The 508,803-nt window shown below is 44.4% G+C and overlaps 2 protein-coding genes, 2 long non-coding RNA genes and 2 other non-coding genes across 6 annotated transcripts; 2 read left to right on the forward strand and 4 right to left on the reverse strand.

The window, feature by feature from the left end:
- The first annotated feature begins 19,817 nt into the window (after window positions 1-19,817).
- MYO5B (myosin VB) lies at window positions 19,818-367,591 on the forward strand. Its single transcript, XM_044774721.2, has 39 exons — window positions 19,818-20,597; window positions 159,659-159,769; window positions 172,154-172,325; window positions 175,907-176,051; window positions 211,202-211,358; window positions 220,006-220,149; window positions 221,748-221,829; window positions 227,287-227,394; window positions 231,277-231,386; window positions 237,095-237,360; window positions 248,415-248,496; window positions 249,023-249,163; window positions 257,863-257,985; window positions 258,752-258,835; window positions 270,171-270,326; window positions 271,239-271,336; window positions 277,748-277,834; window positions 291,324-291,435; window positions 296,225-296,436; window positions 298,312-298,468; window positions 300,328-300,567; window positions 306,799-307,032; window positions 318,229-318,313; window positions 319,624-319,772; window positions 320,940-321,059; window positions 323,181-323,321; window positions 326,818-326,883; window positions 328,860-329,099; window positions 329,995-330,095; window positions 338,541-338,739; window positions 342,275-342,368; window positions 344,889-345,032; window positions 348,144-348,295; window positions 350,015-350,104; window positions 352,338-352,488; window positions 354,684-354,969; window positions 355,586-355,760; window positions 357,145-357,225; window positions 363,443-367,591. Exons 1-39 carry the CDS (start codon window positions 19,833-19,835, stop codon window positions 363,593-363,595), a joined length of 6,213 nt encoding a protein of 2,070 aa, XP_044630656.2. The 5' UTR covers window positions 19,818-19,832; the 3' UTR covers window positions 363,596-367,591.
- Window positions 139,285-148,329, reverse strand: LOC139045762 (uncharacterized). The gene is made up of 3 exons (XR_011504850.1): window positions 148,173-148,329; window positions 147,599-147,679; window positions 139,285-139,513 (listed from the first exon to the last, which is right to left on the reverse strand). It is a non-coding gene; the product is annotated as an uncharacterized lncRNA (long non-coding RNA).
- Window positions 367,574-374,390, reverse strand: LOC139045644 (uncharacterized). Its single transcript, XR_011504419.1, has 2 exons — window positions 374,176-374,390; window positions 367,574-369,555 (listed from the first exon to the last, which is right to left on the reverse strand). It is a non-coding gene; the product is annotated as an uncharacterized lncRNA (long non-coding RNA).
- LOC123287498 (small Cajal body-specific RNA 18) lies at window positions 373,056-373,125 on the reverse strand. Its single transcript, XR_006530822.1, has one exon. It is a non-coding gene; the product is annotated as a small Cajal body-specific RNA 18 (non-coding RNA).
- Window positions 373,204-373,348, reverse strand: LOC123287502 (small Cajal body-specific RNA 17). The gene has a single exon (XR_006530826.1). It is a non-coding gene; the product is annotated as a small Cajal body-specific RNA 17 (non-coding RNA).
- ACAA2 (acetyl-CoA acyltransferase 2) lies at window positions 373,546-404,638 on the forward strand. Its single transcript, XM_014846337.3, has 10 exons — window positions 373,546-374,021; window positions 382,913-383,079; window positions 390,984-391,112; window positions 392,723-392,839; window positions 394,172-394,319; window positions 396,267-396,442; window positions 396,977-397,106; window positions 400,766-400,836; window positions 402,814-402,968; window positions 404,221-404,638. Exons 1-10 carry the CDS (start codon window positions 374,006-374,008, stop codon window positions 404,303-404,305), a joined length of 1,194 nt encoding a protein of 397 aa, XP_014701823.1. The 5' UTR covers window positions 373,546-374,005; the 3' UTR covers window positions 404,306-404,638.
- Window positions 404,639-508,803: the final 104,165 nt, after the last annotated feature.

Genomic DNA, 508,803 nt, shown 5'->3' on the forward strand with positions numbered 1-508,803 from the left:
GCTTCAAGAGCCGAAAGGGACCTGAGAGAGTGTCTCATCCAAATCCTTCGCTTTATAGATGAGAAAGTGAATTGGGTTTGGTTGCCTATGAGGACTTGGCTGCAGTTAAGTTATTTGGTAGGTGATCCAGGAAGCAGAAGTGTCGGGCAGGCAGAGCGGCGGGGGAGGAGCCAGTACAAGAATGTGTTATAGGCTGGTTACCGCTGCAGGCAGCTGCGTCTCATTCCACCTGGGGCCCTTCTGAGAAAGGGTGTAGAAAGCCTCCGCAGGTATGGACAGCCCAAGTGGAGGCTGGGGCATTTATTGCCCTAGTCCTACCCCCTTTGCTTGAGGGGTACCCTGGGGGCACTGACTCCCCTCACCAGGTGGGAGGCTCAGGAGGCTGTAAGAAAGCCCTGGGGCAAGATGGTACTGATACAGGTCATGTGCTCGAAGTGACCCTGGCGCCCTGGACAGAACCATCAGTGGAATCAGGTGGACAGAGGGGAGCAGCGACATAGAGCATCGCAAGGCCACGGAAGTTATGAGGACTTAGGATATGACCAGCAGCACACAGCTGAGACTATGCTTTTTCTTTTTTTGCATATTTTCCATGTGTGTGTGTATGTGTGTGTGTTTTTCTCCAATTAATTGCTTAACAACTGAGTTGCTTAAAGCAGGTACCAAGTCTTAGACAACTTTGATGGTCCCAAGCTTTCAGCACAAGGCTTTGCCTAGAGCAAGGCCTCAGAAAGTGTTTCCTTATTTGTTCTAGAGGACAAAAGGAAAGATCAGTGGCCAGAGTGAAAGGGTAACCATTGAGCCTTCTTTCCTATTCCTTAGCACCCAGACCTAAGAGGGCCAAGCAAGGCTGAAGTGGGATAAAGCCAGGGCGGAGAGACACAGGCCCCAGAAAACAGCTGAAATGGCCAGCAGCAGGCTGGAGCTGAGCGTGAGGAGGCAGAGAACCCTGACGATGAGGAAGCTAGGCAAGACCTGAAGCAGGCAGGTGGTTGGGCCAGGAGATGAGTCCTCGGAGGTAGGAGACTTGGACATTTCTACAGCCGCCAGCTCTGGACAGGAAATGTCTTTTAGCTTTAAGTAGCCACAGACACTGGCATAGAGCAGGGAAAGGGCTCCTTTCATATACAACTCTCTGAGCACCGAGAATCCAGCTACCCAGAACTGACTGTCACCATCACCCAAGCAGACACCCTCCCTGTCCACACATGCACATTGCCCCACTGCTGTGCCTTTACTCAGGGTGTGGCTTCAGGATGTCATGTCCTCCCTGCCACATGCCCTGTGGAATTCCAGCCTTTCCCTCCCTGAGAGCTCAACTCAAATGTCATCTGCTCTGTTTGCCCCCCCAGACTCCCTGAGGGTGCCCTGCCTCCCTGCTCACTCCCAGCTCTGACTTCTCTTTTCTATCACATGTCACAGTTTAGCTGGGATCTGGCCTCTGCTTGCTGCTGGCTATGAGCTATTTGACAGAAAGGACCCACTGTGAACTGAGCTGTGTCCTCCCAAATTCAGATGTTGAAGTCTTAACCCCCAGTGTGACTGTACTTGGAGATAAGGCCTTGAGGGAGGTAATTAGGTTTATGAGGTCATAAGGGTGGCACCCTAATCTGATAGGGCTGGTGTCCTCATTGGAAGAGGAAGAGATACCAGAGATTGCTCTCTCTCAGTGTGCACAGAGAAGATGCTATGTGAGGACACAGGGAGAAGGTGACCATCTTCAAGCCAGAAAGGGAGGCCTTGCGATAAACCAGGTTGTTGGCATCTTGATCTTGGTCTTCCAGCCTCCAGAACTGTGAGAAAATAAATGTCTGTTATGTAAGCCACTCAGCCTGTGGTATCTGATATGGCAGCCCGAGCGCGCTAATACAGAGACCTTTCTTTTTTTTTTGAGGAAGATTAGCCCTGAGCTAACTGCTGCCAATCTACCTCTTTTTGCTGAGGAGGACTGGCCCTGAGCTAACATCCATGCCCATCTTCCTCGTTGGACGCCTACCACAGCATGGTGTGCCAAGCGGTGCCATGTCTGCACCCAGGATCCCAACCGACGAACCCCGGGCTGCCGAAGCGGAACATGCGCTCTTAACTGCTGTGCCACCAGGCCAGCCCCAGAGCCCTTTCTTATTCCCTTTAAAAATCTCTCGCAGCACCTGGCATATACAGACCCCCCGAAGCAAATGTTTGCTGAACTGAATTGTAATCCCCGAAGGAATGAGAGATAGATGGTGCCACTGGGGCCCTGGTCTGGACTCTCTGACAAACCCAGTGGCCAACCCTACTTCATATACACAGCAGAAGCCAGCCCAGCCCAGCAGCCCTCACCTACAGCTGCAAAATCCAAAAAGCTCTGACCCCGGAAAGTCTGAGGCTGAACCTCATTTAGGAGTAAAACCTGACCTGAACAAGAGTGAAACTACTTAAAATTATTTCACTAGGTTTTACAGTAGAGCTATTAATGTTTTTGATCACTGGGCATTGCCCCAGTTCTGGCTGAGAGTGTTATAAAATCTATGCCTTAGGCATCTGCTACCTTTCTAAAATCCAAAAGACTCAGAATTCCAAAAACATATCCGGCCCCAAGGGATTTGGATAAAAGCTCATGGACCTGTGCTACATAAGGGTCCAAGCTTACTGCCATAATGCCAACCCCACCGCTGTCAACTCAAGGAAGACCATGGGAAAAGCTAATCATCTATGTAAATAAACTGCAATTGGTATTTGAACAGAAGGAGAAATAACTTAAACCCAGTGTGGGGAGATGCGTGATTGGAATTAAAACATGTTTATTGATATGCACGCTACAGATGTCAGTGTTGTTTTTGAGCAGTTTATCTTATTAGCCTGCAAAATGTGCTGAGTATAGTTTTTAAAGATGTAATGAAAAAGTACAATCTTACCTTGGAAAATAGCAGCAGTGCAGTTTAAAGTCCAATTGGTTTTTTATAAATTGTGTTTAACAAGTGGAGAAATCAATACAAAATGCAATAATAAGGACACTAACAATCATTCATTATGACTATCAGTATTACTAGTATAAATAATATGAATAAAATTAATTTGCTGAATTTACAAAATATAGTATGCTTTTAGCAGAACTTCTCAACGCCTTTAGTAACTAGTGCTCTCTTGGCTACGTTAAGCCCTCTGCTGGGCCCTGGGGAGCATACAAAGTAAGAGTGACACAATTTCTTCCCTTGAGTTTATAGTCTTGTTGAAGATCAAGACCTACAGACAAGAAATAATTGAGAACAGTATGAGCAACATGCAATCAAGTGCTGTGTTAAATATAATCAAATGTATAGAACAGACTTAATGCTGAGCCCTCTGAAAGGCTCCAGAATTTCTGTGTAGCTTGGGCTTAAGGGAGGCCTCTGGTTAGGAGACAGGCTTAGAGAGAGTGTCTTGAAGCTGCATTTGAATAGCAGCATACTGTCTTTGTTTAGTGTTTTTGTTTGTTTTTCTTTTGGTGAGGAAGATTGGCCCTGAGCTAACATCTGTGCCAATCTTCCTCTGCTTTGCATGTGGGATGCCACCACAGTATGGCTTGATGAGTGGTGTGTAGGTCTGCACCTGGAATCTGAACCCACGACCCCTGGGTCACCAACGCAGAGTGAACGTAACCTCTACGCCATCAGGCTGGCCCCTGTCTTTGTTTAGATTTTATGTTTATTTGGAGGAGCTTGGAAGAGGAGGTTTTGGTGACTTGGAGGAGGGTGGTACTATCCAAGCCACACTTTGGAGCCACACCACTGCTGCTCTGGGTTTTTGGAAAGGGAGAATTTTCCCATGGAAGGGGCTATCAAGGAAGGCTTCCGGGAAAAGGGGGCACTTGAGCTGGACTTATAGGTGGACTGTAGGTGGTTTAGCGAGGGAAGAGGATATTTGGAGGTGAGTCTGTCAGGGGCAGGTCCACAGTTAGAACTGGACTCGACTCAGTTGGAGAATCTATCTTGGGAGCAGGAGGTTAGAGCATTCTGTGGCAGACCAAAAAGTCCCATTTCCCAAATGAGAGAAAGGAAAATTTCCTAAACCCCACCAATTTTCAATAGAGATTAACTGCCTGTAGAATTTTGATCGCTGCACTCCCCATCTCAGGCGTGCTTCATGACCAGACCAAGTCACCTCCTTTCTCACTAAGGGCACGGTCTTGATTATACGGTTAACACTACCAGCCGTAACCATTTGCACAGAACTCCAGGAAGAAGAAGGGGCACCGTTAGGTGCCTGCAGAGCCATAGTGACTTCGAGAGCTGGGGCCTGGCTGAGTGGTTGACTCACTTCCATGGCCAGGTGAGAGGTCAAAGAACTGAGGGCAGCAGAGCTAACCTTGCCTTGACTGTTAGGAAATTCAGTGAGATGATACAAGCCCAGGGTTAGCACTCAACAAATGCTCATTGCTATAATTCAACATTAGAAATATTACAGACCGTAATACGTATCCTATCCTTCCAGTGAAATTAGGTAACTTCCCAGAAGTGCTCAGTTTCTATTATCAAATTAGTTCTGATCTAAAAGAACAGTATGGCTTTCTTGGGACTTTAACATCTTTCTACCACATTATTATCACTTAACAATAAGCATTCATATGTGTTTGGTGTTTCGCAAGTGTGTCTAGTTTTACTTGGTCCTCACCATAGCCAAGGACACTTGATGGGAATTTTTTTCTTTTTGTAATTAAGGTATAACAGTCCTACAGTAAAATGTGTAAAGTGCACGGCATGGTGAATTTTTACATGTTTGCCCCTGTATAACCCCACCAGATCAAGATAGAGAACATTTTCTGGCATCCTGCAGTTTCTCTCATGCCCCCTGCTAGTCAGTGCTCCCTCAGAAATAACCACTATTCTGACTTCCACCACCATCCATTCGTTGTGCCTGATCTTGAACTTCCTATAAATGGATCATACAGAATTGCAGTCTTGTGTGTCTGGTTCCTTTCACTCGACATCACGTCTATGTGATTCGTCCATGTTGTTGCATGTATCAGTCCCGTCATGTGTCGCTTAACGACAGGGATACGTTCTGAGAAATGCGTCATTAGGCAGTTTTGTTGTTGTGTGTACAACATAGAATACACTTACACAAACCTAGATGGTATAGCCTACCACACACCTAGGCTCCATGGTACTAATCTATGGGACCACTGCCAAATATGTGGTCCCTCGTGGACTGAAACACCGTTTTGCGGTGCACGACTATAGTTCATTCTCTGTTATTGCTGGGTAGTGCATCATTGTGTGAATATACTAGAATTTACTTATTGTCTTGTAGGTAGGGATTATTAAATAAAGTTTACAAATGAAGAAATCCAGGGCCAGAGCCTTAGTCCCTTAGACCCTCAGGTCAGGCTGCTGGGAAGGCCAGGGTTTGAACTTGAGTTATCTAGCCCCAAACCCAGTACTCTTTCTAACAAACCCCTTTGAAGCAGTGCTTCCTGAAACTTTTTTAGGTTACAGAACTTTGAGTTACATGGCTTATAGTATCTTGAATCACTTGAAGAGTATAAGTAGCTCAATCAAAAAGCAAAAGCAAAAATAAAAAACCCATTATGTTGGAAAGCCTCATGTGAAAATGTAGGTATGTACTCAAAATGAACACCATGCCCATGGCAGTCCTTGAATAAATGCTTAATGGTCCTGATTCATATGGAAGAAATCCTGGGCGGGGGGGGGGGGTGTGTGTGTGTGCGTGTGAACTTAGCATGCCACTAACCATGGTGAAATTCCAAAGCCCTGCTGTGCATATGGGCATATGCCTCTCCCTGCATTGGAAACTGAGGCCCATTGCTCTGCCCCTGCAGATCCCCCCCAGCCCCGCTGCCGCCAGCCCACCCCCCAGCTTTCAGAACCTCTGTCTCAGGAACGAGTGTGGCCACTCTAGCTCTTCGTTCAAAGGACTAACCGCAGTCTCGCTGCAGCCCAGGGAAGCAGCCAGGGGCTGGCACCTGACTCAGGGAGAGAAGCTGGAGGCAGCTCAGAGTGATTTGTAGAAAACAAGGGTGGGGAAAACAGAGCCAGACAAGGATTTAGAGCAGTTACACTAAACAACAAATCATTTCATTGAAATGCTGCAAATCAAATTCCAAGTCTGAGGCCAAGAACTGGAGAAATTTATGTGAGGCAAAAAGGCAAGGGAGGAAATCACTCAGATTGAATGAGCTTTTCCAACAGCGTGTGCTAAATACAGCTCGGTACAGTCAGGAAGAGGGGGGACTGCTCCGTTACTTAGTTGCCTGCAAGAGGAGTCACCAAGGCCACCCAGGACACAATGGTAAAAGATACAAAAATCAACTTTTATCTCTGGCAGTTTCCGTGTCTGCTCTCAGACTGCTGCCCTCCTCCTACCTCATGCTGTTTGGCTCCTCACAGCCCAGCACGCAGGGGGCAGGGTCCCCTCTCCCTAACCCCACCTGCTGGACACATCTCTCACACTTGTTTCTCCCAAAGGACACATAGCTACCCATCCTCCTCCCACCCACAGCCAGTTCTCCTCTCTCTCTTTTCTGACCCCAAACTTACCTGTTCTGGGTCCCCATGTGTGCAATGCCCTACCCTTACCACAGAATGTTCTGGTAAACTAATCTCCAAGACTGCTATGACTCAGGTTTGGACCAGTATCTCCGTGGACAAAATTCCTTAGGGCATTGTGCTACCAGGAGACTCCTGTAGATGGATATTCAGGTAGTTTCCAGTCTTTTGTGATTTCAGGTCATGCTGCCATGAATAAACTCAGGAGCATACCAGGAAAGTAAATTCCTAAAGTGGAATTTCTGCATCGAAGGGAATGTGCATTTTGATTCCTGATCATTATTGCTGAGCAGCCAGCACTATGCACCTCCATGCTACTGACCACCTTAGAAGAGGAGGGGCTGATTGATGACTCCAGGGCTCAGGTATGGGAGGATGAACCTGATACTGTCATGCTTCTTCAACTTTTCCATGTATATTTCAAGTCAAACTTTAAATGCCAGAATATTTGTTGAAGCATCTGAAAGGATTTAAATACATAAAACTAGACAAGTTGGCAGTGATTACAACATGGTCACCACTGTAGCAGCGCATGCCTCACAGTGTCTGTAAGAGCACCCGGGCCAGTGGACTACACACTGACCTCCTGCGTGTAGGTAGACTGCTTGACTGCACCGTCCACACTCTCAGCCTGGATGTGCCAGCAAACATGGTACCTCATTTCTTACCTCTCAGTCTAAGCAGATGACATCCTGTTCATAAAAGTGTGTTCATCTTCAGTCATAACAAAAATAAATTTTACACTGTAATCAGAATTTGGTGGTGCAATAGTGACAGTTCACGGTGCTGCATCAGTGTGCCATGGGACACTGACCCCCAAACCAAGCAGATCCCACAGGGCGAGCAGAAAGTCTGGGAATGTCCTAGCAGTGGGTCACAGGAATCCTGACAGGTGAGTGAATCACAGCATCGGGAATCTGGAAGCAAGATACAGGCAGGTCCAGGCATTCAGGAGGAACTGCTGCAAGTACTGGGACAAAGTCATGGACCTGGGTTGAAAGATGAGATCGTGGACCAAGGGAAGACTGTGAGGCTGAGTCTTGTCCCAGGAAAAGCTGGATATGACATAAGGAACCAGGGAAAGATGAGGGCACTAGGACAAGAGAAGGATTCAGTTACTATAACCAGACTGCGACAGAGGCTTGGTTGAAGGAATAAAGCAGGATCCCAATTACTGGAAGAGGAGTGTAGTTCAAGGCAAGATGAGTGTCGAGACTGAGTTAGACAATTTACAGACTTTAAGCTTAAAACCGGTTGCAGTTCCAGGACCGAGCTTGCCTGTGGGCGGTACCAGAGGTACAAGGAGTGGGAAGCCAGGGGTGGGACAGTTACTTTACTGACCACTTGTGGAATAAGCTTTAAGACCAGCTTGAGCAGGAGTGGCAAACGCTTGAGTCAAAAGACATCTTCTGTATGTGAGAATTTTACAGCCTAGTTTATGGAGTGACACAAGTTGAAATAAAAGCACACCATGAAGTTTTAGCTAGAGCATAAAAACGAAATCCTAAATGACATGCCTCCCCACACTCCAAGGCTGCTGAGGCTAGGGAAGCAAATATTATCGGAGACGCCAGCAGGTGGCTGCTACCGGATGGCCCAGGAGGGGAAAAGCTGCCTCTCACCGGGTGGGCAACACAGGACCAACCACACTGCCCACTTGTCATTGCTTCTCCTCACCAGCCTGGGCACTCCTTGGGGTAGGGGGCTTGCCTGTCACTTTTTTGTCTCCAGTGCTTAGCAAATGTCTGGCTCCATAAATGTTTGTGGACTAAATGGGTAAAGAAAGGAAGGAAGACTTTGCTTCATATAAAGGATAGTGGCTCCAGCCCCATGTCTTTGTCTTGATGGCATAGAACTGGACAAGGACATCCTGAGATGATGAAGTCCTAACCCTGTGTACCTCAGAATATGACCTTACCTGGAAATAGGTCCATTGCAAATGTAATTAGATAAGATGAGGTCATCTTGGAGTAGCTGGGCCCTTAATCCAATAGGACTGGCGCCCTTATAAAAAGAAGAGAAGAGACAGAGAGACACAGACACACATAGCAAGAAGGTCATGTGGCAACGAAGGCTGAGATTGGAGTGATGCAGCTGTAAGCCAGGGGACCCCAGGCGTTGCCGGTCAGCCCCAGAAGCTGGAAGAGGCAAGGAAGGATTCTTCCGTATGCGAGGTCCTGCAGACACCTGATTTTGGGCTTCTAGCCTCCAGAACTGTGAGACAATAAACGTCTATGGTTTTCAGCCACCCAGTTTGTGGTTCTTTGTTATGGCAGCCCTAGAAAACTAATTTATCACCCAAACTATCACTTCAGTCTGGAAAGAACCAGGCTTAAGGTGAGGATGTCCCTAAGAATTAGAGAATAAAACAGATTACATTCTTGAAAGGCGAAGGAAACAAACAAATAAACAAGGAAGATCTGTAATATGCTAGACTGTGATAATGGCAGAGAGAAAAACACAAGGAGACCGGGTCTGGAACGCCACGGGGACGTGCACTGTTAAATGAGGCAGCAGGAAAGGCCTCAGGGAGAAAGGCTCCGAGGAGACGGGCGGCGAAAGCCATGGAGACAGCAAAGGCAAAGGCACCAAGGAGGGACTGACTGTGAGGTGTGAGGGACAGCAAGGGGCTGGTAGCTGGAGTTGGGGGGGAGTAGAGCCAAGGCCGCTGAAAGTGCGTGGGGAAATCTAGGGAACAAGAGGAAAGAGACATCCTGGCCAATGGAATGTTTGCAGTCAGGACCCATGCAGAGGCTGGGGCAGGAGGCCAGAAGGATGGGGGTCACGCTGATGAGCACTCTGGGCCCAGGAGAATGGATGGTTATGACCAGGCAAGAACAAGGGAGCCATACGAGACTCAGAAGTGCAGGCATCACAATGAAAGCATGCGTGTCTGAGGATTTTGTTAACGCGTTTTCCCTTCAGGGGTGTTCGTAGTTTAATAATAGATACCTAGAAATACAAATCTCCACTGAAAAAGAATGAGCCATTTTCCTAGGACACACCAGAGCCACAGGCCAGAGTATCTCTTAATGAGAAGCTCAGAGGCAGCGGTAAATGGATGTTTTCTGCACGGCTGGAGAGTTTAAACGTAGCTAATTTGAGTTAGGCCAAGTTTGAATACGAAAGGTATTTTCTGTACTCGGACATGAGCGCAGCTTGTCTGCACTCTGTAAATAGCTCTTGTTAAATTGGTAAAATCAGGAATAGTAGAGGCTTCCTTCAACTCTAGTATTCTATCTGGTTTTGTCTCCATGGGTCCTTTCAGCCTTCAGACCCCGCCAGCCACAGAGGGCAGCTTGGCAATGAACTACGCTGGAAGGAACCTCACCTGTGAGCTGCTCTTTGTGTCTATTCCCAGATAGGAGTTTCAGTCCCCAGAGGCTCAATGCACATAACATTTAGTGAGCATCTCCTATGTGAGGGACACTCTTCTGAGGTCTGGGAGTCCAGCAGTGAACCAAGCAGGCAAGGTCTCTGCTTTTGCGGAGCTTATATTTGTTGGGTCATAGGGATAGTCAGGAAATAACAAGAATATGAATAAGGTAATTTCAGAGTGGGAAGTGATCAAATGAAAAGAAAAGTGGGAGGGTGCAATCACAGGTAGGGTGATGAGGAATGGCCTTTCTCATTAGGTGCTATTTGAGGTTAGGAAAATGAGAAGCAACAGCCCTGATGGTTGCAGGGCCAGGACTAGGGTGAGGTGAGTGAAGGTACTAGCTTTGGGTGTAAAATTTAAGGGGCACCAAAAAAACTCAATAATCAAGATAAACAGTATTTTTAAAAATCCAGATTTATGCAAAAAAAAATCCATGAGGAATGAAATATAAAAATTTTAAATAAAGGCAGGATCTGAGAGTGGCATGGGCTATCAGAGCTTGAGGCCAAAGGAAAAATGTATGTCCCTATGTATGTTTTAATGTGTTTCTTTAATGGTTACCTTTTTCCAGAAGAAGATTTTAAGAATATTAATGATGAGTTTGCTTCTTTAAAGCCAAATAAGTAAAATTATAATAAATTCTGTCTTGGGGATTGAACAGTAAAGGATTAACTCAGCAGGCTTGGGGTGTTCAAGCCCTTCACATTCCAAAGAAAGGAGTGATTGGTCCTTAATCAGCTCCTGGGAGATAACCTACAAGCCCTTGGAATCCTGCCTAGGAGTGTCTTCGTATACCTGAGCCTTGGGCCGCACCAGAGAGTTTATACTACCAATGTGAATTATGGTGAACGTCTGCTTTTGTTTCCCTGGGGGCTCTGGGCAGTGCTGTATCAGTTTCACTTTGGGAGTGGGGGGAATGGAGAATGAGTAGTTCAGGTCAGTCACTGTGGTCTCCATGCCTACGTAACCAACGCCCAGTAAAAACCCTGCAGGCTCGGATGAGCTTCCCTGCTTGGTAACACTTTGTACGTGTTGTCTCACTTCATTGCTGGGAGAAGTAAGCACAGTCCTTACAACTCCACTGGCTAAGGACAGCTGGAAGCTTGCCCGTGTCTCACCTGGATACGGCCCTATGCACCTTTTTCCTTTGCTCATTTTAGTTTGCATCCTTTCACTGTAATAAACCAAAACCATGAATTTAACAGCTTTTCGGAGTTCTATGAGTCCTGCTAGGGAATCATCATACTTGACGGTGGTCTTGGGGGACCCCCAACACAAGCATAAATAAAGCATTTAAACTTAATGCTGTGAGTTTTAATACAATTACTTTACAGTTTCTCAGTGTTTTTCAACTCCTTTAATGTCCTAGGAAAAAAAATCAGCATTTAAAAAAACATAAACGCATATATATAGGGGCACACATTTTTACTTTTACTTCAGGCTCTTCTATGGCTCAGCATGGCACTGATGAATGCTGTCTTTATTTAAAATTTCCATATTTTGTTCATCATGAACTTTTTACATTTATTATTTTTTTTTTTACTATTGCCTTAAAATAATGTCTTGATTGATGAGATATTTGGTGCCCCCTTAAATTTTGGGCCTGAGGTGAATGACTCGATTACCAGCACATTCAAGTACCCTGAGCTGAGAATCAGCTCAGCGTGTTTGGGGAGCAGAAAGAAGGTTTGTGGCTGGAAGAGCACGGTAAGAAAGGAGAAGGGCCGGAAGAGATGAGATCAAAGGGTAGATAGAGGAGAGCAGTTGGGTGGCCTTTTCAGTGTCCAGCAGGAAATGGCTGGGACCTGATGACAGTAGAGATGGAGAGAGGTGACAGATTGGAGCAAGCATTGGACATTGGGCTGTTGGGCTTTGCTGGATGGTTTAGAACAGAGAACTGAGGGAAAGAGAGGAATCAGGGATGACTTCTAGGTGTTTGGCTTGATGTTAGATGGTGAAGCCATGTATCAATACGGGTAAGATCTGGGGAAGAATATGTGTAGGGGGTGAAAATCAAGACTTTTTTTTGGGCAGTTAAGTTGGAGATACCCTGAGACATCCATGTGGAAAAGCCAAGTTGGCTATTGGATGTCTGAGCTGGGGCCCTAAACATATTTTATCTTTAAATATCTAGTACGTTGTAGGGTTCATGTAACATAGTGGGTGTTTAATAAACAATGTTTAGATGGATATTTTTTAAAAAGAATCAGAAATATACAAGACTCCGAGTTAGAAAATGATCTAGGTTTATCTGGTCATACACCACACTTGGGGGCTTTTTGGTGGATAACAGTAGTTGTTGAAGAAACTTGAGCTCATGGCTACAGGTTATAAAGAGAGTAGTTCAGGTCAAAATTCTGCCACATATACAGATGTTACTTAAAGAAGCCTTCATTGGCAAGTAGGTAGAGAACAGTCATACAAATGGCTTTAAAAGCTTGATGAAGTCCCAGTGCTCTGACCTTTTAGGGGCTCTGACTATACCTGTAAGGCAGGGTCACTCGAGGTTCACCTGAACAAAAGCTTCATTCACTGCAACATTTCGGAGGGAGAATTTCAAGCCTTCTAGTCAGCACCATACAATCAGACATCTTCCTAAACCATTGGCTGGACACAGGACCAAACTGGGATCCAGCCTCGGGCACCCTCCCTAATGACACATGCTACAAGGAGCTCAGGACTCTTGTTCCAGCAAGGGGGAGGAGGGTCTGTCGCCAATCCAAAAATCTTGAGTGCCTTTAATTTCACCAGAGACAGCCTACTTCTGACATCCATTCTGCTATTTAAGTTCACCAATAACAACTCATTAAGACATTCAGTATGCTAATAAGCCAAGACTTGGTTACTGATTGAGATGTGAGTAGCACAAGGACTTCTAGTGGCTATGTATGGAATGTGGCCTTTTCTGATGTGCCGCTCTGGAATGGAAATTCTTGATAGCATATTATCCAGCTACCCCTAGAATTAATACTCAAAATAAGCACGTGTACTGAAATATTTCAAAGCATGTTACAAATATTGTCAATCTCAGGTACCAAATAGAATAGAAACATATATCCATGTGGTGTGGGAAGGCTTCATGGAGAAGATGGGATATGAGGTAGGCCCTAAAGCTGAGGTTCTAGACCTTGGCTCTGGTCTTGAATTACCTGGGAATGTCTAAAGACCACCCCCCAGAACAATTAAATTGGAGCTTCTGGGATGAGATACAGGGATCACCTGTTTGAAGTGATTCCCAGGTGATTCTAATGTGTAGCCAATACTGAGAATCATGGCCCTAAAGGATGAGTGGGATTTGGAAACAGGCAGCATATTCAGCATATTTCAGGCAGGACTTGTTAATTTTCAGGGTTGTGTAATTAACACAAGCCCCAAGGTCCATCCTCAGCCCAGCGTCTGGCTCTGATTCCCTCTCACTTCATCTCAGGATACCAGAAAGTCTCACCTGGAATCAGGAATAAACTTGAGCCCCACAGCAAGACTTCAGTTTAATGCTTCAATTTTGATTTATTAATGGGTGATATGGGGTGAAGGGTACACTTTCTCAGCAAGGCAGGGGGGAGAGATTGTGAGCGAAACTCTCTGCTACTCAAGCAGGGCTTGTGAGCCCCTATCAACTTCCTAGTTCTTCCCAGAAAAGTCCAGGCCAAGAGCAGCTAGGCCACCAACCAGCTGTGTGGCTTTGGGCAGGTCCCACCTCCTCTCTGAGCCTTAGCTTCCTCATTTTTAAAATGAGAAGGCTGGACATTTATGCGTTTGAGGCCCTTCTAGTTATGACTTTGAAAGATCAGGGAATTATAGAATATTGAAAATGAGAGAAAAAGCAAAAATAAAACCAGCTGTTGGGAAAAGTATCCAGAAGAGGGAGCAAGATGCTGGGGATAAACCTGATTGTGTTCCTGGCCGTCCTCTGGAAAGGGATCTACCTCACCTGAAAGCAAGTGACAGTGAGGGGGGCATTGTTATTATCGGAGGACTACAGGCTCAGAGTCACTTTAGTGCGGATGTGCAGACTGTGGGCATGCAGGCTTTACGTTTGCATTTCCTCGGATCCATGCCACCTCATCTTCCTCCGCCCTTCTCTCCATCCAAACCCCAGTAGATTTGTCATTCCATTCTGGGGGTCATTACAGTTGTTTATACAATTGCCCTTGGCCTTGTGAACAGTCCCTGTGAACAGAGATTTTGGAAGTTCTGGGAAAGGGTTAACTCCACCCTTTTCTCTCCCTCTTCTCTCAAGAAAAGAATTCAACGCTTCTGCAGCTGAGTCAGGATACCTAGTAGGAAGCAAGCCTTTCATTCCGTTTAGAATTAAAGTCAAGCTTTAAATGAAACCCCCCTAAAGGGAACACAGGACTCACAGTCTTACCGAGTTGTAAAGGACCGATATCAGATCTTCCCAGGAGCGAGCTTTGAGATGGGGGTTTTCTTCCTTCGAGGTTATCAAGACAGCATTTGTGACCACAGCTCTAAACTTTCTTTGGAGTCATGAGCCAGGTGTATGCAGGGCAGCCACCAGGCCACAAACACTGACTCCTAGCAGTGGCACAGCCAGTCCTCCCATCCAGAATCTACAACATCCTTGACAGTGATAATCTAACCTCTGCCTGAATTCCTCCAGGGCCAGCAAGCTCACTTCTTCACAAAACGCCTGCTCCTCTCTTAAACAGCGTTTCTTGTTAGAAGTTGAACTTATTTGTTATGGTTGTTCAATATCTATCACCCTGAAACTTCCTCCCTGTGGTCTGGATCTGGCCTCCATTAAGCAGAGCCAGCTAATCTCTCTTTCACATGATGGATTTTCAAATATTTGAAAACAGTTGTGACATCCCCACTTCCCTTGTGGGGGCCCTCAGCTCTCACCATACCTCAGTCCCCAGAGTCTTTCCTTTCCCAAACCAACCTCCTCCCAACTGTCTTCAACCATCTTCATGCGTTAGGGCTTCCACACTGATCACCACCCACCTCTACCCCATGGAGGAATGCCCATGTGAAATCCAGGCTGGGGTCTGTGTCAGGGTCTCCTCTACACAAATAGTGTCAGAAGTCACAGCTTAAACCCTCACAGGCTGAGTGCTAACTTAGAACAGGTGAAAAGTAAGTCTCCACTGCCCCAAGGGAGACCCAGAGACGCCCACTGAGCAAACCACGATGCTGAAAGCGTTCCAGAGCATCAGGCTGTTAACGTCATTCTCAACCCTGAATTCCCAATAAAGATCTAATTGGGAGATCATGGATGTGGCTGCCCTCTGCTCCATGGGCTTCAGACTTTCTTGCTCTCAAACTCTCTAAAGGAATTTTGAAAAACCATGTTTGTCTCCACGCATTTTTAGGTTAATAACTAAAATTGTTTACAAGTTTAAATAATTGAAAAAGACATAATTTCTGGCATATTGTAGATATTGTCAGTTTACAATAAAACTATGTCAATCTTTTAAATGAACCCAATGGACTCTAACTGCCATAGCAGTTTGATACCCTCTATTGCCAATTTTAAAAAATACACCAGTTCTTTAAAACATTCATTTTTTTCTTGAGCCTGAAATTCCATTCCACTTTCCCCACAGAATTTTAGCCCACATTTTTTATGCTGGAAACTCTTTTTAACAATCACCCTATAATACTTATCTATAGCTAAAATATGTATATGTTAACATGTTTTAAAAATTTCCAGTGGTCAAGTATTAAAATTATTCTGAACTGAATTGTCTTCACAGCTGGTATCATTATACAACTTAAAATCTATTATTTTTGTTATATATATAAGTGTTATATATTTGTTTACATAAACAGATAGATGGTAAAGGAAGTTTTGTTAGGACAGTGTCCTCGATTCTTAGAATTCCTTCTGAGTTGCCAAAAATCTCATGGCAATCCATCAAAAGATTATTATTTTTTTTGAGGAGGATTAGCCCTGAGCTAACATCTGCTGCCAATCCTCCTCTTTTTGCTGAGGAAGACTGGCCCTGAGCTAACATCCGTGCCCATCTTCCTCTACTTTATATGTGGGACACCTACCACAGCACGGCTTGCCAAGCGGTGCCATGTCCACACCCAGGATTCAAACTGACGAACCCAGGCCGCCAAAGTAGAATATGTGAACTTAACCACTGCACCACTGGGCTGGGCCCCAAAAATTATTTTTAATAGTCAGCTGACAACTGGATCAGGTCCTCCTTCAATTTTGTGGATAACAGAATTGGAAACCACCAGACCTGCACAGCATGTGGCTCCTTCATGAGAGTCACTCACTTTCTCAACACCTAAGTTTCGCTTTGTTTGGTGTCCTACAGGCTTTTGCTCCCCAAGCACAGCACCTCCCCCCCCAGCCCCAACACACACACTCTTCAGGAGGATTGAGAAATGTGCCTTTCTTCTGCAAAGTGAGAGAAGTGAGAGGCAAGATCTGAGAATGAGCCCCCATAACAGCAGGGTTGTTTTTTGGCAAATTGGTGTTTAGAAGGAATGAATAAAGAGATTTAGGATCTGGAAACTGACTCCCTTAAAACTATCTACGGAATAACAACTCCTTGCAAATTCTTGGTATATATCAGGGAACCACAAATCCTAGTTTGAAGATGACGCCTTAGGACGTAGGAGCCTATGGGAAACCAAGCCGCCATGAAGGGGAGGAGAGAAATTGCTAGGATGAAGTTCTTGACAGTAAGTCATCATAGAGCACTTTTTGTATGTGATTGTATTAGTCACCTATTGCTGCATAACAAATTACCCCCAAACTTAGTGGTTTCAACAACACACATTTATTACCCCACAGATTCTGTGGGTCACAGACTTCATTACCTCACGGTTTTTCTGGATCTTCTGCTTCAGTGTGTATCGTGTGTCTGCAATCAAAGTGTCAGGTGGGGCTGTGGTCTTCAAGTTGAGTGTGAAGGTTTGACTGGAGAAGCATCTGCTTCCAAGCTCACTCTCTTACCTATTGGGAGAATTCAGTTTCTCGAGGGCCATTGGTCTGAGGCCACCCTTAGTTCCTCGCCACATGGGTCTCTGTATAGGGCAGCTCACAATATGACGGCTTGCTTCATCAGAGCAAGCATATAAGACGAGCCAGAGAGATTTCCAGCAAGACAAAAGTCACAGTCTTATAACCTAATCATGGAAGTGACATCCCATCACCTTTGCTGTATTTTATTTGTTAGAAGCAAATCACTAGGTCCAGCCCATACGCAATTCACCTACTATTTCCTGAGTTCTTCTTTGTGCAAGGCATTGTGCTAGGAAGTGCAGAGATACAAATATGTGTCAAGTGTGGATCTCATCCTTAAGGTCCTTCAAGCCTAGTAGTGAGGAGGAGAGAGGGATATTAGCACACATGCCATGCACGGTGCAGTCAGGGGAGCTCCTTAAGAGAGGTGCAAATGAATGCTTTGGAAGTTCAAAGTTCTTCCCCATTTGTATGTGATGGAAAGCCCCACCTGTCAGGAGGGAGACCAAGGCATACCCAATGGATGTCTTCTCTTTACTTTGAGAAGCCATGGGGCACAGAGCAATATTTCTTAAAGTAAGGGCCCTACACCACCTGGGGTACTCATTAAACATGCAGACTTGTGGACCAACTGAATTAGCATCTCCTGTTATCCCCTTAGTCCTGATACCCACATTCAAGAATCACTGGTGTAAAAAGCAACTGCTTAGACTCTAGAATGAGATAGAGTTTAGCTGAATACCAGCTCTTTGATCTAGAATGTTCCTCACTCCTCCAGACTCACTTTGCTTATCTGTGAAATAGAATTATTATTCAAACCTTCTTTAAAGGATTGCTCTGAGACTCAAACGAGATCACAGAAGTAAAGCACTTGGCATGTTTCCTGGCACAAAGTAAGTTTTAAAATATCTTTATTATTATTCAAAGGAGGGAAAGACCTTTTCTGATTGTGGGATTAGAAATTCACAGGGATCTGGCCAAGAGTAGCATTCTCCTCAAGGGCATGACTCAGTTCAGTCAGCATGCATTGAGCTTTTAATTTGTGCCAGGTATGATGGAAGCCAGAAAGTTGGAACTGGGTTGGGGGTGGGGAGGAAGGAGAGAAATGAATGAGTTTCAGGTTGGTCTGAGGTCCCAGCGGGATTGTTAGCCTTGCCTATCTGGCAGGTGGAAAGGTGGGTCTCAGTTAAGGTTAGAATTAGATTTGAGAGTTAACCTTTCAGTAAGAGGTGAAATAGGGGACGTGGATGAGAAGAAAAATGAGGTCTGGGAAATGGGCCACAGTTTTATTCAGGAACCAGGAATAGGAAGCAGAGCTAGAAAAGGGCATCACAGAGGTGTGGTTAGAGAGGCTTGGAAAACAAGAGGAGAAAAATGATAGATGCCAAGGGAGGACATGGTTTAACATGGTGGGGAGAATCAATTAGCACCCCATGCTTCAGAGGGAGAAGGCAATTTCAATAGGATGGGGCTGAGTGGGAACCACTTAGGAAGGAATTAAAGCTGCAATTCTTAACCTTGACTGTCACTAGAACCACCTGGGAGCTCTTAAAAATTCCTTTGCCCAGGCAGTACCCCAGACAAGTTAAATCAGAATTTCTGGGAATGGGAGCCAGGCATCTGTTTTTGTAAAAGTCATTCCAATATACAGAAAGTGTTGAGAACCAGTGAATTATGGAGGGACTGGGTGTAAGTGGAGCCAGCTGGTACCAGCTACCACCTCAAGAAGTTTAGCAGGAAAGGAGAACAGGGAAAAACTCAAGAGCCAGTTGAGAGAGAAAGTTGCTGGTAGAGAGACAGGACCACTGATGGAGCACGAAGCGGAGAAGTGAAGGGAATCTGGAGCACATGTGTGAAATGCACCTTAGCAAGGGGTCTTTCTTAGTCTGAGGGTGGAGAATCCCCTGAAAGGCGTGAAAACACTGAGTGCTGGGTCCCACCCCCAGCATTTCTGATTCAGTACATCTGCGGTAAGGTCTGATAATCTGAATTTCTAATAGTTCCCAGCTGATGCGGATAGCCCAGGGGCCATGCTTAGAGAACTACTGGACTACTGGGAAGGAATCAATGCAGACAGATTTTTGAGAGAGAAATGATGGAACCATTTCCTTTCTGCTCTTGACAGTGGTATGAAGAGCTCCATTTCGGATCCAGGAGAGTTGCCCAAGCTTTGGTTACTGCATTTGTCAGCCCTGGAAGTACAATCCTTTAGACTATGGAGGAGCTTAAAAAATTCAGATAATTCCCATCCTTCACCAATAAATCTGAATTCCTGAGGGGGGCTCCTTTCCTTGGAATGTTAAAGCTCCCCAGGTGACTCTCCTTGAGGAGTCGCAGTTGAGAAGGGTCCACGGCGGGGGAATTAAATGGGGATCCTGCATTCCACGTGGGAAGATCTTGAATGGGATGAGTTTAAGAATCACCTTCCAGGGAATGGGGCTCCAGAACAATCACTCCAGCGGTTATAGACAGACACTCTGGCTGAGAACCACCCTCAGAGGCCATCCCTCATTCAAGTACAAAAGCCACCTTCAGAAAACCAAAGCCATGTCCCCGCCTATAGCACTTACTCTCTCTCCACCGGCTCCTGTCAACTATTTTCCCTTTTGGCTGAAATTTCTATTTTTTGCTGGAAGTTGAAGAGGGACTAAAGTTGCTGTAGGCAGCCAAGGGACACTGGCAGAGGGGACAAAAATGAATGCGGCAGGGAGCGGCAGAGGGACTGAGAGTGTGAGCGTGGGAGAGAGGGGAGAAAATATGAGACTTCCCAGACAGGCCAACAGTCGCCTGATGGGGGCAGCCGAGAGCCTAGTTGGAAGCTGTGAGAGAACCCGGCCAACAAAGTGAAGTTACGACTCCCATCTTCCTGGTGAGGATTTCAGCGCAGGGAGCTCAGTTTGGCGGAGACAGTCTTTGGTATGTCCAAATCACCCTAATAACAATCTACGACATAACTGAATTTTAATCATGAAAATGTTGAATGCAGCCACGTAAAGTCCAGAGGAAAACAAATGGAGCCTTTCAGCCACAGGCATCTTTTATATTCCTCTCTTCCCCTCGGGTTCTTTTCCCTCTTTTTTTTTTTTCTTGTCGCCGCTACATCCCTGCGCGGCTTCCCAGGGGCGCAGCCCGCCTGAGGCAGAGCGCGGCGCGGCAGGTGCGGGCGCCCGGCGCGCACCTGTCCCCGCGTGCGCTCGGCGTCCAGCAGGGGGCGGCCGGCCCGGCGCCTTGCCCGGCCCCGCCCCCGGCCCCGAGGACCCCGCGGCGGCGGGGGCGCGGGAGGGCGCGTCCAGCCCGGCCCCGGCAGGGCTCACAGGCGGCGGCGACAGCGCCCCGGCCGCCCGCTCCGCCCTCGCTCGCTGGCTCCCGCACCTCCTCCCACACCTGCGCGGGGAGCGGCGCCGCGCCGCCCCCTTCCCCGCCCGCCCGCCCGCCGCCCCGGCCGGGCCGCAGCTGCGCCGCCGCGGCGGGAGTAAAGGTCGCGCCGGCCAAGAGCGAGCCGGCCGCGGCCCCTCCAGGAAGCCGGCGGGGCAGGTCGGGGGAAAAGGACAAGAACCAGAGAAACTCCCGGTCGGCACAGAAAGATGGCGCCAGGCGGGCCGACCGTGGACTGAGAGCCGCCGGGCCAGCGAGGAGCCGGGCCCCGCCACCCCCCGGTGCACGAGCGAGGGCCGCCCGCCAGGCACGGCGCCCCGGGCTCGGCCCGGCCCGCGGGGTCATGTCGGTCGGCGAGCTCTACAGCCAGGTGAGTGCCGGCTGCGGCCCGGGCGCGCGCAGGTGAGCGCAGCGGGGGCGGGGACGGCGCGCTCCGGCCACCGCGGCCCTCGGGGGCGCCTTCTCCTGCGGCTCGGGGCGCTGGAGGGCGACGGAACACGCCGCACCGACTCCCCCTGGCCGCCGCCGCCTCAGCGCCCCGAACTTCGGGTGGCGGAGAAAGTTTGGCTGTCCCGGGAGCGCCCCGCGCTGACCGGCCGCACCGCTGCCCCTGGCCAAGGCTGTGCCCCCTCCCATACGCCCTCCCGTCGCTTTCGTGGCCCAGGGGCCGCTCCCGCTGAGTTCCCCGAACTGCAGGGGCGTCCCCCCGAGATCCGAGCCCGGGGCGTGGGGACAGCCCCCCGCGGTGGTGCCCTGCGCGCCGCCGCCCCCTCCATTTGCTGGTGGACCCCACCCCAGGTGCTCCGCAGCGCGAGCCTCCAAGGGCACCCCTCTAAGGCTTCCTTTCCTTCCACGTGCCGACGAGGGAGGACCCTGAACTTGAGGAGGGTGTTCCTGCGCTTGGGAGTGGAGAGAAAAAGGGACCCAACCTGGTGTGAGGGGGGAGGCAAGCAGTGGGAAAGCGAGAGGCGCTCGAGGGAGCTCTGGAGATCCCAGGGAAGCGCGTTCTTCCTCTGCCGGCGATGGGCATTTTGAGGCGGCCCCTCTGGGTGGGTACCAGCCGGGCGTCGTTTATTGTAGGGAGGGGATCGCAGTAATGCTGACTTGGGTAATGACCTCAAGGTCAGAATGGATGTGCGGGGCTCGGCCCTCAGAATCGGGAACAGGTGTGGCCGGGCGGAGACGCCCCACTTCCGCGGCGGTTGCTGTGGTTAAAAGTTAGGGACCAGCCGCCGCTTCCCCGAGCGCCTACGGCCGCGCTGCAGCCGCCGGGGCCTCCTCGGGTTTCGGCATCTTTCCAGGGATGAGGGGGGCAGGGGCCTTTAAACACCCTTCTCCTCCCCTTAAAAGAAATAAGTTTTATATGTCCCGACTCCTCATGTGCCTTTTCTTCTTCTCTGTGGCCGGGACAGGTTTGACAGTGTTTTGTGCGCACGTCTCCGTGCAGAAGTGTGCGTGCGTGTTCCGTGCACGCGCGCGGGTGTGGGTGTGCGATTCCCAGGACTCCGGCCTGGGCCAGCAGGTCTGGGCGGGGGAGGAAGAGCTACTTCCGCATCCTCACCTGGCGATTGCTCGCAGCTGCCCCACGCGTGGGCGAGTTCTCGGCTGGATGGCTGGCCGGCCACTCCTTTTCTTTAGAGGAATTTTCTAATCCCTTCTCCTGGAGGTGGGCAGGGCCGAGATGGGCCGACAGGAGGTGGCCGCGGAGGCTGTAACCTGGCTGGGGGTGGGGTCACAGCTGCATCTGACACACGCTCCGCCCCCACTAGGGTACCGCGCGCTCCCCCTCCCCCCGCAGCTGTCACGGATGGACTCCAGTTTCGAGGAGAGGGTGTCGGTGCCAGCCAGGGGGTGAAATCTCTGGCACTGCTGGCTTTGGGAAAGAACCCCACCCCGTTTACCCGTGGGAGTCCTGGGAGGAACCCTCAAAGCTCCAGCTTTCAGTTCTTTTCCTGAAGCGGGCTATCAGGAACTTCTGGAGGCTGGAAGCCAGCGAGGCCGGGTAAATATGCACTGGAGTCTTTAAAGCACTGAAGCTTTGTTACACTAAAGTGCACGAAAATACCACTTGTACTCCCAAGGATAAGTGACTCAACTGGTTACACCTGCAACGTGTCGTAAAGTCCTTTATCAGACAGTAATTAATTGCTGTATTATATGAAACTACCGGGCAATTGAATAAGCCCTTAATTTTTGGAGCCCTGACTTTGAAAAATGAGAATTAATATTGGGATTGGTTTTAAAGACAGAACTCGTTCAGGGGAAAACACTCAACTTGATTTTTGGTTAGAAATGAGTATAGTGCACTTTCATTACTAGGAATAATGAGTTAGTGGAGGTCTGAGCTAAAGAATTTTCAGTGTACTTTTTCCAGACTTACAGAGATAGAGACAAAACTGTTTCACCAGAGAAAAGTCTTGGGAGGATAGATATTTAAAAAAAGCTTCATTGGTGTGAGGGTTTGGCATAATTAATCCAAAAACAGTATTGGTTTCTCCCTAGGGCTGGTGGACTGCATCTCACTCTGTTAATGGGTTTCTAGTTCTTAATTGTCTTTAGGGTTTTGAATCTGAAATTAAGATTTTCCGTGGCTGATGCAGTAGCTTCTAGATTTGTGTTTGGAGCTCTGTGTGTGTGTGCTCTCGAGCAGAGTTGAGCACACTTACGCCTTACTATGAGAAGCAGTTGCGTTGTTTCCTAACCATTATCACCCCTCTTGCTAGGCTGGATTTTCAGCACGTGTGCATATGAATCATCAATTATACAGAGAAATCGAGCCTGCTACTCAGACTCACTTTGTTTATTGGGAGATTTAGTTTTAGTGTATTATCAAAATAGACAGTGTTCCCTTTTATTTTTAACCTGCTAGTGGGCTTTTCTAATGTGATCAACACTGGATCTAGGCATGCACTTGAATGCATGATGGAAATAATTATCCATTATGCCCACAGCATTTATATGTGGATGGAAATTTTAAAGCCCTTTATTGGTCATACCTGTTGCTTTAGTGACATAGTTGGAAGATGTTATTATTGAATACGAGAGACTTGAGTGTATAAATTAGCCCGCAAGTGTAGTTTCAGGTAACAACTTAGTTTATGTCCATTCCTAGTTATTCAAGAAGAGAGTTTCTTCTTTTCCATCCCTCCAAGTTACTCTTGTCTTGCTGCTCTTATCCATCTGCTCCCTTCAACTGAAGGCTCCTATGTTATTTGAATGGTTTTTTTTTTTGGAGTTGATTTTAGTCATTGGCAAAGGACACTTCCTGTTAACAAAGGCTCTCCTGTTTTCAGAAGACCCAACACTTCACCTCTGAGAAATTGCTTTCTTTGTGGTGAGGTTTTTCTGGATGAGAAAAGTAAATCAGAGTGAATGCCAGCCGCTTTGAGGGTGATATCAAGGTGAGTCAGCCCCATCCACGCTTGCAGAAAGGTGGAGCTGACGATGGGTGTGCTCTCCCAAGTGGTATATATGTGGCAAGTGTTGGTACTTTGGTTGCAACCCACAGGAAAAGACAATCTGGGCTAATTTGATTTGCACAGGTCCCACCCAAGAAGACGCCCAAACATGTGCAAGCATGGTATGATTCGATTACGGTAATTGCAGAAAATAGTCTGATTTTTAGAGTAGAAAATGTACAACCTCCCCCTCGGACTGAATAATACAGCTCTTCTTTATAGAAGGGTTATTCTGGATGAAAAATTTAAATATTGCTCTTTCAAATAATGAGATTTTCAGTATACTGCTTCGATTCTAGCCAGCAGAGTGGGAAATCACCAGACTGAAACCAGTACCTTCGAATAATCCTTTTCCTAATGGGTTTTTGATTGATAGGTGGTGTCCGAGCAGTGGATTTTTGAATACTGTTAGGAGGTTACTTTACCGGCGGACACGCCCTGTGTATGTCAATGGTGGCTTTGAGCACAGAGGCTTTTACTAAGGGCACCGATTCGGGGCCGGTCCTTTGGAAAATAGAACTTATGTGCTTTGGGGCTGGTGTCCTCTAACTGTCCCTTATCTGTACATCTGGTAGTGTAGGTTCCTCCCAAATGTCAGTCTGTAAGGCAGGAAGAGCTCCTCTTCCCTCTGGACCCACCTGCCCGGATTGGAGGGACTAATGAATCAGCCTGTTGGCTCCCAAGTGATGTTGTCCTTTAAAAAGGGGGTGATGTTAGGGACACAAAGGCTGGCAGTCAATGGTGGCAGATGCTGGTGGTGGTCCTCTGTCTGCCCTTTACTCATCTCCTGCACACTGCCTGGTGCTTGCTTGCTCTCAGTAGCCAGCAGTTGTGTCTCTGTTAGAGGTTCCTAGAGCCTGAGAAGTGACAGCCCCCCAGCAGGACAGCTCTTTAATCAATGGGAGTATCACAGCTGTAGCTTCCTATCCCCCCACCTTGGGAATGGGACAGCTCTAAGGTGTGTCCCACACTGTTTCCAGAGCTCCTGTGCAGTTGGAGCCAAAGTTGCTCTGCCTGAGACTTTCCTGACTGTCATGCCCCTGCTTGGCTTCCTTCCCTGGCCCGTTCCCCACTCCCTTTCCTGGGAGCACTGCCTAATAGATCTCTTGAACAGGAAGCGTCATCTCAGGATCTGATTCTGGGAGCCCAGGTGAACGCAGGACCATCATGACCTGGCTGAGTGGGGGTTGGGCAGCTCAAGGGTTCTGGCCTCCTTAGGGCCCCAGGTGAGACTAGGGAGCGGTGTGGAGGTTGTGTGCCACAGTCTGCTCTCCTTCCGAACCCTATCCTCTGCCTTGCCTCATGCCTTCTTTCCCATTCCTTGCTCCCAGTCCCTTTCCCCTCTGTTCCCCCTTCTCAGGTGGGCCTCTAAACCCAGTAGGACCTTCTTGGCCCTGCCGGCCACCGCTAGAATTCCAAAGTTTGCATGGAAATTGTTATTCAGTTCAAACGGCATGTTCTCTGCCTGTGTGCTTTGAGCAAGCTTCCCCTGTCCCTCTTTGTTGGTAGTTTTTGTGTCATGTCACATCTCCCCAGTTAGGCTGAGATCTTGGGGAGCAGAGGTGGTATCAAACATTTTTGGGAGCCTCCAGTATGTTTAGTGCTCTGCCTTATACTTAGTAGGTAGGTGCTTGGGAGATTGTCCCCCTGTACCCCAAAACCCTTTGAAGTCCTGCTGGGTCTGAACTTCGTTGTAAGACACCGTGTCTCTCCACTTGGGCCTCTTGGGAAAGCTTGCTTTTTAGCTGCCAGTTTCTTCCCATTTCCTTTTGGTTAATGTGCTCCTAACATCTCATTAACTGCAGGATAACCACCCATTAGAAGGCTTTTTGACAGGTGCAGGTCTGGCTAGAGTCTAAGTGTATTATTGCACTGATCTTGTTCAACAGAGATGCCATTCTCTTGCTGTTGGAGGGCCAAGGCACCTCGGAGTAGAAACTAAATAGACATTCTAAATTATGGCAAGTTTTCTTGTTTTTAATACTATGATTTTTCTGTGGTAAGGGTCAACCCATAAAATATACTGCTTACAGTATATAAGTCCAAATACTGCCTTCCCTAAGTGATGGTGGATTTGTCACTATGCATACAAGGTAAACCTGTATGGTTTGAAGTAGTAGTTGACCTCTGTTTTGTTCTTCCTTAGGTTCCTGGAAACCACACTACAAAGCAGCCCATTTTAAAGTGAGCAGAGCGTGTGCACACTGATGTACTTGTCTACAAGTCTTGCATTGTCATTGGGCAGTCAAACCTAAATACACTAAGTTAATGAACAAGACAGCGTTGCCCATGTGTCATGAGAGGAGTGCAGACAGTTCCAGGCATTTTGCAGAAGCTGTGGTCAGGTGGGCTGCGGTAGTGGGGAAAGACTGACTTTAGCAGCAGTGGGACATGAGGGGCCTTGAGGAATGAATAGGATTTGAATTCACATGGAGCCTGGGAAGAAGGGCACTCTCAGTAGGAGACGATGGGAGAGTGAGTTTAATCATGGGGGACAGGAATGAGCTAGACGTATGTGGGGGTAGTAACCATAATAATATTTTAAAACTCTTTGTTATGAAAGAATTTTAGACTTACAGAAAAGTTGTAAAAATAGCAGGGTTCCTGTGTATATTTTTCCGGGTTCCCCTAACGTTAACACCTTGTGTGAGCGTAGTGCAATTATTGCCACCAGGAAATTAACATTCATACAATACTATTTACTTGTCTCCAAGCTCGTTGGAATTTCACCAGTTTTTCCAGCAATGACCTTTTTGTGGTGCAGGTTCCCATCTAGGATTCCATGTTGTGTTATCATCATAGCTCCCTAGTCTCCGACTGTTACAGTTCCTGTTCCTTTTCATCTTTCAAGACCTTGGCACTTTAAGAGTAGGCATCAATTATTTTGTAGACTGACCCTCCATTTGGGTTTGTCTAATGTTTTCTCATGCTTAGTTGGAGGTTATGAATTTTTGGCAAGAACACATCAGAGGTGATGTGCTTTTCTCAGTGCACCATCTCAGGAGATATGTGACATCAGTGTCTCATTGCTGATGGTGTCACTTTGATACCTTGGTAAGGCGATGTCGGTTTCTTTTTATTGGAGAATGGTATTTAGAAATGAAGATCTGGGTGCTAGGTGTGTTTATTATTGCTTCTTATAGTCACTTAGAGATTATTGAGCCTAGAACTCAATACATGTTTGATTACACGGGTGAGGGAAGGAGAAGAGTCAAATATGACCTTGAAGTTTCCAGCTTGCAGGTAGACAGACAGAAGTCGGGATAGTGTAAGGTTAATGCTTGATTTTGACATGTTAAGTTTGGGGTGACAATGGTTTGTCTAAGTGGAAGTATTTACATTTGAGGATATATGAATGAGCTTAGAGGAGAAACGTCAGGATCTGTTGTTGCAAATAAAAGATGCCTGGGATTTGCTCTTCTCTAATGAAGAAATGCAATTGCCTTACAGCATGATTTTAAGAAAGAGGAGATCGTGACCTTGGTATAGGCAGTTCTGGCCTCTGTGGTCATGATCTTGGTGTGGACTGTCCTGGGTACTGTGGTTAAACACTCTCAGCTCTGCCACCTTGGAACAGACACTTTCTGAGCCTTGATTTCATTATCTGAAAGATTGGGATGGCACCTGCCTCATGAGAAGGTTATTGGAGGATTGTGTGATCTAGCATACATAAAGTGCCTGCCAGCACAGTGTCTGCCACACTGTATGTGCTCGGTGAGTGATTGTTAGTTTGCTTACCCTGTAGTCTTGGTGCTGGGTGGTGGCCTTTTCTTCTAGCCATCCCCTCCCATTCTGTGGGGTGGATTGGTCAGAAGGGGACTTGGTGAGAAAGAAGGGGAAGAACTGCTACAAATACTTTCCTACTGGAGCAGTACGCAACCGAGGCATGGGGGAAAAGCTTCCCGCTCCCACACCACCCCCTGGGGAAGGAGCAGTTTGAAAAAAGCTTTTACATTTAAGCTGTGCTTTCTAGTCTCCTATTAGAGCTTTAAAGGAATATTAAAAAGCATTTTTCACGATGCTCCTTTTTTTCTTTTAATACAAATGATTATTGAAACAATTCATACAAAGCAGGAAAGGCAGAGGCTCTGTAATCCCATTCCCAGAAACAGCTACTGTTAACCACTTACGTGTGGTCTCCAGACCTGCGTTGTCCAATGGTGTGGTAACCACGTGTGCTACTGAGCACTTGAAATGAGGCTCACCCAAATAGGGGTGTGCTGTATACACACCAGATTTCTAAGACTTAGTACAGACAATGAACGTAAAATATCTCATTCATACTTTTTTATATTGATTAAATGTTGAAGTGATAATATTTTGGATATATTGGGCTAAATATTTTGATTCACCTATTTTTAACATGGCTTTTAGAAAATTTAAGTTCCATGTGTGGTTTGCCTTATATTTCCATTGGGCAGCCCTGCTTTAGACTTGAGCACAATACAATATATTCTCAAAAAATAAGTGGAATCAGCCATACATATGATGCTAAATCTTAATCTACTGTGCCTTTTTTTCCCCCCATGGCATGTACAGTCATCTCTTGGTTTCAGGGCATGAAAATTGGTTCCAGGATTCCCGTGGATACCAAAATCCGCGGATGCTCGAGTCTGTTATATAAAATGGTGTAGTTTTTGTGTATAACCTACCACATCCTCCCTTATGCTTTAAGTCATCCCTAAATTACTTATAATACCTGATACAATGTAAATGCTATGTGAATAGTTGTAATACTGTATTGTTTAGGGAATAATGACAAAAAAAATCTTACACATGTTCAGTACGGACGCAACCATCGTAGGCCTTTCAGTCTGCCATTGGTTGAATCTGGGGATGTGGAACCCATGGATACAGAGGGCCAGCTGTAGAGGTAACATTCCCATTTTAATGGCTGCATGACATGACCTTGTGTGGATGTACCACAATGTTTTTAACCATTCCCATGTTGATAAACATTTAATTGGGTCCAGTTTTTTGATGATGTGAAAAATGTTGCAGAACACTCTTGGAACCTCTTTCAATGATTTCCTTAGGGTAAGTTTCGGAAGGTGGAGTTGCTGGTGTGCACATTTGCAGTCTTCATGGATATGACCAGTAGCCTCCAGAAAAGAACTGTTTCTTCACCCCTCCCCAGCACTGGTCAGTGTTCTTCCCCGTAAACCTACACTAAACGTTTCATTCTTGATTTAAAGTTGACTTTCACTGGAGCGTCTTTTCATGTGGTTGGTGTTTTCATTTGTAGTTTTCCTTGCACTTCCTTATTAAAAGGCAATATTTATAACTAGGTTTTTGCTCATTAAATGATTATATTTTTAGAGATAGGAAATCATGGAAACGAGTATTCAGGATAAAATGTACAAATATATTTTAAATAAGGCACCTTGGCATGTATTTTTCTTTTCGTTTGGAGCTTGCGCATCTCTGAGCTCTACAACTGGAAAACGGCTAGTTCTGGTAGCTAATGTTTATTGAGTGCTTTTGAGCCAGGCCATTTCTACGCACCATGTATTAACTCATTTAACAATAACACTAGGATGTAGGCACTACTGTCATCCCCATTTACAGACAAGGGACTTCAGGTTTACATGACTTGCCCAAAGCTGCACAGACCCCACCTCCAGGTGTCTGGCCAAGGGCCCGGCTTCTGACCTCTCTGCTCTACTGCCTTCTACAATGTTCTGTCCCATTGCTGGTGGATCTGGAACATCATTTGTGCATTGAAGAGGCCCTAACATGGAGGGTCCTTTCTACCTAGCTCTGCCCTGGCCCCCACCCCCCCCCCCCCCCCCCCCACAGCAGCAGAGAGAATCCCCCTGGTCGGAGAAGGGAGAAAGGAGAGTCGGAGTGCAGAAAGAAGGGCAGATGGTCTGCCCTGCAGGTCTTTCCTTTGGGAATCTGCTGCTTTGCATCCTTTTGCCACCACCATCCTCAGCCCCATGGGCATCCTGGTGCTTCTTAAAACTGTCCCAAATGTAGGCAAAACCCTTGTTTTTGGCTTTACCTTAGGCCACATAAGCCCTGAAAGAGGGTCACATCTTCAAAAAAGGCTAAATGTAACAAAGAAAGATGTATGTGAAACTCAAGCAGAGTAAAAATATTTATTTCTGATTGTAAGTTTAACCATCCCTTCTTGCCGGGGCATCATCTGCTTTCCAGGCGCTTGGCTCCATCTCCCCTTTAAAACCCCGCAGTGAGAGCATCTTCTTCTCCACCATGCTTGATGTCTAATGGCATCTTGTTCCCTTTCTGGACTACAGCTGGTGAACCAGGAATGAGACTCCTGGAAACCCTCTCCCATCTGCCCTTTAAGTCAAAGGTCTTCACATTTATGGGCGTGCCCTGCTTACTGCCTATTGGCTGGACAGGTGTTTGGAAAAGGAGCTCGCCCTCCTTGTTCAGGTTGTCAGCTTGGTCCCCTCAGACAAGACTGCCTCCTTCAGCATCTGAGGAGAGAGCCCTACAGGAGGAGACCCAGGATCCAAACCACTCCCCATGATAACTTTAGATGCTTATTGGAGGCTTTGTCAAAGCACCTCAGAAGCATCTTTCAAGCAGGGGCATTGCAGGTTGGACAGGAGCAAGAGGTCCTCAGGTTGTCTGGATCCTGGCGTAGATGAGCGCTGGTAATATCTTGCTAATTTGCTGTGGGGATGATCAAACTTCTATGTTGGAGCTCCAGGTTAATGGCTCATTATGCTCCTCTTAACACTTATTCACTGGCTCATGAATTAGTACCCTTCTTTGAGTGACTCTAATAGTGACACAGGTCCTTCAGGCTTCTCTCTCCTTTGCTGAAGTTTGAGGAGGAATGAAGGGATCCGTTTTGAAAAGTTACTTTATGATTTTTCCCAGAGAGCTTTTGCCATTATAAAATTCAAACGCATTGTGACATGAAATCCTAAAAGTAACCAGAACATCCAGATGCCTTCTGCAAGAGATTGAAAGACGTGGTTTGTAATCTCTTCAGCACTAGTAAGTTCTGGTCCTCTGGCTTAGAGACTGGCCACCACAAGTGAAAAAGGATACTGGGCAATAGAATGCCAGTTCTGTCCATATTGTGACTTGGTTACTGTGTATCTTTGGTGAAAGATGAAAAGGTAAAATATTTGGGGGCGGGCCCAGTGGCGTGATGGTTAAGTTCCCATGCTCTATGGATCCAGGCATGGACCTACACGCTGCTTATCAAGCCATCCTGTGGCAGGCATCCCACATATGAAATAGAGGAAGATGGGCACAGATGTTTTCTCAGGGCCAATCTTCCTCAGCAAAAAGAGGAAGATTGGTGGCAGATGTTAGGTCAGGACTAATCTTCCTCCAAAAATTAAAAACGGTAAAATATTTGAGCAGGTAAGTTGTCCTGTATTCAACTATCTACTTTTGTGCCCTGGCCATTTGCTTTAGACTCTGGTTGAACTTACTTTGCTAACTGCCCGCCTAGGTCCCAGTATAGTCTCACCAGATGTACTATGCATGCTCAGAACATAACATTTGATTTTATATGATGCTCAGCTTATCTATTATTTAAGGTGCTTTGGAGAAAACTATGTACAGAATACCACTTTTATGAATTTCCGAAATAAGCAAAATAAACACTATTGAAAGACACCTGATAAAACTAAGGAAAAATCAGGGAATGAGGGAAAAGGAGCTAGAATAGCAGTTACCGGGCAGTGGGGGTGGCGTGCTGTTTGCAGTCTGCTAGATTGCATGGTGAGTTCATAGGTATTCATTTTATTACTATGCTTCATTAGTTAACATATCAAAAGGTGAGTCTCCGGGGCTGGCCCCGTGGCCTAGTGGTTAAGTTCGTGCACTCCGCTGCAGGTGGCCCAGTGTTTCGTTGGTTCGAATCCTGGGTGCGGACATGGCACTGCTCATCAAACCACGCTGAGGCGGCGTCCCACATACCACAACTAGAAGAACCTACAATGAGAAATATACAACTATGTACTGGGGGGCTTTGGGGAGAAAAAGGAAAAAAATAAAAAATCTTTAAAAAAAAAAATGTTTAAAAAAAAAAAATAATTCTCCTGAAAAGAGGATAAGTCACAAAGCCAAATTTTAAGAAGGTTTGAGATTATACGTAATTTTGGATTGTCTGTTTTATTTTATGTGCACGCTATTGACGATGGTGCGTATATATTTGTAAAATTGCTCTCGTTGAAGATGTAGGTTGACTCTTATACTTACATCCCTCACAGTTCCCAAGATATGGCTCTGCATACTGTAGGCACCCAATAAATGTCACCGAATTGGTTTTAAAGCCTGGCTGTACTCCCCTCCTGTTTCCAGGCCGAGGCTCTTCCAGGAAAGGCTTGTTTTCACGCAGGAGCCACCTTTCCTGTAGTGCTGTCTTCTCCTGTCTTGGTGCAAGGCTTTGTCTCAGAGTGCCCAATGGAAAACCCATCTGTTTCCCCTGGCACTTGCCTAAATCTATGGGATGTGGAGTCCCTGTCAGGAGATAATTAAATGTTTTATTTTTTTTTTATTACTGTGCCCAAAGGCTTAACACAAGGTGTTAATGTCAATAACAGCAAATAACATTTGTGGATATGAAAGCTGGAATGACTGCCTTCTTTTTGAATATCCTAATTTTACACATAATTTTGATTATATATATATTTTTTTGCCCATACCTTCCTAAAATTATCATTTACATTAAAAACATCATCTTATGTTTTTCCTCAATTAACTCACTAGTTTTTATTAATCTCATGAAGACTCATGGATATTCACGTGATCAGATGGAGATGCTACATTCAAATGAGAGGCTCCACACGGATGGATCACTGGAAGGTGTGGATCCCCATCCTTCGTGTGAGAGCCAGTGAATCAGGGAGGAACATTAGATCGAGTCTGTTTCAGTCATCTTCTCTGCCACAGGAACAATAATAATGCTCATAGTTTTCATCTGAGGATCAGACCATCTTTTATGTTCATCACTCAGCCAGCAAGTGCCCAGAGTACCTTCTACCTGCCGTAATGTGCGTCACAGCCTGCACGTGAGGCAGAGGGGAGAGCCCATTCCTGCAAAGCAGTCTTTTGACCTTGAGTTCTTCCAGTCCGGTGGTTCATTTGTTGTATGAATCAGCGTTAAGGAGGTATTAGCACACTAAAAGGAGATAAACTACTTTCTTGTCTCATCATCAGATTTAATCACATTCTCAATTTGCCTACACTTGCCAGAGGGCTAATGTTTATTTGTAAAATAAGGAAAATAAATGTCTCCTCAGTCAGAAACTAGTGTGTGTTTGCTATCAAGCTGCTTGCTCTTTTAATTGTCATGTTACTGGGTATACATGTGCATAACTATGTAACAAACTATGTGTACCAAAATGGTGAGAATGACTGACTTGATAACCACCATGCCAGATCCTACCCATCTGAACGAATGTTGTTTCCTTCTGGATGGTCTCTTTGGCAGAGGTCCCCTCGGCCTTCTGGAGCTCGTGAGTCCCTCTTCTGAAATTGGCTTCAAGTCTGATGTATTCTTCTCTTTCCTTTGTCTGGCAGCAGAACTTTATGCTTGGAAGGTAGGCTTGCTGTTCTAGAAATAGCCAAAAGTTATTCAAAGAACTAAGCTGCTTGAGTAAGGTAGAGATTCGCTGACTTTTATTTCTATTATAGACAAAGTGTGACTTGCAGGTATTAATGCTGGTTCTGAGTGGCCTCTTGCTAGCTGTCATCCTCAGGAGGAGTTACAGTTGGGCTTCGAAAGCTCTTGGTGATCCATCAGTGTAGAGCCTCCCAGGCTGTCAGGAAAATACTCATTTGAATGTAGCAGTTCTGGTCTGTTTGATTAAAAATTTAAAGGCTCTCAGAATTTTGTAGTTACACTGATTTATAGTCCCATACATTTAAATATATGTATATTAATATAATTAACTTAATACATGGGCCTATGATTGCCTCAATGTTATGGCAAGTATAATAGCATTAATAAATATCCATTGATTGAAAAATCAGAGAGCCCATGCCACCTAATTTCCTGAAATGCTCTTTTGAAAGTAGATGGAAGGATGCTCTTTGTACTTTCCCCCTGCTGTGTGTCAGGCGGGATGTCAGCCACTGAATATAACCTAAGAAAGGAGAGTGGAGCAACATTATTCACTATAGCCAAAAGGGGTGGAAGCAGCCCAGTGTTCATGATGGACGAATGGATAAGCAAAATGTGGTACCTCTGTGTGATGGAATGTTGTTCAGCCTTAAAAACGAAGGACGTTCTGACACATGTGAAACGTTGATGATCTTGAGGACGTTATGCTAAGTGAAATAGCCAATTAAAAAATGACAAGTATTGCATAATTCCACTTACATGAGGTGTCTACAGGAGTCAAATTTATAGACAGAAAGTAGAGTGGTGGTGGAGGGAAGGTGTGGGGGTAGTTGTTTAATGAGTATGGAATTTCAGGTTTGCAAGATGAAAAATTCTGGAGAGGGATGGTGGTGAAGATCATACGACAGTATGCATGTACTTAATGCCACTGAACTGTATGTTTAAAAGTGGTTAAGATGGTAAATTTTGTAATGTATATTATGCAACAATTAAAAAAAATTAAATTCTGGAAAAAGGCAGGGAAAATACAGAGGTGAAGAGCATAACCTTTAGATTGAGTGGACCTGGATTTTGAGTGCTGGTTCCCCGTTTACCACCTGTGTGACCTTAGGCACTTACATAACCTCTAGGCTTCAGTTATCTGTACAACATGGGTCAGGAGCTAGTACAACCCTCAGAGGCTTGCTGATGAGATAAAATGAGATAATGCGTGAACTGTATTAATAGTTGCTGCTAATCCTATTGCTAGGAGAAGGTCTTGTGCCACAGTCCAGCTCAGGGCGGTGTTGGGGTGAGAGCTTGGAGGGCTGAGAAGGGTGTTCTGGGTGATGATTCACTGGCTCTAGCTCCTCCATGTGGGGCGGCCAGCCTTGGACTAGGTCCTCTAACCTAGTGAAGCACCAGCCTTGGTGGAGAAGCTCTAGGGCTCTGCATGCACGTTTCCATTTTTAGGTGTGGGCAAAGAAGGAACAAAAGGAGTCTTAAGGTCCTGGCTTTGAAGACCACCTGTCATCGCAAATCTTCAACCTTACAGCTCCAAACCTAACTGTTCCATAGCTTACAATTGCGGGACTGCCTCCAGATTATACTGAGAAGAGCACCCCACCTTGACACCACTAACAGGATGCCTGTGTCTATCTTTAGCCCTTCCTGGCACTTGGCGTACTTGGCTATTTTGGTTGCAAGGGCACTTCAAGATGTAGGCTCTATTCTAAGGATGCTCTCTCAGGAACCAGGCTTAGCTGGTCTGAGCAGTCTGGCCTAATAGGCCAGCACGGTATTAGAGGACCACAAAGATGCTCAAAACCTCCAAGGCTCTAGGGACCGGGTTATCCTGTCTGCAGCAGGGATACATTTCCTTCCATGCTGATGTGATCAGTGTGACTCAGTTACCCTTGGCTCTGTTCTTCTCACCTCTGCCTTGGATTAAACACCCTTTTCTGAATCTCCTGCTCTAGTTTAGATTGGTCCCCTTATCCATTGTTATTCCTGTGCCACTAATGACAAAAGCTCTAAAGCTTTTGTAGAAGGCAGACTCTTGATTGGCTGCTCCTGGGCAGGTATACCTGGTCCAGGTGGCTTTGGCCACGTAGGCCCAAGGAACTTCCCAAGATGGCTCAGGCACTGGGAACCACGTGTTTCCCTCAGCAGAGGCTGTGAATGTTGCAGGCACTAGAGCCGTGGTTTTCCCACTTTGGGGTGCATCAGAAAGACCGGAGAGCTAGTGAAAATATGATGCGTCTCACCCGTGTAGAGTAGGATTTGGGAGATTTGTCCTGGGCCTGGATCATTTCTTGCTAGATCATGGTTATTTATGGTACTTGCACCCTTGTGCTTGAGATTCCTAGTCTGGCTTCTGATTATCCTCAGTCCCTGCCTTGGCTTCTGATGGTGGTTTCCATGTTTGGAAGAGCTGTAACCTGCTGTCACACTCATTGTCTTTAAATGCTAGGATATGGGCTTTAACACTCATTGTTTTTAAATGCTAGGATATGGGCTTTAACATCTGTATTACAAATAGTCCAACAATAAACATCTTTTTTCTTTTTGTATTTTGTCCATCTCCTCTGCTAAAAGTGTTATAGGTCCTCTCCTTTTTTTCCAGTTACTTCTTTCACTTCTTTCCTTCTCCCTTGCCTCACATTCCTTAACCTTCTGTAATCCATCCTTAATAAAGGCTCTAGGGATTGCCCACTGTGTTAATATCCTTGAAATCTGACAGGCAGTGTGAAACCCAACCCCACTCAGCAGGCTGCTGGGGTTACACAACGCTCAGCCATGTAGAGAGTTCTTGCTGAGTGGGACAGATGCTAAGGGTATCAGTCTGAACTGTGCTTAAGTCGCAATGTGAACCATCTCAGAAATCAAGCTCCCTAAATGCTGGCCAAAGAATAATGTGTCCAGGGCTGTAAATAACACCAGCATCCCTGGAACACTAGCTTGTATCTAAAATGATGTAGTTAAGTGCCGGCTAAATAATTAGTTAGGCTATAACTGTTTTCTACTTTATCTCAATAAATCAACTCTTGGCTTAATGCTGGAATTTAAAATCTCACCTTATGCTTCTTGTGCTTTGCCGGTGGGGAGGGAGTGGGGCGGGGGAGGGTCACTGGTAGCACTTTCCCGCTGAGCTGTGTTCATGCATCTCTAGTTTTTCTGTTACATTACTGTGCAAGAGGGACACCTTAATAAATCGTAATTTTTCGTAGTTATTCACTGTGGTAAACAGTGGTTAGTATTTGAGAGAGTTCATGGCACTGAGATGGGGAAATTGGATAGTTGTCAGTCATATACTCTGACTTAACAGAAAGCTATACGGATCGGAAGTAGCATTGATTCAACTTTGTGCCAGTTTGGGTTGTGAACTCTGCAGGGAGTCTGAAGCTCTGTTTTGTGGAGTTGTCCACTTTCAGCTCATTGTGTGTGCCAGAACTGCCCTGCCCCGGAGATGAAACATCTTCCACTCTCGGTCTCCATGGGTTGGGCAATGCTGTGTAACACGTACATGTTTGAGAATCTTCTTGATGTCAGGCACAGTGCTGGAGGTGAAAGGTGCATAAGATATAGTCTTCATTATGAAGGAACTCACAATTATATTCAGTGTAGTAAGTGCTGTCCAGGAGTAGTGTGTCAAGGAAGCATTTTACCAAGATGTTAAGAGTGGTGGAATGTGGCCCCCATCGAGTTAAGAAGGTGAGGTTCCTTGGCTGTTGTGGCAGCTCTTAAGATAGTGGTTTGGAGGACGTCTCACCTCTCCCTCCCGGCAGTCCCTCACCGTGCCCTTCTGTCTCTGCCTCTGAGCACTGAGGAGGGCACTTCTGCTTGTCTAGTACCGCACTTCAGTAGGTGGGGATGAAGATCAGAAATGCATCACCGGGGTGCTTCCAGCCCCCAGAGCTGTTCCCTCTTCTGACCTGCTCAAAGAGCTCGCTAGAATGGGCGCCTCATTTGTTCACCCAGAAAACCGCTCTTCCTCCCTCTAGCCTCAGGGGCTCAAGGCTATGTGTAGGAGAGTGGGATATAGGGGTGACAGCCTGATTGGATGGGGCAGGGTAGGGCTGAAGCTTGGTTTGCAGAGCCCTTCACGATAGTGAAAACATCAAATATTGGTATCAAAAATGATTCCCATAAATTACCATGCCATTTGAAGAGGAAGGTAAAGATAGGAGTATATAAAAATCCAAACAGAAAAAATGGTAACAAGCTGTTATAAAAGCTTATTTAGTGTATTCTTTTAAAAAATGAGTTCATCTAGAGCATAAAAATACAATATCCGAAGTATGGAAGATTTTATTTGCATGAGTCTTTTCAGGACTGCCTCCGACACACTGAGCTGTACCTTCTGTCTTACCCATGTCGTCCTTTGGAGCTTATTTTCGAGAACAAAGTTAATTTAACACCAACTTTTTTTTTTGGTAAGATGGCCTGTGTTTCCATAAAATTAGGATTATCTTGATTTATGTAATTATGCTTTAGTTTTGCTGTTTTGACACTGTTTTAAACAGGGGTGTCATGTGAAGTTCTTTCAAAGCTTGCTGTTCATAATCCCCCTTATAAAATAGCACTTTTTATCCTAAATTAATAAGTCTTAACTATGGTTTGTCTGCTGCTGGGGTACTCCAACATGACTTAAGGTGACTTTAAGTATAACCAGAAATACATAGGCAAGAAACTTGTGCCAATAAGTTTTTCACCCTGGATGATAAATGATGAGTGCACAATTGGCTTCTAAGCAAAAAAATTATAGTTGCTTAAATTGTTGCAGCCTCTAGAAAAGGATAGTGCTATTGATTTTATGTACTATGGTAAGATTCCTATCACATTAACCTCCTTATGACTGCTTTTTTATCAAGACAATAATTTAGAATGGTGAATCTTCAAAATAGAAGTTTTGTAAAGTTTTTTGGGTGGACTGTGCCCAGCAGTGGCTCCTTTTTGGCCATCGTGAAGTGTTGGCCTGGATTGAGGACCAGGCATGGAGGGGAAGTTGAACTTGAAGACCCGAGGAAGACAGATCTTCTTTGAGGAGAACTGGGTAATGGTGGCCCTGTCCTACAGCCAGGTGGTCCTGTCCTGGGTAGATCTGGCTCATGGATGCATTTAAAGTCAGGAATGCAGCAAACGTGCTAGGCAAAAGAAGACAATCCCCAAGGAACAAACCAACTGGAAAACAAGAAAAAATTGTTTTAGTTGCGTGAGTGATCCCCCTACTTGGTGAGGATGTGCCCTGGGGTGACAGTGAGAGAGAGGGAGGGAATATGTTTCCTTCAGCAGTTCAGAGCTTCTGCAAGTGAGAGCATCTCGCTGTGAAGATGGACAGTGTAAGGGATTTTGAAGGGTAATTTTGGTGCTGCGTGACTTCTGCTGTACTATTGGCTTTAGCATTGAGCCTCCTTCCCTCCCAAGAGGTGACTCCACTCAACTATGTTCTGATGTTGATGACGCATTTAAGGGGATCTCAATAAATGGAGCTGATCTGGAGGTAGCTGCCTGGAACAGAGAGGGCCTGGAAATCATTTCGTATGAGGAACAGCTGGGGGACTCAGGGCTTATGGTCCAGAGAAAAGGAGATATAATCCTGAAGCACTGCAGGGCTGTCACATGGAATTCTCGTGTCTCCTCTCTGAATTCTTCCAGAGATCAGAGTGATCAACCGTGAGTATATGTGGCAGGGAGGTAGATTTAGCTTGGTGTGTGGAGCACGTGGCCAATCAGACCCCCTCCGCCCCCCCGCCCGCCCCCCAGGAGTGGAACGGGCTGCTTTGTACAGAAGTGAAGGCTTCATCCCTGTAGGTGTCTGAGCAGGCTGGGTACCATCCAGCGAGGATGCCATAGGGGAGAGCCTTAGAATGGGAATTTTATGCCTATGATCTTGAAACTGCCTGCCCTCCTGAAATAGCTAGAAATGACTTCTTGTTGGGAAGGAAAATAAAATTAAGGTGAAAACAGTAATTTCAAATAAACAGGAAAAGAAAGGAAAGAGGGAACCATTTTGTTCTTGAGATTCCACTTATCTATGGAAGTAACCCTAAAGGAATTGATTGGTTTTTGTTTCCCTTCGAGAAATAGGTTTCCAACTCACTTGAATTTATTCTAAGAATGGGAATTACAAAGCATTATTGATTCAGTACGAAATAGTTTAAATGTGTGTTAGTTCCATGTTTGGGCGGTGGTTATTTAGTGGTGGGAAGTAGAAGGGCGATGTAAAAGGACCATCTGTTACCTGTCTTTTAGGATGAGCCATGTGTAGGTTGCAAGTTTGGATGCAGACGGGAAAGGGATAAAAACGAATGAGGGAGATTAGAGAGAGGAAGGGCAATCCAGGTGGAGGAGAGTGAAATTAAAGAGGTACGGGGCACAGTGTGGGCTCTGCCCCTGGCTGGGCTGGCAGTCCATGGACCCCCTTGCACAGAATGTTGCTCAGCTCAGCCCTAGAAGAAAGGCTGCTGCAGTGAAGTGGGATCAAGTCCCCTGAAAGGCTGGCTAGGACCTGGTTTGCCTTTTTTTGGATGTCAGTTCCCTATAATGTCCTGGAAGCTCATAATTTTGCTTTGGATCAAGCATCTGATCAGTGATAGATTCCAAGATGTGCTGTGCCTTCCTTCTGACTCCCCCAGCTGCCACTCTACTCGTCACTTGATGAGAGCCCTGGCATGGGGTGTGTCCTTCTAGGAACAGGGCCTGATGTCTGAGGTCTGAAGTTACAGCATATCTGCATCAGGCAAATCACTAGCACCTTATGTAAAGCATTTGTATAATCAGATGAAAGAAAACATGTTTTCCACTTCCCGCATGTGCATCAGTGTCTATTACTGCCCTTCCCCAGTGCCCTAATGCTGGCCATGTGGGAAGGGAGAAGTGGCCTTGAAGGAACCCACAATTTGTTGGCTTGTGCTTTTCCCCTTCAGAAAATATCAGCTATTTATTCTTAACAGCAATATCTTATATTTTTATATACACTTTATACTTTCCAAGTTGTGCACCCATTTAGTTGTCATTTTTCTTGTTCACAAGAGTCCTCTGAGGTAGGGAAGGTAAAGAAGGAGCTGAGACCCTGAGCTGTTGAGTGACATGCTCAAACTCACTCTGCAAGGTAGGACTGGAAGGCAGGGCTCAGGCCCTGAAGTTAGGGTTCCAACACGTGCCTGCTGGTGGTGTACCTCATTAGGAACTGTGGGCTGATGGGGTTGAGGTCATGCCATCTCCTGTGTACTTGCTATGTGTGTGTGTTTTCCTGGAGACTAAGTGGCTTGTTTGTATCTAAAGGAGTAAGGCCTATGTCACTAGTTACAATACTGTGTGTGTGTATTTTTTCCAGTTTCCAGTCTATTGGTGTATTCAGGCTGTGACACCAGAAATAAACATCGATCTGCTATACATATCATGATAAATAGCATAGAGGCTGAGCACATGCAATGGAAAGAGCACTGAGCTCTCTGCTTGGAGATTTTGATTGTAACATCTTATGTGACACAACTGCCTTGACACTAATAGTGACACTTATGTGACACTAACTTGGGCAAGTCATTGTATCCTTCTGGCCCTCAATTTCCTCGTTCGCTAAACAAAGGGAGTAGGACCAGATCTCTTGGGTCCTTTTCCATCTCTAAGATTCTGTGAAAGTGTCACTTAATCTGAGTCACAACTTGTACATTTGAAAAATAACAGTGCTGCCTCTTCCACAATTTTCCGGACCCACTATGGAGAGTGAAATGGTTCAACCTGAAAGTGTGTATGTTTCTAAAAGTGGCCACCTCCCAACAAAAGGTGCTTAAGAAGCAAACTTGTTTGTTGCTCTTCCTGTTTCTCCCTCCAGGTCTCCCTATTTCAGTAAGTGCCAGGATCCAGTTAGTCTTCCAGAACTTAATCCTTAAGCCTGGGATCCAGGCATCTCCCCTCAATACTCACTCTATCAGCAAGGCCTGTTGACTTGACTTCCAACCAAAACCCAAATCCTCACTTCTCATCCCCCTCACGCCCCTGAACTCTCCAGCCCACTGTGGTCTCTGGACCGTATAGTGGCAACAGTCTCCTAATTGGCTTGCCTCCTTCTTCCCTGGTCTCCTTCCAGTCTGTTCTTCACACTGTAGCCAGATCAATCTTGTAAAGTGTCAGTTGGATTCTGTCACTCTTCTGCTTGAAACCGTCCAACTGCTTCTCTTTGCTTTTGGAAGAAAATCAAGCCCCTGTTGGTTCTACGAGGCCCTGCATAATCTGGCCCCTGCCTGCCCTGACCTGTTAGTATCCCTGTCTCCCTCACGTGCCAGCTCCATACACACCAACCTCCTTCCTGCTTGTTCATCGAACACTGCAAGCTTCTTGCCTCCTTAGTGCCTTCATTCCCAGTCCTTCTGCATCGGTGTCCTCTCCCAGGCCTTTGCACTGGTGGCTCCTTGTCATTCAAGCCTCTGGTGAGTCACCTCCTTGGAGGCCTTCTCCACCACCCGCTCGATCTGTCATCTTCTTTCATTTTTCTCCTTGCACTTATCCATACCTGGCACATTTGTTGGCTTGTCTTCCTTAAGTAGGTTCTGGGCTCTGTGAGAGCAGCTGTTGGCTTGTTCATTGCTGAATCTCCAGAACCTAGAACATTTGTAGCACGTAGAAGGTGCTCAAGAAACACTCTTTAAACAAATGAATGACTTTACCCTATAAAGTGAATCTTTAGTGTAATGCTTCAGTTGGCAGACTCCCCTAACCTGTTTCACAGATGTTCCAGTATTAGAATGAGGGAGGTCTACCCTGTCACTGAGTAGGAGAGTCTTGCTTGGGTACTGAGCCTGGCCAAAGCTCATTAGACAGGACCTCACTGTATCAGGACTATATTGGGAATTACAGTTTTCTAGGCCTGGACATCAGTGTACTTTTTCTTCTGGGCCATCCTATAAGAGATGAAGTGGTCTGGGCAATCTCTTTGCATTCGTTCGTTCATTCACACACTAATATGTTAAGGAAGGTTCCAGTGCAGTTTTGCTATAATTAACACGGGTCCCCAGTGGTTGTTAGACTGAAAGTCTCTGCTGAGTCTACAGGCTTCAAGCAGCCATTCTGGTTAGATCCCCTTAATATCCCATATGTATTTTTTGATAAATATGCATTGGCAGGAAGATCTATTGTTGCATTTCCAAATCTCGTTTTGGATTTGGCTATTAGATGAGGAGCCTCTTCTGGCTTTTCTCCTGTAATCTTCTCTCTCAGGTTCGTTTTAGGGGTGAACTGTATGGGACAGTGCTCAGCACTCACTAAATGGTAACCATTTGTGGTGGTTTCTTCATCCAGGATCATCCACACCCCATTGTGACTTCTTGGCAGAAGTTTCATCTTGACAAAACCCCCTCCCCTGTGCAGCCATGTGTCCCAGGCTGAAACAACACTAGAACTTACCAGAACTCTGGACTCGGTGTCACATGACATAGCAGTGTCCTTCTGTTTACAGTTTGAAGCCTTTCTTGTAGCCAGAGCATCATGTCTGATATACTGTCAGTTGACTATTGCCTTGTATGATTGACTCCCACTGGCGGAATTTGGTCCACTTGTCATCTTCTGAATGTATCTTGAGTTTTTTTGCATCTGCGCTGTATCTACCTGGAATATTCTTTCCCTCTCTATATCTAAGTTCATTCTCTCTCTCAAAACCAAGGTCAAACTTTAGCTTTTTCCATAAACCCTTCCTGACTACCTCAGCCTAAGGAGTCTATTCTGTGTACTCTGAAGAGTTACTGTAAATAACATCCATCCATTACTGGGTCTTGCTTGGTATTTGCCCATATCCTTCTCTTATGCCTCTTCTCCTGTCATTGGTCAGCACTTATTTGTTTCTTGGGTCATTGCTTAACTTTTTACATATTTGCCTTATCTCTTCAACTTACCCATGAGGCTGTGCCAAGGGCCAAGCACTGTGCCTTACATAACAAGCACTCAGTACTTGCTGTACTCAGTACTCGGGGCTGCATGGGGACTGGCAGCCAAGCATTTGCAATTCTCATATTTCTGTGAAGTTTCCAAGGGCCGGGAAAATCCTAGCTGAGGCAATGCTTGCTGCAAGGAGAGTCTCAGGAAGGCAGGTGTGGGCTCACCCTGGGGAGCAGTGTTTTGCAACTCTTCACTTCTGAAGCAAATGGGAGCAAGTAGAGGAAGATGGAGGAATGCTGAATTTCCTGCACATTCTTTCTTCTGAGGTTAGGTAAAATACATGCATTCCTTCCCACTGACTATCTTCTGACCTTGTGTTCTAGCCAGTTATAGTGCAGTCATAACATAATCTTCTAATCTTAAGAAGGCAGGGAAGAAATGTTATAAACTGACAGTGTTATTAACGATATACCATGCAGTCGGGCAGCAGAACCCTGGAGTAGAGTCGTGGTTCAGAATTCTTGTTTCATTTATGCCCTTTACTTCCTATGAGAACTTGGGCAAGTAGCTTAATCTTCCTTAACTTACGTGTTAAATGGAAGCAGTTGGATTTACCTCACAGGGCTGTTGAGAGTGAGAATTAAATTAAACTTAATGGTATGAAGGAAACTTCAAAGAGTAAGGAATGAATTGGCCCAACAAGGTGCAATGATGCTAAAAGTACATTGTGATTGGAAAAATGAAATATAACTTGACGCCTAAGAAACAAAGTGGAGTTATGAATGGAATAGCTGTTTATAGAATTCCCCAGTGTGTTGACAGGTTATATTCCAAAGGTTACTTTAACTACAGTGTCTTAGTCCGTTCAGGCTGCTATAACACAGTACCACAGACTAAGTGGCTTATAAACAACAGACATTTATTTCTCGTAGTTCTGGAGGCTGGAAGTCTGAGCTCAGGATGCCATCATCACCAGGTTCTGGTGAGGACCCTCTCCCAGGTTTCAGACGCTGACTTCTCCTTGTATCCTCCCATGGCAGAAAGAGGGGGAGCGAGCTCTCTGGGGTCTTTTTTATAAGGCACCAATCCCATTCATGAGGGCTTCAGTCTCATGACTTAATTACCTCCCAAAGGCCCCACTTCCTAATACCATCACTTTGGGGGTTAGGATTTCAACATATGAATTTGGAGGGGACAGAAATATTCAGTCCATATTGTCCAGAACTTAGAATCTTTCTCATTGAGACTGTTCTCAGTGGCGATCCTATTGAAAAGCAAGCACCTGAAAGCCTATTTAACTCATCCCATATCTGAAGCAGGTGCAGCTGTGCTACACAGATTGAAAATGCCGCTGAAGACGTCTTCTGTCCCTCTTTCATCCCTAGTCTATCAGAGTCCTACCTCGAACCTCATTACTCCTCCTCCCCCACCCCCTGCCCATTTTTGGTGGAAATGGACCTGCTATGGTCGTTTCTGGCCACGCCTCCTTTACTTACTGCGCGTTGCTGCACAGAACATGCAGCTTCTCTGCCGCCTTGTCCCCGGAGCAAGTCATAGCTTTCCTGACATTTTTGGTGGGTTTTCAATTACCAACAGTGGGAAATAGGAATGGAGTTAGGAGTCTTTCACCTATGAAATGTGTTAGTTAGGATGGCTTTGGTTGTGAGCCACAGAAAACCCTACTACGGTGGCTTGAACCATTGAGGGGTTTATTTTCCTCCACATAACGAGATGCATTGAGGTGGGCCAGCCAGGGCTGGTGTGGCACTTCTACAGCTCCTATGTACTGTTCTGCTATCCTTACCTACCTTGGGACTTCATCCTCGTGGCAGCATGTCTGTGTTCCAGGCAGAAATAAGGTGAAAGGATGAAGAGCAAAAGCTGTTTCTTTTAAAAAATATTTCATTTTGAAACCATTTCAAACTTATGGGAAAATTGCAAGAATAATTCAAGGAATTCCTGTATACCTTGAGTTGACCCAGTGATGTCTTTTATAGTAAAGGATCTGATTCAGGATTACACATTACACTCGCTTGTCTCTCTCTAGTTTCCTTCAATCGGGAACGTTCCCTCAATATTGCCTTGACTTTCATAACTTGGACATTTTTGGAGGTGGTGGCCCACACACTGTTAGAAAGGCTCTCCTTCTGGGCTATTTTGGCCAGATGCTGTGAAGATGATTGCAACCCATTGGGTGGCACATCACGTCTACTTTGTCCTGTTACTGGTCCTGTTAACTCTGATCACTTGTTCAAGATGGTATCTGTAAGGCTTCTCCTTGATGCAGTTGCTTTTTTCTCCCCTTTGTAGTAAATATTTTGTGGGGAGATACTTTGAGACAATGTCTCTGGCTTTCACCTACTGATTTAGCCTCCTTTGATGTTTCTTACCTGAACTTATTTTTAGTATGGTGGTTGCCACCTGGCGATTGGTTATTACCATCATTCCTTCTCCATTTGTTTGTTGGCTTCTATTGTAAGGAAGTGCTTTCTCTTTTCCCCATACATAGCCATTTATTCACTTACGTGTGTGGGCTCACAAGTTTGTATTTTGTTCAATAGGTTATAATACATGACTGTAATTTATCTTGGTGTTCGAATTGTCCAACATCAGGTCAGTGGGCATCCAATTAAACTGACGTCTATGCTTTCTTGACATGATCTCATTTTTCACCAAAACATAATGTTCCAGACTCATCTTGTGCTTCTCTGCCCCAGCCCAGAGTCAACCACTTCTTTGAGGAGCCCTGGTTCTTTTTAGTGAAGAGTGGTAGTTGGAAACCAATTTCTGGGCATAAATATGTGGTTGCTCCTGGGGTGTCACTGCCCCTACGTCCTTTGGACAGAGCTGGGAAATGATTGTATATACACATGTAATCCTCTACACTTAGGGTTTTTAATATAAAGAAATACATGTTCACACCAATACCTTCAAATCCCAGCCAATCTCACTTTTCTGTATTTGTTCTCTCTTTCTCTGAGGGCCTGGCTTCCACAGTCTCACCCTCAGTGTGTGGCCAGCCTCCCAACCTGGCTGGGTGGACTCCCACCCGACTTGTGTTTGGGTCCTGACTCCACACATCTCCTTGGGCTTATCGTCCCTTCCCCCAGGCCACCTACTTGTTCAGGCCTAGTGGCTTAAAAAAATTAACTCCTTATTTTGAGATAATTGTAGATTCACATGCAATTGTAACAAAACAGAATGATCCTATGTACCCTTTACTCAACTTTTCCCAATGGCAATCTTCTTGCAAAACTATAGTACAATGTCACAACCAAGATTTTGTCATTGATAGGCAAGGTACAGAACATTTCCATCACCACAAGGATCCTTCATTGCCCTTTCATAGCCACCCCCACCTGTGCCCCTCTGTCCCCTGGCCCTTTTTTTTTTTTTTTTCCCTGCTTTATTTCCCAAATCCCCCCGGTACATAGTTGTATATCTTAGTTGCAGGTCCTTCTAGTTGTGGGATGTGGGATGCCGCCTCAACGTGGCCTGACGAGCGGTGCCATGTCCGCGCCCAGGATCCGAACCCTGGGCCACCGCAGCGGAGTGTGTGAACTTAACCACTCGGCCATGGACCTGGCCCCGCCCTGGCGCTTTTTTAACCTCCAACAACCAGTAATCAGTTCTCCATATAATTTTTCAGAATGCTATATAAGTGGAATCATACAGTATGGAACTTTGTGGAATTGGCTCTTTTCACTCAACACAGTCCTCGAGATTTATTTAGGATGTTGTGTGTATTGATAATTCATTCCTTTTTATTGCTGGGCACTTCTTGGTATGGATGTACCATAGTTTGTTTAACCATTCACCCACTGAAGGACAGCTGGGTTGTTTCCAGTTTATGGCTGTTAAGAATAAAGCTGCTATAAACATTGGTGTACAGGTTTCTGTGTGAGCATAAGTTTTCATTTCTCTGAGATAAATGCCCAGAAGTGCAGATGCTGGGTTTTATGGTTGTTCATGTTTAGTTTTTTCAGAAACTGCCCCATGTATGAGGGATCCCGTTTTTCTACAGCTTCATCAGCATTTTGTGTTGTAATTATCTTTTTAAATAAACTAACTTTAGGACAGTTTTAGATTTACAGAAATTGCAAAGATAATAGAGTTCCCATACACTCTATGCCCAGTTCCTCCTATTAACATTTTATATTATGCTACATTTGTCACAACTAATAAACCAATCTTAATACGTTATCATTAACTCAAGTCCATACTCTATTCATATTTCCTTAGTTTTCCCTAGTGTCCTAGATGGTACTGGTGTAGCTGAGGACCAGGCAGTGGGGAAGCCCCGCTTATCTCCGGGACTGCAGTGGGAGGGAGAATCGAGGAAGAGCCCTTAACTGGGGCAGCCTTTCCCTTCCAACGTGAGAGACAAAGGGAATTCAGGTTTGTTCAAAGAAGAGAGTGTTTTCTCAAATGCCAGGTGTGAGAACTGTCCTTCCTTTCCTCAGTCTTCTGGAACTGCAGGCCTCTGAAGGGACCTCAGTCAATCACCTTGTCACCAGATTTTCCACTTGGCTTCCTTAGCTGTTGAACAAGTTTGACTTGGGTGGATGAAGGCCCTTTGGTGTGCTGTGGCAGTTTGAATGGCGGGAGGCAAGTAGAGAGGTCTGTCTCCGATGCTGTTAGAGGCAGTAACAAAGCCAAGAGGATTGTTTGGAGCTGGGCTTGTGCCTTAGGGGTTCGCATTTTAATTAGTAATCTATCAATGCAGTGCTGAATAATTTAGAATTAACAAAAAGCCAGCGAAGGCCCCATATGCTACTTCATATAAGTGCAATATAAATACTGTAGAACCTTGCCCTATGTGAAATTTTACAGCTTTCGCTAATGGTGTATTTTATTTCTCAGTTGTTGGTTTAACCTAGACTGTAAGCCCCAGGGCAGCAGTGGCATTTATGCTGTGGTTTCTACAAATGATAAAGTGTTTTTGCCTCATGGGGCCAGATGGCAGATGGGCTTGGCTTTATTTGTTTTGCAGACTTGAACATTCAAGTTACATATATTGCTTTAAAAAACTGAGGAATGAGCCCTAGGCCTAGGAGATAATCTCCTGACTGTGGGTCACGGCCTGTCTCAGCTGGGGAGGCAGGGCGGGGAGAGGGCTTCTTGCAGGCCAGTGGGTCTTAAACCAGATCGTAAAGAGCCAATAGGATTTGGGCCAGAGGACAGCAAGGAGGGAAAGCATTTCCATGACCTTTCATGGGGTAATCCAATTCTGATTCTTGCAGCTACTTGCCTCCTATGCCTTGTTTCTCTTCTGCTGTGGATTGAGTCTCTAGAGGTTGGGACGGTTGATAAATAATCTCTAGATTGAAGGGGGAGGTTGAATGATATGGATCAGAGTGTGGACCTGAGGGAGAAGGAATGAAACAGATGCTTGGGATCCTTTACACACATCACTTAGGTAACTTAAGCTTTATTTCAGGGGTCAGTAACAGAAAGTCTCAGAGCTTATATATTAAAAGACAAAACAAAACAGAAAGCCATCCTCAGTGCCTGGAGACACCTGGTAATGCCAGTGAAAGCGCTCAACACATTGCCTCATAAAATGGTCTTTGAACTTTCAAATTGTGGATGCATACAAGGGGGCAAAAGTAGAGGGGGCCTTGTGCATTACACAGCAAGAATTTTCCTAAGGAAATCTGTGAAATTCTTTGGTTTTTGTTCAAACATTCCCAGGTAGGGTGTGCTTGCCAGGGTGATAGTCACTGAAAGTATGCTTCGGAGATTCAGTTAACTTTGTAGGTTTTTAAATATCCTTTCCAGGGAGTTCTTCCTTTAAAACTTTCTTGGCATCTTTTATGTTCCCTTAAAATATTGAAACTATTGATTCAGTATGTGCATTCAAGACTAGCTGTTCTTTCCAAATGAAATAAAAATTGATGTCCAAGATGGTGATCTTCATAAAGTAAAATGTTGTGTAGTTATACTTGGTTTTGGTTTCCCCTTTTCTCCAAAAAAAGTTGTGCATTGAGTCCCTATCAGTGGCGTTTTCATGTGCTTTTAACTCAACCTAATCTCCTAAGAGCAATTGTATGAAATCAAAGCTCTGTGGTTTCTCTTGGTAGGTTGGGGTGAGAAGTGGGGATAAGGAGGGAAATTTTACTTAATATTTTGTGTCCAAAGCAGTTTAAATTTTACTTGATTTATTTTTGCAATGAGTTTTTAACTCTTAAAGTCCTAATAAATTAGAGAATTTTTTTTGTGTGTGTGAGGAAGATTGTCCCTGAGTGATCATCTGTTGCCAATCTTCCTCTTTTTGCTTGAGGAAGATTGACGCTGAGCTAACATCTGCGCCAATCTTCCTCTCTTTTGTATGTGGGATGCCATCACAGCTCACATCATGGCTTGATGAGCAGTGTGTAGGTCTGTGCCCAGGATCCAAACCTGCGAACTCTGGGCCACCAAAGTGAACTTGAACCACTATGCCACTGGGCCGGGCCCTGGAGAAAATCTTTAAGGACCAGTATAACAGCCTGTAATTGACAAACCAGGTTTTTTCTTTTTTCAACCTGATGTTTAACAGAAGACTTAACAAACTTGCTTGTGTCTGTCTTTCCTGTGGCTTAACTGAAAAACTAGACATGGCCACTTCAGAAAATAATTTGGGCTTCATTTATCAATATTACCCATCAGTCAGATGAACTCATCTAGAAGATCACTCATAAAATGTGTGGCCGTTAAGTCCTGAGCCGGTGTGTATTCTTGGGAAAATATGAATGACATGCTACCTGATATCCGGCATAAGGTAATGACTCCTCTGGTAACTGATTAAAAAAAAAACAAAAAGAGGACAGGGACAAGTTGTTGTCTGAGTTTAACTCTCATGTTGGGAGAGAATGTTTGATTGTTGATGATCCATCCAAACCTTAGGGTGTAGGAGAGCCATCCACCAGCCGTGCAGCTTAAGGGAACCGTCTAGTACCTTCCGTCAAGCCGTCTTGTTACCCTGAACAGACCCCTGGGAAGGAGAATCTGGCTGGCCCTGGTTTCGCAGCCAAGTTACTTTAGACGTTAATCAGTGGCATTCTGGTAGATGTATGTGTGTCTCTGTCCTGAGTTGGTTCATTTCCTGGTCTGCAGACTTGCAGCCAACACCTGGTTCTCTGGTGATCCCTCCTGCAAGGTGGGGGTCATGCCCAGCACACCAGAGACACTCCAAAACCCTGCCAGATATCTGATGAGCCGCATACCCTCCTGATAGAAGAGAGGTGAGGAACCTCCACAAAGCAATATACAGCTCATGATATGTCAGCACTGAGTTGACTCCCAGTCTTAACATTTCTTAACTCAGCTTTAGCTCCAATAGGAAGCAACGTTTTCTACTTATCACTCTTGATAGAAAATTTTTTAAAAATCATCACAATTTGAAAACCTTTTTTTATTAAACAGATCTAATTCCATAGGAGGTATTGAGTCACAGATTCGGTGTATAATGTACATGAATACCTTAGCAAGGGGACCTTTCCCTTAAATGAAAATACTGTTAAATGTGGGGGGAGGACACTCACAGTTGTCACTTGAGCTACCTGTCTTTCTCAGTAGACTCTCTCCCTGACAGCAGGTGGAGTGTGTTAGCAGCTGTGATGATGGTGTCATTGGCCAGGCTGGGATGTTATGCTTTATTTGGAGAGAATACCACCCATAATAAGGTATAGACTTTAGGAGGCACATTTTAGGCTTGAAATAGAGGGTGAAAAAGGGACCTAAGTAACTACTACATAAAGATAACTAAAGCACAATAATAATGCAAGAGGTACCCCAGATTAGGAGTAGTGAGCCACTTGACAGCCTAAACTCAAAGGTCAGTGTGGGCCAGCTTCTGTGTCTTTGAGTCCTGCATGAGGATCTGTTGGCTTTCTTACCTAAAACCATCACTAAAAACCATTGTGGTTTCAGGCAGAAGAGAGCCACTTAGTTTCCTTGAATTTTTCTTTGCCTGGAATTATACACCTCCGATAACGTGAACTTATTTCTTGATGCTATGTGTGTTAAATGAAATAGGATTCTGTTCCTGCCTACATGGCTAACTTATGAAACTAATAGAGTTTAGACATAGAAGGGATGCTAGAGGTCATCTAATGTGTTTTTCTGGGATCTCAGAGCAAATTAGAGTTTGCATCACAATCATGCCTCCTCTCTTCTCGTATTACTGATACTAGCAAAGTAATCACCTTCAATCAAGGCTGGCATGGGAGGCCCAGCTCCGTGGGTCACTTTTTCATCTTGCTGCAGCCTGAATGATCCTGGTTGGCGAGAGGTGCCTGGTCTCTGCTAAATGAAGCCATTTTTACTCAACTAGCTTTTAGAAGTAGATGCTGACTGGACCTGTGAATGTTTTTTTTAGGAAAGGTGCTCACAATCCTATCAGAAATGCAGTGCAGAAAGTTTCCCACAGTATCAGGCACCTGGGCTGCTGGCGGTGCCTAAAGGTACTGAAATAAGATAGGAGGAGAAACTAAGATTATGTGCCCCAGGAGAGTGGTGCTGTTTCTGCCTAGAGCTGCTGCCAGGTGTTCCCCTTCTCCCTTAACGTGACAGGTTGAAACAGTAAAGTGGCCTTGCCAAGGTGGTGTGCGGGACTGGGCTGCCATTGCGATGGAGGGGAAAACCAGAGTGTGAATAGGACCCCTGTTTGCCGGTCTCCTGGGAGAGTGGAGGCACCCAGAGGAAAGACACTACCCTGAAGTGAGCAGGGCCAAACTCTCTACCCCTCCAAGTTCTACATCAGGATGCATTAATTCCTATGCATGGCTCTTCCTGCTTTGGAGAGTAATGAGTTGGTATGGGGAGAAAAGGAATAAATAGAATGGGCTTGGTTGGACTTCTCATTCACCAGAGGTCTGTTTACACAAGGTCTTGAATCATCTTGTGTCTTGGAAAGTTGACAACCTTGGGACAATTCATTTCAGAAGGTCTGATTGTACTGCGTTGCACGAAGTCGTTTTTGTTATTAGCTACAGTTGCATGAACACTGAACAAAAAATCATTGAAATGTAAAATGTGGCTGCCTCAACCAGTTTGTAAAAGGAGGTCTCTGTCAAGGGCACTTTGCTTTGCTGATGGATGTTGCTATTTGTAACCCAGGATGTGAGAGGGAGAAGCTGCCCTGGTGGGACTGGAGTGGGGTCAGCTGTGAGATGCTGTACAGCAGAAAGATGCATCTTCCAACTCCTTGGGCAGCAATGTACTGACCCTGGGTTACAGGTGACACTGCCTGAGAGAGGTTGGCACAGTGTAGGACTTTGGGGTCCGTGGACACTCCATAATCTGATCTGATGTCCTTCAGTATCAGCCCTTGAAGGGGAGGTGCTTAAGGGGTTAATGTGATGTGGTTGAGGGCTCAGGGGTCCCAAGTTGGCTGCTAGAGTACACCATAGGTTTCCTGAAGATCTGACATTCTAGTGTTTGCCTTCTCTCATTGGTTCCATGAGGCTGTGGCTGAGCAGTGTTGGCAATCTTAGAGAAAATATGCTCTGTAAAGGCAAAGTGTTGTTTGTGGAAAGTCTGCTCTCACTAGTAGATCAGCACGGTCTTTCCAGATTGTTTAGCCGCATAGGAGACATTCTTCTGCTATCCTTAACTTGTGGCATCAAAAACCGGGCACTGGGATTCCTCTTTGGAGTGATGATGACATTTCAACCATATGCTAGTGTTTGGCAGGAATCTGCTTGGAAGTGGGAAGGTGGGGGAAGTGTTCTGAAGGTTATTTTCCTCACACTGTAGCTGTTGGAGAATGTCAACATGTGTAAATAAATTTTAGAACCTGATTTAAAAGTTGGGGCCAGGCAGGACAGTTTTAGAAAGGGCCCGTTTCCTGCAAGATCGAAGCACAGAGGGATTTGAGAAAGTAGTGAAGCCTCCTTGCAAGAGTAGTACCTTCTCTGCCCTCTACTGGGAGAAACCACCAGTGAAAGAGTGGCTGTCAGCCATCTGCATTGTCTGCTGGCTAAATTGCATGTAGTCATTTCCATAAACCAAAAAAAAGATGCCAAACCAGTTTAACAAAAAGCTGGTGGCCCTGCCCTTGGCGAGGTTCCTCAGCCTCCCAGCTTCCTGAATTGGGGCATCTTTGAATCCTAAAAAACAAAAACCCGACGTCATGCTCTGTTTTTCCTGCAGAAACTTTCGTCCTCTGCCTTTGGTTTGGCAGCGGGGAGGGGGTCCTGCCCCTTGAGTTGTGTTTGACAGTTCAGGACATTTGCCTCCTGGTTGCCCCAAAATGAGGACTCTGTCCGGAGCTTGATGATCTGTAAGGATGCTTTCTAGGGGTCACTAATGTCCCTACTTCAGGGACTGAGGGAAACTGAGGCATCTGGGCTATAGTAGGCAAGGTCAGAGTGTATGCTTTTTGATTTTTTTGAGGGGGAGGTGGAATGTGGTAAGAGCAGTGACTCTTGGCTCCTGGAACACCAATCCTGATAACACCCCTTCCTGTAAGTCTCCTCAGTGTCTGTGGTCTACTCACACAACTTAGTGTTCAGGTGTAGGCAGGGTTGTTCTTCCTTTAATGTGAGTTAATCTTTTTTCTCAGCCAGATTGTGAACTCCACAAAGGAGCAACCATGACTTTTAGTGCTTTGTGCCCAACCCCGCCAGCAGTGAATCCTGTGCTCTAAGAGGGACCCAGACAAACTGAAGAATATCTTGAGGAGAAAGGCCAGGATGGTGAGGGAGGCAGGAAACCATAATGTGTGGGAAATGGTTCAAATATTTCAGGGGCTTTTTCTAGAGGAGAGAATGAGTTCAGAATGCATTGATGTTGGTAGTTGGGGATGGGCATTGGGTGTGAATGCTGTCTCCACATAGTTCTGAGCTTAATATGGAATGGAGTAGGGAGAGAGAGGGAGAGTTAATGTTATTGAGGGCTTACTTTGTGCCGGTCCTTAAGATTTGTTATTTCCTCTCCCTGAGGTCACAGCTATGATTAGTGGGTGGAAAATCTCAGGAATAGAGATTCCAACCCAGTCTAAGGACATAACTTTCAGATGACTGGAGTGGCCCACCGAGCTGCCCCCATGAGCTCCCACTGCCAGAGGTGTTCAAACAGAGGCTGGCTGACTGTTCACGGGGAGTGCACCTTGTTTACAGGAATGTATTCATTGCAGGACCATCCTTTTATGAGGTAGTCTTTTAGGGAGGATTAAAATGTCTGTTCTTGTAGAGAATGTTGGTGATGGTCTCTGAAATTGAGTAAATGTTAACTGATCCACAGATTTTCTTTTAGAGGGCAAGGTTGCTGCCTAAGACTTACCTGTAAGGCCTGTTTCAACACTGAGGTACTATGGCTGTGGCCTCTGAACAGGTAACTCTTAGCTTGCTACATAGCCTTGCCCTCTGTAGATGGCTGCTAAACATTAAAAAAACAAAACAAAAATACATGACTCATAAAGTAGAATTGTCAGGAGAGCACTTACCCTGGATTGATCCTAAGTTAGGGATGTAGATAGACCTCTGGCAGACCCCACTGTTGCTTCTGCTTCTATCCTTATGTTGGATGTTCTTGCCTGACATGCCATCCTTAACCTAGGAAGTGTTGACCTTGGCATGTTGTGCTTAACACATGGTCCCATGAGTTTGAGGGGAGCCCTTCTCACACCTGTCCATGCCATCTGTGTCTGCAAACATCCTGTTCACTTTGTGACTCGCCAAATCCAGCTTCGTTATGTTCATTCATGAGTGTCTGCATGCTTGTCCTAGTTCTGTGGGGGTGGATGAGGGTTGAGCAAAAGAGTTCCTGCCATCTGAAGCTCAGACTTGAATAGGACAGCAGCAGCACAAATAGTAACAAATAGAATATGCAGTAGAAGATAAGTGATGTGGGGGTATGAAGGAGGGTGCAGGTTGTGGCTACTATGACCCGGAGTATTCTACACAGTGGGACTTGAAAGACCTTGGGAAATGGACAGGGGCAGAAGGGATGTCATTTCGGAGGCATGGAGCAGCATAAAGGCCTGGAGATGGAGAACAGTGAAGGGACTTTCTTTCTTGGAGTAGAAGATTCCTGTTAGAACACTTGGGAGATAAGTCTGCCTAGGTGACATGGAGGTGGAGGAGTTGGGAACTGATGTGCTGTGGGAAGAAAAGGAAGCCACTGTGAGTGTGGGAAGCCAGGTGAGGTGATGGCGTGGTGGGCTGGGAGAGCAGCCAGGAGCCAGCAGCTTGGGTTCTGCTCCAGCTGGGTGACTTTGGATGTCACTTCATTCCTCTCAGCTTGAGTTTCCTGGGTTGAAAGTTTGGGCCCAGCCTTGGAAGATGGTTGTGAGGGTCAGAGAAGATAATAAACATGGGAAAGCGCCTTGAAAATGCCAGGGAGTTGGAATGTACGAAAAGTTTTCCACAGGGATTGAAATCATTCCACATCTGAGTCAGGAGGTAGAGGAAAGCATCTTTTCTTTGACAACATAGCCAGGAGGAAACATGTGTTGCACCAAAACCTGAGCGTGATTTCTTAGGAGGCCTTTCCAAAGGTCAGGGGAGATCTGCGTGGGGTTAGTTGTGGGCTTGGTTAACTTGACTTTGAGGCTGACTGTGTACCTTCTCACCTAGGGTCTGTTTATTTTCAGAAGTGGCTGACAGCTGTAGACAAACCCATCTGACTTCTTCGGGAGTCCACCGAGGGTAATGAGTTACACCTTCTCTTTGTCTCTCAAGCTTGTTAGTCTTCGTGCATTTACAGTGCTTTGTGCAGCCAACTCTCCTCTGGAAAAGTCCATTAATAAAACAATGATAACAGCAAATGTCATGGTGCAGTGGTAGTAGGTGCAGGTTTATGTTTAATCTGGAAACTTCATGGTGATTCATGCACATTGTCATTCTTACTAGTCATCAGATATTCAACAAGCTTCTACATATGCCAAGAGTTTGATAACCATAGCTCCTCCCTCAGAACATCGACTCCTTGGAGAGACAGTGACCAGGCAGGCTTTAGATTGGGACCAGGTGACATTGAGGGGTCTTCCCAGGTACTTTCCATATTATGTGAGTCTATGATTGTTCACATACAAAGGCCTTACATGATTAAGTTGTAAAGACAGGTACAGTACAGGTAGTAAGAGTTAGGAATTCACACAAGGGGATATGTAATTGCAGATCCTAATTGTGAGAAATGCCTTTGCCGAGAAGGTAGAAATGGAGGTGAAAAATCAAAATATCCTGGCACACACACCACCTCGAAATGGATTAAAGCCTTGAACGGCAGACTTGAAACCGTGAAACTTGTAGGAGGAGACCTAGGCAGAGTGCTCTTTGCCATCTGTCTGAGCCGCCTATTTGGAAGAAGCATGTCTGACTGGGCAAGGGCAACAAAGGGAACAAGTGTAAGAATAGGAAATGGAGGCTTCCCTGCCCAACTGAGGCATTAGGTGTAGGAAAGGACAGATTTGATTGAGAGTCCAGAGGTTCTTGGCAATATTCTTGGGTGAGCTAATTGGGGCCCAGGGATCTCCTCTCTACTTTTTTGTGCCATAAGTATTTGAGTGTCTATGATATGCCAGACACTGTTTCTGCTTTAGACATGTGGCCCCCAGAAGACCTTATCATGTCAAAAACAAGTACAACTTGTTTATTGATGACTTGACCTCAATACTTGCTCGTCCCTATTATCAGCTCATGTTCTCAGGGAAATGGCTTCGTGTGCCCCATTCCACATTAGATGTGTTCCTGCTATCCTCTGTTTCCACCTATGGAAATACCAGCATTTAGTTATGGGAATCTCTACTGTTATATACAGTAAAACCTCCAAAGTTTTACTGTAGAGTTCTAGTGAATTCTTATTGAGAGTTGGAAAAAAAACCCAGGGTCCATATTTGTTCAATCAGTTCTTTAATTTCACCGTTAAGTATTTATACCAGGTACTGAGAATGCATTTGTAAACAAAACATATGTGGTTTCTGCCCCCAAATAGCTTTTGGTCTTGTGAGAGAGACAAACACTAAATTCCTACACAGACCAATGTAAGATTATCATTTGGATGGTTTGTATAGTGAAACAGAACAGCATGGCGCAGGAATAACAGGAACCTATTTTAGAGTTGAGGTCAGGGGTGAGAAAGCAAAAGATAAGCAAGTGAAGAGAAAGAGTTTGGTTGGAGTTGGGGAGAAAAGTCTGTCTCCAGCAGAGGGAAAGCCAGTGCAAAGGCCCAGAGGCAGGAAAGAGCTTGTAATGTTGGAAGAACCATAATGTAAGAAAGATCAGAAGGGCAGGAATATGGTAAATAATAGGGGAGGGGCTTGAGATAAGGATAGGACAATAAGCCAGGGTCACATAGGGCCTTCTGGTGAGGTAAGAATTTTGGATTTTATCCTATATTCAAAGGAAATCAATTGTTGGATTTTAAAGAGGAGAGTGACACAGTTCTGTACAGATTTAATTAATCATTCTGCTGCATTGTGGAGAATGGTTTGGAGGAGGACAGGAGTTGAGGTGGAGAGATCAGTTATAGGGATGGTTGTGGCTTAGGTGACAGATGACACTTACTGGGACTTGGGTGGAAGTGACAGAACTGGGTGATGGCTGGGATGGGAGAGGTGGTAGGGAGAGGTTTCAAGGTTGACTTCTAGCTTTTGGCTCTGTCATCAAATGGAAATGCTTAAATAAGAGATTCTCTCTTATATAAGAGATAAGAGATTATCTCTTAAATAAGAGATAAGAGATAAAATGTTGAAACTCTTTCCTAGAATGTATTGGGCCACTTTTATACTTAAGTAAGTAGAGCTAAAAACGTACCTTTTTCTTTGAATGTGGGTGTTAGAATCATGAAACAGCAAGTTTTACTGAATTTGTTCTGTAGATGAAAACAACATAAGTTTTGGCGTTTTTAAACAAAACATACTTTTACCATACAATCCAGCAGTTGTGCTCCTTGGTATCTACCCAAATGAGTTGAACACTTATGTCCACACAAAAACCTGCACACGGATGTTTATGGCAGCTTTATTCATAATTGCCAAACCTTGGAAGAAACCAAGATGTCCTTCAGTAAGTGAATGGATAAATAAACCGTGGTACATCTAGACAATGGAATATTATTCAGTGCTAAAAAGAAATGAGCTCTCAAGCCATGAAAGGACATGGAGGCTTGGCTCCTTGAATATGTATTGCTAAGTGAAAGAAGCCAATCTGGAAAGGCTACATGCTATATCATTCCTACTATATGACATTCTGGAAGTGCGAAACTATGGAGACAGTAAAAAGGTCAGGGGTTCGTGGGGAGGGAGGGATGTCTAGGCAGAGCACAGGGGATTTTTAGGGCAGTGAAACTACTCTGTATGATACTATCATATCGTTATACATTTGTTTAAACAGCTGTAGACTTAGAGTGATGTCACAGTTCATGAACCTACTTTGACACACTAGCAAATGTACCATTCTTGAGCCGATGTTAGTGGAGGAGGCTGTGCATGTGGAGAGAAGTGGGGAGCATATGGGAACTCTGTATTTTTCGCTCAGTTGTGCTGTGACCCCAAAGCTACTCTAAAAATAAGTTCTATTTAAAAGAGGGAAAAAGGCATAGGGGATTGTGTTGAGTGCATGCTGATACTAAGTGTCCCCTAGAAGTTGATTTTAAATATGAATGTATTTTCTTCTTCTTCCATGTTTCTTCTGGAAGTCCAGTGGGCTGGTTCTGGGTAGTTGAGTTCTGGTTAATTGAGATTTTCCTTTAAATTGGAATAGTCTGAAGCCTCTGTTGTAGGCTGTGGTCCAAGAAAAGGCATAGGACCTCACTGGAACCTCATTGGATGTGACCACAGCAGGTCCCATTTTTATCCTCAGGATCCTGGAATGGGAAGAAGTTGAGAGCTCTTCTAGTTCATCCTCTTGACCTGTTAGTCTTAAAGGACTTGAAGTTTAAAAACATGTTGAACTTATGTTGAAGTAGTCTTTGATACTGTGATCTTTCATATTTCATGAAGCATTTTTGGATCTTAGTTTGTAGTGGTTTCTGATTCTCATTAGTGCTTAGAAATTCCTAATTCACACAAACCGCTCTGAGAGATTACTTTTCTGATTGGTAAAAAGACAATTGCCAAGTCTTTGGTGAACACACTTAGCTTTTTGCTCTTCCTCTTTGCATCTGCTCTGATGCAGGAAATAGAATGAAACGACTCACTGTGTTTATTGGGAGAGCCGGGCAAAGCAATTTAAGGACTCTTCTGTGATTCATTTGGGAGCAGTCGGGTCTCTTTCATTAGCATGTAGATAAACTGCTGGAAGGTGGTTAGAAGCAGTGATGGGTGTACAAAAGTTAACAAGATCTTAACTCAAAATACTGAAGGTGAGATGAAAGAAATCTGTTACTCAAGGATCACCAAGATATGTAGTTGGTTGAATATGAACACTTGTAAGTTTTTTTAAATCTTGCCCTAATGTGGGTCATATTAAAAGACAATGCATAAGAGCTATATTTTCGTTAAAGGCGTAATGTAATAGAAAAGGTAACTCTTAGTTCACTGTACTTACATGAAGTGAGGTCTGGTTGTTTGTGCCAAATGATTGCTTTCTATCTGGAGTGGCTGCAGCTACCGTTTATGGAGCGTCTTCCCAAGCCAGAAACTTTATATACATTAAGCATATAAATTTGGAATGCAAGCTTTTTTTAACTTATTTTTCAGGTTAATTTGTGAGTTCAAAGCACTAGAAGAAGAGTTGCCATTGGGATGAAGGCATGTCTGCTCTACAGCAGACCTTTTCAGTCTGCTATCTCATTATTGTGTTACAGGCGAAGTACCTAGAAGGCACATAGACTTTCAAGTGCTGGCCTTGTAAACCTGAGTCTGTAACATAACAGCCAGTGTCAGGCAGGACTCTCGTAGAACTGCCTTGGACAGGTGGGAATCTACATGATTTTAAAGGGTCTTCAGAGAAGGGCGCTTCAGCACCCTCCCCTGACTATTCATTCCAGGGCCTCACACAGCCCTTGTGTTAGGAAAGCTTTCTGACTAATTTCAGTTACTCCGCCTCAGTGTGGCCTGTCCCAGTTAGAAATGCTTGTTGACCAAGCTAATGGATTATTAATCTGCATTTCTACTTGTGAAGCATATGGTGTTAAATACCCTCATGGTGCTTCCAGATAATAGGTAACAAATGTGAACCCAAACTGATGTGTTTCTGTAGACTAGAAACAAGGTACTGAGACGATTGAGGACTGCCCAAGCTCTTGGGGCTCCACATTGACATTACCACTTAAACTCTGCCTGCCCCTCCCCAGTATGCTGATTCACTTGAATTACCTTTCCAGTCAAGGAAGGCAGGTGGAGCATTAACTGTTTGAATTTTCACAATTAAAGGAGCCAAATTTAGTGTACAAAGAGGGGACTCTTGACCTCTGTGTTGTGTGGTCATGGATTGTCAGATGTTTCTTCTGGTTAACATTTTTGCTAAGTTTCAAAAAATTTTGCAGACCTGATATGATGTGGTAAAATTTCACACAGTGTAGGGATCTCTAGAATAAGACGTGAAAGCTCATCCCCTTATCCCTCCTTTCTCAGTCTCTCTTCCTTTCTCAGAGGCAAGCCCTGTTATTCTCTAGGCACATACCGTCTACACACTTAGATATATGCAAGTGTGGAGGTTCATGTTTTTACATAAATAGGGAAGGCTTGTGAGGCGACCACACACCTGTGGAGCCCTGGCCATGGCTGAGAAGGGTCCTGGGTGTTCAGAGCCCACGAAAAATGACTGTCCTTCTGGGATTCAAACAAGGTCCTTGGCCTCGTTGGCATCTTGCTATCCTAGCTGGTCATGTGCATCCCGACAATGGGAAGTCACAGATGGTGGTAGAGATGTGCACCAGGGGTTGGGGGCATGGACACTGCAATCTTGGACACAGGCTTTACTCAAATCCCCACTCCCAGGCTAACCTGGGTTTATTTTTATAAGGAAAATGAAATATTCCTCCCAGGTCTCAAGCTGCTGTGCTCATAAGTTGCCAGAGTATAATACAGTCTACTCGGAGTGTCTTATATTCTGGGTCATGTGTTACGATTAAGATAACATCTCATTGTGCACAGGATCCCTCCTAGCTTGAGTCACTGTTTTTGAAGTGAGCACTATATCCTTGTACCTTCCACAAGACATCCTTACTTTCAATCTTGCGAACGTTGATCATGACATGACCATAACTGTTATTGAAATTACTTAGCCTTTTAGGTAAGCCGAAATTTAATTCGGGATTAATTTGTGCTACAGGACACTGATATTCTTGGAAAGACCTAATCAGGAACTCAAATTACTTGCTTTGTAGCCATGACAATGAGACAACCACTTCAAATCTGCATTAACATGCCACTAGTAGTAACTTTAGTTTGGTTTCCAGCATTTTTAATAAGGAAAAGAAAATCTAGTTGCTACTTGTCCAAGGGTAGTATCTGTAATTCACCAATGTATGAACAGGGGCATGAGTTACTTTTCACTGTGACGCTATTTAATTTTTTTAGTTTTGCAGAATACATACCTTTTTTTTTTTTTTAACACCAGCTGATATGCAACAGTAGTTTTGTCACCCACTCTATGTAGGTTTTAAGAACCCCAATATCAGAACTTAGGAAATGATATTTTAGCTTTCCCAAGTTTGATTTTAAGACTATAAATCACAATAAAACATCTTAGGTTTCTTGAGTCATTAGAGCCTGTGGGTGCTTTTGTAAACAGATCACCTGCTCTCATATGTTCTTATCTGGGGAAGCTTGTGATGTCAAGACCTGTGGGCTGTCCATCTTATAGTGATCAGGATAATGGAATATGCTTTTAAGCTCCCTTCTGGTCCTAGTGCTTAAGGTTTTAGTAAATTCTGAAATAAAAATCACCAAAAAGCGATCCTTTAGAATCATGCTAAAAGCAGTGGCCCCTCATTTACTAGACTATACCTGTCATCTTTCATCTGTCTTTATACAGGAGTGATGCCTTTAGTTTCTGAACCCAGACTCATCATCCCAGAATACTCTGCTCAGATTCCAGTGAGGAAGGGCCCTCTCTGGGTCAAGCCCGGAAACGCCCAGGAAGTTCTGAAATTCTATTAAGCAGCTTATGCTGTATGATTAGGCAAGTGGCTTTAATTAATTGCCTGCCACCTCAGCAGACAGCATAGGGTGCTTGACCAGGACATGGGATCAGCAGGCTGCGCATTCCACCAAGGCCTGAAAATCAAACTGCTCTATAATGTATTGGTCTTCAGCTGAGGAATTGTGGTCTGGAAAGGATTTCCTTTTTATGATGGCTCAGCACTCTGGTTTACGTAACTCTATATTCCAGTTACCACCATCAGCATGCCCCCAGCTATCTTAGGTCAGAGACAAGGGAGGCTCTGAGCTGGGCGGGTGTTCTCCTGGGGCAGGGGCTCTCTGTGTTGCTGGTTTCGTGCATCCCTGGAGCCTGGAAGTTAGGCTGAGGAAGCTGGAATCCAGGAGTTGATAGGATTCAGGGTGGACCTTGCCCCAAAGAAACTGGGCAGATCACCAAGATGCCAAGTGACCAGGTCAGAGAGCTGATCTCCCTCATGTCCCTTGAAAATAAAAGTACACACTCCAGAGGCCCAAAATGGAGTTCTCTGATGCAATCCAGTCCTAGCTCTGTTCAGGCTTTTTAACAAATCAAAGTTCTAGAGGAAGGGAAACTAGCATATATTGAACTTTTAGTAGAACCCAGCAGTTTTTGTCCATAGTCTTATTTGATTCACTTGACAGGGGTTGGATTTTATCCCAGTCTTACGAGTGATGGAGCCAGTATTTTATGACAGTGAGAATTTTCTTCTATTGGTCTTCGCATATATGTATAATTGTGGCATTGAAAAATAATGAACTAAATCGGCAAATACAGCGTTACAGTACAAAAAAGAAAACAGGAATTAATACTTTTAAGTCACATTAATGTCTTTTTGGCGAAAAAGAAAAGCAACACATTAAAGACTTGCAAAAGAGTGAAGCCATGAGGTTCAGAGTGATTTGCACTTGGGACGATGGCGTGGAGGTCAGTCAAGCATAGGGCCTGTATTGAAAACTAGATCTGTCTGACATCATAGCTCGCCAATGTCCAGGAAGGCTTGATAATAGAGTTTTAGGGTGTTATTCTTTGACTCATGGTCCTTGGAATTTAGACCCCTTACGAGGTGGCCCAAGACCCACAATGACTCAGTGACTGCTTCAAGGTGATAGCCTCTCCTAGTTGGTGACAAAGGTGGGGAAGAACCCAGTGGTGTTCAATCCACTGTCCCCAGGAAGAATTCATGGCAGGTCGTAGTGTGATGGAAACTCTTTATCCTTGGAATATCGGACTGGCATGCTAATCCTGAACCAGGACACCTTGGCACATTTATTTTTCAGTGCTGTTTCCACTGAGTGTGGAGGAATGTTGGGTGGGAGGGAGCTGAGGGGATTAGGAAGAACAATAAGGCAAAAGCAAAACTGAGCCCTGGAGTGAAGAGGAAGCCAAGGTCTCTGAATCACATCCAGGGAAAGACCCGAAGCTTGTTTTAAGAGACACCATCCAAGGCAGGCATCCAGGGAGACAGAGGCAGGCTCCTGAAAGCTGGACTTGAAAAATTAACTTTAAAACCTGATGCACATACTTGCTAGTGACTGTGAGCTTTTATAGGGCAGAGGCCAGGTCCTGTGTGTTCAGTGTATCAGAGAGCACCTGAAAGCAGCAGTATTCAGGGGGCAGTTGCGTATAGAGTTGTCCGTGTAGCTTTGTCTTTGGCTGTGTGCTGTGGCTTCCTCTGCCTCATTTTTCACATCGGTCAATGCTGGTACCTGTTTCCATCTCTTGTCTACCCCACAGGATCCTAGGATTTAGCAACGTAATTATTGTTTCTTAGGAAGCAGATACCTTATATTTCATATTCCTGCATCAGTGTGCCAGGCACAGGGGAGAGGTGAGAGATAGAGTAGGGCCTTTTTATAAAGATGGTTTTCATCCTGTGGGGAAGATTAAATGCACAAGTACAGGACTGTGTGCAAAGTGCTGTGACAGAGGTCTGCACAGGGACTCTGATGAAAGTTGTCAGGATGAGTCATGTCAGGGAGGGCTTCCTGAAGGAGGTGACACTTAAACAGAGATGCAGAGGACAAGGTAACTAGGCAGACTGGGCAGTGGGAACAGTGCATAGAGAAGCATGAGAAAGCATTGTGCATTCAGAGAACTGGCAGTGGTCCAAAATGCCTGGAGTTTCGGGGGTAGGGAACAACAAATGGTAACTAGTGAGGTGGGTGAGGTTGTTGACGCCAGAATCAGAAGAGGCCTCTGAGCTACCCATGATGTAGCTGGATTTTGCCTGAAGCAATGGAGAGCCATAAATTCAGTTTCATCACTAGAATGTAAAGTCCATGGGGACAGTGTCTGTTTGGTTGACAGCTGTCTTCTCAGGGCCTAGGATGGTGCCTGGTATGTAGTACTTGCTCAGTGAAGGCGAATGGATGAACTTTATCAGCTTTGTTTATTAAATTGACCCACATGCCGTGTGGTGGGTTGTGGGGGGGGATGTACTAGAAGCAGGTGTCTAATCAGGAGGTCAGTGCAGTGACTCAGGATAGGGCAGTGTCGTGATGAGAGAAGAAACACCTACTTTGAAAGAGGTTCCGGGCAAACCTACAGACTCACTAGGTGTGGCGGTTAAAGGGAAGGAACTGAGGGTGACTCCCAGGATTCCGACTTGGCTGCTTAAAGGAGGGAGCCGAGTGTGGGGAGGAAGAGGGGAGGATGCTGAGTGCTGTTAGGTGCATGTCAGTTGAGGATTCTGTGGAACAGCTGGTGCTACTGACCTGCGAGCCTTTGGACATTCAGTTCTAGAGCCTAAGAAGGCATTCCAGGCTGGAAATAGAGATTTAGCGATTCATTAGGATCAGGTAGAAATGGAAGCTATGGAAGCTGTCGCTCCTTTGAGTGTATAGCAGGAGACAAGACGGCGGTCCCCGATGGAACTCTGAAATGATGATGCTTAGGGTTCAGGAGAGGAGAAAATGTGCAGGGGACTGATGGAGGGTAGTGAGACATTCTCGTATTGAAAAACAAAAGTGCAGAATTATATGAAGTAAAGTCTGTCCCTTTCCTTTCCCTCCTCACACCCTCCCCAGAAGCAGCTGCAGAAAACATTTCATCCTGTATTCTTCCAGCCGTTTTCTGTGCCTAAACAAACCTAAATATGTATGCTTTTTATTTTTACCCAGAATGGCTTGATTTTTATAACATCTCCTTCAATTCTAAGAGTCTGTGATTCATATAGAAATACATTTAAAGAGATTGAGTCTTATGGCTGAGTTAATTCCGATTTAACAGCCCTTGATGAAAGTACAGAATTTTAAAATGTGGATCCCAAACACCAAGGGTTAGATGATTTGGTGGTGGTTGTGCTTCTTCACTGAACACATGTGGATGTAGGGTGGAGAGCACAGCCCTGTGCTCCGCTCCCTCCCTGGTTCCCTCCTACCTGCTGTTTGTGTTACAATGCTCCTTTTTTCCCTGAGGTTGCCAGGTGAGCAGTCTCCTGCTGCGCTGAACTGAAGCTGGCCCAAGCAGCAGGACTCCAGAGGCATCGAGGCTCCCTCCTGCTTTGCTTCCTTCTAGCCAGATGACGTATCCCTTGCAAGAAAAGGGCTTTCCAAAGTCCTTCTTCCTGCCCGGATAAGACTGCCATTCAGTGGCTGTGTGACCTTGCACAGGTGACTTCACCTCTCTGGGCTTCAATTTTCTCACCTCTAAAATGAGGGGCTTGGACTAAGATATCCCGGACTGTGTCTGGCACAAATGTTTTGTGATACCCTGCTAGGGGTTCGACTGAGTGAAGGCAGAACGTGAAAGTGTGTTGAAAAAAGACTACATGGTATATAACTTGCCCTCAATAAATCATAATTAAACTGAGCTACTGTCTTGCATCCCCTTTCTACATTCTAGGGAAGTGGTGGTAATTTGTGTGTTGGGAGGAGCTGCCTCTTTAATTTACAAAACAAAAAGTTAAAAAAAAAAAGGAAGGAACCATGCAGAAAGTGCTTTGAAGTGTATCAGTTTTGGGTAAATGGTTTCTTCCATCAGTGTCACAAGCACCAGTGAAGGCCAATGGTGTAACAAGTTTGTAGGTGTAATTAGAATGATGCTTGAATTTCTAAAACACCACCTTAGTGGAAAACCATTTTTTTTTTCTGGTATGCTTCAGTATCCTTCAAATGACATTTTTCCCTTGTTTGCAGAAATCTCTTCTGGGACTGCCACTGGTAAGTTGACTTCCAACCTCTTTTGACTTTGGGTAAAGCTGGTTGGAGATTTTGTTGTTGTTAGAATACGTTTTTTAAACTAATGGAAAAAGACACTTTTTATAATGAATGAAGTACATTTTTAAAGCTCTTCCCATCAGCATTTTTTATTTAAATACCTCAACTTTGGGGGATGATTCTGAAGGGATTATTGCCCTTAAAACTTTGAAAGACACCTGAAAGTGGGTCACTTTGTAGTCATTCTAATTTTTACATCCTGGCGGGAGCTTCAACTTCCGTCTGTGCTGAGAAAGACGTGAAAATGCCAGGCAGAGACTTTCTCCTGCAGGGAGGTGCTCGATTGCTGCCTCTCCGGGAGTTCCCTGTTTTAGGGTGACTAGCAGATCAGTTGAAAGTATGTATTGAGCCCTGATGTGTCCCCGACGCTGAAGGGTCTGAAGAAGTGTGGACGTGAGTCCTGCTGCCAGAAACTTCCTGGGGCCTTGACTCAACCAGCTCGTGCATGTGAAGTGATTTGGAGGAGGAGGGTCTTTATCCTCTGAAATTTTGGCGCATGTTTGCTTAGATGAACTGTGTGCATCTGTTAGGTGCTATCTCAGGTATGGCGAAGGGCCTTGAGAGTTTGTAACCCATACACTTCTTTCTTTAGACCTCTGTTGATGTCTAACTTAATGTTTTACTCGGTTGGAATCCCAGCGTCTCCCTTCATCCCAAGCAGTCCTTTATGTTGCTGAAGAATAAATTTCTCTACTTCTAAGGTCTCTTGAGGGTCTTTTCCAGTTTTTTTGGCGACTATTTGGCATGCATGTAGCTTGTAGAGAACATGGTCCAGAAGCTTCTCTTATATTTTCCACGTAAGTCCTGTTTCTGGATGAGAGAGTGAAAAGTGAACGTCACGAGGGCCTGAATTGTTATTACAGCTGTGCCTCTTGTCAGCTTCGTCACCGTAAACCAAAGACTTGGATGAAAAGGTGATAATGTTTTCTGGCTGGAGAATTGTTTATTGAACACCTAGTGTGTGCTCAACCCTAAGCAAGACCTTGGTGGGAGTAATGAAAGGGCAGAAGATACTGTGTAAGTCCCCTGAGGGATCTAGGCGGTGTATGGGAAACAGTAGGGCGGGTCTGTGTGCAGACCCAGTGTTGCACACTAGGTTCTCACTTTACATCGTGTCCTTCCCATGGTGCCAGGGAGACCTGTGGGAGTTTTCTGGATCTGGTGCTAATGTTTCAGAACTATTTCATTGTTCCTTATTCCTCACCTTCATGTATCCAGATAAATAATGATGTAATTAGAGTCACCTAGGATCCTTAGCCCCATACAGGTCAACCACTCCAGCACCCCTTTCCAGGGCTAGTGTCAGCCAGGTACTCCTTGACACCTCCCAATGGCAGAAGGCTGTGGTTCTGAGCCTATGGAATCCTTACCTGGTTAGAAGGTGGTTCTGTTGTCAATAACTGAGGTCTTCCTCCTGAATCCCACCTGCCTGTTGACTCTACTTCTGCCCTCCAGAGTTAAGGAGAATGCTATTGTGTTCTACACAACTGCTCTTCAGATGTTTTTAGACAGATAATGTTCCCAAGGCCTCTCCAAGCTAAATAAACATGTCCGTTCCCCTGCGCTATTACTCACTTAACAGACCCTTGACTGCCTCTCCCGCCGATGATGACTACTTGCTCGTTTGCCAGTGACTTTCTTAATGTGTAGTTCTTAATGTGTAGTGCTCAGGGCTAGATGCTGTTACCTTGATGGGTTGGAATAAGCAAGATAAAACTTAGTAGAAGTGTTAAATGCTTCTTTAGGTTAAAACAATCCAATAATGCAAGTACCAAATTCCCCTTCCCTGTATGGCAGTCTGTGTGAAGAAGTGATGGGGTTTTACTTTAGTTCCATACTGAACAGAGTCGATAATTTATCAGGAGTTTCTGTGATACATCTTTTTTCTGTTCTTGAAGAGACATTTCCCTGTCGTGTGTCTTTTGGCACTTGTCTTCACTGTGAATTCCTACAACTAGGATGAAGATGATGTAATTTCAGGCGGTAAGTCGGTACTGCTGGATCTGCAGATGAAGGTGAACATGAGTGTACCTTGTTGCTGGCTGTTAGGCTTGGGTTACCCTTGAAGCTCTTGGTACAGCTCTGGCCGTTGTCTTGTCTTATGTTGGAATGGTCATTTGGAGGTGAAGGACTACTAACCTCCTGTGATGGGGACTTCGGACCTCTGACACTGATACTGCAAAGCAAGATAGGCATGTGAAACTGAAACGTTTAGTTCTACAACTATTCCACTTTACTCTTTGAACTCGGTACAAAACATTCCCTTTACTTTGGTGTTAGGGACCAAGCACAAACCCCAAATAAATAGCACAAACCCCCAAATTCCTAGTCAGGACCCTTTTATCCCCCGTCAGGGATGTGGATGAGGAGATTGCTACTTTGGTTGGGAAATGTATGTGGTAGGGGTTTGACTGCCCATCAATATCTGGTCCTCCTCCTCTGACCATCTGGTAGACTTATACTTCCTCACCCAGTTGAACTTGGCATGACCATAGGGTTTGGTTTGGCATAGAAAATGTGAGTGGAAGTGACGTTTCAGACAGCACATTTTGCCACTCTCCTTTCTTCCCCCCCTGCCGTGGTGACGAGCACTGTTCCAGGTAGGAGCTGCTCTGTCAACCTAAATTCCAGAATGAGGCTGCTACAGAGCAGAATCCCCAGCCAACCCATGATGAAGGCAGAGCAGAAGCGAGAAGCAAATGTTTGTTGTGTGCCAGTGAGATTTTGGGTGGTTTGTGATCACAGCAGAACTTGGTTTAGCCTCATGGATGCATTAGATTAGCAGGCTTCTAGTTAGCTTCCAAAAAAGTAGCTGGAAAACTACTTGGTGGAATCAGAACAAACTAAGTCCCATTGGTCATGCAAGCAACACGAATTTCCCATGGAGAAACTGTCCTTTTAAAGAAGAAATGGTATGTGTATTTTGTTTTAGTCTTAAGTTTCCAACTCATTGTCACTGCCATGCTCTTCACCCCCTTTTAAAGAGAGGTGTAGTAGGAAAGAAGAGCGGGCTGGCTTTAATTCTAGGAGGCTGACTGACCTGGTTCCTTGGCTCTGTGTTAATGGGTCTGTGTATCTGACTTTATGCCTGGCACAGCCATGTACCCCCTGCATATTAAAAATTTAACCTTGCCCCACAAAGAGGTCTGGCCTTTGTCATGGGCTAACAATGTGACTTAGGGTGGAGGCTGGCCATTTCAGAAAGACCAACAATATGATTTCGTGTGGGAGCTGGCCACACCTTAGGGTGGGGTGTGGCCATGCCAGAAAGACCAACAATGTGACTTAGGGTGGGGACTTTGGGCTATGCCCAGAGGGGCTGGTGACTGGGATCAGCCATGTGGGCAGTTGTCTGGGAGAAACACTGGTTTCCTTTACTCTCACATTACTGCCACACTCACACCTGACACCAGATGTATAGTTTTTTCCCCACACTGACCAATTTCCAGATACCAGCTGGGTTGTCATACAATTAAATTCAATTCTGACAGCCTACCTGGAGTTAGCATCAGATCCCACAAGTGAAGGACTCAGTCCCCCAAGACTGTTGCCACTTCAGACACCAATTGCGAGTGCCAGGTTGTGACCAGTACTTCTGACCAACCAGCTATAAATTGGAGTTCCCACTAGCCCCTCTCTTTGGGATTGGTATTTTGCTAGAAGAGCTCGCAGAACCCAGGGAAACACACATGCTGGTTTATTATAAAGGATGTAGATGAACAGCCAGATGAAGAGACACATAGAAAGGGTCCTGAGTACAGGAGCTTCTTTCCTCGTAGAGTTGGGGTGTGTCAGCTTCTTGGCACCTGGATGTGTTCATCAACCTGGAAGCTCTTTGAGCCCTATGCTTTAAGGATTTTTCTGGAGGCTTCATCATGTAGGCATAACTCAATTTCCAGTCCCTCTCCCCTCTCCAGAGAATGGGAGATGGGACTGAAAGTTCCAAGCTTCTAATCAAAGCTTGGTCTTTCTCTTCACCAGCCCCTATCCATGGGCCCACCAAGAGTTACCTCATTAGAACAAAAGGCATTCCTATCACTCAGGAAATTCCAAGGGATTTAGAAGCTCTGTGTCAGGAAACGGTCAAAGACCAAATATTAGGAACTGGTGGCAGAAAAAATACATATCTTTATTATTTCACAGCAGTTATTCATGCCTACGTAATGAGCCCCAATAAAAACTCTGAACACTGAGGCTTGGGTGACCTTCCTGGTTGACAGTGTTTTGTGCATATTGTCATACAGTGGTGCCAGGAATGTAATGCAGTTGGTGCTTTGAACTCAGCCCCATATGTGTCTTCCTTTGGCTGATCCTGTCTGTATCCTTTCCCTGTAATAGACTATAACAGTGAGGGTAACAGCTTTCGGTGAGTCCTTCTACTGAATTATTGAAGCTGAGGACCTCTGAACTTGCAATTGGTGTCAGAAGTGAGGTGATCATGTGGACTGTGCCCTCTAACCAAGCAGTTGGCTCTAATTCTTATCACTACCTCCTCTGCTTCATGGCTCTTCAGGAGTTCATTGGATCCTGTTTCTACTTCTCTGCTGAATGGAAAGAATAGGTTTCCAGTCCTTTGGAGGCCGTTTGCTGCTTTGATTGTAAATCTGTGAAAGGAAGAGAATAATTTTCTGTGGGTTTGGAGGATTTCCATCCCATAGTGGGTGTGAGAATAGACACACCTACAACTTTGGTTCTTCTAACTGTGGAACCACCAGCTCCTTATGGGAAACAGTTTATCTCTCTATTGCCTAACAGCACCATTAACGGGAAACTTCTCTCTCGTCAATCAACTAATTCCTGTACATTGAGTCATCACATCAGGCTTCTTCTCTGCTCACCCACTTAGCCTCATGTTTGGGAAGAGTTGGTACCTTTTAGCTTTAAAAAGGAGATAATGTGTTGCTTTGGGAATTTTGCAAATAGCAAGCAGTCACTCCTTTTCCCAAAATGGTAACTAATAAGGATAGTCTAGAGCAAGCAGCATAAAATCATTTTAAATGTTAAATCTAGAGCCAAAAATGAAACTTTTGGTTCTCAACAGTTATATGGAGTTTTATGGAATGACTAGATGTCACACATAGCAAACAATGGAAGTATAACCTTACACTTCCAATCTATGTTGATGCCACTTTTTTTTTTAAAGTTTGGTACTTGAGCTAGCATCTGTTGCTGGTCTTTCTTTTTCTTCTCCCCAAAGCCCCCTCCCCCGCCCCCCCAGTACATAGTTGTATATTCTAGTTGTAGGTCCTTCTGGTTGTGCTAACTGGGACGCTGCCTCAGCATGGCTTCATGAGCGGGTGCTAGGTCTGCGCCCAGGATCAGAACTGGCAAAACTCTGGGCTGCCAAAGTGGAGCATGCAAACTTAACCATTTGGCCATAGGGCAGCCCCAGATGCCACTTTCTTAGTAGTGCAGCTGATTAGGTTTTTTAGTCTTATTTTCTCTAGGGTGGTTATAATTTTAAAATATGGAATTTTCTGAATGATGCTTCTCATCAGAATTCAGTCCCATCAACTATGGTGTTTAATTTATTAAATTGATTCTTAGTAAATTTGTTTGTATAATACATTTATGTAATTTGTTTAAGTAGTTGAATGGGTCAAGTCACCGGTGTGGGGAAGCAGTGTCATGTCAAGTTATGCTGGAGTCGCTTGCTCCTTTGCCTTGGAGCTGTTTGGCTGCATCTTCTTAGGAAACAGAATGAAGACAATTGCATATATGGGACTAGCATGGATTGTCACTTAAATCCAGGACCCTTGTTACTGATAGTGTCTGTGCAGTGACTTGCTAGGCAGTGTGGTTTCAGGAAATGCTGGCACCACTATTCTTAAGGAACTTCCTTCACTCACCTGCCTCTTTTCCATTGACAGTCTCTGACTTTGTTGTACCTAGATCATGACAATGAAGAAAGCCTATTCTAAAAATGCCAATAACTCAAAAGCTAAGACTCTTGCTTAAAGATTTATTTGGAATTTCTTAGTTGTTGGAACAAAAGTAAAGTTGGAAATCATTCAGTTTGATCATAGCTCAGTTTGAGGGAACCTAGGGAAAGAGCCCGTGATCTGCTAGGGCCCAGGCCAAGGGATATTTTCTGGCCCCAAGTACGTATCCCTTTCTAGTATGACTGAGTCACCTTAATGCACAGTGCAAAGTTGGGAGAGGATCCTGGCTACTACCCTATGGATCCCTCTACACACCGCACACCCTTGGAATTGGCAGTGTCTCCAAGAAGAAGAATCAGAGGATAGGAACACAGGGACTTTTGAGAATGAGCTTTCCAAAGGCCTGTAGACCTAAATATTTCCTGTACTCTGGCCTGCCCAAAGTGCAGTTGAGAATTCCTCAAATTAGCAAAACATGTTTACATGGTTATAAAGGTTTTGGGAAAGGTAACCAGGAATTTATTAGCATGCATTAACTTAGCTTGTTTATTGGTAGAGAACAGGGTCCTGGGAAAATAGAAATAGGAAGTACTTGTTGTTGAGGGTTGGGGATTCACCTAGGCTGGTCATTGTCATGGGGCTGGTGGCACAAGGCCCCTGCTCGTGAGAGCCTGGATCTTATTCCTCAAAAGTGACATCTCAGGCCTTTGAGTGTTCATCTCTCTGAGGGAGAATAGCTGGGCTCTGATACTTAATAAGTTTAAAAAATTAAAACAAATACAAGGAAACTGTTCCTCTGAACCACCCCCAAATAGGGTAATGGGTTCTTCCTTTTGTAGATAGCTAAGAGTTTAACTATTTAGGCACCAACGTGCTTCTTAAACTTTATTTTAGGAGGATATATCAAATAGAGGCTACTGAGCATAATTTCACTTTCTTTTCTTTTTTTTTTTTCTGCTTTATTTCCCCAAGTCCATAGTTGTATATCTTAGTTTCAGGTCTTTCTAGTTGTGGCATATGGAACGCCGCCTCAACGTGGCCTGATGAGCGGTGCCGTGTCTGCGCCCAGGATCCGAACCAGTGAAACCCTGGGTCGCCGCAGCGGAGCGCACGAACTTAACCACTCGGCCACGGGGCTGGCCCTGCACTTTATTTTCTTGATGATTCAGGAGTCGCCAAAAAAATGGAACAGCAGTATTTCAGTGTGGTTTAGCCTGAGAGTCCTTCAGGATCTCATGAGGTGGGTCGGGCCTTCTATCCCATTTCTAAATGGAACCAGAGTAATTTGGCACCTCTTTCTTGTGCTGGTCTTCAATTTAGTCATCCTCTGAACTGCCCACTCCTTACTGTAGTCTCTGTTCCTGCTCCAGGCAGCATGGCTCCCATTTGCTGCCTCCCCTCCCCCTCCATTGGGCATACTTCACATGTTCTCTTTGTCCCATAGCTCCTTGCCATAAATAATTTGTTCCTGGGTGGGAAAAATGGCAGAAGGGAATGCTGAATACTGACATCTCTTTGTCATGGAGATTGAAGTGACAGTCGTTCAACTTCATTATGGAAAACATTTAACCGTTATGTACTACTAAATTATGTGTTAAAAATATACACACATATTTTTAACATGTCTCCAAAGTCAATTTATCAATAGACTAATCGACAGAGCTGCAATAGACCTTGGAGATAATCTATCCAACTTCCTCATTTCCAGCAGAGCCAGCTGAGGCCCAGTTGGAGATTGGCAGAACAGGGCCTTCTCTATGCTCCTTTACTGTTTGTGTGATCTTTGGTTGATGTCACTCTATTACACCAGGGCCTCTCTGAAGGTGCGTGCTATTTCTCAGTCATCTTTGGATCTTCTAGGGCCTTGCACAGTGCTGGCATACAGCAGGCCGTGAAATAATGTTTACTGAAAACGTCAATGGAGTGTGGATTTTCCCTTCTGGTAGATGAGACTAAGAATCTTTTAGAGGAACTGGGAGTGCATCAGTGGTGTGTGTACCTGTAAAACCTTTTGACTGTTAAACTGCCCTTGTGGCCTCTGTTCGTTTTCCAGTTGCTTGAAACTTGTTTCCCCTTGAATTAGCTCATTGCAAAATATCAGAGGCATTGTGGTAAATAGCTTCTTACAAGAGGCTCTAAGGGATATAAAGGCAACAATTAGCCTTCCTTCCAGCTCCCCACCCCCAAAGTGGGCAGATAAACTGTTGACACCAGTTGCTATAATGCGTGAGTGCCCACAACAGGGCCTGCGAGTGTCTTGGCAATTGAAGATGGAGAAATCATGGCAGAGATGATTAGGGGATGTTCCACGGAGCTAATAGTAATTTATCAAACACCTATGTGCTAGGCACTGTGCCCAGGGCCTTAACCAATATCTCCTTTGGTTTTGCTATAATCCTCCAAGGTACGAGGTTGTCTCCTTATTTACATTGAGAGAACTGAAACAAGAGGGATGGTACTTTCCCTAAGAGCCACTAAATGGCAGAGTTGGAGTTTGTCTCAGAACTCAGGCCTGTGTTCCTTCTCTTCTCTGTCCTACCTACTCTGGCTGCACTCAGAACTGCACTGGACACACACATATACACATGTGCACATGCACACACACACAATGGCCTTCTGGAGGTCAGTTTTGAGCTCAGCCTTGGAGTGTGACTTAGATATGAATAGGTTGAGAAGATGGGCACAGGCCTTCCAGGTAGGGGAGATGTCAGCACAAAGGCTTTCTATTTGTCAGCTAATGTTTAATTGTATCTCATCTGGTAATTACAGTCACAACCTCCTTTGATTCTTTCTTACTAATTTGCATGGATGCAAAAAAAAAATACAAACCAGTTGATGTAGTCCTTTCAGAGTCTGCAGGCAAGTAGGTAGTAGTATGGGTGTAAGGCTCTCTTGGCCCCTACAGTGGATATTCCAGTCAATGGTTGTTATTCTCATTAAATGACAAGAACACAGGAAGCCTTCTCCATGGCCATGCTATATGACATTGGGAACATCATCTGTGTTATCAGTTTCATCCTCTGTGAATCCTCTGAACTAGCTGATCTTGTAGGTCATAGAGCTCCAAAGCTCTGTCCATGAGAGGCCATGGAAAAATCTTTCAATGTGGACTCAAGGATCTACTGCTTTCAGGCTGTGTTACTGTGGGCAAGTTACTTCCCCTCTTGATTCCTCACCTGTCAAATGGGATAATAATGAACATTGTCTGTTGAATGGGTTTTTGTATGGATGAAAGGCAATGACATAAAAAGCACTTAAATGTAGATTCTAACACATTATAAAACTGTTAGACCACTTACAAACAGAAACACCAAGGGCCTACTGTGGGTGCTTAGCACCTAGCCTTGTGCCGTATTTCCTCCCAAGTCCGTGGACAAGGTATCCAAGTTATTTCACAGCAGTTTCTAACAGTCTGACGGGATCTAGACTGTCAAGAGCCTGCTTTTACTGTAGTGAGACTGATAGTATGCAAGGAATCTGTTATTTTTAAAATTCCAACTTATGTTTAAGGAGTAAACAGAAGATTATTCAACTTAGCAATTCAAATACTTACACTTGCTACAATCTGCAAATGATCAATCCAAACTGAATTTGTAACACTAAGTCCAAGACGTGGCTTTGAGGCAGTCTGGAATCCCTTTACCTACAGGGTTCTGTCTGTCCAGAGGAAGGTGTGTGTGTATATATAAGTGGGAGTGAAGTCAGCTTTAAAGTGGGTTTTTGGCTCTGGCAAAGACAGATTTGATCAACCCTTGGTTTGTTGGATTATCCATTCTCCTTTCATCATTACACAGTTGAGATCTTTGAGCTTCTCCTCTGCTTTGTAGTTGTCTTCTGGACCCACCTATCAACTAGTGTCCCTAGTTGATCTCAGGCTTCCTTGAAGGAAGAAGAGAAGTGAAACTGTGGGGCAATGTGGCCATTTTGATCTCTCCATGGAGTAGAGGGAATGGGAATTGGGAGAGGGTCTCAGGAATATGAGGCAGAATGCAGACGTATGAGGGCAGGATTCTGCTGGAAACTTGGTCATGAGGAATAAAGGCTGTTGTCCTGTATTTTTCCAGGTTGGAGTGTGAATTTAAAGAGGAAAAGGGGGAGGGTATTGTCGTCTTAGAGGAATATATATCTTATAATTAGGCAGAGCAATTCAAAACGGCCTTTATAACAGCTGCTAGGAACTTAATTTCAAAGCTGAGTCTGTCTCTAAATGACTTTTATCTGATGCACAGAGGACTCTAAGTGGCTGTAGGCACTGATTTACCCTAGGTATCAAGGGAGACACTAAGATGGTTGAGGAATAGTCTTTTCTTGCAGAGTTTACAGTTGACTTGGGAAACAAAATTCAAGAAGAGACCACACGACCGTGCCTCTTGAGCAGGTTCCAGGGTGCGATTTCCCTAGCAGGAAGTTGGACTGTCTCCACTTTGACTTCTGGAGCCCAGGCAGCAGCCCCAGGCATGGGAGAGGACGACCCTGGGCCAAAGCTCATGGTGCTTGTGTGCAGGAAAGCCTGAAACTTTTTTCTTATCTTTGATATTTCTTGTCTCTTCAGCCCACATCTTCTTCAGAGTTTAAGTAACAAAAATGTATTAGGTAATGTATTGACATAGTTCAAAATTCAAGAGATTAAAAGGAACGTGGTGATATCTTTTCCTTTTACCTTTGTTCCCAATCAGGCATTTCCTGGCCCTGGAAGCAACCAGTGTTACCCATTTCTTGTGGCTCTTTTTAAAGAGATTGTGTATATAGGTACGATATATATATTCATATATGTATATTTTATATATATACACTATATATACATACAAGTATGTATATAAATTTGTATATATTATACATAAAATACATATCTATACATAAACATGTATATATCTATATGTATGCAATCACATGTATGTGTCTCCCTTCCCCATCCTTTAAAAAATTTTTTTTAGTTTTTTTTGTTTCTATCCCAGTTTTACTGACATAATTGACATAGTGTGTCAGTTTAGGACACACAAAGTGATGATTTGATACACTTGTATATTGCAAAAGGTTTACTACAAGAGTTAGTTAACACCTCCATCACCTCACATAATTACCATTTCTTTTTGTGGTGAGAACATTTAAGGTCTCCTCTCTCAGCAACTTTCAAGTATGTGTAATACAGTATTGTTAACTATAGTCACCATTTTGTACATTACATCCCCAGAATTTATGCATCTTATAACTGGAAGTTTGCACCCTTTGACCAACATCTCCCCATTTCCCCCACATCCCAGCCCCTGGCAACCACCACTCTATTCCCTGTTTCTGTGAGTTTGGCATTTTTAGAATATACGTATAAGTGATATAGTATTTGTCTTTCTGTGACTTATTTAACATGATGCCGTCAAGGTCCACCCATGCTGTCACAAATGGAAGAATTTCCTTATGGCTGAATAATATTCCATTGTGTGTACGTACATATGTGTGTGTGTGTGTGTATGTATATCTACACATATATACAACACATCTTCTTTATCCATTCATCCGTTGATGGACGCTTAGGTTGCTTCCGTATCTCAGCTATTGTGAATAATGCCGCAGTGGACGTGGGAGAGCAGATATCTCTTTGAGATCCTGATTTCATTTCCTGTGGGTATATACTCAGAAGTGGGACTGCTGGGTCATATGGTAGTTCTATTTTTAATTTTTTGTGGAACCTAAATACTGTCTTTCATAGTGGCTGTACCAATTTACATTGCCCTAAACAGTGCACAAGGGTTGTTTTTTCTCTACATCCTTGCCAACACTTATCTCTTGTCTTTTTGATAATAGCCGTTCTAACAGGTGTGAGGTTACAGCTCATTGTGGTTTTGATTTGTATTTCCCTGATTAGTGATGCTGAGTACATTTTCATATACCTGTTGGCCGCTTGTATGTCTTCTTTGGAAAAATATGTATTCAGGTCCTCTGCCTGTTTTTAAATCAGAGTATTTTTTTGAGTTGTTCTATGAATTCCTTATATATTTTGGATATTAACCCATTATCTGATAGACGGTTTGTAAATATTTTCTCCCATTCTGTAGATTGTCTTTTCATTTTGTTGATTGTTTCTTATGCTGTGCAGAAGCTTTTTAGTTTGATATAGTCTCACTTATTTTTGCTTTTGCTGCTTGTGCTTTTGGTGTCATATCTAAAAAATCGTTGTCAAGACCGATGTCAAGGAGCTTTCCTCCTATGTTTTGTTCTAGGAGTTTTATGGTTTCAGGTCTGTGTTTGTCTTTAATCCATTTTAGTTAATTTTTGTAAGTGATGTAAGATAGGAGTCCAATTTCGTTCTTCATGCGGTTATCCAGTTTTTTCAACACAATTTATTGAACAGACTCTCCTTTCCCCATTGAGTATTCTTGGCTCCCTTGTCAAATATTAGTTGACTGTATATGTGTGGGTTTATTTCTGGGTTCTTGATTCCGTTCTCTTGGTCTATGTATTTGTTTTATGCCAGTACCATAGTGTTTTGATTACTATAGCTTTGTAATATAGTTTGAAATCAAGCGTGTGATGCCGCCAGCTTTGTTCTTCTTTCTCAAGGTTGTTTTGACTGTTTGAAGTTTTCTGTGGTTCCATCTGAATTTTAGATCATTTTTTCTATTTCTGTGAATTTTGATAGATTACTTTAAATCTGTAGATTGCTTTGGGTAGTATGAATGTTTTAATAATAATCTTTCAATCCAAGGGCACAGGATATCTTTTCATTTGTCTTTAATTTCTTTCATCAGTGTCTTACGGTTTTCAGTGTATAGAACTTTCACCATCTTGGTTAAATTTTGATACTATTGCAAACAGGATTTAAAAAAAAATTTCCCTTTAAGATGTTTCATTGTTAGTGTATAGAAACACAAGTGATTTCTGTATGTTTATTTTTTTGTATCCTACATCTTTACTGAAATAATTGATCTAATAGTTTTTTTGGTGGAGTCTTTAGTATTTTCTCTATATAAAATATCATCTGCAAGCACAGATGACATTACTTCTTTCTTTCTGATTTGGATGCTTTTTTTTTTTCTTGCCTGATTTCTCTGGCTAGGACTTCCAGTACTAAGTTGAATAGGAGTGGTGAGAGTGGGCATCCTTATCTTGTTCCTGATCTTAGAGGAAAAATTTTCAGCTTTTCTCCGTTGAGTATGGTGTTAGCTGTGGGCTTGTCATATATGGCCTTTATTGTGTTGAGGTATGTTCCCTCTATACCCAGTTTGAGAGCTTTTAACATGAAAATTTGTTGTATTCTGTCAAATGCTTTTCTGCGTCTATTGGGATGATTTTAATCTTTTATTCTATTAATGTGGTAAATCACGTTTGTTGATTTTTGTATGTTGAGCCATCCTTGCATATCAGGAATAAATCCCAGTTGATCGTGGTGTATAATCCTTTTAATGTGCTGTTGAATTTGTTTGCTAATATTGAGATTTTGCATCTATATTCAACAGGGATATATTGGCCTGTAGTTTCCTTTCCCTATGGTGTCCTTATCTGGCTCTGGTATCAGGGTAATACTGACCTGCTAAAATAAATTTGGAGGTGTTTCCTCCTTTTCAGTTTCACAGAGAGTTTGAGAAGGATTGGTTTTAGTTCTTTGAATGTTTGGTGGAATTTGCCACTGAAACCATCTGGTTCTGGGCTTTTCCTTGTTGGGAGGTTTTTCATTACTATTTCAATCTCCTTAGTTGCTATGGGTCTGTTCAAATTTTCTCTTTCTTCGTGATTCAGTCTTGATAGCTTGTAATGTTTCTAGGAATTTTTCCATTTCTTCTAGGTTATTTGATTTGTTGGTGTAAAATTGTTCATAGTAGTCTTATAATCCTTTGAATTTCTGTGGTATCAGTTGTAATGCCTCCTCTTGCATTTCTGGTTTTATTTATTTGAGTCTTTTTTTTTATAGTCTGGTTAAAGATTTTCCAGTTTTGTTTACTTTTTCAAAGCACCAGCTCTTAGTTTCACTAATATTTTATATTTTTCTGTTCTCTATTTTATTTCTGCTCTCCTCTTTATTTTCTTTAATATGCTAATTTGAGACTTCATTTGTTCTTCTAGTTCCTTGAGGTGTGTAAAGTTATGTTGTTTGAGATCTTTCTTTTTTCTTAATGTAGATGTTTATTGCTATCAACTTCCTTTTTAGAACTGTTTTTGCTGCATCCCTTTAGTTTTGGTATGTTTCCATTTTCATTTCTTTGAAGACATTGTTTGATTTCTTCTTTGATCCATTGGTTGTTCAGGAATGTGTTAATTTCCAAATATTTGTTAATTTTCTACTTTTCTTCCTATTATTGACTTCTATTTTCATACCATTGTAGTTGGAAAAGATATTTGGTATGATTTCCATCTTAAACTCACTAAGACTTGTTTTATGACCTAAAGTATGATCTGTCCTGGAGAATGTTCTGTGTACACTTGAGGAGAATGTGTATTCTGCGGCTGTTGGATGGAATGTGCTCTATATGTCTGTTAAGTCCATTTAGAATAAAGTATAGTTCAAGTCCAATGTTTCCTTATTGATTTTTCTGTCTGGATGATTTATCCATTGTTGAAAGTGGCTATTAAAGTCCCCTGCTGTATTGTTTTTTTCTTCCTTTAGATCTGTTAGTAGTTGCTTAATATGTTCAGGTGCTCCAATGTTGGGTGCATATATATTTCATATATCCTCTTGATGAATTGACCCCTTTATTACTATATAATGCTCATCTCGATCTCTTGATACAGCTTTTGAGTTAGTCTGTTTTGTCTGATATGTGTCCTTAAAGCTGAAGTGACTTCCTTGTAGGCAGCGTATGGTTGAGTACTACTTTAAAAAAAAAATTCTATCTAGCCACTCTATGCCTTTGTATTGGAGAATTTAATCCATTTACATTCAGAGTAATTATTGATATAGGTAAGGACTTACTAGTACTATCTTAGTATTTTTTTGCTTTTATTTTTATAGTTCCTTTGTTTCTTCCTCTCTTGCTGTCTTCCTTTTGGGACTGATGATTTTCTATAGTGATAGGCTTTGACTTCCTTTTATCTTTTGTGTATCTACAGTAGGTTTTTGCTTTCTGGTTACCATAAGGCTTACATAAAACATCTTATTGATCTAACAGTCTATTTTATGCTGATGAAAACTTAACTTCAATCTCATACAAAAACTTTACCCTTCTACTCCTCATCTTTTTTTTGGTCACCATTTACCTCTTTTTATATTGTGCATTCGTTAACAGCTTATTGTAGCTATAGTTATTTTGAATACTTCTGTCCTTCACCCTTTTTACTAGAGGTAAGTGGTTGACATACTACCTAATTACTGTATTAGAGTATTCTGAATTTGACTATAAACTTACCTGTACTAGTGTGTCGTATATTTTCATATGTTTTCATGTTACTGTTAGCATTCTTTCACTTCTTCTTGAATAACTCTTTTCAGCATTTCTTATAAGGAGGTCTAGTGGTAATGAACTCTCTTAGCTTCTCTTTGTCTGGGAGCATCTTTATCTTTCCTTTATTGCTGAGGGATAACTTTGCCCGATAAAGTACTTTTGGTTGACTTTTTCTTTTCTTTAAGTACTTTGAATATATCATCTCACTCTCTCCTGGCCTATAAGGTTTCTGCTGAGAAATCCACTGATAGCCTTATGGGAATTCGCTTTTAAGTGATAAGCTTCTTTTCTCCTACTGCTTTTAAGATTCTCTCTTTGTCTTTGATTTTTGACAATTTTATTACTATGTGTCGTTGAGAAGATCTTATTGAGTTGAATTTGAGAACCAATGAGCTTCATGAATTTGGATGGCCAGATCTCTTTCCAGCTTTAGGAAGTTCTCAGCCATTGTATCTTTAAATAAACTTTCTGCCTACTCCCCACTCTCTTCTCCTTCTGGGACTTCAGTATTTCACAGATTGCTTCCCTTGATGGTATGCAGTAGTTCACAAAGGCTTTCTTTACTCTTTTTCTTTTTTTCTTGTTCTTCTCTGACTGGATAATTTCAATGATCCTTTCTTCTACTTCAGACTCTTTCTTCTGCTTGATCCATTCTGCTCTTCATGCTCTCTGTTGCATTTCTTTCATTTCACTTTTCAGCTCCAGAATTTCTGTTTGGCTCTTCTTTAAGATTTCTATCTCTTTGTTAAACTTCTCATTTTCATGTATTGTTTTCCTGATCTTGTTGAATTGTCTTTCTGTGTTTTGTTACAGCTCATTGAGCTTCCTTGAAACAGCTATTTTGAATTCTTTATCAGGTAAACCACAGATTCATGTCTCTGAGGTTGGTTACTCGAAGATTATTGTGATCCTCTGGTGTCATGTTTCCTTGATTTTTCTTTTCATGTTCCTTGAAGTCTTAAGTTGCTGTCTTCACATTTGAAGTAGCAGTCCCCTCCTTCAGTCTTTACTGACTGACTTCCTGAGACAAATACCTTCTGTCAGCCCTGCCAGGGATTCCGAGGCTTTCTCAGACCTATGGATACACATGTTCCACATTTCTTGCTCCCTCTTGTGGCAGAATTCTTCAGCTCTTCTCCATTCTGTAATGCACCAGGGCAGGTGCTGACAGCCTCCTTTTTGCTTTCCTGTGGTGCTGCTAGAGCTCAAGTTTGTGGTCTGTCCCTGGCCTGCAGATTTTGGCCGGCTCTCAGAGTATCTTCACTAGCCATCTGCCAAAGCTTGCTCTCACTGACGTCAGGAGTACACACAGGGAGCCGGCCATGGCGTAGGGGTGTGTGGGGGCCAGGATTATGGAGTGCTGGATTTGCCCATGGGCCACCCTGGGGGAACACACAGGTGAGGCATCCCCGGCGGCTCACAGGTGGGCTTGTGGTGGAGTCTGCAATGTGTTTAGTAGGATCTGTGTCCCTTTAATATACTCCGAGAATCCTATCTGTTGGTCTCCCAGCCTTTTCCTCCCACCGCCCCCCCCTGGCCTCCCACTGTCATAAGCTCAAGACTCAGTATTCTGGATGGGACAGGAGAGAAATAAGCATCTTTGGCATTATCCTGCATAGCTGGGGAAGCTGGGTGCTCCCTCATATGCTCTCACCCTCCCTCGTCCCCCATGAGAGAAATCATGGGCTGAGAAGGTTCTCGTGGCATTGGGCTGTGCCTCCTCGGGGAACGGTGATGTGAGTGAAGTCAAACTGTTCCTCTTACCCTCTCCAATGTGTACAAACTCAGACAGTGACCCAGGGGTGAGAGAACCTTTGTGGAAGTCCAGGAGTCCAGCGGAGAATCCCAGTGCACCACTGGAGCAAAATAAAAATCTAAAAGTCACTGTTCTCCAGGGCCTTCTAGACTTCACCCAAGAGGGGCTGGAACCAGTTCACAGGTGCTTGAGTCCACAGCCGGGACTGAGGTCTGTAGGGCTGTTCTCTACATGGGATGCATGAGACTCCTCCTGTGTTCCTTGGCAAATAGTGCTGGATCCCATAACTCTCCCAAAGGCACTTGTGTCCTTGGATGGATGGATGCCAAATTGTTGTTGGGGGGCGGGGGAGGGTATGAGCAGATGATGTCTTATTTGCCGGTCTTGCTGACCTCACTCTTCTCCCTTTATTTTTATTCCCCCATCTTCTCTTGCACATATGGCAGCATGCTAAACACACTGTTCCGTACTTGCTACTTTAACAACATATCTTGAAGATCGTTCCCTTTCGTTGTTTAGAGAATTTGTTTTAGGTGGCTGTGTGGCAGTGGTTCTCAAACGTTGATGTGTACAGAATCACCTGGAGAGCTAATAGAGAATACAGGGGGCCCAGGCTCCTTGGATTCAGACAGGGCCTGCGCCTTTGCCTTTGACCACATTCCCCAGGTGATTCTGACAAGGACCACAGATGAGGACCATGGCTCTGTGGTATATCATTATCTGGCTGTGCTGTATACGTTTACCCGGCATCACTGTAAAAAGTCAAGCTGTTTCCAGTGTTTTGGAAACCGTTTAGGGTTTTTGAAGCTGGAGTGTAACACGCCAGGGCGCTGGTGGGGAGGGGCGCAGTGGCTTACATGTTCCTCACTCAGCTTCTCTTGGTTCTCGGTTCTGAGGAGCAGAGCAAGTTGTCATCCATTCCTTGGCAGTTTCTGCAGTTGTGTTGGCCCTTGCCTCTCCCTTCCAGGTCATGTTTCTGAGGGCCACAGTGGATGAACTTCGTGAATCTCTTCTACATCTTTCTACCACTCGTCATCCTTTCTTTTCTTTTCTTTTTTTTTTTTTTTGTGAGGAAGATTGTCACTTAGCTAGCATTCATGCCAATCTTCCTCTATTTTATGTGGGATGCTGCCACAGCATGGCTTGACAGGTGGTGCTAGATCTGTACCTGGGATCCGAACCTGCAAACCCTGGGCTGGCGAAGTGGAGGATGTGAACTTAACCCGTACACCACCGGGCTGGCCCTGTCTCTTTTCCTTTCTTTGTCTGCAGTGCTTCAGGATGCTGCTCTCCTTCCTCCCTGTCAATCAAACACTCCTGGAACTGTCATTCCCAGGGCAGTGTTCAGAGGGAATTGTTGTAATCCCTCAAACAGATTCTTTTGTGTGGCTGTAGGTAGTAGAAAATAGAGGGAGAAATGATTATTTGAAAAGCTTGTGAAGCTTGGGAAATGTGCTTAAATGCGGTGGTATCAGGATTTATTGAAGCTGAACACTTGGTCCATCTTGCTGAGCAACTATTCCAGGTTTACGCCGGGTATGAGTGCAGTGGGTTGGTGCTCCTCACACTGCTCCCTCCAGCTTTGAGGGGCTCTGGCCTTGTGTGGAGACTGCAGATTCCTCTGGAGTGTGGGGCAGGCCTGGTGTGGGGTGTGAAGGAAAGACAGTGATTTTTGATCATCCTTGAATTTTAGACTTCGGATCTCAGAAGTCCTCCTGGTCTTTGAAGTTGCACTTTTCATTAAAGGAATCTCCTCTCTAATATCTGATAGACAAGTATTAAAATTTCTGAAAAGGCAGATGATGAAAATCGCAGACCATGGGCAGGGGTTTGCTCTCCCTTCGGCATTTCACAAGGGGCTACTACATAGGTTTCGGACGTACATTCTTTTCAGTGGTTCCTCAAAGATATGGGAAGGTGATGACTAAGGTTCTACTGCAGATTCTTTCAATACTTTGGACAGAATTAAGACCTAAACCGTAGTCCCACTTAAAGCAGTAAGCATTCTCATGAACTCCTCTCTGATCTGGGCCTGTAGTATCTTCTTTGTGCTTATTTTTTGTACTTACTTTTACCTTTTCCAATTGAGGAGAGCTCCAAATAGGGAAAATAGAGAATAAAGAAGGAAGATAAATCTCTTTTGCCTGGGATGTGGTGGTCCATGTTGAAGTGCTTCTAAGGGGGCATGAATTAGGAGTGACTTGAGACTCGCTCCTCCTTGCTGGTATTTTTGCTTTTATGGGAAGGAAGCCGTTAGATCCTGGATTAATTCTGTCTTCAGTAGCATAGACTCATCTTGGAGATTCATTTTCAAGACTTTTCAGAAAATACCTATGAACAGTGGGTCTCAATAAATTAGTAGAAACCTCCCTTCCCTCCGTTAATCTAGGTTAATACTTTTAAATACCATTTGTCCAACTGGTTGAACCTGTGGATGTGTGTGTAACTGGGGTGCTGTGAGAAAGAGGTAGGGGAAAGAAATGTGAAGGATTTTAAGGGACTAGATGGTGTTTATGTATAGAATTTACTTGCCTTTTAAGTTTCAGCTGAAGTACTAAAATTCCCGTTGCACACCCCTACTTAACTGTTTTTAAACATTGGTGCTTAAACCAGTGCCTATTTTCCCTTGCCATTTCCTTGATGACAACCACCGTAACATGTTACCGGGCAAATTCTGAGCAGGCAGCCCTAGTCCCAAGGAGAGAGATGGTAGAGAAGAAAAGGGGAGCTTGGCAGAGAGATGAGTCTTACTGAGTATAGTGAAATAAGCTATTATGCTTATTTTCCCAGCCTATGGCAGACTGCTATTGGCCAGGCTTGTTAGTCCTAGAAAGAGTTATTAATTATTAGCATTATTAATTGACATTGAACTGTTGTAATGTGAATCATATCAAAATATCACAGCGTCTGACTATTAACCTCATATTCAATATTTACTACTGTGGAAAGAGGGAAGTTTCTCTTATCTGTATTTTACATAAGAGAAAACTGAGGCCAGAGAGATTTAGTAACTTGCATAAGGTCACACAGCTAGGAAGCAGCAGAACCAGGATTTTTGAGCCTCTAATACATAACCACTACACTCTGCTCCCCGAAGCATGTTCTGATGTTCATTGTCCTTGAATTTCTGGAGGATCCTCGAAGGACTGCAGGAGACACTGTTTTAAAGCAGAGAGCAGATGGTGGTTTGGGGGATAATTTTTTGTCCTTGATTTTATGTGATAGTACTCAGTCCTTGATTTTGTTCTTAAAGTGGAGAGGAGGCATTGGCGTGCTTGGGAAGGGGAGGAAACAGGAAATGTTGTCAGTGCCCACTGTGGAAGCAGAGGCCCCTTTCAATAAAGAATTCTGCAAATTATTATTTGTCGGGGGAAAATGGTGCTGATGGGGAAGACGGCAGGTACAAAAGCTAGAAATGTTCTTTTCACAAAAAGTTCACAGATCTGATTGTGGACTGTGGTTGGTGTGGCATTCAGCCTGCTGAATAATTAGAATGATTCGCAGTTCATGCAGAGAGTATGTTTGGAAGTCCAGTGTTGCTCCAAATAATAGAAGGGAGGTGGTTTTCTCCTGCTGTTTTGAAACTTGTGAAATGTCACATTATCACCTCCTGTCACCGTGACAAGCAGGCTTTTGCACTGATCTCAGTAACCAGCTAAATGCTTTCAAACTGCCTGTTGCCCCATTGGTTTTTGAGCTACAAATGCTTTTAAAGCACCACTCAGCCTACCTTGCTATCAAAGACTAATAATAATTATGATGATGACTTCGCTCCGGGGAGCACAAAGCACTGTGCTCAGTGCAATGGCAGCATTTAAGTGCTTGGGGCCAGTGTCAGAAAGGAGGCTTGTTAGGTGGGCGTTTACAGGGGGTGGCACATGGGCAGGGGTTCAGCACCTATTACTTTTCCATTGACTCTCATTTTAGATGTGGCTTGAGACCATTTCCAGCAGGGATTTGGCTGTTTGTCTTATAGTCCTACTGATATATTCAGAGATTCATGGTACAAGTTGTGCTTGAATGAAGTGAAATGTCCCCTTTAGTTAGCTAAAGCCTGGAAATGCTAGGCAGGGAGTTCATCCATGAAGGGTTGGAGCTTGAAAATACTGGTTTTCAATGTTAATATGCAGGCATAGGCCACCTAACGATGTTTCAGTCAATAATGGACTGCATATACGATGGTGGTGCCATAAGATTAGTACCATAGAGCCTAGGGGTGTAGGGGGCTATACCATCTAGGTTTGTGTAAGTACATACTATGTTGTTTGTTCAATGATGAAATTGCCTGATGACACATTTCTCAGAATGTATCCCCCCCGTTAAGCTACAAATGATTGTATTGTGATTAGTTAAGAGGAATCTCTCAGGTAACTACTTCCCAGGAATAGTTAATAGAGAAAAACTTATGGCTTTTTTTTGCTGCATGTGTGTGCATGTCTTAGATTCAATGCCATCCCTTTACCATTATACTCATGTGCGTTTTTGTACGTCCTCATGAGAGGGAGTGGATGGGATAGTGCTAGACCCAGTAGCTGGGAATTGCTCCATCTCTGCACGTGCCCGTGAGAGTGAACCTCAACTGGCATCGACCTGTCCCTGGAGGAAAACAGTTCAAGCCCTGCTCCAAAGAAGTTGTGTTCAGTCTTGTCCATCTCACTCTGGGACTTAGTAATTGGTCGTAAATAGTCACGTATGAAACTTTTTATTTCTGTCGGTAGACAGTGGTGGGAAGCAGGATGTGAGGGTAGGAGACTGGGGCTCTCTGCCTTAGGTTTGATACCAAGGAGGAAAGCAGGTGTCTTTTCTTTCTCAGTTAGGGTCATTCACAAGGCTACAGGTAGGAAGTAGGGAGGGGCAGAAGGAGGGGGTGGAGGAGTCACTGGGGACTTGATTAAGCTGAGACCCAGTTAGGCCTCCAGAATGGAGTCCTTGCTCCACGCTGCATGGAGGAAATGGTCTTGGCTCTCAAGGTTACATTGTAGATGGGTAGATCAGATGACCCCGTCAAGTAGCTAGTGACAAATAAGTGCTAGGTTATTCCCGAGCAGTGAATCAAAGTTGACTTAAAGGGTGAAGGCTCCCCGCTCTGTCGATAGGCTGGGGGTTTAACGTGCTTGGACTTACAGTTTGTGGCATATGGGGTTTGGGATTATGTGAGGTGGGGAATATGAGAGTAGTTTCACCTGCTGCCTCGAGGTAGGGGAAGTGCCTCCTCAAATGTCTGGAGTTCGGTTGCACTGAAGTCTAGTAGAGGAGCGATGGAGAATTATCCATTATCCTATTTGAGTTTTCAGAGCAGAGTTACCTTCAGCAGTTCAGATGTGCTCTTCTCAGCCAAGATGAAAGTAGGAATTGTGGTGAAAACAAATACGAGGGATGGAAAATAGAAGACCTAGAAGTACTATTTTGAGTGGGCTCTCATGTGGTGCTTTGTGTATCCATGCCATCTGGCACACCATGAGCTCCACCACAGGGCCCTGGGAACGTAGGAGTCATGGAGGATGATGTCAGAGGGATTCATCGAGATTTCTTGAGTTGGCAGCAGCCCCTGCAGTGACCCACACTGAAGGCTGACCTGCTACTGATTCTTAGAAGCACTTCCGTCTTGCAGGAATTCATGAAAAAAACATGGGGAGTAAAGATGTTGTTGACTCTGGAAATGTTACTTGTAATTAGGCATGTTAAGAGGAACCTGGAAAGAAACTTAAAAGATGAGAGTGAAAATTTCAAATCATGGCTTAGAATTCGATAACATTGGAGCTAGAAAGAACCTTAACAGTTATCTCACCCAGTCCCCTCCTCTTACAAATGAGGGCAGTGTAGCTTGAGGAGAAGTGACTTGCCCTTGGTCACAGAGTTGGCTGGTGGAGCTGAGAGTGGAATCCAGGCTAACCAGTGCCAACTCCTTCCACCCCTATTGTGGTCCTGCATTCTTATCCTGAATTCTTGTTTCTGTTCTGTCACTTGGAGTCAGGGAGCATGAGGACTAAAGGAAATGCTCAGGCTCCTTTGGGGACACTGGAGGGGGGAGGCCATCAGAGCATCACAGGCTGGAGGAGCAGGTGGGGCCAATGGGAGGTTGGGAGAGGATGAACCTGGGAATAATCCTGTGCATTCCAGCTGCCTTTTAATTCTGCTCTGGTGATTTCCTGTGGGCCAGTGTGGGAGGCAGGACACTGTTCTCCGGACTGAGTAGCTGGATGTCTTTTAGAAAAGGACCTAATCAATTAGATCCTTTATCACTTAATATCAATGTATAAATTGGTTGACCATACCTTCATGTAACAATGATTTAAGGAATATTTGGGTTTTCTTAGGGGTAATCATTGTTTTATTATAATTTCAGTAAGCTTTTTATAGAAATACAACATTGTATGCTTTTTCTGTCTTAGTGTTTGTGTCACAGGAAAGTGTGGAATGCCTGATTTTCACCTCTGATCTTTGGCATTGGGGATAACACACTCTTAGCATGTCTTTTATCCAGAGGGGCACAGGATCAGTTCTTTACCCAGGGCATTAGATGTCAGCAGTAGCATTTTAGACATCACCCAGAGTCTACTTGTGAAGGGGGGGATCATCTTAGAGGGATGGTGGCTAAAACTCCCTTATAACCCCTGTAAAGGTTGGTCCTAAACAGGTCCATCTGATTTCTTCCTCTGTTATTTAAGATAGCTGGATTTGATTCAGTGTGACAGTCTAAGTCTCTCCTGCAGCCTGAGTTTTATTTGTTAAGTGGTTTTAGCATTAGGACTCCCTTTCAGGTCTAAGTTTCGATGCATTCCATTCTGTGAGTCAATGCAGTTAATGACTAATATTGGCTGGCATGGAGCTTTGTTTTTGAAGTGCCATGACATACATTGCCTCATTTGATTCTTTCAAAAAGGTCCTGTGACCTGAGCAGAGCATGGTTCTTGTCATAATGGAGGATTGGAGGAATAGATATGCCCCATACTCCACAGCGGGAACATGATAGGCCTGGGGCCATAGTTCTTCCTGCCTTGTAACTGCTCAGCTTTGGATAAATGATGCCCGGAGTTCCATGGCAGCAGAGAGGGAGGGCTGCAGAGTCCACAGAGGCAGGTGGACTGGGGCAGAGGGACATGCACAGAGGAGCCTAGGTAGGGTTCTAAAGCCCTGGGGAAGCTGCATTCAACCCTCAGGGAGATGAATTCATTCCAGATTCGTGAAACGTTTTCTATTGGCCAAGCACGTCACAGAACTTTATAAAACCAGTCTTTTGCATCCTTGCGCAGGTAAAGAATGTCCAGGGAAGGGTTGGTGGCATCCTGTGCACATGATTTTGTTGGTTCGTCTGTACCACCCTTCTAGCTGGCTTTTTCACCCATGGGGTGGAAGGGATGACACACCCCATGTGTGCTTCCCCAGGACAGATGAGCCCTCCTAGATGTTCATGATTAAAAGCTAAATCCACTGAGGGTGCTTTTTATTTCCTGATTCCTGTATCAACACTGCTGGTTCTCATTCTTGTTTCCTTCTGAAGGAGCCTTTGCCAATGCTCAGTAAGACTTTCTGTAGCAGCCCCAGCGATGAAGTGTGTGTGCACTTATCAGGGTAACTTCATGGAGAAGCTATGGAGGTTGTCCAAACCCCCATCTGGAAGCACTAAGGATGTTTTCAGGCATAAGCCATCCTTGTTGACTCCCATCCACCAACGTCTACAGGGCAGCCAGGGAGTTTATCCCTCATCCAAAAAGACTTAATTACAAGTCCAAGTGCCTTCTGCTGGCTAATTGTTACCCAGCAAAGCTTTTGCTTTGTTGAATAAGTTCTTGAAAAACTCACAGGAGAGGTTTTTTTTTTTAGATGCAGCTGATGTATTTTTAATTGTACTCCCAGCATTAACCAACACTTCTTAATCGGATCACTAGGTAGCTGACAGCTGATTCCAGCCTAGCCTCTTGGCAGCCTGCCTGGCACTCAGTCTTGTTGTAGTTGCATCGGCATTTCTGTTTTTGAGGAGCTGGTTCAGTGCAGGCTGCTCTGGACATGCTGAGTGTCCAGGTGGGCTGGAGAGCTATGTGCTGCTGGTCTCCTGGGGGCTACCCTGGAGGCAGGTGTGAAGGAGGGTAGGGGGTCATTAAAAAATAGGTTTGGTTTTTGTTTTTGTGCTGAAAGAAGCACATCATGTTCCTTTTAGAAAATTCACACAAGTCACTCTGCTGACGTTTGTTGTGGGGCAGAGGCTTCTATCCTTTAGCCCCGTTATTTACCCTTTAGAGATGCAAAGTAGAGAATATCAGGCTGTACTTCGGTACTCTGTGAAGGGCACAGGTGTGGGAACCAGACTCCTATCTGGGTTTCCATCCCAGCTCTGCTTCTTACTAGTGATGCTGGGCAACTTACTTCACCTCTTCATGCTTCAGTTTCCTCATATGTGAAGTGGGGATGCTATCTCACAGGGCTGTGGGGATGAAGGAGTTATATGTATGTGAAAGGCACTAGGAAACAGGACTGGACACAAGGTGTGCTGTCTGTGAGTGTAGCTGCTATTCTTACATCTCCAGTATCACCCTGCTCATCGATCATTTGTCTTTTTTCCCTAAAGTCGAATGGAGGATGTGTGTTCCAGTTGTTTGAGTTTTCTGCCTTATCGGAGCTTGCTATTTCCTGTTTCCTTTCACATTCAGGCACAGAGCATTTATGGTGTCCTCGTTACAGTGGTTGTGCATGACCAAGAGTTAACACAGGGCAGAACCATGCCCATGGCAGAGCTCCCGGGTGGGGAAGGGATGCCCTGGGTCCGCAGTGAGTGTGCTGTTATGGACGGTGTTTGCCGCAGTGTATGGGTTTATAATTGTGGGGTTTCAAGCACCAGTTGCAGGAATTGCTTTATTTGGAGACCCTTGCCTTTTCCAGGTTCTGGGTGTGCCTCCCATCCCCATGCATTAGCCCCACATCGACCACCATAGGGCGAGCCCTAGGCATCTCCTTAAACTTCGCTGAATGTTCCCTGCCATGTAATCATACCTGAGCTGGCTGTGACATCTGGGTGTTAGTGTGCACGGAAGGGGTGTTTGGTAGTGATTCATTGCTGAGATTTAGCAAGTTGTTTTCCTGTGACTTTAATTAGGCCCCGGGTGTGTTTTATGGAGGCAATGCTCTGCAGGTTTGTCAATAAGAAGCCTGCTCTTCCAGTGGACTGCAGGCTGATTCCGTAATTTGAGACTTCACTCCGGGGCAGTTTCCACTGGTGCCTGCCTTCTCACTGGGCTACTTCCTCCTTTAATCTTCTTTCACGTTGCATATTTTATCCTCATAGTTCTTCTCTGAGGTAAATAGCATGGTTCTCCATTTCACGGATAGGGAAACTGAGGCCCAGGGGGGTTAGTGAGGGCCGTAGGGATTGTTAACCGATCTCAGGTTCTTAGGCACTGGCAGGTGGCCTTCTCCATGGCCTGTTTGACCTTTGTACCCGGGCAGGGTGTTGAACTGCTCCCTGAGCTGTTGATGGAGTCAAAGAGAGTGTCAGCATCTTCTGCTCTCACAGGAGCAAGAGATTTCCTATCCCCGTGCCCCTGCACTGCCATCACACATGTACCCATGTCTCCTCCTTCCTGGACAGAGTGTGGCCACCTTGTCCAGCCCTTTCTACTCTTCTCCTGGTAGGATTCCTTCTCCTAAAATGCTGCGTTTGTGTGATTCACAGGATCTCAGGCATCCTGTCTGCCTGCCTGCCTGGAGGGTCACATTCAGACTCTACCAACTATCCTTGCTACCTGGTCTCCCTCTCAAGCCTCATTTCTCTGTGTGTCCTCATTCCCCCTTCAAAGTCACTTTCTCATGGCCTTCCTTAGTCATTCATTTGCTCCCAGCTTCTTGCCTCTTTTCATTCTGTTTCTTAGACTTCTGGGAATTTTCTTCTCCCCTCCTCTTTGCCAAGCCAATGATAGGGCATTAGTGCATTAGTCTGGGTTCTCCAGAGAAATGGAACCAACAGGAGGTGTGTGTATCTATGGGATTAGCTCATGTGATTATGGAGGCTGAGCAGTCCCATGTTCTGCTGTCTGCAAGGTGGAGACCAGGAGAGCTGATGGCTAGTTCCAGTCTGAGTACAAAGGCCTGAGGACTGGGAGAGCCAATGGTGTAAGTTCCAGTCCCAAAGCCAGCAGACTTGAGACCCAGGAAGAGGCGATGTTTCAGTCTGAGTCTGAAGGCAGGGAAAAAGAGATGTCCCTGCCCAAAGGCTGTCAGACAGAAGAAATTCTCTTACTCAGCCTTTTGGTTCTATTCAAGCCTTCAACTGATTGGATAAGACCCACCCACGTTAGGGAGAGCCATCTGCTTTACTCAGTCTACCAATTCAAATGTTAATCTCATTTAGAAACACCCTCACAGACAAACCAGAATAATGTTTGACCAAATACCTGAGCACTACAGACCTAGTCAGGTTGACACACAAAATTAACTATCACAGATAGTGATCCTTAAAGCCTCATTTAAATTCCACCTGCTCCACAATGTTTTTCCTGACTGTATCAGCTGACACTTGACTCAACCTAGCTGGATTCCTCTTACTCTTGTTGGCTCTACCAGAGCTGGCAGCATTTAGGGGTACCCACTCCTCCATTGTTCTCTAATTATTTTTGCAAGGTACCTTTTGCCTCCTCCACCCGGTTTGGAGGACAGATGCCGTAAGTTCTACCGCTTCTGTCTCCTGCATGGGCTAGAGTGCTGGATCTATGGCAGATGCTCAGTAAAAGCTCATTTCTTATCTTAGCTCAGTTTCCCAGTGGATGAAATGAAAGATTCTGAACTTGGCTCCTGGGATTACAGACCAAGGTGATAGTTTTAGAGAACCTGGGATCTTGCTTCCTACAGGCAGCTGTAGAAGTGGTGGCCAGTATTTGATGTATAGTAGGTGCCCAAATGTTGTTGAAGTGCTTGAAATTTTCCTCAAATTCTTTTGGGTTGTTGTAGTACCATGATGTGGTGGGGTGAGCAGTGGACTCCAACCAGCTGCACAGTCCCAAGCAACTTGCTCTCTTTCTTTGCCCCATTTCCTATCTGCTAAATGGAGGTGGTTGGTCCTGCCCCACCTGCCTCTTGGGTCTTGTGAGGATGGAATAAAGTGACAATAATAATAGCTAACTTTATTTTTACATATGGCAAGCACTGTTCTTAAGGCACTTTTCCCATGGCAACTCCATTGCTTAGCCCTATGAAGTGTGTATTTTCCCATTTTGCAACTAAAGTCCAGAGAGGTGTAATAATAACTCACTCAAGGTTACAAAGCCAGAGAGTACAGCAGGGCTGGGATTCCAGCCCAGGAGGTCTGGTTCCCCGGTGCACACTCTTACCCACTGTGCTGTGCTGTGAGGTTGCGTGGAAGGGCATTGGACACTTGGAGTGCTGCACTTGTTCTGAGGCCCCTGTGAGCAGGTCCTGGACATGATTAATGTGTGACTGCTGTCCCCTGGGGAGTTTGCCAGGCCTGGACCACACACGAGTTGAGAGCAGGAATGTGTACAGCAGCTCTTGACTTGCCAACGCCTTTGCTCACCAGAGTGACCTGTTGGATTTGTTACACATGTTTCAGACAGCTCGGGATTCTGCTCCTTCCCACACAGTCTGTCTTCATTTCCTCTGTGATTTGCCCTCTTCAAGCAGTTCCTCACCTTTTGGCCTGTGCCTCAGTTGTAGTTAAATGATAATTGGTGTCTGTTTTCCCAGTGGAGTACAGGCTGTGTCAGGACAGGGCAGAGGGTGCTGGGTTGACTGCTGTGTCCTTAGTGCCCAGTGTGGCATCTGGCTGGGGGCCAACATCTGGAAAATGAGCATTACTGTAATGGTCCTACTTAATAGAGTTACTTTTTGTTTTTACTGTGCTAAAAGACACAGAACAAAATTTGCCATCTTAACCATATTTTAACTATTTCTCAGTATATAGTTCAGTAGACCTAAGTGCATTCACGTTGTTGTGCAAGCATCACCACCATCCATCTCCAGAACTTTTTCATCTTCCCAAACTGAAACGCTGCACCCATTAAACAATAACTCCCCATTCACCCTTCCCCTTAATTTGCCTATTCTAGTTCCCTCATATAAGTGAAATACATAATATTTGTCCTTTTGTGTCTGGCTTTGTTTCACTTAGCATATGTCTTCAAGATTCATCCATGTTGCAGCATGTGTCAGAATTTCCTTTTTAAGTTTGAATAATTTTCCATTGTATATATATACCACTTGCTGTTTGTCCATTCATCTGTCAGTGGACATTTAGATTGTTTCCACCTTTTGCCTATTGTGAATAATGCTGCTATGAACATTGGTGTGCAAGTATCTGTTTGAATCCCTGCCTTCAATTCTTTTGGGTATATACCCAGATGCTGAATAATCACAGGCTTGTTTAGAAGATTAAATGACCTAGTAATTGTGAATCTCTTAAAAACAGTTCCTGGCACATAGTAAGCACTAAATATAAATATTTGCTAAATAAAAAACTCAAAGTATCTTCACTTACCTCTATGGATGCCTTAATTCAGACAGTTTCTTTTTAGTTTACTGTTGAGAAAGATGTATGCATAGTACCCTTTGAGGAAGGAGAGCTGTGAAGTGGTTTTGTGCCCCCTCTCTAACCCCGCCCAAATGGCCAGGCTTCCCTGGTGCCTGTACCCACGAGGAAGAGTTCAGAAGGGACACATTTTGGCAGCCCCTGCAACCTCAGAGTGGTGGTCTGGGAGCAGCAACCCGGTTGGGGGATGAGACTTGGTGTCTGAAGGCTCCTGTTCCAGCTGCTCATATCCTGTCCCTGATTTGACTGTGGGTTTCAGTGCTGCCATCTCTTTATTGATCTTGGTAGCCTTGCCTCTGTCCTCTCTCAGTCTAAGGAAATTAAAGTAGGGCTTCTCCATTCTTATTTGGATGCCTGGAATTTATTAAGAAGGGTAGTATAACATTCCTGAAATATTTTCAATTGAAGTTTACCTTAAAAAAGTAGCATGTACCATTCAAAATCATCAAGCAGCAGGAGAGATGTGCCAAAAGCAAACAGTGGTGTGGAGTTAATGGTGGGAAGGACACCATAGTAAACGTTTGACACTTTGCTCACATAGGTTTATGCATTTTCTAGACTGGAGATTTGCACTGGGATTCCCCGCAGTTCATACATACATCTTCCCTTCTGGTTCCATGGGATTCCTAGTCTTTGAAGGATTTTCTTTCCATTTTAATGTTCACTTGAAAACAGAGATGAGGTAGAAAAACCATTAATACTTTCCCTAAGCCTTTTAATAAAACAAAAGAAATAGCATGGTGATGGCTTCCATAATGGAAATGCCACTACCCCATGGCTTGAGGGCGTATGACGGGACCATGGTGCTTGGGACAAGATGTACCCGTCTGCCCTTTGGGAATGAGTGTCTAGTCAACTAAAAAAGCCACATTTTGATGAAAATGTTTTAGCGCTGTGTGTCAGAAAACTCTTAAAAAAGAATCTCATGGTTTTACAGTGAAATCTGTAAAGCTTCAAGAATGAAATTGTCAGTTGCTATAATACCTCTCTACTGTCAAAAACCAGTTTACGTAGGCAGTGTTATCAGAGTGTATCTGGCATCAGTGCACAGAATACAGGGAAATTTCTCGCTAATCACACGTTATAGCATGGTTAGTATGGTTTTGCTGAATTTTTAGATGTCAATTCAGTCACATTTACTAAGTAGAGCAAAAGCACAGTGACATGCTATGATGGAAGTGGCCTTATTTGTATACACACAGTTCATGGACCTGTTAGAAGTCACTCTAAGCAGGGCTGGCCCCGTGGCCGAGTGGTTAAGTTCACGTGCTCTGCTTCGGCCCAGGTTTTCGCCAGTTCAGATCCTGGGTGCAGACATGGCACCGCTCATCAAGCCATACTGAGGTGGCATCCCACATGCCACAACTAGAAGGACCCACAACTAAAAATACACAACTATGTACCGGGGGGTTTGGGGGAGAAAAAGGAAAAATAAAATCTTTAAAAAAAAAAAAAAAGTCACTCTAAGAACTGAGCTTTGAATGGGAGAAAACTGTATTATGTTCTGTGGATGGCATATGTCTCTTTGTGTGTCTTGTATGTATGCACAAACAAACCCTATTTGATGACATAAATGATCCACTAGGCGATAGATATGAGTATCGAGCCCAGTACCTGGCACACAGCAGGCTTCCAATAGGTATTGAGAGTGACTGAACAGTGACACGTTTGTATCCTACTTTTTGAAAATGGAAAATTTTTATTCTTTTGTAGAGCCTTTAAAAATTTTACTGAGGTGAAATTCACACAATACGCAGTTGACCATTTTAACATGTACTTTTCCGTATCATTCAGAACATTGACAATGTTGTGCAACTACCACCTTTGTCTGGTTCCAAAGTGTTTCCATCACCTGCAAAGGAGATCCTGTACCCATTTCTCCCTTCTGCTAGCCCTGGCAACCACTAATCTTTCTGTCTCTATGGATTTGCCTATTCTGGATATTTCATATAAATGGAATCATATAATATGTGACCTTTTGTGTCTAGCTTCTTTCACAAAGCATAACATTTCCAAGGTTCATCTGCATTGTAGCATGTATCAGAACTTTATTTCTTTTTAGGGCTAAATAATAGCCCATTGTATGGATCTACCATATTTTGTTTATCCGTTCCTCAACTGACAGACATTGGGTTGTTTCTACCTTTTTGGCTATTGTGAATAGTGCTGCTGTGAACATTAATGGAAAAGTGTTTGGCTCCCTGTTTGCACTACTTTTGGGTATATGCCTTGGAATGGAATTGCTGGATCATAAGGTATTTGTGCTCTACTTTTTCAGGCAACATCAAACCATTTTCCACAGCAGCTACACCATGTTACAGTTGAGTCAGCAATACGAAGCTTCCGATTTGTCCACATCCTTGCCAACGCTTATGTTCTGATTTTAGCCATTGTAGTGCATGTGCAGTGGTATCTTACTGTGGATTTGATTTGCATTTTAGGGGCTTGGCTTTTAAAATAAGTAACACCAAGGAAGGAACCACTTTTTATTTCTCTTAGGGCAGACTTCCGGGAGGAGTTACTTTTAAAGTGAATTTTGTGTGATCAGGAGATAGATGATTTGATGATGAAAATTACCATTGAGTGAATGCTTCCTCTGTGCACAGTCTTCGAGTGCTTTCTGCATGTAATGTTCAGTTCTCAAACCACCTTACTTTCTGCATGAGGAAACAGAGACCTAGAGAGGCTCAATTATGAGCTTAAGTTTGCATAGCTGCTAAGTAGCAGCTTTGCAGTTCACTTCAGGGCTGCCCATCTGTCTCCAGAAGCTCCAGAGAGCTCCTGCTCTTTCCATGGGGAGTTGGAATCTTGGAAGTAGGGAAAAGGAAACTAAAGATGATATCCATTTCAAATATTTTAGTAGAAAACAAATACTTTACAGATTGCAACGAAAAAGGCCTGCGGGTGCTTGTTTGGGGTCTCAGGAGTCTGAGATGTCTGCTGTTACATCCGTGAGTCGGGGCCGTGGCTGCTGGGGCATCCCTGGGCTGGTGGCTCCTGAAGAGATGCCTGCTTGTTTGTGGGGATGCATGATCTCTTTCGTGTCCCAGTGACTCCGTTAAGAAGAGACTTAGTAATTGCACTGAGTGATGAGGCTGAGGAAGCACACAGGGCAAGCCCCAACTACAGTGAGTTCTGAAGAACACCTTCCATTAGGTGGTAGTTTGTTCTCAGTAAATGTTGCCTGAACCAAATTGAGTGCAAGTACCTGAAAAAATAAATATCAGACTAAGTCCTATTTTAAATGCATGGGAACCTGATATTTAAAAAAGAGTCCTCTGGTGAATCTTGTTGTACATAACCCTTCAGATGTATCTTTTAGGTAAATCTGATTTTCACATATTAAGTTTGTTTAGTGCGAGATACCACCAGCATTGGCAATGTACTTGAAAAGGTCATTGATACTATAACTCAGTTATCTTACTTTATAGAGATACCAGTTCATGTATTCTAACAGTGTTTGATGGCCACTTTGATAATTGACACTGGGGATAAAGGAAAAATTGAGATGTCAGCGTGCTTATAAATCTAGTAGGGGGAACAGATACGCAAACTGTAAAATAAAGACTGTGTAGGTACACTAGGGGTCACGCTGGGGCTCATAGTTGGGGCCGACAGTGATCTGGGGAGTTCAGAGAAGGCTTCAAGAAGGCACATGAAGAGAAAGAACTGAGGACAGAAAGGCTTTGCACAGAAGGGACCCACACTAGGCCTAGAGGAATTTGAAAAGCTGAGGGGAGAAGGGAAGGAATTCCAGGTATGGGGAGTGGTGTGTGCAGAGGCCCAGAGGAGAAAAATGCCGCTAAATCACCAGTAAGTTGCTGGAATGGCTGGCTTTGGGGCTGGAGGGCAGGTTGGAGGTGGATGGACAGAAGAGATCCTCAGTTGCTGAGTTTGGCCTACAAGTTCCTGGAATGTTTGAAGGCTTCTAAGCAGGATGTGGGTAAGTTCTCACCAGCTACCAGCTATCTGGAAGTAGCAGAGCTCATCGACTAGTCTTAGTGGACCAAGCTCAAGGTGTAAGCTGGCAGGGTGGACTCCCCCAAAAGCAGAGGCAAGCCCTTACCCTGGCACAAAGCATCCTCCAACCCCAGCCAAGCAGGGGTTATCATCTTCTTTTCACAGAGGAAGAAATGAAGCTCAGATGTGAAGTGACCTGCCTAAGGTCAGGCAGCTTGCTTAGAGGAGGGCCAGGGCTGGACCCAGGAAGTGTGACAGATCTAGGCATGAGGAAGTGTGGAACAATGCTCCTGGCAGCGTTGACAGCTCCACTTCCTGAGAGTGCTTCCTTAGGACATGACCCACTGGGACCTTACCCAGGGTTCTCTGGCTCCCAGCAACAGACCAGTGCTGCCCTGGGAAGAGAGGTGTCTCCTTCCTCCCACCACCTTCTTCCATTTTGCACCTTCAGTGAGTCAGGGAAGTGTTTCAGAAAACATTCTAGAAACCTAGACAAGCTCTTGCATCTTGGCCAAGGGAAGACTGTTTCTGGGTGGGTCGCCAGGTAACCTGGGGAGCGTGGGCTCTGTGTGAGGCCTGTCTCAAGCGGACCTAGCCTTCAAACCTCACTTGAATCCCCTTCCATTTAGACTCAGTGTTCCCTCCAGGAGAAGAATGCTGCCTGTGAAGGTCGGGAAGCTGACCGATTTCAGATGTGGTGCTCTGTCCCCAAAAGGAAATCGAAAGGAAAAGCACTGCTTTGTTCCTTCTCCCTAGATCATAGAAAGTTGAAGTGGATTGCTTAAATATTAAAGAAATTTAGCAAATGGATACACACGGTATTCTGCTTGTGGACTACACAGTGCTGTTTCTTGCTTAATACCTTTTTGAATGCCCCGTGTGCTAGAAGCTAGATATTTTAACGAATTATGTTCTTGGTGAACCCAACATTCAACTTCAGAGCTGCGAGTATGCTGCAGCTCCCAGCCCTGCCCCTTACAGGCCACTCTGGGGTAGGGGCTAGTGAACCATCTCATTTTAAATATTGGTACCTATTAGAAGGTTTCCAAAGCAAACTAAGATTTATTCTCTTTTAGAATTTTCTAAGAAGCCCTGGGAGAAGTACTTGAAGAAGATCGGGAGTGGAGCTCAGTGATGCACCTGACTTGAACAACTTGAGTTGATTTCTGTTGGTGGAGTTTTTCCCCTCTAATACGTCCTCCCTGAGGGGAAAATAAATACTTTATCTGGAGATCAAGGGAACTAAGTCTTTCCACTCACTGACTTCTTGCAGGCTGCTGTGTCCCCGAATCCTTCTCATCTTCGGAGTGAAGAGATTGTCCTTTCTGCCTGAATTTCTCTCTGACCCTGTCATGCGAACTGGGTGGAGCATTGAGCAGAAAGCTTCTGCAGCCCGTGAGATTACTCTATCTGCAGCGACAGCAATCTCTGAATCCACAGACAAAAAGGTTAGGGAGATGGAATGCAGCTGTTGGTGTAATGAGTGAGGAGAGAAAATAGAATTTGTTGAAGGTTAAAAAAATATTAAGCTGAAAGATGCGAAAAGCCTGGAGCATAATCACTACTCAGCTCTTTGTTCACAACGGGTGTGATACTGTCCAAGGGCCTCTCCTGCTGGAGAACAGTGCTCCTCACAGTGGTCCTCTCAGCAGAATCAGCATCACCGGGGAGCTTGTTAGAATCCAGCTTCCTGGGCTCGCCTCAGACCTGCTGAAGCAGAATAGGTGGGGAGGAACCCAGAAATCCGTGTTAACCAGCCTTCAAGGTGGTTCTTCTGCATGCTGAAATCAGAGAAACACTGTTCTAGAACCCCAGCATTTGAGGAGAGCTTAGGGAGCATGTATACTTCTAGGGGAAGAAACAAGCCGGAGAGGTCAGTGGCTTCCCAGGAAGGCCTATAGGTGACTCAAGCTTTGTCAGCAAGTTAATAGTCGAGCTGTAGCCTAGGCTGTTACTATTCCTAGTGTGCCCTATGACCGGCAATGTCAGTGGCACCTGGGAGTTGTTAGAAATGCAAATGCTTGGCTCCCGGCCAGACCTATGGATTAGAATCTCTGGGGGTTAGTAAGCCTTCCAGAAGATTCTCAAAGATTGGCGTCCATGTGAACCACTAGCCAAGGCTCCCAGCTCTTAAGTTTCTTGGCATGAGGAGCATTCACGTATTTTAAGTCACTAAAGGCTCTGATGATCCTTTCCTGAGACTTGTTGGGATTCAGATTGGAAACATGTGGTCCTATCTATAAATTTGTTTTCCTGTAGCAGCAGACTAGGATCTACTGGTTCAACGATGATCACCTGTCCCAGTTTACCTGTGATTGAAGAGATTTCCCAGGACGTAGGGCTTTCAGTGCTGAATTGAGAAAGTCCTGGACAAACTGGGACAGGTGGTCATCCTAGCTGGCCTCAAGGCTTAAAAAAAAAAAAGTTGGTTGTATCCTACCAATACATGTGGAATCACTTGATGAACATTTCCTTGACTGCATTGAGGAGGAGGCGGCTGAGGTGGTAATAAAAGGCCATTTTCATTAAGCCTGTGGTAATGTATGGCTGTCATCTGCTCGAATCCATTATCTTTTTGTTTCTTTCATCTCTACGTGAAACGCAGCCATGCGGAAGCACAGTTGTGGGGAGAAGGTGGGACAGCCCAGCACTCGTTTTTGCTCCCTTTGTACAGTAAGTGGTTACAGTAAGTGGCGAGGAGATTCTATAAGCTGGAGAGTTCTGTGGGCTCGCCCCGAGGCAATGGAGGCAGAGCAGGCTCTGAAAGAGGAAGGGGTGTTTTTAGTACCAGAATGGTCTCCGTTTATAAGCTGAAGCTGGGAAGCTCTTTGGACATCCCTCCTTCTCCGCTGGGCGGTACCAGGGCCTACAGATGGAGAATAATGGCCCTGTTTTCTTCATGCACTTATTTTTTCTTTTTCTGGGCTTTTCAGATTATTTAAGGAGCAAGTAGGTATTGCTAATTCTTTTTTATAGATTATACGTTTGGGTTCTAGAGGGGAGGAAAACCAGACTCTCTGGGAGAAAGGGGGTGATGGTATGGTGTATAGAATTACATAATCCAAAGTTATTTTTCAAATTGTGTAAGTGATGTCTCCTGACACTGTTTCTTGTACTATTCTTCGAGATCATGGAGACCTGTTCCTCATCTCTGAATGGGGCTGGAAGTGCTGTCCCAAGCTTTTGGAGACTGGCTTTATGCAAAGGTGTGGGAGGTTGGGTCTTCCTGGAAGGGCCTTGAAGAAAAAGCCCAGAGAACTGACGGTTCAGGGGCAGGCCATTTTCCATGGGAGTCTGAGGTTTTCTCTTTAGACTTATTTGTAGAAATTTACTGCTGTCCTTTGCTTTTTATAGGACCTTGGTCATAGTGATCCTCGCTTAAGTTTCTTTTCTTTACTCCCAATTGGGGCCAAAGATTATATTCAATCATTTTTTGACAAACGCAGGGCATTTTTGACACGTTACCAAATACGCAGATGAATATGCAGAGATTGCTTATTAAAGAGGATAGGACTAATGTTAACTTACCTCATAGCAAAATATCAATTGCTGAAAAGTACTTAATAGCACTTAGTAAATGCTTGTAGCAGTCAGGTGTGTCACTGCCTAAAAGATTGGTTGTGAGTGGCTTATGTATGGAGTGTGTTCATATCTAAAGGGCATCACAGATGCTGATGCTGTGTATCATTGGCGTTGTGTGCTCTGCTTTTTGTACCTCACTGGTTTTCAGATTTTGGTGTGTATCAGAATCACCTAGAGGGCTTGTTAAACACAGATTCCCAAGTCCCACCCCTGGAGCTTTGATTCAGCTGGTCTAGGATGGAGCCAGAGAATGTGCATTTCTAGCAAGCTCCCGGGTGAAGTTGGTGCTGCAGATCTAGGGACCACAATTTGGGAACAGCTATTCCAAGTAGAGCAAGGGCTAAGCCCCCTGAGGTCAGGGACTGTCTTCTTTGCCTTTCTGTCTCCCACCACATTAATCTAGCGTTTTACACATTAGTGGACTCAATAAATGCTGCAGGTCTTGCTTTGGAGTTGGAGCTGAAACAGTCTCTTGCTACAGAAGGGACAGATTCCAGTTTGCGTCACTGATATCAAGCCTATGTCCTTTATTGGCAGAACTGTTTCTTAGCTCATATCTGAACCTTCCTCTTTTGGATTTGGGAAACAAGCATCCTGTTTTCCATTTATTCATTTGGTAACAGCGAACTTCTTCTAAAGACTGACTGTGGAGCGCCTAGATGATGGCTATTGACTAGAAAAATAAATTATAAAGGCCACTCTACACTTGAATTGCTCCATCCATACAGCAAGGAGAAGGCTGTTAGTGAATTTCTCTACAGGCTACATGTGGATTGAGAATGAAAGAAAAGTAGCCACATCTTTGGAGTGATGTCAATTCCCATATGTCATATACCTGAGAACTTTGGTCTCTCAGGACCATAGAGATGTATGACATGATTATTCCTAGGATTCTGTCCTAGACTCCCAATTTTTCTTAATTAAATTTGTTTGATCCATTTGGAATCTTCTAGGAAAACATTAGCCCAGTTATTAGGGAAATTACGATATTTTAATTCAGTGTGTAAGTCCTGAAGAGATGGGTAACCTGGGTAGGGACTGGGTAGGAGATGGAAGCAGTAATGATGTTGTATTATTTCTTTCTCTTGCCATCTATGATTAATTGTAGGTGGAAATATTCTAAGCCTGTGTTTCAAAGTGGAAGGGAAGCAGCTAAGTGCTACCTTTTAAAAGGTAAACAAAACTCCCCAAACCTCACAAGTAGCACCCCTTTATATATACACACACACAGTCCTCACCAGAAAACTTAATCACTGTTCCTAAAAAAATTCCCCCAACGTGTTACAAGAGCAGGTATCTGATAACAGATTTAAACATTGGAATAGTCTATTTGGTGGTTCTAGAATGTTCTGTAAGACTTTGAAGCCATGCTAATGATTAGACCTCTCATCATAAGTGGACTTTATGAGCTTCAGTAGTAAACTGTCAGCTCTGTGAGGACAGGGACAATGATGTTTTTCGCCACTGTCTTTCTGGAGCCTGGCTCAGGGCTTGGCTATGGTAGGATCTCAATACATATTTGATAAATGGGAAATGGAAGTTCTCTTTGCAGGGGAGGTTACACAGCTATCGACCTCCTTTATGTAAGGCTAATTGAGTCCAGCCTTAAAAATCAATTCCACAGACAATTTTTGAAGATTAGCCAAGGGCCTCCTCCTGTCTGAGTATTGTGATGAGTGTGGGAAGAGAGAGTACCTTGCAGTGTGTGCGAGGAGCTGAGATGCAATGAGCAGGATAAGCAGTTCAGGCTCTTAACCCACCTTGAGGATGAGGATCAGTGCAGAGTGGTTGTTTCTGATAAGACAGGGATGAGGGGGCAGAGGACAAAGGTGCAGGTATGGAGTCATGTGTGAATGATGGGCAAGTGCAAACTGAGGTGCAGCACCTGAACGGCCCAGCAAGTCATGGAGTCAGAGGGGGCCGTGACAGTGATTTCACTTGTTCCCCTTCTGTACTGGGGAGGAATCTGAGGCTCAGGAGCAGGGAAGTGACTTGTCCAAGTCAAACCACCTGTTAGTGGTAGAGCCTAGAGTAGAACCCAGGTCTTCTGGCTTCCCAGTTCTTTCTCTGCTACATCTGTGACTTTTGAAATGCTCTATGAAGTGACTAGGAGTCTCCTGGATGAGGAAAGAGGGCAGGCAGGCAACTATGTGTATCTTGTTCAAAGGAGGGTTCCATGGATAAACAAGACCTTGGAAAGCCCTGCACAGGCTTCATTGAGGAGGCAGCCATCCCACCCCACATTCCACTTGTTGATGTAACGCCAGCATTGCTAGTGTCCCCAGCACCTCCCAGCTTTGCATTCCTGTTGTATTTTTGCTCCCAGATGCAACGGCACTGACCCCTCAAGTAGAAGGATGAGCTCTTATTTCTGCTCTGGTCCTTCGGCTCTTTGCCAGATTCCCTCTAGGGCACTGTGAGTTGAGGCTTTGAAGGAGTCAGCTGACATTTGAACATGCTTGCCCAGCTCGGACAAATGTCTGAATTAGGAACGGGTTATGTAACTTTATTACATAAAGGTGATTGTCGCCTGGGCCTCAGTCACCCTTAGTTAGAAGCCAGCTGCCTTTGGAAGCCTGGCTGCCCCTCTGGGCTCTTTGAGGATTATTTGGGTACGTTTCACATGATGAGCCTTCCTAAGTGATAACTTGGTGACCTGGAAGAGTTAGTACAGCTTTGGAATGTGCCTGAGAAGTAAGGCAACTCGACGATGCTGTGACTTTCGAGCACGTGATTTTTCTAATGATTCATTTTTATTTTCCAAAAGCATCAGTCTGATGGTTTGGAATTTTAATACGTGATCCTTCACCACAGATTGAGAAAGTCTAAGTCATCCAAAGCCTTACCCTGTCTTTAGTATTCATAAGAGTTAACACAAATAAAGCACATGGTCTGTGTTAGGTTTTATGCTAATTGCTTTAAACATATAATTTAATTCTCATCGTCACCCTATGGTGGCATTACTCCAGTGTACTCATATTCCTCTTTTAAAATGTGGAATCTGGGCCTCAGGGGGGCCCGTAACTCACCCAGAGTCAAATGGGTAGGAAATGGCAGGGCAGGGACTTGACATGAGGTCTGCTGCTTTCAGAGCCTGGCCTGCACTGACCGCCTGAGCCCCTCTGGTCTGAGGGGGATGGCAGGCAGGTCAGCAGGTGGTTCCCAGGACTAAGCTGTGGCCCTGCACTGCACTGGACTTCACGGGTGGAGGAGTGTCTGCCTCTTGAAGGCTCCTCTTTTGTCTTCCTCTCCCTGCCTCCCTGGTTTGTGCTTATGGAATATGTGCTGTAATGAGAAGATGATTTCTTGGTCTAAATGACAATAATTGCCATTCATTCTTATGGAACACATTATTTTTTTGACCAAAGTGTAATGCCTTCTGTCAAGCACTAAGGTTTTGGGGAAAACGGTCGCCTGTGGAAATTAATTCTGTAGTTGCAAGTGTTCATCTTTAAAAGATAGCAGTTGGCACCCTTTTCCGTTCCTCCTCGCTGATGCCTAGACTCATTCCTCCTCTCTGTCTGTCTGTGGGACAGCAGACCTGACTTGTGAGAGTGACTGGAGAATGGGCATAAGGCTTCCTAGGAGCCCATTACCTCTAGCCTTGGGCCATAGTTCAGACATGGGCTTTCTTTGGGCAGCTGTGACTTTTTGGGCATTCTCCAAATTTTACATAGCATAAATTCAGTATTAAATAACATGATGTTTTCAAAAATACTAAATTCTTCCACCTTTTCCTTCTTATACCTGTGCCTCAGTTTACTTACCTGTAAAATGGTGATACCACCTGTCCAGTGCCACTGCTTGCTTCATAGGGCTGACATGAGGCCAAATGCAGTAAAAACCTGATGTGCTATGTAATTTAAAGGGAAAAGGCGAAGGACCATGAAATCAAGCTCGGGTGGTAGATGGATTTTTAATACTGTAAGTGGGCTGTGAGATGGAAGTTTAATCTTTTGCAATCTGATCCCATTTGTTCAATCTCAAGACTTAACTTGGGAAATCAATAAAATGAGTTAATTGTGTTCCCTTTTTTCTATTGGTGTAGGAGCTCTTTAGGCTTTGGACAAAAAGCTAAGCTCTCCTGTACTTTAAGCTAAAATAGCATTTGAGATGCCTGGGAGATAAGAACAGCAGCCTGAGTTGCTCCCAGCAGATTAACAATGAAAACCAGGAACAGGGAGAAGGGAAGAGGGGCTTTTAGGAGGCGCTCCCCGCTGGAGCCTGCCACAAGAAGACCCCTGCCCTGACTTCATCCGCATGGGCCCTGCAGTACCTATCTCTGGGTAGTTGATGCTTTTCTAGACATTCTTTAATGATTACAAGGCCACACTTGGTGTTCAAGACATAAAGAAAAGGAAATAGCAGCTTTCTGACTCGAATAATGAAACCATAGCAGAGCAGCCTTCTGCAGCCCGGGGTTGAGTTTGTTCTCTCACATTGACCTATGCCTTAATCTTGAGCACAAATGCAAAATGTAGTTATCTGCCACCAAATCACAGTAAGCCCTGTAGTAAGTTGGCAAAATTTGTCACAGCAGCAGGGAGGCATCAGTGACTTGTGGGATAGCAGATCAAGCTTCTGGTTTTATGTCAAAGCACCACTTGAAATTGCTTTAGAATGGTAAACTTCCCCATGGTAGGGAGTTTGGTCTGTGTTGATCACGGGTCCATGCCCAGGACTTAGAATGGTGCTGCCCGCAGAGATGCTGAGCAGGTATGTTTTGGAGAGAGTGGATGGGAGCTTTAGAAAATACTTACATTCAGCAGTGTGGGTGGTAGGGGACAGGGGCAGGGAGGCGAGAGGCACAGTGGAAACAGATCTCTTCAGGAAACAACTGTTAAATCCTGGTGATGAGAGAGGGCTCTAGTGGTACGTTATTCATAAGCAGTACTCAGCTTCCCCGTAACCTTACTTAAATGAAACGATGTAAAAGTTTAATGTTGGTGATGGGCTGGGGTGTTTGAGATTTGATGATTGTGCTGCATTTGTAAATGTCTGACTGAAATAAATGAACGAGTTGGTTTTAATACAACGTTAATGTAGTGAAAGTAGAAAGCCCCTTCGTAAGGTGTTATGTTGGTGGAAATTGGTTCATTTTCATAAGCGTCTTGACAATAGGGATTTTATTATTGTCATTAGTCATTGTTATTTGTTATCTTTGATCAAACAGTTACTGAGCTTCTACTTCGTGCCAGTTGAGAAACCTTCAGTGGGGAGTTGATTGCTAGAGTGGAAGTTTGTAGATGGGGTAGTTAGGACCAGAAGGGCCTGAGTCCACCCGGGGCAGACAGAAAAGGGCTCTTCACAGGGAGCAACTATGTCAAGTATCATGCACAATGGGTGCTCAGAGAAAGACACTGCTGGTGGTGGTGCTTGACTGATTAAGGCATAAAGGAGGTTCTGAGCCTGGGGGCACGGGTGCCCAACACCACGTGTCTGCCTGTGGAGCCCAGTTTGGTGGGTGTAGGTAGATGGCTGGCTCCATAGGAGCCCTGTCTTTACTTCTTGATGGAGCATCTCAGCGTTTGTGCCATACTTAACTGTGACGGGCCAATCTTGTCAACGTTGTGGACAGGGGACTCCATGTTTATCCTACAGCAGTGTTTCCCAGACTGAGGTGCTTAGAGCACCTGTGATACAATTGCTTTGGTTGTGTTATAAATGTGGATTCCTGGACCCACCCCAGATCCTTTGGAGAGGGCCTTTAATTCTTTTTATTATGCTTTCCCCCACTTACTATGTACAGGCCTTGCTTCCTCGTGTCCAGTTTCCCTTCTCAGTTGTCACTTCCTTGGAGAGGCATTCTTTGACCACCCTGTCTAAGATAGCACTCTTGGTTCCCGACTTGGGTTATTTCCAAGCCCCTCAACGTGCTTTACTTGTCTTTGTAGCAGGTATCTGTGAATCTGGTTTTGTCTGTCTCCTCCACTAGAATGTGAGTTCCATGAGTGCAGCAACGTTGTCTTTTCCTCTTCTTGTCCCCAAGTGCCTACAGCCTGCCTGGCAAATAGTAAGTGCTCCATAAATGCATCATGTAAAGGTCTCCAGATGACTCTGGTGTATGCTCTGGTTGCCTTATAGGAAGAGGGGATGAGTTGGCAAGAGGCTAAAGAAATGACTGAGAAGGCTGAGACTTCAAAACTCTGCTCCTAATGTTCAGTTAGTAAACTTACAGTTTACCTTAATGAGACAACTTAACCAGCATAAACTGCAGAGAATTTAAGGACCTTAATGACTGTTGGTGGTAATTGCAAAACATTCTCCAAACGTACAAAAATAAAAACAATAATGGCCACTGTAGATCTTAGTTATGACTGAAAGATAGAATTTTCACAGATTCCTGGTTCTTTTGAGTTCTGTCTTAACTAATTTAACCCAGAGAACATGTATTTGAGTGAAAGATGCAATCTGTCAGGAGAACTCACTCCACATCTTGCAAAGAGGACGAGGCTCAGAAGGATCTGTTCTTCTGCCTACTAGTTGAAATCATAAGCTTGAAGTTGGCTGGATATCTGTTTCAATTTGTGACAAATCTAATAAAATAATGTACTGTTCAGTTCCCTTTGCAGGGTAGGGACTTGGTGGTTTTATGAATAGAATTTGCTTCTGTAAGATAATTAGTTTAACTTGTTTTATTTGATGTGTCTAGCAAGAAATGCTGCTGATTATAAATGATGGTAGTGACACTTTTAGTGCTGGTCCCACTACACACCCTTGAATTGGTAGTGCTTAAACCGAGGTGTTAACAGTATTGAGAATAGAAGACACAGCCTCAGTTCCCACTCTGGTAATCCTGGAGCTAATCCAGTTTGAGTATTATCTCTTTCTTCTATTTATTCCTTCTTGCCATTACCTTACTTAATATGATCTCCACCAAAGAATGAAAACCTTAACAGAAACTTTCCAGAGGGAATATATGACGTAATCCTGAAAAGAAATCTCAATATTGTAGAAATCTCATTATGACCATTTAAAAGTAGCTCTCATATCTGCTGCTATTGGTTATAGTACACGGTGATTATAGGATCTTCTTTGGGTGTGTTTGTGTTTAATAAGGCATTCTCTAATCTGAATCTGTAGCTATTTGGCTTTCTGTTTTCCCCCTTTATCCTGTTTTTAACTAAGTTCTGTTATTTATTTATATACTTTTTAACAGATTCATATTCTATATTGTAAAGATCTCCCAGGTGGTTAATAGTTCTAAGAAACTCTCACCAATCTATGCTACAAACATGTTTGGAAATTCTTTACTAATGGAGTAAAAGTTTGGTTTCTTAGCTTCCATCTTCAGTGAGTCCTACACTTAGGGTTCTGCATTTATGGAGTGTGACTGGCTGGTTTGAGTACACATGTTTAGGGATAATAAAAAGGGCACATTTGACTGACTTAGGAGAGTCAGGGTGGATTCAGAGCGTTGCTTTGGAGTCCCACAAATCTAGGCTCAAATCCTAGCCCTGGTAATTTTCAGTAAGGTATGCTTGGCAAAGTGCTTAATGTTGCCAATTAAGTACCCCACTTTATTATGTAAAATGAGAGTAAACACTATTTTATTCATTCAAATCCTTGAGTGCCTACCAACTGCTGGGGATACCTAGAGCCGGTGGTGGGGGATGGGTCCAGCCCACATGGAACTTATAGTGAGGGAGACAAGCAAGATAAGTGTCCATGAACTGAATACTTTAAGTGCCAGGGGAAAAAAATGAAGCAGAGAAAGGAAATATGAAGTGAGGAGAGGTGGGCAATGGTGAAATTTGAGGCTGTGCTGAGAAGTTCACTTTTGGGCAAAGTCTTGAAGCAGGTGAGGGAGCAAGCATCATGGATATCTGGGAGAAGAATATTCCAGACAGGGAACAAGTGCCTAGGCCTGAGTGCAGTGTGCCTGACAGTTTTGAGTAACAACAAGGGTGCCTTTGGCTAGAGCTGAGCTGAAAGAATAGGATATGAGATGAGAGAGTTGATGGAGGTCAGGTTGTGTAGGACTTTGGAGGCCACGGCAAGGCTTTTGACTTTTACTGAGATGAGGAACCAGTGGAGGATTTAGAGCAGGGCAATGACACCATCTGTCCTTGTTTTCACATGACTTCAGGTTCTTTTGAGGATTTGCATTTGTATATGAAGAGCATCTGGCATGTAGTAGGCACTCTGTAATACAATTTACTGTAATACTACTATTGGTAGGATGAGGACAGAATGCGTGCTCTTGTCCACTAAGCACTGCTGCCCTTGAAAGCTACCATCAGTGGACCAAGTGTGGGTGAAGTTGGCAAGCTGGTGATCTGCAGTGCATGTTGTACAGGACTTCTTAACTCTTGGGGGCATTTCTCAAAATTCATGCTGCTTCTCTCCCTACTTGGGTGCCCAGCATTCATGGTTCTTCCTTCTGGTCCTGTAACAAATTCTGTTTTCTTGGACAGGTATGTGGTCTGTCATTTAGACTCTAGTCTCAACTGTGATTGAGTTGTCATGTGCCCTCTCTTAGGGTATTGACATTAGAAATTTTCTCATTGTAGTTCTTATGGCATGGTGGAAGCTGTGGATTGGGAGGGGTAAGGGTGGGTAGGGTTTCTAGGGTGACCAGTTAGCCTCGGTCCATGTAGCTGGTCTCAGGATCATCAGCCCAGTGACTTTGTTCTTCTTGGAGCCTTGGTCAGAGAGGTCAGAGTTCTAGCACATGGGATTATCCAAAGCCAGGTGAACTGTAATGCATGAAGGAAAGAAAGGGTGCCTCACCTAACAGCTCAGCTCTATATTGGAAGCAACACACGTGGCCTCACCTTCGACTTGAATAATTCAGAGCTGGTTAGGGGGAAGGTAATCACAATTTCTATCTACATACCTGGTGTCATCAGCAGTAGAGTAACTACATATCTTTATTGATTCAGATTTATTAGCAAATAGCAAGACTTTATTTTTAGGACCCGATATGATTGCCGTATACCTGCTAATGAAGCACTGAGGATTGTTGAGGATTCATGTTTGTAGAAGGTCCATCTGGATGATTTCCTATTTCTGGGCTTTTTAGAAACATCTAGCCAGTGAAGGCTGCTTGGCGAAGTTGTCATGTTTCTACCTCGGGTACTCGGATATTATCATTACAATCATGTTGAAATCATGTGGACTCAGTTGACCCAATGTTGATAAAACATGGGGGGAATATCCTTCAGTATTTAAAATAGATCAATACATTGTGTTGCTTTCATACAATGAAATAGCACACAATAGCTAAAGTGACAAACTTGAGTATACATGGTAACATGAATGGATCTCACTTTTTGCAGAGCAGAAGCAAGACACAAAACAATACAAACTCTATGAAGTTCAACTATAGACAAAGCTCAGCTCTGTCATTCAGAGATTCTTATATAGGTGGTTAAATTATAAAGAGAAGAGAATTATTTGAGAAGACAGGATAGTGGTTTGCCTCCAGAGGGAGGGACCATGGGAGTGGAGGCTTTGGGGTGCTGGTGTTCTTGGCTTGGGGTTTGGTTACACAGATATTCATTTTCTAATAATTCTACTCTACATACACATAGGCTATGTGAACTATAGGATACACAATAAAAAATGTATAAAACAAAAGAAAATGGTGGGAGAATGATTAACCAAGATATTTTTCTCTTTAAATTGCTCCAAATCTGTGTAGCTCCATGTGGTATGAAAATGTAAGTTGAGGGTGTGGAATGGAATTTGAAGGTCTTGTCAAATTTTAACATCAAAACTCTTCTTCACACCCAATCTTAACTGAAGCTCAGGATGAAAGAAGATATAACTGTTCTGGTTGTGGTAGGGTGGGCTGTCTGAGCCGCCCGTATCTCTGGTGGGGGGTGCCTCTTAGAGCCCTTGGGAGTACCTTAGGGTATGGACCTAGGGTATGGACCAGGTGACCTCCAAGATAACCTCCAGCTGTCAAAAGCACACAATTCAGAATCAGGACAGCAGTTTCCATAATGGGCTAATTCCCATTGCCCCACTGTTGAGGGCAAGATTTTCTCTTCACCTTGAATCCTTCCATGGTGAAGGCAGCAAAGTGAGTCTTGGTTAATGGGCATTTTTTCCGGGCTTGCTGTATGAGGTGGAGCAGGATGAGACCACACCGTACTCACGAGAAGCCGAGGAGTCAAACTTATTTGACAGCAAACCTTTAGCTCCTGGCTTAATCTAGGTCCTGGAGATGCAGCGGTGAATAAGATACTCTGCCCTCGTGGCCTTGGGTTTAGTCAGGAATGCAGACATGTTGCCTGACAACATAGAGTTATACAGGGGCTGTGACAAGGGAAGCGCAGAGGAGAGGGGCATATATCTCAGGCTTGGGGAATTGGGAGCACTTCCTATGGGAAGTGAAATCCCGAGAGCATTCCAGGCAGAAGGAGGGGTAGTATAAGGGTCTAGAAGTGAGAGAGAGGGAGGGAGCATGGCATGATTAGAGAAGTGAAACTAGTGTATTTCTAAGGAGGAAATGGTTAGAGATGAAGCTCTAGGGGTGGGCAGTGGCTAGATCATGCAGGACCCTGTTGATGCATTAGGACTCGATCACTGGGGAGGTCGTTAAGGAGTTCTGAGCAAGGGAGGGAAATGATGAGATTTGTATTTTTGAAACATCACCTTGGTTGCACTAAGGAGAATCGGTTGATTTGGGGGCCACACTAAAGGCCAGGGGTCCATTGCATTAATCCTAGTGAGAAAAGGTGGGGCCTGAACAGGGATATTGGTGGTGGGCATGGAGAAAAGTGAACAGATTCAAGCGAGAATCGGGAGATCTGTTTGGTGAATTAACAAGGCAGAGAACACATTGTCCAGGCTTTTTACTTGGGCTACTGAGAGGATAGTCCCCCTCTCTGAGACAGGGAGCAGCAGGAGGGGGTTGGGGTTGCAGGGTGGGAGGAGATGAGTTCAGTTTTGAATAGAAAGAACTTGAGGTAGTTCCATAAGAAGCAGCTGGAGAGGATGCCTAGCGCAGGCTACATAAAAACGAGGCCGGTTTATGAGAGTCCTTGAGAGTCAACTGAGAGCTCTGTCCTGCCGGAATCACCAGGAGGAGTTGACGTGGGCGGGCTGGGGAGGCACTTGTGGAAATGACTCCGTGGCTTTGTCCTCAATGCATGTGCCCAACCAGGCTCCATACTTAGAATGGCCTATGTGAGGCCCTGGGCTTTGGTTATTCTAAAGCAGTGGCTTTCTTAACCTTTTTAGGTGTTACATATCCCTTTGAAATAAAATGAAACCTTTTCTCAGAAAAATGCACACTGCCAACACAGTAATTTTTAAAAGTTTTATTTAACCTGGCAACCATTGATCTGTTCTTCATTGCTGTAGTTTTGCATTCTCAAAAATATAAAAGCCGAATCATGTGGTTTGAACAGTTTGTGACTGCCTCAGGTGTATGTTTTCCCACGTTTCTTGGATTCTGTGTAGCTAGTCCAGAGGTCGCAGGTTAAGGAGACATTGCCCCAGAGCCACACTGTTTTGGTTGGTGGAAAATAATGGTTAAGACTCTGGATATTGTAGTGACATCCTGGCTCCAACATGCATCTGATCTTCACAACTGAGAGTCCCTCGAAATCCTGCCATGCTGGCTGCTGACTCAGCTCTGATGTACTCTGGGACCAGCAGCTGTTTGTTGCTTCTTACCATGCCATACACTGCTTGCTTATTCCCAACTGCTAGTGACTGGACTTTGTCTTGTTTCTTCCTCCAGCCTCATCCTGGTCTGAATTCCTACTTCGATTCCATTTTTTTCATACCTCAGTCTGTAGGGAAACCATTCTTCTCCTAAACCCCAGAAGGCAAGCGTTTACTTCCTGCTACCAGATATCCCTGTGTACCTCTTCTTCTCAAGTCCTCCTGGTGTGGGAGTCCTGTGGTCCCCAGAGGCTCAATTTTGCTCTTCCAGCTGAGCCCCAGTCAACTTACAGGTGTTGCTGCTCTGGCCTTTTGTGGTTCTGTGGTTGCCAGTGTTGACGATGCATTCCAGTGGGGCTCTTCCATCTGCTTCCAGTTTGAAGTTAATAAGAGTAGATGCTACTTGTGGAGTCCACCTCTGTGCATCTATGGATAAAAGAGCTGACCCCAGCACCCTGCAGAGGCTGGATGCTGATGTCATGGCAGCCTGTTCACCACATTGGCTTGATTTTCACTCCCCACCTTCCATCTCCACATTTGATGTAGAATTCAAACACTGTCTCATCTGAATTGCCCTCTTCCCTTTTCTTTTTCCAAATCTTATTGGTCTTAAAAGGTCTAATATCTTCATCCTCTTTCCTACTTCTGCATGTACTGGGTGCTCAGGTGCCCACCTGCTTTCTACAATCGTATGCTCCGAAGGTGTACGCCACTGTTGTGGAGAGTTTAGAATGTATTTCACGCATCATGCACCCTGCAGACTCTTGGAGGAGCTGCTGCTTGTGCTGATGACTCCAGCACAAAAGCCTGAGGTGGTGACAAATCCTGTTCATTCTCCTTGCTGGAGTATGGTGGCCTGCTACTGTCTACCTGTTCTTGGTCCCTGTTTGCCTGAGTGTAGTCCTTTGAGGAGCATGAGGAGGGACCTCAAAAGCTTCAAACTACTTCTGTATCCTTATATTGTTTTCTGGTGGTAACTTTGTTTCCAGGGAAACCAAGAATCAAGGTTATTCATTAATTGAGGTGTACAAAAGCAAATCAGAATTGAATTGAGGTGGGAAGAGGGAAGACTAATCTCTCCATTGCTCTCTGCCTTCCCAAAGCCCCAGACTCTGTTGTGTGTGGGCTCATGATGGTTCCGCACACCTGAGGATTTGGGGGTGTCTTAGCAGTTGAAGGGTGTCTGTGTACCTGCCCAACAGAGCCACACCCATTTGATAGGATTCTTCAAATATGTGCATGTGAGGCCAGGTAAATAGACCAAAACTTTAGTGTTATGGTTATATAAGTTCAGCGTCAAAGAGTGTGAATTGTCATTTTCAAACTTGGAGAAAGGCCATGAAAGATTTGTATTGACTTAGCTGTAGCTCAAGGGAGCATGGCTTGAATTCATTGTTATTAATATTAATGATATAATTAGTGAGGAACCGGTTCCATTGTTGTAGAAAACCCAAGAATGTCTTCTTTCCTGATGCCCATGTTATTTTAGCATTGTTCTTTATCCCAAAGGAAGACAAGAACCATAACAAAGATGAACAATTTAATTATATAATCTTTCACAGTGGCGACCTAAAACTAAGTCGAAACACTTTTTTAAACTGATTATTTTAACTAAGAAGATTCTTATTACATTTAGCATAACATGTAAACCATGTTCAAGAATGATACTTCCTGGGTGCTTTGCCCAATTGGAACTCTATGCTCTCAATGGCAAATTATTAGTTAGGATTCACTGAATTTCGAAGAACGATCTGGTATAATGTTAGAGTTGTTAGGAATTTGACTGGAATCTTTATAAAGAAAAAATAAAAGGATTGAGATTTAATCACCCTGCACTAAGGATTTTGAACAAGGGTGGGATTGTGAGATACTGATATCAACTTCCAGGGAAGGTTGGTCTAGGGTGTCTTTGGCCCTCCCCAGCCGCCATGGATTGGGTTGATAGAATGTCCACACAAAAACTGGTTAGAAATGGGGAGCAAGGTCGTGGCTTAAGGAATGGCTAGTCAGCACCCTATTACCCTCAAATTCAGGACTGTTGGTAAACTGTTGAGGTGATGGTTTTGCCAAAATGCCAGTTTTGCTGAGCCTACAAAGCAGGCCACCTGGTCTGCTGATCAAAGGGGGCTGGAAGCCCAAGATGAGCCTATAGCCCTGAGCTCAGGTAGAACAGGGAGGGGTGAGGCGGGAGAGGTAGGAATGAGAGCAGAGCCTGTTTCAGAGCATAATAACTCTACCCACTGATAGTATCCAATCCTTTGGATTAGCTATTCTTCTCCTTTGAGAGAGGAATGAGTTGGGGTGAAGAAAGACAAAAGACTCCCTCTTTCTTGCTCCTGGGACATGCAGAAAAGTCTGTTATCAGCTGAGGCAGAAAGTGGGAATAGGAAAGAAAAGACTTTGAGAAACTCTGGGCTGGGACAGGATCATCTAATTCTTTTGCCTTGGTGGTGCCTCGGGGAGAAGCTTAAACTTTAATATACACACAGAACGCCTGGGGATTTTTTTTTCCCATTTAACGGAGATTGTCATTCATTGGGTCTGGGTTGGAGATTTTGCATTTCTAAAAAGCTCCCAGGTGATGCTGCTGCTCCTAGTCTGTGGACCACACTTGGAACAGTTTCTGATGCCTTCATCCAGGCCATGCTGGACTGGATTGGAGCAGCCATTGCTCTGTATCAGGGGCATTTTACTAATTGCAGACCCTCTGTCTGGCTTAATACTCCTTGCCTGCAGCTACCCCTACATCTCCAGGTTCTCAGTGGGTCTGTACAATGTTGGACCATTGGGGAGATGTGTTACCTGGCTTTTCTCCATCCACGCTGTATTCCTGCTGTGAGTTCTCTGAACATTCTGTCTTCTTTCTACAGGGTTAACACTTGGGGAGGGTTTTTTTTTTTACTTACCTTTTTCTCCTTAGTATATGGCAGTCAAGATTGCCTTAGGACTTAAGGTGAAGATTACATGGTACGAAAGATGTTATGGTCAAGGACTCAAGGACGCCTGACTACTGCCTCACTAATACCCTTCTTTCCTGTGGGCTTCTTAAGGAACACCTGCCAAATAGTAAACAAAGTTCTACTAGTTTTTGATTGGCCTCGAGCCCAGTCCTTCCAAAGCAGAGTTCTGGTTGGAGCGTTGCAGTTTTGGGTGGTGGTATTGGCTCCAGCTGCCCCTGAGCCACATCCATATCTAGCGGTCTTACTGTGCTCTAGCTGTCCCTTGCAAAGCAAAGACAGAACAGAGAGTGGGCCTGACACTGAGGAAACTTTAGCTCTGGTTCAGTTTACTGATTCCTAGATTTGGAGGAGAGAAGGTAAAGAGAAAGAAGAGGCTCTGTGTGTGGCCTTTGGACGCCAGTGACCATGCCCTAATAACCGTCAATGTCTTGGAATCGAACTAATCAGTATTATGTGGTTGGGAGAAGAGTAGGAAACTAGGAGAAGAGGGTGGTGGGCACCCTTCATACCATGCAGGCCATTTCCTCCTTGAATATAATTTAAGGATAGCTCTGTGCATGGTAGCTGAGGTTTTCTTGTCAATGGGCCTGTTGCTGCACAGTAATAGATGCTTCATAGATGCTCAGTGAAGCTGGGATTCCCATGTCTGAAAAGGTATTCTCCCAAGCCTTCGCTTGAATGCGGAAGCAGCATCATGCATCACTGTCTTCAGTGTGACAGCTCAGGAGGAAACAAGCTCCTGATTTAGCAGAAACAGATGTCACATAAAATACGTTGCTTTAACCATGACAAAGTGAAACTGAATTACTCACTTAAGAATTTACTCTAGTGAATATCCAAACAGATGTGCTAACATAGAAAGGAAAATACACCCCTTCCTTGCTGTCATTGGACCATGCCTGCTTGTGGTTTTATATTCTTCCTCCAGTTTCCAGCCAAGGCTTTACGAAGGTATCTGGGCTATGAGTCTTGGCTCTGAGCGTGGGAAATGCCCACTGGATTGAGGGAGGTAAATCCCTGGAGGTGGCCTGAGGATACTGAGAGTCTGTGTGTGCCCTAGGGAGCCATGGCTCTTTGTCTAGTGTCTTCAACTGGCCTAGTGCACTCATGGCAAGTACATGGGCCCTGTTAAATATCTGTCTGTATTTAGTTAGCCCTTTTGGTTGAGGATAAAGGTAATAAAGTATATAATGTTTGATCCCCATTATCATCAGTGAAGCTAGTTGGCTTTGCAGGAGAGAAATGGCAGGGTATCTTGTATTCCTCAGCTAACCATCCTGCAAACGCACATAAGGACAGTTGCTGAAAGGGTGTGCAGCTCCATCCCCACCACTTAAAATAGCTTGAAGCTCAACCAAAAATGTCTCCTGACCTCATCAAATGTCTTCTGGGGGTCAAGATCACCCCTGGTTGAGAACCTCTCATTTAGAGTAAGGTGGTTGTGTTCTGGGGTGAACCGTTGGAGGTGAGAATCCCAAGAACCCACTATGTTTTACCTGCCTGAGAGACAAGGCTGGTGGCTCTGCATGTAAGCCAGACCTTTGGGAGTGGAAGGAACCACAGGAACCTTGTCAAACTTCTCTCATGTCTTCTGTGGCCTCTACCGTGTGTATCACTGTTGCTAGACAACACGTCACTGACCTGCTCTGGAACCTCTCACAGCTTCCTGTGCTGAGAAGCCTCTATATTCTGCTGTACTCTACCTGTCCAAACCCATTTCCCACTCTTGCTTGATATGCATTTTCTGTTGGAGGTGTTTTGTTTTTCTTCTCATATTTCAATTGTTTTAATTCTGAGCAATAAGTACAGAAGGTAAGGACATAGATATGTCTCAGGTTGGAAATGTGCAACCTCAGACTCATTGAGGAAGCCCAGATTGACACAGGCTGGGATGTGACTGCATCTTTGGTCAGAGAAGATGGATTAAATGGAAATGAAATGGGAACCTTGTGCTTGAAGTCTAACAGCAGTTGCTAAGGGTCACTCTGCTCTTATGGTTGTGCTTGGATTGTTCATATAGAGGCCACTGCTATTTGTTCTTCAGATTCATTCAGTCTAATGTTCACAGTGGCTGGGTGCTGAGGGAGATACATAGGGAAAAGATGGCTTAGGCATCCTTGAGGTTTTCTTCTTGAATCGCAGGAGTTGGGCTGCTTGGATCTGAGGTTCTGTGGTCTGACCTCTTCCCCTCTGATGAAGAAGGTCTCCTCTGTGAACCACTCCTCAGTTGTTGTTGGACTTGAGTTACCTGCTCCAAGAGCAGGTAGCTGCGAGTTACTGCCTTGATTATATAGGAGAGCTTACTACTTTGTCTGCCTTACATTACCATTGTCTACATTAGTTCATTCCTGTTTCTAAGCCTTTGGCCTTTCCTTTCCTTCTATTTAAATCCTATCATCTCTGGCATCCTTTCCCAGTTAATCTGGCCCCTGTGCTGCTGCACCTCCAACTGTACCATACAGTTGAATTCTTGACCCTTCAAAGCTAAACTGTAGCTTACAAGCTACTTATACCAAGGGCTGCATTTTTCCTTTCTCTGTATTTTCTTTATGACAACACTTAGCTTGGTAGTTGGTGGATATTTTAGTATTGATTTTGATGGTGCTCATTGGGACATCTAATATGAATGTTATAATTTAATTGAAATCCAGAGAACATGGCAACTAGGTTTGGAACCTGTAGCTCCAAATGCAACAATTGCCAGTTGATATCTTGGCCCTTAAACAGTTTGAGCAATGTACCTATGAGATGAACAACTGATTTTAAGCAGTATAGTAACTCCACAAGTTGGTGAGTATTAACTGTTATTAAAGTATACTACTAAGTAAATACACACATTGACCTGCTTGATGGAGAATATTAGATATAAGCAAACTATATTGTGGAGGCAATGTTAAAGTAAATATTTTATTTTGCAGGGAATCATTTACTCTGATCTTGAGAGGTGGTTCTTGCCTGGACTTCAGTGAGGCTGGTCAGTCTTGTCCTTTCCTGGCTCACATCACCAGGCTCTTGGCAAAAACAATGTGTAGTTTCCCTGTTGTTTAGGGTTGAGTATCAGTTTCCTGGCTGATGACTTTTCTTTGTCAGTCCCCAGTTATGCTGTCTCCAGTTTGCTCTGTTTCTTTCTCTGCTCTATCTCGGTTTCACTCGAATCTTGGTTTCACCAGTGTCTGTGATCTACTGCCCTGGTTTCCTTGTTGGCATCAGGTCCTTTGGTACCTACAGCTGCTTCACGAGCTGTCAAGGGTTTGCCTCTAGACCTTGCACAGCTTGGGACTGGTATCAGAGGTTAACCTTCTTTCACTGACCACTGGCTTGTGTTGTTTGATGGTACCTTATTCAGAATCTAACACTTTTTGCCTCTTACGTCTACAAATCCATCATGCTTATTGCCTGGAAACTAAGCCCTGCATTCTGCTGCTAGAAAGTAATGAATGATTTTTAACAAACATACCAGAACTTACGTGTCTAAATAAGTTTTATTGTTGAGTAAAGTCACTTCAGGATTATTTTAACCACACTGCTATTGCTCAAGAAGTTTTGGAACTTCTCTTATGATGTGTTCAAGCCATTTTATAAGTTACACATGGACCAAGTATGTTTCATCAGTATAACTAAATAAGTCTTTCTGAGGACTTTTGATGGGCCAGGTAGTATGGTAGGTCCAAACCTTCTATTGTATTGGGAATCAAAAGAATGATTAAGGCGATGTCTGCTTTCATGGAGCCTACAGTCTGTTTGAGATAAATCTATGAATGACCCTGGGACAAGCCAGGATGCGTTGACATACCATGAGAGAGGCAAGGTGGACTTGAGAGGTTCATCTGTGGGGAATGGGTGTGGGAGGAAGGTCAGAGAAGGCTTTTCATGAAGGATTTGGAGGTATTTCAAGAGGATAAGATAGGGTAGGGGGCATTCCAGGAAGAGGGAACCCTATCAGCAGCAATATTTTGAAAATCCTTGGGTTTCTCAGGAAATGGAGTAATTCCATTTGACTAGCTTAGTGCGCACTGCAGTGATGGTTCTCCGTCACAGTGGCCCTGTAGGTGGGTGCCGGGTGAGACTGCAGGGTCTGTGCTGGCTCAGCTGAGGGTCTCCCAGAGGAGCTGAGAGCAGAGGTAGGGTGTGTTATAGCCGCTTTGAGGAGCCAGCATAGAATCCAGTGTTGGACCTGGGGGCTTGTGGGAAGTTACAGACTGAGGAGAGGAGTTGGGGAGAGGACAGGAAGCAGAAATGGAGGACAGGGTGAGGGGGATTAGTTTTGTTTGTTTGTTCGTTTTTAAGACTATTCAGTGTGAACCAAGCCAGTGACAGAGGACTTCTACTTAAATAGAGTGGATCGACTGACCCTGGGGCAAGCAGGTGCATCGTAAGGTTTGGGCTGAAGAAGAGAGTTGAAACAGTGGCCAGTGGAGGTCAGAGCCCAGAGGTCCTTGAATAACAACCTGTGAAGTTTAGACTTAATTAGAGAAGCTTTGGGAGACACCAATCCTTCTACAAGGAGTGACATCGCCAGACCTGTGTTTTAGGATGGTGAATCTGCTAGCTATTGGTAGGATGGGTTAGAGGGGAGAGAGACTGAAGGCAAGGAGGCCATGGTACTTGCCAGCCTAAGTTGAAAGAGAAGGGAAAAAATGCTTGAACCAAGATGATTCAAATGGAAAAAGGGGGGTGAGTTTGGTGTGGGAGGCAGATGTGAAGGGTTTGGTGATGGCTTAGATGTTAGGTGACCACTCATCCTTGTTTGCCCTGGAAATGCCTAGTTTTGCCTGTTGCCCCAGCATAGGTGATTCATAGAAAGCTGCCTGTCTGTAGGTCAAAAATGGTTAAATGTGGCAATTTCATATGGTTGAACTAATGGTGAAAGTGCTTCCTTTCACTCTCAGAAGTGTCCTGGTTGGACAGTAAATTACTGTGTTTGGTCATCCTAGTTAGATGTGGGGAGATGAGGCAGAAGAAAGTCTTTCCAAGATTCTGAGCTTGGTGACCAGGCGAATAAACTGGTTCCGTGAAGGAATTAGGATTGGAAGGTGGGTGATACTGATGTGCCTTGTTCGCTCCATTTGGGACAGACTCACACTTGACTTTCAAATAATTCCATTCCCTCTCTAAAGATGGAACATTTTCACCACTGAGGTTATATTTGAGAGTATAAAGCCTCTGAAGGTGGTTCATGTAGGAGCCATAACAGCTATCATTCAGGCTCTTGGAAGATCGATTTGAGTGGCATGACTCACATCTGGACATGTCAGTTCTGGTGGGTTCACATGAGGCCCCCTGTACTATGGATATTCCTCATATACAGGTGGTTGGAGTAAGTGTCTGGTCAGCCTAGGCCATGCGGTTCATTCACTTAACCGTGTCTGTTAAATGATAGACTCTTTCCTAAAAGCTACCTGCCTCACAGATGCTTGACCTTATTCACAACAGAGGCTGAGTATGGGTGTGTCGGTGGCTCAGTGCAGACCCACCTCCCATGTGAGGGGACAGCTGCCCTCACTCATGTAGCCCAGTGCACATGCCTGCTTCATTATGTAGGCAAGTCCCAAATGTCTAGTGGAGAACAGTGATAAAGCTGTTTTTAGTCTTTTACTTGCGAGATCTTGATTCAGTCCCTTGATTTCATGGGTAACTGCAGGCCCTGGTGTACTGAGGAGGGAAGTGCAAGTAATTACTCCTGCTTCTCTTTCATGGGTGGAATTACTGGCCACACCAAGGCATCAGTCCCCAAAGGATAAATGGCTTCGTCAGGCAGACCATGACAGTAGAAGATAGTTTAGTAGGAGCACTTTTCCTTTTTAAAATAGGCACACTCAAGAGGGTCCTGCTGTGGGAAATTTTGTGCAGGAAATGTTTAAAACATACAGGTTTTTTAGTCATTGGATGGGTCCACAGGCAATGGGTCCTAGCTTCAGTTTTTGGTGGCCTCATAATTACAGAAAGAGTCAGTACCACATGAAGTGGCATCATGTGTTACATACCAGGTGTATGCATGAAGAACGCCAGAGTATTTCAGTCTATGTTAAGTCTTGGAAAAAATAAAAAGTGATCTGCATATAGTTTTTTCTTCCTTTGATAAATGTTCTCATGGGGCAGTCATCTCTGCAGGTCTCTCCTAGATGGCTTATTCCTCCCCTTCAGAATGAGCTACTGTTTTCTATATGTTTCATTATGAAATATTTAGCATTTTAATGGAATTCTTCCTGACTACGAAATAACTCATGAGTATTACAGAAAATTGGGAAGACATAGAAAACAAGAAAATAAGTATCATCCATAATAGTACCACTCTTTCTCTGAACACATTTCTTCCCTCCTTCTTCTAATTCTACCTATTCAGAGATACGCTGTTAAGTTTTGGTGTAAACTTTCCAGATTCTCCCTTTGCATACACAAACCTTCTATTGTATTTATAGATCCATGGGATTTTTTTAAACAACACAAGTATCATACTATATATAATGTTTTGTAACTTGTATTTTCGTTTAGTATACCTTGATTATCTTTCCAAATCATACATATTAGTCTCCTACTACATATTAGTTACTATGAGATATGCATGGATGACTGCACAATATGTTACCACCCCACTGTTGATGGAAATTTAGCCAATTTTCAATTTTTGCAATTATAAACCGTGCTGCAGTTAACATACCTATTATTTACTTCTTCATCATCAGGCTAGTACTTTTGCAGGAGAGACTCCTAGTCTTAGCCTGACTAGCTTAAGTTGTCCTCCAGGTTTAAGCCGTTTTGCATTTCTTTCAGTGGCATGAATGTGCCTATTTCCTCATCTTTTGGTGTTACCAGTCTTTTAATTGTTTTTAAAATGCATAAGTTAAAAAATGGCTTCTTATTGTTTAATGGACATTTCTCTAATCATGAGTGAGGTCGAGCATCTTTTCATATGTTGATTGACTCTTTATATTTCTTTGGTGAATTATCTATTGACAAATTGGTCATAATTCCTCATTTATAGGAGCTTCAGGAATAATAGATATTAAACCTTTCTCTGTACATTTGTGAATGTTTTGTCTTTTGTCATTCATTTTTAAATTTGTTTAAAATGGTGTCGAATCTGTCAGTCTTTTTCCTTTATGGGTTTTGAATTTTATGTCAAAGCTTAGACTTTGAAATTCTTGAAATTAAAGTGTTTTTGGAGCCCAAGTGTCTTGACATTTATTCAGTGATTCAGTAAGTCAACCAATTACAGAATATCTACTTAATATGTTCCTACTTATTACAGTATCATTTCCTCCCCCCTTTAATTCCATTTTGAGCTCCACTATGTCACTGGCATTCATTCATGATGGGGGCTTTTTAGGAAATTGAATATCACCCTGATGGAAAGCCTGAATGTTGTGGTCCAGCTTCCAGGAACCCCATGGTTTCCATGGTATCTTTCGTAACCTTCCATAGCTCTTTGAGCAGACTGGGTACCTTTTTGTTAAAAACTGACTCTTAGCCAAAGTCATGGGCTTTGCACACACCGTGCTTTACTGAGATATATTAGAACAGTGCCTAGAAGCAGGAGCTCCATACTCTAATCTCCCTTCCCCACTAAACTGTGTGACCTTCGACCTGTCACTTAACCTTTCTAGTCTCCTCTACTCACTTTTCAAATCTAAGGCCCAGTCATCCCTTTTAATGCCTCTCCCATCACTACTTCTTGGTTTCATGATTCTTCTGAATTTTCAGCTTAGGGCTGTGTCTGCTACTGTGGTTTTCTTGCCTATCATTTTTCTTTTCTTTCCGTCTTTTGAGCCTCTTATTCAAAATCCCTTCAAGGCAGGCAGTTATTCATTTTGGATTCTTCTCTTTGTTTCTACAGGCCCTTATATGTGTCTGCCTCATTTCCTGGACTCTGTCTTTGCAGCTGAAATTAGAAACCTACCGAAGCATAACAGATGCTAGAATCTCATGAAGTAACAGGCCCAAAATAGCCCAAGTCTACTGGCAGAGGGTTTGACTATAATTCCAGTGACAGCTCTCGATAAGGCTGCCCTGACTAGGTAATCAGATAGCTCCCCTATTTCTCATAGATTTTTAAGGATGGCCTCAGTGCATCATCATCTCCTTGGACAAATCCTTGCCTTTTCAGCCTCGTTTCTCTCCTTTTCCCTTTTAGTGTGTTAGTATTAAAAGCTTTGGAAATTTTCAATACAAACCTGTATGTAAATGGGGGTTTAAATCTGCAGAAGCTGTGAACAGGCACCGAACAGAAATCAGGGGATACTGAGCTGCATATAACAATATGTGGCAATAAGTCAGGTGGCTCTGTGGCACCTGGCTCATTTGATAAACAAATGGCTGCCTGTGTACCCCAAGAGCTTCCTTTATGAGGAGAGAAGCTGCCTGGAGCCATGGAAAGAAGGCAGAACAGTAGCCAGATTTGGGTCGAAGTTTGGGGGCTAGCAGTTGCTTTGTTTTAGGTACATCCCTTAACTTCTCCATGGGATGGTTTTGAGGATTAAGGGATAAGATTCATGGATGTTGAATATTATGAAGTGCCATCTATAAGTGGTAGTGATAGCTTTAGTACTTGTGGTGGTGATTGAATTTCTAAGACTAGAAGAACAGGTACGCAAAGAAGTTGAATATGACTAGAATTTGTAAATGCCCTAGGAGACTTTTCAGATAGAGTGATGAACTTGAGAGAGCATCTATCAACCTGGGTGTAGGAGGGGAATGCACAACATTTGTATCACTAAATACTCATTGAGTCATCAAAGCTGCTAGGAGATGGGCTGCCAGATATTTAGCAATTTCTTTATAAATCTCCAATGTGTTTGAATGATAGGAGAGGACTTTGTGTGGTTTCCTTTGACGACGTGGCGAGTGGTTTCACTGCATCTATATGCAAAATCGTAGAAACATGTATGTTTACTGATTTGGGGCATATAGGCTGTGTGGGCTGTCCTGGGAACCTATCAGTTCTAGGATCATTTCTATGGAAAAAATGAATTCTGAGTTCCAGACTTAGAACTTAGAACACAGCTGGTTTGCATACTGATAAAGGAAACCCTCACCTAATGCTACAGGAGGATGTGCTACCGTACAGTAGGGCAAGTGGTGATACAATGAAGTTCTTTCTGAATGGATCCGAGAGGTAGTACCTCCCCTGTGTTGCATTGTAACGCATGCCAGGTCAGTTGTAGGAAGACTTCGCTACATAAAATGCTAGGGAGCTACTCGGCTTTGATTTTAAAAATGACAGTTTAAAATCTTGTTTTAAAAAAATCGCCAAGAAGAATAAAAAGGAGAGGGCAGCAGCAGCAGTAGCAGGAATAGTGGCAGAACCCTCCCCCACCCCCCACTCCTCCCATGGTGGGATGGTGGTGATTTCCCAGTTCAATGTAAATGCTGACTGTAGAGCATATGGATGTTGGTGTTTGAATTCCAGGTGGTTGTGGAGACAAACCCAATGAGGGATACTAGTTAACATCCTATAACTGTCCTTTCCTGAAACCCCTGTGTCTTAGTCCATCTTGGCTGCTATAACAGGGTACCATAGACTGAGTGGCTTATAAACAACAGAAATTTACATCTCACAGTTGTGGAGGCTGGGATGTCCAAGATCACAGCACTGGCAGATTCAGCGTCTGGTCAGGGGCACTTCCTGGTTCCTAGATAGCTGTCTTCTCGCTGTGTCCTTAAGTGGAGGAAGGGGTGAACCCTGGTCTCTTCAGCCCCTTACAGGCACTAATTATATTCCTGAGGGCTCCACCCTTGTGACCTAATCACCTCCCAAAGGGACCACCTCCTAACACCATCCATCAGGGATTAGGTTTCAACATACGAATTTTGAAGGGACCCAAACATTCAGTCCATAGCACCCTGTGAACAAGCAGTGGTTTCGTTCTCATGAGCAGACCTGAATCTGTCTTCCGTGAGCATCCTTTGTTAGTTTCCTTCAGAGGGGGGACTTTGATTTGCTTTTCATATTTTCAACCATTGAGGAAGGGTTCCTGTAACTTGAGCTTCAGATAAACTTTAAAAAATGTTTAAAAGGGAAACTGACTTTTGAAGGTTACTGTGTAGGTGACTGGCCAGGAAAAGTGGACATTTTAGAGAGACTTTTTTCCCCTAAATGATATTAGCAAGGCTGGAAGCAATAGAAATCAATCAACAAGGATCCCTCAGGCCTTCTACTCGATTGACTATTTTGGAAGAACCACAGATACGTAATACACAACCCTTCATCAAAAGAAGCTTATAATGTAGATGGGTAGAGAAGATAGATATGCAAAACAATGACTGGAAAAGACTATGAAGTGAATTGCTACAAATCCTTTTTGGAAGATGGGGATATAAATTATACATACATGAATGCTTATGTTTTAAATGGCAGTGTGCTCAAATGCATAATCCCGACAATTAGAGAAACTAATTTCTGAAGTACAGGTTCGAGCTGGTCCTTAAAAGAGGTCAAGATTATGTGTTCTGCAAAAGGTTGTGTCAAAATGTAGATTTAAAAAAAATTTATTGCTCTGTTTTATTTCTAACGACCTAACCTGGAGTTAAATGGAGAGGAATACTTTTTTTGTTTTAAAGATTTTAAAGTCACCTGAGAAATATTTCACCTCTGGTTTCACCAGCGTGGCCACCCGTATTTAAGCTCTTGGGTGGGGATAAATGGTCTCCAGTTCACTTATTTTCCGGATATGAATGGTAGCTGTTCCCACATATTGGCCAAGTGAAATTTCCTGAGGCTTAGTTCTGAGCTCACCTTTATCTGGTTCAGAAACTTCCAGTAGCTTCCTATGGCATGAAATCCTCTGTCCTTCGCATGGTGTTTGGGGTCCTCCATCATCTGCTATGGTCCTCCAACTTGATTTCCTACTACCTTCTTTTCTACACCAAACCCACAGCCAGCCTTACAGCCGGTCCCCGTCACTCACAAAGGCAGCTGTGTCCCCTACGTGAGGGCCTCCTCCTGGTACACCTGTTCCTTGTCTGCACGTTCAAATCTTGCATGTCATTCAAAGCTTTGCTCAAATGTCACTACTTCCATGAAGACTTCTCTTACCTTCCAGCTAATAGAATCCCTGACACCCCCCCAAGTTTCTGTGGCACCCAACCCTCACTGCTTTTGTGGCCCTTGGTACTTACTCCTGTGGTGTTGGTTTCTCTGGAAGTTTTTCTCTGCCCAGCGTGAGAGAGGGCAGGATGCCCAGGCCCTTTTCATCATGGTTTCCCTGCACCTGACATCACCTGTGCTTTCCCCACAAGAGGCCTTAACCAGTCTGAGCAAGGTGCCTCATAAAGCAGAACTGGCAGCCTTTACTTCCCTGTGCTTCGTTACTCGGTCCTTCAGCTCTACTGAGTGAAAACCTGGGTTGCTTTGTTGCTACTCTTACATGTTTGCTTGGTGTTTTTGCTGACATCTGCCTAGGTGATGGACACATGCAGACAAGCATAATGTGATTCTTTTCACTTTCTGCTTTACAACAGGGTCTCCAAGATGTAGTTTTATCCAAGGGAGAGTTCACCAGGGCAGCTGGTGGCACAAACAGGCAATTGTTTGCAAACATCAAAATCCTGCCTGGCTGTAGCTTAAGGAAGGTGCTCTCAGGATGCTGGGAGCAAGCTGAAATACCAGGGTGTGTTCCTGGCCCCAAGATGTCATGGTGTTGGGTAACGTCGAGGCCTGGTTGTTGTATTGTCCACAGCTGTCAGACACACCGCAAGTTCCAGATGTGCTATCATTGTGAATCTCTTGCACGATTTTCTGTAGAGTGCTGTTACTCTGAGTCAGTCTGATTTGGGGATGTTGGGAGAGTAATCTCCTGTTTTGGTTATCTGTTGCTGCATACAAACCACCCCAACATTTAATGGGGTCAAGACAACAGTCTGTTTTCATCTCTCGTGTTTCTGTGGGTTAACCAGTCCCAGGGTACTACAGGGATGCTAACGGAGATGCTCCTTAAATAGACGTCAAAACACTGACATAACAAGCCAGGTCCTAAATGTTATCTGGCTACCTTGTGCCCGGGACAGAGCTTGACTAACACACGCAATAAGCAGCCGAAATCAATGTGGCTGCAAAATGATAATTTTACAAAACATTCTAGATCTGAGTATAATGGGATGACATGGTGGAGTGGAAAGTCCCTGTTGCCAGCTCGTCTGGTCTCATGGCTTCGACCTCCACCTGTCGAGGTCAGGGCTCTAGGCTCATTTCTTAAGCCTTTGCTCACTTCCTGAGCTCTGGACATAAATATCCAACTGACTGCTGGCATAGTCAGTGGGATTTCCCCCATCTTGGCATTTCCACAAGGGAGTTCTGTATCTTTGGCCCGAATGCAAGAATTATATAATTTCTCTTTAGGTCTCTGGTGCCAGTATAGCATGCGGCACACATAGTAGATTCTGAGTAATACCTGATGAATTAATAAGTAAATGAATGCTTCTCAAAGCCATCAGTAGGAGAGTGGATAAATAATAGTACACACACACACACACACACACTGGAATACTAAAATGAGTGAACCAGATCTACATGTTATATCAACAAGGATAAATAGCAATGGTGAGTGGAAAAAAGAAAATTATGAAATATGTAATATGCTACCATTTATCTAAAGTATGCAATCAAACAATATTGTGTATTTATGGACATATATTTATGTAGTCATGGTACACAAACATGGATGTGAGGAAATCACTCCACTGTCTAGATAATGGCTATCCTTTGGGGTAGAGGGAGAGCAATTCCATGGAGAAGGAATCCTCAATAGCAACTTTAAATTTGTTTTAAAAATCTAAGGTGACTAGGAGTGGGCTATAAAACACATTACAACTCTGTGTTGGGGATATGGATGTCGCTGTAACTCCTCTGTACTTTAAAAAAAAAAAGTCTGCAACATTTTATGTTATTTATTATTTTTTCCGTGAGGAAGATTGGCCCTGAGCTAACATCTGTGCCAGTCTTCCTCTATTTTGTACGTGGGACACCGCCAAAACATGGCTTGATAAGTGGTGTGTAGGTCCATGCCCAGGATCCGAACCTGCGAGCCCCAGGCTGCCAAAGCAGAGTATGTGTACTTAATTGCTATGCTGTCAGCCTGGCCCCAATATTTTATTCTTCTAAAAAAGAAATGGCAGTGATGTACCAGAGTTCATAGGAAGTAAATTCAGTGGACCTCACTGAGAAGTTAAGTAGGGACTTGATGAGGGTCACACTTCTGTGCCAGAGATAAGGACCCTGATGACATGGCTCCCACCCACAGATCTTTCCACTCCACCATGTCATCCCATTATACTCAGATCTAGAATGTTTTGTAAAATTATCATTTTGCAGCCACATTGATTTCGGCTGCTTATTGCGTGTGTTAGTCAAGCTCTGTCCCGGGCACAAGGTAGCCAGATAACATTTAGGACCTGGCTTGTTATGTCAGTGTTTTGACGTCTATTTAAGGAGCATCTCCGTTAGCATCCCTGTAGTACCGGTGGGCCTCTCATGAGATTGCTTAATAGATATTCACAACATGGGCACTATATATGATCCCAGAGGGCTGAGGAGGGATGGTCAAGCATTGGGAAGTGCTGGTCTGCTTGACTCAGTGCCTCCCAGGACTAGGAACCATGACTTAATTGTCCATGCCTCTGTCCTGGCACCTGCCACACTGTGCTTAAATATTTATTTGAATTAATGGATCCAAGAATGTTTTATTAATGTGGCCTTGTTAATCAGGATGAGGATGAGACCTTCTCCCTGTATGCTGAGAGTAAAATATGATTTATTAGATTTAAAAAAGTAATAACAGAGCCTAGAAAGAAACTTTCCACCTGGAAAGAGTTTCCTGGAAGCAACTGTGAGGTTCCTTTGTAGGAGATCTTGAAGTTCTGACCTGAAATCCATGTGCTTGTGTAGTGCTGGCTGGTTACCTCAGCTTACCCAGGGCGGGTAGCCACTGCCCCTTTCCGTGCACCATTAGGCGCATGTGGCATGTGGCTCACAGGGCTCCCCTCCTCTTCCCCACTTCCACTGTGATGGGAAGCCCTTCACTGTCAGCTCAAACACTGCAGCATCCCAAAGAGTTTCAGCAAGTAAAAAGGACCACGTTCCCAAAGAAAGGCAACTAGACTATTTCTGGGCACATTGCAGTTGGTGGGCTGGGGCTGGGTCGTGTGGATGGTAAGATAATTGTGTCCTCTCTCCTCGCCCATCTCGCATCTACTGTGTTAACTGTTACGGTGATCAAAGCTGAAATGGGCAATACAGCTTCTCAGAAATGAACTTAAAACAAGGTCAGTTTCTATCTTATTGTGAGCGGTTGCCCTTCCCTGGGGGCAACAGTTTTGTCATGAACAGCCTGCACATGTTAAATGATCTTTGTGCACTTTTACGGCTGATTACATCACCATATAACTTAAAGTTTTAAGCAGTCTGATTATCTCAATTTCCTATTATGTGTAATTTCAAGCAGGCGGTGATAGGTGAATGGCTGCTGTCCTATGGGAAAGTAACTGGATGAAATATTCTGAGTTTAGCCTGGGAGTGGAGATGGGCCTGGTTATTAGCTAATCATTACTCTAGGTGTTCCAGATTTAGATTAGAGTTTATGAAAGTCTAAAGACTATATGATGTGTGAATGCTTTTTTTGTTATGCTTTCGGTTTCCTAATTAAACTAACGTGCCAAGCTGCCACTGATCACTCAAGATGAATTTCCTAGACAGAATGAGCAGGAACGGCTGGGAGAACCATTGATGGGTATTCGTTACATGCAGGGGTAACTTGGGAAGTTCAAGTTTCTGAACTGGGAGGTGGGGGAAATGGACTGGAATTCCCAACTTGAAGTTAGAAGACCTGGTTCCAAGAGTCCTGGTTCCTGACTCAGCAGGTTCATGGGAAAAGTGGGCAGAATCACCTAAACTCGCTGAGCCCTCACCCCTCCTCTGCCCCTTTATTTTGCCAGAGATGGAATAATAACTACCCAACTTACTTCTCAGAATAATTCTAAGGTTTGAACTAGAAGACACGTTAAAGTCATCCAGACTATAAACCAGTTCTGTTGTTGTCACCATCACAGTAAGCATCAAGATTCTCTGGCAGTATAGATTTGGTCACAAGTTGCCAGGAGGTAGGAGTGTAAAGAACTTTGGAAGTCTCCAGCACAGCAAACAGCTGCTGGGTGAGTAATGAGTTCCCCAGCTCTGAGGGTATTTAACTCCAAACTGGGTAATCATCTTCCTGCCGGCTACTCAGAAGAAGGGATTTGAACATTGAGTAGACACTTCCTTTCCAGGTTCTCTCCACTCTCAGATAAAGTGGTTTAGATTCCTTGTGAACATGTTTTTGTGTCTACCAATCCACTGTGAGGGATCGAAAACAGAACAGAGAACAATAAAAATGCTTAAAGCAGAGACTTTAAAAAAAACTGAATATAACCCAGAAAGAGAAAGCTAAGTAAGGACAAATATTCGACTCTGTCAGAATTGACACTTGATTCATCCTGAATAAAGGACTCAAAGCAACAGATCTTCTGTTGTTTCCCTCCCCTCATTTTACAGATGAGAAAATTGAGACTCAAGTGGAAGATATGTGCCACTGCTAAATGCTAGCTAGCAGGTGTCAGCCATTGTGCTACAAACTCTCAATATGTCATGGAATTCGCCCATCTACTCTATGAGAGGGAGCCAATGATAAACTGGGGCCCAGGGAGGTTATGTAACTGGCCCAAGTCACACAGCTACCAAGTGGCAGGCAATCTGGCTCCAGAGTGAGTTTTATTGTGACACTTCCGTGGCAGTTGTTCAGGGAAATGACAAAAATCGTATTGTGTCATTCACTTTTAATTGCACATCTCCCTCATAGTGGACTGGATTGGTGTGCCTGAGGATGAATAACTTTGAGATCCCTAGTGGTCTTGGGGATCAGGACGGTGACTTCCACTAAGGGATGTACCTCCCTCTACCCCCAGAACTGAGCTCCTGTTTAGCCATGCACCACATGATGATGTTTCAGTCAACGATGGACTGCATATATGATGGTGGTCCCATAAGATTAGTATCATATAGCCTAAGTGTGTAGTAGGCTATACCATCTAGGTTTGTGTAAGTACACACTATAATGTTCACACAATGATGAAATCACCTAACAACCCATTTCTCAGAAAGTATCCCCATCATTAAGCAATGCATGACTGTGTTTGCAGAATGCCTGGCCAGATGTAGGAAAACCCTCTGAGGCTGTGAATTAAAGTGAAGTCAATGTCCCCAAAAAGGACTGAATTCTCTGTTTTGTCTTGGCATCCTCAGCGCTCTGTCCACATGTCACATGCAACCTGCTTGCCCAAACTGGCTTTTTCTTCCTCAAATCTGAAAATCTATTGTGTAGGGGTGATAGGTTCAAGTTCTTACCTAAAGTGAAATGAACCTCGGTGACTAACGGGCTCAGCTGTTAGGAGGCGCAGAAGTTGGAGAGGGTATCTGTGTGTGAAATTTAAGTCCTAATCCTACAGTTAGCATCAGGCCAGACATTCCCTTGAGGTAGGAAGGATTGGGGCTCAGAGTAAGTTCTGTGTGATGTCAGCATTTTTCACCTATCTGCTCATAGTCCTCGCTTTAAGCATAGTAAAGAGTGAAGCTCTTGGTCTGAGTTGGTTTCAGTTTTCAAGAATGCATTTTAAATGCAGGTAGCCCCTAATATCAATAGATTGTTATAAAAAAATTCTTTGATGGAGTATTTGGAGTTTTAGGATGCAGTTTTCCCCTAGAAATAATCTTTTTGTGGGTGGCTGTTTCTAGGTCAACCTGTTCGGTCCATAATATGCTTGAACTATAATATTTGCAGCGCGAGGCTGAGTGAGGCCTGGGTCCTGGAGTCCGTGTCTACCAATCCACTGTTGAGAGGTGACTGTGAATTCTGGCGTTTGCCTACCTCCTCTTTATATTTGACCCTCTTTACAAACCTCCTCCAGCCCTTGGTGCCTTTATGAGCGCTCAGTGCCATCACACTTGAGGGTGCCTTGATCATGGTAAAAAGACATCTCCTCTGAGCACCCGCTCTCAACTGTTTTTCTCCAAATGCCACTGGACTGATTTGTTGGAAGGGTGCGAATCACCAGTGTACCATGTTCCTCTTAGAGGTATATTTGCATTTTTAGAAAAGCATACTGTTAGACCAAATGAATCCCTTGGTAAAATTTCAAGCTGGATAACCAAGAATTTGGGAAATGTGAAATAAGAGCTAATGGAGCAAAAAAGGGCCACTAGACTAGCCTCAAACCCTCCTCCCTTCCACTGTTGCTTCTTCGTATTCAATTGTGAATTTCTGGGTTCCAGGTTTTATTTTCTGACAAAGCTTACATGACGGAGGGAGGATAGAGAAGGTTATGTGTATGAATCAGAATATTAAATGTTATCTGCGCTGAGAAAAACTGCCCAGAGATAAGACTCTTTTTTTTTTTTGCATATGAATCTTTCTGTCCCAGGACACCTGATTTGTTTACTTGGTCAAAAACAAAACCCCAAAACCGCCCCAGAATATGGTCACTCTTTGTTTTGGAGAGAGCTTTTTAATGTTATTACAGTGCAGGGATTGTACACCTTCACAATGAGGGCTTTTTTCTTATGTTTTTCCCCCCTTTCCCACCACCTTTACAGTCATTGATGGGTGAATCACCTGTGTGTTGAGTATGAGAATCAGCTGGCAGCATCCTGAGCCATCAGTTAGCTCCTGTTGGATGTTGGCAAGTTGTTTAAAAATAGCAGGTCTTTGTTTTCCTAAGGGTTGGGGATCCTCACATTTGGAAGAATGGACCTGAGGGTCCCTTAGGCTCTGGGAATAGGTTGTCTTCTCCCAGCACTGCCAGCCAATCCCTGATGACTGTAGGTTAGGATAATTTATCCTGAGGGCTGCTGGCCCCAGTGGAGAGAAGCACTGAAGAGGCTGACTAAATGCTGGCTTTGTCAGCCTGTTGGAAGGTAGAGGAGGAGGAAGGGAATGCTGGCAAAGCCACTTGAGAAAGCAGAGCAGATGCTTTCTTGGAAGACATGTCTGAGTCTCAGGTGACTCATAACTGTCTTCCAAGTTTAGCTTACTACTAGCTCATGAAAATAGTTTTCTTAGCTCCCACCTCCTGGTCATTTTTAGGTTTAATGATCAAATTCAGTGTTTTAAAGAAACACCCAACTTGAGAATGTAGGCCCTTGGACTGAGTGGGATGGGCAGACAAGTGACTCAGATGACCAATGACCCCTCATATACTCTCCTCCCTGCTGCAAGGACACCTCATCACACTTAGTGGCATGGCTTTGCCCCCATGCCTGTTGTGACCTTCTCTTAGCATGGGAACATGGTTCATCCTTGCATCTTACACAGTGCTTTGCACATAGCAAATGTTCTGTAAGTAGTTATTGTTTAGCACAGTTCTAATGAGGATTTTGATGAGGCAGTCTTTTTCAGTTTGTCCCTCTTCCCATTGTCTTGTTCTACTGCTTAATACTCAGGAGTTCTGTTGAATGTGGCCAGCCTATAAATGGCACATAGAGGTCTGCTGGCCTCTCGTCAGACCATAACTCTTGGGGGCAGTTGTGGAGAAAGTCACTGTTGGTTTCCACCATATGCTTTGTAAAAATGTCTACTTTGGAGTAATAGGTGCTTCGAGAGTCTTGGAAGGACAGGTGGAGAAATGGGTGTAGAATTTAGGAGAGGCTCTCTGGCAGGTTTGCTCAGATGAAGGTAGATGCCTTGATGGGCTGTCCTGGAGGTGAGGGTGTTATCTCTTCCCTCCTCCTTCACGTATTTCCTCCTTGAGCCTAGTTGCAGACCTTTTGAGAAAGGGCAGTGTCTTCAATCTTTTGGGCTGCTATAACAGAATATCATGGACTGGGTGGCTTAAACAACAAACATTCATTTCTCACAGTTCTAGGGGCTGGGAAGTCCAGATTAAGGCACCAGCAGATTTGATGTCTGGTGAGGACCTGTTTCATGGTTGGCAGTCTTCTTGCAGTGGCCTCACATGGTGGAAGGGCCAAGGGAGGTCTCTGGAGTCTCCTATAAGGGCACTAATCTTGTTCATGTGGGCTCCACCCTCATGATTTAATCACCTCCCAAAGGCCCTACCTTCAAATACCATCTAATTGGGTGTTAGAACTTAACAAGTGAATTTGGTGGAGGGACACAAACATCCAGTCTATTGTAGGTGGTTAAATGGGGGTAATCTGGTTGACTGATATCAAACCACTGTAGAATCAGGCTGCTCCCAAGGGCTTGCTGAGACACTCCCCAGTTCCCTCACCCTCTATCTGCCTAGTGTAGACTCACCCAGGCAGAATTGAGGGCAGCCATTCCTTTGGAGACTCCCTGGTTGGACTGTAGCCTAGGGGTGAAATAGCAGATGCTTTGCCCCACACTTAGTCGGATTCCACTGGTGCAGAGGCTCATGCCTGTCCCATGCCTTCTCTCAATGCCAGCTCCCTTGAGGCCTGGATTCTCCAGGGACCTGGGAGAGTAGCAAATGGCTGTACAGAAGATGTGGCAGCCATTCACGCAATCATCCATTCATGATCTTCAGTGTCAGTGATACTAGAACGTATTTAAAAGTGAGTGAGAGTTCTCTATCCCAGGGCTAGAGAGAGGGCTATGCCCAGAGGGAAGGAAATGAAGAGGGCTTTCATTAGGCAGAGCTTCTAGCTTGTAAGTGGAGGAAGGAAGACAGTGATTGGTCCGCGGGGACCCACAGGTGGATTCTGTTACCCCCACCTTCTCATACCTGGGGGGTATGTGGCAATATCTGTGGGGGAAAAGAAGCCACAGGTGAAGTGTGGCACATTTTCCTAGAATGTGAATTTTACTGAAAGATTTTGGGAAAAGCTGAAATAATATAGACACACATGTGAAGAGGTTGTACAACAGAATGCAAAATTCACTAACTTCTTTAGTAAATATTTTGTTGGAATAAAACACCTATTCAGAAAAATACATAAATCATAAGGCTACAACTTGATGTGCTGTCACATTTTGAACCCACCCCTGTGACCAGCCCCTGAACAAGACTCAGAACTTACCAGAACCCCAGAAACTTCCTTGGTGAACCCTGGCAGTTGCTGTACTCTTTCCAAGAGTAACTGTATCTTGACTTCTAACACCACTGCTTACCTCTGCCTGTTTTTGAAGCTGGTATAAATGGAATAATTTAGTGTGTATCTGTATTCTTTCACTCTACATTATATTTGGAATTTATCCTTGTTGCATATGGTTGTAGTTTCTTTATTATCATTGATGTATGGTATACTACAGTGAAAATATCCTGGAATTTATTTGCCCATTCTAATATTGATGGATATTTGGGTTATTTCCAATTGTAGGCACTTGAAAAATGCTGCAGGGAATAGTCTTGGACCTGTCTTGGTAAATGTATGTATGCATTTCTGTTGAGTACTTATCTGGGAGTGGAATTGCTGTGTCATAGGGGATATTGTGTTCAGCCGTGGATACTGCCAAATAGTTTTCCAAAGTGGTTGTACCTGTTTACACTTCCAGGAACAGTGTATGAAAACTCGGATTGTCTCACATCTTTGCCAATGCTTGCTTTTGTCTTTTTTGTTTCAGCTGTTCTGGTGAGTATATATCATGGTGGCATATAGTGGTATCTTGTGTTTTTAGTTTGCATTTCCCTGATGACTAAAGTTGATCACTCTTTCAAATTCTCATGCACTATCAAGTGAAACATGCCCATCAGAACTCTAGTGGGTGAACAGTATGAATCTACCCTCTCCTGCCTTCTGGGGACTTAGGTAGAACAGTTCACCTTAAAACCCGCCAAAATGTGCTTTCACACTTTTGTCAATATGGTGTAATAAGACTGAATGGCATGTGATGGTGTGCCCAGCCTGATGCAAAGGGACCTAGGTGGAAGTCTGCTTCCCAAGGTGCTCAGGGACCTGGAGCTTACTTGTCAGAAGCTATCGAGGGCTCATTCGTGCCTTTCACCTGTAGGACCTCCTCCAGTAGGGTATGCACTTAAACAAGAATTGGATACTTACTTGGAAACTCTGGTATAAGCCTTGACCTTGAGGAGATGGGTTGACTTAGGGTAAAGGGAGTATTCCCACTTTCCCTAGAATTCATTACTGGCCTGGCTCCTATGTTGTAATCTTGCTTCCTTGACTGCCCTGCCTCCCCAAGTCCAGGCGTGCTGCTTTGTGAGCTAACCTGTGTGTTTCTTTTCCTCTTAGTTTCAGGTTTTTGGTGATAATGGGAATTTCTGGTTCATGGAGAGTGTTGACTAGAGGCCAACAGATGTATTATTTATTGTAGCATGTAGGGACCAGCAAAGTGGCTGGAAGAGGAAACTTATAGTAGGAACATAGAGCCTTGGTGTGAAGAGGGTGTCTTGTTCCCAGGTCACAGAGCAAGTCAGAAGCAGAGAGGGCTCCTGGCTCCTGTTGAATTGCTCTTCTCTCTGTGCCTTTGTTTCCCAAAGTGTGTTTCATGGAACAGGAATACCTCTCCAGAAGTTGTGTTCCTTTAAAATATAATTGAGAAATTCTGATTAAGCAGACTTTTTAAATGCAGGACCTTTCGGAACCTTGAATGGGCAGATGAGCATTATGAACCTATAAGAAATAAACGGACCATGCGGCATTCCTGAAGTGTGTTTGACCACTGAATCTTTGACCTAATTTTCTTGTCTTGATCACCTGTTAGCACATGACAGGCATGAGGTAAGTGGCTGGATCTAGGGCCACTTTGAGTTTATAGTCTCATTTCTCTTAGAGAAGGATTTCTTAGTTGTAATCAGGCATGCAGTAAAGTAGCAAGCATCTGTGGTTTCTAGAACCCTGCTTATACTCCAAGCAGTGGTGTGCTCCACAACCTGAACACGTAGACCAGTAGTTCCCAGACTTTGGATTTCATGAGCTAGTAAAAACAAAAAGAAAGTCTGATGACAAGTCACTGATGTAGGTTTTCAGCTTTTTTGACCCTAAACAAAAAACCCTAACTGCAATTTACATCCCCATTTTTTTCTTAAAAGAGAAGACATTTTTCAAGGACATAATCTCAGCATAAAGAGTAGTCCCTCGCATATAAAGACAGTTGGCATCCTTATAGAAATCAAAAGGGAATATATTTAAAGAATATTTGTAATGAAGAAAAATATCCAAAATTTTATTTTATACTATTATCTTGTTTGGTTTGGTTTTAAATACAAATTTGTTAGTTTGGATTTCTTTATTTGTAGTGTAACACAGAGCAAAGCATGAGTGTCCTGTCTAGTTTTATCACAATCATTGTCAAACTTGTTTAATGTTACTTCACTCAATTGGGAATATTCTGGAAGAACTCTGAGAACCAAACTTGAGTAACTTCTGTTTGTTTTATTGGCCTTTTCTTAAAGGAGCTGGAAGGTAGCAGAGGCAATGGTTTAGATGTCCGGCTGTTGAAGACTGTGAATAGAGCTAGCCAGTCACTCCTGCCCAGGGCCAGTTTATACGAGAAGGGTGCCATGGCCTAGAACGCATCAGTTCATGGCCAACTTTTGGAAGTGTCTTATCTAGACCAACTACTGAATCGCCTTTGTCATTTCTAGGAATACGACAAGACTGTGGCTGTATTATAACAGGGACAGAAAGGGCAGGAATGGATGCCTGGTGTGTCCTGATGAGTTCAGAGTTCTGAGGAGCTTGGGAGGCATTACTGCAGATGTGTATGCACCTGGTGCTTTCCTTTGCCGCTGGACTGCTGTACAAAGTTGGCCACGGGATGCCATAGAACCAGAGTATGTGCTGGTTTGGGTCACTCGTACCCATGCCTTTTCCTAAGGGCAGAAGGCTGTTAACGCCCAAGTGAATGGATCCCTGAACTAGCTCATTGGAATCTTGACCCCTATTGACCAATTCTGAACAGAAAGGAGTTGACCATTAGCTAGTACACTATTGCTAGGAATTAATATACTTTTTTCCTCCACTTTTTCTCTTTTTCCCTTCTCTTCCGTTTTGTCAGTCCTTTCCCTCCTTCCTCTTTTTGCCTCCATCCCACTGCAGCAAGTCATACCTCTCCAATAGAGGGAACATAGTATGACAGTCCATTGCTGCCGCTTCAAGTGCGTAAGCTCACGACTGGCTCACTTTCCATTCAGTTGGCACAGCCAGGGGAAGGATCTTGAATTCATGCTTAGCATTTCCCCTCAGCAGTGAATGAGCTCTGCCTCTGCTAAAGACTTCTCTTTGACACACCTTTTGCAATTAAAAAAAATGAAAAAGAAAGAAACAGGCTGCCAACGCTTCCTTCCTGTTGCCCTCACAGCTGTGGCTTCATTTGAGGCTATTTTTCAAGTAATGAGATCATCCAGGAGATGTCAGTGGAGGGTTAACAGGAGTTATCCTGGAGACACTCTTGGATTCAGATTGCAATTTGCAGTAGGAGTTGCTGAGCTGGAGTCCAACCCTTCTCATCATTCTGCAGCGTGGCATGCCCTGGCCTGATGTACGTTTATGGTAGAGCTTCACATTGCCACCGATATTTATCTTTGGAAACGGGGTGGTGGTGACAGGAAGGAGTGCTGGGAGCCAGAAGTCATTGGCCCAGGTTTCTGGCTGCATACTCACAATAGGGACAAAAGCTTGTCTCTCCTTGAGCCAAACTGAGTATCACAGCTTGTTTATAGGGGACTTGGGCTTCCTGTGCTGTGTTCTCCTTGCCTTGAGCACATGCTACTTTGAATCCAAAAGCTCCTGGTTTCCTTGGGGAACACAGTACAGAGTGAGTGGAAAGGGAAAGACCTCAAACACACTGGGATCCGGCTTGCTCTGCCATTGCTGCATGGCCTTGGGCAGAGAGAGATGCACCTTCTGTGGGCTACAGCCCCAGCATTTATAGAAAAGAGGGATATAGTGCTTCACTGGAAGAGTTATGAGGGTTAAATGATAACAGATAGAAATGCTTGGTATGAAGATTGACTCACGGTGGTGCTCAGGAAAGCCAATCTTTCTTTAACCTGCTGTGAAGAAGGGAAATAGTAGACTAAGTCATGCTATGGAATTAGTGATGCTGCTCCTGTGTGTCAGCCTCCCTCCCCCCATACTTCTCACTCCCCAGTAGATGCTTAAAACACGGATTCTTAAGTGTCTTGGCATGTACCTGAGAGATCTCTTGTTGTTCTCTATCCTGTCTCTTTTCTGTGAAGTCTCCCCACACCCATGGAATCCAGAGACCTCTCTCCAGTCTGAACCTTAGCACTGGAGCAAGGACAACTGGAATGCTCCCATTTCCTCCAGAGGGGAAGCATCTGTAATAAACATGGCTGTTCTAACTCAGATTTGGTTCCTCTGCCAATATTTGAGCGCTTGTTGTACACTGGGCGCTGTTCTTGGCACTGGAGATGTACACTTGAACAAAATACGTCTCTAACCTCCTGGAGCTTACATTTATGACCCTGAGATAGGCAAGAGATGAACACCCCATTTCAGATAAATACTATGAAGAAAATACAAGGGGGCATGGGAGAAAGTGATTAACAGGGCCTGTTTTTAGATTAATTGGTCAGGAAAGTCTCTTTAGAAGGCTGATATTTATGCTGAGATTTATGACAAGGCAGAGCCACGGGAGGCTGAAGGAGGGTTGCAAATTCAAAGGCCCTGAGAAAAAACAGGCCCATGTGGCTAGAGCGCAATGTGCTGGGGGATGGAAAGGGATAGGGTTGGTGGAAAGGACATGCAGGGCTTGACAGCCTCAATGAGGAGTTCAGATTTTATTCTTAACGCAGTGCAAAAGTTTAAGGAGGGGAGTGACATGATCTGATGTACTTATAAAAACAACAACAAGGCTGACTGCTCTTTAGAGAATGATTGTTAGGGGTTGAGAGTGAAGCAGAGACCAGGTCAGAGGGTGTAGAACAGTCCAGGAGGGAATGGAAGGGACAGGGTGAATGGGGAAGTGTCAGGTTCAGGATATCTTTTGGAGACAGAGCTAACGGGACTTGCTGATGGATTGGATGTGGATACGAGAGAAAGAAAGGAAGCCAGGACAACCTCTAAGCTTTTGGCTTGAGCAACCAAGTGGATCGAGGTATCCTTTTCTGAGATGGGAAAGAAACAGGTGAGGGGTAGGATAGGATTCCAAGTCCCTGTTTGGCCTTTTGAACTCTTGATACATATTAGATACTACAATAAAAACATTGACTTGGATATGTAGGTCTAGATCTCAGGGCAAAGGGGGGCGCTGTGTTACATGTGTGAGAGCAGTCATAGGATTCCGTCAGGATTTTATAGAGAGAGAGAAGAATTAGTGAACTAAACAAGGAAGGAAGGAAGCGGGGAGGGAGGAAGACCAGAGTTTGGTCAAGAAAGCTGAGTTGTTTCGGAAACCTGGCTTCTAACAGTACGTTCGTGTAGAGGAAGACACTGGTTTGATTTTAGTTGCTTAGCTTCCAGAAGTTCTGGGCTTTTCTTATCTTGCCAGTTCCATCTGGAAGCAGAGTATTTTTAAGTGATTAAACTGATATAAATTATTCACTGGTCTATCTTTTAATGTTTTTATTCTGCCATCTGGGCACCCTTTACACGGTGCAGGGCTTCAGTAGGTGCCAAGAATAGCAATGATAACAGTTTGCATTTGTATAATGCTCGACAGCTATAAACATATTTTATACTCACCAGCCAACTGCTCATAAACTTTCTCTGGCCTCTCCCACGGAGAGGATTAGGTGAGAATCTTAGCTGGGAATTAAGTCCTCTGCTGGGATGTGACTCTGACCTGCCTTTTTGAAGTTACCTCTCACCACACCTGCCCGTAAGTCCCTAGTTCAACCCAGCTGATGGCCTTGCACTCTCCTGCCTGGAATATCGGCCTTAGTCCCACAGCTGCTTCTGGTCATGCAGGTCAAGTTCTGTTCAGGGACTCCTCCTGGATGTCCAGCTAGAGTGAGCTTCCATTTCAGCATCTCTGAGGACTGGTACCACTAACTGGGTTTCATTCTGTGCTGATCTCCAGTAACTCTGCATCCTGCCACTTACCTTTAATTGATGATTAATGTTTCCTTTTTTACGCGTTGTCTGTTTAAGAATGTTGTTTAGCTCTCCAAGGGCAAAAACATATCTTGGACTTCTTCCCTCCACAGTGCCTGGCAGCATCATCTTTGGCCCTAGGAGGGGTTTACTATCTTGGAATTGGATTGGATTGGAATTATTCTCCTTTGATGTCCTTGTGAGGTGGGACAGGCAGTTCCTGCAAATGAGGAAACTGAGGAAGAAAGTGAGTCTTTGTCAGTGAAGCACAGTTTGTCCCAGTCACGCAGCAGTTAGTGACAGGGCTGAGACCGGCATTCAGACGTCAGCCCCCATTTCTAACTTTTCTTCAGGCCGTACTCCCTGAACATGAGACCATTCATTGTTACTGTCGTCTCTTCCACAAATTGTGCTGCTTTTCTATCAGCTTAAGGTGCTTTCCAGACGTGGCACTGGATCCTTGAAGCATGTAAGAGCCTCAGCTGGACTATGGCCTCTTTCCTCTGTCCTCACAGGTTGGAGGCAAACGCTAAGTACTGTTTACGGTTTTTTCTTTTTTTAGTGGTTTCTGGTTACGGAAGCTGCAAATAGATTCTGGCTACTTTTTGCCTGGGCAGTCAGAGTACCCCTTCTCCATAGCATTCGGTTTCTTCAGGGCTGACTTCAGTGTTTTCTGGAGCCCACAGAGAGGTTTTGAGGGGAGTCCCTGCAGAATTAACCGGGCCTGGAGGCGCCTAGGAGATCTTGATGACTTCTAGTTCCTCCTGTTTCCCTTTAGCCTAAGCTTTGTGGGTGTTGCTTGTTCTCAGTGACGGAAGATGGATAGTCTGTGTGATGCAGCGCATCCTGGAGGTCAGCTGTTGATCTGTCCCTTGAGAACAGGGCAGGAGCCTGGGACTTTCTAAAATGTCTCTTGGGTGCACCCTATAACTGTTAGACCTGTGCTAAGGATCTTGGTTTTGGTGTTCTTCCAGAAACACAAAACATAACATTTATTTAACACACCCATTGAATCAAAGTTTTCTAAATCTGCAGAACCCAGAAATTCTCACAGAATGAGGAGTTCTGACAGATAAGACCTAAGAAGTTACAGGAGCTGTGGCTATTGCTAACTCTGCAGAGAGAAATGCAGCATCATCAGACCTCGTGTAGAAGTTCGAAGACAAAGCTGCTTCTCCTTGTGCCCAGATGTTCAAGCTGGCGACAGCCCTCTGCTGACAGGCTAGTTAGATAGTACTATACTTAGCATTTCCGCCGGGAAAGAGGCTGTAGTTTCTCGCTATGAGAAGCAAGAATCTGCAGTGCTGGAGTTCATCCATTCAACCAGCACCGACTGAAGTACTTCCCAGGCCCTCTTCTATATGTGTGGGACATAAAGATAAATGACATTTTATTCCTACACTAGAGGGAAGGGAAAAACCTGTCAAGTGAATGTAATACAATTAACGGCTGTTATAGTGAAAACATAGAGGAGAGAGACCGCTTGGACTAGCGGAAACAAAAAGGCTCAACAAAGGAAGTAATGCTCAAGCTGGACCTTAAAGGGGGAATAGCAGTGGGGAAGGGAGGAAGATATTTGAGGCGGAGGAAGAAGCACGAGCAAAGGCACACAGACAGGAAAGCTGGTGAAGTATTTGGAAATAGAAGGTTACTGTGGCGGGAGGGTAGGAATAGTGGAGGGGAAGGTCCGAAAAATCATTTGGGCCAGATTGTGAACAGTCTTGTATGAACTTTGTCCTATAAATAACATGGACATTTTTAAGTAAAGGAATGACTTCATGAGGAATGAGGAGTTTTTTGTTTTTATTTTTATTTTTTAGGATGATAACTCTAGAACAGTTTCTCAATTTGGCCCTATTGATATCTGGGGCTGGATAATTCTTTGTTGTGGGGGCTGTCCCATGCATTGTAGGATGTTTAGCATCCTGGTCTCTACCTCCTAGATGTCAGTAGCACTACCAGCCTTCCCGCCCCAGTTGTGACAACTAGAAATGTCTGGAGACACTGCCAAATGTCCCCTGAGGACAGTTTTGTCCCCTACTCTCACCCCAGTTGACTGTTCCAGAAGCAAGCTGTCTAGAAGGTCAGTTGGAGTAGGGCGAGATTGGAGGCATGAAGACCAATTAGGAATAGATTGTAATATTTCAGGTAAAAGATGAAGTCCTGAACTGAGGCAGCAGAGTGGGAATCTAGAGAAGGTGCTGAAGTAGAAGGAGATGTCAACAGTATCTGGCGTGTTCTAGGTGCCTGAGTGAATAGGGTTGAACTGACAGGTCTTGGTGACTGATTGTAATTCTTCAATTAAGCTTTGAATATTGGGTAGGGCTTGGAGGGGTGAAAGCAACAGTAGTTGGGGAGTCAGCTCTGTTTCTGGGTCCCATTCTTTTCTGGGGGCCCTAGTTGGCCAAGTCCCTTACTCTCTTTGGGTCTCAGTGTCCTTCATGTGTAAAATGTGTCTAGGAGCACTTATGCTTTGTCTCTCATGGAATTCTAAGACTACATGTTTGTGAAAGCTCTTTGAAAGCTGCGATACACTTTCTAAATAAAGTACTTTCCTAGCTGCACAGCACTTAGGAGTGGGGCAGTGGGGATGAGCATGTGCAAGACGTGAATGGAAAGGAGGATACTACAGATGAACAGTGGACAGTGTGCCTCGTCCAGCTGTGGGCTAGTGGATAATGAGGCTGGACAACATTAAGCTCGTATGAAGCCCTTGAATGTGGGGATGGAATGTTTGGACTTTGCAGGGAGAAACTTAGTGACATTTTGGTATTTAATATCTCAGCTGTGAGGGGTGGAACTCTGTCATAACATGATACTATTCTTCATCCTTCTGTCAGCAGTAAAAACAGACTCCAGAGCTAAGCGTTAACCAAAATATGAAGGAGCTGTGTTAAACACAAGCAGATGGTGGACCCAGCAGGAGAGGGAAGGGCCAATAAGTGGTCTATTTTAAATATCTAGTGATTATTTTTTATCAGGGAACTTTTCTTCTTTCACCCATTTACTGCTGGTTCTTAGGACATTTTTTTGACTCTAGAGAGCAGTGTGCTCTTGTGTTAGGTACTGATTTTCTGGGGGCCTTGTTTCCCTCACCTGCTAAATAAGGAGAGAAGCTTGTTTATCTAAAAACAAAACACTGGGTTCCTGTGGTCTCTGAGATCAGAGAGAGGCCTTTCTTTCGAGTCACAAACCATGGTCTTTCCATGGATGTGTTGGAGGTCGACATGAAAAGACTTTTGCCATAGGCAGCCCTCTTACTGAGAAACAGGGAGGTAGTTGAATGATAAGTGCAGACATAGTGTTTAGAGCTTCTTTTAGTTAACCCTACTCATTGGGAAGACCAAGGCCTGGAGAATTTGAATAATTTATCCAAGGCAGCTCTATTTGGATGCCGAGGGAGGTCTGTACCCTTGGCAACCTGCCTTCCAGACCAACACACCAAGACACAATTGGATTTTGCTGGACATTTTCAGCTCTGTGTTCTCAGTTGTCTTGGAAAGAATAACTATGACTCACCCTGTGTCCAGAACTGGACTGGTTGCTTTTCTTTCCTTTTGTACGTTTTCAGTTTGTTGAAGGTGGGGACTTCTCGGATCACTTACCTTTGTTGGAGATGATGTGGTTGTTCCGTTGTGATGTTCCCCTAAACTCTCATCTGTGCTGTGCTGGGTCTCCAGGAAGACCTTGGAAACAGGAAAGTGGCAGAGGCCACTGGGTTAGGCTAGAACTGTAGACCTGGAATGCACCCCTATTTTAACACCTAAATGGACCAGAAAGAACAGTGACTCAGACTTTGTCCAGAATCTGGACAATTGAACACCTTGCCTTGTGTACCTGGGATGCAACACCCACCATGACTCCCCTCTGCATTTGCCAAAAGCTTATTGGTTATCTAGTGCATGAGGCATTTGTATGAAAGTGAGAATTTTGTTGGGAAATGGGACTTCCTCATGTTGTCTCGGTTTCTGAGCTTCTCTGGGTTTAAAATGTTTCCAGTCAAAAGTGTTGTGTGCATAACTCTTCTAGAACGTGCTTGTAGTATACTTGGTAAGGTGAACAGCACCAGCAAGCCTGGAGTGTTTCTTTGTCCCCTTCCCTCATGGGTCACTGTGTTTTTAATAGTAGCCATGATAACTCAGACCCTGAGCAATAGCGTTCCAGAGCAGCACCACTCACCTAATGGTGTGTTCCTGCCATTCAGGTGAGTCAAAGAGGCAGTAGGCAGAGACTTCCACTCCTACATCAAAAATTAGGTCCAGCAATAGACGACCCATGTACAAATTCAACAGGAAGTAATGGTGATCCCCTCGCTCATTTCATACCTCCTCCTCAAATGGTTTTTCGTGATGATTGATACCTATTTGGGGGGGCAGGGAAGTTTCACACTGAGAGGATGAACCCACGTTCTCTCACTTTAAGTTTTCTCATTGAGATGAGTCCCCCCCACAGATGCCCAGAATCTTTCAGAGAAGAGTGTCTAAAGGGTGCATTTCACACCAACCACCTCTGTCCTCTGCTATTTTTCTGGAACTCTCCAAAGTCTTTTCTGGTTAGTAACATAGAGGGTCAGGACAGCAGTTCTCTCAAGCTGCAGACCCACTTTTCAACTGGACCTGAAGCGACACTTCAGTATAAAACCTGAATCGGTCTTTAAAATACAATCATTTGGCGTAGAGTCAATGAGTTGGCTGTGATCATCCTGGGGAATCTGTGGCTATCTGACAGCAAATTTGTTTGATATTAACACTGAATAGAACTCTCCAAAGAATGACTCTGTTCCAAATAGGCAGGATGCATTATTGATAGTGGCTGCTCAGTAATTCCTCTCAGCACCAGGATGGAAATCAGAGGCATCATTTTAAGGTCTTTGGTTAATGGTGATTTAAGCAGCAGACACCCATTTAACTTCCTGGCTGTAAAGTCACAATCAGTTTCGTGGCTGCTGCTCGGTGAGTGTGTGTGTTGGTTCTGGAACATTTTTCCCTTTCCCCTGAGGCGACAGAATTTTAGATGCTATTACTGTGCCTGTTTCCTAATGTACCCAGATTGAACATTGCCTTTTCATTCTTAGCATTAGTTTTTTCCACTCAGCTCTCTGAAACTCCAAATAAGTTCCATGTTGAAAAATACAGTGGAAAAGAGTTGGAAGACCTGGGTGAAGATGAAATAAAATAATACAGGGGTAAAGAGGAATCAGAAGCTGTGTATCACTAAAGAAGTGTGGTGGAAATGACAGTTTAGCAGTCTGGAATGGTAAAGTATCGAGTAAATGAAATAGGAATATTTAGGAACAGAATTTCGAAGACGGCTTGTTTGGGGACGAGGCAGAATTAAACGATGCCCTTGGTTTCATTTTCGTTGTGAGTGCTCACTGAGGACAGTGGGGCAGGATGCAGAGCATGCACATTGGAAGATTTAACTACGCTCTTATGTCGAGGATTCTATTTCCTTACACATCAATCTGTAAGTACTGATCCATTAATTGTGCAGTTTTGACTGTGTCCCCTCTTCATATTTAAAGCCCATGCATGGTTTTCCATTGGCCATGGAATAATTGAAAAAATCTGTAATGTGGTTCCTAAGAACCTCCTGCATCTCTCCCCCGCATCATCTTGAGCCCTTTTCCTCTGTACTGTGTCTCACCCCTACTGGCTTTCTGTTAGTTGTTCAGGGACCTCTACTCCTTCCTGCACGAGGCTTGTGACACAGATCATGTCTCAGCCTAGAACACCCCTCTCTCTCCACCAATCCTAGCCAACTCTTTACTATCTAGGTTTCAGCTTGAATCTGGCTTTTTCAGCGAGGCCTTTCCTGATGATGCAGACTAGGCTAGGTCCCCTATTGTATGCTGTGAATTTCTGTGCTCTTGAAGCAGTTACAACCATTGTAGTAGATTAGTTGCATAATGTGGTCTGGCATCCTTGAAGATAGGGACCTGTATTTTTTTCACTGTGTCTTAGCACTTGCACAGTACCCGTCACATGGTAGATGTTCAATAAATACTTACTGGTGAGTGAATGAACTAGAATCTATGTTCTGGTTGGTGGGCCTTGTAGCTTGTGGGGGACATGCACCAGCTGAAGAATATTGACTCACTTCAAAGATGAAGTGTGTGAATACTCGGGGATGGGGAGGCTAGTGTGCTTCATTCTGTAAAAGGAAGATTGAGAGCTGGCTTGAGTCCCAAATGCCAAGTATATAAGGCATTTAAGTTCTAAGATAGATGATCTCTTAAAGACAAAGGAAAAGCAAATGAACGTACTGATGTGTCCAGAGGCACAGGGCAATTCCCCTAAATTTTTCCTCAGAAAATAGTAGTGTTCCAATGAATGCATTCTTGCAATTACTTAATTTTGATCACTGAACTTTTGTTTGCAGAAGACAGCTTAGCCTGAAATGACTTCAGACAGCGCTGGCTTTGATTGCTTAGAGAGATCAAATAATGGAAGAGGTTTTAAATTTAAAAAGTGGAAGCAAACAGATTTAACTGGAACTTGGTGAAGATTTCTAGGGCTGTGCCTTTTAATAAACATTATGGTATCGTAAACTGTTAGACTGTTTCTTTGGGAAAAGCAGTATACCGGTCTTTGATTGTGAAGATCAGGAGTGTACACCTACAGGACAAAAGGGAAAAGCAACCATCCAGTAATGGTCATGCATGGATTTGAAAAGTAGGGGTATTTCACAGAGCTTATGTGGAAATGAAGGTGGCGTGCTCTGGAAAACTATTAAATGACTTACGTTTGTAACCTGACTTACATTGCTCCTTGTAGAGAGAATTTGCAGTCCAAGAGATGTAGTCATGTTGCTGGAAGTAGGATTTCAACAAAGCTTTAGCTTCTTGATAGGATCCAGACGTGTATTTAGCTGCATGAAATGTACTTGCTTTGAGTAAGTCTTCCTTTTTAGCTTCTTAGGCAAGCAGGTTAAATGGATGTAACAGTGCAGCCTTGCAGAACTGACTTGCCGTAGACATACCGCTTCTAATCGGGGGACTTTCAGTGATCTTTCCAAAACTTCAACATCTACACTCTACTCTACAGCTATTTCTAAGCCTCTGGTATCACAGCAGCTCCCATCATCAACAAGTGCTTTGCTGGTATAAACTGGCTGGATAAAATGACTCAGCAATGTTCCCTGAAGATCAGGGCACTTGCCGTCTTGTCCATTTATCATTTGAGGACATACTGCTTACTCTATTAACAACATCTGCAGGGCAGTAAACAGGTAAATTTTGCCTACAAAAGCCACACAGAGACTTGGTTCTTCATTAGCTTCAAACACAGATAGAAAATGTGGATTAAGACATAAATTGTGACTGATGATGTAATCAGAGATCAGAAAGAGTTGAATCTTTCCTCAAAAGACTGGGTTGAGGAGACATAGTGCTGTGAGCATATAGGATAGCAAAGATCAAAAATATGATTGTGATGCCCAGTGCCAGAAATATGTAGATTGAGCTGCCTTTGGTATGTTTGACTTTCGTTTCATTGACGTGATGGGAAGTATTGGGTTTCACTGTAACTATGCTGTTTAACTGTGCATTTAATACGTTACAGAATGAAGTTTGCTTCTCTGCTTTTTCTGTCCTCCTTTACCCCAAGGATGCTGAGTGGCTTTTTGCGCTCCCAATCTCTATGCCTTAAATTCCTCCCAGCATTCGGCTTAACTTGGTTCTCTCTCTTAGGAAAGAACATGGAGCAAGTTCAGAAGAGGTCTGGGTTGAGCCTCAGAAACCTACCTGATTGGCCCAGAAATCAGGCGTGGATTTCCAGTTACTTCGTCCGCTCTGGATAAACAGTATATGTACATATAATTCTCTCTGGCTCTAAGTCACAGGGAGCTTCCCAGTGGAGAGCATTTGGGGAAAAGGGAAGGTTATTACTGTACCAGGAAGTTTGTAGTGGGATGAGTAAACAGAACCCAGGAAGCTTGAGTTTCTGCTGGTGGAGGAGGTGTTAACTAATGCAGGAAAGACTGGCAGGGGTGAGCCTCTCTGTTCCCATGGCATTGTGTGCACGTGGTTCTGTTGGGACTAGGTGGCTCTGGCTGTGCTCTCCTAGAGGGAGGTCTCCACGTCCCATTCACTCCCAGGGCCTGAGTTCCTGCCATAGTAACAATAACTATTGAGCACTTACTTTGTGCTGGATACTGTGCTAAATGTTTTATATGCATCATTTCATTTGATCCTAACAGCAACTTGAATATGGAAGATATTTCTCCACTTTTCAGATGAGGAAGCTGAGGCTGGGATGGGAGTTGAGGCTAGTACCTGATACCTGAATGTTAACCTCCTTGCTCTCCTGGTGGGAGCTCACTGATGCGAAGGGTAGATGCTGGGTGACATACTGGTTGGGATGGTCTTGACTTTGGTGCCCTAAATTTGGGGGACTATTCATCACCTCTGGGTTCAGGATGCAGTTGGCATCTGGGCCTGTGAACACAATCTTCAGACATCAATAACTGTGCAGAGGATTGTGGCAAGTTCAGCTCAGATAGGGTAAAAAGCCTGGTCTTTGTCCTCCAGACTCCTACTATTGCAAAAGAATGAAGTGTGACCCACTCCCTACCACAGGGCTGCTGGGTAAGTTGTTTTCATAGTTCTTTCAACATGGCAGTACCCTACTAGGCACCTGGTACCAGGGGAAACTGCTCTTGTGATGGTGCTAAGAGGAAACTATTAGCTTAGTTTGGAAGTGTTTTTTCTTGCTTCCCCCTCCATAGAACTATTGCTTTAACAGGAGAAGCTTCAAAATGGACACACTTACACCAAAAGGAGGACACTATTTATGACAGTTTTGAGCTGTGTTTAAGTGTCTAAGTGTGTTTTCCTAACCTCACTAAAGAACTGAGCTATGGAATGCCCGTCCTTTTATAAAGGGGCATGCGTACTTTGGCCTCGAGGGTTCTATAGTCTCTCAGCTCTGTGGTTCTCAGCACACCCTTGCAGCAGTTTGTGCCGGGACCTGGGGCTCCAGGCAAGGCTGGGGAAGCAGCTTGCTGTTCTTTCGCTGGGTGTGATCTTTCGGGCTTCGGGCGGCCTGAGTTCCAGGTCTCACCTCCCTGCCTTTTAACGATTATGTTTTCCCTTGAAACCCACAGCCTATCCCCTTACTCACGTTTGTGCTGGTGACTTTTGTTTGTTGCTGCTTCTCTCTATGATCTTTCTCAGACTGGTCCCATATGGAGAAATTTAGTGGCTTCTATGCTTCTTGAGGGATGGAAGCTCACTAACTTGATCTTGCGTCTTCTTCAATGAGTTCTAGAATGAAATTCATGTCCTGAATAGCAAGTGCTCCTGAGTACTTTCTCTGTTTTATCAAAAGGGCTCCTGTCCCCACCCCCAACCAGAGCGCTGATGTCAGTTATGGAGCAGTTCTTGAGTGCCTGCTAAACCATGGCATCATGTTAGCACAAGGGGCACAGCCATGAACGAGGCGGACAGTGTGCCTGCTCCCTGTGCCCTAAATGTGAATAGGAATGGACAGGCAGTTTATCGGGTCAGCCACCACCTTAAGCTGTGGGGTCCCCTCTTGTTCACGCCCCGGGGGACTGTGCCCTGACTGCCTTGCTTCCAGTTGTGGCTATGTAGCAACCGAAACTTCACTCGACCCGATTCTTAGCTCTGAAACTACCTGGCGGCTTAACTGGGTGTGTCATTGTAAATGGATGTTTGCACTTTTTCATGGGTAATTACGAGACACTTCACCTGTATAAAATATATACTCTGTGGGACCTGGGCTGCTGTAAGAAAGTCAGTATTTCTCCATGAGGGGGACAGCGGAGGACTCAGAGTCTGAGACCTTTCCTCTGGTTCTACTCCGAACTCAGCTGTTCACTGTGAACATGGGAAGGTTGTGTAGTGCTTTGTACCCTCAGTTTTCTCTTTTATGGAATATTAGTAACAACCCTGCTTATCTTACCTCAGTTCTAAAACTAAGTTGAAATGATTAAAGTACTTAAATTAGCATAAGGTTATGGAGGTGGCATTAATAATAATTCCAGGGCATCAGTGTTTCCAGTGTTCTCTCTCTTTTTCCCAGAGGTTTATTCAAGTTTGGGACATGGGCTTTTTTTCTTAAAAGATCTACAGATAATTCTTGTATGCTAGCCAGAGTTGAGAATCACTTCTCTCAGGTTGCGGAGTTGAAGTAGGCTAGATGCAGGTACTGATTTTAAAGCAAAGCATGGCTACTTATGTACTGTCACTCACAGGACATCCGGAGGATCCCAGTCACATGGAACACCTAAGGCTTGTTATTTTCCCATTCCCCTACCCTGATGCTGTGCGAGATCCCACAGGATCCTTCCTTTTAGACTGCACAGTCTACAGTATCATAACCATCATCACCACTGGATAATGCTGACAACACTTCATGAGGTACTTCTCATTTTTACCCCACTGTATAACTGAAGAAACAGGCTCAGACCCACTCATCCACTTACCCAAGCTGATCAATGCTGGTTGGAATTCTTACCCAGGCTGTCTGGCTCTAGAACCCACACACTTAACAGCAGTACTATGGTCATTCGTCTAAGTGGAGAAATGCTGTACTCTTCTCGATGTTGTATTTACATTTCAGCAGGGGCTCCCTGGAAATAGTGCTTTAGCTCAGGAGAAGGAATCCACTGCTGGAATTTCATGTTCAACCACAGGCTGGTGGGGAGGGGCCTCTGGGCACACGAGGGTCTGTGTTGCCCTGAGAATCAGTTACCAAATCAAACTGCATAGAGAGCTGGTTCTCAAACTTGCCTACACATTGGAGGCACCTGGGGAGCTTTGAAAAACACTGCCTGGTTCCCACCCCCAGAGATTGATGTAACTGGTCTGAGGGGGTTGCCTGGCGTGGGAAGCTTAAAAGCTCCCCAGGTGGTTCTAATGTGCAGCCAGGGTTGAGCACTGTTGCCCTAGGCAGCCACTCCCCACAGCTGTGTGTTGGAGAAGTGCCACTGGTGCCGGCACTGCGGAGATGGAAACAATGAACCAGGGGCAGGAGGCTAGCTCCGGGCTAATGCCTTTCATTTCACAGACACATCTGCCTTCTCCAGTTAATACATGGGACTCTTTCTGAAACAAAAATCACGAGCTTTTCTTTGATAACTAGGTGAGACTTGTTCTTTACCTTGCTATAATGGAATTAAACATGGTTAAAACAGGGTAGTGACAAACTTAGTGGCACTTTAGTTGGGTTATGAGAGTGAGCTCGTCTTTCCTGCATTCTACTGCTTCCAGGAAGCTGCTAGAGGTCAGACTTATTTGAAGGAATTCCTTGAAGGTGAGAAAAAATTAAGAGGCAACACAGAACCTTGGTTCTAGCGTGTTTCCATCTGGCTCATAGAAATGGTGGCTTTCTGTTAAAACAATAGACTGCCTTCCCAGAGACTAGAAGTGAGAACCCGTCCCAGGAGAGTGTGCAGAATGCTGTCTGCATGTTCTGCAACCAGTGTGTGTGTGTGTTTTTTAATCGAGGTGAAATTCACATAACATAAAGTTAACTATTCAAAGTGAACAATTCAGTGGTGTTTGGTATATTCACAGTGTTGTACAACTCTATCTAGTTACAAAACATTTTTATGACCCAAAAGGCAACCTCTCCCCTCCAAATCCTTTCCATCTCTACAGCTCGGGTCACGTGTGTCTTCTTCCCTCAAGTCTTTCCTGGCTACCGTGGCACTCGTGTCTCTCTTCTGAGTTTGTATGTCTGTTCTCTTGGCTGTTTACTTTGCACTGCCATGTCCTGCCTTGTCCTGCGTTACGGAGGCAATGCACCTTCCTTGGGTGGTTAGGTCTCAGGGGAAGGGACAGTGGGGGGTTGTTTGCAAGTCAGCACGTAAGGCAAAATTTGATTATAGTTAAAATTGCCCTTGGGAGGCCTATAAATCGCTCATCAAGTATGGTATGTGTGACGTTGGGTAGACAGCCCTGCTCAGTAATTTGTATGCACCTTAAGCTGAGGAGTCATGAAGTAGGATGGAGGCGGCAGCATGCTGAGGGGAGGCCTGCCTGCAGTTGTCACCCATCCGGCACCGACACAACGCAGACTTTACTTCATCCTGGTTTAACAATGAACTACTACAATCTCAGTGCATGTCCACATGGGTCTTTATTGTGGAAATGAAGGGAAGATATGACAGCATCTAGCACAGAATGGGTGCATATTAGGTGCTCAGATGTTTACTGGACTTGAGTCTAAAACATGCTTGATAAGATCTATAATACACACTGTCCTTTAAAAAGTTACATGAGGGGCCTGCCCGGTGGCGTAGTGGTTGAGTTCCTGCACTCCTCTTCAGCGGCCCAGGGTTCACAGGTTCAGATCCTGAACACGGACCTACACACCACTCATCAAGCCACCCCATGGTGACATCCCACATACAAAATGGAGGAAGATTGGCACAGATGTTAGCTCAGGGCCAATCTTCCTCCTCCTCAAAAAAAAAAAAACAGTTACAGGAGAGTTTGGCCACTTGCTTCCTCTCTATTGACACTATTGTTGCCTTCCATTCCCTTGTCCTGCCTGACCCCACTGAATAGCTATTATTCTCCTTAGGAAATGGTCGCATCACACCTGAGAGTATATTTTTATGTGAATTATCTACCCAGCTAGATTATATGTCCCTTGAGATCAGGGGCTAGATCTCCATATTTGTACCTGATTGCATGGTGCTTATCACAGTGTGTTTTAAGTATAAAACCAGGTGCCTTATACATACACATTCTCTGTTTCCTAATTCCCGTACTCAGCGAACATTAATTGAGCATCTACTACATGCCAGGGATACAAAGATGGTCAATAGTGTATGTGAACGGTCTTCAAGTGGTGAGATAAAATGGACATGAAAGAAATGAGTGTAAAACCGTGAAGTTAGTCATAGAAGAATTGATTGTGGCAGCTCAGAGCTGGGAAGTGCTAACTCTGTAGGGGCCAGGGAAGGAAGGGTTTAATGAAGAGACAGTGGTGGAACTTGGACCCTGTTTACATGAACAGGGGAGGGAAGGGCATTCTGGGCTGAGGAATCGGCATGTACGAAGGTAGAGGGCAGCAAACCTTTCCTGTAAAGGGCCAGGTAGTACATATTTTAGGTCCATAGGGTCTAGGTCACAACTATACATCTTGCTTGTTGAAGTGCAGGAGCCACCATAGACAGTATGTTAACGGAATATGTGGTTGTGTTACAATAAAACTTTATGGATACCAAAATTTGACTTTCCTGTAGTGTTCGTGTGTTACCATGTGAATATCATTCTTCTGATTTTTTTTCAGCCATTTAAAAATTTAAAGACCATTCTTAACTTCTGGGCTGTATAAAAGCAGATGGCCACCAGATTTGGCCTGTGGCTGTAGTTTGCTGTCCTGTGTCCAAAGCAGGGAAGAGTGAGATCACGTTGCAGGAACAGAACAGCAAGTCCTAGGTATGCACATTCCAATTCAGTGGCTGTAGGTGGAGGCTGAGATTCTGCATTTCTAACAAGCTCCTAGGTGATGGTGAGGCTGATGTCCTCACTTGGAGTAGCAGAGAGCTGAAGTATCAGTTGGGCCCCCCATGCCCCTGAGGCTGTGATGGGTTTTGTGGGTATGGGAAAATATAGAAGACGATTTTTCTACCTACCAGGTACTTTCAGTCTATTTAGAGAGAAGAGACTTATATAAGTAGAAAGATAAATGGACTTTCCCAGAGTAAGAATTAAACAGAGACAGAGCCAGGCCGAGAGATTCCCCACTACTGGGTGCAATTAGCTGTCCAGTGAGTGGCACATGGGTGCAGGGTGAAGGTCATGTGGGTCCCTGGGTGAGTTGAGTCTGGGTTCCTTGTCTTCCAGCGTGTCTGTTACACAGCTTGGTGATATCCACACATTGTCATCACCTCATTCCTGTGGGGAGTCCCCCATTCTTTTATCGAGCCATTTCTGACATGGTTTCCACCGGGTGGAGACATTGCTTTGAATAAAATACCTTGAGTCTGCTGCACTCCTCTTGGGAGCATAACTGAGAGGGACGGGGACAGGAGCAAGGTTAGGGTAAGGTCCCTCACCTAAAGGTTAGGGACAGGAGCTTATGGGTTATCACAGCTGGATGAGTGGTGGGCTTAAATGACAGTGGAGGAGGTAAGTTAGAACACCTGGGAGGAGAAGTGTTGACAGTTAAGTTCAGCAAATGCTCAGAAAGTTTTCTCTGGAGATACCTCAGAACATTCTAAATGCCTTACTCCAGGGCTCGCAGGTCCTGTAAAGCTCTGGAGTATCTTTCTATAAAGATGCAGAAATACCTCATTGTAAGGCAGCTCAGAGGCAGAGAGAAGGTGCTGTGAACATGGTTCTTTAAAATGCCAGAAACAAACGGGCTGGGATGTCAGATTGGCTGTTGTTTACTTTCCCAGTGATGAGTGATCTGAGTCTGTAGCCTTGGGACTTTCACTGCTCAATAGTGAATTAGAGACAAGTGTCGCAGGGGCTGGAGTCCCACTCAAAAAAGGCCAGTGACCACCTGGAGGAAAAGTAACTTACTGGCCGCCAGGTCTAGGCCAGGAGCTGTTTCCCCATTTATGAAGCGGATTCTGTTGATCCAAGCGCAGATTCTGGCTGGCCTTTGGTCAAAAGAGCCATTAGTTTCAGGTTTGCTAAGAATACTCTGTGGCCAGGAAACCGTGTGTGTGTGTGTGTGTACATGCACACTGATGGCTTCTAAAGCAAATAGGCTCTGTGGAAATTGCATACCTGTGAAACAAAAATTCAGAAGCTGTCTGACAGATGTAACGATGATAGGAGTGATGGCCAGTCAGTCCAGAGTGTGATGACAGGAGCGGTGGCCAGTTGATCCAGATGCTGCTGTTTAGTGCATCAGACCTGTGGCTCCCTGGCTGTACCTTATACTCACCTTGCGAGCCTTTATGTCACCTCAGATTCTGCCCGCGCTGGTCTGAGGTGGGATGCGAGTTCCCAGGTGATTCTGATGTGCGGTCAGGGCTGAGAATCCCCGAGTTCATTGAGAGCGCATCAGCACTTACCAAGGGCTGTGCTCTTCCCTGCCCAGATTTGGCCAGCTTAATGCCTTTGCAAATCCAGGCAGCTGCTGGGGAAGGTTGAGTGAGATTTTTGGGTATGCTTATGGCTTAAATAATGCTCAAATAAAAAATTGAGGTTGCTGACAAGTTAGGGATACATAAATATGCTTTCAATTTGAGCACTTTATTTCACTTCTGCAGGAAAATGGCTTGGTCCCTGAATGCAGAATATCTGAGCGGAGCTTCCCAAGCTTTGAAGATTTGTGATGCTGTCTTGTTGAGTTTTGTGTGTGTCGTTTTGTCATTTGTAGCACACTAGACACTCCCTCTGACACTGCTGTTTTGGTACCACCCTTTGAGAGGATGGCGCAAAACTCTGGTGGATACAACCAAATGCAGGCTCGGCAGCCTTGCTGGTAGAATTCTGGTTTCACTGATCTGTGATATTCTCTTAGAATCTAGAAGGTGCCCTCTGTTACCCAGCCTGTGAGTTATTTTTTATCGTGGTACTGAATCACGTTGTGTCTTGCAATGAGAAAGGAATAAAATGTGCCGAGATGGCTTTAACAGTTCTCCTGAGGGCCCTCATTTAGCAGCACATCTTGAGAAACCTGAAAGCTTCATTTTATATCTAAGTTTCTTCTGTTTTAACCTTTCAGTACACAAGGGTCTGGATCCCTGACCCTGATGAAGTGTGGCGCTCGGCTGAATTGACCAAGGACTACAAAGAGGGAGACAAGAGCCTCCAGCTCAGGCTGGAAGATGACACTGTAAGTCCAGGTCATGGGGGGGTGGGAGTGCAAGGGGCTGCGGAACAGGACTGGGTGGTACATGGTGGGCTTGAATTTTTCCTGCAGATTCCAGAAGCTGCTGAGCCCCTGGCATCTTTTTTGTTGCTGTTGATGATAATGACATCACCATTGAGAGTGATGAGTGCTAAACCATGAAACTGCTCAGTGGCTGTCTCATCACAAATAAGTGCCATCAGTGTTAGCAGCTGAGAGATCACCGGTGGCTAAGACAAAAATCTTCTCAATGGAGAGGAGAGAACCAGGAGGGTTCCCTCCATGGGGTTGAGGCATCAGTGGGAGGTGAGCGGGGAGCCACTACAAGAGACAGTGCATGTGGTGGGTCCACTGGCTCTGGACCCAGCCTGCCTGGGTTGGGATCCTAGCTTGACCCTTGTTAGCTTTGTGCCCTTGGGCGAGCTATCAATCTTTCTGTGCCTGTTGCTTCATCTATGACATGGGGCGATAGTTTGTCTAGGGTGCTTTTGAAAAGAAAATGAGTTACTATGTGACAGGTACTTAGAGTAGTGCCTGGCACATAAGTGTTCAACATGTGTCATCTGCTGCTGTGAGAATTGTTTATTATTAGTTGGCTTTCAGTTGATTTTGCTGGAAAGGAAGATAAAGTAGTAACTGAAATCCTATTCCTCCTAGAAGGTCTGATTTAGTTTCCCTTTCCACGAACCTTTTATGACTGCCTATGTGTGATTTGTGCATTTCACCAATATTTAAATGCTCACTCTGTGCACTGTGCTGGCTCATGGGGGTATGTGGGTGAATAATCGTGACCCTGCCATTTGGGGGAGCTCAGATGCTAGAGGGAGCTATGAACATGAACACACAAGTATGGCAAAGTGTCTTGACGAGTTGCAGTAGGCCGGGAAGTAAGTGGACGAGGTGCGAGAGGGATGATAAAGGAGGGAATGTGTTGAGGGAGGAGGGGATTGTGGAAAGGAACCAGCCATGGAAGATTCAGGGTGCACTGGGGTGAGAGCAGAGAGCATCCCAGGCAGGAGTTGGGTGTGCCAAAGCCCTGAGGCCTTGGTGTGTCCCCTTTGGGTGTGTCAAAGGGAAGGAAAGGAGGCCAGTGCACCTGAGAGCCACTGGAGAAGGAACAGACAGGTGGCTTGAGGCTGAGGATGCAGGCAGAGGTCATTCGTGCAGGGTTTATGGTGGGGGAGACTGGGAGAGAAACAGGCTGTGAATGAAGTGGCAGGAAGAAATCATAACTTGGCTTTGGGATGGGTTAAGTTGGGAGGCTGCAGAGCAGGCATTGCCTCGAGGAAGGCTGGGGCTGGACAGATTATTCCCTCCCTCTGAACTGCAACAGCAGAAAGTTTGTACCACAGCACCTAGCCTTTGATCATTTACTGTCTGATTGTTTTTCCTTCTTTCAAGCATTTTGGTCTCGTCTTTCTAGATCGTAATGACCTGCTTGAGAAATGGACCTTGTCTTATGCTCTGCTCACACAGTACCCGCTGTGGTTGGTGATTAACCCGTGGTTAGGAGGAAGATTGAACATCTTCCCCTACTAACTTCTCTTTTCTTCAACTCGAGCCTATCATTTGGTAAAACTGGGGCAGTGAGTTTGTTAGAAGATGTTTACACCAAGGTGTGCGCCTTGCCTCCGTCTTCCTGGCAGGCAGACTTTGCTAGCCTCGTCTTGGTTTTGAGGTAAGAAAATTCCCAACAGATGGAATCATGTTTACCTTTTGAATAACGTCCCACTCCACGCCCAAAACAAAATGAAAGTTCACCCACTTGAATGGCGTCTCTTCTCCAACAGATTTTATTTCAGTTGGTCTTTTAAGGGGGTGGGTGTTTTTGAAGAGTTGTGCGGAGGTAATGAGGAATGATAGGCTGTGTTGCTAAAACAGCAGCAGATGCTTGCCTCCCCAGCTGAAAATGAATTCTGCCCTGCGTGATGTATCCTGGCCGCTGCCCAGGACCCCTCTCTTCCCTCCCTCCCCTGCTCCGTGGCTGGTCAGCATGTAATCAGCAGGGATGCCTGAGGCTGGAGATTAGCACCTCTTGAGAAATAACTGGCTCTGAACATCTGACTATGTCCAGGTCTCCAGTGAGCTGTGGTCTGTCCACTGTGGGCTCCGAGCTATCATTAGGAGTGACTCCGCTGAGCTGTGGACCAGAGGCAGGAGAACAGAAGTTAGATGGCTGGACTCTGAATGCTTGAGGTGTCTCCTCTGTAGCTGAAACCATCCTATACCAAGCTGGCCAGAAAATCCACCTGGCTCGCTCTCGCGCGCGCTCGCTCTCTCCTCCCCCCCCACTGGCTCCTCCCTTGGAAGTCTAATAGTGTAGGTTTAACTGTAGTGACAAAGGATAGAAATAAATTCTCTTCGAGAACAACAGTGTTCTTAACCCCTGGCTTCTACCTTATTGCTAAGCTGTGCTCTCTGTTCAAGGAGGTCAAGCTTCTTGGTGTTCCTCTAAGATGTTTCTTTCCCCCTGTTGCTTGCTTATTTTTATTGTAAAATATACAAAATATAAATTTTGCCGTGTTAGCCATTTTTAAGTGCACAGTTCAGAGGCATAAAGTACTTCCACGTTGTTGTGCAACCATTGCCACCATCCGTCTCCAGAACTTGTTCATCTTCTAAGACTGAAACTCTGTACCCATTGAACAATAACTCCCCATTCCCTCTTCCCCTGCAGCCCCTGGTAATATCTATTCTACTCTCTGTCTCTGAGTTTGATTACTCTAGGTACCTCATAGAAGTGGAATCATTCAATCTTTGTCCTTTTGTGTCTGGCTTGTTTCACTTAGCACAAAGATAAAATGTTTTATATTTAAGCCAATGAGAAGATAGGAAACTTCTTAGGGGGAAAGAATAGTGTCTTCTCATTCTCCCCACAGCTGTGATGGGTGCAAGGTATCTAGGTATGCCAACTCTTAGTACAGTCCTGTTTTTCAACTGGATCAAGCATCTCTGTGTCTGCATACCTTGGTGATAAATGCAGCTTCCTCATTCTTTGTCTGGAGTGGATCTCTGCCTGGCCAGCCTTCTCTCTCCTGCCCCCACCTCCCTTACAAACTGCTCGACTCCTGCCCTCTGGTGGCAGGGAAAACTCTCCCCGTTTCCATGGTTTTGTATTTAAATTCTCTTTTCCAACCCCGAGTTTGTATGCACTATCAGCAGCCACCTTGATGGAGAGTACTCCTTGTGTGCAAGGGCCTGACTTAGTGTTCTTGGGTGAGAGGAAGACGGGAATATGTGATCTTTGGAAAGAGTAATGTGTGCTCCCTGTGTCTCAGCATATTCAAGCCCTCAAACTTTTATGGGGCCAGCGCAAGAGTATAGATGTGGACCTACGTCATTTTAGATATTAAAAGCATATTTTATCAGAATTATTTAAGTAAATCTGGAACTTCTAGTTCTTGAAAATTAAAACTTTTAATATATTAGAAATATATTTGCACTCTACTATTCAGTCTCCATCTAGTTGCTGATGTAAAGAACCACCGTCTTGCTTTAGGCATGTTAAACCTATACCTACACGTAAACAAATTCAAGAGTAATGTGCATTGTTCAGTACTGCAAGGTGTTCCTCGTCTGTCAGGTTGCAATAGTAGCAAACACTACTAATTTGTGAGCATCTCTGGAGCCACACTTAGAACATTTGGAGAAGTGAGGAAAGGGACATTCGGCCCAACTGGAAAATGGTATTTCATTATATAGGAATTTTCTTTGCATTTCTGCTATCTAAAAGGAAGGATTAACATGCTAATTTGTCTCCTAAGTGTCTTTACTGCCCAGTTCCTCCTCACACTCCAAAGCAGTGTCTGTCTCTGACATTGGCAATATTACTGCCCACCAACCTTTGAGACACCTGGACACAGTTGTCGTATTTTGAGGACATGGGGCAGGAGGTGAGCAGAAGCGTTTCCCTGGGGCCTGAAGGCATTAGTCACAAGAGTATATGTTGAGGGTTGCAGATCTCAGTGTCAGCATTAAACTCTGATCCCAAGGGCCACGTGATCTTTAATGAGCTTATATTTTGTGTTTGTGGAGCTGGAGCCCTTTAAGATGCAGGGCCCAGGGAAGGGCTCCGCTTGCTCAGGTCTAAGGATGGTACCAGACATAACAAGATCTTCTAGCGAGGAGATAGCAAACACAAGTCTTCATGTCAAGAAGCAACAGAAGAGGGGCTGGCCCCGTGGCTGAGTGGTTAAGTTCAAGTGCTCCACTGCAGGCGGCCCAGTGTTTCATTGGTTCGAATCCTGGGTGCGGACATGGCACTGCTCATCAAGCCATGCTGAGGCAGCGTCCCACATGCCACAACTGGAAGGACCCACAACGAAGAATATACAACCATGTACGGGGGAGCTTTGGGGAGAAAAAGGAAAAAAAAATAAAATCTTTAAAAAAAAAAAAAAAGCAACAGAAGAACTAGGATGTTGTCTTTGTACATTGGTGCACTCAGACCCATACACCTTGAGAACGCCTGCAGAGCTCTTGTAAACCCAGTTGAAGCTTACGGCCAACTGTGTACACATCTGGCCAACCCAGAGCTAAGACTACCTGGTAATACTCATCTGGTACCAGTAAGGCTTCTCAGTGAAGGTAAGTTGGATTACTACTTTTTTCTTTTTGTTTTACTGGTTATTTCTGTTTTTATTTATTTTAATATTGCTTCGTGGGTAATCTAATTTTTCTTTGTTTTGCTCTCAAATGCTCAATAATCAGATTGAGACAGTATTATATTTTGTTGATTGGATGGCAAGAATAATATGAAAAAGACAATATTCATCATGTTTATATTGTACATATGCAAAAAATGTTTCCTTAAAGTTATAAAATAGCATTGCATATAGGGGCCAGTCCGGTGGTGTAGTGGTTGAGTTCACGTGCTCTGCTTCGGCAACCTAGGATTTATCAGTTCAGATCCTGGGTATAGACCTACACACTGCTTGTCAAGCCATGCTGTGGCAGGTGTCCCACATATAAAGTAGAGGAAGTCGGGCCACAGATGTTAGCTCAGGGCCAGTCTTCCTCAGCAAAAACGAGGAGGATTGGCAGCAGATGTTAGCTCACAGCTAATCTTCCTCAAAAAAACAAAAAAACCATAAAAAAAGGAAAAAATATTATTGCATATGAGTATCTATCTATTGGCAATATTGTCACCAGTGCAATCAGTTATCTTGTCTAAAGTGGATTTTTAGTTTTTTAATTAAAAATATTTTTATTGTAAAATACGCATAAAATTTGCCGTCTTCACCATTTTTTTAATGAATTTTTTTTAATTTTATTGATTTAAATTTTTTTTTTTTTGAGGAAGATCAGCCCTGAGCTAACTGCTGCCAATCCTCCTCTTTTTGCTGGGGAAGACTGGCCCTGAGCTAACATCTGTGCCTATCTTCCTCTACTTTGTATGTGGGATGCCTACTACAGAATGGCTTGCCAAGTGGTGCCATGTCCACACCTGGGATCCAAACCGGTGAACCCCGGGCCGCCGAAGTGGAATGTGCGCACTTAACCGCTGCACCACCGGGCTGGCCCCGTAGTCTTCACCATTTTTAAGTATACAGTTCAGTGGCATTAAGTAGTCACACTGTTGTGTAACCATCACCACCATCCATCTCCAGATGGATCTCTGTCTACTTTTTGTCATCGATCTGTTCCCCTGCTGTATTAGTGATCTTTTCCATCAGTTAGGATATTTTGCCTGGCTGCTTCTGTTTAGGGATGGGTGAAGCATTGATTTTGCTCAGCTGGGGACATTTGGCAATGTCTGGAAACGTTTTTGGTTGTCATGATGGAGGAGGAAGGGTTTGCTGCTGGTGTCTAGTGGGTAGAGACCAGGGATGCGGCTAAATATCCTATAATGCACAGGGCAGACTCTTCCACCCTCCACCCCTGCCAGTCCTACGTGAAAACAGTGCCGAGGTTGAGAAGCCCTGGTTTAAGCCCATAGAGGAAGTGGTCTGGACTGTTGATTGCTGAAAGACACCAAGTTAAACACTAAACTGGGACTCTGTGATTCCAACAGAATGTGTAAGCTGTGTTCCCTGCAATAAATCGAAATCAAAAGATTAACCTTGACTCTGTATCTTTATGCTGCTGTAATTTTGTTTCTAATTCTAACTTCTTAATTGTATGTTTTCATTTATGGCCTTTTAATTACCTGTATCACCATTCATTCGTTATTCGTTTATTTAGAACAATTATTATTGAGCAATTATTGTGTGCCAGGGTCTGGTTATACAGCAATGAAAATGGCACATCTGTGCCTTTGTGGAGCGTTCAGTCTAATTTATAATGAATGTAATACATATACAAATAGAGGATTTAGAATATGACAAATTCCAGGCCAAGAATCTTTACAAGTCTATTAGAAGCCAGGCGAGACACGTGGCTCTACCCTATGGCACCCTCTCTCCTTACTCCCCTGACCCCACCCTCTTTTTGAAACCCCCTTGGGCAGCTACCTCTGAGTTCTTTGCCGACTTCCCAAAGCGGGAACACTTCCCGTGGCAGAGATGATATCTGAATGCTCCACCATGGTTTTCAGCCTCCTTGCAGTTAGGCAGGACCTTGTGATTACTTTTGTCCAGAGAGCTCTAGGTGGAATTGATGAAAACTCTTCCAGGCGGAAGCCTAGAAGAGGTAGCGGGAGTTGGCCATGCTCTTCTCTTCCTCTGCCTGGTGACTGTGGGGGCAGTGTGTTGATGCTGGAGTGAGCTGTGGAGCGGAGCTTCTATACCAGCCAGCCGCGGGCACCGAGTGTTAGTGAGAGAGAAACCTTTGTGGTATTAAGCCATTGAGATTTCAGAGTTAATTTGTTACTTCCTCATAACCTGAGTGATCCTTCCTAACCAAGAAGTTTACATGAATCACAGAGTATTGCATTTTTCTCTGTGCCTGCTCTGAACTTAACCCTGTGCTAAGTCATGAGGGGAAGAATAAGAAGGTTCTTTTTAAGAAGCATGATCTTTTTGGGGACTGAGAGGATGGAGATAAAACTTAAACACAGAACTATTACAGAATAAGACACAGCAGAACATTGATTCAATAAATATTTGTGCTTTTTGTATTTGTTTAGGACATAATGTAAAACAACCTTTTAACACGTAAAATACACCTAGAGCCACACACTGGCTACTACAGTGAGTATAAGTGGTTTGAGCTTGAAGTCTCCTATTATCTGGGAATATAGTTCCCTTCACTTTGTTTTTCTCTGTGGAACAGCTTTCCTAATTTCACAAAAAAGAACATCCCTACAACCACTGACCTAAGCCAAATACGTAGGCCAATAAATTTGGAAGGGCCCTCGAAGATTGTTGGGACCAGTCCTCTCATCTTACAGTTAGGGACACTGCCATCTACGGAAGTGAAGTGATGGGCTTCAAGGCCCAAGTTCAGTGGTTCTCAACTTTGGCTGCACATTAGAAACCCCTGGGGAGCTTCTAAAAAAGTATGTCACCAAGTCCAGGTAGTAGCCAAACTACTTAAATCGGAATTTGGGGATGCGACACAGCAGAGTATCTTTTTTTAAAGCTCCCCTTGGGATTCCAAGTACAAGAAAAGTTGAGAGCCACTGCTTCAGTTGATGGCCGGGACTTGAGTACAGGGTTTAACTCCTAGTTGGGTGCCATTTCCACCAGAGTATGACATGTAGCTCCTCAGGGTCAACCCCAACCCCTTGCCAGCTGGTAACCATACTTTTACTAGCTTATTTTTTCTCTAGATCTTCTGGTTCTGTGGGTAGATGAGGAGGAGAAAGAAGCTGGCTTTCTTTATCTACCATATATGCTTGTTACCAGCTCCAAATCTTTGTGCTGGGAGTTGTCATTCAAAGATGTTTTTAGTATATTCTCTTGCTGTAGTTCCATGTACATGGACACAAATTGAGGTATAGGAGAGCTCATGAATAGATCAGACATTCTATTCAGCTAATATTTTTTGAGCAAAATCATAGACTCAGAGCATTTAGAGCATTCTAGACCAATGTTCTCCACTAGAACACTGTGCTACAGTGGAATGTTCACTATCTGTATTGTCCAGTATGGCAGTCACTGGCCACATGTGGCTCTTGGGCCCTTAAAATGTGGCTAGTGTGACTGGGAAACTGAAGTTTTAATTGTGCTTAAGGTAGGGGAGGAAGACATTTCCTCTACCTGCTCTGGGTCCTTCTGGCCGGAAAACAAATCAAATTCACATGAGACAGAATAACAGTAGAAAATTAAACAAAGCTTTATACCATGTATACATGGGAGAGGCTCAGGCAAACTGAGCAACTCACCAAAATGGCGGAAGTTCTCATCTTAAATACCACCCTCAGCTAAAGACAAAGGAGGATGTTAGGGGTGGGGGGAGTCAGTTATGGGAGATTACCACACAAGTACAGTAAACGAGAGTCAGGTTATTATGTAGACTTGAGTCCTTGCCTTCCACATTGATGAGAGTTTCTAGAGATAGAAACCCCCCTTCTTCCTGGTACAGAGAGGGAGACGCCTTTACACGTGGAGATTTCCTTTACAAATGTAAATGTCTCTTAACAAAGGGTAAGTAAATTCTACTTTTCAGAGTTTCTTTCCTGTCTGCAGTTTTTAAAAGTAACCAGCCCAAAATAATCCTCATAACAAAGAGACATGTCTTGGTATGGCCAATTCCAGTCCCCTGCATTAACTTTAATGAATTTAATTTAAATAGACACATGTGCTACCCTATTGGAGTGTGCAGGTGTAGACCAATCCCTTTGCCTGTCCCTCTCTCTATAGTCTCAAGTGTTGTCTAGTCCCGTATGTTCGGTCGGGACCAATTGGAGACCCTCATCTGTTCCTGGTCTCAAGGGGAAGCTGAGGTCTATTCCAGGAGGATAACTGAGCATTACTTTTGTGACGGGTGTTAACTTTCAGCCTCTTGTTCACCTCCAAAGGCCCAGTTGTTATGTAGGGAAGTCTTTTGTGCCAGAAAGTTCATGGTCCCTGATCACATCATAAACACTTAGATTTCAAATAAAGCCATGTTTGCTGTAAGTGTTCGACACTAGCAGCAGTGTTAGAATCAAATTCCTGTTAAAGAAGGAAAATCTGTTCTTAAGTCTTGCCTTCCCTCGTTCCCTCTGGGTGTACACACACTAGGAAATCTATAGCTTTGAATGCTGAGCTCGCAGCTCCTACCTCTTTTCTGCTGCTCTGGGCATTTTTATTCTTTATCAATTTAACTGTAACCACTGCCACTGGCTTATTTGTGGACCGTGTTTTCACAAAATTGCATATGCGTTTCCCTCCTGCTTGGAGGAGAGTCTTTTGAGGGGGAGATTCATTTGAAAATAGATGGAATGCCTGCATTTCTGCCTCAGGGTTTAATGACACTGGGCTCAGGTCCCAGTTTGCTAATCTGAAAAATGAGGGCTTGGCTAGGTGAGCTCTGTGTTTCCACAATTGGCTGTGCGCCGTGCTGCTTACCGAGGTCGGGTGGAGATCCACGTCTGAGATGACCTGGTGGGGAGGGCTTCTCCCTTGGGAAGGTTTCCGAAAGACTCAGGAGGAAGATCTGGCTAGAGTCCCGCTAACACCACTAACTCCTCTGGAGATGAAGGGGGCCATCAACTGTAGAATTTAGTGGATTAAAATCAACTCTCAACACTCCATTTCCCCTTGTTTCCCCACCTTTTGGAAATTTTGTCTGTGTCTTCTTCATGATAGTCGGTTGTTTACTGGTCTCCTGTGTGGAAGAAAGTTGATATAAAAAGAGCTTTCCACAGAAAGAAAAGAGCCCTGATTGATATAAAAAAAGAAAAAACAACAACCGGAAACTATACAAAGAAGAAAATCTGACTAACAGATAACCGTTGCTATTTTGTGGGGCTGTTATTCCAGACAGACTTGAATATACAGTTTTAAATAAATGGAGTCCTGTTATAGATTTTGTTCCGTAACATGCCTTTTCTTACATGCAGCAGAATGCTGTGGGTAGCTGCCTGATCGTAAATACAGGTCTACGTCATGTTTTACTTTCATATTTTTAGCTTCGGTGAGTTGATATCTTTGTTCATTTCTAACATTATCTCCTGAGGCTAAGGAAGAGTATGTTCATGAAGAATTCTGACTGGGTGTTGCCAGCTGCCCTCCAGAAAGGGGAAATCGATCTGAACCCGTAGGCGGTGCACCTGTGTGCCCACACCCCTCCCTAGTTAGGGTCTTCTCAGTTTTTATACCTTTGCTTTTCTGATGGATGATATTAATGCTAATAATCTTTTATTTGCATCTCTTTGGTTAATGGTCAAGTTGAATAGTTTTTCATATGTTCATTTGTAGTTCTTATTTTGTGGCTTATTTTCTGTGCACAATTTTCTATTGGGACATTGGTTTTCTTTTTGATTTCTTAATTCTTTGGCTATTAAGATGATTCGTTCTGTTATATAATGCAGAATCACTGTCTCCTTTTCCCATTTTACTCTTCATATCCTGTGTGTTATGATGGTTTTAAAATTCTATATTACAGTCAAATTAATGAACACATTCCTACATTGCTCTGGCTTTTGCATCATCCTTTAAAAGTACTTCCTTCCAAAACTTTTACAAATATTTGCCCACATTTTCTTAATGGTTTCGTTTTTCCTTTCTGGTTTCAATTCTCGCATTTGTTCTATCTAAAATTTATTTTGGTGTAAGAGAATAAGAGTAGAACACTTTTCATGAATGTTGCTAGCATATCTACCACTGTTATTTGAAAAATTCCTTTTACCTATTTATTTGTAATTTTAACATTATCATGAACAAGTTTTCCATATTTGCTTGCATTTATTTCTGGAGCTGCTGTTACGTTTCATTTATCTGCCTAATTTACTGCTATTACCATAGTACTTTAATTGCTGGCTTTAATAATATACCTTAAGATATGGTACTACAAGAGCCTCTAAAAGTGGGACAGGAGAGGGCACTGATATTTACATTCTCTTAAAAATTGACTGTTATCCTGGAAAATTGAGGCTATGTCCATAGAATTTCCTGAAATGCTCGTATAGATTAATAATTCTTAAACTATGATCCATAGGCCCCCTGTATCAGAACTACTTGGGGATGGTTTTAAACATTCAGATTCCTGGGCTCCACCCCAGAGCTCCTGAAATATAAATTGTGTTTGGGAAACTGTGTTTTTACAAGCTCTCAGATGAGTCTTAAGAATGCCATAAGAAACTTAACACTCAGATAAAACATGGTAAGCAGCAGCCAAGTTCCTCCTGTTTAAATGTTAAAAAAAAAAAACACCACTACCATCTTTTTATAAATTACATGTATATGTATATATGTGTATATACATATAGTCAGTTATAAATGTATCCTGTCAATGAACTTTTTTTTGGAGGAAGATTAGCCCTGAGCTAACATCGATCAGCAGCCAATCCTCCTCTTTTTTGCTGAGGAAGATTGGCCCTGAGCTAACATCTGTGCCTATCTTCCTCTACTTTATATGTAGGATGCCTGCCACAGCATGGACTGACAAACAGTATGTAGGTCTGCACCCGGGATCTGAACTGCCGAACCCTGGGCCGCTGAAGTGGAGTGCGTGAACTTAACTGCCGCACCACCAGGCCAGCCCCTCAATAAACATTTTTGAGTGCTTGTATAGTCCAAGTGCTATGCTAAGCATGTAAGGATAACACCTTGTGTTTGAGGTTTGACCTTATGATATATAATCATACCCCTAATTACATAAATATGTCTGTCTTATATATATATATATATACACACATACATATATACACACACATACGTACACACACATACATATATATACACACATACGTACACATACATATATATCTCTCTCAAGCTCTTATTGGACTTTAGGTCAAAGTAAAATTATTGCCTTGAGTAGCTTGCATTTAGGTTGTGAAAAAATACATGTACAACTTGAGAGCACTTATAGAGGGTAGCTCATTAGTTGCAAGACCATCCAAATAAAAAGTGAGTGTGTTGGTTGGTGGAGAGTAAAAAAACACCAGCATCGAATGGGGTCAACCAAGGAAGGTTTCTTAGATAGGGGAAAGAACAGTACCCCTATTGCTGCTGAAGTTAAAGACTAGTAAGTATTGTTTTCATTGAGAAGCAGTGGAACACTTTATTAAATCTGTTTGTGCTTCCTGAATTTCTCGGGTCATTCAGTCTTTCACCCTGATATACTGAGATTATGTTATCAGCAGATTTTCCACCTGGGCTGGTCTCTTACGTAGCACAGGTATTGTATTCAGTTTGCCTTTCTTTAAAATGTGTTATTTATCTTTGTCACTTATGATTGTGTTAGGATAGCGATCCCAGCCAACAAGACAGGGCATTAAATACAGGCTAAATGCCTCCTAACTCTGCCTTTTTGTGTCTGTTCCTTGTATTTCTTTAGATTGTGCAGTACCCCATTGATGTCCAAGGCAACCAGCTGCCCTTCTTGCGGAATCCGGATATCTTGGTGGGAGAAAATGACCTGACTGCCCTTAGCTATCTACATGAGCCCGCAGTTTTGCATAATTTAAAGGTCCGTTTCCTGGAGTCGAACCACATCTACACTTACTGTGGTAAGTGTGGGGGGCATCTATTGGCTACATGTGTTTGAAAGTGCTTACAATGTTCAGACTTGATGGGTTAACCTCCAACGGTTAAGAATCCTACTTTCACTCTCATTTGTAAGTACCTCTCATCTGAGACCCTGGAAAGGTTTGCAGTCGGTGACTTTGACTTACTGAGGCTGCCCCACATCTCTGGGTGATGGCTGTTAATCACAGCTCAACCAGGGAGGAAGTGGGCCGCACCGTGCAGCCTGACTGGCTTAGGCACAGTCCTGGAGTAGATGGGAGAGCAGTAACTACATCCCGGGCCCTAGATCTGGTGTCTGCTCTCACCACCTAGCACCACTCCTGTCAAGGTCTGCTTGGCTTGGTTTTGTTTTCTGCTTGGGAAGGTGCTGCCGTTCTCTCTGACCCTCTCACTTGCCCAGTACAAACATGGTGCGTGATGATTATTTGTCGAATTCATGAGCAGATTCCAAATTTTGGTTTCTGTTTTTAGAGTATTATTAACGGTATGGTGAAAACAAGAACGCTATTCACTGTTTGAGGGGCAAACCATTTTAGAATCTGGTTGAGGGAGGAGTCAGGGTGAGGGCTCCTTTGTGGGGGTTGTCTGGTGTGCGCCAGAGCCCTGGTCTTGTCCGGGATCACAAGTGAGGCCTCGGGATCGGGATTCTTCTCACATGATATTCCCTTTGGTCTGCAGTCGATCATTTGGCTGCTAATTTAGCGTGAGCTTTCCTGCTGGATTCCAGGAGCTGTGAACAGCATGTTGACGTCAGTGCTTCAGAGTTAGTTTCCCACAAGCGCCTTCACCCTGTTTTATTTAAAAGAAACTATCAATTACCAAAGCCTTCAGTAAGTTTTTTATTTTTCCAACAAGATGAAGAAAAACTCCCTCTTTAGGAGGAAGAGATGAATGACCATCAGCTTCACTTTTTAAAGGCATCCCTTCTAATAGAGGTCCTGGTGTTGGTACGTATTTATCCCAATGCACCGTGGCTTCAGCTTCAGCTGTTCAGAGTGAGTGATGGAGCACAGAATTCTGTGTCATCAAGAAGCGCTCGTTTCTGCTCTGGAGAGGGCTGAGACGTTTTAGGAAAATGTGTGACCTCAGAGTATGATATCAAAATTTTCACTGAATGCTACATGAATATTAGGGTTTTATGCAACTCTCTCATAACCAGTAGAACATGTGAGGCTATTTTTAAGAGAGTGTTGCAAGACATTAGCTTTATTAAGTGGAGTTTGTCAGAGTTCTGGGCCCGATTGGTTGGGCCAGGTTGTCTTTTCAGGCTGACTTCTGTCTGAAGAGGACTTGGTGGGAGTCTTTTTCCTCCTTTCGCCCTTTACTTGAAATAATTTAGTTTATTACATTTCAGTTTTCCTATCTGTCTCTCTCTTTGGTATTTTTCTCCCTCTTAAATAGACTTTGCTTTTTAAAGCAATTTTAGATTCACAGCAAAATTGAGTGGAGGGTACAGAGATGTCCCATGTACTCCCTGCCCCGACATATGTGCAGCCTCCCCCACTATCAACATTCTGCTCAAGAATGGTACATTTGTTATGATTGATGAGCCCAGAATGACACATCATTATCACTGAAAGTCCATCATTTACATTAAGGTTCATGCTTGGAGGTGTACATTTTGTGGGTTTGCACAAATGTCTAATGACATGTATCCACCCTTATGGTATCATAACAATAGTTTCACTGCCCTGAGAGTCATCCGTGCTCTGCTTATGCATCTCTCTCTCCCTGCTAACCTCTGGCAACCACTGATCTTTCATACTGTCTCCATAATTTTGCCTTTTATAGAATGTCATATGGTTGGAATCACAGTATATAGCCCTTTCAGATTGGCTTATTCCACTTAGTGATGTGCGTTTAATGTTCCTCCATGTCTTTTCAAATCTTGATAAATAATTTCTTTATAACACCAATATTCTGTTGTCTGAATTTATCAGTTTATTTATCCGTTCACCTATTGAAGGACATCTTAGTTGCTTCTAAGTTTTGGCAATTGTGAATAAAGCTGCTATAAACATCCATGTATAGGTTTTTGTGTGGATGTTTTCGGCAACTTTGTGTAAATACCAAGGAATATGAATGCTGGGTCATATGGTAAGAGTATGTTTAGTTTTGTAAGAAACTGCCAAAGTGGCTTTACCATTTTTCATTGCTGCTAGCCATGAACGAGAGCTTTCATTGCTCCATATCCTTGTCAGCATTTGGTGGTGTTGGTATTCTGGATTTCGGCCATTCTGTTAGATGTGTAGCGGTATCTCATTGGTGTGTTAATTTGCATTTCCCTAATGATAGATGACGTGGAGCATCTTTTCAGGTGCTCATTTGCCATCTGTCTGTCTGTCTTTGGTGAGGTGTCTCTTTAGGTCTTCATTGGTTCATTTCCTTATTGTTGAGTTTTAAGAGTTCTTTGTATATCTTGGAAAATAGTCCTTTATCAGATATGTTTTTTGCAACTATTTCTCCTAGTCGGTGGTTTGTCTTCTCATTCTCTTGACTGCGTCGCTTTTCAAACACCAGAAGGGAACACAATGTAGGAGATCGCCCATCTTGGCGATGACCCTTTCCATTCCTGCCTCCTCTTCCCCAAGTAACTAGAAAAGCTCACATATTTTTTACCCCATCAGTGGTTGTCTTGAGATCCAGAATGTGCTCTTGTGTGAAAGAAAAAGGTATGGATTTCTATCTTGTCTTGAAGATTGAATTTGTATTTTGTTCTCCTTTCACATTTTCAAATATCAGTTTACCTTGCCCTCATAAAAGATATGAAAGGTTAGAGGATTTTCTGACTCTTCATTCAACGTCTATTTGTTGAGTCCATCCTTGCGATGTATCCTTTTGGGGACACAAGATGAAAAAAAAAAATAATGAAATGAAGGATAACTCATGATATAATATGATGTGAGATAATAATAAATAGCTAACGCTCAGTGCTTACTATGCAAGGTGCTGGTCTAAATGTTCTCTCTCAATCATTTTATCCTCAGGATAAACAGGTAAAGGCAGTTATTATACCCATTTTACAGTCCAGGAAAGTGAGGCACTCAGAGGTTAAGTAATTTGCCAAAGTCACACAGTTAATAATTGGCGGAGCAAGATTTGACCTTAAAATGTGTAAATCATATTCCTTCTCTCCAATTTCTTTGTATTTTAGTTAAGATAACCCATACACCAATGAAACATTAATTGCCCCTTTCCTAGATTTTACTTAAGTTTTTAAGCCTCTAACACCCATTGGTAGAGTTACACATCCCTTTCTCTCTGATCCTGCACCACTTTGCACGTGCCTATTTTGTGAATTCGGGTTTTGAGTGTGTGTGTGTATGTGCTTATTCCATGCTCTGGGGTATTTGGAGGCCTGGCCTGTCATTTTTTTCCTCCACTGGAGCAAAGCACAGTGCCTGGTAAACACACAGGTATGTCTTGATTTAGTTGAGTGATTCATTACGACTCATGTTACTCTCTCATTCTTTAGTTTTGATGTAAATGAACAGGGGCCTTTAAAAACTGATGCCAGGTGGCCATCGTGCTATCAGAATCTGACTGCATCGTCTGTTTGCAGGTATCGTGCTTGTTGCCATTAATCCTTACGAACAGTTGCCAATCTATGGACAAGATGTCATCTATGCCTACAGCGGCCAAAACATGGGGGATATGGACCCCCACATCTTTGCTGTGGCAGAGGAAGCCTACAAGCAGATGGCCAGGTAAGAGTAACCGCAGCCCAGAGGTCCTCCTGGCTAGCCAGGGAGCAGAAAGGGGAATTTCTGCCTTTTTTTGCTGCTTTTGCTCAGTGGTGGAGTGGTGATTCTTCGGTTGAGGAAATGTCTTGGAAACAAAACCAGCCCGGGTTCTATTTCTTAGCACATTTCCTCATGTCGTCTTCTTGTTCTTGTGAACCTGAACCTGGGCCTAGAGAGCAGTGGCTCCTTAGACTTGATTCATCTTTCGAGCAATGAAGTAAGTGCCTAGCATTTCATCTCTCCTTGACTTCCTTTTGGCTTTCTTTCCTCCCCTCCTGGTGTAATGAATCCGTTTTATAGCACCAGCATTCATTTTAGAGATCTCACTGAAGGCTTCTTTTCGAAGGAACCAGGATTCCTTGACAGCTTCTTGTGAGGCCCAGCATTTGGGGCAGAAATAGAAATTTCAGATTAGCAGTCATACATAGTGGTTTTGGACTTTTAGCCTGGAAGTTGGAGTTCTGTTTAGACACTTAAGTAGATCATCTCACTTTAGTTCTTTTTCTAGCTCGGAAAGATAGGTACAGGTCTGATTTGGCGTCTGAAGGCAGTCTGCTGTCCTAATTCTCTCTTCTTTGGGAGAGATCAGTTTTTTTCCTCATAGAGCCTTCAACTGATTGGTTGAGGCCCACTCACGTTATGGAAGGCAATCTGTTTTACTTAAAGTTGACTAATTTAACATTAATCTCATCTAAAAAATAACTTCACCAGAAATATCTTGACTAGTGTTTGACCAAATATCTGGATACTGTGGTCTAGCCAAGGTACATGTAAAATTAATCATCACAGTAATGGCCTTGAGCTGTTCAGGCATAATGTAGGGAAAGACAGTTTTACCAAAGTTTTGGTGGAAATGCATATTCCTGTTAACGTTAAATGCTGGATCCTTTTAGCAAAATCTTTCTTGCCACCTCTAGAGAACGTCTTATGGAGCTAGCTGCAAACATAGGAAAGTCTTTTTAGGGGAGGGGGCTGATTAGGCTACTTTAGTGAGAGGAGAATTCCATTTAAGGTGGTCTATGCTTCAGCGAGTCTCGGAGTATATTTTCAGCCCAATGGAAGTTTCCATGAGGGAAGGCTGTTTTGTAGGCTTCCTTACTGATTTGTAATGTTTTATTGCTGGACGTGGAGATCAGTACATAAAAAGTTGGCTTCCTTAGAGATATACAGTGACCATATTCAAAGTAAGCAGTGATTGAAGAACTGAGCAATTTAATAAATAGTCTATAACCATTTTCTTTCTCCAAAATGTGGTAAGAGACTGTGGAGCTAAAATGTTTGCAACCTTTGGCCCCTGTAATGCCCTGAGAAAGACCACCTACTATATTAATCGGCTTCAGGGCTTGACAAGGAGTCACTTAGCTTGGTAACTTATTGATGCAACCTTCTGAGTATGGTTCAAGGGCAGATCATGGGGAGAAAAGAATGAGTTTTAGTGTGTTACAGCACACAACCCCTTCACGTGTTACTGTTGGAGGTCAAGTGTGTGGCACAGTGGAGGGAGATCTGAGGTCTGGACAGGCTTTCACGCCTTGAGAGAATCACTTAAGCTGAGTTTTCATTTGCTTCATGTGAAGATGACTATCCTTCCCTCCTTTGGAGGATGGTTTCTTTATGGTTCTAAAACAGAGACTGAGCGAGGCTTAGTTCTGATGACTTTCTGCCAGGCTCGAAGTTCTAGTAACTCTCTAAGGCTTGTTTTTTTCTGGATATCATTGATATTTGATTATTTTACATCTCATTCTCCTCTCTTAGCCAGTTGCACTTAGATGTATCAGAAATTACTGCTCTTTATCAAAGACTTCTTGAGGCCCCTCTATAGCTTTGAGAATCTTCTGTCCTCCAGCTTGATCCACACCGTAGATCCTCTTGACTAGATGCCTCCATTTTTCCCTTCCATGCCTGAAGCTGGGCTTTTGATTTTTCTACACTTGGATTATTTCACTTGTTTGAGTCCCCATTCCCATTCATTAGAGGGCGTCCAGGGTGGTGGTAATACCATCTTGCCTAGGTAACACATTTGATGATTAAAGGGTGTGGATGTTAAAGTTGGACCAGGAATTGCTTCCCTAAGAGTTTTCTTTAAGATTTTAAGGTTTATACTCACTTTACCCACTGAGTCTTCAGGGTGTAGCCAATTAATTTTGCTGAAATTCTTGTGTAGTTTTTGCTCATGAACGTGCATTAGAAATATAAGACCAGCACGTGTGGCTACAGGAGAGAGCTATTTTTGAATGTTCTGTTGTCAGCAGCTCAGGATTTCTGTTATTGATCTGAGAGATGCATTAGAAACCCCAGCAGAATCTTTGTTCTGCAGGGAAAGAGGAGACCCGCTGGTCAGATGCAGGGAAGATTTTTGCTGTGTTTCCAGTATGGGCCTTCTCTGTCAACTTTGAGCGCTAGAACACATTTGTCTGACAATACTTGCCGACTATGTGTTGTGTTCTTCCTGACTCATCAGCAGTTGAAATAATTGTTATGTAATTCAAGTAGCCATGGCCTGGCACAGTGTGCTTTGAGTCTGAGCGTCTAACAACTGGGCAAAATAAAGGGGTAAGAAACTAAAGTTAATGACTTCCAGTATTTGGAGGCTATGACTCAACTGGGTCTTGGACTCAGCAATTCTTTCTCTTGATTCACTGAGGACTGGATTTTCTTTCTTAATGTTGTTCATCTGGGGACTCTTCAATTCCTCATGCTTTCAGTGGGTGAGGGAACTCTGTCAAAGCTCGAAGGAAGAAACCCAGACCTTTATCTCCATCCTGAGAGTTCTTAAAGTCTTGTTGTGCAGGAGGAAAGTAAGAGAAGAGGATTGGTTCACTGTCCCTAGCCCTGTTGAGAGTAAATGGAGATTCACAGTGAAGAAAAAGAAGGTTAAAGCAGTATAACACATCAAACTCATTAATTCTGTCCTCTGCATAAGGACCTATAGCTGTGTGAGAAGGGAGACTGACCTCCACTGCTTGCTTCTTTCCTTCTGCCCCTCCCTCTCAGTTCAAGATCCAGAATGCCCTCTCCCTTAATTTTATCTGCCTCAATTCCAGGCTCAGCTCCTACTTTAAATCATATAGGGCAAAGATTTGTGAAGTATCAATTGTTTGATAGGCTCCTTACTGAATGAATCCTAAGAAATGTAAGACCTCTCCCCACTTCTTAAGGAGCTCACAGTCTGATTAAGAGAGAAGCTAAATAGGCCAAAAAGGCTATAACTTCAGGAAGTATAACTAGAAGCAATGTGCGGGGTTATTTGAATTGGGTTCGGAGATGAGGCTGTCACAAATGGTCAAAGAAAACTGTAGGATTTAAGCTGGATCTTGATGAATTGGTTGGATACATAGAGTGAGAAGAAGGCATCTAGGTGGGTGGAATAGAGTGATCATAATGTCAGAAGTGGAGCATCAAAAGGCATGGTCACAAAACTACAATAAGATTGCTTCATACCCACTAGGATGTCTATAATTGAAAACACATAATAAATGTTGGCAAGGATGTGGAGAAATTAGCATCCTCATACACCACTAGTGGGAATGTAAAATGGTGCAGCCACTCTGGAAAATAGTCTGGCAGTTGTTCCAAAGGTTAAACATAGTTGCCTCATGATCACTCTCATATATATTCCACTCTTAGATGTATACCAAGGAGAGATGAAAACATATATTCACCCAAAACTTATACACAAATGTTTATATTAGCATTATTCACAATAGCCAAAAGGTAAAAATAACCTGAATAACCAACTGATGAATGGATAAACAAAATGTGCCATGTCCATACGGTGGAATATCGTTTGGCCATAAAAAGGAACAAAGTACTGATACACACTACAACATGGATGAACCTTGAAAACAATGCTAAGTGAAAGAAGCAAGACACAAAAGACTACTATGTTGTATGATTCCATTTATTTGAAATGTCCGGGATAGAGAAATCTATGGAGAGAGAAAGTAGATTAGTGGTTGCCTAAGGCTCGTGGTTTGAGATGAAACAATTAGTGATTGTTAATGGGTATGGTGTTTTTTTTGGGGAGGGGGGAGGTGAATGATGAAAATGTTCTAAAACTGATTGTTGTGATGCACAACTCTGCAGATGTACTAAAAACCATTGAATTGTATACCTTAAATGGGTGAATTGTGTATTCTGTGAATTAAATATCTCAAAAAAGCTATTGTAAACAAAAGGCATGGTCAGGGACCAGTACCTAGAAGAGTTTACCGTATGTGGTGAGTGGTCTGTAAGGCTGTTGGAGACTGTGCAGTTAGGGTGGGGCCAGACTGTGGAGGCCTGTGAAGAGGGTGAATTTTGGGGAGAAAATTGTGTTCTACTAACAGAGGGTATGAAGATGGTCAAACGAGTTCGGGAAACCCTGGATTTATCATGTGGAACATCTTCCTTTAAGGCAGGGCTTCTCCTAGCAGTTATGTTGACATGCATTCTGAGTCTCCAAGATGGGGACGCATTATGCTGGGTTTGCAAATCATATGTAGACACAAAACTGTTTTCAATGATTATCTCAAGGGGCTAATGTTCTTTACACCCCTCTTTGGGAATTGCTGGCCTAGGGCAACAGAGACATTTTAGAGCTTGTTAGATAAGGAGATAAGATGATACAAGGGACATTCAAAGAAAAATTTTTCTGATGGACCCTATTTCATAATGATCTTTTATTCTCCATATTCCTATACCATTTCCAAGGATGAGAACACCTTGTTGTGAGAAGCTTAGATTCTTGTGGAAGTATCTTGTCTGTTGTAAACGACCTGTATGCAGTGTGTGAGACCCTGCACACCGTGTGATGATCTATTTCTTGTGTCACCAGCACTTTACCTGAGGGCACATGATTGGTGTTCAAGGAAGAGTAGAAACAGTCAACACATTAATGCGTTTAGTTCTCACAACTGTGAAGTGAGATTAGTTATTCCCACTATGCAGATGAGGATAGAGACATGAGGACTTAGAACTATTCTCCAAGGTCATGAAAATAGTAGATAGGTGAAGCTCAAATTCAGACCCCATCTGTTTGCCTTACATTAGCGGCGAAGCAGGTCTACCTCCCTCAGTGGTACCTACTGACTGGCCCCAGACAGTCTTCCCAGAAAAGAGCAGACTCTAGTTCTCAGGGCACCATAAGGGGAAAAGGATAGACCTTTTCCCTTAATAATTCAAAAGTGTCTGAGATTCCACAGTGAGACTAGCGTTTTGGTGCATTTTCTAGCTTTGCTGGTGGGAGGGGACCATCTTATTGGGCTGGCCAGGTCTGGTCTCTCTTCAAGCTGTTTGTGGTGGTTTTCTGAAAGAGTGGGGACACTGCAAAGCAAAGTTATTTGCTCAGGTAGCCAAGGTAATTGAGCACGCACTTTTCCATCAGTCCTTGCTCTGTTGCTAAGCTGTGACTAGTAGTGAAAGATGGGACTGCTATTACCTGGGAGCCCGGGGAGGGAGTGCACCTAGGCACACCTGTGGTGGATGATGGACACAGGCCCTCATGCATGGGAGTGTTCCTGGAGATGTGGGAGGAGCTCCTTGAGAGTGACTGTGCTCACTGGGTTGGAGGGTGGGAATCTAATTCATAAACCCTGCTGGGGTCTTGGGAGAGGATAGCTTGCTGGGTTTGCGCCCCACAAGCGTGAAAGGTTTGGAGAGAATTTGATGCCCTTTCAGGGTAACAGTATGAAAGTAAGTGTCCATAGTGAGAAAGGCACCCCTCCCCCACCAAAAAAAAAAAAAACCTAGAAATGCTTCACTTTGTTAAGCAGGAGGAAGAGATTTTAATGATGATGGTATGAGTGGAAGTGAGAGACTGTCCTCTGTGGCCAGTGACAACCAAAAGCAAGCACATTAGCTCTTCTCAGGGCAATGAGAAAAATTCCTGATTGTAGAAATGTGTTGGAAGGGAGAGGAAATGAGGAAGCTCTGCATTTTCCATTTTTGAGGTCAAAAATAAAAAATAGAATTGACACCTTTATCTTCCCAGTCTTTGCGCTGAAATACTCCAGGATATACAAGACTGGACTGAGGACTTTTCAGGATCTCTTCAGCTGTAGACTCTGGAATTTGGATCTTTGGGAAAACAATTTTTAAAAGGAATTATACATAAGTGAACCAAATCCATACTTTGCTTTGAGATTAAGTTTTAACTAGGATGATGTCAGTTTCTTCCTTCCTTTTTGAAGTAAGGTGATTTATTATTCTGCGTTGTTGTACAGTTTGGGGCAAGTTTGGGACGTGAAGTACTCGGTGATTAGACCTGATGTTTTCAGTGAAAGAACTTCATGTTACTGCTGAGAGCAGAGCCAGGTTTTGTTTCTCTGTAAGTTGTTTGCTGTGCAGGAGTGTCCAGGCGTCAGTCCCTGGTAATGTTGTCTCCGTCACCTACTGTGTGTTGTGGACAAAGCTTTGCCCCTGTGGTTCTCAGTGTCCTCACTCTTTAAGGAGAACATTGGCCCAGTCTCAGAGAGACTTGGACTTAGTGAGAAGTCATGAGGAAGCTTGGACGCCATTGAGCACTCTAAAAATCTGGGGTGCGGATGTTAAAGTTGACAGACAGCTTCATTGACTGTTGCTTAATATAACAAATGATGGAATCACTGAGGAGGTCAGTAATTAGGGAGCAATGACTTGCTGAATTTTTACAGTGAAATCTGAAACCATGACTTCATTCAACCCTGACTTTTTGGATGAAGTTTTGTTTTCCTTCCCACTCATGATTTCAAGTTGAGGCTGGTCAGGACCACGTTGCTTTAGGACAAGTATAGGAGATGCTCAAGAACACAGGAAAGGCTTTTAATTTTTTCTCAGGGATTATCTCTTATTTCTAGAACATGCCCTGAGTAGTTCCCCTCTGTTCAGAGTCTCCCTGGGATGCTCCCTTCACTGGGCTGTTCACTGGTACCTATTCTTCCTGCTCTCCTCTGTCTCCTCTTCCAGCCCCTCCTGCCCGGCCACGCCTGTGCACACCGCCTCCCTCCCCAAGGGACGCCACAGCAGTGAGGTCTGTAGCATCGTTTTGATCCTTTATAATCTTTTATGTGCTATCCTTCTTTATATTTCTACCTATCATGTTTAAAATTCTAGTTTTATCACTTGAATTTCTGAGTGTAGGGGAAAGTTAAGTGTGCAGTGAATGTGGCTAATGATGTCCCTGTGTTAAAAGAAATTGATAGTAAGTGGATGCTGTTGTCTCCTTTTAAAGTTGTGAATTTAGAAAAGTATAAGACTGGACCATTCCCATTGTCTAACTTTGAGGACCCTGCATAGGTCATGAATGTTATTAATAGTTGCTTCTCTGCAGTGTATCTAACATGCTTCACGAAGATACTTCTGTTTGCTTTCACCCGTGGGTCTGAGCTCTGTCCCGTGCAGTGGTACAGGACAGTGAGTGTTTCCTCACACATGGCAGCCCTGCTGGACCCAACATCCTGGCTCCTACAGCCATTCTGAGCATGGTTTTCAGACCCTCTCCCATTGTGGTAACCTGTGGACACCATCTGGTCTTTGTGTTGGTGGTCACTGGATGTGGTCTGCCAGATGAGGGGAAGAGTTACTGCTTATACAAAACTTCTGTTAGAGGAGCCTGTAACTGCAATGACTTTTGGCAGACATTACATATTGTTGACTTTAATAAGTTTGCAAGCTGCTAAATTCTATCCACCCCCTGCCTACATATGCACAAACATTATTTTATTACAACTTTAATGAGATTTAATTGACTGGCAATAAACTGCACATATTTAAAGTGCAGTTACACACCTTAAATTGGAGATACAGTTTGACACATCCTGACATGTGTACACACCCGTGAAACCACCACAATCCAGATAATGAGCATTTCTTTAACTCTCCCAAATTTTCTTCTGTTCCTTTGAAATCCACCCCTCTGCCCCCAGGTAACCACTGATCTACTTTCTGTCACTATAAATTCAAACTCCTTTTAAGATATGTTGCCCTCATTCTGCACTGCTCGATTGATTTTTCACGTGCTGAGCAGGATTCTACAGTCATCCATATTAAATTTCACCTTTTGTGCCTGTGTCCCATTATCTAGCGAGTGTGTCTTTTTGAATCCTGATTTTTGCATCTGACCTATTAGGTCTCCCTGGTTTGATGCGTGTGCAAAGTTAACAGATCTGTTCTCTGTCTTCTCATCCACTGATTAAGAAGTGTTAATATGGTTGCATTCCTATAACATGCGGGGAACAGTTCTTTCTCTAGGTACTAATAATTTAATAGAACTAAAAATTTAGTCAAGTACTTACCTGTATTTTTAAATCTTGTTAAAACCTGTGCACACTGGGTTGGTCAGGCAGGATTTTTGTCACTGTTTATGTTCAAGGAGCTGGGCTAGCACACACCGCAGTTAACACTCCAGCCTCACTGCTTCCTTCCCATCATATTTTGCTCTGGTCAAGTTCTTTCACTTAAGACACTTCCATTTCCTCAACCGAAACAAGAGAATGTGTGTGTGTCCTTCCCTTCTCAGGTTATTGTAAGGAATAAATGGTGCCTCACACACTTGAGCCTAAGCACAGAGTCCTGCACTGGGCACTGCCCAGTGGACACAAGCTCTTGTGGTTACTACAGACTGTTCTTGTTCCACAGCCTTGTTCTGATGTCAAAGTCAAACTTAGCACCCCACGTGGGTTTCTTTTGGAATTCATAGTGGTGATGACATCTGAGTAAGACTTAGTTTTTCAAGGTGTCTGAAATAATTTTCAGTGTAAAAAGCTAATGAAATGTGAAGCCTAGCAGAATGAAATGGCATTTCTATTTACATTGTAGTAATGCCTTTCACGCCATGTTAACCACTCTTTTTCTTTTTTAACTGCAAATTTTTACGTTTATATCCTGGAAAACAGAGTGGCTGTGAACCTAGTCTAATGGGCCTAAGTTTATTAGGAAAGGAAGATCCATAGCAAGTTACCTAAGTTAACCTCACTTTTCACCAGTGCCTGCATCTATAAAATGGGGATAAAATAGTGTGTAGTTCATAAGATTGTTTAGAATTAAACGATTTGATAAACTGAAAAGTGCTTAGGTGATTTCTGGCACAGAGTAAGTGTTCAGTAAGTGTTTGATATAGTGATGGTGGTCGTGACAATAATGATGATAAATAATATGTGATGTCCATCATTATCGTTTCGTAGCGTCTGAAAGAAAGAAGTGCTGGAAAGAGAGTTCAAAGCTGAGTTGGGATTCCCTCTGTGGGTCACCCTCAGAGAACACATAGTCCTTCAGGGCCAACAGAAGAGTATAAGAATGGCAATTCCATGTGGTTAACAATGTTCTTTTGGACTTTTTTATAGGTTTGTGTTTGAAATTAGCATTATAGAAGTTTATAGGTGGTTGCCAATCTATCTAGAGGAAATACAGCGTCAATTGCATTATGTTTAAACCTATTTATTGTCATATACAGAAGCCAACAACTTTCAGTGTTGAACTTAGAGTGAAATTGCACTGTTACTGTCCGAGCAGCCCCTCGCATGGTGATAGAATGTGGACACCCTGCCCTTTTGGTGATGCCATCTGTAAGCTTAAGCAAAGAGAAAGTACTACATGATGCTGCAGGAACTGAACAATTATTCGATTATTTCCTAGGCAGTTGCTTGAAGGGCAGCCTGCCAGATACCACTACCTGAGCATGTTGTGGGGGCCAGAAAGCAGCTTTTCACAAGTGTCCAGAAGTAAGACTTGGTCACTTCTGGTGCCTGCGGTGGTGAATCAGCTGGTTAGAGCAGCGGTTTTCAAACTGTGGAGCTGTATCAGTTTTGGGAAGATGATTCACTGGAGTGTGGGAAGAAAACATTAGAACTTTATTTTTTTTTGCGTCTTTTTAAGATTTAAAGTACCATTTGTGTATCTTTTATAATGTGCACAGTATATTAGTATAGTAGCACAGAAAGTAATTTATAAATATGTATTTCAGGGGAGCATGCTCACAGTTGCCATTATTGATGGAGGTGCATGTTCAAAACAGATGATTAGCGTCCAGGGCATTGTCTAAAGCCACAGAGGAAATAGTCTTTGTGGACCAGTTCATGATCCATAGAGGAAAAACTGTCCCCCAGCCACTGCTGTGGGTATTGTGGGTGTGCTACAAATGGGAAAAGGGTGAGAGAAGGTGGCTGGTTCAGTGCAACCCATCCCCATTATAGGAGACGTAATCAAGAGTACGTACCATTGTCCCTGTATCAGTGTGCTCTTTCTAGACTGGGTTAAAGAGCACTGCTTCTTATAGTAGCTCTTCAGTTACATTACGACATAGGTGTACAATGATGGTCTTGTTATTTAGCTTAAAAAAGCAAAGAAACCCTTGGGGAGGTCCTTTATCATGGCAATAAATTGTTAGAATCGAATCCCAGTATGTGACTAGGTCTGGCCTTTCCCATAGGTGGAACAAGCAGAGGTTCCCATAAATGGCTCCACATCAGAATCACTTAGGGACCCCCCCCCCTCACCCCACCCCTTACTGAAACCAAAATATCTATATTTTTTTAAAGCTCTACAAGTGATTCAAAAAGGAGTAAGCCTTTGGACTAGTGTTTGGGGAACTTCTGGAATAGATAAGTCTCTATGATTTCTGGGATTCAGAACTGGTGCTCACAAAAAGAATCTGTTACAAGATTTAATAGTCTCCAATCTTTAAGTTCTGGTTGGTTGCTTTTGACATCTCAGTATGAATTAAGGATCTAAGAGTGAGTTTTGATCAAGGAAGGAAGGTACAGAATTTGAAAGCCTATTAAAAGGTAGAGGATCCTTGAATTGTAGTAGATGCCCAGCCTCTTCTGCAGTGACTGTCAACCGTGGCTGCACGTGAGAATCACCAGGATGGTTTCAAAGCACCCATGCCCAGGCCTCACCCACAGAGGTTGAATTAATCAGTTGGGGCTCAGGTGTTGATATTTATTGAACACTCCCAGATGCTATCTGTGTGGGGTCAGCGTTGAGAACTTCGCCGAAACCACCTGTGTAAGTCAAGTACTCCACCTGGTCTTTGTCAACAGCAGAGTCTTGGGAGGTGAGAGAACTCTTCTGTGCATGAGGAGTGTTGCAGAAAGCCTGCAGGTGGTGCAGCACGTCCAGGAGAAAGCCCTGTGTTTATGTCCTTTAGAACCACAGTGGATGGACTTAAAAATAAATACTTTGTGAGCCCGTCAGGCTCCTGCCCCTGTTATAGATCAATGATATTAGAAGACAGAAGAGGGGCACCTATAGCCAAAAGATGACAGAAATTAATTTGGTCCTCTGTATTCCCAGAACTGGAGAACAGAATGCATCATGATCAATGGCCTGCTTTAAAAAGAAGATCTCCTTTTTGGTTAAAAAGGGAATGAACCTTCTTTGGAAGAGCAAGAACTAAGAGTACTTAGAATTATGGGATTTCTTTTTAGAAAATGCCTTTCACCTAGTACCAGAGAGAGAGAAAGAGCAGTCGGGAAATCCTAGCACTCAGCCACTTCTGATTAGTCATCCTTATGTACCCCTAACCTTGTGTCCGCTTAGAGATTGAGGACATGTTGATATAGACATGTGAACTATTGAGAGTCTAGCTGCACTTAGTTTAAATGTGTAGTACCAATCTTCAGATAGGGTATTGGGGATCAATATATGCTCACTCTAGCTTATTCTTCCCTATTGGGTCATTGGGCTCCTAGAGTTATTTTCTATTTGTCATTGCGCCCATTGATCCTTCATAATTATCCGTTGTGTATGAATTGTAGCTCAGTGATCCAAAGCAGAGATCTTTTTTCCCATCTGCATGAGGTTGTCATTTCTACAGTTCTGTTCATTTTACTTCCTTGTATTTGTACAGCCCCTTATATTTTATGTTGCAGAGTATATGTGTTCATGAAATGCATAGAATGACTTAAGATTTTCCTTCTTGGAGTGGGAAGGCTTTTGAGTTCAAAATCTTCCAGGATAGGGGTTCCTTTTTCAGCATCGTCAGTTTTGTGGTACCTAGTCTGGGCTAGAAACTTCTAGACCCTCAGGAGGCAGCCATTCCACTGTTTGAAACTCTTAGAGGGGAACAGATATCTGTCTCCTGTCTCTCCCACCCTAGGGCCTTCCTCTTTCCTAGAGCAGTCCCCAGAACAGACTGTCCAGGGAATCTCATTCAGTCTTGTCTTCTTCAAACTAAACGCTTCCTGGCCTAGCTAGCATTCCTCATGTGACAATTCACTATTCTGATTGACTTCCTCTGACTATATTCCAATTTTTTGATAAATTCTGTGAAATGTGCCATTCGTAATTGAGCCAGGAGTCTAGAGCTAGACTGACCAGAGAAGATTGTAGCCCTCTCCTTTTCTCTGGGATATAAACACTTGAAGGCTCCATTTCCAGATCACAGAGCTAAGTGGCAGTGTCCATTTTAGCACCCAGGTTTTCCAGTTCTCCAGTGCTTCCCCTCTCACTGAGTTGGGCTGATGATGGAGTGTTGTTAGAATTAATCAAAGTTGTCTTCACTGTCAGCAGCAGTAAATCGCCAAAATGACTTTTTCACAAGCCATCACAGAGTTTCTCACTTAGGGGATCTGTAAGAAGAGACTAGATTGTTTACTCTTAAAGAAGTTGTCTGGAAGAGAAACAAGAAAATTCCACTTCCTGTCATTCTGCAGCCCCATCCTATGGGTCATGAGTTGCCTCTTCCACCAGTACTGGTGTGCTGTCAGTCTCAAACCAAGGATACCAAAGCTTGACTTGGCTTCCCTTTGAGGCTTGGCTTCTTCCTTAGACTGGTCCAGGGGATTCCCCTCAGCCGGGAGGTGGGAAGTAAAGGGCCCAAATTGGGAATGACACTGCTTGCTTCCTTTGGTCCCATTGCATCCCTTCCCCCCGGGCTTCTACTTCCTGCACCAAGAAGCCTCTCGTGGTTCCCTTCAACAGGTGGGGCTTCCCTCACTTCACATCCTGAATTCCTGGTTTAGAGTGAAACTTTAAAAAAATTCATTTCTCCACAGCAGCAGGCAGGATTCCAAGACACTTATCATTCTGGGAACTCAAGAATCTTGTTTTGGTACTCAAAGGCTGAGCTTGGGCACTTTTCATTTGTCTTTGCCTTCATGTTAAAATAATCCTCATTATCCTGAGACATTACTGGCTTGAGTTAAGGACGGAGAATGCCATGTTAAAGAAATGTAAGAGAAGAGTATATTAATGTATTTCAAAAGTATTTTCCTTTTTTATTGATATGCGTGATAATAATCGGGAATGTTCTCTAACATCATAAGTGATGTATGAGTGCTACTTAATTGTCATTGCAGCACTAACTCAGTCTTACAGGTTGTCAATGGAATCACAGAAGTTACACATCTTGCCTAAGGCCCGTAGCTGGCAGTTGGCAGAGGTGATATGAACCCTAACTCTAAACTGTGTGCCCTTGAGTACTTTGGTACACTACCTCCTGGAAAAAATGACTGCTGTGCTTCTCGCTTGGGAAACTGGGTAGATGAAAGTTCTGTCTGCTGAAACCAGGAAGATGACGGAAAGGAAGAGGAAACACTAAGGGGGATTCAAAATGAGTTTGGGACCTGTTTCATTCGAGATCCCCCCACCTCTACCCCCATCCCCCCTCCCCCAACATCCACATAGAGCTTGTCTGGTAGTTTAATACATGATGAAGTTGAGAGAGGTCTTGGCCTATAGGATGATGTCATTCAGGCAGAGATTGCTGGGGAAGAGGAAACTTGCCAGATCTAACCCCAAGGAACAATAGCATTTAAAGATCTGGTAAAGGAAGAGGAACCAGTAACTAAGAAATCTGGGCTAGTGAGTGAATCTTACCAGGGGGTGATGCCTCCTCCTCTGGGGAAACTGGAAATGTGTGTAAGATTTTTGTTTAACACAAATGAGGTGGGGAAAGTTGGGTAGTAATGTATTGATTGGGTTACTGCATCCATTGGGTGTTGGTTGGGAATGTGGAGCAAACTGCAATGTGCTGTGCAGTCCTGTGCATCTGAGAATTGCCTTCCATTGCTCCACCCCAGTGCCCAATGATCTTTAACATTTTTTGTAACTCTCACATTTATGCTGCCCTTTACTTTTCAGGCCCTTTATCTCTCCCTTACCTCACGACTCCTCACCGAAACTCAAGGAGGGTGGAAGGGCAGGCTTTATTGTATCCCCTGTTGAGAACTGAGGCCTTGAGAGGGTTGGCCAAAGTCACCAAGCTCATGAGTGGCGCAACTGGTGTTTCAACCCATTCTCAGGCCACTACTCCAGGGTTGTCATTGTTTTGTTCTCCTCCTCCTGTGTCTCTGTCTGGCCTGAATCTGGAGAACCTGGGTTTCTAGCCAAACTCCCACAGGGATGCCGGGCTTGTGCCAATTAACTTGCTCCATCTGATGGGAAGTTTTCATGGCTGCTGCGTGACAGTGTCTCCTGGGAAGTGTGAGAGCCGCCCTTTTGGACACCTGGATTGCTCCGCAATGATCATAGTACAGGTGATAATTCATCCTTGGTAGATTCCCATACATGTACTTTGAGTACAGAGCCAGCAGTGGATTTCAGACAGACACATTCTTTGCTTTTCCCTGTTCTTAGCATCTCTCTGCACACTTGATGTGCTGCATCTGTGCCTATGTGGACGACTCTGGGTGAGCATAAAATGTGATACAGGAATGTCCTGGGTATGAAAGTTTCTGCCCTGGAGATCACAGCAGCCCTTTAAATTTTCAGATTAGACAAGTAACTATGTAATATTAATTAGATGGCTGTCCAAAGATTCTCTTGCCTAAAAATATCCATCTCTCTGGCCTATCACTTTATTTGAAGTGTTACCTGTCTTCCCAGCTATGAGTCAAAAACTATTAAAATATGCATACTATCTGAGAGGGAAAATGTCATGTCACACCTTTAAAATGCGACTTGGGTCTATTGCCTCTGATTTCTACCACCACTGCTTGAGTTCAGAGCCTCATACTCCATTTGGGTCACTCCTGCAGCCACTGAATAGGCCTCCGTCTTGCCTTTGTTTCTTCTTCTAACTCCCGAGTCCATCCTCCATGCTGCTGGAGAAGAGGGAGTGTGTGTTTGCTTTAAGGTAAATGATTTCAGAATGTGAAAATGCTGATGGAAAGGAGCTAGTTGGGAGGGAAAGGTTGAAGCCACAGAGGATGGAGACAGAGGATAACTGACAGAGTGGAGTGCCCGATGTGGGGGTGGGGTCCAGAGCTCAGATGATGAAATTTACCTCTCTAAGAAGGCAGAGTTCTCCTGTTATTAGAGAAGTGGGGAGAAAAGCCAGGTGCTGCTGATGCGGGAAGATTGGTAGATGTGGTGGCAGGAAGTTGAGGAACTGTTCCGGGCCTTGTCCTTCCATTGTTAAGATCCCTGTCTTCTTAGCACATGATAGAAGCTGCCGTGTTGGATGAAAAATGCTTGGGCTTTATAATGTCTCATTGTCGATGTCCCCTGGCAAATCCTTGGGATAGGAATAGGTCACATGTATTTGGGGGAAGAGAGTCTGAACCTGAACCTGCAAAGTGTGCTGTGAGCTAACACGCAGTCACTGCAAAGCCAGGTGGGTGGCCGGATGCAATGACTGTGTCTCTCAGGACAGGTGCCTCGGGGGAGGGGTGGTGCGCGCTACAGTGTTTTTCTAAGGAGGCTGTGGCAAGCAAGCTTGGAGAGCTGTAGTGTGGTGTTGAAGACAGTCAATCAGTGTGATCCCCTTGTGGACCTGTCCCCTCTGCCCTGGTCAGTGGCCACAGACTGTCTCACTCAGGTTCCCTTGTTCTTGTCACAGGTGGGATGGAGAGACCACGCAAGAGAAAGTGGGATAGAATCAGACCTTGACAGCTGCAGGATTCTTAGATATATTTTTTGCTCCAACTCATTTATTTTACAGAAAATGTGAAGTCGCGTGCCAAGGAGGAAAGGGGGCTTGGCTTGGTAGGCTGTGCACTGGATTTGTGCTCAGGCCCCCAGGGTACCAGACTCCCAGTCCAGTGCTCCTTTTAACCTTCTATGGAAAGGCAAGCTCCCTGGGTGTGATCAGACCCCCAGTTCTGCTCAGTGCCTGTGTCTTGACGTAAAGTGAGGAAGGCCTCAGGCCCAGACCTCCTCGTGCCTTGGCCAAGATGGGCATCAGATTGAGCCATTATCGTGAAATAGTTGTTGAGACAGATTTTCAAAGAAATGCCTTGTTGACTACTGGCCTTTAAGAGATGACACCACAGAAACAAGTGAGTTGTGAAGAGAGGGATAAATCCAGGACAGAGGATAGTGTTTTCCAGAACAACATAGAGGGGCCAGCATGAGAAGGGCAGGTGTGGTTGGGTCCTCTAACGATCTGGAAAGAAAGCAGGAAGGCAACAGAGGTGGACTTGAGCCCTGGGCAGCTGGTGCCCTCTCATTTGTCGTTTAATAACCACCCTTAGCTCATCTTTTAAAAGTTAAAATAGTAAGAACTGTGACTTCTATAAGTTTGTGTAATAGGTTAGAGTTCCTCCACTAACTACTTGATAATAGTATATTTTAAAAGAACGTTTATGAACTTTCCTTTTTCAAATGTCAGTCAGGTTTTATAGGGGGTCTATTTTGTCTGTGTGGAGTGTAACAGGGTTTCACATTATTCTTCTAGACAGGAAAAGTACAATAGTGCAAGCTGGGGGATAGATCTTCACCTGAGCTAGTCGAAAAAATTGTGCTGCTACTTCTGTGGTTAGTCTGGGATATCTGTCTGTCTACTTCTCTCCCTCCCTCCCTCTTTCCTTGTGATTCTTTAGAATTGCTTACTAAAGCCACCATTTATGAGCCCGACAGTGCTAGTTGAAATGTTTACACTTGAAGACAATTGTGCTGTGATGCTGGGGAAAACCAACGACAGCTCCCTCATCTCAGAAGCATCCGTCTGGTGTGATGATTAAGAGTGTGGATGCTGGCACTGCCAGAGTCTGTCTCATGCTGCTGCTTACTAGTGGGGTGACTTTAGGCAAGTCATATAAGCTTTGTGTGTCCCAGTTTCCTTATCTGTAATGTGGGAATAATAAGAATAAGGTCCTATTCCTAGGAGTGTTCTGAGGATCAATTGTTGGACACATGGAAAATGCCTGACACATGGAAGGTGCTACATGTTAGTTAATATTACCATTTTTGTAAAGCATTCCATGATTGACTATATAAATCCAATTTAAATAGTATCTTCACATTTATATTTTAAAGATTTTAAATGGTCCTTTAGACATTTCTACTATGGCTTCTATAGTATACAAGGAAGGAAAAATCTAAGAAATTAAGGTCTTAACATGTCTTTTATTATTATTATTATTATTAAGACTTGTTTTAGAACAATTTTAGGTTCACAACCAGATTGAAGGGAAGGGAAGGTACAGAGAATTTCCATATCTCCTCTGCCCCCACATATGCATAGCCTCCCTCATTATCCACATCCCCCACCAGAGTGGTCCATTTGTTATAACTAATGAACCTACACTGACACGTCATAACCACCTAAAGTCCATAGTTACCTTAGGTTTCACTCTTGGTCTTGTACATTCTGTGGTTTTGGACAAACGTATAATGACATGTATCCATCATTATGGTATCATACAGAGTATTTTCACTGCCCTAAAAGTCCTCTGTGCTCCACCTATTTATCCCCCACAACCCCTGTCAACTACTGGTTTTTTATTGTCTCCATAGTTTTACCTTGTCCAGAATGTCATATAATTGGAATCATATAGTGTGTAGCCTTTTCAGATTGGCTTCTTTTACTTAGTAATGTGCATTTAAGGTTGCTCTATGGCTTTTCATGGCTTGATAGCTCATTTCTTTTTAGCACTGAATAATATTCCCTTGTCTGGAGGTACCACAGTTTATTTATCCATTCACCTACTGAAGGACATCTTGGTTGCTTCAAGTTCTGTCAATTATGAATAAAGCTGTCATAAACATTTGTGTGCAGGTTTTTGTGTAGATATAAGTTTTCAATCAACATGTCTTTTAAAGGAAGCAGAGAATATGCAGAAAATATAGTACATGCTAATGCTAAATTCTTCACAGCACAAGGAAAGTAGACTAAAAAGGGTATGTGTGTCATTAAGCAAAAGGATATGAGTGACTGAGGAAAAAAACGCATTCTTAAAGTGGCCCATTTGGCCCTCATATTTGAAGTCAGATGCAAGAAACAGAAACAAAAGAACTGCCTAAATAATCGTTGAATTCCCCAAATCAGATTCTCTAGTAACGGATGCTTGAATTTTCCAAAATTTCTATAGGGAATTAACTAAAATTTAATGTTACCTGGCATTTCTAGGAGTCAGGAAAGTCGAATCAGTCTATTGGCAAAAGGTATCACAGTTTTTTTTTTTTTTAATGTTTTATTTGATAAACGTTTGAAGGGAAAGAACTGTTCCATTTGTCAGATAAAACACCATAGAATTAAGGGATTTCTGTTCCATCTTGGCTGCTTAAAAAATCACCAAACATAACTTATTGGGGAATAAAGTGACTGGAATTGTTCTTGAATAGTTTGCTGTGTCTCATCTTTTGACATAACTTGTAGATTTTGATAGACTCAAAGTAAAAGGGATTTTCAGTGCCTATCCTTCAAGAAAACTCACCAAGTTACTATTATAATCCAAGAAAAATTAAAACATGTCCACACAAAACCTTGTACATGAATATTTATATTTACTCATAATGGCCAAAAAGTGGCAACAACCTAAATGTCCATCAACTGAAAAATGGATAAACAATGGAGGCATATCCATATAGTGGAATATTATATTGTTCAGCCATAAAAAGGAATGAAGTATTGAAACGTGCTACAACATACTTAAACCTTGGAAATATTATACTAAATGAAAGAAGCCACTCCGAAGGTCATATAATATATGATTCCATTCATATGAAAGTTAAGATTAGGGAAATCTATAGAGACAAAGTAGAGTAGTGAATGCCTAGGGTTAGTGGGACTAATGGGAAGTTAATAATAATGGGCATGGAGCTTCTTTTTGGAGTGACGAAAATGTTCTAAAATTGATTTTGGCAATGGTTGCACAACTCTGTTAACATACTAAAAATCATTGAGTGCACACTTTGAGTGAATCGCATGGTATTTGAATTATATCTCAATAAAACTGTCCCCCCCCCAATAATAAAAGAGATAGATAGTAGCAGATTTAGTGATGCTATTTTAGAGAAGGTGGACAGGAACTACTTTTCTTGGATGCTATCATTTGAGCCTAGACTTGATAAAGTAAGCTTGAGACAGGTGGGAAGAGGGCAGGGAGGCAGGTGTAAATAATATAGTGTTGTAAAGATGCCCATTCTAAAGGATTTGTTTGTCTATCTGTAGATATGCACTACCTTGAGAAGAATTCAGTACCACATGTTCTAACCAATATGCATATAAATCTACCTTATTATTTAAGAGAAAGTGTTTCTCCAAATCATAAGCCAGCCTTTTAAATTTAAACTTCATTAAATATAAAATGACAATTTAAAAAGAAGATATTTAAGTTTTAGGTTCATATAGGACTAGACCCTGGGGTAATCTTTGTCCTGGTGGAATTGAGAGTCAGGCAAAGCATGGAAATGAAGCAAAAAGAGAATGGGATTAAAGAAAAAGCATTTCAGCAGCTGGGCAGCAGGGCCCATCTCAAGGCCAAGGTTGCACAGCCCTCTGGTCTTGGAAAGCCTTGCCCGCTGCCTAACGCATCCCATCTTTAGCCCTTTCCCTATGTCCCTTCTCTACCAGTCAAGAAACCAGAACGTGGCTCAGCAAAATGTGCCACCAAGTTGTGGTTGCTGAGCAGGTTGACCTGGTAAGCTTTCCAGTCTTGGAGCCTGTACTTCCAGGAGACCAAGACTGAAGGTCACCGTGGTATCAGCAAGAATATTCACGTGTTCCAGATCAGCGTTTGACAAATGTAAGATGGAGCACAATCACAGAGCATGTAGAAGGAAAAGGTGCTACTTACAACAGGAGCAGTTTCCTTCAGCAGGTGGCACTGAGGGAACTCCTGAAGGACGTGCTTGCTCCTGTCAGCGGTACAGACAGAGGGAGCCTTGTGAGCTATGTGGAGGGCCCTAGTGGATGAGATAACATGGTGTGACTTTAGGTATCCTCAAAGAAGACCATTGATAATGCTCAGGAAGCCGGGCTTTCTTTACCCCCAGCACACCTGCTGCTGCAGTAGATACTTCTTAAAATTTAAAACTTCTGTAGTTCTTGATAAATGACACTAAAAATTACACTAAAAAATACTTAACCATTTTGGGTTTTGCAACTGATGAGGGACTTCTCACAACTATTATTAAAAATAGCCATATTGCAGCATTTAAGATTATTAAAGGAAAGCCTAGAATGGGGTGTGTGTGTGTTTTTTCCAATTAAAACAAAATAAACAGCAAGAAATTTGAGGAATGCTTTGATTACATTACTTAGCCCCCAAGAGCATGCAGATACTCAGCCAGGGTATGCTTCCTTAGAAAGCTCAAGATTTTACCCTATGTAGGTGTGCAGTCAGAACTGTCAAATGACTGGCAGACAATTGATTCCCCCTTCATCATGTCCTCCTCCCCTTCTTGATGTGGAGAGGTTTGTAGGCACTCAAGTAGGGCTTAAAGATTCCTGCCTCTGAAGTAGAACTCTAATTCTCGGATTCTTGCCCATGTTAATCCACCACCCATGCCCCGGGGGACCTCCGGCTGTAACTGGAGGAAAGTACTCAGTGCCACACCCACTGCTGGGCTTGGTAGTGGAGGGGGAGGGAGCAACATGGGACTCTCCAAGGAAACTCTGACTTTGGATAAATCACTATACTTTGTACGGGTTATTGTGCCTGTAAAGTGGGTGAAGGAGTGTTATGTGATCTGCCTCCCATTGTCAGCAGAAGCGTAAACTGAAATTTTAGATGTGATCTAAACAGTAGGGTAGAATTAATATTGACTATTGTGAATTTTGGTTATCCCTGATGTAGGTCTCCTATTTTACTGCTAACTCTCGGCCGCTTGTGTCTGCTGTATAAAAAGGCACTTGAGAGAGCGCAGGGAGCTGAGTAATCAATAGGAACTCTGTTAGAACAGGATCTTGGTTACTCTCTCATCCAGCCCAAGTAATTGGAGGATCTTGTGATCTTCCCAAGAAGACAATCTATTTTTGGCCTGAGGCTGCTATTGCAGAAGTTCAGGGCGTGATGTAAGTGTTATCTTTTCATCTATTGAAATGGTTTCATTTGCCATCTCAAAATCTCAAGATGTGGGTGCAGGTAGGGAAGATGTCTTGGCTGACCTCAGAGGCCTGAGGAGTACCGTGAGGTGTGGGGCAGGCGCATTTAGACCTTTAGGTAGGATTTCCCAGGAGAGACAAATGTAAGACTGTTTCAGAAGCCTATGTGGGCTGAAAGAAGGGAGTTAGCTCTCCTCAATTTTAGTTTTCTTAGAGATGTTTCTGAGAGTAGGCAAGTTTTCCTGACAGCCTAATGAATGATTGACTTGCTTTCCATTATTAGGTCTTTTCCAGACCATTAAAGTGAGTCTGTCTTTTGAGGACTCAGATGTGTTTACAGACCCTATGGGTATAATTCATTTGTATCCCAGGATCCACATCTGGGACATTGTACCAAAAGAGATCCATGGATAAAAGAGTGCTGTTGATAAACAACTAGAGCCGCCATTCATTGTCTATTTGCTCTGAGCCTAACAGCTATATGAATTATTGACTAAGCCATGAGGTTGGTTCTGTCTTTGCTTAAACACATTTGGTCTGAAGCAGATTGTTTTACGAAGCAGGCTCTCGTGTGGTTGAATGCATGATGTGTTTGAAGGGCCCTTGCATGGGGGAAGGGAAGAATGCTGGACTGGATGTCCAGTTGGGGCTCTGCAACTTACAAAGTGGCTTTCAACAAAGCATTCAACTCTTTACACACAGTTTCCTCCACGGGGGGGTGTTGGGGGGGGGAGGTAGCAGCACCTACTTCTGGCTGTATTTTCAGGGCATGTTTCCTAGAAGATGGCCTTTGAATTGGGCCTGGAGGAATAAGATGGGAGTTGCATAGGAAACAGGGAAGGAGATAGAGAGTTAGACGTAAAGAAAAATACAGGAAGAAAGATGTAAGAAGGTGTGGCTAAATGTGAGAGAGGGAGAATAGTCTCATTTGACTGGAACTGCTAAGTTTTTATATGACTTAGATCTAAGAGCAGCTTCCTTATGACTTGTAGTCATTAGTACTGGTTCTGCCCCCGCTGGGGGTGAAGCTCTCAGGGTCAGGCTGATTTCTCTGCTGCCCTCCCTTCCCCCCAGGATTTCTCAGATCTTTGCCGCTTTACATTGCAATCCCTGGTTTCCTAATCTCCCCCTCCTCACAATCCTGTATGTCAGAGGCTGTCTCAGTGTGGTCCACTGGACACAGGGTCCCTGGTGAGGCTGGACAGTGCAGAGAACAGTGGGAATTCACCTCCAACCTGGCTCAGTGGCAGCTCCCTGTGCTACCTGGAATGGAGGCAGCCAAGGAAGACCTTTGATCTGGCCAAGTGAGGCCCTTCACTGTGCCATATTCTCTCACCCTCTACCTCTGTTCCCTCTCTTTGGGCAATGCCGGTGAAGTGATTAAAAGCTGGAAGCGGAAGGTATATGAGGGTGTGTTGACACTTAGGAAAGAGGATGTTGAGGAGGAATGGACAGAAAACTCAAGAAGTAAAAGTTAGCCCTTCTGTAATCCAGAGTTCATGATGGAAATGGGTAACTAATGTGTTCCATGCTCGAGGTCTTGGCTACTTTGTCTTATGAAACTGTACTCCATGCTGTATGTCAAAGAAAGCTACATAGAAGAGCAAATGGTACCCTTGATTCTCCGATTCCGTATTCTTCTCTAAGAATCCTAAACAGACACTCTCACCTATCTAGAGTCCCCAATGAAGGGAGAAAAGTGGAAAAGTTCTCACCCTGCAGATCTGTTAGCAGAACATGGATATTGACCCTAGAACTTCTGCCAGTTTCCCTATTGTGCCACTGACCCCCTCCCCCCACCACTGACTTCTGCCATGGAGAAAGGCATGAGTCATCTACCCCATATCAAATATCCCCTCTTCAATGTCTCTTGGAATCTTAGTTCCCACTCTCTTCATCTGGGAACAGTCAGCTTTCTTATTCTTATGGAAGGACAGAGAAATTAAGTTGCCGGTATTGGCTTTGCCCTGAGTTTCCCTGGTTCCCTTATCGTATCTTTTTCTTAAAAGCTTTGCAAGTCTACTCAACTGATGCTTAGGCTCCAGTGCATTGTTTAGTGTGCCAGCTAGAATATTGGATCCTAAGTGAGATTCCTAAGGCAGTTAGCTTCCTTGAACTTCAGGTCTGTGGTTTTGTGCCTGGCAGTAGTAGTCTAATTTTTAAGCTATATAGGCAGAGCACTATGAAGATTCAGCATTTATTTTTGTAATCGAATAAAGTCTACAGCAGAATTAGTCTAACATGTTTAATGATATTCATAATCATTATGCTACATGATAATTTAGTCATAAATATTATATAGCTGACATGAATGACTGCAATTAGTAGTATCTTTCCATAGCCAAACTGTCTTTTGAGTTCTCTTTTTTAACCTGCAGTATCTATTCATTCATCATGAAATACTGAGTGCCTGCTGGGCACCAGACTCTAATGGTTTGTCCACAGTAAGCCGCAGGGCCTTAAGTTCCCGACATCACCCAGTGCTGAGCATCTGTCCTCCTTTCCTACCCCCACCCAGTCCTGCGTGTCTCATACTCAAAAGGTTGAACAATTTCTGGGCCAGGAAGCTGGCGTTGCTGGCGTTGAGGAAAGGGAAGGGTACAGAGAAAGCTGAACCCAGTCGGGGTCTCTCTGGATGGAGGTGTGTGAGAGCCTCGTGGCAGCCGGAGGAGGGGGGATGGGTCCACGAACACTGTGTCTCTTGAGCCAGCCCCTTGCCCTCAAGAAGGCACCCCAAAATAACTGAGGCAGATTCAGCTTCAGGCCCTCCTCTTATATGACTCATGACCGCAGAGGAGAATCATGAAATTTCAAACCAGCAAAGGGATGGTTATTCTCAGGGTGCTCACACTAGTAACATCAGCATCACCTAGGAACTTGTTAGAAAGTACCCCTGAAAATCATTGCACTGCAGGGGACAATATTGGACTACTAAGGACAATAAGATGCAAATAGTATGAGAGAGTCATTTAGCCTCCTGTTTTGCTTCAATTTCAAGACCTGAAAGTTTATAAACCAATTTTATGGCCTAAGCTATAATGTTTTCCAGTGGAGAGAACTTTGCCCCATATCCTAAGGGGCTCTGAGATCTGAACCCCCATCTCCACCAACAAACTTTATGGTGTTTCTGATTGGCCCTTGGAAAACACAGAAGGTCTGATGCAATGCAAGAATGGCTTCCTTAAAAGTTGTTGTTAATGCTGTGTTAAGAGGCATGGTTTTGCAATCAGGCAAAGGGAAAAAATGTTTGAAAAGAGGATCGGGGGTTCTTAACCTTTTTTGTTCCATTTAACATATTTAAATGTGTCAAATATAATATGTACAATTAAAAGGACTGATTATATTGAAATTACCAAAATATTTTAGGAATTCATGACAAAGTAAATATAAGGAATTGTTTATTAATACATTAGTGGCAGATCTAATAACCATCATTTTGAAGTAGTGAAGAATGTAAATATTTAATGATATCTGCAGCAACTGTAATATTATGAGGTCAAGTTCACAGGTTCTGTTAATTCTCTCTTTTTTGTCTATGTTCTTAACTGAAGGAAATGTTAAAGATGTTAGAATTTAGTAAAACTAAAGATGTGCTGGCTTTTTTTTTTTTTTTTTTTTGCTGAGGAAGAGTTGCCCTGAGCTAACATCTGCTGCCAATCTTCCTTTTTTTTTTTTTATCCCTTCCCCAAAGCCCCAATACATAGTTGTATATCTTAGTTGTACACCATTCTGGTTCTTCTGTGTGGGATACCACCACAGCATGGCTTGAGAGCAGTGTGTAGGTCCATGCCCAGGATCCCAACAGGCAAACCCCAGGCCACCAAAGTGGAGCACAAAAACTTAACCGCTTGGCCATGGGGCCAGCCCCCAAGATATGCTTTTTATTCCATCTAAGTTAATGGATCCCCCTGAATTCTATTCAGGCCCCAGGTTAGGTACCCTGAAAGTAGGAGATGGTGTGAAAGTGTTATTTTCCCCAACTATAGGCATTAGCAGGCAGTTGCATGCTCGTTTTAGTGCGTGTGCATCTGTGTGCTTCTAACATCCAACACAGACCAGTCTGTACTGTTATTTCAACTGTGTGGATATCAACAGTGTAGATCCAATTAGCGAGGAAACTCTACTTTGATTTCTAGGTGATTTATCGTCAGCTGTTAGCTGGAGCTCAGAATTAAGTATAAAGGCTCCTATTGTCTGCAGCCAGGAATAGTGGTTAATAAATTCACAAATTAAGGACTGTTTAGCCTCTTAAAGCTAATCTTTAAGTTCAATTTTACATTGTATTAGGCTAGTATTGACCATGTGTAAGTTACAAGATATTTGAATCACTGCAAGTACCTGACTGTATTTATATAGTGACCCATTTAATTAAGCTTTTGAGTCTGTGGTGGTTGGTTCTTACACCTAGCAGAGCTCATGTTGTAGCAGAACATTAGAATCACTTGTGGAGTAAAACAAACATCTCGGCCCAACCCCCAGAGACTGTGATCCGTTTGGTTGGTGTGGGATCCAGCAGAAGTAGTTTCATAAGCTCAAAGGTGTTTCTGATGAACAACCAGGGTCGGTGAACTAATGATAGTTCTTTGCAGTCAAAGTGTTGCAGTGACTTGCCCATTGGGATCTGAGTGCCCTGTCACCCTCTTCCCTCAACACTCCTGGGCTTTCCCACTCTTTGCACAGTCTGACACCTCTGCCTGGAATGGTCTCTGGGAATAGATCGTGAAGGCATGGAATGCAGAAGACGTTGACTGCTTGTCACAGGCCACGGTGTCTCATGCAAGGGCCTAGATACATTCAGATGAACGTTTTGGAAATATCTTTCCAGCAGCAGTGAGAAGAATGGATTGAGTAGGGGATAAAATAGGTACAAGAAGACCAGTTATGCTGCCATGGTAGGATCCAGGAAAGAGAAGATAGGGGGAAGACTTGGGGGATGGATTAAAGAATCCAGGCAGTACAGTCAGCTTTGCCTGATGCAGTAAGGGAGAGAAAGGAGTCAACGGCTCTTCTCGAGTTCCCCTCTCATTGCTGTGTGGGGCGCCAAGCCATCTGCTCGGGGAGGCAGGATGAGGAGCAGATTGGTGGGGAGCTGGAAAGCTCCATTCTGGACATGGAGGCTTTGGGGGGCCTGTGCAGCCTCCAAGTGTAGTTGTCCAGTGGGTAGTTGTGCATGTGTTTTGCTCTCGGGTGAGATCTGGGTTGGGGAGATATATCTGAGTGTGAACAATTTTTGGATGGCAGTCATAGTCACAAGGGAAGGTGACATCTCCTTAGAAGCAACCTGGAGAAGTGAGAGGAGATGCTGAAATGGCCTTCAGGGATGCCCTAAATTTAAAAGATGAATGGATAAAGCAATATCTATAAAAGAAATAGTAAAAGACCTTGTATCTTGCTGGTAACTTGGCAGAGAGTGCAGTGTGGAGAAAGAAAATGGACTTTAGACTGAGGTACTCCGATGCACCTGGCTTCAGATACCAGCTGGACTAACCAATGAAAAGCCATTTTACCTGAATTGGCTAGAACATCTTCCTTCACTGCAGAATAGTTTTCAAGTCCAAATGAAATCAAGTTCGGAAAGTGATGTTATTTTGGTACTCTAGGGTTTAAATATTATATGTGTATATCATAGTTCCCCCAAGCTAATGACAACATTGACCAAAACAAGTCTAGAAAGTATAAAATCACAGAAAACTTTGCCTCTGTTGCTCACCGTCACCCAAGTCCACAGGTCTCTGAGTTCCAAAGTGTTTTTGACATTAGCAGTAACTTTGACATTGGCAGGTAACAGGTAGTTGATGTAGAATGTATCAGACAGCTCAGTTATAACTTGGATCTGGAATCACAGAATACCGGAGTAACAGGTGGTCTGGGGATCATCTTCCAGCCCCTTGTTCTAAAAGCAGAGAAGCCGGCATGTTCTCATTCACAACAAGGAGCCTTCTAACCAGTGGTCCATCTTGCTCTGCCCCTGCTTGTCTACCAGTGAGGGGTGGGTTTAGTTCTTTCTGTGATGTTGTCACATCTGAGAGGAGACAGCCTCTCTCAGGAACAGCAAGTAAGTGGAAGGGACAGATTCATTTTCTGTACCTGTAACACACTACACCATGGAGTTTTATAAATAGAACTTAGCACTCCCAGGGCCGCTGTGAAACTGAAGTGGGAAAATGATCCCTGGATATTAAGCGCGCTAAGTACTTATCTCCTACCTTGACAGAAGGCTCAATTTCATCTTACCAAGTGGATACTTAGGATTCTGACTGCTAAATATCAATTAAGCAGTTTCCAATGAATATTTATGACAGCCTTCCTGAATGGCTTGTCCTGAGTTCTGGGCTGTACCTGAGCACACAACCCTACCTGGTGGAGGGGAAGGTGTGGCAATGTAGGACATCGCTGCCTGATGGTGAGGTGCTCGGGGGTGTTCATCTGCCTCCCTTACTGCTGGAACCAGGGCTCTCCCACAGGCGCCCTCCCTCCAGGTGCCCAGGATGTATTTCTTCCTTCCCACTTTGAGGGCTGCTTTCTTGTTGGAAGCCTTCACAGGGTCTCTTCTTGGAACTTTCTGTCCCAGCCCCTTCTCACTGCAGAATGTTCTGTCTAGTGCTCCCACCCTGGGAGGAAGCCTTTAATTTGAGACTCATTGTAATTTTGTGGCTCTGTTTCGAGCCCAATCTGCCTGCCATCATTTTCTGTATCCCTCCCGCCTAACTTACCCTCCATCCCGGAACCTTACCCTCACCTCCCCACAGAACCCAGTTCCGTTTCCCAAATCTGATTCTGCCCTCCACTTTACTTTACCTACCTTCCCCACTCTAACAGGATTTTGATATCATTTTGTTTTTATATAGTTGTGTGTTTGTATCCCTAAGCATTGTGTTGTTTCTTTCTGCTTATTTGAGTTTCTAAAGATAGTATCTTACCATATATAGTATTGTCATTTTTTTAGTCAGCATGACTTCTAAGATTCGTTTTAATTATATTTTCCTAGCCTGTCTCCCAACTATTAACTCTTTCCACGATACACAAATATCTTTGTTGAACAGAAATTCATAATTAAAAATTCTTTGTATCCCCGTTCTCTAGCGTAGTCTTTTTTTCAAACTATAGTAGATGACTTGTATGGTGATGACGGTGTTGAAAACAGAATTAAAGACTAGACAGACATAGGCAAGACACAGTACATTGATTATCCCATTAGCGAACAGAATATGTTCTACAGACACACCCAGATTTTCAGATGATCAGTTGCTAGAGAAGGAAAGGATGGAGGGGCTTAATGATGTGTTCAGATACGGGGCGTCCTTCCTGCTGTGCCTTAGCCATGCTTCCTCTCCCTCCTGTTTCACAGCTGTGCTGTGTGTCAGGGGCTTTAGCACATGTTGATCCCACTTCATCTTCCTCTCTCAGGGAGTGACCAGTTCAGGGAAATAGAGCTGTAACTGCCTGAGGCTCAGGCCCCCACACTCCCTTTCCCATGGCAAGTGTGGGAGACTGAGCACAGGGCAGGGACCACCAAGTTCAGTTTTGCACAAATCTTGGGGGCACCAGACCCTGGGTGTGGCCTGTATGGACCACTATACATAATAGCCCTTGCTAGGGCTCTCTTCTTTCTTTCTTTCTTTCTTTTTTTTTTTTTAAAGCTTGGCACCTGACCTAACAACTGTTGCCAATCTTCTTTTTTTTTTTTCCTGCTTTTTCTCCCCAAGTCCCCCCAGTACATAGTTGTATATTTTAGTTGTGGGTCCTTCTAGTTGTAGCATGTGGGATGCCACCTCAGCGTGGCCTTTTAGCGGTGCCATGTCCGCACCCAGGATCCGAACCAGTGAAATCCTGGCCCCCTGAAGCGGAGCATGCGAACTTAACCACTCGGCCACAGGGCCGGCCCCCAGGGCTCTCTTCTTGACACAATCCAAGTGCTGGCCTGCCCATCCAAGTCCCTCCATCTGAGATTGGCCATCATGGGACTTATGTTCTAGCGGGAGAGACGAGAGTATAAGGTAGACTAAGTAAACAAAATATTAGTAAATTGTATAGTGAATGCTCTGAAGTTAGGGCAGTCAAGAAAGGGCTTCTGAAGCTGATGTTTCAGCTGAAGAGGTGATATTAAGCCACCCGGTGCTGAGGACACCTGATTCATACCTAATCTCTTATACTGAGGCTGGATTTGTTAGGGAGTGTTCGTTAAGGATGCTGTGTTATACCAGAAGGTGAAATCATAATACAGAGATGTCACAGCACAACCCAGAGGGAGCCTGTGCAGGGAGATGGAAGGCTGTGTTCAAGTTCGGGCTTGTTGTCTAACTAGCTGAGTACTCTAGGCACATTGCTTGGCCTTTCCGAACTTCATTTCTAAGAGTTTTGTACATTATTCGAGCGTGATGTAAATAGGCGGTTAATTAATTAGACTGAAAAGCAGTAATACCTGAGCTGCCATAAGGCAGAAGATGATTGAGTACCAGGCATTAAGAGTTGTGAGATCAAAGAAGGGAAAATCGGTTTGAGCTAAAATAGCTGCAGGCACCTATAAAGTAGGAAGGAATAAAGAAAGAATCCCTGTGTGACTTGAACACAGTGAACAAAGAAAAGAGTGACACTTGATAAAGCAGGAAAGAGAGGTGCTGGCTCACACAGGGCCTTGAACACAGCAGAGATTGGGTCTTTGAGGGCAGAGGGATGCCATCGAAAGGCTTAAAGCAGGGGAGAGGTATGACCCGATATTTATGTATGGAAGGTCATATAAGGAGGATGTATTATAGGAGGAAGAATGCGAGGGTTAGAATGATGTTGATGGCTGGAACTCTGGGGTACAGAGAAGAGAACAGACTATACTGGGAGATGAATTGAATAGGACATCCTGATGTGGAGCTTGAGGGAAAGGAAAGAATCCACAGTGCCTCCTAGGTTTCTGGCTGGAGTTGGTGAGTGGAGGCTGGTGCCACTTACACGGAGAAGGTGTGGGTGGGGGAGTGGGAAGGGATGGAGAGGCTTTGGTGCCAGGAGCCCTGGGGATTCAAGGTTAAAGTGAGTGCCTGCCCTCCGTGAGCTCTTAGTTCAATGAGTAACGTGTAGACTGGCTGTGGCTGTTAGAACATAGCATGCCAGGTGTGAGGATGGTGGTGCCACTTGTGTCCATGGATAGGGCACCTGGCCTTGCCCGTCACAGCTAAGATGGTTGTTCTGGAGTTCTCTGGGGCTTCTCTCAGGCAGAGATGGCTGGAGCAGTGTCTCTCTGAGGGTTCTGTGTATATACTGCTGATTGGGAGGCCACAGGTGACAAATTATTCTCTGCAGGAAACCCAAACAAGACAGCACCTCAGCAGCATTTCTGAAAACAGAGTTCTCAGTGTTTCCCTGGCTGATCAACAGGGCTCTCCTTCGGTGGAGTGACTTCAGGTGCCTTGACATCCATCCGCTTCACCATCCTCCCCAGGGGCCCCACCCAGAGATGGGGAGGGGGAGGTCTGTTGACCTTGCTCAGGGAGCTCGCAGCACTGCAGTGGTTTGGTGGGAAATGTTTGCAGGAGGAGGTGGCTTGGCAACAGTTCTGCCTCTCAGGTGTTAAAGATGGGGATCCAGTGTGAACTGGGGAGCAGCTGTGTGTGCCTGTGTTTGTTGTTGGTGTTTTGCCTGAAAGCTGTGGGGTGGCTGGGTTCTTCACGTCAGAATCCTGGGCTCTTGCCTAAGATTTTTCCTGTTTGGGGTAATGTATACCTTCCTGAAGACAGCCTGGACCTGAATAAAGGGTGGATAGCAAATTCCATGGTGGTGGTTTTCTTTTTCTAAATAAAGGGTATTTCACTGGACTCAGGAGAAAAGGATATATTGAAAAGCAAATTAACCCAGGTTACCAACTAAGTCATATCTATAATTGGGCTGAATGGATGGAGCAACCCATCGATTATGATTATGTCTTTCAAGGGTATTAGAATTTCATACTTAAAAATATCTCTCCCCCAAACAAGCCATTAATAATCAGAATTTGAAACTGAAAGCTTTTCCCTACCTGTACTTCCTGTTAGGATTTTGGTCACAGAATCTTTGAATGTCAGAGATAGACAAGGTCACTTGGGGAGTCCAAGTCACAACCTGTATCGTAGAGATGAAAAGACAGAGACCCAGAGAAAAGAAGTGACCCAAAGTCACGCAGCAAGTATAATGACCACGCAAGAGCTGACATCAGTATAAGGTGAAATGTGACAGTGGTACAAAGCAAATGATGTGGGACTTCAGAAGATGGAGAAATAATTGCCTGCAAGGATACCCGAGTCAGGATGGAGTGGACTTTGGACATGGGTAGGACTTCAGTAGAAGGGTGTATATTGAAGGCAATTTCAGGTAGAAGGAAAACCGTAAACAAGAGTCCTGGGAAAGTGTGCAGTTTCAGAGATGGACAAGTAGTCCAATTTGGCTGGACTACAATACTATCTTATAAGAAGTGTAGAGCTCATCTCATGTAATCTTGCAGCGAATCTGTAAGATGAGGGTATCCTCTATAATGTGGTTAGTACTTACAAAGAACCAGGACTCAGGCCAGATCCTTAGACTGAAATCTCAGTGTTCTTTTCACAGCACTCCAGTTGGCCCTCACTTGTTCAGGTTTTTAGCATTCAGGGTATGCCTGGTAGGGGGTTTCAAATGCTCGACTAAGGAGTTTGGACTTGATTCAGAAAGTAGTGAGTAGCTACTTAACTGTTTTGAGCGGGGACAACATGATTAGAGCTGTGCTTTGGACATTTAATCTGGCAGGAGTGTTAGCATGAATTAGAGACCTAGGTGCCTAAGTCAAGGCGCAAGCACCTAGAAGAGCTTGAGCGTAGTTAGGGGTCCAAAGTCATAGGAGACAGAGCTGAGATAACCTGGGATCAAATAAGTTAACTACCTAATCTAAAGTCAGACAGCTGATCACTATAAACAAGGTTCAAATTCAAGTTTGCTTTTAATGCCCATATTCTGGTTCTGTGTTCTCTATTGAGTTGGAAGCAAAGCTAATATATGGAGAACAAGGTGAGCACGCCATTGCACATCATCCCCTAGGCCACTTTATGGGCTGTTACAAATCGTGTGTATATATATATATATATATAATGTGCCCCTAGCCCTGTAATAGACTAGGAATGGGGCTGGGTGGTATGTGCAAAGTGCAATGGAGCCAAGTAAAAAACATCAGCTTTTTGAATATTTTAAATTGGTCTAAGGTGAGAAAGTTGTTAAAAAGTATTTGTTGGTCTGAGAAGAGGTGAATTTACCCGACTTAAGCCTACATGTGAGCATCAGATCTAATGATCCACCAGTTAGGCAGGCGTTAGCACCAATGGTCATTGCCCATACTTCCCCATGCCCAAGAGCCTCAAATGTGAAGATTTTAAGAACTCTGGGATATTTATAACTCCTGATAATAGCTTGGACATGTACATGCATTTTCACGCGTACACCAAAATTTACCTCCACATCCTGCCAGGTTTTTTGTTTCCCTGCCTTGATTCCTTCTCCTTTTGAGTTCCTGACACTTTCTTGTTACATAAACCAGCCCGCTTTTTGGCTTGCTAACCATTTACCCTTAGAACAGGCTGCTTGCTTCTCAAACTTTTCTGTCTCTTGTATGAGTCATTCTCTTCCTGAGCAGTGCATGACTTTTCAGTCATTTACCAGATTGTACAGGGCAGCTCCCATCTTGACACTGCAAGTGAAAAGAGACAAGTGTCACTGGTCTCTGCCGTATTTGTCTTTGCCAGCTGTAATATGTTATCAGGCTGTCCTCACAGTCCAATTTCCTGTGTGCGGTGTTGCCGCAGGGAGACTGGCAGCACTGACTCCCCCGCCCCCACGGATCTGAGTAATTCTCTCCTGGCATCTGTTATGTTGCTCCCAGGGATCTTTGTTAAGTTCTTTGGACAGTATATTCCTCTCCGTTCGACATGGTTCTCTGCTGAGGACTAATCACTCAGACATATCCTGCACCCATCCATTTATTTTAGGTTAAACATACAGACTTTGGGTAAAACTCTGAACTTTTGGGTGTGGTTCTTACAATCCGGTTCCCCTTGTTGCAGATACAGGGAGTATAAGACGGCATCCAGTTTAGGTCCATTTCAGACTGAAAGCCCAGCTTGTTCTACTCTTAATCACCTGGGATGTTTGTGTTTCTGAGCAGGTCTCTAAGGAGTTGATTATGAAAGTATTGAGAGAAGAGGTGACACCTGTCATGATCCTCAGGGTCCAGTGGATGTCACATAAAATTAAAATAAAAAATAAATGAGAATGGGAAATATAAGCATCCACAGGCTTCTTTAGAGGCTGCCTTTCAATGTAAAGATTTGACAGGAACAAGGAGAGAAGAAACAGACACTCTGACAACAATGATATGCTAGAACTACAAGGGATCCCAGAAAGCCACTTCTTAGTCCATCCTCCACATACTAGGTAGGATTCTACATACGTTTTCAAGTAATTGGTTCTATAGCCAATTTGAAAGATCTTTTTTTTTTCTTTCCAGTTTCATCTTCTCACCACTGTCTACTAGCCACCTATATTCACTCAGGTCCCTCCCCATTTGATGACCGTTTATGAGCTGAGACCACGTAGCTCTTTGCAGACCTTAAAGAGCAGCTGAAGGTTCAGGTTTCTTCAGTCCAGCGACCACACCTGACTCTCCCACCTCCAGCCCAGTTCTCTTCTGTCTTTCTAGTCCATCTATAGTTGACGTCAGTATCATCACCCCACTTTTCCAGCTTCTTGGCTTTTGGCCCAGATCAGAAGCAGGGCGAACATTCATTCACCTCTGCTGATAAGCTGCAACCTATTGTGTTCATAATTAGCGAGTTGGGGCAGGCAGCCTGTGGTGGCTTTCTGTTCTTCTATAGCCCACTCTACCCAGGAAGCCACAGGAGCTAGTATTAGGAGTGCTGGGCTGCTGCCAGGAGACCTGTGTTCTAAACCTACCTTCACACTTCTCAGTTTCCTTATCTGGAAAAGAAGGGGGCTGGTTGACCCCTAAGTTGCTTCCACTCCAACAATATATATTGAGTATGTACTTTGCACCAGGCACTGTTAGAGGCACTGGAGATTGAAAGCAGAGTGCCTGCCCTCATGCTAGTGGGTTTGTGAACTTGAGGTAGATGGCTGAGTATGGTCCTTACATGCAATTCATTGCCCAAATGTTCTCACTCCCTGCTTGAACGTCATGTTTCTTGGAGACTGAATAGGCTGCTCTTTCCATTGCTTGTCTATCTTCCTACTATCTGTTTTAAAGTGATAAATATAGATGCGTTTTTATCTGATGTAGAGTATCTTCTTTCTTCCTTTCATTTAGTCTGACTGAAATCCCTCTTATTGCAATTGATAACTATTTTATCTAATTTCTGGGAAACTTGAGGCAAGATCAGCCTGGTGGTTAGTAGCATTGTGATACATCTGTATGAACAAAAATGTTCAAAACTGTGTCTGCTGGGATGCTAGATTCAAACACAAGAGGAGAAGAAAAGATTCTTATTCTTGAAGAAAGTATAGCTTACACAGTGACACAAGACGGGCATGTAACAGAAATGAAAGTATATATGTAAATTCTCAGAGGATGTGTATATGTGTGTGTGTGTGTATACATATATATATATATCTCCCATGTATATATGGGAATGATCTAAGGGGTACTGCACCCAGAGAGAACTTAGGAGAGTGACCAGCTGGCTGTGTCCCCCTTCCTGTGGGTCATAAAGAAGGGTATGTGCCATTTGTAAGCCTTTTTCAAAACTCCTGTGTTTCTCCCCATTTTCCAATCTTATGCAGGCATGTGAGGGAGGGTGGACTATTTTTTATACTGTCTCTCATATTTATCCCTAAAAGAAGGAGAGACACTCCTGATCGGGCTCAGGTCCTTGTCAACAGAATCCATGGAAGGCAGCAGAGCCTTTCCACAGCCAACAACTGACCAGAGCTTTCTCCCTTCCAGAGATGAGAAGAACCAGTCCATCATAGTCAGCGGGGAGTCTGGAGCCGGCAAGACCGTGTCAGCCAAGTATGCCATGCGCTATTTTGCCACAGTTGGTGGCTCAGCCAGTGACACCAACATCGAAGAGAAGGTCCTAGCATCCAGTCCCATCATGGAGGTAAAGCCTTCCAAACGTCCTTGGCCTTCTTGGCTGGAGTTCTTTCAGCTGGCAGCGAGACTGCTGGGTGTCCAGCCTTGCATGGCTGATCACAAAGGTCCTTGGAAACAGCTCACATGGTTAGCACTGGGGCCTCTCCCTGAGAACCCATTGTCCACTATTGAGGAAAAAATTATGAAGGTGCCTAAAGACTACAGATTTGGGAGTAATCTGACCTGGTAGTGTCTTACAGGTCCCCAGGATTAGGCAGAGTGTCCTCTTCACGTCTTCCTTGTCCTTTGACTCTGCTGAATGCAATGGTGACCTCTCTTCTTCATCTACCGCCACCTCTGCTGCTGTTCCCCTCCCCTGCTGCCATGATGTGTCAGCAAATCAGTGCTCCACCGAAACCATTTGATGCTGGGAAGGCCCGTGAATCAGGAGGGCAATTCTCATAGGGATGGAGAAGCCTGGGTAGAAGATTCCCTTCCTCACCCCTGCCCCAAATACTTAGACATTTTATCTTTGAGGGGAAAAGCAGAGGCAAAAGGTAGGTGATAACATGGAATGTGTTGAAGATTCTCAGAAAGTGTTACCTGTGACGGCGTGAACTGACCAGGGGCAGGTCTTGTCTGTGTCTTCACCAGCCCCTCACCTCCCGGGCTGGGTGGGCTGAGAGCAGTTGATGAAAGTGCAGGGCCAGAGAGATTCCCTAAAACTGAGAGCTTGCTGTAACGAATCATATTACAGGGCTGGAACTCCATTTCTCTTTTTCTTCCTTTCCTCTGTAAAAACTTAATTCTGATGGAGTGGAACTAAATGGCCGCACAGTCGCTGGACCAGCTTTGATTTCATGCCTTTGAAGGGGACGCTCTTCATTGTTGTCTGGGTTCCAGTCTGGTGGGAGTAGGCCCTTCTGCCAGCCCTGGGCAGCCTCTTTGTTTTAGTAAGAAGAAATTCAGTCGAGGCCGAAAGCTGCCAAGATAGCATCAGATTTCTCTGCACAGCCTTGAGCCCCATCGATTAAGACACGAGGCACCAATATGGTTGGTCTTTCAGATGATTTTGGAGCTAAGGGGAACAAGGACTTGCCTGGACCTTCCCAGGTTCCCCCTCTCTCTTTCTTTACCAAGTGCAGGAGTACATTCTGAGTCGCAATTTGTAGGAGTTCATTGATTATCCAGACAAAATCTCCTGCCTAGAGAGTTGCATTATCTGGAGAACATTTATTCTCTGCTGAGTAAAAGGACACAGTGTATTCACTAAGAATTTGACAAAAGAAAATTTCAGTATTTGTTTTTATGTGAGTTGGGAAATGGTCAATACAATTGAAGGCATTTTTACCAAAGAGATAAAAACAACAATAACAAAACTTCTATTTGATTGCAATGGTTCTTAAACTTGACTGTGCATCAGAATTGCCTTGGAGGGCTTGTTAAAGCAGATTACTGGGCCCTACTCCCAGAGTTTCTGATTCATGTCTGGGATGGGCCTGAGAATCTGCATTTCACATAAGTTCATAGGTGATGCTGATACTGCTAGTCTGGGTCCCACATCTTGAGAACCATTGACCTGTTAAAAAGGTAAGAACAACTCCCTGGAAAATATGAAAGAATGAAAGGAGATAATCCCCCATGATCCTATAGCCTGCTGATAATCGTTCAACATTTTGTTATATTTCCTTCGAACTTTTTCACTGAATGATACAGTATAAGCCTTGTTCCCATATCATTAAGCTTTTTATGAATTGTCTTATTGGCTGCAAAAATACATTATGTATATGCTTTTACCATAATTTAACTCCTTATTGTCAGTCCTTTAGTTGGTAGCCCGTCTGTGTCTGCTCATAGCATTTGTTCTAAGCCCTGAGGCAGAGGCCTGGCTGTGGCCTCAATTCAGAAGGCATCAGCTGTGGGCTTTGAGCTTGGCCTCCCTTGGACCACCTGCTGCATTTAAATTGAGGTAGCTAAGACGGCAGTCTACCATTAGCATCGTGTTTCATCTCAAGTGGGGGTGAAACCAGGATTTCAGCTTCTCCTTTGCCCCTGAGGTTCAAAGTTCAGTTCATCTTTTAGGTAGTAAGATTTCAAAGACACAGAGTGCCTCTTCTTTTGGAAATGAAGTAAGTAGTTATTCTGGGCAAAACAGAAGGGAAGAAACCTGTTTGATCTCTGGTGAGTGAACAAAGCTGTTGTTAGTCAAGATGGGAATTTAGTGAATACAGATCCCCATGTTATTAAACAGGTATGAGACACAGGGGCAATGCTTTCTTAAATTTTGTTGTTTTGTTGTGGTAAAATGTACATAATATAAAATTTACCATTTTAACCATTTTAAGTGTACAACTAAGTGGCATTGGGTACATTTACAGTGTTGTGCAACCATCACCACTATCCATTTTCAGAATTTTTCATCATCCCAAACAGAAACTCTGCACCCATTAAACAATAAGTCCCTATTCTCCACTCCACCCCTCCCCAAGTAACTTCTCTTGTATTTTTCTGTCTCTCTGAATTTGCCCTCCTAGGTACCTCGTATAAGTGGAATCATACAATGTTAGTCCTTTTGTGTCTGGCTTATTTTGCTTAGCATAGTGTTTTCAAGGTTCATCCATGTTGTAGTCTGTATCAGTGCTCTGTTTATTTTTATGGATGGATAATATTCTATTGCAAGAATATACCACGTTTTGTTTATCCGTTCCTCAGTTGATAGATACTTGGGTCCTTTTCCCCTTTCGGCTAGTGTGAATAATGATGCTGTGAACATTGGCAGGCAAGTGTCTCTTTGAGTTCTTGCTTTGGGAATGCTTTTCAAATGACAGTGGTCTAAAATGATCTGATGTTTTCGGTATCCATTATGGCCTGAGTAGGCTGGTGGACTGCTGGAGAGGCAGGGTGATTTGGCTTGGGAGAAATGTGAGAACAATATGCACCCCAAAATACACAAGACATGGTTCAGTTGCCAAGGTCTGAAGGAGGAGAAGTGTGTACGTGAACCGAGCCTAACCTTTCATGATGTCATATAAATAAATGGTACAGCGGTTTGGGCTCAAAACCTTCAATTCTACATTGTGCAAATTGGTACTTTGGAAACTATGTGGGTAAGTCCTGAGGGCTCATTCTGTCAAATCTAGAATTTTGTCATCATAGAGACTATCCCTTGAGCAGTTATTGAGTGTTTTATTTGAGAGAAATCTTGGATATGAACATGGAAAGGAAGAATTATAGCCAAGAAGAACTCTGGATGGGATTAGAAAGAGTGTTGCCAAGCAGAGAAAGAGCAGCTTTTGCCCTGCCAAAACCTGATTTTTCATTAAGTTTGGAGTCTAGCTGACCCCTTGTGTCAGGAGCCCAGTCAGCTTTATCACTCCTCAGAGGGTTACAGCCAACACAAGACATGTCTTAATCAGGGGACAGCTGATTACTGATTACCCTGCCCCTGTCCTGGGGAAGGATGGCACCTCCCGATGAAGCAATCAGTTATAGTCTTGTCATCATCTCATTATTTCCACAGCCCAGCAACTGCACATGCCTCCTGGGGAGACAGAGAAAGAGTTGAGGGCAGTCTAAGGAGGCAGAATTCCCGCTGGCTTGCACTAACTGGCATTTGTTTGAGTTAAAGGTGACTTGAGGATGGATTGGGATTGGCTGGGGCAGACTGAGATGATTTATTGTCAGTGCCAGAGCTCTCTGACCCCATTCTGTGTAAGAACTTGTCAGCATCCTGGGAGTGATTTGTTCACAAGTCTTCACTGATTAAAAGGACATTGGTAATCAAGAGACTGTTAGAGTGGGAACAGAACCAGGTCCAGGCCAGAGGAGTCATGTGGCTTCTTGGGGTGACTGGAGTCTGCAGGCATCCAATTCCAGGAGCCACAGAGACTCCCCCCATCCTGAGAGAAAGCAAGAGGGCCAGGGGTACAGTGAGCAAAGTCGATAGAGACTAAGAGCAGTTGCTACATACTTTTCAGGGTTTGACTTTTTTTTTTTTTTAAGCTAAAGAAACAAGAAGGCCTACCACTATTATTAACCTCTTCATGCAAGAATCTGCCCCAACATACCTTACTGAGCCCCCATGTCTTCTCTCATGTTTCAACATACTCTAACCACTCCACTCTTGTCCATTCTCTCACATGCCCCAATCCCTTTGCCCACGCTATGTTCATGGGTAGAATCCCTTCTCCTTCTCTGCTGATAGGATTCTACTTTAAGATCTGCTACATTTTCTACTTCTTAAAGCCTTTCCCATTCTGCTGGGTGTGGCTAATTCCTCCCTTTGTGTTTCCACACTAGTCGGTATGTACCTTGTTATTGTATAAATCTTAATTATATTGAAATTATTTGTTCCAGTCCATTTTTGTTTTACTGCATATTTGTGTATGCATAAACCACAAAGAAGGTTGTTCTGTTATGTCATATATAAATAGTACGATATTCTGTCAACCGGTTTGTGATTTGCTTTTCACTCAACATTTTTTGATTTATCCATGAGTCATACTCTGGTTTGCTTAGTTTAACAGGTTTATAGTATCCTGTTGTGTGAATATGCCACATTTTATCTATCTGTTCCCTCTTATTGGTAGATATTTAGGTTATATTTCTTTTTTATTGTGAAATGTAGTCTGCACTGAACATTCTTGTGCACACCCAGTTGTACATTTATGTGAGTTTCTCTAGGTAATATCTAGAAGTAGCATTGCTGAATTGTTAGGTACATGTATGTTCACTTTTACCAGATGTGCCCAATTGCTCTTCAGAATGGTTGTTCCAGTTTACGTTTGAAATAGCAATATATGAGAGTTCCCATTTCTTCACATCCTCATGATCATTTCTTACAAAGGTCATAGTTATTGCCACTCTGTCATTTTTTAGTCTGCCTTTTCTCTGATTACTGCCTAGGTTGAGTATCTTTTCTCATGTTTATTGGTCATGTGAGTTTCTTCTGTGAATTTCCTGCTTATATCATTTTCCCATTTTCCGAATTTTAACTACTTGCATCGTACCTTCCTCTTTTGTTGCCTGTGGACTCAGTGAGGGTCAAAGCCTGGGTTTTTATCACCTATAACAGCTGGACTTGCTTTCCTCATGTGTCAAAATGTTGTCTAAGTCAGTAACCAGAAAAATCTGGCAGGGATTTGAAAAATAACTACATGCAGGTCTCCCACTTCTCAGAGCAGCCTAGGGGGTGAAGAGGATAGATCTTTTGGCGATGACTTGCAGACCTTTGGCAAGCTTTCCCTAAGCTATCTCGAGGAGCGATCTCAGGTATGGTAAAGGCTGCTACTGCCATTTTACAAATTACAAAATTTGAATTTTTTGAAATACTGGAATTGAGACTTATTTGTTGGAACTAGATTATCCTTTAGAATATTCCACAAACCGGCTTTTGCTAATTGCATCTTCATAATGTTGTGAACATGTTCCTTTGTCTCCTGTATTTCCTGTAAAAGGGCAGTAAAATTTAGAGGTTTGATTAGATTCAGGTTTGATTTTTTTTTTTTAAACCAAGAATCCTTTATTGGCAGTATTAATAGTGTGCTCCCACCAAGAGGCTCAGAATGTGTAGCTGTCTCTCGGTGATGTCAGCTGCCATTGATTAAGCCCAGATCTGGTAATTCATCAGGAGAGACAAAAGGGTGATTTTTCCATTCTCTCTTTCCTCCTACATTTAGCTGAAATAAGTCTAAGAGGAGAAACTTCTCCTCACCAACTAGTTACCCTGAGAGAGATTCCTAACTTACTAGTTGTCAGAGTAATGAGTCGGTGCTCTACCCTCCTCTGAGAGGCTTTTCGCCACTTTCTCATAAAAAGATAAGTGAGGGTTAATGTCTTTGTCTTTATCCTTCCATTTGACCTGGCTATTTGAGATGTGAGAAGTTACCCGACGTGTGGCAGCTCCTGTCCTGTGAATGGTTTGGAGAGTTGGGGGAGGACTGTGAACCGAGTGGAATGAACACAGACTTTGGACTCAGGCATGTGTGAATTTATATCTTGGTGTTGCCACTTCCCAGCCGTGTGACCCTGGGCACACCTCTCAACCTTTCTGTGCCTAAGTTTTCCCATAAGTCTGATGAAAGTTGTTAATGCCTGTCTCCTAGGGTCCTTGTCAGGATTAAAGGAGACTACAAGGAGCCCAGCCTGGGATGTGGCTCATGATGGAGGCCACTTTTACCAGCATTGTAGGGAACACAGCCCTCCTTGCCATTTTCTAGATAGAATTGGCTTACAAAAGTGTGACACTGGCTTGTCATGTGGTGCCTTGAAGGATCAGAGAGCTCCATGGAGGAGAAGTGGGTGCACAGAGGCCTCTGTTGAGATGATGAGGTTGGTGGATGCTGGGGCGGGGGGGGGGGGTGTGAGTCTTCCTATCTTCCTTGACTGGGGGGAGCTTAGGACATAAACTTGTCTGATTATCATCTCTTTGAGAGTCATTTCAGCTTGGCCAGACTCTAGCCCTGCCCTGCCCTTGGGCGTGCTCTATGCTCCCAGATGTCCTTCAGAGCAGCCCAACATGCCATGGTTACACTGTCCCCCACTTCTCTGCAGAGGTACACACTGTATGTCTGCTGGATGGGTTGCTTTATACATTTTAAACCCAAAGAAGAAGTTTATATTGCAGCCTCAATGGGAGATTTTAGGGCCATAGTGTGGCAAGTGACCTTTGAGGACAAGGACCCCAAAACTCTCATTTCACGGGAAAGAAAACAGAAACCCAAGTTCTTTTACTCTTGCAGTCACTCAAATATTTTTGAATGCCTGCTGTGTGCTGTGCACTGGGATAGGTGCTGGAGATCCCATGCTGAAGCGGGTGGGCATTTCTTGCTCTCATGGAGACAGAGGGTAACATCTCATGGAGCTACGTGGGGAGGGAAATGAGGGAAGTACAGAGACCACAAGAGCATGTGGCAGAAGGAGCTCGCCCAGCCTGTGAGGTCAGGGAAGACTTTCCTGAAGAAGCAGCACTGATGCTGAAACTGGGAGAGCGAGGAGGAGTCAGCTGGGTGAAGGGGCCGTGGGAAGGCTGTTCGCGGCAGAGGCAACGGCATTGTGAACTGGGGTGGGGGCGGAGAGAACATAGGGCTTTTGAGAAAGAAAAGAGTTCAGGATTGTTTGAGGCTGGACCTCAAGAGCAAGAGTGACAAGAGGCACACCTGGGTCATCCTGCAGGGCCTCGCCAGCCATCCTGAGGATTTATAACTTAGAGGACAGTGGAAACCACTGAAGCATTTTCCACAAGGCAATGTAATAATCGGATTTACATTTTAGAAGAAAACCCTGGTGGTAAAGTGGAGAATTGACAATGGGAGAGGAGAGTGGCCGCACGGAGGTCGGTTGAGAGACTGTTGTCCAGGAAAGAGACATTGACGACTTGGGCTTAGGCTGCAGCAGTACAACAGAGAGCAGTGGCAAGACGTGCGACACATTTGGGCATCACGTCAGGTGCACGTGGAGGGTGAGTGGTTGTGAAGAGTGAGGCCAGCCTGGGCTGAATAGCCTCCTTAGGGTGGAGCCAGGCTTGGGTGTCTGTGAGTGAGTACAGGACTCGAGGCCGCACTTCATCATCTCGACAATAGGAACGGTTGATAATTTTCCTTATCAAGACTTAACAGGGGACATTTTCGTGAGTATTAGTTGTAGGTCAACTTTTTGACCTTTTAAACAGCAGTGATTTGCTTTCAGCTGGTCTGTTGGCCTCGTTAATCACAGATGCCAGCAGAGCCTTATTCGTTTGAGGCCTATCAGGAGGTACCCATGGTTCCGTGGTGTGGAGCTGGCTGGCAGCAGTGGAGGGTGGATTAGGATTTTGGATTTTCTTTCAACCTCTTTGTGCCCCAAACTTCCTAGACCACTGAAAAGTTATAGTGGATAGTTTTCAAGTGTTTTAACTACCTAAAAAGTAAACTTGAAAGGGATTAAAATATTAATATATTCATTACCAATCCAGTAGCAATGTGATGTTTTATGGTAAGTGAATATTTGCACAGTGAGGCCAGTCACCTAGCCACTCATTTTTTTTAAATTAAGTGTTTCGAATTGTGCCCCTGCTGCTGTGTAAGAAATAGTACCAAGAGGGAGGTGGCTTTTCAATTTGTCCCAGTGATGAGGTGTGGAGGGGTGGGTGTTGGTCTTTGGTCTCTTTCTAGGAAATACCACTTATCAGTTGGGAATGATATTTGACTGCTTAGTTGTGGAGAGCAAAGTGAATTAAGCACAGGGGGTTTATTTTTCTCACAAAAAGTTCAGAACTCTTGGGTACTGGCATTGGGTTAGTGACCGAAAGCTGTCATGGCAGCAGTCTCTGTGATTCTCTAGACCTTTCCCTCATGGTCCCAAGATGACTGCTACAGCTGTAGCCATCACGTGCACATTCCAGGCAGGAAAAAGGAAGAAGAGAGGAAGGACAATGGGATGCACCTTCCAGCTGGTTAGTCCCGTTTAAAGAGCCCACAAATCAACTCATTACTCTCATTGGCCATCCTTAGGACTGAAGGAGACAGGAAAATGCTCTTTTCTGTTTTGTTTTGTTTTTAGCTCATCCCAATAGCAGAGAGGTTCTGTAATGAAAGAAGAGGGAGAGAATAGAGACGAGTGCTGCCACAAACATACAATCCTGAGTTCAAGAGAGCCCTCCCTGTTTTGCACCCCTCTTGTTTGTTTGTCCCGTACAGGCCATTGGAAATGCTAAAACCACTCGCAATGACAACAGCAGCCGCTTTGGGAAGTATATTCAGATTGGCTTTGACAAAAGGTACCACATCATTGGAGCCAACATGAGGACCTACCTGCTGGAGAAGTCCAGAGTGGTCTTTCAGGTGAGGGGTGTGACTCAGGCCTTTTGGTATTTTTTCCCATCTATTATGCCCTCCCTTGCTCCCTGCCCCCTCCCTTGCTCCCTGCCCCCTCCCTGTGCCCAAAGAGCCGCTTATCTGTTGAGCCTGGAATTGGATATACTTGTCCTGTCTTTTCTTTCATCAACAAGTATTCATTCAAGTGCTACAGGCATCAGGCCTGAAAAATCTTTTACCCAGTATTGTTATTTTTCAGTGGCTATCGTTTCTAGATTCAATCAACAAACATCTATTGAGTGCCTATTACATGCTGGCCCTGTGGTAGACACCAAAGATACAGTGAAGAATAAGACAGCCCTGCTCCTTATGGATTTTAGAGACATGATGAAGGGAATGTCATACAGGGTCTGGGGTTTCAGCTTTCCCCAGGACCTTTCTTATTTGGTGGGTTATATATATAAAAAAAAACCAACCCTTCTTGGCCACATATTTAGTTTCCTTTTTAAATAAACGGAGTGCCCTCTTCTCACTCGACTCAGTTCTTCATTGCTCTTTGCTCACCTTTCGTTCCCTCCTTCCCACTGCTCTCTGGCCTTTTGGTGACCCTCTTCCTCCTCTGCCCTGGCCTTTGGTGGTCAGCGCAGCTCACAACCCCGAGAACAGTCCTCCTCCAGCCTCCTTTCAACATCCCGTCCCTGAACCGGGGTGATGGTGCGTGAGCCGGCCGCATACTCTCCCCCTGAGGTGGATGGCTCCCCTGCCCTTAGGTTTCGGCTGCCTTCAGAGGGGATGTCAAAATGCCTCGGCTGTTACTCTCAGTGACACTTGTCTCCATGCTGATACTTGGCCAACATCTAATGAATTTTTTAAGCAGCTTTATTATTTTTCCCCCTTTTGTGCTAGGCTTTCTCTCCGTCTCTCAAGTTTGGTTTGACAGCCCCACGTCCTTCATCTCACTGCAGCAAAGCAAACAGCCTGTTGTGCTGGGGGTGGATCGGATGTGCTGGGGGTGGATCGGATGTGCTGGCTGTGGCTCTAGCCAGACTCTTCTCTGAACACCCAATGAGCCTTTCTCTTTCTTTCTCTCTCTGCTCAGGCCTCCTGAAGCAGCCCCTGCCCCACACCACTCTGCCGACTTCAGGCACATGTGGCCTGAGTGTCCACTGGAAATCCTGCCTCAGTCATGGACCTTTCCTCACTGCCCAGCCTGACATGAGGGCAAGGGTGTAGCTTTTACTGAGTTCCAAGCCTCACAGAAGAGAAGGGGAGCCTACCACAGGGCAGTTACAATCTGAGCAACATTAGCCGGGCAGCACCCGTATCTGAATCAGTGTTTGTTGATTGACTAATCCACCATTTGTGGAACAGCGATGACGTTCTATGTAGGAGGCAAAAAAACACATGTTTTTGCATAAGTCCAGAGGTAAAAATCCTCGGGTTGGAAGAAGCCCCTATAATAGTGAATGGAAAATCTGGTGGGAATTGAAGGTGGCAGAGGTGTAGTGGAAAGTGTCAGGAAAAGTCTTGACCTCTGTCATCCAGAACACCATGGGATTAGACTGGGCGGGGCGATGATCTTGGGGTCACTGCCCTAAAACTGCTTACCTTTTTTCCTCCTTCAGGCAGATGACGAGAGGAATTACCACATCTTTTACCAGCTCTGTGCTGCCGCCAGCCTTCCGGAATTTAAAGAGCTCGCACTAAGTAAGTAAATGAGTGCGTGCCCTTCCTCTGGGGTGGGCTCTGCTGCGGCAGGTGGTACATCTGGGGGCTCTGAGAGGAGGAAGGGTGCCCTGCTCAAAGCCTCCCTCATGGGGTCTTGCCTCAGCTCTGCCCCTCATGTGGGCATGTCCCCTAGACCTCTTTGAGCTTCACTGCCCAACTAGTAAAAGAGGGTTAATTGTACCCAGATTACCTGCCGCAGAGAATGTTCGAGAGTGTTAGAAGCAGGGGTGCAACAGCATTTTGCAGAGCATAAGAGAATTTCCATGCATCATTGTTTTGAAAAGTGTTTCCACTGTAGACATCGTAACAAATGCATCCCAACCATGAGGATCTAGAGATCTAGCGAATGCACATCACTTCATTGTGGCCAATGCGTTTTAAGTCATGTTTAAGGACTGAGACAGAAAGAGGAGGGAGGGAGAGGAGAGAGCAGGGATGAATGGGGGATGGCTGGAGAGAGATTGTGGAGCCTGGGCCTCACCGCAGAAGATGAGGAGGGCCTTAGAGGAATGACACTGGACTGCTGGCCGTTAGCGGGCACAGTGCTGATTTCTCTGGCACAGGCAGGGAAGCTGTGGCACACCCATGCTGGAGCAGGGGAATGGAGCAACCTAAAGTGCCTCTCAACTGGAGCCAGCGGGATGTCACCTGCTGTTCCCATCAGATGAAAAGGCAACTTTTCATTGGGCCCTAGTCACCCTTTGTTTCTGCTAATGCTGTTTGCCAAGGGGCCTTATGAGCTTCAGTTTGTCTTGAGACTGTTGACTGAGCCAGGGCAAAGCAAGAAGAGGGAGCAGGCGTTAGCTCTTGATCCCACACCAATGCAGCACCTCTCCCTGGGGTCTGGGCCCTTCCCCCTTCCATGCACAGGGGCTTTGTCATGGAGTATTGACTGACTCCCGCCACTGAGTCCTCACGGCCCATCTCCTAATGGATTATGTGATGAGGGTAAGCCTGGGGGCCATGCAGCATCCTGTGTTTGTGGCACTTCCTGTCCCTGGCCTGTTGTCGGTATTTTTGGAGTATGGGGAGGTCCAATACTAACAGATGGTATGAAGAGCTGAGTGTCTAGACAGAGGTTGGTTGGTCTTTGCAACTGTGAGAGAGACAGACTTCTGAGGCTTTGCTGTCCTGGACCCACATCCTAGCCACCTTAAGAGCCCAGCACCAGATCCAGCTCTGACCACTCCAGCCTGTTCTCCCAGTTGGTAAAATATATCAAGTGGTTCAAACCTCAGTCTGCCCCCTAACTCTCTGCTTTACTTGCTTATGAATTCCTGTAGCATTAGGTGCCTGTGCCATGCAATTTAGCATTGATTCCTTCATTATTCATTCATCAAACCTTGCACAGGCAGGGCAGTGTTAGGCACTGGGGAGGTAGTGTTGAACACAACAGTTGTGGGTCCTGCCCTCACTTAGCTTACAGTCAATTACAATGCAGAGTGATAAGGATATGCTGAGTGAGGCATGGCCGAGGTGGGTCAGAAGATTGCCAAGGGAAGTAAACTTACATTGGGACCCAAAGGAGGAGGCCCTGGATGGCATATATTAGGCTGGTTTTTTGCTGTACTCTAGGTGTTCACTGCTTGCAAGCCTGATTCTCCCGAGTGAAATCATAAACTCACTGGGGACAAGGGCTGAATGTTACAAGCCTTGTCTGAACACTGCCCTGTGCTGGCACCGTGGGGCTCTGATGTTGGCTTATGGTTGCAAGGGACCGAGAAGGCAGGCCATGTTCAAGGCCACTGCCATCCTGTTTCCTGCCAAGAGTGGGGCCAAGGGCCAAGCTGGGTTTTTCAAGGCCAACCTGTGGGAAATGAAAACTTTTTTCTAAGGTCAGTTTTATAGAAAATGAACAAGTGCTGGCAAGATCCATCTAGCTGTATTTGGACCATTTTGTCCCAAATGTAGCTTTTAGGTAATAGGGAAGAAATCCTCCTTATGTTTTTTGCACTTACATGAGTGTATTGAGGTGAAAATTGGCTTTTCCTTATTCTGTGTCTTGGCAAGGTGCAAGCTCCTTGGGCCCCTGCTGGAGCAGTTGAAAACTACTCAATTCCATTTATTGCTCCTTTACCTGCATGTGCCCTCTGAGAGCATCTTGTTGGAGCGAAGTGAAGAGCCTTTGATAAGCTCTTGTGCTCGCCTGTGAAGCTGTCTTCAGCCTTACGGGTGGATTGACTGTGAGCCCTGAAGCTTGACGTTTAGTTCTGCTGATAACCCCGGTTGAGTGGCTGGAAACATCAAGTAAAGGAAGGACTAGCCAGCAGCTCCTGGTGAATATTTAGACTGCCTCACCCCTTTTCTTCACCTAAAGCGTGCAGTTCAAATGCACAGAAGTCTCTACGAGACCCTTTGGCCCAGCAGGAGTTTTGTGCATTTTTCTGAGAGTGGAGGGAACAGATTTGCATCCGGTCATCCACACTTTCCTCTGCCCCATTGTTGGTGGTCTACTGCATTAAAATGGCCTCAGGATGAGATTTTTTGAAAAAAAAGTCCGATGAATAATTTGTGATAGTGTGACTGAATGATGGTAAAAAGAAGTGTAATGAGCCCACATTCCCTTAAATATAGCCTTCAATTAATAAGGAATAAATTCTCTTTCTTATTTTTCACTCCCGTAGGTGTATTGATACAGTTTATAAATAACCTCCTCTGCCTTGCACAGAGGTAAAGTGCAAGCCCTTGGCTGTGACTTTGGTGGTCCACCCCTCTAATCACTGCCTTCATGCCCCTTCTGTGGTCTGTACACTGCCTGATCCAGTGTCTGCCTGTTGAGCCAGCTAATATGGGACTTTGTGGTTTATTTCTCCTTGAGAATTCTAAGTAAAGAAATAACCAAACTGGAGGACAAGAGACATTGCTCTGGAGTGGGACAATCAGTGACAGCTTCATGGGCCTGAAAGGAGAGCTGAGATTCAGGCAGGCTAAGCAGACAGGAGAAGACTGCATCCTGTTGGGATATCTGTCCTAAGAGGGTCTGGGGAGTGATGTAACAGAGGTGATTGCAAACCTTGAAGCAGATGGAGAGGAGATACTAATTTTAACTGGATTCAATTCATTTAGGAGAGAATGCTGTCACTGACCCAGGGGGTCCCACCTGGGAGGGGTTGCCTGCCAGGCCTGAGTTTAAGAACTGGAAACAGGGGAGGTAGGGGCTGGTCTGTCTGACTCAGAACATCAGGCAGTTGGGCCCTGGCTGTTGACAACGAAGGGTCTTTAATAGGTGCTGAAAATGCCTCCTTCCTCCAATACGGCAGTCTGGTGTCCTCCTTTGGAGTCTCAGGTGACCATCTTTCTGGTGTCTCAGCCAATGCTTCTGATCAGTTAGGTTGTGTTTATGGCATGTCATAGATAAACAGCCATCTCCACGATAGGGTGATCACGTAATGGACTCCCAAGGCCTGGCCAGACTCAGGGAGAGCCTGGGCAACCCCTTAAAGCCCTAGGTTCCTTGGTTTGCCTGTCAGAGAAATGGGAGTAAATGGTATATTTGATCGTCTTCATGTGCACACTGTAAAAATCGTCAAATTGATGTACTTTGAAAAGGGAGTGTAAAAGGCAAACTGAATTGGTGCTTTTATTAGGCCTTTGAAACTGTTATATTACTCAGTGCCAGAGGTCGCAGGGTGATTAGATATGAAAGACTAAATATGCCGTCTTCCACAAAGACCTAATGTGACTTCCTTCATAAAAACTCACTTCTGCTGTGGCTGTGAGTGAGTTCAGGGCTGAAGTCCTTCCTCTCCCGGTTCAAGTGCCTCCTGTCATCAGAGTGGGTTAAGTTACTCCTCCAGGAAGCCTTCCCTCATAAAATACAACTGAAATTCTGCTATTCGTTCCTGGAGACAGATGTGTTCCTTGATGGGTATAGCTCAGGTTGTGTGGGACTGAGGTTGGGGGCTGGGTTCTGCCACTTCCTAGCTGGCCCTGGCAATGAATGCTTGCTTGGCCGGAGGAATTGGCGCAGTTCAGTGTGTCTTGGAACAAAGGATACAAAGTGGGAAATGGGAGAGACCAGGAAGAAGTAGGCCAGGCCATGTAAGCCATGAGCAGGAAGTAGAGCTAAGGAATGACAATAAGGAAACTGGTGTATCTGGGATGTAGAGATGAGGAAGGAAGGACAAGCCATGAGTCTGGAGTGGCAAGAGGAGGCCACTTCAGGAAAGATCCAGGAGGGTCTTTGAGAGTGTTTCACCTTTGCCTTGAGGCCAGTGGGACAGGAGCGGGGGTCTCTAAAGGGCTTTCAATAGGGGAGCAGTGTGATCAGAGTTGCCAGCAGTTTGGAGGTGGGTTTGAAGGAACAGGATCAGAAAGAGAGAGACTGGTTTAGAGTCTTTTGCAACAGTCAACAGATGCTGAAGGTCATTCGAGGGCAGTAGCCATCAGGGTGGAGGAGGGAGAGACTCAAGAAATTCTTCGGAGATCACACTGGAAGGACTGGTGTTGAAGGAGGACTGGAGTCGCAGTGAAGCTGCGTCTCAGCACCTTTAACTGATGTGCGTTCCACCGTCACACCCAGGTCAAGGGAGAAGAATTTAACTGCGGTTTTCAGTGGGGGAGGAAAACCAGCCAGTGTCCAGTGTTGGCGTCTTGTCAAAATCAAACATTATACACTTAGAAATGCCAAGTACTGGGCAGGTTTGTACCACACAAAGATACTATATTTTGCAGAAAATTTAAGTAATTTCAAGGGTAATTTTGGTAGATGCAGTTGTTGCCGTCAGGGCTGACTGCCCAGCCCTGCACTGCAGATGCTCCCTAGGGCTTGTTGCATTTTTGCCCTCTGCTGAGATTGGCTCTGAATCCTACGACAGAACCGGGGCCGCTCCTTACCAGGTGTCCCCTGGGCTGTTACCAGAGGCCCGACTGAAGAGGGATTGAGCTGGGGGATGAGAGCAGACATGTGAGGGGCTCAGCCTGCATTTGTTCGTGTGCCCGAATAGCTCAAGGTACCCCAACCTGGTCAAACAAGTGAACAAAGAAAAAACCATTTCTCCTTGAGCACATCACTGCGCCTCATTTGTCAAAGAGAATGTCAGACTAAGATGATCGATGGCCTTGGAAGTCTGTGATTCTAGGGTGGGTTTACATTTCACCTGTGTATATCGATCCTTTTTAAAGACGAGTCTGTGGTGAATCCTACTGTAAACTGAACTATTCATGACATGTCTATTATGTTCACATGTTTTTCATGTACCAGCTTAACACAAATGCAACAGTGCTTTCTGTCCTTGTAGTTTTCTGTCTTTTGTTATCCAGTTTTCTCTCCCATTTGCCATTGTCAGTAAAGATAATATTTTAAAAGGTTCCGCATCTGTCTGGGAGTAGAATTTGGTCTGGGATGAGTAGACATTCTCAGGGGTTGGGATCTGCAGGTAAACCAGGATGCAGCTTCTCCCTGATGCCTGATGCCTTACCTCCTTGCCTTCACAGCATGCGCGGAGGACTTTTTCTATGCATCACAGGGAGGAGACACGTCCATCGAGGGTGTGGATGATGCTGAGGACTTTGAGAAGACTCGACAAGCCTTCACACTCCTTGGTAAGGAGCTTCTGAATGGGGGCGAAGGCCCCGAGGGTTGATTTCGTGGAGAGAAGAGCAGAGCAGAGCAGTGTCCCATTTGGCTTGTCAACCTTCATCAGCTGATGGGGAAGCCTTCTTGCCCTTGGTGAACGTTTTCTTACTTTTGTATTCCATCCCAGCCCTTGGGCTCCAAAACTTAAGGCTTGGAGCTCTGTTGACCTTTCTTAAAATACGAATTTGAGAGTTGCTCTCTCAAGCACTGCAAAGTATCCCTTTTCACTCCCTCAAGCCATTGATGCCAAAGGAGGAAAACCAAGAAGAGCTAGTCTTTTCGTGCTGTGGTCTGGGTTTAGAGGCAGTGTGTTCTAGCAGAAAGAACATGCCTTTGGGGCCAAGCCACCTATGGACCGCAATCATGGCATCTGAGTTGGAAGCAGACTGTGAAGTGTAGTAGCTCTGTCATACGTACAGTGTTGTTTCTGTTATCCTGTTTCCAAAAAGAGCTTAGTAGTGGAATCCTTCAAACAGGAAGATATCTCTGTCTTCTGGAGCGTAAAAAGCAGTAGAGCTGAAGAAAGTAGCCCATTCTCCCCTGCCAGTTTTGGGGGAGCAGAGCCCCAAGTGGTAAAGTGGAAGATGAGCCATTCTTAACTGGGAAATTGAAGGGGTAAATTCTCAGGACCTGCAGCCTGAAAAAGCAAAGCTTGGGACGTCAGCCTGAAACCCACAAAGTGGCTCCAAATGGCCCTTGTGTTTTTCCCATGCCTTCCCTGACAGAGACAGACGTTTGGCTTCTGAGTCATGTGACTAACCCCGAGCAGCTTTGGTGCTTTGGTGGGAATCAGGGAAGTTTTATCCAGTGTCCAAATAAGACATGGCCAAACAGGACACACTCTAATCTCTATATGGGGAGAAAACCAGGACTTCATGTGCTGAAATCCAAAGGCTGTTCACTTCTCTGGATAACTGGTGGGGAGATATGCTTTGTCTTTTGTACGGATAAAATATGAGTCAGGACACAGAAACCACGTTGGTTATTCCAACAGAGAAAAATTAATATGAGTAATTGTTAGCAGTAGATGATTAACTACTAAATGGGGACTAAGAGGACTTCAGGGGTCCAGAAGTAGCAAGTACAAAAGAACGCTCTCTAGAGTGAGCAAGAGCAGCCAAAAAAGGAACTACTGACTAGGAGAGCTCCTCACCTGTGGCTGAAATTTCAAGGACTTCTGGGAGGATGTGGCTCCCCAGATCAGGAAGCCCACTGATGGTAACAACATCTGCCTGAGCGTGTGGGCCAGCACTGGTCTGTACAGGTAGCCTGCAGTTGCCTCAGGTGTGGTGGGGACAGAACTTCTTAAAGACAGCTGCTAATGGGGAGAGCATGGCCTGAGGACACAGCTGGAGCTCACCTGGGAGGTTGCTGGGCTTCCAAGATGAATAACAACTATGGAGGACCAGAACCGAGACTGGAAATGTCATCTCGCTGCTGTTGCCTGGCAGAGTCACTGCAGTGCCCCCTGTTGACCAAGCAGCGGAGGGAAAATGTTTATGGGGTCTAGCTCCAGGATCACAAAGCAGGGCAAAGAAGAGCAGATTTGAAGCTGAGAGATAATAAGTTGATTGTTGGCCCCCCTGACTTCCCCAGCATCACAGAGCTGTTTTATCCTCCGGAGGTGGGAGCAAGTTTGGAGGAGGTGGTGTTGAGCAGGATACATTCTGCCCAGTTTGTCCGAGAAAGGAGAGGCCTCTGGTGACTGCCTCTGTGCTGCTGTGATCAGTGGGCATGCGCTGATCCAAGGAGAAGGTCTTTCCCTCTAAGCCTCTAAGGAGACTGGGTACTTTCATTCTCAAAGCAAATGGCATTTGTGAAATTAATTCTTTTAATAAGCCTTTCTTCCCTACTCTTTATTAAAGATGCCCATTTTTTTATTCCAGTGGTTGGCAAACTTTTTCTTAAAGAACAAGACTGTAAATATTTTGGGCTTTGTAAGCTATATGGTTTCTGTAGCAACTACTCCACTTTGCCATTGTAGTGTGAAAGTAGCCATAGACAAAATGTAAATGAGTGGCCATGACTATGTTCTAATAAAACTTTATTTACAAAAATAGATTGTGGGCTACTGGCCATAGGTTGCCAACCCCTGCTTTAGTCCTTCGGTTTTATTGTTTGATTTTGTTTGCTTTGTTTTTTGTTTCCCATGGTGAGGTACTGCTTTTTCAGAGAATCCTATATAAAGAAAGGATTTTTTGGTAGATATAGTGTAGGAGTCCTCTTAGGATTTAGTATCTGCTACGTAAATTCCTACCATGACAGGGTGATTAGGTCTTTGGAAATTGACAAAGCATTGGTTCTTAAGAATAAGTGCAGGAGAGAAAAGTGATATAACCCTCTGGTCCTGTGATGGTCCCAGCACCTACTTCCTGACTAGTACTTCTAATGGGACCTATTTGAGAGCAGGACACTCTAAGCTCTGATCAAAACCCAGTGCTTTACTCCCTACAGGGTACATAACCGTCTAACGTCCTGTCTTGTCCTGGCTCTCAGCCTCTGGTTTCAACCTGTCTTCCTTTTTCTGGTCTTATTCAGTTACACTGAACCCAGATGTATGCCTAAATTTTTTGGCCTCTGACTGTTTTTTTGGATTATTAGATTAAATAAGACCAGATATTTGACTGATGCATACGTTTCTGTAGACATTTGCAAGTACTTGCAGTCTCTGTAACAGCCATCAATTCAGTCATTCTGTCACTCATGTTTCTGAGTACCTACTATGTGCCAGGCCCTGGGGATATAATATTAAGCCAAAACAGGGATTTATTGTATTACTCTTCTTACTTTGTATATTTTGAAAATATTATGTAATAAAAATTAAAAAGTAAATCCCTGACGCTCTGAAGCATGCATGGCCGTGGCCGTCTAACGTCATTGAAGTCTAGAGTTAATTCGTCTAGTTTGTGTTTGGTTGTCCACTTTATGGATGATCTGAGTAAAGTTTTTAATCCTAGAATGACATATCTTTACTCCTGTTTAATGGGTGTCACTGACTGTTGTTAGCTCAAGTATTGCCTTAAAATGAACTGCACTTGGGGAGGAATATAGACGAACAATTGTATTATTTCTTAAACTGAATGGTAAATTGGCATTCATGATATTATTCTGTAGCCTTTTTTATAAGTCCGAAATTTTTGTGATTCAAAAAGAAATGATAATACCTTAAAGCTAAATATAAATTTTAAGAGATTATCCGTGTCTTTGATAACTTATGTGCGTAAATACACTTGACAATAGGTGTTTGCTGCCGCAGTGATTCCGAGGTAGGTGTGTATGTCTATAACTATGAAGGAGCATGTAGCGTGGCGGACAACAGACCCCATCGGGGAACAGCTAGGAGCCAGCTGGCCATCCAGCCCCATGACAGCACTCCAAGGAAAACTTTCTCCTCCTCTTCCCCGATTGGCACTTTAGATGTGTGTCACAGATGATTGCAGGATATTATGTTGGGAGAAAAATGACTGCAGATAAGAGACCATTCTTATTAAACCCATAAAAACATCCATAAAGTGTTTGGTTGAAATGAGGTCCAAAATGAGCCTACATGATTGCTGCGTCTCCTTTGCTCCTGGAGAAGTTAAAATGGTGGCGTGACCCATCTGGTTTGATCAGGACAATCAGAGACAGGATATTTCCCTTTTAGTCCAGGGAGCCCCTTTGCCCTCTGAGCCATTCCTGTGAGTGGTAATTACTTGGTGAAGAGCCTGGATCATTTTAGGAGTCATTGGCCCTGAAAGGAAAATCAAACCTTATTTTTTTTTGAAGTCCTTAAAAAAAGGGTAAAATGTCCTTTCTATCCTACCATGGATATTGAGTGTCATTCATTCATTTTTTTTTTTCCTCAGGAGTGAGAGAGTCCCATCAGATAAGCATTTTTAAGATAATTGCTTCTATCCTGCACCTCGGAAATGTGGAGATTCAGTCTGAGCGTGATGGTGATTCCTGTAGTATATCAGTAAGTTATGTACCAGCACCAGAGATAAAATGTACACAATTTACTCGGTTCTTACAGTTTTATATGACTGAAATGTGTCTTTACACCTAGGGGACACTCCTAGGTTATTTATTCTTAACAGTAATGGTTTCTGTTGCCTTGCTTGCTAATATTTTAAAAGAATGCATCCTTTTCAAATCAACTGCCATCAAATTTCTATCATGAAGGACAGGGAATTTAGTAGCTATTCAATAAATTCTTTTTGATTCATTGGTTTTCCAAGTACCCCGAGGTCCATGGAATTCTGCAAAATGTTAACAATGTGTGAGTACTTTCTGAGCTCCCGACTGAGGTCCGTGCTGCAAGGAGATGAAGGAGTGTTGGATGCCATATTTGGTGACTGTCTCCAGGGAGTTTACAGTCTAATGGGTAGACAAAACAGACGACAACACTTGCCAAGATTTTTATAGTACCAGGCGGAATATTGAGACATCTGTGTGAAACTATTGCAAACTGTAAAGTGCTCCATAAATGCTCATAATGACTGTTATTTTCCTGATGTTCAATGTAGGTAGTGCCTGATATGTGTTAGAAAAAAAAATGTCTAGGTGGCTGGATGTTGGAGTAGGGACCCGTGCAGTAGTATAGACAGCAACTGTTGTGTGCTCTCTGGTATTTAAGGGCGCCTGGCTATGCTAAAACTGGTATTCTGACCTTGAATAAGTGAATCTGAAATTGCTTATAATAGACTTTTTTGTGCCCATTAGTGGCTAAGTCCTTGGAGGTACAAATTATGATTCTTTCTCCCAAGGATTTAGAATTTAAATAACCAAATTCTGCAAAAAGACAGAAGACGATACTAGAGAATATGAACGTAGGCATGTGTCCATGCCACTCACAAGCTGATGCTTTTTCAAATGAGCAAACATTTATTAACCTCCTACTGTTTGTCTAAGATTAGGGGTTATCAGAGTTGAACCTGGCCCTGCCTTTAGAAAGAAGAAGACCTGAATTGTAGCTGGCATCTGGCAGAACTCATTGCTTTCTGCCCTTTGCCCCAAACATTTTCCCTAAAAGAGAAATGGTGTTAGGTTTGGGGAGTCCCCTGGGCCTGTCAGGGCTGCTGCCATCTCAGCACAGAGTCTGCAGCCTCATGAGAGCTTTCAGGCTCACCCACCTGGGCCCAGTGTGAAAGGAGGCACTGTCTGAGCTGGGCAGTATTAGACGCCCACGGACATGAATGTGCATGTACATGTGTGCGCGCGCGCCCGTGCAGTGGGGCAGTGAGGCTGGCAGTGATGATGCTGTGAGACAGACTGGGATGTGCAGAGGAGGACCTGAGTCTTGGAGGGGTGGTAGGTGGGCCCCTGGTGCAGGACAAACACTCTAGTGAACTAGTCTGAGTTCTTAGGGCCAGTAGAGTATTGTCCCTGATATCTTTCCCCTCGTGAGAAAGGCGTAGGGGGTCTGTGCCTTCCCAACACAGTTTCTTAAGGCAACCATACTCTACTGGTGTCAGGGACAAGTGAGATTAGGAACTCCTGGTTTAGGATGGTAAGATGCAGGAAAGATGACAAATGTTCCCTCAGCCTCCAACCCACCCAACACGCTGCCCCTCCCTCAGTCCCCTTCCTCTCAGGGTCACCTCCTGGTCGTATCCCCTATCATGGATTCTTACAGCATCTGCATCTCTCCTCCATGGCGCTTAGCATGGTTGTAATTTTACATTGATCATGTGGTCATTTGTTACATGTCTTTCTCCCTCATGAGATCCCAGAGTCTATGAAGGCAGGGACTGTTCTGCTCATTATAATAGCAGGGCCCGGCACTTGGTCGGTGCTGGATAAGTAGGTGGATGGACGAGGGATTGAGGGTCTCTAGGCTCAGGCGTGATGCAAGTGAGAGTAGAGTGAAGGAGCAAATCCGAGGTCTCAGTAAGGATTGATGGTGAGCTTCCAGAACCAGGTCCAGTGGGTTCTTGGGCACCTGCAGTTGGGGGTGGGGTGGGGCCAGGGCCACTTTGGAAAGCCAAGACTTGGGCTTATAAATGAACTGTCTTTCTGATCTTCCACACCCAGCCTCTGAGGGGATGTTCAGGTGAGAAGAAAGTGAATGTTTATTGGTAGTATTTGATCAACACCTGTTTTCCCACTAAACTCTTGGGCCGTGTCTGTTGTGCTCACTATTGCAGCCCTGACACATGTTGCCACCCACTCAGTGTTTTCTGAAGACTGTATGAAGGTGGGAATATCAGTGCACACCTGGGAAAGAGTGGATGGAGGACACAGGTGGTGGTGAGGGCAGGGAGGAGAGAGGACGCCTGACAGGTAGAGGTTTGGATACCACATGGCACAGCAGGCCCTTTGTCGCAGAGACAACCAGGAAGTCAGAAGGTTTTTGAGCACAGACACATGGTCTAGGCTAGTCTTCTATTGTTCGCCAATTAGAGGTTGTGCAGAGAACTAATGGAGAGTGATAATGCTTAGCCAGGACTGCCAGGGTTCAAATCCTGGTTCTGCCACTTATTGATAGTCGCTTACCCTTTCTGTACCCTCATCTGCAGAGTGGGGGTGATACCTCAGCACAGGGCTCGCCTGATTGAGTTCTTGACTATTATCATCATTGTTGTTAGAACCAGAGTGGACCTTATGAGTGTTCCTCTCACTTCACAGCCAAGAGAGGAAACTTTCTCTAAGGTCATAGTGACGGTTCATGGCAAAGCCAAGTCCGGGCCCAGCTAGTGTTCTTTCCCCTACACACTGCCAGTCTTGCTTCTTCCACTAGACTCTCAGTCCCTCAAGCTAGGTCTGCCCTTCACAAGCTTGATGCCCCCCATCAGCGCTGGGCACACAGTGTGTGCTAGAGAAGTGCTTCACTGCATGGTTGTTCATGAAAGTCCTTCTCTCGATGGATTTTGGTTTTTCCTTGGGCACATAGAGTTGGCCTCCTGCTGGAAAGGCTGTCTATCCATACACAGTGTGCCTTCTTCTTGGTAGTTTTTATTTTTAATTAAAGCATGAAAATGTGTTCCATGACTGCCAGAGTTACCTTGGAGATGCAACAGCATGCAATTACTTGGACACTAGAGGCAATTTGTTTCTTGAATTTGGTGATACGGGCCCATAAAACCAATCTGCTACCTATGATGGCTGGCTACTTTTAATGGATTTAGCATCACTTAATTAAACTTAAATGTAATTGCACAATTACAAATCAGTTTCGGTTGGCACCTTTAATCAATAGTCAGAAGGGGGTAATAGAGGGGCAAGGCACGCCCCATTGCAGCAGATGGGAACCTGTCCCAGGGTGGTTATCAAACAGTTCCTGGGCTTGTGGTCCTTTCACCACTGCCTCCACCGTGGGAGGCACAGGGAGGGGAGGGAGCCTATGGGCCAGTGTTGGGTGGTTGTGTTTGCTGCCATACCCATGTCAGGGAATCTAGCTGCAATGGATGAATTGCCTAGCAGTTAAAAATTTCTTGGAAATAGGTCAGATTAACAAACTGGACACTTGCCACCTCTGAACCTGTTGCCTGCCAAGCAGTCCCCAGGCACTTGAGCACATTTGGCTTCCTGTCTGGGGGAGGGGTAGGGTCGGTGGGGTGGCTGCAGAGTAAAAGGCTCTTGGCCAGGAGAAGCGGCTTTGGCAACCCCACCTGCTGAGCGAGCGAAAAGATAGGGCCTCCTGTGCCCACCAGGCCCAAGCTCATCCTCCTCCCACTCTGGGCTAGGTGCTCTGAGTGACGGGAGCCTCACTTTGCCTCATTTTCCTCATCTAAACATAAGGGAGATTGGATTACAATGACAGTTCTTAAGGTATTTTCCTGGGAACCTTAACCCTTGGCAATTTCTTAGGAAGATAAGGGTTCTTTGGTCGATTAAGTTCAGGAAATGCTCTGTAAAATCAATCTCTCGGTGCTTACAAGGTACAGTAACAAACCAGCTGAGCTGTGTTTAACCTGATGTCAACCCCACCCCTTCTGTTAAGTAAAGCCAATTAATGTTCTTTGTAACTACTCCACAAACCATACTTTGGAAAAACACTGGCCTTAGTGATTTTTGGAGGTTTTTTCCTACTTTGACATTCTATTTTATAATTGTGTTTGTTTGGGGTAGATAGATTTTAAATATCTGTAGGAGGAAAAAATAAATAGCCTGGGGATATGGTGTTTAGGGAGAAATGGTAGAGTTATCGGTGTTGATTTTCGTTGAATATGCCCTCATTTAAATCTTACAAGGCAGCCTCATCAGAAAATGAGTCCCACAAGCAATTTAGGGCCGATAGGAGGTGGCACACCATGTTCTAAAGGATACTCTTTCAGCTTCAGAGTTAATAAGTTCTCCAGCAGGCTCCTGGCTGGGTTATCAGCTTTCCCTGGGGGGATTTAGAAGAGGGAATGAATAATGGGTAAGAGGAACCTCCAAGGAAAACCAGGTTTGCCATGGGGTGCCCAGAGTGGGCAGCAAGGATTATCCGAGAGACTTACATATTTAGATGAAATAAGATAAGACCCTGTGGGTGATCTGGTTATCAGTGACTAGTAGGCCGGTGGTATGGTTGTTACTTTGGGTAAATGAAGGTCAAGATCAAAGACAGCTGGGAGAAGCAGCTGGTACATTGGGTAGAAGGAAGTGGAAGCCACCCAGCAACTGGGACGCAGCTGTATGGAGAAGGGACTGAGCAAGAGGAATTCTTAGGTTTTCTTTCAGCTCTAAACGTGTGATCTTATCAGTGAGCATTCCAAGTGATCTTCTCAGGTCAAAATTTGTTCCTTATTTTTGCCATTTGTCCTAGCTTTCCATCTTGATTCACATTTTTCCCCAAGTAGCAAGTGCTTTAAGAATATAAACTTCAATTGTGTGTTATTTAGAATCACTGAGGCTAGGATGAAAGAAAGTCTGCTTGGAAACTTAGGACAATGCAGTGTCAGTGCGGGAAGGGACAGTGTCCATTTGGGTTCAGCCCAGGGTGCATTTCCAAACATACAGCTGTTAGACTAGGTGCTAGTTGAAGGTGATACTTGTAGGTGAGGACTTCCTTCTGGGCAGTGGGTTAAGCACTGTGTGTGCAACTCTGCAGATGAAAACCATACATTCACTTTGATTCTGCTGCCTTCTGACTCCTTACTCTTTGTTTGTTAGGATTATCTGTTCCTAAACTATCAATCCTCATTCTCCCTTCATTTGGGGAACCCTCTTGGACCAGTTACTCCACAGCTGGCTAGCAATGGAGGATGGGACAGGAAAAATGGAGAGAGGTTTTTTTTTTGTGCGTGTGAGGAGGATTGTCACTAAGCTAACATCTGTGCCAGTCTTCCTCTATTTTATGTGGGGTGCTGCCACAGCATGGCTTAACGAGTGGTGCTAGGTCTGCACCTGGGATCCGAACCTGTGAACTTCAGGCCCCCAAAGTGGAGCATGTGAACTTAACCACCACACTACTGGGTCGGCCCAGAGAGTTTTTGTTTTTTAAAGCCCTAAGAATGTGGTCATTAGCAGATGTAATGATCAGTTTGAGCAACGCTCTTTGGGCCCTAATTGTCATCTGCATTTAGTGATGTGAGAGTGCAAGAGGCTGCTAGAGCAGTGGCTAGGGATGAAATGGGGTTCTAGAGTGCTGGGGAGGCCTTGAGTTGGGCTCATTCTCTCCCTCGGCAGCAGGGGGAGGGCATGGTGGCGGGCTTATCCTCCTGCCTCTCCTGAACCCTTCTCCACCTGTGTCTCTTCCAGCCCGAGGATGAACACCTAAACAATTTCTGCCGCCTGCTAGGGGTGGAGCACAATCAGATGGAGCACTGGCTGTGCCATCGCAAGCTGGTCACCACCTCGGAGACCTACGTCAAGACCATGTCCCTGCAGCAGGTGGTCAATGCGCGCAACGCCCTGGCCAAGCACATCTATGCCCAGCTGTTTGGCTGGATTGTGGAGCACATCAACAAGGCCCTGCACACCTCCCTCAAGCAGCACTCCTTCATCGGGGTCCTGGACATCTACGGGTAGGCCTGCGCCCATCCTCCTGCCTTTCACTGCACCTGATGATTGTTGGTGTCTTCCTGCCAGCACTTTAGAGCCAGCGAGGGCCTTGAAGACCTCCCGGAGGCTCTCACCCAGGAGAGTGTGAAATGTGGGGTAGCATTTTTGGTTGTCACAGTGACTAGGGTCACTACTGGCACCTAGTGGCCTGAGGCCAGGGATGCTACACTATGTCTTGAAATGGGGAGGACAATCCTGAGGAAGAATGGACCCTGTCAGCACACCAGTAGCTCTTCCACTGAGAAACCCTCTAGGCATCCCTTTTTACAACAGGGAAGCAGGCCCAGAGAGGGAAATGTCTTGCCCAGCATGAGACTGGAACTTAAATTCAGGTTTTGTATCTGTTACATTTTATTTAAATCTACCATTTGACCTCATTCACTATATCACCAATCAAGGTGATTATTTTAATACCATAATTTTGCCCAGCACTATACAGATTTGTGTTATGTGTGGTAGTTTTTTTTTTTTTTTTTAAAGATTTTATTTTTTCCTTTTTTTCCCCAAAGCCCCCCGGTACATAGTTGTATATTCTTTGTTGTGGGTCCTTCTAGTTGTGGTATGTGGGACGCTGCCTCAGCGTGGTTTGATGAGCAGTGCCATGTCTGCGCCCAGGATTCGAACCAACGAAGCACTGGGCCGCCTGCAGCGGAGCGCGCAAACTTAACCACTCGGCCACGGGGCCAGCCCCTATGTGTGGTAGTTTTTGAGGTTTCTCTTCCTGTCAGCGTTCTAGCCAAAGGGAAAGGACTGTTATTTGTAACAGCATATTTTGCAGGGAGAGGCACCATGGTACAGTGGGAAGTTTACTTGACTGGGTGTTAGGAGACTGGTGTTATGACACATCACTGTCACCAGTTAGCTAAATGACTCTCTACAGATCATAGACCCTTTCCGGTCTTTAGTTTCCATAGCTCAAAATGAAGTTTTGAGCCACAGTCTCTGAGGTCCTTTCCAGATCCTTCTAGAATTGTTTAAAATGATGTGTACTGGGTTGCAACCTCCCTTGCACTTCTTCTATGATCAATATCCTACCTTCTTTAAGCTAATAGTAGATTAAATCCTCTTGGATCTTTATATCATAGAAGTCACGGCTTCAATCTTAAAATAGAAATTCGGACCCGTAGAAGTGCAGAGTTGTAAGAACAGCGATGCTCTAGTGGAAACAGCTGCCTGTGGGCTGATGAACTGGGGCTCACCTTATGTTGAGGCTGTAGTAAAGGAAAATCTCTAGAAGCAGCCACTTCCCCATACAAAGATAGGCTGTCCTGCTTGCATCTCTGATGCTCTTGGTCATCATTGGGGTTTCACATCAAACCATGTTGCATGCTGTGGGAAGAAGACAACGCTTGATTTCTGGCATCACCAAGGCCTCTGGAACATGCTAAAGAGTTAAGTTATGTGCACAAGCTACATACTACAAGAGGCAACAGAAGCAACCGTAGCAGGGTCAGTCTGAGGGTTTGGACTCAGTGCTGCATGAGTTTCAAGCGTGCAGGAGAAGGCATGTCTGTTGGCAGTGTCAGGGAAAGCTTTATGTGGAAAGTGAGCTTTGAACTGGATCTTTTAAAGGGAGGCGGTATGGGAGGTGGGGGAGGCACCTTTGGGGAGAGAAGCACAGTCAAAACTGCAAGAAAAAGCCAAGTGTGAAAGGAAACCTCCTAGGTGATGAGAAACAAACAGTGGGGAGTCACCCGAGTGGGAGGAGGAGAATGTATCCTCCTCAAGGCCTTAGCCCAGTGACGGGGCAGGCCACTGCTCCCTCTGGTCAGTTGAGTGCCTACTTTGTGCTCAGCCCTTCTAGCTGCTCTGGAGAGAGCATAGAACAGCCTGTGCTCCCTGGGAACGTACTGCCTAGCTGTCAGTAATTACTTCTGTATTGTTCTTCCCTTTGCTCTGAGTATTTTCAGGCCATTGGGGAGAAACTCAGGCTGCTGCACCTGATCCAATTCCCTTAATCTACTTGGACAAGAATCTACTTTTACTGAGGTTTTGATTTGGGAAGATTAACCTGCAGACTCGCTGTTAATAGCATGTGAAAATGTTATGACTTCAGTGCTGATATGTGAAATATCCTGCCTCAGTCTGTTATAGTCACATACTGTCTTAGCAGGGCCTTGAGTCTAAAGAGGCGGCTTCCTCCCTTCCCAGGGATCCCCAGTGAAAGGCGTTGCTCATTGATGGGGGGCCTCTGTGAGTAGGGCTCCTAGTGCTGTTGAGTCTGGAGATGTCAGCTGGGCTTATGCAAGCTGAGATTTTTGTGCTTAAAGTTGCCATTTAATTTTTATAATTGAGTTTATTTTCTCTACGTTCCTGTGATTCCCTAAAGGGGAGAAATAGACTGCAGGGAAGACCTGTCTGTGGTTTGAAAGGTAGACTTGTCCATGAATGGATGGAGATCCTGAGGACTCTGCCTCCTGTTTTTGGTACCAACTCCTGACCTGTGCATTTCAAAGTGTCCCTGGGTTCCTTTGAGAACATCTGACAGCTTTCTAGTGAGGGCAGGTCCCATCAAAGGGCGAATCAGCATGGGGCCACAGACCAGCACTCTTGGGAATTTCCTACCTTTTGTGCTTCCTTCCAGGCCTGCTATGCCATTTTCTTCCTTTCTCCCCACCCTCCTCTCCGAGGGAGGTTTGCCTTAGCTAACATCTGCCACCAATCCTCCTCTTTTTGCTGAGGAAGATTGGCCCTGTGCCCAAGATTGGCACCATCTGTGCCCATCTTCCTCTACTTTATGTATGGCACACCTGCCACAGCATGGCTTGATAAGCGGTACATAGGTCCGTGCCCAGGATCCGAACCAGCAAACCCCTGGCTGTGGAAGCAGAGCGCATGAAACTAACTGCTACACCACTGACCCAGCTCCACTTTCTCTTTTTTTAATCCTTGTTCTTTCTCAGAAGCTAATGTACTTTTTCAAACTGTCATGAGGTGGTCACATTTAAAAAGTAACTCACTCTCCTCTGGAGAGAGGAATGTCATGCGTGGTTCCTTCTCCATGCGCCACCTGCAGGGCCCAGTTCGCACCCTACGGGCAGAGCTCAAGACAACATTTTAGATACGAGGTTGGTCCAGAGTTCACAAGCTGGCTGGCTGTCTGGGCCATTTGTTGCCGAGAAAGCACTTAGAGACATTCCCAGAACGTAACATATGCATGCTCCTCAACAGTTCTGGTCTGCTGAGAAATTATTGTATAAATTTGTGCTGGCCTAGGTGCTCTTCTCTGATCAGAGGAGATTAAAACCCAAAACTTCACCACAGGAAAGCAGGTGACTTGAATCTGGAAGTGCTGTTTCTGATCCATCAGGTCAGTGATCTCGTTTATTACTCTAGGAGAAAAGGGCATTTGGTGGAAATCTAGGATGACTTGTGTGAGCTACTTACTGTCATCTGCTTTTCCCAATCATGGTGTCTTTCTGCCTTATTTCCTGTGGACTTCAGACACCTTCCAGAAACCTGCCAAATCTCTTTTTTTGGTGTGGTCCTCCCACAGTTATCTGGAAGTGGGTATCACACTTGATACTCCACCTCTCTAATCACCTCCCTCCCATTTCAAACTAATTCCTGCCTTTAGGGTTCATTTATGATATAACTGTATAAAGAGCATTTCGTCCTCCGTGGCATCAGAAAATTCCAGCATTATGTTTTGGTTTTTGAGATTTCTACCCAAATCCCTGACCACCAAACACTGGAGAGGGGGAAGGGGCCTATCCATTACCTCGCTTGTCGTTTCTCAGCCCTACTATGGGGATGCATTGGTGCACATAGAAGACACCCTTGGGATGACCTGATGTCTTTGATTTTCTTACCCTTCTTTGTCACTTGTGAGCAAAAGAGTGGCGTATGGAAGCTGGAGAGAATGAGAAGGATGGTGGAGATGTGCTTCTGAATACACTAAACCCCATTCTTTAAGACGGAAGGAATAAGGAGTTGGCTCCATCTTTAAATTAGGTCAGAAAGGCCCAAAGCTAGCATATAAGAGTGGAATTGCCACCCCCAACCCCACCCCCCGCCAAGTAGGCACTAGTTACTTCAACTGGGGTAACTGTCCCCAGACGAACTGTAGCGCCTATCTAGGGCATTATTGGCCCACCAGCCAAGTTCATTCTAGAGACACCTCAAAAGAGTTCTGTAGTGTAGAAGCCACTCCAGATTTTTTCTGTAAATGTTGAAAATGTTACTATAGAATCAGCCAGAGTGAATAAGCATTCACTTCTGTATATATAAGCAAGCACTGCACGAGCTAGCGTCATATACACGTATCTCCCTTATGATGTTCTAACTGGTAGATAGTTCAGACAGTAGATAAGGCTGTGAACTCCTAAATAAATTGTATCAGCCACAGCTGCCTCCATCACAACCATGGTGAGGCCCTTCCCCCAGGCTCTCCTGAGCATCCCCAGACACCCATTGTCCTGGTAGAAAGATGGCTTCCCTACATCTTATTCCCCTACCCCAGCTCCAAAAGAGTGCAATGAAGAAATACCCAGAGCAATTAGCCAACCCAAGCCAAGCTCTTTTCCTTAACTAAGGATCTGTGAAGCTGTCTGCAGGGTACTTCTTACTAGGCAGGGGATGGAAATTAATAGGAGAGAGCCAGGCAGCTATTGGCCGGGGTTTCCTTTTCATGTTGCACTAACCAACATTTGCCTCTACAGGCTTGATTAATTGCACCCTTAATCCTTTATTCCTCTCCCTTCCTCTCCTCAAGGCAATAAAAAATAAATGCCTTCAATTTGGGAAAAATACACATTTATTTGTCTTTGACTTTAACCTTCAAAATGCCAACATAGTGGGGGGTTTTGGCTATGGCCAGCCCCTTCTTGATGAGAACTGTTGGCCTAGGAGACTTCTGGAGCAAGGCGGGTAGACATTTGGGCCCCAGGAAGAAGGAAATGGGATTTGCTGGGATTTTGTATCCTCCTCAGCCCTGTGTTACTTTCTGTCTCTTGTGATACTTCCTAACTTTAAATTAGCATCCAACTCTATTCATTGCTTTTTAATGATGTGTTTTTTAAATCGTGATAAAATAACATAAAATTTACCGTTTCTAAGTGTACAGTTCAGTGTGTTAAGAATGTTCACATTGTTGTACAACAGATGTCCAGAGCTTTTTCACCTTTGAAAACTGAAACTCTATAGCCATTGAACTACTCCCGTTTTCCCTCCCCCCAGCCCCTGGTGACCGCTGTTCTGCTTTCTGCTTCTATGAGTTTGACTACTTTAGATACCTCATGTAAGTGGAGTCACAGTATTTGTCTTCTTGTGACTTGCTTATTTCACAATGTCCTCCAGGTTCATCCATGTTGTGGCATGTGACAGGATTTCCTTCTTTGCTAAAGCTCAATAATGTTCCATTGTATGTATTTACCACGTTTTGTTTATCCATTCGTCCTTGGATATGGGCTGCTTCTACCTCTCGGCTATTGTGAGTAATGCTACTATGAACAAGGGTAAACAAATATCTCTTCCTTTAATTCTTTTGGGTATATACCCAGAAGTGAGATTGCTGGGTCATATGGTAATTTTATTTTCAATTTTTTAAGGAACCTCCATGTTGTTTTCATAGTGACTGCACCACTTTACATTCCTACCAATAGTGCACAAGGGTTCTAATTTCTCCACATCCTTGCCAACACTTACTATTTTCTGTTTTTCTGGTAGTAGTCAGTCTAATAGGTATAAAGTGATATCTCATCATGGTTCTGATTTGTGTTTCTCTAATGGTTAGTGATGTTGATTATCTTTTCATATGCTTCTTGGCCATTCATATATCTTTGTTTGGAGAAATGTTCAAGTTCCTTGCCCATTTTTTAATCAAGTTATTTGTTTTCTATTGTTGAGTTGTAGGAGTTATTTATATGTTCTGGATATTAACCCCTTATCAGAAATATGATTTGCTAATATCTTCTACTGTTCCGTGGGCTGGCTTTAATGACACACTGTTTGCCTTCATCATTTTGATGGAAATTATTTGTTTCTTTGTTTTGTTTTCTTGGTCTCACTTTTCAAAATAGACTTACAGATAACTTCATAGTCTCAATTTATTTGTTCAGAGAGGACTACCCAGCTCCTCTCGGACCCATATGAAAAGATTTCATGGAGAATGGAAGGTGAGAAGTAAGCAATTGCATTTATCCTCCAGCCTGTGCACAGTGGCCCAGCCCTGGCAGCCCAGAAGATCCCTGGACATGTCGTCTTCAGGATGGACGTGCATAGCTGAACCCACTGTTCTCAGATCTAGCAAATCACCCTAAGCCATTAGCTTCACCCTGGAATCTGTCTCCGCAGAGAGCCTTGTAACTCAGAGTGCTCTGAAGTCAAGCTCAGCCTTCCAGAATTGCTCTGACACAGCCCTCTGGAGTGTGCCTGGAGCCAGACACCCCTAAGTACTTCTAAGGTTCACATAAAGTCCCATTCTCTCTGTCCATGCCAGCACGCCACCTTCATAAACTCACTCTAAAAACCTATAACACATAAAATCTCTTCCATGGGAGGTTTCATATTCTGGTTTTCTGTCATCTTCCCAGTAGCTCTTTTGGGCAGAGACTATGACTTGCTCTTATTTGCAGCCTTCACAATTCTTGGGGCAGTTGGCTGATGGATTGGGAGAGGATTATCATATGGTGGGCATTTTCCTGTCCCACATTGGAATTTCAGGCATGAAGTGGATCTAGGAATTGGAGCACGTGAAAACTGAATGGACTTGGGTCCTTAGATTCCAGAAGGATAACTGCTCTTGGCCTCAGACTATAGGCAGTGCCTAGGACTGTGATCTCCTTGAAGGACAAGTCCTGTGTTGGGGACGTCTAGACACAGAGAGAAGCACATGAGCAGAATTCAAGTCCTGCCGTTCTCAAGTGTGGCCAGCATCCTAAATTGTTTAGTAAAGAAATCAGAAGGGTTGACCTCCCTAACAGACCATAAGGTGCCCTTGTGAGATTTCACGGTCTTCAGGAAGGAAAGAGACCTTGAGAGGACTTGTTTGACTTTTAGTAATCATTTCCTAGAAGCTCTGCTCTATATCTGCCCTATATCCCATATCTTTTCATTCAACCTTTGGTAGAATGGTAGAGAGTGGTCTTTGTATGATAGACGAGGCTGAACTAAGAAATTCCAGTTCCTTTGACCCATGCTCCAGGGGAAGAATTGTTGCCCAACCTTCAAAGCATCTCATTGCCTCTTTGCTCTGGAGCCAGAGGTTCATGGAGATTAATAATTAACTCAAAGTGACTGGTTGACTTCTTTTTATTGCAGTTTCACTTTCTAGCAGACATTACCTTATTTTTAGAGGCATTTGTGACCCTTACCACACCCTGAACTTGGGGTTGAGTGAGAAGGAAGTTGTGTTCTTTTTTACGACATGCTGAAGATAGGAGGAAATTGAAGTAGGGGTGACAGTTGTATACCACAAGTACAGATCTCAGGTCACAGCATCAAATCTTCTACGTTTTGACCTTCCTCCTACCCAAGGATTCTGGTCTAAATATTCTCAACATTAATTTTACAGGAGAAATCTAATTCTCTCTAGTATATAAATTTCTTTCTGATGTTTTAATGTTGTGAACTATAAATTGATCCATTGTGTTTATTTTTAAAAGTCATCTCTGTTGATGGGAAGAATAACTACAAATATAATTCCACTGTAGAGGAGAAGTTGCCCTATCTTCCTGCCTGTGGTTTTCTGAGGTCAGTCATCTTAGACGTTTTGCAAGCTACCCAAACCCCTCATTCATCTCTGGTCCTCCGGCATTTCAGTAATTACACTAGATGGCAGAGGAATTGTTACCAGATAATATCTTGGAAATAGGGAAATTATGAGCTAATTTCAGTCCATCTCAAATTAATGAGAATGTTCTTTGTGGAGTGCTACCAACGTAAACCTTTAAAAAATGACAAGTGGGAGATATTTAAATCCTTTATCTGTGGAGCTCGGTACAAGCTCTGCCAGCATACCCAATTGCTATTATCTGGCCAATTGCTAGGTTGACTCTTTTATCTTCCTTCTAGGTTTTATTAATTAAATTTCCTCTGGCTGTTGTCAGCAACCTCTCTTGTGGTGCGATGGGGGGAGGAGGAGGAAATGAGGTTCTGAGTGATGTACCCCCATCTATAGGGCCGTCATCTGGGCTGGAAGGGACCCAGTCTGGCAGACACGGTTCCTCTTTCCTGCGTTGTCTGGAGTACAGCTCCAGCTTGGACCTGGAATCTTTGATCTCGTTTTATTAACCTCGAATTATTTCCTACGTGGGCATGACCAAAGCTGTTCTTTAATGTGGTTGTCTCCGAGCAGTTGGCTCCTTTGATCTCAATGATTTCTCACTTCTCCACGTCTTATTCCTTGGTTGGGGAGGTGGGTGCAGAGGAGGAGGAGAAGTCTGATGTTTTCTGGGTGCTGACCCGGGGTGCCTGATGCATGTGTTTTCCCTCTGCATAAGGGGCCCTTTCTCCACCACCACCGTCCCCAGCCCCCACCAGGGGCAGCTCCAACATTTCTGTTTGGGAGTGAAAGTTGAGTACAATCTATTTGGAAGGGCTGGCATCAGTCTATTTAAGACTGAGAAAACTCACTTGGCCATATTGAAGACTGAAAGGGGTGAAGATTGAGGTTATGGTGAAGGCCGAAGCCTGTGCCCCAGCCCCAGGTGCCTCATTGATACTGCCACTCTCCCACCCTCCATGTGCTCACATACCTCCTCTTCTGGGAGGTTTTCCTCCTTGTTACAGCACTTCCAAGTCACCTCTTCCTCCTTTTCTTAATGAAATTTACTCCTCTCTGACTTAAAAATGCAGTCTCAGAAATCAGACTCTCTGGGTTCAAATACTGGTTCTTCTGCCTACTGACTCTGACTTTGCGCACCCCATACCTTAATTTCTTCAACTGTATGATGGGATTAATAACAAACCCTAACTCTTCTTGGTTGGTGTGGGCATTAAATGAGTGAGAGCTCATGAAGCACTTGGGGCCTGGGGCCCTGCCAGCTCATTCAGCCCATTGTGTGAATGAAAGAAAGGCATCTCTTCCTCCTAGATTTCTGCCCCTTCTTACTGCCCTGGCCTGATGACATTGCTCAGGGTGTAAGTCGCCCCACTGGTTTGTAGCTAACGCTGCTGATGCTGTTATAATGTTCCCAGCTTGGTGAGCGACCACATCCATTGGTTGTACAAATGAGTCTCATCTGCGCCCCCTGTTGGTTATTTGAAATCAGTCCTTTCCTTTCCACCTTCCTTAATGTCTTCTGAACCTTTCAAATACTTGGCCACCACCAGCGTGTCATGCCCTGATTGGATCTTGCCTGGGTTATTACTCCGCTAATAATTGACTTACTCAACTTCCTGCCTTCAGTCTTGCACATCTTCCTGCAAACAATTTTCTTCCACCTTCCTGCCAGTTTCTAAGATGAAAATCTGATTGTCATTTCTTATTTTAAAATCCTTCAAATTCTCCCTATTGCCCCTGGTAAAATCCCTCTGTGTGTCATACAAGGCCAGCAGGCAGGACCCCTGCCTGGCTCTACAATGCCGTGTCTCATCTCTACTCATCCTCCTCTCTGCAGACTCCACCCCACCCCTACCCTGCAGTGATGAAGCCATATTGAAAACATTTGAATTGAGCAATGAATGAATGCGATGATGTTCTAATGTATGAAGAGCTCACATAAGTCCATTTTTAAAGTTAAAATCCAATAAATACTTTACCAACCATCACAGACAATTCACAAAGTACAGATGACTAGTATGTACATACAGAAAAATGTTGAACTCTATCAATGATCAAAGAAATGGAATGCAAACAAAAACATTTTTCATGTACTAAGTAACCAAAGATTTTAAAAGTTAATCTACACTGTTGACCAAAGAGCTGTGATGCATTAATACTCCTAGTAAGGGGCAAGGGGGACTGACCTGGATGAAGCACAAGGGGACTTTTTGGGGTGATAAAAATGTTCTATATCTAGATTGTGAGGCTGGTCGCACACTGAATAATATTTGTCAAAAACTTATCAAAATATGCCCTTAAAATTGGTGTATCTTATTGTGTATAAATTTTAACTCAAGCATGAATTTTTTAAAAAAACGTATTAGCCAGTATTAGAAAAAGGTACTTTCATACATTGGGAGGCATGAGTGAAGGTGGGCTGATAACATAAATTGGTTCTATCTTTCTGGAAGTTAATTTGCCTCTACCATTTAAGAAAACAAACTCTGACATGGTGATGCTCCATCTAGAACAGCATCCTAAGAAAAGAATCATGAATTCAAACCTGTATATACAATATTTGTGACAGCATTGATAGCAGCTGAAAACTGGAACAAGAACCAAATTGTCCTGCAAGAGAAGGATGGGTTAAATTATGATTCATCTGCCTGGAGGCCACTGCTAGCCCAGGAGGGACCTTTGTGTGAACTAGAAAAAGGCATTCCTCCAGGCTTGAGGGGGCACCAGCTAATTCACCCCTACTTGTCCCCTCACCTGGGCACCTTGTGCAAACTCCAGGCCTAGGGCATCATCTCTGCCTCATCAGCCATTATGGGTCAGACATTAAAACTGATGCGTTTGAAGAACAAATGGCATGGGGAAATGTTAAATAACAAATGCAATGTTAAATGACAAAAATAGGTATAATTTCACATATAATTCTAATTTTGTTTAAAAATGTGAAATCACCAAAAAGAAACCTACCAAAATGTAACTGGTAGTCAATGAGCGATTACATCATTGGTGACTTTCTGTTTTTCACACCTGCCTTTTCTAAATTTTCCTACTATCAGTCCTTTTTCTAATTATGAAAATGGATATTGCATTCCTACTCTCCTAATTTAATAGGGCTCTCTGTTGGGCCTTGCAACAGTGTTCTCTTTGGGCACAAGAGCAGAAAATAGGACTTGTGTGCCGGAGTTAAGGGTGGAACTGGATGGGAGAGGATGAGGGCAGCCTTGGTGAAGTCCCAGTGATTCCTTCAGTAAAAGGCCGTGTCTCTTAACTTTGTCCTCTCCTCTTTCTGTTCCGCAGGTTTGAGACGTTTGAGGTGAACAGCTTTGAGCAGTTTTGTATCAACTATGCGAATGAGAAGCTCCAGCAGCAGTTCAACTCGGTAGGCTTGGTTTCTGGACCCAGAGATGTTGGGGTGGGGATCCTCTCTCTCTTCCAGGGGGGACATCCCACACTACTTCTCTTCCATCCAGGGTCAGTGTGCTCTAGCTCTGCCCTGACCTTCCCCTGATTTCCTGGTGGTGCCCCAGCTTTAGGCAGGTGCTCCCCACTGCTCAGGAGGAGATTTGAATTGGGGCAACTGGATTGAGGGGGTAAAAGATCCTCTTCTTATCTTTGACTCCCACTCCTCCTGAGCCTGGCCTTTTGGCGTATTTGAGCAATTCCCAGCCAGATGTGAGGTTTCTTGTGTGTGGTTGGGATATGACAATGCAGGTGATTATTAGAATGAGGATCACCTAACCAAGCTTTTCTTTACTATAGTCATGACTGTAACTTTGTGCCCAAACCTTTTCTGGTGGATATGCACCATCCTCCAGGACTCAGAACTCTTGTGGTCAAAGCTCGGGAGATCAGAGTTAAAGTGTGTCTGCAGTTTACTAACCTTGACCTCTCACTTCTTACCCTAGCATGTATTCAAACTGGAGCAAGAGGAGTACATGAAGGAGCAGATCCCTTGGACCTTGATTGATTTTTATGATAACCAACCTTGTATCGACCTCATAGAAGCTAAGCTGGGCATCTTGGACCTGTTGGATGAAGAATGTAAGGTAAAACTGATGATGCTATCGTTGAATTAGTTCAATTCTAGGCTTGGGGTGTGGGTCAGAGGACAGCTGTGTGGTGCATAGGAACATGTGAGATCTCAAAAAAGCTGGAATTTCATCTGTGATTAGCTGGCCTTTAGTGTGCTGGGAAAAGCATTGGTGTCCATTCTGCATACTAGAAAGTACTAGAAGGTAACACATTGAGCATGATTGACAGGTATTGCTACCTTGATGATCATGTGCCTCTTTTGGTAGAGACTTTTGGTAGTATGGAGTGGCATGTTGTGATGGTGGTATGGATGTGGTGCCCCAGATATCCTAGGTGCTGAGAGAAGGACCCCAACATCCAGACAGGCATCCCCAGACAGTGAGGGCTCAAGAGCTCAACATCGTCTTTGTCATGCCGGATGGCTTGTGAGTGCTAGAACTACATGGCTTGGTGGCAGGTTAGATCCCTAGATTTTCCCCCATGTAGCTTTTTGTGGACTCTACCTGATATGACAGGAGAGGTCCTGAATGGCCAGCATGGAGAGAACTAGGCAGCCTTGGGAATAAGGGTCGGGGAGATCTGGATGTTATCAATCACCTAACTTTGGCCTTTGGTTTCCTGCCCTACGAATTGGTGGGGGTTGGATCTGATGATCTTCAACATTTCTCCCAGTTTGTTGGTTGGTGATAGGGAGGTAAATGTGTACCAACTCCTCCAGTGATGGGAACTCTAATCAAAAGTTGTAGAAAGCACATGATTCTTTGTATTAAAAGGGGGGAAACCCATTGCTTTTACTTTCTGGTCTCCGACGTCTTGCCTGTAAGGGATAGAGAGTGCCCTGATGGTTTGGGAGGAGCAGATGTTCCTTTCCAGAAGGACTATCCGAATCTCATTGCCTTTGAAAATGAAAAGGAACAGTTAATGAAACCATAGAAGACAGTGAAAATACATTGAAATCCACAGCACATTTTTATCTAACGGTTTTCAGCGCTTCTTCAGAGCTGCGGACTTTGTCTGGAGTCAGATCCAGGAAGAGGCAGGCGGGTGTGTGCCTAGGCTTCTTCCACCTGCGAGGTTTCAGTAGAGGTGACAGGACAGATGTCCCTGCTCAAGCAGCACTGGCTAAATGACTGAAGTCATAGCCCAGGCCCTCCAGTCTCCCCTGCTGGTGTTCACCATTCCCTCCCTCCCTTGCTTTAGCATCCATGCCAACAGCTCCCTTCTGACGCCCAGCCAGAACGTGCTCCTCTCCCCTAGTCTCTTGTGATCCTGTCCGTAAGCATCTCCTCCTGCTCCACGTCCCCAAACCCAAAGGCAACACAATGTCCTTCTGTCCAACCCAGGCCTCTGGGCTGCTAAGCCAGTTTAGCTCCCCCAGGCCCGGGCCCCAGGAGGACTCCAGCTCTTCACTCCCCTACCCATGGTGAAGCCAAAGTCATACATAGCCCAAGGAGCACATGAGGCAGACGGTCTGTCTTGCACTGCTCTACCTGGTTCTGTGATGAAGTGCTAACCATAACAGAAGCCATAACCCCAGGGTCATGGCCTCTGCTTTCACGTTTGCACACACCTCTCATAAAAACACCTAAATCCTTCAGGGTGATTGATTCTGTGAATTGAGTAGCTGCCTAATTGATTTCCAGTGAATTATCCTACCTTTAGTAGGCAAACTAGGGCCACTTGTGGGTTTTCTTTGGCTTGTGGTTTGACATTCTCAGAGGTACCACTACCCAAGGGAACATGTCATATGAATGTCGAGTCACAGTGATGAGAACACTGGTCCCAATGCACGAGTGCAGAGACCTCAAACTACTGTCCGGAGGATGGGAGACAAGCCACTGAGGGGAAACCTGGAGCAGTGCGGGGCTGGGGAGCAGGTGGTCACAGGAGTGGTGGGAGAGCACTTATCAGGGTGGCAGAAAAGGAAGCAGCGCTCTGCGGGGAGACCCAAGATGCAAATATTCAGCATTTATGAAAGTAACTTCCCCAGATCCCTCGACTTTGCAGCCTTGGGTCGTCCCAGTGTGATAGGGCCCCCGACTGTCCTGCTCTCAGTCTCCTCCTGAGTGCACACCGCCTGGGGCTTCCTGTTAGAGACTGTTTTACTTTTGAGAAGCTAAGGGAAAGTAAACTCTAGCTTGTGCCTATGTTGGTGATCTCTGTCTTATGCTCTGTGGAGCCTTCTCTTTGGGTCAGATTGGTAAAATTAGGTGATTTAAGTTGAAGACTGTATCCAGCTCAAGTTCCTGCCACTGCAATCCATCAGGCACCCAGAACCTGCTGTCTGTCTGGTCTTGGCCGGGGGAGACCCTCAGGAGAGGAGGAAGGGATCTCCCTGCCTGCCAGCAAAGGGGGAAGAAGAACAGGGATGGTACTCAGGAGGAGTTTGGCCTGAGGGAGTGGGAGTGGGTTGGGGGAGGGCTCTGGGCAGGGACCAGGACTGTGTTTGGAGGTCAGGGTCCCTGAGTAGGCTGGAAGTGGCATAGGTCACAGCCCAAGGGCAGTAGAGTGACAGCTAAAGAACATCGAGGCCAGGGGACAATGACTCAGAAAGACTGCGAGGTGCACGTGGCCACTATGGTTCTCTTCCTGCTTCTCTGCCCCCGAGGCTCCTTAGAAGGGCAGGTCTGAGGAAAGCCTGGATTTCCTGCTAATCGAGCTGGTGGGGGCTTGGAGTGTTGAGATGTGGAATAGTACCATGAATGTGACAAGTTTAAACTCACTGGCAGCCGAGGCCATGAGTACAGCAGGGGAGGCAGAGATGAAGACCAAATGAAAGAATCATACAAAACCCTTTCTATCCGATTCAGTTGTTCTGGGAATTCAGAGTGATTCAGTATAAACTGATGCAGCTTCTAGTAACAGGTAGATTTTAAACCAACAGATGTTATTACATTTGTTAAAATTCATGGAACTGCACACTTAAAAAGGGTGCGTTTTACTGTATGGAAATTACACCATAATAAATTTGACTGAAACATAGGGCAGCTTGCTGCACCCTTCTGGAAGCACCCATGGCTTTGAGCCTAAGCAGGTTGGGAATTTCCATGTAGTTGGTCACAACTGGGCAACTTGGCGTCCCTCGGGAGCCATCCTGTCGGACAGTGGAGCTGTCTCAGGCCCATGCCTTTCCTCCGCTGTCGCTTGCTCTGACACACTCTGTGGGATGAGAAAGAATAATGAGATGGCACTGTGAAGAATTGTGTTCTGTGACCCCCATGTGACAGGACACAAAGCCAAATGAAGGATTAGATTCATGTTATAAAAGCTGCCATTGGGAAAATCACTTTTCCTGGAGGAGACACGCAGTGGCAGGCAGGGCCGGTGAGCTAAGATTTAAATTAGAAATATGGAGATGAGGTGGCCACGGATTGAAGCGGGCAGCACTCCGGGTCGTTCTCCCCAGAGCCTGTGGTTGGTGCCAAAAGCTGCAGAGGAGGCACGGGGACCAGAATATTGAACTGTCCAGATTCCTTCAGGTGGAAAAGCCCCTTAGCAGTCATGGATTTCTAGTCAGACCCAGGCTAGGCCACAAATGACAGCTGCTCCTCAGGAACCAAGGGGGCAGGAGAGGGTGTTTGCTTGTAGGAATGTTAATCTCCAGGCTGCTCTGAACAAAACTCTGCCTGCAGTGCTCCCTAAGGCTGCTGTGGGGGCTGCATGACAGAAGCCATATCTAAGCCATATTCAGACTGGACATTCCCTGCCTGACTCTTGGAGGAACAAACTAGTTAGCACTGATAGGATATAAGACGTCAATTCATATTTCCTTCTAAGTGACGTGTTTGCGTTTTAGCAGGAATTTTCTGAAAATGATACCTGACAGCAATTTTAGTGAATAAAAATAAAGATGGTGTCTCAGGTTGGAGAGACAGTGTTAGGTTCCCACAAAGGCAGGCCTGGACGAGGAGGGGAGAGGCGAGCTCTGCCCTGTGTGACTAGGAGTCTTTTGTGGAACCTAGCCTGAAGAGCTGACTAAGATGGACCTTCCTAATTACTGGGTATCTGTTGAGGCCATGGAAGGAAAGCTGGCTGAAGACAGTGGGGAGGTGAATGCCTTCTGTTTCCTTCTCTGGGCCCAGCCTGCTCTCAGGAGAGTTTGCTGTGTGTTAAGATCAAGGGTTCATGGTTTCTTGAGAAGTAGCCCCAGAGGTCTCCTGGTCCAATGTGTTTGTGAACAGGTTTGAAACCTGTGATAGAGGGCGGTAAACTGGTTTTCCCACACTGTTCATTCGTCACCCAACAAACCCCACATTCCTGTGTAACTGACTGACCCCTGCCCTTTGACACATTTCTGAGGAGGGGGTGACTGAGAAGAAAGAGTGTCATGGGGAAAAGCGTCCCCAAAAGAGCTGTGTAAGCAGAGAAGTCAGATGAGGGGAGGGGTATTCTGGGCAAAGGGAATGTCAGGTCTGCAGAACTTGGGGGGATCTGATTTGTCCAGGGTCTGGTGGTGGCAGGTGAGGTTGGGAAGCAGGAACCATCAGAGAATGGGAGGCTCTGCCTGCCTGGAGAAGGCATTTGGACTTGACTCTGCAGCTTCAGACGCTGGGGACGGAAGGTGTGAAGCGGGGGAGAGATGTGATCAGGTCTGGCTTACCCTTCAGCAGATCTCTCTGGCGACTGTGAAAGCTGAGGTGAAGAAGGAGACGGGAGTAGGGAGAGTAGTGGCCATGTTGCTGTGGTCGGGGCGGGAGAGGATGAAGACTTGAAGAGAGGAAGGAGGGAAGTCAGCAGCGTGAGGGCCTCAGAGGGCCGCTGCACTTGACCGCGAACTGTTGCTTAGAGCAGTTTCAAGGGCGTTGTCTGGAAGAAGCCTAGTTTCAGTAACTTGAGGAGAGACTAGGAGGTAAGGCAGTAGAGATGGCAAATTTGAATTCCCTGGTGGAGGCTTGGCTGTGAAAAGGAGAAGGTGAGAGAGGAAGGGCAGGAGAGCAAGCAGCTGAGGATTCCGAGGGAGGGAAGGTGGGTAGATCCCGCTCCCTAGGAGGAGGCAGGGGTGGGTGGCTAGGATGCCAGCCAGGAGAAGCAGCATCTGTCCCCTCTCCTGGACAAGTGAGAGGGGTAGGAGGTATTAGGGTGGCTATGGATGCAGATGAATTTCTGCATGTAGAGCAGGAATTTGAAGTTTCCTGCTTGAAAATGAGGCATCTGCTAAGTGGTGATAGAGTTAAAAGCTTGAAGAGAATGGAGGAAGAGGGCATGGCATCCTATAAACAGGGAAGAGAAATACCAGAGTGCATAGATCTGTTTGCTGAGATCAGAGACCATAAACAGATAGAGGAGTTGTCGAGGTCAACTCCCAGCTTAGATCTGGGCACAGTGTCTTAATCTGTAGGAGTGATTCCCACAGCGAACTTTGATTTTATTTTTTTGGCAGTAATACTAAATTATCAACAGAGTTGATGAAGGGAAGGGAGTCGATGCGTAATCCTAGCCAGGCACCAGCTGTGGGAAAGGACAAGATGGGTAGTTGGGTTGGTCTAGAATTGGTGTTCTGCTGAGCACGCAGAGGGGTGTTTTGTGAAGGTGGAAAAGTAAAGGCCTGGAGCTGGCATGGGGATGGCTGCCGCCTAGAGAGTTGTTAGGATACAGAGTCCTGGGGTCCCAGCTGGGCTTCTGTGATGGCAAGGAGGATCCAGAGGTGTTGATGATGGCATGGTCATTTGGGAGGTCAGCAGTGGTAGGAGACATCAGGGATTCAGGGAGCCCCCAGAGGTGTGGGATGGAACAAGATAGTGAGTGAGTGACTGGGAGGCAGTCATTGGTGGCAGTGGCCCAAGAAGACAGGGACAAGAAGCAGAGATGGAATAACTGGCTGTGGGATCCTTATCAGTCAGCTTTTGTCAGCTGTTGCATTGGGGGCAGGCTTTGGCTCCAAGTGATATCCCAGGCCAGTGATGGCAGCCGTCAGAGAGCAAGCACAATTTCTGCTCAGGATTCCAAAGAGGACCTTGGTGAAAAGTTGTCCTGGACCACAGGCTTTGTACCCCAGGCTTTTGGGGAAGAGAGGCTTAATAAGCCCAAGGACTTTCACACCCCCGACCCCATTTTTCTATTTTATTTCATTAGCAAAAAGTAAAATCAGGTTTAATATATTTTTAACAGCTTTATTGAGATATAATTAACATATTGTACAGTTCATTCATTTGGAATACACAATTCAATGGTTTGTAGTATATTCACAGAGTTAGACAACCATCGTCACTACAATCGATTTTAGAACATTTTTGTCACCCCATAAAGAAACCCATTAGTGGTCAATCTCCCTTCCTCCTCAGCCCTAGGCAACCACTAATCTACTTTCTGTCTCTATAGATTTGCCTATTCTAGACACTTCATATAGATGGGACCTTCACTTTTTGATGTGACCAGTGGCCAATACAGCGGGTCAGAGGGACTAGGCCTTGGAGGGAGAGTACCCACCTAGGTGAGGACAGAGCTGGGACCCAGGCTCCTGGTCCAGTGCCCTCTTCACATTGCATACAGAAGAGAGTAAGGATGCTTGTATGAAGTCACTTATAGATTGTTTTTTAAAGGATTCGATTCACTGCATATTTCAGGCTATACTGATAGTCACAAAACTAAATGATTTTGTCAAAATGCAAACTTTGCTTTCTTTCTCCTGTGCCTGTTTTAAATCTACTTTTACGGAAAGATTTTCGGAGATAAGTGCCTTCTGCCTGATCCTGCCTTCGTGACTGCCTTTCAGACTCTCTGTTGTCAGGCAGGAAAGCATAATAGCGAGGAGTGCGTGCTCCAGGCCAGCCTATCCTGGTTTGAACCCAGCTCTGCTACTTCCCAGCTGTGACCTTGGGCAAATCCCCTAACCTCTCCACCTCGGTTTCTTTATCTGTAAAATGTGTATAAACGTAGCACCTTCGCTCATGGGATTATCGTGAGGATTAAATGAGTTGATACTTCTAAAATGTATAGAAAGCTGCCTGGCAAATAATAAGTGCTCTGGGCATTTGCTATTAGTATTATCTAAGAATCTGAGTTGTTGTGAATTCCTGCTGGCCCTTATTTTTAGTTGAGGGTGGGGAGAGGTGAGAAGAGACCCTGACCCTTGTCAAGAAATATGTATACACATGACCTTGCTCGTTGATTCATGCCAGTCTGAATTGTGGATATGTAGGATTGAGGAGTCTTCTACTAGAAGTCCAATTTCATTGTCAAGACAAGATGATTTTGATATTGGCAAGTATAAGCACTGACCTAGGTGGGGCTTCTCCTAGTCCTGCCCCTGCTGTTCTGTCTGCCCCAGTTCTACCAGCCCCGGGTCCATTGTGTTCCTGTCCTCCAGCCTCGTCTCCTAAAAGCCCTGCCAAGCTGACCCCTCCCTTCCCACCCCACCTGGTATTTCTCAACATGGATGCTTAGAGACAAATATAAAACAGTATATATTTAAAAATGCTGAACTAAATATATTTTATTTTGTCTGCCCAACACAATTATATTTCTTGAATTTCCTATGGCATTTAGCACTGAATAGTCAGTACTAGTTACACCAAATTGAATATTGAGAAAAAATTCATTTTTCTTACAGGGTATTTGGGAAATTTTTTCTCAAGTGCATAAGCATTTTTCTTATCGGACAGATGTTAATTTATTAGACAAAGCCCTCTTTAAGTGGCTAGTGCAAGGGTCACCTTCAATCATTCCTGATCCAAAGGTACAATCTAAACTAATGAAGGACAAGTCAATTAGTGACCCATAACTGAGGAATGGGTGTGGGCAGTGGTGTTCAGTGATGACAGAGGAGGGAGCACCTTCCCATCGGAAGAGTTACCATCATCCTTGACAATTTGGTCATTACAGTCATTCTGTGTTACATTTTGAACAAAGCAAGATGCCCTTTCACTTTTGAAGCCATCTCTAAAGATATTGAAAGGGGCTGCCCTTCAGAATTCTTAAAGTATTGAAACCTCTAAACCTAAATTTAAATTTGAGGGAAGCAGAGATTAGTACCACGTAGCTCAGTCACAAGATACTTAGTACCCAATGTGTGACCGGAACCCAATTCTAAGTTCTTTGAGGGGCAGGAAAAAATGGTAAGACATGGTTCTTGAAGCCAACAGACAAGACAATGCACAAAACCCAAAAATGAAGAGTATTATGTAGTGAATGTGTAAGAGCTTGATTGTGAGGAATCTCAAAGTGAGATCAAGAGTGCTCAGGAAAGGCTTCAGAGAAGAGGACGGACTTGAGCCGAGACTGGACTGTGGTATTTAGATGAGCTTAGAGAGAGACAGGGCAGGTTTCCTGCTGCAAGAGTTGGCCTGAGTGAACAGGAGCATGGCGCTGGATGTGGATGTGGTGTGTTCATGACATGGAAGTCACTGACCTGACTGGAGGAAAGAAGCATCTTCAGATTTGTCCCAGGAGTTATGACTCTACTCCTGTGCCCTTGGCTCCCACCCTCATCCTCTCCTAACCCTTCCAGCATCTGCCAACAAGCAGGCTCTTTCAGGCTCAACACACTCCTGCAAACACCATGGGAGCCAACCCACATGGCATGTTGACACGCCATGTCAGGATCCTAAGTGTCCACTGTTGAATCTTGTTTTCCATGTCCACTTAGGGTCCAGGTCTGAGGGCCAAATCCTGCCTCACGAGGTCAACTTACTGACAGACTTTATCACTCTGCCTCAACTCTTTGCTTCTTTTTTTCTCTTCACAAACAACTCCACGCTGTTTTGTGGTTCTGCAGGTCCCCAAAGGAACTGACCAGAACTGGGCTCAGAAGCTCTATGACCGACACTCTGGCAGCCAGCACTTCCAGAAGCCCCGCATGTCCAACACGGCCTTCATTGTCGTGCACTTTGCAGACAAGGTGCGTCTCCTCTTTGTGGGCTTTGGTGCTCCATTAACCCCGCCCGAGGTAGACTCAGGATGTCTGGGTTAAGAGGGAGCTGTCCCTTTTGAATTCAAGTGGTCTGAAATCTCCATAGGTAGGGTTCCCTTCCACTCTTTCTTCCCCTCCCCACGCCATCTCTGTGGTCCAACAACCTGTTACTCCATGGCAGAACCCCACAGGGGATGGAGTTACCCAGTTGTATGCTTAACAAACGTTTGTTGAGGGTCTCTTTCCTGTGATTGTAGCAACATGTAAAATAGTCATGAGTCTACTCTCCTGGACCTTGCGAGAGAAAGGAAAGGGTAAAAACGGAGTGGTCTCTTCTTTGGGGGCTTCTTTCCCAGTAACTGGTATATACGTGAAATTTTTCTACATGGATTTCTGTTCTGTGTGCACTAGCCCAGGGCTTCTCAAATTTCACTGTGCACCTAAATCACCTGGGGTCTTGTTAAAATGCAGGCTCTAATTCAGTAGGTCTGAGGTGTGGCTGACAAGGTGCATTTTCAGCACCCAGAGGAAGCCTTTTATTTGAGGGGATCCTTTTGAAAACAGTATGTTTTTCTGTAAAATGAATACTCAATTTCCTCTTTGTAAATCCTGATCACATCTTGGGTTTGCATTTTAAATAGGAACATCTGTGGGTTTCCTATCTACTCACAACTCTTTTCAGAAAACACTGGGTGGATGAGATGAAGCTGCACAAGCAGCTGCTGAAGCACGAACTACTGTTTCTGTTTCCTAGGTGGAGTACCTTTCCGATGGCTTTCTGGAGAAAAACAGAGACACGGTATATGAAGAGCAGATCAACATCCTGAAGGCCAGCAAGGTAGGAGCATCAGAAGTGGGAACTAGAGCAAGAATGTCCACAGCTAGAGCAGCAACAGTGCATTTAATTTCTGTTTAGCAGTCTACGGAAGCTTCCTATAAGCAAAAACGTAAAATAAATGGATTAGAAGGTAGGATTTAAGAGACACTTAAATCTACTATTTTGGAATGTTACTTTCTATTATTTCCAGAATGTATTTCCTTCTCATGAGCATAACAAAAAGATAGCAAATCGTGTGTCCGTTCTACAGGTAGAGGAAACGAGGCCCTCATTCACATACACAGATATTTATTAAGCACTTACCTTGTGAGGCACTGCCCTAAACACGCCCAGTGTCATACAAAGAGAAGACAGATTCATCCCTCCAGCCGATTACATTCTAGTGAGCATGAGTGAGCAGATAAATGCACACACAGTAACTGTGCAGAGAGGAGGCATGGGAGTGGGTCATGCAGCCTTCTGCAGGGAGACGTGTGGGTACCACCATTCCAGAAGGCTGACGCCTTGATGCAGATGCTGTTGCTGGCTTTAGCCTTTCAGAGGAAACCCAGAAAAGGGCTCTCCAGGATTTAGGAGGCTCTCTCTCAGATCACGTGATGCTGAGCTCACTGCAGGGGCCTGATAACACTAGAAATGGCAGATTAATGTCTCTTAGTGATAAGCTTTAGATGAATTTAGATGAATGCAATAGGGCGAGATGATGGCGTGGAGAAAATACACCCCACAAGATGGACCCAAGTACATAAAGGCAAGTAATCCTCATTAAGTCACGTGGCCCTCAGGCAAGGGGTTTAGGAAGGATTTGTGTCAGTACCAGTGTGTGGGCAGCCCAGGCAGACCCTGCCCAGTGTCCTCTCTGGATATCTGGAACATCAGGGAATTAGTTGTCACTGGGGCAATTTGCTTTGGGGAAATGTGGATATCATTTTGGAGTTCAGTGCAGGATTAATTCTCAGCTTGCCAAGTTTTCAGCTCTCTAGTCCATGGTACTTAATAGGACTTTTTCCATTCTTTACAAGGGTGAGAGGGGCACAGGAGAGGAGCCACAAGCCACAGGGAGAGAGTGGAAGTAGATGGTTTGATCACTAGGAGCACATTTCCTCATCACGCATTTCTTAGAGGCCTGTGACCTCCTGTTAGTCTGACGCTGGCCTCAGAGGGCTGAGAAACTTTATTGTCTTGATGCAAGTTGCTTCTTTCAGGTAGAAGCACAAATAAGGGGTGAGGGAGAGAGAGTCAGGTACTTTCCATTAAATACAGAGTTTGGTTCTGACAGTGTATGGATTTTTATCTTAATTTGAGTATCTCTCAGGGATCGTAGAAGCTAAAAAGGAGTCTCTCACACTCTCTCTGGCAGAACATCTTTTATTAATAACTGAGATTTTCCCCCCCTTATTTTTATTTGACAATTTTATTGAGTATTTGTGTGATATGTAGTGGTGACAAATACATATAGTTAACCTCATGGAACTTACAGTCTAGTGAAAAAGATATACAGTTTAATTACAAATTTTGATAATGCTGTGAAAGTCAAGAAGGAGCTATGGAAAAGAATAATAGGCATAAGTTGGGAGTCCTCTGGACCACCCCAGGTTCAATCAGTTGCTAAGAAGATACTCAGAACTCAACATATGGTCAAACCCATGGCTATGATTTATTACAGCAGAAGGATACAGAGCAAAATCAGCACAAGAAAAAGGTGAATGTGGGGGACACCAGGTGCAAGCTTCCTGGAGTCCTCTCCCAGTGAAGTTGCACAGAATGTGTTTAATTCCCTCAGCAGCGAGTTGTGACAATACCTGTGAGGTATCTACCAGGGCAGCTCACCTGAGCCCTGGCATTCAGGATTTCGGTTGGGAGTCAGTTCTGCAGGCACCCTTTGCCTAGCACATGCCAGACGTCCAGACTCCCAAAAGGAGAGCAGGTGTTCAGTATAAACCATGTTGTTTGCATAAACAGTTTAGGTATAGTGAGCCGTTCTTATTAGGAGGTGGTGAGAATCCTCCTGAAATCTAAATTCCCAGACGCCAGCCAAGGGTCAACCTTGTAAGCAGGCCTTTCTCTGGATAGCAGTCTCAGGTCTGCTCTGTCACCTCTTTTCTGTACAGGGGGATCACTTTAGATTGAGGGTACTGCATCTACGGCCATACCACCCTGAGTGCGCCTGGTGTTGTCTGATCTCAGAAGCTCAGCTGGTTGGGGTCTGGTTAGTACCTGGATAGGAGGTTGAGGGCACTGGATTTTTGTTAGAAAAGAAGTAGTCATGTGCTACATAATGACGTTTCAGTCAATAACAGACCACCTATATGACGGTGGTCCCATAACATTAGTACCATAGAGCCTAGGCGTGTAGTAGGCCATACCCTCTAGGTTTGTGTAAGTGCATTCTATGATGTTCGCATAATGACAGAATTGCCTAACGACGCATCTCTCAGAGTGTATCCCTGTTGTTAAGTGATGCATGACTGTTTAGGCTCATAAAAAATTTAAATAGTATAGAAATATATAAAATAAAAGTATTCTCTCCCATTCCTTGACCCACCTTTTCATGAAACCCCATTCTGCGTATACAAGCATATTGGTACATCTTTTTAAGATTGAAATGAATCACGTTATACATAGTCCTCTCTAATTTAATTTTTCACTTGCTGTTATATCTTGGCCACCTTTCCACATGAATACATATCTATTTCTTTTTTTTTTTTAAACAGCAACTGCTATTTTGCTAATTCAAATAATGCTAAAATGAATGCCCTTTGCATATTTCTTTGCTTACTTGCATAATTATATCTGTCAGATAAATTTTTAGAAGTGGAATTGATGGTTCAAAGAGTACGCACTTCAAAAGTTTATAGCTATTGCTAAATTGGAGCACAAAACAGGTCTGTGATCTACTCTTAAAAGGGAATCGACTCCCTCTCTTCCCTGCCCACCTGGCACAACCCTCGCTCTCCCCTTTACCAACAAATATTTCTGAAGAACCGATGACCTTGTTGCCAACCTCCCACCACCAAAAACCCTATGAGATGCTGTGAGGGTAGCCAGCAGCACTCAGAGATGAACCAAGAGGGGCTTCTAGGCCCACTAGACCCTAGCAGGTGGAGAGCTAAGAACTCTCCACGCTGAACCCATTCAGCGTTTCAGACATCCCAGAAGATAGAAAGCAAAGATCGACACCAGGTCACTATAAACCAACAGACAGGCTCTACACAGACTGCAGCAAATCAGAGGGATTCAAAGTGTGCTTTAAATCATTTGACGGATGGACATGTGTGGCAGCATCTGTCCTTGTAGCATTTTTAAAGCTCATTGTTTACTGAACCTCTGTTGTTTTCTGTAAAATTTTTAGTTTTCACATCAGTCCTGTGAGGTTTATAACTCTGTGCTACAGAGAGGAAAATAAAGACCTAGAAAGATACAAGGCCTATGGCATGGAGGTAATGCCCAATTTTTTATTGGTTTGCATCTCACTAAGCATAGATAAATCTCAAATCTTGTATGTCAATTCATAGTTTTACTTAAAGTATTTTTATTTTATGGAAGACCTATCAGCTTTTTTCTTTTGTGCGGCACCCTGACAAGAAATGAACAAATCATTGTGAATGATAAAGCAGAATGGGATGGAAGACTCCCGTGTACCCTACCAGCCAAAGGGATGTTTGAAGAACTCCTACCAAGAGCAGTGAAATAAAATGGTGCTAATGAGAATGTAATTAGTAAAGCAAGTTACACTGCCGACGAGCTTATAATGTAGCTAATTGCTTTCTCAGCTATCAGAGTGCTATAAATAGAGACTTAAGTAAAGAAATGCCTCTTTGAAACATGACTTCAAATAATTAACAGACTGATTTGTTTTAGATACTAAAGGTGGAGGTTTATAATAAACCTCCCAGTGTTTGTAATAAGTTTATTATAAATTTATCAATCTGAAGGAAAAAAATCTCAAAAGGAGAATATTTTCTCTGAAGATGTCCTGTTCCAGGACAGCACAGAGTGTAGGTCAGAGGGACGAGGAGTGGATTGAGAGTTTATGCCACTAAGTGCCGGGCAGCAGGGGCCGTTCTGGGCAGTGTTCCTAGGCAGGCAGTCCTGATGCCATCTCTCCACTCCATCCCAGCAGAAGGGATCTTGAGAACAATATGGTCCAGAGGCCAGGTAGGTCATATTGGCCCAAAGCCACCTACCCTGGGCCGTGACAATCCCTCAGGTCCAAGAGTCAATGGAGTAGCTCAGACAAGGCCCAAATGCGCTCTCTCCCCATCTCCTTTCTGCTGCTTTGGCTTGACTTGAACTTACCAAGAAATGACCATGTACATGCCTCCATTGCTTTCCACACTGATTTGTCCTTACGGGTTACACACACATTCTATTTTGAGCAAATACATTTGCTTTTTAAAAAATGCATTATTTTTAATTTATTTTTTATATAACAGCTTTGGATATACTTGACATACTTTAAAATACTTGCTTTTAAATATATTTGGGGTGCTTCCTGTTTAAAGTCAGTTTGTGCTGGTAGTTAAAAAGCTTCTAGCAATATTTAGAATAAAGAGGTCACTGTGCAAGAGAGCTTTTGTTGATAAAACAATATCATTGTCCTTTTTGCAATACAGAAAATCCACCTTTTTCTTCTTCAAAGAAATGAAGTGCTGTGACTTTTCCTCCAAAGCCCATTTAAAATTTTTTAAACAAAATATTTCTTACCTAAAAGTTGGAGATTTTTTTCCATAGGGGAGCATTGACCATGTAAAAGAATTGATTGCAAAGAATGTGTATTTTTTTATTATGTTTGCAGCCAGAGTTTCTAAAGATAAGATTCTAGGCAAGAGATTCCAATCAAATGGTTATTATTGCGTCTTATTTTCATCTCTTCTGTCTGTTTTAAAGGAAAGATATTTTATGTTCTTATAAACAGAAGTGAATAGGCATGATTTCCAAGGTAGCAGCTATGTAAGTAGCTATAATTGACATTTTTCTTAAACTGTCCAATGGTCTTTAGAAAGTGTTTCCATACTTCTTTTAATTCCTTTTCTAATAGATTTGCCTCAGGCTTTTAAAATCTATATATAGACTTGAATAGCAGAGAATACCAAAGCCATTGCCTATGGACACTTTCACATAAGTGACAAACAGGATGAGGGAAAAGCTGGGTTTGTTTGAAGGTATTATCCTAGTGTTTTCAAGATTGAAGGGAACAAATTTATAGAAAGGCCCAGGTGGATGCTGCTTCCTAGGGCTGCCCTAAGACGAATTGTAGTAGTTCCATTACTGGGCAGTCAGCTTATAAACACACTTTCCAATAGCTCAAAAGGCATAACTGGTGTTAGTCAATTAAAGGAAAAACAGCTTTTTCTCCCTCACTCAGAAATACGTTCTTTTGCATGAATCCTTTGTCAAGCAAGAGCTTGGCAACTACTTTTTATTGGGACTTCAGATTTATGTGTAGTTGGGACACTCCTGGGACAAGGAGGTCCCTGTCTGGCCCAGCCCCCTTATCCTGGTGAGTAGATGTGGGTGGGGAGGTGCAGTAATCAATATTTCTTGCCTAGCCTTTTACTGTTGCCTATAGCCCAAGGTTGAACATGGTACTTCTTGGCCTTTTGGTCCTGTGGTCAAACTGGATGTCTCTGTATGTTCACTGAGTTTGTAAAACAAATTCTGAATAGAATGTGAAGCCCACCCCTTCTTCCTAGACTTAATTTCCCAACAAATTCATCTCCCTTTCCATCTCAGAGATCCTCCCACTTACAGTGTAGTCTCAACAGTAGCGACCTACAATTAAAACATAGCTTTTAAACTAAATACCAATGCTCCAGACTAAACCTTGGTCATGTTTGTTCCCAAATTAAAGCACAGAGTCACTGTAGGTTAAAATCTGCCTTAAGCAGAAGTTTTCATTTTCTCCTCTCAAGTTATAAATCCTTTTATACTTCAAATAAGTAAAAGGCATAGCTTCTCTGATTGAAACAAGAGAAGGGGACTTACATTTTTAAATACTCTCCTTGTGGAATCTAATTTCAGGGCTTCTCATGTGATTTTAATACATGCTCCTGACCTTAGAACTTTACAGGTTTTTCACAGAACAAGCTACTATTAATTAATGATTTCTGTAAACTAGATCCCTCAAGCAGTGTAATCATGCAGTTGGTAACTTCTACCCATGACTCAAACATCTTGGAAATCCATTTCAGAAAGTATATGAATTAGAATACTTTATCAGTCAGTGCTTTGTTTTGACATGACAGGCTGAGTCACTGATGTTTTTAAAATGTGAACGTGGGGCCAGCCCGGTAGCATAGTGGTTAAGTTCGTGCACTCCGCTTCAGCAGCCTGGGGTTCATGGGTTTGGATCCTGGTTGCAGACCTATGCACTGCTCATCAAGCCATGCTGTGGCGGCATCCTACATACAAAAAAAGAGGAAGATTGGCACAGATGTTAGCTCAGGACAAGTCTTCCTCACCAAAAAAAAGTAAACCTGACTTCAGCCTCCTGTTACTTCTGTATGGAAATTTCTTGGTGCCCATCTGACTGGGCACATGACCCTTTCTCACATGTGCCTTGGCTCTCTGGCGCTAGCCCACAGAGCCCCCTCTGCCTGGGCTGTCCTCTCCCTCCTCCTCCAGTCCCTCTGTTCCTGCCAGTTCTCATGTTCAGTTAATATCTGTGATGATGGCTTTCTGCCGTAGACTGAGAGCCAATGAGTCTTTAAACAAGGGGTTACTAGATGCAGTTTGTATTTAGAGAAAACTGACTGTTGGGAAGACTGTGTTTGGATGAAGTTGTGCCCGGAGGTAGGCACTTAAGTTTTAGGTGACGGCAGTGATCCAGGTAGGCCTGAACTAGGGTAGCAGGGTTCTGCTTGATTAAGAAAGGACTGTGAAACTTAACCATTGACAGAACTTGGTACTTGGTTGGGATAAGAAGTCGGGTGATGGCAAGATCTCTAACCTAAACTGGGGAATTTTGTGGGTGAAGACGGTTTAGGCTATGTCAAATTTGGAGTTTCCAGTGGGACCACCCAGAGGGAGGAAGATACTGAGCAGAAACTTGGAACTATGGTTCATGGTGGTAGAAGAGGATCGAGACAGGCTTCAAGGTGATAGTTGAAGCCATAGGCTTCCAGGGAATGAGTGTTAGAAAAGATAAATGGTGAGGATGCTGTTCTGGGAAACAGCAAAGCAAAGGAGAGAAGTACAGGAAGATGGAACAGTGAGAGAAGTAGGAGGAGAGTTGGAGGAAAGTGGAGCTGGTGGGTCTCAGGGAAGAGGTCTTCCAAGGGGAGGTGTGGAGGCCTTCAAAGATGTCACGTAGGTTGGAGAATGAAGCTGCACCACTTCCAACCACCGGATTTGTTAAGTAGGGTCCCCAAAGGTTGATCTCAGGATAAGTTTCAGCAGCTTGGGGAGGAGGCCCGAGAATGTTTGATAGAGGCAGGTCTGAGAGGGGATGACTTGGAAGGCGGACTGTGGACGCCTAGCCTGAGGTGGCCAGGGGTAAAGTGCGAGAGAGGAGAAACAGCCAAACAGAGAGGTTTTTAAACAGGAAAGATGCTTGAACACAGTTATGTGTTTAGGGGAAGGAGCCAGTGAACAGGGAGAGGTGAAAGCTAGGAGAAAATGCAGGAGTCTAGGTCAGGCAGGGGTTTAAAGAAATCATCTCATTCAATTCCCTCACTTTTGCAGATGAGAACATTGAAATCTAGTAAGGTTAAGAGGTTTGCCATGGGTCACACAGCCGATTAAGTGGCAGAGTCACATCTAAAAATCAGGTCTCTTGGCCCTAGCTTAGTGCCCTTTTGACTCTGCTACCTCACCTTCTAGAGATCAGCTGAGTTCTAAGCTCTCCTAGTCTCTCTGAACTCTTCTAGGCACCTCTTGCAGCGCTTCACATGCAGTGGACTTGAGCCCCTTCATTTGGCTGCAGCCAGAATGGTCTTTTCCTAAAGGTCACTAGCCATTGCTCCCCTCTGTGTCATATTGTTGCTTGGGCTCTGAAGTCAGGCTGTCTGGGTCTAAATTATTGCTCTGATCTTGTACCCCCAGCCTCAGTTTCCCCATCTGTAAAATGGGGTGTAATGATACTTACACCACGTGGTTATTGGGCGAATTGAATGAGTTCATATGTGCCTGGCACATTCTAAGTGCTCAATAAATATTAGCTCCTCTTATTTTTTAAAAACCCTTAATGGCTTCACATTGCTCTTAGGATAAAGACCAGAATCCTCAACCAAGGTCCTGCGTGAGCTGGTTCCTCTTGCTTCCCCCTCACTGTGTATACTGTAGCTGCACTGGCTTTTTATTAGGTCTCTGAATGTGCAATTACTTCCCACCATAATGTGCTTTCCTCAAATAACCCACCAGCTCAAACATCCCTTCCTAAGAAAATCCTTTCCTGATTCCCCCTACCCGGGCTCCTGGTTCAGTCATGTCTATCTGTTGCTTATTTCCTTTAGGATGCTCATATGCTTTTAATTGAGGGGTTAATTAATTAGAGTTCACCTTTCGTGCTAGACCATAAACTCCATGGTGTGTCAGAGGCTGTGCTTGTTTTTGTTCACTTCTGTACTCCCAGCCTGGCACGGTGTTTGTTGTGTATTTAGCAGTCAATAAGCATTGGTGAGTGAACGAACGAACGAACCAGTCAATCTAGTTTCTTGACATTCAGTGACCTAATATTTACTTTCTCTTTGAAAACACATGGAATTGAAACTAATAAAAGTATCAATTTTATGATGTTGACACACGCAAATTTTAGCCACAGATTTATAAAATTATATCCGAGTCTTTTATTCCTCTGACAGCCTAATTACTTTCCACTCTAGGAAGACAATAGTTATGACTTGAAATACCAAGTATGGAGAGAAAAGGAGGAAGAGGGTTCATTTCAAAGATGCTGGGAATAGGAGCAGAATGGTCACCTGCTGGCGGCTGAAACTGGGAGACGTCCTCAGTGATCTTGTTGGGGTGACCCTGCAAGTCACCTGCCTGACAACAAGGCCCTGTAGCAGGGGTCGGGGCAGGGGGGTGCTTTCCTTGGGAATATGGTAGCTTTCCCTAGTGTTCTCATGCTGTCACCAGCCTATTCCAGCCACAGAACAGACAGCAGTGAGGAGAGACTTGAGACATTTACCAGAGATGGTCATGGGCCTTAAGGTCATTAATTGGTGCTTTTAGACTGAACTTAAAACCCAGACTGTGGAGCTAAAGAACCACAGCTTTTCTTTGCGTGTAGATCACTGTGGTAAAAATTGGAAATCAGGTGCTGCTGATGGCTGGTGTGGCTGTACCGCTCAAAGCACACGCAGTTGCTGAGCTACTTTGTAACCCATACGGCTAGCTGATGTGTGGTGTAAAACGAAATACTGACTTGTGGTGTGCAATTACTTTTGACTCTAAAATTGAACTCCTAAAAAATGTAAACTGGTAATACCTAAGAGTGTGAGGGAGGAGGAAGTAATTTGTTTGTATCTTCTGTTTTAGTTTAAAATACTTAATATAGAAGATACACCCATAATTTGAACCAGCATTCGATGCTGGTTTTGAGCGTTAGCCATCATAACCTTGTGTATGGGGGTGAGCACACTCGCTCCACTCCTCTGTGATTATAAAGTATTCTTTGATCTATGAAATTCATGCAAGTTACCTTAATATGCAAAGAATATCAGAGGTCTTCAGACTGAGGGATGCTCAGTGAGCCACGCATCTGCGTCTACCTAGTTTCTCATGGAAAAAGGCCTCAAATTATTGCCAACGGTTCTCTGTGTGTCCTGGGGGAGGTCAAATGGCAAAAGGTCCCAAGGGGATGGGATGGTCACCACATGTTTTATACCCCCAGTCCCATCACCCTGCAACTCAAGCATATTACCTACTGAGGTTGCAGAAACTGCCTTTGAGTAAATTGAGTTGCCTGGATCTAACATCCACGTTCTGAAACAGTTTTACTGGGCCACTAGCACCATCTTGCTCCTTTCTCCGGACTTTGTGATGTACTGATGTTGAGACATCACATGTTTACATCACGTGGTTACATCATGACCACACACTGTCAGGCATCTCTGATGGCAGGAGGGGATGAGCCAGGGCCTACCATAGATTATAAAGTGAAAAAGCCCGTATGTGTTGCCTAATGTTGATATGTTTCTGGGACTTTTTGAATACCCCTGAAATACTGATGTGAAGTACTGGTGGATGTATGCCATTGAATTATCTTGTGGATTTCAGACCTCTCCTTTAGATGATTCTTTTACTTCCCAAGCTATTGGCATGGTGCTCAGGAAACACTCGATTAAACTGGGACTGAACTTGTGGAAGGTCTAGGAAGTTAAATGCAGAAGAGTATCAGAGCATGAGCTGACTGTCACCACCATTTAGGACCTGTAGCTTTACGTGAAGGTGATGTTGCACCTTGAGTTTTCCTTAGCCTGAGTCTCCTGCTGTGAATTTCAGAGGATATTGTCAGCTGGAGAAATGTTTCATGAAGTGCCCTTCTATGTGGTTAATCTTCCTCCTTTCATGATGACAAGGACCCTGTTCTTGCCACCATCACATCTAAGAATGGGTCACCTTCAAAAATCAACAGTGGATCCACCAGAACCTCCCCCCCACACACACACATGAAAGCCTCCAACAAGGAGGATGCTATGCAGATACCTCAGAGATAAAGACTGTGTCTTAAACCCATTTTTGTTTCCACTTCCTTGATATTGCTGGCATAAATAACCAGGGTGTCTTTGTGTATTGAAACAAGCTCTGACCTGGTCATCCAGAGGCCAGGGTTCTATCCCTGGCTTAGCCATTAACCAGCAGTCCTGGGTGAGCTGGTACTGGCCACCAGGCTGGTGCTGGGCAAATGGAGGTGGAAGCAGGATCCTGGTAGGTCCTTTCTCCCTGAGCTCCTCTTTCCTCACCTGCCACATGAAGAGTTGATCTTTATAGTTTTTCCAGACTTAAAATTCGTTGATTCTAAGTTTCTTCTTCAGCTCAAAAATATAACTTCCTTGGGCATCTGTACTTTTCCAGTTTAGACATTTTTCATGTATATACCCCCTAATAAAATCAATAGAACTAGATGATGTTTGAGTGCTTATTATACGCTGCGTACTCTATCTTACATGGGCTATCTTCTTTAATTCTCTCCTCAGCCCTCATCAATGGCTTGTTTCCACTTTGTGTATATTATGAATAATGTTACTATGGACATTGGCGTACAAGTTTTTGTGGGGACATGTGTTTTCAATTCTCTTGGGTATATATTGGAAAGCTACTTTGAAAGAGTTTAAGCAACATAAAGGGCAAGAGATCTTGTTTGCATAATTCTTTGTATGTTTCTTTGTAGTTCCCACTAGTGGCTGACTTGTTTCATGATGACAAGGATTCTGTTCTTGCCTCCACCACATCTGGGAAGAGCTCATCTTCAAAGATCAACATTCGCTCCTCCAGACCCCCCCTGAAAGCCCCCAACAAGGAGCACAAGAAAACCGTGGGCCACCAGGTCAGCCCCAGGCCTCGTGGCAGGAAGCTGCAGGCTGTGGCACATGTGGCAGGGCTGGCCTCTCTCTAGATGAAGGATGGCTGCAGAGTCAGAGGGAGGCCACAGTCACCTCAGCATCTGCAGCCCCAGCCACCCAGCTCAATCCTTCTGTGTTCTTTGAAGAAGAAAACCCCAAAAACTTCTCTAGAGGGAACTGACAGGAGAAAGAGGGGAGATGACTGTAGCCCCAAACAGTGCATTTAATCCCATGGTAGGACCATGTTAGAAGACCACAGTCACCTTGTGGGAGAGGCAAGAGGGTCTAGAAGTCTGCAGGGTGGAGAGGTGGCCTAAATAAGCCTGGGGACCAGAAAACTGAAAAACAACTTCTGCTGTGGCATCTTCATGGGACTTTATGTCCAATGTGTCTCCCAAGAGAAGAGAGTGTGTGCCAAGCCCCTGGCGACCAGTAACTTTTCTATTTCTGTGAATTTGCCTATTCGGGACATTTCTCATTAATGTAATGATTTCCAGGATGCCTGGCACTGGATGCCAAGGCTCCAGGGCCTCAGGTTCAAGAACAGGCTCTGATCACAATGATTATCTTTCTCCTATCTCGTAGCACTTGCTCGCCTTTCATCTTATTTGATCCACAGCACTGAGTTAGACACATTAAGCACTAGTCTCTCCCCAATTTGATTTGAGGAGACCTGAGACCAGAATACAGGAGGGGCTTGATTTTGGTCATCTGGCAAGGTGGTAGTGTCAGAGCAGATCCCTGAATTTCTTCCCATCCTTCTGGATTAACAATAATAATCAAAATAATAATAGTGACAACGAATGCTTCTACCAGTCTATGGGCATTTCTTTATGTTTATTATACATCCACAAAATGTTAAACACATAACCAGGCACTGACTTTTGTCTCCCCAGTTCCGCACATCCCTGCATCTTCTCATGGAGACCCTGAACGCTACAACGCCGCACTATGTCCGCTGCATTAAACCAAACGACAAGAAGCTCCCCTTCCAGTAAGTGCCTGTGCGAGTGTTAGCCAGGCTCCTTTCTGCTGGGGTTGGGCTGGTCAAGCCCAGCCTCTACATGTTTCCTTGGAAGTTCAGGGGGAACAGGGACAGGCACAGTCTCATAGGGGTCTGCGGTCTTCAGCATGATGAGTAATTGCTCTTACACTCCCCAAATGGTTTATACACCGAATACAGCCCACAGACATTTACCAGGTTCCACCTGTCTGCTGTCCAGAGGATTCAAGAGGATGAGAAAATCCGCTTCCCCATCCCATGTTGCTTATGGTGGTGTTGAGGAATGTGCACACTTGGATCAAATAGAGGACCACATAAGAGTGTGCCATTAAATGCAGGTGTGAGTGCGTCCCACAGCAAATGTATAATTCAAAGACGGGAGAGTTGCTGGATTGGCCAGGGAGGGCTTTTTGCATTGAGGAAACTTGATCTCAAATGACGCGTTGAGTGATAAGACATGTGGATGGTTCTATTTCCACATCCCCTCTACCGCTGAGCTTCCAGAGTGATCCACACTTGCTCACCTTCCCCTCACTCTTCAGCCCACTTGGATCCAAATTCTGCCACTACTCTTACCTTCAAAATTTTCTTCCAGTTCTAGCTATGCTCCCATGGTAGAGCTCACCTAAATCTATAAAATACTGGTACTTCGGTATCTTTGTCCATCTCTGGTTTCTGCCAAATTCCAGGCCACTGTTTCTGCATGCCTACTGTAGCTTCATTGGCCAACTCACATTCAACATGTCTGAAACCAGACTCCTCATCTTTTTACCCCCCAAAATGGTTCCTCTTTGTTTGGTCTCTCTTGTAGTAAATGGCATAACCATTCCCTAACATCTCATCCACCCACCAAACCTGATCTTCCAAACCAGAAACCTGAGAATCGCTCTGGACCAGTGGTGTCCAATAGAACTTTCTGTGATGATGGAACTCTTCTATAATATGCATTTATCCAACATGTAGCCATGAGTCACGTGTGGCTATTGAGTGTTTGGAATGTGGCTCATGTGACCGAGGAACTGAATTCTTAATTTCACTTTAATTACATTCACATCCCCATAGGTGGCTAATGGCTACCATATTGGACCACATAACCCTTGGTTCTTCCTTCTCCCTTACTCCCCAGTGTCCAATCATTGTCAAAGTCCCACGGAGTCCACTTGGAAGTTTCTCACACTGCTCTCCCTTTTCTCTCCCTTCTACTATCACTTGTTTCAGACTCTCTTCATTTCTTGCCTGGAATACTGCCCTAAACCTTTAGAACAGTCTGCTGCTTACCTTTTCAGCCTCTTCTTCCAATTCCCTGAGCCTCCACACATGCCATTCCCACTGGCCTGAGGACTTATATTTTTAAATTTTTTAAGCACTTTATTTCCATCTTTCCAATTTCCTTTTTGGTCCTGGCATAATTTCTTCCTGTGAAATAATTTATTTTGGCAACTCTGACTCTCAGAATGAATATCTGAACTGCCCTCTCCAGTTCCTATCATTTAATGAAGCTTGACATCCACTCAGATGGGCCTTGTGCTGGAAAAGGTTAGGAAGACAATATTGAATCAGCCTTCTTTGAAGCATGCTGATTATTCAGTCTTTTCTCTTCCTTCAGGTTTCTGAGACATGCTTAGGAATACCCCCGTGTGGCATCTGTTTACCAACTGCCTCCAGAAGAAAAGAGGCTGTTCGAAAAGCAGCATATGTGAAAGACTTAGATTATGTGTGAAGGGCAGGAGCGATGTGCTGGCCCAGGGGGAGGAGAGTCGAGGGCTGGGTACCAGCTCTGCGCCCAGCCATCCGTGACCTTGGGCAGTTCGTTCATCAGAACCTGGTGCCTGCCACGTGCCAGATTCTCTTGGCCGGGTTTCCCATCCCGAATGAGAGGAGATGCTGGGGACTTTCTAGTCCTAAAATTGCGTTTTTCTAAGACCCTCCTTTGCCTTCAGGACCAAAATCTTCCTCCCAATAAAGAAAGTGGGGAGAATACTGAACCAAGAGAGAACCTGGATTCTAGTCTGGGTTCTGCTGCCAATTGTTTGGCTAAACCCAAGCTAGTCCTTTACCCTCATTGTCTCATTTCTTCATCTGTCAATTGTGGTTAAAAACTAATTAAGGAGATAATGAATGGGGATTATCTGGGAGAAGAATAAAAGTTTATATGATTAAAATATGTAATGTTGACATTCTAGAAAGGAAGTGCTGTATCTTTCCTCCCATCTCCTACGACTGGGCTTTCTCAACCTCAGCACTCTTGACATTTTGGGCCAGGTGGTCCTTTGTTGTGGGGCTGTCCTATGCACTGTAGGAAGCTTAGCAGCATCCCTGGCCTCTATCCACTAGATGCTAGTAGCATCCCCTCTGTTGTGACAACTAAAAATGCTGTAAGACATTGCCAAATGTTCCTTGAAGGACAAAATCGCCCCCAGTGGAGAGCCACTGTCCTACACTAAATGCTTTCGTGGCATCTCTTGTATAAAAGTCTTTGTCCCTCTGCTGCTTCCTTTATTCAGAAACCATCTATCATACCAACTACTCCCTGGGCACTAGGCCAGGACAGGTGGAATGACAATAAGGCTCCTTAAGGAGTTGCCAGTCACAAATAACTGATGACAACATAGAAGGGACTGTCAGTGGGTCTATAAAAGTGCCGCGGGAGCAGAGAGGTGAAAGAGCGATTAAGTATCCAGGGAGGAGGTGACCTGGGGCAAGTGTGATAATCTGGGATGCTTTGTAGGAGGAACTGGAGAGGTCTCCTGAAGGCCAGTCCACTGGTCTTGGAAGGGGCCATACTGAGAGTCTCAGGGTCCTGAAGTGAGACTGCACAATGCCACAGAGCCCAAAGAAGTGGGTGGGGAGCTTGCACCCTGTGCAGAAAATCAGTTAAGTGGCGCGTGATTGCTGACGCAGAGCCCAGGTCTAACGCTATGGGATTCTCACTCTGTGTCCCGCAAGCTCCCGACTCTGCTGAACCTGTATTTTATTGGGAGGGGAAAGTATAAACCTGGATTTCAGCAGTTTGGCCCTATATATGTTTGGTAATTTATCAGTCCAGACTTAGATGTTGCCTGTCCACACCATGGTCCTCCAAAATTTAGTAGGTGGAAGGGCTGATTTTTTGCTCCCAGCCAACTGACAACCAATGTAGGGAGGCAAATTGAGAGGTGCATTTGACAGTGAGTTTTCTTTACTATTGAGGAGATAAGATTAAAATACAGAAGACTGGCTGGGTTTACTTGTCCCCCGGAGGGATGTGAACATGGAAAGATGATGGCAGTAACTTGTTCGTATAGTGTCTTTTTGTTCTAAGAGCGTGCCTCTCTGACATCACTTGATCATTATAAGAAACCAGTGAATTATAGATGGACAGATATTCTCAGCTCCCATTGAATGAACGAGGAAAATGAGTTACAGAGAGATTGTGTTTTGCCCAAAGCAATACTAGCTGTTAGTGGCAGAGCTAAGGCCAGACCAACTTCTCCACTGCATCCTTGCTCATTCCCCCCAGCCCCCACAGTGGAAGAGAATGTGCAAGGAAGGAAATGATTTTGTTGAGGTCATCAAGAAGCTGGGAAGAATGTTAAAGCTGAGTTCAACAATTATTTGCCAAATGCCTTCCATGGGACCACCCTAGTGAGTGGAGGTTCCACAAGAAGACTGAGACAACACGTCCCCCCCAAAGAACTTAGACTGCACTGCATGGGAGTGGGGACCTTACACTCAGCAAGCCACATCTGGCCATTAGACAGGCCCCAGTGCAGAGCTAGGTGCCCAGTGGTCACAGTCATGATACAGGGGTACCAGAGCAGAGAGAGACAGGTGTGCTGGAAGAGTAACAGTCCTTTAAAGGAGGGAAGGGCCTCTCAGGGCGAATCAACTCATTTTTCCACCAAGGAAGCAGTGGTTGGTCCTGGAGGAAGTAGGGACCCTAGCGAGACCCACAGCCCTCAAAGGACTACAGGTCACAGATGCTTGCCAAGCACACTGCCCCTCCCCACCATGTGCAGTGGATTGAATTGGACCCTGTAGTTGTGCCAAACAGAGGGAAGAAGCCGATGGCGATGGCCAGCCTGGGAAACACGGCTGCTGCCATCGGGTGCAGAGTGCCTTGAGGGAGAAGCCTGCAGGCCACAGAAAACCTTTCCCAAAGCCCTACTACATTGACTTTGCGTTCGTAACTCAGGGCCCAACTGACCCGCTTTAGAGAAGAGAGGAGCAAAACCGTAAACAGCATGGCCTACCTCCCGAAGCCGCCTCGGGTCACTCAAGGTCACAAGCAGCTTTTATGTCCTAAGGAGCTTCTTATGAGACTGATCACTGCCACCGCATATTAGTAATGTTCTCCTTGGACCCCAGAACTGAGCTGGCATCCTGGGGAGGCCTCAGAACAACTACTAAGTGGATGGCAGAGTGAAAGGCTGCAGCCCACAGCAAAGTCTCAGCACATGTGTTTCCTTCTGTTTCCTCTCGTCCTGTATAGACCTAACTGGAGCTTTTTCTCTACTTAGAAAGATGACATTAACTCCTCTGAAGTAACCCTCTTATTCAGGACTCTGCAGAATTCAGTGCTCAGTTGTGCCTTACACATTCCAAGTGCCGTGGCGTCTTGGGGCTGGAGTAACCAGGAAGACTTTATGGAGGAGCTGGGTGTCCAGAGAAGGCAGGACCTGGGCAGGCAGTGGGAGACATGAGGAAGTCAAAGCGAGCACAGGCCTGGAGAATGTGGGTGTCTCCTGGGACACTGAGCCCCAGGACTGACGTGGAATGCAGAGGGTGCCTGGAGTTAAGGTCAGCTCATGGTCTTCAGTCACTGGAACCTGCCCACTGCTTTCCTACTGCCAAATGCTTGCTGACCCAGGCCTTTCCAGGGCACCATCTGCCTTCATGGGCTTCTGGGTTCCTGGCCCAAGTGCAACTCTGCATGAGAGAGCCACGAGGACTCAGGGCTAGACGGGTCGTACAGAGCCATGGGAGGACAGAGAGGGAGTCTCTGATGGAGAGAAATGAATCGAGAGTGGCAGACGCCAGACCAGATCCTTTCTGCAGAGTTCCAGAATCCTGAATGGGCCCAGCTGCCGGGAAAAGGACACCTGGGGTTGTCAGGGAGGGTGGCAGACTAGTGTGGTGAGAGGTTGCCCACTGGCCATTGTGGATCCTGGAGGTAAAGAAGCTGTCAACTGCATTTATCCAGCAGGGCAAGCAGGCTGCCCGACTGTCCAACCAAGGTGTATGCTGGAGCCAGTATAATCCCAAAGATGTGGGAGTAAGCCAGGTGGGCCTCACCCCTGCCCTCCCACTTCCCAGAGTGGAACGAGCAAAAGAGGCATGGCCCTTGGCCTTAGCTGGGCTGTAGAACAGCCAAAAAGAAAAGGAGCATTTATTTCTCATCCCTTCTCACCGAATGGGGCAGTAGTCTTAGCAAATTATGAATAGTGATCAATTCTAATTCAGCATAATTCTTTCTCTGTGAAGACTTCCTGGTGACTCCAGCCTACCTGCCATCTTTCCCTCTGGTTTCTTTCAGCACTTTTACTGTGTTTGTCACGTACTGCCTTGTAGTATACAACTTCTATACACTTTTCAACTCTGCAAGTGTGGATACTCTTAGAAAGCCCAGACTGTGTCTGACTTTTTATTCTACATTATCCTACTCAGTATATATATTTGAATAAATACTGGGTTTTCAGTGCTAAACTTAGGATTTTAGGGCATGTGAGTTGTTGAAGACATGGCTCATATCTCTAAAGATGGGAAGATAAACTTCACTTCTTAACTGAGCAGCTGTCATGATCATAGCTGACAATACATGTGCTTGTACCAGGCGCTGTTGTAACTGCTCTCATGGGCCATTACATTTAATCTTCACACTGACCCTATAAAAGGGATCCTATTATTATCCCCGTTTTGTAGACGAAGATACCAAGGCCCAAGGAGGTTATGTTACTTCCCCAAATTACACACGCAGCTGGTACATGACCACGTCACAATTCAAACCCAGATCTGCCTGGCCTGAAACACTCACCCTTTTAACTCCTGAGACAGACAATGCTTGTGGTGCCACCCGTATACGATTTGGCCATTGAATTAAGATAGATGCCCCTGTGGGTGGAGATAAGCAGGGACAGCTCTGGAAAGGAGGCAAGAATGAGTCTTGGAGGGTGGGCAGAGTTCAGGTAGGCAAAGCAGAGGAGGAGTATCCAGGTGAGAATAAGAATGTGCACAGAACAGAGATGCTGAAGTGGCTTGTGTGCCTGCCGATCGGTGTCTTTTAGTCTCTGCTTGGCCCCTGACCTGGAGCTCAAGGGTGCACGTCGGTCTGTACCTCGGTGCAGGAAGGGGTCATCCTTCCCTCTCTCCTGCTGTGTTTCTTTGCCAGCATGGCCACTCATTGCTTTTCTTCTTGTTTCGCAGCTTTGACCCAAAGAGAGCAGTGCAGCAGCTCAGAGCATGCGGGGTGTTGGAGACGATCCGAATCAGCGCAGCCGGCTACCCGTCCAGGTAACGTGCCCACCAGCCGCGCCCTCCAGCAGCAGCCAGAGTCTGGCTCCCCAGGGAACCCTCCTAGGTGCTGTCAGACAGGAATGGATCCTCCAAAGAACTTCCCAACACTGAGGGCCCAAGCAGGATGCTGATGGATGTAAGAATGTCAGTTTGGTCTGAGAAGTATGGGAGTCAACAGTGACATTCTCTGGGGCAGCTTTTCAAATTCCAAATTGGCGTTGGTGTGGGTGCTGAGCTAGCTAGAGTTGCAAAAGAGGTTTCTCCTTTGCTTAACTCCCACCTCATCCCCTTTACCTTTATTTTTTTTTCACCTTTTTATTGTGGTAAAATAATACATAATATTTACCATTTAATCATTTTTAAGTACAGTTTGGTGGTATTAAGTACATTCATATCATTGTGCAACCATCACCATGATCCATCTCCAGAACTCTTTTCATCTTGCCAAACTGAAACTCCATATCCGTTAAACACTGCTCCTCATTCCCTCCACCCTCCAGCCCCTGAGAATCACCATTCTGCTTTCTGTCCCTATGAGTTTGATGACTCTAACTACATCATATAAGTGGAATCATACACTATTTGTCTTTTTGTATCTGGCTTGTTTCAGTTAGAATAATGTCTTCAAGGTTCATCCATGTTGTAGCATGTGTCGGAATTTCCTTCCTTTTTAAGGCTGAATAATATTATATACATCGTATATACACAATAATAGTATATACATCGTATGTATATACCACATTTTGTTTACCTATTCATCTGTCAATGCACCCCTTTGCTTCTTAGTATAGAATCAAATCTATAGTGGAAAGTACAATTTCTTTGAGTTAAAATACAGCTATTGTGATCTAACTTGCATTGTGGATAAGCCATTGAGCCACACCAGCATCTGTTGAAGCTATGACAAGACTCTGGATCTCCTCTGGACACTTGCCTGAAATAGGAGTTGGGGGGTGGATGGCGACCAACTAGCTCTCGTGAAATCATACTGCGTACCAGTGTCACATAGGCTAGACATCTCTGCCATGAATTGGAGCTGCACAGAGCCATCAGGGACCTCCTATCTGAAGAAGTCTCGTATGTATCAGGAAGCGGAGGGAGCCAGAAATGGGGCGGAGGAGATGCACTACAGGCCTCCCCTCCTCCCTGCCATCTCTCCACCTAGCTTTTTCCCACTGCAGTTGAAGAACTGCTTCAATTGCAGTGGTTAATTACCCAGAAACAACTTAACCATCAACAGTTCCCAAATGTTAGGCCTGGGGAGGAAGTTGCTGATGGAATTAGGAATTTGCGTTTGACCTGGAAAGTACAAAAACTGTCACTAATCTTCAACATCTAGGCAGCTTTTCAAAACCCAGCAGTTCAAGCATCGTTCAAATTGATCTGCTCTAGCCAGGACTGAAGGCTATTATTTTCTTTTCAACCACATCTCTCCCTATTTAGAAGAAAGACAGGGAGTATCCTGGGGCTCCATCTCATTTTTTGACCTTAGAGTCTGAAGACAAATAGCTGACAACTCCACTATTAATGAGGTGGGCCATGTTTGTACTTAGATGAAGGCTGTGCATTCCTTTGTCCTGTCCGCCCTGTGGTGTCCAGCATCAGCCTTTGTATTGAGGGAATGGGGCTCAGGCCACGGGCACAGTAGTTCAGTTTTGAGTTCAAAGTACTATAGTCTGGCCATTAGATTGCCTTTCAGTGACTGCTCCAAGCACAGGGTTCCGATCAGGCCTAGTTCATTCAATTTAAGAGCTTGACAGAGACCTTAGGGAACTGCTGAGCCACTGATTTTCAAACCGTGTTCCATAGGCAGCTGGGCTCCACTCCTGCTCCCAGCTCTTCCATCTGCTGGGCTCCCGGAAAGGTTTCTTTAGTCCACCACCTTTAGTCCACTGTTTCTCAAAACGGCATCGTGGTGCTGTAGTGAGTCAGTGGGTTGTGACCAACATCTTGTTTTTTTAATAAAATAACTTGTTGGAAAATATAAGATGGCAATTTGTGGTAGAAAGGGCATTGTGGCATGACCTGACTGCAGTGTTATATATAGGTATGGGTGCATCATGATGTAAAATGGGCTTTCACAAATGAGACCCAGAGAGGAAGTGAACTGCTCAAGGTCACCAGCTGGTTGGTGGCTGAGTTAGGACTAGAACCACCCGTCTTCCTCTGCTAGGCAGTTGTGGCCAAGCATCTTACTGCTCACATCAGTGAGGTCTCGCCATCCAAACAGGTTTATTGGAGGAGTAAGGTAGAGGGTGGGTCCTATGGGACTGCCCCCCACCCCAGGGGTGGGTCTAGACCTGAGGCCTGGTGTGAAACTGCTCCCTGTTCTGTCTAGCTTGTAAATAAACGTCCAGACTGCAAAACTGTGGCCTGGGCTAGAGCCACAGGGGCCCACTGGTTGAATTCTGGGCTTTGGAGTCAGGCCTGGATTCCAGAGTCAGCTCCCATACTGCTTGGCTGGGTAGCCTCAGGCGAGTAGATGCATCTCCCTGAGCCTGGTTCCCTTACGGTTAAGTAGAATGATTGTACTTACTCTATAGGTGGTTGTATGAATGGGATAATGCATCTGAAGTCCTCAGCACAGTGCTGGGCACTTAAGCATTTAATAAAATTTTATTACTCCTCCAGATATGAACAAGGAGTTGCATCCTTATGGGCATAATTATCTGGGTAGAACATATCGATACTAGGAGTTTCTAGCTTTGTTTTTGTGAAATCTCGATGTGGGATCACCCCAAAAGAGCATTCTGAAGTTCCCAGAACTCTCCAAGCGATTGAAAAGGTCAGTTTAAAAATTGTCTGAAGTCTTTTAAAGCAAACTAGAGCTAAGATGTCCCAGGTTAAACTATTTAGGGTCATTGTGCAAGAATCTTAGGGATCGGGGTCCTCACAGCCTTACCTCTGCCTCACGGAGCAGGGGCCCAGAGGCGAGCAGAGAAACGCAGGTGCTCATCTTTGTGTAAAACACACTATCCATGCTAATGATAGGCTTGTCAAGTGGGAGACATGAACATTGGGACCATGTCAAGCTGGGAAGAAACAAGAAGCATATAATAATGAGATTTTCTAAAGCTGGTGGAATCCTGGGGACCCTTCTTAGTGTATAAGGAGCCACCTGTTTCATCAAGAACTTTCCAGCAGAATGAATTGTTTTATGATAGGACAAGTGACTTGCAGAGGGTGTGAATCTTTTCTTGGAGAGCGTCAAGGAAAGGCTCGAAGTCTGTGGGTCTGACCTGGCTAACCAGAGACCACACTTCAGGCAGGGGTCCTTGCATGGCTCTGCCACCTCTGATTCACCGATCGAGCTTACTCACAGCCTCAGTGTGAAATCAGTGACAGCGTGTGACACTCACACTCCTGCAGGTTTTGCTGGCGCAGTACAAAATGATCTATTTTAAGAGGTGGAAGAGGAAGTGGAGTTTTACTTCTGTGGGCTCACATGAGCTTTATGTAGAATGGGAAGGTTTTCTTGCCGTCATCGTATCCTCCTCTCCTGCCAATCTGTCCTACTCCACGTCTCTTCCCGTTTCGATCATCTAGCTCTATGCCGATTGCTGTCAGGGAATTAAGGATGGAAGGTACGGCCTCTGCCCACCGGGAACTCACAGTCTAGGAGGAGTGATACAAGTCTAAAACAGAGAAGAGCATAGAATGAGGTGCAAGTTTGGGAGGAGCCGTGGCTTCACAGAGGAGGTGAAATTTGAGCAGAGCCTTGAAGGGTGAGGAGGATTCCGATTGGTAAGGAGGCCATGGGAGGACACTGCCAGCAGCATGGTGTCCAGGGACGGAAGGGATGATAACTTGCTTTTCCTGTCCAGTGCTCAGGGAAGAGGCTTTCTCTGCCAGCTCTGGCCCCGTTCCTAGTGTTGAGTGCTCCAGTCGTAACAAGCTGAGAGGCCAGCTGTGCATTTCGCCTCATCCGGACTACTCTGCCTTGGCAGCTAAAAGAAGGCATTCCCTCCAAGACTTCAGACCCACATAGGAAACGGCTCCCCTCCTGTGCCTTCCACCTTGCTGCAGTCAGAGTTGCCCACAAACTTGCAGGCCTCTTATGGGGCAGCTGATGGGTGTCTTTCCCTGCCCCCCTAATTAGTTCAGACTTCTCTGGAGCAGATCGTTAGAAGGGCACCTGTACCTTTTGTTTTTGCAATTGCAGGTCTTGTGGAAACTGTAAGGAAGGAAGGAAAGACTATATTTCTGGTATCACAAAAACTGTTACTTAATGCTGTCATTTAAATGTTTGGGCCTAAATCCAGAACACTGCCTTCCATATCCTCCTCACATTTGCTTGCTTACAGATTTTGCTAGAGGGTCAAAGAGAGGATTCCCTCCCCAAACTGCCATTTGGAATGTTAACTTTTAGAAAGAGGCACCATAGTTTTCTGGCATTTTTGTTAGTATTGGGATGGAGTTGAATCATCCCGTATTATTTTTTTTAGACCCCAATCCTCTTTCACTGTCTCCCCGCGGCCAAGCCACAGCACCTAGGGTGGCATTTATTTGGAAGATGAGTGGTGAGGGGGAAGGGCTCTGGGGCAGAACTGCCACACCTGTAAGCCTCTGACTGCACACATTGCCTAACTTTCTGCACCTGCCAACCAGGGTAGCTATTTGGAGTGACCTCACAGGTTAAAAAAAAATGCTAACTGCTTCATCCAGGAAATTGGTGTGTGTGTGCCGTATGTAGGGATAAAGCAAGTGATGTTTTACAGATACCGTGTGCCCAAGAAGGTGTTAGCTATTGAAGGAAATACACAATGTCATGTGTGCTGCCTCAGAGTGTAGAGTTGAGCAGTCTTTTTGTTGATCTGACTTTGAGAGACCTTCGTGGGCCCAGAGGGACCTGAGCAGATTGGAGGTTGTTGCAAAAAGAATCCAGCTCCTTGGCTGCCGAGACTCAAGACAGCAAAGTGGTTTCACTTGCATTAGCTTATCAGGAAACTGCACAACTTAGCACAGCTGTTTCCAACGGAAACTTCAACTTAAATGAAGTTTCAATTTAATTAAACTTCTTTAATTAGAGGAATTAGAATTTATACCGTTTTTTGACATTCCTCCTATTTAAGTGGCCTGAGGGCAGATATAACTTTACAGAGAAGAAAATGGCAAAGAAAAGAAAACGCATGGTCCAGGATCACAGGGACTTATAATCAGTGGTCCAGAGGGCAGCCCTTTTCAGCTGGGCATTTCAGGCCAAGTTCCTGCATCCAGCCTACTCATAGTGGACACAGAACTCTTAGCCCTGTTCCAAAATTAATATACGCCCAGTGCCACCAAGCTGGAGAGGACAAATGCAGAATTGCAAGCCAGCAGTGGCTTTCTGGTGCTCCCTCACCCCGCCCTCAGGCTTCAGTATACCTGTCTATTTTTATCTTTCCTAAGAATTATGGCTCTCAGTGAGTCTGATTTAAAATGAAAATGTATCATTCAATTTGAAATGTGCTGCAGGGGCTAAGAAATATGTTCATTATCATGTCTATAAAGCACTGTGATAAATGCACTGTCCAGGGAGAGATGCTCGTCCACGTATCACCCAGCTCCCCCTCAATGTGTCTGACGCTTGTGCAGTCATCTGTCTCCCTCTTCAGGGGTCCAGAGCAGCTTTGTGTCCTGGAGGAATTGTGAAGCAAATACCACTTAACCAAAAAGAGTCTGTGTGTGGGACTACTTGAATATGCAATGTTTATATTGAAAAGAAAAACTCATCATAAATATTCACTTCATCTCATTTTCTTCACTTCAGAAAAACTCAGTGGTGTTTCCGAGATTTCTACTCCTTCCCCAGTTTCCATCCTCCACACAGAGTAAATAGTGTAGGATTGTAGGACTAGACGGAGGCTTGAGAAATTGCCTGGTTCATTTTCCCATTTAATCATGATTAAACTTAGACTCATAGTTACTTGCCTTGCTATTAAAAATCCCACAGAGAAAGAATAATGAAGAACTTGTTTTGGGGTGAAATAATTCTTTATCTCAGGATCTTACAGCCTTTAGTTCTGGCTCTTTTGCCTGAGAGCTGTGCTCAGTTCTTAGGGTCTGACGTAGGCTCTCACCCAGGGCTGCGCATCGCGGGCACGTGGAAGCATTTAACAATTCAGAAGCCAGGACCCCACCTCAGACCTGTTATGTCAGAATCTGCGGCTGTGCCTTGAACATCTGCCTTTTGGCAAGGTTTCCCCAGGTGATTTTTTAAAATGCATCCTGCCTTAAGATCACCGTCCTGGAGGCGAGTGTTGGTCACTGGGTAGACCACGTCTAGGCAGTGCTGGGTCTCATCAGATTTTCCTCTCTCCTCGCTTTATGTCTTGGCTCCAGCTCAAATCCAGTGGGGAAGAATTATGATTCCCTCCGCCTTGCAGCAAAGCTTGGCAACTTTCAGACCTGGGGCCACCTCTGGGGCTGAGCCTGTGTTCCTCGGGAGGCCTAGGACATGGGTGCAGCATAGAAGGGGAAGCAAACAAGGGGTATCTGGTGGGTTGATCACCCTGCCACCTTTGCGCTAGGAGCCCCTCTCAGTGTCAGTGCTGAGATAATGACACAAATCCTGTGGGTATGTGTTAGTTTACGAAGGCCACCCACAAACCTCATCTCATTTGCTCATCACATTGACTCTTTTTATTGAGTTGTGTACTGAAAAATTCACCCTTTTAGGGTGTGCAAGTCAGTGGTTTTCATTATATTCACAGAGTTGTACAACCATCACCACTAATTTCAGAATATTTTTATCACCCCAAAAAGAAACCCTGTACCCATTAGTAGTCACTGTCTTCTCCCCGCTCCTCCTAGCCCCTGGCAAGCACTAACCTACTTTCTATTTCGATAGATTTGCTTATTCTGGATATTTCATATAAATGAAATCATGTAATGTCTGGCCTTTTGTGTCCAGCTCCTTTCACTTAGGATAATGTTTTCAAGGTTCATCCATGTTGTAGCACGAATCGGAACTTTATTCCTTTATATTGCAGAAACTACTTCATTGTAAGGATACACTACACTTTATTTTATTCATTCATCAGTTGATGGATGTTTGGGTTATTTCCACTTTTTGGCAAGTAATGAATAATGCTGCTGTGTACATATTTTTGTGTGGACATATATTTTTATTTCTCTTGGTTGTATTTACTTAGGAGTGCGATTATTGGGTCATGTGGTAACTCTTTTTGTCCTTTTGAGGAACTGCCAAACTGTTTTTCCACAGTGGCTGTACCATTTTACATTCTTACCAGAAATGGATGAGGCTTCCCATCTTTTTATTACAGCTATCCTAGTGGGTGTGAAGTAGTATCCCATTGTGATTTTGATTTGCATTTCCCTGATGGGTAATGAAGTTGAGCATCTTTTCATGTGTTTATTGGCCATTTGTATATCTTCTTTGGAGAAATGTGTGTTCAAATCCTTCGCCTACTTTTTAAGTGGGTGATTTATCTTTTTGGTGTGAGTTGTAGGAGTTCTTGGTATATTCTATATACTGGATCCTTAACAGATATATGACATGCAAACATTTTCTCCCATTCTGTGGGCCATCTTTTCACTTTCTTGATGGTTTCCTTTGAAGCATAAAAGCTTTGTTCCTTTTTTTGCGTTTGTTTGTGCTTTAGGCGTCATATCTAAGAAACCATTGCCTAATCCAAGATCCAAAGATTTACACCTATGTTTTCTTCTAAGACTTTAAGACTTAAATCTGTAATCCATTTTGAATTAATTTATGTACTATATGATGTGAAATAGAGGTCCAGCCTCATTCTTTTGCATACAGATTCTAGTTGTCCCAGCACCATTTGTTGAAAAGATCACATTGACTCTTGAGGTAAGCATGGTAAAGGGGTATCACCTCCAGTTTACAGATGATGAACCGAATCCCATAAAAGTTAAGTGATCAGATTAAGTCCTCACAGTTAGAAAGGGGTGGATCCACAATCACTCTCCCATGGGTTAAGGACGCCTGCCCTTGTGACTCTTTGAGAAAGTGCCTCTCTCCTCTTGACTTTGGCCTCTTGAGTCCCTTTGAAAGTTTTGTCTATCTGTGATACAGTTCCAAGGAAACCTCTTGTATCCAACATCATTTATTTCTCTGATAGTTTGTTACTTCAAAAGGGAGAACAAGGGAAGGAAGTGTATGGTGCATGGTGGCCATAATGAAGGTTATTTCTACAACTCAATATCCAGAGTCTTTTGTTCCTGGTTAGTGGACATCACAGCATGGCTAAACACCTCTGCCCACAAACTTCTCTTGGCCTGTGTGAGACATTGTCGGGGACAAGGCCCCATCTGGGGCTCACAGGTTCCTGCAAGGTTCTTGAACTAGAAAAAGGGAAGCAGGCTCCTTATGTTCCATATTGGCATGACCAGGATCTTTGACCTAAGTTGAATGTCACAGGGCAGTGGGGTATCTGAAAGTATAGGTTGACCCACCTAACCCTGACCTGAAAGCTCTGATGGATTCTTCACCATTTTCTAGGAGCTCTTATGATAACCTGACATGCCATCTTCAGAGATTCTTCTTTGTCACTTGATGTCATAGAGATTGCGAGACTGAGAGCCTCATACCCTGGTCTTACTAGAGGGACTCTCAGAGCTTGTCTAATCCAGCCAAGCGCCTCGTGAGAGAAGCTACCCAAGAGAAGGGAAGCACAAAGTGCTACCCCTTTGGCAGATCCACCCTTCTGTTCACACTGGTCCATTGGGGGCGTCTCAAGCAGGCATGTTCTGCAGAATGTTACCACATGTAGATGGTTAAATCCAGCATTGGGCTCCAGATGGGAACGCAGTCAACCAAAACATCACCCTGCTGCGTTTGCTCCACTGTTCACAGCAGCTGTATTTACCACACGCTGTCATGAGCCCTGAGGAACTTGTTAGAAGGAAATGTCTTTCCATACGAGGGGGGGCTCTGTTAAGTGCTTGCTGGGCTCATCCTGTGTGGACTTTGCTTGCTCCTTCTGATCTCCCTGTTTGTACCAGGAGCTGTCACAGGTCCTGGGCTTTTCCCACATGCCCAACTGTGACTACTTTACCATATCGTGGCACCTGTTCCCCAGCAGGCCAGAGGCACACAGGGTGATGCAGGCCTTTATTCCAGAGGAAAAATTATATTGAAGTCTAGGATAGTCAGCCAGGGCCCTGGCGGACAAGTCCAAATCCAGGGAGAGCAGGACTAAGTGTGAGTTGTACCCCTGAGGTCGCTATGACTCCATATAGCATGGGGTTGGGGCCGTGGTTTGGACCTAGTAATAGACTTGGGATGGGAGCTCTTCTCCCACTATTAATAAGAAACGGAATGGAAAAACAGCCAGGCCCAGAATTGGCTTAAAAGACACCTCCAGGCCAGCGAGCCACAGAGCCATACTGCGAGTGGGAGAGGACGTCTCCAGGGCCACCTGAGGAGGGCGGGAAGAGCGGGGAAGGAAGCAGTGGGTTCACACTGTAGAGGCACTTGGCCATCACGGTTGATTGTTCTCAAGAAGAAGCTTTCTTGAACCAGAACTACATTCTGCAGTAAACATTTTGCAAACGTTTGGGAGCATTTTTGGATATCTCAATGAATGGGGTGGTAGTTAATGGTCCAAAGATGCTCTGTGTCCTGTATTGTGGGGCTGTCCCAAACACTAAAGAATTGTCTTCCCCAAAGCCAATAGTGACCCCCTTGAGAAACACTGGTAAGAGAAAAGCTTTAACACTAGGGTTCCAACTATTTTGCTGATAAGGAAAATAGCAATTTTTTAAAATGTAATAAGTGATTGTGTATAAAGGTACCTTATTATGATAGGTACTGGGAGATTTAAAAATATATCAGAGGATGACCCTGGCCAAAGAAGGCTCAAGTCTAGCAGAGAAGCTAACACATATTCAAAAAATATCTATAATGCAAGGCGGAAAGCTCTGTGTCCCACATGGAAACAGGAATAGCTAAAATGCTGTAGGAGGGGAGATTCCATCGTGGTGAATAACCCCAAGGGGAAATCCTGGATACCCTGTGGTCTTAACGGGTAGTCTTGCCCAACATTTATGTGGTCACAAAAAATCTCCATTCAGAGAGCCCTGCCACATCAGAAAGTCCTGTTAAGTTGTACTTCTGGAAAAAGAATCACGTGTTCTCTTTAGTTTCACTTTGAAGATTTTCCCCTTAGAGCTGAGGGATCCTTTCCTGTGAGGAGTTGATCTCCGAGAGCACAGAGGTCCATGGAAAAGGGGATCCACATTTGATTCCAGGTCCTTCAGTAAAGGACACTTGTACATGCACAGACCCCATAGCGAGCACATGCCCCTTTTGGGACCTCCGGAGAGGGTGCCTACCCAGGCCCTTCTCGGTGGACAGTGTGCCTCCTTCAGGCATCCTCCCCCCTCGGTGGTTTCACCGTGGTGCAGGTGTCCAAAGAAGCCTTTGAAAGAGAAGGGGAGGGGTCTTGGGCAGGAAGGGAGAGTGATTTAGATCTTCAGGAAGCGTTGTAGCCTTCCAGACACTCCACATCCATGAACTCACGGGCTCCTGAAGCCCTGGGAGGGACTTTGTGAGCTGGGTGATGTTCTCTCTGTTCTGCGGATCGGGAAGGTGAGGTGTCCAGGCTGTGAGTTGCCTGAGTCACGCCGCTGGTCAGTGTCGGAGCAGGCTTCTCTACTCTCTGCTTGTTCTGTACCGGCCTTGATGCCTTGGCAGTCACGTCTCCTTACTCTCTCCTAATTCCCTTGGCCCTGTAATCTCCCTGAGTTACGGAACTGTCAGCAGTAAGAGATTTTTCAAATTAGAAGCATTTAAGGTTTTTTGCACAGCTAAATGCTGCTCTAATTATTACCCTGGAGAAATTGTGAACTCATAGGAGGAAATAAGACAAGTGAGTACACAAATAACCGTAATGCAGAATGTGGGAAGTGCCCTCAGAAAGTCACTTGGAAAGTACTGAGCCCCTGTCAAGGGAGAGCCCACACCTCAGCTGTGGGCAGGAAACTCGTGTTACAAGAGGCAAATATTGACGAGTGGGCCTGGGGGATAAGGAGACTTGGACTTCCTGAAGCCCTTTTTATGTGTGCATTGTTCCATTTGATTCTTACCCAAATCCGTCTTACGCTACGTGGAAGAACCGGTAGACAGAATGGTCTATGTTTAAAACTTGGGGGCTGGGGCAAAAAGAGCCTGGGAAAAATTCAGTAGCATTTTGCATATATTAAAAACAGAAGGAGCACCTGCCCTCTGACCCTGGGCCTCCAGTATTAAGATCAGTCAGGGCTTCAGAGTTTTCTTGACATTTATTGTGCATGATTGAGATAAATGAAGCAGCATTTAGCTAGATAAATAACCTTAAATGTTTCCATTTTTAAAGCCTCCTGTTAGAGATGGCCAGTAATTTGGTGGGTTTGGTTTGTAGTCCCTCTACAACTGAAGAGCAGGAAACAGTTTCTGCTCAGGGAGTAAGTGAAGGGCAAAGGGCAACAGGAGCCTTTCCCAGGCCAAGAGGCCGTGGGGTCTCCAAGTGCCCTCTGCCCTCCCTCCTGAAGGGATCCACTATCGTGAGCCTGTTGAGCAGAGCCGTGTAAATACCCAGCCAGCTCTTAGCAGAATAGGTGCTGTCCTTTCCCTTGTGCCGTTACATTTGTGACAGAACCAGTTGAAAAGGTAAGAGGCACGGAGACAAAGTAGATTAGCGGTCACCAGGGTCTGGGAGGGGGGAAGCATAGAGAGTGGATGATAATGGGTGTGGGGTTTCTTTTTTGGGGTGATGAAAATGTTTTGAAACTCAATATTTGGGATGGTTGCACAACTATGCAAATAGACAAAAAAACTATTGGGTTGTACACTTTAAAAGGTACCTTTTATGGCATGTGAGTTAAATCTCAATAAAGCTCTTATGAAAAAAGAAGGTTGGGTTCAACCTCTAATCAGCCATTTTATGTAGAGGGGAGAAATAAGGGGAAAATGCCGTTGTGTTATTTGCTCTTGCACTTGCTCCCTGTCTGAGACCCGTAGCTATGTTAGAAATCTTCCACCAGACGGAGTGAGTGCTTACGAAGCTCGGGGCGAGGTGGTGAGCTCAGTCTGCATTTTCCTTCTCATCCCAGGGAGTAGAAATGAGTGGCCTGGGAGGGAAAAGAAGGCTGGGAGACAGACTGGCACATGATTGTGGAGCACAGGGAGAGGAGCTCTGAAAGAACCGACTTCCCAGGCCCATCGTGTATCCACTGCTCACCAGTGGTACCTGATATTCCACGATACTCATTGTTGTGGATAAAATTTCTGAGGGACCCCTTTTAAAGGCAAATGTGCTGCAGGAGAAGGGATGCAATCCATTGACTCTCCATTAATACTTTAGAATGAGGGGGATTATCTGAGTAACTGGACAGTCGCTCAGCAATGCCGCAAGGTGATGGAAAACGGTAGATGCACGGTCTCAAGGCAGCACAAAAATGACTTTCAAATGAGCAATGTGGACCTAATGAGCATATGCACCTAAGCTGGGATGTGTGTAGTGTAGTATCTCCTGATGCCTCTGAGGGCCAGGCTGGAGCTGATTGAACACCTCTGCCCAGGACACAGAATGATGGGGATGGATGGGCCGAATTCACCTTCAGAGAGATTTAGACCAGAAATTCAAAGTCTCCTTAGAGTAGAATTGTACCGAATTGGAATATATGATTATCTGAGGCAATTGTGAGCATCCCCTGAAAACTGAGACAAGAAGCAAGGAATGTCAGAGGATCTGTATGAATTGAGATAGTTTTCAGGAGAAATGGGGTAGACCCTGCCTAGAAAATAGGGAATTTGCTCATTGAGAAGGTTGCATTTGTGGAAGTAGAGATCTCAGAGGCCAAGGGATACAAGGGATAAACTTAGGCCCTCTTAAAGATTCCCTTCCAGAACATACCGAAACAGCACTTACTTATAAAGGTAGTGGGATTATAAGTGCTTCTTATTTTCTTTATGTAAATCACTGGATGTTTATAGTGGGTCTACATGACTCTCATGATCAGGGGGAAAAAATCATAAGCAAAATCCACTTGGGGAGGAAAATGGTTTCTTCTAAACTATACCAAAATGTGTGAATAGTGTTGTCTCTAGGGGTTAGGGTATGGCCTCTCTTTATTTGCTGATGTATACTTTTTCGCATTAAAAAAAATGTTTACAGTGAGCAGTGTTTGTTTTGTAAGAAGAAAACCAACGTATAAAAACCAAGCTGCATTCCAGGTAAGGACTCACCGTGGCAGAGTGGACCTCCACGTGCTCAGGCAGAACCTCTGTGAGCGATTCTGCCTCTGGTTGGTCCTCCCAGAGGAACCTCCAAAACTCTCTTTCCCTCAGTCGTCAAGCCACAATTCTGTAAATCAGCGACACACTGAAATTCTCGGAGGACATGGTGGAAGGACAAAACACCCCAGATTGTTTTTTGCTGCTCTGAGAACAGCCTTATGCTGGAAACATTGACCCCGTGGGGCCCTGTCTGAGATCACTCAAGGCGGGACATGTCACCTGACATGTCTGCTTTCCCTGCAGGTGGGCCTACCATGACTTCTTCAACCGGTATCGGGTGCTGGTCAAGAAGAGAGAGCTCGCCAACACAGACAAGAAGGCCATCTGCAAGTCCGTCCTGGAGAGCCTCATCAAGGTGAGCTGGCACATCCTGGACGGCCAGGGCTCTGAGAAAGGCTTGACCAGAATGCCCTGAGCCTTGGGCAGGGAGGTGTTAACTGCCCTTTTTGATCTTCATCCTTATTGAAACTGTCTGAGATGTTAATCCGTTCTCCTACATCAATGACTGTAAAAGAAAAGCCCCTTCACGTATCTAGAGTACCTCCTAGCCTTTTTCACATCTCAGTGCACATAGAAAATGAAATTATTTGTACAGCCCACTGGGGTTTGGGATGAGGCCCCTCCTGGCTACAAGCTGCTGGCCCCAGATCTCCGGCTTCTCCATAGCTCAGCCCACCTGCCTGCACTGGTGCACCCAGCCGGGCGCTCTGATCTGCAGCCTGGGCACAGCCTGGAAGCCTGCGGAGGGGAAAATAGCTGTCTTCTCCTGTCTTCCTTGTTGTGCAGCCCTCCCCAAGATGCTTGTTTTAAATAAGGCAACAGATTTCACTTAATTAAAACAACCTGAACTCACACCTGACACCTGAGACTAGAGAACTGTAAAAGCAGAGCTACTGGGGGCCTTTTGTGAGGGGCAGATCCTTAAACATTGTTCCAGAGTATTCTGGGATTACAGCAGAGTATGAACACTGATCTCAGCAAAAGGTGAAATTATATCAAAACATCTTCCTTTTAAGAAGGTAATAGAATTAAAAATGTTTAATGTTTAATTATTTTGCTAGGAAAATCTATTCATCTGGAGTAGTTCATTGCTAAATGATCAAGATTTAAGGTCGTGTTATTTAGTAAAAGTGATGGTTACCCTCTGAACATCATCTTAGCTACTCGAGTCTGTGGTTGTAGGCAGTGCAGAATGTCGTGCTAAAGATTTAGTAGAGAGTAAGAGGATGACAGTCTCATTGTTGAAGGTTGCAATTAGTTATTTGGACTCTGGTTAATTGAAATTTTTACTGTGGTGCCTCTATCAGTGTCCGCATTTTAGCCTCTCAGTTTTAATGGATAAGAAAAATCTGTCTTCAAGATCAGCTGATTCCAGTCTTTACCTTTGTGGGTACCAGGAGCTGGCCTCTTAGTGTGTGGTCAAGGTGCACAAGTAGCCCACTCTGCCATGTGGCTGCCTTCTCCTTTGTCCAGGGTCAGAGTTCCACTCCTCCTCTCCCTTTGCTGCATTTCTCCAAGTTTACCAGCAGAACCTCTGCTTCCCAAACAGAGGGCACTCTAGAGGGGCCCCAGGCCAGACTGGCTGAATCAGCTTCCACCCACTCTGCTCCCCTCCAGCCAATGGGACCAACTACCACTGCCTGGGGCCTGCCTTCTTGATGTACTGAGGCCACTGGGCCTTGCATGGCTCAGCTGCCCCTCCTGTCCACTGATGAGGAGCTTGTCAGCATGTAGCTTAAATGCCGACTCTGCCTTCCTGCTTTCCTCAATCCAGCACTGGACTCTAGTACTTTGTGTCACTCTCCGAGCCCATAGCATGTTGTCCTGTGTTTTTGCAGAGAGCAGTCTTTGCATTGACACCTCTCCCCTAGTTATGAGCACTGAACTTAGCACATGGAAGTAACTCACCAAACGTGTGGAATGAATGAACAAGTGAATTGCCTAAAGGAAGATTATATGAATACATGCTGTTTCCTCTGCCTAAAATGCTTTTTTCCTCTTTTCCCTGTCTGGTCAAGTTCTATTCTCCTTCTAAACTGAACTCTAGAATGCTTTCTGGTCTGTGAAGCCTGTTCCCAGATGGAGTTAGTTACTCCATCTTCTGTTGGCCAATAGTACTCAACTTCTACCTTCCATTATTGCATTTTTCCCCTTGTATTGTAATTGAGGGTTTGTCATTTCACCAGACTGTAAACATCTAAATGGCAAGAGTCCCGTTGTCATTGGCTTCCTGGCACGATTACCGGTTGTCACAGGAACTGAGTTTGTGCAGGTGACTGTGTGGCTGACTAGATGGACCTGTCATTACTGGAAACCTGCCATAATGGCTCACAGTTATCAAGCACTTAGTAGGAGTCAGACATTTTCTAACTGCTTCATGCGCTTCCTCTACTCCTCGTGTTGTCTTTTTATGAGGAAGATACAAACATGACCCCCTTTTACAGATGAGGAAACTGAGGCACAGAAAGCTGATATAAATTGTCCAAGGTTGCACAGGTGGACTGACCCAGAAACCCCTGCAGTCTAAACCGCATTGCCCCCTGAACCAGTCTGATTGCTTAATTAATGTCACTGCATAATTATCCATCCTGGAGATGAAATAGGAATCAGGGCTTCAAGACTCCCCTGGAGACCTTGTATATCCTCATTTTTGTTTTTTCCCCTTTTGGAGGGCCACATATTCTAATCACCAATTCTCCTAGTGCTCGTGCTAAGTGACCTGGGACTTCAAGTCAAGCAACTGAGACTTGGCAAAGCCACATGTTAGCCTAGAAGGACACATGCCAGCTCCCTGCCCTCTCCAAGAGTGCTGAGTGCATTTTAGGATGATTAGGACAGAATCAGTGATGAAGGTGAGTGCAGGCCAGGCAACAGGCTCTTAATAGCTGCATTCACCAGGGGCTGGGGGCTGCTTCCCAAGGCTATTCATGAGTGATAGTCTCCTTCTGCAAGGATGGTAGGAACGCCCTTCATCCTTAACCTGAATTTGTTTTTTCTTTAACTTCACAAGGATGTGTTGAGTTCTTCCTACATACTCTTAACCTGGAGTGGTCAGTGAGAGGGTTATAAAGAGTATAATATGTGGGCCCTGCCCTCCAGGACTAACAATCGAGTGTGATTGTACACATCACTGGAGGAATCATACCATGGAGACTGGCCATCATGCACACCTCAACCTTCATCCCGACAGTGAAGGAGCCTATTAATAAGCATCCATTGGGAACCCAGGGAGCATAAGGAACTATGTTTATGTGAGGAGGGTGAAAAGGAGATGGTGTTACAAAAGGGGCGTGGTATAGTAAGAGACCCCTGGCCTGAGAGTCCTGGATCTTGGGTTCTATTCCTTGATATATTTAGTGAGACCTTGGGCAAGGCACCTCACCATTCTAGGCTTCGGTTTTATCATCTTTGAAATAAAACAAGTGGCTTGGGATGGATTGCTAAGATTCCCTTCCACTCCCTCAGTCTGTGATTCTCGGAGAAGAGTTCTCAGAAGACAACCCCCAATTGATGGATATGTGAATAATCTAGTCATTAAGTTCTAGGGGTTACAGAAAGCAGACCTAGGGCAGGAGAAGGGCTCAAGACACGTGGAGTAAGGAGAGCCCAGCCAGTGGTGACTGGTTGTAGCAGGTAGGCCCTTCAGACAGATCCATATTTGGAAAAATAGTGGCTTTGCAGACCAGCTTGTCACCTTCCTGGTGATTTTTCCTGAATAGGAAACAAAGAATGTGTCCTATGATTCCTGGGATGCATCAGGCACCCCCCAGGCTGGAGCTCTGTGGGAGCCCAAGCAGCCAGGCTTGTCCCCCCACTGTGAGGGCTGAGCCACCCACCTTTTGCTTCCGGGCCCCTCCTCACTGCGAAGGTGCCTCCCCCAGCAGGACAGTGAGGAGCACATGCAGGGATGAGAACCAGGCCCACACCTCGCCCCTCCCAGCAGCCTGGCCACGGAGGAGAGTCAGCGACAGTCTAGCTAGACACTGTGTCCCAGCTCAGCCACAGCTTAGCACTGTCTTCTCTGTGTGTGGAACCAGGTTCCTCTTAGCTTAAGGGCTTAAGCCGTGAAGAGCGGTGAGTCAGCGTTATTTCAGAGCCCTGTGTCAATGTGACACATATTCATGTGTGTGGTGTTTTCCTTAGACCTTGACTTGTTAACTCCCTCCTGTTATAGTCTTCATGCCAGTGAGCACAAGCAGATGGAAGTTTATTTACGAAGAGCACTCAGTTATCACGGGTTAACCATCAGGTGTCCTATCCCAGCCTCATCCACAAGCACACTGCTGCATCATCTTTCCTTATCCACTGGAGTGAGCATAGGGAAAGGCAACTAATTTTAACCTAAATAGATGTGATTCAAACAGTAATTATATGTCCAAAAAAAATCTCGTAAGATAGTCTGAAACCAAATAAAATTTATTTGGGAAGTTATTTGCAATCTGAAATTATGCAACAACTGTGTGGCCTTTTGAGGATAATCTCTAAAATGTCAACCAGATCAGGTCATTCGCTTGCTTAGAGACCCCCAGTGGCTCCCCATCCCTATTCTGCAGCCTCCAAGGCCTTTGATGGTTGGTTCTTCCTACCACCCACCCTCATTTCCCTACTCAGCCATCCTGGCTCTCCTGTTACTCAAACATACGCAGCTTGTTGCCACCACAGGACATTTGCATCTGCTCTGCTCTTCTTTTGAAGTCTCCTCCTCCACACTTTCCCATGGCTGCCTCCTTCAGTTCATTCAGCTCTTTGCTCAAATATCACCTCCATAGAGATGCCTCCCTTGATTATCGTATGTAAACATCCCCATCCCACCCTCTGCCCCCAATTTTATTGACTTCCTAATCCTCACCACTGCCTGAAAACATCCTGTGTCTTTGTTAACTCGTCCGGTTGCCATCACCATGTCAGTTGCTTGAAGGCAGGCATCTTGCTTACTGCTGCGTCCAGGACACCTAGCTCAGGGCCTGTCCTGTAGGTAGGGACAAACTCTCTGTTAAACGAATGCTGAGAGGTAGTGTGTATCTAGGGAGCAGGGACACGTGAGATCTGGCCAGGGAATTCTGCATTGAAGGAAGTGGGGTGGCGGGGCAGGTGACCTCACGGCTCGCTGATGATGAACTAGCTCCCCTCTCCGCCTTGTAAAGGATCCTGACAAGTTCCAGTTTGGCCGCACCAAGATCTTCTTCCGGGCAGGCCAGGTGGCCTACCTGGAGAAGCTTCGGGCTGACAAGTTCCGGGCAGCCACCATCATGATCCAGAAAACTGTCCGGGGCTGGCTGCAGAGGGTGAAATACCACAGGTTGAAGTGGGCTACCTTAACTCTGCAGAGGTACTGCCGAGGATACCTGGCCCGCAGGTGAGTCATGCTGGGGCACGTTTGGGGCAGCAGACTGGTGGAGGGGTGTGGGGCAGGGAGCAGGGGGCTGGCACTCTCAGCTGGTTGGCCTCTCTCAGCCTATGTAATTAGAGTGGTTCCTGTTGGGCCTTCTCTGCACTCTTTCTCCTAGCAGCTGGGCCCATCTCTCTCATGCTCTTCTCACCTGAGAGAGTAGGTCTAGTTCCCTGGTTCTCCCAATCTGTCCCCATCCCACCAGCACCAACCTGGGACCAGCTGGTTTTGCCACAAAACCACCATTTTCCCTTTGTTTAAACTCCAAAGTAAAATAATCTTCTTTTAGAGAAAGAGACAAATTCAGCCTTTCCGTCACAGTTAACTTACATTTAGCTTTGTGATTTAGACCACCAACTTCAAAATCCCTTTGGAGGTTGGTAATCAGGGCTGGAAAGGTCCTGGGAGGTCCCTTTTATGAGTTGTTGCACTGACCTGGCACAGAGAGGGTGTGACTTGTCTAACAGCAAGCAGCTACCCAGGGGCAGAGCCCGGAAGCCAGTCAGGCTCCTCTGCCCCAGCCCAACACCGTGCACAAGAAACTACTTTATTTTAAATGTTTCCCTCCTAACTGATGTCGTTGGGTTGACAAAGCGCTTAAAGTGGTATGAGCATCTCCGCTGAGACCGACCCAGAGGAAATGGCCTCCTGTAAGTCCCACCCCCAGGCCTTCATACAAGTCATCACATTTTGGACCCAGTCCTGGTTCAAAACCAGTGACTTCTGCAAATAGGGATTTCCCTGGAGAAGTGACAATAATTGGCATGTGGAAGCCAAAGTTTCACGAGTGGCTGCTCAGTCATCTTTGCTTGGATGTAAAAAAACGAGAGAGCCCCTGAGTTACAAGCCCAGAGCAGGCATCCTTTGTATCATAAAGTCAGAAAATTGCTCCTTCATATCCTCATGTCCTTACTATAAGCTGTTTATCCGAGCATGATCAGAGATGATGAATGCCATTAATTACCTCCGAACAGTTGAGAGATGATCTCTGGAGCAAAGGCTATAGAAACGAGAAGATTGTCAGCAGTATCAACACTGAGTAATTACCAACAGTCTGTGCCAGCTAGTCAAGTCATCACTGAGCATCCCTTGTGCGTAGGACTCTGTCTTAGGACTCTGTCACCTGGGTGGTGAGGCCGTGAAACAGAGCTGGCCTGCATTTTCCCTGCATGGAGTTTGTCTTCTAGTGGATATGCAGGGCACACGTGTCTCTGAGCACTTGCTGTGAGCCTGGCACCAACAAAGCCCCTGGGAGAGTAAGAAGTGTCAGACTGACTTTCCCTCTGACTCTGGGGTGTGATGGGGAATGTCAAAGTAAAGCAGGACAGTAGATGTCCACAGGCAGTACAACCCGGGCAGATGGGGCTGGGGAGATAGGAAAACAGGGCCCCAGAAGGTTCTAACCATTCAGAAGATATTTACCAAGTGTCTACTATGCCAGGCCCTGTACTAGATGTTGGGGGTACAAGGAAGTTTGGGACACAACCCCCGACATCTCCAAGCCTAGTGAGGTCCAGGGCATAGATAGAAGTGTAAACACATGATGTCATTGAGGGACTGCCCAGTTGCAGTGAGGGGCTCGCAGGTAGGGGTGTGGGCAGATGAGGATCACAGAGCTGGTTAGACTTAGACTGAGTTTTCAACATGTGGAAGGATTCTTGGACAAAAGGAGGAAGCTCGTTTTGCTGTTCTGAGCCTGAGCTTCAGGTGCCCAAGGCATTGCTATAGGCGGTAAGGGCGATGAGGGTTGGCTTGGCCTGGGGCTGTGCGGGCAGGGGCTTGCGTTCATGAACAGCTCATGGGCATCTGTCAGCATGGCCCGCCTGCTCTCTCCCTCCCCAGGCTGGCCGAGCATCTGCGGAGGACCCATGCAGCCGTGGTGTTCCAGAAGCAGTACCGCATGCGGAGGGCCCGCCTGGCCTACCAGAGACTCCGCAGGGCTGCTCTCGTCATCCAGGCCTTCGTGCGGGGCACGTTTGTGCGGAGAATCTACCACCAGGTTTGTAGCCCCCCAAGGGACTCACAGGCTGTGACTCAGAACGAGAGCAGCAGCAGATGGGTTGTCACCAACACGGAAGTTTGTTGGGTGCTCCTAACTTTTTTCTAAGTAATGCACGACTCTGCTCTCACTGAATCCTATCCGAAGTCCCATGAGGGGTTGTATTAGGGTTCTCCAGAGAAACAGAACCAATAGGAGATATGTGTATGTATATGTGTGTGTATATATATCTGTGTATGGAGATTTATTGTGAGAAAGTGGCTCATGTGATTATGGAGACTGAGAAGTCCCCTGGTCTGCCATCTGCACGCTGGAGACCCAGGAAAGCCAGTGGTATAGTTCAGTCTGAGTCTGAAGGCCTGAGAACCAGGGGAGCTGACAGTGTAAATCCCAGTCTGAGGGCAGGAGAAGATGAGAGGAGATGTCCCAGCTCAAGCGGTGAGGCAGGAAAGAAAGGAGCAAATGCCTCCTTCCTCCACATTTTGTTGTGTTCAGGTCCTCCATGGATTGGATGATGCCCACTTACATTGGGGAGGGCAGTCTACTCTACTGAGTTCCCTGATTCAAATGCTAGCTCATCCGGAAGCACTCTCACAGACACACCCAGAAACAGTGTTTAATCTGGGCACCCCGTGGTCAGTCAAGTCCACACAAAAGAGTAACAATCATGGGTAGGAAGGGTATGTATCATCGTACCCCTTTGACAGCTGAGATACTTGGAGAAGCTGAGTCACCTGCCCAAGGGCACACAGTCAGCCCATGGCAGAGCCTGGTGACCCATCCTGGGCTCATTCAGACTTGAGAGCAGGGGTGATATTAGGCATCCTGGGTCCAGCCCCTTCGTTTAACTGATTAGCACCCTGAAGCCCAGCGAGGTGAGGTCAGGAGAGAGATCCTGGCAGCCTCCATGCCAGGCCATTATCCAGTGAATCCGAAATACCTAGTGAGGTAGCCCTAAATTAGGATACATCCATTCCACCAGATCACACAACTGAAGCTCAATGCTAGGATGAAAGAGGGATTGGAAGGAAATGTCTAAAATCTAAAATGGTCTTTTTTTTCTGAAGTGAACATCAGTCTTTTCTATGATCAGAGAAGGTGTGATTTTTCCAAATAATAATAACTAAGGCACTAAACTGATAATGAAAACACGTGGATGGAGCACACCCTGATATAATATGTGGAGAAACCCAGGCCAGTGGGAGAGGGTTCTGTGAATGTTCCTGGGAGATTGGTGACATCTGTGTGATGACTAGGTTTGAACCCAGCTCTGTCCCAGATCCGTGCATGATACTGGGTATATTAGTCTTTGAGTGTTTTTGCTTGTTGATTCCATGAACATTTATTTTGCAGGGTATTAGGGCTAGAACATTGATGGCTTTAATTTTCTGAGTAGTTTTTAACTTGGTAGGAAAAAACACAGTGAATTATGAGCTAAGTTTGTAACTGTAGGCCATTAACCCATTGTGGACTCTCAGTAGAGAGTCTTTCTTTGTCTCTAGGTCACCATCATGAGGATGGGATCCAACTCTGTTGAATGGGGAGATGTCAGCTGGATAATCTTTGGGTCCCTCCAAGGTTGAGGTTTTTAGACTGTGGTTTCCTAACTAATAAAACAAAAAGTAAAAAAAAACTAAAAACAAGAGTTTGATAGCTGATTCCCAACAGGTACTAGTCAAACTAGTTAAAACTTGTTCATAAAACGAATGGCCACTAAAACCGTAAGTCTTAGGGAGTCATGTCCTCTCTGAAGCTCCTGAAACCGAGGCTGACCTCGGCTCTCACCTCCTCTGGGCAGCATGTGAGCCTCCCTTATTCCCATCCTGCAGTACAAACCCACCAGGCTTTGTCTCTCACAGGTCCTCAGGGAGCACAAGGCCACCATCATCCAGAAGCATGTGCGGGGCTGGATGGCACGCAGACGCTTCCAGCAGCTGCGAGGCGCGGCCATTGTCATCCAGTGCGCCTTCCGAAGGCTCAAGGCCAAGAGGGAGCTGAAGGCCCTCAAGATCGAGGCCCGCTCAGCAGAGCACTTGAAACGCCTCAACGTGGGCATGGAGAACAAGGTGGTCCAGCTGCAGCGGAAGATCGATGACCAGGTCAGTGTCTGGAGCTCCCACCAGGGGTAGGGGGCTGTGTTGGGACTCCAAGGGCATGTTGGAGAAGGCCCATAGCTTCCTCAGGGAACTGCATATGCCGGAGACCCAAGAGAGCACAGATGTCCTCAGGGTATTGCCCCACTCAGCAGGAATGGCTACTGATTATGGCAGACAGAATAACGGCCGCCAAAGATGCCCACATCCTAATCCCCAGAGCCTGTGAACATGTTACCTTACATGGCAAGAGGGACTGTGCAGATGTGATTAAGTTGAGGATCTTGAGATGGGGAGATGATCCTGAATTATTTGAATGGGCCCAGTATATTCACAAGGGTCCTCGTAAGAGACAAGCAAGAGGGTCAGATTTGGAGAAGGAGATGCGATGACAGAATCAGAGGCTGGAGTGACCAGGGCCATCACTGAAGAGTCATTCCTTTTCTATGTACTTGCTAAGATGGGTTCCTGGAGTTGAAAGCAGACACATTGTCACTTGACTCATGCGGAGTATTAAGATGACCGCAAGAGCTGGCTTCTGCAGTGCCCGGAGAGTTTCAGGTGCCTCCTGAGAGAGGAAAGGGAGAGAGAGAACGCGAAGACTATACCTGATGTAGGGGTGTGGAAGAAGAAGGAGAATCAGAGTGGGGGCCACCAGGCATTGCCTTGGAGGTGACTTGGTTTTATTGTTTGTCTTCTATGCCAGGCATTTTTTAAGGTTTTCTTGATCCCAGTAGGGCGAGAAAATAAATGAGCCATTTTATACCTAAACCAGCTGCCCCAAACAGGAGCCCAAAAGCAGTGCACAGATAGCAGTCAAATGTTCCTGCTTCTCTGCTCTTGCAAAAGACGAGGCTTCCTGAGAAGAGAGCATCACCCTGGATGTTTCTGTTCTCTGTGAGTTCTAGAGGGTGTCTGGATTGGCTTGGCTCCCTAGTGGGGAAGCAGGAAAACTCAGTGCTTGGTTGTAGGGTGCTCAGGACCTGTGCCCTATTAGCCTGCAGTGATAGGCCAGGTCAAGACGGGAAGGCACAGCTGCTCAGAGGGACAGGAGTGGAAAGGAGAAGGTCTGGTCTCTGGGACTGGCCATTTGAAAAATGCAAACACAAAGATGACAAGATTTTTATTATTATTATTGTGACTGTTGATATCTGGCCAGAAAAGACATTTGCATAGTCAAATTTTGCCAATAAACCTTCCAAGCAAAGTGTATAGTTAAGAGGGACGAGTAGGCCTTGTTGGCACCACTGTACCCTACAAGGAGCCCTTGTACCACCAGCTACCCCTGGGTTTCCAGCCATAGGGCCCTGCATTGGCATTGCTGGTTTCTGAAGTGATTTGAGAGGTTAAAAATAAATCTGGTATTTTACAATCCACGTGACTGAACATCAAAGAGAAGCAGATTTAAAAGGCCTATTTTTAAAAAGAGCTTTTTGCCTTAAGCTTCCTGCTTGGCAAACATCTGTGAGTGGTGGCAGGTGTTACCCACCCTGGGCAGGGTGCCCTGTCTGCAGAGGGTGATCAGAAGAGGCAGGAGGGGTAGACTGGATCTTGCTTTCTTGAACCCCTCCCCATGATGCCCGAGTAGGTACCAGGCGCAGTTCTTATGTATTAACTCATTTAATCCTCACCACAACCCTATGAGGTAATATTATTCCCGTTTTAAACTGAGGCACAGAGAGGTTAAATAGCCTTCCCAAGTTCACACAGCTAATAAGTAGGACAGCTGGGATTGAAACTTGGCAGTCTGGTTCCGGAGTACGTTCTGCCACCTCCAACCAAATCATAAGATGTCTGCCCACTGGGAGACTCTTGGGACATGTGAGAATTCCTCAGTCTAGGGGAGACTCTTAGGCTTATTTTGGGTTCATTCTTATACAGAAAGCATCCTCCTTGGACTGGCTGGCCTTTTACAGTGGGGCGTGTGGCCCGGTGTCAAAGAACATGCTTGGCGCTCTGTCGTGAGAGGAGGCATCAGCATAATCTGGAGCACCAGCTCTTCAGATTCTTGTCTTAGTGCAGTCTCTTAGCAGATGGGGCCAGCCGTTTGGACGTGAATGGGTTTCCGTTCTTTCTGTGATACCTGGAGACAACTCGGGCAGCTGCTTCCCTGACACACAGGGTTCTTAAGTCAGAAGGAGAGGATACACGTATGCCAGGGATCACCATAGGTGAAGGCATCCCAAGGGGTTTGTCAGAGCAGAGTGGGGTTGTGGACGAAGTCCCAGCTGGACAGAGACCTGAGTTCTGCCTCACTTATATTTGCAACCAGAGATGACAGCTTGAGATTATGGCCGAATCTCTAACTGGGCCTTTTGTTCTTTGGAGGGGATTGGCCTAAGATTTCTAAGGTAACTTCTAGCTCAAAAATTCACTGATACCATGATGTGGCTAAAGGAGTGGTTCCCAGCCCAGGCCTCACCTGGGGGTCGAGGATGCCTTTGAAACAAGTGTCCTCGCTCTCAAGAAGTCAGAGAAGGAGGAAACCGAAAGCACCCAAAATGTACATCTAAGATTTTGTGCACCCAATTAGGAAACACAAATTTGGTGCCAAGTTCCCAAATAAACAACAGAAAGAAGGAAATAGGATCACTTGAAAGTTGTTGAAAGAGAACTAAAGTAGTTTAGGAGGATCGGAGCTGTCCTTGGTGCTGAGATGTTTTTCCTGTGGGTTTTCATCATCTGTGATGTAATAAGGCACATCCTGCACAATATCCTTCAGCAATAAATACAGTGACAGTTCCTAGGACCACTTCTTACAGTGTTCCTGGTGTAGGCCTATGGCGTGACATTTTTCAGCCAAAATGATATAACCTGTGAACTCAGCTCTCTACCAGTCTGGCTTTGTTCAAGCACAATGTGTAAAGTGACTAGGCCAGTTGCACCTATGATTTTTTTAATAATGAGAGTCATATTTCCCAGGCCTTTATGAGTATAAGGCTATATTTAAATATATTTTGTTTGAAGAAATATGACCCAAACATAAGGATTCAGTCAGTAGCCTTTTAAATCAATTTGATTCAGTGCACTTAGTATACACTCAGTAAATATGTTAAATTAATATTTTATGACTCACAAAAGCATCCACATACACTTGAAAAATAGTATGTTATGAGTCACAGCTTTTTGGCCTTCTGTGCCTCAGTTTTCTCAACTGTGAAATGTGGATATTAATCAGCTTTAGAACATAGGATTTTTTTTTTGAGTGAATGAGTTAATATATGTGAATCACATAGCCCAGTGCCTGCCCCATAGTAAGCACCCAGTAAGTGTTAGTACTGTGTATGGAATGTGTTCTTTTTCACGTTGCAGGCTTTCTTAGAATGATTTTTCCCCCTCCGTCCAGGGGTCTATAGACCATTGGTTGGGAACCACTCAGAGCCTCTTGTGTACAGTTCTAAAGGTTGTGCTCTGCACAGGGTGACTGGCTTTGGGGACAAGTAGGGCTAAAATCCAGCCCACACTCTGCTCATCTGACCATGAGCCCTGGTGCAGTGCTGCCCTAAGGAAGGAGTCGCCTCCGTTCCAAGCTGTGCTCCCCTGGGGCTGTGTCCACCCAGAGGGGCAGCTCTGTGGAGCTCATCCCCCTGGAGACACTGCCTTTTCTGGTTTGCACAAAAGTGCTATAGAAGCCAGCAGTGGCCTGGGGATCACTGACCAGAGGAACGGTTGGTTGCCATATCCTTCAGGTGGGGAAAACATTTCAAGCATAAAAAGGTCTTGCCTAGGCAAACCTTTGAGAGAAAAAAACAAGTTTTTGAAAAAGTAACAATAGCAGAGAGTCTCAAGTTACCTTCCCAGACAGGTTCCTTGTTGCCAGTTGAGGACAGATCTGTGCCCTTTGGCAGTAGGGGCAGAATGAGCATCCTCTCAGGATGTCTGAGGAGCCCAAGGACAACAGAGGTCTGTTTAGAAATCTCCAGCCCACTAGCATCAAGAAAACGCTCCCACTGGTTCAGGACAGAGCCAGCCAGGTTTCTGGGTCACACTGATAGAGGCAGCTCTGAGGAGCTTAGCCTGCCATCGCAGGGAGGGTTTCTGGGGTCTATGAGGGAGCAAGTGCCCCATGCCACCCCGTGCTAGGCTTGGCTGCACAGCCATAGGCACCTACAGGTATGAGGAGGAGGCTGGAAACACACGGCCCTTCTGGGGTCTTCCTTTCTAAAATCATACATCCAGAACACAAAATGGACAGCTGCAATGAATCCCCATGATTATTTTTGGATGCCAATCATGATGAAATCAGGACCTGCCCAGGTTCTGCTGTTAGGAATCTCCCCACCCACACCCCGAGCAACAAGCCAAGAGTTCAGAGCATCTCTCCAAGGGACCCCTTAGAGAACGCAAGATGAGGATAGCACTTCCTGTGTGCCAGGCAGCAACTAAGCACTTGGTCTCCCTGAGTTCTTGATACCAACCCTATGAGGAAAGAGTTACTGTTATCCCTGTTTTACTCATGGGGAAACCAGGGTGCAGAGAGGTGGAATGAAACTGATCAGACATATGCAACTGAACAAGGATGAAGTTGAGATCTGAACGCAGGCCTGTCTGACTCCAGCCACTCTTAACTCCCAGACTTCCCTGAGCCTGCTCTCAGCCTGGGTGTCCTAGACACTTTGTCTTTGCGTCAGAGTCCTGGGGTGTCGTCTTTGTCCATAGCAGGATGCCGTCATCTGCCTATCTGCAGAACATAGTTCTCCCTGAGAATCTTCCAGGGTAGCAGGATGTGCCCATGCCCCTGCCACCACCACATTTGTGCCTCTCTCCAGACCCCGCACCAGACCGTTCCTCCCCCATCTCCTGGTGATCTGACCCAGCCTGTGCCACCTGGAGATGGCAGTTGGGCTGAACCTCACTTCCAACCCAGAGTGGAGAGAAGTCAAGGTGCCCAGTCTGGCACATGTTCCCTTCCTGAACTCCACTCCACTTGTGTAGTGACCCTTCACCCTGCAGGGTGGGCCCAGACCAGGGAGGACAGTAGAGATGATATTGGGTTTTTTTTAAACAGATGGTGCGTAATTAGATTTCTTATTTGTGATTACTTAGAGCAAGGCTAACTTGCAAACCAAATATAAGGGCTTACCAGGTTGTAACTGGGAGATTTCCACAGACTGGGAGGATCTCTGTCTGCTACATCAATGTGGAAATGTACTGCTTGAACACTGACAGCAGGTCTCAGCCTTGAGGTCCCACGGCGTGCATGGTGTTGTACTGGGTTCAACAGCTGTTCTGTTGCTGTTCTTCCCTGCTTTCCATGAAGCTTAATTTCTGATGTGAATTAGTAATTGATTGCTGATGCCCCAGCATATTGGTATTGTAGCCAATAGCTCTACTCTACTTGGAGCTTCTGCAGAGAATAGCCGTGGAGAATAATCAATGGCTTTGTTGCCTGCTTGATTATTTAGAGAACGCTGCTTCTTCCTCTCCACTTTCCCCGCTGACCGCCTTCAGCTGATACTCTCAACTCCTGCAGCACTAGTTTCTGCCCATGTGTGCGCTAGCACTCGACACCGGCCCCAGGTGCTCAGTGCTTCTTCTGTGTGAGCTCATCTACAGTCCACTTCCCAGGCCCCCTCCATACCTGTACCAGGCACATGGGGAATGCTTCCCACTTACCTATCGCTTGAGTGGGTACATGATTGGGTACCCAAGATGCAGGAGAACACCACGGACAGATTCTGCCAGGGCATCAGTTTCTGGAGTCAGAGTCTTATGGGTAAGCTAACAGGTGGTGAGAGGAATCCCGAGGCCCCATGGAGGCCTCCTTGGAAGAGGGGATGCTGAAGGGGTCCTTTGTCTCGGAGCCGGCGATTAGGTTGCAGCTCTTTGTGCAGCGAGTCCAAGGGCAGGAGGGCCCAGTGTGAAAGAGCAGGGGAAAGCTGCAAAGCAAAGGCTGCAGACCCCGGAAGCCAGCCACGCATTTCCCACAACTGAAAAACCAGGCGTGAGATCTCTCCAGCCAGGCATAGAGGCTGACTGCTGTTAGCCAGCTCCCAGCTCTGCCGCTGCTTGTGAATGCTCCCTAAACAGCAGAACTGGTGTTTTTGTTTTCCTGTGTTTCTCCCAGGCTCACAGCAGAGTTTTGTCAGGGAGATGCCAGGAAAGCACTCAAGTGTGCAGTGATGGTGAGGTTTAATTCCACCTTGGAAGCTCCCTTTTTAATTGTCTTCATGTGTTTTCCTGCCCAAATAACCTTGTTGTCCACCTGTTCTCCCTCTCCCTGTTTGCTGTCCGCAGAACAAAGAGTTCAAGACACTGTCGGAGCAGCTGTCGGCGGTCACCTCCACATACACCATGGAGGTGGAGAAGCTGAAGAAGGAGCTGGGCCACTACCAGCAGAGCCAAGGTGAGGACGGCAGCCTGAGGCTGCAGGAGGAGGTCGAGACCCTGCGGACTGAGCTGGAGAGGGCCCACTCAGAGCGCAAGATCCTGGAGGATGCCCACACCAGGGAGAACGATGAGCTGAGACAGGTATGGCGAGGCCAGAGGTGGGGCTTGGCAGTGGGCTGGCTTACAGCACCCTCTCTGAGGTGGTTTCTTCTTCAAGCTGTGAAATTGCCATGGACTTCCCTGGGGCTCGTGCCCACAGACTAACCATCCCTCTGTGTTTAGATATAAAGTGCCCTTGCTTTGGGGGAGCCCACACAAGCACATGTCCATTAACCTACCAAGTATTGATTGAGTTTCTGCCACTAGCTGAACACTTTGTCAGCCCCTGAGAGGGATGCACAATGGCTAGCTTTGGGCATCTTACTGACAATCTAGAGTTAGCCACCAAGTCAGCTCTGTGGCTTGAGTCTTTGTTGACAAGAGAGATGGTACAGAGGTAGTGGCTTTTCTTCTTGAGGTTGCCTGCAAGGATTACAGGCATCCTCTAGACATTCCTCTCTATAATAAATCATCAGGATTTGGGGAATTTGCCTCAAGTTTAAGTGTTGATAGTTTCAGCTTGACTTGCCCACTCTGGTTGGTATGCTCCGTAGGTTTCCTCTCCACCCCATAAAATAGTGCTTCCTGGGATCAGCCCCCACACCTGCATCTTAAAAGCCAGGATACAGACATTCCCTTCTCCACTCCCCAAATAGCTGTTCAAACCAGGGAAGTCCCATATGCCACTGGAGAGCCTTCCACGGACTTGGGACACTGCTGCCCTTTCCGGCATCTCTACAATGACCGACAGGTCACCTAACACATTGCCCACTTGATTGGTACCCATCCATCCCTGAGAGTTACAATGGGTTGAGAATCTAAGGAGGGGGGATTCAGTGTTCCTAATGTTGGAATAACAACCTTCAGCACTTAAAAATTGGGGCAGGCCAAATGCTGCCACGAAAAGTGTCCTCGGGTAGACATGAGAATTTCCAGATTCTCATCCCTGCTCTGCCAAGACCAAGTGCGTGTGGGAAATCTCACTGGCCTTAGTTCCCTCATCTGTTTAAAAACAAAAAAGTTGGTCTAGATCATCTCTAAGGCCCCTTCTGGACTTGCATTTGGCCAACTCCATAAGATTGTATTTGATGGCTTCTAGAAGGAAAAAGGACCTCAGCCCTGCTCTGTAGTGACTCTGTCTTCCTCTGCCCCATTACCTTCTCCTGGGATGAGCCCTCAGACCCAGCTGGGAAACATGCAGTCTGCCATTTGAGATGACAGCCTGCAGAGGCAGCTCGTGTAGGGTTTGCGTACGTCATTTTCCTGTCCCAGGCGGAACTGCAGTCCTGTCAGCCACTGATTTCTCCGGATCTCGGGGATTTCCCAGGGGTCAGACATGGGATCCACGAGGGGATTAGGTGATGAAGAAAGTAAGACACGGGACTTCCTGGTGCAAGCAGCCTGGCACAGCAAAGGCCCCTCCCCGCAGCGTGTTGCCCAGATAAACCTGCCCTTCACCCAGCACAAGGCGCGAAGTGGACTTCATTCTTTGGGATGAAGCTTGTGGTGCTAGGACACTACTGTTAAAATGTAGCTACAAGCCTAGAACCTACAAACCATGGACTTCCACACTCGTCTGTCGATCCTTGGGAACAGATAGATGGTAACCCTTCTATGTGAATAAAACACAAGAAGATGCAATCCAAAGGCAGAGAGAAGAGGCCAAGCTTAGAACTGGAAACTCTTGAGATTGGTGACACTGGGAGGAAAGAAAAATCTGTTCCCTGCTTGTGTGTGCCCGTCGGATGAGACCGTGGGCAGTCTCTTCACCCAGGGCACCCACAAAACCGGGTCTCTCCTGTCTCTACTTGACCACTTGACTCATCAACTCCTCAGTTTCCTTCCCTGCTTCCCCTGGGGCACTGGGATTTGGGGACTCAACACTTTTAAAATATCCAAGTCTCCGAGCAAAGGAGCCTAAGGGTTTATACTATGAAAATCTTCCTTGGCAGAGCAAAGAAGAGAAGCAACTCCTCCTCTTCTCCTTGAAAAAAGTTACTGCTTCTTAGGAGGGTGTTGACCTAGGGCTTAAATACAATGAGAGCTTGGAACTGGCAAGAAAAAAAATTTAAGGACAGTGCTAGAAGGGGAACAACAGGCTCAGAGGCAGAGCGAGAAAAGCACCTTCCCGACTCCAAACACAGGCAGATCCCAAGTTAGTAACATGAGAGAGCCTGGCCGAAGATGCAGCGTCAAGTGCGGTGTCCATCTCTTTCCAGGAAGAGAAAAAGTGGAAGCAAAGTTTCCTCCTTCCCTAGGGTTTTCAGAACCTTTTTATTCTGGGACTGGGTGAGGGGCAGGTAGGGGGGCTGGCTTTTTTTCCCCGCTTCGTCTTCTGTGCCTATTCAGGGTTTAATATTTATCTAAGGCACTGTGTCCAATCGTAAATGCTGAGTAATCAGACAGTTGGTTCCCTCTCAGGCTTGTCCGGGGGCTACTCCGCCTTGAGCGAGATTGATGAGACAGGCGAAGCACGTGAGGGAGCCAACTGCTGGTAGATGTTTAATTAATGCATTTGCTACTTCTGTCAGCAAGTGCTGTACTGGAACTGGCATCCTGGAAAACTCTGGGCTCCCCACCTGACAATCTTCATTATCAGGCCACGTAGCTACACTGCCTTGAGCTGTGGGAGGCCAGGTCTCCCTGAGGACAGGAATTCATTCCTGTGTCTGCAGAGCCTGGGGCAGCCCCACCTCCACCCCAGCCACACAAGTTAGCTGACACCCTTCCTACTAAAGATATCCGTTGTTGTGGCCTCTCCCCAGAGCAGTCCATGCCTGACCTTTAGTCTTGCTTTTAGCCTGTGCAATGTGTGTGCTTTGTTCTCTTTTAAAGCTATCAGTGATCGCTATGCTGACTGTCTTGTACAGCTGTGCTGTCTTGTACAGCTGAGCTGTTTTGTTTCCCTAATGAAAGAGACGTGGCTCCCAGGACCGCCCTTGGCACAGAGGCAATGGCTCATTATCCAGAATCTGGTCAGAAGGTCTGAACCTGCTTGGTGAGGCCGGTGAGGCCTGGCTTGGTGCAGGGTTTCGGGTGGGTGAGGAAGAGCAGCTCATAGCCAGGCACTTGGCTCTGAGTGAGGGTCCTTGGCACTCATCAGGGATGAAGAGCAGTCTCCAGGTCCAGAGCTTTCCATTTGTGAGGTTAGGGTTGTGCTTTGTATCGTGTCTTCAGTCAAAGAACCACCAGTCACTAGTTGGTTACGTTGAGTAGTTCCAGTATAAAGTTTGGGGTTTTTCCAAATAGAATCAGAGAGGCTGACCAGGGGGTAGTGGGATTCTCAGAAGGAATGTTGGGAGCCTTCTCCCCAGAGATGCAGAGCAAGACTTCTTTTGCCATCTACAACTCAGAGTTGTGTTCTCTGTGGCTCCAGGATTCATGGCTCATAAGGAGGCTGATGGTTGTGAGAAAGAGGACCCCACTCCACCTCTATGGGAGGACATTGTCTTACTGCAAAAATCCTGGAGCTCGGGGCCCTCCATTCATTCACCAGATATTTATTGAGTGCCTGTATGTGTTGGGCACTGTTCTACTCACTGGAGCAAAAGTGAACAATTTTTTAAAATCCTTCTCGTTCTTGTAGAGCTTAAATATTTGGGGGTTATAGGAGAATGTACAGACAGGAATCAAATGCAAATTATCCATCATGTGCTAGGAAGAAAAATAAAGCAGAGTAAAGGGAGTAGAGAGCAACCTCTGTGGTTTCATTTATGATGGCCAGAGACAGTCTCCCTGAGGAGGCACCTGACTGAGGTGAGGGGTGAGCCAGGAGGATTTCTAGGGAGCAGGTGACAAAGGTAACAGCAGGTGCACAGGCCCTGAGGGGGGCGTAGGCTGGGAGGGTTTGAGGACCAACAAAGAGGCCAGTGGGCTGAGGTGGAGAGAGCAAGGAGAAGGGTAGGAGGGTGGTGGAGTCACATCAGGAAGGATCTCTGACCTTGAAGGCAACATTAGCTGTGAAGCCTCAAGTGTGATGAACAACTGTCTTGGGCAGTTGGCCCCTGTAGCATGCACCAGTTCCCTCCTGCCCTGAACCTCTTCCTGCAGCTCTGGCTGTCGGAACCCATCATTTGAGGCATGCTCCAGGCTGTCTACACCACTGTTCTTCACATGTCAGCCTTCTGAACTGTCAGGACACAGGGTGGCCTAGTGGTCAAGAGCCTGGGCCTCAACCCAGACTGCTCAGGGCAAAGCCCAGCTGTGCCCTTGCCTGGTGGGTGACCTTTGGCAAACTCTCTAACTTTTCTTAGTTTCCTTACAAGCAAATGTTGATGCTACCTACCTCAAATGTATTATGTAAATTTTTAACTGTGCCTGGGACATAGTAAAACCTCAATAAATATTGGTTTACTATTCCCCCAACTAGCCTGTAACTTCGCAGAGTTCATGAACTCTGCTGTAACCTACCTGGACTCCATCCGCATTCCTGGCCTTGTGTCCTGGCACAGTGCTGCTGAATAACAAAAGTAGCAGCCATGGGGGCCGGCCTGGTGGCTCAGCGGTTAAGTGCGTATGTTCCACTTCAGTTGCCCAGGGTTCGCCAGTTCGGATCCCGGGTGCAGATGTGGCACCGCTTGGCAAGCCATGCTGTGGTAGGCATCCCACATATAAAGTAGAGGAAGATGGGCACGCATGTTATCCAAGGCCAGTCTTCCTCAGCAAAAAGAGGAGGATTGGCAGCAGATGTTAGCTCAGGGCTAATCTTTCTCAAAAAAAAAAAAAGAAAGAAAGAAAAGAAAGGATAAAAAATAAAAAAGTAGCAGCCATGATGCCAGGCTGGGGGTCTAGACGCTGCCGGGGCTCTTCTTTGAGTGGTGGGCAGACACTTCCCTTCCCTACAGCAGTGAGAGCGCCCACCCTGGGTTTTATTTCTCCAACTTGTGTACATGCCTAACACGGCCATGTGTCCCAGGTGAGTTCCAATTTCATTTCTGCACAGTCGTCTATGCATTGTCTACTCCTCCTCTTCTCTCTCTTCTTAGGCCCATTTCCCATTGACTAAATAACTTCCCATTTATATAGGGTATTCATGCTTATTTCCCTTACTCCCAGGGAACAGGACTTTACAGGACTTTGCAGAATTAGAAGTGCTGTCCCTTCCACGGGCCATGCCTATAACTTTTTATTAGATGGTAGATACACAGCATTGAGGACAGAGGACACAGCACGCAACAGGGGGCAGACGAGCCTTTCCTGATAGGCATCAAATCTACTTGTCCCATGGTTTTCTGCTAGAAACCTTGTAATTGGCTCTTTTTACAGTACAACTACCCTACTTGAAAAAATAAGTCAAAACAAAACCAAAAGCCCAGAGCTGCCTTGTATCCCCAGAGATTAACTGTTCAAGGCAGTTCTTGCTTGTGGAGCTGGGGCATCTGTTTCATTCAGCTTACACAGGGACTAAGTTAGACTGATAGTAACAGGATTCACCCCAGTGTTGGTTCTGATGATCTGTCCCAAATAACTTTTCAGAAGTAAATCACTCCCACTAATATTGCCTGCAAGAGTTAGAAGATCCCCCCCCAAAAACTGGAGCTGCTGAGCCATGTTTAATGAGTCCCAAACCCTAGCCAAGGTGTTATTGATCCTGCTGAGGGAAACACGCCCGCCTGGTCTGTGTTGTTGAGTCTCTCACTGCAGCCACATCCCTGACAACAAAAGGGAAGCCATTTGGCTGCAGAAGTTTGTCACCTGTCACATCTGCAAGCAAACTCTCCACGTGCCAGCTGGCTCAGAAGACTGGGGGTGGCCAGTACCTAAGGAAATACAGTGAGGGCAGCATTCTCTGCCTCGCTGGGATGTGGAACTGAGTGTGGTGCCCATCCCTCCTGCGGTGCACTGAGGAGCAGAGTGGGCCTACCTCCAGAACTGCTCAGGAGAGGAAGAAAAACAAAGCCCCCATGCCACTTTGATGTCTGGCTTAGAATAACAAAGTCGAGTTTATGAGAGGCCTGTGTTCTCGAATCAAAGCCTTGAAGGGAAGAAGCGAGGCTCAAATACAACAGAAGACTTCAGCGGGTACTTGCTGTTAACCATGGCTCTCCCAAACTGTAGCCTTGGCTGAGATTTTAGGTCACAAGTGGTTGCAATGAAGTTACATGATCCTTAGGCTGCATTCGTAGGAATGCGGGTCTCAGGTCCACTCTAGTGGTGATGGCATGCAGTCTGGACTGATCAGATCACGGGTTCTACTTCAGAGAGACGTTGACTATCTGTAGGACTCGCAGAGGAAGGTGATGAGGAAGGTGAGGGATCTTGGAAGCCGTCTCAGATGACCACCTGCTCTGTGACTGTCTGAGATTCAGAGGGTGGTTCGGGGGAAGCAAAGTCCTCGTTCCATAGTACAGTCCGGTTACTTCACAGCCTGCTATGAACACCCTGCCCCATAGTCAGCTAATTCAGAGGTTCCAGCCTTGTTCCTGGCCAAGGGCGACTGGAGTCCTGCCCTTCTGATCCTGGCATCAGGTCGACCTGCACTTCAGGCTCCACCCTGGGCTGTATTCTGTAGAGGCATGCACCATGTGGTTTATTCTGCTGGTGGTTTTCAGTCTGACTTGACTTGTGCATCTAGGAAAGTGAAAGCTACTTTATTTGCCAAGCTAATGAAAGGCATACATAAAGTTATTGAGGGGTGGACTGCCTCCAATAATAGCAAAGTAGATGCATTTGAAGAGTGTTTTATATTGTATGTGCCTCCTGAATTTGAATTGTTTGATTAAATAAGCTCATGTATTCTAGATGTTTTAGTCAACTCTAAACACATTTAAAACAAAAGACTTTAAAGGAGCCCTTATTTTTTTTTTTTAATTATTTTTTTCGGATGTACATCATATTTCAAATTCTGGATACATTACATCATGTTCACCCCCCGAACACTAATTATAGTGCATCCCTTCACATGTCATGACCCTAATCACCCCTTTTGCCCTCTCCTGTCCCCCCTTCCCCAATGGTAACCACCAGTCCAATCTCCAATGCTATGTGGGTTTTTTTTTTTTTTGTCGTTTTTATCTTCTACTTATGAGTGAGATCATATGGTATTTGACTTTCTCCATCTCCCTTATTTCACTCAGCATAATACCCTCAAGGTCCATCCATGTTGTCACAAATGGCTGGATTTCATCATTTCTTATGGCTGAGTAGTAGTCCATCATGTATAAATACCACATCTTCTTTATCCATTCGTCCCTTGATGGGCACCTAGGTTGCTTCCAAGTCTTGGCTATTGTGTATAATGCTGCAATGAACATAGGGGTGCAAGTAGCTTTATGCCTTTGTGTTTTCAAGTTCTTTGGATAAATACCCAGCAGTGGAATAGCTGGATCATATGGTAGATCCATCCTTAATTTTCTGAGGATACTCCAAACTGCTTTCCATAGTCACTGCACCAGTTTGCACTCCCACCAGCAGTGAACAAGGGTTCCCTTCTCTCCACACCCTCTCCAACATTTGTTGTTTCCTGTCTTGTTAATTATAGCCATTCTGACCGGAGTGAGGTGATACCTCATTGTAGTTTTGATTTGCATTTCCCTGATAGCTCATGATGTTGAGCATCTTTTCATATGCCTGTTGGCCATCTGTATTTCTTCTTTGGAGAAATCTCTGTTCAGATCTTTTGCCCATTTTCTAATTGGATTGTTGGTTTTTTTGTGGTTGAGCTGTATGAGTTCTTTGTATATTTTGGATATTAACCCCTTATCTGATATGTGGTTTGCAAATATCTTCTCCCAATTGTTAGGTTGTCTTTTCGTTTTGTTGATGGTTTCCTTTGCTGTGCAGAAACTTTTTTAGTTTGATGTAGTCCCATTTGTTCATTTTTTCTTTTGTTTCCCTTGCCCGGTCAGACATGGGACTTGAAAATATGCTGCTCAGACCAATGTCATAGAGCGTACTTCCTATGTTTTCTAGAAGAGACTTCTGGAAGAAAACATCATTTGAAAATTATTAATAATGTCAGCATCTTTAGGTCCTTCCTCGTGGGTGATCAGATTCTTTGAAAAAGGAACTTCTGTCCTGCTGGGAGCGTAAATGGCTGGTTGCCCCTGTTCTTGGGGCCAAGGTGCGGAGAGGACTGGAAGGAGCCCTTATTTTTGACTGAGGAAAGCTAAGGCTCATTTATTAGATCTACAGGATACTTCATTCATTCAACAAGCATTGGGGTACCGGCATTGAGCACCCCAAAGCTGTCACATCTGATGATGTGACAGCCTGGCAGTGTGGTCCCTTGGTCCACATTGAGGCCCCTGGTCCAGGCTTAGCAGGAGGTTGAGGAAGCAGTGACAGGGGCTCTCCAGGGAAGTGCAGGCCCTGTAAAAGCAGAGCACTAAGCACAGACCCCACCCCACACTTGCAGGATAGGAAGGCTTCCTGGAAGAGTGACAGTCCAGAACTAAACAATGAGAAGAAATTAACTAGTGAAGAGTGGGGAAGAGAGAGCTTGGCAAAAGGAACAGGGGAACACTCAGGCAGAAACTAGAGGGTGTGGAGAAGCTGGGCCCTGCTAAGGTGCCTTTTTAGGGACATATGGAGAAGTTCAAAGGTTATCCCGAGGACAAAGGGAGAGAAGCCATTCGCAATCTGGTTCTCACTCCCTCTATCCACCCAGCCTCCTCTTTCTCAATGCCACTGCCCGAACCATAAGTTACTGCATCACAGACCTATTCACATTCCCAACCACGCCGTCATCCTTCATACCTTTGCACCAGCTGTTCTTTCCACCTAGACTGGGCATCCCCTCAGCTGCATGGGAAATCCCACATCGGCCTGATTCAGAGGACCCACTCTCCCTGTGAAACCTTATGGACCTGTGGTCCTCTTTATCTCCTTTTCCTTCTGATTCACTTCATAGCAGTGGTTCTCATCAAGGGACGATTTTGCCCACGGGGGACATTTGAAAATGTATGAACACATTTTGGTTGTCACAACTGGGTAGGGGGACAGGGTTACTGGCATCTAGTGAGTAGAGGCCATGGATGCTGCTGAACATCTGACAATAGGATTACCCCCACCTTGCCCCCAGCAAAGAATTATCCAGCCCAAAATGTCAGTAGTGCCAAGGCTGAGAAACCCTGCTTTGTAGAAATCTACTACGGCCCTTACCAGTCTTCTCACTGTTACATATGCGGCCCTCACTCCTGCTGGGCTGAACACTCTCTGATGGCAGCTACCTTGAACCTGGTTCATTTTGCATCCCCCAGCCCCTGGCAAGGCTCCTGGCATGCAGAAGCATGTCAGGAAGTGTCTGATGGATGAATGACAACCTTGCCCTGTGTCACCCCAGGGGCCAGAACTAGGCCTGATGTGTGGGAGCCTCTGAGGATAAAATGGCATCACACAGTCAGTTTTTTTTCTTCTATACCTTGCCCTCACCGCCACATCATATTTAGTCACTGTAGACACAAAACATCAGTTGCATTAATTATAATAGACAATAAATTGTCAACAAAGAATAACAGTGGTATAACTAGTTACGTGCATCTCTCTCTGTACCAGCCCTATCTCATTTGATATCCTGTGGGGAGGCAGAACACGCCCCTTTGTCTGACTCTCCATAAAGAGAATCCCTGACCGTTTGGGGGCTTGGAACCTACTTGGCAGGGAAGGGGTCTGCTGGGTATAGATAGGAGACCAGTGCTTCTTAACCTAGAGTAGTGTCAGCGTGGCACCTGCTCTTCAGTGCCTCGTTCCTGTAACTCTCAGCAGTACAGCCGCAGATAAACTGATAAGAGAAACAGAGTCCATCCGAATTGAGAGGATGGAAAGGTGTCACAGTGTCCTGTAGTGGGAAGGGACAGTTTCCTAGAAGGTAGTTTTAAGCTACTTTTTGAAGGAGATTGAAAACTCCTTGAAATTTGAAGAGTTGGATCATGTTAATACAGTGTTAACAAAGTACTTGGAGCCTTTTGCAGGCCACTGACACTGTTGTGTATCTGCATTTATCTATATGGAGCCTTAGAGAGCATGCCACTTGCAGACCATCAGCAGCTCCCCAGAGGAGCTGAAGCTCCTAAATGGGAGTCACTGCCTTCTGTGTCCTTAAGAGGAGGACCCTGAGCTCGCTCCTGGCCCCAGCCTTGTTGAAATTCTCTCTTTACCCTTTCTATGTGATGCTGAGTGGGGTTAGGGAAAGCAGTTCTCCTAACTCACTTCTTGGTGCCTTAAGCTTAACTGTAAAGCCAGGAGGGAGAGAAGATAGCATTTGAGCATAACCAGTTGAAATTCACACCTCACAATGGCTTCTGCTGTTTAGCCAGAATCCTGGGGTCTCCTTTCTTTCTTTTTTTGCCAAAGGGGTCGAGCAGAGTTTGAAAGATGTTTCTCTGCTGGCAGTACAGGTGGGTCCTCAGGGATCTGTGTGGCATCTCTCCGTGCCACAGTCTCCCAGGTAGCAATCCCAGTAGGTCCCCATCCGGTCTCAGCTACTGTGCACATGCTAGTTAGTACCTGTTGTTATTGTTCTGAGGGGGTCATTTTGAGGCTCTTTCTACCAACCTCGGAAAGAGTCCTCCCCAGATTAGATCATAAAACATACCAGAGATGGCCCGAACTGATTTCTTGAACCAAAGAGGGTGAGGTCGTTCACTGTGTCATTCAACACAGCCTGGAGAAGCTCGTCACTCAGACCAAAACCTGGGAGCCTGTCTTACTACTTGTCTTTTACGACATCTAGCACAGTACGTGCTTCCTAGATTGGTTTATTCGTGGAGTGATTTTTTAGCAGCTTCGTTGCACATGATTCACGTACCACAGTTGACTATTAATAGCAAGTCTCCTCCCCTTCCCCGCATCTGGACTATGCTGGTGCACTATGACAGGCAAGGCAAGGGGCGTGAAGAACAGAGCCGATTCTTCATTGTGAGCTCCAGGCTTTCCTGAAACTCAGATTTGAGAGCTCAAAATTTACCAAGGCAAGCAACCCAGTGCCAGAAAGTCTGTGATCGTTGTAGGTTACTGAACATGTCATATGTCATGTGGGCTCAAGGTAGACTTTTCATGAGGTTTTATAGGGGTTGGAAGACCATAAACAGTGGTGAACTCATCTGTCTGGTTTTAATAGGATCTTTCCTTCAGTATAAATTTTTTCCCTTGAAATGAAAGCAGCTTTGGTTGATTCAATTTTCTTAAATAAAAAGAGCATTTTAAACTACCAGTTGAAATTCAAACCTCACAAAAGAAGCCTTTCCTTTTGTGCCGCTTCACAGGGGAAACATTTTTCCCTGTTGCTCTCTCTTTCAGCGAGTTGCAGACCTGGAGCAAGAAAATGCTCTCTTGAAAGAGGAGAAAGAACAGCTTAACAACCAAATCCTGTGCCAATCGAAAGGTAAGGACCAGAGTGCCTGATGTTTCATTGTAAGTGTTCATTTCTTTTCCATGCTGATTTTCCCCAAAGACTCTTTACCAGGCGTGTGGTTAGCCAAGATGCTGCAGTGGGGAAAGGGCCTTACTAGAAGAGAGATGAAAAAGAAGAAGGGTGATCTTTAAGATGTGCTGCGACATTTGGTTTCAGGAGTTTAACACAGTGAGACGCACGTAATCACCAATAGAATGTGTGAGATTTGAGTCAGGGAGACTGCACTCAAAGAATGACTACCATATTGTGCTGTGTGGCTGCGAGCAAGTCCCTTAATGACTGTGGTCCTCCATTTCTTCCTCTGCAAAATGGACATAAAGGTTCAGATCTCAGAAGCGTGGAGTGCTTAGAATGGCACTTGACACATAGCGAGCAATTAGGAGCTGTCATTATTGCTGTTTTAAAACTTATCTTTACCATCCATAGTACCTGTCTTGGTTTCTTCTATCCAGTGGGTCATCTGTTAATGTTTGCTAGAGAGAAGGTCTTGGGTCAGATCCAGGTCACCCCTCTCAAGCACCCACCGACCCCTGGGCTGCCATCAACCCCATGTTCCGCTTGACTGAAGAGGATCACTGGGGGTCCACAGACCCCAGTTCTAGCCTGACTCAGTGTGGCCTTAACAAATCACCCCCCTTCTCCCATCCTCAGGGTACTCCCCTGTACTGCAAGAGAATCCAACCACTTGAATGCACTGTCCCACCCAGCAGGACATCTTGCTGAAAACTTAAACTGTGTTGAATTTCACTTTAAAAATTATTTCTTTCCACTGATATGAATAGTAAGTTTTGGTGGGGAACAGGCCATCCATGTTATCTTTTTGTCTTCCCTCCTTCCTCCAATTTAACTTCTGGCCTTATCTCCTCAAATCTCCTTTACTCTCTCTGCACTCTGAGAACCAGAAAGATCAGGATTAGGGAAGAAATTCTGGGACAAAACCTGGGTTCTTCCAGGAATGCTGCCAGCAGTTGCTGTGACAGTGGTCACAAGAGAGAGGCTGGGGCATTAACTGCGGGAGTTGTCACGTATGCTGCCTGCTTCTCTCCCCCATTTCCCCAAGAGTAGGTGGTCTTTCTCTCCCTCTCTGAAGACTTAAGCCACAGTCACAAGCTTCCTTTTGCTCTGCATAGGCGAAGTAGTTGAATAAACTCATCAAGTATCTGTTAGGAGCTTGTCATGGACAGCCTTTTAACAAGAGATTAATCAGAAGGCATGAGTCAACACATGTAGGGGAGTCCATTCAGAAAGCAGAACTGTAGCTTAGTGTGCTTGCTTTCCAGATGAATTTGCCCAGAACTCTGTCAAGGAAAATCTCCTGATGAAGAAGGAGCTGGAGGAGGAGCGTTCTCGGTACCAGAATCTCGTAAAGGAATATTCACGGTTGGAGCAGAGATACGACAACCTTCGGGACGAGATGACCATCATAAAGGCAAGGAGGGCAGTTCTGCTGTCCCACCGCGCCAGCCCCCTCTGGCTTCACAGCCCTTGTTCTTGCGCAGCGCCAACCCCCTGCTCTGCTGTCTGACACACGGTGATGCTCAGTGAATCTGTGCTGTGTGCACAGTGCTGCTTTCCAAAAGCATCTGTTCTTGCCATTCCTGAGGAAAGTTACCACATAAGAAAGTAGCTGAGCCGTCTGATCATTCATTCCCAAGGACAGCTCCTTTTCCAACTTTGGGGTCTTATAAAGATCTCAGTTAGGAGTTTAAGGAAAATTCCACCCAAGTGTGTGTTATTTTTCTTGTTTTCTGCTCTGGGAAGATCCCTGTGTTGAAACAGTAATGGTGTAAGGGAGTTCTGATCTCAGCTTCATTAGTGTGTAATGCAGAGAGGCCCACAAGGGGCTGATCATTGCTCCTAGTCTTTGGTGAAATGCAATATACATAGAAACATTTTCATATTTCAGGATTTGTCATTCTTTTTTACCCCATATAAATATTCCTTCCAGAAATGCATATTCAAACGAGATTGAATAAGTTAATTGTATAGAAACCAGGCAGAGAAGCTGAATAGGAACATATACAGAAATCTAAAATTTTCCTACAAAGATCAGTTTTCACTCTCAAAGCCAAATCAGATGCAAGGGGGAAAAATAGGTATTTTTAAATGAACAATATAAATGGTAAACTCCATTTCTAATGTTTATTTTCATAAAATTGGTAGAGTGCAGGTTGAAATAGGGGGCCGTTAGGGGCAAATTTGCAACATTCTTTTCAAGAGGGATGCTGTTGACAGCACTGTCTTTGTTGGCTTTCAGGGCAAGACCAGGAGTTAAGCATTGTTTCCCGGGACTTTTCAGAGAAATTGGCCTAAGTGTTAGGGATTTGTATTCCATTAAGAGACAAGGGAACTCAGTCCTTACCATGGAGCTGTGATCTCTTCTAACTGTCATTTTATTGGGATGACTGTAAGAATTGTAGGTGAAATTTTTTGTGGTAATAGCTCTATTTAGCCATCATTCCAGGAAACGATGATTACCTATTTTTATTGACAAATAAGGCAGAAGCCCAACTTTAGGACCTACTGTTCTTTTAAAAGTAATAGTTCTTATTAATAGTAGTTCATCATGAGTTTTTACATTTTTCTTCTTGAACAGCAAACCCCAGGCCACAGGCGGAACCCGTCAAACCAAAGTAGCTTAGAATCTGACTCCAATTACCCCTCCATTTCCACATCCGAGGTCGGAGATACAGAAGATGCCCTCCAACAGGTGGAGGTGAGTAAGGCAGGCTCTTGGCTGCTGTCCGTGCTCCAGAGGGAACATGTACCCCCTGCGTAGAGCACCCCCAGAGATTTACTCTTACACTGGGAGAGACCAGAGTGCCCAGGGGCTTACTCCTGACAGCAAGACCACTTGGACTGCAGTGGGCTTATAGACTATACTCTAGAGTTAACATTCACTGTGCAAAGCAGTTCATTCTCGTTCACTCTACCCACAGTCCAAAAAGGAAGGAAGAAGGTAGAGCCCGGATTTGTCTTGCAAAACTGCGAACCTAGTGCAGAGAGGTGAAATGGCTGGCTTAAGAAGGAACAGCTAAGTCATTAAAATAGATATCTTTATCATCCTCGTTGAGTATCCACAGTGCGTATAGTAATAGCAATAAATATACAAGAAAATTTTCCTTCCTGACTTAGAAGCTGGATAGAACTCAGAGAGGAACAACAAATATTTGCTGAGTGGCTGTATCTTTGTCACTAATAGCCTCTTAGAGTCACTAAATAAGGTACGCCACAGTGGACTTCGTGGTCTGTGTGTAATTTTGTCGAAGGTACACAGACACACAGTTTTTCCTCTGGCACATGAAAAGAAGAAAATCATAAGCGCATAAAAGTTTATGAAGCACATGAGGATAGACGTGGCTAGAAAAACAAATGTGCTTTGAGCACATCTTTGTGCCCGGCACTGCAGGTGGGTCCTGGAGAAACAGTGGTGACCAAGCTGGAGAAGGTCCCTGCCCTCGGGGAGCTTGTCTGATGGAAAGTTAGGAATAATCAGTTGATGGAAGAAGTTTGTAATTTAATTATGGGTACTGTTAAGTGTTATAAAGGAAAACAAAGGATGATAAGAGATAGCAAGTGAGGAAGTAAAGGGTGGAAGCATAGATAAGGATGTCCTTGGGATAAAAGGTATGGCTGTTGTGCAGTTTGATATGCTTGAGTGCTTGCTCTACTCACTTAGTAAGCATTTAATAAATGCTAACTTAAGGCCCTTAGTTTTGCCACTGCAGTCTCCTGAGTCTGGGTCCTGGAGGCTTCAGTGGGCCTGAACTCTAGACACACCACCCAGGTGTTTGTATATGTGACCATTTACATGCAGACATAGCACTTCCATCAGTGGATTTATGTTCTTCAAGGAAGTGGAGACTGGCTCTTGGGATTGACCAGAGCAGCGAGCACAGAGCTGGCTAAGCACACAGCACTTATTATATGCCAGCTGAACCAAATTACATTGTCACATATGTACATACATGTACTTAGAAAATCCATGTGGATATGCTCATGCAGATACCCATGTTTGTACAAGGACACTCACACATGACAGAACTCTGCAGGGCAAACCCAGGCATGAATCTGAATGAAAAAATGTGGGAAACTGATGCTGTAAGATCTGTTGGATAGGAGTCAGCCCTGTGGCCGAGTAGTTAAGTTCACGTGCTCCACTTTGACGGCCCAGGGTTTCACCAGTTCAAATCCTGGGCGCGGACATGGCACCACTCATCAGGCCATGCTGAAGTGGCATCCCACATGCCAGAACTAGAATGACCCACAACTAAAAAATATGCACCTATGTACTGGGGGGATTCAGGAAGAAAAAGCAGGGGGAAAAAAATCTGTTGGATAAATGAGTTCCGTGGCAGGGCAAGTGTTGGTTCAGTTGCAAGGTGCAGTCAAGTGGTGGTTGACAGCACACTTACAGCGATTAGTAACCACACTGTTTCTTTATCAGGAAGCATTATATCCTGCATTTTATAATTTCTCTAGTGTCAAACCATTTTCTAGAAGTGAGCTCTTTTAACTTCCAAATAAAATGGTTGTGTCTTTATCCATTTTTTCTTGAAATATATGATGGGTCATCTGAAGTGGCTCACACAGGAGGAATACAAATGGCTGAGACACAGATGTTATCCAGACAGAAAATGAGCCTGGAGCACCAGCTTTAATATGTGAAGTGATGGTTGCTTGACACTGGCTTTGTATCTGAGGGCACAGATTGATGTTTGGGAGGCGAGAGAAGACAGACAGCTGATGCAGAGGTAGGCAGTGAGGTGCTGTATGTTCCCTAAGGCATTTAGGCTCTTAAAATCTCCTCTCCCCTGCTCCCTGTCTTCCTCTGAAGGAAATCGGCCTGGAGAAGGCGGCCATGGACATGACAGTCTTCCTGAAACTGCAGAAGAGGGTGCGGGAGCTTGAGCAGGAGAGGAAGAAGATGCAGACGCAGCTGGAGAAGAGAGAGCAGCAGGACAGCAAGAAAGTCCAGGTGTGTGAAGGGGCTGGAAGCCTGCAGCAGTGCCCTTGTACTGGCATCAGAGAATGATCCAGCTCCCTCCTACCAGGGCTCATATGGCAGATGTGACCCCATGAGGTTATGCTGGTGCTGGGTTTCAGAGAAGAGCTTCCATCTTGTGTTGGCATCATACTGAGTCTTCACTGCAAGTGCTCCAGATCACCCCAGTTGAAGGGGAGTAAGCTTCCCAAGTGTTCCCAGGCAAAGGATTTCCAGTGGTGAAGCTAGTGGGGAGCCTGTGGCACCATCAGCCATTTGCATAGAGGACCAGGATGTGTAAATAAGGTATAAATATAAGCAGAAGTCAGATTTTAGCAGAGAAAATCAATTGCCCTCTTGTACCTTGCAATCTGGGATGGACTTGAATTCACCCCCATTGGGTGAGAGGTAGACCAATTTTGCAGCCACTCACCCTGCTATCCCATGACTGCATCCTGGCCTCAATGCAGATGATCATCAGTATCTTGGGTCTTGAAAGGTTATTGTTTGAAACCTTAGTGTCCCAAGACATATCACTCTTATCTTGAGGACCTATTGGGCACCTATGCTACACTCAGCACTATGCCAGTGCCAAGCTCATAGTAGGTCTTCAAAATGTTTACTTAATGAGAGGAGATAAAAATGTAAGAGAAGTCCCCAGCCCCCAAGGAATTTTAATCTAGTTCAGGAGGACCAGGTGAAAAATAATAGTGCCGAAATGAGTGCAGGGTTGGGGCACAAAGAGATTGGTGCTATAGGAATAGAGACAACCATTGAAGTTAACGGTGATGAGGAGGTACGAGCCACTTGTTGTTTCTTGGGGGGTATAAGACCCACTTCTAATGGGATACAAGGATGATTCTGAGATGGATCATAGCATTAGCTGACCCCATAGTGGGTTTGTCAAAGGCCTTTGGTTTGTTCTCAGGCCTGAATTGCCTGTTGTAGGATTCATCCCCCTCCCCACACCCTCAGCCTTGCCCCTGTTCCCACCTCTATGCACTGTCTCCTTTTTTAATACCTCACGTCTCTTTCCAATCAAATACGGTACAGACTCTGATCTACCGATCTAGTAAATTCTTGGGGGTTTTTCCTGAGCAGTAAGTGGGGAGGTAAATCTTGCTGATGGATTTAAATCTCTCAGGTGGATTAGATTCAGAATGGAGAGTGAAAGGATTGGGTATATAAATGACTCGTTCGATTAGAAGAGAAGCTGCCCTGACAGGCAAGCATAAATCAAATATATGGAAAGCTGCCTAGATGACATCAGACATGCCCGACGTGAAAGTTCCTTGCCCACCTAGCTGCCTCTAAAGATTCACTCTCCAGGTTCCGCACCACAGAAATGCCAAATAATTTTGAAATCCTGACTTTAGGACTTCTGTTTGTCTTGATACCAAAGAAAAAAGGGTATCTTTTTCCTTAAAAAATAATCACTGAAGAAGAGTTAGAACTGTAGGCTTGGCCCGTAGCCCTGTGGTGTGGGTTAAGGATCTGTTTAAGGAGAATGACCTTGTTTCCGGCAGAGTTTAGTAAGAGAAGCAGGAGTGGGCAGGAGTATGGAATCCCTCTACAGTACCCTGAAGCCAAGCTTTCGGAGGTTGTGTTCTTGAATCTGCCCTTGGTCTTGAGGAATCCTGAGCCACCTGGGTCTTTATTCTGGAGAGATATGGCCCAGGGTCTCAGCTCTAGAGAGAGGCCAGGCTCTGAGTGAGGAATGACACGGAAGTCTGTGGAATGTACCATCAGGGTGGGAGTGACTAAGCCTCCGTGAGGATGGGGCCTCTATGACAGCCAGCCAGGCTGTCCATGTATTTGACTTCCCGTCCATCCAACTCTCTTTCCCCGGGCCTAGCAAAGTCATCTTGGCCACCAGGATGATTCCAATGGATTGTCCACTTAGAAACATGACTGCCAGCGCATCTTAATACTCACAACGACTCAAATTTGAGTGGGTGATCTCTGTTTTCCAAGAACCTAATGCACTCAACAATTATCTATGGTCATATGGCAAATCCATGCTGCATAGAACACAGGTACAGTCCTCTCACTGGTGCAGCAGGTTAAGAGCTACCCCTGAACAGTCACATCCCCATACCACTGGTGATGGTAGGAAGCAAAGCAGAGACTGGTACCTTGAAGAGTGGCTTTCCTAGGTTGCAGAGCTTGAAACAACGCAGTAAAAGTAGAAATCCTTGATCTGGAAGGAGCAGCAGGAGATGCTCAGATCCAGTCCCAGTCTCTAAGCCTGGAGTACATCCAATCCATGCACAGCTGGTGGTGGCCTTACCCTTGGATTTAAGGTTGCTTAGATAATATGTTGATAATCTAATTAAGCACTCTCTGGTTTTAGCTTCAAAAACCCTTCTTATTCACAGACTATCATCCACTACTTGAAATCACCCAAGGAGTTAACCATTTATGAAGGTTGTCTACCCCTTCTCCTTAAAGTGCAATAGCTGCCAAATAATTATATCTGTCACTGGCCCAGCTGAATCCTAATGGGCTAATTTTCCAGTTGTTGCCATCCACATCTACTAGCTTTGGAGTCTGAACATCTTAGGGGGCTGGCTGTCATATACCTGTCATAGAGAGACAGAAGAAGCAGGCTTCTCCACAAGGTGCTTAGGGTGACTTAGTTGGGAAAACAGAATACACATCTGCACACACACATATCCCAAAAAACCTAAGAGTAGCTCATTAACCTTATTAATAAGCATGTAATTAATTATATATTAACCTCTTTATGAAGTACATAAGTCTTACAGTGCTAGTTTCCTAAAGCTGCTGAAACAAAGTATAACACACTGCATGGCTTCAAATAACAGACGTTTATTCTTTCATAGTTCTGGAGGCCAGAAGTCAGAAATGAAGGTGTCAACAGGGCCATGCTCTCTTTAAGGCTTTTGGAGAGAATTTGCTCCATGCCCCCTCTGAGCTTCTGGTGTCGCTGGCAGTCCTTGGCCATCTTTGGCTTGCAGCTGCATCACTCCAGTCTCTGCCTCCATCTTCACACGGCCATCATCTTCCCTGAGTGTGTGCGTCTTCTCCTCTTCTCATAAGGACACCAGTCATGTTGCATTAGGGCCCATCCTAAGGACCTCATCTTGACTTGATTACATCTACAAAGATCCTATTTCCAAATTAGGTTACATTCACAGGACTTCAACGTATCTTTTTAGGGAGTGTAATTCAACCCATAATACAGTGTTATACATATTCAACCTGTAGTTGCCTGCGAGAACCATGTGAATAAAGTGGCCAAGGTGGGGAGGGCTGGCAAGAGGATGATGTTTATGGAGAGCTTCATGGTGGCCTGAAGTAGTGAGCTGCATTTTGGAGGTGGGAAGGAAGTAGACTTATGGAGGGTTGGAGTGCTGTGTACTTGTGCAAGGGCAAAACGAGCAGATTTTGACCATGGGTGGAGATACTTGTGTGGAATAGCTGCCTAGTAGTCCATGCTCACCTTTCTGTCTCTCTGTTCTTGCAGGTGGACCAACCAAAGAATGACATAGATGTGGACCAGGATGCAGATCTAGCCTACAATAGCCTGAAGGTAAGATTCTTGGAAGACAAGCTTCCTTGAACTCTCACCCTGTAGAGGATAGATGATGAAGCTGGGCGGCAGCAAACCTGCTCCTAAACTCTGGTCTGCTAATAAGCGGAGCCATAAGCACACAATTTCCCTTTGCCACACTTTAGTTTCTTCATCTTTGAAATGAAGGAAAATTTAGATCTGCTACAAGGGACTATAATGTATGCTAATAGGAAACTGTTCCCTCTGTTCACAACACTTCTGACAGAAAATATATAGGTTTTCCACACCAAGCAATTCTCCCATTCTCTGCCTACACCAGCTGGGTGTCCTACGGTTTAATCCAATTCTGGCACTAACTACCTGTGTTACTGCACAAAAATGGGGTTTTCTTGCATGATGCGCATAAACAAGCCAATTAATTATGACATCAGCTTTGGGGGAAAAATCAGCTTTATTCTGCAATATCGATATGCAGGGAGACAGGGGGTGTGTGGCCTCAGATCTGTCTCCCTAATTCAGGATTTGGGGCGAAATTTAAGAGGCTAGGTAGAACAGGCTGGAACGCGGAAACGCTGGCGGGACAGGTTTTGATTGGTGGACTGCAAGCATTTATGATGGTGAGATTCTAAACATTTATGACAGGGTTCTAAACTTTTATGATGAGGTGAGGAAGGAATTTTAACACCGGGTCTTCCTGAATGAGGCACCCCTCATTTCTGATAAGAGTCTGACTTTTAAGTTCCAGTTGTGTTCCTGGTCTTGTGGTTCCACAGTCATTTCAGGTCAAAATTTCTTCTTCTGCGCATGCTCTGGCTCCATGACATTGCAAATTTTCTGAAAGGCAATTCTGAATCACTTTGTTGATAAGATGGAGTCAGTTGAACTGGTCCTGGAGGGCCCCCAGTTACAAGAAGCACATGTTTTGGACACTGGGCTCAAGTGCTATCTGTGGGAGTGAGATTGGGTAGAAGGGTCCTGGGGCTGGTCACACCTGGCAGAGCATTATCCAAGGAGGCCTGAAGTGTGGCAGGGCTGGTACATTGACCTCCCTGGACCAGGCGTCAGCAGTGCTGGGCTGTAGTCCTGTCTCAGCCTCTGTACTCACTGTGAGCCTTCCCTCCATTCTCAGCTTCCACATTCAGAAAATCAAAGGATTATACCCAAAGGGCCCTTATTTCTATGTTCCTATGACCCTGTAATAATTGTGCAACTAATGCCTGCTTTCCACATTTTTGGGTTTTCCTTGGGATATTTTGAATCTCAGATATTTCAGAGCCCTACTATCAATTTGTGATCATCAGACTTTAAATCTTCTGACTTCATCTCAAACACAAAGTTAAATATTTTATCCAGAAAACTTTAAATACATTCCAAAATCTTTCGGTATTATTTTTGATTCTATATACAGGTAATTTTTCTTCCACTGGCATTGATGGCCAGTGGCTTTCTGTATGACCAAAACAACAAAACAGTGTTTTTGATGTATTCTCTAAAACATTAGTCCATGTGATGCACCTTGGGGAAAAAAAAGGGGGCTGTCTAGATAAATAACTTGAGGAAATCCTGCATTCCATACCCTCTCTTGGAAAGTCACAAAGTACGTTAATATATTAAGGTTCTAGGAGGTCCTGCGTGAAATGCATGAAGTTTAAAACTAACCTGGCTTTTCCACAAGGATGGGTTTTATTGGCTAAATATGCTTAGAATACAAACACTACTGAATCGCTTCAGGGAATGTTGCCATAGAGGCGTCGTGTCAGATGTTTCACACCAATAACTTGGGGTTATGGGTTCAAATCCAGGCCCCAGCTCTGGCTGCTTCCTGATGCCAGTCAGAACTTGTGCCTTATATTTCATCATTAAGATGGGAAGGTGGCTCTTAGCTCCCCAGGAGGACAGGCAGGTTGGTTAAGGAAGGTGGAGGAGGAAGCCCACATGGGGACAGTGCCCTGGATCTAGGGACCAACAGCGTGTATCACACCACTGTCTTCCAGAGACAAGAGCTGGAGTCAGAGAACAAGAAGCTGAAGAATGAACTGAACGAGCTGAGGAAAGCCATGGCCGACCAAGCCACACAGAGTGACTCCACCCACAGTTCCCCAGACAGCTACAGCCTCCTGCTGAACCAGCTCAAGCTGGCAAATGAGGAGCTTGAGGTTCGCAAGGAGGAGGTGCTCATCCTGAGGACCCAGATTGTCAGTGCTGACCAGCGACGACTTGCTGGCAAGAGCACGGTAACAAGATGGCAGCCATGGTTGGGCTTGTTAGGGGGTGACAGTAGGCAACAGATTTGGTGTTTTTCTTACATATCATTACCCACGAAGATCTTAAACCTAAACCTAAAAGAGCAGAGTCTTTTGCTCTAGGGTCTCCTCTAAAGGCAGAGTGAGGTACTTGCTGCCCTCTCAGCATGACCTTTCATGGAAGTCTTTTCTAGAAGTTTCTAGAATCTTCTGAAGTTGCTCAGTATGAATGTGTTCAAAAAGAACAAGGCAGAGAATTAGAGAGACATAAGGGCGACAGCCTGAGCAGCCCCCTTGGCCTGGTTTTTCACTCATGCCTTGCCCCTTGCTACTTACTTTGTTACTGAGGTGGAGAAAGTCTTCCTCACTCTTAGTCCTCCCAGGGTAGCAAGTCCAACTTAGCAATTTTTCCTAATGTTTTCACCTTCTGGGGCAGATTGTAGAGCAGGAGGGAGGGGACAGAGGCCACCTGGGTCATTCTGGGCTCTAAGGCTGGGTCACTTCTGGGCATGGGCCCTGGGGCAGCATGGGGGTGGGGGCAGGTAGGCGTTATCGAGTGTGGAGGGTTCAAAAGTGAGACAGACTTTAATCACATTCTCTGGATTTGAGGTGCTTTCTCCTTTCGAGACACTGTCCTTGCCATCTTCCTCCTACCGCTCCAAACTCAGTGCCTTTCTCAACCAGGCTTGTCATTCTGTGACTCTTCCGATGTGACCTTTTAAAGTCACATTCCTGCCTGGATTTGACTACTGTTATCTGAAGTCATCCCTGGCTTTTGTTGTTTTCCAAAGGCTTATTTTTATACCTCTGTCTATATATAGTCATTTCATGGCAATTGTTTGTATAACCAATGGAGTTATTTATTTTTTAATCTGGGACTTTCTAGGAGCCGAACATTAATGCCAGGACAAGTTGGCCTAACAGTGAAAAGCACGTGGATCAGGAAGATGCCATCGAGGCCTATCACGGCGTCTGCCAGACAAACAGGTAAGTCCCACCTAGTGGTAACCGTCCCTGGAGGAGGTGCTGGCAGAGGGGCCCAGCCCAACCTCATCTCTGAAGGCTGCTCCTCAGGCATCCCCGTGAGCTCAGCATCAGGGTACTGCTCACTATAGAAGATACATGATTAGGAGCAGACTCGATGAGTCCCATGCCCTGAGGAAGCCCACTGTTAGCTTCACAAGACTCCAGTAACACACCTAGAGCATCAGAACCCAGGTCCTCTGGAAAGCATTCGCAAAGGGAGCTTCCCTGGGAGGTTTGACAGGAGGCAGAGGAAAGGGAAAGACTGGCTGAGGGTGGCTTTTCTCCTTGCGAGGGAAGCCAGTGCCAAGTGAGCCCAACCAGTCAGGAGGAGGGGGCCAGCCCCAGCTGTTTGCTGCAATGCCATCTTTACTCAACCGGGCTGGTGGGCCTTACACCATGGTGAGCCCCCTTCTCTGTCATTTAAAAGAAAGGGAACCCCAGCTAGGCAGTACAGAGGTTGGATGGGAGAATCTGACTACTACCATATCGGCTAAAATGGGATTGCCCTGGATTTTAGTTAACCAGCCACCTCTGGTCCCTCCTCAAGGATGAGCCAACCCAGGGTCAAGGCAAAAGAGTGACCGTCGGAGGGAGGCAGCAGGGCCCTGAGACGTAGGGCAGAACAGAGACCCCGAGGTGCTATGGCAGAGCGCCTGAGAATGTGGACTCTGGAGTCCATTCTCTACCAGTTGTTTAGTAACTGCTTCATAACCACTCAGTGCCTCAGTGTCCTCCTCTGTGAACTGGGGACAGTCATAGCAGCATACCTCCTGTGGTGATTGAGAAGATCAGGTGGGTTAGTCTGTGTAAAGTACTTAGAACAGTGCCTGCACGTGACAAGCACCCAATAGATGTTAACGTTGTTATCACTGTTGTTATTATCTTTGCCTCCTTGTGCCTCTGTGGGCACTTGTAAAAGTGGAGGTGACCTTTTCCTTGGCTGCCTTTCTCTCTTACCTCAACTAACTGAATGTTGAGCCATCACTAAGCATTTGTTCAAAATTGCTGAAAACATCAAGCACTTCCAGCAAATGTCAGTAGGTGGCACCAGGAGTGTGCCGTGAACTTGGCGAGAAGGTCACAGGATCGCTGAAGATTTCCTAGTGCTCTGATCTCCAGATCTTCTCATCCAGCCCTCTTTCTGCAGACAGGGAAACTGAGGCTCAGAAGGGCTGAGCTCCTCGGGCTCACAGCCAGCCTGTAACTGAGTCAAGGTAGAATCCAGAAGGCCTGGCTCCCAGGCAGGGCTGCTTCCAGCCACACTGTAGGTAATCAGAAGGTGAAGGTATTTAGCAGCGCCCAGCGGGGAGGTAAATTTATTTCAGGAGAGATGTCATTCTTTTTGCTAAAGGAGAGAGAGAAGGAAATGAAGGTGAATCTCTCTCAGTGCTAAAACTGGAGTCAAGATTTAGTCATTTTAAATTATCTTGGGTGAAGATAAGAAGTGAGATGAATAAGGAAAAAAGCACAGGTGATATTTAAAATTTGAAAAAATCAAAAGAAGGAAAAAGAAGGAAATATGCGTGAGTGTGCATATCTTTCTTATCTTCAGAACCATCGCTGTTATCAGCTCCCTATTTCTTCATCCACATCATGGTCAGGGATCCAGTCTCAAGTACACGTTTTGCCAGGGGCTGCTTAATACCCTGGCTGTGTCTTCCTCTGCAGCAGTAATAATGCTAGCGATAAGATATAAGAAAAGCTATTTTTACGTTAAAATAATTCCGTTCCCAGCAAGCCCAGGGTACAATAGGGAAAGAATAACCTGTGAAACCGAGTTAAGTACAGACAGGAGCTGCTGCCTGGGGAGGGGAAGCTGGAAGAAGCAGTTCCCCAGTGCCTGCCATACCTGGAAGTGACACTCGTGGGTTTGTGTCTCTTCCAATTTGGCAAATCCCAGCAGTGAAGGAGGACAGCAGGGAGCAGGCTGGCAGGGCAGGAGGATGCGGACTGTGATTCCTGGCACCCAGCTGGCAACAAGGGCATCCTGTTAGAACAGGGGCTGCCCCAATGACACACGGCGGCCCCGGGGACAAGGGTGCTTTGAAGACAGAGTTGTTTTTCTCTCCTACTGTTTCCTGTAATAGAGAGTGTTCTGGCTTCAATAGAAATTATATTATGCATGGGTGGTTGCGGGGGGAGTTGGGAAATCTGTCCAGTCCCTAGGAAAATTTACATTCATACACTGAATTCTGCTTAGATTTCTGAAAGGAATCTAGACACACACACATTCGCAGGCACACATACTCCACCATGCCCAATGACAGCCCTTCAAAGCGTCCATGGTCCCAAGTTCAGAACATTTTCAGTTGCTAACTTTCAGGGTTGACAGAGTTCTGTTATGATCTTTACAATTGCGTCTTTCCCTTTCTTTTTAAATTTGAGGAGGGAAGCCAGTGTTGAGAGCCCGCTCTGGGAATCACCATAGGAATATGTACAGCACTTCTGCTTCCAAAAACCTGTCTCATTTTCACATCGTGGGAACAAAGAGAAACCAGCATCATTGTCACCATTTACACATGGCAAAACTAAAGTAAAGAGAGGGTGGTCCCTGCCCCAGAGATAGGCTGCTGCAGGCAGAGTGGGGTGTCTGGAGAGTCTGCCGTCTTCTCAGGGCTGTCTGCCAAGGTGTATGGGGAGGTGGGCTAGGAGAGCAGGGGTTCCTGCTGCTCTCAGGCCGGCCTCACCTGTGGCACGCACTCAAGGTCGCAGAGCTAGGTAGGGGCAGGAGTGTGGCCAGGGCTCAGGTCTGGCTCCAGGAACAGTGCGCCTTTGGCCACTGGCCATTTCCCCCCAAGCCTTGCCAAGTCTAGAACTCCAAAGCGAGGCTTAGGGTGCATTAGTGGACCTTTCCTCGGGCCCCAGGAAACATCCTTGCAGCCCCTCTCCACCCAGCAGATCCCAGCAAACAACAGGAGCCTCTCAGCACAGAGAGTAGCTTTGCTGTTGCCGCCTGGGCTTGGGCAGGTAAACCTGGGGTCATTGCTCACCCCATAGTGGGCCTGCCTGGGACAGCAGAGGCAGTGTTTAACCAGGAAGGGTGTGTGCGCCACCTTAGGATGCGCTTGGGGTTTACGGCTCATTTGGCCTTGAGCCCTAGCTGCTACGGAATGTCTGCTTGGAATGGCAAAGAAGGGCAAGAGCCTGATTCTGCTCCACTCCTCTCTCACAAGTCCTCTCTTTAACTGCTCATGGCTAGAAACTGTCAGCTTTGCTCTAGGAGATGATCATTCCCTGCGTTTCCCAAAATTCTGTTGGTCCTGAGCCATCAGCACCATTTCTGTCTGCGGGAATTCAGTGGCGTAACCATGTATACCCATGAGCAGTTCACCCTCGTGTGGCCAGGCCTGTAGGTTCATGATTCTCTCTTATTCATGATGTTGGGGTTGCTGCCTCCCATTTCTCAGAGATCCCCAGGAATTTCCTAGGCAGTTGGGTAGAAAGTCTAGGTGTGAACTAAAGAAATAAGAACATCCATGGAGCACAAAGTGGTCTTCTTAGAAATGACCCTCTCCCAGCTGGCAGGAACCTGGCCTGTTTCTGTCCACAGGGAGGCAGGTCCTTAAGCTGGGGCAGAGGGGTGGGTGGTGGCTCCTAGTTTTCATCACCTCCACAGTGGGGAAGTGAGTATTATCCCAGGCCTTTTCTGGTGCATGACCTTTACAGCTTAATCAGGTTATACAATTAAAGATCCAGAAGAAACCTCGCAGATACACATGAAGAGATGGGCCCAGGCGTGTAGGTAGGTGATCAGGCCAGGCCTGGCTCATCAGCCCTTTTCCTCAACTCTGTGTCTTGCTGCCTCCTGCAATCGGAGACTCTATCTGCTGCTTATTCATGTACGTGTCTGTGGCCTCTTTGGGCGTGGGGCTCAGCACAGTGGCGTATACGCAGGAGATTTTTCATGAATATTTGTTGATTTATTAATTGACGTCAAGTGCTTAGGTTAAAAACAAAAATTCCTCTGAGCAGTTTGGGATTTTCCTTCTCTTGCCACCAGGTGGCGCTCCCTACCCAGCCTTCGCCCCTAATGGTGGGCCTGGAGCGGGAGGAGAAGCTCCTGTGCAGACTTGTCTTTCATCTGGGAACACAGGACAGACCTGGAGGTGGTTGACTGGTTTTTAATTTATTCGTGTGCCTGACTTCCTGAGCACTGTGGGCTGACTGGGCCGCCCGGTTCCCTACTTTTATCTTGGTGCATCATGCCTGGCCTGTTACAGAATTAAGAATTCTGAGTGTCTCCTCTGAGGCTGATGACCTGGGAATGAATGCTAACTTCTCACTGTTTAGCTCAGCAGCATCCATGCGTCCCCCTGGAGAGGGAGTGGGAGCATCTGCCCTCCTGGGAACTACAGGAGTGTGGTGACCCTGTGAGAGAGACCGGGCAGCCTCTCCTGGGGGTCTTGAGGGCCAGCCAGTATGGGACAGGAAGAGAGCTTTAGACCAAGGTCGGGCGGCCACCTGGGTTCTAGCCCAGGTGTCAGTGTCAGGCAAGTGACGTCCATCTTGGCATCTCTCCACGTGTGCAAAATGAGGTGGTTGGAGTAAAGGATCCCACATGCCCTCTCAGCACCGATGCACTCGCCTCCCGGCCCACCACAGAAGGACAGCACTGTGCCTGGAAGTCCTCCCAGGGAGCCCCCCACTTTGGGTCAAAGCAGTAGGTACTAAAAGGCCCTAGTTAAAGGTTAGTGTCATACCTGAGCAGGGAAAGGTGCTGAGCTCTCTGCTGGCCCTGACACAGCCCAGGTGGCTTTGGAGTTTGCTAGGATGCATGGAACACACAGGACAGCCAAGTGCTAAGCATGGGAGGGGATAGCAAAAGTCTACAACCAGGGGCAGCCTCCAGGGAGGCCAGGCCTGGGTGAGGCTCTGGACCTTTGAGGAGCCGGAGTCCGGAACAGGAAAGATCCCAGGATGAGCTTGTTGGCAGTAATTCCCCCGCTGCCCCATTGCGGGGAGAACATGCTGTGACAGTAAGGGGTGGACCCAGGGAACTGAAGCCCTAGAGTAGCCCCAGCAGTCCAGTCTCCACTATGCCCCGCTCCCCTCATTTCCTTCAGACTTTCAGGGTGGGGCCTGGTGTTGACGAGACCAGCTGTGTCCAAGAGGCAGCCCGGGTGGGCCTTGCAGGGTCACTAAGTTTTTATTAGCTGTTTCTTTATGTAAGATTCTGCAGCAAGGGCTGGAGTTGAGATGAGTTAATACTTTTGTGCCCTTAAGCAGCAGCAGAAAGGAGATACACATTGAAAAGCAGGCAAAATATTGTCTCTTTCTTCCTCCTCCCTACAAAGTGCCTTCCCTGCTGCGGGGGTGTGGGGGCACACAGCATCCCAGGAGGCTGCCCTCCCGCCCTGGACAGTGAATGCCTGCTCAGCCTCTGCAGCTTCCCCCGTGCAGAGTGCTCTCCTCCCCGTTCTGTGTGCATCTCCCCTGATTCTCCCTTTTATTTTCCAAATCAGAATCATTCTGGGAGAGAGAAGGACGGTGTGTGAGAGCATATCACTGCCTCCGCCCGGCTTGTGCACTGTTTTTTACAGTTACCCAAACAAGTGCATCCCTTTGTTCTCTCTTCAGCAGCATGTGTTCTGGCCTGAATGACCAGTGAGACTCACATGAGAGCGCATGAACCCCATTCCAAGACAGGAACTGGGAGACAGTGGAGAAGCTGTTTGCAGGCACCCAAGTGCTGGTGGCGGGAGAGGAAGGAGGGAAGCTGGGAGTTCTTGAGCCCTTCCCCTTTTCATTTCCAAACCTTGGCTGGAATCGCTTTACCGTCCCGGGCGCTCTGCCTGCCTGTCTCTTTCCTCTACACTGGATGCCCTGTTTTTTATCCTTTATTTCTAGCAAGACTGAGGATTGGGGATATTTGAATGAAGATGGAGAACTGGGCTTGGCCTACCAAGGCCTAAAGCAAGTTGCCAGGTCAAATATATGCCTTTCTTCCTGTGTCTGCCATGTCTGTTCTGCCTGCTCATGTCTATGCTTAATTGTTTTTCAGCTAGCATGGATGTAAGGGAACTGGGTACCATTCACGGGTGGATGTGGGGGGTAGCCCTCAGCTCACCCATATGGCACTTTGTGTCCAGGCTGCATGGATGAGGTCAGGGGAAGCTGCTTGTTTGGATCAAGGTGATGGCACTTGATGGTTCAATGGAACCTTGGAAACCACCTGGTCCAACTCACTCTATGGGAGAAGGAATACACAAGGGGCAAGTTAACGTGGCAGCAGGCACACAGCTATTTAGAACAGGGCTGAGAAGGATATTCTTGGGTCTCCTGAGTCTGTGCTGCTTCCATGCTACCTGTTGACCATCTAAACTCTGCAGGGTCAGCCCTGAATGTTGGCTGGATGTGTGCTGCTGGTTGTGCTCTGTGCACAGGGCTCCTCAGAGCCTGCCCTCCAGCATGCCCAGTGCAGTGACTGCCTGGAGCTGACAACAGCTAACGAGCCCCATGCTCGGTGCGCTGCATGTATCAAGTCTGACCCTCACCACACACTCATGGGACGAGGACATTGAAGCTTGCAGGATTTAAGGAACTGCATAAGCAGAAGATCCAGAATTTGAACCTGGTTCCATTTGATACCAGAGTCAGAATCCATAGCCCATTGGCCTCCAGCCATGGCTAAACCATTTAGCAAGCAAGGTCAGACATGCACAAAAATAGCTCAACATTATGGTCTCGTCACACCTTTGTTGCAGTGTGTGGCTTTTCAGGGCGGCGGCTTAGCTTTGTGCATTTGAGACTGCCAGCAATAGATGGGATAATGGTCTTCAGGCTTGTTCCCCAGAAGAGGAAACTGAAGCTCAGTGAGGTGGAGTGAGGGCCGTGCCCAGCCCACTCGGCCAGGCAGTGGCGGAGCTGGAACGGGAGCCTGGCACACTCACACACCATCTCCAAAGTTCTGCCTGCTGATGACGTAGTGGAGGTCCCATTACAGCAACAAGAGCATCTCTTCTTGGAAAAAGAAAGTCCAGGTCAGCTGGTTCTCAAGGCAGTGTGTCTCCTGGCTCTGGGTTCAAATATGACCCCACCGTCTCTGAGCAAGGTGACATCTGTCGCCATTACTCGCTGGTAGAATGTGGATCACAACAGGACCTGCTGCCTCAGGTCATTATAAGGAGTAGTTAACACAGGTAAAGCACTTCACACATGCCTGGCATATAGTAAGCATGGAAGGACTATTAGGTGCTACTTGCATTATTATAATGGCTATTATTCAATGAGGTCAGATTCCTATCCCACCCAGAGATCTGTTTTATTGGAGGGGGACACCCGTGTGTGAAACCAGGTAATTCCTCCAGGCTCTCTATCAGGAGATTGGACATGGTTTAATACATAAGCAGGTGAATGCATTAAAAGTGCAAACAAAGCACAGGTCTATGCATCAGGAGATCCGGCTTCTAGAACCAGCTCTGCCACTGGCTGTGGCCTCAAAGCTCTCTTGCCTTAGTTTTCTCACCCGCAGGATGAGGTAGCTAGTCTGACACTTGGGCAGGGGTTCCTGGACCACGTACAGGACCCTAGCCCAAGTCACCAACCAGAGTCTATGTGGAGGATAAAGATGTGAGCTTAAAGTCACAGCCCAAATCAGGAACTGATCCTTGGGGCAGAGTCCCTAGAACCCCAGCGTTGCTATTCTCTCTCTCGTTAAATTTATAACTTACTGGTGATTGCTTTTAGTGGATTGTAGCCAAGATTGGATGTTATCTGAATGTTGTATGTCCTCTAAAATGCTGATTTAATTACCAAATTATTCCCCACAATTCTCACATTCTTACTGCTTTCCCTTGGTAATGCTGCCAGTAGTGAGTGGGCAAATCAGTCATTTCTTCTGTCATGTCTTCATTCATTTTGTGTAACTGTGTTGAGAATCCACTGGGAGCCAAGCATCGCACCCAGTGCTGCTGTGAAGCTGACTGAGCTGCCGAAAACGTAGTTGATTCCGTCTGGGAGTTCGCAGTATAGATGTGCCCCTCTCTCTAGGTCCCTTGTAGATTTGCTCCCTCCTCCAGATGCAAATACTTTTATTTAAAAGATGCTATGAGACATTTATTTCTGCTGATGACATTTTGACGTGGAGATAACCTCTCAACACCAAACCAACAGAGTGTGCTTCAGAATGAGGAACAAGGGGAGGGGGGTGGTCACGACAGAGGCCTAAGACCAGGGGTGCTGAGTTTGGCCCCGTTTCCTGTCATCTGGAAGGACAGGCTGGTCTGCTTGCCTGAGGAGCTCCATAGATCTGTTTCCCTCAGTGTCTGTCCCCTGTTGAATTCATGCAATTGCCGCTGCTGCTCATGTGTGCTTGGCTGCTGCCCTGTTGTGTGCCCATCAGTGGCCCCTCACATGGGGGCACTGACCCTCGCCCCATGGTGACCTGCCCTCCTCTCCCTGGCACAGGTTGCTGGAGGCACAGCTGCAGGCCCAGAGCCGGGAGCATGAGGAGGAGGTGGAGCACCTCAAGGCGCAGGTGGAGGCCCTCAAGGAGGAGATGGACAAGCAGCAGCAGACCTTCTGCCAAACGCTGCTGCTTTCCCCAGAAGCCCAGGTGGAATTTGGCGTCCAGCAGGAGATAACCCGGCTGACCAATGAGAACCTGGTGAGTAGCCGTGCCCAGTTGGCTCCCAGCTCTGGGAAGTCACATTTTGGAAGAAAATGGGACGAGGAATGGACAAGGTTCATGTCCTTGGCCCTGTAGCAGGAACAGAGAATCTAGAAACTTCTAGTCAGCAAAAGTTTGTGGAGCTCTTTCCAGTTCTCTGTTACTGTATAACCAACCTCCCCTGACCTTAGCAGCTTAAAACAGCAAACACATTGTGCAGGTCAGCAATTCTGGCAGTGTCGGGGGCCTTACCTCTGCTCCGCTGGTGTAGGCTGGGCTGGAGGATCTGAGACAACCTCCATCCTGTGTCTGGAGTATCGGTGCTGGCTGTTGCCTAGGGGCCTTGGTTCCCCTCCATGTGGTCTCTCACCACATGCACTCTCATCGTTCGTTGGCCTACTCTGAGCTTCTTTACTTGGTAGCTGCCTTCCAAGAAGATGAAAGCAGGATCTGGGAGGCCTCTCCAGACCTAGTCCCAGAGCCGGCACAGGGTCACCTCTGCCACGTTCTGTTGATCAAAACAAATCCTGTTGCTAGGCCGGATTTAGTGGGGGGTACACTCTTCCTCTCCCTAGGAGGAGGAAAGGGAGGTATATGCTGGTGGCCATAATTGCAGACAGTCACCAAAGGAGCCCTGGCAGACACCAGAAAAATGGAAGACAGTCTCTGTCCTCAGAGAGCTCACAGGTTAGTAGACACACACGAAAGAAGTGAAAGAAGATAGTGTTTCTAAAAATGTGATTCTACGTGGGATTAACAAGTATTACAGAGAATTGTAAAGGAGGCTTGGCTGAGGCAGGAGGCATGGAGGGGATGTCAACCACGTAGACAGGCAGAGAGGAGCGGGGAGAAGAGGGGCGTGGACACAGGCACTCAGGAGCGAGGGCAGGCGGAAGATGGGGTGGCACAGGAGGGCCACTAGCCTTCTGGAGCTGAGAGTGCCTGTTCTGGGAGCCGCAGGAGGTGCCCTGAACCTAGCCGGCAAGTTCATGCGCCAGCAGACCTTGCCGTCCAAGAGCCTTTCCCCTTTATACCCAGGTGACCCAGTGATGGGTGACCAGTTCAGTCAATCCCGAGATTCAACAGGACTTGTATTCCTCATTCCTTCCCTCTGATTCTCTCTATCTCTGCATGTCACTGTTATACACACGTCTGTAAACTGGCAGCTTTATGAAAAGAAATCTTTGTATTAAATTGTTGGACTTGCTTCTACCAAGTAAAGAAGGCAGTGTGGAAAATGCCTCCACCAGCCCCGTTCTCCCTGGAGGGACCATTGACCAAGTGGTGTGGTGGGCGACCACCTTATAAGGAGGGCTGTGTTCCATGGAGGAATGCACCAGCTCATCAGGAGGGCTTAGGAGTCAGTACTGTGACTGCTGAGTAGTGGGCCTGGGACCTGAGCAGGAGCCTGGGTTGCTGGGCGGGTGAGGCTGAAGACGAGGTGAGGAGGTCTTCAGCTTGCAGCCTGATGGGAGACTCCTTCTAGAGCATGGTCCACCCTGTTTGCCCAGGCAGAGGCTGGGGCTCATAGGCAGAGCCAGCAGGGCCAGGGGCTTCTGTGATTTCTGTTCCCTTGCTGAGCAAGCATTAGTACCTCCTGTGGGCCGGCTGGCGGAGCCCTGACAGTGGCGGCGAGGATGAGGCCTGTGCACCTGAACCACAGCATGGAGCGCTGGGGTGCCTCAGAGTCGAGTTTAGAGGAATTCGGGCAAATGGCTTCTAGCTGGAGTGATTGGGAAGGCTATGGATGCTGACAGGAGGATGACATGCTCATCTCTGTTTCCAAGATTCCTCATAGGTTGAACTCATTCTTTCGTAAGCCATCTGTAAGGTTAGCCTCCTCTGTGACTTTGGGCCTCAGTAGCTCCCCACATTTACCACTCACTGTGGCCAGCACCGCATTCCCTGTTGTTTGTCCTAAATTCATTGCTTTCAAGCTTGAAAGATCCTCAGGTAGTTCCAGCATGCGGCACTGGGAACCACTGCTCTCTACCGTTCCCCTTGACGTGGTAAGGAGTGCAGTGCTCCAGGACTCGAGGGCAGGGGGTGGGTAGAAAGAGCTAGAGACACCACACGGGAGCTGAGCCATGCGAAGCCGCTGTTCAGTGACGTGGATCAGAAGTACCCCTGGCCCAGTGGTCCAGGTGGAACACTCTGTTTCCTGGCTCTTTGTCCAGAAGCTGGCTGAGACTTCAGAGCTCTTAAAGACAGAAGATAATAGCCAAGGCCTGGCTACCAGATGTGTGTGATTTTTAACTGTAAATAGGTGGTGGAGCATTTATTATCTGACTGTCCAGAGTATAGAGAAAAATTTTAAAACAGTGGTTGAAGAGACACAAGCATGTTTTTGTCTTTTGGATTTGTAATGTCACATAGTGACTCTGGTCTGGAGCAGCTCAGGGTTCCTCCTTCACTGGATTGGCCAAGTCATTTACCTCCAAGCATTGGTTCCTCCTTGCAAGAGGAAGGGCCTCGTGAATCAGCGAGCATTCGGGGCGGCTGGCTGTTGTGAGGGTTATGTGAGCACCAGGTAGGGGTGGGGGTGGCACACAGTGAAGCCACTGGAGCTGGGGAGCCACAGGGACACTTGCAGGCTTTGGCACAGCTCAGGAAAGATGCCTAAGGATGAGATGGAGTGTGAGTAGAATGGAGGGTTCATAGGAACCCTTATGTGCCCCAAAGAATCTCATCTAAAGTTTCTCGAGGTACCTAGGTTGATGGGCTGACTCTCACTTGCCGTGCACTTGTGGGTCCCTGGCCTGGGTTTTACTCTGTGGTTTGTCATGGCCACAGCACTGAGATTGAGCTTTTGGCTGACTTTTATCTGGAGGCCAACCTTAAAAAATTGTCATGTCACCCAGATGTTTTCTGAGGTTCCTCAGTGGCATGTTTGCTTCTGTCTTCCATGTCGCTCCTAGTCACAGAAACTATAATGGTGATGGAGCTCCCTGCCTCGCCGACCACAGAGGACCACTGCCCAGCTGGGACAGAGGGGACATTAATGCTGTTCCAGGTCCCAGTGGGCTGAATGGCTTCCAGTGGCCACGGTTGCTAGGGATTGGGCAGCCACAGAGGGGCCCTGGCCGGGGTCCTGTTTGGCTTCTGGATCCCAGGTAATCTCACTGCCTGTCAGCTCTTCACCGCCGAGTGCCACGCCTTCACCTGTCCATTCCTTCCCAGGACACTGCCCACCCACCCACCTGGAGACACGTGGGCTCAGTGTCTCTTGGGGTTTGGTATGGTGACCTGAGGAGGCCTGGCCTGGAGAACCTTGGGGTTGACCCTGGTGCCAGGCAGCCTGAGCCAGGAGGAGCTGGCCCTATCTAGAGTGAGGGAATGAACTCTCACCCTTTTCCTCCTTCCTGGGTCCAAACCGGGCAGCAGTGAGCTGCTTAGGGTGGGTGTCCTGACTGGTCATGGAGCCTGGCCTCCTTGGGTGGCTGCCTCTGGCCACACTGGGCCTCAGGATTCTACCCTCTGCCCTCCAGCGTGGGGTTAGGTCTGTTCTCACACTGCTTCCTTCTGCTTTCAGGACCTTAAAGAACTGGTAGAAAAGCTAGAAAAGAATGAGAAGAAGCTCAAGAAACAGCTGAAGATTTACATGAAGAAAGTCCAGGACCTAGAAGGTAGTGTGGGTCTGTGAGTGTGTGCATGCATGCGTGTGTTGTGACGCACAGGTGTGTTCAGCCATGCCTGAGGGAAAGAACTGCCTACCTCGCTCTTTCCTCTTCACCAATTTCCTGGGATCTGTGCCCAGTCCAGGCGTGTGATAGAATCATTCAGACCACACAGGCTCCAACACTCTCAGTTGCCAGAATCTGGGCTAATGACACTTGAATTCAGCAGGTGGTTGGGTGCTTACTCTGAGCTCTACAGGGCTGGAGGGAGGGGCAACCCCTGCCCTCAAAGGGCTTAAAGCTGGGAGGCAAAACTGTGGTGTGAAAGATTACTGCATAACGCGAAGACCCAAACCCCAGTGGCCTCACTGCATGCTATGGGTAGTCAAGAAGGAGAGAGCTCAGTTCTGCGATTAGACTTCCAAACTGGAATCTGGCCCAGAGGGCTCAGGCAGAGATTTAAATTGCCGTTCCAGAAACATGCAGAATGTTCTCTTCCTCTGGCTCCCTGCTGCAAATCTAATCATGTCACTCCTCTGCCCCTCTTTGCATATGCCACCTTGCCTGGAACTCTCGGTGCCCCTTACCACCTGGATAGCCCCCAACCACCACCTGGATACCCCCCCTTCACCACCTGGATAACCCCCCATCACCTGGATACCCCACCACCACCTGGATAACCCCCCATCACCTGGATACCCCATGACCACCTGGATACTCCCCCGCATCACCTGGATACACTTGTCATCCTTCCACCCTCAGCTCAGGAGCTGTGTCCCCAGGACTCAAGTCCCTTCTTTCACTGTTCTAACACCATAGGTGTTGTCTGTTTGTTTAATCACCTAATTATGTCCACCTGCTGCTTTAGACGAAGCTCTAGGAGGGCAGGTATGTCTGTCCTATTCAGCGACCCTCCATCTTTGGACTTTTCATTTCTGTTCCTTAAGTTCTTATTCTCCTAGTCACGCAGGCTTCAGGCTTCTCCTTTTTGCTCAGTCTTGAAGACCTATCGCGCTCTCTCCTCAAATGCTTCTCTGTTCACCCCTCCTCCTCCTCCATGACCTTCCAAGGTTCCCAAATGACTATAGTAGCCAGCCAGTTCCCCACCTCTGCCCATGGTGCTGTCAGTCCTCTGTCACCTCCTCATTGCCTGCAGAATGAAATCCCTGCTCTTGTCTGGTGCTCCTCTCCAAATTCCCCTCTGCCCTCACAGAGCCTCCCCTCCAGCTGGCAGAGTGCTTTGAGCACACTCCCACCTCTGGGTGCTCGCTCTCCCTGCTCCCCTCCTGTTTGTGCCGAGCCTTGTGGGGCCACTGGGTCGATGGATCAGCCTCTTCCCACCTGCTCTTCCTCCCACCTCCTCCATCTGGTCCTGCAGCTTGCCCTGTGTGCTTGAGGATAACTCTGTAGATACCCACCACCCTCTCGCATGCTGTCAGGCCGGGGAAAGTCCTGAGTGAGGGATGACCAGGCCTTCATACCCTCAACCAAACCACTGAAATGCCACTTGAATAATTACCTTATGTATAATGTGTTGCTCCACAACGGGCATACATTCTGTGAAGTACATTGTTTGGCGATTTCATCATGGTGTGAACATCTTAGAGTGTACTGAAGGGGAGCAAAACTTGCCACCCCATAGTGTGTCTCTTTAACATGAGGATTATTTTAGGCTAATTATTTTTAAGAAACAAAAGACTCAAAGTTTTTTTGTTACCTCTCCCTTAACTGCCTAAAAGAATTGAGATTTAAAAAACCTGCCTCAGGAAGCAATCTGTCACCCTAGCATAAGATGAACCAGATGGTAGACAGGGAGGAACCTAGAAAAGCCTGTTTGTTGGGCTCCTTTCTGTGTTCTTCTGTTTCTGTGTAGCCAAACACTTGTTTTCCAAGTGTTTTCTCCTTTTCACCTACCTGTGAATTGTCTTCCTTCCCTTTGACCTCCCTGACTCTCCCCACCCCCAACATCTCCTTTTGTCTTTAGCTGAGGATGGTATTTAAGGTGAGGGCTTTGGCCATTTTGGCATGTTACTCAGTTTTCCTAGATCTCTCCCATGTATACATGTTGTTAAACTTTGCTTGTTTTTCTCCTGTTAATCTGTCTCATGTCAATTTAATTCCTAGACCAGTCAGGAGAACCTAGAAGGGTAGAGGAAAATTTCTTCCTCCGCCAACAGTACTTACAAGAGTCTCCAGCCCCCAAATGTAGATCCAGGAGCAGGACCTGCTAAATGCAGTCTTTGCAACTACAGTTACATGCCACATGACAATGTTTCGGTCAATGATGGACTGCATATATGACAGTGGTCCCATTAGATTACTACCATATACCATCTGAGTTTGTCAGGTCGGGTCCACACTTGGAGTGTGGGCCAGGTTGCAGAGCAGACCACATAAGGAGTGTGGGAGCTCAGACAACCGGAACAGTGGGTCCCCAGGCCCAAACCCCACCCATCTGAGACGTCCCCTCCCCACGGGCCTGCAGCCTGAAGATCTCTGCTCATGCTCCACCGTCTCTTTCCTGCTCAGCTGCCCAGGCATTGGCCCAGAGTGAGAGGAAGCGTCATGAGCTCAACAGGCAGGTCACCGTCCAGCGGAAAGAGAAGGACTTCCAGGGCATGCTGGAGTACCACAAGGAAGACGAGGCCCTTCTCATTCGGAACCTGGTGACAGGTGAGGGCCCTCTGTGGCACCACCCTCACGTCCGTCCTCACCATTGCTGACCCAACATAACCTGCCTCCACCCCCTGCCCTTCACTCACCTGTCCACCACCACAGACAACCCCCCCAATCCCCCGCATGACCCCTGCCCGCTCTCACCCTCCACCTCACACCCATCACTTCAAGCTGCTGCATTTCTAGTGAGGTCCCAGGTGCTGTTGACGCTGTGGCCTGTGCGCCAGTGGCACACAGGGATCTTGGGGGCTGCTTTCCTCGCCAGCCCCAGGCCTGAACCAGCTCCCTCCCTCTGGTCTCATTCCCATCTGGCTTCAACACACCCACCTTCCTGCTCTGTGTCCATCCCAGTGCAGCAGCCACCTGCAGAGCCAGGAAGAGGAGTCTTTGAGGAGAAAGTCCTGGGTGGAAAAAGGAGGACTCTGTAGTGGTCTGGTCCTCTGGACCCACCAACTCCATTCTCTGGTGCCTTAATTCTGCCGTCTGTAAAATGGGGGTGAGGCTACGGACCCTGTCTACCTCATCGCGTGGAGTATAACACCAGTGAAAGTGCTGTCTTAAGGCCACAGAACCCTTCTCAAATGTGAGGAATTCAAAGAAGTGGTAGCTTTCGCAGGGGTATTGGAAGTTCAAATAACAGGTACACATGATTTTAGAGAAACTTAAGTTTATCAAGATCCCGCTGTGCTGAGCGTTGAAGGCTACAGGAAGAATGGAGCATGACTTCGGCCTGCCAGATTTTGTTTCAGCTTTGGGTATTTTTAGTAGCTGAGTATTTTGCTCTTTTTATAAAGGTTAATTTCCCCTACAATTGTAAACTATTTACATGTGACGTAAGCGCATCTCAAGCTTCCTTAAACAGGCTGCATCTTGTTCAAATGCTGCTAGGAATGAACCTGTCCTCTGTCATGAAGGAAACTCAGAGTTCACAGCATCAGAGTGAATGATAATTAATAACAATGCAGACTGCTCATGCCAGCAGATGGGTGGCTCCTTCCACTGTCGTCGCTCAGATGGTCCCAGGCAAGCTCATGCCCTGCTAAGCTGCCTGCACACAGCACCCAGTCACCTTCCCTCCAAAAGACTCCACCCAAACGAATGCCAAGACTTTAGCAACCACCCCTTAGGTACCCAGCACTAGCTAGTTGCTGTGGTGGATTTGTCCCTGCCCTCAAGATACTAACCTTCAGCTGGGCAGACCAAGCAAGCCTATGGGAAATGGGATTCCAATCACAATAGAGCGTTCCAAGGCAGGACAAGCTGTTTGCAGTCCGCACAAGGGTCAGGCTTGCAACAAGAAGCTGTAGTTTGGAAGTCTTGGCCTTAAAATACATTTTCTGGATAAATGTCATTGGTATTCTAATTAGAGCCAAGGGACAAGCCACAGCCCTCTGTTGAACCTATGAAATGCCCAAATGTTAACCATGTACCCAGAGTATTACAGCCTGTAGTTAGCATTTAACTAGAAGGGTAGGATGATTTGAGGGGACAGTGTAAGCCAAGTACCAGCTAGAGATGCTGGAAGCACACCCCCAGCCCCAACCCAGGACAGCACTAGCAGAAGACTTGCGGATGATGCCCCTTCCCCTCCCCCGGCCCACCTGCAGGTGGAGGCGAGGTGGCCTCCCTTCATTGCCATTCCAAGCCTAGAGGTGGCTCCTGAGGCTTGGGCTGGGTGGATGTTGTAGGTGGAGGTAATGAGAGTGAAGGGTCATGCCTGGGAAACAGCACAGGGGCCACAGTGGGCACGCCTGGAATCCAGTGCCCAGGGTCTTGTGTCTGGCCATTCTCATCGTGCATCCTTCCTTTAACCTGGGTCTTTCCTCCTTCCCTGGGCTCCTGCCACCACTCACTGCTCTGAGCCTGATTTGTTGCCTCCCCTGGCTTCCTCTGGAAGGGAAAGCAGTCTGACAGCTTCTCCCTAGCCCTCCAGGCGCTTTGGCAGGGAGGGACCAAGGGGCTGGGTAGGAGTCTGCAGTTCATGGGGAAAGTCACAAGCTCCTTCTAGTCCTGCCAGAGCACGCCTAGTGGGGCAAGGGTGTGGGATACACGAGAGGGTATTTGGCAGATGGAAAGGGACCAGGTATTAGCTGTCCCTGACAGTAGGCAAGTTAGCACTGGCCAAGACAGAGGCTGGTGAGACACACGTCAAGTGATGGCACTGGGGAGGGCGGAGAGAGTCTGTGGCCAGTCAGCAGCTTACTTGATCTGTTGGTTCTAAGAAGGCCTGGGCAGGCACTGCCAGGTAATTAGTCTCAAACTGACAGCTAAAGGGGTAGAGGTTGCTCCAGCTGTCCCAGCCCTACATGCTGGCCCTTTTTTGGGTTTTTTTTGAGGAAGATTAGCCCTGAGCTAACATCTGCTGCCAGTCCTCCTCTTTTTTTGCTGAGGAAGACTGGCCCTGAGCTAACATCCATGCCCATCTTCCTCTACGTTGTATGTGGGACGCCTACCACAGCATGGCTTACCAAGCAGTGCCATGTCCACACCCAGGATCCCAACCAGTGAACCCCAGGCCACCAAAGTGGAACATGCACACTTAACCGCTGCGCCACCAGGCCAGCCCCTAGCTCTGTCTTTGAGGATGTACAGTTTGCCAGGTTCTCCTGGGAGCAGCCCTCACGTTCTTGCTCTGAAGAGCCCTCTGTGCCCACATGGGACGTGCTGTACACAGGGGTCAGAGGTTCTCGCCCTGTGTCCTTGCCGGTGGGGAGCCAGCTCCTGTCTTCAGCCAGCCTCTGGCCATGGTCCCCTTCTTGGCGAGGACCTTGGCCTCTGTGTATAAACTCAGGGAGCTCCCTGTGGGCTCCTTTCCTCCATGTTGTCAGGACGAGGTGTTAGGAGCCTGTTTTAATGTTAAAGTCCAAACAGTCAGGAATGTGTTTTTGTTAGTTTGGGGTTTTTAACTAGTTTCAGAAACTACTAGTAGTTACTGTTAGGAGGCGTTTGAGTATCCAGAGAAGCTTTTTCTCGCCTCCTTTCCCAACCCCCATGAGAGGTCACTCTTAGACGAGCTACAGGAAAATACTGAAAAGGTTTGTATTTCAGACCAGGATTCAGCCCCAAGCATCTGCTAGAAATCAAACTCTTGCTGTTTGTTGCTGTTAGACCTGAAGCCCCAGATGCTGGCGGGCACAGTGCCCTGTCTTCCCGCTTATATCCTCTACATGTGCATCCGGCACGCGGACTACATCAACGACGATGTCAAGGTGCACTCCTTACTCACCTCCACCATCAACGGCATTAAGAAAGTCCTCAAGGTAAGCATCCTGTGCCAAAGGAGGGGGTTCACGGTGGGCTGAGTGAAGCCAACCCCTCACCGTTGTCTCTCTCTCTCTGGGTTTTGTCTGTAGTGAGTTCTCAAAGCCTCCAACTCTGAAGGTAAATGATATAAGCACAGAAGCAGCTCACCCACGCAACCGGGATGCTCAGGCAGGTCCCAGAGAAGGATGTTCAGGCTCAGAAATGGCAGGAAGCCCAGAAATCCAGTGCAGCCCTCTGGCCACCTCCCTGCTAAGCCTCCAGGAGCCCCTGCTTTCAGAAGCTTTGACCAGAGATACCCTAGGAAGATACCCTCAGCCCAGGGGGGCTGCCCCACCCTGGAGTGACATTCAGGGATACAACCTGAGCACAGGCCCTTTCCCAGAGCTCTCCAAGGGGCTGGGTGTCTGCTGCCCAGGGTGGTGGCAGAGGGAAGGCTGTTGACAGTCAACACCTCCCAAGGTGAGGCAGCCTTGGCCGGGACACTGCTGCCCCCAGGCTGGGCTGCAAGGAGGTGAGGCCCGGCCACACAGGGCCCAGGGCCAGAGGGTGGGAGGTGAGGTTTTTGAGGGAGATTAGCCCTCAGCGAGAGGGTTTATCTCGCCCAGCAGGCCGAGCCCCAAATGGTACTGCTCTTGGAGACTGTCTTTCATTCTCTAACACGCTGCCACTTTCAGGATGTAAGCCGTCTTACAAGCACTGAGTCCAGAGCAATCCTGAGATCCACTCAGCCACATTGCCTGCCCCCTTTCCCTTCTGTCAGAGTGCCAGAGCCAGCCTTTAACTTCTAGCTTTGTGCCAGCTCTCTATCAGTAGCTACACCACCTTCCCTACCAGGGGCTCTGTAGGCATTATCCACTCCCAACTCTAAACATATGTCATCTACATGCTGGTAACTCTCAGATTTGTGTCTCCTCCTTGACCTCTTTCATGAGCTCCTGCTGGGGGCCTGTGTCAGTGGAAGTGAGTCTAGGCCTGAGTTCAAGTGTCACTTCCTCAGGGAAGCCTTCCCTAATCACTGGGCTCAGTTAACATCCCAAGCCCCACCACTCGCTTTTGGTGCAACTCTCTTGTTTTACTGACATCATAACTCAAACCTCTCTCTGCCATTTAAATGATGATAATGCTTATTGACAGAAGGAGCTCTGGGAAGTCATTGGCCTGAGTGCGGAAACTGCATCACGGCTCTTTGGGTTGTTGAGCAGCTTTTTTCATTTGGTTGTGGTTTGTAGCCATTTTCCAGAGAGTTGAAACCATTGGACGTCTGACATCTAGATAAATGGCAGACCAGACTGTTTCATTGGCATGCTCCCTAACGTTCCATATAGTTCAGCACCTGCCAGGGCCAGCTATCTCAGTGGTTACAGTAGAGCCCAGGGCTGCTGGTGTCTAGCCTCATCTGTGTCACTGGCTTTGTATGCTTCAGCCGGAGAGGCAGCCTGTCGTGTGTGTGTGTGTGTGTGTGTGTGTGCGCGCGCGCACACCACCCATCAGGGGACCTGGAGAGGTGTCTGTGTGCCATCCCCAGTAGTGGAGGAACAGTAACGCAACCTCTTGGCAGTGGGTTCCATGTGTGCGACTGGCAAGTGTCTGCCCATCATCAGGTCTGCTTGGGGCATGCTGGGAAGAGTGGGACACAAGGACGAGAGGTGCCAGGTAAACATTTAACCAGATAGAGACCACTTACTCATGACTAGGAATGTCTTTCCTTTTCACAGAAGCACAATGAGAACTTTGAGATGACATCATTCTGGCTCTCCAACACCTGCCGCCTCCTTCATTGTTTAAAGCAGTATAGTGGGGATGAGGTGAGTGCTGACGTAAAGTGCCCCAAATCCTTCAGCAGTCAGGTTTTGTTTCTGTGGGCACAGCAACATGTGTTCCACTTCAGAGCACCTCAGATCTCAGGTCAGAACAGGGATCAGGGTGTCAGTCACAGAGGGTGTCCTTGCTTTGTCCAAATGTGGTCTCCCCTAGGGAGAGGACATAAGGAAGGTCTCTGGAGCACTCTCTGGGCCTCAGGCCTGGGCATGCCTTACTACGCTGATAGCTAGAAGCAGGAATAAAGCAGGCCACAGAGAACCTGCCTCCAGGTGGCCTCAATGATTCTGAGGGCCCGGGAGAGCACCCTGAATCAAATAATTAGATTTGGTGGGGAAATGAGTTTGCATAATGCATCTGTTGTCTGAGAGCCCAGGGACTCTCCAGGAAAACCCTTGTGACCTTAAATTTCTGAAGCAGCCCTAAAAGAGCCCCATTTCAGTGTATGTTGGAAGAAAGCTCCATTGTCTGGTGTGTAAGACTGTCTCCTAAGCCAACCGGTTTGTCCATTTTCAGGCAGACAGAGATGACCGCAAGTAAAGAGGCACGACATGATCGAAGTACATTTGTACAAACTGACGTTGAAGCCCAGCTTCATGCTTCTAACCAAATTTGATTCCTTGGCCTGAGGCCCAACTGGCCCCATCATTTCATGTTCTGCTCCGGACCTCTAGGGCCCAGCTTTGTCCAGAACTCACCATTCCCAACATTGGTCCCGGAAAGAACTTTTCCAATGCTCTGCATTCCGCCCAATGACCTAGTAACATATGGTGTGTTTTCTCTCTAGTTTCTCCAGTCAGAATCCCAACTCGTCCCAGACACTGCTCACTTCCAGGTCCCTGTGGGTCTCGTCAACTTTCCTTTCTCCCCTTTATTTCACATAGCTCACTCTCCACCCTTCCCAAGGTCAATATGTGCTGTAAACCAATGTAGCGCAACAATTTTTAAAGCTTATCTTTATTCCGTCTTTTGTGCCATAACAAGTTTTGACAGACTCTTCTTCCTGGGATAATGAAAAGATATCCCATCCCCATCAGTCTTGCCTTCTTTGGAACATGCCTTAACTCCATATCTCTCCTCAGAATCAGAACTTCATTTGATTACCTGCTTCTGTGACGAAAGGGAAATGTTTTAAAAAACAAAAGGTTTACTGTGTTCTTGGAAGAAATGGCCTTCATTTCAAACCAGATGTCCTCTATTACATAACCCTAAAAAGCTTATTATATACAAGCTTTTACTTTAAGCACAGAACTGCGTTTAATGTTATTTCATTGAGAGTCACTGCTTGACCTAATGTATGTATTCAAATGGAGCATTACTTAAGACTAGGGAGGAAGAATTCCAATACATTAGGTTGTTGTTACATGTGCTTATGTTCTTAGGGTCAAGACGTGAACCACAGTAGAACCAGATCTCTGTAATCTAAATAAGAAGGGAGAAAATATATATATATCTATAGCTATATCTCAATAGCTTAGCTATCTCACTTATCCCCTCTCCCACCTGCTTTTGTTTTTATTAAAAATTGCTTTGTACTTGCCACCCTATAAGAGGCTTTGCTGGGGATAGTCACTCTTCTGGACACTGATCTGTTGGTTTCCCTTGGCCCGAATACAGTGGGACATTGGTCACATGAGTCCTTTTGGTGTTAACCTTTCTTTAAACTTACATGTTATTTTATCTTGTTAATATAGGAAGCTGAGAGGACACGGTGCTGTAGCTGTGGAATTGTTTCAGGTCCTCTATTCTGATATGCAATGATAGAATCTATGTAAAATTTCTCATTGTAAAAATATATAATCTGACCCAGGGCCAGACTCCTTTCGGGACTGTGTATAATCTACCATTTTAGGGTAACCTGGTATATTGGGAATAGAATTGGACAGAGAATCAGAAAGTAAGGACCTCTCTTTTCCTGGACCTGCTACCAACCTGAGTTTTCTACCCTAGGGAAATCGCTTCACCTCAGGGATTCAGACTAAAGGATTTAGGGCTTCTTAATTAAGCAGACTTCTTTATCATGCTGAGTTTTTACATCGCCTTCAAATTTAAGAGCCATCATTGAGACCTCAAAGAACTGACAGGGTCTTGTAGAGCACCATATAAATACAGAGACTGATAGGGCCTCACAAACAGTTGCGAAAGTGACCGGAGGCCGAAGTCCTGCTGAGTCCAGCAGACCACAACACCTCAGTAACGCTGCCGCCTCTCCCTCTGCAGGGCTTCATGACTCAGAATACCACCAAGCAGAATGAGCACTGTCTTAAGAATTTTGACCTCACCGAATACCGTCAGGTGTTGAGTGACCTTTCCATTCAGATCTACCAGCAGCTCATTAAAATTGCTGAGGGCGTGCTGCAGCCTATGATAGGTAAGCTGGCCACAGAAAGATCTCCAGCACTCATCGTGGGGTCTGAAGTGAGGGTAAGCGCTGCCTCCTTTTAAGGAGCTGGATAAATTGGGCACAGCCTCCGGAAAGCCAGGACCTTCCCAAGAAAGGCAGCTGAGGAGGTGTGTCCCATGTGCTCAAGAAAAGCTATGAAATTTTCAGCACCATCCTGTCAAAATACCTGAGACTTGGATAGTGAGGGGTTATAGCATTTTTCCTTTATCTCTTTTTCTGTAGTATATTGTATTATTTTTTCCCCAAAACACACTATTTTCCATAGGAAATAAATATAAATTCAAAAGGTATAAATGCATATACAGTGAAAAAATATAATCCTCTTGCCTATATATATATATAGTATATATATGCCTATATATATATATATAAATATGCATATTGCCATATACATATATATATATATATGGGCGCTTACGAACTCAATTCTGTATTGGCTTCTGTGCCAAGAGTCCAAAGGTTGAGAACTGAGCAACTTGAGTGTAGTCCTGTCCCAGCCACTGACCTGGGCTTGGACCCGACATCATCCTGCTTTATACACACACACACACACACACACACACACACACATACATACATACATACATACATACATATGCACTTTACTCATGAAAAGAGGAAAGCATCGAGTGGTTTGTTCTTGTAAAAGAATACAGTAGTAAGTACTCATGCAATAAATATTTATTGAACACTCACTTTGTCCAAAGCAGCACACTTGAAATCAGCATTGAAAAATAAGAGCAGTTACTTTTTTAAGTTTAAAAAAAAAAAAAAAGGGTGTCGGCCCCGAGGCCAAGTGGTTAAATTCGTGCGCTCCGCTGTGGCAGCCCAGGGTTTCACTGGTTCGGATCCTAGGCGTGGGTGGACATGGCACCACTCATCAGGCCATGTTGAGGTAGTGTCCCACATGCCACAGCTAGAAGGACCTGCAGCTGAGATATACAACTATGTACAGGGTTGGGGGCGGTTTGGGGAGATAAAGCATTAAAAAAAAAAAAGAAGATTGGCAACAGTTGTTAGCTCAAGTGCCAATCCTTAAAAAAAAACAAACAAAACCTGAAATGCATATGCTTCACTCACTGTGTTCCATGAAGGCTGGGGAGGAAATGGTCCCCTGGATCTATGTGTAATGCTGTCCCCAGGTTCTTACAACACAAGTAGGTTATAAGTGAATTCCAAGTAGGACAGAGTCTTTCATGCCATCCAGAAGTGTATCCCTTGGGCCAAGGTTCATTGCAAATTCTTCTGGCTGCCTCAGAATCTTCTTATGAGGTACCATTTATTCTTCTTACCAGACATAGGGAGAGCTGGGGATACTTCATGACTCAGAATAATGTGGTGATCAATGGCACCAGTTCTAGAGTCAGACAGACTTGTGTTCAATTCCTGGCCCTGCCACTTCCTAGCAGTGTGACCCTGGGCAAGTTATTTAAACCTCCTTATGTCTCAATTTCTTCATCAGTAAATGTGTTGTTGGAAGATTAAAAGAAATACTGAGGGGCCAGCCCGGCCCGGTGGCGCAGCAGTTAAGTTCGCACATTCCGCTTCGGCGGCCCAGGGTTCGCCAGTTCAGATCCCGGGTGCGGAATGGCATCGTTTGGCACGCCATGCTGTGGTACGCATCCCACATATAAAGTAGAGGAAGATGGGCACGGATGTTAGCTCAGGGCCAGGCTTCCTCAGCAAAAAGAGGAGGACTGGCAGCAGGTGTTAGCTCAGGGCTAACCTTCCTCAAAAAAAAAAAAAGAAATACTGAACATAACGTGCCTGGCACATGGTTAGGTGATGTGCAATAAGTACAACAGACCAGCTAACCTAATATTTACATGGTCAATAGCTCAGGAGAAGAGCTGTTTGAACAGCAGCAGGATGATGTCAGCTCCAGGCCCAGGTCAGTGGGTGGGCCAGGACTACACTCAAGTTGCTCAGTTCTCAACCTTTGGACTCGTGGCACAGAAGCCAATACAGAATTGAGTTGGTACATTTAAGTGAAAATTTGGCCTACCATATAGAGACCAACACATTAGAAATTCTATGCCAAATGCTGTAAGTTCCCGAGCATATCAACACGTACACCTCTGGATGTATCATTGCCAAAGCCCTGAGTATTATATGATCTGACTGATCCAAAAACAGATCTTCTAATCATGCTTTTCTTTCAGTTTCTGCCATGTTGGAAAATGAGAGCATTCAGGGTCTATCTGGTGTGAAGCCAACTGGCTATCGGAAGCGCACCTCCAGCATGGCGGATGGGGATAACTCCTACTGCCTGGAAGCTGTCATCCGCCAGATGAATTCCTTTCACACAGTCATGTGCGACCAGGGCCTGGACCCTGAGATCATCCTGCAGGTGTTCAAACAGCTCTTCTACATGATCAACGCGGTGACTCTCAACAACCTGCTCCTGCGGAAGGACGTCTGCTCTTGGAGCACAGGCATGCAGCTCAGGTAGGAGAGGCGCCTTGCCCCAGCAACAGGGATGAGGCTGCACACACCGGCTGGGTTCAGAGCACAAGACACTTGTCTCTGAAAATGAAATCCCAATCTAACTGATAGTTCTTGTCATGGTCAGGATGTGACTCAAATCCATCACACCTTTTTGTTGGTGAAATTCATCAAACAGGAGTTGGTACTTAGTAAACAAATTAGTTCAAAGCTTAAAGACATTTATGTACTCTAATTTAAAGATTGTAAATACAATGTGGATAGATCAGAGAGAAAAAGCAATGAGTTAAGAGCCATGAAGGCTAACACAGAAGGATAAATATGTTTGTGAGTGTTAAATATATGTTGTTTTAGTTAAATATATTTAATGCCTCTTTTTCCCATTAACTTATACAGACACTTTAGATGCTTCATCTTTGCTTGATTTTAAGCACCCATTCATTCAACAAAAAGTTACTGAGTGCCAGGCACTTTTCAGGCTTTTGCCCATGTGAGATAATTAAGGTGAAGAGAATGATAACACTAGTGGCAGCTAGGCTGCAAAATAAACACAACAGTTGTGCTCATCCCAGTGAAGCAGGAGGACGGGCTTAACACAGCTCTCTTACCTATGTCTAAGGTACAATATAAGTCAACTTGAGGAGTGGCTTCGGGGAAGAAACCTCCACCAGAGTGGAGCCGTTCAGACCATGGAACCTCTGATCCAAGCAGCCCAACTCTTGCAGTTGAAGAAGAAAACCCCCGAGGACGCTGAGGCCATCTGCTCGCTGTGCACCTCCCTCAGCACCCAGCAGGTATGGTCACTGGATCCCCATCAACCATGGGGCTCAAGCCCAGCTTCCATTTCAAGTCTGTTCTTGTCAGTGGTTTTGAGGGTTGCACTTTCAGCCTTTATATACCCTAATGACACAATTCTGAAGTGGCAGCAGATGAAGCAAAGACCACTTTGGTCTGTGAAACAGATGCCACTATTTTCCAGTAACTTTCTGGTCTCTCTTGCTTACTTAGAAAGAGAAAGTAGTAAACCCACAAAACATCAAGCTTAGGTTAAAAACCTTTTTTTTAAACACTTACAATGAATTCTGTAATGTTTCTCACCCAGAAATTTAAATCTCTTCCAGAAATTGGCAGCATCAGGTATTTGGCATTAAATAAATAGTTTTCTTTACAATGATACTTTCATTATGGTCACGTTTTCACCTAGAATCCATTTACATTATTTTAAATAAAGTCAGAACCTAGAGCCATTTAAATATTCCTTTCTTTTTCCCTCCAAAATTGTATTATAGTGGGATTCGGTTGCAGAGATAGTGCCAGTCTATGAAAAGATAAAGCCTGTCCTCAGGCAGGGCACCTTGCCCTCCATCATGAATGTGCCTATGTAGAAATAGGCCACTGCACAGTGGTCTCACAAAATGAGACCAGCACAAGGAAATCACTTGCCAAATTACATTACATGCCTTCTCCCTGTCCAGCACCTAAAAAACAACAAACTCCAAACTCAGTATTGCAAAGTGAACATACTCTTCCTTACCTCCTCCACTAACTACTAAAAGATCAAATACCAAACTCTAAAGAAAACCGCTTCCTTCTACAAATGTAGTAAAAGTTTTCAAAGTTGTTTTCCCCTTTTTAGTATATTTTACTTTCCTAAGTGTACTTATAAGTGTACTTTGCATTTGAGCATGCTACTTCCACCAAACAGTAGGTAGATTATCCTCTGTCCAAATAGGGAAAAAATCTGTTCCTTCATAGATTTGAAGGGTGGTGGGAGGTAGGGAGGTGTGGTTAAGACCTTTTTTTCTTTTTAATCTAAAGTAAGATCCCCAGTACTCTTCTGAAGAAATCTCTAAATTACTAGTAGATTAGAGGCTGAGGATTTGAGGCAACAGTTTCCTAAAATCCTCATTATTTTGTAAGCCATGGAGCATAGGGGAAGGGTTGAGGTGGATATGTAGGAGGTAGGAATGAAGTAAGAGGGCTCAGATCTACCAGCGAAGCTTATGGACTTGAGTTTACTAAACGTAGACTCCTGAGCGTCAGTCTAGCTCCATCTAAGCTTTAGCTTCTATCTAAAGAAGATTTTACTCTTGTGCCAATGTCATATATTCTTTAAAATTCAAAAGTTGTCTTCTGCTTATTTAGCTCTGTGCTAAACTTTTGTTTTTATTCCAACAGATTGTCAAAATTTTAAACCTTTATACTCCCCTGAATGAATTTGAAGAACGAGTAACAGTGGCCTTTATACGAACAATCCAGGTGAGTTTTAAAATACTAATCAATTTTATAAAGTCCTAGTCTAAGACTAATAAAGGAAATCGCAAGTTGAGATTTTTAACCTTGCTCCTCTTTATTAATGAAATACTGGTCACATTATAGGATAAATGACTACATTCTTAGGCTTTCTCTTTAGGTAAATATGAGCCACATCAGCCATGAGTAACTTATTACGTACACACAGAAGGCTGAAATTTTATAATCCCTGCCTCCCAGATTTGAGACACAGTCTAAATATTATTGCATGTGCCCCTAGCATGTTACTGAACTATAGCACCAACTGGAATTAACAAAGCAGAATATCAACCCTACCCCCAAATGAATTAAGAAACATTCTTTTAAGAAAACAATTAGAGCTTTTAAATCTTTTCTCTAGAACTTATAATACTTGCCCTAGGAACATGCTTGAAAGAAACATATTAGGGAAATGATTAGTTAAATCTATTTTTTCTGAAGATTATGGGAATTTTTTACTTAAAGAGGAGCTTCCTAAAGCTGAGCCTGAGGTGATTTTGGCTGATGGCCTAATGTTTATGGGTAAGGAGTAGCTGACAGCACCAGAATGCTGAATCACATCGAGATTGCTCAGAAAACTGGTGAACATTTCTCCCCTTATTATATGTGGGCAACACCTTGAGGAGACATAATACTGTCTCAAACTTTTAAACAATCCCTTTAGCCAGTGAAGTGATGCCAACACAAAACAGGGATCAAAAGAAACGGGGAAAGCAATCAGAGGAGAAGGCAGGGAAAGGGGAAAAGAATAAATTAACTTTAGCATTATATCTAACTAGAGAATGGAGGCTCAAGGTCAGGGGATGGATGCCAAGTCAGATGGAAGGTTGTTCTCGTAAGGGCAGTGGGGAAAATGCAGTGGGTTATTAAAGATGCAGACCATGGAGAGAAGCAGGCAGTCCCCAACACAGACATCTCAAAAGGCAGAGGCGCTCATGGAAATGATCCAGTTGGGAAACACGTACAGTCAACTGCCAAAAGGAGAGGAAGACTTTGATGACAGTAAAGAAGCCACTGAGATATGTGACCCCCTACTGAATTTTATGGAGAGTTGATAATTTACACAAAACAAAGTGCATGTTTAGAAGGTCTTATTTGCTTTTAAATATCTGAGACACGTATTAGAGGGAGAGCTGTAACTGCTTATAAGTTGCACAACAGTGGCACTGTTTACAAGAAGAGAATTCAGGCCAAAGGTCAGAGAATATACGCCAAGCCAGACGTCGGGCTTGAATTAAAGACATAGGAAAAAGGGAATGGAGGTTGGTAAGATATTCTCTGAAGATGTGTACATAGTTTTATGTTCTGTTTCCCTAGACAGTGCTCAGAGGAAATGGTGGAACAATCCCCACCATCCTCTATATTAAAACATATCTTATGTAGGATAAACACAAGTTGCTCCTTAAACCATTTGCTGGGGCTGAATGGCCGGAATATGCTGATCTTTAAAAATGTAAATTTGAGGGGGTTGTTAAATTCACCAAAGGATTCACAAGAGGATTCCTGTGAAATGACTACCTTGTGAACTTTGAATAATTAAATGTATACACAACTTTTGCTGCTGAATTGTAACAATATAGGTATTAACTTTTCTTTTTGGTCCCATTTTTATAACCTCCTCTAAATGCCTTACAATTTCTTCAAACCCTTTAAATAGTAATGCCTACTGATATATCTGACTAATGTAGAGAAATAAAAGGACCTTAAGTGCTGTGAAAAAATTTTAAGAGCCTCCTGCCATTTCACATTTTATGTACATTTTCATGTGCTGTGTGATAGGTATGTAATAATAAATGCAGCAAAGCTCAAAGTGAGCTGAGTGCGAGCTGCCAGTGATCCTAGAGAGAATGTTCTGCCAGGGTCACATCAGAGCCATCATTTGGTATCTTAAATTAATAAAGCTGGTTGCTTATTCGTCCCTAAATGTCCTTGCCTCTTTTAAACTTCTTTTCCTATTATTTCAAACTAATTTTTCAAAGTGTTAAAATTACTTCAAAATTTTGGGCCATCTTTCAAGATAACAAACACATGGGTGTTTTTAAATTGACACGTGGAAATTTAAACAGTGTTTTCCGTTCATTATTCAGGTTCAACTCTATAGGTTCCTCTGCCACTGCAGAACCACCTCACAATCCTACCCTCACACTGATTTCATTCTAAAAACCTATTCCCCAGCACTTTTCAAAGGCTACTGCTTACTTACTGACCTCACCCCCTGCTTGAAGCCTTAGGGGAAATAGAGGCACTCTGAGTATGAGTCAGCTGTGCCATCCGATACTGGATGAGTGTAGCAGAGTAATATCCCTTGGTCTTCTCTAAGACAAGGAAATGATGAAACCTCTAGAAAGTTACAGCATATCAAAATATTGTCACTGTTGGAAGCAATGATGGTGCCTTGTCCTAACGAGGAAAAGCCAGTTTTTATACTTTAAGTTAGACTGGGATGGACCTTTGTTTTCACAAAATCAGGATATATTGATTTTCCTCTTCACAGTACTCTCACAGTTAGCTAGTCTCAATGGCCTTTCTAGAAGTACAGCTCCTACCTGGAGTTCATGGTTCCGAGGTTGATGGTGTGTGCACAGACAGAAGGAACTAAGGAGCATGTCATAAAGATAGTCATGAGCAAACGTCACACTTACCAAGTACCAGAGACTGTTTTGTGTGCTTTACAAAATGTTGATTCTCTTGATCCTCACAATCTTAGGAGAGGACTCTCCCCATCTCATTTTTTTAAATGTGTTTTACCATTTTAACCGTATCTAAGTGTACAATTCAGTGGCACTAACTATATTCACAATGTTATATAACCATCATCACTGTATAATTCCAGAACTTTTTCATCATCCCAAACAAAAACTCTACCCATTGAGCAATAACTCCCTATTTCCCCCTCCTCCCAGCACCTGCTAACCTCTGTTCTTTCTGTCTCTTATTATTCTAGGTATTTCATATACGTGGAATCATACAATGTTTGTCCTTTGGAGTTGGGTTTATTTCACTTATAATGTTCGCAAGGTTCATCCAAGTGATAGCATATATCAGAACTTTACTCCTTTTTATGGCTGAATAACATTCCCTTGTATGTACAGTCATGCTTCACTCAGCCATGGGGATATGTTTCTGAGAAATACATCATTTGGCAATTTTGTCATCGTGCAGACATTATAGAGAGACTTACACAAACCTAGATGATATAGCATACTACACCTAGGCTGTATGGTACTAATTTTATGGGACCATTGTCATTGACCAGAATGTCATTATGCGGCACATAACTGTATGCATACAAGGCAATATTCTTGTATTTTTATATGTTGAACCACCCTTGCTTTCTGGGGATAACTCCAACTTGGTCATGTATGTTTGTTAGGTCTAACTGGTGTATCGTGTTGTTCATGGCCTCTCTTTGCTGTTGATCTTCTGTCTGCTTGTTCTATCTATTATTGAAAATGGGGTCTTAAAGTATCCAACTATCATTGTAGAACTATTTCTCCCCTCAGTTCTGTCAATTTTTGCTTCATATATTTTGGGCTCTGTTGCTAGGTGCATATATATTTATAATTGTTATGTCTTCATGATGGCTTGAAACTTCTATCAGTATGTAATTTCCTTCTTTGCCTCCTGTAACCTTTTTTTACTTAGAGGGTATTTTGTGTGACAATAAAGTAGCCAGTCTAGTTCTTTTTCAGTTACTTGAAATATCTTTTTTCATTGTTTTACTTTCAATCTCTTTGTGTCTCTAAAGTGAGTGTCTTGTAAAATAGCATATAGATGGATATGTTTTTTTAATCCATTCTGTCGATCTCTGCCTTTTAGTTGCCTTTAAATGTGCATTTAAAGTAATTACTGATAAAGGATTTACTTTTGCCATTTAGCTACTTGTTTTCTGTCCGTCTTATATGTTTTCTGTTCCTCAAGTCTTCCATCACTGCCTTTTTTATGTGTTTATTTCTTGTAGTGTACCATTTTGAAACCTACTTTCCTTTTCTCTATACTTTTTAGTGATTTTCTTTGTGGTTACCTTGGTGATCACAATTAACATCTTAGATTTATAGCAACCTAGTTTAAGTAATACTAACTTAGTTTCAATAGTACATTTATACTCTGCTGCTATACATCTCCACCCCTCTGCCTTAGGTTGTTATTGTCATAGGTCACATGTTATATATGTGTGCCCATTGACAGAGATTTATAATTTTTGTTTTCTACTTGTATATAAATCACATACGAAAAAAGAGTTACAAAGCAAAAGTATAATGCTGACTTTTACATTTACCTATGTAGTTAGCTTTACCAGTGTTCTTTACTTCTTACGGCTTTGAGTTACTATCTAATGTCCTTTCATTTCAGCCTGAAGGACTTTCTTTAGTATCTCTTGTAGGGCAGGTCTACTGGTAAATAACTCCCTCTGCTTTTGTTTATCTGGAAATGACTTAATTTCTCCTTCATTCTTGAAGAATAGCTTTGCCAGGTATAGAATTCTTGGTTGCCAGGTTTTTTTCTCTTGGGACTTTAAATATGTCATCTCACTGCCTTCTGGCCTCTGTGGTTTTTCATGAGAAATCAGCTCTTAATCTTATTGAAGATGGCTTGTATGTGATGAATCACTTCTCTCTTGCTGCTTTCAAGATTCCCTCTTAAATTTTAAAATTTTTTTTCCTGCTTTTTCTCCCCAAATCCCCCCAGTACATAGTTGTATATCTTATTTTAGTTGTGGGTCCTTCTAGTTGTGGCATGTGGGATGCCGCCTCAACATGGCCTAATGAGCAGTGCCATGTCCACACCCGGGATCTGAACCAGGGAAGCCCTGGGCTGCCAAAGCAGAGCACGCAAACTTAACCACTTGGCCACAGGGCCAACCCCAAAGATTCCCTGTTTGATGTTGGGTTTTGATAATTTGACTGTAGTGTGTCTCACTGTGAACCTTTTTGAGTTTATCCTGCTGGGAGTTTGTTGAGCTTCTGTGTAGGGGGTGTGTGTGTGTCTGTCTTTCATCAGATTTGGGAAGGTTTTGGCCATTATTTCTTCAAATATTTTGCTGCCCCTTTCTCTCTCTCTTCTCCTTCTGGGACTCCTATGATGTACATGTAGGTATGCTTTATGGTGTCCCACAGGTCCCTCAGGCTCTGTTCACTTTTTGATTCATTCTTTCTTCTATCTGCTCCTCAAACTGGAGAATTTCAATTGCCTTATCTTCAAGTTAACTGATCATTTCTTCTGGCTGCTCAAGTCTGCTGTTGAACTCCTTCATTGAACTGAAATTTTTCATTTCACTTATTATACTTTTCCTAAACTGTCTGCCTCCCAATAGAGGGGAGAAGGAGAGGAGCTCTATCCCTTTAAATCTTCCAGTTGGTGCCACTGCATCCCAAGAGAGCCAAAAACCAAGGCAAGCATCTGTGCCAGTCATTCAGAACCGCCAGACCAACCAAAGTACACAACCCCAAATTTATGGAGGACAAAGTTCCCACTGCCTGACCTGGCACCAGCCAGCTGCTCCAGGAGTGTGAGGGCTATCCCCACAGCTGCAGTGGGGCTGGAGACTGGGGAATGGTAGCTGGTTCTCACACACCACTCTCTTAGCAAAGATTGGCAGCTTTCCCTTCATCAAGCACTCTCCTGGTTGTTGTCCGTGTCCAATCAGGGTCCAGAGTTCCGAGATAATTGATACCAATTGCTTTTTCCAGCTCAGTGGTTACTTCAGTGGAGGGACTGACCCCTAGGAGTTCCTAGTCTGTCACTTTGTGTGATGTCACTCTTGCCATTCCATTTTACAGATGAAGCATAGAAAGGTTCAGGAACTTGCCCAGGGTGGTGCCAGGATTAGAGCTTAAGCTGTCTGCCTCCAGAGGCCATGGCCTTCACCAGCTCATCACACTGCCTCTCCACATGATTTGCACCTGAAGTATATTTTTCTAGTCTCCCTTAGATGGAAAATTGTTAAAAGAATGCTAGAATTAGGAGGAAGGTTGAAGTCATCTGATCTCCAACTCACCTAAACCAGGGCTTCTTTCCCTGCTGAATATCTCAGGGATAGGACACCACATGATGCTGTAGTCCTACCTAATTATCTTAACAGAAATATTTCCACGATATGTGCCAATTCACTTTTGCGAATTCACTTAAACTGGCTATTTCTAGGTGGAGGAAGTATCTTACATGATCTTACTCTTCCCCACAGGCACAGCTACAAGAGCGGAATGACCCTCAGCAACTGCTGTTAGACTTCAAGCACATGTTTCCTGTTTTGTTCCCATTTAATCCATCTTCTCTGACCATGGACTCGATCCACATCCCAGCATGTCTCAATCTGGAATTCCTCAATGAAGTCTGAAAATGCACATTTCCAACTTGGGCTCAATGGCCAGTGAGAGCAAGAAGGAAGCATATACCATAAAATGATTTTAGGGATTTGTTAAATCTCTAAAAGTGCATCAAATCTGAGATTGAGAGCCTGTGCAGAGTGCTGAACTATACAGAATAAGACACATCTGTCATTATTTTTTTGTACCTACTGCTCAGAATAAAAACACTTGAAATGTGGAAGTATGATTTCGGTCTAAACAAATATACATTGTAATCTACAGCTACCAAACAGTCCCCATGGCCATATAAACGGTGCCAGACTATAAAAGAGAAACTGCCTAGTTTTAATCTTTGCCTATAACTGGAGAATGTCCAAAGTAAAATAATATTAAAAATATGTAAATTGTATAAATTGCCTTCCGAGGACTTTTAACAAATAATGCTATTAATAACCATGATATTTGTCATTTAGTGAGTGACGTTTACCCAGGTAAACAAACCATAGGTGTGGATGAGTTTGTGGGGAGGTGTTTTGAGGAGGAAAATACAGGCCTGGGCCTTCTGAGAAGTATCCCAAAGGTTAATTTTAATGCCTGCTGATGTAGAGACCATGGTGTAATTGACTTCCAGACTAAACATTTTTAGTAGTGGTTTCTGAAGCAAAATTACAAGTCTCGGTCCCTAATGTGCTCAAACCGTTTGTGTAGTCTTGGCTTTACGGATGAGTTATGCTAAAAATGCTGCTGTCCCAAACCTAAAATGTGAGCAAGATGGAAAGATAGCCTTCTTTGTTTCCAAGGCTAGTCCATGCACTTACTGAGTCAACAAAACTTTCACAAAAATCTATATAAGCTAAGTGTTAGAAAAGAATAACAACTGTTGTTTTATTTACAGATTAAAAACCAAATAAGTCAATATGAAAGCCTGCAATCCCTTACTGCCATTAAACCTCCACTAAGAACATCACAGAATGCACTAGAAATGCCAGATAACCAAAATAGTAAAGGAACAGATTATTTGAACAACTTTTTAAAAAATCAGTTCAGGAATTAGTAAATTATTATCCAAAAGTTTTTGAATTTTTTGTGTGTTCTTTTTTTTCTTTTAAAGATTTTATTTTTCTCCTTTTTCTCCCCAAAGCCCCTCGGTACACAGCTGTATATTCTTCATTATGGGTCCTTCTAGTTGTGGCATGTGGGACGCTGTCTCAGCGTGGCTTGATGAGCAGTGCCATGTCCACGCCCAGGATTCGAACCAACAAAACACTGGGCCGCCTGCAGCAGAGCGCGCGAACTTAACCACTCGGCCACAGGGCCAGCCCCTTGTGTGTGTTCTTTTTAAAGAGAATAGCTTACGTCAACTTTCCCTTTTCAGGTTATTTTCAACATTTTTCAAATTTACCACATAAAAATCATAAATATCTCTGCTTTGAAATAAGGACTAAAAGAGTATGCAGTGATAATGTTCCAACAGATTTTATGTTTGCTGCTTTTATAAATTTTTTTCTTATCTCTTTAAAAGCAAGCATTCAGTTAGAAAACCCAATATATTCTTTATGCTCCTTTTTTACTATTTTTTTCCATATTTCTGGTAAATGATAGCATGCTGTTCCCATGACAGGAACAGATGGTGTTTGCAAATCACAGAAGAGCCTCTATATTACATCAAGAAGATAAAATTTCCCCATGAATTGCAAGAACACACACACACCACCTCCCACCTTCTTCAGCCACTCAATTCATCAGGCTCTTGGAAACACAACACACTCCAAGCCCTCCAAGTCTTGTGTACTGGGTCCTTACAGCTCAGCTTCCTCAGTCATTCTCCTTGCCCGCTGGGCAGAACCAGGCACAGCACCTGGGTGAAGACTGCTGACCATCATGTCCAAATCAGCGTCATGGGCATTATCCCCTCTACCTCCACATTAAACATCCAGCCTTCTCTCGGGGGTCTGCACAGAGCTGTGCCTTCCCTTCTTACGGTTACATAATCGGACATCCACAACACACACCCTTCAACCCACACACTGACTTTGGAAGGCCAGTCTAAACCAATTGGGTCTGTGGCTACCTCTTTTTAAAGTTAACCATAATTTGCTTTTTACTGCACTTTAGTTTAAAAATGAGTCTTGCATGTAAGGACTGTCCTAAATCTTCAAGATAACCAAAAATGCCTTGTTAGAGTGTTAAGGAGTTTGAAAAGCAGTGATTCCCTAAATGCAATGGCTTACTGTCCTTACGTACGTACTGTCTTAACGCTCATTCTCTAGATCTCTTTGGGTCACTACCTCTCTGCTGTCACTGGTCGGTTAATGACTAGGTGCCAAAGACTGGAATAAAAGCTTGGCAATTAGAATAAGTGAGGGGTCGGACCTTATGAATAGTTGTCTCCTTAGCCTAAGGAATAGCAGATTTAGTTCTCCTCTTCCAAAAGACAAAGGTATTTCACTGGAGCTGTACTTAATTTAGAAATACTTTACAGTCTTTTAGGGACCACTAACAATAAAGAAATATAGTAGTTGGTTACTTAAATGTTTAGATCTGCCCTATTTAACTTAACACGTAGAGATTGGAAGAAGCATCTTTAGGGAAACTTTAATAATCTTTTGTTAGCATTATTAATATTTGCATTTTTTAAAAGTCAGTTCAACTCAAACATTTTCCAATTTCATGAAATCAGTAATGACTAACTTATTTCAACATAAAGATTTCAGCTCTGCACCAGATATCTTTATTTTTCAATATTTAAAATCTAGTTGACACTTTTCTCACTCGGTGCCTTTAGCAGTTACTAAGATAACTGACATCAATTATTTCTCTGAAATAAGTGTTGCTGTGGGAAGAATTTTAATGTTCAACATAACATCATGGTAGAGTTTTGATTTGTCTTTTGAGACATCAGAAGCATTTTAAAGATTACTCAAGAATCAAATATTTATAGATTAAACAATTTGTGTTTTGAGTATTAAATGGGACCTATCTGTTCACCTATAGTAATGTGCATATGGACATATTAATGGATAATTGTTGCTGAAGCTGATGAGCACATAACCCACATGCATTCTCCCTGTGCCATCACAGCTACAGGTAGCTTGATGGGAGCTGGCAAGTAGATGAGACCCAAAGGAAAATAGACATTTTTCCTCCTTTCCATGGAGCATGTTAATAGGAGTTTCTTCCCTTGATATTCCTACACTAAATTTTAAGCCTTTTGTAAAAACAAAAGACAAAACTACAAACTTGAAAAACTTAGAAAAAAATTAACACTACTACCATCAATTCATAAATATTTACTTAGAGCCTTAATGAATGTACTAAGATTATGGTAATAAATTAGAATCCATTTCTTTTGCATATAGTAAATTTAAATGTTTTCACACATTTGACCTAATTCCAAAGCAGCAGGGGTATTAAATCACTTGTACAATGCCTGTAGGACTAAACAGTGACTAAAATGTGACAGCATGGGGCCGGACCCTGTAGTTTTTCATCATAGGTATTTCTCTGTGGTAAGTTTCTCAGATTAATTTGCTGCATGAAGCCAAATAGTCATAATTCACTTTTTGTACATGTTGGTGCCATAATTAGAGAGTTAGGGATATAGAAAATTAGAGGTTGATGCCAATGACAATAAAACATAGGACTGTGTTTTTTTCCTTATTGTAAAGGTCATTAGATACTAAAGATTGTTTTTCCTAAAAAAAAATTTCTAATTCTAATAAAAGGGATCAATCAGAAATGAATTTGAGCTACTTTCTAAAGTGATATTGTATCAGAATAATCCAGATTTGGATACATTTTGCCAACTGATGTTTAGATAAAGGACTGTTCCTCTGACGGGGTTCACATCTTATTCAGGGCTGAATCTAACATTGTAGAAGAAATACTACTGATAAAAATATTTTTCCAATTTTGAACAAATCTGTAAACTACATCTTTGTTTATAGCAAAATACTTGTATTAGTCACTGTAATATTCAGCTGTGGATAAAAATTTGTGGAAATAAATACTTTTTAATAACTAAAGATCTGTTTATTTCCTCCACTGTATCTCACATTTAGGCATAATTCACTTCACATATGTTCTCTAATTTTTATTTTCTTCATTACAAAATACACAGTTGACTGGCTTAAGTTCACAGAGTGTCAGTTTAAGATAAAATGTGCTGATTTTGGCTCACATAAAGAATTCTATTTGGGTTTCAATTTTATCATCAGTAGTAGTAGTCAATGTCACAAATAATTATTGACTGCCTCCCACGTGCCAGGCACTACACTCACTTAGCAGCATTTTTAGTTTGTCTATTTTCCACTCCTTTTTGATAACTGTTAACACTGAATTCAATAACAAAGCAATTGCACAAACCTTTGCAAGACATTTGGTCCAGTCCAAAACATCCATGGAGACATTTGCTCCACGCCAAAAGGTCCTCAATATTTGGTCCTATCCCAAACGTCCATGGAGACATTTGGTCCATGCCGAAAATGTCCTAGGTCCTTGATATTTGGTCCTGTCCTAAACATCCATTGAGACATTTGGCCAATGATTCGTTAAATAATACATTTAACTTCATTAAAATTTTACTTACATTATTTTATGTAATTCATGATGAATTCTGGATTTCACATTTGTTCTTCTTCGTCATGAAGTTTGGCAGGGTTACTCTTAAGTCGACGAGCAATTGCTCTCAAGTATATATTGACCTGATTATTGGCTTTACATTCGATATATCTGCTAACAATCTCTGTTATACAAATTTGATTTTGTTGCTATTGTGAAGTTGGTGGCCATATTTGAGTGTGACCACCCAGAACCTGGGCGATAACTTGTTCATTGCTTTGCTGTTTCTTTTAACACTCCAATATCTCCAAATTGAAGGATGAGGCACTACCATCAGCTTTTGAAATCTGCCATACCAGCCTTCCACTGCATTGTTCATCCTGTGACCACTGTTCAGTATTGCTGTATAAATATTTTGAGTTTCTAGTGGAAATCTTGAAGCTTCTCATCCTCTTTTGCCCCTGCCATGCCTTCCACTGATATATACTCTCTCAACACAGCCCATTAGCTCATCTAAATTTTCTTCTGCATTCTCCACAATATACTCAAAAGTTTCATTTACATCTTCCAAAGGCACAGATCAAAGTCCAAACAACATGGATGCACACTTACAGGTGTTACTTTCCATTGTCAAATACTTGTGTTAGACCTAAAGAAGATATTTTTCGCCACAGTGATTGTGAAAAGTGAAACAAACATCCTGTTACTGTGCATTTGGTAGGAGTAGTCAAATCACATTCATATTTGCAATCTCAAAATTCATCATGCACAATGACGTGTTCATGTTGAGGTTTCTTTCGCGTGCAAGTGAAGGTACTTCCTCACATATATACATCTGTATCTTTTCACTTTTTCATAGTAAAGTGTAAGTCAATGGCATAGTATAACCCAATACTATACCATGCACAGTAAATAACTGAGTGAACTGTGTTGGTGCCATCACTGAATAATGTGGTATTGGCACTTAAATATCGAATACTGTCCTAAGTTCTGTAAATAAGAATTCTTTCATGATCTTGAGCACCGAAATCATGGATAAAAAATTGTTCTCCACGTCTAGTCACTTTGTAGTCCTCTGGAATTTCAATTCCATGCAATGAAGTTGGGTGTGGAGGTAGATGTCTGTTTTGAATTCTACTTACTTGCATCTTTAGTAAGTTTCTTTTTGGTAGGATTAACAGGACCTCTTCATCATGAATATCACGGAGGGTTCTCTGAAGTACATGAGATGGCATTACATTTGACTCTTCTTCTGCATGTGTTTTAACCTATTCAGGGTTTTCCTTCCTTCCCCTTCAAACTAACGTTGCGCTAATGTTTTCCTGTCTCATCTTGAATGATTGTAATGTCATCCAGATCCTGCCTAGTCGTGCATTGGGCATTGCAGACTCTTCTCTCTTCACAGCACGGGTACCTTTTACTCCTATCTCTGTTAAAGGGATGGAAACAGTAACCAAAACCATTATAATGTAATTTTGGCTTTTCATTTTGTGAGTATAATATTTCTGCCATATTCTGCTGAGAATTTTCAAATAAAGACGTTGTATTGCCAAGCAACAGAAGAACGGTTATTTTTTTTTTCTTTTGTAGCCATCTAACTGATGGTCACTGGTTTACTGGTAAGGGAAACCTTACTAATGTCTTATAAATTCAACACTCAGTTCAGCCAGGGTGGACCAGTAGGGAGGCACCAACTGAGGGCATGGTGGTCCACAGTGATTGGCAGCTAAGTGTGGGAGTCACACCCACTAAAACCTCTCCAAATAGTGGTGGACACTTCTTTCAGTCTACTGCAATCATACCTCTATAGGACATCATTCAAGGGAAACACTGCCAATTAACCCTGGGTGATGGGATAGTTGCAGGGGGGTTAATTAGATGCCCGGTATCCCTCTCATGGCAGCTATTACACTTGACTGCTATGTGGTAGGAGAGCCACACCCATTCTCATGCCTCCCAAGCGAGATGCTCTGTAAAGTGTTTATTTCAGTGCTTTCACTACCCAAGCTCCTCCCTTCAAACTCCACCCTTATTGAAAGACCCAGCTACATCCAACCAAATGCCCAGTGACATATTAATGATATTAATGCACCATGCACCCCAAGATCTCATTCTCGACTTGTTGTCCTCTGTGCATTTCTCTAACTATAGGACTCTTCCTTGGTGCACATAGTTATTATAAATCCTGCTTTTCTGCAAGATTCAAACCCCCACCCATCTATTAACCCCATGTGCCATTACCAACTAGGCTACCGAGGAAACAAGGGTTATTATTGGCAATACAGCCACAACACAATTATTGGGTCAATAAAACATGACAGTATTTTTTTATATATTAATCCTACAAACCAAAAGTATAAATAAACATTATGAGCTATTTGAACCGAGGGATGTTTTCTATGCATGGATGTTTTTGCCAAGGACCATTTGGCATGGACCAAATATGCTCATGGACATTTTGGACAGGACCAAATTTCAAGAACCTTTTGGCATGGACCCAATGTGTCCATAGACATTTTGGACAGGACCAAATGTCTACTAACCAGACAAACAATGCTATGTTCCAAAGAGAGAACACTGCTAAAGCAGAACTCTTGATTGACAGGTAGTGCCAAAAGGCTAGAGCTCCAAATTCTCAATCATGAGCTAAGATATGAAAATCCAAATGCACCATAGCAATTTAGAGATGTCGATATGCAATATGAGAGGGTGTAGGCTGTATGAAAGTCTACTATGTAATTGCTAATAAAGGCCTTTGTGGCTGACACTGATGGTCACCTACCCAACAGCCTTCTCCAGATTCTAGCCTTACTGGCAGAGCCCACTTTCCAAGACAGAAGCTGAAAAGGCCAGATATCTTTCTTCCCAGCTGCTTCTGCTGCTATGGCATGGGCACAAAACTCAATTCAGGCCAATGAAACTGGAGAGGAAGACATTCCTTCTTGATAAAGAGGCTACCTCTGTACCCTCCTTGAGAGAACTGAGAAAATCGTTACTCAAATCATTTTCTGTAGGAACCCTGGTTGAGAAGGGCTGATCTAGGAATGACAATATTGACTCACTTCTCCACCTACCTGAAACTACACTTTATCTCACACCCCCTCCCCCAAAAAGCAAATAAAGCTTCTGAACCTAAGCTACCATATACTGCCAAGTATAGAAATTTATCCTTACCAAGGTTTCTTCCAAAATACTTTATTTCTTCCTCCAAAGAAGAGTCACCTCCTTTCCTGTTTTGTGTAACATACACCTTAGTTAAGGCTACCTGTCTGTTTTTCTATCCCCACTCCTATATTCTGCATCCCATAAGCTCTGGAGACAATGTGGGCCTTGGCTTCTGCGTATCAAGTATTCAAAATTTTACTTTAGCAATTTTCTAGATTTGAGGCCTTGGCAAGTTCTTTGGTTTCTCTTGGCCTAAACTTTCTCATCCATAAAATGGGAAAACCCCACCTATTTAATTAGGTTGCAGAATGTCCCTCAATTTGGATTTGTCTGATGTATATGCGTGGACCGATTTTTGGGACCCCTCTCCGTGGCCTAACAGGTGAATCTAGCAAGCAAACTGCTTTAAGTGAGTACAATAAAAATCCACGCTGTACTATGATGCAGCCACACAGTCCACCCTCAGCTTGTGTCAGAATAACCTTGCAACCCCACACCTCATGACTGAAGACACCAGCTGGACAGATCCACAGCAAGAAAGATAAAAGGGGAACCTGGCTCTCACATTTCCCAGCTGCATGTTTTAGAGACTGAGGGAATAATTAACTACCTGGTCCTTGCCTCCCTCCACACAGAAATAACACCAGCATCTCTGAACTTGTTTAATGTACAACCAAGGAAATCTTATTTATGTTACTTTCAATGTATAATCTAGAGAAAAGCCCAGATGTACTCTATCCCTTTTTTTGAAATCTAGTTTTAAATTTTTCCTTTTCCTCTTCCCTGCACGTACACTGTTTTGTGAACGAGATCTAAGCTGCATTTAAACTCAGACCTCAGAGCAATTCCATCAGAGTGCTCTGTTGAACTGTTTCCAGGGGTTCGACCTCCTCACACTGATTATTGAGTAACTCCCTCACTAATATCACCTAGATTCTTCATTTCAGTTGACCAATGTTATTCTATGTTACATAATAGTTGTTACATGACCTGGGTAGACAAATATAAACAGTGTACGTGAGTGCCTGGCACAATGCTGGGTGCACAGTGTCCAGCTTTTATCATCACTCGTCATTCAGAAGATGCAAGCGGAAAAAAACGGTCCTCTAGTATGTGGCAAGCTTTGATCTACTGTTAAAAAAAGAAATAGGCCCAAAAATGGCCCCTGTGACAGCAAACCAAGACTTAATGGCAGTTTTCAACCTATCCCAGGAACGTGACCTTTGACAGTCAATATGAAATTTCCTGATTAGCAGCAATGAGGTAATCTCCATGATAAAACTCTTGCGGTTCCCTTCCCCCAAGATGATGTCCTGGCATAAAAATAACCCTTTCTCTTCTTTTGTTAATACCTGCTTGCCCCACCCTCCTCCTGCCTATAAAAACCTTCCATTTCGTGTAACTCCTCAGAGTGTCTCTCTGCTTGCTGGAGGAGGTGCTGCCTAGTTCATGAATCGCCTAATAAAGCCAATCAAATTTACTCCATTGAGTTTTGTTTTTTTAACACTACTCACCATCAGAATTCCACTGACTACAGATACTTGCTGTGAAAACGTAGTTTACGTATTTTTTAAAGTTAATACCCCTCGGAACTTACTTCTGTATTGAATTGACTCTTTCCCATATTCACTCAAACCAAAGCAACACAAAGACGAAAAGGATTAAACCAGAGAGTCAAGTTTCCCACCCCCACGCGAACCAAGCCAGAGGCAGCCTGGACCACCTCGGAGCCCCGCGCTGCGGATCTACCGCATCCTGCTCGCCCGGTCTCAGTACACACTCCATCATGGTTCCCAGAACTCAGATTGCGCAGTGGTCACGTCATCATCGACCAGGGCTCACAGTCACAGTGGCAGAGGCCTCCCGAAACCTCCCTCCTCTCTAGCCTAAGCGGCTGCCCCTCATCTGCCCGCCCCCGGTCCCCTGGCCCCACCTCGCCCGACACGTTTTCATAATCCTCTCAGGCTCCAGGCAAGCGGCGCCGCCAGCAGTGGGGCCTGATCATATAAGGAAAATACTGCGAGCTCATCTGGGGAGCTGCATTGGGGACCACGGGGCAACCCTGCCCTACGACAAACTAAGCACCCCTTACACGCCAACCTCACCGCCCCCACACCGGCCAAGGGACTCCGGCCTCGGCCTCGGCCTCGGCCTCTGCCCCTGGTCTGCGCAGCCACCCACTGCAGCCCTGCGCGGCGGCTCAGCCAATCCTCTCGCGCCGTCCTCGATGTCCCGCCCACGCCCACCCTCCCTCAAACCACTTCCGCTTTTGGAATCTTGGCCTCCGGGCGCGTAGTCCCATGTTTCCAAAAGAATCGGCGGTGGCCATCAAGGGAAACGCTAATTCGTTGTCGGGGGTGGATTTAGAGACCAGGGATAGGATGAGTAGGGTAGAGTCAGATCATTCTCTCGACTTGGAAACAGAGAGGTAAAGTCTCTCAAAACAAGAAGGTGAGGCAAAAGTCCGCTCTCAAGGAACGCTCTCTCTAAGGCCCGAAGCCGGAGGCCCGTTTTGGCACGTTTGCTTCCAACGGGCTGACGCGCAGAGGGCAGCAGCCAGCCTCCAGAGCGAGGAGCCGCGGGCGAGGCTGCCGGACGGAAAGTAGGGCAAAGGGCGGGGTCGTGGCCTCGCGGGGCACCGCCCCCTGCTGTTAAAGACCGGATCGGGGTGGAGGGCGCCCTCTGCGTGGGCGGAGAAGAATTCCTGCGCTGCCATGGCCCTGCTGCGAGGTGAGCGCCGCGGCCCCACCTCTCTTCGCCCGGGGGTCTTGCCCTCCCCGGCCGCGCCTCGCGTCCGGTCTCGGCGGAGAGTCGGGGGGGTCTCATGAGCCCTAAAGGGGACTTGACAAAACCCAGCCCGGAAGGACTTAAGGAGAAAACGTACTTGCGAAGCACTGGTGACAGTGACTGCCCTGCCATTTCCAGTTGAGAGCCGAGCCACGGTTTGCTTGCTTCTGGGTCATTCCGCTGCTTCGTGCGTCGGAGACCCATCTCCTTGGAGTTCAGCTCGTAGGAAGCCTGGGCCGGCGCCGTAAGCGGGAGGCGGCCTGGGGCGGAGCAGGCGTCGCAGACGAGCCCGGCTGCCTCGGACTTGGTCGCGGGGTGGGCAGGGCGCGCGGGGAGGAATGGGTGTTTTCTACGGGTCGCCAGGGGATTTTTGCCCGAGTAACCTGCTCCCCCAAAATGCTTGGTGGCGTTCTGTTGGAAGACCTGCCTTATTCCCTCCCCGTCCCATCCTTTTGAGTGACCGCAGGAAAGTACAGTCACTAAATATAAAAGTTATAGGGTTAACTTTAGAAAAAAAATACACACCTCCCTTTTCGTAACAAAGTCACAGTCAATGGAATTTTAGTTTTAAGGGTGTGAAAGCTTGTCCTTATTTAATGTGTCCCCTGAAGAACATTCAGGTAGAGCACTTTATATCGAGGCTCCGGGGTAGGGAAACTCTTGGCAAGATCTAACACCCAACAGCCTGGTAGTCCAGGGTCCTGCGGGCTCTGTGAAGGGGGGCGGGGGGGGCGAGAAGGAGGTATTCTAAATTCAGTGGAAGGCAATGGAAGACTTTAAAAGTAGGGGAAAGACAGGATGTGATTTCCACTCAGGGCTATCAGGCTGTCTATGTAGCAATGAGAAGTTCAGACCCCTTAAGAATCTAATGCAGGGGGCGGCCCCCGTGGCCGAGTGGTTAAGTTCGCGTGCTCCGCTGGGGCGGCCCCTGGTTCGGATCCTGGGCGCGGACATGGCACCGCTCCTCAGGCCACGTTGAGGCAGCGTCCCACATCCCACAACGAGAAGGACATGCAACTAAGATATACAACTGTGTGTGGTGGGGCAGGGGCGGGGGCGGGGGCGAGGGTTGGGAAATAAAGCAGAGAAAAAAAGATTGGCAACAGTTGTTAGTCCAGGTGCCAATCTATAAAAAAAAAATGCAGAGGTCCAGGCAACAGCACATGATGGTTTTGATTCCAGTGGGGGGAAGTGGATTTGGGGAAAGGGGGAGGAATGATTTGGGATAGATTTGGAAGTGGATTTGATAGAATTTGGTGAGAGGTTGGATGTATCAGGTCAATGAGAAGGAAATGTCAAGAATGACTTCATGTTTCTGGTTTGAGGAATTGTGTTCAGGATGGTACCACTTACGGAGTGAGGAAAATGGGGGAAGGGATAGATTTGGAAGAGAAGGTTGACACACTCAAGTGGAGATGTCAGGTGGGCAGTTGGTTAGGGGATCTGGAGCTCTGGAGAGCCAAAATGGCATGTGAACAGTTCCAGTGAAAAGCAGGTATTGTAGGACAGAGGGTAGTGTATCCAGTTTCGTACAGTTGGATTTAAGTTCATCAGTGCTCTTTCCAACTCTGAGTTTACTACATTTACTTAATAAACAGCATATTGATTTTTTTTTCTAGACAAGGTGTTCAGAAAACCCAGTTCATTTAAAAGCTGTGTTGTGTTGCACCAGCCCAGATGGCCTGGTGGTTAAGTTAAGCATGCTCTGCTTCATCAGGCCCAGAGTTCAACTCTGGGTGTGGACCTACACCATGCACCTATCAGTGGCCATGCTGTGGCGGTGACTCACATAGAAAAAGAGGAAATTGCAGTGGATGTTAGCTCAGGGTGAATCTTCCTCAGCCAAAAAAAAGAAAACCAAACCTGCATTGTAATGAACTTTTTAAAAAGAAAATAATACTTCTATTGATTTCTGTTTAATATTTTATCAGTGGTTCTTACTATTTTCTTGTAATACAAACCCCTTTGAAAATTTGATGAAAACTATGAACCCAGTAAAGAAAAAGAATGTACACTAACACCTCTACTAAGGAAGTATAAAGTTTATAAATTTGTGATACAGTTTACTGTGCTGGTAGAACTAGTGATCCTTTTTTTTTACCCTTTTCTCTGTTTTACAGATGAGGACACTGATGCCTAGAAAGGCAAAATAGCTTGTCTGTGATAGTAGTTATTAACAGATAATTAGAGGCTGTGACTACAACCCAAGCCTGAGCTTCAAAGGGTGATTGTTGTATAGGCTAGTTAGGATACATTGTAGATAGGCACTTCTCTAAAGTGGCGTAGCAGGGGCTTGCAGGACTACAGGATAAGAGAGAGGAAGATGTAACTGATTATTGTAGGGAAAAGGACACATGTGAATGCGAGCATAATGGACTTTGATAAAGATTGTCGTTAACTTACCAGATTTCTGTCAACAAGAAGCAGTCCTCTGTTTTTTATTAGCACCCATCCCAGTTGCTTTTACCTAACAATGTGATAAAAAGGAAGGCAGCACTCCGAACTATTTATCCTCTATTGTTGTTTTTGCTGTACAGTCACATGAGCACACCTTGCCAGGCCCTTTCTTGGCATTTCTGACTCACCCTGCTCTGGATTAATATGTCTTTTCACTGTCTTTGGAAATCTGTAGCTTCTGAATTTTCAGAGCCTTTTAAAATAAGCAAGATTTTAGTTTGTTGTTAAAGATTGTTAAATTTTAGACCTTTTGACATTTACATAAAATTGACGCCAGATCAAGTAATTATTAACATGATATCCAGTTTATGAAATTACAAGAAAAAACTCTTTAAATCACCTAGTCTTTGTAGCTGCACATTCCAGGTTATTTTTTTAAATATATTTTGTAGCATTTTCCCCATTCAAAACAATTGCATCGGTTGGGTGTTAGCCTTACTCAAGCTGACATTTACAATCTGGGAGCACCAAGTAAGCAGAAATGTTATAAATAAAGGGCAAGTTCTTGCTTTTGTTTTCATTTCACACCTACACTCTTTTGTAGATATCTCATATTTCACCATTAGCACTTCCCCACACAAAAATGCTGTCTGAGATTATAAAGTATAGGAGACAAACTCATGAAAGGAAGTATGTGGATAGACAGATAAAATTAGCCTACATTGTTTCTGATAAGTCAGTGGTCATTGGAATCATTTCCATATATAGAATGTGCAATTTTTTCTGGCTTTTTATATTATCACTTTATCTTTAGTTTTCTGAAGTTTGACAGTGTTGACCCAAAGTGAGTGAGTGTGTGTGTGTGTTTTGCATTTATTCTATTTGGGGTTTACTGAGCTTTGTTGACACAAATAATCAATAACCGTTCTAGAGATAAGAGAGATAAAGTGACCTGTACTTGAGTCGGGCTCAGGACTGTTAACCCTGAAGGCAGTCTCCACAAAGGAAGAAAGCATCCTGGAGAAGCATGGTTTTCTGTACAGTTTTATACCTTTTTAGAACAAAAAGCATACATCACACACACCCAGGATACATATTCATCAACGTTTCAAAGAGGTATTCAGTTGCAGATTAGCAGGCCAACGTTACCCTGATGTCCAGGAAAGGGAACTAATCTTCAGGACTAAGTACCACTACTGGCTTACAGATGGGGTGTTGCTGATACTGGCGTGGTGGGAGGGGAAGTATGCATTGTTATCTTAACAGAGTGCACTCTTATTTTGAGATAATGTTTAATGCATGCTTTACTTTAATGGTTAAAGCAGATGTACAATGTATGTTTGATAGGCAATACAGGCTTCTTTAGTTCAGGCTGAATCAGGTTTAAACCAGAATAGCTAGCTCATATACCTCAATATGTGACAATCTCTTGTCAGTTCAGATCTGTAAATGTATGTCATCAAATTGGGAGAATTTTCAGCTGTTATTCCTTCAGATTCTTTTTTAACCCATTCTCCTCTCCTTCTGTGATGCCAGTTGTGTTGTCAGTCCTTGAGGTTCTGCCATATTTTTTTCTATCTGCCTTTTTTTAATTAATAAACTTTATTTTTTTGAGCAGTTTTAGGTTTATAGAAAAACTGAGCAGAAAGTACAGAGCATTAGTGTATACCCCCTTATTTTACCCTGATATCCCATTGTTAATATCTTGCATTGGTGTGCTATATTTGTTACAACTGATGAGCCAATATTGATACATTATTACTAACTAAAATCCATAGTTGACATTAAGACTTACTCTGTTTTGTATAGTTCTATGCGTTTTGACAAATGTGTAGACAGGGATCTACCATTACAGTGTGATAAAGAGTGGTTTCACTGCCTAAAATTCCCCTGTGCTCCACCCGTTCATCCCTCTTTCCCTCCCCAACCTCAACCCCTGATCTTTTTACTGCGTCTCTAGTTTTGCCTTTTCTAGATGTCATGTAGTTGGAATCATACAGCATGGAGCCTTTTCAGATTGGCTTCTTTCACTTAGCAGTATGCGTTTAAGTTTCCCCCATCTCTCTTCGTGAGTTGATAGCACATTTCTTCCTATTGCTGAATAATATTCCATTGTCTGGATGTACCACAGTTTGTTTATCTATTCACCTACTGAAGGACATCTTGGTTCCTTCCAAGTTTAGGCAATTATGAATAAAGCTGCTATAAACATTCTTGTGCAGGTTTTTTTGTGGATGTAAGTTTTCAGCTCATTTGGGTGAATGCAAAGGAGCAGGATTACTGGATCATATGGATAAAATACCTTTAGTTTTAGTTGCATAAGAAATGCCAACCTGTCTTCCAAAGTGGCTGTACCATGTGGCATTCCCAGCAGCAGTGAGTGAGAGTTTCTATTGCTCCACATCTTCACCAGCATTTGGGGTTGTCACTGTTCCAGGTTTTGGCCATTGTAATAGCCGTGCGGTGGTATCTCTTTGTTATTTTAATTTGCACTTCCCTAATGACATATGATGATCATCTGATAGCTACCTGCCATCTGTATATCATCTTTGGTGAGGTGTCTGTTCAGATTTTTTACCCATTTTTTAGCTAGGTTGTTTGGTTTTTCATTATTGAATTTTAAGAGTTCTTTGTATATTTTGGATACTGGTCCTTTATCAGATAAGTGTTTTGCAAGTATTTTCTCCCAGTCTGTGGCTTGTCTTTTCATTCTTTTAACATTGTCTTTCACAGAGCACAAGTTTTTAATTTTAACAAAGCCCAACTTATCAAATTTTTCTTTTATAGATTGTGCTTTTAGTGTTGTATCTAAAAAGTTATCATCAAGCCCAAAATCACGTGGGTTTTATCCTATGTTATCTTCTAGAAGTTTTATAGTTTTGCATTTTTACATTTAAGTCTATGATCCATTTTGAGATAATTTTTGTGAAAGGTGTACAGCCTATGTCTAGATTCCTTTTTTTTTTTTTTTGCATTTGGATGTCCAGTTGTTTCAGCACCATTTGTTGAAAAGACTGTCCTTTCTCCATTGAATTGCCTTTGTTCTTTTATCAGACTTTGAGATTCTGCTGATGGTTTTTGTTTTTTCTTTCCCCTCAGTCTTCTGCTTTGTTTTTCAGATTGGTAATGTCTATTTATCTATCTTCAAAGTCACTGAATCTTTCTCCTTTCATTTCCATTCCGCTGTTAAGCCCATTCAGTGAGTTTTTATTTTAGATATTTTTTTCAGTTTTAGAATTTCCTTTTATTTTATTTTTTAAAAGATTGGCACCTGAGCTAACATCTGTTGCCAGTCTTTTCCTTCTTCTTCTTCTTCTTCTTCTCCCCGAAGCCACCCAGTACATGGTTATATATTCTAGTTGTAAGTCCTTCTGGCTCTGCTACGTGGGACACCACCTCAGCGTGGCTTGATGAGCCGTGCTAGGTCCACACCCAGGATCCAAACCGGTGAAACCCTGGGCTGCCTAAGCAGAGTGCGTGAACTTAACCACTCGGCCATGGGGCCAGCCCCTAGAATTTCCATTTTGTTTTTTCTTTAGTTTCTACTTCTTTATTGAGATATCCTATCCTTTCTTATGAGCATATTTCCTTTTACATCCTTAAGCATAGTTACCATAGATAGCTGCTTTAAAACCCTGTCATTCTAACATCTGGGTCATCTTGGGTTGGTCTCTGTTGATTTCTTGTTTTTTTGAGGAAGATTAGGCCTGAGCTAACTACTGCCAATCCTCCTCTCTTTGCTGAGGAAGACTGGCCCTGAGCTAACATCCATGCCCATCTTCCTCTACTTTATCCATGGGATGCCTACCACAGCATGGTGTGCCAAGCGGTGCCATGTCCGCACCCAGGATCCGAACCAGCGGACCCCGGGCCAACAGGAAGTGGAACGTGCGAACTTAACCCCTCCGCCACCGGGCCAGCCCCTCTGTTGATTTCTTTTCTCTTGAGAATGAGTCATGTTTTCTTGTTTCTTCATATGTGGGTTAATTTTGGATTGTTGCAAGGACATGAAGATGAAACATTGTAGAGACTGGATTCTGTTTTGTTTCTCTAAAAAGTGTTGACTTATTGATTGTTTGGTTGGCTATTTATTTAATTCTTGCAAGCAGTTAATTTGGCTGAACTCAAACTGCAGACTCTTGTCTCTCCTGTCTAAATTCAATCCATTTAGCCTTCGCTGAGGTGCTTGTATTTGGTCCCACAAATGCATGGCTAAGGGATCAGCCAGATATTTGGGGAAGAGTTTATATATAAAATGTGGGCCCCCCTTCTGTGGTGCTCTTCTTCCCCAGATCCCCCCTCACTTTCTAGTGGCTGTAGTTGCCGTGAACTCACATCTCTGATTCTTCAAGTCAGTAAGACTATGAGTTTCTAAGTTCTAGTCATTCCATGCAGTGTGGACTACTGGCCATCAAGTTAGAGGCTATAAGTAAATTGGACACCATCCAGTGGTGGTCTCTTCTTCCATATCTGCCTAGTTTTGTTTATTCTCTAAGGACTTCAGGTTGTCCTTATATATCACCATCGTTATCTGCTGGAGATTTAGTCAGATAGGAGCATACTAGGCCATGACCAGAAGCAGGACTATAATGAAACTAGGAAGAAGAGATGGAAAGAGGAAAGAAAAATGAAATAAAGAAAACACTGATATAAAAATAGGCAGAGACCATTAAGCAAGGAGGATTAGGGGACATTTGAAAAGATTCAGGAAGGCATAATAGCACAGAATAACCCATCTATCAGAAAAAAAAAAAATTGTAACTCACCAAACTAACATTTGTGGCCTTTTGTAAATATCTGAATGTTATATCTGTAAAGAACTGATTGGATTTGTTCTAAATTATATATGTTGCTCCTAACATTGTTTTAGACTGTAAAATCAAAGTAAGAATGAAAGGAGGAGCTGAGATTTTTTAGGATAGGTTTAGTTGGTTCCATGGAAAGAGATCACTACCATAAACAGGAGGATTATACTTAGATACCAGTAGTGGGATAATGTTTGAGTGGTCTCAATTATAGTTTAATATCTGGGCACAAGCCCATTGGTAAAAGTTCCACAGTTTCTAGACAACATGTGAAAATGTGTGCTCAAGATTGTTTTGGGGGAGAATTAGTGTATGCAAAGCACCAAACATGATGTCTATCATTTGTAAGTGCCACTTATGTGTTAGCTATGATATTGACCTTGCAGAGTTGTTGGGAAGATTAGATATTACATGAAAAGTGATGAAATGTCTAGTATTTAGTAGGTGCCTAATCAACGTTAGTGTGATGAGACTGCTGTAACCAATGCTGCTTCCCAACGTGCGGGTTTTGCACTACACAACTCTAGGGGGTGCCACTCACATCACAATCATTGTAGATTTGTATAATCATAACATTTTTTTTTGGCAGGTGGCAGTAGAGAGCGCCTTGGGAAGGGCAATTTTTATTTATTTGTGCAAAGACACCAATTGAACTGCTACCAACACTGCAAACTTGTAGTCATAGTTTGCATTAATAAACGTATGCACGATTCCTCTGTGTTCTTTGTGGTTAGGCCAAATGCAGGAAACTTTGTTGTATTCTCAGTGACACGTTATAATAGAATATAGCAAACTAGAGTGTCTTCAGAGGAAAACAACCAGAATTAATGCCAAATAAAGAACTGTTGAAAGAATGCTTTTTATTTACTTGAAAAAAAGAGTCATTGAGTCTGGGGAATTTTACAGGTTAGCTGACTCCACGTACTGCATGGGCTACCCATATAAAAGGTGACCTGTTTTGCCCATTTTATTCTAAGGGTAAAAGAAAATTGTTCGTGTTATTTGAAATTTGTAATTTGGGTTGTTCTGTAACTCCAGAAGCAGTGGTATATATAATTCAAATTCAAAGCAGCATATATTTTAGAAACTATATATCTGTCTGACTTTAGGATGCATTTGTGCAGAACTAGAATTGGTGGACAGAAGACTTGGTAAGCTGAGCCAGCTCAGTATGAGGAAAATCATTAGTTTATGTTGTCCATTTGTGGGCATGCTGCTTCACACAGCGGAGTATGCCTTCTTAGTGAAAGTTTCCCAGCAGAAGATAGAGAGAACCTCTTGTCAGGAATCTTCTAGAGGAAGTTCTTATAGGATGAGTAGTTGCCCTCAGACAACCTTAAGGGACTTTCTAGTTAGGTGATTCTTTAATTCTCTGTGTAGGCAGCATACTCCAGCACATAGAAGAAGCATTTCAGTTCTTGGTGCCTGCATGTAGGTATTGCTCAGATTGATAACTCTTAAGACTGCTTCTATGAGTGTGACCTGTTCTTTGTATCATTATGTGACAAAAGTTTTCGGTTATCTAATTGAAAATTGTACTTTACAATAAGGTTTCACAGTGAGACTATTTAAAGCATGTTAGGGACACTGACTAATCCATAATTACTTACAAATCTCTCCTCGTTGCAATAGGTGTGTTCATCGTTGCTGCTAAGCGAACACCCTTTGGAGCTTATGGAGGTCTTCTGAAAGACTTCACAGCTATCGACTTGACTGAATTTGCTGCCAAGGCTGCCTTATCTGCCGGCAAAGTCTCACCTGAGATTGTTGACAGTGTCATTGTAGGCAATGTCTTGCAGGTTAGTAGGGCAGTAGGGTGGTTTTCATTGCTGTTGCTTTATTTTATCAGTTTCTAAAAATAATTTTTTTAACATGTCATAATGGTGAACTAGTTAATCATAGTTAAAGGTATTTATAATTTAAGTAATCCTCTGACTCCAGAAGCAATGGCATACATCATTTGAAGGAACATATATTCTGGAAACTATATATATATATCTGATTTGGAATACATTTCATTACTTGTTTCTTTTTTTTCAATTTTATTGAGATATAATTGACTTATAGCATTGTATTAGTTTTAAGTGTGCAGTGCAATGATTTGATTCATTGCTTCTTAAATAGCAGATTAATCTCCTTGACTTGTTTGAAGTTAATTGGTTCTCTCTGTGTGCCCCCTAAGGGAGGGTAGCAAAGTCAAGCAGTATGACACATGTCCCATAATTTATTATACACAGTAGGAGCTTGATCAGTGTTTGTTCAGGAAAATATCAAAGTGTGGCCTAGAAGTGGGGGCTGCCTTCCTCCCAGCCCTCATTGATCGGACGGAGGCTCTATGTTGAGTGCATTGCCGCTGAAAGTACTGGGGCCCTAATCACTATTTTCCTGGCTTGTAAGGTGGTTGTTCCATACTGAGAGAGGCAGGCTGAGAAAACTTGAGGCTGCTGCCAGCCCCACCACCAAGTGCTCAGCTTTTGGAGCTGGGATAAGGCTCAGAAAGAGGTGGGCACTTGTCCCACCCCCAGCTCTAGAGCCATGACACAGAGATTTTGCTTCTACCAAGAACTGATTTTTTTTGCAATGGAGTGTGGAGGCTTTCATTCATTTTTATGGCAGGATAATATTCCGTAGTATGGATATACCACATTTTGTTTTCCCGTTTTTCAGTTGAGGGACATTTGGGTTGTTTCCACATTTTGGCTGTTATGATTAATGCTGCTTTGAACATCACGTACAAGTTTTTCTGCAGACATAGATTTTCATTTTTCTTGGGTATATACCTAGGAGTAGAATTGCTGGGATATGGTATCTCTGTGTTTAATTGGTTCAGGAACTTTCACGCTGTTTTCCAAAGCATCTGCAACATTTTCTAATCCTACCTATAATGTATGAAGCTTCCATTTTCTACATCCTTGGCAACACTTGTAATTGTGCGTTTTTGATTATAGCCATCCTAGCGGATGTGAAGTAGTATCTCACTGTGCTTTTGATTTGCCTTCCCATGATGCGTAGTCATGTTGAACATCATTTCATGTGCTTATTGGCCATTTCTCTATCTTCCTTGGAGAAGTGTCTATTCAGAGTCTCGTCCTGTTTTTTAATTGGGTTATTTCTCTTTTTATTATTGAGTTGTAAGAGTTCTTTATATATTCTAGATACAAGTCCCTTGTCAGATGTATGACTTACAAACATTTTCTTCCATTTTGTGTTGTAATTGTATGTCTTGATGGTGTCCTTTAAAGTATGAACGTTTTGGGGCCGGCCCAGTGGTGTGGCAGTTAAGTTCACACGTTCCTGGGGTTTACCAGTTCGGATCCTGGGAGTGGACTCACACACTGCTTATCAAGGCATGCTGTGGCAGGCATCCCACATATAAAATAGAAGAAGATGGGCACAGATGTTAGCTCAGGGCCAATCTTCCTTAGCAAAAAAGAGGAGGACTGGTGGTGGATGTTAGCTCAGGGCTAATCTCCCTCAAAAAAAAATTAAAATTAAAAAAATAAAGTCTGAAAGTTTTATTGACTTAATTTTTGTCCCTGTTTTCAGATATGGGTCCAACTTTATTCTTTTGCATGTGGCTACCCAGTTGTCCAAACACCATTTGTTGAAAAGACTATTCTTTTCCCCTTTGAATGGTCTTGGCACTCTTATTAAAAATGTTGACCATAGACATTTGATTTTATTTTTGGACTCCCAGGTCTATTCTTTAGATCTACATGTCTGTCGGTGTCGCAATCCAATGTACACATCAGGATAGATGCGGAGAGGGCTGATGGCCACTCTGAGTTTATTATAACCAGCGTTTCAATATATACATAGCTTACGTCTGTTAAACATACACAGGTGTTCTGGATGAAGTAATTAGCGAATGCCAAGAATTCTTAGTGATTTCTCAAGGAGCCCTCCCTCGGCCTCTGTTTTGATATTATCCTGTTTTTGTTGTGCTCGTATATTTTTATCTTGGAGCAGGCAAGGGCTCCTAGGCAACGGCCCCTCCTGCTCCCAATATCCATATCGTGTCTCCATCTGTGCTCCCAGGCGACCGCGCCTGGCTTAGGTTGCCTCCCCCTGGAGGTCTTACCCGTCACTGGCTGACCAGCCTTCTCACCTCTGGGTCACAGTTTGTTGGCAAGCCTTTTCCAGTGATTATTAACCCTTCCTGCGTCAGGGGCGGCTACAATGTCCATCCTTTTTATGTCAGTTCCACACTGTCTTGATTACCCTTACTTCATAGTAAGTTTTTAAATCAGGAAATGTGAGTCCTCCTGCTTAGTTCTTCAAGATTGTTTTGGCTGTTCTGTATGGCAATTCGATATGAATTTTAGAATCTGTCAGTTTCTACAAAGAAAACAGCTAGGATTCTGACAGGGATTGTGTTGAATCTGTAGGTCAATTGGAGGAGTATTACCATCTCAACAATGTTAAGTCTTCTGATCCATGAACATGAGACATTTTTCCATTTGTATAAATCCTCTTAATTTTTTTCAACAGTGTTTTATAGTTTTCAGAATATAAGTTTTGCACTTATTTTGTTAAATTAATTCCTAAGTATTTTATTCTTTTTGATACTACTGTGAATAGAATTGTTTTCTTATTTCATTTTTGGATTGTTCATTGCAAGTGTATAGAAATGCAATTGATTTTTGTATATTGATCTTATAACCTGAAACCTTGTTTCAGTTATTGGTTCTAATAGTTTTTTAGTTGATTCCTCAGGATTTTTTTTTATATGTAACATTGTGTCATCCGAGAGTAGAGATAGTTTTGCTTCTTCCCTTTCTATCTGGATTTCTTTTATTTCTTTTTCTTGCCTTCTTTCCCTGGCTAGAAACTCCAGTGTTGAATAGAAGTGACAAAAAGTGGATATCCTCATCTTGTTCCTGATATTATAGGGAAAGCATTCAATCTTTCACCATTAAGTATGGTGTTAGATACGGTTTTTTTGTAGATGCCCTTTATCAGGTTGAGGAAGTTCCCTTCTACTCCTAGTTGAGTGTTTTTATCATGGAAGTATGTTGAATTTTGTCAGATGTTTTCTCTGTGTCAATTGAGATGATCATATGATTTTTGTTTTTATTCTATTGATATGATATGATATATTAATTGATCTTCAGGTAATGAAACAACCTGGCATTCCTGGAATAAATCCCACTTGGTCATGGTGTATAATTCTTTTTACACATTGCTGGATTCTGTTTGCTAGAATTTTGTTAAGGATTCTTACATCCATATTCATAAGAGATATTACTCTTTGGTTTTCTTGTGATGTCTTTGGTTTTGGTATCAAGATAATACTGGCATCATAAAATGAGTTGGGAAGTGATCCTTCCTCTTCTGTTTTTAGGAGTTTGTGAATAATTGGTCTTGATTCTTCTTTAAGTAGAACTGAGTGATGAAGCCAATCTGGGCTTTTCTTTGTGGGTACTTTTTTGATTACCAATTAATTCCATCTCTTCACTTGTTATAGGTCTATTCAGGTTGTCTATTTCTTCATAGTTATATTCTATATAGTCACCATGAACACCGAATTAGTGACTATTGAACCACTGCTCCTAGGGGAACTACAGGGTTAGGTTCCTGCGAGCCTCTGGTCACAAGATTTTTGTCAAACTGATCAATACAAAACCTTGTTTTATGTATATTTCTGTATTAAGACATGTAATATGTATTGTTGATTCATTAACATTAAACTCACTGCCAACAGCACTGTAGCTAATGCTGAATGAAGTTTATCTAACACATGTGTTTTCTCCTTGAGGCACATCACGGCCTTCTTGCACTTAGAAATAGTAGACAGCACCTCAGCGTTACACTTGGGGGCCATTTTAAACAACAAAATCAACAAAAAGCACAAAAGTGTGAAAAACATGGCACTAAATGGACTGCAAGAAGGACACTTGTTTATAATATGAGAGCTATGTCAATGCAAATAATCCATAATCAATCTATAAATCAAAATTGGGGTGAGCTTATTATGATCCAGTTCTAAGGACTAGCCCAGGGCCTTCCTCCCCAAGGAAGGAAGAGCACCAAAGAAGCAGGGTGTACAGAGTGGTTATATACCATCTTGGAACAAAGAGCATACATCATATGTGACAGGAATGTCCCTTTTACAATAGTCACGAGATTGCTTTGCTGGCACAACAGGTTGGTGTTCAGCAGGTCAGTGGTCACAAGGTGAGCACAGCAGGTCACTAATTAATCTTTAGTTCCCAGGAAGAGATGCATATCCTTAAAGAAATGCTGATATGGGGGGAAGCCACATCCCTGTCTTTAAGGGCGTCATTCTTGTCTTTGAGACATAGTAAATGTTTAAAGCAGATGTACAGTGCATGCTCAACAGGCCACATCAGGCCCTTCTGGAAAAACAAGGTCAGACAGAATTAGTTTTAACCCAAATGGCTTCCTCATATACTCTATTATATCCTATTGCTTGTCATTTATTTATCAGCTAAAACAATAAGGCAGAGTGTTGCCTTGTTCATCCTCAGCTGGAAAAGTGCTTATCATGCAACTAAAATTTTTCTCCACTTTGCACATGTCTGGGAATGACCACAAAAGTATTGATTTTGGGTTACAAATAAATTTTAGCGAGTAGGTGAATTTGCAAGTACGTATCCATGAATAATAAGGATCAATTGTATTTTGAACATACATATTTATGTCCTGCATGTTTTGAAAGGTGTTATAGTTCTTGGTGTTCAGAGTACTAATGTATTCTGTTCTAAGAAATTCTAATTTACGAAAATAGCTCTGTAATAAGGAATAATTAGAAGCTTTTTAAAAGATAAGTTCAAAGTGAGATTTATGGTATGTTAAAGAGCCAGAAGAAACCCTAGAGATTTTACAGAACTCCAGCCCTCTCTTAACACGTTAGGAAGCCTCCAGAGAAGTTTCAAAGACTCACGCAATTTAACTTTAGGTCGTCTGTGATGGTCCTGGGCTAGAATGCAGATCTCCTGACTTCTAGTTAGTGATCATTGTCTTCCTAGACTAAGTTCTTCCCACAAATCTTAGTATCTTAGTATTAAAAGGGACTTAAAGTCATTTCATGGGAGCACTTGGAGAAGATATAACAAAAAATAAAAGGAAAAATATCAGTTACTTTCTGGAAAACAGTGGCCAAAGTAGAAGCCAGTTACATCTGGTTTATATGCATCAGGTAGGACCATATTCAAAATATATATGCAGGTAAGAATGTATTCCATTGGTAAAGATCTCCAGAAGCTACTTTTAGTCAGTCAGTCAGACTAGGATTTAACAACTCAATCAAAGATACTCCACTCCTTTTATTTACAGATGAAGCACTTGTAAAGCCATTTGCAGATGACTCTTCCCAAATGAGGAACTTGAGAGTCAGATAAACCAGAGTTCACACTGCTAGTGAATGACAGTCTAGATTCAAATCCAGATTTCCTAACTCCTAGCCTAATATTCTTTCTGTTACCTGGGACTATTGCTTGATTTTTTTTTTCTCTTTTTCCTGTCTACCTACCTTGCTGAATGATCTTTTGAGTTCTCAGAGATCTTCACTTGATGTTCCTGAGTTGTCAGGGAGGTAATTGTATCCTTTACATGGGGTGCATTGCAGGACTTCAACTTTGAGAAATGCTGTCTCCTCACAAGCAGGAGGGGCTGTGCCTCACCAACACAGCAAGTCAGACAGCTGCCTTGCTCTGGACCAGGTCCCTGGCTCCCAACAGTGCACCCCTCTCCTTGTACTTGGGTTTGCAGCTCCGTAGTTGACATAATAGGGACTTTCCCCCACAGGAAGGGACACTGAGAAGGGCTCTGCCACCAGCTCCCCCAGAGTTGTCTGGCAGCAACGAGAGACCCAAAGGCACGAGTAATGTGTTGGTAAAAAGAATTGTCATTAAATCCTGGGGGTGAAATTGAGCCTTAAAGGGGCTTATCCTTGGTGCTCACAACCTGATAGATGGGTTCTTAGTAAGAAAACAGGAATGTAAAGTGTTTACTTAGACGTGGAAACAGCACTACAATCATCCCTCATCTTCTCATGCTGCTTCCCAATTTTCAAAACTATTTTCACATTTGTTGGCTCACTTTGTCCTCACAATAAAAATAAAAGTTAAAAATAATACTAGAAGACAGTTATACATGTATACGGTATATTTATATAATGCACAGTATATAGTGTATGTAGTAAGGAATATATGAGATCATCCTTGTCAAAGCACTTAATGCAAGGTCTGATAGGTCCACAAACATTTGATAAATGCTTCATATTGATGTGGGCTCGGGAAGCTGAGGAGTCAAAAGAAAGATTTCTTGGACCCTCAAGGTCTAGTTATCAGCTGGTTGGATATCTTTGGATAGGAGTAAGGTCAAGACGTCTTATACTTCTCTTCTCTGCTCCCATCCCCTATCCTTTCCCACTCCTTTCCCCTCCCCTCCCTTCTCTTTCCTCTCTCCTTCCTTCCTTCTTTCCTCCTTTCCCCTCTCCTCCCTGCGCTTCTCGCTCCTTTTCTCTCTTCTTTCCTACCCGCTCCTCTGCTCTCCATGACTATTGCTTAGTTTTATAACACCTATTTTACTAATCGGGACTTTAGAGAGTATTATAAGAAAAGTGACTCCAAAACAGAAAACCCCAGCAAAAGAATATCCATAGATCAACAGTGTTTTTGATGACAATAATTTATAAAAATAAGATGATTTCATCACAGTGAACAAATGAAACATTCAATCAATGGATTAACTGGTGTTATACTGAGCTCCTCCCACTTCCATCTTCATTCAAAATCGCTAACCTATAGATGTGGTGAATTTGTTGAATTTCATTTCGAAAAATTTCAAACCTGTACGAAAGTAAAACGAATAGTGAACTATTCAGTGAACACCCTAAGACCTCTTACCTTGATGGACCAATTCTTCACATTTTATGATATTTGCTTTAGCTCTCTCTACAGTAAAAGCTGTTGTTTTTATTGGTTTTTTTAAAAGTCTTTTTATCCCTTCTTACTCAAAGAGTGATCCTTGGACTAGCAACATTGGCTTCACCAGGGAAATGGTTAGAAATGCAGAATCTTGGGCAGTGCTAGACCTATTGATTGATAACCTACATTTAACAAGATGCCCCAGTGTGCATTTTCAAGTTTGGGTAGCAGGGTCTAGTCCTACCTCTTACCCTCTGACCAGTTGTTCATCTCTCTCCTCCCTAGGTCAGCAGGTCTCAGACTGGGGTGCACACTGTAATTACCTGGGTGCCTTTAAAAGTAACTACTGATGGCCGTGCCCCACCTCCAGTCTTTCTGGTTTAATTGGTTTGGTGAGGGCCTGAGCATCAGTATGTTAGTAAAGCTTCCCTGGTTATTCCAGTATACAGACCAGGTTGAAACCACAGCCTCAGATACTTCCTCTGTTAGGGAACATACTACTTTGAGACAACCTATTCCATTTTTAAGCAGCTCTAATTGTTATAAATTTCTATCCTCTATTGAGGACTTAGTGTAAGGATTAGCCATACTTAGTACGTTTAAAAATCAATTGATGAAATTATAGTTTGTATTCAAATCATAAGCACATGTATTATATAAAATATGCTGTACATATATACATTGTATGGTACCTTAGAGCCGTATGGTTTATAATTTTTCATAGATTGCCAACATTTCCATATATTTTGTCCTTCTTCTTAATTCCTAGATTGATAGAGGAAATTCTTTTTCTTTTCCCTCTGTTCTAGAGTTCTTCAGATGCTATATACGTGGCAAGGCACGTTGGTTTGCGTGTGGGAATCCCAATAGCAACCCCAGCTCTCACTGTTAATAGGCTCTGTGGCTCTGGTTTCCAGTCCATTGTGAATGGATGTCAGGTATGGGCAACGCTATATTTAATTCTCTGAAAATATGTTAAAAGTTATTAGAGGAAATGTCCCACTTCAATATGACACTGAAGGGTTTCCTTTTATAATGCTTATTAGGAGAAGTCAATATTTGATTTTTTCTTGGAATATTATTCACAGGAAGGAAATAGTTTCTTAAAAGCTAATAATGAACTTTGAAGGCATTATGCTAAGTGGAATAAGCCAGTCACAAAAGGACAAATACTGTATGATTCCACTTACATGCGGTGCCTAGAGTGGTCACATTCATAGAGACAGAAAGTAGAATGGTGGTTACCAGGGCCTGGTGGAGGGGCGGGGAATGGAGAGTTATTGTTAATGGGTACAGAATTTCACAAGTTTCAGTTTGGGAAGATGAAAAGACTTCTGGAGGTGGATGGTGATTGGTTGCACAACAATGTGAATGTACTTAATGAACTGTACATTTAAAAGAGGTTAAAATGGTAAATTTTATGTTCTACATATTTTATCATAGTTTTTAAAAAAGCTGATCATGACTGTCATTTTTATTGAGTGCTTCCTATATGCCAGACACTGTGCTAGATTTACGTTAAATATCTCACTTAGTCTTTACAATCATCCTATGAGGCAAAAACTATTATTATTCCTATTTTATAGACAAGGAAACTGATTTTTAATGGCATTCAGGTTAATAAGTAATAACAGCAGAATTTGAACCAAGGTCTGCAAAAGTTTCCTGTTAGGCAGTTTGAAACACTGAATAAAGACTATAGGGTGAGGGAGAGAGTTGGAGAATTCAGGGGATAATAAGGAATGTATTTTATTACAAAGGAACTGAATGCTTATGTTGGTAGAAATACAAACTAGTATGACCTTTTTAAGGGGTAGTTGGGCAAATGCATTTGTTCCCTTGAGCACAGGGAAAAGGGATACAATAAAATCCAATTTTATTTGTCTAAGTCTTCATTTTATTACAAAATAAAAGACACAGACATATTGTAATGAATAAATTATTTTCACATTAATTTATTTCTATAACAAAACATCTTAAATGGTGATCCTGATTTTCCTAGCAGTCATTTTAAACATTGGGCTCTTGGAGGCTTTTTATTTGCTTCTTTTCTGAGAAATACAAATAGTGAAAAGAGTTGGAAGAAGGAAATGGGTCCTTTTTATGTCCTCTCGGTTAATCTAGTTCTTGTAAGTCTGTGGTCTCCTTCAGATTCATTCATTAATAGTATAAAATTTTACTTTTGCCTTTTTAAGAGATTTATTCTTTATCATCTGCTGGCAATATGTACGTTTATGCCAGACATTGATATCTCTCCTGATTTTCAAGATTTGTATTGAGTTAAGAATTACTATTCCTTGACAAAACATAGGTAGAATTTGTTACTTGCGCACAAATGATTGAAGTCTGTTGGGTATTTTTCCCCTTGTATCTAGGGAATAGGATACCATAGCATTTGCTTTACAATTACTTGAAAAGTATTTTCTTTTGAGACATTGTAAGCTAGGATACATTACTTATTAGATTTACAATTAGTTTACTGTTTAATATATACTCTGTCACAATAAAAGGATTTTTTTGTTGTTGCTGCTCATTTGTTTTGAAATAGGAAATTTGTGTTAAAGATGCTGAAGTTGTCTTGTGTGGAGGAACCGAAAACATGAGCCAAGCTCCGTTTTGTGTCAGAAACGTGCGTTTTGGAACCCGGCTTGGATCAGATCTCAAGGTTGGAACCATTAAAATTTTTTAAAATTATCTTTCATGTTATTATACTAATACTTTTAATAACACCATTTTGGGGAAAAGAAAACTAATTTGAAACCAATTTTGTTAATGGGGATTGGCAGGATAGAAATGATTGGAAATTTGTAAACTATTTCAAAACTCTGCTTTGGTTGTTAGTTTTGACATTTTAACCTACATAAAATCAGACCTGATCTCAGCACACCTCTGGTAGTGGAATTAACATCTTGGGAGACAGAGGAAAGGAAGAAGCAGATTAGAAAGGCAGGCAAAGGTTGAATTCATCTCTCTACTGAATAAATGGTAAAACAAGTTATTAAATCTTTCCTATGATTTATGGAAGTTTTATTTCTGGAGCAATCTCCATTAAATAGATTTCTTCTCCATCACAGAAACATTTTCTTTGAATATAGATTATATTGTCCCAAATCAGTCAGACAAAAACTGATTCTTACATCTTTGAGGCCTCCAACATGAGGTGCTAGTACTGAGAAAGAATGATGGTATGCTGTCCTTCCCTTGTGAAAGGGCAAATGACATTTTATATTTTTAGTGTTTCCCAGTAGTAATGATTGATTTACACTGTTCACCCAGTTTCTCTCCTGGCCTTTTTGAAAATTGAAAGGAGTAAGACTTAGAAAATATGAGATAGTCATTTAGACACCAAATATATTTGAAAAAACCTTTGGAAAGACAGGTCCGTGATGAGGCAGTCTAAAAGAAACAGATGGGACAGTCTACAAGAAACGAGTCAGAGAAACAGTCTTTTATCAGAGACTGACTGATGTGATAATAAGTAACAACTTTTTCTGTTACTCAAGGAGGCTGTCTCAGGTTCTTTTCAACCTCTTAGTAACTGACAGAACCAGCTGTTCCTATCACTGAAGGCATGGGATGAAAAAAGAATAGCGATAAACCCTTTCCTACAGAGCTCACAACTGGTTTACCACAGTGGCTACAGGGAAACACTGCACAAGGACTCAGTGTAGGTTTCTCACAAGATGGAATCTTGAGGGTTTAATTTTGATTGTAGGACAACTTCCTGCATTCTCACCCTGCACATTTACCACATGGGCTCTCTTTAGAGCCCCACATTTAGAGAGAGAGGAGAATGTTATGTTTTATTATGGCATTGAATGCTTTTGAAAAATGTCCCAGAACCGATTATGAATAGTAATAATAGTAAATGCTTATCAGAAAATGTAATTGTACTTCTCTATATTAGGGCTGTTAATTATTTAAATTTAAAGAAATTATAGCATATTACTTTCAAAAGATATGTTTTAACAAATCACTTTATTAATATCTTTAATAGCTGGAAGATACTTTGTGGACATCATTAACAGATACGCATGTCCAACTCCCAATGGCGATTACTGCAGAGAACCTTGCTGTGAAACATAAAATAAGCAGAGAAGACTGTGACAAATACGCCCTCCAGTCACAGCAGAGGTGGAAAGCTGGTCAGTGAAACTGGATGTTATAAATATCTACAGAGAAGAAAACTATAGGAAAGATTTTTATCATTTCAGATTATAATAATCATATAATATTAGTTTAAAATTGTACCTTTTGAAAATCACATTTTTTCATCATTCCTTTGTTTTTAGATGATCAGATAGTCTATTAATGACTGCAAAATTAACTGGGAATTTCTCTTTTGAAATACGTTGATACAGCTTAAAAAGTGGTATTGTTAATTGGCACTATCTGGACACTCGAATTTTGTCCAGAACTTGTCCTGGTGTCAGTAGAATACTCTCGAGGGTTATGATACACTCCATCAGAGATGACGCCTCACTGGGGCAACTGGGATAGAGAGGATGTCCTCCCCTGTGAAGCATATCATAATCAAAAGGAGGGGATGACATATTTGGAAAAGACCCATTGGGTATCCTTTTATGCCGTCCCCCTCCCATTCCTAATTGAGCATCACTGCACCTGACTCAGAGACTTAGCATGAGTCCAAGGCCCTAGTTCTGGTGCCCTTATGTAACGTTGCACACTGCTGTTGAACCAGTCCAAAGTGAGCAACATGACCGCCCTTCTTTTATCAATACGGTGAGTTCAAGAAATTTGATAGTCCTCTGGAAAAGATTTTTAACATTAAACTAATATAAACAAGTGGAAACTCCGATTTAGAGGTAAATACTTAGAATAGTGAGGATAAAGTCCACCGTAGCATTTAGGAGGGATGCATGGAACAGAGCTGATGCCGTCCAACTCATCCTCTGTGTTTGTCCGTTAAACATTTACAGTGGAAGAGTATTGCTCTAGAGGTCAGGAGTTATCAGTTCTATTTCTAGTTTTGCCACATACAAGTTATTTGACCTCAGTCAAGTTATTTATTCACTGTGCATCTGTGAAATAGAGATTAATCAAATTTATCTGTAACAATAGAGATAAAAAACATTTGCCTTTCCTGTTTACGTAATAGAATCATCATCAAAACCAAATAAGGAAAATGTTTAGCCTGTTAGAAAGTGATATCAAAATTAAGGTGGTATTATTCGTGACTTATCCTATTTCTGAAGCTTTAGATAGTCCATTCCAGTCAGTGGAGGTAGAAGTAGGTAAGCTGTTTTACTTAGAACTGTGTCAGTAATAGCTCATATAGTTTCTTTCAGGTTGTCTGTCATGAAATTTCAGTCATAGATTACATGGTGACATAGACAACTTGGTAACTTTTATTTTTTTATTGTGGTAGGAACACTTAACATGAGATCTACCCTCTTAAATTTTTTTTTTTTTGAGGGAGATTAGCCCTGAGCTAACATCTGCTGCCAATCCTCCTCTTTTTGCTGAGGAATACTGGCCCTGAACTAACATACATGCCCACCTTCCTCTGCTTTATACACGGGATGCCTACGACAGCATGGCATGCCAGGCAGTGCTATATCTGCACCCGGGATCCGAACCGGCGAACCCGAGGCCGCCAAAGCGGAACATGCGAACTTAACCACTGCACCACCAGGCAGGCCCCAACCGTCTTAAATTTTTAAGCGTACAATACAGTATTGTTGACTGTAGGTACACCTTGGTAACTTTTCAGTTACTTCTTATCTCATCCAGAGAAGTTAAAAAAGGACATTAAATCCATTCAGTGCCATTAGATACGTAGCCAACAAACACTGCTAACAGTCTAGCAGTACCTTATTAAAAAAAAGGTAATAAAAAAATCGAAATTGCAATTTAAAAAAGATGCAGAGTGCACCTGCATGGATGCGTGACAGTGTAGTTAATCCTCCAATAGGCAAGGTAAGTTATATAAGTAGTAAAGGCTCTTATTACAGCAGACTGTGAGGAAAGGGTAGACCAGAAATTAAAATGAAGGGTATGTCTGATTTAGTTTCTTTTCTTGTTTCTCTTCTTTTTTCCCCATTCTTATGATAGTCTTTCTACTATTTCAGCTAATGACGCTGGCTACTTTAATAATGAGATGGCACCAATTGAGGTGAAGACAAAGAAAGGAAAACAGATAATGCAGGTAGATGAGCATGCTCGGCCCCAAACAACCCTGGAACAATTAAGTAAACTTCCTCCAGTATTCAAGAAAGAAGGGACCGTCACTGCTGGGAACGCATCGGTAGGTAGCCCTGCAGAATTTCTTGAACTCTTCCTGCTGTGTTCAATGCAAAAGCGTTATGCAGAATCTTTTAGATACTCTTCATAGTCTTAGTTATTTAGCTTAAGCTAGTAGTGTTCATATTCTATTAATTTGGATTTTCATAGTCCAAAACAAAATATTTTAGCTGGAGGCCTTATATAATACTGTCCCAATTCCTTAGTCTTTTCAGAATGTTAGAAGGAATCTGCCTGGTTTATTTCAGTTTTCATACTTTTTTGTTTCTCATATATACAACTCATCAGATTTCTTACATCTACCCACATCTGGATATAAGCTTTTCCTCCACACTCTTTCCTAGTTTCCCTTCATGAAGTTGTATTCTGAAAAGTAATCTCTTTAACCCACCAAGAGTACCACTAGTACTGCTGGTTGCATTCCAGATTATGGCACTGCTTCCTGTGTGTTGCCTTAACCTAACACTACTCCTTTAGTTTAAACCTCGAAAACTGGGTTCCTTTACCCTCTAGTTAACCTTCTGTTTTTGTTTCCAAGGGAGTGTCTGATGGCGCTGGAGCTGTTATCATAGCTAGTGAAGATGCTGTTAAAAAACATAACTTCACGCCGCTGGCAAGAATTGTGGGATACTTTGTGTCTGGATGTGATCCCTCTCTCATGGGTATTGGTAAGTTTGTAGTGAAACACGCTGGTTCTGTTATAGTTCTGGAGATAAGTCTCCTTTGGCATTCAGACTCCTGAAACAGTAGCCAGATCAAGATCACTTGTGGAGAAAAGGAGATTGGTAATTAGTCATTTAAACAACTAATCTTTATGAAAAACTGCTAGGCACAATAGGAAAACCAAGACCATGTAAGCTCCTTGTGGGCAGTAACCATGTCTTATTGTCCATTTGAGATATTTAAAATTAACACACAGAAAATAACAGAGAAGAATTACACAATATTGACAAGATAAAAGAAAACGTGAGATGGGAGAAATCATGCAGTAAAGTAGGCAGTATGGAGAAGATAAACACCCTACTGGGTGTTTTACACATGGTCCTTAATATATCTCATTTAATCTTCCCACAACTCCAGTAAGTGAGACTTCTTGATGAATGAGAAAATTGAGGCTTGGGGAGGTTGTCATGCAAAGTTCTAAACCAGTAAGTGTGAAGCCAGCATGTGAATCCAGATCTCTCTAATTCAAATGCTCTTTTCACTGTGTTGTCTCAGGAAGTCAAAGTAATACCACCCCTGGCTCAGCTGAGGCTTAATAGGAAAATGAAGAATTATAACAATGTATCTCAATTAGCAAAGTACTAGTAAGAGAAAATTTGGAACTCCCTACAAACATGTACAGTCTTGGCTCAAGAAATATGAATTACAAGAACAAAAAGCTTTTTGCTGGATGCTCTCCTAAGAACCACAGATGATGCTGAATTTTCATAGCTCCCATCATCATTCTCTGGGAAACAGGGAACCAAATAGGTGCTCACTTACAAAAATAAAATTGATGCCCAAAGGCTTTGATCTATCCCATCTTTACCCTTATGCCCCAAGGAAAGGCCTGCCCTAGGGTATAGATTCAGATTCTTGATAGGTCCAAAGGTTTTTCTGTGAGCTTAGTTAGGCCTTTTTTGGCTAACTAAATTGGTCTTTGAAGTAGGTCCCAAGACAGAAGGGGGGATCACCTGTTGCAGACCAGCCTTCTCAGAGATCCTTCGGTGTAAGCCTCCAGGTCCTGCTCAAATAGTACCACTCATGCTGACCTCGGACTAAGTTACTACCTAACGTATTTGCTGCCATGCCCTTCAGAGAAGATTTATCTGTGTACAGAATTCCTAAGAAAGAAAGATGGCATGTCCTTACCTTGTCATCTTTCATGTGCTGCCAATTATGTCAAGTAAAACAGCAAGCTATGTAAACAGCTGTTAAAAGTCAATTTTTTTCTGTTTTGTTCTCAAAAGCTTATTAGCTTTCACCCACCCACTATCAGCAAAACATAGCTTTTGTCAGAGATGGAAGGTAGCTTGAAAAATTAAACATCTGTATATTGGTATGGATGATGTTTATCATTTCAGTGTCTAGAGCAGTGGTTCCCAACCCCAAATAATCATCAGAATTCACACATCTCCTCCCCCAAGATTTTGTTTCGCTAGGTCCAGGGTGGAGTCTAGGAATATGGATTTTTTCCAGTGTCCTAGAAGGTTTTGATGACCAACCAAATTTATGTGATATAGATATTTTATAGTTCTTTTTCAGTTTAATCTCATTTATTAGGTTCTGATACATTAACATAGTCAGTGAGGAAAGAAAATATAGTTTCCCTTCCTTCTATTCCAGGGCCTGGGTGTGTGCCCTTTAGTACAATGAGTGCCATTGTAGAAGGGTTGTCTTTTCCCTCAGGGCTTGAACAGAGCTATACATCGCAAATGTCCTATAGCGTCTGATGTCCCCTCCACCTAGAAAGCTCATCTATCATTGTGGTATGGGATTAAACAAGGGGACTGCATGGAGTACACCAGATGAATGGGCAGAGGAGAATAGATTATTGAATACTGGTGGGGAGTGATTTGTCAGTCCAATTTCTAAGAATAGTTGTTCCTCAGTTATGCAGTTATCCAACATACAGCAGTCCTTAGCCCTGCAGAGTAGCTGCAGACCCAGAGAAAATGGGAAAGCCGGGACTTATAGAGAACAGTGGTGGCTCTGAGGAAGGACACAGTCATGGAAAGGCAGTGCTCCCTGTAACTCCCCAGGGATGGCGATGGTGGGGTTGGCGGGTGGAGCTTTGAACCTCTTCAGCTGGAACAGCTCTAGCTTTATCTATTATTGGGCTTCATTTGTAGAAAGGATTCCAGTACTTGAAAAGAAAAAGGCTACAAACCAATTCAGAACACTTCTGATGAGAAGCTAACAGCCCAAAAAGGTGCCTGAGGTCACACAGCTATTTAGTGGTAGGAGCAGGACTAGAACTAAGGTCTCCTTTTCCCAACAAGAATACTATACCTTTCTGAGTCCCAGTAAGTAGCAGAGTGGTATGGGAACTGTCCTTTAAAAATCAAGTTGTGGTCTAGCATATTGTTACAACCGACTGTGTTGAGTTAGAGTTAACATGAACACATTGAGTCATGCTGATGGTGGTTATGAGGACCGGGAAGTGTGTACCATGGTTTTATACCCTCAGCTTTTAGTTCTGTGTATCTTTGACCCCTGTAGGATACTTCATCCCCTAACCATGCTTGATAACTGATGCTCTACTATTGATTAGCCATTGCGTTTTCATGTCTCAGAGATACAAAGAGAATCTGGAATTAGATTCTGTACTGAGTCAGTAGCCAGCAAACTGGTGCTTTAAATTGAAAAGTATTTGGATGGCCCTACCAATCAGCAGACTATTGTCCAAAGAACGTTTTAACTAGGTGACAAAATAAATTGCATTATATTTAGATTGCGTTATACTTTTCTTTTAAAGATTGATTTCCCATTTACCTTAGGTATGTTTGTGAAACTTATTACAGAATATTGGACTACTTGAATTCAACAGAACATACCGTGTATTTTTCTTTTTAGACAGTTATGGCAATTTCATTCTCTAAGAACAGATAGAGAAGTAAATAATCATACCTAGCCAGATTTTTTACCTTCTGGGGAAAAAAAATCTATTTACTTAAAAATTGTGAGCAATATTAAACTGTTATTGGGGATCATCAGGAATCTAGGAGCTAAAGTTTCAGAAGTCTTACTAAGTGGATTTGCATTTCTTCAGTGGGGGTTATGTTTTATTTAAATTCTCTGCCTGCCATTGGAGTTAGAAAGGTCTCCTTGCCTCAGATATCTTTTCCCTAAAGGGCCTCATAGCTTCCTGTCTTGCTTTGCCTGTATAGAGATACTGCTGCTGTTTGTTGCCTTGTGTCCAGATGGGCCTGAAAATTCAATCTGTAGCCACATTCACTTCTATACTAGAAATGCATGTGATTTGTATCCCAGGACAGCACTCAGTCTGCCTTCTCATTTGGTATTATATCTATAAATGAGTGCAAAATTCCGTATATGACTCCTTTGGCTCTTTGAATTCTTAAAGCCATTTATAGTAGAACTTTTCAAGTAAGTCTCTCATCTGCAGTTTGAATACATATACAGCTTTTCACCTTGGTCCCATTTTCTGTTTCTTTATTGTCACATCATTGTGACATTGATAGCAGTGATGGTATGCTATCAAGGCAGCAAGATTTGTGGCTACTAACAACTGTCACATTATTTCCTCCTTACTTGCCTGTTTAGTAAAGAAGGAGAAATTTGATACTTAAATACAAGATGAAATTGATTTTTGTTCTTATAGGTCCTGTCCCTGCTATCAATGGGGCACTGAAGAAAACAGGGCTAAGTCTTAAGGACATGGATTTGGTAGAGGTAAGTGTTCTACTTTGTTACAATATCAATAAAGCACCAACTTCTGTAGCATAAATGGCTTTAGTCGGGTCTTTTATAGCTCTTTTTGTTTTAGTACGCTAAGCCTTTTCCAAGTGATGTGCATCTAAATAAGTATCACTTTCATTATATGCCTTTGTTGGTACTTTTCCCTACCTGATTAAAATGCTTTATTTATATTTGAATAATTAAAGCAGCCTGATTTCTCCCACTAAAGTATAAATTCCTGGAGACTTCTTAGGACCTTATAAGACTCTATTATATTTTAGAGTATTAATGTGCTCGTTGAATTGAATTGAATATTATGTAAGGTAAATGAAAAGTAAGTAACTTATTTTACCCATTAAAGTGAAAAAATACAAGTAAAAGAATTGACCTAATAGAAAAACAATATCTGGTGCCAAATTTGGAAGTTTCTTGCCCTCCCTGCAAGTTAAACATCCCCCCACCCCCCAAACGTACCCTTTTACACCGTAGTTGTGGCTTGTTTGGGGACACACCTATCCTAATTTTTGGCATTGGACACTTAAATTTATTGGTAGAGTGATTTTGTTTTTTAATATTGGTTTAGAACAAAGGCATCTTAAGTATTTAGATATCTTAAGTAAAAGAGTGGGTGGAGAAGAAAATACTTGAAGATGGACTATATACATTCTGCATTTGGGGAGTATTTGAAAATTTTAGGTAATTAAGCATATGCTGCTTGATATTGGGAAATAACTAATATAACAAAGAAAATCTCTCTATTTAATTGATAAAGAAGGGACCTTTTCACTCTAGGCACATACATGATTTCTTCTGTGGTTATCTCTCACCCAGGAAACCATGGTGTCAGACAAATGGTTTATCCTTGAATCTCTTCTTCCATTCTTAGGCAATCAACAGTTCAGAGCCTTAGGAGGGCTACTTAATTACCATATTTGTATTAGCAAATAGGACCACTAAATTTCTGACTTTAGATTTCACACTTTAAACTCCGTTGAAATATATCAGCTCTACAGAGCTGTTTATAATCATTTACAGATGTATAAATACACAAGGACATAGCTCTCAACACCCTGATGTGATTGTCTTTGGGGTGTTTGATGATCATGCGGTGGTTTTTCCTAGGTTCAGAAGCCTAATTTCACAACATATTCTAGGTCTCTTAGTACCTCCTTGAGCATGACTATATAAAGTAGAAAAATAATGTCGGATCTAAGGACAAATAAGGCAGCATTTGGGAGAGCACAAACATAGTAGCACAAGACTGCATTTTGATCCCAACTCTGTAAAAGTTACCCTTCTTAAAATCTGTTTCTTTTCTATAAAATTCCCCAGCTAAGATCCTATGAAAATATAGCGCTATAAACTTGAGGGAAGGTAATTCTCATAGCCAGCCTTGTCAAGTATAATACAACAATCTGATACTTTTCACTTCTGCCACATTTCTTCATTGTCTATCAGTCTCTTCTTGGAAGTATGGCTGGTAGCACTGGGTAATAATAATAATAATAGCAACCATTTCTTGAGTACTTGCCATGTGTCAGGTAATACACAAGACACTTAATACCCATGATTTCATTTAACTTTGACAGCACGTTTTACTGTTAAGGAACCTTTATTGTCGAGAGAGTTTAAAGAACATGCATACAGCTAAGATCTGAACTGTCCATCTATCTCCAGAACCTATGGGTTTTCTACAGTATCCCACTGCCTCTAGTAGGTATCCATTTATAATATTACTGAGGATTTCTTTTCTCTGAGGGCTACACTTAAAGTATTATTTAGTAAATAAACCCATTTTCAAACCTGGTATCTTTACAAAGAACGATTGAAAATAAATTAAAATAACCTTTCAAGGTAATTTAAATAGGAAAAAAAACAGCAAAATTAGCTATCAATAGGACTAGACAATTCTCATTTAAAAATCGTTTTGTGAATAAGGATTTTTTAATTAGTGTTTCGATTGTTTTTAAGGTGAATGAAGCTTTTGCTCCCCAGTACTTGGCAGTTGAGAAGAGTTTGAATCTTGACCCAAGTAAAGCCAATGTGAATGGAGGAGCCATCGCTTTGGGTCACCCATTGGGAGGATCTGGATCAAGAATTACCGCACACCTGGTTCATGAATTAAGGTGCTTGCTAGAAATTGCTGCATTTCAGATTTGCTGTCTTTTGTAGAAATGCATGGGTTTAGGTTTCCCCAGTACAATTCAACATTCTTCATTCTTCCTCAGATCCCCCTGCACTGCTTCTCACGAGGAATAAGTTATTTGGGCACCCCTTTTCAGCTGGCCTTATAGATGACTTAGTTGACTGGTTAGCAGCTCTGCTCTTGGATTGCAAGCTCTTTCTCACATTTGCTGCATGCTCAGTGTAGCCGCTCAGCACATGCTCACCAAGGGCTAGCCTGCGTCTGGCCCATCCCTGGTGCTGGTGCACAGCAGTAAGCAAATAATGATGGCCTGGTTCTCGTGGCACTTGCACTCTAGTGCCAGTTACAGGAGTAAGATAAAATTACTTAAGGAAACAAAAAACTGAGAGGGTTCTCATCTAGATGCTGTCATTTAAGAAACCTAAGCAAACTGGCCATGAGTCTGGGCTGTTTTTCCTTCACTGTTTCCAGGGTTGTAGGAGGAGCCTTCTGTGTGTTTGATACTTCTCAGTTTTGAGAGAAGAGCTCCTCCTTATGGTACTGTGTATTTTGGACCATTTTGCTCTATTAGGAAAATTGCAAACAAACCAAATATGTCAGGCCAAAAAGTCATGCTCCCTGTTAGGTTAAAGTAAATGGGATTCTTATTTCACATAATGATTCATTCAGTTGAAATGCGTGATTGACATGCACAAAAATAATTCCTGGGTGGTTTTCTCAAGGTCATTCTATCAGGACTGAGGAATGAGAACAGATGGTACTACACCAAAGGAGTCTAATTTTCATGAAAGGGACATGAAATGTTTCTAAATTATCTACCCTTTCACGTGGACAAACTTCACTAATTACACTTATTCTAAGGTGCCATAAAAATATAAAACCATATAAATCAGAGGGACTGAATGTTTACTCCCCCTTCCTCAAGCTCCTGTCTATACCAGTTACCTTCTGTCCTCACTCCTTTCTTACAGCACACCTTAGCTTGTATGTTGGTTTCAGCCTCTCCTTTCTGTGTTACTGCTTTTTTTTAAAATAAAAATAGCTAGCTTTCCAAATTCTTTCTCCTATCGTGACTATATACCAATATTCAGGTTTGGGGAAAAGATTGAGACAATGAGCTGAATAAGAATGCATAATGCAAATGTGATCATTATTATTTCTATTTAATGATGTCTAATTAATTCTGTTAATTCTTTATTCAAGTAGATTTTAGCTACTGCTTTCTTTCTTAGGCGTCGAGGTGGAAAATATGCTGTTGGATCGGCTTGCATTGGAGGTGGCCAAGGTATTGCCGTCATCATTGAGAACACAGCCTGAGGAGAGCACGGAGCCCGCTGTGGCCCACTCTTACTTTACTTGGCCAGGCCACAGTAAAACAGGTGACCTTCAGAGCAGCTGCAAAACCAGCCATACTCCGCCACTGAAAGTGACTGAGTTTGATCTAGGGATGGCAGGGCAAAGATGCATTTATCATGAATAAGAGCCCATACCACAATAGGTTCTCTCGAATTTGCACCAAATATGATGTATTTCTGAACTAAAATCCAGCTATAGAACGCCTTAAAAGGAATCGTATCCTTGCCAAATAACCACCACTTATGCCTTAGATAATGATTGCAAGGAAATTGAATAAATACTGCCTTAACTTCAGCTGATCTTTTCCTGTCATTTCTTGTATTTTTTAAACATCTTTAATTGAGGTAAAATATACATAAAATTTAACATCTTCACCATTTTTAAGTGTACAATTCAGTGGCATTAAATACATTCACATTGTTGTGCAACCATCACCACCATCCGTCTCCAGAACTCTTTTCATCTTGCAAAACTGAAAGTCTGTACCCATTAAACAACAACTCCCCCATTCTTCCCTTCTCCCAGCCCCTGATAATTACCATTCTACTTTCCGTCTCTGTGAATTTGACTACTCTAGGAACCTCATATAAGTGGAATCATACAGGATTTGTCCTTTTGTGACTTGCTTATTTCACTTTGCATAATGTCCTTAAGCATTATGGACATCCATGTTGTGGCATGTGTCAGAATTTCCTTCTTTTTTGAGGCTTAATAATATTCCATTGTATGTGTATATACCACATTTTGTCTATCCTTTCATCCATCAATGGATATTTGGGTTGCTTCCACCTCTTGGCTATGGTGAATAAGGCTGCTAAAAATGGGTGTATGCATATCTGTTCATGGCCTTGCTTTCAGCTCTTTTGGGTTCATATCCAAAAGTGGAATTGCTGGAGCATATGGTAATTTTATTTTTAATATTTCAAGGAATTGCCACACTGTTTTCCATAGCAGCTGCACCATTTTACACTCCCACCAACAGTGCACAAGGATTTTAATTTTTCCACATCCTTGCCAATACTTGCTGTTTTCTGTTTGTTTTTTATAGTAGCCATCCTATTGGGTGTGGGGTGACACTTCATTGTGGTTTGAGTTGCATTTCCCTAATTGTTAGTGATATAGAGCATCTTTTCCTGCACTTACTGGCCATTTGTATCTTTTTGACCTTAAAATATCTATTTTAAGTCCATTTCCCATTTTTTAAATTAAGTTGTTTATGTTGTTGTTGTTGAGTTCTATTATTTTTTTAATGCTTTGAAAATCAGTTTAATTTGTATGTTGAGTGATGTGGATGAGCAAAATGGCGGGGTGAGCTGACCCAGGATTCTCTCCCCTCCAAAATACAACAAAAGATTGGAAGAACTGAATTTCAGAGAATAAACATAATGCCAGCTCGTTAGAGACCTACAATACCAAGAAGGCGGAGATCATAACCTTGCTTACACCTTCGGAGGTGCTGGAACAGTAGGAGAGAACATCACTCCCTCCCCTAGAAGATCGCTGCAGCCCCGGTCGGGAAGGAGCCGGGGAGGGGCCGCGTGACTGGGGGGTCATCCAGGACTCCTGCCGCTGATTCAGTGGAGACCCGCTGACGGGGGAAAGCTTCCGTCCACGGGGACCCTATAAATCAAGGGCTTTGGGAGACCAGAGAACAGAACCGATCTGAACCCAGACCAGCGCGTGTGAGTAACAGCCCCTCCCCCCCAGCGAAGCCAGTGGGCGCAGCCATCTTGCCCCAAGGCGGAGAGCTCATAACATGCCGCTCTCGACCCCCATCTAGTGGCGACAGGCTGTAACTGCAACTGAATTCTACCACCATGAGAAAAAACCGCTCCTCTACCATCCAGCAATTTATAAAAGCCCCAGACCAGAAGGAAAACAATAAAAACACAGAAGTAAGTCCTGAGGACTTGGAATTAGGTAAACTAAGTAATAATGAATTCAGAGCAGCTATAATCAAAAAACTCAATGAGGTAGAGAGAAAGATAGAGAAACAAGCCGAGTTCTGGAGTTACTTCACAAAAGAGATTGAAATCATAAAGAAGAATCAAACAGAATTACTTGAGATGAAAAACACAATGGACCAGATAAAACAGAATACGATTCCCTGAATGCCCGTGTAGACAACCTAGAGGAGCAAATCAGCATAATCGAGGACAGACAGGCTGAATGGCGCCAGACAGAGGAAGAAAGAGAACTAAGAATTAAAAAAAATGAGGAAAATCTCCGAGAGATAATGGATTCAATGAGGAGTAAGAACATAAGGATCATAGGAATTCCCGAGAATATGGAAAAGGAAAATGGAGCAGAAAGTATGGTTAATGAAATTATTGAAGAGAACTTCCCAAATCTAGGGATCAACGGAGAAATGTGTGTAGAGGAGGGTTTTAGATCTCCTAGATTTGTCAATGTAAAAAGACCTACCCCAAGGCACATAGTAGTCAAGTTGGCAAATAGGAATGATAAGGAGAGAATACTCAGGGAAGTAAGGAAAAAAAAGAGAATAACCTATAAAGGAGCCTCTATCAGACTGTCAGTGGATTTCTCTGCAGAAACCCTACAAGCTAGGAGAGAATGGAGTGATACATTCAAAGCTTTAAAGGATAAAAACCTTCAGCCAAGAATACTCTATCCAGCAAGAATTTCCTTCAGATATGAGGGAGAAATTAAATCTTTTCCAGACAAACAAAAGTTAAGGGAATTTGTAACTAAAAACCCTCCATTACAAGAAATCCTCAAGAAGGCTCTCATACTTGAAAAAAGAAAAAAGGGAGAAAGGGGACACAATCCACAGACTAGGGAGACCGATGGATAGAACCAGAACAGGATAGCAAATATTCAATTATAGCATTAGGGTAAAGGTAAGGAAACTACCAAAACAAGGACGATCTTAGCATTCTAACTACAGATTAATAAGATGAGTTGGAATAAAAAATGAAAATAATTATTTAGGAGGGGAAGAGCAAAGGGTCTAAATCAGTATTGGTCAAGTAGGTAAGAGACCACCAGAGAATAGACTATATTATACACGAGATTCTAAATACAAACTTCAAGGTAGACACTAAAATAAAGTACAGAACAGAGTCACAAATCATAAATAAGGAAAAATCTAAGAAACCCAGCATACGAAATTGCAGTATTAAATGGGTAGTCTAAAGCACACAGAAAAAGAAACAGGAAAACAAGATAATGAGTGACAGATTAACAGCATTAAGTCCACATCAATAATCACTCTCAATGTGAACGGATTGAACTCTCCAATAAAAAGACACAGAGTGGCAAAATGGATTAAAGAACAGCATCCAACAATTTGTTGCCTCCAGGAAACACACCTCAGCCCCGAGGACAAACACAGACTCAGGGTGAAGGGGTGGAGGACAATACTTCAAGCAAATAGCAAGGAAAAAAAGGCAGGTGTTGCAATTCTCATATCAGACCAAGTGGATTTCAAAATAAGACAGGTAAAGAGAGACACAGAGGGACAATATATAATGATCAAAGGGACACTTCATCAAGAAGAAATAACGCTTATAAATATCTGTGCACCCAACACAGGAGCACCAAGATTCATAAAGCAACTATTAACAGACCTAAAGGAAGATGTTAAAAACAACACAATAATAGTAGGGGACCTCAACACCCCACTCACATCAATGGACAGATCATCCAGACAGAAAATCAACAAGGAAATAGTGGAGCTAAATGAAAAACTAAAACAATTGGACTTAATAGACATATATAGATCACTCCACCCTGAAAGAGCTGAATACACATTCTTCTCAAGTGCACATGGAACATTCTCTAGGATAGACCATATGTTGGGAAACAAGGCAAGCCTCTACAAATTTTAAAAAATTGAAATAATAACAAGCATCTTCTCAGATCATAGTGCTATAAGGCTAGAAATTAATTACAAGAAAAAAAGCTGAGAAAGGCACAAAGATGTGGAGACTAAACAACACACTACTGAACAAGCAATGGATCATTGAAGAAATTAAAGAAGAAATAAAAAAATACCTGGAAAAAAATGAAAATGATAGCATGCCATACCAACTCATATGGGATACAGCAAAAGCTGTATTAAGAGGAAAATTCATCACAATACAGGCACATCTTAACAAACAAGAAAAATCCCAAATAAGCAACCTTAAAGCACACCTAACTGAACTAGAGAAAAAAGAACAAATGAAGGCCAAAGTCAGCAGAAGGAGAGAAATAATAAAAATCAGAGCAGAAATAAATACTATTGAAAGGAAAAGGCAGTAGAAAGGATCAATGAGACAAAGAGCTGGTCTTTTGAGAAGATAAATAAAATTGACAAACCACTAGCCAGACTTACAAAGAAAAAAAGGGAGAAAGCTCAAATAAACAAAATCAGAAATGAGCAAGGAGAAATAACAACAGACTCTGCAGAAATACAACAGATTATAAGAGAATACTACAAAAAACTATATGCCAACAGAATGGATAACCTAGAGGAAATGGATAAATTCTGGGACTCCTACAATCTCCCAAAGCTCACTCAAGACGAGGCAGACAATTTGAACAGACCAATCACAAGGAAAGAGATTGAAACAGCAATCAAAAACATCCCAAAGAATAAAACCCCAGGACCAGATGGCTTTCCTGGGGAATTCTACCAAACTTTCAGAGAGGATTTAACACCTATCCTTTTCAAGCTATTCCAAAAAATTAGGGAAGATGGAACACTTCCTAACACATTCTATGAGGCCAACATCACGCTGATACCAAAACCTGACAAGGACACCACGAAAAAAGAGAACTACAGGCCAATATCACTGATGAACATAGATGCAAAAATTCTAAACAAAATTTTGGCAACCAGAATTCAGCAATTCATCAAAAGAATCATACATCAGGGTCAGGTGGGATTCATACCAGGGACACAGGGATGGTTCAACATCCGCAAATCAATCAACGTGATACACCACATCAACAAACTGAGGAATAAAAACCACATGATCATCTCAATAGATGCAGAGAAGGCATTTGACAAGATGCAACAGCCATTTATGATAAAAACTCTGAACAAAATGGGCATAGAAGGAAACTACCTCAACATAATAAAGGCCATATACGACAAACCCATAGCCAACATCATACTCAATGGGCAAAAACTGAACCCCATCACCCTGAAAACAGGAACGAGACAAGGATGCCCTCTATCACCACTCTTATTTAACATAGTACTGGAGGTCCTGGCCAGAGCGATCAGGCAAGAAAAAGGAATAAAAGGAATGCAAATAGGGAGGGAAGAAGTGAAACTCTCGCTGTTTGCAGACGACATGATCTTATATATAGAAAACCCCAAAGAATCCATTGGAAAGCTGTTAGAAGTAATCAACAACTACAGCAAAGTTGCAGGGTATAAAATCAATTTGCATAAATCAGTAGCATTTCTATAGTCTAATAACGAACTAACAGAAAAAGAACTCAAGAACACAATACCATTCACAATGGCAACAAAAAGAATAAAGACTAAGAACAGTTTAGTGGATACCAGGGGAAAGGTGGGGTGAGGGGTGGGCACAAAGGGTGAAGTGGTGCACCTACAACATGACTGACAAACATTAATGTACAATAGAAATTTCACAAGATTGTAACCTATCAATAACTCAATAAAAAAATAAATAAATGAGATCATGTTAGATTTTTTCCCTTGAATAAAGACAGTGCTCATTATGTATTTTAACTTCGTCAAATACATCTGAGTGGGAACATAGCTTCCTTAAGGAAGATTTATGTTCATTTTAAGGACCATATTTTTAAATGGAAAATGTGGGGCTGAGAAAAGGCCAGAAGTCAAGCCTCAGAAGAAGGCTTGTGGCAGCCCTTCTCTGGCGCCACCAGCACTTCCCAGCGGTCCGAAAGGAATGTTACCGTTAACATCTGCTACACAGCCCACTAAAATGGGGAAACTGAGACAGTTGATAGTAGCTATTGTAAGTCACTGAGCTTATGCGAAAATTTAGAGAAACCTAACTGAATGCCGTCGGGGCTACAGACTGAGGAAACCAAACTTGTGCTTGGACTTCATCCCGTCTTCAGTTTTTCAGGTTTATCTGAATTATGTCCTGTCCTCATTCCTTTTCCATGCACACCCTTAACCAGTGGCTCTCAACAGGGGACAGTTATATCCCTAGTATACAGTGGCAATGTCTGGAGATGCGTTAAGTTGTCATGACTGAGGAGGGGGTGCTACTGGCATCTAGTGGGTAGAGGCCAAGGATGCTGCTAAGCTTCTACAATGCACAGGACAGCCTCCCGTGACAAAGAATTATCTGGCCCAAAATGTCAAGAGTGCTGCTGTTGAAAACTCCTGCTTTAACCCTAAATCCACCCATTCCCTTCTCATGTCACCTCCCCATTCTGTGTTTGTTTATATACATACATAGGTTTTAATATAACAATATTCAGCTTTCCAAATTCTCCTGCTGTGATTATGTATAAACCAATATTGAGGATCAGGGGAGAGATTGGGAAGGTGAAGTGAACGGGAAAAGTAATACAAATATGACCATTATGAATTCTTTAGAGCATAAGCTCCTTGTAAACACAGGGACGTCTTAAATATAGCTCACAGGTAAGCCTTGTCTCTCTTGCCCCATACTCTCAGGTCTGGATGTGGGTCGATGGCCTTGCTGCCCTCCAGCGCTGCTTCCAGACCAGGCATCCCCGCCCTTTGCAGAACCCTGTGCTATTTTGAGGTTCATGCCACTATCTGTATTTCAATCTACTGGTTTCCTGCTGCGGTCCTGTCCTCCAGTAACTATATTATCACAGCCTCCATCACATTTTTTTTTATCATTAGATTATGTCTTAATTCTTAGGAACTTTAGCATCCAATTGGTCAAGGACCTCTCAGTTCCGTGACCAAAATACCAGTGACTTTTTCTTCATTCTGCATCAGACACCACTCCTTTGATGACATCAGCAGAGATTGTCACTGAGCAAGTAGCTGAAAAGAGCCCCCTCCTAGGGAATCTCCTGGCACAGTCCTTGGTAGAAGTTTATCACTTTTCCCCATAAAGGTCCTGTGTAGTTATATTTGAATGAGCTCTTTTTTTTCTATTTTATTTTCTATGTGGTTGTTGCTAATGAATTGCTTTTGGATATTATGTATCTAGCCAGCTTGCTGAACCCTTGTGTTCTAATCATGTAGACAATATTGCATTTATTTTTATTGCCTTTTTGCATTGGGCTGGGACCTCTAATGTAACGTTGGGAGGAAAAAAAGTCAAACCTTGGGAATGTTCATATTAGTTCACCATTCAGTGTGATCCTTACGATAGGTTTCAGATGAATGCACTTTATCAAAGTAAGGAGGTTTACTTCCATTCATGGTGCTGCTCAGAAATTTATGGATAGTTCACTCATTCTTCAAACCACTCTAACCTGGCATTGCCTCTACCACTTCACCCATCTGGCTGATGTCATCAACCACCTCCATGTTCCCAAATCTAGTGGAAACTTTTCCGTCTTCATGTTATTTGACTTCTCCAAAACATGACAGATGTGACCCTCCTTTTGGTCTTCTTTTGCAACTCTTCCTCTCCTAAACCTCTGCTTGCGAGTTTCTCAGGATTGGTCCTCAGTGTGTCTTCTCTCCCTGGGGGACTTCATCCCTAGTCCCATGACTCATCACATTTCTATCCCACTGGTCTTTCCTCTGACTCCAGACCCCTATATCTAACTGCCCTCTAGACATTTCTCCTAGGCATCTCCATCTTACACGTGGGCCACACAGTAACTTTTACCTCACTAAACCAAGTCCTCCTTCAAGTCCTTCCCTTCTCAATTCTAGTAGCTCAAGTCAGAAATCTGGGAGTTTCCTCAATCCCACTCTCTCCCTTACCCCTCATATCCAGTCCATCAGCAAGATTTTTTTTTAAAGATTGGCCCTGAGCTAACATCTGTTGCCAATCGTTTTTTTTCCTTTTTCTCCCCAAAGCCCCCCAGTACATTGTTGTATATTCTAGTTGTAGGTCCTCCTAGTTGTGCTATGTGGGACACCACCTCAGCATGGCTTGATGAGCGGTGCTAGGTCTGCACCCAGGATTTGAACCAGCGAAACCCTGGGCCATGTAAGCAGAGTGCGCGAACTTAACCACTCAGCCACAGGCCCAGCCCCCCATCAGCAAACTTTATTAATTTTTTCAGAATATATCTCAAATCCATCCACTTGTCCTCTCCACCTCTGTCACTTTAGTCCAAGCTCCCAGAATCTCTTGCCTGCACAACCACGATAGCCCACCTCCATTCTTGCCCCTCTTCAGTCATTCTCCAAGAAACTGCCAGGGACATCTTTTAAAAACACAAATTATATTAGGTCCTCTTCCTTTAAAGCCCTGAAATGGGTTTCTAGCACACTTGAAATAAAATCCAGACTCCATACCCATAGTGACCTGCTCATGGTCCCTCAATACCTGAGGTAGTCTGGCCCCCACTTCTCTCTATCCGGAGCTCAGGCTGTTCCTCTGGCTCCCTGTCCTTCAAATATGCTGCCTTTCTTTGGGCTCCTCACATGCAGTGCTCTCTCATGCTTTGGGACTGTGACATCTTCTTCCTTCTGCCTGGAATGCTATTTCCTCTGCCTTCCCAGGAGAGGACCTTTCAAGTCCCAGATGCTCTCTCCTCAGTCGAGTGTTCTCTGTTCCCCCTAAGTGCTTCTTCCCATGACTCTATTGTAGCACTCTGACCTTTATGGAACTCTCCTGAGATTGTATTCACTTATTAGGTTGTTTATTGTCTTTCTATCTTATTAGACTGTAAGTTCCATGAGGACAAGGACTTCATGTGCCTAGCACAGTTCCTGGCACATGGTAGATGCATCATCATGTTGAGGGGATGGACAGATGGATGGATGATATTTGAAGAAACTGAAGCATGGGAGAATTGCTCAAAATCACACAGAAGTAAAGCAAGTAGCAAGTAGCTGTGCTCATGTACAATTTATCTCTTCTATCTCCGCAGATGATCATGGAAGTGGCTATGTGCCTACCCATGCACGTGTGTGTGTGTGTTTTCAAAAGAGAAGAGTGGAGAACTGGGGGAGATTCTAAAGGTGTTTGCTGCCTGGCGCTAAGGATCAGTAAAAAGCAATAGAGTAACTATGAGCACTTTACTTCTAACCTAACTACATGTGATAGAGAAGAGTTGGGAGAGAAAGCCAAATGTATCAGATTACCTCCAGGATGACCATAGAATTTGTCATCCAAACCGGGTCACTTTTGAGAAGTGAAAGGGGACACTATTCATAATTACCCTAGGGCAATGAGTGTAAACTGGGACCATCCTAGGCAAATTGGGACATATAGGCACCATACTTTCAATTAACTAAAGTACATTGCAGTGACTTCACTTCAAGTTCAAGAGAGCTGAGCAAATATTACTGAGTATAGATTGTTGGGTTTGAAGGTTATAAAGTAGTTGGTCAGGGTAGACCTCACTGATTGCTTGACAGTTGGACAAACACTTGAAGGAGGTGATAGTTAGCCACACAGATATCTGGGAGAAGAGAAGGAGAAACAGCCAGCGCATGGCCCTAAGGTAGGAGTGAACCTGTTATGCAAGGAGGACACTGTGGCTGGAACAGAGTGAGCCAGATGGAGAGTGGTTGGAGAGGAGTCTGAGAAGCACTCTGGGTGCATGTCACGTACGCCTTATAAGCCATGGTAGGGACTTTGGCTCTTATTCTGAGTACAATGGGGAGCCACTGCAGGCTTTTGACTGGTGGAAAGATGTCACCTGACTTATATTTAAAGGCTACCTCAGTCTGTTCTATGGAAATGAACTGTAGAGGGACAAAGTTGGAAGCAGGGAGGCCAGTCAGGATGCTATTGTGGTAATCCAGGCTGAGAAATAAAGGTATCTCAGATCTAGAGTCAACAAGAGGGCAGTAAGAAGTTGTCAGATTCTGCTTATATTCTGAAGCTAGAGCTTGAGGTTTCCTCATGGATTGGCTGTTGGTTGATAGAAAGAGAAGTCAAGGATGACTCCTGGCCTTTTTATCTTATCCACTGAGATGGCTAAAATTCAGGTGGAGCAGGTTTGGGGAAGTTCAGTAGTTCAGACATCCAAGCAGAGATGCCTAGCAGGCTCTTGGGGGAAGGAGTCTGGCGTTTGGGATGGAGCAAGATCTGAAAGTCATTTGCGTGCAAGTGGGATTTGATCAAGAATTAGTGGCCTCCATCCTAGATGGATCCAATTTTTTCTTCTATTAACACTCTTAGATTTTCATTTTTATCACTTAAAGAAAAATTTAAATGGCAATAAGAATAATATATAAAACCAAGTATGTCTATATTGCCCTTTTAGAGAGTGATCCAATTCTTTCATAGGTTTTCTCACTTTATATAATAAGTGCCATCTCTTCCACTTTCTTGGGAAAAAGAAGTTTGTAAATTTCCTCCTAAATAAATAACTTAAAATGTAGGATGAGAGCATATATTTTTAAAGGTAAGCTAAAAGGAATGCCTTTATAAAGGAGAAATAATTGAAATAATTTTTATGAAATAAGCAATGACTCTCTTTTCCCTTTCTCCCATCTCATTTTTTATTTTGAAAGTGAATCCTGGGTTTTCATATGTCGGGCTGACTTGCAGGGAGGAATCCACTTGCACCAGCAGTGAGCCCAGGGACGCCTCTTCCCCTAGGTGGCACCACAGGCCTGTGCTGCCTCGGTCCCTTTCTCAACAGCATCTCAGAGATGCTTCTCTCAGCAAAGGTGGCCAAACTCTTGGTCCTTTTCTCTTCCTGGGAGTTGAGGAAGGGAGAGAAGGAGGCTGCTGGTAAAGAAACCGAGGGCAGCAGGGGAGGGGCAAAAGTCCGTTCCACCTGCTGGCCAATGCGCCAAGTCCCTCAGGCCAAGGATGCTGCCCTTTATTTATTCTCAGTGAGAACAGCAGATGCAAAACCCCAGAGCTAGACAGTCCAGTGTTATACAGCCTCCGAGGGCTAGTAGCAGGTCATAGGCCCCCCTGAGGTCTGAGCCTCACTACAGCCCCTGCCAGCTCAGGGCACAGGGAGAGACAGCTAGGGACACAGTCTGGAGCAGCAGAGAAGATTGGGCAACAATGATGGTACTCCCCACGTCACCCTCCTGGACACTTGGAGCCTGGGGGGCTCCTATTCTTCACTCTGGATCCTATATTTATTTGAAAGTCCCACTTTCCCCCAACCTTTCACCTGCAGACAGAGCAAAGGCTATAGGGAGCTGCTCATATTCCCTCCTCACCTGGACATCAGCTGACTCTGGGGCCCATAACCTGTGACTCAGAGGACTTGGACAACAGCTAGGACACGTAGACAGAGCAAAGACAAGTGGGGACATCTGTGTCCCATGCTCTAGCCTTTGTCCCCAGGGACAGGAACCCTTCCTTAGACTCCATACACCCCAGTGCCTATGATATGAGAGACTCAGTACAGAAACAAGCATCTGATGGATGCAAAACTCTTCAGGAACCCGGCCAGTGTGGAAGATGAGGCCCCCTCTGCCTATGCTCTGCAACATCCACTCTCCCCACAGTTCCACCATGTTCCAAGAAGTTAGAGCAAAGGAAAGTAATGATAGGGGTCCTTCAAAGCCAAGCTTGGGTCCCATCTCCGCACAGCCAAAGTGCAGACACATTCAAGAGGCCTGACGCTGTTGTAGAAACAAGGGGCTCTGGCAGGAGAAGTGAAAACCACACTTGGGCTCTGAACATGCAGTTCCTCGGGAACCTTTTAGAAACACAAGACGAGATAAAATCAGAAACTGCCGAATGAGAGAACATGCTGATACCAAAAGCAGAGAGCAAGCTATGCTGGCTATTTAGATACACACACACACACACACACACACACACACACACAGAGTTGTTCCTCACACTGCATTTCTAGGTTGCAAAGAGAAGCAAAGTCCTCAGGAACTGAGGCCCACAGTGCAGATGAGATGGAGCTCTCAGCCCAGTCAGCCTTTAGACTGGTGCCTGGTCTGACCGTGTGCCTGGTGCTGGGAAACAATGGGATGCAGGAGCAGGGACCCTAGTCAGACCATCCCCCAGGGCTCTAGGCCTGCATCTTGAGGGAGAATCAGCAGCATCCAGCGAACTAAGCAGCACCCCAGGCTTGCCCTGGACCAGCTGTGTGCATCAGTCCTTACTCAGTCTTCTTTCTGGTTCCGTATGCAGTTCAGAGCCCTGAGGCCATGCAGATTTTCCCAGCCCAGATTGCCCAGGCAGTCTGCCGGGGGGTGGGGGGGTGGTGAGAAGTGCTCTTCCACATGTGTGTCCATCAAGGATGTGAGCTCCCAGATGAGGGCGTGGGCCCACCAGTCTGTTCTTACTGCACATGGTAAGTGGAGAAAATAAGACCTCCATCTGGAAAGATAATGGCTGAGTGAGGACAGACCAAGTTATGAAGGATACAGTCATGTTTAGCCCCTTTGAACTCTCTAAAGGGCAGTTTTAGAACAAAGGCAAGGAAGTTCTCTTTACACAGGTGCAAAGCAACTCCAGCAACTTTTCTCCAAGACATGGTACAGGGTAAAACTAGAAATATTCTTAAGACCAGAAATGTTAAGAATCAAGAGACAAAAATCACTGTAAGCCACAGTACACTGCTTTATAACTATGTTTTAAAAAATATGTATGCAAAGGAAAAACAAGTAATTACTTAAAATGCTAATGGTGTTCATATTAAGATGGTGGGATGGTGAAATACATACAGTGGAATACTATGCAGCAATGAAAACAAACTACTGACAGATGGATGAATCTCACAGCTATCATGTTTTTGAAAAAAATCAAACTGTGCATACTATATGATTCCATTTATATGATGTTCAAAAAATAGGCAAAATTAATCCATGATGATAGAGGTCAGAATAGTGGTCACCTTTGGAGGGAGCGTCTCCTGAAAGGGAGTATACTAGAGTGCCAGGAATGCTCTACATTTTTCTCTACATGCTGGTAACACAGAAGTACACATATGTAGAAATTCATTGATCTCTGTACTATCGCTTGTGTGCTTTACTATATTTGTTACATCTCAGTTAAAAATACTATGGGTGGTTGTAATGAAGTGGTGAGTGGGTAATTTTTCTATTTTTCTCCTGTTTTCCAAATGTTTATAATAGGTTTCTGCTTCTTGGATTATTAAAAAAATTTTCATGTTTTCAAAAGAAATATGTTCAAGAAAGATATAGATAAGTGTCTCTCTGATAGACTCATAATGGTTTATTAAGGTAGTACTCGAGGAGACTGTGGTGGCCAGCATCCAAGGTGAACGAGGCCCTTCCACGGCACGTACGTTGGTGTTTTCACTTGAGTAGAACTGTTGCTGGATGGATCATGGGCCTGATATGGTGCATCCACAACTGTGCCATTTATGCCATTTTTCGAAATGATGAAGAAGATACCCATGGAGGTGGGCGCCATGGAATTTACAGCAGTGTCAGGTCACAACTGAGGGGCCTAAGGAAATCTAAGGAAAGGAGAGTTAAACAAGAACAGCCAGCACAGTGCACTTCATGCCCCTGGCTGAAATTCAGAGAGCCCAGGGAGGGTGGCTCGTGAAGCCCCAGAGGCCTTTTATTTCTACTTTCAGGCGAATATATTTCCTGAGTACTAATACTGCCCTTTCCCGAGAAAACCTGGTGACAAGAGGTTCCATGCAATGCATCGTGTGACGCAGGCCACAGCTGACTGACCAGAAGTTGGTGCCAAAGCTAAAGCAGCCATTTGTAGACCAGCCAATGGCCCTCTGCGGGGCAGGGCATGGGAACCTTGCCCAGTCAGGACGCTCTGCATTTTTAGTGACCAACTGAACTGAAAGTCAGCTTCTTGCTGCTGGGGAGCAGAGCTGTGAGCCATTCCTAGATGCAGGTTATGATAGTAGAAGCTGAGAGGGAGGAGAGAAAGGAGGAGCTGGGTCCCCACTGGGCCACTGCCTGCGTGTATTAAGGCCACTTCCAGAGCTTTCTCACCACCTGTTAGACTCCGTCACCTGAGATGAGCTAAGAGTCTTGTTCCCTGCACCCTGAAAGAAAGCAGCCAACACATGGGAGTTTCCCTTCCCACCCATCCTGTTCCCCTGAGCCATGTCTGGCCAGGGCTGGGGCCACCGGGATTCCAGACTCATCCCCAGCCTAGCTCCATGGCCCGTCCCTGTTTGTCTTGTCTGGTGGGGCTCTCTCTTAACCAACCATCTTGTGGTTCTCTATTAACCAGAATTCCTCATCCTCTGGCCATTCCTGGAGGCAGAACAGTGACTCTATTAATAAACTTCTGCATGGCTATGGTCATTGAGCATTCTTCTGTGGACCTACAATGGACGTCCACGGGTTCCAGAGGGCAGTGACAGGCAACCCAGGTGTTCTGAGTCTCCCCAGGACACTCAAGCTGGGTGGTTAAGAGAGAGCTCCACCAGACAAGACAAACAGGGATGGGCCACACAGCTAGGCTGGGGATGTGAGTCTGGAATCCCTGCAGCCCCAGCCCCGCCCAGAGGTGGCTCAGGATGAGGTGAGCAGGATGAGCAGGAAGGGAAACTCCCATGTGGTGGTTGCATTCTTTCAGGGTGCAGGGAACGAGACTCTTAGCTCATCTCAGGTGATGGAGTCTAACAGGTGGTGAGAAAGCTCTGGAAGTGCCCTCAGCACCATGCAGGCAATGGCCCAGCGGGGACCCAGCTCCTCTTGCTTTCACTTCTCCCTCTCCACCCAGCTCCAGAATGAGCATCGGAGAATCGATGAACTAGAATGGCTCTAATTTTATACAGCGTCAGAAAGCAAGAAAAAGTCCTGAAAATTAAAATTGCTTGAGTGTCTCTGAATATGTCTGACCCTTCCAAAGCCCCTCAGGGCCTCCAGAGCTATGTCTTTAGGACAAGCAGCGGACAGCGGAGCAGGCGGGAAGCAGACTGGTTTTCTCCTTGAAGAGATGCAAGAAAGGAAATTCCCCTGTGTTTCATTTCCATCAAGAAGCCAGCAGCACTGAGCAAATGGCACAAGGAAAAGGCATTGCTTCCACAGTTGCACTGAGAACAGGTGAACAGGGAGAGAAGGGCGCAGTGTGGGCCCGACACACAGTCTGCTGCCGGGGCCGCGGCTGAGGGGCGGGGTGCAGGGTGGTGGGGAGTGAGCATGTGTGACCAGCAAATCCAGTTACACCCCCAGGACTTCTGAAAGGGACTCCTTTGCTTCTCATACAGGGAGGGGACATGAAGGTCCCTGGAGGGTTCATATCCTATCCAGGAACCCACGCAAAAAGCCCTGAAATGATTACATGAAGCTGGTAAAGAATCATACACTAGGTGGTCTGGACAATGTGAGTCAGAGAAAAGAGAGGTCAAGGGCGAGCTGAGAACTGAGAAAGAGTTGCTTTGTTTGTTGCTTGCAAAGAAGTTTGCATAGAAGGGGGAGCTCTGAGATGAAGCTCAAAGGGTTGGAGCCACCAGTGCCTTGATGCCCATGGTCATTAAACCTTTCTCTTCTGCTTGGGATGCTGTGCCCAGCACTGCAGCTCTAGGCTCCTCAGCCTACCCCTCCGCCTCACGGCACCCATGCTCCAGGTGAGGGCTTGTCCTGAGCCTCCCCACTGCCCCTGGGCAGCTTTGGGCTGCTGCCCCCAGGCTGCCTTATTTGCAGAGGCTGTGGACCATGCGGGTCTCTGCAGCCACCCTCCCCCAGCTCCACGCCAGGGAAACGCCCTTGACTTGAGTGCCTGCTCTAGGAGGAGGCAGAATGCTCCCAAACACACAGGCCTGGTGATAGAAGGCCCTGGGACCACAGTGGGCACCCAGGCCCCATGAGAAGCCAGCTCTGTGCTCAGTCCAGGGCTCTTTCTCCAACATGAATCTGACCCTCCACGGCCTGAACATCTGCAGCCTCATTTCCCAAATATTTAGTGAGCATCTTCACATAACAGTAAAAACGGGAGAAGGGTTGTTATCAGCGGCATTCCTAGGAGTTTAGTTAATTCTAAAGGAAAAAAAAATAAACAGTGCGCACAGATGCAGAGGCTGTGACTGGCCTGGAGGGGCATATTACAGACCCCTTTTGCTGTTCACGTGGAATCTCACCATTTGAAGCCTAACACTCACCTTACCTGAAGACCCTGCTACCCAGAGGGCGAAATAGTTTGCCCAAGACCATGGCTCCCATCAACAGCTGAGCTGGTGAGAAAGCAGATGCCCCAACTTGCCGGCTGTGGGCAGGGTGGTCTCCCCAGTGCTGGATGCCATTTCAGAGGTCAAGACCTACCCAGGGTGGTGTTTTCTCTCTTTCTCCTTATTTTGTAAATTCTCAAAGCCCTTCCACTGATCTCCAAGGATGCCTTTTACAGCTGAGCAAAATAAGCTGAAATATAGCCTCATAGGGGTTCAGAGACCTCACTCCTACAACTCCCCAAGATTCTCCTCCCAAAACTTCCCACTCTGGACACCCCTCTCCCAACACGCTCCGACCCCGGGACCTGTGGCATTAAGAACTTTAACAAGATCCATCTACTTCCACACCAGCCTGATCTGCTCTTCCCAGAAAAGTCAACCTGGTTTCCCATGAGCCTAGGAAAACCTAAGCTTCTGTGGGTCTCTCTTTGTGGCCGCTAACTCAGGGCATGTCACATTCTGAGCTTGTGGTGTCCTGAACAGCTGTGTCAAGAGCCACTCAGCAGCAGCCCCCAACCTCAGCCCACCCCAGGGCCCCCAGACAGGAGAGGCCATTTGTCTTTATCACAAGGTCTCATCCCCTTCGGGGGCTGAGGGAGAGGTGGGGAGGGATGTGGGAAGTCTGTCCACAGTGAGGACAGAACAAGGTAAGGAAACACTGGGCCGAAGTTTCCTTGCTAGAGATGCGGAGCAGGAGAGATGAGGAGAAAGGGCGTCAGGAGGGGCCTGAGGAGGCAGGGACGGGAGAGAGGAGGGCCCAGAGGAAGAAGGGCCGGGCTGGGCAGGGTGAGGAGAAGGCCCCTAGAGGCGCGCGAGGAGAGCCGAGCGGAGATTGGCCGCGGGGCCTCGGGCCACTGCTCACCCCAGGAAACCCGAGCCAGGACGGGGCGGGGCTGAGCTGGGCCGCCGCCAGGGAGCCTCCTCGCCCACTCAGCTGCTTTGCCTGGATTTGGGCTTCACTCCCTACCACCGTGGCCTCCATCACCTCCTGGTGGCAGCCTCTTCTCACCCCCACCGTTGGTCACAGGTGGTCACTCTGGTGCGTCACTGTCCGGGGTGCTTCCGGCATCAAGACCAGAAAAACTGCCAGTTAACCAGGTGAATCCACCCTAGGGTCTGACATCACCGGTGAACCTTAACAGTGGTCTGAACTGCTGTCTCAGTTTACCCATCGGGGGGCTCCCATCTTTGACCCATAGAATCAAGTTTTCACCCTCAAAATAATGGCACAGCTGGAACTGAAAGGCTGGCCTCCTAGCCCCTCCCTGGGGCTAGGGTGCCACCTGGTCCCCACTGGGGCTCTTCCATCCAGCTCTGTCCTCTTGGGCCTCCACCGTCTCTGACTCTTGTGTCCTATCCATCAGCATTTACCCACCCAGTGTCCTAGTGGCCCAGGCCCCAGACGCTGTAGCGATAACATGCTGCACCTGCTAGTCTGTCCCCCAGTACGTATTAGCACACTGAGGACTGTCTGGAGGCCCAATGGACTTAATCCAAAGATTCTAACAGTAGAATTCTGGGCACTTGCTTGAAAACGTTTTGGTCAACAGGGCCTTCAGGCCCCTTCAGATCCTCCTGCCTCAGCTCAGGGCTGCCCCAGCTGCCAGATGCCACAAGAGGAGCCTCTCACCTCTCTCCTGGTGCCCTTCTCCATGGACCACTGGTCAACAGGACAGTGAAGGGCTGGCCCCCTGGTGTGAGTGTGTGTGTGTGTATGTGTGGGGAGCCTGTCTGGCAGGGACTGGGAGCTCTGCCAGCCTGTCCAGGGGAGGTTGCTCCATCTCGCCCACCCCCACCTCAGATGTAAATCCTGTAAGAGGCTCTTTCAACAACAAAATACTTTGTTAGCCAGATGACTTAAACCAGACCAACTTGAGGCCTCACGAGGGGGCAGCTGGAGCAGTTTGAGAAGAGCGGGAGTAAGCTCTCACCCAGCCTTTCTTCCCAACCACGTCATGCGTGGATTTCTAAAGTGGCGCCTCCCCCAGCTGCCTCACATGGGCTGACTCCAGTATCCTAGTGAGGCACCTGAGGAAGAAGCAGCTTTAAAGGTGAGAGAGAAAGAAAAAAGAGATTTGCATAAAAATAATAACCAACATCATTGAAGGCTTGCTCTGGCAGGCCTTCAAAGCTCCTGCCACTCTATGGGGCAGGTACCATCATTATCAACCCCCTTTTCAGGTAAGGAACAAGAGACACAGAGAGTAGAAGGGACTTGTCCAACGTCACAGAGCTCATCGGTGATGGAGGCAGGATTTGAACACTCAGCCAGATTGGCCACCAAGCTACTGTTGCCACCAGACCCTTGCACCCGACACAGCGAACTCTCCACCCTTCAGCCGTTGCCTCCATCCCAGACAGGCTGTCTCCTGGAGTACTGCAAACCTTCCCCCTCGCCTCAGGAGCCTCTCCGCACCCAGCCCCAGCCCCACACAGTTGACATGAAGGTCGGTTCTGTCTCTGGCCAGTCCATAATCTCCTTACAGCTGGAGGATGTCACATGCTTACTGAGACCTGAAGGCCTGGATTTCCCAGACAAGCCTGATCCCAAATAAGCTGGGCTGTCGTTAAATCCTGTATGTGTAGGCGGTCCACGCTGCCTCAGTAGATGCTTCCCCCATCCCTGCAGCAGCTCTTGGGGTGAAATAAGGGCTAGGGTTTCATGGCAAAGTAAGTTTGGGAAATACTGAGTTAAACTTACATGTTTCTTAACTGTGGGGCTTCTCAGAGCTTCTAAAAGGCTAAAGGCTCACTGATTATCTGTGAGAGGATGTGGTAGTACACAGATGTGGCAGCTTCCCAAAGGGATGTGACCAGGGAACAAACCCTTTGTCACTGAGTATCTCAAGGGAACCCACTTTGAGAAACACTTCCTAGAGAAACATAATTAGTCCCGGCCCAACCTAGAGTCTCTATAAGTCATCTCCATGTAGAGCAGCAGAAGGAAGCGTGGCAAGGGCGTCCACAACCACCTGAGACTTCACATCCTCAAATACCCAAGAATTTCAACCCAATCCTCCCGCCACCTTCTCCCCCCAAGTTGATCAACTTGAACTTGTTTACAACTTGTGGGCAGTTTACCTTCTGGAAGACCACAATCTGAAGCAGCCAGTAGAAAAAAAGGTAAAGTCAGGCTTCTGGATAATCAAAAAGCGAAACATCCCTTGCAAAATTCTGAGTTGGCTTTAAAGGAACTGGGGGTGGTGGGAGGGGAGGACGGACTGAAAACGCTGGCCTAATGCCATCTGGTACCTGGATAATGAGAAAATGCCTTATGTTGTGTGGTTTTGCGGGATACCTTCACATCCATTTCTTTACTTCTCCTCACAATAACTGTGTGGTGATTAAGACAAATATTTCCATTAACTGGTTCTAGAAACTGAGGCCCAGAGAGGGTAAGTGATCTCTCCAAGATCACACAGCTATTTGTGAATATAGCTGGAAGCACTTTGAAGAAGGGCCCAGAGCTCATTCAGTGGCCCCATTTCAAGCTTTTGGTTGTGGTATTTCTTTTATGCAAATGTGCTTCCTAAGGAGAGAGACTGTGGGTAGTGCTCACCCAGGCATAAGGGTGCTCCCAGTACCCACCAATCTGTGCAAGGTCAGAGAGATCCATCCGGAAGCTACAGGTCATGCAAGCCCATGACCTCCTCCTCCAGGAGCTGCCCACTCATCCAGGTGATCTTATAAAGCCCCGCAGCCACACACAACATCCACTTTAGCCAAATCCTCTGATGTGTGCAGGTCCCCGGGGGATGCTCTGGACAGGTGAGACAGGCCCGGATTTGACTCCAGCTCCAGCCTTGCTAAAGCCACTTCGTTACTCCCTGAAATTCCACTTTCTCAGCTATGAAGCTGGGTAAGTAACCTCCGCCCTGCCTACTTGGCACATCTGTGTGAGGAGCGCACGAGAGACTGTCTGGGGGCTGCTGCATGCTACCGAGGTATCCTCATTGCTGCTGCTCACGGGGCTCTGGGCTGTGTGCCTGAACCGCAGATAGCTTCCTTCTGGGCCTCTCTGAGGGTGTGATTGCAGAACCCCATTCTTGATGTCTTGCAAACAGCAACGGTGGGTCCAAGGGACTTTGTGCCCCTTTTGCCTGGTGGTGGCTGTGGAACCAAGCCCTGGGACCCAGGACCAGCTGCAGTGGACTGGGAGCTGACTCCACTCCAAAGAGCATCTTCTCTGTGTCCTCACACACCACCAGTCAGGGCCCAGAGGGACTTAAAGGAAAGAACATGAACACAATGTGAGAATTAGAGGCCAGGCGGTAAGGGCTGCCCACTGCTGCTCAGCCCTCTGCAGCCCCAGCCAGCTCATGCAATCCACCCAGTGGACCCTGTGTTATTCAAGCCCACTGTCACCACCACATTTTTCCTGGACCAGCATGTGCTGGTGTTGGATGCATCCTGCATGCATGCAGCAGGAGTCCCGGCTGCACCTGGTGAGCTGCTGGGCACCCCCACCCCAATATGTCTATTTGCACGATTTAAATGTCTTAGGAGGTGAAGATGTTTGTTTAAGGTAGTTTAGGGGAGGCTTGGAGCAGAGTCAGAGATGGCCTGAAGTTGCTTCTCCAACCCTCCCTCAGAACAAGACTGAGCCCTGTGAGGAAATGGTGCAGACAGAGCCAAAAGAACTTCTCTAAGCAACCCTGGGGGGCTTGAGCTGCAGGGCTGACATGAAAGAGTGAGTCAAGGTGGAGGAAGGCACATCTCTCCTCTCCATTCAGGATATCAGCGAGACTCTGTACTCCAGTCTATGGAAGGAGGCATGATTTGGTGGACCGTCTGTCCACCAGCCTGCCTCCACCCTGCCTTAGGCTTTCCTATCGGAGGCAATGATGGTTTAGCCCAGTATTCCCAGAGCATCTTCTCCAGAGCACCAGGTCCTTGGGATGCTAATGCATGTTAAATCAAAAGGGTTCCATGGTAAGTGGAGTTCGGGAAAGATAAACAGGTGCCCTCGCTGCAGAGTCTTGCTTCTCAGAGCCTTGAATATGATGATATTTGTTCATGGGCTCGATGAGGAAGATGTAGTGTGCTGCAGTCATAACTGCAGAGCATGCCACAATATCACAGTCACCTAGAAAATATTTTGGGAAAAGGTAAATTAACTGAAGCCCACAAATAAAATACACACATTTCCCTCCGAGTTTCCCTTTGTTATTAGTGCAGGATCCTGGATTCATTTCTCCTATTACAGAGCTTCCACTTGAGGGGATGGAACCTTCAGGAGGCCAGCAGAGTTCTAGAGGGCAGGAGCAAGAAGGCAGATGATCAAGGGGTGTCATAGTCGTGGCTCCTCGGGCCAGTGATGACTAAAATATGGCTTGGAGTGATTGGTGTCTAGCTTTGCTCAGTGGGGTAAATTTGCAAGACAAAGATGTCAGGGCCTCACTGGATCCCTCCTACTCTTTACTGCCCACCCGAGCCCCCTACCTGCGACTCCTATTGACTGTACCTCCATAACACATCCCAGGCCAGACCTCTTCCCTCCCCTCCAGTGTCACCCCAGTCCAAGCCACCTGGACATGGCCACATCCTCCTAAATGGTCCCCTGGCTTCTGTTCCTGCCTCCCTAGAAGTTAAATCAAACCCCTGCTTCAAACTCCTGGGTAGCTTTCCACTGCATCCAGAGAAACATCCCAAGTCCTTCCCTGGCTTCAAACGCTCTGCCTGCCCTAGCCCGTGCCTGCCTCCCAGCCTCACTCCATGCACCTCCTGCCCACCTGCTACCCTTCAGCCACACTGGCCTTTCTTTCTACTCACCAAACACCCCAAGCTCATCCCACCCCAGACCTCAGCCAGGCTGCTCCCTTGCCCAGCGTGCTCCCTCCTCTTCATCCAGCTGGCTTCTCCTCATCTGAGTCTCAGTGGAACGTCAAGACCATCCTTGACTAGCCCACCTGCTGCTAACCTCTCCCTCACATCACACTATGTGAATGGTCTCTATGGCATTTATCCTGAATGCCGGTTTTCTTCTTAGTTTATCTGCATTTGATTTTGCCTGTCCCCGGGACCAGAATGTCAGCCCCACGAGGGCAGAGGCATCTGTCTTCATCCCCTGTGCTGAGAACAGCACCTGGCACACAGGGGACACACGGCAGAGGGACATTGAATGGTCAGTGACCTCTCCGCACCTCACCTCCCCATCTGACACTGTGTCCCAAAGGGATCTCCAGGTGAGCCTCCAGCTCTCACGTTTATTTATTCTCATTCCCTCAGTTGGGCTCCTCCAGAACCATGTATTCACCAATTACACGCTGGCTGGATTTGGTCCCTAAATTCTTTATTTCATCTTTGCAGCAATTCGGGGAAAAAAGGAGAAGAGATGGAGGAGAAAATGATCCCCAGGAAATGCCAAAGAGGTGAAGTCTCAGAAAGGAAGACCTTCTGTTTCCAGGAGCTGGTGAGGTGTTTGGCGGCCCCAGGCCCTCACACAGGCTGCACTTGATTCAAAGTCAGAGCCGATCCTCAGAGTACAGCTGGTCGGAGCTGCTCCAGGGCCAGGCGGGCAGCAGGGGCTCAGGGAGCCAGTAGGGTGGGATCTAGAATACGTGGGGCCAGCTCTTTCCAGGAAGAACAAGAGGCTCATAGAAACCGGCCCCCGTCCATCCACCAGACCAAGGCCAGCGGCAGGACAAACCTCCCTCCCATCCCAGGCTGCCGTCGGCAGACTTCTTCCCCTTCCCAGGCGGCCTTTGAGAATCCCTTTAACCAGGGTCACCGTGTAGTTTATTATTGAAGCAGGAAGACTTTTGAGAGTAAAAGGGGAGTTATTAATGATTATGCCAGGACAACAGGCATCAATTAGGCCTGTCCCAGGCTAACCAGGCCTTAGAGTCACTCTGTTTTTAACCAGATTAAAAATCACAAAATAAAAGGCAGGGAAAGAGAGCCCAATGTGCTCCTAGACAGGCCCACCCTCCAATTCTTGTAGATTCTGGAAATTGCTAGAAGCGAGAAAGGAGACACGATTGGGATTTCAAATCAAGCAGATGACTCCCAGGTACAGAGGACAGGCCTTGGTGACAGTGATGCCAGACACAGTTACAGTGGCCTTGGGACCCTTCCTTCTCTACCACCTTCAGCAAGAGGGGAACAGGGGCCAGACCATAAAGAGCAGGAGGACCCTGAGAAGGGGATGAGCAGGTGGCAGGGGCACGGCTGCCACCACCCCCGGCTGCAGTTCCTTAGTATTTGTCAGGGAGTCACAAATGGAGCTGAATGCAGTTGGTACAGACCCCCCACCCCCACCCCACCATTCACTCCCCATAAAGTCAGCAGACCATCTGGGAAACTCTCCTTAAATCCTTTCTTCTGGCTCAGATGACGCTAGACAGAGAAGGTGAATTAAAGTTATTTTATTTAAATTTTATTTTATTTAAATATTTCTTCCTCCCTCCAAAGGACCCCGGGTTCTGTTAAGTTGCCTCCGGACTGACCCACGCATCTTCTCTTTGCTTTCCCACTGGCTCGACTGGTTTTATTCCACTGGTTTTTCTCTGTTTAACTGTCTGCACTTGACTGGTCCGTGAACTGCCCTGATAGAAATGTGGGAATTTTCTGAGTCCTCCCACAAAGGGGCCACATCCAGCACGGGGCTGCCGCCAAACCCAGCTGGGCTCTGGAGTAGAGCCTATGTGAGAGGCTGATCACCATTCTCTCTGGAAAGTCATTCACTGGGTCCCCTGGTCACCCTGTGTTGGAGGGTCTCCATGGACCTGAGAGCCCTCAAAGATGTGTAGGTGGAAATAAGACTCAGGGGCCAGTGATTCGGTAGTCATGGAGACTGAAGCCGTTCCAGTGTTAGTGACTGGTGGGCTTCACGATTATTCACCAACAACACCTACTTGTGAAGTCCTGCTCTGTGCTAGCTACTGTCCTAGGTGCTGGGGGCAGCAGTGAACAGGTGCAGCTCAGTCCCTGGCCCCATGGAGCTTAAATTCTAGTGGGGAGCAGACAAGTCACAGATAGACGTATACCATAGTGCCAGGTGGTGATAAGTTCAGTAAAGAAAAGTCAAGCTGGGTGAGGGGGTGGGAAGTGTCTGGGGTTGAGGGCAGTGCTGTTTCAGAAACAGAGTCAGAAAAGCCACTTTGAGCAAAGACCAGAGTGAAACGAGGGAGCAGGACACAGAAACTCCTGGGGAGCAGACTCCCAGGCAGGAGGGAGAGCAAGTGAAAGGTGGGAGTGGGCAGACCCACGTGACATTCTCAAAACAGGGCAGACTCTGAGGGGTGAGAGCAGTGATGGAGGGAGAGGGTAGAAAGAGGCTGGAGGCAGTGGCCAGTGGCCAGATTATTGGCCTTCAGGGCACAGTCAAAGGGCTTCAGGATCCCTCCTAAACTAATGCATGATCGGGGCCTTGCACAATGCTGGCACACAATAAACAATCAGAGGTAGCAAGGATGATGACACTGATGATGACAAGAACATCTGCTTAGCAAATATTGTCCTCTCTTCCCAGTTACGTGGTTTGTGGGGAGCTGGCAGAGTTTGGCAGATGCAATTCAACTCAACAGGAGGCCTCTCTTTAATGGTTGTGCAATCTCAACTTGATACTTAGGGCCCTTCCCCATCCATGATCTCACCTGATCTTTAGAGCAACACTGTGAGGCAAGTGAGCGGGGTGATGCTATGCCTTCTCTCGCTAGTCGATTAACCTCCATGAGCCTCAGTTTCATCATCTGTAAAACAGGGAGAACCCACTCCCACAGAAGTGCTTTGAGGACTGAATGAGATAAAACGGGAAGGGAAGGCTTAGGCAAACACCAACCAAGTCTAAAGTGAAAATTATCTTCATTTTACAGATGATGAGACTGAGGGTTGAGCTCAAGAGCCCACAGGTTGCTCCCCCTTCTTGCAGCCAAGAGAACACAGGCTACTGAATCAAACGTATTTTGTGACTAGATGTATCTACCCACAAGAATGTTCATTTGTCCATGAACGCTCTTTTGATCTAAATGCCTGAGATGGTGGCTACAGGTAGACAAGTCTGATGTTAGGATGAAAATACCAAATTTCTGTCTTCTTCTGAGATAGTTAATCCAGAGGTAGTGGAGTGAGTTTACCAATAGATATAAGTCACTAGTTTTCTAGGTATCGGAAAGCTAGAGAGAACTGTCATGGGCCTTAGCTAGAATAGTGAGTCTATCCTCCACCGTAAATCCAGGACCTGCACAGCCCTTCTCTGCCCCACACACCTCCCAAAGATCCCTTCAGGAAAGCGTCTGAAACTCACATGAAACACCAATAATATGTGTGCCCATGTGCACTGGGGGAAATGTGTACTTTTGCAGAAATGAAAGAGTAAGATTAAGGACTCTACAAAAATATGCATTGAACAATCACGAACAGTTAAAAACTATTTTAAAAAGATATATTTTGATAGAAATCAGAACAGTGGTTGTCTCCAGGGCCGGGAGAAATTGACTAGAAAAGGACATGAAGGCAACTTTTGGAGTGGGGCTGGGAGCATTCTGCATTTTGCGAGGGGTGCTGGTTGTTACATTGGTGTGTACAATTGTCGAAACTCATCAAACTGTACACCTAAAAGTCTGTGTATGTCGTCATCTGGAATCTACCTCAATAAAAAAGAGTATGGGAAAAAAGGATACTTTCCCCAACAGCAACAAAAATAGAAAGAATGAATCAATCTAACTGAAGATGTGTGAAATTTTAATGGAGAAAAATATAAAACTTACTATTAAGAGAGATGGAAGAACTTAAATAGAGAGATATGCCAAGGTCATGGATAGGATGATTCAATATGATAAAGATGTCAATTCTGCCTAAACTAATTTATGAATGTGTTGGAATGTTAATCAAAATCCTCTCTTGATACACTATCACTAAAATTTACATGTGGAGCAAAGGGCCAAGATAAGCCAAAACAATTTTGAAGAACAGCAAGATAGGAGAGGCTTGCCTTATTGTATCTCAAGAATTATTTAAAAGCTATGGTGATTGGGACCGTGTGGCATCAACTTGGTGACAGTAGCTAGGAAAGACACAGCTCAATAAGACTAGGGAAGCCCACATGTGAGAGAAGTAGCATTGCAAATCAGTAAGGAGGAGACGGCCTATTCAAGACACGGTGCTAGAAAAGTCATTCATCTACATGGGAAAAAATTATAATGCCAGCTCATACCATTCACATAAACCAGTTCCACGTGGATTAGAAACCTAAATGTCAACAACAAACTTTGGAATAAAATAAAGAAGAATGTCTTCCTGAACTTGAAGGGAAAGGCTCTCTCCAGATACAAGGGCAGGAACTTTGCCAGGCGTGCAGGATTGACTGCCCAGGGACTGGTGCAGACTTTGTAGTATCCTGGACTTAGAGGAGTGAGAGGCCCCTCTGGCTGAATTCTAAGGCATGGCTGTTCTAAGGCATGGCTGGGAGCTTGTGTCTGGGCAGGGATGTGTCCTTGAAATGATTCTGTCCTTCTCTGAAAACCTAACTCCACTGAATGGTCGCTGAGTAGGCCGGCACTTCAGACCAAGCTGACATTGGTTCTCTAATGCAAATGATGACCAGAAACAGTCCAAGGCAGAGCTCCAATCTCAGTGCAGTTCGCTTCGGAGGCTTTACCTTCCCTTCCTGCATTGTTTGCTCCCTGGGGGGGGCCAGGTGTCTGGAGACTAGGCATCCAATGAGGCACCCACTGTTCTGGCTACTGCTTTCCCCAGCTCTGCCAGGGATCCCTTGCCTAACCTTGGGCAGGTCACTTAACCTCTCCCTTTCTCTGGCTGTATCTGTCTACATCACAGAGTCATTGGGGGATTAATGCACCAGTAGGTGGAAAGGCGCCTTGCTAAGTGTAAAGCACTCTCAACCGTGGGAGAGCGATGCCAGGAATGACAGCCTTGACTTAAGAATGTAGTTTTTGAGAAGAATTGGGCATCAATTGACAGACAGGTGAATTCTTTGGGGGCACAGTGGACAGGATGCTCTGCCTCCTGGAATTATACCACGGGGATCTACCCATCGAAAGTCTCGTCATGCTCAATGCACAACTGCTCGGGGTTGCAACTCAACGTAGCCATCCCTGGGCGGAATTGTTTAGCAGGGCTGGGCACAGCCAGGTAATATTAGCTTCTTATCATCCAATACAAATCGTGTCATTTTCCTGTTCTCTTCACTGTCACTCATTGTTTAACGTTATTTGCTGCCACACACACGTGCACGTCCATGCATTTCTCACAAGTGTTTGAAGGGGTTGCAATCAAATTATGAGGCTTCACATTTTCCTTTTTGTCTTACTCCTGTGCGTGTACGTGTGTGTGTATGTTTTGTGTGGAAGGCCTTCCCTTCCCCAAGATCGTCAATATATTCCATATTTTCCCCTAATGTATTTATAGCACTCTAAAATGATTTTGGCCTTGAATCCATCTCCCCTTTATTTTTGTGACCGGTTTGAAGTAGACTTACTGTATTTGTTTCCTAATGGATAACCAACTACCCCAGCACCGAATCATATTTCCTTTCCTACTGACTTGAAATGATATTTTATATCAAATATCGAATTCCCATGTGTACACGACTGTGTTTCTGGGCTTTCCATTCTGCCCCGTTGATCCAGTTGCCTCTTGTTGTACCCATAAAATGATTTGTTTTTTATATACTTTAATGTCTTTGTAGCTCACCGTTCTTTCTTTAAATTGACTTGGCTGTTACCATGTATTTCATCCTTTCACAAGACTCAGAGTAAACTTATCATGATGCTCAATTTTGAAACAAGTCTATCAGAGTTTATTAATCTAAGTATGTGTTTTTCTCATTATAGATTATACTATTTTTTCTAACAGCAGTCTTTCTGCTGAGAGCAATTTTCAACTCCCCGTTGGGGATTGTCTTGCCAGTTGGCTTCCAGCAGCATGTGAAAATTTTCCTCTCATTGCTGTTCACTTTTACAAACAAACAAAACAAAAACATGTTGCTACCCAGCTCAAGAACCAGGCCCTTCTCCAAACTGGGCAGGAGGGCCTGGAGCCCGGTAGACCACGCAGAAGGATGATAACCCAAGTACCGCCAATATAGGCCCAGACTAGGGCGGGGTCAGGGCATGGAGAAGGGGAAAATCAAAAAGACATTTCGAAAGATGAGCTCAGTTGAGGACAGACTGGATATTAGAGTTGTACTCCTTGTACCAAGTCTTCCCCTTCCCACTCCACCACCGGCCCATCCCCCCATCTTTCTAGAACAAGAATCTGTATCACATGCCTACTCCCAGGGATTCAAGCCCCTTAGAGTTTTAGTCCCAGCTCACCGTCCCAGTACTTGAGTCTCACTGCCAAATCCCCAAACAGGCCCTGGGGTCTCTAGTCTTCAGGACTTTATTTGAACTGAGCCCGCCACCAGGTACACCCTCCCCACTTCTTGGCGTGGCGTATCAGTTTGCCAGGGCTGCCATGACGAAGTATCACAGACTAGGGGGCTTAAACAACAGACATTCATTTTCTCACAGTTCTGGAGGGAGGAAGTCCAAGATCAATGTGTCAGTAGGGTTGATTTCCTCTGAGGCCTCTCTCCTTGGCTTGTATATGGCTGTCTTCTCCCTGGGTCTTCACATGGTCTTCCCTCTGGGTCCTAGTCTCTTCTTCTTATAAGGACAATAGTTCTATCGGATGAGGGCCCACCCTAATGACCTCTCTTTAACTTCATTACCTCTTTAAAGACGTTCTCTCCGAATACAGTCACATTCTGAGGTACTGGGGGTTAGGACTTCAACACATAAATTTACAATTTAGCTCACAACATGTGGCAAAATCCTACTCAAACTTGAAGGCCTTCAGTATGTCTACACTTTCCAGCCTCTCCCCTCATTCCAACTGGCTCTTTCCCTGGGACAAAACAAATGCCTCCCTCTTCATAGGATCTTCAGCCATAGGTTGACTCCTATCCCTCTTGCAGCATTTATCACACACCCTCCAATTAACTGTTCATGGGTCTGCCTTCCCCGCTAAACTGTGAGCTACTTATACAGGACACTCCCCTTCAGCTCCTGGATTCTGTATGATATTAAACGGGTGATCTCCCCACTTTTTGTGTCTCAGATCTTCCATACAAATGAGAAAAACAAGGCTCAGACTTGGCAAGGCTCTCGTCAATGCCTGCTTTCGCCATCAGAGTGTCTGGCATATGGTGAATACTAGAGTAGTGTTTGTTATTACTATGGTTACCTGACCTTTGTCCAAAAGTGGAGCATATAAGTATGAATGTCTCCAGAGGTGCAAAATCACAGACAGCAGGACTGAGACTGGGGGGAAGGGAAAGTAAATGCGCCACGGGTCAGAGAGCTCTTGAGATGGGCCTCATCCCAGGAAAGATGGTGCAATCATCATTAGAATAGGAACAGATGAAATTGGACACTCCACCGTGCCACTTTCACAGGCAAGACAGGTTCAAGGTCACACCCTGCAAAACTGACCTCTCTCAGAGGGTCAGGAATTTCTGGCTGCTAAGATTTCTTCTCTGTGGGTGCTGGGAAGCAGAGTGGCAGCAGTGGCCAATGGTTGGAGAAACTTCCCAAGAAGTAGGCAACAATGGGGCTGAGTCCAGCCTGCCCTATGATGCTGGGTCTGCTCTCTGCACAGTCAACCAACCCCCCACATAGCTGACCAAACTGGGTCCTTCCTCCCTTCCATGTGGCTTGTATGCCATCAGATAGAACCTGCGGTATCCTCCACAGACACCAGATCGCTGCTTTTAGGAAAACCCCATGTCAAATTCACTTCAGTTGGATCTATAGTGCAATGGAAGTATGCAGGTGTCAAAATGAGAGGAACAGACAGTGAAGACTCCAGAAGAACAATCCCTTCCTCTCTCCTGGGCTAACTTCATTCCCTGGAGTAGAAAGCTCCTGTTGGTCCTTATTACACTTCCTTCTCCTGGAGGCAGACTTTTCTTCATTCAGGTATCTATACCCCACATCCGTCCACCCATGTAGTTCCAGTGGGGACCACCCATCATGGTTCCCCATCCCCTTGACCACAGGAGTGAGCACATGACCCAAGCTGGATCAATTAGACTTCTCCCTTGAAGTTCTTCAAGTCGGAGCCAGGGGAAGAGGCTCAGCTTCATAATAGTAATGATGATCATGATAATAATAACAGCAGCATTAACAATCAACACTAACTAAATGCCAGTGCTGTGTTGTATATCTCCCTTAATTCACATAACAGTCTTATGAAGTAGACTCTATTATTAGCTCATTTTATAGATAAGGAATCTGAGGTTCAGAAAGAGTAAGTAATTTGCCCAGAGCGAGGATTCGAATTCAGGCAGTCTGTCTCCAGAAACAGCACTCTTGGGCACCCCAGCATAGTGCTTCTTTCATGGTGAAACTGTGTATGTGAAGCCTGTAGAAGTTGGCAGCCATGTTCCCTGTTGTGTGGGAAAATCACATTAGAGCCAGCCTGCAGAGAAGCAGATATGAAAGATGGAAATAGTAACTTGGAAACATTTGGGTCCTTAATTCTGCTTCCATTTGCTCTCTTCCCATCTCTTGGTTACATGCTTGCATGAGGTAATAAATATTTTCCTAAGATGGTTCAAATGGTCTCTGTTGCTTGCACTCCAAACCATCCTGTAACTTCATCCCCTGAGTTCCATATCAGTCTTTGAATTAAAAAACTCCCAGTTCGTGAACTGTTCTTATATACACAATAAACTCTTACTAAATACTACTTATTGATTTTGTGAGTTTAATTTTGCTATTTCTGGATTTTTGTCAGTTTCTGGTGTCAGAAGTGGAATCTAAAGAAGATCCCCTGCCCCAACGACTCTGAGGCTGGTGAGCAAATCAAGGTGCCGGTACCTACAGAGCCCTGTGAGCTCACTGCTTTCTCACCAACCATGGAGTTCATAGGTTAAGTCTGTCTTGGATTTGAGCTCTGTTCTTTTTGCATTTTGAGCCCTCTGACTTTATTGTGCATACTTCTATTTTATGTATTGAAGCTTCTGGTTAAGTCACCCTATCCTGTTCAAGAGAGGGCAAAATGTGTGATTCCATTTGTTTTGGAACAGCCGTTGAAAACAGAACCCCTCATAGTTAAGATGTTTTAGGGAATCTAAAGGCAAAGATGGGTTCGACCTGGTCTAAAATTTTTTCTCTCTACCTCCCTTGAAAACTCCTCCTTCCTAAATGTATGGCCACTATGAACCAGGATCTTGTGCCTTTTTGGGAAATGGTTGAACTTTTGGATAATTTGGAATGATCATGGTCATTTTGGAGAAACTTTAACTTAAATAAGACAGTTCACCTTAAGCGGCACTCTTGAAGAGAGAGGATACAAAACCTCTCAGAGACAGTGGAATGTGTTCTTTGATTGTTGTGCAGGAGCTCCTAAAAGACAAAATGATTCCAAAGATAGCTCTTCTAAAAGAATGCAAATAAAAAATCTTTAGTAAAAATCTTGGTCCATCTGAGCAGGTAACCTTAGTCTATCCACCAGAAATACTATTTGGATCCAGCTGTTCTTTCGAGTTTTGTATTATTGTACCTAAGACATGGCTAAAATTTTAAAATGAAAGCTATAGGATCTCTGCCTTTGTTCATCTATATATTTATGTATATCTATGTATCTATGTATAGCACGTATATGTGATGTTTTTAAAAGAGCTCTAATTGGCTTACAGAAAAACAAGCTTATGTGAATTAAGTATTCCTAAAATTCTCAGAAATATAGAAACTAACTCAAATATTTTTCAGGTTCATAGGATCTGGAAAATCTCTGACGAATAAAAGCTACTTTAAGTTTGTTGATTTAATAAAAACAGGCACATCTTCAGAATTGTCAACATTAAATATAATGCAAACATATACCTTTTTCTACCTGGGTTTACTAGTCAAATAAGCTCACGCTATCTCTATGTTACAAAATTTGTCAAAAAGAAAAATAATTTAAGATGACGGTTAGCTGTTTAATGTCTAATCTAAGCATAATTGCTAAAAACAAGTAATTTAAATGTAAATAAGATAGAAGTTTATACCGAGTTCACTAAATAATAGATATCCATTGACTAGATCATTTCAAAATAAGATAATATACTAAGACATTATTTGCTAAACATAAGTTTATCTACTTCTTGCTCCCTAATTTTTTACAGAAAGACAAAAGATATTTGGATCTATTAATAAGTTTGTCTTTTGCCACCTTAAAAAATATACTATGAAAAACATATGTCTCTAAAACATTATAAGTTTTTGTAATTATGTATTTATAAATTTGCTAATCTACTACAGGATGCTAATATGTGATAGACAGTCCACAAATGCCTACCTTCTAGTTTTCACTGGCAAGTAAATATTACTAATAGTTAAAATTTATAATTAATATGTAAAAATAAAACTACTAGCAACAATAAATGTAAAGGGAAACAACTCTGTATACAAAGTATGCGAAGAAAATGGAATATGTTTTTATGGGAGAGTATGCAAGGAATATAGAATGTATTTTAAAGGGAAAAAGAGAATAATTTTGTCCTAAAATAAAATAACTAGTTGTTCCAGAATAAGAAGAAAGAGAGAAAAAGACAAAACCTAAATGGATATAGAAAGTAGCAGAAGGTTTGCAGAAGAGAAATTTTATGTTGTGAGATCAAACCTGGCTAAAATTGAACAAATTTATTTATAAGGCTTTTTTAAATGAGCTCAATAATGTATTGATACAAAACTAAAGTTTAATTTTCTTTCTGTTAAAAATCACAAAATTTCTTAGATTATTGGTCTGCTCTTAGTAAAAAGATTATAAAAGGTTTTTCTTTACCTTTAATGTAATCTTCCTAGGAAACAAAGATTCTCTGTCTCATGAAAATATTTCCTGTGCTTCACATTGTCTTTATCAGATCTTTGATTGTTTAGAAAAATTGTCTTTTTAATATTAAAAGACTTAAGGGGTTTTTTTATGACTACATAACTTTCTGTATTTGCCTTTCAAATTTCTTAATAGTCACCTTGGTTGAATGAATAATTAAGTATTGTTTCACAGTGACTTGTGTTCCTATTTGAGAAAGTGTTTTAAATCTTTTGACATTTTCGACAAACCTCCTGAAATCAAATTCTGAAGTCTTTTTAACCTTGAACTAACTTTAGATTTTCCCAGAGGGCTCTTGGAAGAGTTCAAAAGATGTGTGGGGCTGCTCCAGTGGCGCAGCAGTTAAGTGCACACGTTCCACTTCGGCGGCCCAGGGTTCACCGGTTCTGATCCCAGGTGGGGACATGGCACAGCTTGGTAAGCCATGCAGTAGTAGGCATCCCACATATAAAGTGGAGGAAGATGGGCACAGATGTTAGCTTAGGGCCAGTCTTCCTCAGCAAAAAAAAAAAAAAAAAAAGAGGAAGATTGGCAGCAGATGTTAGCTCAGGGCTAATCTTCCTCAAAAAAAAAAAAAAGATGTGTTCTCTCTCATTATAAAAAGAGAAATGTTACCTTATTTAGGCTTATTTGACATGTTAAATTGCATGGGAAACAGTGTCAAGTAAAATGTAATGTTTAATCTTCTCAGATTGTATCTATATGAGTATATATTATTAATATATGTAATTCAGAAATATATGGAATTCCTAAAGATCTGTTAAGTCCTAGTATAATTATCAGTCATAATTCTAACTATTAACCTATTGTATATCACAAAAATAACCAAATGTACCAGTCAACTGCATCATTTTTTCAGTAAACTCTCCCCAGATCCTTAACCATGACTGCTTTTAAGTCTTTTGCCCTTCAGAGACACTTATTGTTTTACTCTTGATTCTTCCCTGAAAGTATTTACAATCAACTACAGGCATAAATGCTTCATCTTCAAAGAAATTCATGGAAATGGCCCTGACAGGTACTCTAGAATACAGGTTTCTAATAACTTTAAGATCATGACACTGAACTGACTAAGAATTTCTAAGATTCTAGGGGCCGGCCCGGTGGTGCAGCAGTTAAGTTTGCATGTTCCGCTTCAGCGTCCCAGGGTTCGCCAGTTCAGATCCTGGGTGTGGACATGGCATCACTTGGCAAGCCATGCTGTGGCGGGCATCCCACATATAAAGTAGAGGAAGATGGGCACAGATGTTAGTTCAGGGCCAGTCTTCCTCAGCAAAAAGAGGAGGATTGGCAGCAGATGTTAGCTCAGGGCTAATCTTCCTCAGAAAAAAAAATAATAATTTCTAAAATTCTAAGGGAAAACTGATTCATAAAACCACTAACCCAAAACCAAGCAAAACAACAATTACTTGGGAATGAATGAACTGATGAAGATTACTCTAACTTTTATGACTTCGTTTAAAACATTACTGGTTCTTTAATGTTTTCCAGAATTAAAGTACTCCTTTTCATCCTTTCTTTTAAACTATCTATAACTCACAGCAATTTGGTAAAATATATTTTTGTAAACAAAAGTTGAAGCATTTACCTTTTTCTCCCTACCTAATCCCTCCAGAATTCCAAAACTCTTGTTAAATATTCTTATTTTTCATGATAATGTGTGTATTTATGTAAGTGCAATAAGAATCTGTAGTCCTTGTAACAGAACACAACTGGACAAGTCCGTAGCTTGGCTTGTTAGTCTAAAGAAACTTTTAAATGTCTAATCTGAGATTCCTTATTACCAGACAATTTTAAAGAATTAAGATTGACTTTATGGAACCAACAAAGCCCCTTGAATATTACCAAAGATTTAACTGGAACGTCCTATTTGAGAATGTGCATAGAATCACTATTCTTACTGCAATTGGTAAATAATCAAGCCAAGTTTAATAAGACTAGACTTACTTTACAAACAAATTAGTTTCTCTGTAATTATCCTTGATAAAAATGAGATGAGTAAAAAGAACTATATTTCCATAGAAACCCACAGTGTTTGTTATCAGATTCCAGTCCTGTTAATTGTTTTTGATATTTTGTCATCTACTTGTAAACTTCAGGGAAACCACCACAACAGACGGTGTATGGACAAGCTTCATGCCTGTTGCTGTGTGGGCCACTCAAGAGAGTTCACCAGAACACCTGATGACATTATCGAAGATAGTCAACTGGAAACCAGGAGAATCCATCAGATGGAAACTACCATCCTCATTCCACCATTTAAAGATGCTTCTAACTGAAATCTAGAAATTTTCTCAACTGGCTGTTCTCCAAACTCAGAAACTGAGTTCATAATTTGCTCAAACTATTAACCTTTGTTTTCCTTTTGTCTCAATAGAAATGCCTCTTCTTAAGTTACCTGATTGCTCGCATCACATAGAGGCCTAATTTAGGAGAAAGCTCACTTACAACATTGCCTCCTGAAATAAAACGTCCTCCTGTTCATCCTAAGTAATCATGAGGATAAGTCATCCTAAGTAATCCATGTCCTAACTAATCATAAGGATATGTGATTGCTAATACGTCATGTTCTGCCTGTGAAAATAACTTAGAAAAAGCCTGAAACCCAACTACACATTATCCAAAACAATGTAGATTGACTTAGAAAGGTAAAACCTGAATCTGATTATAACCACATAATTTGTTTAATTGGTTAAATCTTGGATCCTCGGAATCTCTGCTCTGGGGAATTTTTCAATCCTTGGTCGCTAATTCTCCTTATAGTCATCATATTAATCTCGCTTGTGCATTGTATTCTCGCAAGGGTTTTAAATGCCTTTCAGCAGTCGCTCACACATCAAACGAGATCCATCGGGATTAGACAACTAGAAGAATTCAATGATCTGACCGCTCTTGTCCGTAATGCCGTGCAACTATTGGTAACAGTGACTACATGACGCCTTGAAGAAAGAGCAAATATGTGTTTCTTCAACCTGACTACCTCAACAGCGGTAACCAAGAGAGCTCTATACTAGTTGGTCATACTCTGTTTGCTGACAGAATGACCAAAAGGAGGGAGTTGTTAAAGTTAAATACAAAATGGAGACAGGACTTGAAAATTCCTTGAACAGACAAAACGATTTAAGCCACATAAGTGAAACTTAATTTAGCTTATTTTGCAAAACAAGCAAAACAACTTGGGCCACTTCTTGTAAACGCTTGATAATCCTAAAAGACACTTAAGTCATTTCTCCATCTTTGGAATTTTTATTCCAAAAATAATAGAAGACAATCACTTTTAACTAATCCCTTGCCATCAGTAAACCCTCACCGCAATCCTTGTGAAGGTTAAACAACTTCCTCAGTTTCACTTTATCAGCCATCCTGTAACGTCATGCCCCCAGCTCCATATCAGTCTTTGAATTTAAAAGTTCTCAGTTTGCAAACTGTTCTTATATGGCCGATAAACTCTTACTGAATACTATTTATTGATTTGGTGGGTCTGATTTTGCTATTTCTGGATTTTTGACACCTGTCAATCTCATTCGTCTCCTTGTTTGGACATCCCCACCATGACTCTCAAATCTGTGCCTCTGCCCTGGCCCCTCTCCAATCCTGGTTTCACAATGGCCCTGAAGACAGCTTCACCAGTGTGCTCCATCAGCACTTCAAATTCAAAATGCCCCAAACAACACCTGGATAGTCATTCGAAAGATAGAACACTGGACTCATCCCTCGTACCATACATCAGAATAAACTCCAAATGGATGAGAGATCTATATCTAAAAGGTGAACTCGTATAAGTATTAGGATAAAGACAAAGATCTGCAAGATTGAAAATACATACCATTTAGTAGGAAAAATCTGTAACAGTAAACCCTCAGACACATTCTGGCTAAACTATTAAACTTAGAAAATAAAAAATATATGTATTTTTCACATTCAGGACAAAAAGAAATTCACTTACAAGGAGAAAAATAAGGTCAGTTTCAGATATCCTTCCAGCAGCAATCAGTGCCAGAACAAAGGAGACATGTCTACAAGGAAAAGAGAGTATGATCCAAGTGGATTCTACCCAGCCAGGTTGGAGCTTAAGTATAAAGGCAAGAGCTCACATTTCCAGACATGAAAGGACTCAGAAAACACAGCATCCATGAGCCCTTTTGAAAAATCTACCTGATGATGAAATCTTGCTCACTAAAGGATGAATTGAAATAAAGAGCCCTGTCATTTTGAAGCCATAGAAATGGGCTTGGTGGGGAGCACAGAGTCCACTTAGATATAGGAATGCTATTGAACATCCAAAATAATTTTGCTTGAAGAATGCAAATGTAAACTCTGACAAAGTTAAAAAATATAAGCATCAAAATTGAGAAGAAAGAGAGGGCAGAATAGAGGGTATATCTAGGGGTTAATCCCTTATCTATACTAGCAAGTAATTGATCAGTCCTGTCTATATGGAAACTCACATTAAAAAAAACCCCACAAGAATTCCAACTTCTTAAATTCCCTTAAATTTACTGGTATCTTTTAGGAACTTATTTCTCTTATAGAGAAGAAACAATTATCTAAAGTAGTTTGATCTAGGCATTTGTTTCTGTTAAAATCATTTAAAATGAAATGCAGTATTTGTTTTAAAAAATATATCACATACAGACTGATACCATCTTACAGAATCGTCTTCATCTCTTTTAGTGTTTCTCTCTCTGTCTCCCTGCCTCTCTCGTTCTCTTTCTCTAGATCCTTCTTTATATGTATGTATAGAGAGCTGTCTGGAATGATGTCAACTACATGTTATCATCAGTTATTTTTAGGTAGTAGAATTTATGGTAATTTGTTGCTTTTTTGGTCATACTTTTCTGTATTTCTTTAATTTTTTAATAATCAGCATGTGTAGTTTATATTAAAATAATGACATACTTAAAGAAAATAAAGGGATAGAGAAAGGTACCAAACAGATATGCTCAGAAGGAAAGCAGGTAGAGATACTAACATCAGACTAAGTGGAATTTAAAGTTAAAAGCACTAATCAGAGAGTGACGTCAGCATCATGGCAGTGTGAGCTCTTCCTTTAGTCTCTCCCACTAAGATACAATGAAAAGATATTCATAAACCAACAGAGGAGATTCACACAACACAACAGATGTCTGAGAGATCCACACAGCCCTATGTCTGAAGGTGGGGGTGCTGGATCCCCCAGGAGGCAGTAGAAGGAGATAAGTTGATTGCCTCTCTCTCCCCAATGGCAGCAATCTAGGGCACAGGACCTCGCATGGCAGCCAGTGCACAACTCTGAGAGAAGTGAGGAAAAGCAGCCCTCTGCAGGAATGCTTACACTCTCAGAGTTTCCTCCCAGCCCATAGTAATGCTCCACACTGAGGCAGCTAAGCACTTGTGGGGGTGTCCCTACCAAGCCAAGCAGCTCAGGTGGGCAGAGAGTGAGTGGAGAGTGGGAGTGCCCCCTACAAAAGAAAGCACCCCTCCTCTCCTCCCACCTGGTGCACCAGCTCGGCCAGTCACCAGAGAAGGGGATCTCCACCAGATATCACAAAAGAGATCAAAACTATAAAAAACCAAACAGAAGTGTTGGCGATGAAGAACACAATAAATGAGATAAAGAAAAATCTGGAGTCCTTAAGAAACAGAGCTGATATTATGGAGGACAGAGCAGGTTAGCAAACAATTTTAACATTAAAGATAAAGGGAAGGAAAGTATCAAAAATAGCTATAATCACTTCATTTTAATCACAAACTCACAACTCAAAACAGAATAAGTTGTGACAACTTAGTGAAGAAGAAAGGGATGGAACCTACGTAGACTAAGGAAATAAGAGGCTATCAGAAAATGGACCGTCCCATCTACAAGATCTTTTATACAAACCTAATGGTAACTACTAAACTAAAAATCAGAACAGAGACAGAAACCATAAATAAAGAGAATACTGAGAAAACCATCATAGAGAACCACCAAACTGAATTGGCTGTCAGAAATACATGGGATGAGAAACAAATGAAATACAGAACAATCAGAAAACCAGTGATAAAATGGCAATATTGAGTCCTCATATATCAATAATCACTCTAAATGTAAATAGATTGAATTCTCCAATCAAAAAACACAGAGTGGCTGGATGGGTTAAAAAACAAGAACCAACAATACACTGCCTCCAGGAAACACATTTCAGCTCTAAAGACAAACCCAGGCTCAGAGTGAAGGGATGGAAGACAATACTCCAAACTAACGGCAAATAAAAGAAAGCAGGTGTTGCCATACTTATATCACACAAAGCAGACTTCAAGATAAAACAGGTAATAAGAGACAAAGAGGAGCAGTATATAATGATAAAAGGGACACTCCCCCCAAGAAGACATAACACTTATAAATATATGTGGACCCAACGCAGGAGCACCAAAGTACATAAAGCAACTATTAACAAACCTAAAAGAAGACATTAACAACAGCACAATAATAGCTGGGGACCTTAACACCCCACTTACCTCAGTGGATAGACCATCCAGCCAGAAAGTCAAGAAGGAAATAGTGGATTTAAGTGAAAAACTAAACTAGATGGACTTAATGGACATATATAGAACACTCCATCCAAAAACAGAAGAATACACGTCCTTCTCAAGTGTACATGGAGCATTCTCAAGGATAGACCATATATTGGGAAACAAGACAAGCCTCAATACATTTAAGAAGACTGAAATCATGTCAAGTATCTTTTCTGACCATAATGCTATGAAACTGTTACGACCTCAATAAAATTTTTAAAAAGCATTAATCAGAGTTATGAGAGTCATTATACTACGGTAAAAGGTACAGTTTGAAGCAAATATAACAGTTATAAATTTTGATATTTCAAACAGTATAGTTACAAGAAACGTGAAAAAAAACCCTACTAAAAATACAAGGACTTAATTTAAAGCACACTTACACACCATAGTGAAATACTTTAATACACCTACCTCTGAAGTTTACGTACCTAGGAAAGCAAAAATAAGTGACATAGAGAATCTGAATATGACAATCGACAAGCTTGATTTAGTACGTTCACAGAATTCAGTGTCCTGCTAGTGAAAAATAAACATTATTTTATTTTGCCCTCAGAATCTTTATAAAAGTTGATCATATATTTGTCTCTGCAGAAAACCTCAATAAATTACAAAATGTGGAGAGCTACAAACCAAATTCCCTGAGTATAGGGCAATAAAATTTTAAAAATATATGATAAAAGCACACCCGAAAAAGTCATAAGTATTGAGAATTAAGAAACACTCTCCTAAATACCTCTTCCATCAGAGGAATTCAAATTTAAAATGTCTAGAAAATCATGAAAAGGAGATATATATGAATGGATGAATAATTGAGAGAAAGGAGGGAGGAAGAGAGGGAGGGGAGGAGGGAAGAAGAATTAACCTAACTAAATATGTTGTGATAATTTAAAGAGCCAGCAGCTGCATGCCAATTAATAAAACCACACCATGAGTCAGCAGCTCTAGATTGTGGTCCAACCTTTGGTGTCATCCTGGTGTCAAAATTGACTATAGGGGAGCCATTTTAAATGGAATCCGATGTCTTTTAGTAAACGTGTCTTTTGCCACATGAAAAAAAATCTTTATGCTATGAGGAAAGGATGTTCTCAGTGTAAGGAATGGAGATTATTTTGTTTAGCAAGTAAATTTGTCCTAAAGTAAAACTGGTTATGAGAAAGAAGAAAGAACAAATTCTGAAAGTAAGAAAATTGTAGAAGTTTTATGGAAGAGGAACCCTGAGAAAAGAGTTTGGTGCATGGTCAAGTTGGCAAAATTGAAATGAATTTAACTAAGTACATGAGTTTTAATACCAAGAGTAAGCTGATGCAAAATTAGAATTTGGTTTTCTCTCTCTTAAAGAGATAGTTTTCTTGGACTTTTAGTCTGCTCTTGATAAAGAGATTATGAAAGTTTTTTCTTTACTTCTGAGTAAGTCCACCTGAAAGGCAGGGATTCTATGTTTTGTCAAAATAATTTCCTATGTTCAAAAACCTGAGGTCTCAGGGAGCGGCTCGGTAGAATAGTGGTTGGGTTCACATGGCCCACTTTGGCAGCCTGGGGTTCACAGGTTCGGATCCCAGGTGCAGACCTGCACACCGCTCATCAAGCTTTCTGTTGTGGCATCCCATATACAGAGTGGAGAAGAGTTGGCACAGATGTTGGCTCAGGGACCTTCTTCCTCAAGCAAAAAAAAAAAAAAATAGGAAAGTTGGCAACACATGTTAGCTCAGGGCCAACCTTCCTCACACAAAAACAAAAACAAAAGAACACCTAAGGTCTCTCTACTAAGACAGGTAAGGGTTTTTAAAAACTGTTTAACTCTCTATGTTTGCCTTTAATATCTTCTGTTGTTGTCACTTTGGTTAAATGGATAACTAAGCATTGTTTAGCAGTGACCTATGATCCTATTTGACCAAGAGTTTTAAACTTTTTGATATTTTTAACAAACGTACCAAAAATTTAAATCCTAAATAAAGTCTTTTTTTTTCACCTGAAAGTAACTTTGAGAGTTTCCAGAGGGCCCCTGGGAAGAATTTATTCTCTCTTCTTAGAAAAATATTAAACGAATTAGGTTTATTTGGTATGTTAAATTGCATGGGAAGCATTCTAACCTCCTTTATAGACATCCTTGTATGTAAATATGTTATTAATATAAATGTTCTAAAAATTACATGAAATTCCTAGAAATCTGATATGTCTTGGCATAATGTTATCAGTCATAATACTAGTCATTATCTTAAAATGTTGTATGTCACAGAAATAACCAAATTTCCTTGTCAATTGCCTTGTAACCAGATCTTTATCCACGTCACTTTAAGTCTTTCAACATTTACAGCTATTGTTTTACTCTGATGCTTTTGCAAATATGTTTCATCTTCAGAGAAATTCATGGAAAGGACTCTGATGCTTACTGTAGAGTACAGGTTTCTAATAAACCTTTAGTTCATAAAGCTGAACTGAGTAAGAAATTACAGAACTACAATGGAGAGAGTGATGGCTTCATAAAACTGCTAACAAAAGATTAGGAACAAATATTAATTATATGGAACTCCATGAACTGAGGAGGATGCTGTAATGTTTTGTTTTTCCAGATTTAAAGAAACCTTTTCTCTTAAGCTATCAACAATTTGGGGGGCCAGCCCCGTGGCTGAGTGGTTAAGTTCACTCTCTCTGCTTGAGTGGCCGAGGGTTTCACCTGTTCGGATCCTGGGAGCGGACATGGCACTGCTCATCAGGCCATGCTGAGGCGGCGTCCCACATAGCACATCCAGAAAGACCTACAACTAGAATATACAACTATGTACTGGGGGCCTTCGAGGAGAAGAAGAAGAAAAAGAAGATTGGCAACTGATGTTAGCCCAGGTGCCAATCTTTAAAAAAAAACAAAAAAGCAAAATCAAAAAAACAATTTGGTAAGATACACCGTTGTGAATAAAGATGAAACATTTATTTTTCTCCCTATCTGATCCCTCTAAAATCCAGGAACTCTTAGTGAGTATTCTTATTTTCATTTAATCAGGCCAAATTTTTTATAAAAACAAATTCATTCTACTGTGATTACCTTTGGGAAAAAATTGAGGGTACTTGTGGAGAAAAAAGTTATGTTTGCACATTTGTAGAAGATACTAGATTCTAGTCTCATGCTGATAACCAGCTACTGTAATTCCCTAATGTCTTATACTCAACATCATCAACAGATAAGGAAGCTTTCTTGGATTCCACTTGAAAGGATCCTGTTGACCACAGTCTAGAGCCTGGTGAGTGGATATTCTGGAAGCATCATCAGAGGAAGGCAGCCCTCAAGCCTCATTGGAAAAGGCCTTAACAAGTGCTCCTAACCACTGACATTGCTGCAGAACTAAAAGGCATTTAACCTCGGAGATACAGCTCACAGCTAAAGAAGGCTCCACCTGACATGTGGTCCTGTGCAAACGCTGGGGACCTCCAAATCCAGTTGACTAGGAAGAGAAGCAGCCGACATCTGAGACACACAGCTTTCCACAGACGGCCAGACCAGGCCTCTACACCTTTTAATCGCTGTTGCTTCTTACCTTATTTTCTCCCTTTCTTTGTTGGAAAGTTAGCACTTTTATCTGCATCTCCCAATCTATTACAAAAGGGGTAAATTTTTCTGACTGGTTGTTTTGCCCTCAGAAGCCTCATTCCGTACGCGAATCTAGAAATTCTTAGTACATTTTAATTACCAATATCTCTTCCATTCCTGCCCTAATTCCTTGTGCTAAGCATCTAGAACTCCTTGCAGAACCAATCAAATCCTTGGTTTAGTTGATTTCATCATAATGATTCCATGATTTGTGCTCCCTTAGGGTATATTTTCACTTGTTCTTGGCAGAAAGACCTATGGGAACACACTGTTTAAATCAAAGGTCATTACACAATTGGATTATTGCTTACACCTACTTCATTATATGATCAATCAGAAACTCAGTATTGGGCATCAGCTTTGAATCTGCTTCAGAGACTAAAATGTGAAACTAGTTGCACACACTGTCAAGGGTGTTCAATGCCTGGTGGGATCAACCCCAGCGAAGCTACTGGATATGGAAAAATTACTTTTTTCCTTGGGTAGGTACTGCCATGAGTGAATATATGATCAGAAATTTACCTAAAACCCTGGGGATTATTTCTAAATCTGCCACTAAAGCAATAGCTGCCCACGAAAAATCTTTGGATTCCCTTGCACGAGTTATGTTAGATAATAGGATTGCCCTTGATTACCTCCTAGCTGAACAAGATGAAGTTGTTCTGTGGTAAACGCCTCTTGTTGTACTTGGGTAAACACCTCTGGCAAAGTAAAAACTGAACTAGACAAAATCTGAGCACAGGCCAACTCATAAAATGTTGTGCCCGCTGACATCCCACAGTCCTTTGATCTCTTTAGCTGGTTATCCTTAGGAATGGCCGCCTGGTTCAGATCTATTCTCCAATTCAGATGTAGCATTTTGTTTATTATTATAGGAATTCTTGCTATTGTAAAACTTTATCTCTTCTGCATAGCTCGCTGCTATAAAAACACCACTTGGATAATGGCCACTCAGTGCTTTGAAATGATTGCTAAGGATTCTAAGCCTTCAGTTGAGAAACTTCAAGCAACTACAGACAGTGTTTGCCTTTAAAGGAACTTGACAGGAAGGCTTTGCTCTGCTCTGACACTCTTGTTGCTCAAATGTGGCCAATGGCTCCTGAGGAAACCACTTTCCCTCCTACGTGGGACACAGCATATGAGGAATGAGCCTTTCTGGTGAAGAGGGACCAACGATGCTCGAATGGCTGATCAGCAATGCTTTCCAATAGTCGATCAGCAATGCTTTCAAATGGTTGATCAGCAATCCTTTCAAAGAAAGATCTAGATCCAAAGAAGGAAATGTCAAAATTGACTATAGTGGAGCAATTTTAAATGGAGTCAGAGCTACCTTTCCAGAGGAACTGCCTTGCCGTCTTAAACCTTGGACTGGGCCAAATCTTTGGACTGGGCCAAAACGGCAATTCTCTTACACGCCCTTGTTTGACAAGTCAGCAGGTGAATGGACATCCTGATTGTGGACTTTCTAAAGATAGAATCAATGGTCAATCAATGTTTAGCCAAGGCTAGCTCTCTGTCTCCAACTCCGATTAAAATCCCTTGTAATATAACCTCCCTTCCTCGTCTTTAAAGCCCCTGACTTTTACTCTCTAACAGGACACTATCTGGATTTCCACCTGAATCTGATCTCCCCGAATTGCAATTCTTGAGACGCCAAGTAAACTATTTGCTTCTCTTGCAGTTTATGCCTCTTATTCATTGACACTGGCAAGACGTTTCTTCCTCTGGTCCTCACACTTCTATCTCCAAATGATAGATTCTACAACATGATCTCTAGGATCTCTTCTGCTCTATTTCATTTGGTTCAAACAACATCTTTTAAATATTCCAATCAGTTACCCATATTGACATATTGGGAGATTTGACATGAGAATCCAAGCTCTGCCTTCCTTTAAAAACCACAGGCTTAGGCGACACTCCTGGCTCTGTGTTAAGGCTGCTGCTCTGGAAGGGGTGCATTCTCCAGCTCCCCAGAGTCCCCATCCACCAGCTTCACCGTTGTCTGCCTGGTCCCATCGCTTTGAGGTTTCCAACCCTTGAGCAGAAGAAAGAGCTGTAGAATATCAGTTGTCACCATCTCCAGAGAAAACCCGAGACTCACTTTTTGGTTTTTTTCCTTTTTAGTCTTCCCCTTAAAGTGACTATTGGGCTCAGGCAGAGCAAAACCTAGATCTGATCTTCTAAAGTAAATTCTCATTTTTGTTCTTCATAAAAATTTCCATCCAGACACAATTTAAACAAGCCAAACCGTTTCCAAGAAAACAGGATGAAAAGCTGGAGAAACTGTCCCCACCCCCAGAAGTACAAGTGCTTGTTACAGGCACCAAACCTCTCCTTGTCGTCTGGATCCCGGATGTTGAGGGTGGCTGGGCTGGGGACCCCATCTGGTAGAGGACTTCCTGTGGTTTGGCTGAGCTGCAGATACAAAACTTCCATTCTCAAAAAAACCCGAAATGATTCTTGCACCATATAAGGGAGTGGGAGGTAGGGATAAATGCTCCAGAAAGGAAAAAAAAAAAAGATATGAAAATCCACATAAGCAACTCTCTTTGATCTTCTTAGGGCACTTAGTCCAGGAAGCTTCATCTAGTTTCTAAGGTAGCTGTTTGTCAGTATTAAAATAAATGTTTTCTTTTCTCCTCTTAAGTGGCCAAAGTTTCCTTTGCATCCCTTCAAATGGCCTAACCACCCTGACCTCCTTTCCTACTGTGGCTGTGCCCAGAGAATCCAATTCGGCCAGGCACCCAGAAGGGGAGTGGAGCGGAGGATGGGGGCTATTGCCATGGATGGGGTGGGAAGAGCTGGTCTTTCAGACTTGATAAGTGAGAACAAGATAACCCCAAGTCCCACTATCCAGAAAGAATTACTGTGACCATCTTCCTAAACCCTTCTCTCGGTCCACACATTGTGCAGGTATAACTGTACATGGCATGCAATCATATACATACAGCATGCAATTTGAAATGATTATGATCATGCTGTTTTGCACTCAGCAATATGTGGTGACTACGTCTCGATATGGAGAAATGAAAGTCCACATAAAAGGTAGCACTGAACACAGGTGCAATTTAAATCCTTGGCTTCTTGATTAGTTGTATCCACTTACAATCCGACAACAGGGTAAGAAATCGCCTTACTTTTCCAAACCTTGACTACACTAAGGTTAATCTTTGCCAATCTGAAACTGACAAATTAGATTTTAAAGTTGAAATTGAAATAAGACTCGCTTTTCTCTGATCTATGTTAATAGATAACGATCATTATCTTTTCATGGTTATTGGTCTGTTATATCTCTTCCTCCATGATTTACAGGGTCCCATCCTCTGTCAATTTTTCTAACGGGGCACTGTGATATTGTGGTTTATAATAAGAAATACATATTTGGTCTTTGTCCCCATTTCTACCACGGAGCTTCTAAAACCCTTGAAATTTCCTAAGTGACAAGAGGAATAAAGCTGTCTTTTGCTATGTTGCTGAGGTGACTTTTGGAGTGCTCCTAGTTCACCTGAGGATGAGGGCTGGTTACCAGGGGAGCCAACCTGTGACTGGAAGGTTGGAAATTTTAGTTCTACCCCTGGAGCCCCAGGGAGGGGACAGGGACTGGAGGTTGAATGGATCACCTGCCAATAATCAATGATTTGATTAATCATGCCTATGTAACGCAGCTTCCATAAAAAAAACCAAAAGGCGGGGGTTTGGAGAGCTTCCAGGTTGGTGAGCAGGGGGAGATTCCAGGAGAGTGGTGCCCTCAGAGGGGGCATGGAAGCTCCAAGCCCTTTCCCCTTACATTGCCCGGTGCATCTCTTCCATCTGGCTGTGCCTGAGTTTTATCCTTTTCTAACAAACTGGTGATCTGGTGAGTAAAATGTTTCTCTGAGTTCTGTGAGCTGCTCTAGCAAATTAATCGAACCCAAGGAGGGGGTCTTTGGAACCTCCAATCTATAGCCAGTCAGTCAGAAGTACAAGTGACAACCTGGACTTGAGAGTGGCCTCTGAAGTGGAGCGGATGGGCAGTCTTGCAGCGCTGAGCCCTTAAGCTGTGGGATCTGACGCCATCTTCGGGTAGATGGTGTCAGAGCTGAGTTAAATTGTAGGGGACCCGGGTGGTGTCAGAGAATTGCTTGATGGTATGGGGAGGCCCCCCTCCCACACACACATTGGAATTGTGGGTACAGAACCTTTTAGGCTCCCCTTTTGTTCTTACCGAAAAGTAAATACTTGTTTTATAATAGGAATATTAACTCTTTGTCTTTTTTTCCTTTTTACAAAATTTTTCTCAGTTTGTGGCTGATTTTTCCACTCTGATTTTGGTGATCGTATTTTTCTTTTTAACCATGCTGCAGTTTTAACTTTCTATGCAGACACATCTGTAATCACGGGCCCTCTAGGACCAACTGACTCCATCTTATCAACAGAGTAATAAAGAGTCGACTTTCTGGAACTGAGAGTCTGCCCTTGTCCAGTTCAGGCCAGTTGAGACCACCAGCCCATCAACTGGGCCTGTGCAAATGCTCTATAAGTGAACTTCTTGACGTCAAGGAGCGAAAAACTCCACTCTCAGATCATGGTAATGCCGCCATTTTGAACACGCGTCCTATGAAGAGCCACGAAGCCTGACTATGCTTGTACAGGTCATCAGTTCCCTCACTTCTCCTCACCTCCAATCATCTATCTCCACACTTCAGACTGCCCTCCCCTTCATCCCATAAATTTTTCCCTAAGCCCTGGATCGGGGAGACAGATCTGAGAGCACCTCTCTCCTGTCTCCTTGCAGACGGATCTCTCAAATTAAGCTACTTTTCTTTTCCCGAAGGCTGATGCCGTAATAATTGGCTCTTTATGTGCATTGGGTGGTGAGCCCTTGCTCAGTAACACATCTTCAATCTATCTCTTCACAGAAAGGAGGACAGACATGTTAACAGATGGAGGGGAGAGGAGGTGGATCAGGTGGGAGAGTCTCACGATGAGAGCCTCATGCAGCGTGGAACTCACCTGTGAATTCTAACAGGCAACCTGAACCTCGGTCCAAAAACTGATGGAAAAGTGGACAATGGAGGGCCTCTGTGCTTCGGGTGAAACAGGGTTCTAGGAAACCCTGTTAATGGAAGGAATAACTAATAAAGTGGCAAATACACATTGGCTAAATACAAGTCTGAGGTAACTTCTTCCCTGGGGCTACAGACAGTATTTGGAGCAAAAGATAAAAATTATTAATAGTTTCAGGTAAATGGGCTCTCTTTTTACTAAAAAAAAAAAAGTTTTAGAATATCCCTGGGCCAAAAAGCCCAACAAAGTCTAATTTTCTGCTCCCTCCCATCTATTCAGGAAATTTCACAGGAAGGCATATATTTTGAATGTCAAACAAGGATAAATAACCAAAGTACCAGAAAACAAGGTTCTCTACTCTGGAGGGCAAAATACTCTCCAAAAATAACGTCTGTACCCCCAGCGAGGACAGCCAATTTCTCTCCAAGGAGATGGAACATGGGATGAACTCTCCATACGAGGTAACTTGATATAACATCTTAAAGACCAACAAGAGGTGACGAAACTTATGGCAGAACAGCATGTGTTTGGAGCTGTTTCATGTTTTGAGGGGTTTATATGTAAAAGAGTTGCTAGATTAGGACATCTTTATTGGAGGAAAGGTGACCTAGAAGAAAAGTAGATGGGCCATGTGGGAAAGCCCTAACTTCATTATCCCTGGACCCCATAAACCAGAACCAACCTACAAGTTGCAGCCTTGTTCTGGGCGCTGGCACCTTCCCAGATGTGTTAGTTTTCCATTGCTGTGTAAGAATGACCATGGACTCACCATTTAAAGTGACACACACATTTATTGTCTCCCAGTTTCCATGGATCAGAAATCTGGGTACAGCTTAGCTCTTCTGCTCAGGGTCTCACACGGCTGCAATAAATTTGTCAGGTTGGACTGCTGTACGCTCGCCTGAGGCCTGGGGTCGTCTTCCAAACCTGTGTGGCTGTTGGAAGAATTTGGTTCCTCGTGGTTGTAGGCCTGAGGCTCTTAGCTCCTAGAGGCCGCCTGCAGTTCTTGCCATGTGATCCTCTCCACAGGCAGTTTACAGTAGAGCAGCTTTCTTCTTCAATGTCAGCAGGAGAATCTCTAGCATGTGCTCGCAAGATGGAGCTATATATGTGTATGTATAATTGTTCTATCTGTCTGTCACCTACTTATCTATCCATCTATTGTCTATCATCATTATCTATCCATCTGTTGTCTATCATCTCTCTATCTAATCATAACATAAAAATGAAAATGACATCCTATCACCTTTGCCATAGTCTACTGGTTAATAGCAAGTCACAAGTCCTGCCTACACTCAAAGGGAGCGGATTATACAGGATATGGACCTGGGCCCCCCTAGTGTCTGCCTAGCACACCAGGCTTATGATCCCCTAGCCTAGAGTTTCCCAAAGGGTATACCTGAGGCACTAGTCCCAGAATATTTTTTTTAAAAATTGTACCTCAGTTCTACAAGTTTGGAATTGCTGCACATTTTCTCCCCATCTTGGAGATTCAAAATACATGTGAGCATATTAAATGTTCTAAGTGCTATGTTTCAGTTATGATTACATTCAGCTGCAGAAAACTCAACTATAGGGCTTTTTTTTTTTAAGACAAGAAGCCTGGAGAGAGGTGATTCTGGCCTTGGTTTGATGGATTAGTCATGCCAGAGCAGATGTCATTTAAATTTTCTTGACCTTCCCTCACAATCACATGATGGCTGCTGTAGTTCCAGCCATCACATTTGTATTTTCAGCAGCTAGTAGGAGGAAGGGAAAACCCAATTTGGCTCTTGGTTTCGTTTATCATGAAGGCATAAGCTTTCTCAGAACCCCCCAACATCTACCCTCTTAGGCTTCCATTTATATCTCATGTGTTAGAATAGGGTCACATGCTTACCCCCATCTGCAAGGAAAACTGTGGAACCGAATATTTAACAATTCCAGCATTGATAGTGAGAAATGGCCAGGTAGAAGGCTGTTGGGAGAGCCTTTGGGGGTAGCCAATTAACAATGTCTGCCACACGCAGCCTTAAAGAAATTTGCTTAATTTTTCCACTTCGAGTTCCAACATCTAACCATAGAAACACACCTCCAAAAATACAGCTGTCGCCAAAATCTCTTGGGATAAGAGAACCAGGGAAATGAGGCTCAAATTTTGTCATGTGCACCTGACACTAAAGTTTCCTCTGGTTCTCCCCAATCTTGAGAACAGCTTCTGGTCCCAACTGTGGGGTGAAGCGCAGGCCTCCTGGAGGTTGAAACTTACCATGCATCAGTTCCTCTGCCACACTCTACAATCTTTTCCTTTCAGGGCAGCCAATCTTCCTTTCTCACCAGTTTTTCATCGGGGCCAGGTGGAATTAGTAGTTCCAGAGACTTCTGGGCTCTTAACTTTGAAACACAATGGCCCCAAACCCTACAAGCCCAGCACCCCTTCCTCTTGTGCCACAGCCAAGCAAGACCCCTCAGCTGGGAGCCACACCCGTTGGGGGAATGGCTCAAAGCCACTGAGTGGGAAACTGGCCCCGAGTCCAACCGGCCAGTTTCTAATAATACCTTATTTTCAAACTCCTCCTTTCTTCAGTTCATTTCTCTCTCACTTCTTCTTCTGACCCAAATGAGGTGCCGAGAAGTCTCACCAGTCTCTTTCTTGGATTTACACCTCAAATAAGATCGTCTACCCTTTATCCCCTCTAGTTATGGCCTCTCATTCTGGTTTGTGATGGCACCAGCTTCTGGGGAGTACTCTTGGCGCATCTGATGGCCCTCCAGGGATTGTCAGTGGAGCAGGGCAATGTGGTCTTGTAGAAAGAGAACTGGAGGGTTGCCCAGCTCTGCCCTAACTAGTGCGAGACCCTGGGCAAGTCTGCACAGAGAGCCTTTGCTTTAAGGAGGGGCTTGGTGAGGGGCTCCTGGTCCTGCAGCCTGCACAGCATCCCAACGGGAATCATCAGGCTGAAAGAGCGTTTCAAGAGGCAGTGAATTTCACTCAGGGAAATTTCATTCCAAGAAAGTTCAGTGCTGTCAGAATCAACATCTTTGAGCCTGAACTCAGGTGTCCACTATCCTCATTTTTCAGGTGAGAAAGATAAGGCTTCCGAAGCCTGTAGTTAGACAGATCAGAACCCAGTGTTTTGTTCTGGGTTTTTTATCACCAGTCCCCATCCATGGGAAGGGTTCATTCATTCCTGCATTTATGCATTCACCGACTCATTAATGTACATTTATTGAACACCTGCTGTAAGCTGGGTACTGTAGTAGGCATTGGAGACAGGAAGATAAATATATACCACTTCTGTTCCAAGGAACTTACAATCCAAAGGGGAGACATCCCCACTGCCAATAACAGCACAATTTAGTGACGACCATGCTGTTGGGGTAGCAGGTGGCTTACGGGTGATTTCTGCCGTCAGGCAGGGGTTGTCCAACTGGACTGGGTTCTTCCAGAAGGGCCTTGACAGCATCTTTGGGCACGGATGATGTCATTCTAAATAGAACCTTCAATGGGTGATGACCACGGTTGACTGCTGACCCTCAACGGCATCAGAGCAAAGGACGATTCTGCCTGGAGGAGCTTACCCGGCCTTGGCGCTGCAGAGCCTCCTGTGTTCTCAACCTCACACCTTCACCCCCTCTTCCCCTCCCTCCACAGAGTGTGTATAAAGGCTTGTGGGAACAGAAGAGGAGGAGTAGCTAGGTCTCCCAGGAAGGGGCAAGAAGGTTCTGGAAGAGGTGGCATTGTAGGTGGGGTGTAAAAGAAGAGAAGTCACAATGTTGGTGAAAAAGAAGGAGGCCTTCCTGGGAGAGGGAGAGAGGGGGAGGTTAGAATCGGTGAGTCCTGAACAGTAGTTCGGTGTTGCTCAGGCGTCCCGAGCTGCAGGGATGAGTGGAGCAGGAGAGAAGGCTGCACAGCCCAGCCAGGGTCTTAGAAACAGTCTAGGAAAGCCCGCTTATATTTGGTCCCGTCTCAGTTTTCTGAGATCTCCCAAAATAAGTGCAATGCTTTCTTATTCTCCCCAGATGAATCCTCAAGGATATGAACATGAATATCAAAGCCCCCCAAACCCACATTTTAAACTACTCATCTCTTCTCCAATCTGAAAACCCCAGGGTGGCCCGCATGGCCAAATGGCCCTTCGCTCAGTCCCCGGGGATCTTGATCTACACTTCTCTACGGAAGACATCATGCGATAGAAAGAACTGGCCAATGGGGGCGCTAACGACTCACAATCACAAAACAAGGCTGGAGAAAAGCCATGTCACCCGAGAGGATCTCGCCTCCAGGCTGGCTCTCTTGTCATCATTCAGAACCCTGTTCTAGTATCATCTCCTGCTGGTAGCTCCCCTTGCCACCCCACACTGAAACCATTCTTCCTAGCTATTGTTTTTGGGCCTTGCGTGGACTTGCGTAAGCGCACATGCCACTGTGTGTTCCAGTTCACTTAATAACAAGTTCTGAGTCTATAAATTCCTTGAAAGCAGGAACTGAGTTCTAATAATCTTTGTTTGTCTCCCAAAGCATAACACAGGGCCTGGAACACTGGGGAAGTCCAATAAATGTTTGTCAAACTAAGCTGAACTTTGAAAGCGTCACAAAAGGGCACAGGTGGGAGGTGCATCAGCATGAGTAAGATGATCAAAGGATGATGGTAGAAAATAACAGAGAGGTGGTTGATTTGGCACCACAGTGTATGCTGCAAATGATAGAACCTCTGACTCAAATTCGTTATGTAAAAATACAACTGAAATGCTCTGGGAGAACTTCAGGTGAAGCTTGATCCAGGAGCCCAAACAATATTAGCAATATTCAGTCTCTCTCTCTCCTTTGTTCTCTGAGCTGTCTTCATTTTCAGACTCTATGCGAGGCAAAGGATCCATGGCAGGTCTCTCTCAACGATTCCAGCTAAAGTAATTGATTATCACCAGCTCTGCTGACTTACTTCTCACCCTGAACCAGTCATTGTGGCTGGGGGAATGAGATGTTCTGATTTTACAGCTGTAAGATAAAGATATTGGCCAGTCTGCAAATATTGTTCTCACGGCAAATCATGCAAATAGCTTTCTGGTACACATTGGCCCTGTGCAAGTTTCAGCAGGGTATTGCGGTTGAAAACTAATGGATTGGGCACTCCAGCTCTGCCAGTAATTAGTCTGTGAACTAGGCAAATCACTTTGCACAACTTTCCAGGCTTAAATTTCGTTTTCTGTAAAATGAAGTTGCGTGTGATCTCCATGGGCCCCTCCAGCTGTAATGCTCACTCTTCAGTGATCTCTCTCGGGTACATTCCCTGCCATGTTCTAACCTTATGGCGACAGCCCCCTGGAGACCTGGCCGCCCTGATGCCTACCCCAGGCACAGCGAGAGTGGACCCTCAAGCTGTTCCCAGCTCCTGGCTTTCGTGTCTGACCACAGGTGGCATCACGAGCCTGGAGCTTTGGGTTTGGGGTCTTGCCCCTCTGGTTTCCCAGGAGCTGCTGCCAGTCCCAAAGGCCCTGAGCATTGGCGAGCAAAGGTCCACGTGGAGAATTCCAGACTAAGGACGTTTGCTGATGTTTGTACAAGCGCCGAACTTGAGCCACTGGAAAAATGTCTGAGGTTTTCTGACTCAGGGGCGGGCTCAGTGAGTGTGCTGTAAATTCGAGGACTTCGGGGTTGATTAAGGCAGAGACAGGACCACGAGCAGCAGTAACACACAACAAGCCTTACCGGGTGCCACTTGTTTAACGATGAATGAGAGGGGACAACCATCCCTGCAAGAGACCTTCCTGAGACAGCTGCACGAGGCCACCACCCAGAAGGGGAACAAGGCAAGAGGACTCCTAGGGGGCAGAGAGGGCACTTACGTATCTAGATGACATCACTCCGCAGCAAGCCAGGGCGGGGGGGAGGCGGTCTCTGAGTCAGAAAGCTCTGGAAGGCAACAGCAGTGAGACACAGGGTTTGTCTCATCTACGGTTGGCAGATGTTGGGTGCAGTTTCATGGGGTGTGCAAAGTAGACAGGCTCTAAATACCTCAGAATCTGTTTATCTGGGTTATATTTACAGCAACTGAATGTGTAACAATTTGAGTTGGACACTGGCAGGCTTCGGGCTAACAGTCCTGTGCATGGCTGTGAATAAATAAACAACGTGGAAACATTTTAAGCCAATACACTGAGGCCATATTTGGCCCACTTACCCAACAGGAGATCCAGCTGAAAATGTCTCCTGGACAAGGGTTTACGAGCTAGGGAGGCCAGATAGAAAAGTTCCACTGGATGGTGTTGAAATTATCCCCAGAAAACTCAGCGCTTCTGGGACCAAGAAAGTTCTCACTGCGATGTTCTTTCAAGGAATTAAGCAAATAATAATCCTTTAAGTATGAGTGGCACTTTGGCCTTTTCAAAGCCCTTTCATTTTGATTCTTAAGACACCCTCGGAAAGAATCAGGATAGCAATGCTCCCCTCCTCCACACCTCCCCCTCCACCCCGCCCCCAGCCATTTAACAGGTGAGGACAGGTGAGGACGGAGCACGGTAAGAGCCAGGACTGAGATCAGGTCTCGTAAACTCCTAAATTCCTGCCCTTTCTGTTTTGCCAGACTGCCGGGAGAGCAGTCGTGCTCTCAGAAGTCACGCTCAGCCAGGTTAAGAGACAGCAGCCCAAGACTCTGCTCTTTTCTGCCTCGCTTCCTGCCTTGCACAGACTGACAAGGATTCACTCCATGACCATGGCCATGTGGCTCCTTTTTCCTTTTTTTGACGGAATGCGGTAGTTCTTGTAGAGGTTGAAGAGAAAGTACTATCGATGTCTTTGCTTTGTCTCGCCGAATTTCTCTGCTGGACAGTTTCTGAAAAGTCAGTTAGGCATTTGACAGATGGGGACACTGAGGATCAAGAGAGGAAGCATCCTGCCAAAGGCCACAGAGCTCAGGGCCCTCCAAGGCCTTTTCAGAGGCGGCCGCACGCCAGCCTTTGAACCCTAGGGGGCGCCAGCTAGCCTCATCTTCCCTAGAATCTAGAGCTGAGAGCGAAGCCTCAAGGAAGATGTCATTATCCACCAAAAGACCAGTGGCATTAAGAGGCCGATCAGCCTGCCACTTTTCAAGACATTGTTCTCTCCACTGTCTGTACCCCTCCACCCTGACCCTTCAGCATCTGAGCACAGTGCCCTAAGACCCACAAGGAGCCTGGCTTCCCTGCCCCATGGGAGTTTAGGGTCATAGCTACTTTCCCCAGTGCTGTCTTCATTGCTCCAAATTCTTTCACCTGCAACCAGGAAATAACTCTCCAAGGCTGGTCCCAGGCTCTGAGGCTGGACATGCCCTAAATTCTCTTCCCAGAGCAAGTTGCTGCACTGCTGAGGCCCAAAATGAGCCTTCAGCCGGGGGTAGGTCCAGGTTTTGAGAGACCCTGAACCTTATGCAGTTTGAGGGGCCTTCTTTAGGAAAAATAATCCAAAATGATGCATACAAAATACCCCCCAAGCCTCTAGGAGGTGCCCTGGCAACGAGGAGCCTGTCCTTCTAGTCCCGGCAGGCTGGGGTTCTCCTGGAGGCTGCCCCACTCTGGGGAGTGGTGATTGGGGCTCCCAGTGGGGAGAGAAGAGCAGCTCAGGGGCACTCCAGTGGCCCAGCAAGGGGCAAGGAGTCCTCTGTGTCCTCCAATAGTTGCTGGGACTGTTTCGTAGTTAAGTCGCCTGGTTTCAAGCCTCATTCAACAAAGTAAGGCAAATTCTGCTTTACTCTTGGCCAGAGTGGGAAGGCAATGCCAAGTAGGCTGGGCAAATTTCCAGCCACCTTCACTCTTGGCACCCCTGTGAGTGCCATCAGATCAGGGTCCCCCCTAAATGCCCAGAGTTCCCCAAGGATATTCACTCTGGCCTGAAACACTGCCATCTTGTGTGGCCAACTGTTTCCAGGGCTGTCCCAGCTTTAGGACTGAAAGTTTCATGTCCCAGGAAACCCCTCAGTCCTGAGCAAACCAGGGCACTGGTCACTGTACTGCCACCCCCTCACTTAGCGCAGGTCAGCTCTGGGCCAGCTCTCAGCCCAGTTCTCAGAACCCAACCTTAAGTTCCGATTATTACTCCAAACAACGGTCAGGTAAGTGAGGATCCTCAAGGGGCCTGCCCTGTGCCCAGCCTTGTTCCTGTCCAGCCAAGAAACAAGGCTTACGTATTATTATTTTAGAAAACAAGGAAGAACTTTGTGAGTGAAATAGGACTTTACCGTTGCCAGAGTAAATAATAATAATAATAGCATTATTCAGCCCTCAGCAAGCGCCAGGTTCAACACTAGGAATTTTGCAAACATTACATTTACTCCTCACGACAAACTATGAGGCAGGTATTTCCATGCTGATTCTACAGAGGGGGACCTGGCAGTTCAGAGACAGCAAGCAGCTGGCCTAAGCTTACCCGGCCCACACAAGCTCTTTCAAGCATGTCACCCTGGCCTAGGAGACAGGACATCCGGCTTCTCACCCCAGCTCTTTCATTAACTAATTGTGTGACCTTGAGCAAGTGTCTTAGAACCCAGAGCCTCATCCTCATTGAACAGCGAGAGCTCTGTGCAGATGCTCCCGAGTCCTTTCAGGCATCCAGCTTAATGAGGCTCTGGCCTCAGACAGGGCCGAGTGTGAATATTGACTCCACTACTTACAACACATGTGACCTTGGACAAGTTACTTGACCTGCTGCCACCTGTAAAATCAGGATACAACCTCAGGTACTTTGTGAGAAGGATTAAATGACATAATCCATGTAAGTTCAGCACCAAGACAAGGGTATATTAAGATTTAAATAAAAGCCAGCCATTATTGTTCTAGCTCTGACATGGTAAGACTTTGTGTGGTTCCTCCACGTTCTTTTCACTAAGCCCTTCGAACTTCTGTGTTGCCCCAAATATAGTGATATTAGAGATGGCTTCTTTACTCTTTTTCTCAAATATGTTTCCTGAAAATGGAAAAGATGTGTCCACGGTAACCAGAGAGAGGTGACCAGCAGAGATGGAGGGAGAAAGGTTGGCTCGGAACTGGTCCAGAATATGTGAGCCTGGAGTAACTGTGGTCAGCCCCTTTCTAGGCAGCTGCCACGGGAGAGCCAGCAAATTCCACCTTCCAGGATTTCAGAGGACCGAGACCATGGGTGTTGACTAGGTTTTCACAAAGGATCCTGCCCTGGTTGGGCTGCTTTGAATCCCGCCTGCCAGACCCAAGTCTTAAGATCCAAACCGGGAATGAGCTGCTACTATGGAAAGTGAGATTTTTACTGCAGGATTAAGAAACCATCGCACTTTTTCAATCGCATCAGGCCTGACGTCCCCGGGATTGACTAGTCAGCTCATTTCAACCAGGTGCAGGTCTTGTGGCCAGTTCTTTAACAGGCAGACATTATTAGCTACCCTGTGGCTGTCTTTCTCATTTTTCTAACCTCTTCCAAACTTTGCAGACAGTTTCAGGAAGCCACGCACACTGCCAGGGGCCAAGGAGAAACTGGGAGGTCACGGTGGTAGCAATGCGCTCCAGCATCACGGGAGCCAAGCAATTGCTGGCGGCCCTGGGTCTGCTCCCTTCCAATAGGAGAAAGACCAGCTTTCCTTCAACATCAGGAGATCCTCCCAGCCAATGCGAGGCCAGACCCCGGTGACTCACCCCACAGTGTGGGGTTTCTCAAGCAGATGTTCCTGGACCACATGAAAAGCTGGCAGAGTACTATTATCTGGTTTAATGTTCCTTCTTTTGTTAAAATTCCTGATACAAGGAAGTGGGGGATGGGGATTGAAGGAAGCATCGTTTTACAGCCCAACGCCCTCTCCCTGGCAGCTCAGCTCTGGCTGGTCCTCCTGGGATGGCAGGAGGCAGAAGTGCTTCCCCCTCCACTTCTCCTTGCTTCTCCCTCCAGGAGGTTAACTTTACTGGAATCCATTTCAGTACAATGTATGGGGCCAGAGGGTGGGGGGAGGGGAATAATTCCAGGGCAATTTGCTTGTAACCCTTCAGGCACTGGGAAGTGTCCTGGGGACACCTGGCACTCTGTCAGGATCCAGGGACAGGAACCAAGGCTCAGATTTCCAATCCCCGGGATGGAGACCAAGCCGAGAAAGGTGGGTTAAGTCAGGAAGTAGAATGAACGCTCTTTCCTCCACTTCAAGATACACTTTTTAAACTCTAATTATTTTTTATTTTCTTATTAAAATTCCGAACATTAAAAAAAATGGAGTGAATAGTATAGTGAATCTCCACACACCCATCACCCAACTTTAATGATTACCCACACTGAGCATTTCTGAAAGAGGGATACTTATAGTCAGTGAGTGTACTTAATGTGTTTCCTTCCCCCGCCAGAGCTATTATCAAGTCAATGAGGCATCTGACAACTGGTTAAGGACGAACAGGTTGACGCACATAAACAAGGGAGAAAATCAACCAGGAAACAACCTCGCCCCACAGCAAGTTTCCCTGCATTTTTACCACCCACGATCCTTTTTGCTATTTTCTTCTCCTTGACCTTGGGTTTTGACGGTTTTTATCTACCAAATTCCATTTGTTATAAATGTTTCCTCCATTTTTTAAATAATTAAAAACAAATAGCAACTCATACGCCAGTGTTCAGAGCCGCATTATGCACAGTAGCCAAAAGGTGGAAGCAACCTAAATATCCACCGATGGAGGAATGGATAAACTAAACGTGGTCCAGCCATGTGATGGGAGATGATTCAGACTTCAAAAGGACACACGTGGGGGCCGGCCCCGTGGCCAAGTGGTTAAAGATCCACGTGTGCTCCACTTCAGCGGCCTGGGGTTCACAGGTTCGGATCCCGGGAGTGGACCTACTCCACTCAACAGCCATGCTGTGGAGCCATCCTACATACAACATACAAAGTAGAGGAAGATTGGTACAGGTGTTAGCTCAGGACTAATCTTCCTCAAGCAAAAAAAAACGAGGACATGTTACAACATGGATGAACCTTGAAGACATTATGCGGAGTGAAATAAGCCAGTCACAAAAGGGCAAAACAGTATGATTCCACTCATGTGAGCTTCCTAGCATAGGCAAGTTCACAGAGACAGAGGTGGAATGGAGGTTACCAGGGGCTGGGGGCAGGGGAGGATGGGGAGTCGTTGGGTAAAGAGCTTGCATTTGGGGTGATGAAAGAGTTCTGGAAATGGATAGTGATGATAACTGTGCAACATTGTGAATACGTTTAATGCTACTGAACCAAACACTTAAAAGTGGTTAAAATTGTAAATTTTATGTTATGTATATTTTACCACAATAATTTTTTTTAAAGGTGAAATTATTAAGGATTTCAAGACAGTGACAGAAGAGCATTAAACCAAGCGTGGGCCTTTCTGAGCGTGGGGCGCTGTACACAGGTCAAATGCTTGTGAAGCCAGGACTCCAATGCCCGGCGCTGGAGTCACAGGGGTGGGTGAGACCTAGGCTCTGCCAGCCAGGAACTGTGGGCAGCCCCAGATCCCGACACTCTTCCCCTTGACTCTGCCGTGGCTGGAAGAGCTCCTGACCAGGGTTTCCTGACTTGGGTGCTAGGCCTGGTTTCATCTCCTGCTCTAGGTCTTGTTTTCCCACCAGTGAAAGTAATAACTTTCACCTGTCTTACTTTCCTTCCTGTTAACGCAAGAATCAAAAGAAAAAAGGGCCATGTCCTGGTTCCTAGATGAGCATCCGGGTGATGCAAACAGGAGTCATTGAGATCAGAGAGCAAATGGCACAGGGAGGTGGCCCTTGTGTGACCCCACCCTTTAGAGAGTCACAACCACTCTGGACTGAGAGTGTTGGAGGTGGGTGAATCAGAGGCGGAAATACTGATAAGGGGCAACGACCGAGCGGATCAAGGGATCAACCGATACCTCACTGCTGGAAAGGGTCCAGAGTTTCCCCTTTGTGAATTGCCGTGGGAAAGAAAGAGACTCTCAACTTCTGGAGGCTTTTTGCTCAATATCTACTTATAAGCAGAGATGCTGGCTCTGTCAGCTCTCACAGTTCTGCCCAGCCTGCCATCCTACCAGCACTCCTCGAGGTACCTGGCATGGGTCACAGACTGGACGAACCGACATCCCTTCAGCAATGGCTGTGAGAAAGGTTAGAGTCACATCTGGGGCTTCCCATGTTGCAGGGGTTGAAGCCTCTTGGCTTCAATTTGTCTTTTGTCCTCTCATTTCTCCCAGACATTCTTCTGTGTATGTAGATTTTCCTTGAAACCGTCAGGAAGATTCACTGTGCAAACAAAAGCAATGGTCAAAAGCAAGACAATGATAGCTCTTGTCTTAAATAACTAAATGCAGAAATACATGAATTCCCAACAGAACACAGCCATTGCTCATGAGTCAGATTAAAAACACTGATCCAGGAGTTACTGTTCTCAAATTACTCTAATCCAATCGTGTGGCCTTTGAGCCCTAGTTTCTTCTTGTGTCAAACGGGAATAACATTTATTACTTCTCAGAGGTGTTGTGGAGACCAAACAATATTTGGTATAGAAAGTCCCAAAACCCCATGGAGATGAAATTCACAAGGAGCCAACTTTAACATCATGTTGGGCCCAGAGGGATCCCCTGATCATTGCTCATTCCACCCACGATGTGAAGGCCAACGGTTGGTTGTACGCGGCAGCCCAGGAGGGCTTCCAATAAAATTACATTCTACTCTAGAATGTGTCTATGTCTGTTTTCCTTCCAGATCTTCCAGCAAGATGTTTGTCCTGTGGTTTTGTGTGCCTGGCCCCCTAGTTTGAGAAGCACTGTCTTAAAGTGATGCCAGGACTGAGAGCCACTGTCATACTGCCTGTGTTGGAATTTACTCTAAAATACTTTGGTGTAAATAGTATGATGTGCGTATGTGAAAATTAACTTATATGTTCATTTGCTTAGCATAGGTAATACATTCACATGGTTAAAAAATCAAAAAAGGGGCCAGCCCTGATGGCCTAGTGGTCAAAGTTCGGCGCACTCTGCTTTGGCAGCCTGGGTTTGGTTCCTGGGTGCAGAACCACACCATTCATCTATCGGTGGCCGTGCTGTGGTGGTGGCTCACATTAAAAAAAAAAAAAAAAAGGATGATTGGCAACAGATGTTAGCTCAGTGTGAATCTTCCTCAGCAAAAAAAAATCAAAAGACTATAAAATATATTACAGCAAAAAGTCCTGCTTCCACTCTTGCCCCTACTGGCCCTCTTCCCAATCCCCTTTTCCACTCCTACCCCTAGAAGTAACATTAGTTCCTGTCTATCCTTCCAGAGACTCTTTCTGCAATTATAAGCAAAAATAACTATAAACTCTCATTCCCCTCCTCCTCCGTGTACACCAAATGGAGCACAGCATTCACTTGCCCATCTGTACCTTGCTCTCCTCACTGAATCCTATGTCCGGGAGGTCTTTCCTCACCAGCGCCCAGAGAGCTTCCTTATTTTTTAATTTCAGCAGCAGAGTGGCTCACTAAATGATCGCACCAAACTTTCTTTAAGCAGTCCCGCGTTGGTGGGCATTTTGGTTGTTTCCAGTTGTAAGCTAACTTTAATCCACATCCTAGGAGTGGTGAGTTAGCATTTGAAGTAGTCTAATTAGGAAGCCACAGTCCAGAGGAGGTGAACGCAAGATTCAAATATCTTTGGCAATCTAAAGCATTCAAGAATTAATATATGAGATGAGAGAAATAAATTTTAATTTTTCATTGAGGAAATGAATGTTGTTCAACAGGGTTAGCTAGAAAGATGTTACAGTACTCCGGACCCTTGCAAGACCAGGCCAACCCTACGGGAGTACAGCCTAGGCCTTGAGCTCCACTTGGTCCTTGGTTTCCCCACTTCATGGAGGGCTTTGTACCTGACTCACTGTACATTGACCAATCCTGCCATCAGAATACTGTTTCACCCACCTCAGAGTGAGCATATCACGCAAGGTGCTAGAGGCATGCCTGTGAGTGGGGACATTCCTGCCTGTACAACAAGAGTTTGTATGATTGCTTTTATGAAGGCTTGCTCTTGATAGAATTTAGTCTAAAACTTGCTTTTGTGTAACATGCCACCATGGGGACAAATTGGGGGGAGGGAACTAATTGCCTCTATCTACTTCCCATTCCTGGACATTACTGAGAGAATATGTCAAATGCTGGAAGACCAACAAAACTAGCTTCGGTCATTCCCAACGATCTTGGAGTCACATCTTACCAAAGTCAGAGTGAAAGTAGAAAATCAAATAAAAATTCCCCTTGAAAATCCCTTAAAGTTTCCAAAGTTTCACCACACTTGGGTTTTTATATACAATCCTTTATCAGTTCCTGGAATTGTTAGTTAAGACTTCTTGAAGACCCTTAATTTATTCTTTTATTTCTTCTTCAAGGACCTTGGCAAAACCATCAGCCACCTGCCTGGCCACCTGCAGATGGGCAATACTTTCTCTTACACTGGTCAGGACCCACTGGAAGTGACCCACGTGTTCATTCCACAGGTGTCTCCAGCATTGTTCCAGGCGGGATCACCTCCATTACTCTCCACCATAAATGATGCAAGAGGAGTGAGGCCTAGAAGTTAGCTTTGCATCCCCATAAGTTAAATGTGCTTAGGAACAACTTCTGTGCCTTCCGCATGGGGTAGCTCCAGGGAGGAGCCCTGAAGAGGGAGAGACTCTCCAGGGAACTAGATACCAAAATCCAGGATGAAGACAGCTAGATGAGACATTCAGACCCGGGCATGGGAAGAGAAAGCCAACACTTTTCTATATGTTTTTTTTTTTTTTTCAAATAGCTGTGCTAGAAGTAAAAATTTAAAACAAAGCAAGGGACAGTTTTAAAGAAAGCCCATCCTTTTTGATATTCCACAGACACTAAAATAACTTTTGGTGACCATAGAGTTCCAAGGAAAAATGGCTTATGGCACAATGTTAAAGGGGGAAAAATCCACAGCGGATCATACAGTATTTCATGTTCATTCTGACTTTAGCTAAGTAGAGACACTAAAGTAGGAGCGAACACACCCCAATAGTTGTGTTACAGTGATGGGAGTATGACGTTTTTTTCTCTTTTCTCTGTTTTCCAACTTTCCATGTATGGATATATTATTTTGGTAATTTTTAAAAATTATAAATGCAGGAAAGGTATACAAAGAAGTTAGACAAAAGATGTAAAGAATAACAATGGTTAAATGCAAATTACTTAAATCTACTACTGGATTTTGTTAAAATTTTTTTGCTGAATCTCTGTTCCAAATGCAGAGAGAGAATGAGAAAGAGAAACTTAGTCCTTTAAATTCAAGCAAATTCATTAGAAGAAAACTAATAAAAAGCCCAAAGCTGCCTGGCCACTGGCTCTTGGTAGCTCAATGGGCAGTGCTGGGGGGCAGGCAGCCAGCAGGCACTCCATCAACAGCTGTTTCCTGGACTTCCGTTCCGCTCTACAATTTGAACAGAGAAGGAGCCCGCACTTCAGCTGCCCCTCTGCCCCTTGGCAGCCTTCAGCCCCTTTCTGGCCCTGGCACCAGGGAGCCCACGTTTTCAGAGTCAGGCAGCCCCAGAAAGTGCAAAGACTGGCCCCGCCCCAGAGGAGCTTGGCAGCATGCTGTCTTGGGGTCAAGTGCAAGTTTCTGGGAAAGTGCCTAGAACTATAGGCCTGTGACTTTTCTGGGTGTAAAACCCGCACTTCCTCTTCTGACTCTGGAAAGCAAAAGGAAGTGACGATGGGGGCAGCACCCTCGTGAGGACTGGTGACAGGAACACCATGGATCCCATTAATGATGTTACTGGTGGCCTCTTTCTAGTCTCCTGTCCTCAAAAGAAACCAGGATTGAAAACATGGAGCCCGGTCCATCCTGGTTCCTACCTAATCAGAAACACTGCATGAAGTGAAAACCCTTCACAAACAGTTTCCTGAAGGCCTGTTATGTGCCAGACACTTTGCAAGGTTCTAGGCTAATGGAGGAGAGGAGATGTCTGCACCAAACCCCACCTGGATGTACTAAGTGCCCTCAAGGTGCTGAGCGAGCCGAGAGGAGGGAGCTTCTAACTGCCTGGGGGAGCCAAGAAAGGCTTTACAAAGGAGATGATGCCTGAGCCTGGTCTTAAAGGGTAGGTTTCCTAGAGAGAAAAGATGACAGTCCCTGTAGAGGGAATGGCAGGGCAAAGACTCTCGAAGCCAGGCTTTCTAAGCTTCTTTAATTGAATTGCAATTATGTCAAGATTTTGAGTAAGTTGCTCTCCGAGGTCACTTTCCCAACTGGAAATCTCCCAGTTCAGTGACACGCTTTTTCTGGGAACTTAAAAGGCATTTAGTTTATTTTTGAACTAATAAACACAGCATTACCCTAGGAGGCTGAATGAGGCTCGAACACAGTAAGACAGGAAGGGTGCAGGTGAGAGATAGCCAGCTCGACTTCCAGTTTGAGCAAAATTTGTAAAAATGTGTTATATCAAAGGCAAGTCATATTACCTAAACTGGCCTGAGCTTTTGATCTCAGAGATAGCAAACCTCAGCCCAAAAGTCTTGATGCTGACTTTGAACTTGGCTGCATCTTAGATATAGCTCCACCCTGAATCAGAAACCTGCTTACCAGTGCTGACGAGATGGGAACGGGAGGGTGTGGAGAAAAAAGCTCACTGAGCTCACTCTGCAAATGAGAAGCTCAGGGAAGTGAAGACAGCCGGACAGCTCACATTCTTTTAGAAAGTCTCTTTAAACTGTGTGAATTAATCAAAAGCTGTTTAGGGGCATTTCCAGAAACTGTCTCGAGGTCAAGGAAGTCCGAATCCAGCCAGGACTGTGTCTTCACCACTGCTTGGAAACCAGCAGGTCCCCAGCCTGCGAACTGCCCTTAACTTGTGCAGGGGCTGCCTTCCAGTCTCGAGGGAGCCGACCAGACCTATCTAGGGGTCATTTTTGACCCATCTAGAAGCAAAACAGCTACGAATGAATGCTGGGGGGGTTGAAACTTCCTTATCTAATATGCTAACCGATATGACTTTCCTTCTCTCTCATCTCCTTCTACCTTCTCACATCCCTGACCCCCCACACCTCCCATCTGGCCACCAACACACAGAGAGCAGCCTCAAAGCTACTCAGGACGTCATAGCCTGTGCGGAAAGTCACATCCCAGAGTTGAATGAGGCAGTGTCGATTTCGTCATCATCCAGAGCCGCTCCACGTGGCAAAAGGTAAAAATGCAACCATCACGGTTATTGAAAATTGGAAGCATTTAAAGAGATAAGACACATGTATGAGGTTTTCCAGGTATTCCACTGTATTTTTCCCTTTTCATTGATGACATATTTTAAATATTTTATTACTTAAAAATTCACAGATCTGCATGAAATGATTCTCACCACTAATTATTAGGGAAACACAAATCAAAACCACAGTGAGATACCACTCACACTCATTAGGATGGCTGTTATCAAAAAAACAAACAGAAAATAACAAGTGTCGGGGCCGCCCGGTGGCGCAGCAGTTAGGTGCTCACGTTCTGCTTCTCGGCGGCCAGGGGTTGGCAGGTTCGGATCCCAGGTGCAGACATGGCACCACTTGACAAAAGCCATGCTGTGGTAGGCATCCCACATATAAAGTAGAGGAAGATGGGCATGGATGTTAGCTCAGGGCCAGTCTTCCTCAGCAAAAAGAGGAGGATGGGCAGCATTTAGCTCAGGGCTAATCTTCCTAGAAAAAAAGAAAAAGAAAATAACAAGTGTTGTCAAGGAAGTGGAGAAATTGGAACACTTGTGCCCTGCTGGTGGGAATGTAAATTGCTACAGCCACTGTAGAAAACAGTATGGTGGTTCCTCAAAGAATTAAATACAGGTTGCTATATGATCCAGCAATTTCACTTCTTTTGTACCCCAAAGAATTGAAAGCAGCGTCTCAAAGAGATATTTGTACATCAATGTTCATAGCAGCATTATTCACAATAGCCGAAAATGTGGAAGCAACTCAAATACCCATGGATGGATGAATGGATAAACAAAATGTGGAATATACATACAGTGGAATGTTGTTCCATCTTAAAAGGGAACGAAATGCTGACACATGCTACAACACAGATGAACCTTGAAAATATTATGCTAAGTGAAATAACCCAGACATGAAAGGGCAAATATTGTGATGAATCCACTTATATGAAGTACCTAGAGGAGCCAGATCCACAGAAACAGAAAATAGAACGGTGATTACCAGGGACTGAGCAATGTTATTGTTGAATGGTACACAGTTTCCACTGGGGTGATGACAAACTTCTGGAGACGGATGATGGCAATGGTTGCACAACAATGTTTATACTTAACACCACTGAATTAAATACTTAAAAGTGATTAAGATGGTAAATTTTATGTTATATATTTTACCGCAATAACAAAGTTGAAAAATAAATAGTAAAAGAAAAATTCACAGATCTCTTGGGAATACAATTAATTATAAAATATTTGGACAACATAAATAAAGCAAAAGGTCTGCTGAATTACTCCATGCTTTCCTCAGACATTGCCATTGTTTCTGTTTCAGTGCATTCCTGCAGACAGTTTATATGCATTTCAGTGACGTACATACATAGGGAATTAACATGTTTCTGTTTTTCACTCAATTTTTACATAATTATTGTCATGCTGAGCATTGTATCCAATCAAATTAGACTCTACTCAATTTCTCTTACCATATTCATTTCTGAGCTTGTCATTGGACTTTCTTATCATTACTTCCTCTCCCTCATGGTTTTCTGACGCTTATTCTTACACACCCTTTCCTCCTTGCCTGATGACTCTGGGTCAAAAGGAGCTTCCTTTTCTAGAATTCCTAACAGTTTAGAGGCAGAGAGGAACTTGGAAAGTCTTTGGTGTGGCACTGGAGTAGTACATGACCGCCCTCACCCCTACACTGGCTTCCTTACACCCGTCTCGTCTCTCACTCGACCATCATCCCACGCGATTGTGAGCTTCCTGTGCATTTCCCCGTGCCTAGCACAGCAGTAGGCACTAACAGGTATGGGAAAGACTTCAAAAGCAAAAAATAAAATAATCAAACAGAAAAACTTGTTGCTTGATTAGTAGTTTCCCAGTGAATTTCTGAGTCCTGCCAGGCACTTGGAGGCGCTTGACAGAGAAGGAAGTAAATAACTGTCTGCTTGCTTCGCTGTTTTACACTAGGCAGCATAAATGTGTTTTTTTCATTTCATTCCAATGTTTGGAAAATTCATGAGCCAGCACCCTGCTCTGTCTGCTGACCGCATGGTGACCCCTTTCCTGGAGAAGCAGATCCCAGGGGACAGGTCCTCCTAGACCTGGTGCTGGTCTTCAGCAAGACCCAGGTGGGAATAAGCCGTCCCAAAAAGGTGACTTGAAGATTAATCAAAAATAAAACATGGCATGGGGGGCGGCAGAGAGGATGTGGGGCTCCAGTTCTTTTTGAAAGGCTCGTTAATGGGAGCGTGACCAGGCCTGCCGGTGAGGACATAGCAAGACTGTGGGACTCTTGCTTGTAGCCACTTGAAAATAGAAAACTTCGAGTTCTAATGTTATCTGCCAGCAAAAGGGCAAAGAGGTTTTCTCATGTACCCTTCTGGAAACTTCTAGAGCCTCTCACCAGCTGGGCCATTGATGCCAGCAGGACCAGGGATGGGTTCAACTGGTCACAGGGCTCTGGAGAGAACAAGGACTAGCTTTGGTGAGAATTTTGTGCTTTTTAAGCTAACTCTTTAAGATAGAACAATCTGGTGGTCTTTTTTTTAAAAACAACTTTATTGAGGTATAACCACATGCAATAAACGGTGCATATTTAAAAGGTGTAGTTTGATATGTTTTGATATATGTATACACCTATAAACTATCCCCCTAATCAACATATGGAACATTTCCACCACCCCAAAAGTTTCCTAATGCCATTTATGGAATCCTTCCTTCCCTCCCCACTCCCATCCCCAGGCAACCACTGACCTGCTTTTTGTCACTTTCTAGAGATTCAAATAAATGGAGTTGTATAGGATCTACTTTTTTTGGTCCAGCTTCTTTCATGTCAGCATCAAGATTTTGAGATTCATTCATGTGGTGGCATATATCAATAGTTCATTCATTCCTTTTTGTCGCCTAACAGTATTCCATTGTATAAATACGTAACTTGCTTATCCATTCACCTGTGATGAACACTGAGGCTGCTTCCAATTTGGGGCTATTACCAAGATGGCTGCAGTGAACATTTGTGCACAAGGTTTTGCATGGATCTGTTTCCATTGGGTAAACACCTAGGAGTAGAATGGCTGGGTCACATTTATAGGTTTTTAAATAAAGCCCAAAGGAGCCCTGGAGTTTCTGCTTAGACTGGGCATAAAACAGGAGTCCCATTTCAGACACAGTAGCAGCTCAAAGGGTATCTTCACATGGTTGGCTTCCCCTGGCAGCTTTTCTTTCAAGAAATGTTTCCATAGCCAAGAAAAAAAAGTTCGAAAATCCAACCCTCCTTCTGACTGCCCCATCACTTTATAAAACTGAGTTTGCAATAAGCCCATGGCCAAGAATGGCAGACTAGATGCTGAGTCTCTGCACTTTCCTAGGTCCCGGATTCTAGGCCCATGACCCTGACCTCTTCCAATTCATGGCGTCCACCTTCCTGGGGAGTGTGGAAGCAGCTAGTAATATCAGGTTGGCATCAGATAGAATCATATCCCAAATATGTGGACATTTCCTTTAGAAGCCCATGAAGCCAGAAATGGCAGACAATTCAGGCCAAGAAGTCAGGAAGGCATTGCTAAGGGGACTTTCCACAGCTGCAAAGCTCTCTTCCAGGGAATTAAGGGCCCTCCAGTCAGTCTGAGCTAGACAATGCCGGAGGCAAAGGCTTACCATCCCCCAGGAAGGGGAGGGAGGAGAGGCCCACCCTCGCTTCAGCACTCCTGCAAGGAGAACAAAAGGCTTTTCCTCCAGTCCACTCCAGCCTGACAGACCCCATAGGCACCGTGCTGAGGACAGGGGCTGCGCTATTTCATTTCTGTTGGAGATGAGTTGCACATGGTGTGGTGTCCTCTGGTCCCTCCTCTCAAGGGGTTTACAGGTGAGGCAGGAGAGGGAAGCCAGAGCAAGCGGAGACATGCAGGCTCAGACTTGATCTCGAGAGCAGTGGGAGGCCACGGAAGGGTTTCCACAGAAAAAGTATTTCCACACTGTTGAGCACACCTGGAAGTTAGGGACAAGAGTGAAAATCCAGCTCTCGAGGAGCTGCCTCTGGTCAAATAAGACCAAACGAGGTTAAATACGAAACAGAGATACAAGCAATCTGATGTGAGAGCCACAAGGTTAGCATGAATTCCAACTGGGGGATTCAGAGAAGGCTTTCTGGAGGAGGCGGCATTTAAGCTGGGCCTTGAAGAGCATGGTGGTTTGTGTGGACAAAAGGGAGGAAGGAAGGTTTGGAGGGCTGGAAGCAGAAGACCAGCCTTGGGAACAGATGGTCCAGCAGAGCGGCCCCGCGGGAGGAGGCGGTGGGAGAACAGGCTAAGACAGAACTGACAGTGTATTTAGTGGTACACTGAGGATCTGTGGTATTTCGTGTAGGGAGAGGTGTGCTGGAAGGTAAACCTTGCCCATGCCCCCAGCAGGAATCGGAGGCCAGGCCAGTTGCTCAGGTAACACCTGGGCATGAGTTATCTGTAGGGTTCTGGAAAACAGCCTCGAGAACTTCCAACCTGCAGATCTTTACTTGGGGTCATCTCTGAGAGGAGCAGAGAACTAAGGGCCACTCAGCTGCCTGCTTTCCCCACTGCCATGCCCTGTAGTCAGGAAGATCAGGTTACAGGGTACAGGACCTGGCAATGACGAATCTTTACTGATGAATAAATGAAAAAAACAAATGAATGAATGAGTGAGTGGATAAATATGTAATTGAAACTTTCTAGGTGAAGGCACAAAAAGGATTGTGTGTGTGTGTATACATATAAAAGGAAAGAGGTACAATCCAACGTCTTGTCTTGGAGTAATGGGGCCAGGAGTGCTTCTGAAGAAGGGGAGAGGGTTCTGACTGAGCATAAGCTTCAGGATTGCTCTCCTGCAGCTGCATCTCCAGCATGGCCTTTCCCATACACACTCCTCCATTCCCAATCCCCACTCTCAGGGCCAAGGCCTGGATTCCCCAAAGCTCCACGCCCCTCATGACTCCAAGCCCACATTCCAAGGTTGTGAGGACGCCACCGTCTCTCATGGGAGGAGCAAAGGGCTCCATAGAAAGCCTTCCACATCTCTCCAGGTATTAGTCCTCTTCTCCCTAAGATCTGCTTCCTACTGAGTCCGTGTGTGAAGCCCACCAACCAAAGCCTCAGCCCACCCCATGCCATGCCAGATCTGTCCTCTCACCCTAAATACCTTTGTCACTCCCCCAGCTGAGTCTTTAAAAGCTCACCTTAGTATAGGCTGAGAACAAGAGTGGTCCTGCCTCGTCCCCCAGGCTGCTTCCTAATTTCACACCCACACTCCGTGATCTCAGAAGGCAGCAGGGAGCAGCGGTTCCTGTGCAATCAGGCACAACCAAAATGGAATCCCAGCTCCTTTTCTCAGCCTTTCTGAACCTCATCTATAAATGGAACTAGTAATTACTGACCTCACAGGATGATAAGAACCAAATGGCAGTATAACGTGTGAGAAGTGGTTACCAATCCAGTCCGCTAACGTGAATGAGCAAAATGATTTTTTCTTTTCCTTTAAAGTAACACAACTCTGTCTCCCAGTTTCGGTCCTAGATGCAGCAACTTGGAAAGAGTTTTGTTCCCACCCTTACAAAGATTTTTTTTTAAAAGCTGGAAAAATGGCAAGTCTACAACTTTTATTGAACCCATGAGAGAGCTGCGGTCGTGGGGGAATCAACTAGCCTGAAATCTAAGAGACAGGTGTCTACAGGGAGAGGCAGGAAAAGGACATTGGCTTACCTGGGCAGATGCAGCTGCACACAGTAGGAATTCAGCTGGAATACTTAACAAACTAGTAGAGATGGAGTGTGTGTTGGCAAGAAATTGTGAAGCTCAAGGGGGAAATTTGCTCTTCTCTACAGACCCCAAGTTTGGGGATAGTCCTGAGAAAACATCCCATGTGACATACAGATGGCCAACAGGTACACAAAAAGTGCTCAACATCAGTAATCATCAGGGACATGCAAATCAAAACCACAGTGAAATATCACCTCATGCCTGTTAGAATGGCTATTAGCAAAAAGACAAGAAATAACAAGTGTTGGCAAGAATGTAAAGAAAAGGGAATCCTTGTGTACTGTAGATGAGTATGGAAATTAGTGCAGCCTCAAAAAATTAAAAATAGAACTACTGTATGTTTCAGCAATCCCATTTCTGGGTATTTATCTGAAGAAAATGAAAATATTAATTAAAAAAGATTTATGGAAATCTATAGCGGGCCAGTCGGTGGCATAGTCGTTAAGTTTGCAAGTTCGCATGCTCTGCTTTGGCAGTCCAGGATTCACAGGTTGGATCTCAGTACAGACGTACACACCTCTCATCAAGCCATGCTGAGGCAGCATCCCACATACAAAATAGAGGAAGATTGCCGCAGATGTTAGCTCAGGGCCAGTCTTCCTCATCAAAAAGAAATATATATGTACATATATATATATATACATGCAACCTTATGTTCATTGCAACATTATTTACAATAGCCAAGACATGGAAATAACTGTCCACTGATGGATGAATGGATAAAGAAAATGTGGTGTGTGTGTGTGTATATATATATACACACCACATTTATATAAATATATATTATATAAATATAGATATAATGGAATATTATTCAGCCATAAAAAAGAATGAAATCTTGCCATTTGCAACAATGTGGATGGATATTGAAGGCATTATGCTAAGTGAAATAAGTCAGATAGAGAAAGACAAATAGTGTACCATCTCAATTATATGTGGAATCAGGAAAATAAAAGCATCCCTTGTGTGGTACAGGCCTGGGGGAAGTGAACAGCAGCCACCACAGGAGGGACACAAAACAAACCCCACCCAGATGTTTCTCCCCCAACTGCCCTATGGGACAAAAGCCTTAACCTGTAGGGGAAAGGGCAACACACAATAGCCATTAGGGCACTGATGAAAACCCTTTGAAGCTGGGGTAACGGAAGAGAAAGAACCCTCTACCCCTAAGGGAGGGGCATGAATATGTTCCAGGCCCAGAACTCCATGGCAGATACAGACCATAGCAATCAAGAGAAGCTAGACTCAGAAACAACACAGATGTTGGAATTATCTCACAGGGAATTTAAAACAACTAAGATAAATATGTCAAAGTCTCTAAGGGAAAAGATGAGCAAGATCCTTTCAGCAGAAATATGAAACTAAAAGAATCTAATGGAAATGCTAGAAATGAAAACACAGTAATGGCAATAGAGAATGTTTTCGATGGGTTCATTAGCAGACTTGATACAGCTAAGGAAAAATAGAGCTATAGAAATCACCCAAACTGAAACACAAAGAGAAAAGAAAGAGCAGGAAAAAAGAACAGGACACCCAAGAGCTGTGGGCAATATCAGATATTCTAATATACACACAATTAGATTCCCAGAAATAAGTGAAAAAGAGAATAAGGTAGAATAAATACTTGAAGAAATAATGGCTGAGAATTTTCCAAAATTAATGACAGACAATGAACCACAGATCCAAAAAGCTCAGAGAACTCTAAGAAAAATACCAGCTTTCAGAAAATACACACGCATGCACACGTCTAGGTATATCATACTAAAACTGCTGAAAACAGAAGACAAAGAGAACATTTTGAAGACAGATGTAAGAGGGAAAACGTGTACAGAGGAACACAGATGAGAATTACAGCAGACCTCTTGTCAGAAACCACGCAAGTCAGAAGATCATGAAGTGACAGCTTTAAAGTCTTGAAAGGAAGGAAGAGAAAAAAACTGTCAACCTAGAAGGCTATACTCAGTGAAAATATTTTTCAAAAATGAAGGAGAAATAAAGACTTTCTCAGACAAACAAAAGTGAAGAGAATTCATTGTCAGCAGACCTCTGCTATAAGAAATTTTAAAAGAAGTTCTTCAGGCACAGGAATATGATCCTGAACTGAAATTTGGATTTACACAAAGAAATACAGAACAATGGAAATGGAATAAATCGTGATAAAAGTATTTTTTAGTGTTTAATTACTCTAAAAGATAAGTGACTGTCCACAGCAAAAATAGTGTCAATAGATTTTGTTTCTAGTGTATGTATAAGTAAAACATACGACAACAACAGCACAAAGGATGGGAAGAAGGAACTAGGAACATACTGCTGTGACGTACTCAAGCTACACATAAAGCAGTTGAATATTATTTGAAGATGTGTTTTGATTAATTAAAAATGTATATTGTAAATGCTAGGGCAATCACAAAAAGTATTTTTAAAGGTATAAATAATAAGTCAATACTGGAGATAAAGTGGAATCATAAAATGTGTTCAATTAATTATCCCAGGGGAAGGCAGATAAAAAAAAAAGAAAGAGGGGGCCAGCCTGGTGGTGTAATGGTTAAGTTCGTATGCTCCAGTGGCCCAGGGTTTGCAGGTTTAGATCCCAGGCATGGACCTAGTGCTTGTTGTCAAGCCATGCTGTGGTGGCATCCCACATAAAATAGAGGAAGATTGGCACAAATGTTAGCTGAATGACAATCTACCTCAAGCTAAAAAAGAGATAGATGTTAGCTCAGAGCCAATCTTCGTCACAAAAAAAAGAGAAACAAGCAAAGAATAGGTGGAACAAATAGAAAACATCTAGAAAGATGGCAGATTTTAATCTAACCATATGATAATCAATAATCAATCTCTGTCTTTTAATTGGCATGTTTAGATAATTCATTAAAAGGTGGAGATTGCCAGATTGGACATAAAAACAAGACCCAAATATAAGCTTTCTACAAGAAATCACCTTTAAATATAAAGACATATATAGATTAAAGATATGCCAAGTGAACACTAACCAAAGAAAGCTGGACTAGCTATACTAGTATTAAACAAAGAAGACTTCAGAACAAGGAATATTATCAGGGATAAAGAGAGACATCAGATGATGATAAAGGGAGCAAGTCTCCAAAAAGACATAATCGTCCTAAATGTATATGTACCTAACCACAGAGCTATAAAACATGAAGCCCAAACTGACAGAACTAGAGGAGAAATAGAAAAGTCCATAATTAGACCTCAATACTTCTCAATCAGTAATTGATAGAACACAAAGAAAGAAAATCAGTAAGAAGAATAGAAGACCTGAACAACACTATCAACCAACTTGACCTAACTGACATTTCTAGAACATTCCATCCAACATCAGCAGAATACAGATTCTTTTCAAGTGAACATCAGACATTCAACAAAATAGACCGTATTCTGAGTCATAAAATATGCTTTAACAAATTTAAAAGACTATAAATCATTCAAAATATGTTCTCAGACAATAACAGAATTAACTAGGCATCAATAACAGAGAGACATCTGTAAAATTCCCAAAATTTTGAAATTAAACAATACATTTCTCAATAACCCATGAGTCAAAGAGGAAGTCTGAAGGGAAACTAAAAAATATTTTGAACTGAATAAAAGTGAAAATATAATATCAAAATTTGTAGGATACAGCTAAAGCAATGCTTATAGGGAAATTTATAAAATGAAATGCCTGTACTAGAAAATAAGCCTCAAATCAGTAATCTAAGCTTCTATCTTAATAAACTAGAAAAGAATAAATTAAGCTCAAGGAAAGTATAAGGAAGGAAATAATAAAAATAGGAGCAGAAACAAGGAAAATGAAAACAGAAAGACAATAGAGAAACAAAATGAAATCAAAAGCTGTTTCTTTAGGGGTTGGCCCCATGGAGCAGCAGTTAAGTTCACAAGTTCCGCCTCCGTGGCCTGGGGTCCACTGATTCAGATCCCAGGTGCGGACCTACACACTGCTTGTCAAGCCATGCCATGGCGGGCGTCCCACATATAAAGTAGAGGAAGATGGGCATGTATGTTAGCTGAGAGCTAGTCTTCCTCAGCAAAAAGAGGAGGATTGGCAGCAGATGTTAGCTCAGGGCTAATCTTCCTCAAAAAAAAAAAAAAGCTGTTTCTTTAAAGAGATCAATAAAATTGGTAAAACTCTAGCCAGACTGACCAAGAAAAAAAGAGAGAAGACACCAAGAACCAATATCAGGAATGAAAGAGGAGACATCACTACAGACCCTACAGATATTAAAAGGATAAGAAAGGAATTCTACAAACAACTCTATTCTCGTAAATTCGTTATCTTTAAAGGAAATGGAACAATTTATTGGAGGACACAAATTACCAAAATTCACTCAATTCTACACAATCTCTTCCAGAAAATGGAAGAGGCAGGAACTCTTCCCAGTTCATTTTACTAAGTCAGTGTTACCCTAATGCCAACACCAGACAAAGACATTGCAAGAAAAATTATACAGGCCATTATCAGTCATAAACATAGATGCAAATAGTTGTCAAAAAGTAGTAGCAAATAGAATCTGTCGATAATAAAAAAGACAATATGTCATGACTGAGGGAGGTTTATTCCAGGAATAATTGGCTGATTCAACATTCGAAAAACAAATACTGTATTTCACCATATTAACAAACTAGAGAAGAAAATTATATGATCATCTGAATAGATGCAGAGAAACCATTTGACAAAATTCAACATCCACTTATGATAAAAAGGAAACTAGGGGGAGCAGGAAAATTCCTTAACCTAATAAAGAGCATCTACAAAAGACGTATAGCAAGTACCTTTTTTTAAATTAATTCTTTGTTTTATTTATTTAATTATTTATTTATTTTTTGCTGAGAAAGATTTGCCCTAAACTAACATCTGCTGCCAATTGTCCTCTTTTTTCTTTTTGTATGTGAGCTGCCACCACAGCATGGCCACTGACAGACAAGTGTGTAGGTCTATGCCAGGGAACAGAACCCTAGCCCCCAAAGTGAAGCGTGCTGAACTTAACCACTAGGCCAACAGTGCTGGTCCACAAATATCATTCTTAATGGTGAAAGAATGTATGTTTTTCCTCAAGATCAGGAATAAAGCGAGAATGTCCTCTCTCACCTCTGCTAATCAGCATCATACTGGAAGTCCTGCTCAATGCAATAAGAAGAGAGAGGGAAAGAGAGGGAGGAAGGGAGGGAGGAAGGGAGAAAGAGAGGAAGGAAGGAAGAGAAAGAAGAAATAAAAAGGCAAACAATCTGGAAAGAAAGAAATAAATGAGCTCAACTCTAAACTCTCATTGAACCATGATGATAATCCAATTTCACTCATTACTGTATCTCTTTCCCTACTTCCCCAAAGATTTTACTTAAGTTCTGGGATCTTAGGCTGCACCAAGACATCAGGGAGGCCCCTCCCCTTATTAGTAATCTGTCCCCATTGGTGAATGCCTAGACACCCATTATCATAGCTCATACATTCCCTTTAGGTTCAGCATCACTCATTGACTTGGGCGCAGAAAACTTTGCAAAGGCTGGAGCTCTCAATGCTTGCAGATCCACCTTCCTTAAGTATCACATTGCCATTCAGGTGAGGCCTCACAACCTCCCTGAGCTCTGCCACTGAGTGGTGTATGGTCCTGGCTCTTCGACTCACTTCTACTCCCATCTTTGACCTTCTTATCCTGGGTGAAATTCCTCTCTCTCCTCTGCTTAATATCAAAGGCACTTTCTCCTTCCTCTTTTTATTTCATAACCATTCTCTATGGCCCATTAATTCTAAGTCAGAATAATTAACAATGGAAAAATTAATTTCCTTTCCTTGAGGGCAAGGAGCTATTAATCTCCCAGTTGTTCAAGGAGGTGAGAGAAAACCAATTACAATCCAGTCTTCCAGTGCTGCAGAGAAAAATAAAAGAGAGTTATGAGCTTTCCAACGAATTGTGGATTTGTCTATTTCTCCTTCTGTTCTGTCAATTCTATCATGTTATTTGAAGCTCTATTGTTAGGTGAATACACATTTAGGATGGATCCTCTTGGGCAGACATCTAGTCCCCCTTCTTTTGGTAATGGCACTCCTCTTCCATGCCTACTCTCTGTTGTTTGAGTGGGTCTAATCCTTCCCCCTGACTACCAGGTTGGTCCATGACACAGGCACAGCCAAGGAGAGTAGCACCACCCCACCACTCCCATCCCCATGGCAATGACAGGCTTAGGAGTATACACATGACACCAGATGGGCTGGTCAGAGACATTAAGCACATCCCAGAGAGTTTCCTTGGACTCCTCACCAAGTCTGAATCCCTTTGAGCACGAGACATCCTATCTGCCTCAGGTAGTTGATATGATGTTAAAATTTAAATGGAAACCGCTCAACTAAGAGAAATAGGACCTATATCTTCCAAACGGTAGAGTGATAAAAGGGGATGGAACGATCTATATAACACTATCTAACTCAACGTACAGCAGAGACAGAAGGAAAAGGAAGAAAAAAATGGATAGTAAACAGAAAACAAAAATAAAATGGTTCACAATAAATGTAATGGATTTAAGTCACCTATTTAAAGATGAAATTATCAGGTTGAACAAAAAAGAACATGAAGTCCAGCTACATGCTGTAGCCAAGACACTTGGCTAAAACAAGTCAATTCAGGAGAGCTGAAAAGAAATGAATTGAAAAAATATACCATGCAAATGCTAACCAAAAGACAGTTAGTATAACAACATTAATATCAAAACAAAATGGAATTTACAGCAAAAATAGCAATAAAAAAGAAGCTCTTTCATAACAAAGAAGTATGCTTCTTTTTTTTAATCATTGACATTTTTAGCATGGCCACCCAGCTCAAAGACTATTTTCCAGCCTCTCATGCAGCCAAGAGCAGTCTAAGTTTGAGCCAATGCGATGTAAGCAAAACTATCGTGTGGCAGCTATCAGAAAACTTCCTTGAGAGACAGGTGGTACGTGCCCTTTGCCCTTTTCTAGTTTCTTTTGTGTGTGCGCGTGCGTGTGCGTGTGTATGTGTGTTCTTGGGGTAGGATAGGTCTGGAGGTCCCCATCATTAGTATCAATGTGACAATATAATGCATCTCTCACTTGCTCAACTGTTACAAATACGCTTAAAACTAAGCTCACTTACAATCTAAATGCGTATGTAGGTTGGTAATCAGGGCACTGTGCTAATTTAGGTATTATGTTTTACGAAAACAAAAGGCGTGTTAATATTTTATTCATCTCCAAATTAACTATAAATTGTGCATCCTTGTATAGGTCCTTCTCAAACAAATGAGGAAGTCCCAGTTGTTGAAATTAAAGCATAAAAACCAAAATGAAAATTTTTCCAGGCACCCTGTTTGATGACAGAAAATTATAATCAATGGGAAAATTGCCCATGAACACAAGTTTTCATTTCCTCCCACTGAGTGGTCAGAACTTCCGTGAGGGTTTGCCTTCAAAAATTCCCTCTTTCTCTTCTGTTGCTCCCTCTCTGTGTCATTCTTGTGCTTGGGCAAACAATTGAGTAGCCCTGATCACTTTCACTTCTGCTGGGGGAATCACAACACATTTCTTTATAAGGTAAAGAAAAGGAGAAAACTTAGATCTTCTGATACCAAGTCATTGGACTTTGGAGGGTCAGTAATCTTTCACGTCCAGCAGGACCATAAAATGTGGCTGTGAGAATAGTTGGGACATGAGCAGGAAAGGAAGAAGAAAAAAGAAAGGGAAGAAAGAAAGAGAAAGAGGCGAAGACAGAAAAAAATGGTTTAGTGTGAATGTTCATGCATTCATCTATTGCACAAATCCTTGCTGAGCATCGGAAGGCGCCCAGCACGAGACCTCCTGTGTTTGGTTTCCACTAAGGTCTGACTCAGGGAATGTCTGCTGAATTAGGAGCTCTGAACTGAACTGGGAAATTCACCAAAATTAGGAGAGTCATGTCATTAGTAAGGGTCACTCTGAAAAAAGTTACAGGTTACACCCAAGAGGAAGAATCCTCTGATCTGAATTTTTCTCCTCTTGAGAAACGCTCTGCTTCATGTTCAAAGCAAAGAACACAGCGGTAGCTGCTTGTCCATCAAATGTTATACAGTTGGCTTCTTCTGGAAAAAGGAATCTGTGTCACATTTAAGTTAGATTTCATTCTTCTGTTGCTCTCAGAGCTTTAGCCCGGAAAAGGGGCCAGCTTCCACGATGACTGCTGCAGCAGCAGGTGCAATTTATGTCCCATGATACTAACTTCCTTTTTTATGTCCATCATCCTTGCTAGAATTTAATTTTTATGAGGCCAGGTCTATGTCTGTTTTGTTCATCATCGGACCATCATCACCCTGCACAGTAGAAGCTCAATAAATATTTCTTGAATATGCAGATTAATACTGTTCACAAATCCAACACACAGCCATAGTGATGACAGAAAATAGAGCGCTAAACTAACTTGCAATAATCATAACAACGTACCCAAAGAGCTCTGTCATAAAGAAGTGAGATGGCCCATAATGTACTAGTGTGTAAGCCATGTGCTTTGCACTTCAACCACCATCTAAAAAGGATGTTGAATAAAATGAGCAAGAGTGACATCAACAGAGGAATAACCTGATTCCTCGCCAATTTTGTAAAGGAAAGCATTCAGAATAATCAGTTCCTTATTATTAGTTATAAGTAACTTACAATACATCTCATAATATCATGGTTGAGGAGCAGTAGAATATGCTATAAATGTTATCAAATAGTTTGTAGACTAAATACAAGTTTTTTCTCACGATACTCAATGAAAATTATTTCACTCTTTTTTTCAAGGGTCTTATATATCCTGTTTTATTTTTCATGACATTATATTATGAACACATTTCAATGCAATTAAATATTATTGCACAACATGGTTTTTTATTAAGATATAATTGACATATAACTTACTATTAGTTTCAGGAGCACAACATAGTAATTCAATATACGTATATATTGCGAAGTGATCACCACAGTAGTCTAGTTAACGTCCATCACTACACATAGTTACTAATTTTTTTCTTGTGATGAGAACTTTTAAGATCTACTCTCTCAGCAACTTTCAAATATGCAATACACTACTATTAAGGATAGTCACCATGCCATACATTACACCCTCAGTACTCGTTTATCTTATGACTGAGAGTTTGTACCTTTCGATAACCTTCACTCATTTTTCCCACCCCTCCGCCCACCACCTCTGGCAACCACCAATTTGTTTTCTGTATCTATAGCTTTGGTTTTGGTTTTGTTTTTAGATTCCACATATAAGTGAGATCATACAGTATTTGTCTTTCTCTTATCTGACTTATTTCACTTCACCTAAAGCCCTCGAGCTCCATCCATGTTGTCGCAAATGGCAGAATTTCCTTTTATTTAATGTTTGAATAATATTTTATCATATATACCACATTTTCTTTATCCATTCATCCAGCGATGGACCCTTAGGCTGCTTCCATGCCTTGGCTATAGTAAATAACACTGCAGTGAACATGGGGGTGCAGATGTCTCCTCGAGTTAGTGTTTCATTTCCTTCAGATAAATACCCAGAAGTAGAATTGTTGAATCATATGGTAGCCCTGTTTTTAATATTTTGAGGAACCTCCGTACTGATTTCCATAGTGGCTGCACCAATTTACGTTCCCACCAACAGTGCACAAGAGTTCCCTTTTCTCCACAACTTCGCCAATACTTGCTATTTCTTGTCTTTTTGATGACAGCCCTTCTTAGTTTCTTCCTCTTTCTTGCTGCCTGGAATGCAGCTGTGCCCTGGGCCAAGAATGAGGACCTCACCCTAGAGACGGTGGAGGGCTAACGGCTCCACGGAAGAGAGCTGCCCCACTTGCCCTAGAATGCATACCTGGGGACTTTCTGTCTTGTCTTGAGGTTTTTAGTTGCTCACAGCTGAATCTAATCTCAGTTATATACATGGATGCTGTGTTATCTTTTTACGCACACACATGTCTTTTCTCAGCTAGATTGTGTGTGCCTTGAGGAGGAAAGTGGTGTCTTAGAAGTTGTTGGTATTCCGCTTAATATAGCTTTGTAATTGCTTTCACAATGGCCCAGTGTAGGACCAAGGTCTGGTGAGTGCATCTTATATGTTGGCTTTGTAAAAATTGTAAAGACTAAATATGTGTTTTCTAAGTCCCTAACGGCTACCATAAGGCTAGAATAATTCACCTTTGTCCATCAAAGACTTCAGGTCTAAATTTAGAAAGAGCTTGCAATGTGTGGAAGCCTAATTCCTTTTGAAGGCTATTCCACAGCTCAGTGCTATCAGAAACTCCTTTCACAAGTCTGCTGTTCTCCACCCTAACTCACACCTTCTCTTCCCAAACCTTCTGCCTCCTGCCTGGGACCCTGGGCATCCCCAGAAATAAACAGGTTAACGTGTACTGAGGATCTCTTTGCACTGTATTATAGTTATTAGCAAAAATTGTCACTTTGGGAGGAAAACACATTTATTTCAAGATTGGAAATAGTCCACAGCTACTGGCAGTTTCACAGAATTCTCACTATTAAACTGGATTCCTGTTTTTCCTGGTTCCTCTCTCCTTTATTGACCCTCATCTCCCAAAGTGCACTAAGAGATGGCTCCATTTCCGGCCCCTAGGTGAAGGGTCCAGTGCTCCCGGAAATGATGAGACTTTCTTAGGAGGTGGAAATAAATGTGGAGTCTTGGCCTCCAGGCTCCCCTCAGGCTCCCCTCAGTAGCTCATTTAGTGGTCTGGCCAGTGGTGATTTGTCCCAGTGGGGCTCCTGGTCAACTTCCTATCAGGCCTCTTCCCGGACAGGACACTGACATCCTCTGTCTGGCTGTGGTGCCACTAGCGAAAAGTATATGAAATACTGACCATGCTCCAGAAAAACGGGCTCATGTGTTCCCTAACTTTTTTTTCCCTCAAAAAGACCCTTGACCAGCTTGGAGTAGCCCTCCATCCCACGCTTCTCTAACCATCCCTCCTTTCCACAGAACTTCTGCGGGAGCAGTTTGGACCCTTGCAAGGTTCCTGTGAGTGGGTCTGCAGGCACCACTAGCCCTTGGCCAAGGTGCCTCTGGTTCTCTGTCCCCAGATATGCCTTCCTTTCCCTGGCTTTTCTCTTACCTTACCCCCAACCCTAGCTATGGCCAACTAATTCTGACAAAGCTGCTTCTTGTTTGATGCGGATAGTAAATTTACTAGAGGGTAGGGGTGGGGGTGGGGCGGAGTAATTATTTAGTTAGTACATCAGGAAGCAGGGGTCAGTTATGCAAAAAATTTGGGGAAACCAATCGGATTCAGATGACTCAGATGGGATTCATTTCTTCTCACGCGAGTACTTTTAATTTTCTAAGGCACTGTGGCCCTGAAACGCAGAAATTTCTCTTTCTACATTGACCTTTAAAGAAGTTAAAACAGCAGTCACTTTTATTTTCACTTCCAAGCTTTTTATTCTGCTTTCTTTTGGGATTTTTTCACTGCTGATGAATAAAACTTTTAATGAATGATCATATTTTAACTTCTGTCTCCTAGGATTGGGTCCATAGAGGGTACAAACTAGACCTACAATCAAAAAATGAATTGTGTGTATTAGCTCAGCGAGGCCATGATAGGAAGAGATCTAAGGGGAGTCATGGGACATCTATCTATATCTGACTCAGGATTTTTGACCCAGCAAATATGTAGAGGCTTTTTTTCTTTTAAAGTAGTTTTAGATTATGAAAAACTTGTAAAAATAATATAGGGTATCCATATACTTTTCACCCAGCTTGCCCTGATGTAAACATTTTACACAACACAAACCCTCCTCTTACCAAAAGCAGGAAATTAACATTGATACAATACTATTAACTAAACTATAAATCTTAGTTGAATTTCAACAGTTTTCCCACTAATGTCCTTTTTCCTGTCCAGGATCCCATTCAGACTCCCACATCACATTTAGTCATCATATCTGTTAGTTTCCCCTGGTCTGTGACATTTTCTCAGTTTGGAGGTTTGTCTGATATTTTCTTATGATTGGACTGAGAGTAAGCACTTGGGCAAGAACACCACAGAAGCAATGCCGGGCCTTTCTCCGTGCATCACTTCAGGGGTCCATGATGTCGACCTGTGTTATCACTGGTGATGTCAGCCTTGACCACGTGGTTAAGGTGGTAAGTTGCTCCACTATAAAGCTACCATTTTTTTCTTTTGTAATTACTAAATATCTTATGGAGAGATACTTCGAGATCACAAACATTCTATTTCTCATCACACTTTTGCCCACTCATTTTAGTATCCATCAGTGTACTTGCTTGCAACAGTTGTTACTGAGATGTTTGCCCAATGGTAAGTCTCTATTTTCCTCATTCCTTCTACATTTAATAATTGGAATTCTGTAAGACAGAGTTGACTCTTCTCCTCCAATATTTCTTTATTTAGTTTTTACAACAGTATGAGCTAATGAATATTTATCTTTTTCTATGTGTTGTAATATGATGTTATCATTATTTATATTGTTACTCAACTTATTCCAGCTTTGGCAATAGGAACTCCTTCAGGCTGGCTCATGTCCTTTGACATGCATCATCTTTTTTTTTCACTTCTTTACTTTCTGGCACCATAAGATGTTTCAGGCTCCTGTTATATTTTTCCAGCCCCAGCCCTGCAATCAACCATTTCTCCAGTGAGCTCTGGCTCCTTTTATTGGAAAATGGTATTTAGAAACCAAGATCTGAACACTATGTGAACTCATTGCTAGTGGGGTGTTATTTGTTCTAGGCCCCCTCAGACCTAGGAAACCATGCACACATATACACACACCTGTATTTATTTCTGTATCCATCTGTGTGTATCTCATTCTAACCTTCCATCTTTCCTTATTGTAATTTTCTTGAATAGTGAAAAAGCTGGCTCTTGTTAGCCACGATATATTCACTTATTTGTTCAAAGCTAGTATAGACATAAAGTAGTTTCAGAATTGCCAACCCATACCCCATGAGAAACAAATTTACTAACTAGAGTACAGTGTTTGCATACGGTTATATATATATCTATGTCCTTCCATGACTTTTTCTCCATTTTTCTATAAGGTTTTTGGTCCTTTGTCCCTTTAGGAGTTCTTCATGTATTAAGAATATTGGCCCGTTGTCTGTGATATATGTTGCAAATATCTTCTCCCATTGTTAGTTGTCTTTTGAGTTGCTTATGGTGATTTTTTTTGTCATGAAGTTGTTTTGTTTTAATTTAGTCAAATTGCTCAGTGTTTTCTTTTGTTGTCTCTGGGTTTTGAGTCAGTTAACGGAATTAACCTCTTAACTGAGGTTAGGAAGAATTCACCCATGTTTCTTCCTAGTACTTTCATGGTTTCGTAGTTCGTTTAGATCTCTAATCCATTTGGAATTTCTTCTTGTGTATGGAGGGAGCTGTAGATCTAACTTTGTCTTTTTCCAGTTGTCCCAGCACCGTTTATTGAAAAGATCATCTTTGTTCTAGTAATTGAAATGCTGCCTGTCTCGTGTACTAAATTTCCGTGTGCACCTGTGTCTGTTGAGGGACTTTCCATTCTCTTCCACTCATCTATTTGTCAGCGTCCGACTATAGTCCATCTGGACAGTGTAGATTTAGAAGAATCAGTATTCCTATTCCTTCATGGAAATGTGAAGTTATATGTATTGAGTACTAGGGCACTATTAAGCCCTGTAATATACATTATCTCATTTAATCCTCGTCATAACACTCTGAGGTTGGTATGATTATCCACATTTTACACACCAGCAAACTGAAGCTCAGAGACATTAAGCTCACACAACGGACTCCCAAATTGATTCTAGGAACCATCTAACCACATGGGAAAGACGAATTGGGCCTGTAGGTAGAGCAGAAGAATGCAGCCAGGAATGGCTCCAGAACAGGATCTCCTTACAAGAAAGAGAGGAAATGACAATTATGCCTGTCCAGGCCCACATTCTCCTCTACCAGGAGGAAGAGTTTCCAAATACTTCTAGTCCCTCCACAGCGCTTGCTGTCTGCACACACATTGCGTACTTGATTATATCTTGCCTTGCATTGTTCTCTCAAGAAAAATGTGGTCCTCCATAAGACCTTAACTGTCTCAAGAGCAGGAACCTAAATTTATATTTCTCTCCTCTTATGCCTCCTACTTCACTTGGCTGAGATCGTGGATATGACTAACTGATGAAACAAGATGAAGCCTTAGTGTCTGACCCCTAATCTTGCCCCACAGACACATTTTAGAAACAAAAGAGTATTTCCTGTTTGTCTTTCCAAATCTTGCTCCTGTTTTATCACCTCCAGGCAGTCAGTCTAGGCCTAGAGACAAATTTCTTCCTAACATGACCAAGTCTTCTTCGTGAAAACCAGTAATTGGTTCTGTCTTGCTCCCTCTGCATGCATCTCTTCCTGGAGTTGAGTCAAGGGCCAGAGTCTCAATATTCTGAACCTCTCTTATTTCACAATTTTAACCAGATTCAGCTTAGTAGGTATCAAAGTTTACAAGAACCGGAGTCCACAGCCTGTTGCTAAATGGCCATCTTAGCATGCTTCTTGGTCACTTGGGAACAGCCAAACCTGAACTTGCCCCTGGGTGCTGCCACCACCATTGCTACAGCAGTGCCAGGCACACACAGTGGGTGCTGAACAAAGATTTTCTGGATAGCAGATGGATATATTGACAATAGACAGACAAATGGATAGATAAAGGAATGGAGGGGTGGATGTGTGGAGGATGTTTAAATGTCCGTAAAATCATCCCTGACCTTAGCAGTGAGTGTTTAGAGTATGAGTGTCCACAAGCAGTCTTTCTCAAAGTGTAGACCAGGAGCCTCTTGTATCACAATCCTTTGGGACGTCTTTTAAAAATAGAGATGCTGGGGCCAGCCCCGTGGCTGAGTGGTTAAGTTCACGCACTCCACTTCGGCGGCCAAGGGTTTTGCCCGTTCGGATCCTGGGTGGGGACATGGCACCGCTCACCAGGCCATGCTGAGGCAGCATCCCACATGCCACAACTAGAAAGACTCACAACTAAAATATACGACTATGTACTGGGGGGATTTGGGGAGAAAAAGCAATAAGAAAAAAAATAGAAAGAAGAAGATTGGCAAAAGTTGTTAACTCAGGTGTCAATCTTTGAAAAAAAAAATGTTTTTAATTAAAAAATAAAGATGCCTTGGTGCCATCCCTGGAGATTCCTGCTCCATGGGTGTGAAGTGGGACTTGACAATGCGCAATTTTTCAAGCTCCTTGGGTAATTCTGATGATCAGCCAGGGATCCTTCAGCCCCTTCCCCTGGCTTTGCAACTGCTGAGGCTTTAGCTTGAAGACTAAGAAGGGCATCCACATCTGCCTTCTTACTGTGAGATAATATTATCCAAAGAACAACAGCCTGTCTATTGAGAGGGCCCTTCTGGATCCTCCCTTTCAGAGATGACAAGCTGTTAACTCTCACTCTGACCTTTGTATGGCCTACAGCACTTTTGAAAAATCTGAATTAGTTGCCAACATTTAAAAGTAAGATTTTTTTTTTAATCTGAATTTCTGAATTTTCTTGGGAAAAAATGAGAGAGAGTGCTGATAGAATTGGGTCATTATTCTTACAAGACATTAACATCCAGAACCCAGTAGCCACCATCCTTTTATACAGGCGCAGCTTCTCCCCTTGTCCACAATCCCTACCAGTCCACACTCATTCACTTTGCCTCTTGACCCCGTAAGCATCTGAGTTGGCGTCCACTGCTTCACAACCCAGTCGCTCATTTTAGGGAAGTAATTTGGATGGATTCAAGCTGTTAGTCAAGGGCAGGACCAGGAGGACCCACTCTTCCCCTGCAGCATGTTAACCATCAAAGTAGGTCAAGAAGACTGAGACTGAAAACTTGTTTAAGGAAAATGAATTAGGTAGCTGACTAATTAAAGCATTGCCATCATCACCATCATCATCTTTATCACCTTAAAAAATTATAGAATACATATTATTTATGAAGCACCTTTCCAGGCAATCGAGCAAGAGAAACAACAGAGACCTGGCAAGGGTATCAAGGAGAGAAAGCATTTGGGAATTATTTCAGAATGTGTGATAACATGAATTAATATGCTATCACACTTCCTAAAATACCACACATGCACTAAATGCACAGACCATTTAGTAGGAGAAAATGAATTTGATATTTCCTCAAAATGGATAAAAATATATCTTGAAAATTAAATTGTTAGTTGATACATAGCAAAATATCAAAATAAATTCAATCAACTCAAATTTGTTGGATCCAAAGGAGAAAGGAGAGCTTATCTGTCTTCAAGTCATAGGCAATCCCCAAACTTTATTTTGGGCCAGAAACTTACTAACCTTTTGTAGCTGCACAATCTTCTCCTTGGTCTGAAATTTGTAACGCCCTCTCTCCCCTCTCCCTGCCCTGCTCGTCCTTCCTCCCTTCTCTTCTCTCCCACTATCAAGCTCTTGGTCCAGAAAGAAGCTGACAAACTCACCAACTTTGAAATGTCCATGACTCATACTGGTACCTGGGACTCCCGCTTCCAGGGAGATTTAAGCTTTAAAGGGAGTCAAGAACCGCATTTCTAAGTGAGCATTTTCAAAGTATATCAAACCAAATGGGATATACTGTATTGTGGGTATATATTCCCGTGTGTCCCTGAAAATGCTCGTCCTCAATCCACATTCTTCTCTGTGGTCACCAGCCTCCCAGCGGGAGCAGCACCAGCTGGGCCTTGAGACAAAGCTGCCCCAGTGTCCTGCCCCAGCAACCCTGGTCAGAACCTTTAACCTACTTCCCCCAGTGCCCCGGGATCTGGATTCCAGTCCTCCTCCACGTTGCTAAGTTTTCAGGAATGACAGCAAACCTTTGACTTGCAGGATGGCTCTTGGCAAGAGCTAGCAGGACTTATCTCTGCCCACAGCTAGGTTATCTGTGGTAGGCAGAGCATCGAAATGAACAGAGGGCTGCCAGCCCATCCAGCTTGCTGGTACTTACTCTTTTCCAAGCATTTCTCCATCAGTTTCTCGCTTGGTCCTCCCAATAGCCATAAGATAAGCATCATAAGCCCCAGTGTTTAGAGAAGAACTCTGGCCAAAAGAGGTCATGTGACTAGCCTTAGACCACACAGCCCAGCCATTGTGGACTCTGGCAGGGGTTCTGGGTCAGCCTTAGACTATCTGCTGGGCAGCCTGCCTGCCCTATGGGATGGTTCCAAACGAGAAAGGCTCATACACGTGAAAAATTCCAAGCAGACCAGCAGCCCAAGAGTTTGCCCAGCTGGTCTTTGGAGGTTTCCCCAGCCTGGGATGTGGTGAATATCCACACAAGCATATACATTTCAGAAGTGAACAGCGGACAAGACTAATCCAGGCACAAGCCAGCACATGACACTGTCTCGCATGTGATTTTTAATTTCTAGTGGTTATTTTTCTTTGGCCCCATAGAAATCAATGTTGTTAGTTAGGATGATTCTAGGACAGCTGAGCTGGAGGTTGATCCAGTAGTGCATGTCCAGACAGGCTCTTCTTCTTGTTGCATCCAAAGGCTCCTGATGACAATATTTTTACCTCGTCAAAGTTTAAGCAAACAAGTAAGGTTGTAGAAATGGTGGAACCCAGTGTAGGTAAACTGCGTGGAACCTGCCTTGGGAAGACCTGAATTCTAGCCCTAGCCCCACCTCAAAACCACCAATGGAAAAGTGCTTCCTCTCTCCGGGCTTCAGTCTCCCCAAAAATGAAATAGCAAAACTGGAGCTGATAACCCCTGAATTTCCTTCTGGCTTGGTCGTGTCGTGGTTCTGAAATCTGATAAGCAGTTGCATTATAACCCGACACACTGGGGCATATCCCGAACACAAGAACACGCTCTGGTGTCCAGTGAGAGAAAGGTGGCAAGTTCACCCACTGACTTGCTGTCACCTCAGGCATGCACTTCCCCTCTGGTAATGTCACCCTCTGACTCAAATACAAACATCATCAAGGGGAAAACCTCACCCCAAAGACTCCCTGGGATTCTCTAAGAGCTCTGAGAGGTAGGGAATAAACAGTTCCAAACAGAAACAAAACAGTTCTCCAGACTAAACACATTCCAGAGAGGAGGACATTCGGTGATGAGTTTCCTCCTGAAGAAAACGTCAGAGAGTTAACACATCCCCACAGACCTGCAGGTCAGTCAGGATCTGCAACAGATCCTGTGATCAGCGCTGGAAGGAACATACCGGAACTAGAAGAAGTGCCTCTGTTCTAATGGAGCCTACTGTTGGATTAGAGAGAGAAATGAACTCTATCCACTTCCCAGTAAGAAGTTATCAATAAATTTGCAGCAGCCATCGCAGTTGAGAACAGGAAGGGGGGTGACATTCAGGAGAACTGGGTCTTCCATGTGGCTGAGGGTCAGCCCAGTACCTGTTACAGTGCCTGCCTCACGGTGGGCCCTCAGTGATGTCTGTGGGGTGAGTGAATGAATAAGCCCTTTAGGAAGTATGATTTTAATTTAACAATTTTTAATGCAAACTCCCCTAAAGTGTAGTGATACCTCTCTGCAGATAGGATTTTCTAGAAAGATACAGGATGTAGCATCAGGAGACGCAGCACCTGCTAGCTCTTTGACTTTGTGCAAGATGCATGGCTTCCTCTGTGAAATGATGATATAAAAATCTGCACCTCACAGGCTCATGACGAGAAGGAAGTGAGACAGTGAAAGCAGAAGCTCTTTGCAGACTGTAGAGTACTCATTCAGGCTGCCATCCTAGCCTTCTCCGGACAGGATCAACACAGAAAATCATCTTTTCCTGATAATTCAAGATCATTGTTGCAAGTATCAGCCATCACAATGTTCTTTAGCTACAGCCGCAGGTGGACAGGTGGAGACTGTCCTGTGTGGTAGGAATGCCCTGACCCCAACCACACCCATACCCCAGAGATCCAGTAGATCAGGAGGTTGGGGCACTCCCCAAGGATCATCTTCCTAAAACATCCCTGGGTGATTCTGGTGGTTCACAGAGGTTGCACTTATGCAACGAATGAATTTCTCCCCCTCCCCAGGTGAGGGGCAGCGCGAGTACCTGTTCCTCTCCCTTCTCTCCAAATCAGTGGAGGCATTATGCTTTCTGTCTCATTATCATCAAGTATCGCCAGCTTCACCTTGGGACTGTTTGCCACTTGTCCCCCAAGCACCTGTCTCATTGCTGCTTCTGCTGATGACCACAGTTACTGTCATCCCTCCGTGCCCCCACCTTTGCCCCACCCACTTCTTCTCTGTGTCCCATGGCTTCTCCTTTACTCCATGGCTTCCGTAAGCAAATATTGGCCTGTGGTGGGTCTTGCCAACCTATTCCAATGCCCTTCTGCTTCTGTCTGCTGGGCAACCGCATCTCAGCCTGGGACAGTCTGGCTCAATGGCATCTCCTTCCACTACCTGGGGGGATGGGGGGTTTATTTGTTGTGCTAAGGATTGAATGTTTGCGTCACCCCCAAATTCATATATTGAAATCCTCACCCTCAATGTGATGGTGTTAGGCAGTGGGGCCTTTGGGAGTGATTAAGTCATGAGGGTGGAGCCTTCATGAATGGGACTAGTGCCCTTATAAAACGGACCCCAGAGAGTTCTCCCACCCCTTCTACCATGTGAGGACACAGCAAGACCTTAGTAGTCTGCCACCCACAAGCGAGTTCTCACCAGAACTCAACCATGCTGGCACTCTGATCTCAGACTCCCAGCCTCCAGAACTTTGAGAGATAAATTTCCACCTTATATAAGCCACCTAGTCTAGGGTATTCTGTTATAGCAGCCCAAACTGACCGAGACTATTTGCTTGGTTGGTTTTTTCTGGAAGGCTTTGACCCAAGCAGTACATGTGAACGGATGCCTGAGAGACTTAGAGGAAAGAACTGATTGACATTTGTAGGGGTTCATGGCGAGAGACTTCTTGGAGAAGGGAGAAGCAGAAGAGGGTTTCCACAGACAGTGCTTGAGTGGTTAGCCTAACAAGTCTGGGCCTCACTTCCTCCAGGAAAAACGCAAAAGAGCTTGCAGTTGGTGTTGCCAACTCTTCACTAATTCATAGTAAGAAGAGAGTCACATCTGCAGATCCAAACTTCACTTCTTTCATAACTTAGCTATCTTCTTCCTTCTCAGTGTCTGCAAGAGACAAGAACAGCCCAAGGGGACAGAGGCCATTGTGAAAGGCAGAGCAGGTCCCAAAGAGCAAAGGAGCGAAGCATCTGGAGACGAGCAGAAGGCTTCCTCGGATGCACCTGCCTTGTTGCCTCTCCTGGTTTCTCTGTGGAGCACCTGCTGAGGGCCTGGTGCCATCCCCATCAATGCTGCAGCCCAAATCGCTGGTGGCTTCACCGCGACTTTCTCACAGCAGGACTGGCTTGGGACACTTTGGTCCTGCAGATTATTTCAGTTCCTAGGTCATGGGATATGCGGAAAAGGCAGTCTTTGTTTTCTACATATGTTAGTTTGCTAGGGCTGCTGGTTCAAAGTACCACAAGCTGGGTGCCTTACACAACAGAAATTTATCGTCTCATGGTTCTGGAAGTTACAAGTCCGAGATCAAGGTGTCGGCAGTGTTAGCTACTTCTGATACTGGGAGGGAGAGTCTGTCCCACACCTCTCCCCTGGCTTCTGGTGGTTTGCTGGCTATCTTTGGTGTTCCTTGGCTTGTGGAAGCATCAACCAAATCTCTACCTTTATCTTCACTTGGTGTTCTCCCCATGTGCATATCTGTGCCCAAATTTCCCTTTTTTATAAGGGCAAGAGTCATACTGGATTAGGGGCCCACCCTACTGAGGTATGTATGACAGTATGACCTCATCTTAACTAATTACACCTGTAATGATCTTATTCCAAATAAGATCACATTTTGCAGTACTGGGGTTAGGACTTTAACATATGATTTTGGGGGTTACAGTTCAACCCATCACACTATGTAACTGATTCGGTCCTCCTTATGATCTTGCATTTCCTGCCATAGTGTGTGGTGTGGAGGGGGCAGGGGGATATTAGATAGACAGAGCACAATCCAATAAAATAATTCAACCGGGCTCTCCAGAAAATGTGTCCAGCTCCAGGAAGAAGAGAATGATCGTGTCTCAGACTTCTCCCCTCCCACCCCGTCTCTCTTAAAGATGACAGATGGGTTTATGGTGGAGGAGACGGCTGAAGCCAACTCACAGCTGCAGGAAGAGTGGAGCCTTCCGGTGTGATGTCCTAAGCTATTTACTCTCCCTTCAAGGTAATGTCCCTCCTCTTCCTGGTTGCTGCTTGTCCAGCTGGCATTTGAGGCTTAGGGCAGCAGATGGTGGAACTCAGGGCCCATCTCCTTAGCTCTCAGGCGCCAGGCTGTCCACCCCAGACTTGTCCTCTCAACTCTCTTCCTAGAGCTACAGACCCTCTGAGGTCGGACTGCAACTCCCTTTTGATCCTTGACTTGGGTGGTCCCCCCAGTCGCCCAAAGCTGCAGGACCACTTGTCCATCCCCTTCACCTAAACTTGCTTTTCAAAAATCTGTTCTCTTATTTTTAAATAGCATTGAAAATCTTTGTAATCAGCTCAGAGGCCATGTTTTTAGTTTACCAACCAGCCAGGTTCAAGGTGAGGAATAAGCAGTCCCTAGAGGTTACCATACTCCAGGAAAGATCTAATACTCTCCCTGATGCCTTGGGGGCATTCTGAGAGAAAACTTTGCAAGAACTGGAAATGGCCTGTGCTTTGTTTGGGGCAAACTGAAGCAGCCTGGCCCTTCACGTCCTCTTCCCCTTTCAGTACTGGAACGCCTGTGCTAACCGCTGCCTGCCCTGGTTCATCTTACCTTCCTGGCCCAGCTCAGAGTTCCGCCGTAAAAGGAACTAAGAGAAGAGGTTAACATTTTCCCTATGGCTCTTGTGGCTGAGCCAGGGGCCACTGTTGGTTGCCCCCTGGGACAGCCAGCGAGGCAGGAAGAGAGGCAGTGATGAAATTTCTGATCCTCGGGGTGCCTCACTCATATCTTTATTTGGGGAAGTAACTGTGAAAAACCTAAGGTATGCTGAAACAAGGATTTACAGGATCAACAACCAAACCAAACATCCTGTGTGCCTGTGCCCTGAGGCACTGGTGTAGCATTCAGTCAAACCGCAAAGGAGGAGTAATTGAGATACTCCAGAGGTGGACAGTATGAATGAAAACTCAGAGGCAGGCAGGAGCTGGGTGTGCTCACTCACTGCCCATCTCCCGCAGTCTGGCTTTCTATCCCCATCCCACCACCACGCCTCAAAACTCTTGCCTGGATTGGCCCTCGAGAAGAATAAATCCCATGGCCACATCTCATTGTTCTTTTCTCCTTGAATTTTTTGCGACACTAAGCTCTCTTGGTCACGATAATACTAGCTGACATTTATCCTGTGTTTATCATGCCAGGCAGCCTTCTAAGGTCTTTTCACTTTTTATCTCAATTCACCATCAGAACAATCCTATAAGGAAGGTACTATTGTAAGCTCAAGCTTACAAAGGAGGAAATGGAGGCACACAGAGGCTCAGTAAGTTGCCCAAGGGCGCACAGGATTTGGTGGAGCCAGAAATTGCTCTTGGGCGTTTGAATCCAGAGCTCACGCTTTCCTTGACCAGGTCATACTTGCCAGAAAGAGGGAAAGGTATTTAGGCTGTTGGGGCCCAGGGCAGGCCACCCTAAAATATCCCACAATGGCATACTGATTATTCTGAATAAAATTACTTGAGAAGGAAAAAGGACATTCTGACCTCCTGTCTCTCTGAGAAAGCAGGAAATAAATCTCCCATATGACAGGTGCTCACGCTACATCCTTATCGCCAGAACTGAGGATTCAGGGTGAGAAGCTGCAGCAACAAACCTTGCTAATTTCCTACCTCCAGCCGAAACCCTGCTGAAATTCCACACTAATTACGTCCCTCACGGCTAAGTTTCTTTGACCTGCCATTCCGCACGCAGTTAGTGTTTCTTTGTGTAAAAGGTACAGATAGTGTTGCTTTGTTCACTCTCCGAGCATCGTTTCTCCATGATCTCAATACCTACGTATCAAACTGGATTGTTTTTCCTGTTAATCAGGTCTTGTGTCAATTTTATTATTAGTCCAGCCATAAGAGCACAAGAAGCATAGAAAGGGCATTTTCCCCCTCCCTAACGCCGTCTTTGATGCAGACTTTGAAAGGCAAGTTGTTGGGGGAGGGAGTTGCAGAATATGTTTCCACATATGCAAGGCTGAGATTTTTTTAAAAAGGTTCTTGGTGGATCTCGGTCCATTTCATGGCAGGATGAAATAGATGACTCATGTGGCCATGTCCTCCCTTCCAGTAAAAAAACTCTTCATCCTGGAGCCCTGGTCTTCCTTTCCCTGTGTGTACAATTCACCGAGACTCCTCAGGGCTCTATGTGCCAAGTATGGCATTGGGGCTTGGAGGCCACTACAGGCAAATACCAGCATCCTCCTCACCTCCATGGAGACCCATGATCTCTGAAGTCCTGGCTTACCTGATACCTGACCCAGGATGTCAGCATCCCCTGCTTGGGACAGGTACTTCCTAACCCCCACAATGTCACTGTGCTGCTGTGGGGACGATCCCTGGGATGGGAGTGGAGTGAGCTGAAGATTTACTGCAAAGGAGATGAAAATCCATGTATAGACTTGGTTCTGATGCAGGCTCAGCAAGCCGAGGGGTCGAAAGAAAGATTTCTTGGTCTGTGAGGATGTTTCTGGAAGAGATTAGCATTTGACTCAGTAGACTGAGTAAAGCAGATGGCCCTCACCAGTGTGGGAGGGCATCATCCAATCCGAGTGCCCGAGTAGAACAAAAAGGCAGAGTAAGGGCAAATTTGCTTTTTGCATGAGGTGAGACATCCATCTTCTCCTGCTGTCAAACATCAGCTCTCCCGGTTCTTTTGGACTCAGACTGAAATTTAATACCATCAGGAACTGATTCTTAGGACTTTGGACTCCAACTGAGTTATACCACTGGCTTCCCTAGTTCTCCAGCTTGCAGACTGTGGGACTACTTGGCCTTCATAACCATGTGAGCCAATTCCTATAATAAATCTCTTATCTCTGTCTATCTATCATCTATCTATCTATCTACCTATCTGTCTATCTACTCTCCTGTTGGTTCTGTTACTCTGGAGAACCCTGACTAATATAAGGGGATATATGACACCCACATCACCAGTGATGTGAATCTTGACCACTTGGTTAAGGTGCTGTTTGCCAGATTTCCCCACTGGGTAAACCTGCTGTTTTCCCCTTTCTATGCTCTGTCCTTTGGAAGCAAGTCACTAAGTCTGGCCCATACGTGGGGTAGGGACAGGAGTAGGTTAAGATTCATCTTCCTAGAAGTGAGAGTATCGACTTACATTGTTTGGAATTCTTCTATAAGGAAGATTTGTCTCTTTTCCTGCATGTATTCAATTATTCGGTAGTTTATTTATATCAATATGGACTCATGAGTAAATGCCACCTGTAACATTCAGTTTTGCTGCCTCTCCAGAAAGTTCTTGGTGCAGCTCCAGACATGCTGGCCTGGGTCATATCCTCTCCTCCTTGTTTCCCACCCAGGCCTGCTTCCTCTCCCCCTCCACTCTTTGTCTTGCATTAGTTGCTAAGCCCAGAGTGTCTTGCACATGCCTTTTCTCCATCCAAGTCCTGCCTGTTTTTCAATGGCCAGCTCAAGGCTCACCTCTTCAGTGAAGCATCCCCCAACATCAAGCTTCTCATTCTCTCTCTCTCTCTTTTTTACAACTCCTGTAACACAAGTAACTGCATCATCCAAACTGGCACTTATGTTGCTGTTGATGGCCTCACTTGGGTACCACATGTAATTCTATCAGCTCCTTAAGGAAGGAGAACATATTCTCTTTTCTTCCTTTTTGTCCTCACCAGATAGCAGGTATCCAACAATTCAATTCGTTCAACTGAACAGCAACAGAGGATAAAATTCAAACACAACAGAATAAATCCCGATAGACCTGGATAAATTCTTTAAACCACGCTATTTCCCAAGAACAAAAGAACAATTTCATTTCATGACCAATGTATAATTTTCCTATAATCAAGCACACCAAACTTAAGCCTGTGGCCTTCTCTGGGCCAAATGCCGAGTCTGTTCTTAGTCACAACCAAAAATATCTAATCCCTTTCTTTTCTTTTGCGGGTTTCATTAGCCAATTTGTCTGACCAACGTTCACAATGAGGGAATTTCTTGAGTAATTGCCCATTGTGCTGATATTTACAAAGCACGCATGAGATCTTTGTCGGGTAGGATGTGTATAGGGGGCAGAATTGTTTCCCTGGTGCTCCAAATGAAAAAACAGCCTTCGGAGTGTAGCACTACGGAACTATAAATGCTGATTTAAAGAAGAAAACAAAGGGAGGGGAGCAGGAGGGGCGTGCAGCACACCCTCTGACTCCACACAGCGTGTTGTTGCAGCAATCCCCTGGTCCTCAGGCCTGATCTAATGAGATTGCCCATCAGTGCAGTGGGCAGGCCTGCCCCCTACACCAGCCTTGAAGGAGGGCTTCCCGGTGGCCAGATCAAGCCTGCTTGGTGTGCTTTGGTTGGAGAGGTTGGTGGGGAAGGAGTTGTTCCTCTCATTGCCTGGCAGACTCCACCCTGAAGGACCCAGCTCAAAGCTGAGTCTCTGTGTTCACCAAAATGACCGTTTGGTGGAAGTGTCAGCTTGATGCCGTTCTCCCAGCTACACGACTGGCTCTTGAAGGGATCAGATGTTTGGCACCTCAGTGTCTCTCACAGGCAACTCTTACCCTTCTAGGGGGACTTTGAGATCACCCAGGAGGCTGCCCGCTATGAAACTCCCTGCCTCGCTACCCAGGGCTCTCAGGCAACACTGGGCGGTCATTCTAAGCCCGGTTTCAAGAGTTACAAGGTCATGAGAACCTCCTGAGTTTGTTTGGTGTTGCCATCTATTGACAATGTTTCCATCCTCAGTCCTGTGAGTAGAATTGTTCCCCTCTGTCTGCCCCAAAGAAGGGCGCCTTTTCCCATGCTTGGGATCTGGCCGGTGGGCAGCGAGAGCACCAGGGCTGCTATTCATGAATTCATAACACTGACTACATTGTTCGCAGTCAGGCCGGACATAAGCATAAAATTATTGTACAATGGTTGTCAAGTGTTGCATTGGCAGGGAAAATCTGTTCCAAATACCTTGATGTCAAGTGGCCGAGTTACCTCATTAAGATTGTATCTTTCAAGTTCTGGAAAGAGATGGAAATTTTACAGACAACTACTGAGCAAATTCAGGTTTGCTTTACCAGCCTAAGTCAAGAGGAAAGAACATGAACTTGAATGGGCAAGAGGTAAGAGACTGAAGTCTGACTCAGGAAATGTGCTCCTACCTCCCACCCAATGAAAGCCTGGACATGAGGTCACCTGGAAGTCCATCAGAGGCTTCTCTCAAGTTCTCCAGCCTTACACTGCCAACAGAGTCCTGCCATGGACCAACAGTCTCAGTCTTGTGTTTTCAGTTTGTGGTCATTAATATTATGTGCCAAGTTGGCTGGGCCACAGTGCCCAGATAGTTTGTCAGACATTATTCTGAATATTTCTGTGAAGGTGTTTTTTTAAATGAAATTAGCATTTGAATTGGTAGACTTTGAGTAGATTACCCTCCATAATGTGGACGGGCCTCATCCAACCAGTTGAAGGCCTTACTAGAGCAAGGACAGACCTCCCCAGGCAAGAAAGAATTCTCTCAGCAGAGGGCCTTTGTACTCAGAGTGCAAGTCGTCCCTGGGTCTCCAGTCTGCCGGCCTGCCCGGCAGATTTTGGGCTCACCAGCCTCCACAATTGCAAAAGCCTATTCCTTAAAATAAATCAATAGGTAGATAAACAGACTGAAAGAAACGGATATAGAGCTAGACATCCTATTGGTCCTGTTTCTCTGGAGAACCCTGACAAATTCACTTAGCTCCTGTTTTCATGGAGGGCTCCCAGAGTTTTACTGTGGTTTTCCAGAAGTGTCAACTGAGCTCCCGAGCCCCTAAAGCTTCTGATTCACCATTTTAATTCAAAAGCACTGCTCTTGTCCCACACAAAGTCTCCCTCTGGTATCTTGTGTAATTTTTTCAGTTAGTCTTCAGGCTTCTGCTGGTTACACAAAGCAGGATCTCCTTCATTCATGGATGTCAGGTCAAGTCTGGGCTAGTCATGGACAAGACAAGCGGGGACACATATTCCACAAGTTTCCCCTTGGATCTTCCAGCCCTGGGGTTCCCAGCCGTTGCATGTTCCCATCCCACCCAAGGAGGTAGATGGTAACATTCTGATTCCAAATTAGGAAGACATGGCTGATTCATTCAAGGATTTGGCATTAATCTCTGAAGAACATAAGCTTTGGCTTCTGGTCATTGGCATGCCACCCCAAGCTTCCGTAAGTCTGATTTCAGAATACCACACTGCCTCCTGCTTATCTAATTTCTTTACCTCTAAAATGGGCCCAATCACATTAGCCATGGCTGCTCAGCATAGTCTCAAGTGCTATCATCTTCAGCCCAGATGGAAATAAGAACAACTCATTTTTGTCGGGTGCTTACTACATGGCAGACACTGTGCTAAAAAGTTACATGCATTACCTCATTTAGTCTTCACAAGAATCCTATTATTAGCCCCGTAAGTCACTGGGTTCACAGACCGTAGGGCTGACCTAGTCCTGGACATGGAACTCACCTGGGCATGGCTATCAGAGATAACTAAGGGAGCCCATCTTGGGGTACCATGTCTGAATCATGGAAGACTCAAGTGTTGACTAATGGACTGCCCTTCCCCTGAAGACATCACGGCCTAGGATCCCACAGTTCAAAGTCATCCAGGAGCAGGAAGAGGCAGCAGGGTGTGGGGAGCAGAGGATGAATAGTCAGAATCCTTGGCAAAACCTGAGGCTCGTCTTGGGTGCCTCCCCGACTCCCATGGCTGTGCCTTTTCTCCTGCTGTGCAGGAGAAAATCTCCCCTCCCCTGGCTCCCAAGCCCTCAGTCTTTCTGCATCCTCTATGTTGAAACTAACTTTCAGGAGACTCTCCTCAAGGCACGTACACACTTCCCATCTTTTTTAACGAAATGTGTGCAGCATCGGTTAGCCTATCCCTGGTGAGTGAAGACCGTCCTGTTGAGCAGGCATTCTGGTCAAGGCCTGTGCCACAGGGCTGTCCGTGGGCTTGGTGATGTGAATTGGAGAGGACTCATCCCCTATACTAACTGGCCCAGCTCGCTCTGCTTTTTTGGTGGTTAGGCCTGTTTTCAAACTAGACCTACTGCCGCAGCCTCACTGTTGAGCTCTCCACCGTCTCCTCTCCTTACCACGCAACCCGCCTGCTCAGCACTCACCCACCATCTGGTTTGCTGCAGGCTAGAGATCTTGCAACCCAACCTCCGAGAACCATGGAAGCAGGTCCTGAAGGAGGCCGGGCTGGGCAAGGGGCTTTTCTGTAACTGCATGCACTGTACACGTGGCCTCTGGAAGGCTCATTTGTAACCTGGATGCAAGACTTCACTTCCTCCTCTGTAAATGGTGATGATGATTACTAGCTCACAGATGGGAATTAGGGGAGATAATATACATAAAGAGCTTATCATATGGAAATATGTACTCATATATATATTTAACGGTCGTATGGCACCTTACACATAAAAATCATCCAGTAAGTGGCAGCTTTAATATTCTTATTTTGACTGCCCTAGACTGAATATTCTTTCCCCTCATGTCTTCTGTAGTATTGAGGTGGTCAGATAAGTTAACACAATGTGCGATCTGACCTCTATATTACTCTAGCCACCCTTTTAGCGTCCCCATGGAATACAGTCTTTTTACATCTAGGGTCTCTTTTGACCCTGACAACCTCTCTAAAGGTGCTCAGTGAGGTTGTCTTAATTTTCTACGGGTAGAGTGGGGGCCTGACCAGCACCCCACAGCTCCCTGGCTTCTCCTGTGTAAGGAGCTTTGTGTATATTACGAATCCAGAAGACTGGAAGAAGAGCCAGGCTCCAAAATCCCTTGGGCATTTGATAAGTATCAGCTGAGGATGGTGATGCTGTTGGAACGATAGATGGCCTGACTTTTCAAATTCTAAAAGTGAATTGGAAAAGTTAGGTGAAAATCTAATCCTTTTAAATGTTCACTAAGGGAATTTGCCTCTAAAAACCTTTTAGTGACTCCTTTCCTACTAGTAAAGATTACATTGTGAAGTGAATAATCACCCCCTTATTCATCCTTTTTGCAAATCCAGATTGCCCCATGCCCACGTGACCCAAGTGCATCACCGAGAGAGAAGCCCAGATTGTTGAAGCAACATGGGGAGCAGTGAGTCATGTTGCCAGCTGACTTGGAAAAACACGCAAGCTAGTTTTCCAGCCTACACCTGTCCTTCTTCAGCTTTGATGCCTCACGAGTACTTCAAGTTTAGACTCACACAAGAGAGAAATCCGTCTTTCTAAGTCATCCCTTGAGGCAGAAGTGGGAGGAAAGAGAAAGGAAAGGGATTTGACAGTGGTAGGTGTTTTCCATCCGTGCTCTCATTTGGGGAGCAGAGAGCTGAAGCATCCCAATGGCGCGCTTTTGTATTTCTAGCTCCTTAGAAGGCCGCTGGCACCCGCTGATAGTGTTTGAATAAAGTGACTTTTCTCATCCAGCTCCCCATTCTTTTATTTAAACTAGGTCAGGGTCAGGAAACTTTTGGGTGTCTTGGCCTCCTTTCCCTTCTCTCTACTCCTGATTCAGTGTAACTGAAGGTTCAAATTCGATTTGGAAGGAGAACAGATTTCCTTGGTTAGGAGCCAAGTTCTTCATGAGTATTCAATATGATCACATGGTATGAAGAGATCTAGACTGAGCCCTGCCACCCAGCCCAGGAGGCATAGGTCCATCTCCCACCCCAGCACCAGTGTAAATACTAGGGATCCAGAAGAGTGACCTTGGACAAGAAGATGCTGGCATATCTGGTTCTGCCCAAGACGACAAGGACCAGACGACCAGCAAGGAAGGGGCATGAACAAAACCAGCATAGGACTGAGGCTACCCAGAAAAAGGAGTCCTGTGACACCCCTTGTCCCATGTCTCCCCAAGCACACTCCTCCTCTCTCCCACCCACCCACTCACTGGCATTTGACCACAGCTCAGAGGGTGCACAGGGAGAGGTGGCATGGGGCAACTGGCTGTTTGGAGCCCTGCAAGTCATCAACCTGGTAGAGAAGGGAGAGGCTCTGTGGAGGAGGAAGGGGGGTTGGAGGCAGAAGGGTGATCAGAAAGGCTGAGAGAAAAAGACCAGGGAGCTTCCCATGGTGACCAGGAGGAATTTGATACTCACCTTAACAACACCCTTCCTCCCAGAGCATAGACTAGCATGATGTCAGAGCTAGAAGGGCTCAGGACCAGTGGTTTAGACTCCTTTTGGGTCACAGACTGCCTTGAGATGCTGATAAAAGCTGGGGATCGCTTCTGAGAAAAATGCGTATGAGCTTACTCATGTCGACATCACACACAAACACACACACACACACACAAGCTCACATACAATTTCAAGAGGTTCATAGACCCCACAAAACTCATCTTTGGGGCCCCCCAAGGTCTACAGATTTCTAGCCTTAGAACTCTGCTTCTAGTCCAGTGCTCTCAACCAAGGGCAATATTGCCCATGCATCTAGAGAGCAGAGGCCAGGGGTGCTGCCAAACATCCCACAATGCACAGGACCACCATGCACAGCAAAGTGTTTGCTGGCCCAAAATGTCAATAGTGCCGATGCTGAGAGCCCTGCTGGACTAGAAGTCCAACACATCGTCTTATCACAGAAGAGTTAAATAATTTGCCTAAGATCACACAAGCAGATATTAGCAAGGCTAGGACTACTACTCCAGATAACAATGATAGCCTATTTATCGAGCACTTATTAGGCACCAGACCCTGTTCCAAGTACTTTGCATGAACGAATTCACTTACTTCTCACCACTTTCCTCTGGGATGGGTATAGTCTTGCTCACTTCATAGATACAGGAATGGAGGCTAAGTGTCCCATCCAAGGACATGGCTGATAAGAGGTGAAGCTGGTGAATGCACTAGGCAGTGTGACTCAAGGATCTGTCCAGGCCATTTACTCTTGCAGCACACTGCCTGGATCCTGATAACAACCCATATTCCAACATGTCAGCAAAAAGCAGCATCTTCCTGGGTAGGCAACCATGGTCCTCTAAAGTTCTTTTCTCTCATCCAGACCCCAGCTTTAGTTTCTTATTATTTTTGTGCTTTGCAGTTTTTCTTCTTAGGGCCTATTTCCCCTATTCCTAACTAGATCTTACATTTCTGTAGTTATTTACAGCTGTCAAAATATAGTATCATCCACTATTTCATCTGGTCTTTAAAACAACTCTGTAAAGCAAACAGGGCACTTTGGAGATAAGGCAAATGGAGAATATCGTCACTGGGCAGGCAAGTGATCAGAACTGCAGCCTCAGAGCGATGCATGTCCCAAAGTTCTGTCTCCTTCCTCTGCCACCACTGCCACCAGCTCGCTAGCTCTTGCTCAGACCTAGAGAGAGCTAAGAGGCCCGAGGCCTTGTCCTGGGAGCAGAAGGGCCTCCTCAGCCTCTGTGACATGGGAATCCCTACTCACATGCCTATTGTATTAAACATTCTATTAACTTCCACTAGAAGCATAAATTTAGGCTAACAATGCCTGAGTTTAATGGAAATGTATTTATCTAGCCTTTGCTAATAGGGTGAGACAATCTAAAATTCCCAAGCGTCATCCCACCTCCTTGCTACACTGTGCTCCTGAAAATCATGTCATGTTGTTGGTAGTAGAGTTGTTTTGTTTTAGCAGGACCACGGCAAGACAAGACTGTCAACAGTTCATGTCACCCCTACTCTTCAACCCCCAGAGGAAGGAAAAGTCCTTTCTCCATACTTCAGTATGTAAAAAATCTCAGGGGAGAACACTGATGGGCCAGATTTTGGTCATAGATGCCATGGACCAATCATTGGTGGTGGTGGTGGTGGTGGTGGGAGGGTTAAGGTGATTGGCCATGCCTGGGTCACATGTCCATCCCCATGACCTGGCAGTGGACTAATGTAATGGCAACCCCAGCAGTATCACAATCTTGGAGTCGAAGAAGCTCACTTCCCCAGAAGATGAGGGGTGGGCGGTATTGTTAGCAGAAGAAGGGGAAAGAGACATTGGGCAGACCAAAAACAACAGATGTCCACTGTAATTATGATCTAAGAGTTCACTTGAAAGTGGTTGTTTGGAACTCAGATTACATTTCCAATAAAAACCATCTTATAACAAACCCTTATATTTGTGTGACGTTTTATGAGGCACTTTCTTATCCATTATGTCATTTGACCCCTCAACAGCCCTGTGAAGTAAAGAGGAGAGATATCTCCCTTTATCTTAAGCCATCCCATAAAAATCCTTTACTGGGACAGTGACTCTGTGCCAGTTCCCATGAGCCCTCAGATTCTGGGCAGGGAGGAAGCTTCCTTGGAAGGATTTCCATGATGGGGGCAAAGGGTCACACTAAGCTGACTGTCCCTTCCAGGCCTGAATGTTTCCTCTCTCTTCTCCCCTGACTTTGCCCTGGTTCCATAGTGACCTCCTAATGTGGATGGAGCCCCGAGGCTGTGTCCAGCATTGTGTGGAACGGCATAGAACAGAGGGTACAGGGGTAAGGAGGAAAACTGTTACCTCCTGGTACCAAACTTCCTCTCAGGAAAATATCTGGGATAGCCTGAGGCTGTAGGGTGGAATGAGAAAGAGGGAGAGAAAGAGTTGAACAGGAGAATGGTGGGGGGAGAGAATGCTAGCTGAGCAATACTGTGGGTGGCTGGAACTATGGAAGTGGGTAGAGGGTGGGGATGGGGGATTTTAAAGCCAGGAATACTCCATTTGAATCTATCCACTGTATGATGCTGTAATAAAACTCCCCTCCTATAAATCCCTGAATTGCCAGTGACATTTTCCGGGACAAGACACTCAGCGTCCCTGAGGGGATGGAGTGGGTGGCGAGGGGTCAAAGGGAAGAGGCAGAGAAAAAGGAAGATTTGGAAAGCTCAGAAGAAGCAGGAAATCGGAGCCAGAGTGACTCAAGGACACACATAAGCCCAGGAATTCACATCAATTGTGGAGAGGATGTCAGACATCTCCAGCATGGGGGGTGAGTGTTGAGTGAATCTCGTCAACGGGCTGGGGGAGCTCTGTTCAGCAAGCACGTGACACCCCTGTTCCAGCCTCAGTTCTCTGTGACCTCAGCCTCTACCAAGCACTGACCAATTCCCAGGCCTTCTAGGTCATGGTCAGGGATGGGAGGATGGGAAAGGGGACACGTGTGGCAGGAATATGCAGGGGACTATGGACAGTGGATCATTCTGGAGAAAGGAATGTAGGCCAGGCAGGAACCCC

Source organism: Equus asinus, chromosome 7 (assembly GCF_041296235.1).
Source record: "Equus asinus isolate D_3611 breed Donkey chromosome 7, EquAss-T2T_v2, whole genome shotgun sequence".
Taxonomy (NCBI): Eukaryota; Metazoa; Chordata; class Mammalia; order Perissodactyla; family Equidae; genus Equus; species Equus asinus.

Coding starts and splice junctions, on each gene's coding strand:
- MYO5B (XM_044774721.2), top strand. CDS start 19,833: ATGCAGCCACGTAAAGTCCAGAGGAAAACAAATGGAGCCTTTCAGCCA. Junction 220,150..221,747: donor AGTCCAGAGTGGTCTTTCAG/GTGAGGGGTGTG, acceptor TTCCTCCTTCAG/GCAGATGACGAGAGGAATTA. Junction 296,437..298,311: donor CGAGGATACCTGGCCCGCAG/GTGAGTCATGCT, acceptor CTCCCTCCCCAG/GCTGGCCGAGCATCTGCGGA.
- ACAA2 (XM_014846337.3), top strand. Junction 394,320..396,266: donor ACAGCAGAGGTGGAAAGCTG/GTCAGTGAAACT, acceptor CTACTATTTCAG/CTAATGACGCTGGCTACTTT. Junction 396,443..396,976: donor TCACTGCTGGGAACGCATCG/GTAGGTAGCCCT, acceptor TTTGTTTCCAAG/GGAGTGTCTGATGGCGCTGG.